Source organism: Diabrotica virgifera, chromosome 6 (assembly GCF_917563875.1).
Source record: "Diabrotica virgifera virgifera chromosome 6, PGI_DIABVI_V3a".
NCBI lineage: Eukaryota > Metazoa > Arthropoda > Insecta > Coleoptera > Chrysomelidae > Diabrotica > Diabrotica virgifera.
In genome coordinates, this window is record NC_065448.1 from 6,518,465 (window position 1) to 7,006,051 (window position 487,587).

The 487,587-nt window shown below is 32.6% G+C and overlaps 10 protein-coding genes and 1 long non-coding RNA gene across 20 annotated transcripts; 5 read left to right on the forward strand and 6 right to left on the reverse strand.

The window, feature by feature from the left end:
• Positions 1 to 9,827: 9,827 nt before the first annotated feature.
• Positions 9,828 to 33,536, reverse strand: LOC114349444 (glutamic acid-rich protein). Of its 2 annotated transcripts, XM_028299821.2 has the most exons (9): positions 33,263 to 33,536; positions 33,002 to 33,205; positions 29,035 to 29,280; positions 26,347 to 26,409; positions 25,932 to 25,991; positions 24,168 to 24,926; positions 22,116 to 22,175; positions 21,233 to 21,292; positions 9,828 to 13,107 (listed from the first exon to the last, which is right to left on the reverse strand). In XM_028299821.2, the coding sequence occupies exons 1-9, from the start codon at positions 33,305 to 33,307 to the stop codon at positions 12,997 to 12,999; spliced, it is 1,608 nt and encodes a 535-aa protein (XP_028155622.2). In that variant the 5' UTR covers positions 33,308 to 33,536; the 3' UTR covers positions 9,828 to 12,996. The 2 variants fall into 2 exon arrangements, with proteins under 2 accessions (XP_028155622.2, XP_028155623.2); XM_028299822.2 differs by lacking the exon at positions 22,116 to 22,175.
• A 2,783-nt stretch (positions 33,537 to 36,319) lies between these two features.
• On the forward strand, positions 36,320 to 72,944 carry LOC114349443 (polypeptide N-acetylgalactosaminyltransferase 35A-like). Of its 2 annotated transcripts, XR_007698858.1 has the most exons (10): positions 36,320 to 36,653; positions 45,097 to 45,235; positions 45,680 to 45,977; positions 46,041 to 46,245; positions 46,903 to 47,060; positions 47,123 to 47,275; positions 48,352 to 48,668; positions 57,673 to 57,829; positions 67,311 to 67,793; positions 68,224 to 72,944. XR_007698858.1 is itself a non-coding variant. In XM_028299819.2 (9 exons), the coding sequence occupies exons 1-9, from the start codon at positions 36,437 to 36,439 to the stop codon at positions 67,434 to 67,436; spliced, it is 1,770 nt and encodes a 589-aa protein (XP_028155620.2). In that variant the 5' UTR covers positions 36,320 to 36,436; the 3' UTR covers positions 67,437 to 72,944. The 2 variants fall into 2 exon arrangements, 1 of the variants encoding a protein (XP_028155620.2); XM_028299819.2 differs by having other exon boundaries at positions 67,311 to 72,944.
• Positions 60,488 to 63,330, reverse strand: LOC126886994 (uncharacterized). The gene is made up of 4 exons (XR_007698859.1): positions 62,990 to 63,330; positions 62,641 to 62,931; positions 61,664 to 61,802; positions 60,488 to 60,872 (listed from the first exon to the last, which is right to left on the reverse strand). It is a non-coding gene; the product is annotated as an uncharacterized LOC126886994 (long non-coding RNA).
• Positions 72,945 to 80,858: 7,914 nt separating the features above from the next.
• Positions 80,859 to 122,166, reverse strand: LOC114349445 (nuclear receptor subfamily 2 group E member 1-like). The gene is made up of 8 exons (XM_028299824.2): positions 122,020 to 122,166; positions 121,822 to 121,937; positions 104,730 to 105,005; positions 101,280 to 101,426; positions 100,954 to 101,141; positions 89,414 to 89,507; positions 85,123 to 85,278; positions 80,859 to 81,184 (listed from the first exon to the last, which is right to left on the reverse strand). Exons 1-8 carry the CDS (start codon positions 122,151 to 122,153, stop codon positions 80,940 to 80,942), a joined length of 1,356 nt encoding a protein of 451 aa, XP_028155625.1. The 5' UTR covers positions 122,154 to 122,166; the 3' UTR covers positions 80,859 to 80,939.
• Positions 122,167 to 169,342: 47,176 nt separating this feature from the next.
• Positions 169,343 to 172,110, reverse strand: LOC114349447 (ribosomal RNA-processing protein 7 homolog A). Its single transcript, XM_028299827.2, has 3 exons — positions 171,967 to 172,110; positions 170,139 to 170,686; positions 169,343 to 169,564 (listed from the first exon to the last, which is right to left on the reverse strand). Exons 1-3 carry the CDS (start codon positions 171,992 to 171,994, stop codon positions 169,406 to 169,408), a joined length of 735 nt encoding a protein of 244 aa, XP_028155628.1. The 5' UTR covers positions 171,995 to 172,110; the 3' UTR covers positions 169,343 to 169,405.
• A 568-nt stretch (positions 172,111 to 172,678) lies between these two features.
• Positions 172,679 to 200,695, forward strand: LOC114349446 (zinc finger Y-chromosomal protein-like). Of its 2 annotated transcripts, none has more exons than XM_028299825.2 (4): positions 172,679 to 173,154; positions 176,575 to 176,812; positions 192,054 to 192,376; positions 195,215 to 200,695. In XM_028299825.2, the coding sequence occupies exons 1-4, from the start codon at positions 172,831 to 172,833 to the stop codon at positions 195,542 to 195,544; spliced, it is 1,215 nt and encodes a 404-aa protein (XP_028155626.1). In that variant the 5' UTR covers positions 172,679 to 172,830; the 3' UTR covers positions 195,545 to 200,695. The 2 variants fall into 2 exon arrangements, with proteins under 2 accessions (XP_028155626.1, XP_028155627.1); XM_028299826.2 differs by having other exon boundaries at positions 172,685 to 173,154; positions 192,141 to 192,376.
• Positions 200,696 to 208,004: 7,309 nt separating this feature from the next.
• Positions 208,005 to 228,408, forward strand: LOC114349449 (gastrula zinc finger protein XlCGF57.1). 2 transcript variants are annotated; one of them, XM_028299828.2, is made up of 5 exons: positions 208,005 to 208,291; positions 208,351 to 208,966; positions 211,161 to 211,433; positions 224,322 to 224,489; positions 227,478 to 228,408. In XM_028299828.2, the coding sequence occupies exons 1-5, from the start codon at positions 208,142 to 208,144 to the stop codon at positions 227,960 to 227,962; spliced, it is 1,692 nt and encodes a 563-aa protein (XP_028155629.1). In that variant the 5' UTR covers positions 208,005 to 208,141; the 3' UTR covers positions 227,963 to 228,408. The 2 variants fall into 2 exon arrangements, with proteins under 2 accessions (XP_028155629.1, XP_028155630.1); XM_028299829.2 differs by lacking the exon at positions 224,322 to 224,489 and having other exon boundaries at positions 208,016 to 208,291.
• An 8,297-nt stretch (positions 228,409 to 236,705) lies between these two features.
• On the forward strand, positions 236,706 to 389,679 carry LOC114349438 (period circadian protein). 4 transcript variants are annotated; one of them, XM_050654255.1, is made up of 23 exons: positions 236,706 to 236,871; positions 294,212 to 294,336; positions 295,784 to 295,867; positions 295,962 to 296,149; positions 306,555 to 306,668; positions 316,765 to 316,934; positions 320,536 to 320,743; positions 322,130 to 322,342; positions 324,430 to 324,615; positions 329,503 to 329,666; positions 329,722 to 329,841; positions 331,602 to 331,766; positions 344,060 to 344,280; positions 352,317 to 352,481; positions 354,440 to 354,575; positions 355,570 to 355,782; positions 359,439 to 359,652; positions 363,186 to 363,556; positions 375,230 to 375,322; positions 377,587 to 377,763; positions 385,860 to 386,021; positions 386,164 to 386,298; positions 389,325 to 389,679. In XM_050654255.1, the coding sequence occupies exons 2-23, from the start codon at positions 294,230 to 294,232 to the stop codon at positions 389,412 to 389,414; spliced, it is 3,696 nt and encodes a 1,231-aa protein (XP_050510212.1). In that variant the 5' UTR covers positions 236,706 to 236,871; positions 294,212 to 294,229; the 3' UTR covers positions 389,415 to 389,679. The 4 variants fall into 4 exon arrangements, with proteins under 4 accessions (XP_050510212.1, XP_050510213.1, XP_050510214.1 ...); XM_050654256.1 differs by having other exon boundaries at positions 331,602 to 331,748; XM_050654257.1 differs by lacking the exon at positions 375,230 to 375,322 and having other exon boundaries at positions 389,325 to 389,678.
• LOC126887508 (uncharacterized protein MCAP_0005-like) lies at positions 241,873 to 242,532 on the reverse strand. The gene has a single exon (XM_050655135.1). The coding sequence runs from the start codon at positions 242,530 to 242,532 to the stop codon at positions 241,873 to 241,875; it is 660 nt and encodes a 219-aa protein (XP_050511092.1).
• A 5,759-nt stretch (positions 389,680 to 395,438) lies between the features above and the next one.
• Positions 395,439 to 431,839, reverse strand: LOC114349450 (zinc finger protein OZF-like). Its single transcript, XM_028299830.2, has 6 exons — positions 431,604 to 431,839; positions 428,734 to 429,128; positions 420,318 to 420,721; positions 411,547 to 411,762; positions 409,401 to 409,591; positions 395,439 to 398,884 (listed from the first exon to the last, which is right to left on the reverse strand). Exons 1-6 carry the CDS (start codon positions 431,742 to 431,744, stop codon positions 398,618 to 398,620), a joined length of 1,614 nt encoding a protein of 537 aa, XP_028155631.1. The 5' UTR covers positions 431,745 to 431,839; the 3' UTR covers positions 395,439 to 398,617.
• Positions 431,840 to 432,899: 1,060 nt separating this feature from the next.
• On the forward strand, positions 432,900 to 472,641 carry LOC114349451 (zinc finger protein 70). 3 transcript variants are annotated; one of them, XM_050654259.1, is made up of 5 exons: positions 432,900 to 433,120; positions 433,251 to 433,832; positions 436,777 to 436,927; positions 438,077 to 438,287; positions 470,782 to 470,956. In XM_050654259.1, exons 1-5 carry the CDS (start codon positions 432,974 to 432,976, stop codon positions 470,939 to 470,941), a joined length of 1,251 nt encoding a protein of 416 aa, XP_050510216.1. In that variant the 5' UTR covers positions 432,900 to 432,973; the 3' UTR covers positions 470,942 to 470,956. The 3 variants fall into 3 exon arrangements, with proteins under 3 accessions (XP_050510216.1, XP_050510217.1, XP_028155632.1); XM_050654260.1 differs by lacking the exon at positions 470,782 to 470,956 and adding an exon at positions 472,232 to 472,641 and having other exon boundaries at positions 432,903 to 433,120; XM_028299831.1 differs by lacking the exon at positions 470,782 to 470,956 and adding an exon at positions 439,608 to 440,096 and having other exon boundaries at positions 432,907 to 433,120.
• The last annotated feature ends 14,946 nt before the right edge of the window (positions 472,642 to 487,587 follow it).

Genomic DNA, 487,587 nt, shown 5'->3' on the forward strand with positions numbered 1-487,587 from the left:
GTATAAAAATATAAAAATGTTCCAAATCCAAAGACACAAAAATTATAATAAATATATTTACTAAAAACACTAACATATTTTTTTCAAACATTATTTGCGCTGATACATACATAACTTGAATGATTTAGCAACTAACAACATACTGTCTTTGTGCGCATGCGCCCAGGATAATAAAAATTCACTCTCAATCGCGCCTAAAGAAGTATAACTTCAAAAAACACTTTATTCATTTCATAATTTAAAAAAAAAACTCATACAGAAGTAAAGACTTCAAGTTGTATACCTCATCATCATCATTCTCTTTGCCTTATCCCTATGCGGGGTCGGCTTCCCTAATTGCATTTCTCCACACAATTCTGTCTTGGGTCATATCAATGTTAATCCCCTTTACCAACATGTCCTGCATTATCGCCTCCCCCCAGGTCTTCTTTGGTCTTCCTCTCCTACTCCTTCCAGGAATCTGCACTTCAGCTATTCTTCGTATTGGGTGATTAACGTCTCGACGTTGAACATGACCGAACCATCTTAACCTATGCTCTCTCATTTTGGCATCAATTGGTGCCACACCTAGACTTCCCCTAATATACTCATTTCTAATTTTATCCTTCTTTGTCACTCCACTCATCCATCTAAGCATTCTCATTTCCGCCACATGCATTCGTTGTTCCTCTTTCTTTTTCACTGCCCAACATTCAGTTCCGTACATCATAGCCGGTCTTATGGCTGTTTTATAGAATTTTCCCTTCAGCTTCATTGGAATTTTTCTGTCACACAACACACCACTTGCTTCTTTCCACTTCATCCATCCAGCCCTAATTCTACTGCATGCATCTCCATCTATTTCTCCATTACTCTGTAATACCGATCCTAGGTACTTAAAACTATTGCTTTTCACAATCATTTCACCATCCAAAGATACCATTTTATTTGTAGTAGCTCCATCTTTAAATGAACATTCCAAATACTCTGTTTTTGTCCTACTAAGTTTTAAACCTTTTTCCTCCAGAGCTTGTCTCCACTGTTCCAGTTTTTGTTCTAAGTCTCTTTCACTATTTCCTACTAACACGACATCATCAGCATACATTAAGCACCATGGAATGTTACCCTGTAGTTTCGCTGTTATCTGGTCCAAAACTAATGAGAATAAATACGGACTAAGCACAGAACCTTGGTGCAATCCTACTTTCACATGAAATTTATCAGTCTCTCCCACACCTGTCCTAACACTAGTCGTTACTCCCTCATACATATCCCTCACAATCTTTACATATTCACCAGGGACTTCTTTCTTATTGAGTGCCCACCACAGAATCTCTCGAGGAACTCTATCATATGCTTTCTCAAGATCAATGAATACCATATGAGCGTTTGTTTCTTTACTCCTGTATTTTTCCATCAACTGCCTTATAATGAAAATTGCATCTGTTGTTGATCTACCCTGCATAAAGCCAAATTGATTCTCGGATATTTCGGTCTCTTCACGTATCCGTCTGTCAATTACTCTTTCCCATATTTTCATGGTGTGGCTAAGCAGTTTTATAGCCCTGTAGTTTGTACATTGTTGTATATCTCCCTTGTTTTTGTAAACAGGTACCAGTATACTGCTTCTCCATTTGTCTGGCATTTGTCCGACTTCCATAATTCTATTAAATAGACCTGCTAGCCACCTTGTTCCTGTCTCTCCCAATGCTCTCCATACTTCCCCAGGAATATCATCTGGTCCTACCGCTTTTCCTTTCTTTATTTTTTGAAGCGCTTGAGCCACTTCCTCGTTGGTTATTTTGGTGACCATTGCTGCTACTGTCTCCGTTGACTCTACAGGCTGTCTGTCAAATTCTTCATTTAATAAGCTGTCAAAGTACTTTCTCCATCTCTTTTTGACTTCCCTTTCGTGAACTAGTATTTTATTATTTTCATCTCGGATACATCTAATCTGATTAAAATCTTTTGCTTTCCTTGCTCTCTGTTTGGCTATTTTATATATCTTCGTTTCGCCTTCCCTGGTATCAAGTTGATCATATAGGTTTGAATACGCTTCTGCTTTGGCTTTTGCTACTGCTACTTTCGCTTCCTTTTTCGCCACCATATAGTTTTGAAGATCTGTGTCGGATCTGGTTTCTTGCCACTTTTTATATAATTTTCTCTTCTCTTTTATTTTTCCTTGTACTTCGTTTGACCACCACCAAGTCTCTTTATCCTCAAACTTTTTTCCTGACGTTTTCCCAAGTATTTCAATAGCAGTCTCTCTAATACTACTGGCCATTTTTCTCCAAAATGTATTAGGGCTTCCTTTCATGTTCCAACATATTTCTTCTACTATTCTTCTCCTGAATAGACCTTCTTTCTCATCTTTCAGCAGCCACCATTTGATTTTTTGTGGTCCTCTCCGATATTTTTGTTTAGTTTCGCTTTTTTACTTCGATGTCCAGAACAAGCAGCTTTTGTTGTTGGCTTACTGTCTCACTCACTATTACCTTGCAGTCCTTGCATTCACGTATGTCTTCTTTCCTTATCATGAAGTAGTCTATTTGGGATTGATGTTGTCCACTTTTGTAGGTAATAAGTTGAGTTTCTCTCTTTTTAAAGAATGTGTTAACAATCGCCATATCCAATGCTGTTGCTAATTCAAGCATGTCATCTCCAGCTTCATTTCTAGTTCCAAAGCCTAATCCCCCATGTATTGTTTCATATCCTGTCTTGGTTTGGCCCACATGTGCATTGAAATCACCTCCTATTATAACTTTCTCCTCTGCTGGAATATCACTCAGTACGTCTCCTAATTGATCATAGAAAGCTCTTCTTTCATTCTCACCCAGACCTGTTTGGGGAGCATACACACAAACAACATTCAATACCTCTTTATCAATTACGAATTTCACTGACATCATTCTATCACTCGTTCTTACAACTTCTACTACGTTACCTTTCATTTCACTATCAGCAATTATACCAACTCCATTTCTAGTGTTACTACTCCCTACATACCACAATTTGTATCCTTCACCTAGTTCTTTCGCCCTTTGTCCTTTCCACCTAGTTTCTTGAATACAAGCAATTTGAACTCTTCTTCGTTTGAGCGCATCCACTAACTCCAGACTCTTACCTGTAAGACTACCAAGATTCCAAGACCCTATCCTGATTTTTCTAACCTGCAATGGTGTTCCCCCTGAGATAGTCCTCACCCGGAGATCCGAACGGAGGCTCATTTTACTTCCGGAACATTTTACCTCAGGAGATGCCATCATTTCAGTATAAGTTTTTACTGCGTTTGGAGAAGGTCTTTTCATTATTATGGCCTGAAAAGATTTTTGGATATTTGATGCCTGAATGCCTTTTCTATCAGCACCATACCCTGCCCTGCACGTTTAGCCAATACACCACCAATGCAACCAAAGTGCAGTATTACCCCACACCCGCCTGCATTTTTCTGTATAGGCCAGGATCCCTACTGTAAGGACTGCCCTATAAGCCAATGTATTGTTGCCCGTATCCCGCCGCTAGGAGGCACGTACTTTGGTTATTTCGGGATACCTCAAGTTGTATACCTACTAGTATACCTACTAGTATAAAATAGTTTATTAAAAAACTTCATAAAATGTCATTCAAAAGGATTGCAAAACGTTTTCGTTCTAATTCAGAACATCTTCAGTGCATTCTGCTGAGTAATTGGAACTAGCACACTATTTAAAGTGGTAACCTCATAATATATGGTTTACATAGACTATGGTGATACATAGAAATATGGTGACTACAAGTCGATGTTATAGTAGATTAAATTGAATACATGCTCAAAGGGCAAGGTCTGTGCCCATTGAACTGGCAAGATCCTAGTATTTTCGAGCAGGGAAACATGTTGCCCTTTGAGCATGTATTCAATTTAATCTACTAACATCGACTTGTAGTCGCCATATATTTTCTTAAAATATACTATGGAAACCATACATTATGAGGTTACCACTTTAAATAGTGTGCTAGTTCCAATTACTCAGCAGAATGCACTGAAGATGTTCTGAATTAGAACGAAAAGGTTTTGCAATCCTTTTGGATGACATTTTATGAAGTTAAACGATTTTATATCAGTATACAACTTCTGTATGAGTTTTTTAAACTATGATATACAGCCAACTATTGGGATTTTCCAATTGATTTCATTTCATAATTCGTCCTAAGTATTTGTTTAGCCGTTTTTATTATTCTTATTTTGCTTCGATTGAGTTTTTGCCTAAATTTCTTAAGTTCTGTCATATCATATGAGTTGAATTAGTCAATAGAATCCTTGGAATCCACAAGGCAAAAAAGCATAGCCGTGTTTCCTATTGATTTGTTTTTCCATATATTTATTACATATGTACATACATAATAGTTTCTCTTCTACCATTTAGGTGTCAAGGGATCGTGTGTCTAGCTTTTGATGAATGTTCTCTTTTCTTTGCTATTTGTGTTGTTTCTTGCAAAGATTAAATTTTATTTTTTAATATCTCTGTTATGTCGCTGTTCCACTCTTATATTGGTAAGCCCCTTCTCTTTTTCCCTATTGGTTTAACTTTCCAGTCTTTTTCACTTGTCTGTTACTGTCCATCCATTACTGGCTGCACCATGCTAATTTCTTCTCCTTCATTGTGTCAAGCATCCGTTTAATTTTAAGTAGGTATGTTTCTAATTTCTTCATTTCTCAGTCTGTCTGTCCATCTTGCCCCTGTCGTTCTTCCGAGATATTTCATATCTGCTGCTTGCATCCTACTTTGGGCGTTTTCTGCTTAAAATCTACATTTCTCCTCCGTTTGTTAACGTTGACCTATTTCTTTGTTGTTTATTAATCCTCTATTTACTGCTTAGGACAATAATTATTGTGTGTTGACAATTCTCCAGGCAATATTATTTTCTTCCATATTAGATTTAGGATATATAATAATACTTGCTATTTCTCCTACTTCAACATTTCTGGATTCACTTCATCGCATCCAGGAGATTTCCCAGGCTTTACCTACATATTCCTCTACTCCGTCTTCTTTTTCTTCCTGTATAGCTTTTGTTTACTCAGTGTTTTCCTCTAATCCACCAATTACGTTGTATTTATTTTCCTTGCTGTTCATTTAATAGTTGCTCGAATTGTTCCCTCCATATTTCCATTATATCCTTGTCGTTGGTTAATATTGTTTCGTTTTTGGTCATTATTTGTTACTTCGTAGAATTTTCAGTAGTAATTGCACAAGAGCTCTGAAATTATTGAATTTTTCCCGAGTGACACTTTGACAGTTTTAATTTCACGAGCCGAAGGCGAGTGAAATTATGTCAAAGTGTCACGAGAGCAAAAATTCTATATTAATTTCAGAGGTCGAGTGCAATTTGTTGCGATTATTTCATGAATAAAACTGTTCAAAACCAAAATTTTATTGTAATTTATTTATGTAAGTACCATTAAACACACAGTTTTTATAAATATTTGACGATTGAAAGTCATCACTTTTATAATTTTTAAAACATTAATTGTCATTAATGTCACTGAATGTATTTTTTCGTAGCAACGAAGGGCATCTGACGTAATATACTTAACGACGGGAGATTATCAAAAATTATCGATTTAATTCAGATTTCTCTAGCTTTCTATTGGTCAGAATCTCCTATGAATGAAATAATCAGTGTTTTATGAAACAATTTTACATTATCTTTACTGTTTTCCTCCATTTTTTCTCCAAACTTGTCGCATTTTTCATTTTCTCATTTTTGACTATTTCTTCAACTTCCATTCTTTTTATTTTATATCTTTCATGTTTGTTGCATTTTGTCTTGTATGTATTCTTTCCACAATTTCTTATTTTCTTCTATCTCACAATAAAACAATGAAAAACGTTTGTTTTTCTATACTTCCACAAAATTTATTACAACTATGTTATTACTACAGCTGTTTCGGCAAAGTGCCTTTCTCAAGTGATATATTTAACAATGTGTTTGCCTTTTTAAGTCTTTAACTGAAGAGGTTGAGGAGTGGGGAGCTGTTTGTCTCGAGTTGGTCATTCAGAATTATATCTGTATTTTTCAATTTATTAATTTCCATTGATTCTAAAAGTGATAGCTTAAGGCCTTTATTTTGAATATGTAGAATTTTAAACTCTTCATTGAAAGAATGATTATGATCTAGAAGGTGAAGTGCGTATGTAGAAGTGTCTGTTTTTCTATTGTTGAAAGCCCTTTTGTGTTCTGCTATCCGTTTGTCAAAAGTTCTGCCAGTTTGACCGATGTAAGTTTTCGGACAGTCAGCACAAGTTAGTTTGTACACACCACTCTGTAGTTGCTTTCTCTTTCGGCTTTTATTGTTTTTAATATGTTTGCTTAAGTTGTTGTTAGTTCTGAAAGCTGGTGTTATTCCTTTCTTTTTTATGTATCTGGCTATTTTTGTTGTTATTTTGCCAGTATATGTGAGAGAGCAGAAGGTACTGGGTTCTTTCTGTGGTGGTGGATACACTAATTTCAAGGCTTTCTTATGGAGTTTTTGGTTTAAAATGTTGTTAACTGTTTGTTCGTTATAGCCATTGTTTACTGCTATTTGTCTAATGATATTTAGTTCTGTCTCGAAGTTATTTTTTGTCATAGGAATTTCTGTCAGTCTATGTATCATGCTATGGTAGGCTGCTAATTTGTGTTGTGTAGGATGGGATGATGAATTGTGTATAGTTGTGTCAGTATGGGTAGGTTTATGATATACGGAGAACTCATGTTTGTTGTGTAGTCTGGTAATCGTTACATCTAGAAAGTTTATGGAATTATTCTGTTCTGTTTCTATTGTGAACTCAATATTACTATGAAGTGAATTAATGTATGATAGAAATTGGTCAAGTTGTCTGTTAGTTCCTGTAAAGCAGACTAGTATGTCATCCACGTATCTCCACCAATATAAGAACTGTTTAAATAAGGGGTGTTTAGAAATTGTTGTTTCAAGTTGGTTCATAAATATATCTGATAGTAATGGGCTTAGAGGATTACCCATAATAAGTCCTGCACTGTTGTTTGTGTAAATTTGATTATTGAATTCAAAATAGTCTTGATTTATGCAAATTTCAAGAAGGTGTAAAATTTCAGATGCAATGATCGGATTTGTACTATTATGTTCTAAAAGGTTTTTAACTAAAACAAAAGTTTCTGTAGGAGGAACACTAGGAAAAAGATTTTTTACATCAAATGAAATTAGTCTGGAGTTGTTGGGCAATTGAAAATGTTGTATTTTATTAACTAGTTCTAGTGTATTTTTTACGGTGAATTTAGGTGAAAATTGAGTGTATTCTGTAATAATATCTGACAGTTTTTTTGAAAATTTAAATGACTGAGCTGTATAAAAAGAAACTACAGGTCTTATTGGGTGGTCAGGTTTGTGTAGTTTAATAAAAGAGTATAATTTAGGGGGTTGTGGGTTCATAATATTAAGGTATTTCTGTCTGTTGGATTTAGTATTGATTTTGAATTTTCAATGGCTAGTTTAATTTGTTTTCGGTATTTTTCTGTGGGGTCTTTGTTTAGTGTTATACTATTTTGGTTATTTAAAAATTCTATTGTTTTGTTATTATAGTCACTTTTATCGATAGCAATAGTAGTGTTACCTTTGTCTGCTTTTGTACATGACATAATATTTACAAAAGCAGACAAAGGTAACACTACTATTGCTATCGATAAAAGTGACTATAATAACAAAACAATAGAATTTTTAAATAACCAAAATAGTATAACACTAAACAAAGACCCCACAGAAAAATACCGAAAACAAATTAAACTAGCCATTGAAAATTCAAAATCAATACTAAATCCAACAGACAGAAATACCTTAATATTATGAACCCACAACCCCCTAAATTATACTCTTTTATTAAACTACACAAACCTGACCACCCAATAAGACCTGTAGTTTCTTTTTATACAGCTCCGTCATATAAACTTTCAAAAAAACTGTCAGATATTATTACAGAATACACTAAATTTTCACCTAAATTCACCGTAAAAAATACACTAGAACTAGTTAATAAAATACAACATTTTCAATTGCCCAACAACTCCAGACTAATTTCATTTGACGTAAAAAATCTTTTTCCTAGTGTTCCTCCTACAGAAACTTTTGTTTTAGTTAAAAACCTTTTAGAACATAATAGTACAAATCCGATCATTGCATCTGAAATTTTACACCTTCTTGAAATTTGCATAAATCAAGACTATTTTGAATTCAATAATCAAATTTACACAAACAACAGTGCAGGACTTATTATGGGTAATCCTCTAAGCCCATTACTATCAGATATATTTATGAACCAACTTGAAACAACAATTTCTAAACACCCCTTATTTAAACAGTTCTTATATGGTGGAGATACGTGGATGACATACTAGTCTGCTTTACAGGAACTAACAGACAACTTGACCAATTTCTATCATACATTAATTCACTTCATAGTAATATTGAGTTCACAATAGAAACAGAACAGAATAATTCCATAAACTTTCTAGATGTAACGATTACCAGACTACACAACAAACATGAGTTCTCCGTATATCATAAACCTACCCATACTGACACAACTATACACAATTCATCATCCCATCCTACACAACACAAATTAGCAGCCTACCATAGCATGATACATAGACTGACAGAAATTCCTATGACAAAAAATAACTTCGAGACAGAACTAAATATCATTAGACAAATAGCAGTAAACAATGGCTATAACGAACAAACAGTTAACAACATTTTAAACCAAAAACTCCATAAGAAAGCCTTGAAATTAGTGTATCCACCACCACAGAAAGAACCCAGTACCTTCTGCTCTCTAACATATACTGGCAAAATAACAACAAAAATAGCCAGATACATAAAAAAGAAAGGAATAACACCAGCTTTCAGAACTAACAACAACTTAAGCAAACATATTAAAAACAATAAAAGCCGAAAGAGAAAGCAACTACAGAGTGGTGTGTACAAACTAACTTGTGGTGACTGTTCGAAAACTTACATCGGTCAAACTGGCAGAACTTTTGACAAACGGATAGCAGAACACAAAAGGGCTTTCAACAATAGAAAAACAGACACTTCTACATACGCACTTCACCTTCTAGATCATAATCATTCTTTCAATGAAGAGTTTAAAATTCTACATATTCAAAATAAAGGCCTTAAGCTATCACTTTTAGAATCAATGGAAATTAATAAATTGAAAAATACAGATATAATTCTGAATGACCAACTCGAGACAAACAGCTCCCCACTCCTCAACCTCTTCAGTTAAAGACTTAAAAAGGCAAACACATTGTTAAATATATCACTTGAGAAAGGCACTTTGCCGAAACAGCTGTAGTAATAACATAGTTGTAATAAATTTTGTGGAAGTATAGAAAAACAAACGTTTTTCATTGTTTTATTGTGAGATAAAATGAACTTCCATCAAGTAACGGTCGAATCCATCAATTATTTTCTTTTACTTCGTCTTTTACCACTTTTTTCACTATGGCGTCTGTTTCTATTTTCTATTATCTCTTGTAGTCCCCCATACTAGTTCTTCTGCATTTATCGTAACATTTATTTCTAAATTTTTTTCAATATTTCACTTCTCTTAACTCCTTGTTCTGATTTTCATTGTTTCTTCCCTTAGTTTATATATTTTAATAAGATTGTTGTATTTCTTCTTCTTGTCCTCTACTTTTTTATTTTCTTTTGCTCTTAAATGTAGTTTTTAGTACATAGTGGTCACTGCGTATCTTACATCTTCTTCTTGTTTTTCCAATCATTTAGAAATACCCAGTTTTCCTTTTTTTCATTTTAGAGGTTTTAGAAGTTAGAGGAAAAATAATGAAAAGAAAATGATAGTTTATTTGAAATAGATCATAAAAGATATAATAAATATTTACAAAATCCAAAATAAGATATAACAGTTAACATATATCATATGCAACAATATTTTGATCAAAGCAGTACCTCTATACCACACCAGTTCAACTCAAAAAATGATTATCTTACTTTTACAATTTTGGTATAACATCAAATACAGTCTAAACGGAACTGATTTGATATATTTGAATAGATTAATAAAAATATTACTCTAGCTGATTCACGTGGAGTTGACAGTGAGCTGTCAAAAATCGACGGTCACTATGGTTATTAAGTGGAAGATTTGTCATACAGTCCTTACAATATAGATACCGTTGCACGTCATCCGCATCATAGCACGTGACGTCACATGATACCAATACGAAATATTTAAGTGGTAGGTCTGTTCCTTTTTAGAATCGTTTAGCCGACTACACTGGAATTACAGCCACTAGACATACTTTATTATATTCGCATAGAAATAATATTGGAAGATGTCTATTAATCTAAATTTAAAGAAACATGCCCTAACTTAATTCATTTAATTTGTATAAGTGGGATATAAAGCGTGTTTACAAAGCACACTTGTTCGGATTACACTCTAACGGCGATCGAACAAAACAAAGGTGACATTTTGGCATAAATTGGTAACATTTATTTGACAGTGCTTTATTATATTTATTGTTTTTATTATTTACTTTAAAGTAAGATTATAACTTAATTCTTGTTTTATATTTATTTACGTACGTTAAATATTAATTTGTTTTGTTGTATAATCCACTTGCACAAAAATTATGTGATATATTTGATTTAAAATTAATTCAAGAATTTTCTGTAATTGGGCAACTATGTCGACTCAGATCTCTGACGTAGATATAGGCGTGCAACGGTATCTATATTGTACGGAACAATACGTTTTTGTTATGCATATTCTTTCAATTTATATATCGAAAACACTGTTTAAGTTGAACTGTACATCGACTGAACTAGAAAAATACTTTTTCATCATTTCTACAATGTTTAAAGAAAGAAGCAATTCTCAGACAGTCTCCCATTTTTAACCGCGCTTTTACAAAGATTTCTATATGAAATATAACTATGATATAAGATGATAAGAAATAAATAAGGAACGATTTTAGGCGAGAATAAATATTATGACATTTGCAATAAGAAACACCAAAAAGTACTAAAACAACCCATATTGTTTTTCAACGCCGTTTCAGTTTTCTCTACATCACTTAATACTCATTTTCTTCAATTTTCTTCTCACAAAGAAAAATCTGACGAATATAACTTTTTACTGCGTGAATTTTGCTGTGTCAAACTTTCGACGCCTTTTTAGGAATCATGTTCCAGTTATGTGCTTATGAAGCGCGGTGTATTTATCATTTATGTCCAAAAATACTGTAATCTGATAAGGACTACAATTTCTGAAGGACAAAACACAGTTCACACTTTACACATGGCTCATATCACGCAGAATTTATCAAGCTTAATAAACTGAAAACAACACCATTTAGAATAAGTGCAGTTATATTGTCATCTTAATTGCGTAGAAAACTGAAAACGGCGTAAAGAGAGCTTATTTCGCTGAGCCTCTGACTAAATTAATACTGAAGATGACTCTAAAATGTTGATTATCGAAAGCTAAGCGAGCATTAGTAAATATGCTATCCAAAAATAGTTTAAAATATTAAATTAAAAAATGAGATTACCCTAAAAGTAGAATTCAAAGCTTAAGTATACTTTTCATGATAAAAACTGATTGGAAAGTCTTTTTTTACTTGTTTTATTTCACCACACAAATATCACACGATTGGTTAGTTGGTTTTGTGTGCTAGTACTAAAATTATGAGAGTTCATAACATAGAAAACCCTGGAAGAATCAGCAACTAAATTTACATAAATAAGGTACTAGATGGGCTCCAAAACAGGTCCTTGTTGCATCTAGTTTTCCAATTTTGTCAAATCTTAATACTAGACCCATTATTTCAATTATCAGTTAAGACAGGACTGAAATAGTTTGGCATACGAATAATTTTATGTACTTTGCTCATAAAACTGTCATACCAAACCTTCTCAAAAGCTTTTGATGGTGTTCAAATAGCACTAGAAAGTCTACAATTTGTTATTGTAGAGCGTTTTTAACAGCAATGTGACATTTACTACAGACCCACAGTCAGCACATTGGGTAATACACCAGTTTTATATCAGTCCTAATCTTCAAGGTAATTTTTAGATGTCACGTCAACTGTCATACAATTTTTGTAAAAGCACAACTTCAAAAAATAAAAAATGTTTTTAATTTAATAAAATGTATAAATTACTAACTCAAATAAGGTTATGCCGAGATTATACAGACATGTTTAAAACCAGATAAAGGACTACTTGTTTTCTTGTGATATCTTATGCGATTTTATGAGAAATAAACAGTTGCTAACTATATCTAGTCCAGGTGAGGTCACAAACGGTCGTATCACAATGAAGAATCTAGCCCGGAAGCCATATATGACCCACGATAATTCGGATAATTTATTTTATCAATAATTAATTGATGAATTTCTGTATGATCAATAAATGATGAATCTTGGTGCTCCCTACTATAAAAATTTTGTAGACAGTTCACCCAGCCTGCTTCAAACAGTTTACCAGCCTTTATACAGTCAATTATTTTACAAAAAATCTGAAAATTTCAAATAAAAAGATATAGTTGCTACAAAAACAGTTGCTAGTTATGTCTAGTCCTATGACGATGACAAATCATTCCCGTAAACCATATATGACCCACAGAAAACATATATGGCCTACGACAATTCAGGACCAAGGAATTTGAAAGTATTAATACTTAAAATTATTCAGATTTACCGGATTTTAATGCTGTAAGGAATATAATTCAATGCAAGAGTTACTTTCAACGAGTTAATCCACAATTGCTGGGACTCAAAAAGACCTAATTTCTAGATATACCTATTTGAGTTAGTAATACACTGAAACACGATTAAATTAGATTAAAATTCTGTCTAAAAGGACTCAAAAAAGTTGTAAACAACTTTAAATAAAAGGGCAAAACAATAACGAATTTGAAAATCATTTTGGTGTTTCGATTTCTTATAATTAGGTCATCAGTGCGTTTCTTTGTATAATCCTAATATTTATTCATCAGACTTTTCGGGGGAAGTTTCTTTTTCATCTTCTTTGTCGTCTTCCTCTTCATTCTCGTCGACATCATCGTCTTTAGTAGCTTCTTCCTTCTCGACAGAGCCCTGGAACAAAATATGTTTTAATACGAGATTTTAGCTCCAATTTTAACCTTAGTCCTATAGCCAAGGGGTACAACGGCCTCCTTTATTAAGATGGACTTAACCATAAAAATTTTATGTATTTTGACCCGTAGAACACGAATTTTTTGGGTAACAGTTGATCCGGATGTCGCACAGTGGTTCCAAATGCCGAAAACGTGGTCATGAACCTTTAAAAGCGTATATTTTTTATACATTTTGGAATTACTTTCGTTCATAATGGTTTTTGGCATCGCTGATTACGAATCTGGCATTATTTTTCCTGAAAAACAAAATGGCGGATCCAACATGGCGGATTTAAATTGAAAATATCAATCAAAAAGAAAAATTTTTTGTCATATTTGGTAGGTTAAGGTAGCTGATTACAAATCTAACATTACTTTTTTTAAAACAAAATGGCGGATCCAGTATGGACGAAAGAAATCCGAAAATTTTATTTTAGCCGCATTTTTGTTTAAAATGTTATACTATAAGGGACTTTTAAAGCTGCTGATTACCAATACATTTTCTTTATGAAGTATAATATTCAGAACCTATTACTTATGTACAACTGCCCATACATACTCAACAATCGCCAGAATCATGTAATATGCGTCATTTCCCACTTTTGTATTCAAACAACTACCAGCAATGCATAGGCAGTTATAGGCAGCTAATCCAAAGTGATTATGTATCTCCTTACTATATATTTTAAGATTAATAAACATTAGTCGCAGAATTATGCAGAATTTTGTACTTTTGGAATGCATCTTCACAAATTTTTAATTATTTCAAGTATATTTTCACTATTTATGCATTAACAAATTTAAGGCATTTATTGTTAATAAATGTTGATTTAAGTTACATCTTACATTACTACATACTTACAAAAGAAGAATCTGCTTTACAGCGATAAAATTGATAAACTACAAAACGTTTTACAGCGTTTTCAATATACGAGTTCTTTTTCACTTTCGCTGCCGGCCAAAATAACCCCGGACATGGCCCACTTGTTCCTGAGTTGTGAACCAGACTACATCCAGTCTGATCCTCATATCTGCTATTAGGACTCTACGATAGTATGAGAAAACAACTGTAAACATGAAAATCCCTAAATAGGGACTCCTTTTTTTGCCTCATGACCACGTTTTCAGCATTTGGAACCACTGTGTGTCGATAAGATTTATAAACAAAGAACTTGAGGAATTACATAGCAGCGATTTTTCGCAAAACAAAACATTTTTTTGTATTTTTTGGGTCATTCTAACCAAAAAATGTTCCTACAAGTTTTTTCGTAGGATGCATAGTTTTCGACATAAACGCGGTTGAATAACTTTTGGTTAAAAAAAAATAGCAATTCTGCTTACCGCATTTGAAAGTTCAAGTTAAATTCTATCGGTTTTGATTATTTGCATTGCTAAAAATTATTTTTTTTTTATTGTTAATTAAAGCTATAAACACACAGTGCTTGAGTGATGTTTTCAATGCATCTCTCATTTAAAATCGAACGAATAGGCGCGCCTACAAACAGGCAATTTCTACGTAGCATGCATTAAAACGCATGCATTGGGCAAGGGAAACACTATTTGTTTATAGCTTTGTTTGACAATAAAAAAATTATTTTTAGCAATGCAAATAATCAAAACCGGTATAATTTGACTTGAACTTTCAAATGCGGTAAGCAGAATTGCTATTTTATTTTTTAATCAAAAGTTATTCAGGATCAAAAATGCAATTTTTAGATTTTTTGAAAGTTTAATCGCGTTTATCTAGAAAACTATGCATCATACAAAAAAACTTATAAGTTGGCTTAGAATGACCCAAAAAATACAAAAAAAAATTGCTGTTATGTAATTCCTTAAGTTCTTTGTTTATAACAATCTTATCGACATCCGGATCAACTGTTGCCCAAAAAATTCGTGTTCTACCGGTCAAAATACATTAAAAAAACTTGGGTAAGTCCATCTGAATAAAGGAAGCCGTTGTACCCTCCCTGGCGACAGGACTACCTACGAAAATACATCAGCAAGCAGCATTCTAAGAGGTTTTGGGCCCACCATTAAAAAAAATTATTACCTCCCTCATGAGACATTTTTTATTCAATTATTCATGTAGAGTCAGACAACTTTTCTATTTCGGAAAATTTTCGGGAGGGGGCGTTTCGTAAATATAAAGGTTTATAAATTTTGGGGCGTCCGACAACTTATAGTACCCTTAAAAATTTGTCTGACTCCACAGTGCGCCCCCCATATGGGGTCTGCAAGCATCGTAGAGTCATAAAATTCAATCCTTCACAGCAGATTTTTGTAGGATTATTTGATTGCAGATAAATATTTATAATTAACTGGTAATATTGTCCGACAAATTTTTTGAGGGTACTCCATTTGTCGGACTCACCAAAGTTTAGAAACGTCTATATTTACGAAACGCTCCCCTCCATAAAATTTTCCGAAATAGAAAAGTTGTCCTACTCGACAAAAATAACTGGGTCTTAACATGAATAACTGAGAATAACTTTTTTAATCGCACACCCGTTGAAACGGGCAAGGTAAACCGCTCGCACACCCGTTGAAAACACCAGAAAAAGCCCTAGAGCATAACAGTAAGTTGTATCTCTGTTTTGTGGACTTGGAAAAAGCATTTGATCGGGCGCCACGTAACAAGATCTGGGAAATATTAAACCGTAGAAATGTGAAACCGAAGTTAATCCAAGCAATAAAGAGTATATATAAATGTACACGTAATAATGTAAGAACGAACAATTGCTCATCTCTTGAATTCTACACAAGGACAGGTGTAAGACAAGGTGGTGTTCTGAGTCCTTTGTTATTTATCACGCTAATGGACGAAATTGCAAAAGAATGCAGGGGTAAGGTAAAAAGAACTAGGGTTGGGGTGTATAAACTTCAACAAGTTTGCGTGTCAGAGTTGATATATGCCGATGACCTGGTTATTGTGGCAAAATCAGAAAAAGACTTGCAAGTAAATGTGAATGTTTGGAATGAAGCCTTTAAGAAATTTGGGATGAGAATAAATATTGAAAAAACAGAAGCTTTAGTAATATCGAAAACACAAGAAAATATAAATGTTAAGTTGAATAATGAGACCATTACACAAGTTGAGGACTTCAAGTATCTAGGATCAACAATGAATGGGCAAGGAAATATAGAACCAGAAATAAACAGCAGGGTAATGAGTGCAACAAAATTATACTATGCACTAAATAAAAGTTTTATTAGGAAGAAAGAAGTAAGCCTGAAAACAAAAATGAAAGTATTTCAAACCGTATACGAGCCGGTGCTACTCTACGGTAGTGAAACGTGGACAGTGAACGACAACATCCGTAGTAAAATCGAAGCATGCGAAATGCGATATTTACGTGCGGTATCCGGGGTGACCAGACGTGATCGTATAAGAAGTGAAGACATACGTGAAAGGTGCGGTGTTGGAAGGACCTTAGACAGACTTGAAACGAAACAGTTATCGTGGTTCGGACATATGGCGAGAATGAGTGAAGGTAGAACTGTAAAGAGGGTATGGAAAGCGGCATCTGACAACAAACGAAGAAGAGGCAGGCCAGCAAGAACGTGGAATGCAAATATTGGAAAGGCTTGCGGAAAAAGAAATATTGGGTGGAGAGAAGCAGAAAGACTAGCTACCGACCGAAAGGCATGGAGACGTCTCATTTCTCCACTTACCTCGACACCGTAAGGTACAAGAGGACGGCTTAAGTAAGTAACTTTTTTAATGGTTGGCCCAAGCACTCTAAGGTTTTACTATCATAAATTAGCTATTTTATTATAAATACAAAAAAAATACTATAAATTAGATACTCTATTAAATAATAAAAAGATATTAGCAGGCAGACTATACATTAAATAGCAAATTGTAATTAAGAAGTGGGGGGAACACTACACTTCGCTATAATTACTGTCTAGTTACTTGAGGGATTACCGAAAAAATAGACAATGCATTCATTGAAAAGACTCAATAATATCAATTATTGGAATATCATCAGTGTAATATTGTACTGGGTATAAAAAGAAGTCAGTTGGTATTAAATCAGGTCTGAATGATGGATGATCAATTTTATCCATGTTTTTTTAGATCAAAAAGTAATAGGGATGTTCACAAAAGATTTAGTACTCATTTTAAACATGTAAAACGATTAAGAAACACCCTAGGAATAATTGTCTAAAATATTAAGAAAATTAAAAAAGCCTGTCTATGAAAAAACTTCATTAGAAATCTAGCATTATTTTAAATTTCAAGAAAACGCTTCTGACGTCACTAGTCGTATACTCCAGCGCGCGCATGTCCACAGTATTGTTTCTATTTGGGTACCTGTTCGACGTTAGTTCAGGTCATTTTATTTTGTATTTTGTTCTCTTATTGTTTTATCAGGGCTAACATGGAGTTTTATGGTGAATTCGTTTAGTTTAAAGTCGATAGACTGTTTCTAAGGACATATTTTGGGTGGTACAAATAAATAAAATGAAAGGTTTTAAAATAGCTGATTCGCTTAATAGTCCGTTCTTTAACGGTAAAATATTGCAAAACCTCTAAATTTTAAAGAACCGCTTGGATTGACATGAAATTTGGCACACACATAGCTAACAAGTCAAAGAAAAAAAGTGATATTGTGCCAATATGTGCTTTTGCCCTGGGGGTGGTTTTCACCCCCTCTTGGGGGTGAAAAAATATTCGTCCAAAGAAAGTCAGAAACTGGATAAACTGGTTAATTTTAAGTAACTTTTCTTCTATAGAGTTTTTTCACTAAGTCAATACTTTTCGAGTTATTTGGCAGTGAATATGTTCATTTTTTCAACAAAATAACCACGTTTTTAGACGGTTTTTCGCAAATAACTCAAATAGTAAGTATTTTGTCGAAAAAACATTCTTAGCAAAAATATAGCCTGTAAAATTTTTTTAAAAATGGTGTATATATCACGTCTCTACACCTAGTAGAAGCAGAGTTATTGCTAATGAAAAATAGGTTCATATTCGTCAAATTCCAAATGGAATACTTTAACGTGAAATAACCAAAAATCAAGCACATTTCGGGGAAAACTCATTACAACTTATTTAAAGTGTTTAAAAAAAGCTTCATTTTTGTTTTATAAAAAAATTTCTAGTATCAAAATTAAACAAGTTACGCTCAAAATAAAGTTAGTCCCTTTTGGTGTTGGTAAAAAAATCGAGAGAATCACCCCCTAATTAGTATCTTAAATGAACCTAATCGTTACGACTTCACAAGTTTCTTGACTCGTGTATATATTGTTTATATGATCTATAAGTTTCATCGGTTCAAAGTCCTTATTATTGAAAGAGATGTAGTTAAAAGGGGTTGAACGGGACACTGATCGCGAATGTATGCAAATTCAGAAACACCAAATTTTAATCAATTTTTGTCTAACAGAAAAACAAAAAAAATACATGATATTCCGAAAAGCAAATCTGACTTTTTTTGTTTTTCGAGATTTTTGGTATCTCTAAAAATTTTTAAGTTATTTTGAAAAAAAAGCATATTTTTCAAAATTTAAATTTTTAAAAATTTTACTTTGAAACCAAATTTTTTCAAAAATAAGCACTTTGAATTGATGAAACTTACAGATCATATAAACAAAACATAAGTAAAATAATTTGTGGAGCAGTAACGATTAATTTCGTTTAAGTTGCTAATTAGGGGGTGGTTTTCCCGATTTTTTTTTGCAAAAACAAAAGGGATCAACTTTATTTTGAGCGTAACTTACTTAAATTTTATGCTAGAAACTTTTTGTAAAAATAGAAATAAAGCTTTTTTAAACCCTTTAAAAAAGTTATAATGGGTTTTTCCCAAAAAGTGCTTAATTTTTTGGATATTTCGCGTCGAAATATTCCATTTTAAATTTGGTGAATATGAATCTATTTTTCATTGACTATAACTCTGGTTCTACGAGATCCAGAGACCTAACGCGTACACCATTTTTTTTTTTTTACTTTTTTATATGCTATATTTTTGCTAAGAACGTTTTTTTCGACAAAATACTTACTTTTTGAGTTATTTGCGAAAAACCGTCTAAAAATGTGGTTATTTTGTTGAAAAATGAACATATTCACTCCCAAATAACTCGAAAAGTGTTGACTTAGCGAAAAAGCTCTATAGAACAAAAGTTACATAAAATTAGTCAGTTTACCCATTTCCGGACTTATTTTGGACATATATTTTTGGACCCCCTCTTGGGGGTGAAAGTCACCCCCAGGACAAAAGCACACATCGGCACAATATCACTTTTTTTCTTTGACATGTAAGCTATGCGTATGGCAAATTTCATGTCAATCCAAGCGGTTCTTTAAAATTTAGAGCAAAAACCGTGAAAGAATGGACTATAACCTACGCACTGTACTACTACATGTAACAATGGTTTCTGATTTCTTGTCATCTTGTAAAGAAATAAATCAACCACAGAGTAACGGAATGTTTATTTTAATAAGGTACAGGGGTGAAAAAAAAAGAGAAAATTTAGTGTGATTTTTAATTTAAAATATTTCATTCAAAGGAAACTTTTTGTTTATTCTAATGGCCTTTCGGCCCTATGTAATCTTTAATTCTGCGTTCAAATTGTTCAAAAATATTTATTAGTTTTCTCGGTATTCGAAAAAATTAATGCATTTAAATAGCATTTGCATAGATTTTGCCCTACTAATTTAAATGATGTCTATGTCGGTAATAAATAGGTACCTACTTTATTAGATACTATGTTATGGACACCAAGTCTTTTAAACCTGCAGACAAATTGAAAGATCATAAACTATATAGGTACTTTTTATTTTTGTAAAAAGTTTCTTGCTGATCCATTTCGTTGCCTGGATATTTAGAAACAGATATTTAGAAGTAAAAAATACGAAGTTTTCGACTGTAGGTATTAAGAATTTTTATAATTTATTTTTTATAACCAAGCTAACTTCAATCTAAAACATATAGAATTGGGTAGAAATGAGTACTTAATTTAAAAACCCATTTATTTAGGAAAAGATCCATAACCTACTAAACTTACAATAAACAAGTGATCTTCGCAAGAGAAAAGCTTGGTTTTTATTGATACATATACCTACTTCTTTTTTACGTTTCTTCTTACGAATGAAATTAGCTGGAACTGTAATAAAAATCTTGTCAGAATTGTTTTTAGAGGTATTTACATACCAAGGAACAAAACACCACTTATTTGGTTTTATTTTTACTAATTAAATACGTAAAGAACTGCACACATTCAAATACACTTCGTAAATAAGTATACAAAACTAGTACTCGATCAAAGACGATACGACTGCTGACGTCACAGACCGTAACCTCGCTGCAGGGTACCGTTTTTCTAGCCTCCAAGAAAATCAGCATTATGAACTCATTTATCTTAAAAAATATACATTTTTAAACAGTTGTATGATTGTTACGTTATGATATACCTTATAATCTATTGAATTTAACTATATTTAAAAATTAGTGAACATCCCTATTATTATTTGTTTCGATCTGTGAGGTTGGGATTCCTTATTTTTCTTGAACACTTCTAGCAAACAAATGGTGAAGTTTCGTACACATTATGTTATTATAATGGTACGACGGTAACATACCATCAGTTTCAGCAAAGGAATATATAGGTAACTCTAAATTACTTTGTTTACAAACCACTATCGTTGAATGAATGGAGATGAATTTTTCAATGAATCGAAGCTAATATGAACTGCATTCTTATGGTAAAAGGTTTTGGGGACATATATCAATAAAATATCACAATTTCTGCCCTCAAACCTTACCACCATCTCAGACGAACAAAGATGCAACTTGAACGTGGCACTAAATAAGAAACCTGCTTGGACACTACTGAACAATCCTCTCAAGTCTATCATCATCATTAAGGTTTTTCATTCCTGATTGAATGTTTACGTCTTTTACTTAGAGCTCTATCTCTACAGAAGACAAATACTTATAGTAAAAATTTTGCCAAATCTAAAAAACTCAAACTTGAAGCGCAGTTTTATGCTTTCAACATTTCAAATAAAAAATTGCCAATTGTTAATAATAGCTCTACAATATTATTATCCAAAATACGCAAGCAACACACTTAACTACCTCTTTTTGTGTTGTATCTTCGCTGTCTTTTTCTATTGTTTCTGTATTTTCTGCTGGTTCCTAAAAAACAACATGAAGGGGCTTTTTTTATTTCTCTAGCGATTTGAAGGACAAAAGTATAAATGAATATATTTTATGGTATAAAAAATGCGGTTGATAAACAAAATGAAATGTTTTATTTGTCGAGGTCAAGAAAAACGCGGTATATGTTGAAATTACAGACGAATATACAGAGAAATCAGTGGTTTGAGGTTATATCTGAAGACAAGAGTGATATAGACTACATGCTTAGAAAACTGGAAGAGGAGTACACCAAGATCAGCCACTAGACGGTTAACACGAATTATTGTGGAATAATAATATAACAAAAGAAAATGAAAGAAGAATTTATAACACTCTGGGAAATAAATCGAAGAAACTAAGCAAAAATTAAGGCCATGGAAATGAACTATTGGAGACGATGTTGCGAGCTCACAAGACTTGAGTAAAGTAAAGAACGAAGATATTGGGAGAGAAATAGAAATTGATATAGACATAGTAGACACGACTGAAGCCAAAAGACTAGACTGGTAGACACCTGCAGATAATGCCTGAAAATAGATGACCAAAAAAACTCCGCCACTAGACTAAGACAGTCCTGGAGGGAAGATGTCGAAGATGCAATGACTGCCAGAGATTTAACAACTTAAGATTGCTTCGACAGATAAAAATCGCCTTTTATATATACAAGGTGTCTATATGGCTATACGAAAATGGCTAAAGACTCAGCGAAAAAAACATAAATGGTACAATTTCTGCTCAATATATCGAAAATATTTCATCTTGTTTATCAACGCTATAGAAAAAATTCAAAAACATAGTAGCTGCCACAAAAAATAGCTACCTCTTGCGCAGTTTCTTCTTCCGTTTCTTTTTCTGGCGATACCTCCCTTTCAACAGATTCCTAGAAAAGTGTAAAAATGGTACAATTCTTGTAATTTACGTAATTTGTACAAAATTAGATACGTTTTTCGATTAATTATAGTGCTAAGTAAGTTACGCTATAGCAAGACTATTAAGAGATGGATTTAAAATAAACAAATTAAGAGTATAATAAGAAATGTCAGTCATCCGACATATACAGTGATGAGCGCACTAATAACCGGCAAAATAGCTCAAAAAAAACATAATACATTGCGAAACAAAAAGAGATGAAACTAGTGGAGGTGGAAATTATCGTTATAAACGTATTAATTAACATTACATTGCATAGTTTCCCACCTTTAGACGTCTGTGACAGGAGAATTTTATAAAATTCTCCTGTCACAGTGACAGTTGTCATACTCCTCCGATACGTCTAAAGGTGGGAAATTATGAATGTAATGTAATGTAAATTTATAGGTTTCTGTTGATAATTTTACACCTCAGCTAGTTTCATCTCGTTTTATTTCACAGCGTATTATGTTTTCCTTTTTTTGCGTTATTTTCCGGTTCTTAGCGCACTCGTCACTGTATATACGAAGACTGCTTGTTCTGGGACGTGAAAAAACCGGTGTAGAAGTGTCAAGTTTGTCAACGTCGTTGTCAGACTTGGTGTTTCTAAACCGGTGTTGCCACGTCTCAAAAATACTTGATATTAAGTACATACTATGTATATACATTGTATATAAACTAAAAAAATTGTAAAGAAGCTACCAAAATTTTGTTATCTTTTTTTTATAGCCAATTTGTTGTTACTGCTTCAAAAAGTATGAAAATAGAATGCAGAGTGCAGATAATTCATGCAAAATTCAATAGTGCAATAATATACAGAGTGGATCACTACAGACTAAACAGAGGTTTATAGAGAAATAGAAACTTTTACAATTTTCATCACTATCTAATCTTATAAAATCCTAATGTGGCAAGTCACGCAGTTTGTACAGCCCGGTTTCGATATGTAAACCGTTATGTTTAGATGTAGCACCATCAATTATTGGTGCCACACCTAAACTTCCCTTAATGTACTCATTTTTAATTTTCTCCTTTTTTTGTCACTCCACTCATCCATCTAAGCATTCTCATTTCCGCCACATGCATCCGTTGTTCCTCTTTCTTTTTCACTGCCCAACATTCAGTTCCATACAACATAGCCGGTCTTATGGCTGTTTTATAGAATTTTTCCTTCAGCTTCATTGGAATTTTTCTGTCACACAACACATCACTCGCTTCCTTCCACTTCATCCATCCAGCCCTAATTCTACTGCATGCTCCATCTATTTCTCCATTACTCTGTAATACCGATCCTATGTACTTAAAACTATTGCTTTTCATAATCATTTCACCATCCAAAGATACCATTTTATTTATAGTAACTAAATCTTTAAATGAACATTACAAATACTCTGTTTTTGTCCTACTAAGTTTTAAACCTTTTTCCTCCAGAGCTTGTCTCCACTGTTCCAGTTTTTGTTCCAAGTCTCTTTCACTATTTCCTATTAACACTACATCATCAGCATACATTAAGCACCATGAAATGTTATCTGTAGTTTCGCTGTTATCTGGTCCAAAACTAATGAGAATAAATACGAACTAAGCACCGAGCCTTGATGCAATCATACTTTCACATAAAAATCAGTATCTCCCACACCTGTCCTTAAACTAGTCGTTACTCCCTCATACATATCTCTCACAATCCTTACATAATCACCAGGGACTCCCTTCTTATTGAGTGTCCACCACAGAATCTCTCGAAATCTATTGGTAGATCTAGAAAATCTACCAATAGCTTATAGATTGCCAAATATAAAGTAGTAAAATCTATTTATGCAGTTTTTAATGGAAAAGAAGAAGTTATTAGTAGTAAATGAAGAAAAGTTCTAATATATTATTTTAAGTAATATTATCAGTATTTTCTGCCGCACAAACTTTAATACGAGCAATTTGTTAGAAGACGCAAAATTTTAAATTTAGGTACCTCCTTTACAGGCTCTTCTTTACTTTGCTCTTTCGTAGATTCTTCCTTATCTTCACCTTTTACAGATTCTTCTTTAGATTCGTCCTCGACAGATTCTTCATCAGATTCTTCTTCACTTTCTTCTTTCGTAGATGCATCTGTTTTATTTTCTTCTTTAGCAGATTCATCTTTATTTTCTTCTGCAGCTAAATCTTTAGCAGATTCATCTTTGCTTTCTTCCTTAGACTCATCTTTAACAGACTCGTCTTTGTTTTCTTCTTTATTGTCTTCGTTTTCATTTTTGACAACGTCATCTTTTTCTTCTTCCGTAGATTTATCTGTAACAGATTCCTTTTTCTCTTCGTCTGTAACAGATTCCTTCTTAGTTTCTTCTTTAACTTCGTCCTTATTGTTTTCTTTATCAGATTCATCTTTATTTTCTTCTTCAACTTTGGACTCGTCTTTTTCTTCATCTTTAATTGTTTCCCCCTTATTTTCTTGTTTATCAGACTCCCCTTTATTTTCAGTTTCTTCTTTGTTAGATTTGTCTTCCTTTTCCTCTTTGCCAGATTCATCTTTAGATGGATCATCTTCAGTTCCTTCTTTGCTAGATTCGTCTTTCTTTTCCTCCTCGCCAGATTCATCTTTATTTCCTTCTTTGCCAGATTCATCTTTATCTGGATCATCTTGAGTTTCGTCTTTGTTAGGTTCGTCTTTCTTTTGCTCTTCACCAGATTCATCTTTGTTTTCATCTTTGACCGATTCGTCTGTCTTTGAATCCTAAAAATTATTTAAGGGCGCCAATTTATAATTTTGAAAAAAACAAAAATAGCCAATATAATAACGCAGCAAAAATCATGCAGCTCAAAAATTTTATTGGATTTTACTTTGAAAAAAAGATTGTAAAATTAAACAAGATTCTAAAAACATAATCTTCAGTAGTTTTGTAAAAAAAATAATGCAAGACATTGTAACAACCATGAATTCTAATAAATATATGTATTAGTTAATTATATGTAGTTCTAGTTATATGTAATATGTACAGTCGGAAAAATGAAAGAATACCCATGAACGATCACATCAATCACTTATTTTGTATTTGCTGTCTTTTTCTATAAATAACAAACGTTTGTTATAGAAAAAGATAGCAGACACAAAATAAGTGAATGATGTGATCGTTCATGGGTATTCTTTCATTTTTCCGACTGTATGTATATTTATTATTCTAACAAAATATAAATATTTTACGCGAGACGTTCAGAAAATTTAGATACCTGCTTTACAGGCTCTTCTTTATTTTGTTCTTTACCAGATTCGTCCTTATATTTCCCTTTAACAGATTTTTCTTTAATTTCGTCTTCGACCAATCCTCTATCCTTACTTTCGTCTTCATCAAATTCTTCTTCACTTTCTTCTTTGGTAGATCCATCTGTTTTATTTTCTCCTTCAGCAGATTCATTTTTATTTTCTTTTGCAGATAAATCTTTAACAGATTCATCCTTGTTTTCTTCCTTAGACTCATTGTGAACAGATTCGGCTTTGTTTTATTCTTTATTGTCTTCCTTTACTTTCTTTGAAAGCGTTTTCTTCTTTTTCTTCTGTAGATTGATATGTAGCAGATTCCTCTTTAGTTTCTTCGTCAGGTCTGTCCTTATTTTTTTCTTTAAAACAATGGTCCTTACTTAAATGATTTTAAATAGGACCACATTTTTTATTTTTAATAAATTTTAAATGATTAAATTTTAAAGCAGCTGTTAATATGTGCAATATACACAATATATCTACCTCTTTTTTATCAGATTCACCTTCATTTTCGTCTTTAACCGATTCATCCGTTTTTGTTTCCTAAAAATTATTTAAAAGTGCCAATTGATTGAAATTTTTCAAAGAAATTTCGAAAGAAAGATAGGAAACATGCATTTTAGCATTATTGTTAAATTTAGCTTGAAATACTTTAAATACTTCATGCATTTACTAAAAAAAACCATAAATTTTACGATTAGAAGCCGAGTTAAAGAAATATAGATAAAATGGAAAATGTTTAAATGGAATACTGTAATGTATACAAAGCATACTCAAAGAAATGTTAAATAAATAGTATTAAGTCTATTTTAAAAGTAGAATATAGAATAGAGTAGATACTATAGAAAATTCAGGCCATAAAAATCACAATCATTTCAAGCAGACACAATTGATCTACCTCTTTTTCAGTAGACTCTTCGTTCTTTTCTTTATCTACTGAGTCTTCATTCTCTAATGATTCCTGTAAATTAATAATTGCAAATACTCAATATACAGGGTGTCCCGAAAAGATTGGTCATAAATTATACCACACATTCTGGGGTCAAAAATAGTTCGATTGAACTGAACTTACCTTAGTACAAATGTGCTCATAAAAAATTACAGACCTTTGAAGTTACAAAATGAAAATCGATTTTTTTCAAAGTATCGAAATATATTAGAAATTTTTTATTGAAAATGGACATGTATCATTCTTATAGCAGGAACATCTTAGAACAAAATTATAGTAAAATTTGTCCACCCCATAAAAAATTTATGGGGATTTTGTTCCCTTAAACCCCCCCAAACTTTTGTGTACGTTCCAATTAATTCATTATTGTGGTACCATTAGTTAAACACGTTTTAAAAACTTTTTTTCCTCCTAGTATTTATTCGATAAACCAGTTTTTATCGAAATGCGACTTCTTTTTCAATATATTTACGTAAAAATTTTATGGGGGTTTTGTTCCTTTAAACCCCCCAAATGTTTGTGTCCGTTTAAATTAAACTATTATTGTGGTACCATTAGTTAAACACAGTATTTTTAAAAGTTTTGCCTCTTAGTCTTTTTTTCATAAGTCACCTTTTATCAAGATGTAGCTTCTTTTCCAAAATATACCTAAAAATGTAAATTATAAATAAATTTTCAGATTAACAGGTGTCTATAATCGTACTTAACCATATACAAATATGTGGTGGATTCGACAAATATTCAAAATATCTCGATAAACAATGGCTTATCGAAAAAGTACTAAGAGGTAAAACAGTTTTAGAAACATTGTGTTTAACTAATGGTGCCACAAAAATAATTTAATTGGAACGTACACAAAATTTTGGGGATGTTTAAGGGAACAAAACCCCCATAAAATTTCTATGGTGTGCACAAATTTCACTTTAACTTTTTTTAAGATGTTGCTACTACAAAAATGCCACGTGTAAATTTTCAATAAAAAATTTCTGAGAGTTTTCTATATATGAAAAAAAATCGATTTTCATTTTGTAACTTCAAAGGGCTGTAACTTTTTTTGTGTGCACTATTTCATATAGGTAAGTGAGGTTCAATCAACCTATTTTTGACCCCAGAATCTGTGGTATAAGTTATGACCAATATTTTTGGGACACCCTGTATGTGTAGAAGTAGTATAACTTGTGAAAAATATATTTTCAGCTATTGTTACTTTAATTCCCAGTACAAAATATATATAAAACACTAGCTTTCTCAAGATACTTGTTTGGAATGTTAATTTAATACACTTCTCCAAGAAATAATTAATCATCCACCTGAAAAATTGGTCATTTTTAATGTCTCGAATTTCCTAAACGTGTTATCCGCTTTAAGTGATTTTTTAGGCATGTTATAGCCTTATTCTTTAACAATATCGCTGTAATAATATTGTTGCGAGACAGGTAAATTGTCATTGTATACCGGGTGTACCAATCAAACTGTGATTTTTTCTCAAAGTTTGCGTCACCCTGTGGAATATTCTAGCATTTATAAAATACTAAAATTAAAACCTACTATAGCCTCATGTTTTCACATTCTGTTTTTTTATTCATTCGCTTATGTTGGATAATAAAAAAGTTAAGTACTTTAACAACTAGCTTTGTTTTTCATTAATACTTTCACAATAAGTGTTTTTAAATAATTATGGCAAACTTTAAAGGGTAATTCTGCTTGAAAAAATAATGACAGTTTGGTTTATAAACGTATATCCGCAAATGCTTCGTTTCCGAGATAGGAGGTGCTGAAATTTTTCTTACAAGCTAACGATTTATTTATTGCTCTAAAACCGGTTCAGATCTGCAAATGAAATTTGGTGGGATTTAAGAGATAGTTATTGTGCATTTTTGACATACCATTAAAAATTTTATGTTCACCATTGGCGTACATAAGGGTCATATTACCCGTATGCTCGCCAATGGTGAATATTAAATTCCTAATTGTATATCAAAAAATGCGCAATAACTACCTCTTAAAACCCACCAAATTTCCCCCAAACAATAGTTTGTAAGAAAAATTTCAACACCCCCTATCTCGGAAACAAAGCATTTGCGGACACTATGCACGTTATGTTTATATGTTAAGCAAACTGTCATTATTTTTCATGCAGAATTACCCCTTAAAGTTTGTCGCACTTAGTTAGAAACACCGTGTATTGATGAAGAACATGTCTAGTTGTTAAAGTACATAACTTTTTTATTATCTAACATAAACGAATGAATCAAAAAACAGAATGTTAAGAAAACCTGAGGCTATAGTTGGATTTTAACTTCAGTATTTTTTGAATGCTGGAATATTCCACAGGGTCAAGTGAACTTTGAGAAAAAATCACAGTTTGATTGGTACACCCAGTATACAATGACAATGTACCTGTCTAGTAACAATATTATTACAGCGATATTATTAAAGAATAAAGTTAAAACATTTTAAAAATCACTTAAATCGGACAACAGGTTTAGGAAATTCGAGACATCAAAAATGGTCCATTTTTAAGGCGGTTTGTTAATTTCTTGGAGAAGTGTATAATGTCCTCCACTACCACCTTTCTCCTTCTTGTAAAAAAAATTCGTAGTGGCATCCTATACTTAAGCAAATATCAACACTAACCTCTTTTTTATCTTCAGAATCCTTATCCTCTTTGGCTTCCTGGTCATTAGGCACTTCGTTCTCTTTCGATTCCTCTTCTCCGGTTCCACTGCCAACAAGTTTGTCTATTTTTTCATCGATTGAAATATCGCCATTTTTAAGTTGTACCTCTGCTGTGGCTGTCTGTTCTCCTAGGGAATTCGGTTCGACCTTTAGGAACTTCTCCATTTCATCGATTTCGTTAGCCATATCAAACATGTCATAATCCTTTAAAAAGAAATATTAACTAATATAATATACAAACAATAAAATCAAATCAAAGACTAAATAAAAGTATTAAATATTGTTGATGTATTGGCAAAACCACATACATATTATCAAATAAGCTTAATGGTATCCCTTCGATTTGTAATAGTTAAATAAATTCTTATTCACAAAAATAAAATTGTGTTAAAATAATAATAATTTGGACGAAAGTTTTACTTTCAATCTTAATAATACTGAAAATTAAACTTTATTAGAACTAATCTTCAGGTTACAACATTTGTGACTTCTAAAATTTGCAAGCCAACGAATTGCCGGAGATAAGAATGCCACTATCAAGTTGCATCTCACTACCCGCCTTTCCAGCACGGTAAAAACAAAGATTAGTTCCCAATACTCGAAATAGGAGTAGAGTAAAATAAATAAAAATAATAAATAATAATTTTGTTGTGAACCAAAACAAGAGCCGTCTTACTTTAGCTAGTTCAGAGAGCGCCAAAAGCGCTCGTACGCCAAAAGCGCTCGTAACTAGTTTCTACCCTTATTGGGGTTTCCTCAGAGAGCGCATATTTGATTCTCTCTGAACACTAAAATTCAGACATCCAGCCTCAGTCTACAAACTAAAGATCATTTATAGTTAATAAACGGGGCAAGCCCATTGACAAAAAATATACAATTAAGCAACATTTATAAACATTACAAACAAATACTAAATAAAATACTAAATCATAAAATAAATATGTATATAGAATTACAATTAAATTTAACGCTTCAGAGATTGTTTAAATGCACTTAAGGACAAGTTAAAAAAATCTGTCTCATGAGGCAACCAATTAGATTTTTTCTAGATAGACAGATAGATAGATAGATAGATAGATAGATAGATAGATAGATAGATCTTTATTTGAAGTAGGAAAAACCTAATATACATAAATTAAGACAAAAATTACAATATGAACTTATGCTATACATAAAAAGTTATTTGTTACAGGTAATCACAATGTTGAAATATATCTGACATAAAATCATAGGTAATATAATACGTTATAAAATAAAAAATATATATAAAACATAAAGCCAACAAAAAGGTAAGTACATCATATAACAAAGACACACACATTGAAAAAAGATAACTCTAAAATTTACAGTTATATTTTCACAAATCTTTTATATATTTCTTTAATTCACTTTTAAATAATAAAAATGACTTACAATCCTTCAAATGTATGGGTAGTTGATTATATTCTTGAAAACTCCTAAATAATAAAGATGACATTGAGTTGGTTAGATTAACTCTGTTTACATAAATGTTGTTTTTATTTCTTGTGTCATGGTTATGTATGTCACTATGAAAACAAATAAACTGGTGAAAATAAGGTGGAGCTAAGCAGTTAATTATTTTATAAATTAACAACATTGTAAAATAGTACAGTCTCTGCTTTACTGAAAACCACTGAAGCGTCTTTAACATAGTTACTGTAGAAGTATAACGATTGGTTTTTAATATAATACGCATACCACGATTTTGGAGTTTCTGAAGTTGGTTCATTTTATTTAGATTAAATAGATGTAGAACAGAAGCACAATAATCGAAGTGAGGTTGGATGATGGTGTTGTACACCGTTAGTTTAGCGAAAGTTGACAAGTTTTTTGCAATTCTTGTAAAAAAGTATAATTTTTTACTAATTTTTTTATTAATGTAATTAAAATGTTCATCAAAATTGAGAAAGTTATCTAATTGAAAACCCAAATATTTAATAGTTGATACTACTTCAATCTGCTCACCATCAATATCTATACTGACGTTATTCAAATTCAACAGATTAAATTTATATTTGGTTGTAAAAATAATTGCTTTTGTTTTATTGACATTTAACTTTAGTTTATTGCTTTTAAGAAAAATATCCACTTTTTGCAATACCTTATTCATTTTTGCAACTGCTGAATTTAAAACTAGCATGAACAAGAAGTCTGACCAGACCTATATTCACAGAATAATTAGTTTGACGAAAAGAAATATGAAATAGTGTATTCTCACGAAGGACATGGGAAGGAATGTGGAAACAAACCAATTGAAGCAGTTCAGGAGAATGTATCATTCCGTTAACCAATTTAAAAATGAAGGTGAGATCGAAATTAACTCATCTAGTAGACAGAGGATCAAGTTTTAAGTATCTCATCATATCAGAATATGAATAGGGTCTGTGTAATTTAAAGGCACAGTGCATAAAGAACCGTCTTTTCACTCTCTCCAACTTTTGAACAGAGGATTGGACAAAGGGAGACCAGATTATAGTGGAATTTTCAAGCTGAGATCGGACCAGAGAACAGTATAAAATTCTCAGCGAAGAAATGTTATGAAAATCTCTTGTGTGCCTCTTAATAAACCCTAGCTGCCTAAGAGCCTTATTACATATAAAGTCAATATGCAAATTAAAGAATAAGTCTCTCTGAAAAATGACACCAAGATCCTTAACGCTAGTGACTCTCTCAATCAAAAAACCATCCAACTTGTAATCAAAATCTACCATTTCCACTGATCGATGAAACTGAATAACCTGACACTTGTCACGATTAATGACTAATCTGTTATTATCACACCAATTCGCAAATAAGTCGAGAGATTTCTGTAGCCTAGCACAATCAGAGTAATCCAGAACAGAACAAAACAACTTTATGTCATCGGCATATGCCAACACTTCGCAGTCAGTCAATGATCTAATAGCATCATCTATAATGATGACATGGATGCTGTGGCGGCATCTGCTAAATACGGACGAAAGTTTTACTTTCAATATTAACAATACTGAAAATAAAACTTTATTAGAACTAAACTTCTGGTTACACCATTCGTAGACACATTCTTTACTTACACCTTAGCTCTATATGAAGCTTTGGGAACTCTGAAGGGTGATACGATTTATTTGTATGTTGGGTGTAATTTGGATTATATGTGGCCAATACTAAATCTCTTTATTCTCATATGTATTTCTTGTAATTGCTCTAATTATTTCCAATATAGGTAATCTATATTATTTGTTATATTTGAACTGTAACTTGTAATTTTGTGTTCCAATTAAGTAATTTTCACATCTCTTTTATGATTTTTTTTATCATAGTATCTATTAAAAACATTTAAATCTACTGAAAACTGGTTTAACTCGTTCACTGCCGCTTTGGTCAATGTGACTGAGAAAGTGGCTTTCTCACAAGCTAGTGCGGTCAATATAACAGAGATTTTTTTTTTTCATTTTCATGCCAGAGGCACATTTCCACAAATTTCTTAATATGGGTGACATAAATTTTAAAATTTCTATCATAAGACTTCATTATACGTGGAAATCTACCTCTTCGCAGCTTGGTCCATCCATTTTTCCCATCTGGAATATACCATCCGACCTGAACATAAAAAACCATACAAAACACTCTGATAGTGAGTTAATTTTCTTTAAAAATATCTTTTTTTAGGCTTGATAATCTAACATCCTAACTTTATTAAATTAACAGATTGCCATTCTAAAAATACTTTGATCAATTAAGGCTTTAATACAGCTTAATCAGATCAAAAGATAAAAATAAAAATACAGTTATTGTAACTGATATTGCTTGTTCAACCATGTCAGTAATTAGTCAGATACCACATACATAAAGAACTATTTTCAACCACAAAACCATAACAATGAGTATGACTAATGAAAGATAAAATCAAGAATGAATTACTCACCCCACAGTACTCATCATCATTGAATATCTGAGGTGGAAGAGGGTGCCTGGGATTCGGATCACTGATTGTGCCCCCTGAACCTGTAGACTTATTTTGCATGAAATCTTTGGCTTCCTCAGCCCCTGGCTCTGCTATGTCTAGCACCTCATACTTCACACTTTTCGAGTCCAAAATTAATAGGACCCTTTGTTGTCTCTTTTTCACCTAAAGAAATTATACAGGTATTATCATTGTAGTTCATTTTGAACCTAATTTCATTACCTCCTTGTTTCCTGAAATTCCACTAATATACACTTTAATCACCATGGTTCAGGCTTATCGGTTATAGTTATCAGCTATCAGCTAGTTTTTATAAATAAAATTTAGAAAAATAACTTCTGACAGATCTCTCAGTTGGTTAGCAAGTTGGCAGTGTCAGTGCAGCATTTATGGTTGGTTGGATAGCGCCAGCGCGCCACACCTAGGCCCTGATTCTAATTCATTTCGACAGTCGCAATTTCATTTCGACACCGCGCGATTCTTGGGGATATTAACCTTATTATGTTGAGACTGCTCAGAATTTGGGTTGGCGCTTCGGTTTCTTGGATTTTGTTGATAGTCTGGGAAAATTATCGAAAAAATACCATTTTTGGGAAAAATTATTTACCAGCTATTTTATTGCTAAAATCGAATCTTAAGATTGCATATATTAGTAATATGGGGTATGACAAGTCCGCAGAAAGTGTGTTATTTTATTTATAAACAAATTAGCACTCCTAAATCTTCTTTTTTTTTTCAATTAGTGGTCTGTAACTCCTATATTTTTTCCTTTGAGCCAAAAACACTCAAATAAAAATTCACCGTAATTTAGTTCTGCACAAAGTTATTTTTTTTCCGATTTCCTTCAACAAAAATTTTACTCAGAAAATCCGAGTTTTCCCAAAAAATCTGCCATTTTCAATTAAAATTTTAGGGAAGTACCTAATTATTTATCAATAATTAAATAATTGAAGACATGAAAGATTTATTATAGTAGATTATACAGAGGGGCTAAATTATGGAATAAATTCATTTCTTTAAAACGGACGATTTTGGAGCAAAATCCCGAAAGAGGTCGATTTTTATTTTTAAATTACAATTTTTTGGCATATATTTCATACTAGTGACGTCATCCATCTGAGCGTGATGACGTAATCGATAATTTTGTTAATGGGAATAGGGGTCGTGTGGTAGGTCATTTGAAAGGGCGTTTAATTCTCTATTCAGTAATATAAACATTAATATCATTAGGTATTTATACATGGTTGCCAAAAAAAAATTTTGAATTAAATTAATTGGCGCAAAAAGAAGAATGTATGTAATTTATTTAACTCAAAATACATTGTACTGCTGTCAGAAAATAGAAAAAAAGGTTTATTTCACAAATCAACATTTCTTTTCGCTTAAATTAAATCACAAACAGACTCCCTCCTACCTATTGGCAGTTTGAACTTTTAATTTAAGCTAAAAGCAATGTTTATTTGCAAAATAAACATTTTTTTCTATTTTCTGACAGCAATACAATGTATTTTGAGTTAAATAAATTACATGCATTCTTCTTCTTGCGTCAATTAATTTAATTCAAAATTTTTCTTGGCCTCCCTGTATAAATAATGAAACTTATGTTTATAATACTGAATAGAGAATTGAACGCCTTTGTAAATGAGCTACAACACGAACCCATATTCCTATTTAAAAAAATAATTACGTCATCACGCTCGGATGGATGACGTCACTAGTTTGAAATATATGCCAAGAAATTTAATTTAAAAATAAAAATCGACCTGTTTCGGGATTTTTCTCTAAAATCGTCCATTTTAGAGAAAATGAATTTATTCCATAATTTAGCCCCTCTCTGTATATCAGGAGACCGGCGACAATCTAACCAATAGTTTAGCAATAATTAAAATGTTAATTAAAAAATTTCGGTCGAAATAATAACCAGAAAGATTATGATACACCAGAATAACTATGATTTTCATATAAAAAAGCACTATACCTATTCAACGTACCTTACAGGATTGAAATTGGACCATTTGAGCGGTCTCGGGAATGTTATAAAGAAACAATTTTTTGGCTTATAAACAAATAGAACCCCTCAGAAAATATTAGATTAAATTAAATTAAGTTAACGCTGTTGAAAAGAGCACGGCTTCTGTGTCCTTTTCGAAGAAAAACAAATTGAATTGCGAGGAGTGATTCCAGGTATAACCGGTCAAATTTGACCGGCATTTGCGACAGAGTTATAAACAACAGGATTTTAATCTTTGAACCATTAGATACCTTTTAATTCCGGTCTTCTTTGTACATACAAATTTTCATATCTTCAAGACACTCATAACAAAAAAGATTTATGTCACTGTCACCAAATTATTTAATTATTGATAAATAATTACTTCCCTCAAATTTTAGTTGAAAATTAAAGATTTTGTTTGGAAAACCCGAATTTTCCGAAGAAAATTTCCGTCGAAGGAAATTGGAATAAATTATTAATGTGCAGAATTAAATTACTGTCAATTTTTATGTGAGTGTTTTGGTTTAAAGTTAAAATTTTCGGAGTTTTAGAGCAATAATAAAAAAAAAGATTTCGGAGCGCTAATTTGTTTATAAACAAAATAGCACACTTTCTGTGGACTTTGCACAGCTATATTACTAATATAGGAAATCTTGAAGATTTTATTTCAGCATGTCCAGCAATAAAATAGCTGGTAATTAATTTTCCTTGTTTTTTACTAATTTTCCCAGATTATTACCTCACATCTTTCATTGAGTTGATGATTCATGTTGTGGACATTCTCAATTATTATATTTCTAATTTAATACTATTCTATCTAATTCCTCAAAACAAGCAAATTTCAATTAAACCCAGCTATATTATAATACCTTTTGATTTAGTTTTCCTTGCAAGAAATAAACAAAACACATCTAAACTAAACCTAACCTCGCTTTTGGCCATTCATTCATCTCCGTGTCAAATAATTTCGACAGTCGCCATCGCCATATTGAAAGCGACTTGTTTAGTGTCGAAATTTGATTTAGAATCAGGGCCCTATTTTTGTAGTAGTCAAGTTACAAACCAATAGAAACGTTGTAACTGGTGTTTTAATGCATAAAAGACCATGTTTCAATACAAATTAATTTTTTTTTTATTTTGTGTTAATTTAAATCAAATAAAACTTACAAATTATAGTCTTCCGCCCCTATTAATAATTTATAATTAGGCCCTCTATTTGACAGCTTCTCATTGTTGCCACATCTAATATGACGATTCCTTTGACGTTAAAGAAGACAACTTTCATTTAACCTAACCTAACTAAAACAAATCTATTTCTAATGTCATTTTAATGAAAACATTAAAGATGAAAAAAATACTTAAACTCAAACAGCTGTAACAAAGTAACAACATTGGAAGTAATTATGGTTAGTCTAAATAATTCATTTTTATATGGAATATGCTTTGCTTCGGCCACTTGGTTAATTTCCCTGTATTTGTACTTTCAAATAATGAAAAATGAAAGTTCTCCTACAAAAGGGCCATATAGTTTTCATTACACAAGTACAAATCTTAGTAACAGTATTAAATTCGAGCCTACACACCATACTTTGCGACAAATTGAACTTATTTCGGACAATGGTAAGTTTTTAGTATATTTTACCTTAATACAGTCGAACCCGCTTATTAGAATACCTGTTAAAGGAATATCCCGCTTTAAGGAATAGAAATTTGCGGTCCCGGAACGTTTCTACTAGCCACGAATGATCGGTTATTAGAATATCCCTGTTATAAAAATACTTTTGCTTGGCACGAAGGCTATTCCAATAAGCGGGTTCGACTGTACAATCAAATATGTAAGTACTGAAAACTTTTGTTTCCAATACTTCCACAAAATGTATTAACACGTTCCATTGCGGATGGCATACATGTGAGCTACATGATCACTAATGTGCGGACGGCGCGCATGTATGCCATTGATTATACACATTCTAAATATGTATTTTTTTGTCAGTCATGAGTATATCTTAGAGTCAGGCACCCGCACGCAATGTGTTAATTCCTGTATATTAGACAGAGTGCCTTTCTCAAATGATATATTCCTAGTCCAAGTCCAATGTGTTTGTCTGGTCCAATATGTTGAGAGTCTTTGCAGTGTTTGGTCTGTTTTTTTTTGGTTTATTACTCCGTCTTGTTTTAGGTGTCTGTCACCATTGTTTGTTTCATTTATTTATTTATTTATTTATTTATTTTACGGGCAAGCCCAATTCTACAAAAATACATAGTGTACAGAAAAAAAACAATAACATAATATGATATAAAAAACAGACATACAGAAATATAAATACAATATTAGAAGTAAATATGTACTATGAAATAATATCATAAAACCAAGTTAACAAATTACAAAACCAAATTAACAAATTACAGACGCTTCACTCAAATATTGATCCCATCTAAATTTCTTTTAAAACGACTGATGGAGTTGTCGAACAGTTGTAAATTGCAAAGGGAGTTTGCTAAATTCAAGACTCTGGGTACGAATGAAAAAAGTGAATAATTAAACCTGTGGAATGGTACATAAAATGTTCGCACTTGTCTAGTGGTGCGAGGTGGTACAAAAAGTGCGATCTTATAAAGTAGTTGAGAACAACTGCATATACCATTTAAGATCTTGAATAATAGCAAAAGGTCCCTTTGTTTTCTCCTGCTTGCAAGAGAAGGGACCTGCAGTTGATGCTGCCATACAGCGTAATCTTGATAGGTATGAAGCTTAAAAGCAATGTAACGGAAGAAACTATTTTGGACTTGTTCAAGTTTCCTAATGTAGACCAAGTAGTGTGGGGACCACACTGAAGAACAATACTCAAGGTGAGACCTGACCAAAGAGAAGTAAAGAACTCTAATACTGGATATGTTTGTAAAATCACGAGTTGTTCTTTTTACAAAACCCAGCATTTTCATAGATGTTTGAATGACATTGATGATGTGAGTATTGAAACAAAGAGAGTTTTCCACTGGGTCGAGTTTCGACTGGGTCTTGGCATTGGTGTCGTTGCGGCTCACTGGTAGTGTTGTTGTCTGTTGTGGGGTGGTTTTCTGTGTGGAGGAGCTGTGTTCAGAGTAAGGACAGAGAAGAAAGGGCTTTGTGATTAAATAGTCCTTTTTAGCAGTGCTGTGCATCAGTGCTCTTCCTTTCAATACCAAATGATGCGGGTAAAGAAAGAGAGAAGGGTCGTTTACTGCAACTCGAAAAGTAGGAAATAGCACTTGCCCCCTTTCAACAATGAACAATTCAAATTGTGCAGTGATATCGGGAAACCACAGAAAACCAATCTCTCCCTGTCCGTGGCAAGCTCAAAATGAGCTATTTATTTATTTATTTATTTATTTATTTATTTATTATTTATTTACGGACCGAAGTCCATTAGTACATGATACAATTAAATTAAAATGTCACACAAATTAGAAAAATAAGATCTAGTAGGTACAAAATTGGTAAATATATAACAAACAATAATAAAGAATAAAATTACTTGCTCTCATTTAACAATTGAGAGCTAGAACATTTTGAAATTGACAAATACAACTTATCCTAGAACAAAGACAATAACAGTAGTTGACAAATCAGTCTTGAAATTAGAACATTAAGTTAAGTATAAATGTAATTGTGTGGAAAACGCAGTAAAGTCGTTCACAAAGAAATCAATTTGCGGAGACAATGTGTTTGCTAATTTAATAGTTTTAGAGAGATAGGAACTTGAACCATAATTTGTGCGGTTAATGACCTCGTGGAAGGTGGTTACAGAACGGGTGGTTCTTGAAGGTACATGTAGACCAATTTTATTTAAAAGTGGGATACAGAATTTATGACCATGAATTAAGTTATATAAGAAGCAAAGATCTTTATGTTGACGACGACTCTGTAATGAGTCAAGTCGAATAATTTGCAGTAAAGACTCATAACTTTGACCAGTGAGATGCATCTTATAAGCATTCTATTTATCTATTAATGTGGTAAAAAAAGTGTAGTTTGTCCAGGATGTGATAGATCTGAGAAAACCAGTAGCTGTGCAACACAAGGTGGGGTGCTTATTGCAGTTAAAAACACCTTATCTTGTTGTATACTTTGTTGTATACTACAGTTGACACAATCGAACATTTGTTTGTTTTGATAAATAGATAGAATTTATTCGTCTAGAAATTTATACAATGTACAGCCGGTTCCTAAAAAAACTGATACGACTCTTAGTAAGATTTCATCATGTTGAGCAGTGTATTTGATTGATCTGACATTATATTTATTATGACAGACAAATAATAAAATAAACAAACAACAAACAACTGATTCATGAAAAAACTAATAAGTATTTTAGAAAAATTTAAACGCAGGATGAAAGATTACATTATTACCGAGGGCGGAAAGCCCCTTAGAATAAACAAGCAGTTTCTATTGAATGAAATATTTGTAATTAAATATCACACTTTTTTTTTCAGCCCTGTAACTTATTAAAATAAATATTATAGAAGTTTTCAGGGACTTTCAGCCCTCGGTAATAATGTACTCTTTCATTCTGAGTTTAAATTTTTCAAAAATATTTATTAGCTGTCTCAGGATTAAAAAAAATGAATACAATTAAAATACATTGAGAATTTTGACATGCGTCACAATTTTGCATTAACTCAATGTAAAATTCTAAACTGTTGAATTCCAGCTTCCCTAATTATTTGACATCAAAAGACATTAGAAACTATTTGTAGATGATTCAAATCTGTATTGAAAACAACTGTTAAAATTGGTCTACGTAATTAAACATTCCAAAATTTTGTAAAAATGTAATACATTTCAGTTTTCAGCCCAAACTTAGGCCACACACAATGCAATAATGTTCACATTTTTGAACTGTCAATATTTTTATTTTATCATCTATTGTTTAAAAACAATACAGTTGATAAGATACCCTCAGTTGCGGAGAAAGTATTAATAATAAAGATTAATAATAAAGTCTAATAACCGTGGAACAGAATAAGCTATCTGACAAATTTTAAGATTTGGCAGTGACATTGACAGTATGTAAATATTAAGTATTTATCCTTCAAAATACACTGCTAAATTTTCTACAAAATACGCGTCAAGAGTCGTATCAGTTTTTTTTGGAACCAGGTGTACCTATACAACATTACACAAATTTATCTGACTAGTCAAAAAAATATTATATGATTATACAAATGTAAACACATTAAAAATTAGTACATTAAAATTTACAAAAAAAGAAAAAAAAATACATTACAAGAAACACATTAAAAATTTAAAAATTCTTCAATACTGTAAAAAGCATGGCTAACTAGAAATGTTTTTAGATTTTGTTCAAAGCATTTAATAGTGCCAAGATGCATCTTATGTGTCACCGACATGTCACTGAACTTATTAAAACATTTGATCCCAATGTAGGTAGGAGCATGCTGTGTCACTCCCAGGCAGGAAAAAGGCTGGTGTATGTTATCCTTGAGGCGTGTGTTATGTGAATGTAGATCAGCATTCCTAAGGAATGTTTGCTCATGTTTTTTATATACATTATTAGTTGTAAAATATATAGGCTAGGAAGAGTCAAGATGTTAGCTTTTATAAATAGTGGTTTACATGATGTAGTTGGTGATACTTTAAACATAATTCGTAGTATTTTTTTTTTGAGATATAAAAGTATTCATGTATGGAGATGTGCTCCAAAATATTAAGCAGTACTGAAGGACTGACTGCACCAAGCTATAGTACATTAGTTTTAATATAAGGAAGGATACAGTATCCCTTATATTTCTAATTACATAACAACGACTACTTAGTGTCGAGGTTACTTTATCTATTTGATCTTCCCAACTTAGCTTTGGATCTAGCATCAGTCCTAAAAATTTTATTACTTCAGCATTTTGAATGGACTTGTGATCAATATATAGATAAGGATCATAGTCAGGGGCTGTATTCTTTGGTAAAAATTCTCATGAAACTGGTTTTTGTTATATTTAATTTAAGGCCGTTGTCTTTGCAATACTTACTAAATTCCTGAGATGCTGTATTTCCCTTGCTAACAAGCTGATCATATTGATAATGTAATATAATGAAGCTTGTATCATCTGCATATTCAATAATTTGATTAGGAGTAGTGCAAACTTGGTTGATATCATTGATAAAATCAATAAAGAAGAGAGGACCAAGAACCGAACCTTGTGGTACCCCCACAGAAGACTTCATTGGGCCTGATAGTGTACCATCTAATATTATTGCTTGCAGACGATTTGACAAATATGATCTTACCCAGTCATGTGGTATAACTCGACCTCCCATGCCTTCCATCTTCATCAGAAGCAGCCTGTGATCCATTATGTCGAAAGCACAACTGAGATCATAAAAAAGACCCAACGTGTTCTGTTTTTCATTTAGAGCTTCATAGATACAATTAAGACAGTCATTAACAGCACTTACAATAGATTTGCCTTTCCTGAACCCGTTTTGGACATCTGGCAGTAAATGAAATGCTCCTAGATAGCTTGTTAGTCTTTCACAGAATGCCAGTTCAAACAACTTTGCAATCTGACTGGGTATACAAATCAAACGGTAATTCTCAATATTACTTGCAGAACCTTTATTTTTAAAAATTGGAAATCCCTTGGATTCCTTTATATTGGGAAATTGGCCTGTCGTAAAAGATTCGTTGATTAAATGTGACAAAGGTTCACATATGTGACTGGCAACATATCTTATAACCTTACCATTGATTTCATCTAAACCTTCAGCATGTTTAGATGTGGTCTTACTTATAAGTGACAGCACTTCTGCAGGTGTAGTTGGAGAAAGAAAGAAGGTCTTGGAAAATTGATTAATTTTCATGAGATAATTTGGAGTTGAGTTATTATTATTTTTATTGATGAAATAGTTATTTATCAGGTTGGCTTTATCTTTAGTTTTTATATTTTCATTGTCATTTATTTTAATTGTATTTGCTAATGTAGGTTTATTTTTATTTTGATTATTATTGATGATTTTCCAACTTTCTTTTATCATGTTGTTGCTATTTTTAATACGTGCATTATTTCTTTCTTTTAAAAACTGTTGTTTGAGTTGTTGATATTGTTTGATAAGTATTGGTTGTCATAAAATACTTGTCGGCAATGGCTACATACCTGGTGATTCAAATATAGAAACTTATGAAACATATTGTTTATCTGTCATGAATGTTGTAGATCAAATGGAATTACTGACTTTTTGTATGGGGGGACTTTAATTTACCCAAGGTAAAATGGATAAGTTGTGAAAATAGTTCGATCCCTTGTGGAATAATAACTAAACAAGCTAATTTTATAACTGATTGTGCTGCTTACCTTTGATTATTTCAAAATATAGACACTCCAAACAGATATAACAACTATTTGGATCTACTATTCTCCAACTATAAGGATTTACATGTTGTCATTTGTGATAAACCTATTTTAAGATTGGTTGACCTGTACCCAGCCTTTGAGTTGGATTTTGTTTATCTGATGTTTTAATATATTTGCTTGTGATTACAGTGCCAGCAAAAAAAATCTTTACATTGCCAAATAAATCACCAAATTTGAAGACAATTTGTATGCGTTCTGTCTGCGCTTGCGGGAAGGGGAGGGGAGGGGGATAGCGTACTTGCCACAGCAATTTTCTGTAGTTTACGGACCCCTTAGCTTATTTAGGGTATTCTGCGCGTTTGCATTGTAAACAGTTGGCTTTGTGCAGGTAGTCAGTGTTAAACTTCGTCTCATTTACCACGTAAAGTTTGAGATCGTCAAATTCTAAATTGAACTGACAAATATGGTTCGAAAGAAACTCACAAAAGAGGAGAAGGTTCGTGCTTTAACATTACTGGAGAAAGTGGACTCTGTAATTACCGTAGCATGTGATATTGGTGCTTCAAGAGAGTTTGTGGACTGAAACGTTAGGCTGCAACGTTTCAGTTGATAAATAGCCTCTCTTGAAGCACCAATATCACGTGCTATGGTAATTACGGAGTCCCCTTTCTTCAGTAATGTTAAAACACGAACTTTCTCCTCCTTTGTGAGTTTCTTTCGAACCATATTTGTCAGTTCAATTTAGAATTTGACGATCTCAAACTTTACGCGCTAAATGAGACGAAGTTTAACACTGACTACCCGCACAAAGCCAACTGTTTCCAGTGCAAACGCGCAGAATACCCTAAATAAGCTAAGCGGTCCATAAACTACAGACAATTGCCGTCGAAAGTACACCCCCTCCCCTCCCTGCCCCACCAAGCGCAGACAGAACGCATGCAAATTGTCTTCAAATTTGGTGATTTATTTGCCAATGATCAAGTCTTGGGAGACATAAAGAAGCTGAGAATCTACAATTGGAAGGAGCGTTGTAAGGACCGGAAAGAATGGAGAAAAGTTGTAGACAAAGCCAAGTCACACACGCTGCTATAATAATAAAAGACAACAGCGGACTGATTCTCCGCAACAAATGAATCAGAGAGCCCAAAAGGGCGGCAAACACTCTGCCAGGAGTGAATAAGCCATGATGAAGATGATTTGCCAATGTAAAGATTTTTTTGCCGGCACTGTATTATAATTTTGAATGTGCTGATTTTAATAAATTTTCACCTGTCTTGTGTGGATTGGAGTTTCATTTCTGAGGAAACATTAATTTGTAATAAATTTTCCAGTAGTATAGAAACCAAAAGTTTTCAGTGTTTTATTGTTAGATAAAATGACAGGGTTGGACAAAAATTGGTTTTTTTTTGTTTAAAAACAATGTTTTTTGTTTTAAAACAGTTTTTTTTTTCATCTAAAAAAAACCACTGTTTTAAAACAAAAAAACACTGTTTTAAAACAAAAAAAAAGTTTTAAAATAATTACGTACTTCACTGGATTTCTAACGGGGATTCCCATAAACCTCAACTGGCACACCTATGTGATTCCCGTGAAGACGCGACCTGCGCGCACATGCAACGAGTGTTTAACTGTTTTGTTTCCTTTCCTTATACCACGTGATATTATGTAAATCACATTCGCTATTCAGTTTTTCAGGATAGTTCGGAAGCTTTAAGTTCTGCTTTATTATAATAGAATTTCATATTGGTATCTTCGGTTTTATTTTAATTTCTAGTGGATAGTTGCAGTGTATACAGTGTAACGCAAAGCTAAAAGTTGTTGCAACAGATTTGGATAAATGCCAGAGAAATACCTGCACCATAGCAGATGCAACAGACATTTGGAAGGACTTACTGGGTTATTTCCAAAGTGAAAGTGAAGCTCAACCTAACGGTTGTAGCAACGTATTGGAACTTCATAAAGCAGAAGCACGTTTTCAAATGAGTATAACAGATGGACATTATTTAGCTTATTTATTAGACCCTCAGTACTTAGGTCAGAAACTCACTGAGGTGGAAGTTGTTAGAGCATTGTTATTTATTTCGGATTTTCACCCAAATGTGATGCCCGAAATACTGTCATTTCGTGCCTTAGCACCGCCATTTAATAAACAATACTTGTTTGCAAAAAATACAGTAGACAATTTAAGTTCTTTAACATGGTGGCTATCTCAAAAACAGTTTATTTCATCAGAGTTGTTGCAGTTGACAACTCAATTATTTTCAGCAGTTGCATCCAGTGCTGGAGTGGAGAGGCTATTTTCTTCATATGGTCTAGTTCACTCAAAATTGAGGAATAGGTTAGGAAGTGACAACTTCCTAAGTTTAGTCAGTTACTTTTTTTCAGTTTTACTTTTTACTCACATTAATATTGTTATTGCACCTACTTACTCTACAATCTATGTTTGCAAATTTGCAAATTAGCAAACACAAATGTCTTATAACAATGTTGTTTAAATAAACAATAACGAAAAAAACTATGTTTTAAAACAATGTTTTAAAACAGTGTTTTAAAACACAACTGTTTTTTCCAGTGTTTTTAAACATGTTTTAAAACGTTGTTTTAAAAAGCTTGTTTTAAAACAGCCCAACCCTGTAAAATGACCTTCCGTCAAGTAATGGTTGAATCCAATACTTATACTAAAATCTACATTGACAATACTGTTTTTTAGCATTAATGGACATTGGAATGATTACAAATTTGAAAGATCAAGAAGTTAAAGACGAAGGATATAAAGTGCATGCTTATAATGTGTTAGTTAGTAATAGACTGAGCTTAAACAGGAGCATTCCAGATACAAGGAACCAGCTGTAAGTCTTATTATATAAAGAATTCAGTATATTTGTTTATTTAATATCTAAATTATCATTATCATCAGTGGTGCAATAGCCCTAGATGAGTCTCGACCTTCCCTAGTCTATTTCGTCAATGTTTCTGGTCCTTGCCAACCATTGCCAATATTCCTCGGTGGAACTCGGCTAGGAGCCATTCTATTGAACAACACCTGATTGAAGTGATCATATCACTCTCTGGTGCGTGACCGGTACCTGACTGAGTAACCATAACACACGCTGGAGCATGATCAGCAGCGAATGGGTTAATGTCAGACCTTCAATAATTTTCAGAGTTGCTCTGAAAATTGTTTCCAATGTTAACTCGAATTAACTTTTTTGTTGATACAACTTTCTGATTGAGTTTTCTTCTTCTACTTTTCCAATTTTAATCAAATATAACATGTGGTCTTGTGTTTTTAGGTGCAAAGAAAAAGTTTATCCTGACAATCTTCCAAAAGCTAGTATAATTGTTTGCTTTTACAATGAACATTTTAGAACACTCCTCAGAACCGTTTATTCTATACTCAACAGGACACCTGATAAATTATTAGAAGAAATATTGTTAATAGATGACGAAAGTGATATTGAAAATTTACATGAAGATATAGATAAGTATATAAAGCAGAATAATTTAAAAAAAGTTAAGTTGTTTAAGACTGATAGAAGAGAAGGGTTGATCAGAGCTAGATTGGTTGGTGCTAGGAAAGCTCAAGGACAGGTAAAACTTTAAATAACAATAATTAAGGGAATTCTTAATTAACAGATCAATGTTATTTTTAAGGTTCTTATTTTTTTGGACAGTCACATAGAGGTAAACAATGGATGGATAGAGCCGCTCCTCTCTCGAATCAAAGAAAAGCGATCAAATGTGGTAATGCCAATAATTGATATTATAAATCCAGATACATTTAATTACTCTGGTAGTCCTCTTGTCCGAGGTGGTTTCAACTGGGGACTGCATTTTAAATGGGAAAATTTACCCACAGGTAAGATAATTTGATTGTTATTTTGTCTATTTCCACTTGAAAATCTCCAAATATGATCTCAATTGGTTATATGGTTTAAGGATTCAATAATTTTCTTCTCCCCCATTTTTAATTATTTTGCGGTTCTTGTTAATTTCCCTGAGTCCTTTTAATTCTTCCTCGATCTTTTTACCCCTTTTGTTGATGAGAGATTTGTCTATTTTTCGTTTTAATCTCCTTCTGTCTTCTTGTCGTTTTCATCTGTTGTGTTGTGTTACCTTTGCTGTCCATTAGATTATGTTCTTTGCCTTTGCCTTCACTGCTCATTAGATATGGACCGAAGTAAGGGTGTCGCCCGGATCAACTCCTCTGAAGCTTGACTCTTCTCAGTGTAACATCTTACTTTATTTATTTGGGTGGCAGCGTCCAATATTAGTGACGTTTTATCAGCTTATCTTCTGGCATCACTTGTACTTCTGTATTTACACTGCATATTTTTAGTATTTTAATTATTATTTTTTCACTCTGCGCCAAGATTTCCTGAATTGATTACTTTCACACTTTATATGTATTGGATATAATTGCTGTATAAACTCTATTAACTATGATAATTAAATATAATGTTGCCAAGTTTAAATGGGATTAGGCCACTTTGAAAGCATTTTCTTGTATTTCTAGGTACTTTACAAACAAAAGAGGATTTCGTCAAACCGATTAAATCTCCCACAATGGCAGGCGGTCTGTTCGCGATCGACAAGAACTACTTCATCGATATCGGCGAATATGACGCTGGTATGAATATATGGGGAGGAGAGAATCTAGAAATATCATTTAGGGTGAGTTGCAGCGACTTAAATGTGCTTAGTCTCCAAAATAATTATTCCTTTTTTTTATGTAGATATGGATGTGCGGAGGATCTTTGGAGTTGATACCATGCAGTAGAGTTGGTCATATTTTTAGGCACAGAAGGCCCTATGGGTCGCCTGATGGGAAGGATACTATGCTGCATAATTCGTTAAGAGTTGCTCATGTATGGATGGATAATTACAAGGTAAGGCCATTTTTTATTTAGATTTTTGATTAGAAAATTAGATTCCTGATCGTTATTTTATATATAGAGTGGACCAAAAGCCATTTTCTTGTTCTTCTACGGTACTACAGCGAAAATTGAGCCGTGGCCTCCTTTATTTTTTGCCTCCACCCTTGTTTTTCTGTGGCTGCTCTTCTCCATACACGGACTCCTAAAAGTGCTTGTGCGTCGCTCCTTACTGTGTCTTTCCAGCACTTTCTTGGCTTTCCAACCGGTCTCTTTCCCTGCATTCTACCGTTCAGTGCTCTTTTTGGTAGCCTATCCTCTCTCATTCTTATCATATGTCCGGCCCATTGCAATCTTTGTATTCTAATGAAGTCTGACAGGGGTGTTTCCTTATACAGTTGATAAAGTTCGTTGTTGTATCGAATTCTAAAGATTCCATTTTCCCCCACAGCTCCTAGTATTCTCCTTAGTATTTTCCTTTCGAATGCGCTGAGTTTGTTTTTTGGATGACACTTTTAGACTTTAGACCGAAATATATGGAAGAAGGCAAAATAAGCTCTGTTTGCCTGCGTTGTTCTCTTCCGTATTTCTCCATCTTCTGATCCGTCGGCATATATTTCTACTCCCAGATATGTAAACTTTCCAACCGTTTCAATGTCATATTGATGTATAAAGTTTTGTGGGACTATATGTCTTCTCGTATGTATCATTATTTTTGTTTTTTCTGTGTTAATTTCCAGACCTAGGCTTTTCGTCTGCGTTTTTAACTATGCGTATGTTTTCTGTGCTCATGTTGATGTTCTACTAATAATATTAATATTACCGGCATAAGCGGCCAGTTGAACCGTTCTGTTGGTCAGTAATTTTCCTCATCCAGTTTGCATTTGCCAGATAGATATACTTTAGAAAAGATATGTAAAAAATCATTTCTTATGCTCGTTGATTCGGCTGTTCAATGAGACTATCAGCCTCAGTGTGCAGAGTTGATATTACTTCTTGCAATTTATTAATTTTATATACTATATTGGTATATGTTATTTTCAATACAACCTCTCTTGGAATAAAACTGTTATATCTTTAAATTTTCTCAGGATTTCTTCTTGAAACAACGATCGGATTCCAAAAACGTCGATTACGGCGACATCTCCTCTCGACTACAGCTCCGTAAAGAACTGCACTGCTACGATTTCGACTGGTATCTCAAACACGTATATCCCGAGCTCCCTCTACCGAGCGAAGAAGGCGAACGGCTGAGGAAGAAATGGTCAGCCTTGGAGAGAGACTCCTTCCAGCCCTGGCATCTAAGGAAACGAAACTACGTCGATCAGTACGAGATACGACTGCATAATAGTAGTCTGTGCGTGCAGAGTGAGAAGGATAAAACCAAAGGTAGTTCTTTGGTATTGAGGTAAGTTGATGACTCTAAAACAACATGTATTATTGTTTCTAGTAAACAACATATTCTCTCTTTCTTTCATACCTAAGAAGGTTTCAATAAGAAACTCGGCACTTTTTGTAAAACAAGTTTTATTTTCTCTACTATACAGGGTGTTTGGTAAATAATGGGCCATAGCTTAATCTTAGATTCCTGAGCTTAAAATAGGTCGATTTAAACTAACTTACCTTAGTACAAAAGTTGATAATAATCTAAATACAGCGTGTCAAAGTTAAACTTTTATTGAAGTTATACTTCTTTACCGGCGATAGAGGGTGAATTTTTTATATGATAAAACCTAGCGACCGGGCGCATGCGCATTATAACTTTGTTCTGATTGGATGTTCAAATGACATGTCAAAAATTATTCAATATGGCGGCTGTGGCACAGCTGTAGTTAGATTATTTATGGTTGTTGCGTTTTAAAATTTGTGTGAAAAGAAACAACAAACAAAAGTTAGTTAATAGTTATACTGCCTTTTTAAATAGTTTTCATATACCTATATTTTTGGACTTTTGGACTATTTTGGACAAGGAAAACTCATTCTAATTTGGTAAGTAGTTTTTATTATAATCATATTGTAATTATACATTTGGATTAGGTTGAAATACATACATTTATTTTCTCAAGAATGCGGATTTTAGAGAGAAATCCCAAATTAGGTTCGATTTTTATTTTTAAATTATGATTTTTTGGCGTAGATTTATTTATCTAGTAGGTATGTAATGCTTTGATTTACATACTTAATTTGATTACCAACAAAAGTTCTACCAATCTTCATCTAATATATTGTTTTCTTACTGTTTTTTTATATTTTTATATTTTCTTCCACAAAATTTAAACTACATAATTTAATTTTCAAAACAACTGTCAAACAGTAAAACGTTCAGTTACTGTATTTTTCCACATGATAAATAATGTGGGATTGGACGAGTGAGTCTACGCTTCGATTACGAATCAAAGTGCCACGAAATTCACGGGTTCAATTCCCGATGCAGGTTTTATTTTTTTATTTTTTTATGCATGTTATGATTGTAAGTATATTTGTTATATAATTTTTTTTTTCAGAAAATGCGTATCTACAATTTTTGCCAACAATTATTATCGTTCAGAAATCATTTTTTCTTTGTGGCATTTTTCAATATCCTTGTGTGCGTTTTATTCTTTTATTTTTCTTTTAATTTTTGGTATTGTCTTAAAAATCACATAATATGTAGTAGAAGTATAACTTCTTACGTGCGTACAAAGTACACACACATTCTTGTTTTATTTATTTTTGAATATTTCCTGACAGGCATGGGACAACAACATGAAATTTGGTAAGTGGTGCTGGTATTGTACAATCTACTAAATTATGTTAAACAAACGTTTCTGGCTACTACCAGAGGCGTACGACGGGGGAACATGAATGGTTGACCCTTCCCAAATTCTACGCCACTGGCGGAATTGCTATTTTAGTGCAACTTTTTTATTCTCTAATACTTTTTACGTAAGAAACATACTTTTCATTCGTATCGATAAACCCATTAGTTTTCGAGATATTTGAAGCTAAAAACGAAGGAGCATAATACATTAATCAAAATAAGTGTGCCTTTTCAGTTTTAACTTCAAATATCTCGAAAACTCATGACTTTATCGTTAAGAATGAAGAGTGTATTATTTGCATAAAAAGTATTGGAGAATCTAAAAATTATGCTAAAATAACAGTTTCATCAGTGGCGTAGAATGTGGGAAGGGTCAACCATTCACTTTCCCCTGTCGTACGCCTCTGGTATTAACCACAAACGATTATTTAACATAATTTAGTAGGATATGCAGTACCTACACTTTCTGCCAAGTACCATAAGGATATGTCAAATAGTTTTATAGTATCGGGCACACATAGTTCTTGAAGTTTTAAATAAAGAATACATTATTTTTTCTACAACCGTGTTAAAAATGCAATTTTTAGCACTCCATACGAGCGTTAAAAATGCTACTTTAAGGCACTAGTGCTTTAAAAAAAATTTAAGGCACTGCAGTTCGTATTGACCGTATATGCAATTTTGATGTAATATCAAAAAAATATAAAATTGGAATGTCAGTCAAGTTCAAGTAAAAGCATTTGTAGATATTGTCCTGTAATTGCGTTTGTAGAAAAAATATTGTATGATATGCGTGTAAAAAGTACATTTTTAAGGCACTCATGTGAATTGCAGAACTCGCTTTCGCTCATTCTGCAAACTTTCACATGCTTGCCTTAAACATGTACTTTTAACACTTATATCATAAATAACTATAAAAAAAAGAATACATTAAAATAATTTGACATATCCTTGTGATACTTGGCAGAAAGTGTAGGTACTGTACACCCTACTAAATTATGTTAAATAATCGTTTGTGGTTAATACCAGAGGCGTACGACAGGGGAAAGTGAATGGTTGACCCTTCCCAAATTCTACGCCACTGATGAAACTGCTATTTTAGCATAATTTTTAGACTCTCCAATACTTTCTATGCAAATAATATACATGAGTTTTCGAGATATGTATTTGAAGTTAAAAATGAAAAGGCACACTTATTTTGGTTAATGTATTATGCTCCTTCGTTTTTAGTTTCAAATATCTCGAAAACTAATGGCTTTATCGTTACGAATGAAGAGTATGTTCTTTACATATAAAGTATTGGAGAATCAAAAAATTGCACTAAAATATCAATTCCGCCAGTGGCGTAGAATTCGGGAAGGGTCAACCATTCACGTTCCCCCGTCGTACGCCTCTGGTAGTAGCCAGAAACGTTTGTTTAACATAATTTAGTAGATTGTACAACACCAGCACCACCTACCAAATTTTGTGTTGTTGTCCCATGCCTGTCAGGAAATATTCAAAAATAAATAAATTAAAAGTTTAACTTTGACACCCTGTATTTCGGTTATTATCAACTTTTGTACTAAGGTAAGTTAGCTTAAATCGACCTATTTTAACCTCAGGAATCTGAGGTTAAGCTATGGCCCATTCTTTACCAAACACCCTGTATACCAAGTTTATTTGTACGAATTGTACATATTTAGATTTAATATACGCAGAATATCGTGGCTGCGCAACCTGAGAGAGTGGTACGGATGTACATCAAATGAACTTTTCAGAGCAGCCATCTCTAAAATACGAATAGCTATGATGATTGCCGACCTCCGCCGCGGATATGGCACTTTAAGAAGAAGATTTAATATTCACATGAATGGCTGTGATACACTGTATAATGCCAAATTGGTATTTGTAATCATTGTACTTTTAAATATTTGAAATAGTGTGTATTTGTTTGTGTATCGGCCTTTCGACGTTATCTATTCTTTCATTTGCCTCCGCTCGTCGTTAGAAGACTCCGCTGGGAAGACACACCTTGTAGGCCCATTTATACATACCCGGGCCGTGTCCGTTCCGGGTTAGTGCCGAGTCCGGGTATTTTTAATGCAATATTTACATACAACCGGGTTGTGGCAGTGTGCGTACCGGGCCGAATAAGAGAGGTAAACTTTATTACATATCTCTGTGTAAAAGATAGTTGAAAATATTTCGGCTTGGATAAAAGATCTCGCCTCACAATATCTATTGCTTGTCTGTTTTCCAGCAGTCGCGTTCACAAAACAATAAAATCGTGTTTATACAAGTCCCTGCGATCCGTGTCATTTTCGTGCATCGCCAGTGCCGACAGCAAAAATATCGGCTGGGATTAATTTCAGACCGGGCCCGGACGGGCTCCGTCCGAGAAACGCCAATGTATAAATATACTCATAAGAGTACATTTTTTTTTTTTTTGGACCGGGCCCTGTCTTAACACGGAACGGACACGGCCCTGATATGTATAAATGGGCCTTAAACAGCGACGCACAAGCCTTTTTAGGATTCCGTGTATGGAGAAGAGCAGCCACAGACAGGCAAGGGTGGAGGCAAAAAATAAAGGAGGCCAAGGCTCAATTTGGGCTGTAGTGCCGTAGAAGAAGAAGAAGAAGAAGTCGTTAGACGATAAGAACAGAGCTTCTTTGTTTAATCTAATTTTCATTATCTATGATGATTGATATGTCCTTAAGTACCTTAACCATTGTTTAATTAATAAGACCACTGTCGATGGAATAATTCATCTTTATTACTAACATGTTATTCAATACATTTTACATTCAGTTTTCTACAACTACTCTTTGCCCCGTTGTTGTCTGCTCTTTTTGTCCGTCCGCATGGAACATCATCGCAGAACAGTAAGTGCCAGATGGTCATCTCTCTCAGAGCTACCAACTCACTTTAAGCTCTGTTTACACTTAAAACATCCCAACTTATCAATGATGAATTAATGATTGTGATCTAGAAGAGAAATGCGTACACAGAATCTGTTTTTCTATTATTGAAAGCCTTTTTGTGTTCTGTTATACGTTTGACAATGGTTCTACCAGTTTGACCGATGTAAGTTTTTGGACAGTCCCCTCATGTACACACACAAAAACTTATATGGAATCACCATGTATTTCAAAGTAATACTTATTTCTTTTGAAAAAACTGGTTATTGTTGCGAAGAATAAAGGTTTTTATTGAAAATAAACAAATATATCAGACAATCGAATAGTACAGCTCGGTACGGTATAGGTTATTTGCTTGAGTTGCAAATTGAACGAAAATAAATAAACTAACTTTGGCGTCCAAAAACGAAAATATGCCTCATGTGGGATAATAGAACTTACAACGAGGAAAGATTATTGGTCTTGTGGAGAAAGTAATGTTCTCAGAGGGACATAGCTGTAGAGCTATGCGTAATACAGGGCGTTCTGTCCAAAACCCATGCTAGGTAACAGGAACTAGGAAATATCAAAAATAAAGCAAGGAAAAGTCGCCAAAAGTAATAACTGCTCTCTACGATCGTTTAATTGTCCAATCAGCTGGAAGACACCCAACCATTTCTCACCTGCACCTCCAAGGGCAGCTTTTGGAAGCTACAGGTGTAACTGTTTCAGTTGAAACGATGAGAAAAAGAGTTCGTTCCAAGAAGTATACAGCAGGAGACAGTTATGGGTTCCAGAGTTATCCGGCAGCACAAGATTGATCGCCTAAATTGGTGTCTTCACCACCAAAATTGGAACATTGGGAATTGACAAAATGTGCTATTTTCAAAAGAAGTCAGAATTTGTGTAAAATCAGATGACCCACGAAATCGTGTACTTAGAGGTCGAGGAAGACAAGCAATAACGAAAACTGTCAGATCTGTTCACAAATATACAAGGGGAAGTGTAATGTTCTGGAGAGGAATTATGATCCGTAAAAAAACTTCTTTAATTTTCGTCCAGTCAACTTTAACTGCTCACAGGTATGTTGATAACCTGTAGTCAGGCTCTAGAGAGGTGCAACAGGAGAAAATTTAATTTTATTGCATGATAATGGACCTCCACATACCATTAGAGTGACTACAGACATCATTGAAGCAGAAGGTATCCCTTGTTTCGAGTGGCCTGCTTGCTCACCCGAGCTCAATCCTATAGAGTATTTGTGGGATATGCTTAAAAGAAAAATTAGAGCTCGCCGGGATAATCTACAAAACACCGCACGGCTAGTACAAGCTGCTCTTAAAGGATGGAGTAACCTACCACTACAAAATGTTGATAATTTGATTATGAGCGTGCCCACGCAAACTGAAGCTTGCATAAGGACTAGAGGTGATAACACTGACTACCACAAAATACAAAAAAAAATTAATAAAAAGAATTTAAACATTATTCGTTTTACATTGAAATTTTTTATTCTATTGACTTTAAAACAACTATTTTCAATATGTTTGTTAAATACTTTATTGTTTTATTTAATTGTTATGTATTTGTTATTAAATTGCTTTAAAATAAATATTGTTTGACTTCGTGTGTTCGTTTTTTTTAAATTCGCACGAAATAGTATATTTTATCAGTCTCGTAATCTTGTTCTCTACTAAATGTTTGTTACCATTAATATTTTTAATAAGATAACTTTAGTTTACTTTAGTGTAGTGTTTTTAATAACCTACTTATTGTACTATAAATATATCATGTTTGTGACTTGTCTTATGTCATGTAAATGATACAAAAAGATCAATAAATTTAGCTATCTATCTATCTAGTAATAAATATCAGATGATTCTATACAGGGTGAGTCATGAGGAACTGTACATACTCCTACCTCGTATAGAGGCCTCTATGGGGAATAACAAATGACCATTAAAAAGTGTCTGCTCCCATTGTTTAATAATATACAGGGCGAGTTTCGCATTTTGACAGAAATTTGTATTCCTCATCATTTTTGAACGGTCAGATCGATATGTCTCTTATTTTGGTCAATCGTTACATTATTATCACCTAATCAACTGATTTATTCAAACTAAAAAAAATCAGGTCCGGCTTTAAAAAATTAGTTCGTTTGGGCCTTAGAAAAATTTTTACCCTGTAAACGGTTTTTGAAACTCTAATATGAATTTTACAAATTAGACAAATAGGCAATTAAAATGGCATATTTATTTTTTCCCCACACGATTACTTAATTTTTTATAAAAAAATCAAATTTGACTATGAATTAAAAGTTTGGTAAAGTGAACCATAGATTTAAAAAAATTAACTTTTATTACAAAAATTATTTTTTTAATAAATATTTAATTTATGTTACCACCCAATCAACTTATTTATTCAAACTAGAAAAAAATCAGGCCCGGATTTAAAAAATTAGTTCGTTTTGGTCTTAGAAAAAATGTCACCCTGTATACGCTTTTTGTAAACTCTAGTATGAATTTTACAAATTAGACAAATAGACAATTAAAATGGCGTATTTATTTTTTTCCCACACGATTACTTAATTTTTTATTAAAAAATCAAATTTGTCAAAATCGGAATTTTACCATAAAAATAAAAAAAATTAAACAACGTTTTTCTTAGAATTAAAAGCTTCACCATTTTTTTTTTCTATACCACGTCTAGATCTAGACGTGATCAAATAGATAAATTTTAAATTTTTTCACTTAATTTTTGCGATTTAACTTTGTAATTCACAAATCTGCACCTTTTATTTTTAAAAATTCATAACTTTTACGAGAAGAAGACTGAAAGTCTACAACAATTTTCATAGTCTTAACAATAGTAAGAGATATGTGCTTAAAAATTACAGAAAAAAAATATTAAAATGGAAAAGATTTGTTGCGAGTTAAACCGTGATTTCATTTTTTTTTTTTTTTTTCATTTTTAGTTTAAAATTCCGATTTTGACAAATTTGATTTTTTAATAAAAATTTAAGTAATCGTGTGGGGAAAAAATAAATATGCCATTTTAACTGCCTATTTGTTTAATTTGTAAAATTCTAGAATTTTCAGAAAGCCTATACAGTGTGAAATTTTTTCTAAGAACAAAACGAACTAATTTTTTAAATCCGGGCCTTATTTTTTTCTAGTTTGAATAAATCAGTTGATTGGGTGGTAACATAAATTAAATATTTGTTCAAAAAAAATTAATTTTTGTAATAAAAGTTAATTTTTTTTAAATCTATGGGGAATCGCGTGGGGAAAAAACAAATATGCAATTTTAATTGCATATTTGTTTATTTTGTAAAATTCATATTAGAGTTTTCAAAAAGCCTATACAGGGTTAAATTTTTTCTAAGACCAAAACGAACTAATTTTTTAAATCCGGGCCTGATTTTTTCTAGTGTGAATAAATCAGTTGATTGGGTGGTAACATAAATTAAATATTTGTTCCAAAAAAATTAATTTTTGTAAGAAAAGTTAATTTTTTTTAAATCTATGGTTCACTTTACCAAACTTTTAATTATTCATAGTCAAATTTGATTTTTTTTATTAAAAATTAAGTAATCGCGTGGGGAAAAAACAAATATGCAATTTTAATTGCCTATTTGTTTAATTTTGTAAAATTCATATTAGAGTTTTCAAAAAGCCTATACAGGGTGAAATTTTTTCTAAGACCAAAACGAACTAATTTTTTAAATCCGGGCCTGATTTTTTCTAGTGTGAATAAATCAGTTGATTGGGTGGTAACATAAATTAAATATTTGTTCAAAAAAAAATTAATTTTTGTAAGAAAAGTTAATTTTTTTTAAATCTATGGTTCACTTTACCAAACTTTTAATTATTCATAGTCAAATTTGATTTTTTTTATAAAAAATTAAGTAATCGCGTGGGGAAAAAACAAATATGCAATTTTAATTGCCTATTTGTTTAATTTTTAAAATTCATATTAGAGTTTTCAAAAAGCCTATACAGGGTGAAATTTTTTCTAAGACCAAAACGAACTAATTTTTTAAATCCGGGCCTGATTTTTTCTAGTGTGAATAAATCAATTGATTAGGTGGTAACATAAATTAAATATTTGTTCAAAAAAAATTAATTTTTTGAATAAAAGTTATTTTTTTAAATGTATGGTTCACTTTACCAAACTCTTAATTCATACTCAAATTTTATTTTTTTATAAAAAATTAAGTAATCGTGTGGAGAAAAAAATAAATATGTCATTTTAATTGCCTATTTGTCTAATTTGTAAAATTCATATTATAGTTTTCAAAAAGCTTATACAGGGTGAAATTTTTTCTAAGATCCAAACGGACTAATTTTTTTGAAGCCGGACCTGATTTTTTTCTAGTTGGAATAAATTAGTTGATTAGGTGGTAATAGTGTAACGATTGACCAAAATAAGAGCCACATCGATCTGACCCTTCAAAAATTATGACGAATACAAATTTCTGTCGAAATGCGAAACGCGCCCTGTATATTATTAAACAATGGGAGCAGATACTTTTTAATGGTCATTTGTTATTCCCCATAGGGGCCTCTATACGAGGTAGGAGTATGTACAGTTCCTCATGACTCACCCTGTATAAGTTTGGGTGTGTAAGTTTGTATACATCACTGTGAACGTGCTTTTTCTTTTGACTCTTGTTCTTAATATATTTGCTAAGTTGTTGTTTGTTCTAGTACAAAAAGTATATTTTGTAGGAGTTGTTTACGTACCAAGAACCAGATGTGGTATGAAACGGACAAGAATGAGCTAGTTTTGGCTCAGTTACTCTGCCTCCAATACGGAAAATCAGCCCCCATTTTATACAAATGTCACGAAATGGGAGGAGATCAAGAGTGGAAGCACAAAGGAGGGGTAAGTAAGATATTTATCTAATAAGTTAGAGTAAATGTGGATGGAATGAAGATTATGGAAGATGGAGGATGTAAGGAATGCGTTAAAATGCTGAATCAAAACTGCATAAGGGAAGATTATGTTGAGTAGTGAACGAAAATAATCTTCCATAAGTTGGCGATGGAGACCAAAAACCAAAAAAACCCTTCTGGAAGGGAGCAGAATGCTATAATCAAACTGCTTTTGGCTAGGCACAAGAAAAACGGTGATGAGATGAATTTCTAAATCAAGGCCCAGCGAAAAAAAGCTTAGCCGTACGAAAGAAACCTTTTAACAAAAGAAAAATACTTCTAATATTAAATGCATTAGAAAAATAGTTGGAATTTACCACAACTTGGGTTTTTTCATTATTCAAGAACTTATAAATTTACATCTGCAGCCATTTCGACAACAAACTGAGAAATGAAATAAAATCGTGAGTGTTTGACCATTTATAACTTTAGCTAGTAGTCTAACAGCCGGTTTCCGAAAGGATGATCATCTCAAAAATTATGTAATCGATGGTTAATCGTTGATCAAATACATTTTGAGTTTCAATAACACCAGTTAAACGGGAGTTCAATAACAGTCGATCATATGATTTAACAAACGATTAATCGTTAGTTAACAGCCGATCATAAGTGTTTTGAGTTTCCGAAACGCTGATTAACCAATTTCGCATGTCACACGGCGACCAAAAGGAACTGTCACCTAATTTGAGGTTATTGGTTGATTAAAGGGCTGTTAATGTTTATAAATAGTTGTTTAGAGTTATTAAATAGAGTTTTTTAGTTATTATATAGGTTAAATAGTTATTAAATAAAGGGTATTTTAGTGTTTAATTAAAATTATTAGTTATTTAATTATAATTTAATTTTTAAAATTAAATATATTATAGTGTAATTATACAGTGAGCACATAAAGGTTGGAATAAATTCATTTTTTCATGAATGGGCAATTTTGGAAATAAATCCCGAAACAGGTCAATTTTTATTTTTAAATTACGACTTTTTGGCATATATGTCATACTAGTGACGTCACCCATCTGGGCGTCATGACGTCATCCATGATTTTTTTAAACGAGAATAGGGGCCTTGTGATAGCTCATTTGAAAGGTAATTCAATTCTCTGTTCAGTAATATAAACAATAGCATAATTATTTATAGAGGCTGTCCAAAAAAAAATTTAATTAAATTTATTAACATAAAAAGAAGAATGTGTGTAATTTATTTAATTCAAAATACATTTTACTGCTATCAGAATACAGGAAAAAATGTTTATTTGACAAATAAATATTGTTTTTTGCTTAAATTCAATATTAAAGCAGCCACCCACCTGCCTCTTGACACTTTGAACATTTAATTTAAGCGAAAAGCAAAGAATATTTTTCAAATAAACATTTCTTTCTGTTTTCTAAGAGCAGTAAAGTGTATTTTGAATTAAATAAATGACATAAAATATATTCTTCTTTTTGTGTCAATAAATTTAATCAAAAAAATTTTTTTTGGGCAGCCTGTATAAGTAATTATGTTAATGTTTATATTACTGATTATAAAATTCAATTACCTTTCAAATGAGCCACCACACGACCTCTACTCTAATTTAAAAAAATCATCGATGACGTAATCACGCCCAGATGGGTGACGTCACTAGTATGATAATAATGCCAAAAAGTCGTAATTTAAAAATAAAAATTGACCTCTTTTGGGATTTTTTCCCAAAATCGTCCATTCTCGAGAAAATGAATTTATTCCAACCTTTATATGCTCACTGTATGTTGGGATACACACACATGTAGATGGTGCTACAGGGGAGCATTAGTTTAGCTCTACTTCAACATATTGTGTTAGTGTGAAAATAAAAAAATAATGTTTAATTTTAAATATTTAATTTAGAATTACTACTTACCTTTTGTTAAATAATTAAATAAAATAAGGACTCACTACATGGCAAGTAAGCAGATGCACCATCTGCAACTGTTGTATAAAGATTAGATTTGGTTGCCAATTAAATCCAACATTGGGATATGCAATATGATATCTGCTTGATATCACATACAATAGATGACATGAAGAACGTGATAAGGAAGCTGGAGGGAAAGGCAGATGAGGTTGGTCTTAAAATCATCACTAATAAGATAGTAGAGATGAGAATAGGAGTAAGTGAGCATGGTAAACTATACATCAATCAAGAAGAAATAAAACAGGTTAAAGAATTCTGCTATCTTGATAGTAGTATAATAGTGCAAAAGTTGGAGTCCAGGCAAACATTAAACATAGAATAGGAAAAAGAACAACAGACAACAGGCCTTTGAAATCCTCTCATATCATATCTCAACATAAATTAGCCAAAACACATTTAATAGTATCATCAAATCAATACTACTATATGTGAGGGATACTACGATATGGGAGTGAGACATGAACAATATCAGAAGGAAATGCAAGGAAGAGTTTTTGTAAATAGATTCCCACAAAATATTCTGAAGATGTATTGGCCCAACACCATAACAAATGAAGAATTGTGGAATGCATTAAGACAAAGAAGCAGAGGACGAAGCTAGTAGGTAATAACTCATTCTAACAGGTGGGTAAATAAACTTTGAAAAACACATTTTTTATTAATTTTATTATTTAAAGAAATTACAATTTTTGTTTAAAATTACTTTATTAGGTACATACCTAACCACTATTACCTAATAATTTATTGAGTTTGAATTTTTTTATTTGAATCTCTACTTCTAAAATTTCTTTTTTTCTTGTTGAAACATACTATCTTACTTCTTTTTTTCTAGTCTTGCTGTTTCAATTTTTTTTTGTAAAAGATACATTAAGGGTTTCGCTCCCTAGATCTTTTACTTTTTTATTTTTTGAACGAGCCTGAGACATCTTGGCTGTCTTCTTGGGCAGGACAGCAGTTGTCGTGGGTGTGCTGAGCAGCACAGTGGAAGTGGAGGGTACATTGGACGTCTGCTATGTGTCTTCCAATTGTAGGTAATCTACTTCCACTTGACTATCTTGTGCAACTATAAAAATAAAAAAAATTCAATTGCTTTAGATGTACCAGATAGTTTTTTCTTTACCTTAGCTATCTTAATAGCTAAGTTAATAATCTACCTTAATTTAGAATTGGAATAATTATAATAATTAATTCATATTAAGTTTGCTTAAATTTGGTTTACAGAAGATCTTTTTTTTGTTTAATGACGTCTATAGATAGGCACAAGGTCTGGCTATGGGTAACCGCTTATCGCCCTTGTTATCAGATTTATTATTGATCAACATAGAAATAATATCTTTAACAATCAAACTTTAAACAATAATACCTTTCAAAAAATCTTAAATTTACTTAGAACTGTAGGATACAATATCCATTTTAGATGGAAATCTTTCAGATGCCAAAAACATTCTAGATTCACTCAAAAACTTACATCCGGATGTACATACTTTGGAAACAATGGATAAACTTAAGTTAATCTTTAGAAAACTGACTAGACCGACTATACCATACCTCCCTCTTCTAATCATCCTTTTTAACAGAAGGTGGCTTCTTTCTATTGCTACATCCATAGAATACATAAACCTAGCATTATCAGATAATAGTTTTAAATAGTTAAACTAATGGTCACTCTACTACATTTGTGGATAACGTGCTGAACAAAAATATGTTCTAATTCAGAAGTTTTGTACAGATAAAGACCAATATACAGGTTATTGTTCAGATAATATTGGAAATATTGATCAGGCATTATATATATATAAATAAATTTAAAATTAGTTACCTTTACTTAAATAAATTAATAAAATAAGGACTCACCAGATCTGAAGAAACCAGATGCACTGTCACAACTGCTGGGTAAAGGTTGGATTTGATTGCCACTCAAACTCAACATTTGTGCCCCTACATCTGTGAGACGAGGCCTAAATGTGCCACCACCTGTTGCAAGTATGTCTTTCTGAAAACAATTCATTACTGATTAAGAAATGAATGGGTTAAAATCAAAGTGGTGTAAGTCATATTCTTGAAATGATGTAAGCCCTATTTTATAATCTTGATATTATATACATAGACCTCTTCAGAGAAAAAGTGGTGTGTAAGTTTTTACTGTAAATACTTACACCACTTTTCCTGATGAAAAAATGTCTATTTATCAAAGTTATAAAGCAAGACTTCCATCATTTCACAAATATGACTTACACCTCTTTGGCGTTAACACCCTCAAATACTAAACTTCTATTGTCTCAACACTAGATTAGTTCCCATCATGCAATTAGTTTCATTGGATTATATTTTTATAAAAATATTCCACTCAGAAATACAGTAGAACCCCGTAAATCCGAACCCCGCGAATCCGAACTTTCGGCAAATCCGAACCAACGGAAAGTGAAAAAAATTTAAAAATTCAAGACAAAAACTTAAAAACATGTTTATTATACAGAGTAAAGCCAGAAAATTGGACAATGTAGGATTACTAGGATTTTGACATTTAAAATTTCTTAAAAATAAATATTATACTTTAATATATAGGTTTATAAAGGTTAAACACAAACTTACTTTGGTTCTCTAGTAGTCAACTTGAGTCCAAAAATATTGTCCACACTCTTGCGAGAACGTTTGGCGACTCAAAATCACAATGAAAGCTTTGAACTACTAGTTAAGGCTAACTTTCGGATAATCCGAACTTTTCGGAATCCGAACAGGCTGTCCCCCCAATTAGTTCGGATTTGCGGGGTTCTACTGTAGTGTAATTCGACTGACCTGGTGTTAAGAACTTTAAATTTAAGTATACCTACTTTGTCCGCAGTTTGCTCTCTTTAACTGGTCCAAAACCTTCTGCTCATTATATTTTTGAATCTGCAATGTTATTAATCCATATAGCTCTAAATCAACCGAAAGTTTTATACACTTATATTTTCCTCTGTTACTTTTTGGCGAGTGACCCTTTTTAAGTTTATATATGCAGTGTTCAGCTGCTTGGGAGTTCTGGGAAATTCAGCGCTATTTTTTCACAGGTTTCATTGTTTTGGTTGGTGGACATATCATTGGTACATTATTATTTGTTTTCAATTATAATATGCTTGTATCTGAAAACAAAAATACAATTAGAAATTTGTTCTATAAGTTAGACAATTTCGTACTTACTTTCCAATTATTTCCAACAGCAAACATTTCTCTCTCTCAGTATAATTTTTGCGTGGAGGATTTCCGTTGGTATTGCTCATTTTTAATATATTTTTTAATTTTATAAATTATGTAGTTATTTACTATGGATTGAAATTTTTTGGTTATAAAATGAAATTTTGAAGGATGACAGCCGATTGTGACAGTATCGATACCAAATCGTATGTCAGATAATCGATTTTCTAGGATCATATAATTTTAAGATGATCTACGTTTGAGAAACCGGTCACTGGTTAACAGTTGATCAAATCTAACAGCTCGATTAGATGATCGAAGATTTGAATAACGTTTCGGAAACCGGCTGTAAGACCATTCCAAAGAGGTAATTAAAAGAAAGGATTTGACTTCGAGATAATTACATCCAGGCGTTTTTTGTATAGGGGATATTTGAAAATGGTGCGTAGTCTAGGCATAAGTATACACATTTTTCCGACTAGACAAAACATACGCAAGCAGTGGCGTAGCTGAAGATTGCGGGGCCCCCCGCGACAATTTTTGTGGGCCCCCGTATTATAAAAATAACGACAACTAATAACAGTATAATTCTAAAATATGTGTAAATGACAATATTTGGCCTTTTTTAATAAGTCTTCATCAGTTAGTGTTAATAGATTTTTTGGGAATAGACATGAACACTTTTTAAGTATACCTTCATGTCTCTTAATCCGACAAAACTATTATTAAGTTGTTGCAATACTATATAATATGTACATTTAAAATTACATTGAAAGTATTAACTTCAAAACGTTTTTGCTACAAGTTATTTTTTCGTTGCAGCTGAGCTCTTCGTAAATTTTTTTATACGTTTTATCCGTTTATTTTTAAATTCCGGTGTAATCCCCACTATTCTGCTATTCCTGCTCCTTCTGATAAAATTTCTGAAAACGAATTTCTCATTTGTCGAAGATTATCACGAGTTTTTTCAAAAAGTTGAAGGACCGTTAACTCTGCCGTTTCAGATTGCAGAAGTTTTGATGTTAGATGAATAAAGTTAAGTAATTAGATTGAATAGTAATGTTAACGTCAATTTAAAAATTATTCATATAATATGCTCTAATAAGCAGCTCTTAGCTTCTAATTTTTCATAGTTTTTTGATAACAGTGAAATTTTCGTTAAATATTTCATTGCTTGTCGGAAAGCTCGACGCAAAGCTATAACAGCATCTGGATGACCACCGGGTTTTACGTTTCACACAGTGGCGTAACAAACTCCGTCGGGGCCCTCCCGCAGAATTGAAAATGGGGCCCCTTTTAAAAAATTACTAAATGCGACTTGTGTAACAAAAACGTAGAGGTACATATAGTGTATTTGTGCACTGTTTATAACAACTATATTGGTATAGAACTATCATTTACAACAACTTTATTGGTATAGAATAAAATGGAACAAAAATTAAGAGCGTAGCCGCAAAAGTTCGTGCCAATGGTTTTTAAATGCATTAATTCTTTTTGAATCCTGAGAAAACTAGTAACTATTTTTGAAAAATTTAAACGCAGAATGAAAGATTACATTATTACCGAGAGCCGAAAGTCCCCGAAAACTTCTATAATGTTTAATTCAGTAAGTTACAAGGGTGAAAAAAGAGAAAATTTAGTATGATTTTTAATTTCAGATATCCCATTCAAAAGACACTTTGTAATCTTAAGTAAGTTACAAGGGTGAAAAAAGAGAAAATTTAGTATGATTTTTAATTTCAAATATCCCATTCAAAAGAAACTTTGTAATCTTTTATTCTGCGTATAAAGTTTTCACAAATATTTATTCGTTTTCTCAGGATTCGAAACAAATGAATGCATTTAAAAGACATTAGTCCGAAATTTTGCTCCTATACTCTTAAAATTATTACAATATTACATAGTATTATTCTATGAGATGAACAACTTTCTTCGTGCACTACTCTCAGCGAATATATCTACAATTATTTTATTAATATATATCTGATGGGCAACTTCGTTTTCAATACTTATAGCGCTAGAGAACTTCTGACATTGTACTACAAAGATATGGTTTTATTCATTTAAGATCAGAAAAAATCTCTCTGAACGTGACGATCTGGTCGTGACGGGTAAAGTTGAAAACAAAATGTACGCATGACACACTTCTGGTAGGCAAGATGCAAGCACTAGTGCAATGAAAGTCTCTAAGAATAATTTTGGCTGCATCATAAATAGAGTTCGCCGATTCCAACTGTGTCCTCAATGATTTTCTAACAAATTGCAGTTGCTCCAAAAACTCATTCGGGTAAGCAGCAACTCATTTACTGACTCCTTCAAATACTTCTGGATCCGATTTGAAAAGATATCCACTTCTAGGATATAAGACCTTAAAATCGTTGTTTACTTTGTACAAACTTATAAATCCAGCTTGAATTTGTTCAATGACTACATCGAGATTTCCGAAAAACATGCCTATAATTCAACAAAATGCTTCTTAACTCTACCAAACCTTTTGATTTTAAAAGTACAGGGAAAGCCACAATTAGTAGCAAAATCTTTGGATTTTTGTAAAAATGACGTCTAGTTTTGTCGAAAATTTGATAAAAATTCCTTACAGTTGTAATGTAAAAGTAGTACTTTATTTTGTAAAATAGATGGGAAGACAAATTCAAACTGTTCCATAATTATTAGTTGTCATTCTCTACTTACAATCTGTGCTAGTTAATATTATTTTAGACAATATTTATAAAATGGTCATGCAGTTCTGCTTTACACCAATCACAGTTTGTAATCTGGATGACCACCTTAGTCACCGATAAAGTTTTTAGAGTAAGCGATTTTGGTTGGACGTTTTTCTGCATTGTTTGCTAAATCGAATCGAGGGAAGTTTTTGAAGATTTCCAGGCAGTGCTGAAAAACGTTTCGTATGCATGCTTAAAAAATATATCAATGACATATTTTTACATATATGTTAGACGACAACATGGGGCCCCTGATATATTGGGGCCCCCCGCAAACTACATGCTGCGGGGGCCTCTGTTACGCCCCTGGTTTCACATAACCTTTTGTTGTCAAACGCGATGAATCCAAAGTCATAATAGTACATAGTACATCCCATCTTTTAATACTTGCACAAAAAAGACATATTTTATAATCTCTTCACTATATTGTAAAAAAAACAACTCCTGTACACCAGCAACGGCATCATTCAATATTAGGTTCAGATTATGGGATGCACAATGAACATAGGAAACTGTTTTTTTATGTCAGTTATGCGCCTTTGTACGCCTGAATATACACCACTCAGAACTCTTGCCCCATCATATCCCTTTCCTCTGCAGTTATGTACGGAAAGTTGCTTTGATTATATAAATTTTAAAATTTCATTTACAGGACCTTCTGCACTTTGGTCTAATATATGAATAAATCCCAAAAACAACTTCTGCTTGGAGTGTAATTATTTTCATCGCAAGTTATTTTTACGTACCGTATATATATCGTCTTTGGAAATATCTTGAGTGGTATCAAGAATTATTAAATAAAATCAACTTTTTTTAATTAAATTATTCACTCTGTTTTCAGTTTCTTAAGCCAGCAAATTTATAACTTGGTTTTGTATTTGGGGACTCAAGTAATGTTTAAGTTATTGTTATTGTTTTTGTCGATTAATTTAGCTAAAACTGGATCATATTTAGCTAGTAAAAGAACCATCGACAAAAAATTACCTTTTTGGAATTCACTTTCATCTAAAATACCAACATGTCCACTAAACGCTAAATTGCACCCAGAAAAGGTAAGAGTTATTAGGTACGTCAATTACCCGCTTCATATACTTCCTTCCAAATTTCCTATTTTGATGCTTATTAGGAAAATATGTTTTGGTTCCCAATTTAAAGAAAGTAGAAGTATTAAGCTTGAAGGCTTTAAGGGGCCCCTCTTAACGTCGGGGCCCCCCGCCTTGCGGGCCCTGCGGGCCTGTCAGCTACGCCACTGTACGCAAGTTAACGATATAACATTCAAAAATAAACAAAATGCTACATATTTAACAAAAATTAGACTCAAAATAGTCTGGATTAGGAAGCCAACTTAATAAATAACAAGCAAGAAGCAAAATCACAGCAGAGTCGGTTACCTTCTTCTCCTTCCTTGTCCTTTAGATGGAATGAAATGGTAATGGAAACGGTAATGGATTGAAATTAATGGAAATTCAACGTAGGAGCATGATTTTTATAGTTTCAGATGAACACGACACTTTAAAACTTTTAATCAGGGTAATGTGTGACAGTTCTTGTATTTTTTGAGCCATACATATCATCAAACCTTAATTTTTTTTTTGTCTTATCAGAAAGAAACGCCAATTTACAATTTAGCTGCAGGGACTTGCCTGGCAGCCGAAAAGAAGTCAATCAATGCTTCCGTTGTCATGAAGTTGTGTTCCGATCCCATTTTATCGACTTGGGATCTAGTGTGATAATAAAACAGTTGCATTGAACAACCGTTCGATGACTGCTTAGTCTATATTGATGATCAAATTTGTTAAAAAGTGTAACTCGTCTATAGGAAACAGTATGTTCCCTGTGGATTAGCTAAAACCATTCTTTTACTTCTTAACTATATTGTAGTAGGATATTTTTAGACTATTTCTATAGTTTTCCCTGTTTTATTAAGAAATTTTACGAACGCTTTTACCAGAGAACATCCATAGAGTTATATATTAGCATAGAGAGAGTGTCATTCAGAGCGAAGTGACGACACCATCTTTTTTATTTGGATTAGTGCTGTTTCACTCTTACGCATATTAAAGCTGCTACAGTTGTCCTCCTCTTCCGTGCCTATTCTTTTTCTCATGATCATCTTTCAGTGCGTCACAGTTTTTCGATTTCTCTCTAACGCATTAAATTGTATGTGACAGAAAAAAAGGCACGTCTGGGAATACTTCGGTAATTATTCTAGTTCGGTGATTATTCTAGTTGTCGATAGATGGCACCATAATCAAAAAAGAATTATTTATTAAATAAAATAATAATATTATCAATATAATCTGTACAATTTATAAGACTATACAAATGAAAGAAAATACCATTTTATAAATGCAATAGACACAATTGATTTGGTTTTATTCCAAATTGAAAATAAAATTTGACAACTGTCAGATTTAACTAAAATGTCACGTTAGAATAAATGTCATAAATGTGTATTATCACGGACTTACCTTTTTTTCTATAATTTGTGACGCACTGAAAAATGTTCATGAAAAGGAGAATATCTTCACACTGAATGTCATCATAGATTTTCGATACAATGTGTTAGAAAGAGATGCAGCAAACCAGTCCATGAGATCTTGTCGTCAGGAAGCGCGGAAGGTAGGCTCCCTCTATGTTAATATATACCTCTATGAGAACACCTACTGTCACAGTAATGACACTTGTATATTTTTTAGAGGTTATGTTTCACGTGATAGAATTGGCGAGGAACCGCAAAGTGGGCGACGCCTGGTGGCGAATTTGAAAAGCATCAACTCTAGGAAAACATTGACTTTGCCATTAATTTGTGTATATATTTGCGGTCAGTTTATGCATAGAGGTAAATATTAACATAGAGGAAGTCTACCTTTCGCGCTTCCTGACGACAAGATCTCATGGACTGGTTTGCTGCATCTCTTTCTAACACATTATATCGAAAATCTATGATGACATTCAGTGTGAATATAGGCACGGAAGAGGAGGACAACTGTAGCAGCTTTACTATGCGTAAGAGTGAAACAGCACTAATCCAAATAAAAAAGATGGTGTCGTCACTTCGCTCTGACAGACACTCTCTCTATGCTAATATATAACTCTATGAGTTTATGTTGTAATTAAGAATAATTTCGACTTAAAAAAACTATTGCAGTGTTCCTCAGTATTCATTCCTATTATACTCTACGTAATGACCTAAATTAACCAATGCCAAATCACACATTTTGTTAATTTAACGTTTGTATTAAACGTAGTATTTTTTAATGTTTAAGCGACTGGAAAATTAAATAAATAAATAAAATGTAGTATACATTCTGTACATAGAATGTACATTGTTTTGCAAAATATTCCGACCACCTCGTAATTTCACCACGTTTTCAGTTTCTATTTAATTAAAAATTGTTATCTGTTGGTGTAAAATAAATTGTAGTGTACCTATTAATTAAATTAAAAACAAAATTAGAAATTCCAAGATAGATTAATAATTTTTAGAACGATGTGTGACTATCGGGGGCCAGATTTTTTTATGAAAAAAAGGTAAAAACAAATCAGTAGTTAGCATCAAATTTTAATGAATGCATACAGATGAAACATAATTTTGAGTCGTCTTTAACTTATAAGATGTCTTAGTGGCAAAACTTAGTGGTTACTTTGGCAAAACACTCCTGTAAATGATTTTAATTTAACGTTGTAGAACTGTGAGATCAAATGACAAAATGAATTGTTTTCCTAGAGTTATCGTCCATCTTTGAAATTTTGAGCGCCCTCTGTCGGAATTTAATTTTGCGAATTAGAAGAAGTTGTTAACTACTTTTAACGCCTTATTCTGCTGGGTTTCCGTAAACGATATAGGTACAGTTGACACCTTCATGCACCAGAAAATCTAAACTATTAAGAAATAACGCCTAATGTTTAGGTATATGAACAAAAAGGTTAAGAAATTATTATTAAGCATAAGCATAATCACGAACTTGGCAGAAAATTCCACCACTCGTCTCTTCAATTATAATTTACTAGGTAATAATTTTGTTACCATTTTTGTGTTGTTTGGATGATATTTTGCCATCGAATGTGTGGACAAGACTGAAGAAAAACCGCTTTAGGTGTTTCTTAAAACGTTATTGTCTTTCGTATAGTAGTCCTTTTTCGTATAGTAAAAAGATAATGTCACAGACTAGGGATGTACATATTTTCTATAGATGGTTACCTACACTTTTTAAGGATATCTTTTTTTGTATCAATACTCTTTTTAATTGTCTTTAGACTCTCTAATTTAAAGAAAGCTCATTTTAACTTAAGTTAGTTTATAGAGTGGGCCAAAGAAAGCAGTCAATCTTTACATTTGTCTAAAACAGGTGGATTTTTATTCTAGTCGAAAGCGACCCCATTTTTGCAAAAAAGTAGTAATTTATTAAAACTCTAACACCTTTGAAAAATTAAACGTAACGCCTATGGTTCGCTGCCTATTAGAAATTGCATTGCGACTAATTCTGAGAGAACAATAAAGTAAATAAAATGAAAACATTTTTAATATGCATGGTACAATTTTGCGCATGACATTTGACAGCTGAGGTCAAGCGTGTGACGTAGCAAAGATCCCTGTGAGCCATTATTTGTAATGCTACAGTTACTATTATATGGATTATTTTGCAAAATTCTTATGATTAACTCGTTTTAGCGATTATTTCAGTTTTTTGGATAGTATATTTGTGTCATAGTTTGTATAGACTAATTTAAGAACATTTACTCGTTAGTGTGTATATAGTTTTATTTACTTTCGTGTATTTGTGTTTGGTGTTTGTACTCAAGTGTAGGAGTTGTTCAGTACCTACCTAAATTACAAAGTGATCATCAAAAATTAAGAAGTGGGATACCCTGTATATTTGAAAATAATTTGAAAATTTGTAGCGACCCATTTTTATGTGGATATTACTTTTTTTGTATCTTTAAACAACTGAAATATCGAACTCTTGAGTACCACTTGATCAACCTGTATGTATAATAAACAAATAATAATTAAAAAAATGCTTTATAATGGATATCTGTGTTAACAAAATAAAAGTTTCTAAAATATCAGTTTCAAAACCTCGCTAAAATAACTACCCGAAAATCAACAAAATTAAATTAGCTACAAAATATTTTTTATTATTAAATATTATAATAACACAACTTTATCATTTCTTTATAATTACTCTAATTAAATTAGACAAATTGTATTAAAAATTTAAAATTAAAAAGTCTTTTCTATAAAACTACATTCAAATATTGCGTGAAGAAGGATCTTTACTACGTCATGCGCGAAAGCGACCGATCTTGGAACATTACGTGCCATAGGTACCTGGGAATTTAATATGTATGTAATTATAAAGTCACTTCTCGTTTTCATTGCCGTTACGGTTAATTTTTAAAAGGGATAACACATTCACTAAATTCATATTTGTCACAAAAATGGAGTTAATTCTTGAAAAAAATCATAGATGCCTCAATTCTCCATCCAATTCGCTCTTTAACGATGTAGCAGACATGATATATTCTTTATTTAAGAAGTATCGGACTGTTTTCAACGGCCCACTCTCTTTACACAGCATGTGTCACATTCAACAGAAAAGAATTTGGTATATAAATAGCTGTTGATATTAACAATTCTTTTGATACAGGATGTCTCAAAATAACTTAACATAAATTTCATGGTGTTCTGTTTAGAAATATATAACTTTATGTTTCCCTTATTTTGGCATCTCTGTATATATTTAACTAATTTTGATTTATAGTAGCTACTGATATTTGTATTCGTAGCAAAGGAGTTTTAGTAAGATTTACCATTTCGTCTGTATGTGACACACTCTGTATAATTCATTACTAATAATTGTTTTTGTAGATCTTTTATTTAAATTGTCTCAAAATTTTTAAGACTGAATGTGAACAACTGTTAAGTGTATTCCAAATTAGGTAATTTTAGGAAATTTTTATCATTATGTGAAAATTTTTTTGGTCGCTTTGAGTTTTTACATGGAATTTGGTATCTATGGACATGTCGAGGTTAAAGGTGGGCTTTTTAGGGGGAGGGAGCTAGATAGACTAGTGATATCCTGAAATGAGCTAATAGACTTACAAATAGGGGAAGACTGACATATCCAGTCGAGTCCAGAACTGTTTATTAAGTAGACATTGAACTCCACAAGCACAACTGTGCCCTGGAAAGTCTTTCATAACCTAATACAGTCCATAGAACATAAAATATATGTGGCCAAAATGGATTTTCACATGTGTTGACTTTTATTATTATATACACTTTTATTGATTTTTTTAATAGTTTAGGCTCATATGGACGGCGTTATGCATAACTCGACCAAGCGCCAAAACATAGTTTTGAGATAAATGGCTTCAAAGTTTTTTGGTTCTTGGTTGCTTAATGGTCGCTTAATGGTAAGTGGATTAATGTCGCTTGGTTTAATTTTTTTTCTTAGTAACCGTTAACGTGACAATAACAGGGATTTTTTCCAAGATAGTTTTAGCTATGTATCACCAGAATCCGCTGTTATCTCAATAATTAAGAAATGGCGCTTGGTCGAGTTATGCATAACGCTGTCCATATTTAAATCTAATAGACAGTGCTTTTCGTCAATTGGTAGAAACTGTAAAAAAATGTACAAAATTCTCACAAGAATTTAAAATAACAATAACAGAGCTTCTTAAATGTAAAATGTGATTGATATGGAACAGCAATATAGGTGTATATCTATTTTTCACACAAATAATTTTAAGTTGTACAATAGTGGATTCACGTAACATTTTCCCATTTATCAACGGATGGGTATGAATGAAACTCAATATTTCGCTGTGTTCGAAGCAGTTGTGATAAAGAAAGTTTTTCTTTTTTAAATTTTTATCGTTAATTTATTGGTAATTACATAGAATAGGTACGCACATCAAAAGGTTGTTTATTATTGAGCAAAATTCGTATTTTTGGCAAACCTCGTATTTATTCGCTTTGATTTTTACATGATCCAACCTCTGGCGGACAAAAAATAACTAAACTACCCACTTATGCCCAAAGAGTTATAGATTATCATAGAGAGAGTGTCATTCAGAGCGAAGTGACGATACCATCTTTTTTATTTGGCATAGTGCTGTTTCACTCTTACGCATAGTAAAGCTGCGACAGTAGTCCTCCCCTTCCGTGCCTATACTCACACTTAATGTCATCTTAGTTTGTCGATACAATGATGTTAGAAAGAGATACCACAAACCAGTCCATGAGATCTTGTCGTCAAAAAGCGCGGAAGGTAGGCTCACTCTATGTTAATATATACCTCTATGCTTATGCCATTTCTACCGTATTGTGACATTTGTATGACATTTGTTACTTTTATGCACAAATAAGGATAATATTTTCAATTGAAAAATATATATTTAAAAGCTTTTAAAATGAATCTTTTGTGTTATAATTGGCCAACTTGCATCACAGAGTTGCATCAATTGTAGAAAGCATACATCCTTTGCTGCAGTGTTGGTTGCATATTTATTTTGTACTGAACTATCCATTTCTGACATAGTTCTAAACATATTAAGCGTAGACTCGGCATACTCACCAAAAAAGCGTAACGCGGAAACAGCATGGTAACAGTCGCTCGGTGGTCTATCTATCTCTTTTAACCAACCGAGCCCGCGCATGTGATTGACAAAGATGGCTAGACCACTCAATCCTATGTCGACGTTACACCCCGATGCATTGAGTGGCATATCCCTAGCCAAGTCTATCCTTTTACATGTCTCTGGTTCTAACACATAACTACGAATAGGGCTTTTCATCGATTGTCATTTGTTTCGAGCTTCTGTCATGTGTCACATAATATTAATATCTCTACGTCATACGTCTTTAATGTGTATCATTAGTTATATCAATAACGTATGACGTAGATATATTAATATTATGTGACACATGACAGAAGCTCGATACAAATGACTGTGAATGCAAAGCCCTATAAGCTGTGAGCTCGTACGTAGAGGGGATATTTATAAATTCGCTAGCGCCAGTAGTGACAAGTCTGTAAACGTTTACTGGAAATTTGGCATAAATGTCAAAGTGATTAATTTAAATTAAAATTAAAAATATCAATTATAAAAAATATTAGTTGGTCAAAGCTGTGGTATATATTTTTACCTTAAATATACTTACGTTTTAAATACTGAATTCACATTTTTTTAATGTTCCGTAATATGTAATTATAAATTAATCTATTAATCTTAGCGCCATCTACACGATAATTGTGAAAGTATCCGAAGTAAGAAATTAATATTTCATCAATAGAACGTCAAAATGATTAGCAAAATTTTAGAAAAATCTATTACAATTTAATTACTTTTTAGCGTTGTAAATATTAAGCGGTAACAATTAAATAATAAATTTAAAAATTACCGGTGAAAGTTGAATAGTAATCCGTTAGGAGCGACACCAGCGTAGCTCAGAGCGTATAGAGAATCTAGGAACTTGATGGCAACTATTTTTACCTGTATTATAACAATTTTTACTCAATAACGTTTTTATTTAGAACCTTTACAAAATCTTGAAATCTTGTAACAAAAATGTTAAAACACAAATTTTGTACAAAAATAGTAAAATATGCATTGTTAATAGTATATCTAGCCGATTTTGATATTCCACTAAAAATGAAGGATCACAAATGAGTGATATTCCACTAAAAATGAAGCACCTATTCTGTTTGATGTTTGGGAATTTGTTATAAGTGGGATAACTTATAGGTTTTATTTCAGAACAATTCTAAATACTCAGTAAATGAACGTATATATTTCTTTACTCTCTTCAGATGGTAAACTATCTTTAGATAATACTGTAAGATATTTTTAAAAGCCATTTTTATCGTTGATTTTAAGTTTTGGCAAGGATTAGTGATACTCATTTTGTGAAATAATATCACACATTGAAAACAACATTTTTTGCATGGTTTATTAAATATTTTTAGAAAGAAACTAGAGAGAACTAGGACAAAAAGACATTTACTCATGCACCATGATATCTTTACTAAAATCACAATAAAGATGCACTTCTTCTTTTTGTGCCACTCCTATCGGAGATTGGAAATCATCAAGGCTATCCTGACCTTGTTTACAGCTGACCTACAGAGTTCATTAGTAGTGCACTAAATATGCACTAGAAATAAACAAACCAAGACACAAGACACGTTGAATGTTACGAGGAGCACTCCCAAATCATGAAATTAATATGATATCTCAGGGCCCTTTACTAATCAAAAACAAACGTGGCTTCAAAGTATTTTTTGCTAGTTGCCTTTGAGGAAAAGGGATAGACAATAGGAAAATAAATTTACAACAAATTTATGAAAGTATAAAGCAAAAGTTATATTTTAAAATCAATCAAATATTAAAAGTAAAAATTTTGGATAAACATGTACCATATACAATGATTCGCATAATATAAATTTCAAACATCCATCAAATCATACATCCAAAATTATCAATTCAAATTAATTAAACTTATATCCAAATTAAAGATATCTTAATTTTAGTGCTTCACAATGAATTATCATTTATTTTAATTCTCAATAAACCCAACAAAATGAATAACACTCATTTAATCTAAATAGGTGGTCGTGATTGATAGTCTCTGATTACTAAGATGACGAAACTAACCTTCAAAATTGATGACTTCCTCTCACTCTTCTTTGATTGTGTCCTGTCCACCTTGCTCGTACTTTTCAGTTTCTCCGAATACTCCTGCCAATTCCTCTGCTCCAAATCTTGACTACATGAATAAACCCCTTTCTCTCCAGACACAAGGATATCTCAACTAATCGACTTGATGTTGTTCTGAAGCTATTTCCTTGTGACATTTTTATGATTAATTATTTATATGGGAAATAAGCCACAATTAAACCGAAAAAATAATTTTATTAACGTTTCGACGCCCAAATCGGGTGCCGTTGTCAAAATACAAAATATTACTCAACGTTTCGATGCCCAAATCGGATGCCGTTGTCAAAATACAAAATATTACTCATTATCATTATAGGTATTTTGACAACGGCACTCGATTTTGGCGTCGAAACGTCAATAAAATTATTTTTTCGTTTTAATTGTGGCTTATTTCCCATATAAATAATTAATCGACTTGGTCCCGTATAAAACGATACATCTGTTTATTATACAGCCTGTCCGTTATTTCTTCTATCTGCTACCACAGTTGGAACTCCTTCCACCACACACAAATACAACTTTTCACAACATATACCAATGATCTTTTCTCTCCTCGCAAAACTCTATCAACCTCAAATCTCCCACTTCGGTCTTTCTCTCACCCCCTCAGCAGGTATCTCTATCCACACCAATTTTACTATCCTTTAAAAAAAACCCAACTTTCTACCACCAAATAATTCGTAAGCAATTCTTAATAAAGACTAATTAACATTTTCAATTTCTACGGAAAAAAGGATAATTACATATTCGTCACGACCATTTACTAAACCTTTGTATAATATTTTCATTGTTTCGTGGTATACCGTACAATAGAAAGTTCATCGTCAAATGTTTACAAATGTCTTATCTAACTAAACGGTAGAAAAACCAATATATTGTTTCATCCTTTTCGGGGAATGTCTTTAAACCGAATACGATTCACTAATTCCGAAAAACACTTCCTAAATCTAATGCTTAAATAGTATAATATACAGGGTGTTGCGATTTCTGTTGTTTTATTTTTGAAAAATATGAAAACCTCAATAATACATACATTGTAAATCATGATTTGGGAGTGCTCCTTGTAACATTCAACATGTCTTGGTTTGTCTATTTCTATGTAGTGCATCTTTATTGTGATGTTAGTATAGTGCATCTTTGGTAACGATTTCATGACCCCTGAGTTAAAAAAGGGGCAAATATTATTTAAAATATACGCAAAAACATTTGCGACAAAAATGTTCTTCAAAGTTCTAGTAAATAACTAAAACCTATTTTACTTGTATACAGCAGCCTTAAACCCGTATAAAAATGAATCTTGTCGTATCTTTGGTTTGTTTTCAAATGTGATATATAGCAACATGAACAAATACTTTTTTATTGTTTTATATAATATATTATTTTATTATATGAGTTATTTAGGCAGCTAAAAGGTTATGATTTGGTACTTTTTATATATAATATATGTTTAAAAATAATTATTTTATTGAATATTGTATATTTTATCCGTTGCTTCCACAATAAAATAATTTAATGACAAATATTTTGTTTTATTTATTTCTTCTTTGTTCGTGTATTTGTTTCTTTATTTATTATCCTTATCCTTCAGTTCTGATATAAAAATCTTAAAAATAAAAAACTGGAGAAAAAAAGCACGAAACAGATCAGAGTGGAGAAGAATCCTGGAACAGGCCAAGACCGAGAAAGGGCTGTCGAGCCAATGATGATGATGATGATGATCCTTCAGTTCTTGATGCAGTATTTTTGCTATTGATAGGCTATTGATTATATTCAAAATAAGATAGCTAAAAGGAACTACAACGTTAACGGGGTTTTATTATTTGATATGGTCAATGGACATCTATATACGAAAAAACCGTGGAGTGCTACCATTTAAAGGGGTGCGTTTTTGAGAAACGGGTGAATTAGTCCCTGGGCACAGGTTACATTAGGGTGAGTTGTATGCACTTTTGGTACAAATACGTCTACATAAAAATTGTTCCTGGTTAAATTTCCTATCTAAATATAACTTTTTAAAGTCAAAGATACTTTTTTTTACAAAAATATATTCAAAAGAAAAAGCACAAAGAAACCCAAAAGAAAGAAATTTTGTTTTTTGTCCCATAACTTTTGTCCACGGGGATATAGGTATAGACATTGCTTCACAGAAAAAGAACTTGCATATTTTGTCTTGAAAATTATGTTTGGTAGAGGTCATTAGGATTTACAGTTTTCGAAATATGATTTTTTAAAGTTCGCCACTCACAGCAATTTTGGGCAATTTTCCTTGTTATTTCGCAAATATTGTTCTCTAACTTTTTTCTACGTAACTATAGGTATATGCAATGGTACACGTAATAGGAATAGAAATCAATTACCTTTAAAATGGTTTACTGTATAACGTTGTACGACTTTTTTTTAAAGAGATTATGGTTTTTCAAGGTTTTATACTTTTAACGATTTTTTTATAATATAACATAAAAATAAAATAAAATTATTATATAATATATTATATTATTATATAATACCTAATATAAAAAATATATTATTTTTTACATTTTTTTACGATTATTTTTGAAATTTCTCATAACTTTTTTTTTCTTGTACATGAATATACTATCTATATATTGCGCAACAAAGAGGGGGCTTACTTTCTGTTTTTTAAAATGGTGTATCATCTATATTTAAATACATAATGGAAACCGAGTGATTCTTTAATAGTTTTTTACCTGTATTATTTAAAATTATTTCTTTTAAAAAAATTTCATAAACATTAGTCTTAAAAAACATCACTTTAGTTAAAATTATTTAAACGTTGACATTTAAAAAATTTTCAAAATCAAAGTCCATCTCTTCGTCAGCATTAGCTTCAATATCTTCCTCTGACACCTCAGTTATCTTAGAGTTCCCACAATTAGTACCCATGCACATGCACCCTTTGCAGAATATTGAACAACTTATTCCTATCTTCCTGTAACCGCAGTTTTTTGTACATCCTTTGGTACATTTACATGCTATTTTTTCAAGCAAAGTTTGTCAGTGGTGCAGGAGCTTTGACAGTAAATATTGGAATTAATCCATATTTTGAAGTTTGCCCCGCCGAGTCAAGTGAATCCAAAGTATTACCTATAAAATATAAGATTCAATCATAACACACAATCACATAAAAAAGTTATAATGAGGAATTTAAAAAATAATCCTAAAATCAAAAATCGTTGCAAGTACTTATTACAATTTGAAAAAGCATATCTTATTCAAAAATAACCCTAGAATTTTTTATAATACACCATTTTAAAGTAAACAGAATAAGCTTTCTTTTTTATTATATATTATATAGAAAAAAAGTTATAATGGGAAATTTAAAAAATAATCGTAAAAAATATAAAAACTCGTTAAAAGTATAGTCTTGAAAAAGATAACCTCTTTAAAAGAAGTCGTACAACATTATACAGTAGACCATTTTAAAGGTAATTGATTTCTATTCCTCCTACCTGTACCATTGCATATACCTAAAGTTACGTAGAAAAAAGTTACAGAACAATATTTGCGAAATAACAAGGAAAATTGCCCAAAATTGCTGTGAGTGGCGAACTTTGAAAAATCATATTTCAAAAACTGTAAATCCTAATGACCTCTACCGAACATCATTTTAAAGAGAAAATATGTAAGTTTTTTTCTGTGAAGCAATGTCTATACCTATATCTCCTTGGACAAAAGTTATGGGACAAAAAACAAAATTTCTTTCTTTTAGGTTTCTTTGTGCTTTTTCTTTTGAATATATTTTTGTAAAAAAAAAGTATCTTTGACTTTAAAAAGTTATAATTAGATAGGAAATTTAACCAGGAACAATTTTTATGTAGACGTATTTGTACCAAAAGTGCATAGAACTCACCCTAATGTAACCTGTGCCCAGGGACTAATTCACCCGTTTCTCAAAAACGCACCCCTTTAAATGGTAGCACTCCGCGGTTTTTTTCATATATAGAGACTCATTGACCATATGAAATAATAAAACCCCGTTAACGTTGTAGTTCCTTTCTATAGTACATAATCAATAGCCTATGAGTAATTTTCTCTTTTTCTTAATGAGTATTTATAGTCTCTTGAAAGTAGAGGTTGATTACAAAAGTCCCAGTTGTGCTTTGACGTTATACATCCATTGTTGTTATTCTTTTTCTCATAGGCATCTTTCAGTGCGTCACAGTTTTTCGATTTCTTTCTAACGCATTAAATTGTATGTGACAGAAAAAAGGCACGTCCGTGATTACAGACATTTATAACATTTATTCTAGTTGTCGATAGATGGCTCTATAATCGAAAAAAAATATTTACGAATTATATAATATATCTACGAATATAAGACTATACAAATCAAAGAAAATACCATTTTATAAATGCAATAAACACAATTGATTTGTTTTTATGCCAAATTGCAAATAAAATGTGACAACTGTCAGATTTAACAAAAATTTCATGTTAGAACAAATGTTATAAATGTGTATTATCACGGACTTACCTTTTTTTCTATCATTTGTGACGCACTGAAAAATGCCTATGAAAAGGACCATACCTAAAACTCATCGTCTAACTGATTTATAAGTAGACGATTTATAAAGATTTATAAATATTCTTTGTTCTAACTTCAGTCTACTGTCATTATACTTGTTTAATATATTGTAAAACAATACTCTATACTCCACTAAAGTATACGTGAATAAATTACGAATTTTAAATGATAATTTTCACAATGGAGTGTGTCGTTACATCATTTCTAATTTTAACAAGCTGTACACCTTAGTCTTTAAATATGACAAGTTAATTTTCAACTTCCTGTGAAACTGTCATTTCTGTCTTGCCATCGTTCGGAGGTCTCTATCCATTTCACTGTCACTTGCCGTCATACTTTTAACATGTGAACAAGTCATATCCACAGCTCAGATTGTTACCTGGGGCTGGGGCAGATTAGCGAAATATTTTAAACATCCTAGTTTAATGTAACGTTTTAAACCAATGTTTCCTTGACGGACAACTTTTACTGGGCTTTGACCCACATATTTTTGTTAAGCAATATCTTAGTGGTTAGCTTGTACATTGCACGTGAGTATAACCTATAATTTTCTTAACCGTAGTCAAAATTTCAATATCTTTGCATTATTTTATCAGGTTATATTCATTTTAGGTAAGCACTGATGATGACTGGTAAACCAGTCGAAAACTAGTTATGTTGTGATTTTAATGTGGCCCTTTTGAGGGATTTTAAATATACCTTTTATACAGGATTTTACTGTTTTTTTTAATACTCTATTGTTTTTTCTTTAGACTTATAGTTTTAGTTGCCTAAAAAACATTTGTTTTTAGAGGGGGAGAATGTTTGGAAAATGATTTAGTACAATCTTACTCCAATCTATACATCCAAAAACTTCAAAATTTAGTAAATATTTTATTATACAAAAAAAACACAAAAATATTACAATATTTTACAGAACATACACAAACATTAAATTTTATATACACGCTCCCCTTTATCCAGCAGCTTTCGCTAAGTCTCCCAAGAGTCTATCTATGGCCACGTCTCCCACTGTCTGTCTAAACAGAAGTTCCTCCAGTCCTCTCCTAGAAACGGACTGAACAGCTGGAAGAGTGAGCAACAATTTGCCGAATCTTCCTTTGTGGATGTTTTGTTTTTGAGAGCAATATTCGTGTAGCATGACATGAGTCTGGTCTTGAAGGAGTTCTACGTGAGTTGGTTCACACAGACCTCTGCTTTCTAAAAAAAAAACAAACTAAAAGTAACAAAAATCAATTCCCAACACTAATAGTCGGGTCTAGGACGTTTCATCGCCGCCGTTTCGATGCCGCCAGTTCGATGCCGATGCCGGCCGATTCATCGCCAGTCAATTAATCGCTATCTGATATATTTCCGAATTTTCGACAGTTACAATTATTAGTTATTTTTAGTATTAATTAGGAATTCTATGAAATGTGAGATATGACTGCGATGAAATGGACTGGCGATGAACCGGCGGCATCGAAACGGCCGGCGATGAACCGGCGGCATCGAAACGTCCCATTCCGCTAATAGTCTAGTCGCAACATATGGGGTCCTGTGGGCCCTTTTAGGTCACCGCGATTTGATGATGGTATTATAGGTTTTTTGGGTCGCTGAATCCAATGGAAGTGGTCTGGAAGCCCAAATGTGGTGCGTTTAATTGTTATTAACAAATTATGGTAAAACTAGGTGTTTTTCAGGAATTATTAGAAGCCCTGTAAATAAATTGATAGTGTTAAGGTCTTCTCTGGTCTATTTTTGGTCGCTGAATCGAATGAGACTAGTTGCGATTATTCAAAATGTGTTCTTATTTTGTTAATAACAAAATAATTGTTTATTCGCCGAAAAGCTCGAAATGCGTTATCTAAAGCAAGTTTGTAGTCTTTTTTATAGTATTTTTATACGGTAAATCGATTGTCACTAGTCGTGATAGCTTAAACCACTTTCCGACTTTATTGTTAATAAATTATTGCAAAAATAACGGTTTATAGTACGTTTACTCACGGTTTTTTCTCTAAATTTTAAAAAACCACTTGGAATGACATGAAATTTGGCATGCACGTAGCTAACATGTCAAACAAGACAAGTGATATTGTGCCGATGTGTGCTTTTACCCTGGGGGTGAGTTTCAGCCCGTTTCGGGGGTTTAAAATAGGTCCTTTATAAGGTCTTTAAAAAAGACCTTTAAAATAGGTCCAGAATTGGATAAACTGATTAATTCTAAGCAACTTTTGTTCTATACAGTTTTTTCACTATGTCAATACTTTTCGAGTTATTTGCGAGTGAATATGTTAATTTTTCAACAAAAAAACCAAATAACTTGAAAAGTATTAACTTAGTGAAAAAACTGTATAGAACAAAAGTTGCTTAGAATTAATCATGTTGTTCTGAAGCTATTTCCTTGTGGCATTTTTATAATTACGTATTTTTTATGGGAAATAAGCCACAATTTTACTAAAAAATGAATTTATTAACGTTTCGAAGCCCAAATCGGGTTTCGTTGTCAAAATACAAAATACTATTAAAATAAAACAAACATGTTGTTGCTAAGTAAAAAAATTCTTCTAATAATTTATTTAATCTGACTCATTTATATTGGCAATTCAGACGTATATTATACATTTTAAAGTAGAAGACTTTAATAAATAAATAAAATTTAATAAATAAATTTATAATAAACGTTAATAAATTCATTTTTTAGTAAAATTGTGGCTTATTTCCCATAAAAAATACGTAATTAGAATTAATCAGTTTATCCACTTCCGAACTTATTTTAAATGGTTCTTTCTTCAGCCCCCAAAAAGGGGAGAAACTCACCACCAGGGTAAAAGCAGACATCGTCACAATATCACTTGTTTTGTTTGACATGTTAGCTACGTCTATGCCAAATTTCATGTCAATCCAAGTGGTTTTTTAAAATTTAGAGCAAAAACCGTGAGTAAACGTACTTTAAACCGTTATTTGTGCAATAATTTATTAATAACAAAGTCGGAACGTGGTTTAAGCTATCACGACTAGTGGCAATCGATTTATCGTATAAAAATACTATGAAAAAGACTACAAACTTGCTGTAAATAGCGCATTTCGAGCTTTTCGGCGAATAAACAATTATTTTGTTATTAACAAAATAAGAATATATTTCGAGCAATCGTGACTAGTCGCATTCGATTCAGCAACCAAAAATACACCAGAGAAGACCTTAACACCATCAATTTATTTACAGGGCTTCTAATTATTCCTTAAAAACACCTAATTTTACCATAATTTGTTAATAACAATTAAACGCACCACATTTGGGCTTCCAGACCACTCCATTGGATTCGGAGACCGAAAAACCCTATACCACCATCAAATCGCGGCGACCTAAAAGTGCCCACCGGACCCCCTATGTTGCGACTAGACTATAATAAGGAAAAGCAAAATAAACTTATATTTATAACAAAAATGCTTCTTCTTTAAGTGTCTTGTCCTCTCAGTGCATTGGAGATCAGTCGCATGATTTTTACGTTGTCCACAGCTGACCTAAATAGTGTCGTGCTGGTCAGTTCATACCACTGGTAGAGGTTCTTAAGCCAGGATGTTTTTCTGCGTCCGGGGCCGCGCGTTGCCTCTATCTGTCCTTGGATAATAAGTTTTCCTCGTTTTATGATATTCAGTACTTCTCATTCTTTGTTTAGTCGCTGCATTACCGCTTGATTTGTTACTCTGTTCATCCACGCTATCTGCGGTAAGCCTACATTTCAAAAGTCTCAATCCTTTTGCACATTGTTTTCGTGAGGGTTCATGCTTCCATTCCATATAACAAAATGCTGAACACATAGCAGCATAATAATCGCATTCTTAGCGTAATTTTTAGCCCTTTGTTGGTTAGTACCTTTTGCATTTTCCTAAATGATGTTTTCGTTTTCTCTAGTCTGCATTTGATTTCCTGTGTTAAGTCCCATTTTTCATTGACCCAGCAGCCTATATACTTGTATGCTTGTACTCTCTGCACCATGCACATCTGCACTCTCTGCACATTTATTCTAATATCTGTCAAGCTATTAGCTATATTTTTTTTCTGCTGATGACCATCTATTTGGTTTTCTTTATGTTTATTTTCAGACCCATTTGTTGGCTATGGTCCTTCACTGAATATGTACCTGCAAATCATCCCTGTCCGTTGCTAGCAGAACTGTGTCATCAGCGTTATCTCAGATTGTTAATGAATATTCCATTGGCAATTATACCTTCTGTTCTGTCTTCTATTGTTTCTCTGAAAATCTTTTCTGCATACAAATTAAACAGAAGTGGGGAGAGCACGCAGCCTTGCCCAACTCCTCTAAGAACAGAATTTTTTCAGATGTCTGGTTGTAAATTCTGATGTCAGCTGTTTGATTCCAGTACAAATTGGCTATTATCTGAATGTCTCGTCCATCCAGGCCTATCTCTTTTAGTATATCCATTAACTTAAAACAAAAATAAGGAAGGCAAATAGCATAATCTTAACAGCATTATGATAATCAGTGTTAAACCATGCCTCAGCAGCGTGAGGATATACGTATAAAAAAGCAGGAAACAAATACAAACAGCCCAAAATCACATAATAGGAGAGGCTGTCAACATACCTAAATACGTTCATTAAGATACATATTTAGAGAAACAAAGCAAAACGTGCAGGATTCTAAGAACAATGGATGAGAGATTACATGTCACAAAAACGCCAGAACTGTAGTCCCCATCCGCTTTTATAACCAATAATTAGCTGAGAGGCCATAGAGATTGAAAAACGGCCGAATTGTCTAAATAAAAAAGATGCTAGCACTCGGTTGCCTTCGACATGGATACATCTCCTAAAGAAGACATCGTCCGCTCCACCGACCAATCCAAATCCTGCTGTGAAAAATCTTCGCGCCAACCCCATCCCAAGCACCACTTCAGTGAACCACGTCATCATCGACGGTATAAATGACCGATCCTCCGTCCGAAACAGCAGTGTCCAGTAAATAATGTAGTGTCTGGTAGCTCAGGAGACTGAAATCCCGGAAGCTTTGAAGAAGACGTCAGTGAGGATGTCGAAAGCTCGGCTCTGAGAATATCGATGCCGTTCAACCCGGAAGCCTGGTGAGTTTTATATTAATCTTTATAATATTAATCTTAGTTTTAGCGTTACTTACCTGCTTTAAACAGTACCAATGCTTTCAAACAAGCATGTTCAGTGTGATCCACCCTTAGTAAGTTAAGTCTTGCTATGATTTCTTTTAATTTTCTGGCGTCGTCTTCCAAGAACACCTGGCGGGAAGTGGGAGCCACTACATTACTTAATAATATTGCTAGAAAAAAAAACATACATTTTATATGGGATTAGACAACAATAATTGACTGTAATAAAAATTACATTTTATGAAAATCGTTTTCAAAAAAAAATGACAAAAATATTATGAAATGAAAATGAGAGACATCTTATATATGTAGTTCAGAGAAATAAGGAAAAAAAATATCCTGTTGATGACACAACACCCTCCAGGCCGAAACCAAATTTTTTGAGTAGTATGGACAACTATAATAATAACCTATATGTTTCCTGCAGCCGATTTTGATGATATACAGACATAGTTATAAACAAATGAAGATCAAAAAACGGTAAATTTTCGCTTTTTTCGTCTATTACCAAAAAGTGAAGCATACAAATTTGAGAGTAAGATACTCATAAATCAGTGGCGGCCGGTCAGGGTCGGCAGGGTCGGCAGTGCCGACCCACACATTTATAGATATAATTTTTTTTAATATTTGTATCTGTGAAGTGAAAAAAATCTGTCAGATAATACAGACTAAATTTTATTCATGGGTTTTAAAAGGATTTGATCAATCCGAACGTTAAAAGTGATCCCTGCGCATAACACGACTTCTCAAAAAGTGAATGATCCAAGCCATTCATCCGACTTTTCGGCTAGCCGTACCCAACGCTTGACGACACGTAAAACTCAACGACATAACAAGTCGATGAGCAAGCGAAAGCGAACATACATACATTCTCTCCGTGGCCATTGGACTGGGGACGACTGGGGTTTAAGCGGCCAAGTACGGCACATTTAAATCTGCCGGTCGGTGTTTCATTTGGAGCATCGCATCGCATCGGCAGAAGTTGTCAAAAATAATCACGCGGTTTTACGTCGTTTGATATTGTAATTTTTTAAGTTGTCAGGAATTATCATTTAGTGGACATGATGGATCGAAGCATTTGTTAAAAATCGAAGTAATTATAGAGAATTAATAAAATTGTTTTAGAAATATTTACTTTCTGATTCGAAGTGTATTCGTAATACAGAATGAATTAATACATAATATAATCAAATAGTTACATTTTGAATAACGTTATTGAATCTGAGATTTAGAAAACCATTTGCTTTTCGCTGGAAGTAGATGAAACTTCTGATTATCATGTCATTCACAATTAACAATTATATTGTTGTTCGATACGCGTTACGTGGTAATATTTATGAGAGGTTTTTAGGTTTTAGAGACGTGAGTAAAAGCAATAAGGCAGAATATATTTTTGGTGTTTTAAAGAACAGATTAAAATGTTTTGATATCAAAAATAAATTGATAGGGCAAACTGGGGCAATCTTATGACGGCGTTGCTGTGATGTGTGGTGAATTGAATGGTCTCCAGGTAAAAGTTAAAACTATTGCATCACAAGCTTTATTTACTCAGTATGAACTATGATGCGCATATAATGAATTTATTTTTGCATGATACGCGTAAAAAAATAAAGAATATCGTCTTTTCTTGTCAGTTTAGCTCACCTAAACAGGTTACTGCTTTAGAACAAAATTGTTTCGAAAAAACAGCGAACAGTTTGTCAGAAGCGATGAAATTTTAAATCTCGGTTAGTTTTATCTAAGCAGATTATCTCTAGTAGTTTTAGTATCTGTAGCAGATTTTCGTAACAGCTTTTGAAAGTTTTTGATTTTATTATCGAAGGCGACGATTTTGAAAGCGGCGATACCTCGATCCGTGAAGCAATCGGTTTGAGAACTTTATTAAATGATTACTCTTTTAATATTCTTTTAAATATTTTTAAGACAGAGTTGGCCCAAGATATTCATTGTTGTTCAAAATCAGTCAACTGACATTATTAATTCCAAAAATAGAATACGAAAGCTGTTGCAAAATCTCAGATATTTTCGTAATGATAGTAGTTTCCAATATATACGCAGTGACGTTTTGGATTCGCTTGATATTTCCGAACCATCCCAAAAAAGACACTGACATGATACATATCTCGAAAAACGATATCTTGAAATTTTGGATACCTACTATTATATGCAAATAGATAGTCGTTTTTCGAATTTTGAAGATTTGCAAATTTTTGACCTCTTTTACGATTCAAAATTTAAAAGTACCCTTTGCCAAAGAATTTCCAAGATATTTATTATTACAAGTTAGGTACTTAAAAATTATGCCGATCCAAATATTTTCAGAAAGTGAGATAAGTTACAAAATATGTATGTATAATTCTATGTAGTAAGTACTGCAATTCATTACAACAAACTGTTCATCAATTTTCTTATTACCACCAATTTCTGCCTCAAATAAACGGGATTTATCTTGTCTCAAAAGAATCAACACGTATTGTCGAAACACCATGAAACAAGAGAGAATGTCAAGTACATCAAATAAAAAAAAAACAACAAAATCTCCTATGATGATTTAAGCCATTTAGTTTGATGGTATACCTATACGAGAAGACAAAAAAAACCTTGCCGACCCTGTCTCTAAGACCACGAGCCGCCACTGTCATAAATCGTATAAAAAACTTCAATATGGCGTTCGCTGAATATGTTTATCCTTATTGGTTGCTGAGAAAATTGCAAAATAAATCATAAATTTTTAGTTTTTATAAATATTCATAGCTTATGTAAAAATTAACTTAGAACCTTCTTATTACACGGAATGCGGAGACCTCTGGTGCTTAAATTATACCCTAAATTTCAAAGCAGTTGGTCAAATAGTTTAAAAGTTTTTTAATTTGTTTTTCTTAACTTAATTTTTTTTGCAACAATATAAGTCAGAAAATGATAAAGTTACCGTAATACTTTGGATAGTTTATGAAAGAAGAAGATTTACACTGTTAATTTAATTAAAGAAAATGACAAAAAATAATTCTAAATATTGCAAAATTATTTTGTAAGAACATGTGAATTAAAAAAAGGGGGGCTAACTTCGTCCCTAATTGTCCTAGGACAATTGTTTTTCTTTCTAAATCTGTATAAAAATTCAGTCTTTCTAAATATGGAAAAATCATTTTTCTACGGGTAACGGTTAAAAAGTTATTCTAATTGTTTATATGTAAGCAAAAAATTGACATGTTTTGCAAAATAATTTTACACTGTTTAAAATAACTTTATGTCATTTTTTTTTAATTAAGTTAATAGTATAAATGTTCTTTTATAAACTGTCCGCAGTATTACTGTAACGTCATAATTTTCTGACTTATAGTGTTGCAAAAAAAATGAAATTGGGATAAACAAATTAAATAACTTTTAAACTATTTGACCAACTGCTTTAAAATTTAAAATTTAATTTAAGCACAAGAAGTCTCAAAATTGCGTGTAATAAGAAGGTTCTAAGTTAATTTTTACACAATTTATAAATATTTATAAAAACCAAAAATTTATGATTTATTTTGCAATTTTCTAAGCAACCAATAAGGATAGACATATTCAGCGAATGCCATATTGAAGTTTTTATACGATTTATGAGTATCTTACTCTCAAATTTGTTTAAAATGCTTAACTTTTTGGTAAGAGACGAAAAAAGCGAAAATTTACCGTGTTTTGATCTTCATTTGTTTATAACTATGTATATCATCAAAATCGGCTGCAGGAAACATATAGGTTATTATTATAGGTAGTTGTCCATACTACTCAAAAAATTTGGTTTCGGCCTGGAGGGGATGTGTCACGAGAAAAATCTTATTAATCTGGACTAATATTTCAATTCGTTCAGAGAGGACCATAAACCCATTACATGTGTTTCACTCTCATTAGGGATCGTCGGGGGCATATATGGTTACCTCTGAGGTATCCCCATGATTCCTAATGAGGGTGGAACTTACGTAAGGGGTTTATGATCCTCTCTGAACGAATGGAAATATACGATGTCTCTCAGTTTCATTTTATATTAGTTTGCTCCTATTTGAGCATAGGGGCCAAGAATTCGTTGGAATTTTTACCTTGATGAATAGACACGTAGTGAAGTGCAAATTTTAGACTTCCCTGTGTCTTCTTTCATTTATCATTCGTTTGGTTTGCAAGTATTAGAAACCACGAATACAGCAGTACCCAGAATCTGGTCCCAAGAGAAGTCTTTATTTCTCCGGAAATAAAACTTTGAACTTATTAATTAAGTTAAGAATTAAAATTATTGGATAATGAATTAATCTGTAAAGTGATTGTTATTACCTTCATCTACAGGGAATGCCCATTGTGCTGCTGTCAGCACAAACAGTTCGTTCCAACTTTCTTCTAGGAGAATGGATTGGTCTCTGTATGATAACTAAAACAAAGAAGTGTTAATCATTCCATTTATGTTATATATTAGCAATTCTTATACAGACTGTTTAATTTTCAATTAGATATACGCACTATAAATAAATGGCAACACTGTTTCCCCACCGCCCATTTAATGCACATGATTTGCGCCGATTTATTCGTCACTCTACAATGGCAATGCAACTCATTCTCATAAGAATTGTTAGTGTTGCCAATTTTAGCGCTTTCTTCGTTGGGGTATATCTAATCACTGGCGAAGCGTCCATGTAACCACTGTTACCATTGGTAACAGTTAAAAATCTTGCAAATAAATATGTATTTTATGACGATGAATAATTCCATTTATTATTTTATTTTATTTTTACCAATAGAAATATATTATTATATTATGTGTTAATAGTACCTAATTCAGTAAATAGCCAGACACACGAAAATATTGGCGAGTTTATGTGACTCAGTTGCACTTTATTATATTCTGTTACCAGTCTCATTTGTAGTGACAATGAATGGTTATCTCGCTGTCGCTAGAGCGGCTCGGGACTGGCTAGTGTGAAAATTTTGAAGGGGCGATGGGCGTAAGCGCGCTGTGTATATCAGGGTTGCAAGAAAAATAGACTGTATTGTTGGCCATGTCTTCTGGTTTTTACAGAAAAATGGGTGGACCAGGTTCACGATTTAAATAGATTTAGAGTTTTAAAAAAGAGACATGAAATTTCTCCGTTACCTACATGTAAGATGTATACCCAATTTGATTCAGTTTGGCAAAACAAAAATCAAAAGTTCTCTTAACCAAGCATTTAAAGCAAATATTGCTAAACATAATGAGTTTGTTAAAAAAATAGATAGGTACTCGTATATCCTTAGCAGGGCCGGCCCGTCCATATAGGCGAACTAGGCGGCCGCCTAGGGCGCAAAATCCGCCTAGGGCGCAAAATTAGGGACGTAGTACTTTCTCATGTAGTAGTTGTGTAACTCGCAGAGACAGAAAAATCACTGGGTAATGAAAGGTGAAGGATATTTTATTTTAGTTGTCTTATAAAATAAGAAAACGCAAAACTATAACTTAACGTTAACATTAATTACTCGTTTTGGCAACCTCGCTGAGCGTAAGCCTACTTAGTGGCGCAGTGGTCGCGGCAACCCCACACTCTTCACTTCAGTCAAGCCAGCAGTCATAGCGTGAACAGAATAAGAGTACTAGTCTGTCATTAGGGCGCTGCGTGTTATGCATTTTCACTTTTCAGTTTAGTGTAGTAGTGCAGTGTTGTTGACTTTGTTTGTGCATTGATTGACAGTAGTAGTAGTTGTTAATTTACGATAACAAAACTGCAAAAGGAAGTTTGAATTAACAAGTAAGTAGCTTATACTCTTCATATTTATAATTTTTTTCAGTCATCATATCATATAGGCCATTGTCATATTGTTGTTGTATATAGGCCTAAATCAAATCAAAATTGAGATTGTTTAATTATCATAACTTAAAGAAAACCCCTTGTGAACACTTGCCTCTGTTTCGCCTACGATGCCGATGTGATTGATTAGGAACTGGCTGCTGAGTGCTGGTCATGCTGGCTGCTGTTCTGGGATTTGGGCGAACTGAGTGGTTGTTTAATTTATTTAATATTACACAATATGAATGTTGAATGAATTATTAGTTTTGAAATCCACCTGGACATTTCTAATTTTGCTTCCAAATATTTATCAAAACAAATTATTTTTTGTTGAAAACAGTATAACTTGACTTTTTAAGCAAGAATGACCATTGGATTTTTTTGTAAAATTTTTTAACTTCTAATTTCTATCAAATTGATTTCAAAATTAGGCCTACTTTAAATGTATTTATAAATAATATTAAAATAATAGGCTATTAATGTAATTTTATTTAAGAGAAGTCCTTGCTTCTTGGGGGTGTAATCCTAATTTCATATCTTGAGTAAAGACATTCAAAATTTTTTCATTTTTTCAAAATGAAGTTAGCTTAATCCAATCATTATTTTCTTTCCAGATATGATGTCAGGAAAACACTCGGGCTCTTGGTTTAAGAAAAGAAGACAGGAAAGAGAGGAGTCAGCAAAAAAAGCTAAAGGGTCTTTTGAAAAATATTTAATTAAACCAAATGACACAACTCTTAGGGAGGAAAGTTATAATGAATCACCTTCCACCTCTGGAAAAACCAACCAGCTCCTACCTCAAGAATATGCTACAGAGAAAACAGATACTGAATCACCTTCTACTTCTGGGGGAATCATCCAGATCCAACCTCAAGAATGTCCTAGGAGGATAACAGCTATTGAACCGCCATCTACTTCTGCAGAAAACAACGAACGTCAACTGCAAGAATTTCAAAATAATTTCGTTGAAATGGACGTTGACGTTACAGATAATGCAGTGGAATTACTGCCGGAAAATTCAATCTCACCCAAAGTTACGCTTGATTATGCTGATCCAGCGTCTTGGGACACTCTAAATATTAATCGCCAAACTTTACGAACCATTTTAGTAGAGCATGGACCTGACCAAGTAAAAGGAAAATTTCCGAAGGGTGTGAATAACAGAAAATTTTCTGACTTTCATTATAGAAGGAGGCTTCCAAATGGTGAATATGTGTACCGAGACTATCTTCAATACTCAAAATCTACCGACAAAGTTTTCTGTTTTTGTTGTAAGGTGTTTGGCGGCATAAATGTCTCTTCTTCATTAGGCAAAAGTGGTTGTAATGACTGGCACAATATGTCGGCCCTCCTTGAAACGCACGAAACATCAAATGATCACCTTCAAAACTTTGAAAAATGGAAAACACTGAAAAAAGCACTTAAAAAAAATTTAACTGTTGACAATGTTTATGAACAAAAAATAAAACAAGAGGAAATTTACTGGCAGAAAATTCTAGAACGGCTGTTTGCTCTCGTCAAAACTCTTGGGTCCCAAAACTTGTCATTTCGCGGCACGACAGAAAAATTAGATGTTAATGACAACGGAAATTTTTTAAAATTTATTGAATATTTGGCCATGTTTGACCCAATAATGAATGAGCATCTAAGAAAAATCAAAAGTGATGTCAACAGGCACACTCATTACTTAGGGAAAAATATACAAAATGAGATGATTCAAACTTTAGCTAATGCAATAAATGCAGATATATTGTCCTCAGTACATACGGCTAAATATTTTTCTATTATTTTAGACTGCACACCAGATGTTAGTCACGTAGAGCAAATGACAATTATTATTCGATTTGTTGAACTACCAAAGTCATCTCTGGCATCCTCAACAGAAGTATCTAGTTATCATCAAGTACTTGTAAAAGAACACTTTTTGGGATTTGTGCCTCTCACTGAAAGTACCAGTGGTGAGTATATGACGGAAGTAGTTTTAGAAAAGTTAAAAGAGATTTCTTTGCCTGTAGAGAATATTCGTGGGCAAGGTTATGACAACGGAAGCAACATGAGAGGAAAAGAAAGTGGAGTTCAAAAGAGAATTTTAGATGTCAACCCACGTGCATTTTATGTTCCATGCTGCTCACACACTTTGAACCTTGTTGTGAACGATGCAGCTTCGTGCTGTGTAGAGGTTACTACTTTTTTCGATGTGGTTCAACGAACATATGTGTTTTTTTCGGCATCAACTCGACGATGGGATGTTTTGCGCCGTCATGTTCCAGCTTTGACATTAAAACCCTTAAGTGATACAAGATGGTCCAGTCGAATTGATGCACTAACGCCTCTGCGGTACCACTTGTCTCATGTGTGTGATGCTTTGGAGGAGATTTCTGAGGACACTTCTCTAAAAGGATCAAGTGGCAGTATTGCGAAGGTAGAAGCACTTGGATTACTTAAACACCTCTCAGACTTCAAGTTTATTGTTGCCCTTGTTACATGGCACAATATTTTATTTCAGGTAAACCTAACCAGTAAGATACTACAAGAAAAGGATTTGAGTCTCCAGAAAGCAGTTAGTCACCTGAAAAAAACCGAAGAGTTTTTGGTTACAGCCAGAAGTGATGTACAGTTTCAGAGAGTTCTGGTTGATGCTAAGGAAGTAGCAGAAGAAGTTGGAATAGAACCAATTTTTGAGAGGGAGAAGGTCCGAATAAGAAAAAAGAAGAAAATGTTTGATTATGAATCAACAGATGAATCAGCAAATGTTGCCAGTGACCCGTCAGAAAGTTTCAAGATTCAATTTTATTTTGCTCTTTTAGACACGGCTGCTAATGCGGTAAAAGAAAGATTTTCCCAGTTAAATACAGTATCTGGTGTCTTTGGATTTTTATACAACATTACTGATCTTAAAAACAAGACTACATCTGAGGTTAAGTCGATGTGCAACAACTTAGAAAAATCATTAGGAATTCAAAAAGATGGACGTTTAATTGAATCTGATATTGATGCTGTAGGACTGTGTTCTGAATTGAAAGCAATTTCTCATCATCTCATCGACTCTATATCAAGCCCTGAAGAAGTCCTAAACTACATTTACCAACACAACCTTGAGAATGGATTTCCTAACATATGTGTAGCACTTCGTATTTTGCTTACGATGCCACTTTCTGTAGCTAGTGCAGAACGGAGTTTTTCCAAACTTAAATTAATTAAAACCTATCTCCGCAGTACAATGTGCCAGGAGAGACTTGTAGGTCTGGCGACAATATCTATTGAAAGTGAGAGAGCAAGACAAGTAGACTTAAAAGTTCTCATTCAAGAATTTGCTAAGCAGAAAGCAAGAAAAGTGCCCTTAGGACTTTAGTTTTTAGCCAAGAAATACTGTTAATTTCTAATCTGTATTTAAAAGTGACTTTCAGTCCGAAGTTAATAGAACAGTAATCCAATAGCAAACAATATTGCAATATGTTAGTCAGTGTATTGTTTAAGACAGTGTTATAAAAGATTTGTAGACTAACTTTGAGTCTCCGTTTTTTATGATGAAAATTATATGTACAGAATTCAACTTTGACCCATTAAACCCATATGCCTTTGGTTAAAGTACGTCTTATGTAATTACATTTGCTTTTTATGAAATTAAAGTTTGTGTTATGTAAAATAGCAGTTATTTTATTTATATATCCCAGTCATTAATCAAAGGTTTATTAAATTAAATTAAATTATTAACATAACACAGAGTTGAAATACCGTGTCCCGGTAAAGTGCTAGTTGAACTTTTTCAACTGTAATGAGGGCGCAAAATTTGTTTTCGCCTAGGGCGCCGCAAACCCTAGGGCCGGCCCTGATCCTTAGCTCACTTAGAATAGATATGTACCGTACGTTTCTTGGCCGAACAAGAATTATAGTCATTTTGAGGGCGACGGCTCTGACATTCGAGGCAATTACAGGGAATTGTTAACATTAATTGCCAAAAAAGATCAAAAATTTTGCCAACATCTAGAAACATCAACTGTTTTTTCGAAAGTTTCAAGTGATATACAAAATGATATTATTGAAGCTATATTATTATACATTTAGCCATATCTTCATTTTTTTAAATAAGATTTTTTGCATCTGGTTTTGGTAACACTTTAGAAAAAGTCACGCGTCGCCACTGTATCTAATCAAACACTAAACAGTCTAGTATATTCAAATGGGAAATAAGCCACAATTTTACCTAAAAATGATTTTATTAACGTTTCGACGCCCAGGTCGGGTGTCGTTGTCAAAATACAAAATAATACTAAATAAACAAAAATGTTGTTGCTTAGTAAAAAATTCTTCTAATAATTTATTTAATCTGACTCATTTATATCGGCAATTCAGACACGCAGACGACTTTAAAATGATATTGCTAATATTGATGAGTTGCGTTCCTATAATATAAAATATCAATACCATATATAAAAGGACTATCCGAGAAACTTAAAACAATAGGAAATAAATTCAACATATCAACAACATTCAAAACAACAAACACATTGAGATCTATTCTATCTAAAACTAAACCTAACAGTGAACAAGAAAGAACAAAGAATTGTATTTATAAAATACCTTGTGAATGCAAACAATTTTATATAGGTGAAACGTCAAGACCATTAGACGTTAGAGTAAATGAACATCAGTCCTATATAAAAAATAGAGAATTTGATAGATCTCAAATATGTCAACACGCCTGGGATAATGAACATAGAGTTCAGTGGAGAGATTCAAGTATAGTCCTAAAAGAAGCAGATAGTAAAAAGAGAAAAATCAAAGAAGCGGCTCTAATTATGCTAAATGAAACCAATTGTGTCGCAAATTCCTCGGTAGAATGCAGTAGGATGTGGTTACCCATATTAAAGGAGGAAGTCAATAGAAAGAAAATACCACAATTAGTAAATCAGTAACATATCGAGTTAGTACATATTTAGTATTTTAGTATTATTTAAAATTTAAAATATCAAGTCAGAATTTGGTATTATTTTTGAGAATAAACTAAATGTAAACCCAAATACTTACGATGTCGGGATAGTATCACGAGGTTTTTCCTGGTTTTCCCTCGTGATTTACTATGGAATCTCTAACGCGAGAATTTCAGTGCCACCGTTGCATTTGGTTGTCTTTTTAAAGACAGATCACATGCTATGATTTTTTATGGCGGATATTCTTGAGTTGGGATTGATTTCATGTAATCGAATGAACTATCTTTTAGTAAAGTCGTCCCAGGAACGCAACTCATCAATATTAGCAATATCATTTTAAAGTCGTCTACTTTAAAATGTATAATACGTGTCTGAATTGCCGATATAAATGAGTCAGATTAAATAAATTATTAGAAGAATTTTTTACTAAGCAACAACATTTTTGTTTATTTAGTATTATTTTGTATTTTGACAACGACACCCGACTTGGGCGTCGAAACGTTAATAAAATCATTTTTAGGTAAAATTGTGGCTTATTTCCCATTTGAATATACAGTGGAACCTCGATAACTCGGATTAATCGGGACCACGACCGATCCGGGTTATCGAAAATCCGAGATAGCCGGAGAATATGGTAAAAATTAATAAAATACGGTATACTTACAGATAAACTCCGTTAGAATTGAAATAACATGAAATATTTTTATAAATATGCACAGTACATATTACCTACTCATTACAATTCTAAAAAAAACACCAAACCCAAACAATACAAGACACACAATACTAAAGACCATTGTTTATAAAAGAATTTTTTAAATAGTCTTTCCTAAACAATGCTGACAGTTTGAAATAAAAAGGAATAGATACTACAGACAGCTGGCTGTTGTTTCTGCGGCGTGTACTATGAGTAATTTTTAATCTCGTCTTCAAATTACACACATAAGTACACGACACAGAGAGTCTAGACACATTATCTCTCAAATATTATATTACATACACTTTTATTGTTGAAAGGATTGTCTGATAATTAACTATTTTGATTCGAAATAAGCCACAATTAAATTGAAAAATACAAAATATTGAAAATCAAAATGTTTATCTGATGAAAATCGGTCCGGGTTAGCCGGACTTCCGGGTTATCGGGGGCCGACTTATCGGGGTTCCACTGTACTTGATTATAAAAATGCCACAAGAAAATAGCTTCAGAACAACACTAAACAGTCTGTATATATGTATTCTACACCGTGGACAGTGACGGATCTACGAGGAGGGAAAAAAACTTGTTGAAACAAAAATAAATTAGCTGACATGAAATTTAAACCACAGACAGACAAATTTAACCCAATAAACACGCTAGTTAGAAAAAAAAATATGAAAAAAATATTTTTAAGAAACGCTTTTCTTTAGTTGCAAGTGACTAAAATGAAACATATTATAAAAAATCAACCAAAAAGCAAAAAATAAAAAAATTGAAAAAATCTAACACATTCGTCAAAGAAAATCATGGCGCGTCTTCATCGAATAAACGGTTTTCGCACCACGCTTTTCTCTAACGAATGTGTTACATTTTTTCAATTTTTTTTAGTTTTTGCTTTTTAGTTGATTTTTTTATAATACATATATTTAATTTTAGTCACTCGTAGCTAAAGAAAAGCGTTTCTTAAAAATATTTTTTTCATATTTTTTTATTTTTTACTTTTTAGTCTTACACTTTTCAAACATTAAAATATATCGTCATGTTTATTAAAATATGTATAAAATATATGATGTACGAACATGAAAAGTAGTCGGAATCGGCAAAAAAAATTGAAACTTTACTGTTCTGTTTATTTATCAAGCATAACGTAAACAATTAACGTAAAAAGTGAAATTATACATAGTTCATATAATTAGCTACAATCTGTAAAAGTTTCAAGTTTCTTCATTGTAAAAAACAAGAGAATTTAAGCATTTTCCGTTAAAATCTTTTTTTTTTACTTAAACAATTAATAAACAAAAAAAGAATGTGTATACTTTGTACGCACGTAAGAAGTTATACTTCTATTATATGATTTCAACGAAATCAATATACTTTAAACAGTTTCTCTACCACTTTCCAAAGATTTTTATTAAAACAATCCCAAAAATTAAAAAAATAAAAGAATAAAACACACACAAACACATTGAAAAATGCCACAAATGATTTCTGAACAATAATTGTTGCCAAAAATTTTAATTAAATACGTATTTTCTGAAAAAAATTATATAATAATATACTTACAATCATAAAATCTATAAAAAAAATAAAAAAAATGATATAACTTGCATTGGCTTGAACCTACTTCCCGTGTATCCCGCCGTACGAGAGTCGAAGCGATTTCAAACTGCACCACCTTAGCGTATACGTCATGTGGGAATATACACAAACTGAACAACTTTTTGACATTTTGTTTATATGAATTTTTATTAGTTTGATTTTTGTCGAATTAAAATACAACAATATACAGGGTGAGGCAGTTAAAGGGCCTATTAGAAATATCTCGAGAACTCAAGGTAAGAAAATTATGAAAATCGGAATACAGGGGTTTTGAGGTGTGAACTATTTAATGAAAATATTTTGGTCTCTTTGCTACTTTCGGTTATACCGGAAGTTGGTTGTTACTTCGTTTTTTTTTAATGGGACACCCTGTATATTTTTACATTTTTGGATTTTCCTGGATTTCTTCTTTCTTAAAATATAAGTTTTTGTAATATTATACAGGGTAGGTTAAAAGATAATTACGTTTTTTTATTAATTTCGTAGCAAAATTCACACCCTGTAGAATTGTAGTAGTTTCACATAATAAACTCTGTTTATGTTCAAATGATTTTTAATATAGTCTACTATGTTAACAATTATTGGTATAGTTAAATTTTTCCTTTTTTGTATACAGGGTTGGTCGAAACTCAGAATGAGTATTTTCTGAGTTTTCTTAAATGGAACACCCTGTATTTTAGTATTGTAATGAAATGTTATTTTAGGATACTTTTTAATTTCTTAAGCAATCCCTATACCTAACTGCTTCAATTTGTGAGTTATTGGTGATTCAAGCCAAACAATAATTGCAATACAAAATACCTGAAATTTTATTAGGTTGGCCGTAAAAATATTCAATCACAAATAATTTTTCGGAAATAAATATATACTAATCGAGACTGATACTTAAAATTGCCAATAATGGTTGAGCTATCAAAATATCTACGTAGTTAAGATTGTTGGTGCGATTAACAATTAAGCACAAATTAAAGCAGCTGGGTATAGGGAATGCTTAAGAAATTAAAAAGTACCATAAAATACCATTTCATTACAATACTAAAATATAGTGTGTTCCATTTAAGAAAACTCAGAAAATACACATTCCGAGTTTCGACCCACCCTGTATACTAAAATTCAAAATTTAGCTATACTAATAATTGGTAACAATAGCAGACCATATTAAAAATCATTTGAACATATAAGGGATTTTGATGTAAAACTACTACAATTCTACAGGGTGTGAATTTTGCTACGAAATTAATAAAAAAACGTAATTATCTTTTAATCTACCCTATATAATATTACAAAACCTTATATTTTAAGAAATAAAAAATCGAGGAGAATCCAAAAACGTAAAAATATATAGGGTGTCTCATTTAAAAAAACGAAGTTACAATCAACTTCCGGTATAACCGGAAGTAGCAAAGAGACCAAAATATTTTCATTAAATAGTTCACACCTCAAAACCCCTATATTCCAATTTTCATAATTTTCTTTACTTTAGTTCTCGAGATATTTCTAATAGGCCCTTTATCTGCCTCACCCTATATAGAGTAAGAAAACGATACATTAGATGAAAATTTGTAGAAAGTTTGTTCGTAATCAGATTATGTAAATTAAAGCATTGCCTACTAGGGGTATAGCATAGCAAGTACTAGGTAAGTAAATTATTTTTTTTTTACATTTTCCAAATAGGTATGAAAATAATTTTTTATTGGAATACAACTGAAACATTTAGAATTACGTACCTGTGGCTTTTCAAAACTATTTAAAAAGTCACTATAATTATAAATTTGATTTTATTTCTGTCCTCACAACAATAAAAACTAATATATTATACAACATTTTTGTTTACCGATAACCTCCATATTGAACAATTATTGACAGATCATTTCAACACATAATCAGAGCCCGTATAAAGACTAATACCAAACTGTCGGTATGCGCATGCGCGCAGATCAATATAAATTCACTCTCAATCTCAATCGCGCCTAAAGAAGTATAACTTCAAAAAATTTTTATTGACAATTCGTGTATGGTTCCCGCGAATGCATATGTCTGAAAATTTTTAGTCATTTGCATTGAAGAAAAGGCAATCAAATTAACGTCCAAAGATTTGACCCAAACGATTGAACTAAAGAAAAGCGTTTAATTAATTAATACGACGAAACGCATTCTAATGTTAATTGTAACACAAGACGTCTCTACCGGTGGTTTTTCTAAGACTACGACAAAAACACGAATTTTTTGAATTTGTGTTTTGGTTGAAGTTTTGTTTCGTATCGTATTGAAATTTGACACGAATAAATGCCGATTTATATAGAAACAAATATATAAGCGTTCAAAATTGGAAACTTTATTGTTTATTTATGAAGCACAACGTAAACAATTAACGTAAAAAGTGAAATTATGTATAGTTTAAATAATTAGCTACAATCTGTAAAAGTTTTAAGTTTCTTCATTGTAAAAAACAAGAGAATTTAAGCATTTTCCGTTAAAATCGTTTTTTACTTACACAATTAATAAACATAAAAAAATGCTTAATGACTATTCGTGTATTGTTCCCGCGAATGCATATGTATGCAAATTTTCATTCATTTGCATTGAAGAAAAGTCAGTCAAATTAACGTCTAAAGATTTGATGCAAACTATTGAGGTAAAGAAAAGCGTTTAAAAATTAAGGGAACTTAATGCATATAAGTTACTATTTATGTCTTTTCATTTATGTAGTTTGGTTTTATCTTTTTTATGTCTTTTGGTTGGTGTTTCATTGGAAGTTCCCCCTAAGGCAAATTTCCCCTCCCAAGTCAAATGTCTAGATTCGACACTGCTTCTACATTATACACTTACCTGTAAAAATGAAGGTATTGTCCTAGCCCACTTGATAGCTAAAAAAAGCAATTTTGCTGCTGATTCATAAACGTTTTCAGCAGGAAAGAGGTTCAAATACGGCACTTCCAAATGCCTTATAACGGAGGTAGGTCTGCAAGGATCAATTGGTAATTCTAGACGCGAAGATGATTCTTCGTGGATTGACTCTAAAATGTAAAATGTAGTTTTAGTAAGTTTATGAACACATATTTCGTACATCTATCAACAAAAATAGTAAAATTAACAAACAGGCTATACTCTGATTTTTTGTTTAATAAGAACATACACATTTTTACTTTATTTACCTTCTTCTGATGATTTATTTTGAGCAATTTCTTCTGAACTGGATACTTCGTCATCTTTAATGATACTGCGTGGAGACCGAGGTGAAGAGGTTGGATTTGTCAAATTATTTTGTTGCTTCTGCATAGTGTAAGGTGAGCTTGAAATACCTACAACAAATCAAGATGAATACTGTATAATTAAGGCATAGATGGAGAATTTATAATTTCCGTTGGGAGACTGTTCCATAGATAGATATACTAAAAATACGATTATGTTGACAGATTATGTATTACAGAAAATGTTGGCGCCTTATCGATGAAAAGGGTTCCTCCTTCACTTTCAAACTGTGTCCACGTAGTTTTCTGTCATCATCTAAAATAAACAAGTGTTGCAAATTTCCATATCCATACTTTAAAATTCGGAAGGTGATAATTAAGTCCCCACGGAGTCGACGAGCTTCAAAAGTTGGTCACCCTGCTAAAGAAAGTCTTTGTTGGTAATGTGGCGTTCTTCGCTTGAAAGATAGTCTGGGTGGCTTTCTTTTGGATATATTCGAGAAGAGTTCTATCGCGCACAAATTCTGGGCACAAAACCGTTCCACAGTACTGTTTATAACAGAGAGGAGAACAGCACGTGCATTGTTCTTGAGAATCAAAGTCAGAGAGAGAGAGAGAGAGAGAGAGAGAGAGAGAGAGAGAGAGAGAGCGAGAGAGAAGGCAGCAGAAAGATATTTGTGGTATTTTCGCGAGTTAACTAGTGGTTATTATGTACTGAGACAGTAGATAACCGTGTGTTCTCTTCGAGTGTCAAAATCAGAGAGAGAGAGATAGAGAGAGTTTCCGTTTGCATCATTGAAAAATGTCTGTGATTCCAAAGGAGTAGGGTAGAATCAGTAGTACGAATTATAAATAAGGGTTGGATTAAATGATAATTTAGGATTTGATACAGTAAAAAATATAATATTATTTTTCGCGTGTGAAAATTTTAGCAAATACAGGGTGATTGATTAGTAGGGTAAAGCTCAATAGTTCCGCTATAGTAATAGATAGCAATAAAAGTTAATAACAAAAATTTTAGCCACCTTTGAGCTTTACATTACAAAATTAGTTAGAATGTTACAGGGTGTTCGAGAACACAGTGGCAGACCAAACTTATGTTTTTTTAAATGGAACACCCTATATTTTATTTTATATTAGAAATCCTGTTAACTTCTCCATCACAAAAATATAAAGGTTTGTAATGTTATACAGGGTATTTACAAAGTTATAACCAATTTTGTATGAAAATCATAACAAGTTCAACTCCCTGTACCTGTAAATAAAAATAAGCACAACAGCAATGGTCTATTAATGCCATATTTTTTTATTTATGTATTGTCAAAAGTTTTTAAGAATTATTGATATTGCTAATTTTCTTTATATCAAATACAGGGTGAGTCAAAATGCAAGTACATTACTTTCTCAGTAATGTTAAATGGAACACCCTGTATTTTATATCATTATTGAAAAGTAACATTAACGTACTTTAATTTTTATATAACATTCCCTATGCCCAAATTTATTAGTTTTCGAGATATTTTCATTTTTCAGAGCAAATTATTTTAGGTGTTTAAATTTATTTAACCTTTAACTACCCGCGCATCAAGTTATAACATAACTACACGCGTGGCGTACTTTGTACGCCACAAGAAAATGCACTTAAAAACAGCGGATTTGTTTAATTTTTTTTGAAAAAATACACTTAGTTGTTTGTTAACCCTATTCGGCATCAGTGAATACTTGGGAGTTCCTTTTCAGTAAGCCAATTGGGATTTATAACTGGAATCATGGAATAACTGGATTCCATGATAAATAAAATTACTAATAAAAATTTTTTTAAATGTGATTTTTTACAGGAGAAAAAGTATTGTTTACAAAGAAAAATATATTTTTTGCCATAATGACTAAAAAACAATTAAAATATGTACTTATATTACGACTTATAGTAATATAATCCTGGGGTATATTGTCCACCACCGGAAACAACAAATAATAAAATGTAAATTACGATCTTCCCAGAACGCCGATTATAACGAAACTAAAACCAAATTGTGAAGCACATTCCAGTGATAGGTTAGAAAAATAAGCAAGGTCAAAAATTAAATTTTTAAATATATTTCTAGTATAGAATTCTTATATCTGGCGTACAAAGTACGCCAGCGCGTGTAGTTAAAGGTTAAATTTTAAGTAAGCCATGACTGAATTGACAATTGAAGATTACCGATTATCAATCCGGTAATCAATGTAACACTGTAGCAAATAAAGAAATAAAAATAATTTATTAGTAATACATTTTACAAACAAAAACACAACCACTACATGCAACATTTTTGAAACAATTAAAAACTATCTTTATATGTAAATGCAACAAATAAACAAAGAAAATTAGTAATAAATTTTACAAAAAAACACACAAACACAAAATACAATATTTTGTGAAGACAATTAAACACTACTTTTGTATGTAAATGTAACAAAGTAACAAATAAAGAACGAAACATAATTTATCAGTAATACATTTTGCAAAAAAACATGTTTGAAAAAATTAGAAGCTACTTTTAATAAAATATTTTTAATATTTAATTACATAAGGTGTTCAAAATTATCTCCTAACACATTTATGTACGCCTAAAAACGATCATTGAATGAGCTACTTACTCTACGGAGCATTTGTAAATTAACACATCGAGATACACTTTGGATTCTATTTTTCATGTCATCCCTTGTTGTTGGAGGTATTTTATAAACTTCATTATTAACGTAACCCCAAAAAAATCAGTCCAGTTTATTAAATTCTGGTGATTTGGGTGGCCACGCTACTGGTCCATTGAAAAATGAAAATATCTCGAAAACTAATAAATTTAGACATAAGGAATGTTATCTAAAAATTAAAGTACGGTAATGGTACTTTTCAATAGTGATATAAAATACAGGGTGTTCTATTTAAAATTACTGAGAAAATAATGTACTTGCGTTTTGACTCACCCTGTATTTGATATAAAGAAAATTAGCAATATCGACCATTCTTGAAAATTTTTACAATACGTTAAAAAATATGGCATTAATAAACCATTGTTGTTTTGCTTATTTTTATTTATACAGGGAGTTGAACTTGTTACGATTTTCATATAAAATTGTTTATAACTTTGTAAATACCCTGTATAACATAACAAACCTTTATATTTTTGTGATGGAGAAGTTAACAGGATTTCGAATATAAAATAAAATATAGGGTGTTCTATTTAAAAAAACATAAGTTTGGTCTGCCACTGTGTTATCGAACACCCTGTAACATTCTAACTAATTTTGTAATGTGAAGCTCAAAGGTGGCTAAAATTTTTGTTATTAACTTTTATTGCTATCTATTACTATAGCGGAGCTATTGAGCTTTACCCTACTAATCAATCACCCTGTATAACGAATAATACTTACTGAGTCCTGAGTGCATCCCTGTCGGTTGTTTTCCAAACGCCCCCAATATCGAAGCCGTAGGGTAAATGAGTCCTTGGTGGAAATAATGTCCCGGAATTTGGGACATCATAGGGTCCAGTAAAGGAGGATTTTGTATTTGTAGTGGTATGCCGCTGATGCTGGAGACATTACCGATAGGAGCAAACGAAAAAGGTCTCAGTCTGGCTCCCAATCCAAGATGGTAATGATGTAGGGGTGATGGATGGCTGGTGCGAGGAGCTCGTTCGTGTTGAACAGCTGTAACAATATATTTTACAAAACAGCATTCAAAGAATTTTGTAGATATAATGTTAACCCGGCGCCTTCGGCAGAATTTAAAAAATATATCTTATAGAGTCAAACACGAGCATCAAAGTTATGCCTGTCACATGAAGAGGAATCGCGTAAAAGTTCGAAACGTGGATGTTATAATATACTATGATTATTTTAAAAGTTGACCTGGCTGAGCGTTTTGATTATGTGCTAAAAATAAATAAGTTAATAGGGGGGTAACAGTTATTCCAGTGCACTGTATATAGGTACCACTAAACATAATAAGTTTTTTACTTCATCGTAAGTTTGTTTAAACTACGGTATATAGCCAACCACTGAAATTTTCCCTATAATTTTTTTTTATTAAATTATTAAATTGAAATTTGAAGGTACGGTAGTGCAAAATATATTTATTAACACAATGACACATTTGATAACACATTTTGTCGTTTCCTATAATGTCGTTTCAATTCAACGCAGCATAACTCTATCTATCTCTTAAAGTCGCACAGCCACCTCCTGCCACCCCATGGGAATTTTTCCACCTGCTCTCCTTTCGAATAGGAAACAAAACACCAAACGACCAACCCTCCAACCTCATAATGTCAGCAATCGACTCCGACTCATGGTGGTTGTCGAGAGTCATCATTGACGTCCTGCTTTATGGGGGATCGCTTTATTCGTCAAGTCAAAATATATTTAAATATTTCTTGTCTTATAGTCCTGTCGCCAGGAAGGGTACAAACAACGGCCTCCTCTATTCAGATGGATTTACCCAAGTTTTTTTTTATATATGTTGACCCGTAGAACACGAATTTTTTGAGTAACAGTTGATCCGGATGTCGATAAGATTGTTATAAATATAAACAAAGAACTTGACGAATTAAATAACAGCGATTTTTCGCAAAACAAAACATTTTTTGTATTCTTTGGGTTATTCTAAGCAAAAAATGTTTTTATAAGTTTTTTCGTAAGATACACAGTTTTCGAGATAAACGCGGTTGAATTTTAAAAAAATCGAAAAATTGCAATTTTTGAACCCGAATAACTTTTGATTAAAAAATAAAATAGCAATTCTGCTTACCGCATTTGAAAGTTTAAATCAAATTATACTGGTTTTGATTATTTGCATTGCTAAAAGTTAATTTTTTTTATTGTTAAACAAAGCTATAAACTTTAACTATTTAGAATGGGAAATAAGCCACAATATTATTAAAAAGTGATTTTTATTAACGTTTCGACGCCCAAATCGGGTGCCGTTGTCAAAATACAAAATACTATTAATATAAACAAAAATGTTGTTGCTTAGTAAAAAAATTCTTCTAATAATTTATTTAATTTGACTCATTTATATCGGCAATTCAGATACATATGATACATTTTAAAGTAGAAGACTTTAAAATGATATTGCCAATATTTATGAGTTGCGTTCCTGGGACGACTTTACTGAAAGATAGTTCATTCGATTACATGAAATCAACCCCAACTCAAGAATATCCGTCACAAAAAAATCATAGCATGTGATCTGTCTTTAAAAAGACAACTACATGCAACGGTGACATTAAAATTCTCGAGCTAGAGATCTCATAGTAAATCACGAGGGAAAACCAGGAAAAACCTCGTGATATTATCCCGACATCGTAAGTATTTGGTCTTACATTTAATTTACTCTCAAAATTAATACCAAATTCTGACTTAACTATAATTTTGTTTAAATTATAAATAATATCAATAATACATGGGTATATAAGTAATACTAAAATATAAAATATGTACTAACTCGACTATTGACTTACTAATTGTGGTATTTTCTTTCTATTGACTTCCTCTTTCAGTATGGGTATCCACATCCTACTGCATTCCACCGAGGAATTTGCGACACAATTGGTTTCGTTTAGCATAATTAGAGCCGCTTCTTTGATTTTTCTCTTTTTACTATCTGTTTCTTTCAGGACTATACTTGAATCTCTCCACTGAACTCTATGTTCATTATCCCATGCGTGTTGACATATTTGAGATCTATCAAATTCTCTATTTTTAATATAAGATTGATGTTCACTTATTCTAACGTTTAATGGTCTTGATGTTTCACCTATATAAAAGTTGATTATATAGGGTTGATTTCATGTAATCGAATGAACTATCTTTCAGTAAAGTCGTCCCAGGAACGCAACTCATAAATATTGGCAATATCATTTTAAAGTCTTCTACTTTAAAATGTATCATATGTATCTGAATTGCCGATATAAATGAGTCAAATTAAATAAATTATTAGAAGAATTTTTTTTACTAAGCAACAACATTTTTGTTTATATTAATAGTATTTTGTATTTTGACAACGGCACCCGATTTGGGCGTCGAAACGTTAATAAAAATCACTTTTTAATAATATTGTGGCTTATTTCCCATTCTAAATAGTTAAAATTGTAAAAATGCCACAAGAAAATAGCTTCAGAACAACATAAAGCTATAAACAAATAGTGTTTCCCGTGCCCAATGCATGTAATCCGTTCTTTAACGGTAAAATATCGCAAAACCTCTAAATTTTTAAGAACCGCTTAGATTGACATGAAATTTGGCACACACATAGCTAACATGTCAAAGAAAAAAAGTGATATTGTGCCGATATGTGCTTTTGCCCTGGGGGTGGTTTTCACCCCCTGTTAAGCTACGTATAAATTGAGTGTTTGTAGGCGCACCTACTCTTTCGATTTTAAATAAGAGATCCATTGAAAACATCACTCAAGCACTATGTGTTTATAGCTTTGTTTAACAATAAAAAAATTAATTTTTAGCAATGCAAATAATCAAAACCGATAGAATTTGACTTGAACTTTCAAAAGCGGTAAGCATAATTGCTATTTTATTTTTTAATCAAAAGTTATTCCGGTTCAAAAATTGCAATTTTTCGATTTTTTGAAAGTTCAACCGCGTTTATCTCGAAAACTATGCATCCTACGAAAAAACTTGTAAGAACATTTTGCAAGAATAAAAACCGGAGTACCACAAGGAAGTATCCTGGGACCAATATTGTACTTGCCCTACACTGCTGCCTACCGACGTGTAACAGAACAACATGGGCAACTTTTGCTGATGACACCTCTGTACCTACTAACCTCTCACCATGATCCAATTACAGCGTCCAGAGCCCTTCAAAAGACCTTAACAATATCCAACGATGGCTTAAAGATGAAAGATAAAGGCGAATGAGAGTAAATCCACCTCCTGTCAATTCATCTCTTTGAGGACCCTTATCTCTACTTTCGCAATATTCCTGCTTTGTTTGTGCAAATAAATTTAGTAAAGAAAACCTGAATGTACGTCAATGATGGCTTGCTCATGCTTCTAATGATGATTACACAAGTCGACAGAGAACAGCGAGCTATGAATTTTTAATGGTTTGACTTCTAGCTTGATGTTGCAGTGGTCGAGGCCCCCCGATGGTGGGGACTAATTACGATCTAAATGCCACCGCTTGCACCGCCTCCTTCGACAGTTCCATCAATATTTACTCATAGTTTATAATGAGCGGTGTTACGTCAGTGTAAATAAGTGTTTTATGAAAGTTCATGGGGGTGAATTATTAATAAGAAGGAACCGTATTGCACATAACGTAAAATTCATACTGATGTTTTCAAACCAAATAAATAGAAAAAACTTTTTAATGCAATACTTTGATATTCAAAAGTTTGAATTTCACTCAAGAGTAAAGTAGCTTTATTTTTCACAATATTGAAAATTGCTGTTATGAAAAGTTGTTTGGAATTAAAAACTATATTCTAACATGCAATTACATCCTTCTAATTGAAAATTTTTTTTTTTGAAAAATTATTTTACGAAAAATAGTGATTCTTAATAAAAAGTTCTGCATGGTCTGAAACCTAAAATACAACCATCTTATGTCAAATTTTATCAATTTTATACAAGGTATGTCAAAAAATATGAATTTGGCTCAAGAGTAAAATACCTTTATTTTTCACAATATCGAAAACTGTTATTATGAAAAGTTATTAAGAATTAAAAACCATGTTTCAGTATGTAATTACATCCTTCTAATTGAAATATTTTGTACTATAAAGGTACTTTACTTTTGATCTAAATTATCTTTTTTGACATACCTCGTATAAAATTGACATAAGATGGTTGTATTTAAGGTTTTAGAGTATTTTAGACCATGCAAAACTTTTTATTAAGAATCACTTTTTTCGTAAATTAATAATAAAAGAAATATTAGAATTAAAGTTACTGAAAATAATGTTAGTTATCCATATTTTTCAAAAAAAAAAGAATTTTTAATTAGAAGGATGTAATTGCATATTAGAATATAGTTTTTAATTCCAAACAACTTTTCATAATAGCAATTTTCAATATTGTGAAAAATAAAGCTACTTTACTCTTGAGTGAAATTCAAACTTTTTGACATACCTCGTATAATATTCATAAAATTGTATATCTGATGGTTGAATCTTAGGTTTTGGACCATGCAGAGCTTTTTATGAAGAATAACTTTTTTTCGTAAAATTAATAATAAAAAAGTTTTCCATATGGATACAACTTACAGGGACATACTGTATATCATACCAGTGACGTCACCCATTTGGGAGTGATGACGTCATTGATAATTTTATGAGAATAGGGGCCATGTCGTAGCTCATTTGAAAGGTAATTCAATTCTCTATTCAGTAATATAAACATTAACATAATTATTTATACATGGTGTCCAAAAAATTTTTTAAATTAAATTTATTGACATAAAAAGAAGAATCTGTGTAATTTATTTAATTCAAAATACGTTTTACTGCTATCATAAAACAGGAAAAAATATTTATTTGACAAATAAATGTTGCTTTTTGCAAATTCAATATATTAAAGCAGCCACCCACCTACCTCTTGACAATTTGAGCATTTAATTTAAGCGAAAAGCAATGATTCTTTTTCAAACATACTTTTTATCTGCTTTCTGAGAGCAGTAAAATGTATTTTGAATTAAATAAATTACACATAATAATCTTCTTTTTATGTCAATAAATTTAATTCACAATTTAATTAACAATTTTTATTTCGACACCCTGTATACATAATTATGTTAATGTTTATATTACTGAATAGAAAACTGAATTACCTTTAAAATGAGCTATCACACGACCCCTATTCTCATTTAAAAAAATCGATAACCTCATCACTCGGGATTTTTTTCCAAAATCGTCCATTCTCGAGAAAATGAATTTATTCCAACCTTTACGTGCTCACTGTATAAATTTCGTTGGAATACATATCTTCTGATGGGGGTACGGACAAATAATCTCCGGACAAATAATCCCGGACAAAAAATCCCCACAAAATATCCCTGCACAAAAAATCGCCGGACAAAAAATCCCCGGACAAATAATCCCCGGACAAAAAATCCCCACAAAAAATCCCGGACAAATAATCCCCACAAATTTTTTTGGACAAAATGTTACAAAAATCCCGGACAAAAAATGCCCGGAAATATTTGCTGCCGAATAGTTCTCTAAAAGTTTTCCCGGAATTTTATCAAATTTCGAATTACAATTCCATGACGAAAACTCCAAGTTTTACATGACAAAAAAATGTGAGTTTTTTCAAAAATCGTGGAAGATATGGGGAATGAGTTAAGGCTGTGGGAATCATGTTGCAATTATTTGCTTAAATCTTTTGCTCACTCTGCTTTGAATAACATGTTCAAAACATGGCCTATTATCTGTATGCATCCATTCAAAGCTTTTGCAGCTTTTCTCCTATTACGAATGTTTAGCTTTGCTATGAAAACGCAGAACACAGGTTTTTGACATAGCTTTTGAAAGGTGTTGAAACAGGTTTTTGAAATGTTGTTTGCATTAATTGAAACTGATGACTAAATATTTTTCCGTATTACTAAAAATATTACTACCATACGCCGAAGAAATAGTTGGTGACTTCCAGTGTGATTTCAGACCTGGAAGATCGATTGTTGATCAAATATTTACTATATTAGACAAATGTTTGAAAGGATTGGGAGTATAATCAAGACGTGCATCAGATCTTTATAACAAAATGGCCAAGCTGGGCGTACCCAAGAAACTAACTGCGGTAACTCCTCTGCACAAGCTAGAATAAGGGGGAAAATATCAAAAGCTGTTTTTTAGAATATGTCAAACGAAAAATTTATCCAAAAATCAAACCAGACATAGCTGCTCGGAGAGAGGCCAGATGGGAGAAGGTCTGTAGGGTGGCCTAGAAAAAGATGTAAAGATGCAGTGAGAGAAGATCTGGAGAAAATGGGAGTGAGACAATGGAAAATAGTGGCACAGGGCCGACAAACATGGAAGGCAATAGTAAACGCGGCAAAGACTCTCGAAGAGTTATAACGACATTGATGATGATGATGACTAAATATTTTTGACGTTAAATTTACAAAAAGGAACAGTTTTTTTTGCATTACAATCAAGATTATCGTTTTCAAGACCAACAGTTATCATCACGAATACGCAATGTTTGGAACATAGTTATTCAAAGCAGAGTGAGCAAAATATTTAAGCGAATAATTAAGCCCTGTGAAGTTAGCACCTCTAAATACTATTTTTTCAAAAATTTTTGTTTTTTTTAATTGTCCATCAAATGTCCACTCTTGTCCAGTACAAATTTTTTTTGTCCACCTTTTGTTTACGAGATACTAAAAAACGTGAAATAAGGCCCAACACCCCGAAGTCAAAAAAACGTCGTAAAAACTAATACGTTTGATTGTCCAACTGTTGTCCACACTTGTCCAGGCATTTTTTTTAATTGTCCACCTTTTATTTATGTAAATTAGCAATAATTATCGTTTGTTAGTAAAAATGCCAAAAAATGAGAATTTTTGGAAATTTTTTTTTACGTTTGATTGTCCATCGAATGTCCACCCTTGTCCAGCAAAAATTTTTTTTGTCCACCTTTTGTTTACGAGATACTAAAAAAACGTAAAATAAGGCCCAACACCCCGAAGTCAAAAAAACGTCGTAAAAACTGATACGTTTGATTGTCCAACTGTTGTCCACACTTGTCTAGGCATTTGTTTTAATTGTCCATCTTTTATTTATTTAAATTAGCAATAATGATCGTTTGTTAAGTAGTAAAAATGCCAAAAAATGAGAATTTTTGGAAATTTTTTTTCACGTTTGATTGTCCATCGAATGTCCACCCTTGTCCAGCAAAATTTTTTTTTGTCCACCTTTTGTTTACGTGATACTAAAAAAACGTGAAATAAGGCCCAACACCCCGAAGTCAAAAAAACGTCGTAAAAACTGATACGTTTGATTGTCCAACTGTTGTCCACATTTGTCCAGGCATTTTTTTTAATTGTCCACCTTTTGTTTATTTAAATTAGCAATAATTATTGTTTGTTAGTAAAAATGCCAAAAATTGAGAATTTTTGGAAATTTTTTTTCACGTTTGATTGTCCGTCGAATGTCCACCCTTGTCCAACAAAAAGTTTTTTTTGTCCACCTTTTTTGAAAAAAATAGTTGAAACAAATTTTTTGGACAGGGAAGGAGTACAAGTTTCCGAATTCGAGAAAAAGTTGTCAGGACTAACAGCTTTGGATTGTCCAAAAGTTGTCCATTCGTGTTCAGACATTTTCATTACTTATGAAACATTGGTTTTTTCTCAGCAATATTTTTTAATTTGGTAGCAACAATGGATCATGAATGCGAATTCCAAAAAATGATATTTTTATTCAACGCCGTGTAGGAAAGGTTACTTTTCCACACGCTCGAGCGATGCAATATTCGCATTTTCACACATTGTTGAATAAAATATCGTTTTTAACTACTGTGGAACAGTTTTTTTAACTCATCTGCTTACAATGCTCGCCTTCGGCTCGCATTGCAACCCTCAGATTCGTTTAAAAAAACTTTTCCACACTAGTGAAGAAATATAGTATTGTTTGTTTGATGTTTTTAACTTTTACTATTGCTTAGCAAGAAAATTTTCGTTGTCCATTTTTAGCCTAAGAGATAATTAGAAAATGATACATAATATATTTTACCCATAATAAGGCCAAGCACCTGGACTTTGAAAAAAGATCATAGAAACTAATAGATTTTACTGTCCAACTGATGTTTAGACATATTTTGGCATTTTTTTTATTTGTACACTTTCTATTTTTCTTTTTTTTTTGTTGATCGCAATTATTTATAATTTGATAATAACATATTAGAAAATTCCTCGGAAGTATGATTCATTTGATGCGTTAAATGCTGACAATTTTCTGTAAATTTGAAGGCGAGGATGAAAAATTTCTTGATGATCAACATTTTTGAGAATAGTATGTCATCTGTAACTTTTCACATGGGTTACTTACTATTTAAAAAGATAACTCATTTTAATATGCAGTAGGTACTTGTCATATATTTTAATAGTTGATTGTGAATGAAAATTAAGGCACAAGTTAAATTGTAAAATTCGAAGAAACTATGCTCAAGTTATGTTGATTGGATAACCGAAAAATAATATATGTTTACATTTTTGAAAAAAAAATGCATGATAGGTTTGAGAATCACGAAGAAATAGACAATTAGACGACTAACAATTAATAAGTGAGTTTATTGATATACTTCTGTAGGATTTTTGTAAACATTCAACATTTCATTTTTCTATAAGTTTATAGAAAATAGTAAAAGTGTCGGTGATAAATGTTTTAATAAACGAAAAATGTAAACTGCAAGTTTTAATCAAATTCCTGGTGCAAGCAATATTTCCCATCTTAAGAGGACACAGAGGCTGCTGCAGTGCGAGTGAGGCGCATAGAACAGAAAGCGAATGAGTGGAAGGAGGAAACGGAGAAAACGGCCTCTGTCCCGGTTTAACTAATGACGAAATAATTTTTTCCCGATCGATATTCTTTGACGCGGCATCTACCAATCACAGAAGACGAAATGAGAAATTCTCATTTTTTGGCATTTTTACTAACAAACAATAATTATTGCTAATTTAAATAAACAAAAGGTGGACAATTAAAAAAAATGCCTGGACAAGTGTGGACAACAGTTGGACAATCAAACGTATCAGTTTTTACGGCGTTTTTTTGACTTCGGGGTGTTGGGCCTTATTTCACGTTTTTTTAGTATCTCGTAAACAAAAGGTGGACAAAAAAAATTTTTGCTGGACAAGGGTGGACATTTGATGGACAATCAAACGTGAAAAAAAAATTCCAAAAATTCTCATTTTTTGGCATTTTTACTACTTAAAAAACGATAATTATTGCTAATTTAAATAAATAAAAGGTGGACAATTAAAAAAAATGCCTGGACAAGTGTGGACAACAGTTGGACAATGAAACGTATCAGTTTTTACGACGTTTTTTTTACTTCGGGGTGTTGGGCCTTATTTTACGTTTTTTTAGTATCTCGTAAACAAAAGGTGGACAAAAAAAATTTTTGGCTGGACAAGGGTGGACATTCGATGAACAATCAAACGTGAAAAAAAATTTCCAAAAATTCTCATTTTTGGCATTTTTACTACTTAAAGAACGATAATTATTGCTAATTTAAATAAATAAAAGGTGGACAATTAAAAAAAATGCCTGGACAAGTGTGGACAACAGTTGGACAATCAAACGTATCAGTTTTTACGACGTTTTTTTACTTCGGGGTGTTGGGCCTTATTTCACGTTTTTTTAGTATCTCGTAAACAGAAGGTGGACAAAAAAAAATTTTTACTGGACAAGAGTGGACATTTGATGGACAATTAAAAAAAATAAAATTTTTTGAAAAAATCGTATTTAGAGGTGCCAACTTCACAGGGCTTAGCTTATTCCCTATATCTTCCACGATTTTTGAAAAAACTCGCACTCTTTTGTCATGTAAAATTTAAAGTTTTCGAGATAGAATTGGAATTCGAAATTTGATAATCGAAATTACAATTTATGCTTAATTCCTATTCATTATTTTCTTAGCGAAAAGAGATTTCATGGCGATTGCCAGCTATAACTCTCATGCACTGATGCCGAAAAACATTTGCGTCGATTGCATTCACCGAAAAACTTTTATAGAACTATTCGGCAACAAGTATTTCTTGGGGATATTTTGTCCGGGATTTTTTGTGGGGATATATTGTCAAAAAAAATTTGTGGGGATTATTTGTCCGGGATTTTTTGTGGGGATTTTTTGTCCGGGGATTATTTGTCCGGGGATTTTTGTCCGGGGAGTTTTTGTCCAGGGATAATTTGTGGGAATTTTTTGTCCGGGATTATTTGTCCGGGGATTATTTGTCCTAGCTTCAAACTATAAAATTAGAGTGTATTTCAAACTATAAAATTGTGTTTTTCTTATCAAAACGCAAAACTTGCCTATTATATACTGTTTCTTCATTTATTTATTATGAAATAACCACCCCAATGTTTTATTATATACACAAAGAAATCCGTGGACGTCATTAGCAGAAAAAATAAATAAACGCAAGTGTGAACTTGATAAGTGGTAACAGTTGAAGTGTCAAAAGGACCCTTTTATTTGATAGGCGAGGGTTCATGGGGCGAGACGAATGAGGGCATAACATCTTTGTTGATTATGTTCATTTCAACACAATTTAGGAGATATCAATTATATTAAAATGTTTGTTGGGGGCGTAGGCGCAAAATTTCACGCCAATGTGTTTTAAATGCATTCATTTTTCTCCATCCTTAGGAAACTAATAAGTATTTTTGAAAAATTTAAACGCAGAATGAAAGATTGCATTATTACCGAAGGCCGAAAGTCCCTTAGAATAACCAAAAAGTTTCTTTTGAATGAGATATTTGAAATTAAAAATCACACTAAATTTTTTCTTTTTTTTTTCACCCTTGTAACTTATTAAAATAAACATTATAAGTAGAAGTCTTGCTTTCGGCCTTCGGTAATAATGCAGTTTTTCAATCTGCGCGTTTAAATTTTTGATGAATACTTATTAGTTTTCTCAGGATTTGAAAAAAAAATGAATGCATTTAAAACACATTGTCGCGAAATTTTGCGCCTACGCTCTTAAGGGGAATAAAGGCACAAAATGTCGCCTATCAAAATTTTCAATGTGTTTTAAATGTATTAATTTTTTGCGAATACTGAGAAAACTAATAAATATTTTTTAAATATTTAAACGCACAATGAAAGATTACATTTTACTGATGGCCGAAAGTCTCTGAGAACTTTCATAATGTTTATTTTAATAAGTTACACGGGTGAAAATAAAAGGGAAAATTTAATGTGATTTTTAATTGCAAATAATTCATTTAAAAGAAACTTTTTATTTATTCTAAGGGACTTTCGGCCCTCGGTAATCTTTTATTCTGCGTTTAAATTAAAAAAAAATTATCAGTTTTCTCAGAATTCGAAAAAATGAATACCTACATTTAAAACACATTGAAAATTTTGACAGGCGACATTTTGCGCCTTTCCCCTTAACTAATAATTATATAGTATTCCAGAAAAATTATAACTGAATAAGTAGGTTGTTGTTTGTCGTTGTTTTCAAGAACAACGACAACTCTGAAGAAATCAAGATCAGAATAGAAAAAGCTAGAGCTACTTTTACCAAAATGAAAACAGTTTTATGCGGAAGAGAGCTAAGTTTAAATCTTAAAATTCGCCTCATGAGATGTTACGTGCTGTCAGTTCTTTTCTATGGAATGGAAGCTTGGACACTGAAAAAGATCGATACAAGGAAAATAGAAGCATTCGAGATGTGGATGTACCGCAGGATACTGAGAATATCGTGGACAGAGAGAGTGACAAACATGGAAGTGTTGCGAAGGATGCAGAAAGAAAAAGAACTTGCGCTTACTATTAAAAAGCGCAAACTGCAATACTTGGGACATATAATGAGGGGACAAAAGTACCAGCTACTACAATTAATTATTCAGGGAAAAATAATAGGTAAAAGATCCATTGGCAGAAGAAAACATTCATGGTTGAAGAATTTAAGAGATTGGTACAAGTGCAGCAGCTGCCAATTATTTAGATCTACGGTATCAAAAATACGCATAGCCTTGATGATAGCCAAACTTCGGAACGAGGACGGCACCTGAAGAAGAAGAAGAAGTAGGTTGTGGAATTTAATTGTTTTGATTTGGGTCTTTCGCAGTATCTTTTTCTTCTTCACGGTATCTTTTGCTCTAGTCTGGTTATGTTTACTGTAAACTTGTTCTATTTTTTCGTATTTTCTGCAGTGGGAGTCTACTTAAACGCCAAAACTGAGTATATTATTATTTATCTCTCTCTAACTTGCGGCTTCGATGATCTTGTGTGTTTTTCTACTGGTCAGTAGTGATGTTGATTTATAGTTACTTTCGAGTATTCGTTACAAATCGTTACTTTTGTATAAAGTAATCATTTACAGTATTCGTTACTTTGATTACTATGATTACTTTTGTTACTTTTGTATTTGATTACCGGTATTCATATCGAGAATCGTATTTCTCAGTAGGTAGGTATTTTGTATAGGTATTCCGATATAACAAAGACCTTCACCGATCTGTTTAAGGGATAAAAATGATTTGTATACTGTAATTACTTTTGTATTTGAGTACCGGTAATCATATCGAGAATCGTATTTCTCAGTAGGTAGGTATTTTGTACTTATAGGTATTCCGATGTAACAACGACCTTCATCGATCTAGATAAAAATATAGAGTTCTCGCATTCGATCTTTGTTAATGACATATATTACATATTTTACGTATACCATTATACTTCCCTCTGTTTCATCTTCTATCTTCTCCTCACCCTCACACCCTTAAAACGCTTCATATCGATAACGATATTCGATAATACTCGTAAAATACCGGTCCCGTCCGTTACTCGCTGGGATACGATTTATTAGAAAGTAATCTGTACTTAAAGTGTACTGGTTGTAAATACAATAGTCGTTACTCGCTCTGATACGACTGGTACGGTACGGAGTAACGAAGTAATCTGTCAGAGTAATCAAAGTAACGATTTGCCTTTCTGTATAGTAATCGTTACTTTCGGTATTCGTAAGTAACGAGTACTTTGTAACGAATAGATACTTTTTCAACATCACTACTGGTCAGCGTTGTCATACTTCATACTCTTCTTCTTCTTTGAGTGCCTCTCCTATCGGAGATTGGATATCATTAGGGCGATTCTAATTTTATTTACTGCTGTTTTGAACAATTCGTTAGTGGTACAGCCAAACCACTCTCTCAAATTTCTCATCCAGGACATTCTTCTACGGCCTGGATTTCTTCGTCCTTGGATTTTTCCTTACATTATGTTTTGTAGGAATGTGTAGGGGAGACCGGGGCTGGTTGACGCACCGGGTTGGTTGACGCAGAGCGATTTTCTTAAAACTAAGAAACTTTACAATCACGCGTTTACACAAGTTCCAAGGGTTCCCACAAAGCGCACTTTCGGAAGGTAGTTTCAGTTTGGCGCGATAATTAGTAGGGTGTACAGAGCGTTTTATAGTTTTTTTACAATGGTGAGTAAATTTTTATGACCATACGTTTTTTGTACTAGAAATCTTATTTTTAAAGATAATAATTTCTTCTTTGTTTTGCATTGAAGCTTGATACTACGACTATAAGATACAATTATTATATTTTCCAATAATTAATTCGTGTAGGGTCGATTACTATAAATACCCAAATATGTGCTCTGGGGCTGGTTGGCGCATTCGAAGAGGGGCTGGTTGACACATGCGTCAACCATCTCCGAGCATAAATACTGATTTGAAATTGTTTTAGAAAATGCGTTCTTTTAAGAGGAAGTCCAATATTATGTTAAGAGCAGTTTGGAAGATAAAAATATATGGAAAATCTATAAGAGGAACTGCCAAAGAGAGAACCTTTAAGTTTGAAAACCTCACAAAACTGTCAAACCAATACAAACAACAGCTGCAGCCAGAGGGCTTGAAGGCACTTGATGCTCACAAGAATATTGAAAAATCTTTGAGCAAACCTAATGAAGGATCGAAGTTGTGCTCAAAGGAACTTAACCCTTCTAAAAGTAATCTTGATCATTGTTTTTGTAAAATCTTCAACCTTATATAATATCGCAGACCGCTTAGATGAAACCAATAAACAACATTCGCAGCCAGTGTTTTCCAGGGAACATGATTCACTCTTACAACAAAAATCAATCTAAAATCAAAGCTGTTAAGTGGGCTGTGAAGTAAGTTGTTAAAGACATCGACTTGGAGGGTGAAGCATGCTTCTGTCTCTTTTGTTTAGACACGTATCAAAGTAGCGCTTCATCAGAAAAGTGGATACAATGTAGTAGTTGCAAAAAGTGGGCACACGAAACTTTTACTGGTGATCCTTAATTTTTTTCATTACATAATTTGTACAAGCGACTACGCTGGGATTTGTATAAGTGGAACTGTGCAGGGCACTTAGCTAGAACACAAGATGGACGGTGAACAAGCCGAATCATGAAAGGGAGGCCCAGAAACCATAAAATAAGCCGAGGACGCCCACCGACTAGATGGACCGACGACATAAAAAGAGTAGCGGAAAACTGGCTACAAGCGGCCCAATGTAGAGAACACTTAAAAAACTGAGGGAGGCCTATGTCCAGCAGTGGACGCAACTGGCTGATTGATGATGATGATGATGATAAGCGACTAACTATCTGAAATTAAGTTTACATACAGAATATGTATTTGGTCATATAGTTTTTATTTATATATTGTTCAATAAATAAAAAAACGATTTATCACTTTTATTTTATTCAAAATTTGGTTACGCTTAAACAGTAAAAAAGGAAACACCAATGTTTTTCATAGATAATAAAGTTTTTGTTTGTTATTTTGTTGTTTTGTTACTTTATAATATGCGAGTCAACCAACCCCATGTGTTGCGTCAACCAACGCCGTGACGGGGCTGGTTGGCGCACAGTGACATACATTTTTCTTTCTTAAAATGGACATAAGGTACAGTCTGCAAGATGTTTATTTTTACAAAATCTCTTGCGGAAAAGATTAGATTTTCATATATTGAGCAAAAAGTTATACTAAATCTTTTAATTTAGCATCTAGGTCTCCCCTACTTTTGTCCCCTCATCAGGTGGCCTAAGTATTCAAGTTTTCTCTTTTTTATATTCAGTAGAACTTCTGGCTTGTTATTTATTCTGCGTATTACTTCTTCATTTGTAATTTTATCCACCCAACTTATTCTTAGTATACGGCGGTAGCACCACATCTCAAAGCTTTCAAGATTTTTAATATTCCTCTGTTTAAGAGTCCATGACTCAACACCGTAGAGCAAAGTACTGAATACATAGCATTTTAACATTCTAGTTCGTAGATGAATACTAATATCACGATTACAAAATAATTTTTTCATTTTTATAAAAGTAGACCTGGCAATTTCAATACGTCCTTTTATCTCGTGATTTTGGTCACCTGTTTCATTGATAAGGGTTCCCAAGTATTTGTATTCGTTTACTTTTTCAAGTTGGGTACCGTTTATTGTGATACTAGTGTCATTTATTGGATTCTTACTGAAGGTCATATATTTGGTTTTTTTGACGTTTATCATTATGCCGTAGTTATTACATATCTCATTCATACTTTCAACTAGATGTAGATCTTTCGCTGTTCTTGCCATTATCACAGTATCGTCAGCATATCGAATGTTATTGATAACTTCTCCATTGACTATTATCCCTTCGTTTGCATATGAGAGAGCTTCTTGGCATATTTGTTCGCTGTAGATATTAAACAAGAGCGGTGACAATATACAACCCTGTCGTACCCCTCTACGTATTTCTATTTCGTCCGATGTTTGGTCTTCTATTTTTATATTAGCTCGCTGATTCCAGTACAGATTTAATATTATTTGTATGTCTCTGGTGTCAATGTTCTTACTCTCCAGGATTTCTTTGAGTTTACTGTCGCGTACTTTGTCAAAGGCCTTTTCAAAGTCTATAAAGCAGGCGTGTACCTCTTGGTTAACATCTAGGCATCTCTGTGTTAGAACGTTCAGGGCAAAGAGAGCATCCCTCTTCAAAGGGATGCTCTTCATACTCTATTAGATACTTTAACGAGTCTGTTGATGACTATTTGATTGTAAGCGAATTATTAATACAGAAGTCGATAAACGATCTACCTGGGCATGAAGATAACTCAAGATGGAACACTCGATGCTGCTATAAAAGACAGAAACATCCAGGGTAGAAAAGCCATGCCATATCCATGATGAACGGCATTCTGTGGGACCAAACAATATCTAAAGCGAACAAACAGCTTATATACAATACCATACTTAAAAGTGTAATCACATATGGCAGTGAAGTTTGGCCACTGAAACAAAGAACAGAGAAAATGTTACTAGTAACAGAACTGGACTTCTGGAGAAGAGCAACAGGCAAATCAAGAAGAGATCGGATACCAAATGAGAGAATACGAGAAATAATGGGAGTCACACATACAATAATTGATTACATAAAAACAAAACAACTCATATGGTACGGCCATTTACAGAGAATGCCAGATGACAGGATCCCTAAGCAGATTTTGGAATGGATACCACAAGGAAGAAGAAAAAGAGGAAGACCGAGAAGAAGCTGGAGGGAGGGAATTAAAAAAGAACTAGAAGCAAGAGAAATGCCTCCAGGTCTAGAGTTAAACAGAGAAGAATGGCGGTTAGGAGTCGAAGGGCGTCGGAGAACGCTGTAAATCGAGACTAGTAGTAGTAAACGATCTACAATCATAATTTGACAGCAGAGTTGTCGTTAAAATTCAATAATCATTTCTCAGAATTTAGTGCCTAACATAGTTCGTTTATAACGAATAATATTAAAGTAAGAAGTAAGTGTTAATTCTACTCACCATCTCTCTTCATGTTTACTTGAAGACATTTCTTAAATCTGCACGCCTGGCATTGATTTCTTCTAGTAACATCAACTATACAGTTTCCATTTTCTTTACAAACATACTCCAGATTTCTATAAATTATTTTAAGGTCAAGACAATAAATGTATAATTATATTAATTGATTGTGGAGTAATTTTTAACTGCTTGAATTACCTTCTAATGCTTCTTTTGAAGAATCCTCTACATCCGTCACAGCTAGCTACACCATAATGTTTACCAGAAGCCTTATCTCCACACACTTTGCAAAAACTTTCGGTCTTTTGATTGCTTACGCATGAATCGTCCATCTGGTACAGGTAAAATTCTGCAGGAAGACATAAAAGACGTTATTAATATCTACCACTAAAGAAACATGAGTGAATTACACATCACTTAGGATTTGTCAGATTTCATATCTTTTGTAGATGCTGTATTTTGACATTAATATGTTAGGCAAGTATTAATGCGGTACCCTCCTTAGCCAAAGGAGGGGTCAAAGGAGTAGTGATGCGCATAATAAGATACTGTCCCCAGTTTGCAGAAGATCTTATGTCTATATTTCAACCTCATCAGAAAGAAGCTCATGGAGATAACGAAAAACTCATTTTAGACATACTGGACGCCCCAAATCAAATGAGTCCACCGATCAAAAAAATTGCGAAATCACGCAGAAGTCATTGCCAAATTAAACAAAAAAAACTTAAAAAAAGTTAATACTGTATATTTTCAACGTTATTATAAAATTGGTTACTTTCCTGTCATGAGGAAAGTAACTAAAATAATGATGGTGCCAAAACCTGACAAAGACCCATATGAGGTCTCATCGTACCGTTCTATAAGTTTTTGAAGTTATACTTCTTTACGGGCGTAATGACGGTGAAATTTTATATGGGAAAACCTAGCGACCGGGCGCATGCGCATTATAACTTTGTTCTGATTGGATGTTCAAATGACATGACAAAAATTATCCAATATGGCAGCTGTGGCACAGCTGTGGGACTGTGCATGGTTTGGTTATAATGTATGCTTGTTGCGTTTTAAAATTTGTAGGAAGAGAAACAACAAACAAAAAGTTAGTTAATGGTTATACTGCCTTTTTAAATAGTTTTCATATTATATTTTTGGACTTATTTACATAGAAGAGATGCTTGTTGCATGCCAATGTGAAAGCTCATCAAACTGTGCCTAGTATGAGTGCCGCAGATCTCGCTTATTCAAAGCTAAAGAATCTTTCACTGGTAAGTGTTTTATAAATAGTTGATCAAATTTTGTTATGATATTTGAACATAGCCACTTTGCACGACGCAAGTGATTGCGAAATTTATTAGTCGTTATACGGGCTCCGATACCTACCTTGAACCTACCAAAATACATAAGTAGTATGTAATACTTTTATCTACATAATTTGATTACCATCAAAATTTCTATCAATATTCACCTAATATATTGTCTTCTTACTCTATGTTTTGTTGCATTTTTTCAATTCTAAATCATTTCAATTCAAAATCAAAATAATTTGATTTACATAAGTTAAAAATGTCAAAAGGTTAATCTGTTTAGTTAGACGATCTTCGCACATAATGACAAGCTGTCTCTGTGGCGAAGTTTTAATGCGGGTGAATCCCAATACAACGCAAATACCAGCCGCGTGGTAAGTTGGTTCGAATCCCAATAGAAACTTTTATTTTTTTATTTTTTTTATACATTTTATGATTGTAAGTATATTTATTATATAATTTTATTTTCAGAAAATACGTATTTAGTTAAAAATGTTTCCGACATTTAATGTTCAGAAATCATTTGTGGCATTTTTAATGTGTTTTTTGGCACTGTTTTAATAAAAATGTTTGAGAAGTAGTAAGTATAAATTAATTTAATATTTAAATAAAATATAAATAAAAAGTATATTAATTTCGTTTATAATCATATAATCATATAATAGAAGTATATCTTCTTACGTGCGTACAAAGTACACACACATTCTTTTTCTGTCAACTCTCGCAAAGCTTTTTGAAAAGATGCTTATATTTAGAATCGAAGGTATGATCTTAGAAAATAGCTTAATACCAAATTACCAATTTGGCTTTAGACAAAAACATGGTACCATCAAACAAATACATAGAGTAGTCAGAGCAGCTAGAGATGCCATTGAAAACAAGTCCTACAGTACAGCTGCCTTTCTAGACGTCTCGCAAGCATTTGATAAGATGTGGCCTGATAGTGTAATTTATAAAATCAAGTCACAGCTACCTCATCCCATAGCCAAAAATTCTACAGTCATGTATAGCAGATATATCCTTCTTACTTAATCATGGCGAAGCCGTGAAGGACAACATTATTGAACAATTTTTTCCAAAAGTCAGACCAAGTTTTTTCGGTCAATAAAAAACTGCATAAGAAGTAGTTTTTTTTTTAATCTTACATGGGATCCCTCTCTCTTCGTAGTGGTTTTTTGAAATTATTGACCATAGCTCTGAGGATGGCTTTATGAGCCGAAAGCGCTCAGCTAGGATTTATATATGTACACACTTCAAAAGTACGCTTCTTCCTGTCTTTCACTAGCCATAAGTATGTACAAAAGCTATTTCAGTCTTTACATTTATAAAAATTGTTTAAAAAGTTAAAATGCTCAAGATTCCATAGACTTATAGAGCTGATAAAAAAGGTTTCCACAGTTTCCACAGAAAATGACATTGAGACACTGTTTACAGATCAATACTCAGCTCAAAATTTGGATGATTTTAAAAATTACTTTGAAAAGAGGAAAAGAGTTCATGTACATGTTTGATTTTTGATTAATGATTTTAAAATATGACTTCAAGAATTGTTAAAAAACAGAAATGCCGCTGATAGGATCAGTTTTCATACTCTTTTTCGCCAATTATTGCACGCGTGTACAACTCGAATGACAAAGTGCCCTCTGAAAGATCATATCGGGAAAAAAGTCTGAACCTTTCACACCCCATAATTAAATCCAAGCAGGCCATTAAACCGCAATCGACAGTCATATGTTACAGATTGTCACTCGATTCACCCCCCGCCGGGCTTCCCCACTTTTTTGTTTGTGTTTTACATAAGTCTTTGCCGCACGCGAGCTTTTAGTTAGGTAATTATTATGAATGTTCCGAGTGTCTTATAGTAATGGGAGTGACTATTGGTAAAAAACAGCAAAATACGCTGAAGAAATTGTAGATTCTATGTAACTTAAACAAGATGAAAAAGGGAGAAGAAGAGAGGAAATAGGTAGGTATAAATGGAGAGAAATGAATTAAGGAAGAAAATAGAAAAGTGTAAAGAAATCTTGACATTGTTTGTATAAATGAGTGTAAATATTGATAGAAAAAGCTAAGGAATATCCTGTACATACTACCTAATATAATCGTTGTCTTTGCTTGCTTCCATAACTTGATCTTTCCAAGAGCAACGCTAGAAAAAACGATGGATACCAATAAATGGATAACATCTGAATTATCTGTTATTCTATCTGTTAGTTTTTTCCCATATCATCTTTACTGAAGATTAATATTCCTATTATTCCATAAATTAAAAAAAATAACTGGCCTTAATGATTTTGGTGAATAGCATGATAATTCTGAGTTTATTCTTCTCATTCTTATGTCTTCTCATGTTCAGCTAGAATTTCTCGTATATGATTTTGTATTTTGAGATTTTTATAACAGCATAACCTATATGTTATACAATAACATCACTCAAGACACCCAGTTAGTAGCCCATTTCAAGTCAGACCCTATCCTATAATTAGGCTCAGGCTAAAGAAGATTCGACGTAGTGTAAACCCAAAAAGAATGGATGTAATGCATCAGGAGCTTGAAAAGTTGCTAGTTTCAAAATTCATTCAAAAGAAATTCCTCAAACTATCAAAAATTAAGAAAAAATCGTAGATGCCAAATGAGAATTTAGATATGATGGAGAAGAGGCAAAAGTTCAAAGATCAAGATATCACATTATACAGAACGATGGACATAGAGATTGTAATATTTTTTTATATAATAGGATTAGTAAATAATTAATATACCTGTTGGATTAAATTTTAAACCCACTAGTACTCATTACGGGTACGCCTATGGCCGTTTCAGTAAATAACTACCCTTGGCTAAATTTACTATCATAACGGTACTGGCACATTTCGTTGTCGGTATGACAAACGCAAATAACTGAGTTTATTATTATAAACGGGACCATTTTTTATTGCAGCTTTGCCGAAACACAATGTTTTGGAAATTAACCCAAAGTCTCTTATTTTATATAGCTCCTGTTATTGTTATCTGTTTCGTATATAAACCTCCCAAGGAGTTCACTACTAAGATTCCGTTAGGTATTCCATCCTATTCAAAGCGGCAATGATATTGCAATGTTTTATTGCCACTTTCCGTTTCAGTAATATTTCAAAGGAATAAAACCTTCCGAAACCACCGTTAGGTTCCTTGACCTATTCATTCGGCCTCTTTATAAAATACCGCTACTTTTACCTAAAAACTAAACTAGGTCGGCTCTTTTTTGGAGTTCCATTTTTTGAGTAGGGATATATCCCCACTTTTTTAGAGGGAAAGATCACAAAGATTGCGAAGAGATAGGACTTGGCGAGTGAGTAGCTTGAAGTGCGGACGTGTGTCTCTAGTGCCGATATCTTACCTACCATATACCTTATCTGCAATATATCTTGGGAGTGAGAAGTCACTCTATGATCTTATGATCTTATCTGAGTGGTATTCACTCGCTTCAGCAAATTACCATATAACTTCAGTGCTTGCTTTCTAGTTAAAGTAAATATAGATTCAGTGCAATTTAAGAGGCAGAGTAACTGTAAGTGTCTTAATTATACTACCTACAACTATTTCCAAAAATAGAGCAATCTATGGGCTATCTACCTCAAAAATATCTTCATCTTTGGTTAAGGCTAACCTCCGATGTAATTTCATCATTACAACCTTACGATTTCATTAATAGAACTTTTTATTCATTAAATAAGAACTTTTCATTGTCAAACCTTAAGTACAAACATTCACTAATTCATTAATAGCTGTGCGATTGATTTTTTTTACAAAACCAAGTGCGGGGTGGTTTTTGATCTTTGAACTGTAAAAGTTTGTTAACTTTGTATGCTTTGCATTTAATTTTATTATATCTATGTACTTTATATTTTCTATCCATCATTAAATTTACCATATCAGTTATCTCGAGATAAGCCCTAAAACAGTAAAGAGAGATTTTTCATGATAGATGCTTGATTTGATTTTTTTTTTAATTCATAACCAGGCTCTCTTTACTGTGTTTTTAATTGTGCATGTTTTTGTCATAATATGATACTTGTATTTATTCTATCATCTAACTGTACACCACAACACATTAATTGTTGGTGCAGTTTTGAGTGGTGTATATTGTTTTCTCTTTATTTCTTGTGTTTTTTGTGACTCACCCTTCTGGTGAACCATTTGTACAATATATTGTTTTATGTTTATTTAACGATTTTTATTTATCTACTCCTAATAAGTTCCCTAATAAGAGATATAAGAGATATAAGAGATTACCTCGAAATATCTACTAATTAACTGTCTATAGCTTTTCTTGTATCTGGTCTCAGAACCTCATTAGCTTTCCTTACCTACCTGTTTTCGTTTATAAGGTTTCTTAATTTTCCCCTTGCAACCCCAAAAAGTTAAGTGGCGCCCTGTATCTCTTCTCTTATCTTAGGTAATTTTACCTATCTATATTTTTATCTGTTTCTCTTTTTTCTCTAATCTACTTTCTCTTGTGTTCTCTTTACCTATTTCTTCTATTGACTCCCTTCCACGTTCCAAAAGATAGTTTCGAACCCACGACTCGCTTTCCACCCACCATCTGGCTGCCGTCGCAGTGTCTCCATTGGTGACCTTTCTAGCACCATCCAAAAAGAGGTTTCCGAGATTACAAGATAAAAAAGCAATCAGAATACCTAAGGATAGACTGCTAAGAACAGTGTGCGGAAATACAGCTATTGCAACATAAACACGAGTCATTCAATATACACAAAAAATTTAAAGAAGCTGCAGACTTATACTATACAAGCCAACAAGAGTTGAGTATTTAGCAGAGAACTAAGGCAAACCACTATTAAGTGTGGAAGAGAGACTAGACACTTGGAATAAATATGTGAAAGGCAGAAAACCATTTGAGACATGAAGTGCCAAGAAAGACCCCGAATTACCATCGAAGAAGTCACATCAGCTATTAGAAAAACCTGAAAAACTAAAAATGGTAAAGCTATCGGACCTGACAAGTTTTATACAGAATTCCTCAAACTAATCAATGAATAAAAAGTAAAATGGATAACAACTAACTATATTTTACAAAATATATGTAGGTAAATAGATATATTCCCCAAAGCTGGTTAAAGTTGATTTTCATAACTATGGCAAAAACATGAAAAGACTACAGAATAATAAGCCTAATTACCGATTTACCTACTTAAAATGTTTTTAAAAGTGATAGGTATGATAGGTTCATACACAGCACAATATATAAAAAATGCGAAGATAAGTGTCATGGGCACAATTTGAATTCCGCGACGTCTTAGATACCCGAGAGGCTCTATACGCTGTAGAAATGCTTATGAATAGGTGCAAAGGCCTAAAAAGGGTAAAAAAGGCCTTTGGTACAGTATAACATGATAAGCTTATAACTAGCTCATCTTGAAAAATTAGGCTTAGATTGAAAGATACTGCAAGTACTGGGAGAACTAACGGAAAGCGTATTAATCAACGGAGTACTATATTATAAAGTCTAAACATTATTAGAATGGCAGTATTTTGCAGATTGCTTGAATAGTTTACAAAACATAATGTTGCGCATATCAGATATAAGTAGAGAATATAGGTAGGTATATAGTATAGTCTGGATCTCGATCGATATGAAAAAAATAATGTAGATGGTAGTCAGTAAGTGCGAAATAGTAAATACACGGCTTTTGGTTAATCAACAGCTAATTGATAGGGTAAATAGATACACATACCTTGCTACCAACATTCAGTAAACGGGACCACCCTAATGAAATAAAACAACGCATAGGGAAAGCAAGATCAGTGTTCGTAAAGATGAAGTCTATTTTCAGAAGTTACGATTTACCACTTGGTACCAAACTATCTATCACCAGATGCTATGTGTTTTCTACGTTATTATAAGGAGTAGAGGCTTGGTCACTTTCTGAAGCTTCTTCAGGAAAGCTTGAGGCCTAATGTTGGGCTAATCGTGTGACTTATGTTGAGGTCCTACGTAAAATAGGCAAAGAATGCAATTATTAACACCGTCAAAGAGCGCAAAGTAGAATATATTAGCTATGTTATGAGAAATGGACAGAGATATGGGCGATATGGCTTGTTGTAACCCATTTTTCAGGGTTAGGTATTTGAAAAGAGAGAACCAGGTAGAAGAAAAATATCTTTATACTGTAACTTTACTATCTATATTTTATATAACATACCCACTTCCTAAACTAGACATCTTAAAATAGACAATACCCAGTAGCCACTACCATTTATCAAAAATCTGACCGTCCACTTGGGTAACATATTGCGTAATTTGTAGTTACATTTATCTATAATTAGGGACTTTTTACGGGGGGTTCGGTTTCGGACCGCAGAGAAAGCACAGGTGTTAAAGTCAATTGCGTTAGGGGGTCGAATCGACATGAAATTCAAACTCTTCTACCCTCTTATGTACGTGCACGTATTTACACACATGGATAGTTCACATAAATCAACGAGATGTATATAGGAATATAAATACTGAAGTACCTATGTTTGTCTGCCGTAGTTTAATACTCATTGATGAAATGATTCAGATAGTGTTATATGGAAATTAATAAATTTATCAATTTTCGCGAAGAACTAAAATGTGCCAGAGTTATATGAAGGTAAATGGAGTACGCTAGAATCAGAATTTGTAAAGTTATTTTTAAACTGACTGAAATATCGAACTTTCAGCTGACTTTGGAAAACATGCTTTAGCTGGATATTTTGTCACTAAAATTTGAACGAGAAAAGTGTTAACTGGGTGCATTCTGGAAAAGAAATTTCAAAAGACGGTTGTTGTCTATACTCTATACTCGAAGAAGCATTTCCACGGAAGCTGCCATTTCTTTCTGAATCCAGCCATTTGCTCTAACTGCAGCTTCGAGTTAAAAATTATAAGCTTCTTATGCTGTTTGACCAACGATTATCTCCTTCTTTTTTTGTATAGACACGATTTTGTCTGTTTTTTTTTCAATGTCCCTCCCAGTACGTTATTGTTCCATCGTTTTCATGGTCTTACCACTAATCGCTTTCCTATTGGAAAACCGTCTCTCGCCGTCCTTATTACTCTATTTGTCGTTATTCGGCTTATGTGGTCATTCCATTCTATTCTTCTGTTTCTTACCCAGTTATTAATGTTATCCACCTTGCATCTCCGTCGTATATCTGTACTTCTATCTCTGTCCTATGCTGTCTTGCAATCGATTTTTCGAAGGATTTTCATCTCTGCTGTTTCGAGCAATCTTTTTTCCTCTCTGATCAAGTATGTTTCTGCCGCGTATTGGTCTGCTGACTGGTTTGTAAATCCTGCCGTTCATGAAGAAGAAGAAGAAGAAGAAGAAGAAGCAGAAGAAGAAGAAGAAGAAGAAGAAGAAGAAGAAGAAGAAGAAGAAGAAGAATTCTATTGCGGAAGTAGTTTTGGTCGAACACAGGTTTTACTAACTCCTGTTTTTCTCAATCCTATATGCTTGTTTCTACATGTCTCTTAATGCCCCTGCAGTGTTTGGTTGGTTGTTTCTTTACAGATGTGTCTGTGGCTCGTTATATTTACTTCCGTATTCCGTAGAATTAAAAAATATAAATTGGTAAGATTTTCCTTTCAATCTATCGTTTTCATCTGATTGGCTCTTTGGATATACATAGCTATACCCACGGTTCTTAGACATTACTACGGTTGCCTAAATCGACTAACCAATGAACATTAAGGGTGAGATTACGTCACGAGAGTTTACTGTCATTTGAATCGTAATATGATTTTTTTCGAATCCTGAGAAAACCAAGTATTTTAGAAAAATTTAAACGCAGGATGCAAGATTACATTATTACCGAGGGCGGAAAGCCCCTTAGAATAAACAAGCAGATTCTATTGAATGAAATATTTGAAATTAAATATCACACTTCTCTTTTATTTTCAGCCCTGTAACTTATTAAAATAAACATTATAGAAGTTTTCAGGGACTTTCAGCCCTCGGTAATAATGTAGTCTTTCATTCTGAGTTTAAATTTTTCAAAAATATTTATTAGTTTTCTCAGGATTCGAAAAAAAAATGAATACAATTAGAACACATTGAAAATTTTGACATGCGTTAAAGTTTTGCATTAACTCAATGTAAAATTCTGAACTGTTGAATTCCAGCTTGAATGTAATACATTTTAGTTTTCAGCCCAAACTTAGGCCACACACAATGCAATAATGTTCACATTTTTGAGCTGTCAATATTTTTATTTTATCATCTACTGTTTAAAAACAAAACAGTTGATAAGATACCCTCAGTTGCGGAGAAAGGATTAATAATAAAGATTTTTTTCGACGAAGTAGTTAAAGATTTTTTTATTCAGTCAATGGTGTGAGCACTGTCAGTTAAATAGTAACATGCGGCCTTACTTTTACACGCATACCTATTGTGGCAAATATCATATTTTTCAAAATTTTGGAATGCATTTAAATCGTAGAACAATTTTAACTTTTGATTTTAATACAGATTTTAATTCTCTACAAGTATCCTCTCATGACTTTTGATGTAGAATAATTAGGGAAGCAGGAATTCAACAATTCAGAATTTTACATTGAGTTTCCTATGGCCCTTTTTACGATTCACCACCCGGTATAAGATAAAATGTGTACTATTTGTCTTATTATTTCATAATAACACAAATAATACACATATATACACAATAACACACATTCAATGATCGAAAATAATTTAAAAATATGGGAATGTAAACTCTTGTGACGTAAAGTCAAAAATATAAGTCTCCCCACCACCGTCGGACAAGACAACCGTAATAAAGTCTAATAACCGTGAGCTATACCTACATTTCGTTAATATTGTCAACTAAGTCTTCGAGTGCGTAAAAAGTGCGCGTATGTGTTTTTAAATAATTTTCGCACACAGCATATATTGTTTTCCTTCAAGCAGCTTCACAGGCATATCTGGCCAGATAAGAAGGCCAAGAACAGAACCAGAAGAAAACACAAAGCAGGGTGAGTTTGTTTTTCTACCAGTATCTATCTTTCAACATGTGCAAACTTTAATCGGGATGAAATAATCGTTTAATGCAGAGTGCGCGCGTCTACTAATTTTATATTTTTTGAACTAGTGCCTAGGAAATACTTTTCCGAGATTAATTTAATTACTCTCTCTAAATATTTGTGCAGTATTTTTCTACAAGTATATAGTATTATTTTGTCCTTTTGTTAAAATATAGTATCCTGTGTAGATCATCTTCGCTACTGACTAGCAATACATATATCAATATATATAGTATATCAATTGAATATCAGAAGTTAGAAGAAGAGAAGAGTACGGGAAAGGACTTAAATTCAGGCAATAGGTTCTACTATAAAGGCAAGGAAGACCATACAAGCTTTCTTAATCAATATGAAGAGGAAATTACCAATTTAAAGAATTAATAGCATCTCCGATAGGTTTACTTACCTAAATGATGTTTGAACTAAATTTACAAACCAGAATAAATATTGTGTAGGCTTATGCTCGCAATGAAAAAGCAACTGGTGATAAAATAAATACTTGTTACAAAGACCTTAAAAAACTTGAAAGCCAAAGATTGGAAATTTCGGATTTGACATAAGAAACACCAGAGGAGAAAAGCTTATGGAATTCCTGGAACAAAAAAACATGGATGATGCATAGGTACATTTTAAAGAAAGAAACCTTCTCTATACTACAGCACAATAAAGATGCACTGGAAATAAAAATAAACAAACGAAGAGACGTTGAATATTACAAAGAACACTCCCGAATCATGATTTAGAATGTATTGTTGTATAATTTTTATGGGAAAATTTAGAAAATAAATTTATATCAGAGACCACGAGATCATAGATTTTCATAGCCCTGTGTATGACCAAAAATTGTAAAAATTATAATTTAGTTAGTAAACAGTGGTTTCGCGGAAAGTGAAATCGTTTAGTGATTTGTTAATGGTTCTTTGAACGGACATACAATTATGCGATAAAAATTAGAAAGTACATTTATTTCGCTTGGGAATGAACAATGACGTTTTATAAATGTTTCTTAGAAGTTTAGGCAGTAAACAAATTTATTGAGGTTAGAATATAAGGCTTTTTGTTTAGCATTTTGAAACAACGAAAGTAATTTGGTGCCTCCTAGAATTTAACAAAATGGAAAAGTTGTATACAAAATAAAAATTGGTTCTTAAGAAATGAAAATATGGATGTAGTGGGTAGACGGGATGTTTGTGATTGGGGGAGAAAGATAGATGGTGGGGATGAGAGTGTTGAGTCTGATTTTGAGGAGGGAAAAATGAGCACTGTGAAATGAATATCTGGAGAGTACAGTCCAGTTTTTAAAAAGTGAGAAGTCAGTGTAAAGTGGTGAAATTGGCCTTTGCGAGCAGAATCGTAGTGAAACGAAATCGTTGACCGAGTTGAGAAGTAATTTTCCTTGTGTCCAAGGAGATTCCTGTTTTCTGTCTAGAACGAGTAGCCGGTGGTTATAAATTTGCACAAGATATCGAGCAGAGAGAAAACTGAATAGAGATTTCGAGCGAGTCCCGTTGTTTGTTTGTTGGTGAAGCAGTTTGGACGAAAAGGACCTTTCGCTACATCCTAGGAGCACGTGTGGGAGAATCGAGGACTGCGCGATCCAGGAAGAAGTAAAGAAAAAACAAAAAGGTTAATCAGAATTTTTGTGAAATGGAGAGAGTTTGTTTATATCCACGCCATATTTGTTTATTTTTTTATTGAGCATTTCTATAGCATAATTTAGTCATTCCAAAATTTAAAGAAGAAATAAGTAATCAATTCAAAAGGAGAAAAGTAAATTTTAGTATTTTTTTAAGAATACTCTAACGAATTATTTAAATAAAATTTTTGTTAAAACAAAGGAGATATCAGAATTAAAGTTTAATTTATTAGATGAAAAATAGTTGCAACAGAATTAAATTTTAGTATAATTTTTAAATCTTAATTTATGGTATATTGGATAAATAAAAAATATTTATAACATTTATATGATATCAAATGTGTTTAATTTCCCTGTTTTGTCCTTGGAAGATGTAAGCAACTAGAGATACTAGAAGCCACAAACCGAAGGTAATGCATTAAGATTAAAATAGCCGTGAGAATAAAATTTATTAGAAAATTAATATAATTTGGGCTTTGTTTTACATAAGAAATAATTAAGCAATTAATCAAAATAAGAATTTGCTGATCAATCTCATAACAGAGAGAAATACAGAGCATAACAGTATATACATTGTAAATCCCATCAATACATCAAATGTAAATGTATATATTGTTGTAGAATTGTTTTTTTTTTGTAAAGAAATTCAGAAAAAATTAAATTTATATCAACGGCCATGTAATCATAGTTTTTCATCACCCTGTATATGACCAAAATTGTTTAGAATTTAATTTTGCTATTAAGAAAGTGTTTCGGAAAAAAGTGAAACGATTAATAAATGATTCGACGAAATGCACGGGACATGAACAAACAATTCGATGATTAGAAAGTGGACATCGTTGACGAAAACAAAGACGGCTTTAAGATCTTTTCCGGGAAGGTTTTTAATGTGGTATACAAATTGTATGAGGTTTAGATGTTAAAGTAGAAAGTAGGAAAGAACTAATTATGATATCTTTTGAAATATGACAAATTGGTAAAGTTCTGTGAAAAAATATTTGGTGTCAGAAGAAATGGGTATGAAAGGTTTGGAAAGAGACGTGTTTTGGATTGAGTGGGAAAGCTGAGGTAGAAGGGAGTCAGAATTTTGGCGAGAGACGTGAGGTCACTGTGTAATTAACATCGGTGGAAGGCAGTCCAGTTTTTTGTTTTAAAAAGTTTAGTAGTCAGTGTAGAGTGTGTGTGATCAGCCTTTGCCAGCAGAATCAAGTTGAAACCAAATTGTCGACCAGTTGAAGAGTCAATTTTCCTGGTCCGAGGGAGCTTCCTTTGTTTTGTCTAGAACGAGTAGCTGATTAATATTTTCTTGCACAAGACATCGAACAAGGAAAACTGAGTAACAGAATTCGAGCAAATCCTGTACGATTTTTGTAAGCAGTTGACGAGAGTGACTTCTTCGCAACATCCAGAGAATACGTGTTGGGAGAATCAAAGACGGCGCAATCCAAATAACGAGGGAGTGAAGAAACAAAAAGGGTAGTCAAATCATTTGTGGGAATGGAGAAAATTTGTTTATATCAAACCCATATTTTGTTTATTTGTTTATTGAACTTTTTTTACGCAGTTAGTCATTTAAAATTTGAGAAATCAAGTCAAGAGAAGAAAAGTAAATTTTATTAAATTTAGTATGAGTAAATAATAAATTAATTAAATAATTTTTTTGTCAAAACAAGGAGATATCAGAGTTAGAGTTTAATTTATTAAGTAAGAGATTGTTGCAACAAAGTTTAAATTTAATATTTTTTTGAATAATATTTGATAAAAACAATAGATTACATTTATATGATATTGAGTGTTTTCAATTTCCCTGTTTCCACCCTGGAAGAAGTAAGCAATCAGAAATATTAGAAGCCACAGATCACAGGTATTGTATCCAATACAAAATTAGCCCTGAGAATAAAATTGATTGGAAGATTTAATTTTAATTTAGTTTTGTTTTTACATGGGCAGTAAATAAAATAATTGAATAATTAATTAAAGTAAGAATTTGCTAATCAATCTAATTAAATAGATATAATACAGCATAACAATATACATTGTAAATCCCAAATCATGATTTACAAACTTTATACATCGTAAATCATGATTCGGAAGTGCTCCTTGTAACAGTCAACGTGTCTTGGTTTGTTTATTTCTAGTGCATCTTTATTGTGATTTTACTATAGGTTTTTCCGATGTGTGTACATCATAACAATATACACTTTCAGATCAAATTTTATCTGAAACCATAGGCGTAACCAGGGGGGGTTTTGGGGGTTATAACCCCCCCCCCATTGGGATGTACTTTGAGCTCTATACGCTTAACACCATACCCTTCAGAGACCTTCCAGTAGTTGTAACCCCCCCCCTTTCCAGTAGCTGTAACCCCCCCCCCCCCTTAGGATCATCCTGGTTACGCCTATGTCTGAAACAAGCTGAAAATGCGAGCATTATCATAACGAAAACTTTGTTTATTTACGTATTTAAATTCATAATATGGAAAATTGCTAATATGAAAAGTAGTTTAGAATTAATAATTATGTTTTAATGTGCAATTATATCATTCTAATTTAAATGTTATGAATTATAAAGGTAGTTTACTCTTGATCGAATTTCATATTTTTTATATACCTCGTATAAAATTAATAAAATTTTATATATGATGGTTGCATCATAAATCTTAGAACATGAAGAGCTTTTTATGAAGAATAACTTTTCTTCGTCAAATTAAAAATAAAAGAGTTTAAATGAAAATGTTGTTGGTATCCATAATTTAAGAAAAATCTTCAAATATTTTTTTCCATTAGAAGGATGTAATTGCATATATCAGACCATAATTTTTTATACCAAACAATATTATTTCATGTACTGTCGGTTCGCTAAACTCAGACACAACTGGCTAGTGATTTTAGTCAATAGTTTTGCCAATTTGGCAAAAAAAATAATTACTAATTAGTTAATAATAATTACTAAATAATTAGTCATTTTTCCAATTTTGGCAAAATTCGCAAAAAACAAAAAAATTACCTACTAAAACCACTAGCCAGTTGTGTCGAGTTTAGCGAACCGATTATATTTTAATTTCATAGCAAATGGAATAGTCCATTTATCATAAAGGGGAGAACGTATACTCAAATTGTATTTTTGAACATCTTATTTATTTTATATAATAAATAAATTCACTATCAAATGTCATTGATGTTTTATTAATACGTAATTTAAAATTTAGTTTGACATTCACGAAGTGTCAAACTCAAATAATGTAAATAACCTATGCTTTGCTTAACAAATCGAGATTAAAAATCTAGCCTACTAATAGCAACGATTTCAGCTGGACGTGTAGTGTGTCGGCAGAAAATAAAACGATTGTGACGTCACATTTTAGACTTTGAGGTCGATTATCTCGAAGACGGTTAGAAATATCGAAATGCCGTTTGCAGATTTGGATTCAGAAGAAAAAACTACATAAGAATCCATCGATAAATCTGATCTGAGTATTGCAGGAGCGGCAACGCAATAACACACACACTTTTGCGAAATTTATAAACGAAATGTTTTCGTTGAAAAAATGTTTTGTATAAAGGAAAAATAAACGATGTAGGTACATTTTCACAAACTTATATATTTCATAACGTATGTATCAATACGCTACGCACATAAATCGATATAGAGGGGTTGCAAAAAATATGCAAATAAGACCTATTGTGCTCACACACAAGGTGGTAGAAGACGAAACAACTAATTTTTTATGCGTGGCACCGCGAAAAATAAAAAAGTCATCATCCCGTAATTAGTTTTTAATGTTGTCACTCGCAATCTTCGCCATTGATTGATTCTATTCATAAAAAATTCGATTCACGCCGGAACAAAATTTTAATTCGAAACGGGTTGATCTTGGGGGTGATCTAATTGTGAAATACTTGAGGTTACTGTTTAAACTTGCGTCATTATTTGGATTTCACTATAGTAGACTCTCTCTATAACGAACACGGGTATTACGAGGTTTCGCGTATACCGAGGTACGTATTACGAGGTATACATCATTTCATGATGTCCCATGAAATTCCTATTAAACTATAACACCTCTACAACGAGGCATATTTGGTTATACCGAGGAAAAATGAAATCGAAGAATATGTTTCTTGACCTGTTTTTGGCGTGGTAATGGCCATAAATAAATACCATAACTGCCTGTATACAGGAATGCCCAACATCTGTGTGCTTATTGAGACCAGTGCTGTAATAAATTCCACCGCCGGTAATAAACTTGTTCCTTCTTATTTATCTATCTATATTGAATATTGTAGGACATTTACGATGGCAAAATTTCATTGTTGAGGTCGACCATCGACACCTAATAAACTATGTAAGAGGCATCAAAACATTTCAGTGGTGGTGGTATGCACAATATTATTGTTGTCTGATATAACGAGATCCGCTTATAACTTATAACGAGGTAATTTGTCCGCCATTTCAGTTCTCGTTATAGAGGGAGTCTACTGTATTACCTATTTCATTCAGTCTTTTGGTTCAGCAAAAATTTCCATTATTTTTTAATTTAAACAACTACTGCTAGTATTTTTGATAAATGCATTCTTGGAACAATTAAAAATACTTTTATACGTATAAATCGTCTTCTTCTTAAAAAGAAGATTGACCTTTCATCGAAGGTTGGATATCAACATGACAATTCTTATTTTACTAACTGCAGCTCTAAATAGTTTGTTAGAGCTCGAATTAAACCATTCCCTTAGAAAACCAAGAGGTTCGTCAGCTTCCTACATCACTTTTACTTTTTATTTTACCCCCTATAATCAAACGCACCAGACTATAATGACCTCTTACTATATGACCGAAATATTCAAGCTTCCGCTTTTAATTGGCTCTATAATTTCTTCCCTCTTATTAACCTTATCAAGGAATATTACTAATTATGTCTACCCATGATATTCGTAAAATTCTTCGATAACACCAATGCTCAAAAGCTTACAATTTCTTAATCTCTAATTACCCATTTGATGTCCAGACCTCAAATCAGTAGAACAAAGTTGTAAAAAGGTACCATCGCTACAACTTTATCCTTAGATCTATCAAAGAATATAGACGTGAGTAGAAGGGTACTGACTTGTAACGTTTTAGCATAGGATTTTGTGTTCCACTGAGTAAGTGCATAGAACTGACAACGACTACGGAGCTTACATGATCTCACCACCGCATGCACCGCGGCCGCAACATCCCTACTTTGAAGTGACAAATAAACGTGTCCATCTGTCTGTTCTATATAACATTTTCTTCTAGGACAGTATAATATATGATTTGGATCTATTCTTAGGTCTCTACTACATAATACACGAGAGGGACACCCTCAAAAAAGCGCTTAGTTTTCGAGATACTGCTGACCACGGAGGAGTGAATGGCTAATTTTATTCATACTTTATATTTTCGAGAGTGCTGAAAACGAAAATATAGTTTATTTTGAATTTTATGTGGGGAAACATTGCCAAAATCGCAATTTTAACCTAAAAATAAAAAAATGAAATCACGATTTTTTGCCTTTACCTCGCTACAACTCTGATTTTAATATTTTTTCTTGAAATTTTTACAGTATATAGCTCTAATATTTCTGAAGACAACGGTACCTGTTTCAAGCTTTTATTCTTATCCTGTTAAAGGTTATCAATTTTTCAAAGGAAAAGGTGCGGATTTGTGCATTGCAAAGTTTAATCGCAAAAGTTGTGTGAGGAAGTTTAAAATTTAGCTTCTTAATCACGTTTATGTTAAAGTAGAGAGTACACAGAAGTTTTCTATTAAGTTTTAAATTAAAATGTTTTATAGAAAAAAAAATAGTGCAACTTTTAATGTCGACATTAGAAATCCCCAATATATTTCGAGATACTGACCATGGGTAGAGAATGGCTAATTTTCGTCTTAGATTATGTTTTTGACCGTGATAAAAACGAAAATGAAATTTATTTTAAATTTTAGGTGGGGGAACATTGTCAAAATTGCAATTGTACCCTAAAAATAAAAAAAAATTAAATCACGTTTTTTTGCGTTTAGCTCGCTACAAATCTGGTCCGTTTTAATATTTTTTTCTAAAGTTTGTACTATATCACTCACTTTTCTGAAGACAATGGTTTCTGGTTTAAACTTTTAGCACAGTATAAGGAGGGAACCTCTATATACTGTGCTTTTAGTCATATTCTAGTAAAAGTTATGAATCTTTTAAAGTACAAGGTGTAGATTCGTGAATTGTAAAGTTTAATCGCAAAATTTGACTGATAAAATTTGAAATATAGATTTTAAATCAAATTCAAAAATAAAACATGAGTACAAAGAAGTTTTCTGGAATGTTTTGGATCAAAATGTTTTATAGAAAACAAATGCTGCAACGTTTAACATCTACGTTATAAATCACCAGAATAACGCTAATTTTTCGAGATACTGATCATTGGTGGTGAATGACTAATTTTGGTCTTACTTTATGTTTTTGATGGTGCTGAAAACGAAAATCAAGTTTATTTTGAATTTTAGGTGGGAGAAAATTGTCAAAATCGCAATTTTGCTCTAAAAATAAAAAAAAAGTTAAACCACGTTTTTCTTAAAATTAAAAGTTGCACCATATCTCTTCTATCTATAACACTTCTAGACTAAAACTCCCCATAAACTTTCTTTTTATTTATTTTATTACCTTTTATTTTTAAAAATTCATAACTTTTATAAAAAAAAAGACTGAAAGACTACAGTTACTTTCATAGTCTTCATAAAGGTAAGAAATATATGCCGTAGAAATTTTAGAAAAAAAATATTAAAATGGAACAGAGTTGTAGCGAGTTAAACGTAAAAATTCGTGACTACTTTTTTTTTCATTTTTAGGTTAAAATTGCGATTTTGACAATGTTCCGTCACATAAAATTTAAAATAAACCTCTTTTTCATTGTCAGCACCATCGAAAACATAAAATAAGACCAAAATTAGCCATTCACCTCCCATGGTCAGTATCTCGAAAAATAAGCGTTATTTTGGGGATGTATAACGTCTATATTAAAAGTTGCGCCATTTTTTTTCTGTTAAACATTTGTATCTAAAACTTTCCAGAAAATGTCTTTGTACTCTAGGTTTTAACATAAACGTGATTAATGAGATAAATTTTAAATTTTGCCACTTAACTTTTGCGATTAAACTTTGCAATTCACGAATCTGCACCTTGTACTTTAAAAAATTCATAACTTTTACTAGAATAAGACTAAAATCTTAAAACAGATACCGTTGTCTTAAAAATAGTAAGCAACATATAGTGTACAATCCTCAGACAAAAATATTAAAATCGACCATAGTTGTAGTGAGTTAAACGCAAAAAAACGTGATTTCACTTTTTTTTATTTTTATGGTAAAATTGCGATTTTGACAATATTCCCCCACATAAAAATTAAAATAAATTTCATTTTCGTTTTCAGCACCGTCAAAAACATAATCTAAGACAAAAATTAGCTATTCACCACCCATGGTCAGTATCTCGAAAAATAACCGTTATATTGGGGATTTCTAATGTCGATAATAAAAGTTGCACTATTTTTTTTTTCTATAAAACATTTTCATCTAAAATTTTCCAGAAAACTTCTTTGTACTCTCTATTTTAACATAAACGTAATTAAAAGGCTGAATTTTAAATTTCGTCACTCCACTTTTGCGATTAAACTTTGCAATGCACAAATCTGCACCTTTTTCTTTGAAAAATTCATAACCTTTATCAGAATAAGAATTAAAGCTTAAAGCAGGTACTGTTGTCTTCAGAAATGTTAGTACTTACTGTACACTGTAAAAATTTCAGAAAAAATATTAAAATTGAACAGAGTTGTAGCGAGGTAAACGCAAAAAAACGTGATTCCTTTTTTTTTATTTTTATGTTAAAATTGCGATTTTAACAATGTTACCCAAAATAAAATTCAATATAAACCTCATTTTCGTTTTCAGCACTTTCAAAAATATAAAGTATGAATATTATAATTAGCCATTCACCTCTCCCTCTCCGTCGTCAGTACCTGGTCATTTTAGGGGTATCTCCCGCTCGCCTATAATAGATGCTTCACTTTCGCAAGTTTTGCCCTTTTGCTCTTTGCTATAGCCGACTGACAGGTCGATTTTTATTTTTAAATTATGATTTTTTGACGTATATTCCATAATAGTGACGTCATCGACTTGGGCGTGATGACGTCATCGATGATTTTTTTAAATGGGAATAGGGGTTGTGTGGTAGCTCATTTGAAAGGTGAGTCAATTCTCTATTCAATAATATAAACATGAACATCATTAGTTATACCGGGTGGCCAAAAAAATAATTTTTGAGTTAAATTAATTGCCGCAAAAAAAGAATAATTATGTAATTTATTTAACTCAAAATACATTTTACTGCTGTTAGAAAAGAGAAAAAAATGTTTATTTGACAAATAAACATTGCTTTTCGTTTAAATTTAATGTTTAACTGCCAAGAGGCAGGTGTGTGGCTATTTGTTACATTTAATTTAAGCGTAAAGCAATGTTTATTTATGAAATAAACATTTTTTTATATTATGTGGCATCAGTAAAACGTATTTTGAGTTAAATAAATTACATAAATTATTCTTTTTGCGTCAATTATTTTAATTCAAAAATTATTTTTGGCCCCCCCGTATAAATAATGATGTTAATGTTCATTTTACTGAATAGAGAATTGAACACCCTTTCAAATGAGCTACCACACGACCCCTATTCCTATTTAAAAAATAATCGATGACGTCATCACGCCCAAATCGATGACTTCACTATTTTGTACTATACGTTAAAAAATCATAATTTAAAAATAAAAATCGACCTGTCAGAGCTTTAACTCTGAAAATAATTACGACATGAGATAATAGACCGTTTCCACACTTTATGAATGCACTGTATAACACGGATGGATGGACAGTAACAAAATAATATTAAAACGAGGAAGACGAAAAGTCTCATATACAAAGTTTACTTTTACTACAATTATTAAACAATTAAAATAATTGAAAATAAAAATAATAAACAATATTTTAAATCTAACACTTTTCGCTAAAAGAAACTGCTTTCTGGCTGCATCCTGAATCTCCGGCTTTTACATTTATGAGCACGGACCGCGACGCGACGAATATGGAAGAAAGCTGAAAGGACAACGGTCACGTATCTACTTTCTTTTCGTCTCGGAAAAGAGCCGAATGACAGTTTCAAGTACTCAAAAATCTGAGTAAAGATGAAAAAGAGAAAAGGCAGTTTTTGTTTCTATTTGATTCAGAGTTAGACCACCATCTCCAGACAGTGGCGCACCCGGGGGGGGGGGGGGGGTTTGGGGGTTAAAACCCCTCCCAGGGCATATAACAAAGATGTATAAAGAATAGTAGTAAAGCAATAAAATCGCCTAAGCCTCTAACTTTTTTAAAGTAAGGCAGATTATGAAACCTTTTGCATTCGATTCGGGAGAGCTTCAGGGAAATTCTTGAATACTTGGCATGAATAATTACAAATGAGAATTGCATTCTTGTAGGCGAGAAATCCATTTTCCAAAGTGCATCTCAAAGTGTTTACACAATAAAAATTCACAACTTGGAAAATAATCATGAGAATGAGTTTAATTTTCATATTCGAAGGATTTTGAGGTCGCTAAATAGGAATATAGGGTCGGGGAATGCCAGGAATCTACATCATCTCTAGGAGTTTTATAGAAATTTGTTATTGAAAATAATTTATTATCTCGGGGTTTTAAGATCGCTGAACAAGAATATGCAACGAAAATGCTATATGAGATACCTGGCGCCCTGTATCTACGTCGTCTCTGGGAATTGTATGAAAATTCGTAATAAAATTTGTTGCAAATAGTTATTCTGGGGTTTTTAAGGTAACTAAGAGTTTTAATCATAAACTCGAGGTTCTGACATCTCTATATCTAAAAAATTATTATTAAGAGTGAAAAAAAATATCGAATTACTTTTTTTTCATAATTTCCGCTCTGAACTAAAATAACTTACTACTGTTATTGTTACTCACCGTTGAATTTTATAACGAATTTCTATAAAACTCCAGAAGACGAAGTAGAGTCCGAGCACCACGTAAATACAACTCATACTCATACAGCATCTTCCATGCAATATTTATTGCAAAACTCCAGGAAATAATATAGGTAGATACAGGGCACCAGGTACCTCGTACAGCATCGTCGAAGCAATATTCGGGTTCCGCGACCTCAAAAACCTCGGAATAAGTTTCAATGATTTTCATAATGAATTTCCATAAAACTCCAGGAGACGACGTGCCTACTGGAATACTGTTTAGCGACATATTCCTGTACATATTCCTGTACAATACATATTCCTGTTTAGCGACCACAAAACCCCCGAGTATAAAAATATAACTCATTTCCATGATTATTTTGTGAGTTGTGAATTTTTATTTTTTGACACTTTAAGAAGCACTTTGGAAAATACATTTTATCTACTCTGTCATATTATGTGTAAGTTTTTAGTTCGTGAAAACTGTCATTATAGATAGCAGTGCGCGAAGTGTGCGTGAAGTAGCAATGTATTTTAAATGGGATTTACTTTTTCGCACTGTTTTTTGGCACACTTTCATATAATCAAATAACCTTAACTTTCGCGTTGTCATGATGATGACATAATGAGCAATAAATTACAACAAAAGTTTTGACAGTTTTATGGTTTGAAAGAAGTCAGAATTTTAAAATGTCAAAGTTCTAAAAATTGTAGAATAGAAATGAATTCCACTGACGGAAGAGTTACAGTTTTTTTATTTGTTTATCGTAGATAAAATATTGTATGAAACTGTGCGTGAAGTACTTTTTGCGAACTTACGCGATGTATAGAACTCGCTCCGCTGTCGCTCGTGCTCTAAACATCGTGCGCGTTCGCAAAAAGCATATTTCACGAACTGTTTCATAAATAACTATTCTGTTTACAACAATTCAATTTTTATTTGTACCTCATGCCGAGCATTCAAGAATTTTCCTAATGTTCTCTCGAATCAAAGGCAAAAGGTTTCATAACGTAATGCTTTATATCCTCGCCTACAGGAAAATGTAATTTGTTTTTCACAAACAATACAAAAAAATTCGGTGTCCAAGCCAACCCCTCCCAGCGGGAAAATTCTCGGTGCGCCACTGTCTCCAGATAGCTATTTCTGCCTGAAAATAATATTAATTGAGGCTAAAGCCGACATTTCGGTAAGATGTTTACCTATTACAAATAATAGGGAGAAGATAATATGACAGCCACTGGAGAGGATAAGTTACAAGTTACAAGACCACATCCTAACCTGACGGGACCGTGCAAGTTCGGCAAAGCGACCCCTATTTCTACGCTCTATACTAAAATTCGCACTTTTAATTATATTGGCCAATTATATTAGTCCTGGTTACTGGATAATTGTCAAGGCCATAGTCCAAAAAAAAATAATAAGAAGAAAAAATAAGATTCAGGTTATGTTATGAAAACGTCAACAATTGTATGTAGTAAATAAAATTAGTTATTAAAATGCAGCACTGCAAGCAAAATAAAATTAATTAAATTTACCTTTATATAATAATTGCATATCATATCAATATTGTGGAGCAATATATAATTTTTCTGCTTCATTGACAGAAGGTATGAAATATACGTCAATTTGACAATTTCAATTAGGCAATCCAAACCACGTGATTTTTAATGACAGGACGTATGGCAGGCAATTCAGCATTGCCAGAGTTGTTAAAATTGTACCAATTTGTTACAATTAACAACCAAACTTTTGATACTAAAGTCTCCTAAAGTAAAAACCTAAAATTTTGTGACATAAGAAATTTGCTTCAAATAATATTAAACGACGTTTTTTTAAGTTTTTGTACAAAATGTGTTGGTTTAGTACTTTGTGTCACTATTCCAATCATTCCGGTGCATTTACAAAAATTTCTCTGGCAACACTGCACACAAGCGATTTTATTGGATACTTTATTTAAATTAAAATTTCAAATTTAAGATACAATGTGGTATTACTAAGTACCTAAAATAATAAAATATATATTACCCCGATGATTTTACCTAAAATCTATTTTAGGGATGCTCAATATTATTTTTTATTAAACTTATAAAACATAAAATTTGTTAACCTAGCTTTCTTCAATCTTCCAAATTACTTAGTTAAAACTTTTTAACTACTTATTAAAGTTTATTGACGTAAGCAATATTTGTTACTATGTCACAGAAGTATTTAGCAATACTTACATGGACATAAAATACGAAAATTACTTTAAAATACTAAAATAACACTATACTATCATATGCCTTCAATGTATTGCATGCCAATCGCCAGACATATTGGAATAGTTTGACAGATCGTTGGATTCCCTAATTGACAATATGAATTATTTAAGATAGTTGCAATATTTCTCCGCGACTCGCGCAGGGTCGTTTCTCGTTTCCCCTTCCAAGTACTTGCACACCTCGAATACCTTTTAAAAGAAAGTTTTGGGGAAATGTAAAATAATAAATATCTACGGAAGTTTTACAAAAGAAGAGGGTGAACGTGACATATGGCCGCAGGAGTTAAAAATTGCTTTTTAATACTCGAGTTGTTCACGCTATACGCTATCGATGTCACATAAACCATTGATATTTACAAATCATTAATCATATTATTTTTGTAGGTATATCTTTTGTTTGTTTGTTAATGAACACATATGGATGTATGTAGATCTGTTATTTTAGTCTTATGCCTACCGTTTTTATTTTTATTAGATACTGTTTATGCCAGTTTTTTTAAATTTAAATTTAAATTTACTCCGCTGAAATTTAAAAGAAGTACGGGGACCAGAGCCTATTTTATTTTACTGCAAATCAGGCCCGAGGCACTATACAATTTTCGGGCCCCTAAATATGATTTGATAATAATACATTTTTTAAATAAATTAATTGTTTAATAGAAACATAAAAACCAGAAATTTAAATTTTTCTTAACAATAAACAAAATTTATATTTAAACATTTAAACATTGTTTAATAAATACAGACAAAGTTTTGCACAGTCATACAGGTTGAAGCACAGTCATACAAAATTCGCACTTTTAGTTTTCACAGTATTTGTAGTCAGGACGTTAAAATTCATTTCAGCTGTCCCGAAATCTCTGGACCAGAACATTCATCTTAGCCAATTTTAAGTTTTAAGGTCGTGACTACAAATAAACTCCTGGACAAAATTAACGCACCACTCATATTTTTCTCAATAATCTTTATTTATTGATAATTTACTGTACTACAAGTTGCCTATGGACCTTGTTTGACAGTGACAGTTGTTATGTAATCTAATAATAGTCTTGTTTTAACAATAATTTGTATTAAACTTCGTTTTAGACTAAAAGTGAGTTAAACTTTACATAAAAAGTGCCGATTAAAGCAAAGTGCTTGTGAGAAACAAGCTTTTTATTGTGATCTTTTTCATCACATGCATGTTTGGAAGTTCATTTGCATAAGAATCAAATAAAAAAATCGCCAAAGAAATTTGTCAATGGAGGGAGGTAGTGCGAGCATCGACTCTCCTAGATCAAGGATATTCAATGCGATACGTTGCAGGTTTGTTAGGAAGACATCATTCCAGCATCAGTGGCAATGTGAGGCGATATAATGAAACAGGGTCATACCATCGAAGACCAGGGCAAGGGCGAAAACGTTGCACTAATCAAATTGATGATCATTTTTTTGAGACAACGTGCTCTCCGGGATAGGAGAGTCACCAGCAATTTGCTAAAAAATGAACTAGCAGATGTTCGAAATGTCGCGATATCGTCTCTAACAGTTGGAAGACGTTTACATGAAGCAGAATTGAGCAACAGGAAACCGGCCAAAATACCCTTGCTTACCAGAGAACACCGGGTTCAGAGTTTGAATCAGGAGCGTCATTTGAAATTTTGATAGGGGGGGGCAAGCATTATATATACAATACATTTATATGAAAACATAATACAAAATTGATCTATTTTTTGTAAATTTCAGTAGTTTTAAGGGTCAGGCCCCCCCCCGCCCCCTATCAAATGACGCCCCTGGTTTGAATTTTGCAAGATTGCATCAAAATTGGACCATCAATGATTGGAAACGAGTTCTTTTCTCCGATGAGACTAGAGTAAGCCTAAAGGCTCCAGATGGTCGTTAGCGTGTCTAGCGAAGGCGAGGAGAAAGGTTTGCCAGCTGCAATATCTCTCCTAAAGTACCTTTTGGTGGTGGCTCTAAAATGTTTTGGGGGGAATTTGTTTGAAGCTCGTACGGAGTTGCTCCTCATATGTACGAGGTCTATGAATGCCCATTATTACTTAGACAACAGTATTGTCGAACATGTAATGCCTTTTGCTCCGTTTATTGGACCTAATTTTGTATTCATGCAAGACAACGCTCGTCCTCATGTGGCTCGACAGGTTATTGGCTACTTAAATGATGCTGATATTCCATTATTAGAGTGACCACCTAACAGTCCGGACATGAATCCTATAGAGCATCTATGAGACTATCTCAAAAAAAGATTCGAAGTCGTAGATCCCCTATTGCCAATCACAACCAACTCATTGAGGCCGTTATTGAAGAATGGGAGAATATTCCGCAAGCTTTTGTTGAACATTTGATATCAAGCATGCCTCATGCCTCGACCCATAAATGCAGTCATATAGTGCATTCTTTCACGGTTTTTGCTCTAAATTTTAAAGAACCGCTTGGATTGACATGAAATTTGGAATACGCATAGCTTACATGTCAAAGAAAAAAAGTGATATTGTGCCGATGTGTGCTTTTGCCCTGGGGGTGACTTTCACCCCCTCCTGGGGGTGAAAAAATATATGTCCAAAATAAGTCCGGAAATGGGTAAACTGACTAATTTTTAAGTAACTTTTGTTCTATAGAGCTTTTTCGCCAAGTCAACACTTTTCGAGTTATTTGCGAGTGAATATGTTCATTTTTCAACAAAATAACCACATTTTTAGACGGTTTTTCGCAAATAATTAAAAAAGTAAGTATTTTGCCGAAAAAAACATTCTTAGCGAAAATGTAGCCTGTAAAAAAGTAAAAAAAATAATGTACGCGTTAGGTCTCTGGACCTCGTAGAACCAGAGTTATAGCCAATGAAAAATAGATTCATATTCAAAAAAATTCAAATAGAATATTTCGACGTAAAATATCCAAAAAATTAAGCACTTTTTGGGGAGAACCCATTATAACTTGTTTAAAGTGTCTAAAAAAAGCTTTATTTCTGTTTTTATAAAAAGTTTCTAGCATTAAATTTAAGCAAGTTAAGCTCAAAATAAAGTTGGTCCTTTTTGTTTTGGCAAAAAAAATCGGGAAGACCACCCCCTAATTAGCAACTTAAATAAAATTAATCGTTTCCGCTCCACAAATTATTTTACTTATCTTGTGTTTATATGATCTGTAAGTTTAATCGATTCAGTGTGCTTATTTTGGAAAAAATTTGGTTTTAAAATAAAATTTTTAAAAATTTTAATTTTGAAAAATATGCTTTTTTTCAAAATAACTTAAAAATTGTTAGAGATCCAAAAATCTCGAAAAACAAAAAAAGTTAGCATTACTTTTCTGAATATTCTGTATTTTTTTGTTTTTCTATTAGACAAAAATTGATTAAGATTTGGTGTTTCTAAATTTGCATACATTCGTGATCAGTGACTCGTTCAACCCCTTTTAACTACAGCCCTTTAAAAAATAAGGACTTTGAACCGATGAAGCTTACAGATCATATAAACAATACATATATGAGTCAAGAAACTTGTGAAGTCGTAACGATTTAGTTCATTTGAGATATTAATTAGGGGGTGATTTTCCCGATTTTTTTACCAAAAAAAAAGGGGTCTAGGACGTTTCATCGGCGCCAGTTCATCGCCGCCAGTTCATCGCCGGCCGATTCATCGCCGGCCGATTCATCGCCGGCCGGTTCATCGCCAGTCAGTTAATCGCTAACTGATTTAGTTCCGAATTTTCGACAGTTACATTTATTATTTATTTTTAGTATTAATTATGAATTCTAGGAAATGCGAGATATGACCATTCCCGTTGCCATACTTAATCTTTTAATAGACTTTTAAACTTTTATTATATAAAATACAATTTAACACTAAAAATTTAATACTATTTAGTATCAAATTTAGGGAAAGTAGAAATAGAACAGTAAATTAATATAATAATATTTTTTATCTTTTAATTTGTATTAATTTTTGAACTGAATTTAACGTCGTGTCGTGTCATCTCCCACAATACAAAATCAACTGACTAACTGGCGATGAAACGGCCGGCGATGAAACGGACGGCGATGAACCGGCGGCCTCGAAACGGCGGCGATGAACCGGCAGCGATGAAACGTCCCATTCCGAAAAAAAAGGGACTAACTTTATTTTGAGCGTAACTTGTTTACTTTTGATGCTACAATTTTTTTTTAAACAAAAATGAAGTTTTTTTAAACACTTTAAACAAGTTGTAATGAATTGTCCTCGAAATGTGCTTCATTTTTGGCTATTTCACGTTAAAGTATTCCATTTGGAATTTGACGAATATGAACCTATTTTTCATTAGCTATAAATCTACTTCTACTAGGTATAGAGACGTGATATATACACCATTTTTTTAAATTTTTTACAGAGAATATTTTTGCTGAGAATGTTTTTTCGACAAAATACTTACTTTTTGAGTTATTTGCGAAAAACCGTCTAAAAGCGGGGTTATTTTGTTGAAAAAATGAACATATTCACTGGCAAATAACTCGAAAAGTATTGACTTAGTGAAAAAACTCTATAGAACAAAAGTTACTTAAAATTAGGTAATTTATCCATTTCCGGACTTACTTTGGACCAATATTTTTTCACCCCCAAGAGGGGGTGAAAACCACCCCCAGGGCAAAAGCACATATCGGCACAATATCACTTTTTTTCTTTGACTTGTTAGCTATGTGCAAGCCAAATTTCATGTCAATCTAAGCGGTTCTTTAAAATTTAGAGGTTTTGCAATATTTTACCGTTAAAGAACGTACTAATAAGCAGAGGAGGGCCTACACGGTATTAGTGTTGACCCAGATGCATTTTATTGTGTTACTTTACTGATTTGTTTCTTTTTGCAATTTGGAGTTATGCTAGCTTATTTAGGCATTTCCGGCAAAAACAAATTTTTATAGAAACTATAAGGCAAATTAAGGTCATGATAAAGTAATGTTGGACTTATTTGTAGGTGTTTATTATTATTTCAATGTAAGTTAGTTTTATTTTGTGTTCATATTGTAAATATATAGATTAATTAAAGAGGTGCGTTAATTTTGTCCAGGAGTTTATAATGAAAAAACTAAGAATGCGAATTTTGATATCGAATGAAGATATCGAAAATGTATCCTATTTGTGGAACCGCAGTAGGTTGCGTTCAAAATTTAAATTTCAGCTGAGTGTCTTTATCACTTTAATTTGGGGATTCACAGCTGTGTCATGACAACTACACTATCAATAATTTTCAATCGACGTATAATTGCAAATTGGGATAACAAACCAATAAATAAAGCAGATTCGAAAATATTAAAAGGATCTAAACATACACAACTAGAACTTAGATTTATAATACTTATTTAACAAATGTCACTATAAGGCCTGGATCCCGCGCACCAAAAAAAGTTTATTAATAACAAGCTGAAAATTTGTTAATAGTTTAACGGTCTCTAGACAAACTTTGATGTACGGGAACACTGGAACAATAAAAGTTTTATTAATTGTGGAACGTGTCATTCTGACAAGTTTATGATTGTGAAAACTAGCAGATCGTTTTTAAGTTTTTTCAATTGGGACCGTGCAAGTTCGGCAAAGCGACACCTATTTCTACGCTCTGCAACTTTATTCGCACTTTTAATTATATTGGCCAATTATATTAGTCCTGGTTACTGGATAATTGTGAAGGCCATAGTCCAAAAAAATAATAAGAAGAAAAAATAAGAATAAGATTCAGGTAATGTTATTAAATCGTAAACAATTGTATGTAGTAAATAAAATTAGTTATTAAAATGCAGTACTGCAAGCAAAATACAATTAATTAAATTTACCTTTATATAAGAATTGCATATCATATCAATATTGTGGAGCAACATATAATTTTTCTTCTTCAATGACAGTAGATATGAAATGTACGTCAATTTGACAATTTTAATTGACAATATGAATTATTTAAGAAAGTTGCAAAATATCTCCGCTATTCGCGCACGATCGTTTCTCAATTCCCTTCCAAGTAGGTACTTGCACACCGCATGTTTGTCCGACAAATGTGTTGACCATTTTAATAAGTCTGACACGTAGAACATGTCAAATGACAGATATTATATTGGTGGTAAATAGCAGTCTGATTTTTGCATGAGAGTTTAATGAAAGGGTAACAAATCAATTGGAAGTTCTGTCCGACAAAATCCCCGTTTTCGTAGTCTGACGTTCGAAACACGTAACCTGTTCCACAATTAAAACTTTCCCTGTTTCAGTGTTCCCATACATCAAAGTTTGTCCGACTAGACACCGTTAAGCCATTAACAAATTTTCAGCTTGCTATTAATCAATTTTTTTGCACGCGGGATCCAGGCCTAAAATGTCACTATACAAAAACCTAAAATATCTAGGTACATGTATACTTGTATATACCTACCTAAAAGAGACTTGGCAATCTGAAAGTACTTTGTGGCTTTTTGCATTAATATCTACGTAAAGATGGTAGGTACATTATATTATTTTTACATAGGACAAACAGAGAGAACTTTAACTAAAACGGTTATTAGAGCACAATTTAACAAACTTATATGGCTGCCAATTAATCAAATATAAAATACATTTTAAATAACGGCGTCTTAAGGCTCAACCTCGAATATTGTAACTGTAAATTTCGGGGACTATCTCTGTTGCAAATATTTCTTTCTGTGCGAAAACTCTATTCATAAAGTATGTAATACTCTTTACGTCATTCTGATGTTTCCTCAACCCCAGTTCAAAAATGCGATTATACAATACACCCCCTGGAGCGAAAGGTTCGGACCTAGACAATAAAAGGATTAACGTGATGATTGTAAATTTTTAGATAAAACAAATTTAACAAAATAATGTAAGTATAGCGATATATTTTGAGATCATTTATCCTATTTTAGTATTTGCATAAATAAGTGTGTATTTATCGTACTGTAAAAGTCCGTAATACGCTAAATAAATAAACAAAATAAAAAAACAAAAAAAGAATATTTCAATAGTAGGTATTAGGGAAATACTTTGTATGCTGTATTGATAATGGTAGGGGAGCACAAGCGGAGATTTTTGCAGTTACTCGAGCGCGTCAGATTATTACATGGGCAGAAACCTTGTACCCTGAAAATGTACCTCTACCATATATTGGCTCTTAATGCAGGGGAGTTCGTTAAGGGGGGCCGAAAAAAAAATATATCCTTAGAAAAACTCGAAATCGTCAGATTAAGATAAAGTAAATTAGGTACATGCAAAACAGTGTACCTATATTTAAAAAATCTGACGATTTAAGCGGGGCGTAAGGAAACGGGTAAGTCACAAAGTTTGGTATCTAAGAAATTTGTGAAAATTTTTAAGAAATTATTTTTTAAATGTAGGTATTGATTCAACTTACTTCCTTGCTGTATCTCAACACCTTACTCACACCTTAAACACCACTTTTCTACTAAAACTCAACTTCCAGTACCTCTACACTCTTCTTACACCCTGTAGCGATGCCCCGTCGTCGTCCTGTTCGCCCTGAGCACGCCCCCGACCTCGAGAGGGTTAAAAAGGCAACCGATCACTGGCTCTGAACTCTCACTCCCTCACTCGATTGGCCTGCTAGTTTCCGTCGCCGCGCCCCGATTGGTTGACCGGTTTCACCCTTTCAACCTGTCGCTGAACAATCGACGGGTCCTCGGTGACTTTTTGTTTTTTTCTCGGCCTACGCGATTACGATCAGAATTGTACGGGTATATTTAGGTAATGGGGGGTTGGATTGGATGGAGGGGGTAAGTCGTTTATTATGAATGAGGGATTTTTTTTATATTTTATTTAATGCAAAAGAACATTATGGATTTATGGATAATAAGTTTGTGATGACGAGCAATAACCATCACGGTTTGGTAAAGTGAGCGTCTTGAAATATTAATAAAGTTGATAAGTTGAATATCGATAAATAACATAAATTTTGCGATGAAAAATTAGGAAGAGAAATAAAAATAATGAGTCAGCTGAGAATACTTCGTTAATCTAAGTGAAAATATAGGTACACGAAAAATGTGTCGAAGAACATCATTTATTTAATGTAATAGGTAGGTATCTATTGTTTGAATACACCTTTATTTTAAAGAGAACGTATGTTAACAATCTTCTCCTTTTCTTCTTTGTTTTATTTTTGTATAGATATGGCACTGACTCTAGGGATGGACTCGGGCCGAGCCGAGCTTTTGACAAGCTCGGCTCGAACTTCGAGCTGCAGGTTGAGCTCGCGGCTCGTTAGTATTAACTAAAATATTGACAAGCTCGGCTCTTTTCGAATTCAGCTCGGCTCGGCTCGAAAAAAGTTTGATTCGGCTCGCAGGAACAAACCGGCTTGAGCTCCAAGTTCGGCTAGTCAAACGAGTCGGGCCGAGCGTGTGACCATCCCCACTGGCTCGTATGAATTAAAATGAGCATGTAGTTTATACTGAAAATTTTGTGAGTACATACTCCACGTGGTAGTAACTATATGAGTAGAGACTCACCACATGTTTTTCAGTGTGCCTCCGCAGTAAGGTGTTTCATCGTATTCGTCGTCTTTTCACTGATTGTTTTCGTATTGGGGAACCGTTTCTTGCTGTCTTTACTACTCTATTTGTTGTCATTCGACTTATGTGATGGTTGTATTCTACTCTTCTGTTTCTTAATACCCAGTCTTTGATGTTGATGTTCTTCACTTTGCATCTCCATCGTATAGGTAGATACCTGTACTTCTAAATATGTCCCTTAGTATTTTACTATTGATTTTTCAAAGGGTTTTCATCTCTGCTCTTTCTCGCATTCTTTTTGTTCTCTCTGTATTAGGTCGTGTTTCTGCCGCGTGTACCTACCTATGTCATTATTGGTCTGATTTTTCCCGATATTTTTATTTTTCCATATTGTAACATTTCAGGCAACCAGCGGTTCTGTTTACTTTATTCACTTGATCTTCCACTTTCCACTTTCGAGCTTTTCGTAGGTGTGGTGTCTAGATATTTAAACTCTATCGCCTGTTCTATTTTAAAAACGGCGCCTCATATGACAAAAGGCTAGATATATTTTTTTTCATAAATTATACGAGGATTTAAAAAATTACTCTGTATGACATATCTCAGTGGCGTACTATTTTTTTCTTAAAAATAATTCAGACCTTTGCCTGTACGCGCGCAAATGATGAATATAAAATTATTCTGTCACCAGTGAAGGAGGTCATTTTGAACATTTCTTGTAGCTTTGCACCTAGTTAAAATATTATTAGTAATATTTTCTATTATTGATCTAGTTTATTATTATTTTGGATAGTTCTTGATAATGTAGAATATGAAGAAATGAAAAATACGCGTCAAAATGTTTTATTTTTTTTTGCATAAAAACGGTGCAACATATGAAAATAAGAGAAGAGAGTTTTTTTATCGTAAATTAAACGTGTAATTTAAAAATGCTTTTGATATAACGGCAGTTTTTGTTTATATTTGATTCAGAGTTGGACCGCCATCTCCATATAGCTATTTCAGCATCCTCATGCATCCTCAGTGAAGCTATGCAGTCACAACTCTGAAAGAAATATCAACAATCTGCCTAATTAAGGGAAACCATCGCGATACAATGGTTCCACCTTTTGAGATGCAATCTAGTGACATCACTCGTATTACGAGGAAAACAACGAAAAGCCCTAGATACAAAGTTTACTACTTTTTAAACAATTAGAATAATTGAAATAAAAATATAATAAACAATATTTTAAATCCATGACTTTTCGTTAATAAACTGCTTTCTGGCTGCATCCTGTATCTCCGGCTTTTACAATATATAAGCACAGAGACGATGAAAATAGGAGAAAGCAAATAGGACACTTTGGCCACGCATTTACCTTCTCTTCGTCAAGGAAAAGGACCGAAAGACAGTTTCTAAATACTCAAAAGTGAGTAAAACTGAAAAAGATATAACGGCAGTTTTTGTTTATATTTGAAATGCTTTTGAATTTGAAATATATCAGTGGCGTACTATTTTTTCTTTATAAAAAAAATTCATTTTCGTAGCTCAATCTTAGAACAATACATAAATTGGCAGTTTGAAATAAAAATTTCAACACCCCGTATCTAGGAAACGAACCATTTGCGGATATACGTTTATGGAGTCATAATTTAAACTGTCATTATTTTTGCATGTAGAATTAACTCTTAAAGTTTGTCATACTTTTTTGCTAACACCCTGTATATAAATGTACTTATGTTTGTATAAGTGTATAAGTATATCAATTAAGCTTGAATAGTGGTGGCTGGCGGTTAAATAGCAAATAGCGCGGACGCACGTCAAACTCCTGCGGTGTCACCAAGACCCTTTTTAGAGCTAATACACAAGAGATAGAGTGTCTGCAAACATATTGCTCTCGCATTCGATAATACTTCGTGTCACTGTCAGTGGTTCTTCGCCCATCCACATCCGATAGTTCAAAGAACGCCGAGAGCAGATGACATTTGAGCAGTTATACGGAATGTTAAGAAACTTCTATTAGAGAGATTCTCATATTCTTTTCCTGCCGAGAAAAGTAAAATAGGTTAAAAAATAAGAGAATAAGGAAAAGTGCAATATTATTTATATAATGAAAATGTATACCATTTTTATTCAGTTGCAATGAGAAGGCAAAACAATCTTACTTTTCAATTAGAATACGGAGTGCAGTCCAGTCCCTTGAATTGCGATTTTCGGCTCTTATTGGAGCCTTCATCGGAAGGAACGTAGGCACTGTTCTCCATATTTTAACTGATTCGCATCGAGAGGTTTTCTCACCCATTGCAACTGAAGTGATGATAGTAGGTGGCTAGCGCCATCTGGCATTGAAAGACGAAATAGTTTTCAATCCTAATAGTAAATTATTAATATTGAAAATATTAAAAATATTACTAAAAGATTTTTAAATTGAAAACTTATTGGTACACTTTCCTGGTGACACCTCCAAGACTTCTACAATTTGCAAGTCAAATGGATGCTGCAGTGAAGACGAGAGGGAAGGAATTCTACACTATGCAATTCACATCCCCCGTCTGCAGCTGGTAAAGTTCCAACGGAAAAATGCACCTAGTTACTCTATTTCGTCTATTATTTATATGTTTACCTAACTCATTTATATCAAATAATATAGGTACAAAAATATATATGCAATCACATTGCACTTCATTCGTTTTTAGTTTTGAATATTTATGGGTGTAGCTCTTATTCATCAGGAGATCTGATATATGAGATTAGAAATCATGTTCACTTTTTTTTCAGCATTTTTATATACATGCGTCATCTTTAATTCGGTCATTCGGTGCTACTCACGCAGGGGCCCGCTCTAACGCGGTTTTGCTTATTTTATTTCTTAGTTGATGGGGATATTGTGAACTACACAAATCTACACTAGGAAATGTAACTCCTTAATAAATTTTAATTTTTGTGTAGGTACTTATAAATAAAAACGAAGAATGTCTATTCATCAAAAAGTTGAAAAACAGAATTTATTAAGAAACACAAGGAACTCTTTTGTAAGGTTCCTTACTCGTTTTACCTGTTTACTGAAGCCCTTGGTTCAACACTTGTTTAAAGACTAGCCGCCGTCTGTGCCTGCCTACACGTGCTAACTCAAACACTTGTATCTTTTTATATTAGCACGATCCATAAATATGTTGTAGGTAGAATACAAAGTTTTAGAAATTCTGAAACTGATCAATGCAAGTTTTATACGGTGGGTCATAAAAATAATCCCAATACAATAGACTCGATACTAGTGTTTATAGCACCCTCATCCTTCAGCCAGCACTTTTAAGTAATTCTTAATAACTGAAATTAAATTCTAAATATAGACAATGTAGTGGTAAGGATAATAAGGATAAATATAGACACTTAAATAAATTTCTTTTTAAGAAAATCTTTTCGTTTGGTAAAAGATACCACCGTTATTCAAGGTTTGTTTATTTAACCGTTTTTTCTTAATAGAGGTTTGTATGCAATTATTTAACTTATTTATTAATGTATCATATGCAATTTGAGAATCTATTTTGTCGATATAAATCTCATTCCGATGTTCATTTTTTAAAAGCTGTTTTAGTTTTCCAATATTAAGGTTTTTAATTATGACTGGAGATTTAGATGTAGAAAATTTTTGAGTCTCATTATTTATAAAAACGGCTGGCGTAAATTGATCAGTCATGTCAGTATGGAAAACGATAAAATTAATATTAACTTACTGTTTTAACAGTCCATTGTTTTTGAAGTTATACTTCTTTACGGGCGTAATGACGGTGAAATTTTATATGGGAAAACCTAGCGACCGGGCGCATGCGCATTATAACTTTGTTCTGATTGGATGTTCAAATGACATGACAAAAATTATCCAATATGGCAGCTGTGGGACTGCGTTTGGTTATAATGTATGCTTGTTGCGTTTTAAAATTTGTAGGAAGAGAAACAACAAACAAAAAGTTAGTTAATGGTTATACTGCCTTTTTAAATAGTTTTCATATTATATTTTTGGACTTATTTACATAGAAGAGATGATTGTTTCATGCCAATGTGAAAGCTCATCAAACTGTGCCTAGTAGGTATGAGTGCCGCAGATCTCGCTTATTCAAAGCTAAAGAATCTTTCACTGGTAAGTGTTTTATAAATAGTTGATCAAATTTTGTTATGATATTTGAACATAGCCACTTTGCACGACGCAAGTGATTGCGAAATTTATTAGTCGTTATACGGGCTCCGATACCTACCTTGAACCTACCAAAATACATAAGTAGTATGTAATACTTTTATTTACATAATTTATATTTATATTTACATAATATATTGTCTTCTTACTCTATGTTTTGTTTTGTTGTATTTTTTCAATTCTAAATCATTTCAATTCAAAATCAAAATAATTTGATTTACATAAGTTAAAAATGTCAAAAGGTTAATCTGTTTAGTTAGACGATCTTCGCACATAATGACAAGCTGTCTCTGTGGCGCAGTTTTAATGCGAGAGAATCCCAATACAACGCAAATACCAGCCGCGTGGTAAGTTGGTTCGAATCCCAATAGAAACTTTTATTTTTTTATTTTTTTTTTATACATTTTATGATTGTAAGTATATTTATTATATAATTTTATTTTCAGAAAATACGTATTTAGTTAAAAAAATTTCCGACAATTAATGTTCAGAAATCATTTGTGGCATTTTTAGTGTGTTTGTGTGTGTTTTATTTTTTTATTATTTTAATTTTTGGCACTGTTTTAATAAAAATGTTTGAGAAGTAGTAAGTATAAATTAATTTAATATTTAAATAAAATATAAATAAAAAGTATATTAATTTCGTTTATAATCATATAATCATATAATAGAAGTATAACTTCTTACGTGCGTACAAAGTACACACACATTCTTTTTTTTTTTTAGTTTCTAACAATAAAAGTAAGTAAGTTACGATCAAAATAATATTGGTATCTTTTTTTGGTTGGTACACCAAAATCGTGAAAATTACCCTCTAATTAGCATCCCAAATGAAATTAATCGTTACCGCTTCACAAATTATTTTACTTATGTATTGTTTATCAGATTATATGTAAGATTCGTTGGTTCAAAGTGCTTATTTTTGAAAAGGCTGTAGTTAAATGGACTTAAACGAGTCACTAATCACGAGTGTATGCAAATTTTGAACAGCCATATCTTATATACTTAGCCAATTTCAGGAAAACAAAAAGTCCAAAATATTCACAATAGTAAAACCTATATTTTTTATTAGTTGAGATTTTTTTGGAAAAAAATTTTTGTCAAAATTAAAAAAAAATTAATTTATAGGTACCCAAATTTTTCAAAACTTACAGATCATATAAAGTTATAAAGAATAGATTATGTCAAGTCATTTGTGAAGCGGTAACGATTAATTTCATTTGGGATGCTAATTAGGGGGTAATTTTTAAGATTTTTTTTACTACATAAAGGAGCCAGCTTTATTTTGAGCGTTACATACTTAATATTGATGCTAGAAACTAAAAAAAAAAAATACAAAAATAAGGTTTCTTTAAAAACTTTAAAAAAGCTGTGAGTTTTTCCCGAAAATTGCTTCACTTTTTGATTATTTCACGTTGAAATATTCGAATTGGAATTTGGCGAATAAGAACCTACTTTTCATTAATTACAACTCTGTTTCTCCTGGATCTACAGACTTCGTATATACCTACACCATATTTTCACTTTTTTATAGGCTATATTTTTACTAAGAGTTTTTTTTTTCGATAAAATACTTACTTTTTGAGATTTGCGAAAAACCGTCTCAAAACGTGTTTTTTTATTGAAAAATGAACATATTCACTCACATATAACTCGAAAAGAATTGACTTCGTGAAAAAGTTGATTAGTGAAAAACCTCTATAGAACTAAAGTTGCTTAGAATTAGTCAGTTTATTAAATTCCTAACTTATCTTGAACGTATGTTTTTCACCCCCGAAAAGAGGTGAAACTCACCCCCAGGGCAAAACCACAGTTTGTCACAATAGGTATCACTTGATATGATATATTTTATGATATATGATGATTTATATTCAATGTTTATTAAAAACTTTTGATATACAATGTGTGTTTTTATTGGGCAGGCGGGCCCGCATCCCAACTGGAACCAGGGCCCGCCGATATATCAGTACGCTACTGATAACAACAGATCTGATAAAATCGGGTACCCGGTTTTGTCGATTTTCGTACTACCCGGTTTTGTCAAACTCGTAAACAAGACATTAAATGTTAATTAAATTTTTAAGTTCTGAAATAATATTCAAAATTTTTGGCCAAACTAAAGGTAATATACTAGGTTACATGTATTACATTTTGAAATGGCCATTAGTTATTCATTAGAGGAGAAAACAGCTATAAACTTAAAACTTAAAAATTGAGTTTCCTGCATCAAAAAACAGGTGAGGTGTTACTGCTCCGGCACAGATTACTCAAATGAGGTAGAAATTAATACACACGACTGCTTGTGGTAAAGAGACACTAATTTTAACATTGTCTAATAGATAGGAGCAGACAGTTAGAATTAAGGGGTACCCGGTTTTATCAACCTACCCGGTTTTGTCCAACTCTCCCCTACCTCTAATACCAGCTTTGAATTAGAAGCACTCATTTGAAACCTCATTTGTCATTATATCATGATTACATCTGTTTTAATAACGGAGGAGTTAAATTCCTGGACAGACAGGCATGAAACCGGAGGTATCTATATATTTGTTTTCCTCTTAATAAGACTCTTATACCTAAGCTTTCATTTGACGTCTCATTTGTCATTACATCTGTCCTAATAAGGGGCCGTTCAAGTATTACGTAAAGCAGGTTGGGGGAGTGGGTAAAATTTTCAAAAATTGCGTTACGTTATACGTGAACGCTCCATTAAGGTGCGTTACGTAGGGGGAGGGGGGTCAAGAATCTTCAAAAACCGCGTTACGTAATACTTGAACACTCCCTAACGGAAGAGTTATATTCGCGTACAGACAGACGGACGGACAGACAGGCATGAAACCGGAAGTATATATTTGTTTTTGTTCCTGTCTTGCTAAGGCGCGTCTCATTTGTCATTCTATCTGTCTTAATAACGGAAGAGTTATTCACGGACAGACAGGCATGAAACGGAAGTATATATTTGTTCCTGTCTTGCTAAGGCGCTTCGAATAATGTATCACTTGTACTATTTTGACGTCTTTAAAACAGAACTTCCAGTTGCAACTCTAAAACCGGAAGTCCTAGGCAAATTTTTCACCTTTTTCACCTTTTAACACCACCCTTGGGTTATACAGCATTAAAACTTTCGTTTGACACCACATTTGTCATTCTTTCTGGTATAACGACGGAGGAGTATTGTTTACAAAGTCTCTGGGACAGACAAACATGGATAATTCAAGGTTTTCACATATTTTCGAAATGGGTGAAACCAATAATAATTACTGATAATAATAATATTATGATCAATATGAAATGAAACACTATATTTTCCTTTGATATTAAACACGGACATAAATCCCATATTCGAAAAACTAAAGTTGATCGGAAAACCCGAAATATCCGAAAATAAAACTCTGCGGAAACAAAGTGTGGCATTGGGTAGAAGTTCAAACGTTCCAAAGATGAGAAAGAGACATTGCAGATGGCGGATTTCTCATAGCGAAGTGGATGTCAACACTTTACCGCTATTATGTTAAACGAGGAAACCTTTTATCGAAAATCAATTAAAAGGGAAACGTGGTCGCACTCTCTTCCCGCGTTTTTCTTACACCGTGTTCTGCTAGAGATCACGGAATACACATTTTTTGAACATGTAGAGGTAATGCCTTTTATTAGTTCTTTCACATCTATACTAAAAGCATTCGAGTATATAGGGCAATAGTGTTGTACAATATATAGGCATGCAGGTACCTACATAATATATGAGTTTATTAATATAATTTCAGTTGCGTGGACTGCATGTTTTTTAGGGTGCTGGTTCAAGTGGAAATTTATCGAGGGATTATGATATACTTATAAACATTATGTTTATAAAAATCTTACCATGGCCTATTCCAGGGGTCACCAATAGGGATGTTCACAAAAAATTAAAAAGTCATTTCAAACATGTAAAACGATTAAGAAACACCCTAGGAATAATTGTCCAAAATTTCAACAAAATTGAAAAAGCCTTTCTATAAAAAATCTTTATTAAAAATCTAGCATTATTTTAAATTCCAAGAACGCTTCTCTATTGGCCTGACGTCACTAGTTGCATACCCCAAGCGCGCGCCGTTCTCATAGTGTTACTGTTTACCTGTTTGACGTTTCAGGTCATTTTATTTTTTCTCTTCTTGTTTTATCAGAGTTAAAGTGGAGTTTTATAGTGAATTTGTTTAGTTTAAAGTGGATAGACTGTTTGTAAGGACATATTTTGGGTTTTACAAAAATAAACAAATAAAATGGAAGAAGGTTTTCAGAAAGCCGATTCGTATAAACTACCGACTGTAGTGTAGATGTAACAATGGTGTATGATTTATTGGCATCTTGTAAAAAAATAAATCTACCACAGCTTTACTGAGTGTATATTCCAGATAATTTTCCATGTCTTCTTTAAGCTAAAAAAATAAATGCTTAATACTCCACAAAAAAAATAGAGAAAGTTGTATGCATGCATTGTACGCATGCATATTGTATACATACATTGGCTGGTTATTACTTTACCTTGGTTAGGTGTATTAAAAATATTTTTATTCTTCTTCATGTGCCTTGTCCGTTGTGGACGTTGGCTATCATCATGGCAATTTTAATTTCATTTGAGGCGTTTCTGAATAACTCGATCGATTTTTGTCCAAATCATTGGCGTAAGTTTTTAAGTCATGAGTGTCTTTTCTTCCGGGTCCGCGTTTGCTCTCTATTTTACCTTGCGTTATCAGTTGGAGTATACGATATTTATCATGCCTCATGATATGACCGAAATATTTAAGATTTCGTTTCTTAATTGTAAAAGAGATTTCTTTTTGTTTTCCCGTTCGACGCGATACCTGTACGTTGGTGTGGGTCGCCCAGGATATTTTGAGGATACGTGGGTACACCCACATCTCGAATGCCTCTAGCTTTTTCATTAATGTTTCCAATATTGTCCAGGCCTCTGCGCCATATAGAAAGACCGGAAATAATAACATTTTAGCAGTCGCATTTTTAGTGGGAGAGATATTATGTCGCAATGGGTGAAAATATTTCTCATGCATGTTGTTAAATGTTGCTATGTCCTTTTCAACTCTAGATCTTATTTCGGTTGTTTCGTATTTCGAGTTGACAACTGTTCCAAGTTAAAAAATATTTTTGAACTTGGATATTATACATTTTCATTTCAACCAATCTTTTCACTAAATAATTAATGATTTTAATATAATATAAAGTCATACCTACATCCACATGTAGTTATTTCAAGGTTTACTTTTACTGTATGTATTATTAGAATCCCGTTTTTAGGAATATCCCAGTTTAAGGAATACAAATTTGAGGTCCCGAAACTTTTTCATTTACTCTTTAAGGGGGTAGGTGCAAAATCTTGGTCCAATGCTATTTAAATTCATTCATTTTTTTCGAATCCTGAGAAAACTAATAAGTATTTTTGAAAAATGTAAATGCAGAAATAACAATTACATTATTACCAAGGGCCGAAAGTCTCTGGAAAACTTCTATAATGTTTATTTTATTAAGTTAGTTATTTTAAGTTCTAGCTGCAACAAACCATTTCTTTTTCTGTTTTCAATTGGCTGGAACGGTAATAAAAATCTTGTCAGAACTGTTTTTTGATGTATTTACACACCCAGGAACAAAACACCACTTATTTGGCTTTATTTTTAATAATTAAATACGTAAAAAAATTGCGCACATTCAAATACACTGAGTAAATAAGTATACAAAACTAGTCGTCGATCAAAGACGTTACGACTGCTGACGTCACAGACCGTAGCCTCGCTGCAGGGTACCGTTTTTCTAGCCTCCAAGAAAATCAAAATTATGAACTCATTTATCTTAAAAAATATACATTTTTAAACAGTTTTATGATTGTTACGTTTTTATATACCTTGTAATCTATTGAATTTAACTACATTTAAAAATTAGTGAACATCCCTATTAGCGGACCTCGTGAGCTAGTTTTGTGGACCGTCAATAAATTCAGAATATACCTAGTGTTTGGCAATTTTGAAAATGTTTGGCCATGAAATTGTGTACTATGTTTGGCTCAGTGGCGTAACAAACTCCGTCAGGGCCCCCCGCAGAATTGAAAATGGGGCCCCCTTTAAAAAATTACTAAATGCGACATGTGTAACAAATAGAATCCATATATTTCAAATAGAATTCTACGTATATGTGTTACAGCCCAGTAAATCAACGTAAAATATGGCGATACGGTGTAATTTTTAGTGTCACCACCGAAGTGATCAACTCAAGACTTTTTGAGTTATTTATGAGTAAAAATGTTTATTGTTCAACAAAAAAACCACGTTTTAGGCGATTTTTCGCAAATAGTTCAAAGAGTAAGTATTCGATCGAAAAGAATATTGTTAGCAAAAATGTATCTAGTTTATAAAAAAAATTTATAAAAATTTTTATAAATTTAAAAAATTTTTATAAAAAAAATGAAACAAAAAAGTCTATCGACTCAGTAAAAGAAAACATGTAGCTCATGAAAACTTTTTCTTATTCGTCAAATTCCAAATCGAATATTTTAACGTGAAGTAACGAAAAAATGAAATGCTGTTCGGGGAAACTCATTAGAACTTTTTTAAAGTGTTTAAAAGAAGCTTTATTTTTTACAAAAGTTTCTAGCATCAAAACTAGGCCGGTTACACTCAAAATACAGTTAATCCCATTTTTTGGTAAAAAAATGTAAAAATCTCCCCCTATTTAGCACCCCAAATGAAACTAATCATTATCGCCTTACAAATTACCTAACTTTTTTATACGACCTGTAAGTTTCACCGGTTCAAAGTATCTACTTATTTTTAATAGGATTCTAGTTGAAGGGCTTGAACGAGTCACTAATCACGAGTATATGCAAATTTTGACAAACAGCCATGTCTTAACCAATTTTTGTCTTACAGAAAAACAAATTAAAGCCAAAATATTTATAAAAAGAAGACCTACACTACATTACTCTTTGAGATTTTTCGTATCACTAATACTTTTTAAGTTATTTTGAAAAAAAGGCATTTTTCCAAAATAAAAAACTTTTAAATTTTTTCAAAAATAAGAACTTTGAACCGGTCAAACTTACAGATCATATAAACTATAAACAATACATATTTAAAGTAAATGGTAAAGCGCTAATGATAAATTTTATTTGGGGTGCGAAATAGGGGCAGATTTTCACGATTTTTTTACCAAAAAAGGGGCCAACTTTATTTTGAGCATAACTCGTATAGTTTTGGTGCTAGAAACTTTTATAAAAAATAAAAATAAAGCTTTTTTTTGAAACATTTAAAAAAAGTTTTAAGAGTTTTTCCCGAAAATTGCTTCATTTTTTGGTTATTTCAGGTTAAAATATTCTATTTGGAATTGGACAAAAGAGAATTATTTCATTCATAGGAGATTCTGACCAATAGAAAGCTACAGAAATCTGAATTAAACTGATAATTTTTGATAATTGCCCGTCGCCAAGTATATTACGTCAGATGTCCTTCGTTGCTATAAAAAAATACATTCAGTGACATTAATGACAATTAATGTTTTAAAAATTATAAAAGTGATGACTTTCAACCGTCAAAAATTTATAACAACTGTGTGTTTAATTGTACTAATTTGTACTACATAAATAAATTACAATAAAATTTTGGTTTTGAACAGTTTTATTCATGAAATAATCGCAACAAATTGCACTCGATCTCTAAAATTAATATAGAATTTTAGAGCTCTTGTGCAATTACTACTGATTATTTCATTCATAGGAGATTCTGACCAATAGAAAGCTACAGAAATCTGAATTAAATCTATAATTTTTGATAATCTCCCGTCGTTAAGTATATTACGTCAGATGCCATTCGTTGCTACGAAAAAATACATTCAGTGACATTAATGACAATTAATGTTTTAAAATTTATAAAAACTTTGTGTTTAATGGTACTTACATAAATAAATTACAATAAAATTTTGGTTTTGAACAGTTTTATTCATGAAATAATCGCAACAAATTGCACTCGACCTCTGAAATTAATATAGAATTTTTGCACTCGGGAAAAATTCAATAATTTCAGAGCTCTTGTGCAATTACTACTGATAATTTTTCATAAGCTTCAACTGTGCTTTTAGTGTGTCGATAGACTTCATGAATAAGTACCTACACCATTTTCTGTATCTTATAAGCTACAGTTTTGCTACAAATATTTTTTCTATATAAATACTTTGAGGTATTTGCGAAAAACCCGTCTGAAAACGTTGTTTTATTTTTAAAACAAATATTTTCACTCGCAAATGACTTGAAAAGTATTAGCAGATAAAGAAACTCTATAGAAGAACAAAAGTTGCTTATAATTAGTCAATTTATACATTTCCGGACTTATTTTAAACATATGTTTTCACCCCAAGGAGGGGTGTCACCCCCTGAAGTAAAAGCAACCAACGGCATAAATCCAACTTTGAAGTGGAGTGTAACGTAGAACCTAAATCCAAATTGTCAAGCAAATACGTCCGTCGTGACGCTGATAATTTCACTCCAAAACTGTCATTTACTGAGCTATTGGTGTATTCATGCATTGTTTATGACGATTTACATTTTTCATCTTTATTGGTATAGAATAAAATAGAACAAAAATTACTAAATTACTACATTAGTATTATTCTATGAGATGAATAACTTTCTTCGTGCACTATCTACTATCAGCGAATATATCTACAATTTTATTAATTCGGATGGACAACTTCATTTTCAATACTGCACTGCTTAACAAACGTATGTATGCAAATAATATAACAACACATTTTTACATATATTAGGCAACAAGATGGGGCTCTTGACATATTGGGCCCCCCGTAAGCTTCATTCTGCGGGGGCATCTGTTACGCCTCTGGATAATTGTATCGAAATACCAAACGTAGGTAAAGATTAAAGAGAAAACAAATTTCTAGATTTAGGTAGAAATATTATTCTAAAATTCGGCAAATCACAATTCTCAAATCTTTCAATAGTCACGTACAAAGTCTTTCAATAGTCTTTTAGTTTATTGTCGTTACCATAAAATTTCGGTAGGCCAGAAGGGATTAAGTTTCTAGATATTATGAGATGATTCACTTGGCAAGTACGTCTATTTAGAAATTTACGTTTTTAATTTTAAACACACAACGTAAAATAATATAACAATAACAGATTTTTACATAATATCAATCAGATGACAAGATGGGGCCCCTAAGCGACTGGGGCCCCCCGCAAGCTTCACGCTGCGGGGGCTTCTGTTACGCCCCTGAGTTTGGCTCAACTTATGTGTGCGAAGCCGCTTTATCAAGATTGAACTTTATTAAAAATCGGTACAGATCTCACTTAACAGATGAATATCTCAACTCCCTAATGAGACTCAGTTGCACTAAACTCACTCCAAACTTCAGACAGGTTGTACATAAAAAAATGTAATTTTCTCTCTCTGATAATTTCATTTTGTAGAGTTTTCCCCCTTATTGTTATACTTACTAATCATTAATTTTGAAATTAAGTAAGCTGTAGGTAATATAAAATTGTCATGTGCATTTTTTATATTCATTTCTTCTCTACTATATGGGAGTACTTTTCAGATCTGCATTTAATTAAAATACCTAATTTTCAGATTTAATAAGTTTGCAACAAAAACCTTGCATTGAAACTAATGTAGAAAAGATAACATGTTACTTAACATTTTGTAGGTACCTACTATGATTATTTATTTTAAATTCCTCAGTTTCCTTTCTACAAAATTGAAGATGTCTAAAAACTTCATTAGAATTCAAAATATAAATTCCTAATTTTCAAAATATTCTCTATTGCAACAAACTGTTCCCGAAATTAATAAATTATTATCATGAATTCTCTCATTGCTACCAACTTTTGCCTTAAATGAACGGGATTTCTCTTGTCTCAAAAGAGTCAAAACGTATTGTCGAAACACCATGAAACAAGAGAGAATGTCAATAGAAAAAAACTATTAAAATCTCTGTAACACACTAATAAATTTTACGATGATGTTATAACCCATTGTGCTACGTCCAAACAACATAGACTAAAGTTAATTTATAAACATGTTTAGGCTCTAAATCTATGTGAATCTTTTAATTAGATGGTATACCTATCTGAAAAGACAAAAACCTTGCCGACCCTGTCTCTAAAGCCATGAGCCGCCACTGCCTGGAGCAACAACGCAACGACCTCGTTACAAGTGGGGTTGGATCAGTAACACACCCCGAAAAAATAGCTCCAGATTGCAAAAACTGCCCTAGAGTGGAATCACTAAGGAAAAAGAGATCGCCCAGCAGAAACTTTGAGAAGATCCATATTGGACGAGATAAGAGATCACGGAAAGTCTTGGAATGAGTTGAAGACCTTAGAGCAAAATAGATGGAGCGTTTTCACTGAAGCTCTATGCTACCTTTAGCTTATACCGTAGCCAACTACGAGATAAGTGTTAGGGCCTTTTTTAACATATTTTTTATGCGTTTTGAGGAAAGCTATGCATTAGATTTATTTAATAATATAATGACTAAATCAAATTGTCATTTTAGACCAGATTTAGAAAAATTGCCTTGGCAGTCAACGTGTTAAATAAAACCTCTTTTTTAGTATGTACAAATATAAATTTATTTATCCCAAAATACACAGTCAATGTAATAAAATTTTAATAAGGCTTAAACTTTCTCCCTTGTTTCATGAGTGCAACTTTTTCCTTGTCCTTTTCAAAACTCTTTCTCATGAGTGCAATCTGCTCTTTCTTCGATTCCCTTATTTGGAAGGTGTAGAAATTCTTTAGCTCCTTTTTCTTCGCACCTTTTTGCACCTACAATAAAAATATATTTAGTTTGAATTGAAAGACAATTTATATTTCAAGAGGTTCCTCTGCTATCGGGACTTAAACCTTGAGTTAAAAATACGACTGTTGAGGTGCTATATGCTATCCGTATTATACTACGGGATGGAAGCGTGGACACTGAAAAAAATTAACGTGAGGAGACTGGAGGCATTCGAAGAACACTGAAGATCTCATGGGTAGATAGAATAACCAACGTAGAGGTAATGAGACGTATGCATAAGGAAAGAGAAGTACTTCCTAACAATTAAAAGAAGAAAACTGAGATATATGGGACATGTGATGAGAGGAGATAAATATCTAATACTCCAGGTCATTATGCAAGGAAAAATCCAGGGAAAAGATCGATAGAAAGGAGACGTAACATATGGCTGAAGAACCTTAGGGAATGGTTTGGATGTAGTAACAATGAATTATTTAGAGCCGCAGTCTCAAAAGTAAAAATCGCTCTGATGATTGCCAACCTTCGAAGTGGAGATGGCACCTAGAGAAGAAGAAAGGCCTACCCTACAAGGATTGTACATAGAGCATATTAAATAAATACCTTTTCATTCAATTTGTTGGCTAAACTCTCCTTCCTGGATAGTCCCGGTTTTCTACCACCTTTTGTAACAACCGTCCATCCTTCATCATCCACATTTTCTTCTGTTTTGTCTTTCTTCTCTTGGCTGTCAAAATCGGCCATAAATTGTTCCACTTTTTTCCTTAAAACGTCCCGGTCACAGATAGAATTATTATAATTTTTAACCCACAAATTAAGTCCAGTCTCTATTGGTTCATTATCAGTTGACATGGGCTTCAACGATTTCAATTGCAGGGCTCTAACTAAGTGGTCTCTTTTGTTAAAAACTATATACGCTCTTTTAAAACCATCTCCTTCTTCCTTTGTGTTCTTTTCGAAAATTATTCGTCTTATGTTGCCCACACTGGAAAAAGCGTTCCTTAAACCTACTTCTGTTGCTGTGGGAGGAACATTTAACATAAAGAGAGTCTGGCCAGGAGGTTTGTCTTCGCTAACAGCTCTAACGGAGTGTTCTTTTATGTATACATCATGACTGCTTGTGCACTCCGTAGAAAATACCAATGGTAAAACTGAAAAAGATATTCGTGTCATTAAAAATGTGTACTGGAATCAAACTGTTATCGTAAAAATTTGAGATAACTACACCGACGAAATCCCCATACAACTAGGATTCAGACAAGGCTGCATCTTGTCACCAACATTGTTCAATGTTTACTCAAACCAGTTATTTAAAAAGGCACTTGAGAGACAGCTATATGAAATATAAATCAGCGGGAAACTAGACTGCGCGTCACAGAAAACGGGCACCCCAAAAAATGGGTCATTTTTGATGTCTCTCCTAAACCTGCTGTCCGATTTAAATAATTTTTTTAATATGTTATAGCCTTATTCTTTAGCAATATCGCTGTAATAATAGTGTTGCTAAACAGGTCAATTTTCATTGTATGCCGTGTGTACGAATCAAACTGTGTTTTTATCTCAAAGTTCGCAACACCCTTTGGAATATTCTAGCATTTTAACATTCTGTTTTTTTATTCATTCGCTTATGTTGGATAATACAAAAGTTAGGTACTTTAACAACTAGCCATGTTCTTCATTAGTACAGGGTGTTTCTAAATAAGTGAGACAAACTTTAAGGGGTAATTCTGCATTAAAACTTAATGACAGATTGCTTTATAATCAGATGTCCGCAAATTCTTCGTTACTGAGATACGGGATGTTGAATTTTTGCTTACAAACTGACGATTTATTTATTGCTTTAAAACCGGTTGAGATATGCAAATGAAATTTGGTGGGTTTTAAGATGAAGTTATTGCACATTATTTGCAAATCTTTCATTATGAGTCTCTCTCTCTCTCGGCTTATAGAGTTTCCGCCGAGTGATTTACGGTAACGCTATTTTGATAAAACCTCAAAAATACAATTTTAGTAAAAGAAAATCATAGCATAGTATCACACAGATAATCAGGGTTCTACTGTCCTTCCAAAGTGATTTTGGATCATTTTTAGGCCAGTATCTATCCCTTTGATATAGTTGCTGAAGCAAATTTCAGACAGTTGTTTACATTTAGCTCTTAGATGGGAAAATCTAATCTAGGCAGCATCAGAATGATATTACTTAACATAAACAGAGGCGGATTTGAAGATTTGCCGCTCCTAGGCTATTCACAATTTGCCGCCCTCCCCCCACCCGTTTTTTACTTTTTTACCAAAATTTGCTACCCCCTGAATTCTGCAGCCCTGGGCTATAGCCCATTCAGCCCATATGTAAATCCAGCCCTGAACATAAATCTTACTTTTTACATCTTAAAATAACTTAACTAATCGAAAAACTGTAGATTAAACATACCTGTAAAAGTACTTATATCTGAAGACATTGTACTATATACTGTTGACAAGTTTTTAGAAAATTAGATATATAATTTTAATAGATTTCACATTTCAACATGGTTATGTTCATTTATTTACCAAACTGACACTTTGACACATGTTCATTGACATTGACAGTTGGTTACTTCTTCTTACATTCAGATCCTCGTTTCGTCATATACAGTATGGTACGAAAAGGTTAAACTGATTTTTAGTTTTGTTATAAATTATTATTTTCTACATTTAAATGAATTTAACATTTCTGTTATTTTCGCTTGACTTTATGGATCATTGTAAAAAGGCAGGTATTTGCTATTCTAGTATGCTTCATACTTTGTGTTCAAATATCTTGTAATATTTTGTATTTTTCAGTTTCAGTGATAGCTCATGCTCTTCATGCTTGCAATTCTGTATTCAGTATTGTTGGTGTAGATGAATATATCAAATAAATCTTTATACATAACTCTTTATTATAGTCTAAATTTGCAAAAGAAAAATTTCTGAAGAATACTATTAGAACCTGTTGTTTCCTAATAGATATGCAACTATAATTACATCTTGAAAATCAATACTTTTAATGAAAACGGTTTCACATATTTTCAATTACATAAATGTTTTTAGTAATTTTAACATTTAACATTGTATATCATGTAGCAGGCTAAAAATAGTTTTAAGTAAAAATGTACCAAGTTTCAAAAAAATGTTGCGTTATCGATGTGTCATCTGTCACTTCTTTTTCTTCTGCCTGTGCGCGTCACCATCAACTCAACAAAAAAGAATTGAAGAATCCCCATTGCTAAATAACCTAAAGAGTCATAAAACATAAGAAATCCCTCAAGAAGAAATGAAAACCAGCATAGAAACTTTAGCTTCTGAAGAAAATGAAGAATTTAATAGCGAAAAAAACGTGTTGAGGTGTCTTGATTGCGAATTTGAAACTGAAAACATCGATGAACTCGATGACCATATTCTCGCTAACCACGAACTTAAGGACGAGGTGGTTCATTCAGAAGACAAATTCGTGATTGTTCAAGATGATGACCACCCAGCTCGGAATACTAGAAAAAGAACAAGATCGACGCGACCCAAGAACCTTCCGAAAGATATACCTAGAGCAAAGATCATAGTTAAAAACCATGACCCTAAGTTCAAGCTGTGTGATGCAGATGTAAGTATTTACATTTATTTATTTAAGTAGAAGTAGGATATTCAGATGTTTACATTAAAAAACTGTTCATCTGATTTACTAGAAATACAGGGTTGAGCATAAGCATAAGTCAGTTTACCAATTTACATACCAAACAAAAAGAAAAAAAACCATACAGAAAACTAATAGTTTATTGCTTTGTTTATTTGGTTCTAGTTCCGTTTATGGGTAGACTGTTTATGGATATAAAATTTATACCAATGAAGCTGAAGGGAAAATTCTACAAAACAGCCATAAGACCGGCTATGATGTAAGGAACTGAATGTTGGGCAGTGAAAAAGAAAGAGGAACAACGAATGCATGTAGCGGAAATGAGAATGCTTAGATGTATGAGTGGAGTGACAAAGAAGGATAAAATTAGAAATGAGTATATGAGGGGATATCTAGGTGTGGCACCAATTGATGCCAAAATGAGAGAGCATAGGTTAAGATGGTTTGGTCATGTTCAACGTCGAGACATTAATCACCCAATACAAAGAATAGCTGAAGTGCAGATTCTTGGAAGGAGTAGGAGAGGAAGACCAAAGAAGACCTGGGGGAGACGATAAGGCAGGACATGTTGGTAAAGGGGATTAACATTGATATGACCCAAGATAGAATTGTGTGGAGAAATGCAATTAGGGAAGCCGACCCCGCATAGGGATAAGGCAAAGAGAAAGGTGATGTTTGTGTTCAAAATGCAGACCACCTTCCTCTATGCAACTATCACATCGTTTATTTACGCTTTTGCAGGTTTTATCAAAGAATTCTGAGTTGTAGTGGATTACATTGAATTCCTCTCTAATAGGGCTTTTCATTCACAGTCATTTGTTTCGAACTTCTGTCATGTGTCACATAATATTAATATATCTACTTCATACGTTATTGGTATATTACAATGATACAAACCAAAGACGTATGACGTAGATATATTAATATTATGTGATACATGACAGAAGCTCGAAACAAATGACAATCGATGAAAAGCACTATTCTGGTTTACAAATGTTCAATCACATAGTGACAGCGAAAAGGCAGGACCTCGTAACTGAAAAATTTGTATAAAATGAGTTATTTTGGTTTTCGCTTTAGAATAACTGTAGCTGCATCTATTAAACATCAGTTAAAGTTGGCTAAATTTCCGGAAGGCTCTAACACCCGATTTCACCAACGATACCTAAATAGTTGCTTTATTAAGTAATTCTTATCGATAGGAACTGCCTAAGTCAATACTTAGAAACAATCGCGTTTCACAACTAAAAGCAGTGCTTATCTAGGAAATGCTTTCCTAGGTATTACCTTGGGTACGTTTGAACTATTTTTGATAAATAAAAAGAAGAATAAGATGACATTACCTTACTTTTTCGATTATTTGTCATTATTGGTTGTTTGCCAAGTTGGTTTTATTCAGTTTTGTACTGTTATAGTTATTTTATTTAGCAGCTAGTTATTTGTGAATTAAGTTTGTTTAAGTTTTGTATGTTATTTGTATAATATGTACAGTGAAATGGAGGAAAATAAAAGAGTTGTCAATTCCACATAAGTATTATGACGAAAAATTAAAGTTAGTTGAATTGTCGTTAATGATATAATTTTAAAATAAATATGTTGAAAATTGCTTCTTTTATTATTAATTTTTAATGACACACTTTTAGTGATATCATGAATGGGATTTGAAACACAACACTAGTTTGTTAGGTAGTAGGTAGACTATCATCCATAATTTTGTCAATAGACCTGTAAAAAACTCCAAATTATTTTTTATATTTTCCAACACATATTATATTATTAATATAAAAGATAATACAAAATTACAACTACTAATATACCTAATATTACAGAATAATAGAAAAATTAAGGTAGGAATCAAATTATTGACAAACGTCACAAGTACATTAGTCAAAATTGTAAAAACATAACCTGACTGTCAACGATAAGTAATACCTAAAGTTTAGGGAGATCGAAAACCGTATCCTAACGTAAGGTAATGCTTAAGCGGTTTAGGCAATTCTTATCGTATGGTGAAATCGGTTTTAGAGTTAGCAAGTACTTAAACCCACTTAGGTAATTCTTAAATATTTAGGTATCGTTGGTAAAATCGGGCATAAATTAGAGAAAACGGTACTACTAAACCTAATAAGATACGCCCTAAATGAAAAATATACTTCTAAAGTTATAATAAAAAAACGAAGAAAAACATCGAATTTTTCCTTCATTTTTTTACATTTTGATTATTTAAACAATGTTCCGGACCTTTTTGAGAGGGCGGATAACTCAAATATTAGTATTTGATTTATTTTCAAGCAATTTCTGCAAAAAAATTTGAGTCACCTCTCAACGTCCATCTCAAAACAGATTCACCCTGGACTACATACAGTTTGCAGTTTTTGATATTTGCCACACATTGCCCTGTTACAGCTGTGGCAATGATTGGAAGTATGATTTCCTTTACAAAATATTTTCAACTGATATTTTTTTCGGTTTTGGATAGTAACAGTGATAGTTGTTGGTAGACCTGGTGTTGCTAGGCGTAGTTCCAGATTTTGGGAGGCAAGGTATGGGGCCCATCATTCTTCACACAGCCGAAGAATAAACTTACAAAGACTGAGTTTACTTCCAGTTATTTCTTTATAAAGAATCCATGCATTTATTGCTTCCAAGTCAAGAGTATTATAAAACATGTACATAGGCCATCATCTTGAAGTTACTTTTGTAGTATAAAGACGCATCATTTGGTCCTCTACACCAACAATTGCATCTTTGTGTTCACCAACAATAATTGTATCTTTATTACGTAGATGATCAGTACCAGTATAAGGGTAACCATTTACAATAAACATGCATAAATATAATTTTACCCATCCGACAAGAATTTGAAAGAAAGGCTCGTCGACTTTCCCAGAAAACGATAATAACTTACACAGGGCCAATTTGGCCCCTTTAGACTTCTATGGTAGATTTGTTAGAAAAACCATTTAATAAATTTAGTAAACAATATTTTTTTGTGTTAAATAAGGCTTTGTATCAAAATATTAAGTCATAAAATATGAAATTTTTATTGCCTCAAATAAAAAAACTACAATAATTTTAAATCGCAACAGGGGCCAAATTGGCCCCTCCGACTTTCTACTGTTAAATTGTCTTAAAATTATCTGAGGTATCTCTAGTCTTCGTTTGTCAGGAGAGTTTCTGGAAACCCTGTATAGGCATATATCTAACAAAAATGGTTACAGTCCTGAACAGTCTTTTTTGGCTTATTTCTCTTGTGTAGGTGTAAGAAAATAATTGTGTATTGTTATTGTTAGATGTGGATCCAGAGGGGAGCTTTTATTATGTGCTAGTTCTTATTGTATATTGTTTAATCCATGTTCCTGTTTTCTCATATATACATAAACCTTCCAGGAATGTGAGGAAGATGGAAAACCTGGGAGGCCTCCAAAAAGAGGAAAAAGGCATCCAAGTGAACCTATGAATTGTGAATTATGTGACTTCAATACTACAAAAAAGAGTGTACTAGCGACACATATGTTAAATCATTCAGATTTGGTACCACCAGTTTTCTACAAGTGTTCGCAATGCCCATATCAAACAAAAAGAAAAAATGACATGCCTAAACATATGTTGGGACACTGCAGTAATGGTAAATTTGTTTATTTTGCTTTACTTTTGAACACTGTTGTAGAAATTATTCAAAAACTGTTTATATTTAAATTTTTTGAAATAAATTTTTTTATGTCACACAAAGTGTTAAATAAGGCCCTTATTATTAAGGCGGTAGGCACAAAATCTTGGTCCAATGCTATTTAAATGCATTAATTTTTTTCGAATCCTGAGAAAACTAATAAGTATTTTTGCAGAATGAAAGATTGCATTACAGTAGACGCCCTCTTAACCGACCATGACGGGACCTGCCCATAGGTAGGATAATCAAAAAGTCGGTTAAACCGAAAATCTTTAAAACTACCCTCAGAAACACATTACATATGTAACTCTATTAAAAATGTATATATTTTATGATCTATAAACAAAAAAGTTGTATGTACATATAGTCCGTCCGCTATAACTTTTCCCATGGGTCACGATTCATTTTCAAACAAATTAAGTCAAAACATAAAGTGAAACGAACGTCGATGTGTATACAGAGAGAGTCTGTAATTTGGAATAAATTCAATGTCTTAAATACTAATTGTTTTTTTGAAAAATGCTTAGACCCTTCGATTAGTATTTCAAATTGTCCTTTTTGACATACAATAATAATGTATACAGGGTGTCCCAATTTAGAGATATGACGTCATTGTTGATTTTCTTAAATGGCAACACTGTCATTTTGATAGCTATTTTGATAGAATGTGTAAAGTTATACACAACTGCAAAATTACAAATTTTTGTTCTCTACCATTTACAAGATAATAGAAAATAGCAAAGTTATGTCTGTAATTTGGAATAAATTCAATAATTAAAATACTAATTGTTTTTTTTCATAACTTTGTTATTTTTTATCATCTTGTAAATGGTAGAAAATAAAAATTTGAAATTTTGCAGTTGTGTATAACTTTACACAACCAATCAAAATAGCTATCAAAATGACAGTGTTGCCATTTATGAAAATTAACGATGACGTCATATCTCTAAATTGGGACAATCTATATACATTATTATTGTATGTCAAAAATGACAATTTGAAATACTAATCGACGGGTCTAAGCTTTTTTCAAAAAAACAATTAGTATTATAATTATTATTGAATTTATTCCAAATTACAGAATTAACTTTTTTATTTTATATTATCTTGTAAATGGTAGAGAATAAAAATTTGATATTTTACAGTTGTGTATAACTTTACACACCCTATCAAAATAGCTATCAAAATGACAGTGTTGCCATTTAAGAAAATCAACGATGACATCATATCTCTAAATTGGGACACCCTATATACATTATTATTGTTTGTCAAAAAGGACAATTTGAAATACTAATCGACGGGTCTGAGCATTTTTCATAAAAACAATTAGTATTTGAGATATTGAATTTATTCCAATTTACAGACTCTCTCTGTATACATATGTAATTAACTTTATCACTCACAAGGCAAATTATGAAACTTGTATGACCTCTAATCTAAAAATAGTATCATCCAAAAAGGAGTAGGGTCGGTCGGTTAAGCCGACGGTCAGTTAAAGGGAGGTCCGTTAAGAGGGCGTCTATTGTATTACTGTGGGCCGATAGTCCCTGAAAACTTCTATATGTTTATTTTAATAAGTTACAGGGGGAAAAAAAAGAGAAAATTTAGTGTGATTTTTAATTTCAAATATTTCATTCAAAAGAAACTTTTTGTTTATTCTAAGGGACTTTCGTTCATCATTTATAATGTAATCTTTCATTCTGCATTTAAATTTTTCAAAAAGATTTATTAGTTTTGTCAGGATTCGAAAAAAATAATGCATTTAAATAGCATTGGACCAAGATTTTACGCCTACCCCATTAACAATCTTATTTTAAAATGAAATTACAACTTGGAAAATCCTGTAGAATTAACAAAATAATCGTTTTATGTAGTATCATGTCTTTGCATGATCTAATTAAATGAAATTCAAGGGATCCTGATGAAAATCTTTGTCATGTGTCATATTTTATAGCTTTTAATCAATGTGAAATTTTCTTTTATTGAATCATTTTCTACAATTTGTGTTTTTAGTTTAATTATTTATTTAACAATTCATAGTTTTTTACTTACTTTTATATTTAATATTATTTTTAATTATCAAATGACTGTTAATAGACCTTAAATTAATGGACCATGTGTTTATTGTAAAATTGTTCATTTTTTTCACACTTCCATCACTGTTTGATTAGGAGTATAAATTACAATAAATAGTAAAACAACACAAAGAGTCCTTATTTTTTGAAATTGTAAATTGTTTATATCAAGTAAACTGTATTTAGTATTTATAATCCAATTTTATATTAAGTGATGAGGTAGTTCAGAGAAATGAGGAAAAAAAAATATCATGTTGGTGACACAACCCCCTCCAGGGCGAAACCAAATTTTTTGAGTAGTATGGACATCTATATTAATAACCTATATGTTTCCTGCAGCCGATTTTGATGATATATATAGTTATAAACAAATGGAGATTAAAAAACGGTAAATTTTCGCTTTTTTCGTCTATAACCAAAAAGTTAAGTATTTTAAACATACATCGTATAAAAAACTTCAATATGGCGTTCGCTGAATATGTCTATCCTTAGTGGTTGCTTAGGAAATTGCAAAATAAATCATAAATTTTGAGTTTCTATATATATTTATAACTTATGTAAAAATTAACTTAGAGTGTTCTTATTACACGGAATGCTGAGACTCCTGGTGCTTAAATCATACCCTAAATTTCAAAGCAATTGGTCAAATAGTTTAAAAGGTATTTAATTTATTTATCCCAAATTAATTTTTTTGCAACAAGTCAGAAAATGATGAAGTTACACTAATACTTTGGATAGTTTATGAAAGAAGAAGATTTATACTATTAATTTAAGAGGATCGGTACGTATTTTCGGCTGCAATGCTATTCAAATGGGGATTCATTTTTTTCGAATCCTGAGAAAACTAATAAGTATTTTTGAAAAATGTAAACGCATAACGAGCGATTATGTTATTAGCGAGGGCCGAAAGTCCCTGAGAACTTCTATAATGTTTATTTTAATAAGTTACAGGGGTGAAAAACTAAGAGAAAATGTAGTGTGATTTTTAATTTCAAATATGTCATTCGAAAGAAACTTCTTATATATTCTAAGGGACTTTCGGCCCTCGATAATAATTTAGTCTTTCATTTTGTGTTTAAATTTTTTAAAAATATTTATTAGTTTTTTCAGGATTCGAAAAAAAATGGACACCATGTCCGTGGAAATCGAACATTCGCTATCTTTGTCATACAACGCACTCAGTCGAATATAATGTTATGACAAGACTTAAGACAGTGACAAGTAGAGATGTGTCCAACCCGCTATTTTGATATAGCAGTTCATTCTGCTACTGCTTTTTAACGCTTTTACGATGATAATAAAATCAATCAAAGAGTGGTTTAGTAAATAGTATTGATAGAGATTGATAGTGTATTTGAAAAATAATAATTGATTTAAGGCGTACAATTAATAAAAAGTTATTTATTGTTTATATATTATTTATGGAAAATTTTATAAGAGTTTGTTCCGATAACCGTGAATAGGTAAGAGTTTAGCTATAAAGTAAAGTGCCCATGGTGGCATAAAATGTAGTAAATGCTAATTCTTCAAGTACCTACGTACTACATTTTTGAAGATTTCACTACACTTAAAAAGCATTTGCTTTTCTCCGTAGTATTTGCTTCTATTTGCCAGCCTACATAGAAGAATGTACTACGCTTTTGAAGTATGTGCTTGTTTAGTAGTATTTTGCTTCAGTTTAAGTGAAGTTGGTGGGTGGACGTCTTCGGCGTAGGTATTTTTTTGTTACAATATGGCAGCATTTATGAATGTGTGTCATAGAAAAATTTACAAACTAAGAAGAAGATTCTTAATTTTTGGGGTCATTCTTTTATCAAATAAAATTTAATAATTGTGAAGAAGATTAACAAATAACAATTGTTCATTTTTATCCTCGCGTAACTCGTTTGTCGCTTCGGAATCTGAGTCACTCGTTTTTACTCATGTACAATTCTAATAATTAAATAATCCAACAAATAGTTTACTCCTTTAAAAGAGAATAAAATTTAATGCGAAAATTCTTGGTTTACCGATAGATTTTATAGATCATATTTTCACTATAAATTTAAAATTAATTTGAAAAATACAACAGTAATTAATTTGATTTATGTAAAAAAGTACTTACTTCAATTGAGCTAACCGTCTATTTCTTCGCTTTTCAGTAACACATTTCTTGTAACAACGTCCCATATTTTAATTTGCGCAAATAAAGAAATAAATAAAGTCTTTATAAATTAATTGAGTAATACTACATTTGTACATTTATACAACGCAGTTCTTCACATGTTCAAACCTTATCTAAGCTTTCCATGGTAACAGTACATTATTAAAATAACTTTACAATTTTTTTTTTCGACTATTTGTATAGTATATAAATAATGGTAACCACTGAATACATAATTAGTGAAAAAATATTCCTATCATTTATACAAGTAAAGGTTATCCAAGAACCAAGAACATTCAAAAACTGAACGAAACCGAAATAGCCATCTCTGCCTTTCTAATGACAATGTCACTGTCAACCTAATATTTACATCTGCAGTTTCCATACCAGTGAGAATTTTACTACACGTAATTTGCCGTGTAAAGACAGAAAAAGTAGGGATAGCCGTAAAATATTTGCGAATTATGTACCCATAGCCTTAATTAAAAAAAAATGACAAAAAATAATTCTAAATACTGTAAAATTATTTTGCAAAAACAAGTGAATTAAAAAAAGGGGGGGCTAACTTCGTTCCTAATTGTGCTAGGACAATTGTTTTCCTTTCTAAATGTGTATAAAAATTCAGTCTTTCCAAATATGAAAAAATAATTTTTCTACGGGTAACGGATAAAAAGTTATTCTAATTGTTTATAAGTAAATAAAAAATTCAACGTGTTTTTGCAATATAATTTCACACTGTTTAAAATTACTTTTTGTCATTTTTTTAAATTAAGTCAATAGTATAAATGTTCTTCTTCCATAAACTGTCAGAAGTCTTACTGTAACCTCACAATTTTCTGACTTAGAGTGTTGCAAAAAAAATGAATTTGGGATAAACAAATTAAATAACTTTTTAACTATTTGACCAATTGCTTTGAAATTTAAAATATAATTTAAGCACCAGAAGTCTCAGCAATTCGTGTAATAAGAAGGTTCTAAGTTAATTTTTCCAGAAGTTATGAATATTTATAAAAACTCAAAATTTATTATTTATTTTGCAATTTTCTAAGCAACCAATAAGGGTAGACATATTCAGCGAACGCCATATCGAAATCTTTTGGACGACTTATGAGTTTATTACTCTTAAATTTGTTGAAACTGCTTAACTTTTTGATTATAGACGAAAAAAGCGAAAATTTACCGTTTTTTGATCTTCATTTGTTTATAACTATGTATATCATCAAAATCATCATCATCATTTGGCTCTACAACTCTATGTGAGTCTTGGCCGCGTTTACTATTTCCCTCCATTGTTGTCGGTCCTGAGCAGCTATTTCCCATTGCTGTACTCCCATTTTGCGTAGATCGCTGGCTACTGCGTCCTTCCATCTCTTTCTTGGGCGACCAACTGACCTTTTTCCATCGGGCCTTTCCCAGAATGTGGCGTTTAGAAGTCTTTCGTCACTTGATCTTAGTACGTGACCCGCCCATCGTATTCTGATTGATTTAATGTAGCGTACTATGTTTTCATCTCCGTATATTGTCTGGAGTTCATCATTGTGTCTTCTTCTCCATTCTCCTGTTGTCTCTTCTCTGCAAGGCCCATAGATAGTCCGCAGTATCTTTCTTTCAAGTACCAGTAATTTTGTTGTTTCCCGCTGATTCAGAGTCCAGGTTTCGCTTCCGTACGTTATTGTGGGACGAATTATTGTCTTATATACTCTTATTTTTGCTGGTCTTGAGAGTATTTTTGATTTAAGTAGGGTCCTTAACGAGTAATATGCCCTGTTTCCTGCAATAATCCTGGCTGCCACGTCCTTTTCATAGTTATTTTCAGATGTTATGATCGCTCTCAAGTACTTAAATTCTTTGACGACTTCAAAATTGTATTCATTAATTGTTACTGTTGTTCTGAAGCTATTTTCTTGTGGTAAATATAACCCAAATCGGCACCCGATTTGGGCGTCGAAACGTTAATAAAAATCATTTTTTAATAATATTGTGGCTTATTTCCCATTCTAAATAGTTAAAATTAATTGTTACGTTTTGTCTAACCCTTGGTCTTGGGTTCTTCGTAACCACCATGTACTTGGTCTTGTCCTCGTTGACCTTAAGACCAACTTCCTTGGCTCCGTTCTCGAATAGGGTGAAAACTTCTTTTGCATCTCTGGTGGATTGTGCAATTGTGTCCACATCATCCGCAAAGGCTAATAGTATTTTTGATCCTTGGGCGGCAAATCCGTTTGTCAGTTGTGGCTGAGCTTTCCTTACTGCATGTTCCAGTGCGAAGTTAAACAGCAGGGGGGCGAGAGGATCTCCTTGTCTAAGTCCTGTGTCAATGAGGAATTCCTCCGACGTGTTGCTGCCAACTCTGATTCGTGCGGAAGCGTTCTCCGTGCTCACCTTTGCTAATCGTACCAGTTTTCCAGGTACATACTCCCATTTCTACCATAGTCTCCCACAATGCTTCTCTGCTAACAGAATCGTAAGCTTGTTTGAAGTCCACGAAGATTTGGTGTACATCGCGGTTGAATTCCCAGTTTTTTTCCAACACCCGGCGTAGGACGAAGATCTGGTCTATAGTCGACCTTCCCGGTCTGAATCCGCTTTGGTAGTCGCCTATTATTTCCTCTGAGTATGGAGTTAATCTTCTAAACAGTATTATGGATATATCTTGTATGTTGTATTAATTAACGATATTCCTCTATAGTTCCGACATATTTGTTTGTCTCCCTTCTTGTGAATAGGTATTATATGATTATATCATCAAAATCGGCTGCAGGAAACATATAGGTTATTAATATAGATGTCCATACTACTCAAAAAATTTGGTTTCGGCCTGGAGGGGGATGTGTCACGAGAAAAATCTTATTTCTCTGGACTAAGGTTCTAAGTTCCCCATCAAGATTCTCCCAAATCAGTCTCCTTATCATGGAGCTACTTTACTTGGTGTTTTTTCCGTTGTGCTCTTTTCTTGGTTGGTTGTGAATTTCTTGCTTAAGTTTGACTGTTGTCAATATATAATTATTCTCTGCATCTGCTTCTCTGTAGCTTTAACAATCAGTAACCAATCTAATGTATTTTCTTTCATTGAGAACATGGTCTATTTGATTCATTGTTTTCCCATCAGGGGAGATCCACGTTATGTTCTATTGAAAATTCTATTAGTTTTTTTTTCCATTGTCATTACTTTCTTTATGCAGGCTTTTATTTATTTATTTATTTATTTTACGGGCAAGCCCAATTCTACAAAAATACATAGTGTACAGAAAAAAAAAACAATAACATAATATAATATAAAAAACAGACATACAGAAATATAAATATAATATTAGAAGTAAATATGTACTATGAAATAATATCATAAAACCAAGTTAACAAATTACAGACGCTTCACTCAAATATTGATCCCATCTAAATTTCTTTTAAAACGACTGATGGAGTTGTCGAACAGTTGTAAATTGCAAAGGGAGTTTGCTAAATTCAAGACTCTGGGTACGAATGAAAAAAGTGAATAATTAAACCTGTGGAATGGTACATAAAATGTTCGCACTTGTCTAGTGGTGCGAGGTGGTACAAACAGTGCGATCTTATTAAGTAGTTGAGAACAACTACATATACCATTTAAGATCTTGAATAATAGCAAAAGGTCCCTTTGTTTTCTCCTGCTTGCAAGAGAAGGGACCTGCAGTTGATGCTGCCATACAGCGTAATCTTGATAGGTATGAAGCTTAAAAGCAATGTAACGGAAGAAACTATTTTGGACTTGTTCAAGTTTCCTAATGTAGACCAAGTAGTGTGGGGACCACACTGAAGAACAATACTCAAGGTGAGACCTGACCAAAGAGAAGTAAAGAACTCTAATACTGGATATGTTTGTAAAATCACGAGTTGTTCTTTTTACAAAACCCAGCATTTTCATAGATGTTTGAATGACATTGATGATGTGAGTATTGAAACAAAGAGAGTTTTCCAGTGTAATCCCCAAGTCCTTGATTCTATTAACAGTGTTGAGCAATTGGCCATCAATGTAATAGTTTGATAATATTGGGTGGTGAGTACGGTTAAAGTTAATTACATGACATTTGATTGAATTAAGGTTCATACCGTTAAGTGAACACCATGCAGAGAGGTTATTCAGTTCTGATTGCAATATGGCAGCATCATAATGATTTTTTATAACTTTAAAGCACTTCAAGTCATCAGCAAATAGCAAGGCGTTACAATCGTGAAATAGCTATTTGTATAACAAGGGAGGAAAGTGCTTCTTTTCCTCCCGAGAATGAAGTTTACTGCCCGACGCGTAGCGGAGGGCAGTAATCATTCAAGGGAGGAAAAGGCACTTTACTCCCATGTTATACATATGGTTTTTCCACCTTCCTCAAATAACAAGTCATTTTATCATTTTTTACTTAATTTATTTATGTAACTAACCAACAAAATTTATTAGAACCAAAACTAGCAAGTAGGTACAATATAACTGTCAACTGTCAAATATAAGTCAAATTATTAATGTAAACATTGTTAAATCAGAATAAAAATTTACTGTTTTTTACCATTCTGCAAAATACAGAGTGTTTTTAAATAAACGTTAAAATGTATAGATACTTACGTAATAGAAAATAGATATTGTACAGGGCGTCAACAAGTTATATTTCATGAATGAAATACCATGACGTCACTTTTACTTTTCCTCCCTAGGGAGGAAAAATATTTTCCTCCCTAGGGAGGAAAAGTACAACTTTGCTCCCTATAATCAGGTCCGGAAAAGTATACTTTCGGTAGAGGTAGGTGGAAAAACCTTTTACCACCTGCTATATTTATATAAGTATCTTCTCTTCCTACTTTCTCATTCATTTCTTCCACAGTTGTTGTGTAATATTTTCTCTTTCTGTTCTATAGGAACATGTGCGTTAATTATGCTGATTTCTCTGTAATTCCAGCGTTATCTTTCAGATTTTGTTACTGCTGTGCTTATACTACTTTCAGATAAGTTAGTTACTACTGTGCTTATTCTATCTGACACAATAAATCCCATCTTCAGGTATCTGTTTGGTCCGCCCCTTTAAAAAAGAGTACTTTTCCAACTTTCACTATCTCACTTCCCAGCTGCCTGTTTTCTTTAAGGCCATTATTTCGATTCTATATTTCTCACATATTTCATCTAAATTTCTTAATGCTTCTTCCTTGTAGGTCCTTTCCATGTTTTATGTTCCCACTTTCAATCCATTTTCAATTTGTTTGTTTCCTTTCTTGCTCTCTTCTTTTTCTTCTGCCAAAGGCTCCCATTCTGCATCTGCTCCTTCTGTTCATCCCACATGCATCCTCTACCGTGTACTATTATCTTTTTGTATCCTATTTTTGCCATTTTTGTTTTACTCTTTCTTCATTCTCCACTTTGCATATTAATTTCTGAATTTCTTTTTCTTTCATTGTTTATGTAAATGCAGTAAGTAGTTGTGGTTTTTTAACTTGCTCTTGTTTTTCAATATCTCTGCTTTTTCTATCATTGTTTCTGTTTAACAAAGTTCTGTAAGATAGTCACTTGTTCGATTCTTGATCCTCTTTTCAGCTAGTCCATTTAGATATTTCTCTATCTCCTCCTCCTCTATGCATGGGTCAGACTATTTTGTTTATTTATTGATTTGTTGATTATTTTTAGTACTTTTGCAAAAGGATTTAAATAATTATCCTTTTTCAGAAAATGATTAACTTTATAATTAAGGTCTATTAATATGTTTATTATAAGAAGACAAAAAATTGGACATTATAAGTATTTGTATTCGTTTTTATTTCACTTTTGTTTTAATTTTTTGTTTTTAATATGAATACTTTTTTACGGATGTTTTACTGTTTATTAAAAAGTCATTTGTACATGGGTGATCTAAAAAGTAAATACACAGTAGTTTATGTAGGTATATATACTTGAGTCCAGGGTTCTTTACTCGTGCGTCATCATTTAAACAATTCGAAATAAGTCGGAAATTTACTAAACGCAACGGCAAGTGACAGAAAGTGGCTACTGCTCTGACCACGGATTATATAGTAAAAAATTTGACGTTAATAAATAGAATGTCAAATGTAGGTTTTGCTTTAAAATTTTGGTGCATAGGTACAGCTACATTTGAAGTAGCTTAATAAATTGTTTTAATATCATTGATTAATAAATAAATAAACAATTTATAAAAAATTCAATATCATATTTTCTTTTTGTCATTTTATTCACTTTGGCGGAAGCTTAAACACTTCCTTAACTCTGCGAATGAGGTTAGTTTTGTATGTTGTAAAATACATGTAACAAATGTTGTAAATACACTTACCATAAAATTTCAAACTCCAATATAGAATTAGTTGTGAAAAAACTGTTTGTGTACTATAAAAAACTTCAAAATGCAAAAATTCAACACTGACAGCCACAAAAGTAAACAAACCAGAAACGTCACAAATGCTACTCAAAATCTGAAAATATCCCCAAACGTCTTTTTGTACCTATCTCTTTTCAATGTACTGAGTCTAGAGCGTTCAAAAAATTACATGTGTTTTTACTTAATAACAGGCGGTAGCTGATTTGTCATTAGTTTCATATGTGAAAGAGAATGATGCTAGATAAAAAGTATGTATTTTATCTCGCCAGGTATTAATGACGCACAGGTAAAGAATCGTGGACTCAAATGTATCGACTTCTTCAAGTGCTATCTTCGATTTGAAGTGATGTTAATATTTTTTGAGTAGAGGTATTTTCCTGTAAAATTTTTATGGCAAATTCTGTCAAAGGATTAAAATTATAGTCAATAAACCATAATGCATGTTGTGTTTTATGTTTACATAGGTATGTCTTTTATTTTTTAACTTCCGCACTTACTTTTTTCCTTTTCGTTTTACATAAAAAGCTGGTTAAAAATGAAAAAAAAACAAGCATTTTGGACGATTTCACAAAAATCACTTAAATTTTTCAGTGACCATGACGACAGTGTGTCGTCATAAAAGTTTCATCAAGGGTGTCGCCAGTAGTACTGCGTTACTAAATGAACTATTTAATTATGTGGTAACAGTCATGTGACATATGTTCAAGATGGACAGCGAATGTGTTAAACATAGAGGTATATATTGACATAGAGAGAGTATCATTCAAAGCGAAGTGACGACACCATCTTTTTTCTTTGGATTAGTGCTGTTTCACTCTTACGCATATTAAGCTGCGACAGTTGCCCTCCTCTTCCGTGCCTATACTTACACCTTAATGTCATCTTAGTTTCTCGGTACAATGTGCTAGAAAGAGATAGCGCAAACCAGTCGAAGAGATCTTGTCGTCAGGATGCGCGGAGTGAAGGCTCACTCTATGTTAATATGGTGTTAAAATGCAAAAAAAAATTAAATCATGCAGAAATTGTAGTAAATAACATCTCACAAATGCACTAAACTCGGCCAAAACAGGGTGCTGTAAAATTTGTTTGGTAAGGCTATTTGGGATACTTGCGTCTAGGGACAGCTATACTTTGCTGGCGAGCTTCTAGACAATTGACAGTCTAGTCAGGATTTGGCGGGCAATATTTGAAAAGTATATATTTATAATATTATAATGTTATGTAATATTATTTAAGACAGTAAATAAAAGATCTCATTCGCTTGTTCGATTATTTATATAAATGAAATTCAAAATATAAGTACTTTACCTAATACCTATTATACAGCATTAGCAATATTTTAAATAAAAAAGCAATATAAAATATAACATAATAATGTAGCTATACAATAAGTTGGAAACATATGGAAAACTTTTTTATTATTATCTAATTTTACGAAACAAAGCTATTCTTGATAAAAAGTTCTGCATGCTCTAAAACCTAGTATTCAACCAGCAGATATTAAATTTTATGAATATTATACGAGGTATGTCAAAAAACATGAATATTGCTGAAGAGTAAAGTAGCTTTATTTTTCACAATACAGTAGAACCTCGATTATCCGTCAGGGCTCCGGACCAAGGGTATGACGGATAATCGAAAAGACGGTTTATTAACAGAATATTGAAAAAAATTAAAAATTCACAGTACAACTCTCAAATTTCATTTGTATGTTTTGTTTGACAATATAAGAGGGATTTGTGTTTGTACAATCGAATCAATTTAAAATATTCTGAAATTTTTGTTTGTTTTACTGTTGCTTCACATTTTGCGACGGCTGAATTTCTTAATCGGCATACGATCATGCAATCTACTTTATTGGCTTCTTCTTGTTGAGAATACCACTCGATGAATTATTGCATATTCGATGCAGCTTCTCTAGATTATTTATGCAAATCTTTGTCAGTTACAATAAGTTCATCAACATAGCTACAGTCAAATTCCAAGTCTGTGTCAGCTTCTGAATCTGTTTGGTCCGCCTTTGTTGCCATTTCAACGATTTCTTTATATGTCAGCAATGGATAGCCGTTTGTGTCCTCATCACAAATCAAATTAACTTTTTTATTATTTTTTTACATTAAAAGTTTTGCTTATGTAGTCGATACAACTTCTGTATGTACCCTGACCGTTAACAGCTACAGGTAACGGTTAATGGAGAGACGGATAATCGAGGTTTCTACTGTATTGAAAATTGTTACTTTAAACAGTTGTTTGGAATTAAGAACTATATTATAATATGCAATTACATCCTTCTAATTGAAAATAAAAGTTTATTTTTTTTTCAAATTATGGATAACCAAACATTATTTTCAGTTATTTCAATTATGATAATTCTTTTATTATCAATTTTACGAAAAAAGTTATTCTTTATAAAATGTACTGCATGGTCTAAAACATAAAATAATACAACCATCTATATCAAATTCTATCAATTTTATACGACATAATATGTCATGTCAAAAATATGAATTTAGCTCAAGAGTAAATAAAATACATTTATTTTTCATAATATCGATAATTGTGATTATGAAAAGTTGTTCAGAATTAAAAACTATGTTCCAATATGTATCTAATTACATCCTTCTAATAGGGCTTTTCATCGCTTGTCATTTGTGGTTCGATCGGTTGGTTTCCATCGATTTGTGGGATGGGGGTAGTTCCACGTGTGACATGCAGCTATCTCTTTTAGGAACAAGAATCAACCCAAAATGCTAATTTTTGAAATTTCCGTGGTGATTTTTGCCCAGATTTTTATGTAAAATACCACTCTGTGCGACTTTAAGAGTTTTACTGCTCAGGACTAGTTTCTTTGGCTCATTCCGTCTTTCAAGTGGTAGCCCTAACTCACTTTTCGCAGAGCTCGTTCGAGCTCTGCGAAGTTAACTGTTTTGTGTATTCTTTTTTTTTTAGTGAAAACTTCTTTAGGGACGTTGTGCGATTTTTGGATAGGGGAAAAAGCATTGAATTCGCGACCGTCATCGCTGATGATATATATTATTTGTATGTATATATAAACTGTATAGAAGTATTTAAATTTAAAATAAATGTAAAACCTGTTTTAGGATGGGGGAAAACGATTTATTTCGCGACCGTCATCTCTTGGGCGAAATAAATTTTGTACCTATCTGTATTATGTGTATGTATACATAAATTGTATAGAAGTATTTAAATTTAAAATAAATGTAAAACCTATTTTTGGATGGGGAAAAAGGATTTATTTCGCGACCGTCATCGCAACCGTCATTTCTTCGACGAAATAAATTTTGTGCGTATATTTATTGAAGTGAAAACTTCTTCAGGGACGTCGTGCACTTTTTGAATGGGGAAAAATATTAAATTAGCGACCGTCATCGCTTCGACGAAATACATTTTTGAAGTGAAAATTTCTTTATGGCCGTTGTACACTTTTTAGATGGGGAAAATATTGAATTAGCAACTGTCTTCGGCGAAATAAATTTTTGAAGTAAAAACTTCTTTTGGGGACGTTGTGCACTTTTTAGATGGGAAAAGTATTGAATTAGCGACCGTCATCGCTTCGGCGCAATAAATTTTTGAAATAAAAACTTCCTTAGGGACGTTGTGCACTTTTTGGAAGGGAAAAAATTATTAAATTAGTGACCGTCATCACGTCGACGAAACAAATTTTTGAAGTGAAAACTTATTTTGGGACGTTGTGCACTTTTTGGATGGAAAATATTAAATTAGCGACCGTCATCGCTTTGATGAAATAAATTTTTGAAGTGAAAACTTCTTTAGGGACATTGTGCTCTTTTTGGATGGGGAAAAAGTATTAAATTAGCGACCGTCATCGCTTCGACGAAATAAATATTTGAAGTGAAAACTTCTTGAGGAACGTTGTGCACCTTTTGGATGGGGAAAACGTATTAAATTCACGACCGTCATCGCTTCGACGAAATACATTTTTGAATTGAAAATTTGTTTAGGGACGTCTGTACTTTTTGGATGGACCATCATCGCTTCGACGAAATAAATATTTGAAGTGAAAACTTCTTGAGGGACGTTGTGCACTTTTTGGATGTGCGACGAAGTAAATTTTTTAATTGAAAATTTCTTTAGGGACGTTGTGCACTTCTTGGATGGGGAAAAAGTATTGAATTTGCGACCGTCATCACTCCGCTGAAATAAATTTTGTACGTATATAAATTTCGTGTATGTATACATAAATAGCATAGGGCATACGCATCGCGTATTTGATATAGGCATAGCACTTCTTTTTGGATGGGGAAAAAGCATTGAGCTCGTAATTTACTTACTATAAGAAGTTTTCACTTCTGTCGGCACTCCCACGAGTGTCTTCAATTTTTTTTTCATGGTTTTACCAAATTTTTTACTGCTGTATGTCCTTCGTGACGCAAACCCTCCTCCCAGCCACTATTAAACTCGAATACACCCCATGACATATAAATACAGTTTGTACCTCAACTATAAACCATTTAAGAAAAAAAATTGTTCAGATTTATCACTTATTTTGTATACCTGGATCACTCACTGTACAAATGTATATTCGCGGATTGATTATACAGTTTGGCACGCACTTCATGAACAAATAAAAACCAAACAAAAGTTTCTTCTTACAGCCCAACTGTACAATTGCTTTGAATGTCCATACGCAACCAAACGAAAATCAGATTTAACAAAACATGTTCTCTGTCATCGACCTACAGATACCGTTCCCCTGTACAAATGCAGCCACTGTCCGTACGTGACCAAAAGAAAAGGAGATCTGCCCAAGCATGAGATGAACCACGCCGACAAAAGCCAGATGTTTACCTATAAATGCACCGAATGCGAGTATTTTTCGAAGAGGAAGAACGATTTGCACAAACATATGCTGATACACAGCGACAGACAGCTGTCGGGACTGTACAAGTGTCTTAAGTGTGCATATGCAACAGATAAGGTAATTATAATTTTCTTCTATAATTTGTTTGTTATGAACAGGGGTAGAGTAGAAAGTTATGGTGTACCTATTTCTTTAAGTTTACGTTAGGGGGGGTATGGTTTCAAAATTTTGATATTTTCGATTTTTTATTATTTTTAATGAAAGTACATAACTTCAAGAGTACTCTCTGAAAATTTTAAATTGATTGGAGTAAAATTACCGGGAATACAGCATGTTGAATAACCCTACCATCTATTCACTTTGCAGTAGCTTCACGCCAGCACGCTTGAGCATAGTGAGAAACGTTCAACAGCTGTTGCCATTTTCTTTGGTAAATTACTCCGCGATTCAAAAACATATTCCGGTGTGCATCACTTTACGATTTGACAGACAAAAGGAAATTCAAAATAAAAGTTGTCAAAATTTTGAACGCGTTTTTCTCAAACTGCTTTTTTCAAAGGCGGCGGCCATTGTAACTCAAAAACTACTTGACCGATCTACCTGAAATTTTGCATAGATTTTCTTTAGACATTTCGTGAGCTAACGCTGTCGGATATTTTTTGTTTTATGATTATTTTAAGTTTAACAACAATAAATATAATTGATGGATTCGACCGTTACTTGATGTAAGTTTATTTTATCTAACAATAAAACACTGAAAACGTTTGTTTTCTATACTTCCACAAAATTTATTACAACTATGTGACTACACCTGTTTCGGCAGAGTGCCTTTCTCCAGTGATTTAGTTTACTATGGGTTTGCCTTTTTAAAGTCTTTAACTGAAGAGGTTGAGGAGTGGGGAGCTGTTTGTCTCGAGTTGGTCATTCAGAATTACATCTGTATTTTTCAATTTATTAATTTCCATAGATTCTAATAAAGATAGCTTAAGGCCTTTATTTTGAATATGCAGAATTTGAAACTGTTCATTAAAAGAATGATTATGATCTAGAAGGTGAAGTGCGTATGTAGAAGTGTCTGTTTTTCTATTGTTGAAAGCCCTTTTGTGTTCTGCTATCCGTTTGTCAAAGGTTCTGCCAGTTTGACCGATGTAAGTTTTCGGACAGTCACCACAAGTTAGTTTGTAAACACCACTCTGTAGTTGTTTTCTCTTTCGGCTCTTATTGTTAACATATTTGCTTAAGTTGTTGTTAGTTCTGAAAGCTGGTGTTATTCCTTTCTTTTTTATGTTTCTGGCTATCTGGCTATCAGTATATGTGATAGAGCAGAAGGTACTGGGTTCTTTCTGTGGTAGTGGATAAACTAATTTCAGGGCTTTCTTATGGAGTTTTTGGTTTAAAATTTTGTTAATTGTTTGTTCGTTATAGCCATTGTTTACTGCTATTTGTTTAATGATGTTCAGTTCTATCTCAAAGTTATTTTTTGACATGGGAATTTCTGTCAGTCTATGTATCAGTATCATGCTATGGTAGGCTGCTAATTTGTGTTGTGTAGGATGGGATGATGAATTGTGTATAGTTGTATCAGTATGGGTAGGTTTATGATATACGGAGAACTCATGTTTGTTGTGTAGTCTGGTATATCATAAACCTACCCATATTGATACAACTATACACAATTCATCATCCCATCCTACACAACACAAATTAGTAGCCTACCATAGCATGATACATAGAGTGACAGAAATTCCCATGTCAAAAAATAGCTTCGAGATAGAACTGAACATCACTAAACAAATAGCAGTAAACAATGGTTATAACGAACAAACAATGAACAAAATTTTAAACCAAAAACTCCATAAGAAAGCCCTGAAATTAGTTTATCCACCACCACAGAAAGAACCCAGTACCTTCTGCTCTATCACATATACTGGCAAGATAACAACAAAAATAGCCAGATACATAAAAAAGAAAAGAATAACACCAGCTTTCAGAACTAACAACAACCTAAGCAAATATATTAAGAACAATAAGAGACGAAAGAGAAAACAACTACAGAGTGGTGTTTACAAACTAACTTGTGGTGACTGTCCGAAAACTTACATCGGTCAAACTGGCAGAACCTTTGACAAACGGATAGCAGAACACAAAAGAGCTTTCAACAATAGAAAAACAGACACTTCTACACACGCACTTCACCATCTAGGCCATAATCATTCTTTTAATGAACAGTTTCAAATTCTGCAGGCCTTAAGGCCTTAAGCTATCTTTATTAGAATCTATAGAAATTAATAAATTGAAAAATAAAGATATAATTCTGAATGACCAACTCGAGACAAACAGCTCCCCACTGCTCAACCTCTTCAATTAAAGACTTTAAAAAGGCAAACACATAGTAAACTAAATCACTTGTGAAAGGCACTCTGCCGAAACAGCTGTAGTCACATAGTTGTAATAAATTTTAGGGAAGTATAGAAAACAAACGTTTTCAGTGTTTTATTGTTAGATATAATGAACTTTCATCAAGTAACAGTGGAATCCATCAATTGTATAAATTAACATTACATTGCATAGTGTCCCACCTTTAGACTTATCAGAGGAGTATGATAACTGTCACTGTGACAGTACAATTTTATAAAATACTCCTGTCACAGATGTCTAAAGGCGGGAAGCTATGTAATGTAATGTTAATTTATACGTTTATATCGATAATTTCCACCTCTACTAATTTCATCTCTTTTTATTTCACAATGTAATATGTTTTCCATCTTTTGCGTTATTTTTCCGGTTATTAGCGCACTCATCACTGTATGAGACAGTGTACAGATCCGGATAAATTTTCTAATACGTTTGTATACTTTAAGCGGTTTTTTAAGTCGTTTTTTCCAAGGTTTTCTATGTAAATATTAGTTTTTATATAAAACCTTACGCGATTTTAATATTGTTTCGAATTTGTAGGTCGCCAGATTCTCAAACCACGTCATGAGCAAATGTGTCTTCTGGGAATCACCGATCAGTTTGGAGCATATCATGCTTGAAGACATTTTGGCGACCGTAGACAAAGACGGCGTCCACGTACTCCTAAACGAATCTGATGATGAAAACACAAACGAACACGCTGAATTCGTTCGGTATATCGAACACGCAGCTATCAAAAGTGGCGTCGTACAAGCAGATGACGCCGACGCACCAACCGTGGTTGAAGGTGAAACCGTCGAAGCGCAGTTGGTAGAAGAGGAGGGCGCTATTGTAATAAAAAGTGATGATGTCGAAGATGAAGAGAATTAAACGATGAAAACTAATTCAGAGCATGTTTCTAAAAACGATTTATATTAGTAGAAATTATAGTTTTTCGGTCAATTTTGATATGAGGTTTTAATGTAAATGGTTTAATGTTTCAGGATTTATCTGTTATTATGTGTTATGCACAAGTATTTTACATGTAGGTATTCCGTTGGCGAATTTACAAAAGCTATACTAATTCAGTCATGGGGGCGACTGAATTCGAGTAGGTTTTGTATGCAGAATATTAGTTATATATTCTATACTACTACGGTCCACAAATTAACTGTATTGTTGTAGGATTTGTAAGTGAAATTTTTGATTATTATTGAGTAAATGTCTATACTGTTTCAGTCATGTAAGTAAAACTAATCAAGTATTTACTTAAGTGGATTTATTATTATATGTATCATAAAATTTAGATATATTTTGAAAATTAAAATGAATAATATATATTTGGATATGATTAAAAATTAAAAACAAATGCATAACTACTAATGTACGAGTATATACAGTATGTCCCTGTAAGTTGGAACTGTATGGAAAACTTTTCAACGAAAACATTTCGTTTATAAATTCGCAAAAGTGTGTGTGTTATTGCGTTGCCGCTCCTGCAATATTCCGATCAGATTTATCGATGGATTTTTATGTAGTTTTTTTTTTATTATTGATTTTACAAAAAAAAGTTATTCTTCACAAAAAATTCTGCGTGGTCTAAAACCTAAAATCAAGTTTTATCAATAGGATACGAGGAATGTCAAAAAATATGAATTTATCTCAAAAGTACAGTACCTTTATATATTTCACAAAATTGAAAATTGTTATTACGAAAATTTGTTTGGGCTTAAAAATACTGTTCTAATATGCAATTACATTCTTCTAATTGAATGAAAAATTGAATTTTTTTCTCAAATTACAGATACTTAACATCATTTTTATTTATGATAACTTCGATTTTTATTTATGTAACTCCTATTATTAGTTTTACGAAAAAAAAAATTATTCTTTACAAAAAGTTTTGTATGGTCTGGAAACTAAGATACAACCATAATTTATCAAATTTTATCAATTTTATACGAGGTTTGTCAAAAAATATGAATTTCGTTCAAGAGTATACTCATACATGTTTTTTAATTCTGAACAACTTTTTATAATAAAATGTTTCAATACTGTGCAAAATAAAGGTACTTTACTCTTGAGCAAAATCCATTTTTTGACATACCTCGTACAAAATTGATAAAATGTGAAATATTATGATTGACGCTTATTTTGTAGAACGTGGAAAACCTTTAATAAAGAATAACTTTTTTTGGTAAAATTAATAATTTCGGAGTTACCTATCATATTTAAATAAAAATGATGTTTTGTATCTTAAATTTTTTTTTCGATTAAAAGAATGTAATTGCGCATTAGAACATAATTTTTAATTTCAAACAACTTTCGATAATAACAATTTTCAATACTGTGGAATATAAAGGTGCTTTACTCTTGAGAGAAAATTGAGATATCTGATGCTTGTATCTAAGTCTAAACGTATAAATTTTTATTTATATGTCCATGACTGAAACAGTATAGACATTTACTCGATAATAATCAAAAATTTCGCTTACAAATCCTACACCAATATAGTTAATTTTTGGACCGTAATAGTATAGAATATGTAACTAATATTCTGCATACAAAACCTACTCGAATTCAGTCGCCCTCATGACTGAATTAGTATAGCTTTTGTAAATTCGCATTCCGTTGTGGTTTTCTTTATCACCTTCACAGAGCTTCTATTGTTTTGCTTCAATATATTTTAGTGCTATAGACCAGGGAATTTTTGATTTTCCCCGGACAATCTTTGCTACAGGTATATCAACAACTGCTTTAGATAAATTTGATAAACAACATATTATACAGGGTGTCCCAAAAATAGCGGAACGATCGAATATTTCGCGAAATGAACATCGGATCGAAAAACTGAAAAATGCGTGTTTAAGAATTTTCAAAAATCTCTATCGAATGACACCAAACACGACCCCCACTCCACCCCCTGAAGGTGGGGTGGAGGGTAACTTTAAAATATTAAATGGAAATCCCTAGTTTTTATATCAGATTTGGATTCCTTACGTAAAAGTAAGCAACTTTTATTCGAGATATTTTTTCGAATAATGGATAGATGGCGCTATAACCAGAAAACACGATTTATTGTGATGCCATAAGTAAATTATAGAATCGATCTAATATCTCGAGAAATACACTTTCAAATGAAGAACAAAAAAATACGTTTTTAATATTTTTCAAAAATCGAATTCAACCCTCCTTCAGGTGCGTTAGGGGGGAGCTAACTGAACTCTCATTTTTATCGCAGATTTAGATTTCTCATGAAAAAATAAGTAACATTTATTTAAAACATTTTTTAGAATTGTTGATGGCGCCATAATCAGAAAAATACGATTTATTAGCGCCATCTATCAACAATTCGAATAAATGTTACTTATCCTTTCATGAGCAATCCAAAACTGCAATAAAAAACGGGGTTCTTATTTAATATGTTAGAGTTATCCCCACCCTACCTCCAGGGTGTAAAGTGGGGTATTTTTTGGTGTAATTTGATAGGCTTATGAAAAATATTAAACACCTGTTTTTTGTTTTTTCATTTAGAAGTGTATTTCTCGAGATATTAGACCGTTTCTATAATTTACCTATGGTATCACCATAAATCGTTTTTTCCGATTATAGCGCATTTATCCAAAATTCAAAAAAATCTCTCGAATAAAAGTTGCTTACATTTACGTAAGGAATCCAAATCTGCAATAAATACTGGGGGTTTCTATTTGAGATTTTAAAGCTGGTCCCCGCCCACCTCCAGGGGATGGAGGGGATCGTGTTTGGTGTCATTCGATAGATTTTTGAAAATTATTGAACATGTATTTTTCAGTTTTTTGATCCGATGTTCATTTTGCGAAATATTCGACCGTTCCACTACTTTTGTAAGAACAATGTACTTTTTGAACAATGTAAGAACGATATTTAATTTTAAATTCTAAAGGTGAAATTATTGCGTAGATTATAAAAATTTAATTTTGAATTAATTTTTTTATTTTAAATTTTTACTTTGGATGATAAATATTTATTTTAAATTATGTGAATAAATTACAAAAGTTAATAATCAATTCACAAATTAACTATTTTTATAATTTATGCAACGCAATACCGAAAATTAAAAAAAAAACATCAATTTTCGTTGATTAGAACCGGAGATATTGCGACTTTTGTAAATTTAAAATTCAGTTTTTGAAATAGTTAAATCGTTTCGCTTTTAAACCTTTTATCTTTGTCTCATCATGGACGGCTCATTTTGAAAGGAATTGTTTTGATTTTTTTGTCAAAACTTGAACTTTTATTCTTTCACGTGGTGCTTTTTAAATTTTTTAATGTTTATAAAAAAAGCCCTGGCGAATTTTTGAAACATAGGTTAACTCGGATTCTAGTAGTCGTATGATATTATATATTTTTTAAATTCGTGTAAAAATGTCATCATTTCGAATAAAAATAAATTAACTTTTTACGTGTTGATGCTTCTGAGTGATTTTAAATGGCTATAAGCTTAAAATGACATTACTTTTGTTAAGCTATTTCATAACATTTAGCATAAACTTTTTAATCGTTAAATGGTTTAGTTAATACCGTTGTATATAAATGGTTTCTGGGTTAAACAATTTAAATTTTTCAATAACTATTAAGTGACACTTTTTGAAATTTTTACAGCCGAATACATGTGACGTTGTTCCTATTATCACCAGAAATTAAAAGTTTTCTGCTCATTTTAAAAAAAGTTATTAACAATTTTCAAAAAAAAATCAACCTTTGAAGCTATTTTTGCAATAATTAATCAACAAATTACAAAATATACTTTACAAACTCCATTTTAAAAGATTTTCTATGCTATTTCAGCAAAATTTGTCTGACTTTTTAAAATCAAATAGCGATGTTGTTTGAAGCTATTTCCTTGTGGCATTTTTATGATTACCTAACTATTTATATGGGAAATAAGCCACAATTAAATTGAAAAAAAAAATAATTTTATTAACGTTTCGACGCCCAAATCGGGTGCCGTTGTCAAAATACAAAATACTATTAAATTAAACAAAAATGACATAAAATTCAGACATATATTATACATTTTAAAGTAGAAGACTTTAAAATAATATTGCCAATATTTATGAGTTGCGTTCCTGGGACGACTTTACTGAAAGATAAATGTCGGGATAGTATCACGAGGTTTTTTCCTGGTTTTTTCCTTGTGATTTACTATGGAATCTCTAACGCGAGAATTTTAGTGCCATCGTTGCATTTGGTTGTCTTTTTAAAGACAGATCACATGCTATAATTTTTTTGTGACGGATATTCTTGAGTTGGGGTTGATTTCATGTAATCGAATGAACTATCTTTCAGTAAAGTCGTCCCAGGAACGCAACTCATCAATGTTGGCAATATCATTTTAAAGTCTAAAATGTATAATACATGTCTGAATTGCCGATATAAATCAGTCAGATTAAATAAATTATTAGAAGAATTTTTTACTAAGCAACAACATTTTTGTTTAATTTAGTAGTATTTTGTATTTCGACGACACCCGATTTGGGCGTCTAAACATTAATAAAATTATTTTTTTCAATTTAATTGTGGCTTATTTCCCATATAAATAGTTAATCAAATCTTAAATTGCTTATACGTAAACAAAATACGTTTAATCTTTTGTTACATATTTTCATCACCCAATTTATCAAAAACAGTTTTTAAATTCCTGTATCAAAGATGGTCAGGAAAAAGGCTTTTATTTTGCAAATTTTTCTAGTATATTTATGTTTTCTTTTCACAGAGCTTTTATTGCCGACTGAAATATATTTTATTGGGCACATGAACCGTTCTATTTTATTTCTGCCAATATAAATCGTTATTTGTTTTCTTAACTTTTTTTTATTGTTACCATAATTCAGTGTCATTCGTTTTCTCGATAAACCAAAAATGTAGATACTATTTAATAGTTTGTAGATCTTAGCCTTAGCAGAGAGTTTCACAAATATCTTACACTGTAATGGCTTTCATTATATGGTATAAGTATATTGTGTGTTATATGTGTATAAAAATAAAGTTTTCACACCCTTATCTTCAGTGTTTTTTCCACCAAACAATAGGGAACTTGCACAATTTTTTTTATTACATATTAATGTTCAGTTTTGTAGAAAAATGAGATTTTCAAAATTTCACACTTCAAAAACTCATAATAACTTAGAAGTACAAATTTAAAGTCTTCTGTATTTTAAAATAGTTCAAACGACCCGTGACGTCACATAGTTTTACTCTTAGACAAGGAAAGAGAGGACGAGTAATCCTATGACCAAAAGTGAAGCCAAACCGACACCAGAGATTTTGATCATCGACGTATCTTTGGGGTATTGTTATGCATTGAGTATTTAAAATAAAAACATGAAATGTATTTAAAATGAAGAATTTGTGTACGGTAAATGTTTTATTAAGTTGCTCATATTACGTACATATGTTTCAATACATACATATGTTTTTATTACGAATTTTAGATGATGATTTACTTTATTTTTTATGAAATTTTAACCTTCAACGAACACCCACCACTGGCAACCCATTGTTATTTTTGACGTGACCGCCATGTTTTTGGTGACAAGCACACCAAAAACTGGCTTCACTTTTGGAACGTGTGTGTTAAATGAGTGTTACCCGTCCTCTCTTTTTTCCTTGTCTAAGGTTTTACTAGATTGTTATGTTATGGATATATTTAGGTATATTCTTCTTATCCTTCTTTAGTTTATTGGCCTCCACCTACTTGGGTATTTGGCCAGTTCATCGTCGCGGAATAAAGGGAAAATATTTAAATTCTAATGGCATTTATCGTATGTCATTGTAATAATATATACCAGTTTGTTGAGATTGGAGTTTGATACAGTTTTTGAAAGAAATGAAAGAAGATTTACTATGGAAAATAGAACCATTTTGTAAAAGTACAAGTTTTCTATGAATAGTTCAAACGATCAAAAACATTTTTAACGTAACATAACTGTATTTTCTACTGACGTTTATAATGTCTAATTTAAAATTATATACAATTGTGTTTACTTTGTTTTTGTGGAGTGTAAACATATAGCCCGATGACGTCACGACCCGCGTTGGGCTGGCTGGTATAATTTGAATTTTTAATCGTCTTTAGGGGCCAAACGAAAGACAAACAAAACTTCTTTGATACATGTTTTAAATTATGTTCTGTTGTGATTTATAACATTTTTTTCGAATTTAAAATTTTATGCAAGTTCCCTATTCAACTTTCATAAAACTCGTCAACACGTCTAAAAAAGTTTTATATTTTATAAAATTGTGCGAAAATGTTGAGAGGCTTTGCAAGTGACAGCGTGTAGTAATGCGTTGACAATAGCTATTTGTATAACAAGGGAGGAAAGTGCTACTTTTCCTCCCGAGAATGAAGTTTACTGCCCGACGCGTAGCGGAGGGCAGTAATCATTCAAGGGAGGAAAAGGCACTTTACTCCCATGTTATATATATGATTTTTCCACCTTCCTCAAATAACAAGTCATTTTTTCATTTTTACTTAATTTATTTATGTAACTAACCAACAAAATTTATTAGAACTAAAACTAACAAGTAGGTACAATATAACTGTCAACTGTCAAAATATAAGTCAAATTATTAATGTAAACATTGTTAAATCAGAGTAACAATTTATTGTTTTTTTTACCATTCTGCAAGAGTGTTTTTAAATAAACGTTAAAATGTATAGATACTTACGTAATAGAAAATAGGTATTGTACAGGGCGTCAATAAGTTATATTTCATGAATGAAATACCATGACGTCACTTTTACTTTTCCTCCCTAGGGAGGAAAAGTACAACTTTGCTCCCTACAATCAGGTCCGGAAAAGTATACTTTCGGTAGAGGTAAATGGAAAATAATTTTTAACTTATTTAATTCTTTTCAGTCTATGAAAAAATTATGATATAATTTTTTTAAGAAAATCTACGTTTTTAGAGTTTATTCGATTCCTCGAGAGAAAAACAATTGCGGGGAGGCTAGAGGTCATAAAAAAATGACGTGACTTGGACTCAAATTGAACAAAATATGAATTTTTTAATTTTACAAAATTTCCAAATCTCTAAACGAATTTTTTTGTCACGAACCGTAAGCCGTAGAAGAATTCTGAGCACAGAAGAACGAACGGCATATTTTATATAAGAAAGGGGATACAGTTAAACTGTTGGATTGAAATTGGACGAAATATGAATTTTTTTATTTTACGAAATTTCCAAATCTCTAAACAAATTTTTTTCTCAACAACCGTAAGCCGTAGAAAAATTCTGAGCACAGAAGAAGAACGGGCGGCCTATTTTATGTAAGAAAAAGGCTACAGTTAACTCTTTAGTACTTTTAAAATTTTACCAAAATACAGCAGCAGAAAATCAAAGCACCGATCAAAGGTATAATCCATAGAGGTTTAAATTAACATAGAGTGAGCCTACCGTCCACGCTTCCTGACGAAAAGATCTCTTGGACTGGTTTGCGGTATCTCTTTCTAACACATTGTATCGAGAAACTAAGATGATGTTAAGTGTGAGTATAGGCACGGAAGGGGAGGACAACTGTCGCAGCTTTACTAAGCGTAAATAGTGAAACAGCACTGAGCCAAATAAAAAAGATGGTGTCGTCACTTCGCTCTGAATGACACTCTGTCTATGATAATACATAATACCCGCTTTACACCAACAATAAATTGACCCAAATTCTTCAAAGTCAAATTTGACGTGTACAAAACACAATTTTGCTGTGAATAAAAAGAAAATGAAGGAATTTAACGAAATAGAACATGTTCTATTATAGGACATGTCATGATACTATAAATAACATACTATAAATAACTTTAATTATAGTATCATGGGACATGTTTTATTTCGTCAAGTTTCTTCATTTTCACGGTAAAATCACAGAACACTTTAGATGATCTGTGGTTAAAATTGGATGTCAAATTGTGTTTTGTACCACAAACCATGCATTTTGTACACGTCAAATTTGGCCTTAAATAAATTCGTCAATTTCTTGATCAATTTATTGTTGGTGTAAACCCGTCTATGGTATAATCAATCAAATGAAAAAATTGTGATATAATTTTTTTTGTAGACAATCTACATGTTACCTACATAATTTCCTTTACAATCGTTTAAAAAAGTTTTCCATGACTTCGACGCCATCACAGAATAATCAACTACATACTTAAAAATTTTAAACTATTTTTAAATATTTATAGAAAGAAATTTGTAGGTATAAAAAAGAAAATAGATATGTATAAAATAATGATTTACATTAAGGTCCGGTCTTTTCACCTCCGCATAAAAGTTATCGGGAGGTTTATTTGACAGATTTACATGTAATCTGCCGAATAAACTTCCCAATAAATAGTTATTCGGAGGTGAAAAGACCGAGCCTAAATAGCATTGAAAAAAACACCACGATTCACATGTGCCCATAGCTAATGTTAATTGTAATTTAAAAACTAAAAGTCATATAATACAGTTAGCAAATTGATCATTTTGAATTTCCTTATTTTACCATAAAAATTAAATTTTACAAAAAGACAGTTAAAATTTTGGCGAGAGCCACCTTTACTTAACAAGAACAAGCCATGAAGTTGAAACTTGGCAACATCTAACGGTAGACCGGTTAAAAGGTTAAATCAGTCAGTTCTCATTTGTTTGCAAACAATTATTCACAGAGAAACTGAAACATTTTACAATATTTCGTGCTACAAATTATAAAGAACATTCTTCTTCTTCTTCTTCAGCCTGTGTTCATCCACTGCTGGACATAGGCCTCTTCCATTTGCTTCCATCGATTTCTACTCTTGGCAGTTCTCATCCACTGTTTGCCCGCGACTTGTTTGATATCATCTGCCCACCTCTTCTGCGGTCTGCCTACTCCTCGCCTGTTCTCTCTTGGTCTCCAGTTTGTTAGTCTCTGTGTCCATTTTTCGGGATTATCTCGGGCAACATGTCCGACCCATTGCCACTTGAGCCTTGCTATACGTTCTACGACATCAGTAATCTTTGTTCTTTCACGAATGTCGATATTTCGAATTTTGTCTCTCAAACTAATCTCTAGCATGACCCTCTCCATCGCTATTTGAGTTGTACTGAGCTGCTCTAAGGTTTTCTTTGTAAAGGCCATGGTCTCCAGTCCATATGTAGTTACAGGCAAGATACATTTGTCATAAACTCTACGTTTTAGACACATTGGTATATCTCTATTCTTCAAGATAAAGCTTAACTTGCCGAAAGCTACCCAAGACAATTGTATGCGTCTTTTTATTTCGGCTATTTGGTTTTCTTTGCCGATTTTAATGGTATGCCCAAGATATATATAGTGGTCTACATTTTCAAGACTGACGTTGTCAATAACAAGATTAGTTTGTACATTACTCATTATTTTTTTTTCTGAAGATTCATTTTGAGACCTACTTTATTTGACTGCTGGTTCAGTTCCTTCATCATTTGCTCCAGTTCCTTGATATCTGTACTGAATAATACTATGTCGTCCGCAAACCTCAAATGACTCAAACATACACCATCAATGTTTAGACCTTTTTCCTCCCAGTCGAGCTGTTTGAATACATTTTCCAATGCTAAGGTAAAAAGTTTTGGTGAAATAGTATCACCTTATCTAATACCTTTACCAAGGCGTATTTTTTCGGTTTTTTGGTCTTCATTGATTTTGATGTGGAATGTGGCCTGTTCATAAATGTTTTTAATGAGTGTAGTGTACCGTGAGTCTATTCGAGCATCTCTTAGGGCTGACAAAAAGGACCAGGTTTCAATACTATCGAAAGCCTTGTGAATGTCAATAAATGCCATATGTAAGGGTACATTATATTCTGTGGTTTTTTCTACCAGCGTTCTGATGGTTTGTGATCGTTAGTACCAAACCCTTTTCGAAATCCTGCCTGTTCAACCGGTTGATATAAATCAAGTTTTTGTGTTATGCGGTTGGTTATTATTCTTGTTAGCAATTTGTATAAATGTGACAACAAACTTATAGGCCTGTAGTTTTCAATATGAGTAGTGTCTCCTTTCTTGTGTAAAAGTATTATTTCGGCGTTTTCCCACAGATTGGGCATTCTTTTCTCTATAAGACACCTATTCAGCATATTTAAAGAATATTAAAAGGTTGTTATTAAGATTATTCTAGTTCAATATAAGTAATATATTTATATATGTTTCTTTAAGTTTGGTACTTTACATGCTGTGTACTTATAATTTTTGTTTTTGTATATGCTGCGCCGTTGCTGTGTGCCAGAGTGCAAAGGCAATTGCGATAGCACTCTTAAAAATAATGAACAACCAGAAAGCACTTTCTTGTTTCCAAACGATCCAAAACTATAAGAACTTTGGTTACGGTGTATCCGCTGGAAAAATAATGATAAAGAGGATAACAAAAAAAGAATGTGTGTGTACTTTGTACGCACGTAAGAAGTTATACTTCTACTACATATTATGTGAATTTTAAGACAATACCAAAAATTTAAAAAAATAAAAGAATAAAACGCACACAAACACATTGAAAAATGCCACAAAGAAAAAATGATTTCTGAACGATAATGCAAAAAATCATAATTTAAAAATAAAAATCGGACCTAATTTGGGATTTCTCTCTAAAATCCCCATTCTTGAGAAAATAAATGTACAGTAGAGCGTCGATTATCCGAACGTCGATCATCCGAACGACCGCTTATTCGAACTATCGACTCCCGCGTCCCGCACTCGAATACCGAGCAAGCGTTAGTAATTGACGCTTAAAATATCTTCAATTTTCTTCAATATTGTATCCAAAAATAATTATGTTGTTGCAAAGACTGCACTTTTTTGTTTAGTTGCTAGTTGTCATTATCAAGATATAAATAAATATGTAGGTATATAAATATGGCTTTTATTCACTTGTGGATAAATATGTATGACCATAAATATGTATCAATATATTGTAGTTCGATTATCCGAACAAATCGGTTTTCCGAACACCTATGCCCCCCAATTAGTTTGGATAATCGAGGCTCTACTGTATTTCAACCTAATCCAAATGTATAATTACAATATGATTATAATAAAAACTACTTACCAAATTAGAATGAGTTTTCCTTGTCCAAAATAGTCCAAAAGTCCAAAAATATAGGTATATGAAAACTATTTAAAAAGGCAGTATAACTATTAACTAACTTTTGTTTGTTGTTACTTTTCACACAAATTTTAAAACGCAACAACCATAAATTACCAAACTACAGCACAGCTGTGCCACAGCCGCCATATTGAATATTTTTTGACATGTCATTTGAACATCCAATCAGAACAAAGTTATAATGCGCATGCGCCGGGATCATAGGTTTTAACATATAAAAATTCACCCTCATCGCCGGTAAAGAAGTATAACTTCAAAAAGAAAGTTATCTACTCTCTCTCTCCTATGGCGCTACAGCCCAAGTGGGGCTCTGGCCTCCCCCAGCATTCGCCTCCAAGTATCTCTATCTCTGGCTGCTCTCCTCCAGTTCACCCTCAATATCGTTTCTCACTTCGTCTATCCACCTCTTTATTGGACTTCCTACTGGCCGACGTCGCACCATAGTTCCGCTAAACGTTCTACTAGGTGTTCTGTCCATTCTTATAATGTGACCTGTCCAGTGCAATCTTTGTATTTTTGCATAATTTGCTATAGAGGGTTCTCTGTAATATTGGTTGAACTTGTTGAATTTTATTCTCCATAAATATACGATTGTCGCAAATTGATCCCAGTATCCTCCTTATCTTTCTTTCAAAAGTATTAATAAGATTTATTGTCTTTTCAGTCATGATCTACGTTTCTACACTATATGTTGCTATTTACCTTATGAGGGTTTTATATATTTTAAACTTTACTTCCCTATGGATGTCTTTGGATCCAAACACCTGCAACAGAGAAGTTATCTACTCTAAACCCCAAGAATGCACATCAAACATTGTGAGCAATTGTTTTTGTAGTTATTTCTAGCGATATTTTGTATATAATTTAAAATAAGATATTATTTATTCAAAATTCAAAATAAAGTATTTTACAGGCATATATCCTTGTCATTGGTTTTTTTTTGTATAATAAACATTAACTACAAGGAAATACTTTTAATTTTATTTTGTACAAACTTCTAATTAATATATTTTCATATTCGACTCAAAAAATACTATAAATTTTACCAGAATTTGTACTTTAAAATTGTGGTTTCGAAAGTGGTAGTCCAAGAATCGACGTCATTAATTGCGACGTTGCCTTTTTCAATTCATGGCTTGTAAAGTAAAGATGGCCGTGCGAGAGCGCAAAATGTATTCAGCCACTAACGTTCGTGTATTACTGGTTGTATAATTAGTAGAATCGACGTAGTGTCAAAACCATATGATACATTTTATAACCTCAATTCATTCTCTGCTTCTTTTTTGGGCTATTTTCTTGACAGTGACCTCTTTCCCAAACCTCAATTTTTACCAAAATCAACAAGTTTGAAAATGAATTTAGAAAATAAAATAATTAATTATAAAAATACATGCAGGATTTGCCTTAAGACTTCAGAAAATATGAAAAATTTATTTACACTAATAATCCATAAAGACAATACATCAGCTGTAGAATTCATAAGAAAAATGACTGATTTAAAAGCAAGTATTTTGGTATTCACTGTATTTTAATTTGATTTAAAACACATTTATTCTTGTAGTTGTTATACTCCGATACCCTGCCGTCAAACATTTGTAGTGAATGCACTCAAGCCGTTTTCACAGCCTTTGATTTCGTGGAGATATGTCTAGCTTCGGATGCAAGGCTGAGAACCCAGGAAACAAGAAGGATGTTGCGAGAAATAGAGGCTGAAGCTCTGGAACTGGAAGATGAAGACCCACTAAAATGTGATACACCCTCAGAACTAGAACATTGTTCAAAGCAAGATGAATTGGTCAAAACTGGCAAATCGGAAGAACGGAGTCAGATCATTCAAGAGAAAGTAAATCCTTTACCAAAGGAATTACAATTTACAACAGCTAGAATTAAAGATAAATACAAATGTGATGTATGCAAGAAGAAATTCAATAATAAAATATTATTTAATAAACATAAACGGATTCACGAAGATAATGCTTTTAAGTGTATGACTTGCTCACTCAGTTTTAGCAGGAAACTGAATTTAAAGGCGCATTTGACAACACATTTAGAAAACAAAGATAAAAAGTTTGAATGCAAAGAGTGTAACAAGTTCTTTGTCTTTGAGTATCTACTGAAGAAACATGAGTTGAGACATAGCAATGTTAAGCCATTTCCCTGCACCAGCTGTGATAAAGGTAAAATTTTTTATTTGGTTTCTATTTTTATTTGATTTCACACTATACGTAGTCGGTGCAGAGTACAAAATGATGGCGATTAAGACAGGTAAAGTGCTGATGTTTTAGTGGACTAAATTCCCAGCATCTCCTGATGTTATAAATATGCCTCAGGTTCACAGTTTACTTTAATTGTTATCGACGCTCAATTCATCTTACCTCATTAGAGGTTGCTAAAGGCATACATTGGTAGAATATTTAAATATATTTACCAACGAGTAAGTGCATGTTGGTTCAATTTAGTCTTCTTGCAAAACTTCTTTGATAAAGGTAAACCTAGAAACATGTGACAGGGTATGGCAAGAGACTCAAGTTAAATCAAATCAAAACCATCAATTTTTATTTGGTTTCATGCTATTCTCGATTGAAACGGAATATAGATGGCAGGTTGAATGCAAGAAAATGGCCGATATAAATGGTATAAACAAACATTCAATTGAGGAATAGAACAATACCGATTTGATTTAAAATATTTTAATGTACTCATAATGCTGAAATTTACTAAAAATTTCGTAATAGTGACCAAATTCCATTCAAATCAACAATTTTCTGGTTTGTTTATACCACTTATAGTAGTTTAAATTTATTCCACCAGAGGTCAGCTACTTTGTTTTTCATCGCGAATACTCGGTGCAGAGTACAAAATATGTTTTTCTCAAAGTTCACGTGACCCTGTCAAATATTCTAGCATTTATAAAATACTAAAATTAAAATCCAACTATAGCCTCATGTTTTCTTAACATTCTGTTTTTTAATTTATTCTATTATGTTGGGTAATAAAAAGTTAGGTACTTACTTTAACAACTAGCCTTGTTTTTCGTCAATACAGGGTGTTTTTAAATATCTATGGCAAACTTTAAGGGGTAATTATGCATGAAAAATAATGACAGTTTCCTTTACAAACGTATGTCCGTAAATGCTTCGTTTCTGAGATAGGGAGCGTTGAAATTTTTCCTACAAACTGAGAATTTATTTATTGCTCTAAAACCGCTTACGATATGCAAATGCAATTTGGTGGATTTTAAGAGGTAGTTCTTGTGCATTTTTTGATATACAATTAGGAATTTAATATTCGCTATTGGAGCTCACACATGTAATATGACCCTTATGTCCGCCATTTGTGAACATAAAATTCTTAACTGTATGTTAAAAAATGCACAATAACTACCTCTTAAAACACACCAAATTTCATTTGGATATCTCAACATCCCCTGTCTCGGAAACGAAGGATTCGCGGACATACATTTATAGAGCAAACTGTCATTATTTTTTCATGCAGAATTACCCCTCAAAGTTACCTATTTAAAAACTATTAAATTAGCAAACACATTATCTCCGCAAATTGATTTCTTTGTGAACGACTTTACTGCGTTTTCCACACAATTACATTTACATTTATACTTAACCTAATGTTCTAATTTCAAGACTGATTTGTCAACTACTGTTACTGTTATTGTCTTTGTTCTAGGATAAGTTGTATTTGTCAATTTCAAAATGTTCTAGCTCTCAATTGTTAAATGAGAGCAAGTAATTTTATTCTTATTATTGTTTGTTATGTATTTACCAATTTTGTACCTACTAGATCTTATTTTTTTAATTTGTGTGAGATTTTAATTTAATTGTATCATGTACTAATGGACTTCGGTCCGTAAATAAATAATAAATAAATAAAAACACCTTGTATTGATGAAAAACAAGGCTAGTTGTTAAAGCACCTAACTTTTTTATTATACAACATAAGCGAATGAATTAAAAACAGAATGTTAAGAAAACATGAGGCTAAAGTTGGTTGTCAATTTCAGTATTTTATAAATGCTAGTATATTCCACAGGGTGATGCGAACTTTGAGAAAAGATCACAGTTTGATTGGTACATTCGGTATACAATAACAATTTACCTGTCTAGCAACAATATTATTACAGCGACATTGTTAAAGAATAATGCTTTAACTTATTAAAAAAATCACTTGAATCGGACAACTGGCTTAGGAAATTCGAGAAATCAACAAAAATGAACTATTTTGTGGGAGGCCGGTTTTCTTTGATGTGCAGTGTAGTATGATTTATGAACATTTTAATCTCTATACACCGTACACCAATTACACCATTGTATGGTAGAAGGGATATGATTATATATTATATTAATCTCTTTACAGGATGCTTGACAGCCGAAAGTCTAAAGAGGCATATGCGAACACACGACAAAAATTATACAAAATGCTACACATGCTACGTATGTAACAAATCATTTGCGTATCCCAGTTTTTTAGCAGAACACATGAAAAATCACACTGGAGAGAAACCACACATATGTAACGTGTGTGGTAAAGGTTTTAGACAAAGTGGGGCTCTTCACTTTCACGAGAAGATCCACACGGGAGATAAGCCTTTTCCTTGTCGTGTGTGTAAAGAAAATTTTATGTCAAGAAGTAAGTATATAGTATATCCACTCACAATCTTCCTATTCTGGTGAACTATTTAGGTGTTAGAGTGGGCCAAAGAAGACAGTCTATATTTGGCAATATTTAATGGATTTTAAGGAAATGAAGAAATAGGTCGATTTTTGATCCAAGAGGGACACATTTTTACGGTACATACATCTGTCATTTTTCAACCCCCTCCCTTCGATTTCGCCCGCCCCTTATTTTTAAATAGGGTATAGGGGTTGTGTGCTACTTCATTTAAAAGGTTATTCAATTCTCTATTGAGTAATATTAACATTGACAATTATTTATACAGTTTGTCCAAGAAAAATTATTTTGAATTGTATTAATTGACACAAAAAGAAGAATGTATGCAATTTATTTAACTCAAAATACATTCTACTACTGCCAGAAAACAGAGAAAAATGTTTATTTGACAAATAAAATATTTTTTTTTTGTTTAAATTCGATATTCAACCTACCAAGAGGCAGATGGATGGCAGCTTGAACATTGAAATAAAGCGAAAGACAATGTTTATTTATCAAAACACATTTTTTCTGTTTTGTGACAGCAGTAGAATTTATTTTGAATTAAATAAATTACATACATTCTTCTTTTTGTGTCAATTAATTTAATTAAAATATTTTTTCTTGGACACCCTGTATAAATCATTATTGTTTAAATGAAATAAAAGACAGACGTACTCTCAATCATTTATTGTAACTTCCGACGACCGGTTTCGCTCTCTAAACTATGTAGAGCATCTTCAGGTCAACGGTTACAAGTCACTAAATGCTACAAATAAAAAACCAGAGTTAGAACAATGTCTGGTTGTAAAAGATGCTAAAGATCCATAAGATCAAGCCAATGTTGAACAACATACATAAAAGTAGTGAAAATAGTGGACAAATACTTATGCATGTAAAATCGGGGGCGATAACAAACGTCCCTAAGCTCACAAACACATGCAGATGTATACCGTCCAGATGTATACCATCATGCAACTATAACGTGTCGTACTTACATTCGGATACAAGGAGCTACTACCTCAGTATTCATTAACATGATGTTTTTGCTTAAAGTTATGCTAACGGGATATGGTGGAATAGACGGAGAATGTTGCAAAGGTAAACAAGTTTATGGGAATTGGGAATTCTTGAGGATGAAGAGATAGTTGTTGGAAGACAACCACCAAATCTGTGCCTGTTATTATGTTTGTGAAGTAAACTATAGTGGATGTCATATATACAATTTTTTAAAATGTGATGGTTTTAAATATTTTTATTTCTATTTATTAAAAGATTTTGTTTTTATTTAATTTATATTTATTAAAAGACTACTAATTTATTAGTGTATGTGTTAGTGTAAGATTGACAAAGTGTAAGATTTTGTCAATCTTACACTAACACATACACTAATAAATAGTAGTCTTTTAATAAATATAAATTAAATAAAAACAAAATCTTTTAATAAATAGAAATAAAAATCTTTAGAACCATTAAAACCATCACATTTAAAAATACACATAATAACAGGCACAGATTTGGTGGTTGTCTTTCAACAACTATCTCTTCACACTCAATAATTCCCAATTCCCATAAACTTGTTTACCTTTGCAACATTCTCCGTCTATTCCACCATATCCCGTTAGCATAACTTAAGCAAAAACATCATGTTAATGAATACTGAGGTAGTAGCTTCTTGTATCCGAATGTAAGTACGACACGTTATAGTTGCTTGATTATACACGGTATACATCTGCATGTGTTTGTGAGCTTGGGGACATTTGTTACCGCCCCCGATTTTACATGCATATGTATTTGTCCACTATTTTCACTACTTTTATGTATGTTGTTCAACATTGGCTTGACTTATGGATCTTTAGCATCTTTTACAACCAGACATTGTTCTAACTCTGGTTTTTTATTTGTAGCATTTAGTGACTTGTAACCGTTGACCTGAAGATGCTCTACATACTTTAAAGAGCGAAACCGGTCGTCGGAAGTTACAATAAATGATTGAGAGTACGTCTGTCTTTTACTTCATTTAAAATGAACTCTCACATGCAACCCATTTAACAATTATTGTTTACTGAATAGAGAATTGAATAACCTTTTAAATGAGCTAGCACATTGAGTGGAAGTGGAAGGGAGGGGTTGACAAATGACAAATAATGTATGTACCGTAAAAATGTGTCCCCCTTAGATAAAAAATCGACCTGTTTCGTCATTTCCTTAAAATCTAATAAATACTGCCAAATATCAAGGTGGACTGTTTTCTTTGTCCCACTCTGTATACACAGCTCAACAGGGCATTAAAGGTCCACTGACTTGAAATTTTTCCACCATTTTCCTCTGTCCATGGCCGCAGGTCTCCAATTTGTTATACCAATTGTTTGAAAGTCCTCCTTACACGCTTCTAGCCACTTTTTCCATGGTTGTCCTCTTCTCTTTTTTCCTTCCTCTCTCAGCAGCGCATCCTTTACCCACCTTCCGTCAACCATTCTCGCAAGATGATCCAACTATCTAAGTCTCTTTGTTCTGACGATCTGGCTAAGTTCTGGTTTCCGGTACTCTTAGGGGAGTGCATATAGATTTTTACTTCGGAAAAAATCAAACAAGATAGAGCTTTTTGTAATTTCATTAAGAAATGTTTAATAAACAACATATCAAAAAGTGCTACTCGAGAACTGGGTGCTTCTTTTTTTATTAAACAAATGAACTGCTAAATTAGATGATTTTTTAAATAACTCCGAAAATATAAACTTTAGAAAAAACTGACTTGACCATTGAAAACTTCAGAAAATGTTACAAAAAAAACCTTATATAAAGAATTTTCTAAAATTAAATCTGTATCTTCTATAATTTTTTATTTATAACGTTAAAGTCACCCTTCTCACAAACATTGGCGCACTGTAAACTAACGTACGGCGAAGTGTACGGTTGAGTTATTTTAACGTAATTCTTTAACTAATGGATCAAATGAAATTTTACAAATTGAACATGAAAGAAGAATAATTAAGCTATCTTATGGTTATAAAGTTGGTCAACGAGAAAAACTTGGACATAATAGTAGAACTGTTCAACGCTATCTATACTACGGGAATCATCCCTAGAGAAATGTTGATATCAGCATTTGTGTGTTTGCCAAAAAAAGTGAATGCCAAAGAATGCAGTGACTACCGAACCATAAGCTTAATGTCACATACCTTGAAAATTCTGCTGAAAATTATCCACGCCAGAATACACCCTAAACTGGAGCTGGATATTAGCGACACTCAAAATGGCTTCCGAAATGGTATGGGCACCAGAGAGGCATTATTCTCCTTCAACGTGCTGACACAGAGATGTTTGGATGTTAACCGTTCTCTTTACGTCTGTTTTATAGACTACAATAAAGCGTTTGATAAAGTAAAACATGACCGACTCATGGAAATTCTAAAAACTAAAAACCTAGATGAAAGAGATTTAAGACTAATAACACATCTCTATTACAATCAGCGAGCAATAGTAAGAATAGAAAAAGAAACATCTGAAGAAATGGAAATAAAGAGAGGAGTCAGGCAAGGCTGCATACTATCACCTCTATTATTTAACGCCTATTCTGAAGAGGTAACGCGAGAAACTCTGGAAAATGAAACAGTCGGCATAAGAGTAAATGGAGTCTTAGTTAATAACATCAGATATGCAGATGATACAGTAATAATAGCTGATAGTTTACAAGACCTGCAAATACTCATGAGTAAAATAGTAAGGTGTAGTAGGGAGTACGGACTCTCTCTCAATATCAAAAAGACGAAGTTTATGAAAATTAGTAAAAACAACCATAATACTAACGAAATCTTGATAGTAGAGGGCCAGCAGATCGAAAGAGTAAAAAAGTACACTTACCTAGGAACACTTATAACCGAAAATAATGACTACTCTGCAGAAATCAAAGTCAGAATCGAGAAAGCACGTTCTAATTTTATGAAAATGAAAAAGGTCCTATGTAGCAAAGATTTAACATTAGCTCTTAAAGTACGCCTAATAAAATGTTACGTATATAGTGTACTATACTATGGACTGGAATCATGGACGTTAAATGTAGAGACAATGAGACGACTTAACGCCTTTGAAATGTGGACCTATAGAAGAATTATGAGGGTTTCCTGGGTAGATAGAGTTACGAACAATGAAGTACTGAGAAGAATAGGTAAAGAGAAGGAAGTTGAACTTACAATTAAAGAAAGAAAACTACAGTATCTCGGACATGTGATGCGGGGCGAGAAGTATGGCATCCTGCGACTCATAATGCAGGGAAAGATAGATGGCAGAAGAAGCATCGGCAGAAGACGAATTTCATGGCTGAAGAACCTCAGAGAATGGTTTGGATGCAGCTCAAAACAACTATTTAGAGCTACTGCCTCAAAAATTAAAATAGCTAAGATGATTGCCAACCTCCGTAGCGGAGATATCACCTGAAGAAGAAGATGGTTATAATAGAAAGAAATAAAATGTATGGGCATAAGTACGGCGTGAGCGGAAACTGAGCCTTACATGAATTTTGTTTAAAATGATTTAAAAATGTGTAACTAATACAATTTTTCTTATAAAACTCTCAATTTTGCACAACTTACCTTTCAAGCATCTTACTAAATGATGTTACATAAAAAAAATCTCAAAAATTTTATTCAAATGATATGACGTCTCAAAAAATGTAATTTTTGAAATCTTCGTAGTTTTATAGAATTACCACCATTTTAAGACGGTATTACTCTAGTTTGAACAGATCTATTACAGTTTTATAAGTGCTTTTTTAAAGCTTAGGATGTAGTCTTTAAAATGCACTAAACTATTTTACTTTAGAAGTGAAATAAACTATTTCTTTTTAAGAAAATTAAGAAAGATAACAAAAATGTAATACAAAAACCGAAAATTACCTGCTAAAAAAATGTTTATACAAAGTGTCAAAACTTTTTTCTGTAAAACTTACCTAAAATACATTTAATAATAAGCTTCAACAATAATAAATGTTCAGCAAAAAAATTTTTTTTTAGCTCTTATACAGTATGTCTGCGTAATTTGGAACCTATTGATAACTTTTTTATTATCAGTTTTACGAAAAAAAGTTATTCTTTATAAAATACTCTGCATCGTACATAATCTAAGATGCAATCATCAAATAATATAATATAATATAGAGTTTATTTATAGCAAAAAAAATTGTACAATACAAAAGATATATAACAATATATAAATAAACCCAGTTTCTCACAGAAGTTGTGAGCCACATGGACTACAACTTGTACGTGAGGTTTGAGTTTTTTAACACTGTTCTAAGTACAAATTCTAATATTTTTACAACAATTTTACAATTTTAAAATAGAAATATGGAAACTTTTGATAAATTAAAATTAAAATTAGTAGAAAAAATGAATTACTTATCTAACATTTCAGTTCCTTACTTTTTTACTTTTTACAACATACAACAATTAAATTTCAACAATTTTACAACATTAAAATATAAATATGGAATCTTTTGACAGATTAAAACTAATAAAACACAAAATTATTTATCTAATTTCAGCTCATTTCTACCTATTCACTAATTCACGTAATTTATGTCTGTTACCATGGATCCACTTTTTTAACTCTTTTTTAAATTTTTTATAAAGGTTATTGAAAATTTTTGGTCCCAAAAAATCAATGCAACGTTGGCCGATTGTTTTTTCTTTTTTTGGTACTAATGTTGTTAAATTTCTATTTCTGGTTTGGTATGTATAGTGGGTACAATCCAGAAATGATTTCTCGTTGTGTAAATACAATAAAGATTTGTAAGAGTACAACTGGTTTAGATCCATGAAATGACTGTCGGTAAATAACTGCTCCACTGAAGACCTTATACCCCTTCTATACAGGGTGTTTCATTAATAATTGTCCATATAGTAACTGGAGAAACCTTAGCACAAAATACGAAGATTTAACCCAAAACACTTAAATAAAATGTGGCTCCTTACTGAGTTACAGGGTGTTTTATCTAAAAATTTTAAAACTATTTTTGCTCGGCATTTTAAAACTATTGGACGTATCCTTTTCATACTTGGCAGAAAGTGCCACTACTATACACCCTACTAAACTGTGATAAACAAACGTTTCTAGCTACTACCAGAGGCGTACGACAGGGGATAGTAAATGGTTGATCCTTCTAAAATTCTACGCCACTGGTGGAATTACTATTTTAGTGCCATTTTTAGATTTTCCAATACTTACTACGTAAATAATATACTCCTCATTGGTAGCGATAAAGTCATTAGTTTACGAGATATTTGAAGTTAAATATGAAACGGCACAGTTATTTTGATTAATTTATGATATGATTCATATGATTAAAATTTAAAACTTATTTGTACCCAGTACTTTAAAACCATTTGGCGTATCCTTATTATACTTGGCAGAAAGTGTAGGTACTGTACACCCTACTAAATTAAGATAAATAAATGTTTCTAGCTACTACCAGAGGCGTACGACAGGGGATAGTAGCTGGTTGACCCTTCCCAAATTCTACGCCACTGACTAAATTGCTATTTTAGTGTAATTTTTTTATTTTTCAATACTTTTTATGGAAATCATATACTCTTTATTCGTAACGATAAAATGATTAGTTTTCGAGATATTTGAAACTAAAAACGAAGCGACACAATACATTAATCAAAATAACCGTTTCGTTTCATTTTTAACTTCAAAGATCTCGAAAACTAATGACTTTTCGTTACGAATGAAGAGTACATTATTTTCATAGAAAGTATTGGAGAATCCAAAAATTGAACTAAAATAGCAATTCCGCCAGTGGCGTAGAATTTTGAAAGAGTCAACCATTCACTTTCCCCCGTCGTACGCCTCTGGTAATAGACAGAAACGTTTGTTTAACATAATTTAGTAGTTTGTACAGTACCTATACTTCGTGCCAAATACGAAAAGGATACGTCGAATAGTTTTAAAATGCTGAGCAAAAATAGTTTTTAAATTTTTAGATAAAACACCCTGTAACTTAGTAAGGAACCACATTTTATTTAAGTGTTTTAGGTTAAATCTTCGTATTTTGTGCTAAGGTTTCTCCAGTTACTATATGGACAATTATTAATGAAACACCCTTTATATTACTCTAATAATCCAATTTTGTATAATATTTAGATTTTTAAGGTGAGCATTGTAGGCTCCACCCCAACCAATAATCCCAACATATTTTATATGGTGATCCCATTTTAGGTGTCTGTCCATTATAATACCAAGGTACTTAATGCTTTCTGTATCTGGAATTTTTGTATGGTTGTCAATTTTCAGTTGGTTGAAGCTTGGCAACCCAGCGGTGTATGATGAAAACGGCAAGTATTTAGTTTTTTCAACGTTTAAAGTTAACTGGTTATGTTGAAACCATTTTTTTATTTTTACAAAGTCCATTTCGACAGTTCTCTTTAAATTTTCCCAGTTGTTACTACTGTAAAAAATTGCTGTATCATCAGCGAAACTTATGATTTGGCCTGAGATATGTAATGCAAGTAAGGTGTTTATGTAAACAGTAAATAAAAACGGCCCCAAAACCGTTCCCTGAGGAACTCCGTAAGTCACAGTTCTGGTCCCGCTCATTCTACCATTCACAGTTACCTGTTGCTGTCTGTCACTTAAGTAGCTTTCTAACAAATTTAATACCACACCTCTTATGCCGTAATTATTTAGTTTGTTTAACAATATCTTGTGGTTTACAGTATCAAATGCTTTAGAAAGATACACAAATATACATAAAGAAGCTTTTTTATTATCTAAGGAATTATAAATATTTTTTGTCAACTTACCTATTGCATCTTCTGTAGACCGTCCCTCTCTAAATCCATATTGATTTTCGGATAATATATTATGTTTCTTGAAAAATTTATTTAAACGAGATTTTATTATTTTTTCGATTATTTTACTGTGATTCGAAGTTAAACTTATCGGTCTGTAGTTGCCAAGTTCAGTACGATCACCATTTTTAAAAAGCGGTTTAATTATACCTGTTTTTAATACATTGGGAAATATACCTAATCGGAAACAGTTATTGATTATATACGTCAATGGTTTACCAATTTGTTCTGCAACTTCTTTTAACATTTCTGATCTGAATGTATCTATACCTGGCGATTTTTTATTTTTTAGCGTGTGTATAGTTTTTATGACTTCATCTTCATTAGTTGGAAATAAATATATGGTATTTTTTACATACTCAATCTCTTCAACATAATTGAGAGGTGTATCAATTTTCTCAGCAAATTTTTTTCCCAAGTCACTAAAATAATTATTAAATAAATCTGCAATTTTTCCATGATCTGTTATTATATTGTCAACTGTTTTTATCTGCACAATTTCTGTTTTAGCTGCTGTTCCACTACACAAATTATTGACACATTTCCAAGGAGCCTTTGAAGTGCAAGTATTTTTATCAATTAAGTCATTAAAATATTTCTTTTTTGCTTTTGTTATTAATCTGTTGAGATAATTTTTGGATAATTTATATTCATTAATAATATTCATGTCACTGGGGTGTTTCTTAGATTTTTTATACAAATTATTTTTTTCCTCAATAGCTTTTAATAATTCTGAGTTTATCCAAGGTTTTTTATTTCTTGATTTTTTTCGAATTATTACTTCCTTAGTTGTTATGTTAATATTTCGTTGTAGTGTATTAATAAACTCCTCAGTTATATAATGTATGTTTGTGGAATTATAAACAGAGATCCAATTTTAAATTTAGTTTTAACTGTATGTAATCAGTATATTTTTTGGACATTGTGTTCTTTTGCTTATTATTTGTGGTACCAACTGAAGTGTTGAAATTTTCTAGTATTAATGCAATGGGACTATGATCAGTTATTTCGTAGTTAAAAATGTAAGAGCTAAGTTTGTATTTATTTTTTTGTGAATTTTCAATAAAAAAATGATCAAGGCACGTTTTACTTTGACGTCTTGTAATTTGGTTTATATATGATACATATCCATACATGTTAAGTAAATTTTTGTACTCCGATACATAGTCATCATCAACTAATAAGTCGATATTAATATCTCCTGCAAAAATATTAATGTCTGACCTCTTCGTATTACGTAAATAATTATTAAAGCATAAATGAAATACTTTTGGGCATGAGCTTGGTGATCTGTATGTAGATACGATTTTAATATTTTCATTTTTTCCGTAAATGTTCAATTCGATTGCTGTCATTTCAGAGATCTTAACAATGTTGTATTTATAGTTTAAATTGTTTTTTACATATACAATAACACCATCATTTCTGTTATAGTTACCTCTACTATATATAAGTTCGTATTCTTGTATTTGAAATATATTGCAATCAAAGAGCTGTAAAGTTTCTGTTAAAATAATAATTTCAAAATCAGATGTGAATTGATTTAAAAAAAGGATAAATTGGTCAAAGTTTTTTTGGACGCTTCGTATATTCATTTGTAGTATTTTTAAGGGAAGATTACTATTTTTACTAAGTTGATTAAATTCTACTATCGCATTCTACTAATTAAATATCAAATTTAATTAATGTTATACGAGGTATGTCAAAAAATATGAATTTCACTCAAGAGTAAAGTACCTTTACATTTCACAATATCGAAAAATGTTATTAAGAAGAGTTGCTTGGAATTAAAAAATTTGTTTTAGTGTTCAATTACATCCTTCTAATTAAAATATTGTGAATAATAAAGGCACTTAACTCTTAGAAAAATTCATATTTTTTACATACCTCGTATAAAATTAAAAAAGTTTGATATCTGATGGTTGTATCTTATATTTTAGACCAGGGAGAGCATTTTATGAAGAATAACTTTTTTTCGTAAAAGTGATAATAAAATAGTTATCATAATTGTAATAAAATGATGAGTATCCGTAATTTGAGAAAAAATTGAATTTTTTTTTTCGATTAGAATGATGTAATTGTATATTTAGACATAGTTTCTAATTTCAAACAACTTTTCATAATATCATTTTTTAATATTCTGGAATATAAAGGTACTTTACTTTTTTTAACGAAATTTATATTTTTGACATAACTCGTATAAAATTGATAAAATTTGATATCTGATGGTTGAGATTTAGATTCTTGACTATTCAGAGCATTTCATTAAGAATAACTTTTTTTCGTAAAATTGATAATAAAAAGTTTTCCATGTGGTTCCTAGCTACGCAGACACACTGTATAAGAGCTTCTGTATAAGAATTTTCCAATTGCAATGCCATATTCGGATTCAGCATAATCAAAAACAAAATAGAAACATATTTGATCAAAGTAAAATGATGAATTTAACGATATTTTTAAAATTATTTATAGAAAACAATTGTTATTTTTTAAACAATTAATAAACAATTAGCGGCCAAACCTGCGAGTAAAACTTTTTACTTTAACATGTATATAAACTAACAAAAAAAGTTTGAGAAAAATATAAGCTTGTTTAAATTTTTCCGAAACAATGCCTGTTTTCGTTCTAATTGCATTCCCCTATCTGATCTCCGCATTTGTTCGTCTCCTCCAAACATCTTTATCATCTTTTACTTTCCCGAATATTTTTTTTAGAACAGTACGCTCCTACATGCTCATCATATTTTTTTCTTGATTTTTGTTCATAACCCGTGTTTCGCTACTGTAAAGAACTGTGGGCTCGATCTTCTTATGCAATCCACTAATAGATGTTCGCGATCACGTTTGACCATTTTTCTCTATCCCTTGCAGTATGTATTAGGTCTCCTATGTTTCTTAGTCCTGTCCATTGTTTGACATTACGGAACCACGACATTTTCTTCCTGCCCACTCCCCTTCTTCCTTCGATCTTTCCTTCAATTAAGGTTTGCAGAAACTGGTATCTTTCGTTTCTAATTAGGTGCCCCAGGTAAGTATGCCGTTTTTCTCTGTTTGATTGTGCACAGCAGTTGGCATTCTGTACCAATTCTTCTCAGGATTTCTTCATTTGTTATTCGTGCGGTCCAGGAAACTTTAAGGATTCGTCGATAAATCCACATCTCAAATGCCTCTAGCTTATTCATTGTGTTTATTTTTAAAGTCCATCCTTCCATGCCATATAGGAGCACCGACCTTATATAGCATTTCGTGAATCTTAGTCTTAGGCTTAGGTCAAAATCAGAGTTCGTAAAGACGTTTCTGAATTTCATGAATGCACTTCTGGCCCTTTCTATCCGACATTTAATTTCCATATCCGACATCCAGTCTTCACATAGCCAGGTTCCCAGGTACTTAAACTTTCTTACGCGCTCTACATCTTGGTTGTTATATGCTAGTCTTGCATTTTGATATTGACATAATTGACGGCTGATTATAAGGAACTTCGTCTTTTTTATGTTGATGCTAAGTCCCATATTCTCGCTATGTTCTCCAATTTTATTAAGAAGGTTTTGGAGGTCTTCTATATTGTCTGCTATTAAGACCGAGTCATCCGCATATCGTATATTATTGACCCAGGTACCATTTACTTTGATGCCGCTTTCGCATTCCTCAAGAGCTTCCTGGAAGATACTTTCTGAATATAAATTGAACAGTAGTGGGGAGAGAATGCATCCCTGTCCCTCACATCTGAGAAGTTTTTGAGCTTGCGTTGTTTCATTATCCACCTTGACGACAGCTGTTCGATTCCAGTAAAGAGCAGCTATGCAAGGAATGTCTTTTTTTATCTATGTCGAGTTGCTTTAGTATATGTACGAGTTTATGATGTTGTACTCGATCGAAGGCTTTTTCATAATATATAAAGCACATCATTACATCTTTCATTTCATCGTAGCAGTTCTGAGCTAGCACTTGGGTCGCAACTAGTGCTTCTCTGGTACCCAGGCCTTTTCGAAATCCAAATTGTGAGCAACTAATAACCTTATCGCATTTTGTGGAGATTCTGTAGTGAAGAACTTTGAGGAATATTTTTAAAGAATGACTCATCAGACTTAATCAGCTGGGCTGGATCACTGTTATTAAAGTCTCAATTTTGGAGTGGAGATGGTTTTTGCTCTTAATAATTTCAGTAGGACTCCGACAGTCTTCCTTCCTCTCGAAATTCACTTCTCAATTTCTTGGATTTCTTCCCCTTTACTTTGTAGGGTTATTCCTAGATACTCAAACTTCATCACCTTTTTGAAGCAATATTCTTTACTCTCGTTGTTTGTGGTAGTCATCAGTTGTGTTTCTTCATATGTGGTCTGCGCCGTTGCCATATACTTTGTTTTTTGCTCATTAATAATCAGTCCATACTTCTTAGTCGTCGTTTCAAAGAGCAAAAATCCTCAGCAGTTCTCTTTCAGTTCTTGCCATTAACACTACATCGTCTGCAAAGGTCAGAACCTGGCTTTTGTTGTCATAAGTCATACTTTTCGTTCGTATTGCACTCTCTCTCTCTCTCTCAATATTGCTTCCAACAAGAAGTTGAAGAGCACTGTGGACAGCGGATCTCCTTGCTTGAATCCCTTTTAACTTCAAATTTTCCTATTAGGGTTCCTTCTATCTTTACTCTATTGTCGGTCTTCATTAAGGTCATTTTTACTAGTCTGATAATCTTTTCCGGAGACGCTTTCTTATTACGTAATCGTAAGCTTGTTTGAAATATATAAAAAGGAGGTTTAGCTTTAACACGAATATTTGATCTATGGTGGATCTGTCCTTCTTGAATCCTCCCTGGTATTCACCAACCTGCTCGCTTAAGTACTTTTTCAGTCTGCTTCTTATTGCTCTAGCGAGTACCTTATATATTACGTCTAGAAGAGTGGTACCTCTGTAGTTTTCGTACACTGCTCTATCTCCCTTCTTATGAACGGGGAATACTATTGCCTCTCTCCATACTTCCAGTTGTTTTATTAATAATGGTTTAATGTTGTAGGCATTTTAAAAGTTCACATGAGAAAACACACAAATGAACGCCCATACGTGTGTGACGTTTGCGGGATCTCTTTTAGGCAATCTTCAGACCTTAAAATCCACAAAAAAATACACACAGGAGAGAAGTTTGTTTTGTGTACTGTGTGTGGTAAGAAACTCTCAACGACAGGTAACTTATTTATAAGATTATTTAGAGCTGTCGTTGTGCCAAGAAAATTGATTTTTATCTCTTCTTCTTCTACGGCACTACAGCCCAAATTGAGCCTTGGCCTCCTTTATTTTTTGCCTCCATCCTTGCTTGTCTGTGGCTGCTCTTCTCCATACACGGACTTCTAAAAGGGCTTGTGCGTCGCTGTTTACTGTGTCTTTCCAGCGCTTTCTTGGCTTTCCAACCGGTCTCTTTCCCTGCATTCTACCCTTCAGTGCTCTTGTTGGTAGCCCATCCTCTCCCATTCTTATCACATGTCCGGCCCATTGCAATCTTTGTATTCTAATGAAGTCTGACAGGGGTGTTTCCTTATAAAGTTGATAAAGCTCGTTGTTGTATCGACTTATGAAGATTCCGTTTTTTCACAGATTCTACAGACTTCACAGGTCCTAGTATTCTCCTCAGTACTTAATTAAGATTTTATATATTTTCATCTTTGTATTTTGGTGGACACTTTTAGACCGAAATATATGCGAGAGGGCAAAATAAGCTCTGTTTGCCTGCGTTATTCTCTTCCGTATTTCTCTGTCTTCTGATCCGTCGGCATATATTTCTACTCCCAGGTATGTAAACTTTCCAACCGTAAAAAAATAGGGACTGACACTCTTTTCTTTATAAGTCACTTAATTTTTGACCTAGAGACTTTTTTTATTTCTGGAGATAGATATTTTTAAATACTTATGTATTGAACATTTTTTGCTTAGAATTAATGTTTTTACCCACTTTTGTGGTCAAAATATAATAAAAAATTTCCACCCCCGAGATGGGGTGGCAACCACCCCCATGGCAAAAGCGCTTTTCGGCATCATATAGATTTTGATCCTTGACTATCCACTACTTATTCTCAAATTTCCAAGCAAATCCATTCTGTAAAAATTGCGAGGTTTTGTCCTATTTTAAGCTTCATTACTTGGAGTAGAAGTATAATGCTCTATTCCCCGCAGCTATCCTTGTTGAGATCTCTTTTTCTACGTTGTTGTCATCTGTGATTACCGCCCCCAGATATTTAAACTCTTTTACTACTTCGAAGTTGTGATCATTAATAGTTATGGTGAGCCTAACTCTTGGCCTTGGATTTTTGGGTTACGAGCATGTATTTCGTCTTCTCTTTATTCATTCTAAGGCTCAAACTACCTGTTTCTTTCTCGAGTTCTGAAAACACTGCATCTAGATCATCTGCAAAGGCCAACGGTAGTTTTGATCCTCGATTCGCAAATCTCCCTGTCAGCTCAGATGATATTTTACTTATTTCATATTCTAAGACCAAATTAAATAGCAACGGTGATAACGGGTCTCCTTTCTAAAGTCGACTTTACATTACATGATTTATCATGTGATTTGTCATATGATTTGGTCATGGAGTGAAATTTACATGTTTACACTGTGTGATTTGTCATATGATTTTGCATTGTTAATACGGCTCGTTTTGTCATAAGCATTGTCATGCGGCTCGTCATGGGAAAAATCATATGACAAATCACATGATAAATCATGTAGTGTAAAGTCGACATAAGTCCTGATGTTATACTAAATGGTATCGATGTTCTTTTTCTTTTACCTGTACATGAGTCTGTAGAATTATTAGTAGTCACTAATTATCTTGGTATTCCCATTTCTAGCATTGCTAGCCCTAATCTGCTTCTTTTTTTATCGACTCATATGTTTGCGGAAATCTACGAAAATTTGGTGTACATCTCGGTTGAATTCCCAGTGTTTTTCCCAGCACCAAAGCCGCGTTTGTAGTTGCCTAGAATGTCTTCCGAACTTCTTTAGCAAGATAATTGATAGAACTTTATATGCTGTTATGTATGCTTTATAAGCGATATGCCTCTATAGCAGGAGTGGGCAAATACTTTTAAGCGCCGGCCAAAATAAAATTTTCAAAATGTTTCCCGGGCCGGAGTACTATACCGAGTACGTACGCTGTGCACATGCGAATGTTTTTGGTAGAGTTTTGCCCTGCCCAAGAAATTTTTTTGACAAAAATACTTTTCTTTTTATATAGACATGACTCTGTCTGATTTTTCAATGTTCCTCCAGTAAGTTGTCGTTCCATAGTTTTCGTGGTCTTCCCACTGATCGTCTTCCTATTTGGGAACCATCTCTCGCCGTTCTTACTACTCGTATTTGCTGTCATTCGGCTTATGTGGTCATTCCATTCTACTCTTCTGTTTCTTACCCGGTTATTCTCCCGGCATCTCCGTCGTATATCTATAATTCTAGCTCCGTCCCATAGTGTCTTGCCATCGATTTTTCGAAGGACTTTCATCTCCGCTGTTTCGAGCAATCTTTTTGTCCTCTCTGTGCCAGGTCCTGTTTTTGCCGCGTATGTCAATATTAGACTGATGACTGTTCTGTAAATTCTGCCTTTCATTTCTTTTGCGATATTTTTATTGGTACAACCTGCGGCTCTATTTGCTCTATTCACTTGATCTTCCATTTCTATTTCGAGCTTTACGTAGGTAGATAGCTAAAACTCGTTCGGCACCTGCTAGCAAAAAGACTAAGTTTTCAGTCTAATGGCATATAAAACAACATAATGCTATTCTACATCCCACCAGAATGAAAACAATGGAAACCGGTAGAGGTGCTTGCTGCACTCTCTGATTGGACTAGAATATGGTTCGGCTATATTTTCGTTTTGCAACGAAATTGAAAATGGTTATTCATTTTTGATTTACATTTACTCTGATTGGAGTACGAAGGGAACTATTCTCGTTGGAACTTTACCGCGCTGAGCAGATGGGACGTGAATTGCAAATTGTAGAATTCCCTCATCTTCCTTAGTCTCAGCATCCGTATGGCTTGCAAATTGTAGAAGCCTCGGAGGTGTAACCAGAGAAGGTTCCCATTGTTTTCATTCTGGTGGGATGTAGAATAGCATTATGTTGTTTTATATGCCATTAGAGTGAAAACTTAGTCTTTTTTCTAATTCTTTTTGGCTTTTAGGTCAACTTACAATCCACCTCCGCAGCCACACAGGAGAAAAACCGTTCACCTGTTCAACCTGCAACAAATCCTTTGCTTCCAAAACTATGCTAGCCACTCACGAGAGAATACATACAGGCGAGAAGCCATATACTTGCAAAATTTGCGATAAAAGCTTCTCTCAGAGTTGCACGCTACTTGTCCACTCCAAGATTCACGATAAACAAACTACGAAAGGAAGAAATAATGCTAAAAAGGAAGCAGGAAAGGAGAACAAGATTGCTGACACCGGGAAAGGAAATGTGATGAAAAAAATTGCTGATTTGAAGAAGAACACCTTGCCTTTGGAAAAATCACAAGGTGGGGAGTTTGTTGTGGATGATATCATTGAGATAGATGATGATAAGGTGAACGAGAATTTACAATCCACCTCCGCAGCCACACAAGAGAAAAACCGTTCATCTGTTCGACCTGCCTCAAATCGTTCGCTTCCAGTACTATGCTAGCCACTCACGAAAGAATCCATACAGGAAAAAGACCGTATTCCTACAACATTTGCAATAAGAGCTTTTCTCAAAGCTGCACCCTACTTATCCACTCCAAAATTCACGATAAACAAAACCACGAAAGGAAGAAGTAACGCTAAGAAGGAAGCAGGAAAGGAGAAGAAGATTGCTAGTACCGGGAAAGGCAGTTTGATGAACAAAATTGCTGATTTGAAGAAGGCTTTGGATTTGGAACAGTCACCGGGTGAGGAGTTTGTTGTGGATGATATCGTTGATGTAACTAATGATGAAGTGGACGAGGGTATCGCTAGAGCACAATTTTCAGTTATAGTTCCAGTTACTGAGTCAGGTTCAACACCTCTTGAGATTGATCTACAATCTGAGAGTAAGTAGTTAAATTTCTTTTTTAATGTTTATATTCAAATAAAGTTATATCGTTTCTAAAACTGTTTCTTTATTATCACCTCTTTCATCGTGATGTTGATAGTAGTTACTTTTACACTTAATTTCATAACTTTCAACATGAATTGAATGTGTGATTGGAAAAAGGATAACATTCCAAAAATATGGCGAATTACAGTCCGATACAAATATTCAATAGGAAAGGTCATGTAGAGGTATAGAACAGAATATGGGAGGAACAAGAAGTTCAGAAGCCTGGAACATTGTGAAATCATTACGAACTAACAGGAAAGAGAAAACTTTTATACAATACATACAAGACGACAAGTGGGAGAACCACTATAAAAATCTACTGATAGAGCAAAGACCAGAATTCAGCATCGATGGAGACGAACAAAAAATAATGACCACAGAGGAAGAAAAAATAGTCATAACAGACAAAGAGATGAAACAAGCAATAAATTCCATGAAGAACAATAAAGCTGGATGACCAGGAGGAATTGTGGCGGAACTAATCAAATACGGAACAGAGAAATTAAGAAGAATGATATGCCGAATCATGGAAAGAGCAATAAATGGAGAGGACAACCCTAAACAATGGCAGGAAGCCTACATAACATCGATATACAAAAAAGCTAACAGAAAATATTGCGAAAATTACTGGGGGATAAGCGTCATCGCTACAATTGGAAGCTACATTTTCTAAAAATATCCATCATCCAGCCTCAAAAGTCCACTGCTGAACATAGGCCTCCTCCCCTCGTTTCCAACCCCATCTATCCTGCGCCGCTCTCATCCAGTTTGTATTTACCTTTCTTAAGTCGTCAGTCCATCTTGTAGGCGGTCGACCGACGCTTCTCTTGTCTTCTCTTGGCCTCCATTCCAATAACCTCTTCTGGCTATGTGTCCTGCCCATCTCCACTTCAATCTGGCTATCCTCTCGATGACGTCAGTCTTCTTCTGATTTTGTCTCGCAGAGTTATTCCTAACATTGACCGCTCCATTCTTCTCTGCGTTACTCTTAGTTTGGTAGCCGAGGCTTTAGTTAAGGTAAGTGTTTCTGATCCGTACGTCAATAATGGGAGGACGCACTGATCAAATACCTTTCTCATTAGGCATGTGGACAACTCACTTTTAAAAGTTTCTCTCAGTTTTCCAAATGCTGCCCACCCAAGACCTATTCTTCTCTTCAGTTCATGAGTCTGGTTATCCCTGCCAATCGTAATTTCATGTCCAAGGCATTTATACCTATCTACGAGTTCTATTTCCTTCCCACCAATACTGATGTTTTGGTTGGGTACCAAATTTGTCATTATTTTTGTTTTCGAGATGTTTATATTTAAACCTACATTTTCTGTAGCCACAAAACGAGTTCCTGTACCATCTCTCTTGCCATACCTAGATCCTCAGCTACCATGACTATATCATCGGCGAAACGTAAGTTGTTTAGGTATTCTCCATCTATTTTTATTCCCTTTGTCATCCAATCCAAACTCTTGAAAGCATGTTCTAAGACCGTATTAAAAAGTTTAGGTGACATTGGGTCTCCTTGTCTAACCCCCCGTTCTATTTTTATGCGATTACTGTTAGTATGTAATTTAACAGTGGTTGTTGCCTGTACATAAGTATATTTTGTGTAATAATTTTGTATACCTATAATCTAGCCTGCATTCTTTAAGCGTCTGTAATATTTTGCTAAACTCAACTGTGTCAAATGCTTTATGAAAATCGATAAAAACTAGAACTAGAGGTTTATTGTATTCCACTACTTTCTTTATTAGGGTTTTTATACTTTGTAGATAGTCATTTGTTCCGTAACTTTTTCGGAATCCTGCCTGCAGGATTCTAAAAATATGGTTGTCAGGAATGTTCCTTTTTCCAATCACCCATTCAATTGACATTGCATGTGATTCATTTATGAAAACGAAACAATTTTTTTGAAATAAAACTTTGCGTGCTGATACAAAAATGAGCATGTTTAGATGTTACACATTTGCAATAAGAGCTTTTTCAAAGTTGCACACTACTTGTCCACTCCAAGATTCACGATAAACAAACTACGAAAGGAAGAAATAATGCTAAAAAGGAAGTAGGAAAGGAGAAGAAGATTGCTGGAAACGGCAAAGGTAGTTTGATGAACAAAATTGCCGACTGCAACAAATCTTTCGCTTCCAAAACTATGCTAGCCACCCACGAAAGAATCCATACAGTAGAAAGACCTTATTCCTGCAACATTTGCAATAAGAGCTTCTCTCGAAAGTTGCACTCTACTTGTCCACTCCAAGATCCACGATAAACAAAATACCAGCGGAAGAAGTAACGCTAAAAAGGAAGCAGGAAAAGAGAAGATTGCTGGTATCGGAAAAGGCAGTTTGATGAACAAAATGCCCATTTGAAGAAGAAGGCCTTGTCTTTGGAACAATCACAGGGTGAGGAGTTTGTTGTGGATGATATCGTTGAGATAAATAATGATGAAATGAACGAGAACTTATAATCCACCTCGGCGGCCACAAAGGAGAAAACCAGGGACGTCATTTGACAGGGGCAGGGGGCATTTGTCCCCCCTGGCCCTGAAAATGACTGAAATTTACAAAAAATACATCAATTTTCATCATTACATCATATATAATGTATTGTATATATAATGCTTGCCCCACCCTAATCAAAATTTCAAATGACGCTCCTGAGAAAAACCAAAAATCTTTCGCTTCCAGAACTATGCTAGCCACTCACGAAAGAATTCACACAGGTAAAAGACCGTATTCCTGCAAAATTTGCAATAAGAGCTTTTCTCAAAGCTGCACCCTACTTGTCCACTCCAAGATTCACGACAAACTACGAAAGGAAGAAGTAACGCTAAGAAGGAAGCAGGAAAGGAGAAGAAGATTGCTGGTACCGAGAAAGGCAGTTTGATGAAAAAAATAGCCGATTTGAAGAAGAATGCCTTGCCTTTGGAACAATGGCAAGGTGAGGAGTTTGCTGTGGATGATATCGTTGAGATAAATAATGATGAATTGAACGAGAGTCGCTAGGGCACAATTTACAGTTATAGTTCCAGTTACTGACTCAGGTTCAACACCTCTTGAAATTGATCTATAATCTGAGAGTAAATAGTTAAATTTCTTTTTTAATAATGTATAAACATTTTCAATTTCTTTGCAACACCAAAATGCAGCAGCTGCATAATACTCTGGTTAAATCGGAGAGTGCAGGAAGAGTCTATACCGGTTTCGGAGGTCTTTTACCCTTCATCAGTAGTCCCATATCCTCTATTCTCCGATTTCCCCAGGTACCATACTTTGGGCCTTCCCGAATTGCAAAGAAAGAAATGTGATGGATGAACTAGGGCCATCTACCGAAAAACAAAGAAAGTTTTTATACCGAAAATGTTTATACATTTTTAATTCATTTACTCTTGTGTTTGAGTATTAAGGAATCTTTCTTGTTGGAGCTTTTAGCACGCCGAGCAGATGAGTTGTGAATTATTTAAAATTCTCTCATCTTAATTTCCTCGGCATACTGTATGATTTATAATTTTTGAAAATCTCGGGAGGTTGTAACCAAAGAAAGTATTCCACCTGTTGTCAATCTAGTGGTATGGAGACGATATTTATTGTCGTTTTCTGTGCTACTTCGATTGATAACTTACTTTGTTTTCTTTTTTAATGTTTATATATACAAATAAAGTTATATCGTTTTTAAAACTATTTTTTATCACCTCTTTCATCGTGACGTTGATAGTAGGTACTTTTACACTTAATTTCATAATTTTTGTATTCTATCATTGCAATCTTTGTATTCTAATGAACAGTGGCGTAGCTAGCCCCACAGGGGCCCCCTATCAAAGTTTGTCGCGGGGCCCTTTTCCGCGACTGATATGGGATAGTGCTAAAAAAATGTTCAACAAAAGCAGCAAAAACACGTGTATAGAATAGAATAGAAATATACTTTATTGTCACTGAAAATTTTACAATTTTATGGACAAAGCGTAGGTACAAAGAGTAGAAACAAAACGACAACAAATACAGTTTATTGAAATTGCACAAATCGTCAATATTAGGTATTTACAAAATAAAAGATAATGAAATAAAACAAAACAATATAGAATGTTTCATTAATAATTGGAAATATTTTAACTGTAGAATTCTGGGCTCAAAATATTACGGTTTAAACTAAATCACCTACCCCGAAAAGGCTTACTAAGGGAGCTGGAGCTCTTTGAAGATGGTGCCTTTTAATTAGTTTTTTTGAAATACCTCTAGAACACATCCATTTAGAAAAACTAAAACTGGTACGGCTATTTATCTTCGAGAGATGAGAGATAAATCTATTTCATAAATTGTGAGTTTACCGGTCATATGCATCCTCTGGGTAGGGCAACGGTTATTTTATCGCATAACTTTTTTGTCTTTAACTTTTAAGCATTTTTGACACTGGATTATTAAATTGTATGGTATTCTAGTACCTACTAAAAGTTACTCTTACTTTAAGTCGGTAGGATACAGCGTTTTCTAAAAAAATCGATTTGAAATTTTTTCGGTTTTTGAATTTGATCAAAATTTAAAAAATTTTTCAAAAAACGGTGTATTTTACCGACCTAAAGCAAAAGTAACTTTTAGTACTAGAATACCTCATAATTTGATAATCTAGTGTCAAAAATGTTTCAAAATTAAAAACACAAAAAATACTGCGATAAAATAACCGTTGACCTACTCAAAACACACGCATATGGCCGGTACTAATATAGAAATTCGCAATTGATGAGATCGATTCATCTCTGGAATAAACGTACCAGTTTTCGTTTATTGTTATCATAGTTTTTTTTTTGAAAATTTTTTTCAAATTAAAAAACACAAAATTTTCAAATCGACATTTCTAGAAAACGGTGTATCTGTATCCTATCGACTTAAAGCAAGAGTACCTTTTATTACTAGAATGCCTCACAATTTAATAATCCAGTGTCAGAGAGGCTTAAAACTTAAAGATAAAAAAGACAGATAAATAGTCGTACCAGTTTTGGTTTCTCAGAATAGAAGCGTTCTGGAGGTATTTAAAAAAACTAATTCCAAGATGTCTTTTTCAAAGAGCTCTAGCTTCTGTAAGAAGCATTTTCAGACTAGGTGATTTGGGTTAAATCTTAATACATATTTTGAGCCCAGAAATCCCTAATTAAATTATTTCCAATTATTAATGAAACACCCTGTATATTGCAAAATTTAAATAAATTGCAAATTGCATAATACAACCTTAGGAACTAATAAGTTCAGCGTATAACACTCAAATATAGATAATAATAATAAATCTGATAATCTCTAATAATCCAAAGTCAAAGAACAGATTTGAATTGAGACTCACTGTTTTAAAACAGTTTCAGTTTTTTCAAGCCAAGGGTGAATAGACATTGAAAAGGAGCTTAAACAAAGAAGCTCTGTTCTTTAACGTCGAGCGACCGGCAAATAGATATACCTAAATACAATTTATAGATAAAGAACAGATTACACGAAAATATACGCAAACAATACACAGTGTTTAATGTTTCAAATTATCAAAGGTAAAGCGATTACGAATATTGCAATTTCACATTATACATTATAAAATGTCTCACACAGCCAACGGTGAATAGACAATAAGAAGTAGCTTGAAAACAAAAAACGTCTGTTGTTATAGAACGGCGAGAGGCAGAAAATAGATAGGTACCTGTACAGTACATAAATATAGTTTATAATAAAGAATCCATTACACGAAAATGTCGATATCCCAACAATATATGTACACTGTTTCAAAGCGTTTTAATAGTGAAATAATTGCAGAATATTTTGTTCAATATTTTGAATCGAATTTTGTTTCGACATGCTGCGTTTGGGCTCCTGAATGTCGGGGGCCCCGTATAATTGATACGGCTGATACGCGGTAGCTACGCCTCTGCTAATGAAGTCTGACAAGGGTGTTTCCTTATAAAGTTGATAAAGCTCCTTGTTGTATCGACTTCTGAAGATTCAGTTTTCCCTCACAGGTCCTAGTATTCTCCTCAGTACTTTCCTTTCGAATGTGTCGAGTTTGTTTTTGGATGTTTCTTTCAGGACCCATGCTTCACTGCCATAGCATGCTATTGGGCGAATTAAGGTTTTATAGATTTGTATTTCGGTGGACATTTTTAGACCGAAATATATGGGAGAGGGTAAAATAAGCTCTGTTTGCCTGCGTTATTCTCTTTCGTATTTCTCCATCTTCTGATCCGTCGGCATACCTATAGTTCTACTCCCAGGTACCTATGTAAACTTTCCAACCGTTTCAATGTCATCTTGGTGTATAATGTTTTGTGGGACTATATTTCTTCTCGTCTGTATCATTATTTTTGTTTTTTCTGTGTTAACTTCCAGACCTAGCCTTTTTGTTTGCGTTTTTAACTCTGCGTATGTTTCCTGTGCTCCTATTGATGTTCTACTCATAATATTAATATCATCGGCATAAGCGGTCAGTTGAACCGTTCGCTTGGTCAGTAGGTTTCCTCGTCCAGTTTGCATTTGCCTAACCGCATACTCCAGTGCCAGGTTAAACAAAGTTGGGGCCAGCCCATCTCCCTGCTTTAGTCCCTGCGAAATTTTGAAAAAGTCTGTCCGGTGGTTTTGTATTAGTACACATGCCTCAGTTTCATCCATTGTGGCTTTAATGAGTCTAATTAGCTTGTGTGGTATTGCCAATTCAGCCAATATATTGTAGAGTTTGTTCCTTTTGGCTGAGTCGTATGCCTGTTTGAAGTCTACAAATACGTTGTGGACATCAATGTCGTGTTCCCATGATTTGCTCAAGATCTGTTTGACCGTAAATATTTGATCCAGTGTCGATCTTCCCCTTCTGATACTTTTCAATAATATTTTCCGCTAGTGGTTGGAGCCGCTGGTTTATAATATACGTGATACATGATGCATCTTACTTTGGAGAATACAGAAAACAAAGACAAAATAAGTAATCAATCATCTAATTAACAAATTTATAATACCTAAACGAAGGAATAAGACCTTTCGTGATCATTACTCTTCAACTTATGCCTAGAAAAGCTAATGTGAGAAGATAAAATGAATAGAGAAGGACTCGTATATCAAAAAAGACAACAAGCTTTGAAATTTGAGGTTGATGTGGTGTTGCTGGCAAGAGGAAGAAAAGAGCTACAGGAGATAGTACCTACAGAGAATAGTAAAAGCAGCGAAGAAAATGGGACTACATATAAATGAGTAAAACAAAATGTATGGAGTGGACAGATGGTCAGTTCAGGAATGGACAAAAGTTTAAAGTAGAAGTAGAAGAAGTAACATCATACGAATTCGAAATGATATAAATATTTACGTATCTAGGAACAATAATATCACGTAAACCGAACATTAAGAAGAAATACAAGCTAGGATAATGGCTGGCAATAGAAGTTTACATGCGCTTAATGGAATGTTGAAAATCAAGTTATTTGTATCATGCAGTGAGACATATACAATGACAAAAAATGAACAACGTTTACTGGAAATCTAGGAAAGTAAAGTTCTGAGGAAGATATATGGAGGAATAGTAAAGGACAGTTTATGGATGAGAAGATCAAATAAAGGCACAGAGATTTAGATGGCGAGGTCATCTAGAAATGATGCCGAACACGAGGACTCCAAAAAGGATACTAAACTACATTATAGCCTCAAAAAAGCGAAAAGGAAGACCGAAGATAGAAAAGAAATAATGGAGATAGAAGGCCAGAAAAGAAAAATGAGATATGTAGGTACCTACATATATTGCAAATTATTAATTTTGTGGAAAAATGACAAGAGACCTTTTTTGTTTATAATAACCATAAAAAATTATTTTCTGGAGCAAAAAACGTGAATTCTGGAAGTTGTTTAAAAAATTGTACAATTTCTGCCCAAAAATTTCGCCCGGCGCCCATTTGTTTAAAGGGGGTTAAGGGGGCACGTTTGAATAGAAATCCGCAAAGAAAAAAGAACCCAAATCAGAAACATTTTTCATACGAAAGTGGCCTCACAACCTGGACTAATGATTTTTCATCTCCAGATATCCATCTAATGAGATTTTTTTTTCACTGGTGTATTTTGTTTTTCGGTGGTGTATCTGTTTGATATCAGGTCAAAATGTGATCAACACGATTCCAATAGATAAACAATTAATTTCCAACGCCTACGCGGAGCCAATGAAGGAACTTTCCGAGTATTCCTTGTAAATCGACGTCGTCAAGGCAAAGACACAATCTAGCACGATTGCAGGTCACGTTGCAGGCATCGTGATTCCTTTGCAACCGAACTCGCTCTCTCTTTGTCCGATATTCGTCTTGCGCGTTATTCTCTCTCGTTCTACACACTTTACTGATGCGATGGTTCCTATGATCCCTTTACATTTTCTTAACAACTCGTTCAGTGACAATCGGCCCAAGTGTTTTGTATTTTTGAACTTTTTTAAACACTAGGAAGATATGTTAGTTCTTAAGAAAAAAGAAGAGTTTTATATTTAAAATAGTGAGTACAATATTTTATTTACCTTGTGCACGTTTTATAATTTTTTAAATTTGCGTCCTTAAGATATTTATTAAGATTAAATTTATTTTTATGTAATTTTTCCAATTTTAATAATAATCTTGATACTGTCAGCATTACAAGAATCAGTCCACAATTTTAAATACCACCTTTTTAAGTTTTAATGTTTCCTTTTATTTTTAAAATTTTGGTAACTGTTTACAGTCCTAAAAATGTGATGTTACTTATCTACGATTTAATCTTTGTTTGTCTTTAGCTGTAGATAGTTTTAATTTTCAGTTTCTTGTCTCCATCAAAATCGCGACTAAGTCAGTAAGACCCTTTGCTTTCAAAAAAAAACTTGGTTATTTCCCTACATTTTTTCCGGTCCCTTGCATTTTCTCTTCAATTTCTCACACCTATTTCTGACAAAGCTTGCTACTGCTTCCAACCATTTCTTTCTTTGAATGTCCTCTTCTTTTCTTCTTTTTTCGTTATTTCTCCCTCCTATGTAACATTGTTTTAACATTTCGGTTCTCTAGCATTCGTATAAGGTGGACCTTGCACTTTGGGCTCAGGGCCCCCGCTACCATATGTGCAAAGTGTGCAATGCACACGGGCGCCATCCTATAGGGGCGCCAAAACCCGGTGTCAAAAATTGCAAAAAAACAAAAAAACAAAAATTATTTTTAAAATAAAAGTTGAGAAATTAAAGAGGATTAATTATAAACACACACAAAATTTTATTAGTATATCATCCAGTTACTGCCGATTCCCACTTACGAGAACATGTCAGAAGGCATTTTAATTTATTTTGTCATGCTTTTATTTTGTTTGTTTAATTTTGATATTTTACTCTACAAATAATAGTCCATTTACTCACGGCTTTTGCTCTGAATTTTAAAGAATCGTTTATATTGACATGAAATTTGTCATACACATAGCTAACACGAAAATAAGTGATATTGTGCCGATGTGTGCTTTTGCCCTGGGGTTAAAAGGGGTATTCTCAGGGGAATGCGACCGAAAATACCTGGGGGTATTCTCGGGGGTGAAAAAACATACATTAAAAGTCCGGAATTGGATAAACTGACTAATTCTAAGCGACTTTTATTGTATAGAGATTTTAACTAAGTCAATACTTTTGAGTTATTTGCGAGTGAATATGTCCATTTTTAGACAAAAAAACCCGTTTTTATACGGTTTTTCGCAAGTAACTCAAAAATTAATTATTTTATCGAAAAAATTCTCTTAGCAAAAATATAGCTTACAAAAAAGTGAAAAAAATAATTTATATATGAAGTCTGCAAACCCAGTAGAAGCAAAGTTGTAGCTAATGAAAAGTAGGTTCTTATTCGTTAAATTCCAAATTGAATATTTCAACGTGAAATAGCCAAAAAATTAAGTACTTTTCGGGGACAACTCATTATAACTTCTTTAAAGTGTTTAAAAAAAGTTTTATGTTTGATTTTTAAAAAAGTTTCTAGCAGAAAGAACAAGCAACAAGCAACCTTTTTTTGGTAAAAAAATCGTAAAAATCAGCCCCTAATGAAATCAGCCCCATTCCAAATGAAATTAATCGTTACAGCTTTACCATTTACTTTATGAACTATGTATTGTTTATATGAACTGTAAATTTCAACGGTTTAAAGTGCTCATTTAAAAAAAAATTTGGTTTTAAAGTAAATAACTTAAAAATTATTAGTTATATCAAAAATATCAAGCAGTAAAAAATGTAGAGGTTTTGCTTTTCTGAATATTTTGGGTTTTTTGTTTTCCTTTAAGACAAAAATTGGTTAAGATATGGCCGTTAAAAATTTGTATACAATCATGATTAGTGACTCGGTCAAGCCCTTTAAACTACAGACTTTTCCAAAAAAAAAAAGAATGTGTGTACTTTGTACGCAGGTAAGAAGTTATACTTTTGTTGAAATACACTATATTTCGTTGAAATCATACATACATACATACATAATCGGTTGCCTCTTTTACCATATTAGGTGTCGAGGATTCCTCCTTTATATAATACTCTCTGCAAATTTACGCCACTTCTTCCTATCTGCTGCTAAAACTTTTGCTTCTTGCCACGATGTTCCTCTTTTCTTGAGTATTTCGTTTACACTAGTGTTCCAGCTTTTCCTTGGTCTGCCCCTCCTGCTTTTACCCACTGCTTTGGCCTCCCATGTCATTTTCACTTGTCTCTCACCACTCATTCTTATCATGTGTCCAGCCCATTTTAACTTCTTTTCTTCAACTTTTTCGTTGAGCGATTTTACCTGTAATTCATGTCTTATATCTTCGTTTCTTCTTTTGTCTAATCTTCTTGCTCCCACCACTTTTCTTAAGTATCTCATTTCTGTAGCTTGTAATCTTTTTCTTTGTCTGTCATTAAGTACCCAGTTTTCTGCCCCATATATTGTAATTGGCATATATACAGTTTTATATACTGTCATTTTGGTTTTCCTCGATATTTCTTTTTTGTTTAGGAAATTTTTATACAGTGAATAATAAGTTCTCGTAGCCAATTTTATTCTGTTTCCAATTTCATCTTCTTGTGTACCTTTGTTGTTTAACATTATTCCCAAATACTTAAAGAGGTCTACTTGCTCGATTTTTTGCCCTTCGATTTCAATATTTACAGTTGCTTCTTTGTTGGCTATTGTCATTACTTTAGTTTTCTCCCTATTTATTATTAAGTTGTAGTTTTTTAGTTCTTCAGCCCAGATTCTAATGTTATCTGCGAGAGCCTTTTCAGTTCTTGCAACTAATACAATGTCATCAGCAAATGCACAGGCTTCAATTTTTATTTGTTGCAAATTTATATACCCTATAGCGCATTTTTTAGTTTTTTTCCAACACTTTTTAATAACTTCATCCATAACGGAAATAAATAACAGTGGGCTCAACACTCCACCTTGTCTAACCCCGTCGTTATTAGAAAATTCGCCGGAGATTAAGTTACTTGTCCTGACCTGGTTTTTTGTGTTGACATACAAACTCTTTATTACACTTACAAGTTCTTCATCTACTTCCTTGTTTTTCAGGCTTTGCCATATTCCTTCTCTATTGACCATGTCAAACGCCTTTTTCATATCTAAAAACGCCAGGTACAGTGTATCGTTTTTTAACAGTGTTTTTTCAGTAATTTGCTGTAGTGTGAATATATGATCTTGTACGCTGTGTGATGGTCTAAATCCACTTTGTATATCCGCCAGTCGAGGCTCAACTATTTCTCGTAGTTTCTTTTCTAGGATAATTTCGTAGATTTTCAACGCTGAGCAGAGAAGTGATATACCCCTATAATTACTGCACTCTTTCGTGTCTCCCTTTTTGTGTATAGGCAGTATTATTGAAATGTTCCAATCCTCTGGGATTTTTTTGTTTGTCCATGCTAAATTTAGTAGGTCATGTAATTCTTGTTTACCCTGTTGTCCAAGATATTTCAATAATTCAGCATCTATTCCGTCGATCCCTGCTGCTTTACCAACTTTTAGTTTTTCTAGTGCATCTTCAACTTCTTCCATCTTTATTTTAGTTTCATAAACGTCTTCTTGCCCTCCTTCAGGTGTTTCGTCTGTTATCTGTGTGCGATTCTCTGCTGTTGTATTTTCATTGTTTAAAAGTTCCTTGAAATATTCTCTCCACCTTTCTATAATGGGCTCATCCTCATCCTAATTTCCGTTTTACTTCTCATATTCTTTAATACTCTATAAAATAATTTTGTATTTTGGGTACTATTTTCTTCCATAGTTCTTCCAAATTCTTCCCAGGCGTTCTGCTTTTCTTGTTTTATCCTTACTTTAACTTTGTTGCGCTGTTCCTTGTATTTATCGTATGCCTCTTGATTTCTTTTTTGTATGTACATTTTCCATAGCCTTTTCTTTTCTCTGACTTCTTTTTTAATATCGTTGTTCCACCAGCTTGTCTGCTTTTTATGATTATTTCTACTGGTATACCCGCAAACTTGCCCTGCTGTTTCTAATAGTATTGCCTTAAATCTGATCCACTTTTCTTCCACATTTCTACTTTGTCTTCTCTTTTCAATCCTTGCAAACTGTTTTTCTGTTTTTTCTATATACTCATTTCTTGTTTGCAAGTTTCTCAGCTTATAGGTTCTTATTCGTCCGCTATAGTTTTTGTTTTGTATCTGTTTTCGGTCCTCGACTTTGTTGTTATTCTTGAATACTCCTTCTAGTAGATAATGGTCACTACCTATATCATAGCTTCTTTTCACTCTGACATCTTTAACTTTACTCCATTTTTCTCGAGGAACTATTATGAAGTCTATTATTGATTTTTCATTTCGCTGGGGCATTGCTCTTGTTATCTTGTGTATTTCCTTGTGTTCAAAGAAAGTGTTGGCTATAACTAAATCATTATCTATACAAAACTCTAGCAATCTTTTCCCGTTTTTATTAATTGTGTGTTCTCCGTGCCTACCTATAGCTCCTTGCCATTTCATGTTTTCGTTTCCCACTCTAGCATTGAAGTCTCCCAATATTATGAGTGTTCCCTCATAATCTTCTACTGTCTGCTGTAGTTGTTCCCAAAATTGATTTTTGTCGTTTGCTTTGTCACTTTCTCCAGGTGCGTATATTACAATCAAAGTTATAATATCGCTTTTACTACAATTCATTGATACTTTCAATAGTCTCTCATTGATGAACTCCCAATTTCTTATACTTTTTACTTTATCTTTGGGTATCAAACAGGCTACTCCTGCTCTGGCCCATTCAGTTTCCTTTACACCACTGTATATTAATAGATTTCCATCTCCTATTATTTGTGTCCCAGCTCCCTTTTTTTTTGTCTCAGTGATGGCTATTGCAGCATAGTTTGTGTTGCTAAGGGTCTCTACTAATTCTAACTCTTTTCCACTTATTCCTCTAACATTCCATGTCGCTGTTCTCCATACCTCTCCTTTCTTATCTATAACTTTCAGTTCCATTTCTTTTTCCGTTTTCATTGCCGAATTTGTCATCGTTTTGTCCGCCTCTGCTTTTATTAGTTTTTTGGATTAGCTCTGTTGCTCTCTTTTTCAATTGTGCCAGTTTCCATATTCCATTTCCATATTTCATCATTTATAATGATCTTCTGGTATTTAACTTTTACAACATTACCTTTTTGCCTCTGTTCATTTGCATATTCTCTTAGTTGTTTTTGAATCTTTCTTTCTTGGATCGTATAGTCATCATCAATAAAAAGTTTTCTTCCTTTAATATGTCTTAACTTGTTCTTATTTTTCATTATGTCTGCTTTATCACCATATGTACTCAATTCTAACTTGCACATTCTCTTATTCAGTTTCGTTATCTCTTTTATCTCACACTTTGTTCCAAGAAAAGTTTGCAACTGATTCTCTATATCTTCTTTTAGCTCTATAGTATCTCCTGCAGTTTCAAATCCGGTGATAATAATGTTATTTCGACGTTCTTTCTTTTCCATAGCTTCAAGTTTATATTCTAGCACCCTGATTTTAGTTTTCATTACTTCATTTTCTCTTCTAATCTCTTTTACTTCTTCCAAACTCTGCTTCCATTCACTTGTTAAATCTTTGATAATTTTTATTAATTCTTTACGCTCAGTTCTCATTTCTTTCATTTCATTTGCTATCTCTCTCATTCCGTTTGTTACTTCTTTAACCATCCCTCTCATTTCATCCATTCCGTATTCCTCTGATACGCCTATGGAATGTGTAATCTGTGTTGCCTATCTGCTAGCGCCAACGATCATCTACAATTCAACCTTGCGGATAGATAAATCGCTACCAACAGATAAGACGCCACGTTATTTTGATTTCAGCCTACCTCGAATATTATTAGTCCTATTGTGTCACTAACACTCTCAGCACTTTGTTGTAGTATATTATTTGCTCACAGTTCACTCTTACAATTTCTAATTCTCGATATTTCCGAAATTCGGATGAAATATCAGAGCACTCAAAATTGCGTTGTTTATCAACACAGTGGCGTACCTCCATTTTCTCAACGAAATCAATATACTTTAAACAGTTTCTCTACTACTTTCCAAAAATTTTTATTAAAACAATACCAAAAATTAAAAAAATAAAAGAATAAAACACACACAAACACATTGAAAAATGCCACAAATGATTTCTGAACAATAATTGTTGCCAAAAATTTTAATTAAATAAGTACGTATTTTCTGAAAAAAATTATAGAATAATATACTTACAATCATAAAATCTATAAAAAAAAAATAAAAAAATAACAACTTGCTTGGGACTTGAACCCACTTCACGTCTACCGCGCCGTACGAGAGTTGAAGCGATTTCCCACTACACCAAATTCGCGTATACGTCATGTGGGAATATACACAACCTAAACGTTGACACCATAAACTTTTTGACATTTTGTTTATTTATATGAATCAAATTATTAGTTTGATTTTTGTCGAATTAAAATACAACAAAATATAGAGTAAGAAAACGATATATTAGATGAAGATTTGTAGAAAGTTTGTTCGTAATCAGATTATGTAAATTGAAGTATTGCCTACTAATAGGTAACTACATTATTTTTTTTACATTTTCCAAATAGATAGGTATGAAGATAATTTTTTATTGGAATACAACTGAAACATTTAGAATTACGTAGGTACCTGCGGCTTTTCAAAACTATTTAAAAAGTCACTATAATTATAAATTTGATTTTATTTCTGTCCTCACAACAATAAAAACTAATATATACAATATTTTTGTTTACCGATAACTTCCATATTGAACAATTATTGACAGATCATTTCAACACCCAATCAGAGCCCGTATAACGACTAATACCATACTGTCGGTGTGCGCATGCGCGCAGATCAATAAAATTTCACCCTCAATGAAATCGCGCCTAAAGAAGTATAACTTCAAAAAAACATTGAACCGATGAAACTTCAGATCATATAAACAATACATAAGTAAAGTAACTTGTGGTGAAGCGGTAACGATTAATTTCATTTGGGATACTAATTAGGGGGTGATTATCACGATTTTTTTTTACCAAAGGAAAAGTGTCCAACATTATTTTGAGCGTAACTTACTTAAAAGTATAGAAATGTATTGACTTAGTGAAAAAACTTTATATACCCTATTCCACGAACATACGCCTGTTTTGGATTACTTCGACAACGAATATTTTACTGTGCAAAATAAGAAGAACGAAAGTAAATTGCAAATTACATTGTTGTTTATTGAAATAATTATTAGCGCCATTTACTTTCGTACTTCTTATGTTGCACAGTAAAATATTCGTTGTCGAAGTAATCCAAAATAGGCGTATGTTCGTGGAATGGTCCATAGAACAAAAGTTAGTTGTTTAAAATTAGTAATTTTATCCAATTCCGGGCTTTTTAGAAAGTATGTTTTTTCATCCCCAAGAAAGGGTGAAACTCACATTCAGGGCAAAAACACACATCGGCACAATATCACTTTTTTCTGACATGTGAGCTATGTGTATGCCAAATGTCATATTAATCCAAGCGGTTCTTTAAAATTCGGAGGTTTTACAATATTTTACCTTGAGTGAATGGACTATAAATATGAATTCTAAAGTTCAGTTTTTTGGTTTATTTCAAGCACCTACCTACCTTCAAAAAATAAATAAAAAACACGATCCAAAATGCCGTAAGGGACGCCAAAATCCTTTTTTGCACACAGGAGCCAGTAACCCTTACGGGGGCCCTGTTTGGGCATTTGGGCTCGTATTTTTGCCGTACCTACTTAATTATTTATTTTTCAACATCCTCATTAGTTCTTTATGTTTGTCTTCTCCTAATATTCCCTTCTTCTTACGGTGCTTTATCCTTAAGGACGTTGGCCATTACATTTGCCCATTTAATCTTATTTGCAGCCGCCCTGAATAGTTTCTATGGAGGTCATATTCGTCTATTGTCGTAGGTTTTTAAGCCAAGAGTTGCATCTTCTTTCTAGTCCCCTTTTGCTATTGATTTTGTCTTCTATTATAAGTTGGGGTAGTTCATACTTTTGATTTCTTATGATGTGACCAAAATTTTGTGTTTTCCTGTTTTATTTATTATAAGCATAAGTTCTCTTTCCTTGTTCATCCACCACAAGAGTTCCGCATTTGTCATATGGCTCATGTAGGATATTCTGAGCATTTTACGGTAACACCAGAGTTAGAATGGTTGGATTCTTTTTTGTGTTGCTTCTGTCATTGTCCAGGTTTCAACATCATAGAGCAAGACAAAGAAAATAAAACACGTCAGTATTCTAGTTCTGAATAAGATATCCAGCTGGCGATTGCATAGAATTTTTTGCATTTTGTAAAACACTGTACGTGCTTTTTACAGGTGTGTTCTTACCCCTAGTGAGGGGTCCCAAGTTTCATCAAGATTACTTCCAAGGTACGTTATTCTTGTTACTCTTTCCAGATCTGTTCCGTCGACATTGATCTTTACCCTTCTGTTTTGGTGCTTGCTGATGACCATCGTTTTTGACTTCTTTGTATTAAATTTCATTCAAAATTCCCTTTTCTCTGTATTCCTCCAAATATTTTTCTAAACATCTTTCTTTCCCAGACTTCTACTCTCTTTTCTTCCTGCTGGTTCATAATCCACGTTTCATTGGCATACATCACTGTTAGTATGGTATAACTAGACCCAAACCCAGACATCGAAAGTGAAAGTTATCCTCCAACACCAAATTATGTTCTATATGGTCCACATAATTTTCAGAAAAAAATCACACTATTTTGAGCATCGGGTTTGGGGAGCAGAGTGGGGAGAAATCGGTAAATTCGTAGTTTTTTACGTATTTCGTCAATATTTCTAAAACTATGCGGTTTAGCATGAACAACCTTCTATACAAAAATGTTCTACATTAAATTTGAAATAAAAAAGGCCCTATACATAATCCTTCTAAAATGAAAGGTTCTAAAGTTACGGAAATAGTTTAGTATAATTGATTCAAAAAAGGGCTAACCCAAACATTTAAAGTAAAAGTTTTTCTCCAACACAAAATTGTTCTATATGGTCCACATATTGTTCAGTAAAAAATTACACCATTTTAAGCGTCCGGTTTGGGGGGGGGGGGCATGGGGGAAAGTCGGTAAATTAGTAGTTTTTTTTACGTTTTTCGTCAATATTTCTAAAGCTATACTTTAGCGTAAACAATATTCTATACAAAAATGTTCTATATAAAATTTAAAACAAAAAAAGGTCCTATTCATGATTGTTATAAAATCAACGGTTCCAAAGTTACGGAGGGTGAAAAGTGGAGATTTTCGATACTTTTTATATTATTTGGGCAATGTATAATATTACTGCTAATGAAAGAAATTTTCTTTGACAGGATTATGTAATTATGTAAATAAAATTTGCTATTTCAGTGGCCGATGGTATGTTAGTGATAAGCTCTTGAAGAAACGTCAACCTCACCACCCAAAATCATCATCAATTGCCCAAATAATATTACTCTGGAACCGTTGATTTTATAACAATTATGTATAGGACCTTTTTTGTTTTAAATTTTATGTAGAACATTGTTTACACTAAAGCATAGTTTTAGAAATATTGACGAAAAACGTAAAAAACACTTAATTTACCGACTTCTCCCCCATCTCCGCCCCCCACAAATCGGACGCTCAAAATGGTGTGACTTTTTACTGAACAATATGTGGATCATATAGAACAATTTGGTGTTGGAGGAAAACTTTTACTTTGGATGTCTGGGTTAGGCCTTTTTTTGGACCAATTATACTATACTACCACCGTAACTTTGGAACCGTTCATTTTAGAAGGATTATACATAGAACGTTTTTTATTTCAAATTTAATGTAGAATATTTTTGTATCAAAGGTTGTTCATGCTAAACCGCATAGTTTTATAAATATTGACGAAAAACGTAAAAAACTACGAATTTACCGATTTCTCCCCCTCTCCCCCCAAACCCGACGCTCAAAATGGTGTGACTTTTTTCTGAACATTATGTGGACCATATAGAACAATTTGGTGTTGGAGGATATCTTTCACTTTCGATGTCTGGGTTATGCCATTATTTGGATCAATTTTATCATACTATGTGGGTCTTATTACTTATCTCGTATACACGCAGTTTAGCTGTTACTGACAATTTTTTTCAGTATTGAATTTAGTGACCCTATCGCTCTGCTTTCCTCCATTAATCGTTTATTTATCTCTTTTATTTCTTTTCCCATGTTCGTTATAGTTACTCCTAAGTATTCAAGTTCTGAATTTACTTTTTCAAAACTATTGAGAGCCTCTGCTCCTCTCATTTTGATACCTATATTTACTATCATTTGATAGTTTTCCTCTCATTTCCACATATTGTGTTTTTGTTTGGTTTATTGTTAATCCGTATGTTTTCTATTCTTCAAAGGACATCGCACACATCTTATGGAAAATATAATGTCACTCAAATTCAATAAAATTTATACGATTAGATTCGTTTTAATATAACGATCAATTCTTATCATTGCGCCAACTCTTAATTATGATTAATTACGGCGCAAATTGCAATTAAAGTTTATCGAAATCACATTTTTGGAGTCCATAAAATGTTAGTTTACAATCATTATTGCTCTGAGTGCTATTCATAACAGCTTAAATCCGGCTGGGCCTAAGCGGATTAGTGAAACTAATCCGCTGATTTATGGAGTACCGAAAGTCTGGGTATTTTAAAATATTTTTTCTCTCTCTAACTTATGTACCTACCCATTTGATTTCAGATTTATTTATATCAATTTCTGCTCTTATTTTTGAAAATAGAGAGTTGGCGCAATGATAAGATTCGATCGTTAATTTAAAACGAATCTATTGGTATAAATTTTATTGAATTTGAGTGACATTATATTTTCCATAAGATGTGTGCGATGTCCTTTCTGGAACACTTTTTCTAGGTGTTTTTTTGTTCTCTCTAGCATCACCACATCATTCGCGTATGCTATGCACTGTTCCTTGCTATTGAAAATAGTCCTGTTTGTGCTCATATTTTATCTTCTTACGATTTGTTCTAATACTATTAGGCCAGGGTAATAAGACAAAAATATACCCTGTTCGTGACACTTCAGCAGCCAGGGTACTGAAGCGTTATTTCGACAGGTAATACCTATAAGAACAAATTGTAACTATTTCCTGCGTAGGATCTGGCAGCCATTTTTATTTATTAACAATTAACTGTCAAAAAATGGCATTTCCCCCTTTTTTTTCAAATCAACGGAAAACAGTGAAACTTATGATTTTTTTAGTACAAATATCTTCGAGATTATGGAAAAAGCTTTAAAATGACGTATGTATTACAAAGTTTGATATACTGATTTATTGTTAATATAATTGCGAAAAAAGGTTTGAATTGCACAAAAAATATTTTCTCAATAACTGTTGTAAAAATTAGTGTACAGCTTTGAAATTTTTGTCAAATGAGGGTTCTTTGGTGCTTAATATGTGATAAAAATTTCAAAGCGATTCATTCAATTGTCTAAATTTTATTCAAATTGTTTATCTCAGAGAGCATTTTTTTGCAATAACATAAGTCAGAAGAAAATGACCTAAGAACCATTCCACAGGTGTTAAATGAAAGTGCATGAGCTACATTTCCAACATGGTTTAAAAAAGTAAATAAAAAATGCATTTATTAGTAATAAATAATTATGCAAAAGTATCGTCAATTTTTCTTTATAAATTTTTGAATAATTTTTTCCAAAAAAATTGACTTTTTTACCCTGTTTTAAGTGCACAACTACCAAGTAATATTATCTACATATATCATAATTGATAAAACATTGTAATAAATATGTATAATTTCTTATATAACAAAATAAAAAGTTTATAAGGAAAGATTTACGATACTTTTGCATAATTATTTACTACTAATAAATGAATTTTTTTATTCACTTTTTTTAAACCAAGTTAAAAATATAGCTCATGCTATTTCATTTGACACCTGTGGAATGGTTCTAACTTCATTTTCTTCTGACTTATGGTATTGCAAAAAAAATGCTCTGTGGGATAAGCAATTTGAATCAAATTTAAACAATTAAATGAATCGCTTTGCAATTTTTATCACATATTAAGCACCAAAGAACCCTTATTTGACAAAAATTTCAAAGCTGTACACTAATTTTTACAATAGTTATTGCGAAAATAATTTTTTTTGCAATTCCGACCTTTTTTCGCAATTATATTAACAATAAATGAGTATACCCTATTCCACGAACATGCGCCTGTTTTGGATTACTTCGACAACGAATATTTTACTGTGCAAAATAAGAAGAACGAAAGTAAATTGCAAATTACATTGATGTTTATTGGAATAATTATTAGCGCCATTTACTTTCGTACTTCTTATGCTGCAGAGTAAAATATTCGTTGTCGAAGTAATCCAAAACATGCGTATGTTCGTGGAATGGCCCATATATCAAACTTTGTAATACGTCATTTTAAAGCTTTTTCCATAATCTCGAAGATTTTGTACTAAAAAACCATAAGTTTCCCTGTTTTCCATTGATTTGAAAAAAAAAGTGAAAAATGCCATTTTTTGACACTTAACTGTTTATAAATAAAAATGTCCGCCAGATCCTACGCAGGAAATAGTTACAATTTGCTCTTATAGGTATTACCTGTCGAAAAAACGCTTCAGTACCCTGGCTGTTCAAGTGTCATGGACAAAACCTTATTACCCTGGACTATATAGGGTGAGGCAGATAACTGGCCTATTAGAAATATCTCGAGAACTAAAGGCAACAGAATCATGAAAATTGGAATAAAGGGGTTTTGAAGGATGATCTATTAAATGAAAATATTTTCATCTCTTTGCAACTTCCGGTTATACCGGAAGTTGCTTATAACTTCGTTTTTTTAAATGGGACACCCTGTATATTTTTACATTTTTGGATTCTCTTCGATGTCTTCTTTCTTAAAATATAAGGTTTTGTAATATTATACAGGGTATTTTAAAAGATAATTAAGTTTTTTTATTAATTTCGTAGCAACATTCACACCCTGTAGAATTGTAGTAGTTTGACATCTAAAACTCTACTTACGTTCAAATGATTTTGAATATACTCTACTATTGTTAAGAATCATTAGTATAGCTAAATTTTTAATTTTAGTATACAGGGTTGGTCGAAACTCGGAATGAGTATTTTCTGAGTTTTCTTAAATGGAACACCCTGTATTTTTGTATTGTAGTGAAATGATATTTTATAGTACTTCTTTATTTCTTAAGCATTCCCTATACATACCTAACTGCTTTAATTTGTGAGTTATTGGTGATTCAAGCTAAACATTAATTGCAACAAAAAATACGTAAAATTTTATTAGGTTGGCCGTGAAAATACTCAATCCCAAATAATTTTTCCGAAATAAATTCATATTAATCCAGACTGGTCCTTAAAATTACCAATAATGGTTTAGCTATCGAAATACCTTCTTAGTTAAGATTGTTGGTGCGATTAACAATTAAGCACAAATTAAAGCAGTTAGGTATAGGGAATGCTTAAGAAATAAAAAAGTACCATAAAATATCATTTCATTACAATACTAAAATACAGGGTGTTCCATTTAAGAAAACTCAGAAAATACTCATTCCGAGTTTCGACCAACCCTGTATACTAAAATTAAAAATTTAGGTATACTAATTATTCTTAACAATAGTAGAGTATATTAAAAATCATTTGAACGTAAGTAGAGTTTTAGATGTCAAACTACTACAATTCTACAGGGTGTGAATGTTGCTACGAAATTAATAAAAAAACGTAATTATCTTTTAAAATACTCTGTATAATATTACAAAACCTTATATTTTAAGAAAGAAGACATCGAAGAGAATCCAAAAATGTAAAAATATACAGGGTGTCCCATTTAAAAAAACGAAGTTATAAGCAACTTCCGGTATAACCGGAAGTTGCAAGGGGATGAAAATATTTTCATTCAGTAGATCATCCTTCAAAACCCCCTTATTCCAATTTTCATGATTCTGTTGCCTTTAGTTCTCGAGATATTTCTAATAGGCCAGTTATCTGCCTCACCCTGTATATCTACCTACTAAAATCACAATAAAGATGCACTAGGAATAAACAAACCAAGACACGTTGAATGTTACAAGGAGCACTCCCAAATCATGATTTACAAAGTTTATACATTGTAAATCATGATTCGGGAGTGCTCCTCGTAACATTCAACATGTCTTGATTTGTTTATTTCTAGTGCATCTTTATTGTGATTTTAGTATAGGTTGAATAAATTCGTTGATAGCGGATAATTTTGTTTTAAATCTCTATTCACCGTAAACTGCCTTGAAAAGCTCTTTTCTATTGTTATCCTATTTCTCGTGTTCCTAAGCGTCATTCTCACTAGCCATATAAGCTTTTCTGGTATTTCTAATATTCTCATGGCTTTGGTGCATGGAGTCATATGCCTGTTGAAAATCGATAAATATCATAATATGTAATCCTAAAAGTTTTGCTCATAGTTATTATTTTGAATTAATTTAAAAATATATTTATTTGATCAGTAGTTGACTACTGATTACTTATAGTAGTATGTGGTAGTATAGACTACTTTTCTATACCACTGTAGTTTTCGCACTTCGTTTTTTCGCCTTTTTTTATACGTATATAGGACAAATAAGAGCGCTATTCCATTGTTTTTGAATTTCTTTCAGTCTTTCCCGTTTTCCATAAAAATCTTAGTTGGGATATCACTTTTTGGTTGTTCCTCGCACGCCCCTCTTCATTTTCCTCTTCTTGCCCATTCCCATTCTTCTAGAAGTAAACCTTTGTTTCTTCAGTACTTTATATTACTATTTTTTTTAGTTTCTCTGGATTTCTTAACTTCTTGGTAGAAATTAATTTAATTTGTCTCTAACAGGTTTTGGGATTATTGGCATTTCCAGTGGCGGCTGGTCAGAGGAGGCAAGGGAGGCTTAGCCTCCCCATAAATTTTTTACACATGCTACACTGTTTTGTTTACTTTGCTATTTTGCTTCGCGTTAGAGATATCGGAAAAAGTTATTTGAACAAGTTGTTCCAAATAACCCCACATACCAAATATAATCACAAAATTCGCACTGACTACAAATAATGAAAAAACTAAAAGTGCGAATTTTGTGATGAAATTTGGTATGTGGGGTTAGAATAATATTTGGAACAACTTGTTCAAATAACTTTTTCCTATATCTGTAATGCAAAGCAAAATATCGGTAATTTACCGTATTTTCGGATTAGCAGTAGGCCGCTTTTAAAATTAAAAAAATTCAGTTGAGTATCTTAAAAAATGTGAACCTTCAACCTGTATGGACTGCAAAAGTTCAAATCTGTATTTATTTTGATATACTTACAGAGATAGAATTGTTACCAAATAAACGACACAAACTTTGGTAATACACTTTTACAATTTGACTATTTTTAAAATGATATGATATTATGAATTATGATGATATTATTAAATGTAAATAAAAAATGGTCAAAAAAATGGGGCCTTAAATTAGATTTTTTGGCGGATTTCTTGCTAATGCAAATTTGTCTAGATATTTTACAGTTAGGTATAGCCTCCTCTGTGGCAAAAATCAGGAGCCGCCACTGGGTATTTCTTGTTTTATTCTTATTACATACTAGTGTTTGGTCACTGTTGGTATCTGCCTCTATGTAACTCCTGCAATCGACTGTTGCCTTACCATGTTTGCTCTTCATTATGACATGATCTATGTGATTTTTACTTTTCCATCGGGGTAATGGAAGGTGATTTTTACTTTTCACGTTATGAAGGTCTTTATAATCAAAACTTGTGCCAGCTATTTTGTTTTCACCCAATTTTTCCAAAAAATGTGAAAACTTTGAATTATCCACGTCCGTCTGTCTGTCCGTCCGACCGCGAATATAACTCCTCCGTCATTATACCAGGTATAATGACAAATGAGGTGTCAAATGAAAACTTATAATCCAAGGATGGTACTAAAGGTGAGAAATTTGACCTAGGCTGTCTGTCCGTCTGTCCGTCAGACCGCGAATATAACTCATCCGTCATTATACCAGGTAGAATGACAAATCAGGTATCAAATGAAAGCTTATAATCCGAGGATGGTACTAAATGTGAGAGATTTGACCTAGGCTGTCTGTCCGTCCGACCGCGAATATAACTCCTCCGTCATTATACCAGGTAGAATGACAAATGAGGTGTCGAATGAAAGCTTATATTCCAAGGATGGTACTTAAGGTGAGAAATTTAAAATAGGCTGTCTGTCCGTCTGTCCGTCCGACCGCGAATATAACTCATCCGCCATTATACCGCCATTATACAAATGAGGTATCAAATAAAAGCTTATAATCCGAGGATGGTACTAAAGGTAACAGATTTGACCTAGGGTGTCTGTCCGTCTGTCCGTCCGACCGCGAATATAACTCCTCCGTCATTATACCAGGTAGAATGCTCCGTCATTATACCAGGTAGAATGACAAATGCGGTGTCGAATGAACACTTACGTTCCAAGGATGGTTCTAAAGGTGAGAATTTGGACCTAGGACTTCCGGATTTAGAAATGCGACCAGAAGTACTGTTCTAAAGTCAGCGCAATAGTGCAAGTGATATATTATTTGACGCGCTTTCGCAAGACGAGAACAAATATATACTTCAGGTTTCATGATTGTCTGTCAGTCTGTTTGTCCATCCGCGAATACAAATCATCCGTTATTAACACAGATAGAATGGCAAATGAGGTGTCGAATGAAAGCTTATAATCCAAGGATGGTATTAAAAATTAGAAATTTGACATCGGACTTTCGGTTTTAGAGTTGCAACCGTAAGTACTGTTTTAAAGTCGAAAATAGTATAAGCGATATATCATTCGACGTGCCTTAGCAAGATGAGAACAAATGTAAAATTTTGGTTTTTATATCATTTCCGGTTAAAAAGTTTTAACCAGAAGTGCCGTTATGGTCGCGGAAATATTACACGTAACACATCAATCGAAGCGTATTGAAAAGTTGAGTTTGAATCTTTAGTTTTGGTTTTGAAGTCATTTCTGTTTAAACAATGATGACCCAAAGTTTAGTAAAAATGACTCAAAATTAGTAAAATCGTTTATTAATCGGAGCAAAGTTACACAAAGCGTTGAAATATCGACTTCCAGTTCTACTTTCGATTACCTTGGGTGAAAACCTAGGACTTACGAAGTCCTATTACTTGTTTAGATGGGAAATAAAGATCTATTATAGGTAAATATTAATATTTTAGCAGTCCTATATCGTAGTGGTCAAGTCCTGCTACCTGTAGGCAATTGAAAAGTATATCATGTTGTACTCTGTCGAATGCCTTCTCGAAGTCGATGAAACAAACATAAACGTTCTTTCGGAATTCACAGATTTTTTGTAAAAGAACGCGCATACAAAATAGTGCTTCTCTAGTTCCTAGACCATCTCTAAATCCAAATTGCTTATTACCCATTCTACTTTTACATAGAAGGAATACTCGGTTTTGTATAAATCGTAAAAATATCTTAAGTGCTTGACTCATCAAACTGATAAGTCTAAAATCGCTGCATTTGGTGGGCCTGCTTTTCTTTGGTAATGTTATAAACCAGGGCTTCCCAAACTTATTCGTACTGTGACACCCTCGAGACTTTGAAATTTTTTTTTGCGACGCCCCTCAACCCAACGCACAATAAAATTTACCAATTTTTTTTATATTTATATTAGAAATTAAGAACGAAATCAAAAAATAGGCCCAAAAATAAAAATGGATATTTTTTTATGTAACTGTCTGGTTAACATGACGGATGTGCTTGCTTTTTTGAGCACAGCTCATATGAAACCGGGGCTCCAATTTGGAAATTGCACTCTCATTTATTTTTTTAAGTTTATGTTTGACCTGTACTTGTTTTTAATTACTGTCACTGCAGAAAACTCCATTTCGCACAAGTACGCAGTCGCAAATGGTAATGAAACCTTTAATGTCGCAGTGCTGATGGCATGATATTCATGAGAAACTGAGCTCCAAAATTCAAACAGTGTGTCCTTGTCGTATTGAAGCTTTAGGCTGGAATCACAGGACAATTCTGTCAGTTGTTCTTCTTCCTCTGTTGAAAGTGTCGATAACGTGGATAACTGGAGAGGGTTTCTGACCCAGTCATATTACTCCAGGTCTTCGGGAAAATATTTCTCAAAGTGTTCGCTCAATGATAACAAGTGTTGTGTAAAAATATTTTTTAAAGAGGGATCGAGGATTTCTATCGAGTTTTTTTGTAGAATACCTTGTAAAGCAGGGAAACAGTCAATTTCTTGATCGTCTAATTTTCTCTTCCATAAGAGCAACCTATTCTGAAACCTAGTAATTTTATCTGCCAATTGCAGTATTTGTTATTGCAATATTATTGCAATGAGTATTGTAATAAATATATTTTCTGTATTAAAAGTCCGCTCTGACACGCGACGCCCCTGGGATAACTCGGCGACGCCCCATAGGGCGTCGCGACGCACAGTTTGGGAAGCTCTGCTTCCATTTTTGGAACCAATCATCTGGTATTTTTCCTTCGTTGTAAATTTTGTTAAAGAAAGTGGTTAATTAAGTAGGTAATATTTCCTCATCCAAAAGTTTAAGTAGCTCAGCAGTGATTTGATCTGGTCCGGGCGCTTTATTGTTTTTGGCTTGCTGTATTGCTTTTCTGACTATATTTGATCTACAGTGGCTTAATTCCATATATTACACAATATTTATCTTGTACATGACACAAGAAAACAGTTTCAAATCATCAAACTAGATTAAATATACTAAATATACTCGTATAACAATTACAGAAGAAGTGTTTACTTCATTGTAAAGTTTTTTATTGATTTATTGTCTAGACATTGATATTTTGTTTTATATTAAATTTATAATAATCCATAATAAGGTTACAAATATGTTTGAATTTAAATATTTATAGCAAGGTTGTGCACTCGTGTCTCGGTCATTGATGACGTATGCAAACTTGAATGCATTCAATGATATCGTTATTAATATGTAGTATTTACATGATCTCTAGAATAGGGGAGATATGCCTGAGACGGCATACTTTTTTTTAAATGTTTTATAATCGATAGAGTTAGACATGTAATAAAAATCAAATTCAGTGCTAGGAACATTTACATAAATATAACATTATTTTTTAACAAGGTACATATTATAGTTTTTTTCTGAAAAAAATAAATTGTAAAGTATTACATGTGCCATCTCACCCACATACATGTGGGTAAGATGGCATACCCTCGAAATAAAGGCACTAATCTCGACTCATAAGTCACAAATATTTTTTTTTTGTAGTCTTGGGTACACCGGCACATTCGGAATATGACCACTTGCCACAAATTTGGCAAGGTTAGTCATTTGGCACATCTTAGTCAGGTTTTTCGAGAACGAGATAATGAAAAGAGGCCATTACAAAAAATGCAAGCAGCATCTTCCTCGTCACTTGTCTCAACATCGACGGAATCGATCTTGTCGGTTCGAATTCCTCTTAAAACGACCATAACTGTAACGACAAACTTCAATCATATAGCAAAATTATTGCAGTGTAAAAACGCATAATGGTGAGATGGCATACCTATGCCATCTAATCCACCTGCTTACTATGCCATCTCAGGCAACATTGCAACCATACCGTTTTTTTAACCTAATTTTTCTTAAGCACATTCTTAAGATATAAATCGATACAGGCGTGATAGGTATAAGGTAAAAGAACATCACAAAATTTAAAAACTTAACTCAGGTGAAAAGACTCGCGAATTATAATGTGATACAAAAAAAGTCAATAAATATTTTGTCCTACTTAATTAACATTCCAAAGGCTACTGCTGTCAAAATAAAACTAACATGCATAAGTTCAACAATGTTGACAAATTTTAACTTGAGGAACTGAAAACTGTCACACTAGGCACCAAATGTGAAATAGTTTACGAAAAACGCGTGATATGCCATCTCAGCCAGTATGCCTAGTGTGACCAACTAGCCCGAAAAATCCGGGACATCGCCCGAATTACGAAGTCGTGTCCCGGAGTCCCGGACAAGGCTTCCGGGCCATCCGAATTTTCAACGTTTTGGTAAAATTATATTTTGAAATTTTGAATACGTTATTCTTCTAACAATTCACATCAAATTGAATTGGTTACTAGTTTTCATGGGAAATGAGAGAAAATAAATAGCTTCAGATCATCACATCAAAAATGCATGCATTTTATATCGTGGTATTTAGTCCTGTCGCCGGGGGGGTACAACGGCCTCCTGTATTCAGATGGACTTACCCAAGATTTTTTATGTATTTTGACCTGTAGAACACGAATTTTTTGGGTAACAGTTGATCCGGATGTCGATAAGATTGTTATAAACCAAGAAGTTGAGGAATCACATAACAGCGATTTCTCGCAAAACAAAACATTTTTTTGTATTTTTTGGGCCATTCTAACCAAAAAATGTTCCTACAAATTTTTTCGTAGGATGCATAGTTTTCGAGGTAAACGCGGTTGAACTTTCAAAAAATCTAAAAATTGTAATTTTTGAACCCGAATAACTTTTGATTAAAAAATAAAATAGTAATTCTGCTTACCGCATTTGAAAGTTCAAGTCAAATTTTATCGGTTTTAATTATTTGTATTGCTAAATATTTATTATTTTATTGTTAAACAAAGCTATAAACAGCTAGTGCTTGAGTGATGTTTTCAATGATTTCTCATTTAAAATCGAACGAGTAGGTAGCAGAGGTAGAAGTGCAAGCGGGGCTATTTCTATGTAGCATGCATTAAAACGCATGTATTAGGCACGGGAAACACTATGTGTTTATAGCTTTTTTTAATAATCAAAAAATAAATTTTTATCAATGCATATATTCAAAACAGATATAATTTGACTCAAACTTTTAAAGGCGGTAAGCAGAATTGCTATTTTATTTTTTATTCAAAGGTTATTCGGGTTCAAAAATTGCAATTTTTCGATTTTTTGAAAGTTCAACCGCGTTTATCTCGAAAACTATGCATCCTACGAAAAAACTTGAAGGAACATTTTTTGGTTAGAATGACCCAAAAAAAAAAACAAAAAAATGTTTTGTTTTTCGAGAAATCGCTGTTATGTAATTCCTCAAGTTCTTTGTTTATAACAATCTTATCGACATCCGGATCAACTGTTACCCAAAAAATTCGTGTTCTACGGGCCAAAATACATAAAAAAACTTGGGTAAGTCCATCTGAATTAAGAAGGCCGTTGTACCCCCCCTGGCGACAGGACTAATTATAGTTCTATGAAAACTAAAACGGTGGACTTTTTTTTATTTCTGTATTTTAATTATCGCCTTCTGAAAAAAAGAATGGCCCGATTTTCATTGAAAAGTCCCGGATTTCAGGTATTTTTTTCAGCCTTGTCCCGGATTCGACTGAATTGGAGTTGGTCACACTAAGTATGCCGTCTCATGCCTACTTCCTATACTCGTATAACAATTACAGAAGAAGTTTTTACTTCATTGTAAAGTTTTTTATTGATTTATTGTCTAGCTAGACATTGATATTTTGTTTTATATTAAATTTATAATAATCTATAATAAGGTTACACATAGGTTTGAATTTAAATATTTATAACAAGGTTGTGCACTCATGTCTCGGTCATTGATGACGTAAAAATTAACTTAAATGCATTCAATGATATCGTTATTAATCTGTAGTATTTAAAAGATATGATCTGTAGAATACATTTCTAGGTTTTTGGCTTTTTACTTCCGCTGGCCTCAGTACCTTGTTCATATTTTGGTATTACCATCTAAGACAATTTGTCTTCAGAGATAAAATTTATACCTTTTTGAAGTTATACTTCTTTACGATCGAGGGTGAAATTTTATAATTCCCTGGCGCATGCGCAGACAGTATGTAGTTTGTTGCTAATCTTTCAAATTATGTATGTATGAGCGCAAATAAGTCATTAAAAGAATACATTAGTGTTCTTAGTAAATGTATTATTTATTATAATTTTTGTGTCTTTGGATTTGTCTTCCTCGGGCGTAAGATGATAAAATATCTATTTTTATACTTCCCTTTGATCTATTTGTCACCGTTATGTGTAATTATATCCGACACGTCAATAGCACCGGGCTTGATAGCTCGGTTGGTATAGCATTGGACCAGAGATAGAGAGATCGCGGGTTCAAATCCCGGACGGTTCATATTTATTATTTTTTTATTTTTGGTATTGTTTTGGTTAATTTTTGGTAATTATTGTTAATTTTTGGTATTGTAACTGTTAAGTATGTATATTTATTTCGTTGAAATTATATAATAGAAGTATAACTTCTTACGTGCGTACAAAAAACACACACATTCTTTCGTTGTTTTATCTTTCAGATATTGTTTCAATGCTTTTTTCTTCACTTTTTCTTGCCTTTTCATAGCGTCGGACCACCACAATGTCTGCTTCTCTGTTGAGTCTTTTTTACTTTTTTACAGTCGAACCCGCTTATTAGAATACCGGTTATAGGAATATCCCGGTTTAAGGAATAGAAATTTGATGTCCCGAAACGGTTTTACTAGCCACTAATGATCGGTTATTAGCATATCCCGGTTATAGGAATAATTTTGCTTGGCACGCAGGCTATTCCAATAAGCGGGTACGACTGTATATATTATTTCCTAAGCTGCCTCCAGTAGACGATCCTTACCTATAGTTGTTCCATAGGCTGTTTTACCATTATTGCCTTCTGCTTCTTTTATTGATTTTAGTTTGACCTCTTCTTTTGACTTCGCTAGTTGCTATATCCCGTTCGACATGTTTGAGTTCTTCCTCTAGATCCGTCATTTTATCATCTTTCGTTAATAGTAGTTTATTAAATTAACTGCGACAAAATTTCTGATAATTTTGAAATTATTCGTCATTGGTTTATGACATACCTATACCTACGTTGGGGATTACTACCCAAGTAGCACAATAAAAACATTTTAGTTTTATTTAAGGTTTATAAAGGTTTTATTGTGGTAAATAAGAAGATAATGGTTTTAAAATTACCTTGTAGATATACTGCCAGAACTTTAAAACCGTTAAGCATTTGTCACTAGTTTTAAAGTATCTAATAAGGGTATGAAGTAAGACTAATTATTCTTAATAGATAATTTGTCTTATTGTAGTTTTAAAATGGTTTATTCTCAGTTCACTTTAAAACTAATCAGTTTTATGAAGAACTTCCGGACTGTTTGGTTTTATTAGATTCTAGTTTGTTACCTTTTAGTTTTATTGTAGTCTTAAAGATTCGCCTAATATGACTAATAAAACCTATTATTAAAACTACTTGATCTCAAGACTATTATGTCAGTAAAACATATGCTTTAAAACTATTTTTTAGTTTTCTTTAAAGTTGCTTTCTTAAAAGCAATTAGTAGGCTATATTAAAACCAAACGCTCTTAACTGAATCAATTTAATTTAGTTATCGTAAAGACTAAACTATGCTTCTTGCCAGAAACAATGAAACTAAACTAATCCCCTCTTCTTTCATGTCCAAAATGGTCGGCCATTTGTTTTAGAGCGAAACAGTGGTGTAATGTGTTGTAAAAGTGGAAGTACAGTTAGTATAGAAGAAATAAGTCGCAAGTATTTAAAATATAAACGAACTGGTCATTTTAAAAGAAAATACAACACACACAGCACTACGACACCTCGATTTTCGGTTAGATTCATAATAAAACCGAGTGGCCTTATTGAAAGCAGCATTAAAACTAAACGGTTTTAATTCCAAGGCAACCTTGCTTTTATGTAGGATATATGCTCTTGGAAAGGTATAAAATAAAACCATTTGATCTTAACAATACTCTGTCGATAGACCAAATAGTTTATTTGGATTTCGGCCATATTGCTTTCTGGAGATGCTGAAAGCCATGATAGATTACAATATAAGGCTTACATAAAAAATATAAATAAGCGAATTAAAGACATAGATTCGATTTATTTTAACATTAAAACATTAAAATTGTAGATACAATTATTTTTCTTTCAAATTAATACATTTCGGATTTACATTTTTTTATTATTTTTATTTTTTAATCGCCAAAAGTCAGAAATTTTAGGGCGCGTGAGTTATTTAGACCTACTTTTATTAACATTATCAATAAAGTTGGGTGCGCAAGTGTTTTTCTACCTTGACAGTCCGAAATAACTAAGTACCTACTTTTTATTATTTTATTGTTACAAATACGTATCTACCTATCAGAACATATGTAAAAATTTGTTGGCCTATATGGAGTATATCTCTCCATTTAAGAAACCTTTTTAGGTTTGCTATAAAACTGCCTGCACTTAAAGTGTCTTTTAACATGGTTTTAAAAGCACCTTCACAGCAGCTTTAAAACCAGTTGCTTAAGAAAACAAAGTTTTAAGAAGGTTTTAATTTTTAGTTTTATTGACCACTTTCATGCTGAAAGCGGTGTTATTGCAACCTTAAGGTTTACTTAAAAACCAATTGGTTTTAATTTTAGTTTTATTCTACAGTTTTAAGCATCCTTAAAAGACTTAATAAACCCGTTCGGTGCTACTTGGGTAGTTGTCATAAATAATGCACTATCAATAATTTTCAAATGAAGTATAGTAAAAAAGAATAATATTCCTTCGAATCAGCGCCATCTTTCCGTTACAATATTTCAGGCGCTAAAAAAGGCACAAAAGAAAGTTGTCGGTCATAAACGACGGAAAACAAATTATAGAAATTAAATGATATTAATTTAGATCAGGGCGCATCTGTAAAAATATTAGTACATTTGGACGTTGAGAGGTGACTCAAATTTTTTTTGCAGAAATTGCTTGAAAATAAATCAAATAATAATATTTGAGATATCCTCCCTCTCAAAAAGGTCCGGAACATTGTTTAAATAATCAAAATGTGATAAAATTAAGGAAAAATTCGATTTGTTTCTTGGTTTTTTTATTATAACTTTAAAAGTATTCATTTTCGAGAAAAGTTGTACTAACATAAAAGTTGCGTAATTAAGTTTCCTACAATACAGAGTTGATTAAAAATTTAAAAAATAGTCACCCTTGTTGCAAAATAGCAATAATTGTGAAAAAAACATACAAAAACAAGTATTCGCATTTTACGTTTTTCAACCATTTTTGCTACACCTAGGACCTTCATATTTCACCTTGAAAAACTTTATGATACAGTAAAACAATAGTGTAAATTTCATTAAGATCGGTTTAATAGATTTTGCAAAATAAATTTTGCAATCCAGCTTTCGTAAAAAAAAATTCATTTTTTCAAAATGTTACAGGACTGAAAATAAAGCAGATAGCAAGTTGAAAATTTTTTGATTATAGAAGTGTACTGTACCTTTCATTTGCAATTTTGCAAAATTAAAATCGATTAACACCACGGCGTCAGGAATTTTTTTAAATAAACATTAATTATTGGTCTACGCGCAGGACAGCGGATAGTTTGCTCTGATTGGGCATTCCAATGACCTTTGATAATGATTATTATAATAAATTTGTTTATTGCAAAATAAAAACACATACTCTATCCTTTGAAATAACACTTTTATTAGCAAAAACTTTCTTTGTTCATATATTTTAACTTAAATAATAAAAGTTTATTATTTTTATTTTTAAACATATGCAATTGTTTAAACAATATTTCACAAACAATAATAAAATTAGTTTGATTTTTTTGGAATTAAAATATTAAAATACAACAAAATATAGAGTAAGAAAATAATATATTAGATAAAGGTTGGAAGAAATTTTGGTGGAAATCAACTTGTGTGAATCGAACACCGCTGTCCTGCGCGTAGCACCAAAAATTATTGTTTATTTCAAAAATTTTCTGACGCCGTGGTAATTAATCGATTTTAATTTTGAAAATTGCAAATGAAAGGTACAGTACACTTCTAAGCAAAAAAAATTCAACTTGCTATCTGCTTTATTTTCAGTCCTGTAACATTTTGAAAAAATGAATTTTTTTTGCGAAAGCTGGATTGCAAAATTTATTTTGCAAAATCTGTTAAACCGATCTTAATGAAATTTACAGTATTGTTTTACTGCATCATAAAGTTTTTCTGGGTGAAATATGAAGGTCCTAAGTGTAGCATAAATGGTTGAAAAACGTAAAATGCAAATACTTGTTTTTGTATGTTTTTTTTCGCAATTATTGCTATTTTGCAACTAGGGTGACTATTTTTTAAATTTTTAACCAATTCTATATTGTAGTAAATTTAATTACGCAACTTTTATGCTAGTACAACTTTTCTCGGAAATGAATACTTTTAAAGTTATAATCAAAAAACGAAGAAAAAAATCGAATTTTTCCTTCAATTTTTGACATTTTGTTTATTTAAACAATGTTCCGGACCTTTTTGAGAGGGAGGATAACTCAAATATTATTATTTGATTTATTTTCAAGCAATTTCTGCAAAAAAATTTGAGTCACCTCTCAACGTCCATCTCAAAACAGATGCGCCCTGGACTAATTTGCTTTTGTGAACGTGTAAATACATTCGTCGAAACAACATTTTCAGCAAGCAATTGACCTCTACGAGTAATCACCGGTGGCTCATGGCTCATGTTTTGCAACGTGCCTTGTGCTTCCTACAATTTGAACATGCTCAGAATAAAAGGATTCTCAGGTGTCATGTCATGGAAAGGGACAGGGACAGGGACAGGGACAGAAGGTTTCGTAAACTTGTTAACTTGTTTATGGAAATCATTTCATCGATAAAGAATAATAATTCGACGCCGTACTTGACATTTGTGGATTTGTGTTAGGTAACTGGCCACCGTTCAATAACACGCACTTTTTTACTTATCAAAAGGTTTGGTTTGAATATTGCGTGTTGCGCAACGGGAAAACTTCACAAAAATAGGTTTCGATTCAAGGTTGCAGACAATTGGTGGAAAACAATAACATACATGATATATTTAGAAATCAACGATATACAATTTTTTTATGAAGTTATGGGGGTATGATGAAGCTTATACAATAAGCATCAAAATTGATAAATAGCAAATTGATGTTTCGTATTTCCTAAACCTCTTGTCCGATTTTAGTGATTTTTTAAATATGTTATAGCTTTATTCTTTAAGAATATACAGATAAGTGTCATTGTATACCGGGTGTAACAATGACAGCGTGTTTTTTCCTCAAACTTTGGAACACCCTGTGGAAGATTCTGGCGTATATAAAATATTGAAATTAAAACTCAACTGTAGCCTTAGGTCTTCTTAATATTTTGCTTTTTGATTCATTCGCCTATGTTGGTTAATAAAAAAGACAGGTACTTTAACAACTAGCAACGTTCTTCATCAATACAGGGTGTTTATAAATAAGTGCGACAAACTTTAAGGGTTAATTCTACATGAAAAAATAATGATCGTTTGCGTTATAAACATATGTCCGCAAATGCTTCGCTTCCGAGATACGGGATGTTGAATTTTTTTCTTGCAAACTGACGATTTATTTATTGCTCTAACACTGGTTGAGACATGCAAATAAAATTTAGTAGGTTTTAAGAGGTAGTTATTGCGCATTTTTTGACATACAATTAAGAATTTTATATTCACCATTGGCGTGCATACGGGTCGTATTACCCGGCCATATTACCCGTATGCACGCCAATGGTGAATATAAAATTCTTAATTGTATGTCAAAAATGCTTAACAACTACCTCTTAAAACCTACCAAATTTCATTTGCATATTTCAACCGGTTTTAGAGCAATAAATAAATCGTCAGTTTGTAAGAAAAAATTCAACATCCCGTATCTCGGAAATAAAGCATTTGCGGACATATGTTTATAAAGCAAACGGTCATTATTTTTTCATGCAAAATTAAGCCTTAAAGTTTGTCGCACTAATTTAGAAACACCCTGTATTGATGAAGAAAGTTTGCTAGTTGTCAAAATACCTTTTTTAAAATAACTTTTTATTATCCAACATAAGCGAATGAATCAAAAAGAAAAATGTTAAGAAAGCCTAAGGCTACAGTTGAGTTTTAATTTCAATATTTTATATACGCTAGAATATTCCACAGGGTGTTCCAAACTTTCAGGAAAAAGCACACTATCATTGTTACACCCGGTATACAATGACACTTATCTGCTTAGCAACAGTATTATCACAAAATCACATCGATATTCTTAAAGAATAAAGCTATAACATATTAAAAAAAGCACTAAAATCGGACAACAGGTTTAGGAAACACGAGACATCAAAAATGTCCCATTTTTAAGGTGGCGCGTTACTTTTGATGCTTAGTGTACATAGTAGGTGTGTATCTTCTAATGCCTATCCGTTTCGGATGTTGGCGACCATCATGGCAATCTGTACTTTGCACATTGCTGCCTGCTGCTCTAAAAACATTTGTGGTTGTTGTGTTGAATCACGAACGTAGATTTTTCAGACAGGAAATATTTCGCCTTCTTGGTCCCCGTTTGCCTTCTACTTTTTCCTGTAAAATTAGTTGCAGCAATCCATATCCCCCGCTGTTTTTCATGATGTGACAAAGAACAAATCGAGGAAATCATTAAAAATCTTAAAAACAACAAATGCCCTGGAAGCGATAACATAACAGCAGAGATGATGAAATATGGTGGAAAATTGCTGAATGATTGGATACACAAAATCATAAAATATATATGGTTAAAAGAACGAATACCAGAGGACTGGAAGGAAGCAATTATCTGTCTATTACATAAATAAGGCGACAAAACAGAGTGCAGTAATTACAGAGGAATAGCATTACTAAATACCGTATACAAAATCCTATCAAAATCCATAAAAGATAAACTTGAAAAAGAAGCTGAAAATATAATAGGCGAATATCAGTGCGGATTTAGAAGAGGGAGAAGCACAACGGACCAAGTATTCGTAATCAGAGAATTACAAGCAGAAAGCTATGAACACAACCTACCAACGATAGCGCTATTCATCGACTTCCAACAAGCATAGGATAGAATAAAGAGGAAGAAATTAAAAGAGGCGCTTGAGGAATTGGGAGTCAGCAGAAAGTTACGTAACATGATACATCTTACTTTGGAGAATACAGAAAACAGAGTCAAAATAAACAATCAACCATCAGAAAAATTTATAGTAAACGAAGGCAGGGTTATCCTTTGTCATCATTACTCTTCAACTTATGACTAGAAAAATTAATGCGAGAAGCGAAAATCAATAGAGAAGGAGTCATATATCAAAGAAGACACCAAGTTTTGGCGTTTGCGGATGATGTGGTGTTACTGACAAGAGGAAAAAAAGAGCTACAGGAGATGGTACAGAGAATAGTAAAAGCAGCAAAGAAAATGGGACTGTACCTATATAAATTCAACTAAAACAAAATGTATGAAGTGGATAGATAGTCAGTTCAGGAATGGACAAAAGTTTAAAGTAGAAGTAGAAGAAGGAACATCATACGAATTCGAAATGGTAGAAATATTTACATACCTAGGAGCAATAATATCACGTAAACCTATTATTAAAGAAGAAATACAAACTAGAATAATGGCAGGCAGTAGAAATGTAGATGCGCTTAATGTAATGTTGAAAAGCAAGTTTCTATCAAGAAGGGCAAAAATACAGTTATACAAAACAACTATACAGCCAATAGTAACATACTGCAGTGAGACATGGACAATGACAAAAAATGAACAAAATTTACTGAAGATCTGGGAAAGGAAAATCCTGAGGAAGATATATGAAGGAAAAATAAGGGACGGTTTATGGATAAGAAGATCAAATGATGAGTTAAAGCGATTATACACCCAACCTAATATAATAGGAATGATAAAGGCACAAAGACTTAGATGGCGAGGTCACATTGAAAGGATGCCAAACACGAGGACTCCAAAAAGGGTACTAAACTATACGATAGCTTCAAGAAAGAGAAGAGGAAGGCCGAAAAATAGATGGAAGCAAGACGTCGAAAAAGATTTGGAAAGAATGGGGCTAGAGGGTCAAAAAAGAAAAATGAATAACATATTGAATTGAACAAATTGAATAACAATAATGAATAATAATATTTAGATATTATTTACTAATTTATTTCAAATATATCTTATTGTGTTCATGTTTTAATGAAATTAACGCGAGAATTCGATGAAATAAAATAATTTTGACATAATATTCGAAAGTCAAATCCGTAGATAATAACAGTGGTTTTGAATCGTCGTCATGGAAACCAAGATCGTCGTCATGCTAACCAATTATGCTGAAAGTTTGGTTTTGACAACCTTGTCAAAGAATTAATTTGTGTATGTATTTTCATATTAATTAAATTAATTGATTAAGATTTGGTCATTTTTTAAAGACTAGTAGAAAAATATTGTTCCTAACGCTTGCAAAAGTCTCTTTTCCGCACTCGACTGCTTGCCGAACTCCGCGTCGTTCGGCAAACTGCAGTCGCGTGCGGAAAAGTATGACTTTCTGCACTTGTTAGGAAAATTATTTTGTGAAGTGAAAAAATTATTTGTGTGAATTTGTCTAAAAAATTGTTTAAACAATTTATCGATCAAGGTACTGCCTGGCACCCAGTAGATTTGTTATAAGGACCTCTTTTTGAGTAAGTTTGTGCAAAAAATTCGAATCGGAGTAATTTACTTAACGGGGGCGACGATACATCCTAGACTAATTTGAACATATTCAGTAACATTTAATTTCTAGAATCGGCTGTTTGTGTGAATCAGAATCAACTTTTACTAAATGGCATTGGGAAGAGTATACTTTTCCTAGTTGGAGTCTACTTTTACTAGTAAATGTTGAATATAAATGTTCATTTTATATTTATAATCAACTTTTACTGAAACCAGCCGTTAGAGTTGACTCCAACTAGTTGGAGTCAACTCCAACTGGATAATCAACTTGAACTGTAACATATACATACATATCTAGAGTTCTGGAGCTTCTTGAGTTCTCTCTCTCCTACAGCTACAAGGGGCTATTTTGCCAATATTTAGGAAGGGAGAATTTTACCAATATCCTTGGTATACCAATTTTTTGCATAATTAAGTATATTTTATATTTGGTTAATTGTCATAGACTGTCCTGGTCTAAATCCGGCCTGGTATGCTCCTATGATTTACACTGTGAGGTAGGTATGTAACAATCTCCGGTTTATGATCCACGTAAATATCTTATAACTCACACAGAGTAAGGTTATGATGCCTCTATAATTTTTGTAACTTATTCTGTCTTCCTTCCTATAGATTGGGCATATACATAATTGCTTTTTTTCAGTCTCCTGTCTGTTTAGTCCTGTCGCCAGGGGGGTACAACAGCCTCCTTTATTCAGATGGACTTAACTAAGTTTTTTTTATGTATTTTGATCCGTAGAACACGAATTTTTTGGGTAACAGTTGATCAGGATGTCGATAAGATTGTTAAAAACAAAAAAATTGAGGAATTACATAACAGCGATTTTTCGCAAAACAAAACATTTTTTTTTGTATTTTTGGGGTCATTCTAAGCAAAAATTGTTCTTATAAGTTTTTTCGTAGGATGCATAGTTTTCGAGATAAACGCGGTTGAACTTTCAAGAAGTCGAAAAATTGCAATTTTTGAACCCGAATAACTTTTCACTAAAAAATATAATAGCAATTCTGCTTCCGCATTTGAAAGTTCAAGTTAAATTATACCAGTTTTGATTATTTGCAATGCTAAAAATTAATTTTCTTATTGTCAAACAAAGCTATAAACAAATAGTGTTTCCCGTGCTCAATGCATGCGTTTTGCAGGCTACGTAGAAATTGCTGTTTGTAGACTCGCCTACTCGTTCGATTTTAAATGCGAAAAATACATTGAAAACATCACTCAAGCACTATGTGTTTATAGCTTTGTTTAACAATAAAACAATTTATTTTTAGTAAAACAATTTAGTTTTAGGAATGCAAATAATCAAAACCGATAGAATTTAACTTGAACTTTCAAATGCGGTAAGCAGAATTGCTATTTTATTTTTTAGTCAAGTTATTCGGGTTCAAAAATTGCAATTTTTCGATTTTTTGAAAGTTCAACCGAGTTTATCTCGAAAACTATGCATCCTACGAAAAAACTTGTAAAAACATTTTTTGCTTAGAATGACCCAAAAAATACAAAAAAATGTTTTGTTTCGCGAAATATCACTGTTATGTAATTCCTCAAGTTCGTAATTCCTCAAGTTCTTTGTTTATCTTATCGACATCCGGATCAACTGTTACCCAAAAAAATCGTGTTCTACGGGTCAAAACACATAAAAAAACTTGGGTAAGTCCATCTGAATAAAGGAGTCCATCTGAATAAATTAATCTATCAGCATGTGTCCTACAATAATTATTAGAATTTCCAGTACTGTATGGGCTGTGTTCGTTTGTACTCGATCTGTTAGCAGTAGTTTTTCGTCCTGATTTTATTGCTGCATCATCACTGATCATTTGGGAGCTCTTTATATATATCACATCTTTCTTGGATTCAGGATCCACATATTTCGTCCTTCACAGGAAGCAAAAAAGCGAATATAAAATTTAAGAATGAGTTTGAATTAAATCGATTTACATCGGACATTTTTTACTGTTTATTGAAAGGTCATTTTGGTAATCACTAAAGGATTAATGAATTGCTTCTTTTTTCAATAAAAAATTTCTGATGACAGCGCCTTGTTGTCAAAAAACCGCATATGTTTGAATACTTTTGACGTAGCCATCAAAATTTTCGATAGCTTCTTGTTTCTTGCACTCTTTTTCACTAAGTCCAAATAAATGGTCCAATTGTAAATATGAAAGAATGGCTTCGTACGGGGTTTAATATTTTTGGGAGCTCGTAGTAGCCAACTTTATAACGTAGTACTCATGGTTCTATTTTTATGGTAGGGGAGCCCAAGCGGGGATTTTTGCAGTTACTCGAGCGCGTCCGAAAATCACATGGGGAGAAACCAGACGGGGGTGCCTTGATTAATGGTCACAAAAGATTAGACTAACGAGCAAATTTTGGCGATTTAGCGAGCTACATAAAAGTATTTTGCGAATTTTTTTAAAGGCGGTTTAAGCAAACCAAAAGTCACAAATACAACAAAAAAGACAAAAAAACATTACTAAAAGGAAATTCTACGTCCAATAATATACTAATCCTGAAAAAGGACATATTGAAATGGGCCCTAAACTGCAGATGTTGTGTTGCATAACCAAAGCTATTATTAGTTTGTTCGTTAATTACACAACTAAAGAAAATTTGGATCAGGCTAAATGAAGAATAAAAATAATAATAGAAGTTATGCAAATATCTCATTTACAACAGATACCTACCCTTTTAATAGAAATGTTTTAAAAATAATTATTATGTCAAAGAGGATTGTATAAATACTCCCTCTGAGGATGTTAATTTGTCAGTCAAGTTACAGCTTCTGAGAAAACCTCATCATGAACCCTTCTTCGGTTTGTATAAAAACTATTTAATAATATTTATGTTTTAGTAATAATAATAATAATAATGAATTAATAAATTTATTTCAATCAATGTCTTTACAATAATTTACAATGTCAGCCTATTTACAGATAATAAACGCAAGAAAGTCTTAAAGAAATAAACTTGCTTATTGACTTAAACTATTTAATGTTTACATATTTATATTTAAATTTTTTTTTAATTTAAAAAATAATTTATTTTATTTTTAGAGTTCCTAATTTAATTAGTATTTCTTCCTCTTTTATTATTTTCCGCCACTCTCGTAGGTCTTGTGCAATAATAATTTAATTTCTATTAAACTAATATAATTTAAATTTATTAAAATGTTATACAGTTCCTTTCCTTAATTGATGGATTCGACCGTTATTTAATGGAAGTTCATTTTATCTAACAATAAAACACTACAAACGTTTGTTTTCTATACTTCCACAAAATTTATTATAACTATGTGACTACAGCTGTTTAGGCACAGTGCCTTTCTCAAGTGATTTAGTTTACTATGGGTTTGCCTTTTTAAAGTCTTTAACTGAAGAGGTTGAGGAGTGGGGAGCTGTTTGTCTCGAGTTGTTCATTTAGAATTATATCTGTATTTTTTAATTTATTAATTTCCATAGATTCTAATAAAGATAACTTAAGGCCTTTATTTTGAATATGCAGAATTTGAAACTTCATTAAAAGAATTATTATGATCTAGCTAGAAGGTGAAGTGCGTATGTAGAAGTGTCTGTTTTTCTATTGTTGAAAGCCCTTTTGTGTTCTGCTATCCGTTTGTCAAAGGTTCTGCCAGTTTGACCGATGTAAGTTTTCGGACAGTCACCACAAGTTAGTTTGTAGACACCACTCTGTAGTTGTTTTCTCTTTCGGCTCTTATTGTTCTTAATATATTTTCTTAAGTTGTTGTTAGTTCTGAAAGCTGGTGTTATTCATTTCTTTTTTATGTATCTGGCTATTTTTGTTGTTATCTTGCTATATGTGATAGAGCAGAAGGTACTGGGTTCTTTCTGAGGTGGTGGATAGACTAATTTCAAGGCTTTCTTATGGAGTTTTTGGTTTAAAATTTTATTAATTGTTTGTTCGTTGTAGCCATTGTTTACTGCTATTCGTTTAATGATGTTCAGTTCTATTTCGAAGTTATTTTTTGACATGGGAATTTCTGTCAGTCTATGTATCATGCTATGGTAGGCTGTTAATTTGTATTGTGTAGCATGGGATGATGAATTGTGTATAGTTGTGCCAGTATGGGTAGGTTTATGATATACGGAGAACTCATGTTTGTTATGTAGTCTGGTAATTGTTACATCTAGAAAGTTTATGGACTTATTCTGTTCTGTTTCTATTGTAAACTCAATATTACTATGAAGTGAATTAATGTATGATAGAAATTGGTCAAGTTGCCTGTTAGTTCCTGTAAAGCATACTAGTATATCATCCACGTATCTCCACCAATATAAGAACTGTTTAAATACGGGATGTTTAGAAATTGTTGTTTCAAGCTGGTTCATAAATATATCTGATAGCAATGGGCTTAGAGGATTGCCAATAATAAGTCCTGCACTGTTGTTTGTGTATATTTGATTATTGAATTCAAAATAGTCTTGATTTATGCAAATTTCAAGAAGGTGTAAAAATTCAGATGCAATGATCGGATCTGTACTATTAAGGTGTAAAAGATTTTCAACTAGAACAAAAGTTTATGTAGGCGGAACACTAGGAAAAATATGTTTTACGTCAAATGAAATTAGTCTGGAGTTGTTGGGCAATTGAAAATGTTGTATTTTATTAACTAGTTCTAGTGTATTTTTTACGGTGAATTTAGGTGAAAATTTAGTGTATTCTGTAATAATATGTGACAGTTTTTTTTGAAAGTTTATATGACGGAACTGTATAAAAAGAAACTACAGGCCTTATTAGGTGAGTTCCTTTTCTCTTTTATCCAAGAAGGAAATAATTATTAAGTGATGCATTCGATTGTTATTTGATGGAAGTTTATTTTATCTAAAAATAAAACACTGAAAACTTTTGTTTTCTACAGTTCCACAAAATTTATTTTTACTACAGCTGTTTCGGCAGAAATCCTTTCTCAAGTGAAGTATTTTTAATATGCGTCTACACATTATAGTGTTTAACTGAATAAGTTGAGGAGTGGGAAGCTGTTTGTCTCAAGTTAGTCATTCAGAATTATATCTGTATTTTTTAGTCTATTAATTTTCATAGATTCTAGAGTCATATAGCCACCACATAAGTTTTTATACACCACTGTATAAATGGTTTTTCTTTTGGCTGTTGTTTTTATTAATATATTGGCATCAGTTGTTGTTTATTCTGAAAGCTGTTATTTTTAAAATTTTTATGTGTTTAGATATTTTTGTTGATATCTTGTCTGATGTTTTTCATCTCTGCTGCTTGTATCATGCTCTGGTGTCTTCTGTTTAAAATCCAGGTTTCTGCTCCGTATTTACATTTAGGTTATATTTTTTTTGCTTCTGAGTTCCATTTTTCTGGATTGTACTTTAGTTTTCCTGCTGTTTCGGCGAATACTACTGAAATCTGCAAATAAGCATATCTCTGCATTTGCATTCTATTCCATTCTATACAGTATTTTTAAAGATTTTCTTACATTTTTTCACTATCTCATCTATTACATTTATAAAAAGTACTGGACTTTCTCTATCTCCTTGCGTTGTTTTAAATGGTTGTGATTGTATAAACTGCTCGTCAAAAGTTAGGGATATAGAAAATTCTGCTGAATTTTTATAGTAGATTTTTTCGTGAACAGATTACCGGATTCCGCTAATTTTTTTTTTAATATTTTAGAATTTTCTTTAGTATTTACACAGTTATGCAAAGGTTTACTCAAACTTTTTTTTGTACTTATACCGGGTGGAAGAAAAGAAATGTTTTTCTTATGTTAAGTTTGAGACGCCCTGTAGGGAGGACGAGGTACAAATGGGAGTATATATCGAAATCGTATTGTAGTCTTATGTTTTGTGAACATTTTGTTTTTGAAGTTATACTTCTTTACCGGCGATAGAGGGTGATTTTTTTATATGTTAAAACCTATCAGCCCGGCGCATGCGCATTATAACTTTGTTCTGATTGGATGTTCAAATGACATCTCAAAAATTATCCGATATGGCAGCTGTGGTTTGGAGGTAAAGGTAAAGGTAAACAAATGTATAATATATTAGTTTTATTGTTGTGAGGACAGAAACAAAAAAGTTTATAATATTGTAGTGACTTTTAAATAGTTTTTAAAAGCAACAGGTACGTAATAATTGTTAATGTATCATGGGTATAAACCTACCTATTTGATCTGCCAAAATACATAGTATGTAGGGGAGATATGCCTGAGACGGCATACTTTTTTTTAAATGTTTTGTAATCGATAATCGATAGAGTTAGACATGTAATAAAAATCAAAGTCAGTGCTAGGAATATTTACATAAATATAACATTAATTTTTAACAAGGTACATATTATAGTTTTTTTCTGAGAAAATAAATTGTAAAGTATTACATGTGCCATCTCACCCACATACATGTGGGTAAGATGGCATACCCTTGAAATAAAGGCACTAATCTCGACTCATAAGTCACAAATAATTTTTTTTGTAGTCTTGGGTACACCGGCACATTCGGAATATGACCACTTGCCACAAATTTGGCAAGGTTAGTCATTTGGCACATCTTAGTCAGGTTTTTCGAGAACGAGATAATGAAAAGAGGCCATTACAAAAAATGCAAGCAGCATCTTCCTCGTCACTTGTCTCAATATCGACGGAATCGATTTTGTCGGTTCGAATTCCTCTTAAAACGATCCATAACTGTAACGACAAACTTCAATCATATAACAAAATTAATGCAGTGTAAAATCGCATAAGGGTGAGATGGCATACCTATGCCATCTTATCCACCTGCTTACCTACTATGCCATCTCAGGCAACATTACAATCATACCGTTTTTTTAAACTAATTTTTCTTAAGCACATTTTTAAGATATAAATCGATACAGGCGTGATAGGCATAAGGTAAAGGAACATCACAAAATTTAAAAACTTAACTCAGGTGTAAAGACTCGCGAATTATAATGTGATACAAAAAAAGTCAATAAATATTTTGTCCTACTTAATTAACATTCCAAAGGCTACTGCTGTCAAAATAAAACTAACATGCATAAGTTCAACAATATTGACAAATTTTAACTTGAGGAACTGAAAACTGTCACACTAGGCACCAAATTTGGAATAGTTTACGAAAAACGCGTGATATGCCATCTCAGCCAGTATGCCGTCTCAGGCATACTTCCCCTAATACTTTTATTTATATAATTTGATTACCATCAAAATTTCTATCAATATTCACCTAATATATTGTTTTTTTACTCTATGCTTTGTTATATTTTTTCAATTCTAAATCATTTCAATTCAAAATTAAAATAATTTGATCAATTTTCAAAATATCTAAATATCACAAGTTTAATCCGTTTAGTTAGTCGATCTTCGTAAATAATGACACATAGTGTCCATGGCTAAGCGGAGAAGGCGAATGAATTCCAATACCAACCGCTCTTATCAGCGCTGGTTCGAGTCCCAATAGAAACTTTCTTTTTTGTTTTTTTTTTTAATACATTTTATGATTGTAAGTATATTTATTATATAATTGTATTTTCAGAAAATACGTATTTAGTTAAAAAAAATTTCGACAATTAATGTTCAGACATCATTTGTGGCTTGTTTAATGTGTTTGTGTGTTTTATTCTTTTATTATTTTAATTTTTGGCTGGCACTGTTCTAATAAAAATGTTTGAGAAGTAGTAAGTATAAATGAGTTTAATATTTAAACAAAATATAAATAAAAAGCATATTAATTTCGTTTAAATCATATAATAGAAGTATAACTTCTTACGTGCGTACAAAGTACACACACATTCTTTTTTTGAATGTCCTTGATATCTTTAGAAATAAAAAAAATAGACGGTTTTGTAATTTAACATGTGGTTCAACCGCAACAAAATTTTGAGACACCTTGTAGGGAGAAAAAGGCACAAAGGTGAGTATACCTCGACATTTTGTTGTAGTCTCATATTTTGTGAATATTTTATTTTTTTAATTTCTCTGATATCTTTAATAACAAAGAAACTAGACGATATTACTCTTTAATATGTGTTTTAACTGACGACATGCGTCATATCACACATGTGAAACATAGAAAAACATATTAAAGAGTAATACCGTCTAGTTTCTTTGTTATTAAAGATATCAAAAAAATTAAAAAATAAAATATTCAAAAAATATGAGACTACAACATAATATCGGGGTATACTCACCTTTGTGCCTTTTTCTCCCTACAAGGTGTCTCAAACTTTTGTTTCGGTTAAAACACATGTTAAATTACAAAACCGTCTATTTTTTATGTTTCTAAAGATATCAGGGACATTCAAACAACAGCATGTTCACAAAACATAAGACTACAATATTATTCTAATGTATACTCACATTTTTGTACCTCGTTCTTCCTATAGGGTGTCTCAAACTTAACACAATAAAAGCATATTTTTTTCTTCCACCCGGTATAAGTACAAAAAATAAGTTTGAGAAAACCTTTACACAACTGTGTAAATACTAGAGAAAAGGCTAAAATAAAAAAATAGCGGAATCCGTCTGTTCGCGAAAAAATCAACTATGAAAATCAGCAGAATTTTCTATATCCCTAACTTTTGACGAGCAGTTTATTTTGTGTCCTGATGGTATTTATTGCTTTATATACCTTTAGATATTTCTATCAGGTCTTCGCTTACTTGTTTTTCCAGGCTTTTCAATATAGTTTTCTTTCTATGCATACTTCTTTTTTCTTTAAGATTTTTCTGTATTACCTGTTGTCCTTTCCTTAATCCTCTTTGTACGTATTCTAGTTTATATTCTATTTTTATTCTGATCTTCCTTTCTATTATTATTTCATATAGTTTTGCTGCTACACATAATAGGGATCGGTCTCTATTGTTCTAACAGTCTCTTGTGCATCTCTTCTTGTGCACTGCTACAATTATTGCATTTGACTTCTCTAGGCATTCTCTAGGAAATATTTTTTCTTCCATATTAGATTTAGGATGTTGTATAATAATGTTGTCTTTGCTTTTTATCCTATATATTTCAAGATTTTTAGATTAACCACAGAAAGTTTTTCTTCCTGCATAGCTTCTGTTTCCTCAGTGTTTTCTTCTGATCTACTAATTACGTTATTTTCATTTTCCTTTGCTTTTTCTTGTTCTTCATTCAACAGTTATTCGAAATAATATTGTATTTGGTCCTTATTTTTCTTAGCTTTATTTCTTTGTTGCTTCGTAAGTTTTCAGTGTTCTATAAAACAATTTTACATTTTCTTTAATAAAAAATAAGTATCCTTTAATAAAAACGGTTAAACCTTGTTTTTGCAATTGTGGCACATCTTCATGTAAAATCAAATTACCCTCTTCTTAATAATAAAACTATATAACATAAGAATTTTAATAATTTATCATAGTATTGTTATATCAGTGAGATAATAAAATTTGTCACCCTTAACCGCCCAACATATATGTATACTAAACTTAACGTATATGTTGCAAGTCACATTCAAGCCTGTAGCAATTTTTTACAATGTTTTGATACTCTTGTCAAAACGTTGTAAAATATCGTACCACATGTTTAGTAGAATAACATTCTCTAATTTGAAAAATTGTTTACTGGTTCTATTAGCTTCAGCTTGGCTCCCATTTGTTTCCCCCGTATCGGCTGATATTTTTTTACTGCGTCGTAGTAGCTCCGGTAGTTAAGTAAAATAGCACAGCATGCCATTTGGCATCCTATCTTGTAACGTTTACCCTTTTTGGAAGGAGTTTCTTTTCGTTATTGCTATTTTTGACAATTTGTTCCAACCGTTCCAACAAGGTTCATCTTGAAGTTGATGCACTCATCCTCTTCTTCTTCTTCTTAAGGTGCCTATCCGTTCCCGATGTTGGCGATCAGCATGGCTATCCTAACTTTGCTTGCTGCTATTCTGAATAGTCCGGTTGTCGATGTATTAAACCACTTTCTCGGGTTTTGAAGCCAAGATATTCTTCTTCTCCCTGGTCCTCTCTTTCCAAATACCTTGCCTTGAAGAATGAGTTGAAACAAGCCATATCTGCACTCATGAAAACGTAAAATTTTTGAATAAACATGAATAGTTTTGTTACTGAAAAACAACAATCAGCCGCATGTGTGCCTACTAGATTCAATGAATGAGCGGAACATAAAACATACTCAGCTAAATTGTTTTGTTGTGTTCTTTTATTAGCGCTTGTAAACCTATATATTATTTGCCTGACATATTCGAGGCATTATCATATGACTAGCCTCTCATATCGCACAATGGAATATCTAACTCTGACAGGGTATTTAAAATAATTTCCGCAATGTGTGCTGCAGTGTGATCGTGAAATTTAATGAAAGCTATAAATCTTTCTACAGGCATACCATCATTTAAAACATACCGTAGGATCTGGTCTGAATGAGTGATGTCTGGTGTAGAATCAACACTAAGAGAATAGTACTTACTTTCCTCTCAGTGTTGAAAATAAAAATTCAATTTTTTTATCAAAAAAGTTCTTTTTTACAAAACGCTGCGGCCCCCTTTTGCTTGCGGCCCTAGGCCGCGGCCTAGTCGGCCTAGTGGTAAATCCAGCACTGCGTAGATGAATGAATCAAGCAATTAAAAGCCATTAAAAAATATAATGTACTAATAAAGAAAAACAATAGATCCGTTTTTAGTATAGATACTTATCTGTCTAAAAACTTTTTTATGAATGCAAACATTTCCTACATACTTTCCATTATTTGTAAACATGTGCTGATGCCCCTTAAGCCCAAATCTCCGTATCCATACTTCATTTAAACGTGTTACAGATATACCTCCCCCACACTTTTATCCATTTATCCAGTTAAATTATAAATGTTGCGTTTTAAGTCCCTGAAAAGCTCTCTATCTATAAATAGCTGCGTCACCGGGTAATCAACGTGAAACTTTATACCTCTAATGGCTTCTTTTGCTCTCATAATAACGTGATGCTGGAAAATTAGCAATTTTCCACTTCTTTGTTTTGTTAAAGATAAAGTTATTTGGTTTAGAAAACGTGTGGGAACGATTTTGTAAGCAGTTATTGAAAAATGAAAAAGGATATAATCGAGTTATTTTTAGTCAATGGAAAATAAAAATGTCTGCTCCTTTATTTGTTCAAATTTCTTTAGTTTTTTATAAAAAGTAATCACTTTTTATTTATTAAACGTTTTTCTTCACTTCAATAGTTTGCACCAAATCTTTAGAAGTTAATTTGAGTGACTTTTCTTAGATGAAAATGAGTGAAAATTTGCAGACATCTTTATACATTCGCGGGAACAATACACGAATAGACAATAATTTTTTTTATGTTTATTAATTGTTTAAATAATAAAAAAAAACGATTTTAATGGAAAATGCTTAAATTCTTTTGTTTTTACAATGTAGAAACTTGAAACTTTTACGGATTGTAGCTAATGATATGAACTATACATAATTTCACTTTTTACGTTAATTCTTTACGTTATATTTCATAAATAAACAATAAAGTTTAAAATTTTAAACGCTCATATATTTGTTTATATATAAATCGGCGTTTATGCATGTCAAATTTCAATACGATACGAAACAAAACTTCAACCAAGTTGAAGTTTTGTCTTGAAAAAATTCGTGTTTTTATCGTAGTCTTAGAAAAACCACCGGTAGAGACGTTTTGTGCTACAATTAACATTAGAATTCGTTTTGTCGTATTAATTAATTAAACGCTTTTCTTTAGTTCAATCGTTGGGTCAAATCTTTGGACGTTATTTTGACTGCCTTTTCTTCAATGCAAATAACTAAAAAATTGCAGACATATGCATTCGCGGGAACAATACACGAATAGTCAATAAAATTTTTTTTTGTTTATTAATTGTTTAAATAAAAAACGATTTTAACGAAAAATGCTTAAATTCTCTTGTTTTTTACAATGAAGAAACTTGAAACTTTTACATATTGTAGCTAATTATTATGATCTATACATAATTTCACTTTTTACGTTAATTGTTTACGTTATGCTTCATAAATAAACAATAAAGTTTAAAAATTTTTGCCAATTCCGACTACTTTTCATGTTTGTACTTCATATGTTTTATACATATTTTAATAAACATGACAATATATTTTAATGTTTGAAAAGTGTAAGACTAAAAAGCAAAAAATAAAAAAATATGAAAAAAATACTTTTAAGAAACGCTTTTCTTTAGTTACGAGTGACTAAAATTAAACATATAAAAAAAATCAACTAAAAAGCGAAAAATAAAAAAAATTAAAAAAATCATTCGTTAAAGAAAAGCGTGGTGCGAAAACTGTTTATTCGATGAAGACGCGCCACGCTTTTTTTGACGAATGTGTTAGATTTTTTCAATATTTTTTATTTTTGGCTTTTTAGTTGATTTTTTTATAATTTGTATTTTAGTCACTCGTAACTAAAGAATAGCGTTTCTTAAAAATATTTTTTTCATATTTTTTATTTTTAACCACTCCTGTAAATGTGTATTCGTTGCTGTTATGTCTAAATATTTTTTATTTCTTCTAAATCGACCAGACCAGATCTATCTATAATAGAGTAATATCAATCTTCTTCAAACACCGGTCTAATCACTGTTTTTTATATCATGATTTTTGATATTCTTGTTAGGCTCTTGGATTTAATAGTGTTGTGAATGCTTATATACATTTGTTTGCTGCCTGAATTCTCCCTGTTATCTCTTCCGTCATATCTGCAGTGATTGCTGCTACGAGATATTTAAAACTCTCCACTCTTCCAAAGTTATTTATGGGTCTATTGTAACATTTTGCCCTATTCTAATAATTGTTACCTTTTTGAAGTTATACTTCTTTGCGATTGAGAGAGAAATTTTATAATTCTGGCCGCATGCGCACACAGACACTATGTAGTTCGTTGCTAATCTTTCAAGTTATGTATGTATCAGCGCAAATAAGTCATTAAAAGAATATATTAGTGTTTTAAGTAAATGTAATATTTATTATAATTTTTGTGTCTTTGGATTTGTCTTTCTCGGGGGTAAGATAATAAAATATCTATTATAACATTTTTATACTTCACTTGATCTATTTGCCACCGTGATGTGTAATTATTTCCGAGACGTCACGTAGACGGGGCTTGATAGCTTGGTTGGTAGAGCAAAGTACCAGAGATCAAGAGATCCCGGGTTCAAATCCCAGACGATTCATATTCTTTTTTTTAATTTTTGGTATTGTTTTAAAAAAAATTTTTTGAAAGTGGTAGGTAAGAAAGTTGTTTAATATTTAAATAAAATACAAATAAACTGTTAACTATATTTATTTCGTTGAAATTATATAATAGAAGTATAACTTCTTCTTACGACCGTACAAAGTATACACACATTCTTTTTTACTCTAGTGTTAGAGCCCTATATGGTTCTTAGAAGAAACGTGATTATTCTTTCATGATTATCCTCAGGAGTTTTCTGTTAGTAGCCAAGATGTTGTTAATTTGGCGTTTGTTGAGTGCCTTTTAGAGGTAGGCTCTGCCGTATTTAAGTTTTATAAGTGTGTAGTATTTCCTAATTTACCGTGGGTGAGTATTTCCTAGTTTACCAGATAGAGCCCCTATAAAATTTTTTCTTCTTACCCTGTCCAGGGTGTTTTATTATAAATGTCCCAGCTGAGGGGTTTACTACTTAATTTAACCCCCATAGAAAGGACACCGATGATCTCAATGCAGCCTTTCCAAATTGAGCATTATATATAACAGCGCTAACAGGCCTTATAGGCCTACGGCTTCTAAATTCTGGATAATATTTCTCCATTCTGTTCGGTCCTCTGCACTCTTTCTCCAGTCCTTCACCCCGATTTCTTCCAAATCCCTCTCTGCAGCCTCTAACCATCTCTTCCTTGGTCGACCTCGTCTCCTTTTTCCCAATGCTCTGTCATTCAATATTCGTTTGACGTTTCTAGTTTCTGGCATTCGAGCAATATGTCCCAGCCATCTAACTCTTTGGGCTCGTATTTTTGTCGTTATTTTTGGTCTCCCATACATCCTCATTACTTCTTCATTTGTTCGTCTCCTCCAGGTTTTCTCCGCTATCTGTATACCTCCAAAAATTTTTCTCAGGATCTTCCTTTCCCATATCTGTATCTTCTTCTCCTCTTGTTGATTCATTACCCACGTTTCGCTCGCATACAACACTGTGGGCCGTATTATCGTTTCATACATTCTGATTTTCGCGTTTATTGATACATTTTTTGCTTTTAATATCGTGTTTAAGGCACCCACAACTCGACTTCCCTTCAATAATCTTTTATCTATTTCTTTTTCTTCCCTTCCAGTACTGGTTACAGTCACTCCCAGGTATTCGAATTCTGCTACTTCCTTAAATTTATATTCATCTCCTTCTCCTTTCATTTTTATATAGTTATCCTCTTTATTTATATCTCCTTTCATTACCATGTATTGTGTTTTTCCTTGGTTGATTCTTAATCCATACCTTTTTGCTTCCGCTTCGAACTTTTGGAATATTTTTTGGAGATGTTCCTTTGTTCTTGTTAGGATGACTAGATCATCAGCGTAAGCTATAAACTGCTGTCTGTTGTTAAATATGGTACCGCTTGTATTAATTTTTATCCTTCTTACTATGTGTTCTAGTACCAAGTTAAATAAGTCTGTAGATAGAGGGTCACCCTGTTTCAGTCCTTTATTCACTGTGAATTGTTTTGAAAAATTTCCTTCTAGTGTTATCCTGTTTTTTGTATTGTTGAGCGTCATTCTCACTAATTTAACCAGCTTTCCTGAAATACCCAAGGATCTCATTGCTTCATATAGCATATCTCGGTCTACTGAGTCGTAAGCCTGTTTAAAGTCAATGAACAACATGTGTAGTCCCAAATTTTGTTCGTAGCTGTTGTTCTGTATTAGTTTTAATAAACATATTTGATCTGTTGTTGATCTTCCTGGTCTAAAACCTCCTTGGTATTCTCCAATGATCTTATTTACCTCCTTTTGCAATCTATTTCGGATGATTTTTGCAAGTATTTTATAGGCCACTTCTAATAGCGATATTCCTCTATAATTTTCGCAACTTGTTTCATCACCTTTTTTGTAGATTGGACAGATGAGTGCATTGTTCCATTGTTGCGGCATTTCCTCTTTTTGCCAGACTGTTAATATTAGTCGGAAAATTTTTTCTTGCAGCTTTTCTCCTCCTACTTTAAAAATCTCTGCCGGAATTCCGCTTTCTCCTGCGCTTTTGTTATTTTTTTGCTTCAATATTGCTTCTTTTACTTCTTGTAGTGTAGTTTCTTCTTCACGTTGTTGTTCTGTGTTATCCTGTTCATGTTGTTTTATTTCCTGGGGTTCTGCTTGTTTATTTTCATTTAATAGTTCTTCAAAATACTCCGCCCATCTGTTCAATTTTTCTGTTGTTTCTCCTAAAAGCACACCGTCTTTACCTCTACAATAACTTGTTTTACTCTTTGCAGTTCCTCGAGATTTTTTTACTTCTTGGTAGAAATTTCTTATTTCCTTGTTTACGTATGATTCTTCTATTGTTTTCAACTGTTTGTCAAGATGTTCTCTTTTCTTTTTTCTGCAGATTTGTTTTACTTCTCTTCTTGCCATTTTATATTTTTCTGTAGTATCCTGTGTATTATTTTTGTCTTTTTCTATTTTTGCTTTATTTCTACGTATCAATGCTATTTTACAATCCTCGTCAAACCAGTCTCTTCGTTTCTCTGCTTGTACTTTTCCTAGACATAGTTCCGTTGCTTCTGTCATCGCTATCTGTATATTCCTCCATTCTTCATCAATATCTTCTGCGGTGGGGTAACGAAGTCTTTTATTTATCTCTGCCACAAATTTGTTTGCCGTTTTTTCTTCTTTAAGTAATTCTATCTTGTATGTTAATCTTTCTTTTGCTGTTCTTGGGTTTCTTGGCAGCTCTTGTTTAAGTTTGGCTATCGTTAGAATATGATCGCTATTGGTATCTGCCCCTCTGTAGCTTCTGGAATCGGTAATTGCTCTGATATGTTTACTTTCTATTAATACGTGGTCTATCTGGTTTTTTGTCCTTCCATCTGGAGATATCCAAGTTATCTTATGAATATCCTTATGGTCAAATCTTGTGCTTACAATTTTCATTTTATTTTCTGTTGCAAATTCAATTAATTTTTTCCCATTTTCATTTGATTCCTTATGCAAACTTTTTCCACCCGTTATACTTCTGTAAATCTCTTCTCTTCCTATTTTGGCATTCATATCTCCTACGATTATCTTTATGTCATATTTCTGAATTTTATCCATCAAATTACTTAGCTTCTCATAGAACTCTGTCTTGGTTTCTAGGTCTTTTTCTTCAGTGGGGGCATGTGCATTAATGATGCTAATTTTTCTGTACTTTCCTCTTATTCTTAAATAACATATTCTATCTGATATTGCTTGGAAGTCTATAACTAATTTACTTATTTTTTCTGTCACCATAAATCCAACTCCAAAATATCTGTTTGTCCCGCCACTCTTAAAAAAGGTTCTTTTTCCTATTTTGACTATTTCAGTTCCCAACTGTTTTGTTTCTTGTAAGGCCAGGATGTCTACTTTGTAATTCTCCATAATATTATCTAAATTTTTTAAGGCACCCTCTTCGTACGTACTTCGTACATTCCAGGTTCCAATTTTTATTATTTCCTCATGTTTTTCTTTATTTGTATCGTTTTTTCCCTCATTTTCCAAAGTCGTTATTCCTTTTTTTGCCATGTCAATACCATATTTCAGCCGCTGTTCTTCGTTTATTAGTTTTTTGAATTTTCTATCAGCTGTTCTCTCTCCTCGTCCCATATCCAGATTTTGCCATTTACTATTAATTTCTTGTAGCCGATTTTCGTTTGCTTACCTTTGCTTCTTTCTTCCTTTGCTATTTTAGTTATTTCCTTTTGTATTTCTTTTTCTTTCGATGTCAAATCGTTGTTTATATAGATACGGTCTTTATGCTGTTTTAGTTTACTTTTCTTGTTTAGAATTTCCATTTTATCCGTGAAAGTTTCTGTCTCTATCGCGCATACTGTTTCTCCTATTTTTGTTGCACTTCTTAGTTTTATTTGTGTTTGCAACTCTTGGGCTATGAAATTTTCCATTTCTTCTTTTAATTTCTTATCATCATTTGTTTGTACTTTCAACCCAGTTACGATCAAGCTTTTCTTTTTGCTAAATTTCTCCAGTTGCTCCATTCTTTCATGTAGCAATTTTACTTCTTTTTTTAGTTTTTGATTCTCTACTTTTACATCCATTAACTCTTTATTGGTTTGTTGTTGTTCTTTTCTTATTTGTTTTATTTCCTGAAGCATTTCATCATTTTTATTCATGAGCTCTCTCATCATCGTAATCATAACATTTTCCCTGTCTTCATTTTTTTCGTTGCCTGCTTTGCTTGGTGACCGTTTTGTAATTTTACTTCTATTTCAAAAAATTTTTTGAAAGTGGTAGGTAAGAAAGTTGTTTAATATTTAAATAAAATACAAATAAACTGTTAACTATATTTATTTCGTTGAAATTATATAATAGAAGTATAACTTCTTCTTACGACCGTACAAAGTATACACACATTCTTTTTTACTCTAGTGTTAGAGCCCTATATGGTTCTTAGAAGAAACGTGATTATTCTTTCATGATTATCCTCAGGAGTTTTCTGTTAGTAGCCAAGATGTTGTTAATTTGGCGTTTGTTGAGTGCCTTTTAGAGGTAGGCTCTGCCGTATTTAAGTTTTATAAGTGTGTAGTATTTCCTAATTTACCGTGGGTGAGTATTTCCTAGTTTACCAGATAGAGCCCCTATAAAATTTTTTCTTCTTACCCTGTCCAGGGTGTTTTATTATAAATGTCCCAGCTGAGGGGTTTACTACTTAATTTAACCCCCATAGAAAGGACACCGATGATCTCAATGCAGCCTTTCCAAATTGAGCATTACCTGATTTTTATCTTCTACATGTCGAGATGATCCAGTGTGTCTAAACTCTGATTCTCCATTTATCACACTATGTGTCTTCTTCTTCTTCTTCCTTCTTGTATGTAGGCTCTAGAGACTGTTTCTTCTTCAATATTAGTCTCCTAAATTATTTAAGTTATCGCACCATCTTTTTCTTGGTCTGCCAATACTTTTTCGTCCATTTGGTGACTTATCTCGTGCTATTCGTACTATCCTATCCTCTGCCGTTCTACTAATGTGTTCGTTCCACTCCTGTTTCCTTTTTGTCACCCATCCATTTATGTCTTCTACATGGCATGATCTTATGTTTTCGCTTCTCTCCCTATCCAACAGACTTTTTCCTGATATTCGTCGTAGTATTTTCATCTGTGTTGTTTCTAGTAGTCGTTTCGTTTTAGATGTGTCAGGTCTTGTCTCCGCCGTGTATGTCAATATAGGTCTAATTGCTGCTTTATAGATTCTTGCTTTTGTGTCTTGTGTTAGGTGTTTGTTCTTCCAGATTGTGTCATTAAGAGATCCCACCGCTTTACTTGCTCTTAAGCTTTGTTGTCGTACTTCCTCTTCAACATCCACGTAACTGGTTATATCTATTCCCAGATATCTAAACCTTGCTTTCTGCTTTATTATTTTCCGATCAATTTCGATTTTACATCGTAGTGGGTATTTAGATGTTGTCATACATTTGGTTTTTTCTGCTGATATTATCATATTGTATTTCTTGGCTGTTGTATTGAAGATGTGTGTTAATTCTGTCTCGGCGATTAATGCGACGTCGTCTGCATAACATAATATTTGGATTTCTTTGTTCCCCATTCTGTAACCATGACCTTTAGGTACCGTGGGGTTACTTTGACCGCTGGGGTGAATTTGACCGAAAACATAGAAAAATATCTATTGTGATATACTTCAGCCACCCTGTATAATTTTTAAAATTATTTTTAACGATTCAAATTTATAAATATATAAGAATTCATTTTTAAATAAAAAAAAAGAATTAATATTCCACGGGTTGTTAAATCCACCGATATAACGTATTAAGAAAAAATGGTTTAAAAACGGTCAAATTAACCCCACCTAAAAGAAAAATAAGTTTAACAGGCTAAAAGCATATACGGTCAACTTTCCCCCAGATGGGGTGAACTTGACCAAAGGCATTTTTAATTTTTTTTTCTAAGTCATGATTATTTTCTTGTAATTATAATCTAAGCTACTGAAAGTAGACGCCTAAACCCATAACGTATTTGCATATACAAAAATGTAGCAAAATTTAAAATTGATTTTTATAGGAGTAAAGTACAAAATCGGTCAAAGTCATCCCATTTTACGGTACTACTGAAATTGATCAGCGTTCATGGAAAGTATTTTAAAAAGAAATAAATCCATTTTCAACCAAAATTCAATTCAATTTGAATTCCAATTCACAATTTCACCTTCAAGACACCTTGTGCAGCGTATTTTAGAGAAAAAAAAAACAGGACAAAATTCCTTAAAGCGGAAGACATTTGCCATTCTGATTGTTCAACTTATTAAAATAATTGAGTATATATGAATTGGATTGCATATCCGACCAGCTAAGTACCTAGAAATGTTACGAAACAATGTTATTTTAGCTACGTCTACCTAAAACGATTGCAAGACGTAACCAAATATTCCTTAGCGAAACACACAACAGAAACGTGTATTGCAACGTGCTCCATGTATATTTTCCATTTAATTCAATACTGACGCACTTCAATGAAAGTAGGTAAATGGTTTTTGTGTAGTTCCATCGTTCATTAAAATTGAAATAGATGCTTTATTTTAAAGTTGATTCATTGTGAGAAGTTCATAAAGAAAAAGAACAAAGGTGGCTATTTATATTTTTTATCTTTACTCGTTATACAGTCGAACCCGCTTATTGGAATAGCCTTCGTGCCAAGCAAAAATATTCTTATAACCGGGATATTCTAATAACCGATCATTGGTGGCTAGCCGTAATAAATGTACCGAATATACGTAATAATAGTACATACTATGTTAAATGTGTAATATGTATATGGTTTTAGGTCTTTTTATGTCAATGATACATAGCGTAACGTATCTATTAAGAAACCAAATTACATTATATTATGTGGATGCATACAGTAATTAATATGAAATGTATGCAATATATAGATAATGTAAATATTTTCGTATTAAAATACATAATATACATAATAAGAAAAATACATAATAAGAAAATTACTTATTTAGTCTTGAAAAATAATCGGCAATTGTAGCTTGTTTTTTTGTTAGGTACATAAAATACTAGTCACTTTTGTTGCTCTGAATTATTATAAAAATTAGAAAAATTTACAATGGTTTGGCCATCCCAAAAACGTTTTATAACTTTACAAGCGATTAGGATGGGCGAACTGTTTCTTAAAAATTTTATAACATGCAAGAGGATAGCAATATACCTACAGGATGTTTCAAAAAAAGGTAACCCCGTCTCTAGGGTAGGTAAAAAACTGAAAAATAATTGGGGTTTGCTTAGTAAAAAATTTTTGTAACGCCATCCGTTTTCAAGATACAGGGCGTCGAAGAAAAAAAATTGTACGCATTTTTTACGATTTTGCCAAAACTACTGGCAACATTGTAATGAAATTTTATACGAATATGTTTTGGAAGCTGATACATCCCATGAATTTGTTTTTATATCTGATTCTCATAGAGGGCGCTAGTTACACGGATCGTACTAAGTATTAGTCAATATAACTTTTTTAAGAGTATAATTGTTAATCAAAATTTCAAGTAAACTTAAACATCATTCAATTTTACACGAAAAAGGTACTCTTGGTAAAACTCGGTACTGTGTACCGTTTTCGGAATATTTGATTTGAAAATTATGAAGTAATAATTGATGCTGGTATAAAGTAGTTAGTAATTAAACAAAACTCACAAGAAGAAAATTAAATTAATGACTAAGAACATAAAATAAAATTCAATTACAGTAAGTGTTCAAAATTTCCTCCGTTTTCGCGAATACACAAGTCTATTCTTTTTTCTATAGATTCCATTAACCTTCTAAACGGTAGGAATCAGCTATGATGTCATTAAATTGACGTTGAATTCTTTCTTCCAATGCTTGACGTGAATTTACCTCTATAGCATAGACTTTTTCCTTAATATACGACCAAACTGTGTAGTCCAAAGGGTTAAAATCGCATGAACGAGGAGGCCAATGAATCGGAGCTTCTGCACCTCTACCAATCCATCGATTCGGAAAATGATTACTCAACCAATTACGAGACCTTCTATCAAAGTGTGGTGGAGCTCCATCGTGCATAAAAAATAAAGATCTTCGCTCGTTTAGCGTTAAATCTTCTAATATCTCGAATAAGGAATTGTTTAAAAAATCAAGATACATATCACCATTTAAATATCCAGGTAGAATATGATAACCTATTAATTTGTTACCTAAAGTTGCTGCCCAAACATTAACTTTAAATTAGTGTTGGTAATGTGATCCCCTTTTGACTCGTGGATTCTCATCACACCAGTAGTGTGCATTATGGGAGTTAAACATACCTTGTCGCGTAAAGGTGGCCTCGTCCGTAAAAAGAATGCATTTTAAAAAATTCGGATTGTGGGCTGTCCTTTGTTGCAACGTTTCACAAAAATCCACTCTAACCGGTAGATCATCTGGCAAGAGCTCTTGGACTTGTCTGTAATGATAAGGATGTAGTTGCTCTTCTTTCAGTATCCGCCAAGTACTTGAAGAAGAAGTATTTGTTTGTCTTGCTATATTCCTTACGCTAACTGTTGGATATTGATCAAGTAAATTTAAAATATTATTTTCTTTATTAATTGTTCTTGTTGTTCTTGGTCTACCAGAATTTATTTTATTTGGTCTCACATTCCCAGTTCCTCGACAACGTCGTTCAACGGCTCTAAATGTTTTTTTACTTGGTAAGTTTCTTCTAGGAAACTTTTCTGCATAACGTGTCACAGCTGCACTAGAACATCCTAAACATTCGCCTAAGGTTAATAACATGTCAGTGTATTCAACATTTGAGTACATTTTGATTTGATTTTACAAATAACAAGGTTTCAAAACTCTAATTATTTTGATTTATCGTCATAACAATCAATAAATGTCAGATTTCCATGGCACATTTGGAGAAAATAGAGGTATACTACTACTCTACTACTATACTATACTACTATCTACTCTAGTAGAATCAGATATAAAAACAAATTCATGGGATGTATCAGCTTCCAAAACATATTCGTGTAAAATTTCATTACATACAATCTTGCCAGTAGTTTCGGCAAAATCGTAAAAAATGCGTAAAATTTTTTTTTCTTCAACGCCCTGTATCTTGAAAACGGATGGCGTAACAAAAATTTTTTACTAAGCAAACCCCAATTATTTTTCAGTTTTTTACCTACCCTAGAGACGGGGTTACCTTTTTTGAAACACCCTGTATATAGTTTGTAGAGAAAGGACAATATTTTACGACTGAATTTGTCGGTAAACGATTGAATTGGTACTCATAACAACGCAATAAAATATTTATTATCTGTCTGACAAACCCAAATAATATAAATAAAACAGCACTACAGGCCATCGAAACCTTGACGAGAAACCATAATACAAGACATAATTTAAATTTTTAAGAAATTCTAAATTGTAGGTAAAAATTTATTCGTTGACCTGAATACTATTCTAAAAAGCGGTATTGTTTTATTAATACGTATTCCAATAAACGGATAAATTTATTGAGGAGTAAAGGAAAACGTTTCGGGACCTCGAATTTGTATTCCATAAACCGGGATATTCCTATAACCGGTACTCGAATAAGCGGGTTCAACTGTAACACAAAAATCGATAAAGATTATAGACTACAGACTATTAATGGGTTAAAATTGTTTAAAAAAATGCAAATTTAAAGTACAGGGTTGGAAGGACAAGAGTGAATAGATAACGAGTAGATTCGTTTTCCAACGCACCAAAAATGTTGAATGATTTATTGAAGGTGTCCAAGTCTCAGAACACAACAAACATGCAATCAATGAGGCAGAACCAATCATTTCACGAGCAAAAATAGAGAATTCTCTCAACCAACCAAGAAACAAAAAACAGGGAACGATGGCATACCAGCAGATACTCTACAGATAATGGGTTTATTGTCTTTTCTGCCATGATCCATGTTTCTACGCCATATGCTGCTATTGATCGTTTTAGATGGTTTTATATACTTTAAACTTTACTTCCCTATGGATGTCTTTGTATCCAAACACCTGTGAAAGAGAGAAGTATGTATGCTTTTCCGCATTTCCACCTCCTCGCTGCCCTCCTTAGTTATCTGTACACTCAGGTATGCAAGCTGTTTTACTACTTCAATGTTAGCGTTGTTTATTGTCAAATTCTGCAAGTGTCGTTGTCTCTTTGCTTGTATTAGGACTTTAGTTTTATCTACGTCGACTAGCCCTATTTCAGGGCTAGGGCTAGGGCTAGCCCTATTTCTTTCGCATTTTCTTCAAGCTCCACATAAAGTTCTGTGGTTCTTCCCATCAAGTTTACATCATCTGCGTACGTCACAATTTGCTTAGAATTATTAAACAAATTTTTTTGGGTTTACGGACATTTTTCTTATAACATATTTCATTTCATACATATATTAAACAGAGTCGGTGCCAGCCCATTTCCCTGTTTTAGCTCTTTAATTATCTGGGATCTGTCAATTGATTTTCAACTCATACTTGCGCTTCTCTATGAGTCATGGTGGCTTGAACTAACTTTACCAATTTCCTTGATATACCAAATGCTTGCATAGATTCCGGGATTGGCGTAGATGTAATACTGGATATGTGCAACAAAATATGGGTCACAGGTTCATATGGTCATCAATGGCTTGATGAGTGGTGCGAATCAACCTTTATCTCTATTAACTAGTTTTGATGGGAAATAAGCCACAAATTTACTAAAAAATGATTTTATTAACGTTTCGACACGCAAACGGGGTGTCGTTGACAAAATACAAAAAATATTAATGAATTAAACAAAAATGTTGTTGCTTAGTAAACAGAAATTCTTTTAATAATTTATTTAATCAAAACTAATTAATTGCAAAAATGTCACAAGAAAATAGTTTCAGAACAACTTTATCTCTATCTATAAAAAAGTATTACTAACCGTATGCAGCAAGTACAGAACCATTACCCTTATTTCTCATCATCATCATCCAGCCTTCTGCATCCAAAGTTGAACATAGGCCTCCCCTAATTTCTTCCAGTTTTGTCGATCTTGGACTTTCTGCAACCAATTCCCAGCAATCCTTTTAACGTCGTCTGCCCATCATGTACGTGGTCTACCTATACTTCTTCTGTCTTCTTTTGGTCTCCACACTGTGATTTTTTGGGTCCACCTCCCATCCTTCATTTTGGCTACATGGCCCGCCCAATTCCACTTCAGCCATGCTACTCGCTCTATGACATCTGTGACGCCTGTCCTTCTTCTGATTTCTTCGTTTCTGACCCTGTCTCTGAGAGTCAATCCAAGTAGTGACCGTTCCATTCTTCTCTGGGCCACTCTAAGTTTCGTTGCTGTGGCCTGGTTTAACGATAATGTTTCGGCTCCCTAAGTCATAACTGGAAGCACACATTGGTTGAACGTCTTCCTTTTCAAATAATTTGACAAGTTGCTCTTGAAGATGTCTGATGGAGCTCCATATGCGGCGCATGCTTTGGTGATCCTTCGCTGTAATTCGGCAGTTTGATTGTCCCTGGAAATTTGGATTTCATGCCCTTCATTCTCATTAGTTTTGGATCAGATAACAGCGAAATTACAAAGTAACATTCCCATGTTGCTTAATGTATGATGATGAGGTAGTCTTAGTAGGAAATAGTGAAGCGATTTAGAACAAAAACTGGAACAGTGGAGACAAGCTCTTGAGGGAAAGGGTTTAAAACTTAGTAGGACAACGAGTATTTAGAATGTTCATAAAGATTGAGTTACTACAAATAAAACAATATCTTTCTATGGTAAAATTATTGTGAAAAGTAATAGTTTTAAGTACCTAGGATCGGTATTACAGAGTCATGGGGAAATAGATGGAGATGCATGTAGTAGAATTAGGATTGGATGGATAAAATAGAAGGAAGCGAATGGTGTGTTTTGTGAGAGAAAAATTCCAACGAAGCTGAAGGTAAAATTCTATAAAACAGCTATAAGGCCGAGTATGATCTATGGAACTGAATGTTGAGTAGTTAAAAAGAAAGAGGAACAATAAATGCATGTGGTGAAAATGAGAACGCTTAGATGGATGAGTGGAGTGACAAAAAAAGATAAAGGAAATGAGTATATTAGGGGAAGTCTAGGAGAGTGGCACCAGTTGATGCCAAAATAAGGGAGCATAGGTTAAGATGAGATGGTCATGTTCAACGTCAAGACGTTAATCATCCAAAACGAAGAATTGCTGAACTGCGAGTTCCTGGAAGAAGCAGGAGAGGAAAACCAAAGAAGACTTGGGAGAAGACGCTAAGGCAGTACATGTCGGGAAAGAGGATTGATATTGATATGACATAAGATAGAAACTTATGGAAAAATGTAATTAAGGAAGTGACACTGTGTGGGGGATATTGAGATTTGCTATTAGTATCATCATTTATATGTCATACCATAGATTTAATTAATTGGTGTAATAATTTGTATATTATTCTTAATACACTTTCGGGAAAAATTCCTAAAAGAGTATATTTAAAATGTATACATTGGGAATGATTATTATCATTCTCAATGTTTATTATAGTCCAAGTAATGAAGCTTAAAATAGGACAAAACCTCGCAATTTTTACAGAATGGATCGATTTTCTTGAAAATGTGAGAATAAGTAGTGGATAGTCCAAGAATCAAAATCTATATGATGCCAAAAAGCGCTTTTACCATGGGGGTGGTTGCCACCCCATCTCGAAGGTGGAAATTTTTTATTATATTTTGACCCCAAAACTTGGTAAAAACATTCATTCTAAGCAAAACACGTTCTATACATTTTTTTGATAAAATTAACAGTTTTCGATTTATTAGCTATCGAAAGTGTTAGTTTTAAAAAATCAATGTTTTTAATAAGTTTTCTGCTAATAATTCCAAAAGTTTTGGTTGTATCAAAACAACTTTACTTAATAAAAATGCATAATAATGTAAGTTAGCGATGTTTTTAGTCATTGGCCTTATTCATTCTACTTTATTTATGTATTATTAATAAATTCTAGAAGTTTGATTGGCTTAGAATGATTAGTTTTTAAAAAACTGGAGTTAAAAGCGGATAACGAATTTTTGTACTTTGGTAAAAATGCCATTTTCTTCAGAATAAAAAGGTTAGTATCAGAGATACGAAAAAATGTTTAAATATGAAATTGTAGGTTATTTAAATTCCCAAGAACTTGGTTTGAAAAAATTTTTTCTACGGCCAAAATTGAGTGAATCGTAAATGAATATATCGAAAACATTCATTTTTTCGATATAAAACTAACAATTTCGATAGCGAATAAATCGAAAACTATTAATTTTATCAAAAAAATGTATAGAACATTTTTTGCTTAGAATTAATGTTTTTATCAACTTTTGTAGTCAAAATATAATAAAAAATTTCCACCCCCGAGATGGGTTGGCAACCACCCCCATGGTAAAAGGGCCTTTCGGTATAATATGAATTTTGATCCTTGGACTATCCACTACTTATTCTCAAATTTTCAAGCAAATCGATCCATTCTGTAAAAATTGCGAGGTAAAAAGCTTCGGTTCCTATATTATTAATAAACTGCAAACTTTTTATCTAATCAATTGTGCAGTGAACATTTTTTTTTGCGTTTTTGTTACTTATTTTATTTATTTATTAAAAAAATTAAATTGTTTCAGGTTTTTGACTACTGCCATATGGAACTAAAGAGAAAAACAATGGAGTCTATATCTGTTAATAGTAATGCTAAAATCTCAGATTCTGGTTATTCAAACAGTTGCAGTAACACCAATTCTCAAAGAAGGTAAATATCTTCCTCAAATAACAATTTACAGGTTCCTTGATTTTTTTGATGACAAGACAATTTTAATTTTTAATAGATAAGTCCAACTCTAGCTTCTTCTTCTTATGGTGCTTTCTCCTTTAGTGGAGGTTAGCGACTACGCTGGCAAATTTGTCTCTGCCCAATGCGGCTCTAAACAAAGATGTTGAATCAAGGCCAGTCTAGTCTATGATATTTCTAAGCCATGAAATCTGGCGCCTACCGGGACCCCGTTTTCCTTCAAACTTACCCTGGATGATCAGTTGCGCGATGCGGCACTTTTCGTTTCTCATTATGTGTCCCAGGTAGCTAACTTTTCTGACTTTAATGATTTTTAGCAGTTCCCTATCTGTACCTATTCTTCTCAGAACATTTTCGTTTTTTCGTTGGGGTGTGGGTTGTCCAAGGTATTTTAAAGATTCTTCTATAAAGCCAGAGTTCAAAGGCTTCTAACTTGTTCATCAGTTTTGTGTTGAGTGTCCAGGCCTCCGTTCCATACAAAAGTATTGACCACACATAGCAATGCAGAAAACGACATCTAAGGCTGATATTAATGCTACTGTTACAAAATAAGCTTTTCATTTTGATAAACCCTTGTCGGGCTACCTCTTTTCTCGCTCCAACTTCTTGTTTATAATCAAGTTGATTGTTGAACCAGCAACCAAGATATTTGTATTGGTTTACGTATTCAAGCTGTTGGTGTTTCACATATATTGGAAGGGGTAAATTTTTGTTCCTTGATATTTTCATAACTTTGATTTTCGCAGGATTGATCTTCATCCCCATTTTTTCACAACTCTCAGTAACCCTATCTAACAGTATCTGCAGACTATAGTCCGAATCAGTCATTAATACCGTGTCATCTGCATAGCGGATGTTATTTACTCTTTGACTTTTTATCATGATTCCTTCTGAAGAGTGCGACAAAGCGTTCGCAAATATTACCTCAGAGTAGACGTTAGACATTATGGGTGAAAGCACACAACCCTGTCTAACACCTCGTTGTATTTCAATTCACCTTGACGTGTTACCATTGGTCTTTATGATTACTGTCTGATTCCTATAAATAGCCTCTATAATTTTAGAATCTCTTTTGTCGACTCCGATGTCGTTCAATCTTTATATCAAGGTCTTGTGCTGCACCCTATCGAACGCTTTTTCAAAATCTATAAAACAGTCAAAAAGGTCAACAACTCTAGCTAAGTTTCTGAAATTGGATGTCATCATCATTGGTATCACAGCTCATTATGAGCCAAAGCCTTCTTCATAACAATCCTCTATTCACCCCTGTCTCTAGCAACTCGTCTTCATGCTTTAACTTTATTTGATTCCGCTGATTTACTTGAGTCAGAAAATTTTGTTAGATCATCAACAAAATTGCTGTCATTTAGCAAAATAAAGGTACTAAAGTATTATTAAACAATTTTAGTGCAAGTTCAAAATCTATCCATAGTGGAAGTAACTCTAGCAGAAGTAGTGGATACTGTGGTGGAACAACAATTCCAGATGGAAGGTGAGCAAATTATTGTAACAGTGTATGATCTATGGATCCACAAAAATAGTATCTGTATTAGTATATCAAGATATCTAAACCAATTCTTTTTTAGTGTCGATATTGGTCCACAACCCCCCAAACGCAGCAAAGACAAGGAGCACAAAAACAAGAAAGTTAAACCCATTACTTTATTGTCCACAGTGACGAGCATTAGCAGTTCTACGTTGACGTTGACCCCTAGTGAAAATCTCAACACTTCTGTTCAAAATGTGAAGGATATATTTCCTGAGCCTCTAATTGGTAAGATTTAAAGTAAGATAGTATGTTTGATAGATCGTAATATATTAAGAAAGCAAAACTTCAATGAATGCGGTACGCATCTAAACATTCCGTATATGTATTTGGCACCTAGGAGTTTTCTATTGGTTCCTTGCGGCACGCGGTCATATTTCAACCAATACGCGGCGAGGTGCCAAACGCATATACGGAATGTTATTCGGTGCGAAATTCATATACGGAATGTTAAATATTCGTAGACGCAAAAAGATAAATTTTTATTAGTCAGTTAAAAGGATATTGATTTTAAAATACTTGCTATTATCATTAAATAAAAATAAAACAATTATAGTATTTGGAATGTTACTTGGTGCGAAATTCATATGAGGAATGTTAAATATTCGTAGACTAAAAATACGACTTTTTATTAAGTCAGTTAAAGAATTGTGATTTTAAAATATTTTGTTAATGTATTATTAAATAAAAATAAAACAATTATTACCTATATGGAATGTTATTTGACACGAAATTTATAAATGGAATGGTATGGTATATATTTGAGAGACTTTATTATTTCTTTATTTGACTATTTCGCTTTCGCAGAATTTTTAAGGACTTGCACGTGTTGTATAATATGTTTTTTCTACGACCCTTTAATAACATGCTCATTATTCGCTATTTTTTCATAGTTAATAGCACCCATTACTGTACCCGTGAGTAATAATTCATTACTCACGGGCTGAAGTTACTCACGGGTCATTACTCACGGGCTGAAGTTAGATTCAAGTGACGCATGCCACTTTTAGTATTAATCGTATATAAACTGCAAATAAAATTACTTCAAGTTGTTTATTTAATACAATAATTATTGTAATTTATATCAATAATTAACTTCGAAAAATTTTTAAACGCATTTTAACTGTAACAATGTCAGTATATTTTTTACGTTTATATCTTGTTTACTAAACATTTTGACGTTTATCATTTATTTTAGTGACAGTGACATTAGCTCATTTTGTTTATTTTAATTAGAATTTATAACTAATATTGTGTTTATTTTTCAAGTTATATTGTGTTAAATATGTTATAACATATTATGTATAGTTATATTATTATATTATATATAGTTAAATGTAAATATACATTATAACTATTGAAATACGTCCACCGACAACAGACATTTCCTATTTATTAGATTAATTGACAGTAGGTACAAATTTAAGCTTATATTTTTTCGGAAACGAATAGAACTTATATTGACTATTTCTAGTTGTATTTTTACAATAAATAATAATTCGGTAATAGTAGGCAACCAATTATTCAGCCACGTACTAGGGGTAAATAGCATTTAGGTATTCTTGTAAATTATTATAATTTAAATCTGGAGTAGTTGATAATTACATTTTTTACTAATTAAAATAAAATAAAAAAGGTCGTAGAAAAAGTATAGTATTCTACTCGCATGTAATGGCTATTACTCACTCTGATGAATTACGACACTCGCCTACGGCTCGTGTCGCAAACTTCATCATCGTGAGTAATAGCCATCATTACATGCTCGTTGAATAATATACTATAGATTTATGTTTCAACTATTCAATTCTGTTATTTCTGTTAAAGTTTGGGGCTGTGTGCTACCAGACGAAAATAGTCGTCTCTTTTTTATCTACGAACATTTAAAATTCCGTATATGAATTTCGCACCAAATAACATTCCATAATATGGATAATAAATAATAACATATTATGCTGTACTTGTTTTATTTTTATTTAATAATACATTAACAAAATATTTTAAAATCAGTCTTCTTTAACTGACTTAATAAAAAGTCGTCTTATCTAGTCTACGAATATTTAACATTCCGCATATGAATTTCGCACCAAGTAACATTCCAAATACTATAATTGTTTTATTTTTATTTAATGATAATAACAAGTATTTTAAAATCAATCTCCTTTTGACTGACTAATAAAAAGTAATCTTTTTGTTGCTTCTACGAATATTTAACATTCTGTATATGAATTTCGCACCGAATAACATTCGCTATACGTGTTTGGCACCTCGCCGCGTATTGATTGAAATGTGACCGCGTGCCGCAAGGAACCAATAGAAAACTCCTAGGTGCCAAATACATATACGGAATGTTTAGATGCATGCGGTACAATATTAGCACCAAATTTTAAAAATAGTGAAGTGTAACATAACTATAAAGAAAAATCACCTTAGCATGGGCCGCATATGGAGCTCTATCAGACAGCTTCAAGAGCAACAAGCATGCTAAATTATCAAAAAAGAAGACGTTAGATCAATGTATGCTTCTAGTCATGACTTACGGCGCAGAAACACTATCGTTAACACAGGCCACAGCAACCAAATTTAGGCCCTCAGACGAATGAACCGGTTACTACTTAGACTGATTCTCAGAAACAGGGTTAGAAACGAGGAAATCAGAAGAAGGACAGGCGTCACAGGTGTTATGGAGCTAATAGCATGGCTGAAGTGGAATTATGCGGGCCATGGGGCCAGGGTGAAGGACGGAAGGTGGACCTAATAAATTACAGAGTGGAGACCATGAGCAGACACAAGAAGTAGCGGTAGACGTCAAAAGAGTTGCTGGGAATTGGTTGCAGAAAGCTCAATACCGACAGAACTGGAAGAAATTAGGAGAGACCTATGTTCAACTTTGCACGCAGAACTGCACCGGGCTTCCATGCTACTCCCCCAGAAACCCTATGGCGTCACAGAAAGCCACAAGTCTCGTCAAAGGCAACTCCCTCACCTAGTTCGGCTAGATAGATGCCGATCCCAGGATCTGTTCTATCTCTCAGATCAAACAATTCGCGTCAAAGTCGCCAACCAAATCTCCACCCCATTTACTCCACAAGCAGGAGTACCACAAGGGTCAATATTAGCTCCTAACTACACACAGCATACAACAGTGACATTTTCCATCCCATTAATCGAACTGAGTCAACCTACTTTACGCCGACGATACTCACCGATACTGCTTTGCTGACTACGGGTACTGCATATGGCACGCTGAAGCATCCCTCTGTATTCGAGAGGGCCCAAACACAACTAAACAAGGTTGTTACATGGTGTAACAAATAGAGAGTCACCCTCAACCCAACTAAAACCCAAATGATAGCCTTCAGACACCCTAAAAGTTCCAAGAACGAAAGGGCTAGAATAACCCTTCAAGAAGAGGCTCTTGAATTTCGTCCGTCGGTGGTCTACTTGGGGGTCCATTTTAGCAGGATACTCAACTGAAACATTGACATCCAACACACCTTAAACAAGGTAAGAAATAGAGCTAAACTCCTCGGAGCTCTATCTGAAACGTTTGGAGGCACATCAATCAAGACTCTCCTACACACCTACAAAACGTACATAAGGCCCATTATCGACTACAAAGCAGTTCTCTATGCCTCACTAAATCGACAACACAACAACATCCTCGGTTGCGAACGCAGAATACTCGGAAAGTGCCTCAGGAAGCACTGGAGATATCCGTCGGTATTGGTACACCCACTCGCAAAAATGCCCCCCATTAACGAGAGAATACGTTCTCTCAGCAACAAATACGTTACGCATACGATTAATGGAAATAACCACAGAGCAAAATATGTTCTAAGCACCCCTTGCAATCGGCAAGGTCAAAGTTCCATTCCCTCCGGTCAATCTTCTACAATTGGCCAGAAACGAACTACCTGATGAGTACTACGGAATTTTAGAACAAACTCCCCTAATATATCGCAGATAACCAAGCTGCATCCCCACACGCTGATCCAAAAGCCGTTCCTCTATGGCGACAGATTTGGACCCTCCTTTGCTGACTGGACGCTTTACTGGGCTACGGCAACTTCCCTCCTTCATCTCTATAGCTTCTGTGCTAAAACCATCTTCTGAACCCCTACTCCACTGGCAATTTTGCTCCTCCACTCTTCACCTAACTTTCACCTAACATTCACAACGAGCTTACTCTTATCGTCCCTATACTCCTGAAAAGGAGGTTCCTTCACCGTAAAGAGGCACAAGCCTAAACGGGGTATAAATAACGTGTTCCATTCCAGGATCTGCCACCTCCGATAGGCCAATGCCGGGCACTCCCAGAGGACATGTGAGGAGGTTTCCTCCTTCTCATTATATAGACAACACCGTGAGCCATCCGCCAGTCCAAGCATATGGAGGTGACGTCGGAATCTACAGTGGTCGATGAGCATACTGACCACCAGGGAGCATCTTGCACGATCTAGAAGAAGCAGTTGGGCTGTAAGACTTTTGGATGGCTCCACTATGTGGAGCCTGGGCTGTCTCAAACCTCCACAACTGGCCTAGAAGTCCTGTAACCTCCGCAGAAGAAGATCCCTGATACTACCCCGACCAGTACTGAAGGACACCCCAATCACAGACAGAGAGGATGAGCTCCGTCTTGCCAGGGGGGTTCATCCCCGTGGCTTACTGTAAAGAGACCGAAATCATTAGACCGAAAGCAGTAGACCGAACTTATTAGACCGAAAAGCACTTTACCGAAACCTCACTAGACCGAACAGCAGAAGACCGAAAAGCAGTTCTTTTTACTTGTCGCAGTAAAAGAGATAAGACTAATGTAATTACAACTAAATGTTATTTGGATGGTTATTATAAACAGTTAAAATGGTGTTAACGGCACTCTACCCTTAATTTATTGTTACCTTCACTAATTTGTTTAACGGATGAAAATTATTTCATATCAGACTGTTCAGAGTAACAATTTACACAGTCTATATATAAAATAATACAAAAAAATACAATAAACAAAAAGACAGATATACAAAATCTTAGCATAATTTACTTCAAACTTTTTAAATTTATTTACCATTAGCCCAGTAAATGAACGGGAAATTCGGCGATACCGTGTAATTTTCAGGGGCAACTCCGAATTGCATGAAAATTTGGATTTAGGTTCTACTTACCCTCCACTTCAAAGTTGAAATTGTGCCTTTGATTGCTTTTACTTGGGGGGTGACAGTCACCCCTTCTCGGGGGTGAAAAACCATACGTTCAAAATAAGACCGGAAATGCATAAATTGACTGATTTTAAGCAACTTTTGTTCTATAGAGTGTTTTACGTAAGTTAATACTTTTCGAGTTATTTGCCATTGAAAATGTTGATTTTTCGACAAAAAACTACGTTTTCAGACGGTTTTTCGCAAATAACTCAAAAAGTAAATATTTTATCGAAAAAAATACCTTTAGCAAAAGTGTAGCTTATAAAAAACCCAACAAAACGATGTATCAGTAAAATCTATCAATCAAATAAAAACAAAGTTGTAGCTCATGAATAATACGTCCTTATTCGTCTAATTTCAAATCGAATATTTCAAGGTGAAATCACCGAAAAATTAAGCACTTTTCGGGAAAAACCCATTTAAACTTTTTTAAAGTGTTTATAAAAAGCTTTGTTTTAATTGTTAACAAAAGTTGTAGCACTAAAAATAAGCGAGTTACGCTCAAAATAAAGTTGGCCCTTTTTTTTTTTGTAAAAAATCATGAAAATCTCGCCGTGTTTAGCTCCCCAAATGAAATTAATCGCTACCGCTTTACAAACAGTTGACTTACCTATCTATTTTTTATATGATCTCTCAGTTTCACCGGTTTAAAGTGTTTATTTTTGAAATGGTTATAATTGAGAAAGCTTGAATGGGTCACTAATCATGAGTGTATGCAAATTTTGAACAGCCATATATTAACCAATTTTTGTTTTACGGAGAAACAAAATAAACTAGCATATTTATAATAGCAAAACCTACATTTTTTTACACTTTAAGATTTTCCTTATCACTAATACTTTTTAAGTTATTTTGAAAAAATTAAATTTTTCAAAAATTTTTAGAAAATTTTTTTTACTATAAAACCAAATGTTTTCAAAAATTCACTTCAAACCAATCAAACTTACAGATCATATAAACAATACACATACAGTTAAAATAGATTGTAAAGCCAAACGATTAATTTCATTTAGGGTGCTAAATAGAGGGAGGTTTTCACGATTTTTTTTTACCAAAAAAAAGGGGCCAACTTTTTTTTCAGTGTAACTCGTTTATTTTTGATGCTGTAAACTTCTGTAAAAAACAAATAATAAGCTTTTTTTCGATACTTTAAAAATGTTAATAAGGTTTTCCCGAAAAACGCTTCTTTCTTCAGTGATTTCGCGTTGAATTATTCGATTTGGAATTAGACGAATAAGAACGTATTTTTCATGAGCTACAACTTTGCTTCTACTCAATTTGTATACTTTACTGGTACATCATTTTTTTTTCGTTTTTTTATAGGCTACACTTTTGCTAAAAATATTTTTTTCGATAAAATATTTACTTTTTGAGTTATTTGGGAAAAACGGTCTGAAAACGTAGTTTTTTGTCGAAAAATCAACATTTTAAATCGCGAATAACTCGAAAAGTATTGACTTACGTAAAAAACTTTATAGAACAAAAGGTGCTTAAAATAAGTCAATTTATCCATTTCCGGCCTCATTTTAAACACGCGTTTTTCACCCCCCGAGAAGGGGTAAATGTCACCCCCAGGTAAAAGCAACCAAAGGCACAAATTCAACTTTGAAGTGGAGGGTAAGTGTAACCTAAATCCAAATTTTCATGCAATTCGGAGTTGCCCCTGGAAATTACACTCCAAAACGGTCATTTATTGGGCTACATTTCGGTCTAATGAGTTCGGTCTAATTGTCGTGTACCCAACCCCGTTACCCCGGTTCATTACCTTCCACACCTGTGTGTCCCGGTACCATACCAACCTAATTCTGTTGGTCAGAGCAACATCATCTAGTGCTCTCTTGTACTCAAAAACCAGCTTAGAGCTGATCTTGGGCGCTTCCAAAGCCCTTAGCACTGCCTGGCTCTCAAAGCAGATAGAGATGGTCCTGCTTGGGCAAGCCCTGTCTGTAATCTCTTGAATGGATGATGACGATTATCATGACAAAAGAAAGAAAATACTTTCAGGATCAACCTAGAATGAATAAAACTGAGCAAGGGGAACCACAGAAAGAGATCACTGGTGAGAGATACTCACTGGTGGAGCTAAACAGCTTCCACAAATGTTTTTCTGATCCGAAGACGTGCATGCACTGTCAAGAGGAGTACTTTAACTGAGATACTGTTGAATAATTTTTTTTTTTTTTTTTATTTAAATTAAAGTGTCTCGGCAACTAATGACCATTGGCACTGGTACAAAATTTTACAATATTATTTACATACAATAATTACAGTTTGTTTTTGTACAAGTTACAACTTAATATTACAATTACACTAAATAGTAAAGGTGACAATCTTTCAAGAAACACATTATGGCACTGTACATGTTTGTAGAACCGAGTAGGTCACTTAAATTGTTTTGAAAGTTGTAGTGGACTCTTTGAACTCTATACTGGACACATTCCAGTAATATGTGCTGGACTGTTAATGTTCACAACGAGGACGATTTTCAGAGGACATCAGATATCCATGTGTAAGACGAGTGTGACCTATTCTGAGCCTTCTGATAATTGTACTGTCTTTTCTGCTCGTTTGGGGCATGGTGATGGAGGTAACAGTTCGTTGAATTGTGCGTAGTTTTGTATTTTGCATGTTCCAGTGTGTTTGCCAGGTGCTTAATACATTGTTCTTGATTTTAGCCTTTAGATCTTGGTGAAGTTGCATGTTTTCTAGATTTTCAAGAGAGCAGGCCTCTTTTGCTGCTTGATCAGCGCTCTCATTGCCATTGATACCAACATGGGATGGTATCCAGATGATGGTTACTGAAATACCATTTTTTGACTGTTGTTGGCAGATGTTGTGGATGATCTGTACAATGGGATGTAAGGAGTATATATTTTTGATAGAACCAATCGCAGCGAGAGAATCGGAACATATCACTAGTGATTTCTCGTTAGTAGTGGGCAACTCTAATGCCTTAAGTATTCCGTACAGTTCAGCTGTGTGTATACTGCATCTGGGAGAAAGTCGATATGATGCTACTGTTGTATTCGAGGTGGTAACGGCACAACCGACGGCTTGTTCTTCTTTGGAGGCATCTGTGTAAAGAATCTTGTCATAGTAATGTGTATGTATAAGTTCTTGAAATTTCTGTACCAAGAGAGTTCTGGGCGTTTCTTCTTTTTTGTATCGATTTAAGCTGGTAACGACAGTAGGTAGCTTTTTGGTCCACGGGGGAATACTGGACGTAGTAACAGGAGTTGTGAGTGTTAGATCTGTATCTTTTAGAAGAGTTTTTAAAATTTGTGAGAAAGAATGTGATCGAGGTTGAATATTATCTGGAACTCCAGATCTATCTTACTTCTCTAGAGTATCTGCTAATCCGAAAAATCCAGTCATTCAACTAATTAATACCCCCCACCCTGTTCCAGATAATACTCAACCTCGATCACATTCTTTCTCACAAATTTTAAAAACTATGCTAAAAGATACAGATCTAACACTCACAACTCCTGTCACTACGTCCAGTATTCCTCCGTGGACCAAAAAGCTACCTACTGTCGTTACCAGCTTAAATCGATACAAAAAAGAAGAAACGCCCAGAACTCTCTTGGTACAGAAATTTCAAGAACTTATACATACACAGTACTATGACAAGATTCTTTACACAGATGCCTCCAAAGAAGAACATGCCGTCGGTTGTGCCGTTACCACCTCAAATACAACAGTAGCATCATATCGACTTTCTCCCAGATGCAGTATACACACAGCTGAACTGTACGGAATACTTAAGGCATTAGAGTTGCCAACCACTAACGAGAAATCATTAGCGATATGTTCCGATTCTCTCGCTGCGATTGGTTCTATCAAAAATATATACTCCTTACATCCCATTGTACAGAGCATCCACAACATCTGCCAACAACAGTCAAAAAATGGTATTTCAGTAACCATCATCTGGATACCATCCCATGTTGGTATCAATAGAAATGAGAGCGCTGATCAAGCAGCAAAACAGGCCTGCTCTCTTGAAAATCTAGAAAACATGCAACTTCACCAAGATCTAAAGGCTAAAATCAAGAACAATGTATTAAGCACCTGGCAAACACACTGGAGCATGCAAAATACAAAACTACGCACAATCCAACGAACTGTTACCTCCATCACCATGCCCCAAATGAGCAGAAAAGACAGTACTATTATCAGAAGGCTCAGAATAGGTCACACTCGTCTTACACATGGATATCTGATGTCCTCTGAAAATCGTCCTCGTTGTGAACATTGTGATGAGCCATTAACAGTCCAGCACATATTACTGGAATGTGGCCAGTATAGAGTTCAAAGAGTCCACTACAACTTTCAAAACAATTTAAGTGACCTACTCGGTTCTACAAACATGTACAGTGCCATAATTTGTTTCCTAAAAGATTGTCACCTTTACTATTTAGTGTAATTGTAATATTAAGTTGTAACTTGTGCAAAAACAAACTGTAATTATTGTAAGTAAATAATATTGTAAACTTTTGTACCAGTGTCAATGGCCATAAGTTGCCGAGACACTTTAATTTAAATAAAAAAAAAAAAAAAAAAATTAGGTTTTTAAGCACTGGTCAGGCAAATTTTTAATCTCTTGTACAGGGTGTCTGCGTGATTTAGAACCATATGGGATACTTTTTTAATATCAATTTTACGAAAAAAAGTCATTCTTTATAAAGTGCTCTGCATAGTCTAGAACCTAAGATGCAAACATCAGATATCAAATTTTGTCAACAGTATACGAGGTATATCAAAAAATATGAATTTCGCCCAAGAGCAAACTACCTTTATATTTCAAAATATCAAAAAATTTTATTATGAAAAGTTATTTGTAATTAAAAACCATATTCAAATATGCAATAACAGCCTTCTACTTGAAAAAAAAATTTCTGAAATTTTCCTAAATTACCGATTCCGAACATCATTTTTATTTATTAGACATGTAATAACTCTTTTATTAATAATTTTAGGAAAAAAAGTTAATAGAATAGAATAGAATAGAATAGAAAAGAATTCCAGAATTCTTTCTAAATTCATATTATTTGACACACCTCGTATAAAATTAACAAACTTGGATAACTGATGGTTGCATCTTGAGGTTTAGACCATGCACAGATTTTTATGAAGAATAACTTTTTTATACAAAAATACCATAATAAAATTTTTTGATATTTTGAAATATAAAGGTAGTTTGCTCTTGAGCGAAATTCATATTTTTTGACATACCTCGTATACTGTTGACAAAATTTGATATCTGATGATTGCATCTTAGGTTTTAGACTATGCAGACCACTTTATAGAGAATGACTTTTTTTCGTAAAATTGATATTAAAAAAGTTTCCCATATGGTTCCAAGTTACGCAGACACCCTGTATATAAACATAATTTTAATTATTCTAATTGTATCTATTTCATTATAATTTTAGGGGTTGAGGCTGTCGTTCCCCAAATTGCCATTGAAGTTCCTGTTACTGTAGAAAAATTGAACGATATTATATCAGAACATCAACCTAGCCCAGTGGTGCTAGAACCTGTTACAGGTAATAGCCTTTTAGTAATTATTTAACGACACTTAAAAGGAATAATTAAAATTTTGGTTTTTATGATTTCCTATAATTAATACGTAATTGTACCATGTAGATAAAGATGTTCCAATATGAAATTGAATTTTACATAAAAAAATATTTCAACCGTAAGATCGAAAATTAGGTTCCATTTCTAGCCATAGATAACTAAAAGGTTGACATTTTGTCCATTTTCAAATTCAATTGAATTATGTCAAACCTGGGCATGAAGATAACTCAAGATGGAACACTCGATGCTGCTACAAACGGCAGAAACATACAGGGTAGAAAAGCCATATCCATGATGAACGACATTCTGTGGGACTAAAAAATATTTAAAGCGAAGAAACAGCTCATACATAGGGTATTTCATTGGGAAACGGAAATACTTTAACGGTGAATAGAGGTCACCGAGCCGGTTCTAGATATACTACATTTTTTGCCCTGTCAACTTTTATAACCGAGTTACAGGGTGTTTTATCGATTTTGCCCATTTCTTTCCTAAGCCATAACTTTAGAACCACCCTGTATATTTTTTTGATATTTGGTACACATATGTCTCATTCAAAACCCAAAGGACCGACATACTAACCATAAGAAAAATCCAGGTCCGGATTAACAAAAAATTATAAAGTAATTGTGACCTTAAAACAACACCCTGTATATTCAAATTTTGAAAATCTGTTTGTATATTTGAAAAGAGCACAAAAAAGTAAGTTTAATGGTTCGCTTCAAATTTTCGGCCAGATAATTTTATGACTTTAATTTTGACATTATATTTAATTTTTTTAGAACTCTTGACATTAAAAAGCAGGTATTATTAACTTTTAGTTACAAATTATTAAAGTTAATGAATAAATACTCATTTTAAAAATAATCAATAATTATTTGCCACATTGGAACGACCCAATTACTAATGACAAGAAAAATCCAGGTCCGGATTAACAAAAAAATATAAAGTAATTGTGAACTTGAACCAACACCCTGTATATTGAAATTTCGAAAATTTGTCAGCGCATTTTAAAAGAGCATAAAAAACTGTGATTAAAGGTTCATTTTAATTTTTTCGCCGTTGATTTAATTACATCAATTATGAAAGTGTATTGAAATTTTAAAGAACTCAGATTAAAAACCAGGTATAGTCGATTCGCTAAACTCAGACACAATTGACTAATGATTTTAGTAGGTAATTTTTTTGTTTTTTGTCAGTTTCGCCAAAATTGGCAAAATTACTAACTATTTAGTAATTATTAACTATTTAGTAATTATTTTTTTGCCAATTTTACCAACCTGGCACAATTACTTCCTAAAATAACTAGCCAGTTGTGTCTGAGTTTAGCGAACAGACTATATGTATTATTAACTTTTAATAATTTGATGTTAATGAATCAATACTTATTTTAAAAATACTTAATATTTATTTACTACGCTGGCTTCATGGATTCTCTGGATTTGTAGCTGTATGCACATCATTAAAACTTAGAATTGCAAGAATTGGGATATTTTAATGATTTAGTAAAGAATTAAAAAAACAGCTATATTTATTAAAAAAAAATTCGTTTAAACAATTCAACAATTTAACATAAATTAAAAATATTTGAACTATAACAGTTGCTCAAAATGTCCGCCATTTTGTTCGATGCATTTCCGTGCTCGATTTAAAAGATTTCGAATCTAATTACATTGGGATTGTTCTTTATTTTTCTGGCAGCTTCTTGTGACCTTGACAGAATGAATCAATATGATTTCAAAATTGCCGTAATTAAATTATCTGCGCAAAAATTTGACATGCTCATTTTAACGCAGTTTCTTATGCTCTTTTAAAATACGCAAACAAATTTTCAAAATTTCAATATACAGGGTGTTGTTTCAAGGTCACAATTACTTTATATTTTTTTGTTAATCCGGACCTGGATTCTTCTTGTCATTAGTAATTGGGTCGTTCCAATGTGGTAAATAAGTATTGATTATTTTTAAAATTAGTCTTTATTCATTAAATTTAATAATTTAGAACTAAAAGTTAATAATATCTGCTTTTTAATGTCAGAGTTCTTAAAAAATTCAATATAATTTCAAAATTAAAGTCAGAAAATTGTCTGGCCGAAAAATTGAAGCAAACCATTAAACTTACTTTTTTGTGCTCTTTTCAAATATGCAAACATATTTTCAAAATTTGAATATACAGGGTGTTGTTTTAAGGTCACAATTATTTTGTAATTTATTGTTAATCCGGACCAGGATTTTTCTTATGGTTAGTATGTCGGTCGTTTGGGTTCTGAATGAGACATATGTGTACCAAATTTTAAAAAAATATACGGGGTGGTTCTAAAGTTATGGATTAGGAAAGAAATGGGCAAAATCGATAAAACACCCTGTAACTCGGTTATAAAGGTCGGTAGGGCAAAAAATGTAGTATATCTAGAACCAGCCCGGTGACATCTATTCACCATTAAAGTATTTCCGTTTCCCAATGAAACACCCTGTATAATACCATACTTAAAAGTGTTATCACATATGGCAGAGAAGTTTGGCCAAAGAACAGAGAAAATGTTACTAGTAACAGAAATGGACTTCTGGAGAAGAGCAGCAGGCAAATCAAGAAGAGATCGGATGCCAATTACCAAATGAGGGAATACGAGAAATGATGGGAGTCACACATACGATAATTGATGACATAAAAACAAAACAACTCATATGGTACGGCCATGTACAGAGAATGCCAGATGACAGGATCTTTAAACAGATTTTGGCGTAGACACCACAAGGTAGAAGAAAAAGGGGAAGGCCGAGAAGAAGCTGAAGGGAGGGAATTGAAAAAGAACTAGAAGAAAGAGAAATCCCTCCAGGTTTATGGTTAAACCAGAGAAGAATGGCGATTAGGAGTCGGAGAACGCTGTAAACCGATAGTAGTTGTTCAATTCAATTACCTGTTGGAACAAATAATAAGCATTTACAACAAATAGTCCATTGAAATGTTACATTTTTAGGCCATACTTGTTAGAGGAGTCAATTTTATTTTTTTAATGTGTAGGGGGGATCAGTAGAAGCTTAAGTTCAAGTTTTTGGGGTTGCTGTCCTCGTCCCCCGGCCGTCATTTTGGAAAAGGGGTGCAAAGGGGTTTCGCGCTATATCTCGTAAACTACCAACCCTACGGAAAATCTAATAAAACATAAAATGTAGCAAATTAAATTTTCTACAATTTTATTTCTATTACTTTTTATCGTCAAGGGACCAACAAAAAAGTTATAAACAAAAATAAGTAAACATTTTTTAACAAGTTTCCTTTTGGAGGTTATAACTTTTTTCAGTTCATTTTACAATAAAATAAAATTATAGCAATTTTGTAGAGGGATTTTCAGCGAACAATTTTCACTATAAAGGTGTTTTTCTTCAAACGTCAAATAATGATGACATTACTTATCTAACTTGATCCTGTCAAAGTTTGATGTCTCCGCCGGCAGCAGTTTTTTTTCCCATTTCTTTACGGCGGAGGGAAAAATGTTGTCATGGCAACAATATGAAACATGTCACAAAGCAACAATACAAATGTCATTAACAACAATTAAACATCATTTTTATTTATAGTAATATTAAAAGTACAATTAGTTAATGAGGCATTTTCAAAATTGAAACCGTGCAAAAATGTTCCCGACTCTTGATACGCATTGGTAATTGTTGATGATACTGATGGTCGAGCACAACTTTCAGCAATCATTCCCGATGTTGGCGAATCATGAGGGTTTAAAATTTTTTGAGCATTATCGTTCTTATTTCTTATTGAATCCTCTATATATCCTTCGGCAACCGTGCTTGATTTCCAGCCCCCATGTCGTTTGAGGCATTCTAGATTTCCGCCTCCATCAATTAAAAGTGTTGTTGCTTTTTGGGCTACTGCGCTGATCGAATGTATTCCCATGACGCTTCGGTAACACTTTCCATTTTGGTACTTGATAAAAAATCGGTTTTCTGTGAAATTTTCAGGCCGCAGTGATGCATACTTTTTATACAGTTTAATGTAGTTTTGACCAATTATCGTAAAAGATCTAATTTGTCGTGTTTTACTGTCTGGGATTTTGATAATTATTACATTTTCTTTATCCTCAATGTCCAGTCTTCATTTTTACCATTTCGTCGCATCGACAGGCGCCGGTAACCCCAATTAACAAAACAATCTGAAATATTTTTATAATTTAGTAGAGTATACTACATGCTTTGCAATATAATTTTTTTTACCTTTAATCCTAAATACAACTTATCTGGCGCTTCAAACAAAAATTTATCAAACTCGTCTTTAGTGAAAACTTTAGACTTCTTTGCAGTATATCCTTCGCTTGTATTTTTCAGAAAGGCAAGTAACTTTAAAAATTTGGTTATATCCACATTTTTTCTAATAACTAACTCGGATTTTATCATAGAGTATCGTGACCACATTGTAGAAGATTTCCATTTATTTTCATTTTCCATTATATTAAAATATGCCAGTAAAACGTCTTCGGTAACTTGCCGTACTCCTCTTGTATCGCACAACTCTTGGAAGTGCTTGTACGCTAACCGATACTTTATTCCGGACTTGGAGGGCCCCAAACGTGCTACTGCATCATTAGCAGCGGACTCATTGCGCTTGCGGTTGCAACAACAATAAGCTGTCTTTAATAATTGCAAACAACTGTAACCAGGGAGACGCAAATCCCACCGACGACTTAATTATTTTAATTTCTAACATCTAGACGACTTTGATAGTTGTCACAGTTAATTTCGAGTAAAAATAGCGTATGAATTGTACTATTTATGGTTGAAAATTGCTACGTTTGAAGAAAAAATAGTATACTTTATTACTCTATTACTTATTACTCTATTACGCGCCTCACTTCGTTCGGCGCGTAATATCGGGCGCGTCAAGAAAAGTCATGCTTCTCCGCCTCATAAAGTAATAGACTATTATTTTATTTATTTATCTAGGTTTTACAACGCTCCAAACTTGACCATATTCTCGAATGCTCTTAGGGATACAATAAAAACAAAACGTGGGGCTTACTTTTCTATCTTAATATTATTTTATTCATTCAATCTATTATGATTTTAACATTCCTATGCTTTTATTAATCTATTTTTGACCTTTCTCCCCACTATAAAACTTAGAACCCTAAGCATATATAGAAAAGGCCCAAGAAGTTGTTTGAGGACAAATTCGCCGGTCCAGAAGAAGAATGACGCAACCGCAAAATGCAAAATTCTTTAGAAGAGCAAAAAAAAAAACGATTTTTAAATATTTAAAATAGGGATTAAATGAAAAGTAATCGTCCAGGAGCATCGGTACGGCCTTTGTTCTTTGACAACGATGGCTTTTATTTTCATCGATATTGGTTCAAATTTCTTTATTTTAATTTAATCGCCCCATTTTCAACCATATCTACAGTTGCGTCATTATGCATCTAAAACAAGGTCTAAAATAGCGCGTATTTCAGTAACGACGCATCTACCCTATAGTGGCTCAGCACATTTTTACAGTTCGGTCTTTTTGTATCATCTTTACATAGTATTTTAGAAGTTAATTGCGCAATAAACAGGAATTGACAAAATTTGCAGTTACGTCATTTTTCTTCCGTACCGGACTGAATATCTGCCTGGTATTACTTTTATTATTATAATTTACCCTAGGTGGCACAGCAGTCGGTCCCCCTCTACTTAACTTATTCTTACAGTTGTGCTACCTATTTGGCCACGTGCAGTCGTATTAAAAATTGTGAAAAGTATTTTGAGTTTTATAGATAATACTATTGAGAGTCTTGTGGGTAAAATTTATATTTTTGTGATTAGATAAGCATTTTGTGTTTTTTGTAAGAGCGCATTATGAGTGGTGGTTATTTTATTTTATTTGTAAGAAACCTCTGGGGAAAATTATTTGTCAGTGGGAAAGTCGAGCACCCGTGTTGAGCTGCCCCCCCCCCACTTGCAAAAATCAAAAAACAAATAGTCCTGATTTATGAGCTCTCATATTCCGCAAACTAAAAATTTTGAGCTCGTTCCACTGAGCAGGAATTTGATACTTTAGTGGGGGGGGGGGCTGAGTCAGCCCCCCCCACTACCTAAAAATAGGAATATTGAATCGGTTTTTGCGACAGAATTACGAGCTATTTATGAGCTCTTGAAATTATATAGTTTCGATTTTTGAGCTCATCCCCTTCACCCCCAAACAACCCATTAATTGATTTAACTTAAGAGAAAAATGCTGAGAAAACTTAAAATATATCGTATTGCGGATATAATTCCTGTAGCTTATATACTCTAAGAATAAACTATTAAATCACGTGCATTTCGATTATTGAGCTACAACCCCTTCGCAAGAAAACCACCCTATCTTCCCGGCTTAAGAGAAAGTTATACTTAAAATGCATTAAACTAATTATTTGGCGACTACATATCATTGAATAATTTATAAGCTTCCAAATTACGCGCATTTAGATCAGTAAATTGCAACTTATTTTGTATAGTGCAGTCACTGAAGGTAAAAATAAACGAGTACCTTCAATTTCGGTGAACCTTCATCGATTTTCACGAAAATTGGTCAGTGGTTAGAGGATACGTCAAGAAACAAAGGTGACATAGTACCACCTTGCGCCTTTACCCTGAGGGTGGATACCGCCCCTTCTCGGGGGTGAAAATTATTTTATTAAAAATAACTGCACAAATCAATAAAAGAACAAATTAAAAGCAAAATTTATTATATCAAGTTTATAAAATAAGTCAATACTTTTTAAGTTATTAAAGATCAAAGATTTTAATTATTCTGAAATTATTCTAAAATCACTGAAAAACTGTAAGTTTTTACAAAAAAGTTAATAGTAGTTTAATTCGTATAGCATATATTCTAAGAATAAACTCTTAAATCACGCTCCTTTCGATTATAGAGCTACAACCCCTTCGCAAGAAAACCATCCCATATTCCCGGCTTAAGAGAGAGTTGTACTTAAAATAATTTAAATTAATGATTTGGCGACTACATACCGTTTAATAATTTATGATCTTGCAAAATATATGCATCTCAATTATTGAATTGCCATTTTCTTTCTATAGTGCAGTCACTGAAGGTAAAAATCAACTATGACCTTCGATTTCGGTAAATCTCCATTCATTTTCACGAATTAACAATAACAACTTAGGGTTTTAACCTGGGGCATATGTCATCCCTTCTCGGGGGTGAAAATGAGGCAGTTTCAATACAAATGAAAATGAATGGAGATTTACCGAAATCGAAGGTCATAGTTGATTTTTTTTACCTTCAGTGACTGCACTATAGAAAGAAAAGGGCAATTCAATAATTGAGATGGGTATATTTTGCAAGATCATAAATTATTAAACGGTATGTAGTCGCCAAATCATTAATTTAAATTATTTTAAGTACAACTCTCTCTTAAGCCGGGAATATGGGATGGTTTTCTTGCGAAGGGGTTGTAGCTCTATAATCGAAAGGAGCGTGACTTAAGAGTTTATTCTTAGAATATAAGCTATACGAATTAAACTACTATTAACTTTTTTCTAAAAACTTACAGTTTTTCAGTGATTTACGAAAAACCGCTTCATAACATGCATTTTTTTCACGAATAATTAAAATCTTTGATCTTTAATAACTTAAAAAGTATTGACTTATTTAATAAACTTGATATAATAAATTTTGCTTTTAATTTGTTCTTTTATTGATTTGTGCAGTTATTTTTAATAAAATAATTTTCACCCCCGAGAAGGGGCGGTATCCACCCTCAGGGTAAAGGCGCAATGTGGTACTATGTCACCTTTGTTTCTTGACGTATCCTCTAACCACTGACCAATTTTCGTGAAAATCGATGAAGGTTCACCGAAATTGAAGGTAATCGTTTATTTTTACCTTCAGTGACTGCACTATACAAAATAATTTGCAATTTACTGATCTAAATGCGCGTAATTTGGAAGCTTATAAATTATTCAATGATATGTAGTCGCCAAATAATTAGTTTAATGCATTTTAAGTACAACTTTCTCTTAAGCCGGGAAGATAGGGTGGTTTTCTTGCGAAGGGGTTGTAGCTGAATAATCGAAATGCACGTGATTTAATAGTTTATTCTTAGAGTATATAAGCTACAGGAATTATATCCGCAATACGATATATTTTAAGTTTTCTCAGCATTTTTCTCTTAAGTTAAATCAATTAAAGGGTTGTTTGGGGGTGAAGGGGATGAGCTCAAAAATCGAAACTATATAATTTCAAGAGCTCATAAATAGCTCGTAATTCTGCCGCAAAAACCGATTCAATATTCCTATTTTTAAGTAGTGGGGGGCTGACTCAGCCCCCCCCACTAAAGTATCAAATTCCTGCTCAGTGGAACGAGCTCAAAATATGAGAGCTCATATACAGCTCATAAATCAGGGATATTTGTTTTTTGATTTTTGCAAGTGGGGGGGGGGGCAGCTCAATACGGGTAAGTCGAGCCATCTTTACTTACTGTTGTCGGCGAACGTTTTCCGTATCTTTATATGGCGGAAATAAAGACGATTCTCTGGAAACCCTGAGATACAAACGATTCAATAAAACAGTGACAAAAAAAGCATCTAATCTCTTCTCACTTCCTCCAGCACAAGATGCAACCCGTTTCCACAGACTCCGAGTGTATCACCAGATTCAGTCATGGCTCGGTAAACATTGTGATCCAGAAAATTGTGGCTAGAAAAAGCATGGAAAATTTTGATACCAATCCAAACTTCCAAGCCTCCAGTACCCCCGAGCTTATGAAATTCATCTTTAGCAGATGCAATGGAAACTGGAAGTGTATGTGGTTTGCCGAAAAGCAGACCTGAAATGTTCAGCAGTGTGCCTCTATTGTGGTGGTGAAAGTTGCAGCAACATCGTGGACATTGTCAACATTAATTATTGAAGAAAATGAATTGGTAGATGAATTACCGATAATAACGCCAACTCTAACTCTTATTATACGACAAAAATTCACCTCGGATACTGATTCAGATCTTGACTCGCAGCCTGGACCATCGAAAAAATAGAAAAATAATAACTATTATAGATCTTTTTCAACATAATAATAAATAATATTATTTTGTCTAGAAATTGTCCGTGGATTAGGCCTATTGGGGATACCACACAAAAAACGCGCCTCCAGACTCTACGTCATAGGTGGCCGGAAAAAGGGTCAAAAATAGCTTAATATTAGCATAGGAATGTTAAAATCATAGTAAATAAATATATAGATAGAAAAGTAAGCCCAAGGTTTTGTTTTTATTGTATTCCCATGAGAATTCGAGAATATGGTCAAGTTTGGAGCGCTGTAAAACCTAGATAAATAAATAAAATTAAACAACTTTATGATGAAAATTGTTCGTTGAAAAATCCTCTATAAAATCGCTTTGATGTTATTTTATTGTAAAATGAACGAAAAAAGTTATAACCTACAAAAGGAAACTTCTTACAAAATTTTCTCTTATTTTTGTTTATAACTTTTTTGTTGGTCACTTGACGATAAAAAGTAATAGATATAAAATTGTAGAAAATTTAATATTTGCTACATTTTATTTGTAATAAAATTTTCTGTATGGTTGCTAGTTTAGGAGATACAGCGCGAAAGCCTTTGCACCCCTTTTTGCAAGATGGCGGCCGGGGGACAAGGGCGGCGACCCCAAAAACTTGAACTTAAGCTTCTACTGAACCCCCTATACATTAAAAAAATAAAATTGACTCCTCTAAGAAATGCAACCCTAAATGTAACATTTCAATGGACTAAAATAATTATTACAAAGATTACTTATTTTCCTTTTGCTTCTAATTTTGGTAATTTTGCTTCACTAACTTGCTTTCTAAAACAAGATTTACAAAAATTAGCACTTTTGTAAAATAATTTCACATACCTATACGCAAAAAGAACACACTCTAGCATGCATAATACAGTATTGTTATATTCTATTATTAAACATTAGATATTTTTTATTAACCTGCTTATCTAATCTCTTACACCAAACCAAACTGCTCGGTGCAAGGGTTGAGATACCGTTAACACAATGGCCGTGGTATGTCCATTTTTTTTCACGCTAGCAAAAACACCGCCTCTGCCAACGTTGTGTCCCACCACCGACCTCGCCATCAACCTGGGAGTGGAATGGGAAGGCACCGAGGAGAAAGAAAACGAAGAACCACCGCAACCAGAAGCACAAGCCAAGACCAAATCTATAGAAACCGGAAAGGTGTACACTTGTCATGCGGAGGTAAGGCATATTTGTTCCTTTTTATTGTTTTTGTATGTTCGTGATGTACATTAATATATAAAATTGATCTAAATACGTCTCTTAATAAAACAGATGAAAGTCCCTAGGTGCCAAATCTGGTGAATACAGTGGATGCTCCAACAATTCAAACTTTAATTTATGGATTTTCGCCATTGTCAAAATGCTCATATGACACAGTGCTTTGTCCTGATAAAAATCGATTTTTTTCTCCTGCAAATCGGGTTTCTTCACGAAATTTTTTCTTCGGCAAATATTCAAATTTCTTGTTTTACCAGTTTGTAAGTAATCCTTTCGAATCTCCAAAATTCGTTCGGAGCCGAAAAACCAGGTTCGCACCACTCTTTATCCTCTAGTTTTGAATCAAGATCATGTTGATAGAGTCAAGTCTCATCCATTGGGATAAATCGACGGCCAAAATCTATTTTATCCTTTCAAAAACGCTCGAAATGTTACTGAGAAAGTCGCACTCGAATGTGTTTTTGATCCATTGTTAGCGAATGTGGCACCCATTTGTGCGATTAAGGAGCTCGCCGTAGCGAACTAGGCTGTTTCTCTGGTCGATTCTCGCACACAGATTTTTGGAACATCTTCTTTTTATTTGTCGAAGGACCAGCTGGAAATCCAGCACCTGCAAGGAATAATCTTTGCTAGGGATAAGGAGAGGGTAATAGAGGTAATTAAAACACAATGTTTATAAAGTAACAAAAAAAAAAATAGGTATATTGAAGAGTTGAATTAATCGAAGAAGAAATGAGAGATAGCAGATTGATATTATAAGTTTAAATTACAAGTAAATGAGAGAGTTTATCACGCATAGAGTTTTTGATAGAACAGCCAACCGTTTCCACGTAATGGCAACACCGCGAACTTGACGAGAGGTAAATGAATAAGATGTACTTAGGATTATCTTTGTACTTACAGTTGATACAGCTGATATTGTTTTACTATTTGGCACTATCACTTACTGCCTAGTTGATAAGACCACAGACATTAACTATATTGTTATACTTGAGGTGAAAATGGACAAAAACTACAATATTTGGAGCTTCTTCAATTCGGTGTGCATTCGACGATGGTTAAAAACAGACTCTTAGTTGGTAGTTGGGCAACTTTTAGTTTCGTTGTTTGGCGGGAAAAGATAGTTGGCAGTTATATGGGCAAACACTAGTTTTGAAGGGACAGGTACAAGGTTCTATGTTGAAATATTTAAATATTTCTTCACTGTAGAAATTTATGGGAAATTTATACACCATTGTCGACACAAATTTCTGAAACCCAATACTTCCAAGAGCCAACCATCCAATGAGTCTTCCCAATACCAAGAGTCAACCATTCACTTTTCCCTGTCGTACGCCTCTGGTAGTAGCCAGAAACGATTATTTAACATAATTTAGTAGGGTGTACACTGCCTACACTTTCCGCCAAGTATGATATGGATATGTCAAATTATTTTAAAGTATTCTGTTTTTTAAATAATTTATTCTTGATAAATAACTTGATAATAAAACTATTTGACATATCCTTATGATACTTGGAAGAAAGTGTAGGTACTTTACATCCTACTAAATTATGTTAAATAATCGTTTGTGGTTAATACCAGAGGCGTACGACAGGGGAAAGTGAATGGTTGACCCTTCCCACATTCTACGCCACTGATGACACTGCTATTTTAGCATAATTTTTAGATTCTCCAATACTTTCTCTGCAAATAATATACTCTTCATTCGTAACGATAAAGTTATTAGTTTTTGAGATATTTGAAGTTAAAAATGAAAAGGCACACTTATTTCGATTAAGAGGATCGGTACGTATTTTCGGCTGCAATGCTATTCAAATGGCGATTCATTTTTTTCGAATCCTGAGAAAACTAATAAGTATTTTTGAAAAATTTAAACGCAGAATGAAAGATTACGTTATTAGCGAGGGCCGAAAGTCCCTGAGTACTTCTATAATGTTTATTTTAATAAGTTACAGGGGTGAAAAACTAAGAGAAAATTTAGTGTGATTTTTAATTTCAAATATATCATTCAAAATAAACTTTTTATTTATTCTAAGGGACTTTCGGCCCTCGGTAATAATTTAGTCTTTCATTCTGCGTTTAAATTTTTCAAAAATATTCATTGGTTTTTTCAGGATTCGAAAAAAATGAACACAATGCCGTGGTAATATTTTCCAAATCTATCTTTGTCTTACAACGCACTCAGCCGAATATAATATTGTCAGCATATTGTCAGTCAGACACTGACAATCAGTGAAAATTTTAAATATCTGACATTGCATCGGGAATATGTTGAGTTATTGATTAAATATTATTGATATATAGTGTATTTGATAAATAATTGATTTAAGACGTGAACTTAATAAAAAGTTATTTATTGTGTATTATTTGTGGAAGATCCAAGCAGAGAATACATCAGGATAATATATTCTGTGATCCTAGTATTTTGTTGTTAAAGATGTTCAAAATTGTAAGCGTTCCATAACAATATATTATTAAAAAATCACTTTAACACTTTTCCTCTTTTCTTGATTGAGTATTAGTCTTTGTTGTACAAATAAATTATTACAATCACTGAATACATAGTTAGTGATAAAATTATCACATTTATTAACTGAATTAATAATTTGCAATTATAAAAATAACAGTTATCCAAGAACATTCAAAACCCATCTCTTTAAATTAATGATGACATTTTCAAGTAGAACGATATTCTAGTAATGTTTACATATACATACCAGTGTGAATTTTTCTACACGTAATTTGCCGTGTAAAGACAGAAAAAGTAGGGATACACGTAAAATATTTGCGAATTATGTACCCATAGCCTTAATGTATCTAACTCCTTCGTTTTTAGCTTTAAATATCTCGAAAAGTAATGGCTTTATCGTTATGAATGAAGAGTATGCTAAAATAGCTTATTTACATAGAAAGTCTGGGAGAATAAAAAAAATTACACTAAAATAGCAATTCCACCAGTGGCGTAGAATTTGGGAAGGGTCAACCATTCACGTTCCCCCGTCGTACGCCTCTGATAGTAGCCAGAAACGTTTGTTTAACATAATTTAGTAAAGTGGACAGTACCAGCACTACTTACCAAATTTCGTGTTGTTGTCCCATGCCTGTCAGGAAATATTAAAAAATAAATACAATACAAAGATAAAAAAGATCAAGGCAGGTTTTAATAAAATACAAGTTTAACTTTGACACCCTGTATTTCGGCTATTATTAACTTTTGTATACCCTATTCCACGAACCTACGCCTGTTTTAAATTACTTCGACAACGAATACTTATTTTTTTGTGCAAAATAAGAAGAACGAAAGTAAATTGCAAATTACATAGTTGTTTATTGGAATAATTAATTAGCGCCATTTACTTTCGTACCTCTTATGTTGCACAGTAAAATATTCGTTGTCGAAGTAATCCAAAACAGGCGTATGTTCGTGGAATGGCCCATAAAAAAGGTAAGTTGGCCCATTCTTTACCAAACATCCTGTATATTATAACTGTAAGTTATAAAAATTGGTATGGAAATAATAATTATCTATTTTTATTCATAAATTGAACTTTTTTATTCCAGGACAGTTTCTGTTGCGTTATATCCATGTACGACGGCGTGGTGTTATATACGACTCCAAGTTTGACCACAGTTCTGGGATTCGCCAAAGACATGTGGCTGGGCAGATCCTTCATCGATTTCGTGCACCCCAAAGATAGAGAAACCTTTTCTAGTCAAGTCACTAACGGAATCGCCTTTCCCTTAGTAGATTCCGAAGGAAAGTACAAAGGTTAGTGTAGAGTTAAGCCCAATTTATCTTAATACGGGACGTGGATGGCACGTGCCGTAGAACAATAGACGGCACACGTCCTCGGTGTCGCTCCGTTCCGTTGTACGGTAAACTAGCTAATACTTTTCAAATCAGACGATTCTTCAACGTGCTCCATAAGACAGCCGTGTCGTCCACGTCAGGATATAAATTGGACTTTAAGCTTTTTTAACAAACAATTAAAAACATTTTGAACTTATTTAGAATGTAAATACTTAGGACGATACTTAGTTTTGAGACAAACAAGTGAAGATATAGAAAATATTGTAACGGTTTTACTTAATTTATTAATGACTTTAAACCGTTGCTTTAACCTTCGGATGACCAAGGTGGGTAAATTTGGACCCCAGCGTATGTTTTTCTTTAATAAATTCAAAAGTATTTTCAATTTTTAACTCATTATTTTTTTATTTCACTTTAATATCATTCTAGATATCCTCATATTTTGAAATAAAAAAAATCCCTATATTTTACGAATAAAAAATATATTCTGAAGTTGATGTTTAGTAAAATACCGTCTATTATGTGGAATTCCAAGTAGTTTTACACTGCGTGTTATCAAAATCTATTTTTAGACTGTGGTCCTGTGGTGCCTATTATGTACGAATCATGACATTCTTGTCTGCTACAGTTAGTCATTATTATTATTTCCTGGCGTATATTATTATAGTTTCTTAGTATTTTGTGTAAATATAAGATATGGCCGCAAATATTTACTGAGGCTGAGTTACAGGAAATTGTTACTGCTAGGGATTTTTATGATGATATAGAAGATGAAATAGTATCAGAAAACGAGGATGTATTGTTAGATGAAGATTTAAATGCTGAAAACATCCATTCCAGGTTATTTTTGACCTGGGGTCATTTTTTACCCCCGTTGGTCATCCGTGTAACAAAAAAAGGTTGGTCATCGGAAAGATTACATAAAGAAACACTTAATTTATTTAGGATTCTTATTTTAATTTATTTACAATAATATACATGGTTTCATGGAATATAACAATATTCCATGGAAAGTGAAATGCTAGACGTGAGCAAAAAACAAACAAAAAATCAGACACAGATTGATGCACAAGATGGATGGTGGACAAGACGAATCATGGAATGGAGGCCCAGAAACCATAAAAGAAATCGAGGACAACCAACGCTTGATAAGCCGATGATGTAAAAAGGGTATAGTAGGTAGCGGCCTAGTGTAGAGAACATTGGATAGAACTGAGGGAGGTCTATGTCCAGCTGTGGACACGATTGGCTGATTGATGATAACACTTTATTGATACTAACACTATTTACACTAAAAATATAATTCATGTACCTAACACAGTATCTAACATATTTATTTTTCAGATTACAAAAATTGCCTTTACGTATGCCTTCGAAAATACAGAGGATTAAAATCGTCTGGGTTTGGTGTCGTAGACAAAGCAGTCTCATACCAAGCGTTCCAGCTCACTGTGAAGTTCAAACACTTTACAGACGCTTCAGAAATTAAATATTTAGAAAACAATAGCGGTATGTTCCTTGTCGTGAGTGCCGTTCCAGTATATTCTCCATATAAAGGTAAGCCTTCCAGATCATAAGATCTTGAATATTAAATAAAGCAACGTATAATGAAGTAAACACTTCTGTTGTATGTAGGTATATACATTTATTAAAAAATTCTTAAAATTTATCCACAAGGGAGTGGAAGTACAACAAAACGTTTTCGGTCAAACTGACCATCCTCAGTGTAAACGTCCAGTGTACAAGTAATTGAAACTAGCCACTTGAATAGGTGTAAAACCTCAAAATAACATTATTGCTACATTATGAGCTGTATAGTAATCGACATGCAAATTCCGAGCAAGGATGACATACATCCACATGTGATATATTTTTAATCTTAAGACATCGACTTATTGTCGATTACTATACAGCTCATAATGTAGCAATAATGTTATTTTGAGGTTTTACACCTATTCAAGTGGCTAGTTTCAATTACTTGTACACTGGACGTTTACACTGAGGATGGTCAGTTTGACCGAAAACGTTTTGTTGTACTTCCACTCCCTTGTGGATAAATGTTAAGAATTTTTTAATGAATTTATATACCTACATACAACAGAAGTGTTTACTTCATTCTACGTTGTCTTAACAAAGGTATACAGCCATCTACAGGGTTTACCTTTTTAAAGTTTTATTAAATAAAGAATCTTGCCCTTTGATTTGTTAAAATCAAGGAATCAGTAAAACATATAATGTGGTCAGAACAGTTTCATTTTAAATACGTTCTGTATTTTAGCTATATAACTAGACTTAATGGGAATAAAGGTAGACAACGATGAGCTTGGATCCAGTCCAATTTTTGACCGCGCAATTTTTTATCACATGACATTTCATCCTGGGTGGATTCTAAGTTCTTCATCATCATCATGGCTTTTCATTTCGGATGGAATATTTGCCGCTCTTACGTAGAGCTCTCTGATTCGATTATTGCGGTGAATCACTCTGCATTCCACTTGTGTGTTCTCAAAGTTTGTTGTATGACTTGGCTTTCAGTACAACTTTCTTCCATTCATTTCGATATGTGCATAGTTCCCTCCAGTTTCTCACTTCCAGGATTTTGATGTCTCTCATGATCTGGTCCTCCCACCTCTCTCTGGATCTTCACCTTGGGCTTTAAGTTTCTGGTTTCCACGTCTATGCGTTTTAATCAATCTAACTATATCTTCTCTCTTCATTATGTCTCTTAGTTCATGGTTCATTCTTCTCATTTCTCCCTCGTCCATTCTTATCGGGCCCATAATCCGTCTGAGGATTTTCCTTTCGAATATTCTCAATTTTTCTTCATCTTTTTCCGTAACGCACATTGTCTGAGCTGCGTATGTAACTACTGGTCTGACTGCAACTCTGTATTTTATCAGTTTTGTATTTCTGGATAAGTTCCTGTCCTTCATTAGCCTATGATATCTCCAGTATGATATCTCCAGTATATAATCTCCAGCTCCTATATGAGCTAGTATTTGCTCCGTTGCTTCTTCACTTCTCTTATTTTGACCATTCACTATTACTCCCAAATATTTAAATTGTTGGACTCTTTCAAAAGTGTAGTTTTCTATTTTGATTTCTCTCGGCTTGTTATCTTCTCTTCTAGAGCAAAGTAGATATTTTGTTTTTCGTTCGTTAATTTCTAGACCTCTTTTCCGTGCTTCCTTTGCCAGTATTGTTACTGCTTCTTTTAATCTTTCCTTGTCTCTTCTCATAAGAACTATATCACCTGCATATGCAACTATTTGTGTTGAGGAGTGGGCTATAGTTCCTTTTTAAGTTCTTACTTTTACTAAATACGCGAGAGTAGTAACTCTAAACTAATAAATGTGACATCCTGACTGGACGAATTTTAACTTGATACTGACTGCTTAAAATTATAATTGCAATGCCTGCCAGGGGTTGGCGGGGGGACAACTTGGAAATTTCTATTAGTTAGGTAAAACCACCTTTTGAATGCTTCCTAGCCGGGATTTCCTGAGCACAATTTACTTAGTAGGTTTTATGAAGATAGAAATTATTTTGCTACCAGTGGCGAAGCAAGGTAGCGCAACTTGGATACATTTCTTACAGAAACCTATTAAAATAGTTTGAGAATTACCTTTTTTGTATTGTTTCAGTTCCCGTAGAAAAGAGATCGTCCCCGAAGTTCGGAATGCGCCATACTGCTGGTTGTATCTTTAGCCATGTAGATCCGGATGTGGTCACAAATTTTGGTTTTTTGCCGCAAGACATGCTAGGAAAATCAATTTTTGACTTCTATCATCCCGAAGATATGCCTTTATTTAAAGAAACATACGAGTCTGGTCAGTATTTCCTTTATACATTATTATTTCTTACTATGTATAGTTGATGTATTTACAGGTAAAAACAATTTCTTTTAACAAAATTACATACGCTAAAGGGATATTGTGATGAACTGGACTTAAAATATATTATTTGTATTTTGGTAGTAGGTTCAGTTTATTTTTAATGTTAAGTAGTGAAGAGAAAGTAACGATACATGTTTAGATACTTGACGAAATTCTACCTTTAAAGTATCCCCAGTAAAAATATTCTTTAGGATTCAAATCGGGTGAACCAGGCGGCCATTTAATACTCCCATATCTACCAATCTATCGTCCACCACGCCGAACATATACATCAAAATAAGCTGGAGGTTCCCAGCTCCCCAGCTGAAAGCATACTTCATTAAAATGGGTTCGTTTGTTTGGTTGACTTGGTGTAAATATTGCTTCGTAGGAAAAATATAGAAACAGAAACTAATTAAACAAAAGATAAAGGTAGCTAAAGAAAAATGGATGGAGGACAAATGCAAGGAATTAGAAAAGTTGAATGAAAAACATGATACGTTTAATATGTTTAAAAAAGTTAGAGAAGTAGCTAGTCTTTATCATAAGAAAACTCCACATACTATAACCGATTCGTCGGGAAAAATGATAATAGACGAACACGAAATTCGAACTACCTGGTATAATTATATAAATGAACTGTATAATGATGATAGACCCGAAGAACTGGAGACTTTAGATGAAGGTGAAGGACCAGAAATACTGAAATCAGAAATACTACATGCTATAAAATTGGCAAAAAACAAGAAAGCCGTTGGTCCCGACAACATACCTACAGAAATGTTAAAGCTCATAAATGAGGAAAACATTGGAATACTAGTCAAACTTTTCAATGATGTTTATTCGACTGGTGATATCCCTGAAGATTGGTTAAAGTCCGAATTCATAACCCTACCAAAAAAACAACGTCCAAAAAACTGTAGCGATTATAGAATGATAAGCCTTATGAGCCACACTTTGAAAATCTTTCTACGTATCATTCACAGTAGAATCAGAGATAAATGTGAAGAAGACCAGGATGAAACACAATTTGGCTTCAGAAATGGACTGGGAACCCGGGACGTACTCTTTGCACTAAATGTGTTATTGCAGAAATGCCGAGATCAAAGGAAAGATGTCTTTGCTGTATTTATTGACTACGAGAAGGCCTTTGATCGAGTACAACATCACAAATTAATTAAAATATTAAAGGATAAAGGAGTTGATAGTCAAGATGTACGAATCATAGAAAAATTATACTGTCGTCAAACAGCGACAGCTTGCATAAATGGAAAATCAACAGAAATATGCAAAATACAAAGAGGTGTCAGACAGGGTTGTATACTGTCCCCGCTGTTATTCAATTTATATTCAGATAGAATATTTAAGAAAGCGCTGCATAATTTGGAATGGGGTGTGAAAGTTAATGGAATTCTGATAAATACAATCAGATATGCAGACGATACAGTTATTTTAAGTGATGATATAAATGGATTACAACACCTTTTAAATGCCATTGATACAGTGGGAAGGGAGTTTGGCCTAAATATAAACTGTTCAAAAACAAAATACATGCATGGTATTTAGCCGTTTGGCCCATCAAGATTCACGGTTATATGTTGATGGTCATATAATTTAAAGAGTACCCAGTTTTAAATATCTTGGTTGCCATATTACTGAACAACTAGATCCAGATAAATAGATAAAATGTAGAATCGAGATAGCCCGCACGACATTTTAAAAATGAGGTCATTCTTCTGTAATGATACCTTGCAACTTCAACTTCGAAAGCGCATGATTAAATGCTACATTTGGTCAGTCCTCTTGTATGGTGTCGAAGCATGGACATTAAAAATATCCACCATTAACCGTTTGGAGGCCTTTGAAATGTGGCTGCACAGACGTATACTGAAAATACCATGGACGGCTATGCTGACAAATGTGGAAGTCCTTAAGAGAGCAAATGCTACCCGCAAGCTGCTTGATAATATTAAATATAGAAAGATGGCCTATTTTGGACACGTAGTAAGGGGAGACCGGTATAATATTCTTCAACTTATTATGATGGGTAAAATCGAAGGACGCAGAGGAATTGGTAGAAAGCAGGCCTCTTGGTTGAAGAATATCCGGGAGTGGACAGGAATAAAGAAAGCAGAACACCTATTTAGAATAGCTCGAGACAGAGACAGTTTCGCCATGTTAATCGCCAATGTCAAGGGGACTTGATAGGGCACGTTAAGAAGAAGAAGGAAAAATATATCTTGTTAACGAAATTCTCGTCAGTTACAATTTTATTCATCATTTCTTCTTCTTCTTCTTCTTTAGGTGCCGTGTCTGTATTCAGACGTTGGCCGTCATCATGTTTACAATTTCCTGAAACCTCTCTCTATCGGCTGCTGCACGAAATAATTCTTCTACTGTGCAGCCACACCATTGTCTAATATTACGCAGCCATGAAAGTTTCTTTCGACCAATCCATCTCTTTCCCTCCACTTTTGCTTGTATTATAAGGCGAAGTAGATGGTATTTAGGTCCTCGAACTCTATAATCTGTTTTTCTCCTCTTTATGATGCTTATGAGCAGACGTTCTGAATTCATCATTTCTTCACTAAACTGTAATCTACGGTCGTAGTTAATCGTTGGACTGAAAAGTTCGTAGGCTAACATAGAAAGATTTTTTTTGATAAAATTTGATTCTATTATTCAATATAGTTACTTTCGAGGGCGATACAACGATTATAGCGGTCATACAACTTTTCAATACCATTTTTATAATACAATTTGGCTTAAGCCTCAAAATAAGCCTCAGTTTCGGCGATTACCTCTTCATTGGTGCTAAATCTCTTTCCAGCAAGCATTCTATTGAGGTCAGCGAACAGGTGGTAGTCGCTGGGAGTCATATCTGGTGAATACGGTGGCTGCGGAAGCAATTCGAAGCCCAATTCATGAAATTTTGTCATGGTTTTCATTTATTTGTGATACGGTACGTTGTCTTGATAAAATAACACTTTCTTTTTCTTCAAATGGGACCATTTTTTCGCGATTTCGTCCTTCAAACGCTCCAATAACGCAATTTATTAGTCGCTGTTAATGATTTTTCCCTTTTCAAGATAGTCGATGAATATTACACCATGCACATCCCAAAATACTGATGCCATAACCTTGCCAGCCGACTGTTGCTTCTTTCCACGCTTTGGAGTCGGTTCTCACGTGCAGTTCACTCGGCAAACTGTCGACAGGACTCCGGTGTGAAATGATGGAGCCATGTTTCATCCATTGTAATATATTGATGCAAAAATTTGGTTTTATTACCATTGAAGAATTTCAAATACTTCTCAGAATCATCAATTCGTTGTTGTTTTTGATCGATTGTGAGCTCTAGCGGCACCCACTTTGCACAGAGCTTTCGCATACCCAAATATTCAAACACATTATATCCAACACGTTCCCTTGATATCTGTAGAATCTCAGTTATCTCGAACAACTTCACTTTACGGTCATCCAAAATTATTTTGTGGACTTTTTTTAGGTTTTCTTCGGTGACAGCCTCTTTGGGACGTCCACTGCCTGCATCGTCCTCGGTGCTCATTTCGTCTCGTTTAAACTTAGCAAACCATTTTTCGACGGTTGATTTTTCTGGTGCAGAGTCCGAATAATGTTTAGCAAGCCAACCTTTGGCTTCAACAGTATTCTTTTCGCCAAAAAGCAATGCTTTTGCAACTTATTTTTATTAATATACAGGGTGTAACAAAAATACAGGTCATAAATTAAACCACATATTCTGGGACTAAAAATAGTTCGAATGAAATTAACTTACCTTAGTACAAATATGCACACAAAAGAAGTTACAGCCCTTTGAAGTTACAAAATGAAAATCGATTTTTTTGAATATATCGAAAATTATTAAAAATTTTTTATTGAAAATGGACACGTGGCATTTTTATGGAAGAAAAATTATAGTGAAATTTGTGCACCCCATAAAAAATTTATGGGGGTTTTGTTCTCTTAAACCCCCCCCAAACTTTTGTGTACGTTCCAAATATATTATTATTGTGGTGCGATTAGTTAAATTAAATATTTTTAAAACTTTTTTGTCTCTTGCGGCTTCTTTTTTAATATGTTTACATAAAAAATTTATGAGGGTTTTGTTCCTTTAAACCCCCCAAATGTTTGTGTATGTTCCAATTAAACTATTACTGCGGTACCATTAGTTAAACACAGTGTTTTTAAAACTTTTTTGCCTCTTTGTATTTTTTTGATAAAGCATCTTTTATCGAGATGTGGCTTCTTTTTTAATATGGTTCAAAATATACTTAAAAATGTAGATCATAAATAAATTTTCATATTATTACAAGTCTCCATAATCGTACTTTACCAAGTACAAATATGTGGTGGATTTGACAAATATTGAACTATCTCGATAAAAACTGACTTTTGGAAAAAGTACTAGGAGACAAAAAAGTTTTTAAAAACTTGTGTTTAACTAATGGCGCTACAATAATATTTAAATTGGAACGTACACAAAAGTTTGAGGGGGTTTAAAAGAACCAAACCCCCATAAAATTTTTATGGGGTGTTCAAATTTCATTATAATTTTTTCTTAAAATACTACTGCCATAAGAATACCACATGTCCATTTCCAATAAAAAATCTCTAATAGTTTTCTATAAATTGGAAAAATTCGATTTTCATTTTGTAACTTCAAAGGGCTGTAACTTTTTTTCCGTGCACATTTGTACTAAGGTAAGTTAGGTTCAATCGAACTATTTTTGATCCCAGAATATGTGATTAAATTTATGACCTGTATTTTTGTTACACCCTGTATATTCTTTTAATTTTTAGTTTTATCTTATTTGTTTTCAGTGATGAGAATGTGCCAAATAGCGGGATCAGTATTTCGTAGTAAGCCGTATAGATTTGCAGTACAAAATGGAACTTTTGCAAAAGTAGAAACAGAATGGTCTAGTTTTATAAATCCCTGGTCTAGAAGACTGGAGTTTGTTATAGGATTTCATAGAGTCATAGAAGTAAGAAAACGATATTTTGTGTTCAAATATGTTTACTGACATATTATACTTTTAGGGTCCAATTAATCCAGATATTTTTGAACCGCCCAAAATTGAAATTACTAAGAATATATCAGAGGAAATTATTAAGGAAAGTAAAATTATACGAGGAGAGATTATGGTTTTGTTAAATAAGGTATGTTTTTATTTCATTTGTACTTTTTATTTATTTATTTAATAGCATTAAGGCCCATATAAGCCATACATTCATAAAATAGAAGTACCTACGATATTAGCTCAAAAAGATCGAAACTGCATATCAGCAAAACCTGCGAATCATGATACAAATAGAGACCGAGGAACTTTTCAATTACTCAAATTCCTAGAGCATTTACTCGAGCAATATCAGAGAAAACAAGAAGGGATAGAATACGAAACAACATCATCAGGGAACAATGTGGCATGCAAGATATAGTAAGATGGGGTAGTAAAAGACGAAGAGAATGATTCAATTATGTAAAAAGAATGGAGGAGCAGAGACTACCAAGAATTGCGCTAAAAGGAAAACCAGCAGGCAAGCGTCCATCGGGGAGACCACCAACAAGATGGAGAGATACCTGACAGTCTACCTCTCAAGAATTATTTCTCAAGTATAAGAAGAAGAACTTCTCAATGTATTTTAGACTTAATTAAGTATTGCAAAGCTCGAGGAGTTGACATATTTTTCCAGTTTATAAAATACACTGGTCCACAAACTTTAAAGTGGCTCCTAGATTTCTTCAACCAGAAAATAACGACGCAAAAGTTCCCCATACTATCCAAACAAAGAAAAGTCATCACAATCTGCAAACCTGGCAAATACACTTCACTACCAGAGAGTTACAGATCCATCTCCCTTTAAGGTGCTCCCTTTACGGTAAAACATCTTTAGAGAAGCCTTGGACAAATCAAAAGATGGTATTGCAGTAAATGGTCAACTCATAAACAATATCATATAAGCAGATGATACCGTATTACTGGCATATAGTGCGAAGTAGCTCCAAAGGATGATGTTGTTGAAACATGTTACAAATACTTCCTAAAACTAAACTGTACGAAGACAGCAAAATGATCATTAGTAAGAACACCAAATAAAGGCCCAAATTACAATAAACGCTACACCGTTAAAATGAGAGAAAATATGATATCTGCACTGCAATATCATGGATACCTGGGATCATAGCTACGAAATAAAAATTTGTATTGACAAAGCCAGAAGCTGTTTTAACAGTCTTATGGAAGATACTCTGCAACTTATCTAAGTATCAATATACGCATAAGAATTCTTAGGTATTACGTGTTTAGTGTCCTTTACGGAGTAGAAACTGGAGTCTTACAAAATTTGTCATAAAACGCTTGGAGGTATTTGAAATGTGGTACTATTGACGTATGTTAAGGGATATACACCATAAAACTAACATAACTATTTTCCAGAGGCTTTAAAGACAAAGAAATTATTAACACCGTAAAGAACACAAAATTGGCTTGCTTCGGCCATGTTATGGTTAATAATAAATACCATCTTCTACAGTTGATTCTACAAGGCAAGAAATTACAAAGTCAATAATGCAAAAAAAAAGATAAAAACATAAAGGAATAAAAAGGTCCAAAAAAGATCTTACTATGGATGGGGGTCTTGGAATACACATAGAACGTCTTTACATCTTGGTGCGCAATGGAAAATAAAAAATGTAATTGAAAAAGTATGCCTTTTATATACACAAAAAATTACTTGGGCAAAATACCGTTTCTGAATTTGACTAAAAATTATACAACTCTTGGGCGGTCTTAACGGTATACTAAGTCATTTTTACTTGGCCTAACGGGATATTTTTCGGTAAAATCTGTTAAGGGATTAGAGCGGATGAAAATTTGACAATTTCCATTGTTACTTTTCCTTTTCTTCCTGTTTTCTAGGAATTGCCTCGTCCCAACGAGGCTGTCAAACACGAGGTCTCGAAACGTTGCAAAGACCTCGCAAACTTTATGGAATCTCTCATGGACGAAGTGAACAGAACAAATTTGGAGTTAGATTTACCGCAAGAGATCGATCCTACCATCTCGGTAAGTCTGAAACGAAGGGTAAGTATTTTTTTCTGTGTACGACTGTCCAGTCCTTTTCTAATTACTGCCCAGAGTACAACCATTAACAATCGCCGAGGGACGAGGTGACAAGAACTAAAATATACTATAAGATGTAAATATTGCTTTTTAAATACTACTTACTTATTTTAATGATAGATTAGTTGCGTTCACTTTTACATTGATTATTTTTAAAATTAAAGTAATACTGGGTGTTCCACTTACAATTCGGCTTTTATAAAGTTATGCTCGATTAACATTCGGCTACAATTTTAACTCACCTTTATTTTATTAAGAACGTACCAGGCCATGCTTTATTAAGCATAACCTTGCGTATGCTAGATTCAAGGTTTTAGATTGAAAGGGCCTATCTGCATGCAGTCCCTCCATAGGAGTCGTATTTACAGATACACCCATATCTTCCTGCTAAGGAACCCTACTAAGTAAGGTCCACCCCCTCATTTGGACAACTTCTCATGCGGTAGGTCCTCTTTACACCGGTGCATCACATTAATAGTCCATCTTCTCTCTCTATCTTGCTCACTCTCTCTTTCTTTCTCTTATCCTTACTATAATCTCATTGTACACAACATTTCAAAGCAATGGCCGCTGGATGGACCCCTGCGGCGCTCCTGCCGTAATCTTCATGGAGTTACCCCTCGAAATGTTGATGTATCTATTTGTGAAGTAGTCCCTGACCAAGTTCTGCAGATATGGAGATATCCTCAGGTCGCCCAGTAGTCTGAAAATCATTTTTCAACTAACTTACCTTGGAAAAATAGCTTTGGCCAGTTGTTTCCTTCGACTCTCCTCGATCTTAAAGAAGCCTTCTGTCCCCTTAGAATTCCTGACACATCTTCTGTAGGCGTGTCCCCAGATATCCTTTTAATTTTTGTCATTCAAATTTTCGCAAAAGTTCTTTCCAATATTTCCTTTTTTGCCATTTATTTCTCGAACCAGCCTTTTCTTTGTCGCTTTTAATCTTTCTGCTTAGTCTTCCATCACTCGGTGCCTGTCTCTGTTTCTCACGAGTTTTCTTCTTAGCTACGTAGCTATGTAGCCTCTTCTTATTTATTCAATCCTCTCCGTCCACGAATACGGATGACTATGTGCACATTGGATACAAACAGCGGAGACACATATCCTGCAGAGGGCTTAAAACGGACTGATAATGATTAATGTAATATTAGGGGATATACAGGGTGTTAGTAAATAAGTATGAAAAATTTTAAGGGCTAATTCTACATGAAAAATTAATGCCAGTTTGCTCTATAAACATATGTCCGCAAATGATTAGTTTCGGAGATACGGGGTGTTGAAATTTTTATTTCAAACTGCCAATTTATTTATTGCTCTAAGATCAGTTAAGCTATGAAAATGAAATTTGGTGAGTTTTAAGAGGCAGTTATTACGAATTTTATGACATACAATTAAGAATTTTGTATTCATCATTGGCGCGCCTACGAGCAATGGTCTGAATTATTTTAAAGAAAAAAATAGTACGCCACTGAGATATTTCGAATTAGAAATTATTTTTAAATTCCACGTCTAATTTATGATAAAAAACTTTTCTTGCCTTTTTTTCATTTGATTCACCGTTTTTATGCAGAAAAATAAAACATCTTGGCGCATATTTTTCATTTCTTAATACATCATCAAGAACTATCCAATATAATAATACTAAACTAGAACAATAACAGAAAATATTACTAATATCATTTCAGCTAGGTACAAAGCTGCAAGAAATGTTTAAAATGATCTTTACAGGTAACAGAAGAATTTTATATTCATCATTGGCGCGCGTACGGGTAATGGTCTGAATTTTTTGAAGAAAAAAATAGTACGCCACTGAGATATGTCAAATTAAAAATCATTTTTGAATTTCTCGTTCAATTGACGACAAAAAATGCAAAAAAATTAAACATCTTAACATTTACAAAGTATTTGAACTAAGTTTCTATGCATATGGAAACTACCTCAAATACTTGGTAAGAGTTAAGATGTTTTATTTTTTTGTATAAAAACAGCGCCTCGTATGAAAAAAGGAAAGAAAGATTTTTTGTCGTAAATTGAACGAGGAATTCAAAAATGATTTTTAGTTTGACATGTCTCAGTGGCGTACTATTTTTTTATTCAAAAAATTCAGACCATTACCCGTACGCGCGCCAATGATGAATATAAAATTCTTCTGTTATCTGTAAAGGAGATCATTTTAAACATTTCTTGCAGCTTTGCACCTAGTTGAAATCTTATTAGTAATATTTTCTGTTATTGTTCTAGTTTAGTATTATTATATCGGATAGTTCTTGATGATGTATTAAGAAATGAAAAATACGCGCCAAGATGTTTTATTTTTCTGCATAAAAACGGTGCATCATATGAAAAAAGCCAAGAAAGGTTTTTTATCATAAATTAGACGTGGAATTTAAAAATAATTTTTAATTCGAAATATCTCAGTGGCGTACTATTTTTTTCTTTAAAAAAATTCAGACCATTGCCCGTAGGCGCGCCAATGATGAATACAAAATTCTAAATTGTATGTCAAAAAATTTGTAATAACTACCTCCTAAAACTCACCAAATTTCATTTTCATAGTTCAACTGGTCTTAGAGCAATAAATAAATTGGCATTTTGAAATAAAAATTTCAACACCCCGTATCTCCGAAACTAAGCATTTGCGGACATATGTTTATAGTGCAAACTGGTATTAATTTTTCATGTAGAATTAGCCCTTAAAATTTTTCATACTTATTTACTAACACCCTGTATATGCCGCCACTACTCTGACTGTTCCAGGATTTGTCAATTTTGAGGATCATTGATCCTCAGGTACAATACCTAATAACAAAATACCGATTGTCTGTCTTTGCACTATTCTTTATTTATACCCATCAACTGATTACAACAGCACGTCGAGTTCAATGTCATGTTTACTTCGTTACTGTCGCTTTAAGGTTAATACGAATTAAAACAATAATAAGGTTATTCAGAATTAAGCGTAAAACATATTTTATGTTAATTAAATTAAGGGTAGTGAATAACATACGACAACACTAAAAAATATATATTCTTATATATTTGGTTAATATGAAATTACATCAATAAATAGCGAATTATATAAATAGATTATAATCGATGTTTCTTTGTGGAACACTCATGTTTTTAAAGCTAATCAACATAAAGATGCTGTATTATTTTACATTTAACAATAAAAATCGTATCACAAACGCAACTAATTTGTCAAAAACAATCTGGTGTTGTGGTTATCAAAAAGTATACTGAGAAAAATGCACAAATCTCTTTTAAAAATTGTCTTATTCGATTTTTCAGCTTGGGTTAGGTTCTAATTTTTCAGAAAGTAAGTCTCAACAATAGGTAATGACGGAAAGCTCCTTTAAATCAGTTTTAACTTGGCGCGTGTGGAAAAACATAATAAAATACTGTGCGCATACTCAGGTGCGCAACCCATTAAGATACAGGGGGAATATTATGCAACTAATATGTCAGTAAGTTCCAAAAAAAGTGACATAAGGCATCTGTCCGACTGAAGGTTGGTTGGTTGATTTTTTTTTTCGAATATAGTGCGACAATCCTGTACACCGGTTTCTTTGCACTTATACAAGAAACTGACACTATTTTTTCTTCTATGATAAAAATACGTTTACATGGTTTCAAATCAACTGAAGAAAGCCTTAGGAAAGGATGTTGTCTTAATGGAATTGATTATATTATATGTATGTAAACATAATTTTATCTTGTATATTCATTCTTGGCATAGTTGGCATATAATTCGGCTAAAAAATTTATTTTACTAATTTTGCCATGATTATAACAGTACATACTACGAATTTTAATGTCAGTTGTTATTAACTATTTATTGGTTATATTAGTTCTAGACTCTAGACAAAGCAAGTATGGTTAGAGATAAAATTCAAAAACTTTTTTCTAACTCATCGTTATTGCTCTCTGCTGGTGGAACACGATTTGTATCAGAAGCTTTGGATCTCAAGTGCATGAGGATGGCTAAGGCTTAGCCTTGGTTTCAATCCATATCTCTCAGCTCCAACTCCTTCATCGGTGTTAGAGCCGTCTGTATATCAGCATCGATGTGCAATTATGATGTTATTTTCAGTCTGAGTCTACACCTTAATAATCATTGAACCTGGGAAGTAGTTCTGTAGTTAGAGTTCCAGTGTTTCCTTTTTTGATTCGGCGAATGTGCCATCAGGTCTTTTTAGTAGGCCTGATCCCTGTACCGGATCCTTGGAAAGCTTTGAATTCTAGTTCTGGGTATATTTATAATACTCTGGTAGAACCTCCTCCAGAATTTCCTTTTCGCACTTCTCATCTCTTTATTGTATTCAGTAAGAGTTTTCCTGTGTGTTTTCCAGTTCTCCATTCTTTGGCTTTATTAGATAGCCTCCTTACTTCTTTTCTTAGTTTTCTGCTTCACCAAGGCGTTTGTATATTATTCGTCTTATTCTGAATGGGCAGTTCTCCTGGTATAATGTGAAAATTGCTTCCCTGATTCGATCATTCACCTCTTAAATATCTAAACATATTGTTGATAAAGGTAGGTTCATTACCTTAGCTTAGTTGAGATAAATCCTAGCTGCCAACTTCGTCTGTCCCAATAAACCAGCCTTGGCGTGTTGAAAATTAGTCTGTATTAATTTAATCATTGTTTGCTCTTGGGGGTCTTTCCCCGCCAGACCTTTTTGTAGAGTTATCTTTATTGGCTTTACTTTTCACCCTGTCTCGAGGGGATAATTTAGCCTTTATACAGGTTTTTAATTGCCTTCATTTTCGTTTTCACGATTGCTGGCCTTTAGAGGAAGGGAAAGTTTCTCTTTGGTCACTCTGTTTAAATTTTCCGGAGAGTTTGTTCTTCCCTTACCTTCGTTTTCTTCTGCCTTGATTGCCCAGGGAGGAAGAAGATGTCTCCTTTCTTCTGGCATCCTTTGGTCTGATGATGATATGACGAAAGCCGAAGAAGGGTCTGAAGTTTAGTTTCAAGAAGGCCTTCATAGATGGATCGTCTATTGAGAAATTCCAGATATTTCCTGGACCAGATCTCTCGTAATCGAGTACTTTCCAGTACTACGACTTCATGTCCAGATTCATCTATCTTAGTATGTTGAGAATTGTTTCAGCACACATTGAGCTATCTATTTTTTTCGTTAGTTATGTATGCAGTACATATCTGAGTTATGGACATATCAGCCGTAAGATTTAACCTGATTCTTTTCCCAGGAGTTTTGGCAGAATATGGTTTATCCCCTTCTTTCTATTTCGGAGATTTTCTTGTTTGTAGTATCTCTTCTAGAGCTTTTACATAGGGTGTCTCTTCCTTTTCTCTCGAGTTTATCTTATGGGGAATAGATCTTTATGTTATAGGCTCACTGTTATTAGTACATTAATATTATGTCCTTTATCAATATTTTTATTTTAAGTTAGACTAAATTTTTTAACCGAATTAGGTGGTTACTATATTTACAAGCATTACATGTGTGAATTTGTCACGCTATAAATAATATTCCCTTCTAGTTTTATATTTACTATTTTAAAGTTAAAAAATACCTGACTGTTGTATACTTACTATAAGTGTAGCTTGCAGGTAGGTACTATAAAACTTTTCTATTAGAATTGACAAAAACACTATGAAATCACTATAAGCTCCTACATACCAGTTGCTTACACGTATGTTCAGAATGGTTTACGTTAGAAAAAAATATATATTTACTTTCAACTTTTTTTTTAGTAAAAATAACGTGCCATTCAGTAAATAAACTAATCAACATTAAATCTAATACATTTCGCTAATACCATACGAGGATAAATTCTTGGTACACTTAATCCATTTACCGTCACTGGTAGCTCCTCGTTTGATCTAAAACGTTCTCCAATCACAAATTCTCTACTTTTGATAATAGACAAAAGTCTGAGAGGACTAAATCCGGCGGATATAGATGATCTAACAAACTGAATCAGTACGAAAGAGTATTTTTGTGTTGTATATTCTTCTAATGAGGAAAGACTTTTTCTTTTACAAACGAGGCACTTACTTCCTAAGGTTTTTAACCTTAGCTTATAAAACAAAGGCACATGCATATTTTATTCTCAAGCGGTTTTTATTTGGACTGCCACACGATCGATAAATGTCATTGAAGAGCTTCACCAGGCCATCCAAGTACTTTAGATTGACATCCAATAGTATTTTTTTCCTTTGTAGTTTGTATTTCTTCGAGAAATGGGTGCTTTGTCGTCTTTAGAAAAACTCTTCAATGTATTTTGTCCATCTTTAGTGGTCATTTTTATCTAAAAGGGCTGCAGTATGTTTTTTTCTTTATAATTCTGCCATTTTTGTAATATTTTTATGTTTACATTTCCATTTCATTTTCCATTCCTTCGGCATTTGTCCCTTAAATATGTCTTTGTTACTTAAGCACTGTGTATAATGTCGCTTTGTTTTATGTAAATCATCTAAGTTGAAGAATATTACCACGGAAATACTTTAACGTTTATTCATATGTTAAAAATAATAAAAATGTAGTAATTTCATAGTGTTTTTAATCTTATAAAGTAGTAAACTCTATACATTTACAGTATTTTATTGTTAGTTTTTTCTTACTATTCAAAACATTCACTGTTTACAAATATTCTTTCCACCATTTTCAGTATTTACATATTTTGTGGATAATATTAATTTCAAAACAAAGATTATTTGTAGACAGTAGACACAAAAATCTTCATGCTTTTCTAGTTGATATAATATTGATTTATATTCTCATTAACAATCTAACAAAGCTTTAAAATTTTGATTAAGATTAACTTAACTTGAGAGCATTTAATGAGTCACCAATAATTTTATTTTTCTTATCTACTTTTTTCTTCTTGCTCTCCTTATCTATCCACCAATACAAAATGGTTAAATATACAGTTCTAATTCGTTTTTTTCGTAATTTTTATTGAAAACTCAGACATGATTTTCATGATTACATTTCATTACACGGTTCCATATGGGCCTTATTAGGGGAGTGCATATAGATTTTCACTTTGGAAAAAATCAAACAAGATAGAACTTTTTGTAATTTCATTAAGAAATGTTTAATAAACAACATATCAAAAAGTTCTAATCGAGAAGTGTTTGCTTCCTTTTTTAATAAACAAATGAACTGCGAAATTAGATGTTTTTTTTTAAATAACCCCGAAAATATAAATTTTAGAAAAAAACTGACTTGACCATTAAAAAATTCAGAAAATTTTAGAAAAAAAAACCTTATATAAAAATTTTTCTAAAATTAAATCTGTAGCTTCTATAATTTTTTATTTATAACGCTAAAGTCACCCTTCTCACAAATATTGGCGCACTGTAAACTAGCGTATGGCGAAGTGCACGGTTGAGTTATTTTAATGTAATTCTTTAACTGATCGATCAAATGAAATTTTAGAAATTGGACATGAAAGAAGAATAATTAAGCTATTTCATGGTTATAATAAAAAGAAATAACATTTATGGGCATAAGTACGGTGTGGGCTGAAAGTGAGACTTTCTACATGAACATGAATTTTGTTTAAAAATGATTCAAAAATGTGTAACTAAAACAACTTTCCTTATAAAACTCTCAATTTTGCACCACTTACCTTTCAAACATCTTACTAAACGATGTTTCATTCAAAAAAAAATCTCAAAAATTTTATTCAAATGATATAACGTCTCAAAAAATGTAATTTTTGAACATTTTATAGTTTTACAGAATTAACCCCACTTTAAGACGGTATTACTCAAGTTTGAACACGTCTATCACAGTTTAATAGGTGTTTTTTTAAAGCTTAGGATGTAGTCTTTAAATTACACTAAATTACTTTACTTTAGAAATAAAATATACTATTTATTTTTGAGAAAATTAAGAAAGATAACAAAAATGTAATACAAAAACCGAAAATTACCAGCTAAAAAAATTTTTATACAAAGTGATCAAAACATTTTTCTGTAAAACTTACCTAAAATACATTTAATAATAAGCTTCAACAATAATAAATGTTAAACAAAAAATTTTTTTTTTAGCTCTTATACAGTATGTCTGCGTAACTTGGAACCTATTGATAACTTTTTTATTATCAGTCTTACGAAAAAAAGTTATTCTTTATAAAATACTCTGCATCATATATAATTTAAGAATCAACCATCAAATATAAAATTTTATAAATTTATACGTGGTATGTAAAAAAATATGAATTTCACTCAAGAGTAAAGTACCTTTATAATTCACAATATCGAAGATTGTTATTAAGAAAAGTTCTTTGGAATTAAAAAATATGTTTCAGTGTTCAATTATATCCTTCTAATTAAAATATTGTGAATAATAAAGGCACTTAACTCTTAAGAAAAATTCATATTTTTTACATACCTCGTATAAAACTGAAAAAGTTTCATATCTGATGGTTGTATCTTAGATTTTAGACGACTAGGTAGAGCATTTTATAAAGAATAACTTGTTTTCGTAAAATTGATAATAAAATATTTAATATAATAATAAAAATTTCCCATATAAATAATTGATAATAAAATAGTTACAATAATTGTAATAAAATGATGATGTAATTTTGAAATCGTAATTTGAGAAAAAAAAATGAATTTTTTTTCGATTAGAATGATGTAATTGTATATTAAAATGTAGTTTTTGATTTCAAACAACTTTTCATAATAGCATTTTTTTTTATATTCTGGAATATAAAGGTACTTTACTCTTTAAAGAAATTCATATTTTTGACATAACTCGTATAAAATTGATAAAATTTAATATCTGATGGTTGAGTTTTAGATTTTTGACTATCCAGAGTATTTTATGAAGACTAACTTTTTTCCGTAAAGTTGATAATAAAAAAGTTTTCCATGTGATTCCTAGCTACGCAGACACACTGTGTAAGAGCTTCTGTATAAGAATTTTCAAATTGTAATGCCATATTCGGATTCAGTATAATCAAAAACATAATAGAAACATATTTGATCAAAGTAAAATGATGAATTCAACGATATTTTTAAAATTATTTATACAAAACAATAATTATTATTGTTTAAACAATTAATAAACAATTAGCGGCCAAATGTACGAGTAGAACTTTTTACTTTAACATGCATATAAACTAACAAAAAAAGTTTTAGAAAAATATAAGCTTGTTTGAATTTTTCCGAAACAATGCATGTTTTCGTTCTAATTGCACTCCCCTATATAGTGTTATTTTTTACCGAACAGTGTAACTATTTGGTATTGTAGGATCTAAGAAGGTGTATTGACTTATAATCTACCAAAACATGGGTAGTATAAATAATATATATCCAAAATGTGAGTTCATGGCGAACGTAGACCCAGTTTTCATAGTTTTCTGTCCAGCAAGTCGTCCTCTCCCATAGTCTTTCACAGAAAAATGAAAGAGGTATAACCTAGCGTTAGAATCCATGCTATAGGTAATCGCATGGAAGATAAGATACAAGAAAACAAAATTTCGTAAAAGAATGTAAGTGAAATTGAAAGTTAGAGGAGAAATGCCCGCAGAAGAAAATTAAAAGAGATCGCTAGTAATAAAACGGTAGTAGTATCCAGTGTCCTAAAATCTAGAGGACAAAAACGGAGAAAGAGTGAGACAAGGCTGTATAATCTCACTTCCACTCTTTGACTTGAATTCAAAGGTAATATTTAAGAAACCCTTAATGGAGACACCAGTTGGCATTATAGAGAATGGCATTATAAGGCAGCGTGAAGAAATATGAAGTATTGCAATTTATTATCCAAGGAAAGAATCTATTGTCAATATAGCCATGGTAGTGAATAGATAGCAAACATGATATCCAACCATCGATAAATTGTGCACAACCAATTAAAAGAGGTGTACGGCAGGGATCTTTCTTGTTACCCCTGCTTTTCAACGTTTACTCCGAAAGAATTTTCAGAAATGCACTTTTTGAAAAACAAGAAGGAATAATGATTGTGAACGGTGAAGTTATCAATAATTTTCGATATGCGGACGATACAGTACTCCTAGCTCCTAGTCAAGAATATCTGCAAACACTACTTGATAGTGTCGTTGAGAGTTGTAGGGAGGCAGGTCTGGATCTGAACATACGAAAAACCAAAATACTCGTAATAAGTAAACAACAGAATATAAAACCGTCTATATAGGTAAATAATACCAAACTTGAGCAAGTTGATAAAATCGTTTACCTTGAACAGCAATTAAATTGTAACGCAGAAAGTCACGGTGGAATTAGATATAGGATAGAGAAGGCTTTTAGAAGGATGTCCAAGGTGTTATGTAACAGAGACCTAAAATTGGCAATGAGGATCCGCCTACTTCACTGATACGTGTTCTTGGTCTTACTTTATGGTGTCGAGTCCTGGACTGTGAATAAAATCGATCTAAATTGCCTTGAGGCTTTCGAAATGTGGTGCTATAGAAGAATTTTAAAAGTATCTTGGGTGGAGAAGATTTGAAACCCCACAATACTAGAATGTCTCAGCAAGACAACTGAGATTATAAAAAGCATCAAGCAGAGAAAGCTGGAGTATTTTGGACATGTAATGAGAGGTCCCAAATACAGGGTGTAACAAAAATACAGGTCATAAATTAAATCACATATTCTTGGACCAAAAATAGTTCGAATGAACCTAACTTACCTTAGTACAAATATGCACATAAAAAAAGTTATAGCCCTTTGAAGTTACAAAATGAAAATCGAATTTTTCGAATATATCGAAAACTATTAGAGATTTTTTATTGCAAATAGATATGTGGCATTCTTACGGCAGGAGCATCTTAAAGAAAAATTATAGTGAAATTTGTGCTCCCCATAAAAATTTTATGGGGGTTTTGTTCCCTTAAACCCCCCCCCCCCCCCAAACTTTTCTGTACGTTCAAATTAAATTATTATTGTGGTACCATTAGTTAAATTCAATATTTTTAAAACTTTTTTGGCTCTTATTATTTTTTCGATAGGGCAGTTTTTATCGAGTTGCGGCTTCTTTTTTAATATGTTTACATAAAAATTTTATGGGGGTTTTATTCCTTTAAAGTCCCCAAATGTTTGTGTACGCTCCAATTAAACTATTACTGCGATACCATTAGTTAAACAAAATGTTTTTAAAACTTTCTTGCCTCTTTGTATTTTTTCAAGAAGGCAACTTTTATCGAGATATGGCTTCTTTTTTAATACGGTTCAAAATATACCTAAAAATGTAAATCATACATAAATTTTCATATTTTTACCAAGTCTCCATAATCGTACTTAACCATATACAAATATGTGGTGGATTTGACAAATATTTAAAATATCTCGATAAAAACTGAATTTTCGAAAAAGTACTAAGAGCCAAAAAAGTTTTAAAAATATTGTGTTTAAGTAATGGTACTACAATAACAATTTATTTGGAACGTACACCAAAGTTTGGGGGGTTTAAAGGAACTAAACCCCCATAAAATTTTTATAGGGTGTCCAAATTTCACTATAATTTTTTCTTAAGATGCTACTGTCAGAAAAATGCCATATGTCCATTTTCAATAAAAAATCTTTAATAGTTTTCGATATATTGGAAAAAATCGATTTTCATTTTGTAACTTCAAAGGGTTGTAACTTTTTTTATATGCACATTTGTACTAAGGTAAGTTAGGTTCAATCAAACTATTTTTTGGCCCAGAATATGTGATTAAATTTATGACCTGTATTTTCGTTACACCCTGTATAGGTTGCTACAAAATATTATGAAAGAAAAAATAGCAGGCAAACGCAGTCCAGGACTAAGAAGAACCTCATGGCTGAAGAACTTGTGAGATTAGTATTGTGTTAATACAAGCATGATATTTAGGGTGGCAGTGAATAAACTTAAGATAGCTATGATGGTAACCAACGTTCTGAAAGGACATGGTACATAAAGAAGAAAAACCATCGATAACGGACACAAACTAGTAGAAGGGGAAGCTTTTGAAGCCATCTACAGCCTTCAATAAGTTCTCCATTACAAGCTCAGGGATATCTTTTGTATATAGCACCAACTCTGTATGTAGCAAAATAGTTTTCTATTGTAAGACTCTTTTTTTAAGTAGAAAAGAGATTTTTAAAACTGAAAATTTTTGTTATTTGCCTTAGTGCATTTTTTGTCAATTTATACAAATTAAACTTTAATCTCACCCTTAATAAGGAAACACTATTTTAATAAGGAAAAATTAAGTCAATACACCTAAAAATTTAGTGGCTGACCTCACAACCAAGTCAACTGTTATATAACAACTTTTTTCAGGAGCGTGATTCAGTAATGCTGGGAGAAATATCTCCATACCACGATTACTGCGATAGTAAGTCATCATCAGAAACACCACCCAGCTACAATCAGTTGAATTACAATGAAAACCTACAAAGGTTTTTCCAAAGCAAGCCGAAAACCACTCTTTCCGAAGAGAGCAGTAATGGTATTCAGGCTGAAGCTGATGTAGATGTTAAGGTCGGCCAAGTGAACAATCAGTAAGTATCAAAAGTATGTTCCCAAAAACTTACATCGGTCAAACTCGTAGAACCTTTAATAAACGTATAGTAGAACACAAAAGGGCTTTCAATAATAGAAAAATAGATTATACGTACACACTTCACATTTTATTATAAATATTCTTCTAATGACAAATTTCAAATTCTCCATATTCAAAATAAATTAAGCTATCCTTGTTAGAATCTATGGAAATTAATAAATTAAAAAATACAGATATAATGCTGAATCACCAACTTGAGACAAACAGTCCTACTTATTGACCCACTCCTCAACTTATTCAATTGTTGAAATTATTCAACTTATTTTTTCACCTATTCCTACAAGATAATTACTTCTATCAAAAAAATAATGTGTGTGTACTTTGTAAGCACGTAAGAAGTTATACTTCTATTATATGATTTCAACGAAATTAATATAGTTTAAACAGTTTATTTAAATTTTATTTAAATATTAAACTAATTTTAATACTTACTACATTTCAAAATTTTTTATTAAAACAGTACCAAAAATTAAAAAAATAAAAGAATAAAACACACACAAACACATTAAAAAATACCACAAATGATTTCTGAACAATAATTGTCGGAAAATTTTTTAGCTAAATACGTATTTTCTGAAAAAAATTATATAATAAATATACTTACAATCATAAAATGTATAAAAAAAATAAAAAAATAAAAGTTTCTATTGAGGTTCGAACCCGCTATGTTAGCACAGTTAGTATTGAAATTCATTCATCTTTCACTTTTACCCACGGAGGCACATGCATCATGTGGGAAGATCGACTAACTAAACGGTTTAAACTTTTGAAAGTTCTGAATTTAACCAAATTATTTTCATTTTTGTAGAATTTGAAATAATAAATTAGGTTCATTTTAAATTTTCCAAATAGGTAGGTACCTATGTAATTTTTTATTACGACACTGAAACATTTACAATTATTATTACGTAACTGTCGCTTTTAAAAACTATTTAAAAGTCACTACAATTATAAACTTGCTTTCTTCTCTGCCACCACAACAATAAAAACTAATATACACAACATTTGTTTATCCATAATCTCCGTATTGAACAATTATTGATCGATGATTTTAACACCCAATAAGATCCCGTATAACGTTTGAGCGACTAATACCATACTGTCGGTGTGCGCATGCGCCCAGTAAAATAAAAATTCACCCTCGTGCCTAAAGAAATATAACTTCAAAAAGTTGTCCTAACCTTTTTCAGATAGGTACATATAAATTGAAATTAAACAATTCAAGCCTTCTAATCAAGAGCAAAGATCTCCTTGATTGAGGCAGTTTCTTTATAATTGTATTTGTAAACACATAAGACTCACTCATTTCTTAGTCCGTTTTTGGGCTATCTTCGTATGTTTTCGTCTTCATCTTCTTCTTCACATGCCATATCAGAATTATCCGACGTTGGCGATCACCATTGCGAAGGCTTCTCGATCTTCTGCAATATGGAATAAAATTGTCCTGCATTTGATATCTCTGAGTCAATTCACTAATGTTTTTTTAACTAAGAAACTTTGTTTTCTTTAGGCACTTCAACGGCTCCTTATTTTGGCCTTGGTAGTACTTTATTAAGATTTCGTGTTACTATAGGTCCCGGATAAGACATTTTCCGGTGTTTAACAGTCCTTAAAGATGCTGGACCTAGCAATGAGGGGAATTGTTAAGGTTTAAAATCACATCAGAATATAAGGCTCTTAAACAATACCTATCCACAGCATCTTCCCAAGTAACATACATTAGCAGCCTAGTCACAATCAATTGATAACATGTTAAGTGCAAATTATTACTCTGTCCTATTTAACGAAACAACCGACGTATCCCAAGTGGAACAGCTTTCTCTAAATTTGAGATACATACACAATAACAACATTCGTGAAAACTTTGTTAAGTTAATTGACGCTTATGGGAACATAAAAATAAATGAAAATCAAGAAAGAGGGAAAGAACAAGGTCTGACAGGAGAAGCATTGGGAAAAGTAGTATTAAACTTGTTGAAAGAACTGCACTTGGATCAGAAGAAATGTGTATAAATTAGTACTGGCTTTAATAATACTTTAATAAGGATAAGTTTTGAATGTCTTTATGTCACTCAAAAGTGTATGAAAAGTGCATGAAAACTCACCATTGTAACCGTAATTTTTAAAAATTACCCCCAGACCCCCTGATACCCCTCCCCAAAAAATGTTCATGGCCCCTCACGAAAATCGGTCCTGGATCCGTCCTTGAACAGTTCTCTGTCTTTGTTGACCCTCCTTAATACTCCCTCATTAGTTTTTTTGCTGTCCAAGGTATCTTCAGCATCTGTGTATGAATCCACATTTCCAATGCTTCAATTTTGTTCATGGTCGACACTTTTAGTGTCCATACTTCTGCATCATAAAAAAGCATAGACCAAACATATCACCTAACCATTCTTCGTCTACATATTCATTTTATTTCTACAAATTAAGGCAAAATACTCCCATAGAACCATGTCTTCTTGAGCCGATTTTCCTCAATATTTAAGAAGCTTTTTAAGTGGATCGTTCATTGAAATGTTTTATTGCACTTCTTTAAAATCTAGAATACTCCAGATTTTTAATAGTCGTTCAATTTCGTCAAAAGACTTTTTCGATAAATAAATTTTACATGCCTGTTGCATGTCGTAACAATTAATATAAAGCTCTGTTAAAGGTAAAGAGAAAGATCCTTGTCATAAAAGTATATGGACACAAGATCTTATAGTGAGCATTTTTCGTCAAATATTAATTATATACGGAGGGGCAGCGCTGAAAAATATCTTTGAATTTACTAAAGCTAATTTTTTCACAGTTGATTACTGTGATTGTGTAGATAAACATACTGCGGTCGGTCAAGCGAAACGTAGAACAGGGGTTACTGAGAGGGTATCAAAGTTGCTTTCCTACGAAGGTAATTAAATCCATTTACTAAGGCTGAAAATCAGTACACACATTCTAAATTGAATATAAATAAAAGTTATTATAGTCGGTCAGCTGTATGACGGGACAGAGCCGGTTGGTCGGCCCCAATGAATGTATTTCATTGTATTATTGTATATTGTGAATGTATTATTCACTATATTTTGATCCCCTTGTAAACTGATTTATTTACAGAATTAGAAAAAAAAATGTAAAATACAAAAGTTTTTTAATTTTTAATATGATTTTTTGACATATATCTCGTACTAATGACGTCATACACCTGGGCGTGATAACGTAATCGACAATTTTTTTAAATGAGAATAGTGGTCGTGTGCTAGCTCATTTGAAAGTTATTCAATTCTCTATACAGTACTATAAACATTAAGATCATTATTTATACAGGGTGTCAAAATTTTTTTTTAATTAATAATTAAACAATTAATTTAATTAAAAATTTTTTTTGGACACCCTGTATAATTAATCATGTTAATGTTTATATTACTGAATAGGGAATTTAATAAACTTTCAAATAAGCTAGCACTCGACCCTATTCCCATTTAAAAAATAGTCGATTACGTCATCACGCCCAGATGGATGACGTCACTAGTTCGATATATATGTCAAAAAATCATAATTTAAAAATCGAATAACTTTTATATTTTACATTTTTTTCTAATTCTGTAAATAAAGCAGTTTGCAAGGGGGTCAAAATATAGTGAATAACCCTGTACATTCACTGGGGCCGACCGAACGGCTCTGTCCCGTCATACAGCTGACCGACTATAATAACTTTTATTTATATTTAATTTAGAATGTTTGTACATACTGATTTTCAGCTTTATACTCTGGGCTAATTAGCAAAATTCATGGAAAAGTTATTTACCAGCAATTTTATTGCTGGAATCGAATTATAAGCTCCTATATATTAATAATATAGGTATGCAAAGTCCGCAGATAGTGTGCTACTTTTTTTATAAACAAAATGGCGCCGACAAATCGTATTTTTTTCAATTATTGCTCTATAACTCCGAAGATTTTAAGTTTACAACAAAAACTCCCAAATAAAAATTCACAGCAAATAAATTCTGCATAGAGATATGTTTTTCCCGATTTGCTCCGACGAAAATTTTCCTCGGAAAATGCGGGCTTTCCCAACAAAAACTCTAATTTTCAAATAAAGTTTTAGGTAAGTAATTATTAATCAATAATTAAACAACTTAGTGACATCAAAGCTTTCTTGGTATAGATTGTAATTCCAGAAGATGGTGAAAATTAAACGAATATTTTAGCAACAATTCAATTGTTAATTAACAATTTACGATCGCAATAATAACCAAAATAATCATGATACATTGATCAAACTTATAAAGATTATAAAGATGAGATGCTTATTTAATATTTTATCGACAAAATATAAATTTTTCTTTTTTTTTGCATAATCTTTAAATTTTGAAAAAAAAAAATAGTTATAATACGCTGGTCTAATTAGTAAAGGACAAAGAAAGGTTATTTACCAGCAATTTTATTGCTGGAATCGAATATTACGATCAAATATATTAATAATATAGGTATGCAAAGTCCGCAGATAGTGTGCTACTTTTTTTATTAACAAAATGGCGCCCCCAAATAGTGTTTTTTTCAATTATTGGTCTATAACTCCGAAGATTTTAACTTTACACCAAAAATACTCAAAAAAAAATTCACTCCAATTTAATTCTACATAGAGGCATGTTTTTCCCAATTTGCTGCGACGAAAATTTTCCTAAGATAATGTGGGTTTTCCCAACAAAATCTCGAATTTTCAAATAAATTTGGCAAAGTAATTGGGCAAGTAATTATTTATCAATAATTAAATAACTTGGTGAAATAAAAGATTTCTTGGTATAGATTATAACTGCAGAAGCCGGTGAAAATTAAACGAATATTTTAGCAACAATTCAATTAATAATTAACAATTTACAGTCGCAATAACAACCAAAATAATCATGAGACATTGATCAAACTTAGAAAGATTATAAAGATGTGATGCCTATTTAAAATTTTGTCGACAAAATATAAATTTTTCATTTTTTTGCATGACCTTTAAATGTTTAAAAAAATAGTTATAAACAAATGAATATTTCTTAGAAATTGTTTATTATATTCTAATTTTAAAAAATACTTAAAATGCGTATTTCAAAGGTCTTGAAAATGAATGCTTTAAAAAATTTTTCCAACCATTTGCAAAAAAGTTATGAAACAGCAAACTAAATATACGATTGCTCCGTTGCTTATAATTTGTTTTAATTTTTTCAAAGCTTAAAAGTGAGTCTGTGGTACAATCTAATTACTCACAAAGAATATCAAATATTAGTTCAATGGTTATATTTTAATCAAAGATTAAAAATACTTTTTTTTGTAATTTTTAGCGCGAAAGTAGGCTTGATACAGAGCCGGAGTTAAAATGTTCACTCGAAGCGACTGACACGCAGCATACAATCATAATACTATAATTTTATTTATTAAGTGTACGTCGAGCGGCAATCGTCGCTTCGAGTGAAAATTTTAGCTACAGTACTGTATTAGCCTACTTCTGCGCGTGTAAATTACAAAAAATATATTTATAATCTTTAATTAAAATATAACCATTAAACTAATAATCGATATTTTTTGTAAATAATTAGCTTGTACTTTAAACTCACTTTTACGCTTTGAAAGAATTAAAAAAAATTATAAACAACGTTTATTATATTCTAATTTTAAAAAATCGTATGTTTACTTTGCTGTTTCATAACTTTTTGAAAATGGTTGCAAAAAGGTTTTAAAGTATTCATTTTCAAGATATTTAAAATACGCATTTTAACTATTTTTTAAAATTAGAATATAATAAAAACTTTCTGAGAAACGTTAATTTGTTTATAACTATTTTTTTTAAACATTTAAAGATTATGCAAAAAAATAAAAAATTTATATTTTGTCGACAAAATGTTAAATAGGCATCTCATCTTTATAAGATTTCAAAGTTTGATCAGTGTATCATAATTATTTTGGTTATTATTGCGACCGCAAATTATTAATTAACAATTGAATTGTTGCTAAAATATTCGTTCAATTTTCACCAGCTTCTGAAACTATAATCTAAACCAAGAAGGCTTTTAAGTCACCAAATTATTTAATTATTGGTAGATAATTACTTATCTAAAACTTTATTTGAAAATTGAAGATTTTGTTGGGAAAACCAGCATTTTCCGAGGAAAATTTTCGTCGAAACAGATCGGGAAAAACATATCTCTATGCAGAATTTAATTGCGGTGAATTTTTATTTGAGTGTTTTTGTTGTAAAGTTAAAATCTTCGGAGTTATAGAGCAATAATTGAAAATAACACGATTTTCGGGCGCCATTTGGTTTATAAAAAAAGTAGCACACTATCTGCAGACTTTGCATACCTATATTATTAATATACAGAGAGAGTCTGTAAAGTGGAATAAATTCAATATCTCAAATACTAATTGTTTTTTTTGGAAAATGCTCAGACCCGTCGATTAGTATTTCAAATTGTCCTTTTTGACATTCAATAAAAATGTATACAGGGTGTCCCAATTTAGAGATATGACGTCATCGTCGATTTTCTTAAATGGCAACACTGTCATTTTGATAGCTAATTTGATAGGGTTTGTAAAGTTATACATAACTGCAAAATATCAAATTTTTATTCTCTACCATTTACAAGATAATAGAAAATAACAAAGTTATATCTGTAATTTGGAATATATTCAATAATTAAAATACTGACTGTTTTTTTTTAAAATGCTCAGACCGTCGATTAGTATATCAAATTGTCATTTTTGACATAATGTATACAGGGTGTCCCAATTTAGAGATATGACGTCATCGTTGATTTTCTTAAATGGCAACACTATCATTTTGATAGCTATTTTGATAGTGTGTGTAAAGTTATACACATCTGAAAAATTTCAAAATTTTATTCCCTACCATTTACAAGATAATAAAAAATAACAAAGTTATGAAGAACAAGAAGTAGTCAAATAATAATTGAATTTATTTATTTCAATTAAGCAAATGCTCATAACGTTGCCCATTGACAATTTGACAATAATTGAGGGCAACATTATGAGTTTTTGCTTAATTTATTGAAATAATTAAATTCAATTATTAGTTGATTACTTCTTTTTCATAACTTTGTTATTTTTTATTATCATCTAAATGGTAGAGAATACAAATTTGAAATTTTGCAGTTGTGTATAACTTTACACACCCTATCAAAATAGCTATCAAAATGACAGTGTTGCCATTTAAGAAAATCAACGATGACGTCATATCTCTAAATTGGGACACCCTGTATACATTATTATTATATGTCAAAAATGACAATTTGATATACTAATCGACGGGTCTGAGCATTTTTCAAAAAAACAGTTAGTATTTTAATTATTGAATATATTCCAAATTACAGATATAACTTTGTTATTTTCTATTATCTTGTAAATGGTAGAGAATAAAAATTTGATATTTTGCAGTTATGTATAACTTTACAAACCCTATCAAATTAGCTATCAAAATGACAGTGTTGCCATTTAAGAAAATCGACGATGACGTCATATCTCTAAATTGGGACACCCTGTATACATTTTTATTGAATGTCAAAAAGGACAATTTGAAATACTAATCGACGGGTCTGAGCATTTTCCAAAAAAACAATTAGTATTTGAGATATTGAATTTATTCCACTTTACAGACTCTCTCTGTATATATAATCATAAGCTTCGATTCCAGCAATAAAATTACTGGTAAATAACTTTTCCCAAAAATGGCCTATTCTCCGATAATCAGCCCAGACTATTAGTAAATGGATTTAATTACCTTCGCAGGAAAGCAAATTTGATACCCTCTCAGTAACCCCTGTTCTACGTTTCGCTTGACCGACCGCAGTATGTTTCTCTACACACTCACAGTAATCAACTGTGAAAAATCTAGCTTTAGTAAATTCAAAAAGATTTTTCAGCGCTGCCTCTTGGATTATTATTTTCATGAATATTAAAGATCAATACTCAAGTTATATATTTTTCCAGGAAATGTTTATCACCAGTACAAAACAGTGGCACATCTGGTAGTGGAAGTGCTGGAAACTTAAGTTCCGTTAGTAATCAAAATATGGAGAGCGCTACGACGAATACTAACACATCTAATGGAGACTCATACAGGCCACCATTACTAACAGAATCACTATTGGTGAGGTAAGTTTTAGTGTATTTAAAATTTAGAAACATACCTTTTAAAAAATTGTTTAGCGGCCCAAAATCATAGATATAATAATACGTAGATTAGGCAAGGTACGAAAAATAGCGTAACGCGGATAAGTTCGGGTCGGTGATATATCTATTTTTCTCTACCGGCACTTAGCTTTCTCTCTCTAGCATATGATGGCCGCTGCCTCTATGTCTGTGTCGTTCCATTAGTCCCTTCTTCTTTAAGTCCCCTTTCCTATCGAAGGTTGGATATCATAATGGCTATGGTCACTTTATTGGCTGCTGCTCTGAATAGTTGTAATGAACTACAGTTAAACCATTCTCTAAGGTTCCTCAACCAGGAGATCCATCTTCTTCCTATGCTTCTTATTCCTTGGATTCTTCCTTGCATAATAATTCTCAGCAACTCATATTTTTCTCTGGTAATGTGACCCAAATATTCCAGTTTTCTAGTTTTTATACTCGTCATAATTTCTAACTCCTTATTTAAACGTCGAGCACTTTAACATTGGTAATCCTTTGAACCCACTCAATTTTCAATATTCTTCTGTAACACCACATTTCGAACGCTTCTATTCTTCTTAAGTGTTGTCTCTTCAATGTCCAAGCTTCCATTCCGTATAGCAATATAGAAAATATGTAGCATCTTAGAGCCCTCAATCTGAGAGGCAACTGAAGGTCTTTGTTTGTAAGCAGTGTCTTCATTTTTATAAATGCTTGCCTTGCAGTTTCAATTCGGACTTTAATTTCTTTGCTTTGGTCATTTTTGTCATCAACCCAGGTTCCCAGATATTTATATGTCTTAACTTTTTCTATTTGGGTTTGCTCTATCATTAACCTTTCATTTCCATGTTCTGTTTTTGAGACAATCATAAATTTAGTTTTTTTCTTGTTTATTTTTAGTCCGTATCGAATGCAATAATCGTTAATTCTATTTAGCAATTCTTGTAGCGATTCCAGGGTGTCTGCCATTATAACGGTGTCATTAGCGAATCTTATGTTATTTACTATTCTTCCGTTTATAGAGATTCCATCACTTAGCAATATGGCTTCACTGTACAGGTTAAACAGTAGCGGCGACAGAACACAACCCTATCTTACTCCTCTCTTTATATCAATATTCTCGGATTCTTGTTCTTCTATCTTTATATTGGCCTTTTTATTCCAATACAGATTGATGATAATTCGTAAATCTCGTCTGTCTATATTTCTGTTTTTCAATTCTATTAGTTTTTCATGTCGGACCTTGTCGAACGCTTTTTCGAAGTCGATAAAACAGGAATAAATATCCAGCTTCATATCTAAGCATCTTTGAGAGAGGACATTAAACACAAACAATGCCTCTCTTGTTCCAAGTCCTTTGCGGAACCCAAATTGGGTATCATCCATATCATATTCTAGCTTTCTGTATAACTTCCATGAGTCAGTCACCTTTAGAAATATTTTAAGGGTATGGCTTATTAGTGATATTGTCCTATAGTCCGAACAATTTTTGGCATATATTGTTTTTGGTATTGTTACAAAGGTGGACACCAACCATTCCTGAGGGATTTTTCCGGCTTTATATAATTCATTAAACAGATCCAGTAGTACCGGTAGAGTTTCATCGTCTAGACATTTCAGTCATTCCGCAGGTATTTTGTCTCCCACCTCTTGGTAAATACGCTCACACTCGTATACCAGACAAAGATAGCTAGACCACTGTACTTGATATTGCCGTTACACCTCAATGCATTAAGCGGCATATAACTAGCCTGATCTATTGTTAATATATCTATGGTCAAAATACATGAGAATAGACTTTGAAATTCCGTTGACTTTGATCGGCCACGAAACAACCCCTGGCCCCTGGACTATTAAACGTCTAACCCTACTGTCATTTGTTTCTATGTTTAATGATTCGTATTTTTAATTAAAAATATTCAATTAAAATTTATGTATTATAGGCACAATGAAGATATGGAAAAAATAATGCTAAAGAAACATCGTGAATACAGATCAACGATCAAAGATAGCAAGAAAAGTCATCTGAAATCAGAAAAATGTATAATTGGTGATAGAGGAGCTTTCGACAAAAACGAGGTAAGTCAAACTTATTTTTAAACAAAAAAATTAAATGAATAACATTTTCTTATGATAATTTCCTGTGGCATGTACCTACTATATTATTATGGTAGAAAAGCACGACACAGACCAAAGCAAGGAGAGGAAAATATTACCAGAAGAATTAGACAATAACGTTGTGTTTATTGTGTTAAATCGTAGTCTTAATAAGACTTAAGGTAGATTGCTCTCGTGAAAGTCATCTATAATCAATGTACCTTCTTCTTCTTCTTCAAGTACCATCTCCGCGACGGATGTCGGCAATCATCATAGCTATTCGGACTTTGGAGACGGCTGCTCTGAAAAGTTCGTTTGATGTACATCCGTACCATTCTCTCAGGTTGCGTAGCCACGATCTTCTCCCTATGCTTCTTTTTCCTTGAATCTTTCCCTACATAATCAATTGGAGCAAGTTGTACGTCTAATATTTCCGAGATATTCCAATTTTCATGTTTTGATTGAATTTAAAATTTCCACTTCTTTATTCATACCTATTTCTCAGAACCTCTTTGTTTGTGACGTATTCTGTCCACGATATTTTCACAATTCTTCTATACACCCACAGCTCAAATGATTCAAGTTTTTTCATTGATGCCGCATTCAAGGTCCAAGCTTCCATTTCATACAACAAAGTCGAGAAAAGGTAGCACCTAACCAACCTAACTTTCAGCTCCAACTCCAATCTCTTGTGCACAGCATTCTTCTTGTTTTGTTTCCTTTCGTCATGTATATCAAACAATATTGTTCATACAGTAAATATTTATTATTATAGCAATCAAGAAGCTACAAGTTACATGACCCTAGCCGGAATGGCGATACCTGGATGATATATGTGTCTGTTATTGGTTTTCATCTTTTACCTTTTTAACATAATATACTATATTGATCTACTCGTTCGACAGATGGTTGTACCAGACTACACAAATTATAAGCATGGTCGAATGTCTTTAATTTAACTTTCAACCTGTTTTAGCACTTTTTGGACGAATACGCTCACGGAATTAAGCGAAGTGGAACCCATTCTCAAGATGGAGACAACCACAAAATATCCAAACATAAACACGTAGCTCCAGAAATTATAAACCAAAAAGAAGAAACGGTTGCACCTGCAGTCAAACCAATCACCGTTCAATCTCAAATACCTCTTTCTATGCACTGCACCGAGCAACCTGTATACCAACCTGCAGTAAGTACTATTATTAGTAAATACTGGTTTAATTCTACAGGATTCTATTATAGTATACAGTGATGAGCGCCCCAATAACCGGCAAAATAACGCAAAAGATGGAAAACATATTAAATTGTGAGATATAAAAAGAAATGAAACTAGTAGGTAGAGGGAGGAAATTTAGCGATAGAAACGTATAAATTTACATTATATTGATCGTTTCCTACGTTTAGACGTATCGGACGAGTTTGGCAACTAACACTGTGACAGTGACAGTTTTAGTTGACATACCTACTCCTCTGATACGCCTAAAGGTGAGAAACAATCAATATAATGTAAATTTATACGTTTTTATCGCTAAATTTCCCTCCTCTACTAGGTTTATTTCTTTTTATCTCACAACTTAATATGTTTTCCATCTTTTGGGTTATTTTGCCTGTTATTAGCGCGCTCATCACTGTGTATGTGGACGGGACTTGTCTACGAGAGTTTTTGCCTTGTCTACGTAAAACTCTATCATCTATAGGTATCAGTGGCGTGCTGGGTATATAAATGAACCGGTGCAATCATCGAGAGGCCGCGGCCTCTTGAGGCCTGTCAAATAGGTTTTTTTCAAAACAATTTTAGATCTAACAGAAACAAATATTTTTTTTAATTTCTAATCGAATGTTAATTTTGCTAATGATATTAATAAAACATTTAAAAAAAATTAAATTTTTTTTAATTGTAAAATACAGTTTAAGTAAATGAATAAGACTCTAGAAATAGATTGCTACAGATAATATTTATTTTCATACATACAAGTATATTTATGGTTTTCCAATTTCCTTAAAACATGTATATACTCTTCAGAATAAAAAATGGAAAAACGTCTTGCACATTTTTGACCGAATTATTGGAAGTATCTAAAACGATTTGATCAAGACAAATCGTTTTATGATGAAATAAGTACTCTACATCCTAGAAATTTTTATACAATAACCCTTTAACCCTTTATACCTTTAACGGAATTTAAATCATTTACTGAAAAATTAAAATTTTTATCCTACCACATTAGACCAGTAAGGATCTGCGAAAAAACGTCTATTTTTGGATGTGAGAGGTGGCATTCGGATTTTTGCAGATAAAGTTAGGTGACACCTTCAGTAATAATAATTGACTTATGCTCCTTCTCAAATATGCCCGGAACATTAATAAAAAAATTAAAATATTTAAAAATTTCGAAAAACATCGATTTTTTTCTGCTTTCTTTGCTTATAACTTTAAATCGATTCGTTTTGGAACAAAGTCGTAGAGAAATAAAATAAAGATAATTGAATTTTGTATGATATACGACTGGTAAAAAATGTCTTAAGATATTACCTTTTCTGCAATATAGCAATAAATACAAAATAAGGGGGCAAAATAAGTCTGTTGTTATTCAATATTTTTTAACCACTTTGGTGGCACTTAGAATCTTAGTAATTCGCTTAGGAAATTCTTTGTAATATACTTAAATCGTGCACCAAATTTCATTAAAATCGACCTAATAAATTTTGCATAATAAATTTGCAATCTAAATGTTTTTAAAAAAGTTCAAATTTTTTAAAATATTTCTGAACAAAAAGTAGACCATTTAGAAGTTGGCTAATTTTTTTACATATAAAGAGGTGCTCTACCTATCTAATATACTTTACAGAATTAAAATCGGATTATTTAAGGGGCCTCGGCAATGTTTTAAATTTATAAACAATTTTTTGGCTTATAAACAAATAGCTTTGTTTAATAATAAAAAAATTAATTTTTAGCAATGCAAATAATTAAAACCGGTATAATTTGACTTAAACTTTCAAATGCTGTCAGCAGAATTGCTATTTTATTTTTTAATCAAACGTTATTCGCGTTCAAAAATTGCAATTTCTCGATTTTTTGAAAGTTCCACCGCGTTTATCTCGAAAACTATGCATCCTACGAAAAAACTTGTAAGAACATTTTTTGCTTAGAATTACCCAAGAAATACAAAAAAATGTATTTTGCGGAAAATCGATGTTATGTAATTCCTCAAGTTCTTTGTTTATAACAATCTTATCGACATCCGGATCAACTGTTACCCAAAAAATTCGTGTTATACGGGTCAAAATACATAAAAAAAACTTGGGTAAGCCCATCTAAATAAAGGAGCCCGTAGCACCCCCTCCTCTCCACAGCACTAATTTGTTTATAAGCCAAAAAATTGTTTATAACTTTAAAACATTGCTGAGGCTGCTTAAATAATCCGATTTCAATTCCGTAAAGTGCATTAGATAGGTGGAGTACTTCTTTATATGTAAAAAAATTGACAAATCTTTGTATGTTCTAGTTTTTGTTATGCAAGATTTTAAAAAATTTTAATTTTTTAAAAAAAGTTTAAATTGCAAAATTATTATGCAAAATCTAGTAAGTCAATCTTAATGAAATTTGGTGTACGGCTTTAGCACATTACAAAAATATTCTAAGCGAATTAGGAAGGTTTCAAGTGTAACCTAAGTGATGGAAAATCATTGAATAAGGACAGGCTTGTTTTGCCCCCTTATTTTATATTTATTGCTATTTTGAAGCAAGGGTGATAAATTAAGACATTTTTAACCAATCGCGTCTGATAGAAAATTTAATTATCTTTGTTTTATTCCTATACGACTTTGTTCTAAAATGAATAGTTTTTAAGTTATAAGCAAAAAAATTAGAAAAAAAAACGAAATTTTTTGAAATTTTTAAATATTTTATTTTTTTTTATTAATGTTCCGGGCATATTTGAGAAGGAGCATAATTCAATTATTATTAACGAAGTTATCACCTAACTTTATCTGCAAAAATCTGAATGTCACCTCTCACATCCACCCAAAAATAGATCCTTACTGGTCTATATCTGCCACTGCAATTAGAGAAGAACTCATGGATTTTGCTGATAATTGGATTGTATCAAAAAATAGGATTTTGCAAAATACTGAAATTATAGATCATCGAGTTAATCATGAATATGTTCAGTCTACAGAAATTATGAAGGATGATATGTTTAATCCAAGTGATAACCAACATCAAGTAACAAATGACAATGTTTTTGATATCGTGAAAACTTCACCTCCGTGTGGTACTAAAAAGTTTAAAGATTGTATAGCTTGCTGTTACGCTGTTTTGCATAAGTAGAACTTTTATCAGTGTGTTTATCCAAATTTAAATGGCTCATAAGCATTTATTAATTCTTTCAGTGACACAAGTATCTTGCGAAAGAAGCTTTTCAACGTTGAAATACAAAAAATCGGTTAAGAAGTACTTTAACAGAAGATTACTTGGAAACATTTATGCTAATGACTATAGAAAAAGAAGCTTTGTATGAGCTTAAATGATATTTATGATATTATGAGCCAGAAATAATCGACGAATTTTTTGTTTTATGTTTTATGACAAAGTTTTATGTTTGATTTAAAAATAATTCATATTTTTGTTTTTTTTTGATTTTATAAATAACGAATAAAACATTCTGATAATAGAAGGTAAAATGAGGATTGGAGGCCGCTTTTCTATAAAATCACCGGGCCGCTTGAAAAGTTCCAGCACGCCACTGATAGGTATTTACCAGCATCCAAAGGTCAATTGTTGATTTTGTAACTAATAAAAGATTCTAAATGTTATATTACAGATATATTTTTGTTTTCTAGTTAAACGACGTCAATCTATGGCCTCCGTTTTCTGTGACTGTAACCACGATGCACAACACCCACACGAACACAACCAACTCAGGTCTAGGGAGTCCTGGTGGCCCAGGAAACTACGGAGCCGGGATGTTTCCCCTATACTACATACCAACAACCCCTTCACGAACTATACCTGGACATTTCAGTGATCCAGTTCTGCATGGATCTCGCTATCAAGGTACGCTGTTGTTGATTTCAGCTTTTTGGTATAAAATCTTAGTCCAATCAACAGCCATTTTCTCGTGGAATTTTTAGAACTGAGGTTGATTTCCTTTAAAATTTGGATTTAGATAGTAATTATAACCTTTGTCAAAATCTACCCTATGCCGAACTGCGCTTTTGGCCTGGGGGTGAAAACAACCCCATCTAGGGGATGAAATTTTTTTAATCAAAATAACTATGGAAATCGATAGAGTAACCAATTCTGTTCTAAGTAAATTTTGTTCTATAAAATTTTTTTGCAAAATTGACACTTTCCAAATTATTTCCGATTTACACTATGCATTTTTCACTGAAAAAACTCACGTTTTATAACCGTTTTCCATAAATAACTTAGAAAAATTTAATTTTATAGAAAAAATCATTAAAAACAAAATTGTAGCTAATAAAAAAAAACAAAGAGATTCGTGTCTGAAAGACCTATGTAAACCCAATAACTACTGATTTATTGCTCTTTAAAGGATGGTTATTTTCGAAGAATATCAAAATGGAGAACCTTTAATCTCAAATAACTCGAATGTGGTGCAATTTTTTAGGGAAACCTTAAGAGACAGACATCTTTTAAACCACATTAAAAGACCTTTCAAATAAGCTCCGATAAAAGTTTTTTGCATAATAACTTACTGACTTATGATGAAAATAAAGTCGCTCTCTGCTTTTTTTTAATGTAAAAATTAATCCCTCGTCGTTACAATCCTAATAGAAATGAATAGATTTCCACTGGATATTAACTTTATTTGGGTATAATTGATACGATCCATGTGATTCGACCGGTTTGGAATGCTCAGTTTAAAAAAAATAGTTGATTAATGGGCAGTTTCACCAACGACAAATAGTAGTTTATTCTATGAATAAAGTTCCTCGACCAATAAACTGACATTTCTCCATTTTACTAACGTCACATAAGACTTATTTTAGTTATTTATCAAAATAAATTTACTCTTCGAATTAATTGGCAAGATAATCTCGCTGTAAATATTTTTAAGAAAGAAAATTCGCCAGTTTTACTTTAAATTATCAAAATTATATTGAAACAAAATGTAAATATAAACGTCTAATAAATTTTAATCGACGAATAACTATTCATTGATTTATTTGTTGTTGGTGAAACCGGACCTAAATCGAAATTGACATTATTATGATTAAAAAAAGTGCATTTTTCTTAAATAAATCTAAAAATATTCATGATACAAAAACAAAAAAAATTGTAGTAAAAGAAATTCTACAATTAATATTTGAAACAGTTTTTCATATTATGAATACTTACTTCTAGATATATTTAAGAAAAACTCACTTTTTTTAAAAATTTTAAAAATGTCGTTTTTGATTTAATCAACTATTTTTTCTAAACTAAGCATTTCAAACCGGTCGAATCACATGGATCGTATCAATTATACCTAAATAAAGTTAATTTCAAGTGGGAAGCTATTCATTTCTATTAGGATTGTAACGCCAAGGGTTTAATTTTTTACATTTCAAAAAGAAAAAAGCAGATATCGACTTCGTCATAAGTCAGTCAGTTCTTATGCAAAAAATTTTTGTCAAAGGTTAAATGTCTCTTAAGTTTTCCCAAAAAATTGCACCACATTCGAGTTATTTGAGATTGAAAATTCTCCATTTCGAGGTTCTTCGAAAATAACCATCCTTTAAAGAGCAATAACTCAGGAGTTATTGGGTTTACCTAGGTTTTTCCGACGAGAATCTCTGTTTTTTTTTATCAGCCACAATTTTGTTCCTAATAATGTTTCTATCCACCCATTCGTTTTCGTCAATAGCTCTATCTGCCATAGGCTGTTCTATGCCTTTCTTCCATGTTTCTGTAGGCCTTCCCTTTCTTCTATTTATGGGTGTGTAATTTAATGCTCTTTTTGGCCATCTTTCCTCTGATATCCTCATAACATGACCATACCATAGCAATTTCTTTGTTTCTATATGGTTAACCGTGGAATATAAACTTTTTGTCCGCCGTCTTATTTCCTCATTTGGTACGTGTTCTAATCTAGATACTCTGCATGCTCTACGTAAGTAATCCATTTCCGCTACTTCTATATATTTTCTTTCCTTTCGTGTGAGTTGCCAACACTCTGCTCCATAAGCTATAATAGGTTCCACAATTGTTCTGTAGATTGTTAACTTTGTGTTCAGCTTCACCTTGTTAGACCATAGTAGATCATTTAAAATACGAGTTGCTTTCCTTCCTTACTGTATCCTATGTTGTATGTCTCTTTTTATAGTTCCTTCTTCTGATATTATGTATGCTTCCTAAATATCTATATTCCTTACATTTCCTTATATTTCTTAACTCTAATTCCGGATCTTCGGTTTCCTCTCCTATTCTCAAATATTCCGATTTCTCTATGTTCATACATAGGCCCCATTTTTCATATTCGATCTGTAACTTTCTTAGCATATAATCCATACCATGTTCATCGTTGGCAAGAATTATTTGGTCATCAGCAAAAAACAAAGTTGTTAAGCAGTTTTCTTCAATCATTATTCCCATCCCAGCAACTGTTTTCTTCCATTGCTCCAGAGCTTTCTGGATGTATATTTTAAATAGTGTTGGCGATAAGCAGCACCCTTGCCTTAAACATTTTGAAACAGGGAATGGTTTCGACATAGATTTTCCCTGTTTAATACAACTTTTCGGATTTTGATACATATTTTGAATTGCTCGCACATATGCTTCGCTTATGCCTATCGTGGTCAAAATTTCAAAGAGTTTCTTTAAAGGTACCGTGTCGTGGGCTTTTCCAGATCAATAAATGTTAGGTGAGTAGACAGATTCCTTGCTCTTCTTTTCTCTATTATGTGTTGCATCACGAATACGTTATCTGCGCACGATCTACCGGCGCGAAAACCACTTTGTTCTTCCATGTCCTGAATTTCTAATTCCACCCTTTTCTTTAATACTCGGCCATACAACCTCCCCATTGCACTGGTTATACTTATGCCTATGTAGTTTTTGCACAACGTTTTGTCTCCTTTTTTGTAAATCGAGCTAATGTATGCACAATTCCAGTCTTCTGGTATTTTTTCTCCCTGCAACATGCATTTGTTGAAGAGTTCTGTCATTATTTCGTGCAGTATGTCTGGTCCATATTTTATCAGTTCGATGGGGATATTTCCAGGTCCTGATGCTTTCCCATTTTTTGATTCTAATAAGGCTTAAGCATTGAAAAACGTGAGTTTTTCAATGAAAAATGCATATTTTCAATCGCAAATAACTTGGAATATATAAATTTTGCAAAAAAACTGTATAGAACAAAATTTACTCATAATTGGTCACTCTATCGATTTCCGCAGTTATTTTGATTAAAATATTTTCATCACCTACATGGGGTTGTTGTAAAACAGGACACAAGCGCAGTTCGGTATAGGGTAGATTTTGAAGAAGAGTGTCAACAAAGCTAAAACCCAAATTTTCATTAAAATCGGTGTTGATTCTCAAAATTCCACGGTTTTACCGCTTTTATTTGTTTATATTTCCAGTTCAATATATGCCAGCCAGCATGATCTACAACTACAACAACGCCCTCTATCATCCCACCTCCCCGTTCATTTGCCCAACCGTTCCTGTCGTTCCTCTTCCGATGGTCCCACCAACATTGAATCCAATCAACCCAGCTGCTGACGTCTGGCCCATGAATCCCTTACAGACGATCAACAGCGTGGGAGTTGCTAGCCAGGGATGCGTTAATGTAGTATCAGAGCACAAACCCAACACGCCGAACACACCTCAAACGGCTCGCATGCCGCAAACACAACAGCAGTTTCAACGACCAGCTTCTCAGGCTACTTCCATTAAAGCTGAACCTGGAAGCGTGATGGGGTCTATCGCTTCTGCTAGTGTTGTTAACAAAGTAAGTGGTGTTAATAATATAAATAGTTGTTGTGATTTAAGACTCTTTGCAACGAAATTCTGTGATGTAGGCTTGAATGTTACGTCAGTTACGTGAGTTTTAAAGATGCTTTTATTTTCGGTACGAAACCATTTATTATGTCTAGCAGAACGGAAGAGGTAACAGAATACTTAAAATACCATAGACTGGTCGTGTCATAAATGATGAGGTTCGAAGAATGAAGAAGAACCAAGAGGTACTGAACATCATCAAATCTCGAAAGTTACAATACTTCGGACTCTCTCTCTTGCCGTTTCCCCATTACTGAGGATCGTGATTTCTTCCAATATTTATAACAATGTTTCTCCATTGGTCTCTATCTTCAGCTGCTCTAAGAGCTTCGCAGAATGAGTTTCTAGCTGAATGCTTTATTTGGTCAGACCTGGTCAAAACCTGGTGGCTTGTGGGCAATGCAGGGCATGTTATTTTGCCATGCGTTCCATTCTTGGAACCATGCATTCGTGATGTTGAACTCCTCATGTATCATTCTTGCCGTTTTTATTGGTGGTTTTCTAGAGCGGAGACGGGTATTTCGTGCATCCTCGGTATCTTGGTGGATCGGCAGATTTATATTGTCCATGATCTTTTTGTATTCACGTGTAAGTGCGTCAACTCGTCGTAAATGTGGAGGTGGGATGTGACTTAATACTGGAAGCCATTGGGTGGGAGTTGATTTAATTGTACCAGCTATCATCCTCATAGTGCTGTGCAGCTGAGTGTCGACCTTTTTTACGTGTGGGATGTGTAGCCAAACTGGAGCACAATATTCAGCGGCCGAGAAAACAAGGGCTAATGCAGTAGAGCGGAGAGTGGAAGCCGATGCTCCCAGGTGGTACCGCAGAGCTTCTGTATGATGTTATTTCTTGTACTCAACTTTTGCGCAGTTTTTGTTAAATGCTCTTTAAATGATAGCGTTCTGTCTAGTTTTACGCCCAGGTACTTCGGTGTTTTGTTGTGGGTAAGTGTGGTATTTTCAAACCGTATGTTGAGTTCCTTTCCAGCAAGTTTATTGTTCAGGTGAAAGCAACTAACTTCTGTTTTGGATGAATTTGGTTGAAGTCGCCACTTGCGAAAATATTTGCCCAATATAGATAAGTCTTCAGAACTTCTTCAGACGTTTCTAGTGTTCTGCATCGTATAGTGAGGGCCCAGTCATCGGCGTATCCGAACTTTCTTGATTGTGTTTCCGGCATATCTGCTAAGTATAAGCTAAATAGTAGTGGAGAGAGCACTGACCCCTGTGGTAGTCCATTCTTAAGTTTCTTTGGTGGGCTGATATCTGTGCCCATCACTACTTGAAATATTCGGTCGTTGAGCATGCTATCTATTAGGCGTGCTATTGGTTTACAGGGGATTGCACGGAGAATTTTGTATATAAGGCCCCCTCTCCATACTGTATCGTAAGCTGCCGAGAGATCAATAAATACCGCTGAAGTTTTAAGTCTTCTTTGGAAACCCGTTTCGATGTAGGTGGTGAGTGACATTACCTGGTCCGCGCAGCTTCGTTCTGGTCGAAAACCTGCTTGTTCGACTGGGATCACCTGGAACAGTTCTGTGCTGATTCTATTATATGTAAGCCTCTCTAATAGTTTGTAGATGGCAGAGAGAAGCGCAATTGGCCTGTAGTTTTTTAGGTTGTCGGCGGGTTTGCCTGGCTTTAGTATGGCTATTATCTTAGAGCGCTTTAGTTCTTGTGGAATATTTCCAGTTTCCATGATGTCTGTGAAAAATCATGCCAGTAGTAGTTCCTTTTTTGTGTAGTGGGATATAAATTGAGGTACACCAATCAGATGGCCATTTTCCTGAATTCCAAACAGCGACACAGATAGAATGGATGATATGTAATCCTTTGTCACCTAGTAACTATAGTATTTCACATGGTATTGAATCAATGCCTGGGGATTTATTTCTATTTAGTGATTTAATTGTATCTTTGACTTCAGCAAGTAAGACAAGTAGGCTCTTTAGGGTAGTCAGAAGGTCACTGATTTTCTGTTGATACCTCGTTATTTTTATATAGCTCGCCACAGTAGTTTCGCCATGTTTCCAATATTTCATCAGTAGGTATTGGTCTTTAAATTACCTTCCTTATCTATTACAGACCACGTTTGAGGTTTAAATTCTCTGGTGTTTGATCTTCTTGAATAAGTCCCTCGGTTCATTTCGACAGCCATGTTCCTCTATCTCTCTGCATATTTGAAAGATGTAATCAGCTTTATCTTTGCGGCACTGTTTTCTGATTTCTCTCGATAACGTTCTGTATTCATCGTTTGTTCCGTGTCTAGTTTTATGTTCTTTTTTGCGTTGAATCACAGTCCACGTATTATCGGACATCCATGGCTTACGGCCAGTGGAAACCGCTGCCTCAGTCTTTTGCAGCCTCGATTACCTTATCTTTAAGATAGATTCAAAACACACACTGGAGGTTTAAAATCAGGGCATACAAAATTATTATCAGACCAATACTATTTTATGAATGCAAGACATGAGTGATGACAGAAAGTGCAAAAATAAAGCTGGAAGTTTTCGATAAAACAGGAAGGAAAGAACAAGGAAGATATTTGGACCTATTAACGAAGCCGGAGTATGGATATCCAGGTACAACGATGAACTCTACGAAGTGTTCAAAGATGCATCAAGCTCAGAATTCGTTAAAGTTCATGAGCTGGGCTGATCACTTAGTGAGATTAGAAGCCGAAAGATTTCCGAAAAGAGCCCTAGATAGTAAAGTGCAGGGCGCAAGACCAAAAGGAAGGCCACGGAAAAGGCGGAGGAATGAAGTGGCAGCAGACTTGCTAAATTTGCTTGACGTGAGAACTTGGAGAAGATCCGTGAGGGACCGGCAAAGTTGGAGGTAAAGCAGACCAAGGCTCGATTTAGGGTGTAATGCCATTGAATACTGGAATATTTGGGTCACATTACTAGAGGAGAAAAATATGAGTTGTTGAGAATTATTATGCAAGGAAGGATCCAAGGAAAAGAAGCATCTCCTGGCTGAGGAACCTTAGAGAATGGTTTAACTGTAGTTTATTACAACTGTTCAGAGCAGCAGCCAACAAAGTGATCATAGCCATTATGATATTCAACCTCCGATAGGAGAGGGAACTTTAAGAAGAAGAACCCATTGAAGAGAGAGGAAAAACTTTGGAAACTTAAATTTTCTTGTTTAATCTGGTTTTGAGGTGATTACACTAACCATTGATTAAAAAAAAGTAGAACTGTCAAGCAAATATAAAAATAATACATGCATACGATAGAAAACAATCACGTAATATTAAAAGCGAAGATATACTCCAGGGAAATAAGGTTTTTGTCGGGACACTTGAGCAGCCAGGTTGCAAATGGATTTTTTGGCTACTATATACCTAATACATTATAAATACAAAAATACCCGTCACAGTTCGGACGAGAAACTTAGTTATTAACAAAAAATAAGGGTCAGAAATGGCAGTTTTTTCATTTAAATCGCTACAGGTAAAAATAGGGTAATTATATACATACAGTTCATCTAATTTACTTACCGTTGCACGTCATTATCTACGTTAGAGATCTAAGTTGACACTGTTGCCCAATTACAAAAAATTCTTGAATTCATTTTAAATCAAATACGTCACACAATTTTTGCGGAAGTGGATTTTACAGCAAAACAAATTAATATTCAATGTAAATAAATAAAATCTTTAAAAATAGAAAACAAGAATTAAGTTATAATCTTACGTTAAAGTACATAATAAAAACAGTAAATATATTGAAACAAATACTTGTAGTAAATAATATAAACAAATATGAACTGTCATCATCGCAACTGTCAAATAAATGTTACCAATGTATGTCAAAATGCCACCTTTGCTCGATTATACTTACAGTGTATTCCGAACAAATGTGCTTCATAAAAACGCTTTATAATCCATTTGTACAAATTAAATGAAACATATTATTGTGTATTTCTTTACGTTAACATTAATAGAAATTTTCAAATATTATTTCTACGGGTATATAATAAAATATGTCTAGTGGCTGTAATGCCAGTGTACTCGACAAAGTGATTATAAAAAGAACACACCTACCGCCTAAATATTTCGTGTTGGTATCATGTGACGTCACGGGCTATGACGCGGATGACGTGCAACCGTAAGTAAATTAGATGAAGTATATATTATTTAGAGTAATCGTATTTTAGTAGATCAGCCAAGGTTTAAAATGGAACTTTTTGAATTTTAGTCCGATCATTTTTTGCTTCGGAAAATGGCAATATAAAACTAAAATTTTAAAAATAAAAAATGTGCTATAACTTTTGCGAAAAAGGCCTTAAGGCTTTGATATTGCAATAAAAGTTGAGTCAAACATTCCATATAACGCACAAAAAATTTTAAGACGATTCGTCAATTAGTTTAAATTTTATTCAATTTGTTTATCGCAAATAGCTTTTTTTTCGCAATGTTATTGTTCAGAAAATAATAATGACATAGCAATTCTGTGGAAATCACATGCAAGAAGAATAGTTATGTTTTCAAAGTGTTGAAAAAAATCATTAAAAAGTCGTTTTTATCACTCCGAAAGAAGTTTAGTAAAATAGCGTCATTTTTGGCTTATAACAATTTGAATAGCTTTGTTAATATTGACTATAGAGTAAATATACTTTAGGATTTAAAAAGCTGGTATTTTTACACGAATTTTCAGAAAAAAACTTTTGGCCTAGGTTAATTCGGCTCAAAGTTAGCCACTTTTATTATTTAATCCTCAGTTACTTTTATATACATCAAATTCTCCTGTAACAGTGTTAGTTACCATACTACTCCGAAACGGCTTGGCCGATTTTTAGTATATCCTATAGGAGGAGAAGAGGTTTTAATCTATTTTTCATACCCATAAGTTATAAGGAGGGTTGCACCCTGACATTTTTTTTTATTTTTTTGGACAAAATTATCTACCTTAATTTTATATGATGTAGAAATAAAAAATACATACAACCCTTAATTTTCACTCTTTTATCACCAACCCCTATTTTCGTTAACAGCCATCTATATATTTACATCTAGAAAATTCTCCTGTCATATTTACTTTCCATAGTCCGAGACCGCTTGACCGATTTTTATGTAATTATATATGTGTATTCGGTAGGTCTTAGAATCAGTCGTAATCTACTTTTCATATCCCTGAGTGATAAGGGTGAGTTCCCCCTAACATTTTGTAATGTTAGGTGGGGATGTGTGTACATAACGTACTCTAAGACTACGAGTACATAGAAATTAAAAAATTATGATCAAAATCCATCAACAAGCTCCGGCGATATAAATCGCAGCATATGTTTGCAGAATCAGTTTCATTTTTTCAGTGCACGGATTTTAATAATTCCTCTCCACCGACCACGAATTAATTCCGTTCGGACGCCATTTTTAAAACTTTAATAACCACTCTGTTGTGGTTCAAAGTTTACTCAAACTTTTACACATAAACTATATATCTTCAACTTTAAAATAGCTCTAGTTAGGTTGCTTAATTGTTATAAACAAAGTAGCCGTCAATTAAATAAAAAAAAGTAGCTAACTTTAACCGTAATTAACCTATAATTTTTATTTGAAAATTCGTATAAAAATACCAGTTTTTCAAATCTCATTGTAGTTTTAGCCTACAGTCAATATTAACAAGGTTATTCAAATTGTTTATAAGCCAAAAGTGACTCTATTTTAGTAAAATGTTTTCCGAGTGATAAAAATGACTTTTTAATGATTTTTTTAAATACGTTGAAAATATGACTATTTTACTTTCACGCTGTTTTCACAGAATTGCTATATCATTATTTTCTGAACAATAACATTGCGAAAAAAAAGCTCTTTGCGATAAACAAATTGAATAAAATTTAAAATAATTGACGAATCGTCCTAAAATTTTTTGTGCATTGTGTGGACTGTTTGACTCAACTTTTCATGCAATATGAAAGACTTAAATTCATTTTCGCAAAAGTTATAGCAAATTTTTTATTTTCGAAATTTTAGTTTTATTTTGCAATATCCGAAGCAACAAATAATCGGACCAAAATTCAAAAAACGCTATTTTAAACCTTGGCTCATCTACTAAAAGAAAAATATTATAAATAAGATATTCAATTACCATATTTTTACCTGTAGCGATTTAAACGAAAAAACGTCCATTTTTGACCCTTATTTGTTGATAATTAAATTTCTCGTCCAAACTGTGACGGGCATTTTTGTATTTATAATGTATTAGGTATATAGTATCCAAAAAACCCATTTGCAACCTGGCTGCTCAAGTGTCCCGAACATGGTATATTTTTGCCTTATTTCCCTGGTGTAATAAATGATGGCATTCCAAAGGCAAGGCTTGTTTAAACATAATGTTAATATCGTATGGCAGTTTTCCGGAAAGATCCTTTCATTGGTCTAGGGCGGGACTGATGGCTTTAAATGCCCTTCGAAACACGGTGACGGTTCATAACATTTTTAGGTCGTTGTTGGTGCCGAAAATCTGACTTGTGCTCTCCGGCTTAGAAAGCAAGTATCTTAGCCGCTGAGCTACGACCGCCATTTTGTCTTCACTTCCTATCTAAACCATGGGGTTTTCTTCTTTGAAATGTTAGTTTTTAATATCTTTTTTGATATATTTACTTAAAATTTGAAAGATAAAAGTTCATAGTCTCTATAATCCATCAACATTCGATCTTCGCTTGTCCACTGCTGGACATAAATCTCTTTCATAATTGTCCATCTGTTTCGATCTTGTGCCTCTTGCATCCAATTCCAGTGACAACGTTTTAGATCATCAGTCCAACGTATTGGTGGACGACCTCTGCTTCGGTAGTTACCATCTCTTGGTCTCCAATCCAGTATCCACTTTATCCATCTGTTATCTGTCATTCGAGCCACGTGTCAAGTTAGTTTTATACGACGGAGAAACTCAACGGTTTGGTTATCTTTTCCTATGCGAATCTCATGACGTCCTTCCCATAGGCCAGGAACCGAAGCTTTTCACCTCGCAATTTTTACAAAATGGATCGATTTGCTTGAGAATTTGAAAATAAGTAGTGGATAGTCCAAAGATCAAAATCTATATGATTTCGAAAGGCGCTTTTACCATGGGGGTGGTTGCCACCCCATCTTGGGGGTGAAAATTTTTTATTATATTTTGACCATAAAAGTTGGTAAAAACATTCATTCTAAGCAAAAAATGCCCCATAAATTTTTTTGATAAAATTAATAGTTTTCGATTTATTCTCTATCGAAAGTGTTAGTTTTGTATAGAAAAATCAATGTTTTTCGATATACTTACTCATTTACGATTTACTCAATTTTTGCCGTAAGTAAAATTTTTTTAAACCAAGTTTTTGGGAATTAAATAACCTACAATTTTGTATTTAAACATTTTTTCGTATCTCTGATGTTAATCTTTCTATCCTGAAGAAAATGGCCTTTTTTACCAAACTACAAAAATTCGTTATTCGCTTTTAACTTAAGTTTTTTAAAAATTAATCATTCTAAGCCAGCCACACCTCTAGAATCTATTAATAAGACATACATAAATAAGAATGAATAAGGCCAATGACTAAAAACACCGCTAACTTACATTATTATGCTTCCAATTGGATTTTTCCTTTTTTTTTTTCAAAAAAACATATTGATTTTTTGACCGAAACTTTTTTATTTTTATCTTAGAAAGTTGGATCAAAATCAGTTTTGTAGGTTTTTACAAGAGCTATAAGTCTATTAGTATTAAATCTTTTTAAAATCCTCAGTCGCAAAAAGAGGTGACTTTGAAAGGGTCGGTAAAGGTAGTTTTTGCATGTTATTACAAATTTTAATTGTCAATAGCTCACTCAATTTTTGCCGTAGAAAAAATTTTTGCAAACCAGTTTCTTGGGAATTAAATAAGCTGCAATTTCATATTAAAACATTTTTTCGTATCTCTGATGCTAATCTTGTTATTCTGAAGAAAAATCTATTTTTTTTAAACTACAAAAATTACTTATTCATTTTAACTCCATTTTTTTAAAAACTGATCCTTCTAAGCCGGTCAAACTTCTAGAACCTATTAATAATACATAAATATGTAAAAAAGACCAAATAAGGTCAATGACTAATTTTAATTAGGGTGGTGATTAGGGGGTTGCTTGCGATCACTTTTTCGCTGAAAAAAAAAGGGATTGACATTATTTTCATTATAAGTCACTTAATTTTTGAGCTAGAGACTTTTTTTTTATTTCTGGAGATAGATATTTTTAAGTGCTTTAAATTAGTTTGAACAAGTTGTCCTCGAAAAATGCATAGTTTTCCCGTCTTTTGACTTTGAAACTACAATATTTAGCATTTGACGAAGAAGAGCCAACATATACAGTCGAACCCGCTTATTAGAATAGCCCTCGTGCCAAGCAAAAATATTCCTATAACCGGGATATTCTAATAACCGATCAGTGGTGGCTAGCAGAAATAAATGTACCGAATATACGTCGTAATAGTACAACACACTTTGTACATGTACATACTGTATGTACATGTACATTGTATGTACATGTACATAGTAAGTATGTACATGTACATACATACGTTATGTAGATATATTATGTATATGGTTCTATTTCTTTTTATGTCAATAATACAGTACCTAGCGTAACTATTACTTATTCTATTAAAACACCAAACTACATTATTTGTGCATGCATACCTACACAAATAAGTATGAAATGTATGCAATATGTAGATATAGGTATACATATTTTCTTATTAACATACATACAACATACTTACTTTTTTTCTGGAAAAATAATCGGTAATCTGAGACTATTTGTTTTGTTACATAAGATATTAGCGTTGATTGAAATATCGACAGGTCCTATAAACTAGAAAACATAAAAATTTGTGGGAAATTGTAGGTAAAAAGTTTTTGGTAACTTAGGATTATTAGATAAAGCGGTATTCTTTTGCTAAAACGTATTACTATAAACGGTTAAATTTATTAAGGAGTAAATGGAAATGTTCCGGGATCTCAAAATTCTATTCCTTAAACCGGGATATTCCTATAAGCGGTACTCTAATAAGCGGGTTCGACTGTAGTACAGAGTAGCTCGATTACTATTAATCTTAAAGAAAATTAAAAAAAAACGGTTTTGTTTATTTTTTCAAAAGGTACATTTTTTTTAGTAAAGTTGTTTTAATAAAACGAAAAATTTTAGAGTTATCGGCAGAAAACTAATTAAAACATTGATTTTTTCGATATAAAACTAATACTTTCGATAGCGAATAAATCGAAAACTATCAATTTTATCAAAAAAATGTATGGAACGTTTTTTGCTTAGAATGAACGTTTTTACCAACTTTTGTAATTAAAATATAAGGAAAAATTTGCACCCACGAGATGGGGTGGCAACCACCCCCATGGTAAAAGCGCCTTTCAGCATCATATAGATTTTGTTCCTTGGACTATCCACTACTTATTCTCAAATTTTCAAGCAAATCGATCTATTCTGTAAAAATTGCGAGTTTTTGTCCTATTTTAAGCTTCATTACTTGGACTACCACCCTGACTTTACAGTATAAGGAACATGGACAATGCAGTCCTTATGCGAGTTTTTAGCGCGGTGATGCCGATTTTATCAAAAAGAATTTGTAATCGAACATTAGAAAGATTAAATTAAAACTGTTTTAGAAAAGATAATCTACAATTTTAGCATTCATATATGCATTTAATAATATATATGCATAAGTTTATTTGATATACTATAGTTATTACGCATATGAATCCTATGAATTGTAGATTGGCTTTCTAAAACAGTTTTAATTTAGTCTCTGTAATGTTCGATTGCAAATTATTTTTGATAAAATCGGCACCACGGCGCTAAAACTCTCACAAGAACTGCATTGCCTATGTTCTTTACACTGTAAAGTCTAGGTGGAACGGACATTAGTTATTTATAAGCCTATACCTGGTCCTATAATATACAGAGAGAGTCTGTAAAGTGGAATAAATTCAATATCTCAAATACTAATTGTTTTTTTGGAAAATGCTCAGACCCGTCGATTAGTATTTCAAATTGTCCTTTTTGACATTCAATAATAATGTATACAGGGTGTCCCAATTTAGAGATATGACGTCATCGTCGATTTTCTTAAATGGCAACACTGTCATTTTGATAGCTAATTTGATAGGGTTTGTAAAGTTATACATAACTGCAAAATATCAAATTTTTATTCTCTACCATTTACAAGATAATAGAAAATAACAAAGTTATATCTGTAATTTGGAATATATTCAATAATTAAAATACTAACTGTTTTTTTGAAAAATGCTCAGACCCGTCGATTAGTATATCAAATTGTCCTTTTTGACATATAATAATAATGTATACAGGGTGTCCCAATTTAGAGATATGACGTCATCGTTGATTTTCTTAAATGGCAACACTGTCATTTTGATAGCTATTTTGATAGGGTGTGTAAAGTTATACACAACTGCAAAATTTCAAATTTGTATTCTCTACCATTTAGATGATAATAAAAAATAACAAAGTTATGAAAAAGAAGTAATCAACTAATAATTGAATTTAATTATTTCAATAAATTAAGCAAAAACTCATAATGTTGCCCTCAATTATTGTCAAATTGTCAATGGGCAACGTTATGAGCATTTGCTTAATTGAAATAAATAAATTCAATTATTATTTGATTACTTCTTGTTCTTCATAACCTTGTTATTTTTTATTATCTTGTAAATGGTAGGGAATAAAATTTTGAAATTTTTCAGATGTGTATAACTTTACACACGCTATCAAAATAGCTATCAAAATGATAGTGTTGCCATTTAAGAAAATCAACGATGACGTCATATCTCTAAATTGGGACACCCTGTATACATTATTATTATATGTCAAAAATGACAATTTGATATACTAATCGACGGGTCTGAGCATTTTTCAAAAAAACAGTATTTTAATTATTGAATATATTCCAAATTACAGATATAACTTTGTTATTTTCTCTTATCTTGTAAATGGTAGAGAATAAAAATTTGATATTTTGCAGTTATGTATAACTTTACAAACCCTATCAAATTAGCTATCAAAATGACAGTGTTGCCATTTAAGAAAATCGACGATGACGTCATATCTCTAAATTGGGACACCCTGTATACATTTTTATTGAATGCCAAAAAGGACAATTTGAAATACTAATCGACGGGTCTGAGCATTTTCCAAAAAAACAATTAGTATTTGAGATATTGAATTTATTCCACTTTACAGACTCTCTCTGGATACCTCGTCTATTGATCTTGTTCCTACGCATATCTCTTCGCTAACTACAATATTCGTCATGATCTGGGTTTTAGATATACATATTTATTTTCAATCCCCTTTCTACCGAGGAAAAGTATGATCCATATGCCATCTCAAAAGTACGCGTAGAAAAACATTTTTTATTAAAACATGCGTAATATTACTATATCTTAATTGTTTCGCATATAAATTCTTATTTAAAGAAAAAAACTTGCAAAATTTACTAGAAAAAAACTTTTGAAGTATTAAAAAAACAGTTTTAATGTCTCTAAAAGCAGATTTTTGTTGCAATGATTGCATTTGGCTAATAGTGAATGTTTAGATAGAGTTACTTATTAAAAATGTTATTTTAGGCCTTGTCTGAATGCTCTAGAAAGGACTTATGGTTACAGTCACCCCTAGTTAGCCCGCCAGATGGCGAGGCGCAGCTATTTGTACCAAACAAGGTTATTTTACTTGTTTTATATGTTGTTTGTGTCTCTGTGTCACAAGTTAATGTTCTTTTGAGGACAAATAAAAATTCTTCATTACAATCAGTATTGTCGTAAACATAATGCCTTAAAAAACAAATATAACGATAAAAAAAATTATATTTGGTCAAGCAAAAAGACTATAAAGTTTTCATAGATAAATCAAATAATTATTCCATCTCAGTAATAAACTATGATATAATGATTAAGTAGGTACAGTGCACAGATTCTAAAGATGCCGGTGGGGGATGGCGTCTATGCGCAGTATTATAGTCGGTGTATGGGAGAGAAAGTATTCGAAATAATGAAATAACAAACAGTATAGAATCTGTTATATAATACTGTGTCTATAATACTGCGCATAGACGCCATCCCCCACCGGCACCTTTAGAATATGTGCACTGTACATTGTATTTACAGTCGATAAATAGTATGATAAAATTGATCCAAATAATGGCATAACCCAGACATCCAAAGTGAAAGTTATCCTCCAACACCAAATTGTTCGATATGGTCCACATAATGTTCAGAAAAAGTCACACCAATTTGAGCGTCGGGTTTTGGGGGTGGGGAGAGGGGGGAGAAATCGGTAAATTCGTAGTTATTTACGTTTTTCGTCGATATTTCTAAAACTATGCGGTTTAGCATGAACCACCTCCTATACAAAAATGTTCTACATTAAATTTGAAATAAAAAAGATCCTATGCATAATCCTTCTAAAATGAACGGTTCCAAAGTTACGGAGGTAGGATAGTGTAATTGGTCTAAAAAAACGCCTAACCAGAAATCCAAAGAAAAAGTTTTCCTCCAACACCAAATTGTTCTATATGGTCCACATATTGTTCAGTAAAAAGTTACATCATTTTGAGCGTCCGGTTTGGGGGGGGGGGAGATGGGGGAGATGGGGGAGAAGTCGGCAAATTACTAGTTTTTTTACTTTTTCCGTCAATAGTTCTAAAACTATGCTTTGGCGTAAACAATGTTCTATACAAAAATGTTCTACATAAAATTTAAAACAAAAAAGGTCCTATACATAATTGTTATAAAATCAACGGTTCCAGAATTACGAAGGGTGAAAAGTGGAGGTTTTCGATACTTTTTATATTATTTGGACAATTGATGATGATTTTGGGTAGTGAGGTTGAGGTTTCTTTAAGGACTTATCACTAACATACCATCGGCCACTGAAATAGCAAATTTTATTTAGAAAAAAATTTCTTTCATCAGTAATAATATTATAAATTGCCCAAAAAATATAAAAAGTATCGAAAACCTCCACTTTTCACCCTCCGTAACTCTGGAACCGTTGATTTTATAACAATTATGTATTGGATTTTTTTGTTTTAAATTGTATGTAGAAAATTTGAGTATAGAACATAATTTACGCTAAAGCATAGTTTTAGAAATATTGACGAAAAACGTAAAACAACTACTAATTTACCGACTTCTCCCCCATCTCCCCCCAAACCGGACTCTCAAATTGGTGTAACTTTTTACTGAACAATATGTGGACCATATAGAACAATTTTGTGTTGGAGGAAAACTTTTACTTTGGATGTCTGGGTTAGGCCTTTTTTTGGACCAATTATAATATACTATCTCCTTACCTTTGGAACCGTTCATTTTAGAAGGATTATGCATAGGGCCTTTTTTATTTCAAATTTTATGTAGAATATTTTTGTATAAAAGGTTGTTCATGATAAACTGCAGAGTTTTGGAAACATTGACGAAAAACGTAAAAAACTACGAATTTACCGATTTCTCCCTCCTCTCCCCCCAAACCCGACGGTCAAAATGGTGTGACTTTTTTCAGAACATTATGTGGACCATATAGAACAATTTGGTGTTGGAGGATAACTTTCACTTTGGATGTCTGGGTTTGGGTCTAGTTATACCATACTAAAAGAAGAATTTTTATTTGTCAGACCATTATTCACAACCGCAATACTTGTTTTGTTTGTGTGCTCATTGTTTCTGTTTTAACTTTATCCAATTTGCATTTCTGTTTGCGTTTCGTTGTTCATGTTGATCACAGCATTGAATTTTGCTGTTTTTTTAGCAGTTTTATGTTTTTTTTTTAACTTACACAATATTCCAGTCATGTCAACAAATTGAAAAAAGATAGTATAGCTTTAGAACGAGCTATCAGCAACATATATCATCCACATATTAAGTCAAATAATCATCGTATATTTGTAAGTTAACTTTGAGCACTATTTAAACAATTTTGAATGTTTTAGGTACCTCATCCGCCTGAAAGGAATAGACCACGTATTTTTCAAAACAATATCAACAGCATTGACGAATCTAGCAGTTGCTATTCGTCATCTTACTCCTCATTTTTGAAAACTGACGCTGGTTCAGGCTCCAATGACGATTCTAATGTTATGGATACCAAATCTAACAGATGTGATGAGGTAAATATTTTCATTGTGAAATATGGAGATCTTTATCAAAATTGAATATTAAAAATATCCAAATTGATTTTTTTTAATAAAACAGGTTTTATTATTCACACTTATCCAATACCATTTATAAACTCAGACTGCATGCAGAATATAAGTGATATTAAGTATTTATACAGGGTATCCAGAAACTCTCTCGACAAACGAAGACCGGAGATTCCTCAGATAATTTTATGATAATGTAACCCAATTCATCTAGTCAGAAAATGCTTCCTAAGGGAGCTAGAGCTCTTTAAAGATGGCGTTTTGTAATTAGTTTTTTTTTAAATAGCTCCAGAACGCTTTTATTTAGAAAAACGAAAACTGGTACGCCTATTTATCTTCCAGAGATAAATCTATTGCGAATTTCTAGTACTGGTCATAGGCGTCCGTTTTGTGTAGGGCAACGGTTATTTTATAGTATAACTTTTTTGTCTTTAAGTTTTAGGCATTTTTAACTCTGGATTATTAAATTGTGAGGTATTCTAGTACTAAAATGTACTCTTGCTTTAATTTGATAGGATATACCGTTTTCTAGAAAAATCGATTCGAAAATTTTTCATTTTTTGAATTTCAAAAAAAGACTTATTTAGAGAAACGAAAACTGGTACGTTTATTTATATTCCAGAGTTAAATCGATTTTATTAATTGCGAATTTCTAGTACCAGTCATATGCGTCTGTTTTGGGTAGGTCAACGGTTATTTTATCGCATAACTTTTTTGTCTTTAATTTTTAAGTATTTTTGACACTAAATTATTAAATTATGAAGTATTCTAGTACTATAATTTATTTTTGCTTTAAGTTGGACTTTAAGCAAGAGTGCCTTTTAGTGCTAGAATACTTCTAATAAGTAACGATAAAGTCATTAGTTTTCGAGATATTTGAAGTTAAAAATGAAAAGGCACACTTATAGGCCAGTAAGGATCTGCGAAAAAACGTCTATTTTTGGATGTGAGAGGTGGCATTCGGATTTTTGCAGATAAAGTTAGGTGACAACTTCAACAATAATAATTGACTTATGCTCCTTCGCAAATATTCCCGAACATTAATAAAAAAATTAAAATATTTAAAAATTTCGAAAAACATCGATTTTTTTCTGCTTTCTCTGCTTAAAACTTTAAAACGATTCGTTTTGGAACAAAGTCGTAGAGAAATAAAATAAAGATAATTGAATTTTGTATGATATACAACTGGTAAAAAATGTCTTAAGATATTACCTTTTCTGCAATATAGCAATAAATACAAAATAAGGGGGCAAAATAAGTCTGTTTTTATTCAATATTTTTTAACCACTTTGGTGGCACTTAGAACCTTAGTAATTCGCTTAGGAAATTCTTTGTAACATACTTAAATCGTGTACCAAATTTCATTAAAATCGACTTAATAAATTTGCAATCTAAATGTTTTTAAAAAAGTTCAAATTTTTTAAAATCTTTCTGTACAAAAAGTAGACCATTTAGAAGTTGGCTAATTTTTTTACATATAAAGAGGTGTTCTACCTATCTAATACACTTTACAGAATTAAAATTGGATTATTTAAGGGGCTCCAGCAATGTTTTAAATTTATAAACAATTTTTTGGCTTATAAACAAATAGCTTTGTTTAATAATAAAAAAATTCATTTTTAGCAATGCAAATAATTAAAACCGGTATAATTTGACTTAAACTTTCAAATGCTGTCAGCAGAATTGCTATTTTATTTTTTAATCAAACGTTATTCGCGTTCAAAAATTGCAATTTCTCGATTTTTTGAAAGTTCCACCGCGTTTGTCTCGAAAACTATGCATCCTACGAAAAAACTAGTAAGAACATTTTTTGCTTAGAATTACCCAAGAAATACAAAAAATGTTTTATTTTGCGAAAAATCTATGTTATGTAATTCCTCAAGTTCTTTGTTTATAACAATCTTATCGACATCCGGATCAAGTGTACCCAAAAAATTCGTGTTCTACGGGTCAAAATACATAAAAAAACTTGGGTAAGTCCATCTAAATAAAGGAGCCCGTAGCACCCCCTCCTGGCCACACGACTAATTTGTTTATAAGCCAAAAAATTGTTTATAACTTTAAAACATTGCTGAGGCTGCTTAAATAATCCGATTTCAATTCTGTAAAGTGTATTAGATAGGTGGAGTACTTCTTTATATGTAAAAAAATTGACAAATCTTTGTATGTTCTAGTTTTTGTCGTGAAAGATTTTAAAAAATTTTAATTTTTTAAAAAAAGTTTAGATTGCAAAATTATTATGCAAAATCTAGTAAGTCAATTTTACTGAAATTTGGTGTACGGTTTTAGCACATTACAAAAATTTTCTAAGCGAATTAGGAAGGTTATAAGTGTAACCTAAGTGATGGAAAATCATTGAATAAGGACAGGCTTGTTTTGCCCCCTTATTTTATATTTATTGCTATTTTGAAGCAAGGGTGATAAATTAAGACATTTTTAACCAATCGCATCGGATAGAAAATTTAATTATCTTTGTTTTATTCCTATAGGACTTTGTTATAAAAAAATAGTTTTTAAGTTATAAGCAAAAAAGTAAAAAAACGAAACTTTTTGAAATTTTTAAATATTTATTTTTTTTTTATTAATGTTCCGGGCATATTTGAGAAGGAGCATAAATCAATTATTATTAACGAAGTTATCACCTAACTTTATCCGCAAAAATCTGAATACCACCTCTCACATCCACCTAAAAACAGATCCTTACTGGTCTACTTATTTTGATTAATGTATTATGCTCCTTCCTTTTTAGCTTCAAATATCTCGAAAACTAATGGCTTTATCGTTACGAATGAAGAATATGTTATTTACATAGAAAGTATTGAAGAATCAAAAAATTGCACTAAAATAGAAATTCCGATGGTGGCGTAGAATTTGGGAAGGGTCAACCGTTCACATTCCCCCGTCGTACGCCTCTGGTAGTAGCCAGAAACGTTTGTTTAACATAATTTAGTAGAAATCCACTAGGAAGAATTTCCTGTAGCTGGCTGTATACCATTAATTACAAGTAAAATTTAATAAAAAATTTTGGTCTTGGTAAAAGGTATATTATTTTAAAAAGCCCTATAGGGCTACAAACATCGAACAGAACGTTTTCGCTCTAAAAAGAGCATCATCAGTGTTGCAAGAACATGGTGAGCCAACCAAAAAATACGAAGGTCAAAGCCTTTCAAAAATGGACTAAAAGTCACATCAAAATGCTAACATAGCAAATTCCAAAGGATGGATATAATCCCTAAGGATATGGCCCTAGGATAACATATGACTCCCACACGTTGTAAGTGGGTCAAAGGTAACAAATTAGGTCATTATGTTACAAGAGCTGACAGGCAACATAATTTAGTAGGGTGTACAGTACCAGCACCACTTAAAAAATTTCGTGTTGTTGTCCCATGCCTGTCAGGAAATATTCAAAAATAAACAAAATAAAAGTTTTACTTTGACACCCTGTATTTCGGTTATTATCAACTTTTGTATTAAAGTAAGTTAGCTTAAATCGACCTATTTTAAGCTCAGGAATCGGACGTTAAGCTATGGCCCATTCTTTACCAAACATCCTGTATATTGCAAAGCATTGGTACTAAAACACTTCCATGTGGGAGGCCGTTCTTTTGAACTCTCCACCTACTGTAAAGGCGGGTAATAGCGGACGCTCAAGGTATTTTACTTATAAAAATATCAATTATTACTTCATAGTATTTAAAACATGTTCAAATTAAATGATAAAGACTACTTATTGATACTTTATTTAAAAAACAGCATAAACAACGATAAAACTAATGTAATAAACATAAAAAAAATACAGTTGTGTCCGGTTTTAGCCATGCTTGTCGGGTAATGGCGTCAGAGGGCCGCTATTAGCCGTATCCCAATTTTATTGGCAAAAGTCACACACAAATATTTTTTTGTACATCAGTACATGCTTTGTGAGCCCAAAGTGCACATAGTGTACATACATCTCATCCATACCTCGTTGTTTTTTCCAAACTCTCCTCAGACTAAGCAAATATCTTCATTAATATCTTTGTCTTCTTCACTGTCCCAAAAAATTTTTTTCTGATCAGTTTCGTCCGCATAGTTCACTTTACCTTTGTTTCTCTTAGATTTTTCTTGCTTCTCGGATTGCTTTTCTTCCACAATTCTTCTTTTCGCAATAATTCGTTTTGAAGAGTCATCTTTTTTAGACATTTTTCTTCTAGTTCTACTTTAAATGGTGTTGAAGTAAAAATTTTAGAGTGCTGATTTTTGCTGTTTCGAGTCTTCTATTTTGTTTCCGATGTACAAGGCAATGCTAATATTTCTGCAAAACTGGTTACTACAGCATCGTTGTCTGTCTTATTTACTTCAGTTGACGCTTTGTTCTCATTGTTAGTTGAAGTCGAAGGAATGGGAGATTTCTCAGTTGTTGAACGGCATTTGACTTCAGTTGATGATTTTTCAGAAGTTGTTTCATTCTCCTTTTGAACAAGTGTAATATTTAAATTATTTTCAGTCTCTTCACTTGGTCTGCTATCATTCAGAGTCGCTGTAGGTAAGAAAAGGGGTCAATCCGCAATTACCCGCTTGTCCGCCATTAACCAAAATCATGTGTCCGGTATTAGCCGAAATGCATGTTCAAAAATATTAGGTCATAACGGCGATCTCATAAGGAATTAATGAAAATAATTATGTTCAAATGCTCAGTAAAGAACCACATTCAAATACCTTCACTGGAGAGACAAATATTGCAATACTTAAAAATATTTACGTACCTTTAAAAAACACAGTTTTTTGTAATGCACACTCAAGAAATCACTTTTCGTTTGAGAAATTTGCAAGCGTAGCACTATTCAATTCAAAACTTGTCAGACGACTGACCTTGTGTATTGCTACTAGTCCATTCTTTCACGGTTTTTGCTTTAAATTTTAAAGAACTGCTTGGATTGGCATGAAATTTGGCATACGTGTAGCTTACATGTCAAATAAAAAAAGTGATATTGTGCCGATGTGTGCTTTTGCCCTGGGGGTGACTTTCACCCCCTCTTGGGGGTAAAAAAATATATGTCCAAAATAAGTCCGGAAATGGGTAAACTGACTAATTTTAAGTAACTTTTGTTCTATAGAGCTTTATCGCCAAGTCAACACTTTTCGAGTTATTTGCGAGTGAATATGTTCATTTTTCAACAACATAACCACATTTTTAGACGGTTTTTTGCAAATAACTCAAAAAGTAAGTATTTTGTCGAAAAAAATGTTCTTAGCAAAAATATAGCCTATAAAAAAGTAACAAAAATGGTGTACACGTTAGGTCTCTGGATCTCGTAGAACCAGAGTTATAGCCAATGAAAAATAGATTAATATTCACCAAATTTCAAATAGAATATTTCGACGTGAAATATCCAAAAAATTAAGCACTTTTTGGGAAAAACCCATTATAACTTTTTTAAAGTGTTTAAAAAAAGCTTTATTTCTGTTTTTACAAAAAGTTTTTAGCATTAAATTCAAGCAAGTTACGCTCAAAATAAAGTTGGTCCCTTTTGTTTTTGCGAAAAAAAAAATCGGGAAGACCACTCCCTAATTAGCAACTTAAATGAAATTAATCGTTACCGCTCCACAAATTATTTTACTTATATTGTGTTTATATGATCTGTAAGTTTCATCGATTTACAGTGGCTTATTTTTGAAAAAATTTGGTTTCAAAGTAAAATTTTTAAAAATTTAAATTTTGAAAAATATCCTTTTTTTTCAAAATAACTTAAAAATTGTTAGAGATACCAAAAATCTCGAAAGACAAAAAAAGTCAGATTTGCTTTTCTGAATAGCATGTATTTTTTTGTTTTTCTGTTAAACAAAAATTGATTGAGATTTGGTGTTTCTAAATTTGCATACATTCGTGATCAGTGACTCGTTCAACCCCTTTTAACTAGCCCTTTCAATAATCAGGACTCTGAACCGATGAAACTTACAAATCATATAAACAATATATACACGAATCAAGAAACTTGTGAAGTCGTAACGATTAAGTTCATTTAAGATACTAATTAGGGGGTGATTTTCTCGATTTTTTTACCAAAACCAAAAGGGACTAAGTTTATTTTGAGCGTAACTTGTTTAATTTTGATGCTAGCATTTTTTTTTATAAAACAAAAATGAAGCTTTTTTTAAACACTTTAAATAAGTTGTAATGAGTTTTCCCCGAAATGTGCTTCATTTTTGGTTATTTCACGTTAAAGTATTCCATTTGGAATTTCACGAATATTAACCTATTTTTTTATTAGCTATAACTCTGCTTCTACTCGGTGTAGAGACGTGATATATACACCATTTTTTTAAATTTTTTACAGGCTATATTTTTGCTACGAATGTTTTTTCGACAAAATACTTACTATTTGAGTTATTTGCGAAAAACCGTCTAAAAGCGTGGTTACTTTGTTGAAAAAATGAACATATTCACTGCCAAATAACTCGAAAAGTATTGACTTAGTGAAAAAACTCTATAGAACAAAAGTTACTTAAAATTAGCCAGTTTATCCATTTCCTGACTTTCTTTGGACGAATATTTTTTCACCCTCAAGAGGGGGTGAAAACCACCCCAGGGCAAAAGCACATATCGGCACAATATCACTTTTTTTCTTTGACTTGTTAGCTATGTGTATGCCAAATTTTATGTCAATCCAAGCGGTTCTTTAAAATTTAGAGGTTTTGCAATATTTTACTGTTAAAGAACGGATTATACACTTCGCGCGGCAAAGGAGAGTTAGTCTGGCCAAAATACAGGGTGTAACAAAAATACAGGTCATAAATTAAATCACATATTCTGGGACCAAAAATAGTTCGAATGAACCTAACTTACCTTAGTACAAATATGCACATAAAAAAGTTACAGCCCTTTGAAGTTACAAAATGAAAATCGATTTTTTTGAATATATCGGAAACTATTAGAGATTTTTTATTGAAAATGGACATGTGGCATTCTTATGGCAGGAACATTTTAAAGAAAAAATTATAGTGAAATTTGTGCACCCCATACAAATTTTATGGGGGTTTTGTTCTCTTAAACCCCCCCAAACTTTTGTGTACGTTTCAATTAAATTATTATTGTGGTACCATTAGTTACATTCAATATCATTAAAACTTTTTTGCCTCTTAGTATTTTTTCGATAAGGCAGTTTTTATCGAGTTGCGGCTTCTTTTTTAATATGTTAACATACACAATTTATGGAGGTTTTGTTCCTTTAAACCCCCCAAATGTTTGTGCACATTCCAATTAAACTATTACTGCGGTACTATTAGTTAAACACAGTGTTTTTAAAACTTTTTTGCCTCTTTGTATTTTTTCGATAAGGCACCATTTATCGAGATGAGGCTTCTTTTTTAATATGGTTCAAAATATACCTAAAAATGTAAATCATAAATAAATTTTGATATTATTACAAAGTCTCCATAATCGTACTTAACCATATACAAATATGTGGTGAATTTGACAAATATTCTAAATATCTCGATAAAAACTGAATTTTCGTAAAAGCACTAAGAGGCAAAAAGTTTTTAAAATATGGTGTTTAACTAATGGTACTACAATAATGATTAAATTGGACCGTACACAAAAGTTTGGGGGGTTTAAAGGAATAACACCCCCATAAAATTTTTATGAGGTGTCCAAATTTCACTATAATTTTTTCTTAAGATACTACTGGCATAAGAATGCCACATGCCCATTTTCAACAAAAAATCTCTAATAGTTTTCGATATATTGGAAAAAATCGATTTTCATTTTGTAACATCAAAGGGCTGTAACTTTTTTTATGTGCACATTTGTACTAAGGTAAGTTAGGTTCAATCGAACTATTTGTGATCCCAGAATATGTGATTCAATTTATGACCTGTATTTTTGTTACACCCTGTATAATGTGACCGGATTGTTTGCCATTACCCGACTTTACCCTACTTTGCCGTTTAGCATGACGAAAAAACGTCTGTTTTGCAGTAAGGAGTTTAAGTTAAACTTATCTAGATAATGGTCATTGAGAGTGTCGTACAATTTGTGAAATTATGTTTCGTGAAATTTAAAAGTATTTTTGTTTCAGAATACGTGGAAAGGTAAAAACTGCCCAATACGGAAAAAAGAACCAGCATGGTCGGAATCAGTCGACGTATCTCCCGATTTAATATACAGGTATCAGATGGCCGTGAAAAACCTAGAAGAGATTCTTGAAGCTGATCTGAACTGTCTTAAAGAACTATCTCAGGTAAACCATAAGATATTTATTGACATTTAACTCGGTTTTGAAACAAATATTTTCAAGGGGCTTAGATTTTTTTAGAACCATTGTATATTACAAATGTTATTGTATAAAAAAATTACTAAATTTTTCTTTTTGTTGTTTTTAGCCCGTTTTAGTCAATGACCAATTGAATCAACTATATATTGATATGGAGTTAGAAGGACTGTCAAAAAAATTAACGTTAGAAGAAGGAATTACTTCAAGCAGTAGCAGTGATGAGAATTCTATGAATATAACAAAGGTATTTAACATATATGTACTATTGTAACATTATAAACCACTAAAATTGGGGTCAATAGTGTCTCTAATCATAAAACACTTTAACTTAGGGTTGACAGAAAAAGCGACCCGTGTTGAGCTGCCCCCCCCCCCCACTTGCAAAAATTAAAAAACAAATAGCGCTGATTTATGAGCTTTCATATTGCGCACATAAAAAATTTTGAGCTCGTTACACTGAGCAGGAATTTAATATTTTAGTGGGAGGGGGGGCTGACTCAGCCCCCCCCACCAAACCGATGCATTTTATAAAAATATACTTACTTAATATACATTTGTCAGAGTACTCAGAAATACCTATTAAATGAGCACCGAAAGAAGTTAATACGATCAAAGTTAAGCAAATGAACATGAAAATAATAGGACCCTTTCAATTTTTTTTAGTAAAAAGTGAAAAATAAAACGAACGCTATTTCCAGAAAAATTAAAATCTTAAGTAATCCCTATAAGACTTTATTTACGTTAGCATAAGTAATGACCTTAAACATTTTGAGCGATTTAGAATGCATATTGTTAAAAAATATATAGGTATATGATTTAAAAAATCAAAACTTTTCAAATTTTTTAAATTATTATTTGCTTTTGATAATAACTCCAACAATACTCGATACACGTAAAAAATTCTAGATAGGTAACGAAATTTGAGTTTTTTTTATTAGCAAAGATAGCAAACCAAATAATTCAACACGTAGACTTATATGTATTGGGACCGTGCAAGTTCGGCAAAGCGACCTGTATTTCTACGCTCTGTACTTTTATGCGCACTTTTAATTATATTGGCCAATTATATTAGTCCTGGTTGCTGGATAATTGTCAAGGCCATAGTCCAAAAAAATAATAAGAAGAAAAAATAAGATTCAGGTTATGTTATGCAAACGTAAACAATTGTATGTAGTAAATAAAATTAGTTATTAAAATGCAGTACTGCAAGCAAAATACAATTAATTAAATTTACCTTTATATAATAATTGCATATCATATCAATATTGTGGAGCAATATATAATTTTTCTGCTTTAATGACAGAAGGTATGAAATATACGTCAATTTGACAATTTCAATTGACAATATGAATTATTTAAGATAGTTGCAATATTTCTCCGCGACTCGCGCACGGTCGTTTCTCGTTTCCCTTCCAAGTACTTGCACACCGCGAATACCTTGGAACAGTCGTCAACTCGAAATGGGATCAAACAACCGAAATACGACATAGAGTTGAAAAGGCCAGAGCAACATTTGACAACATGAGAAATATATTCAACCATTGCGACATATCTCCCACTAAAAATACGGCTGCTAAAATGCTATGTATGGCTTGCTATGGTGCAGAGGCCTGGACAATAACGGAAACACCAATGAAAAAGCTAAAGGCGTTTGAAATGTACCGACGTATCCTCAAAATATCCTGGACGACTCACACCACCAACATAAAGGTATTGCGCCGAATGGGAAAACAAAAAGAAATCTCTTTCACAATTAAGAAACGGAAACTTGAACACCTCGGTCATATTATGAGACATAATAAATGTTGTATACCGTAACTGATAATGCAGAGGAAAATAGAGAGCAAACGCGGACCCGGAAGAATAAGACACTCATGTCTTCAAAAATTAACGCTAAAGGTTTGGACTAACATCGATCGAGTTATTTAGAAACGCCGCAAACAAAATTAAAATTGCTATGACGATAGCCAACGTACGCAACAGACAATAAGGCACATGAAGAAGATTGAAATCATTGCATCATTTCTTGGAAGATAAGAACTTAAGGACACGATAATTATAAATCGAACACAAGGAAATCCTGCTGATTTGCTAGTCATGGGCGTACCAAAAAATTTTTTGAGAGAAAATAACTGAGAAAAATTGTGGGGTATTTTGTACATGCTTCAATTTTAGAAGAAAAGATAATTTTTAGAACAACCATACGATTAAATAGTGCACAATATCACAAAACTGTTATTTTAGTGTAATATGCCAAAATCATGGACGTATAAATAAAGACGTCCATGGCCAAAATAGATTATAGTCCTGTCGCCAGGGGGGTACAACGGCCTCCTTTATTCAGATGGACTTACCCAAGTTTTTTATGTATTTTGACTCATAGAACACGATTTTTTTGGGTAACACTACTTGATCCGGATGTCGATAAGATTGTTATAAACAAAGAACTTGAGGAATTACATAACAGCGATTTTTCGCAAAACAAAACATTTTTTTTTTGTATTATTTGGGTCATTCTAAGCAAAAAATGTTCTTACAAGTTGTTTCGTAGGATCATAATTTTCGAGATAAACGCGGTTGAACTTTCAAAAAATCAAAAAATTGCAACTTTTGAACCGGAATAACTTTTGATTAAAAAATAAAATAGCAATTCTGCTTACCGCATTGGAAAGTTCAAGTCAAAACCTATTGGTTTTGATTGTTTGCATTGCTAAAAATTAATTTTTTTATTGTTAAACAATGCTATAAACACATAGTGCTTGAGTGATGTTTTCAATGCATTTCTCATTCGAACGAGTAGTCGAGCCTACAAACAGGGAATTTCTACGTAGTTGCATTAAAACGCATGCATTGGGCACGGGAAACACTATTTGTTTAGAGCTTTGTTTGACAATAAAAAAATTAATTTTTAGTAATGCAAATAATCAAAATCGATATAAGTTGACTTGAACTTTCAAATGCGGTAAGCAGAATTGCTATTTTATTTTTTAATCAAAAGTTATTCGGGTAAAAAATTGCAATTTTTCGATTTTTTGAAAGTTCAAATGCGTTTATCTCGAAAACTATGCATCTTACGAAAAAACTGTTACCCAAAAAATTCGTGTTCTACATGTCAAAATACATAAAAAACTTGGGTAAGTCCATCTGAATAAAGGAGGCCGTTGTACCCCCCTGGCGACAGGGCTATAACCACACAAGATTTTTTAAAATTAAAACGAGTTTATCTGAATATAATGTAAAATAATAATTTAATAATCTTTTTTTTTGTAGCCAAAGAAGAAGAGGAAATCGTACAGTTCCCTGGTAATGATTTACGAAGAAAATGCCCCCTTACCCTCACCAATAAACCATTTTAATTAAGTTACCCCCACTCCCATATATTTTTATAACAGTTTGTAAATTTAAGAAGTCTATTTATTTAAAAAAGTCTGTGTCAGATTTTATATAGTAACTATTTTTTACTCTATTTCAAAAACGACTGTTATATCTTTAGGTGTATTTAATGTTGTAACTTTAAAACCGATGTTTTTTAATTTTTGTATTCTACAGTATTTATATTAATTATATTGAATAGATTTTGAAATATTTATATAAAATAGGCGTTTATATTTTTCATGAATGCAATTATTCAACAGAATTTGAATAAATATTTAAGAACTGTCTTTTTTTTAATACCATAATAAATCTTCACAAACCACATATAGGCCTGGATCCCGCATACCAAGAGAAAGTTTATTAATAGCAAGCTGAAAATTTGTTAATAGCTTAACGGTGTCTAGTCGGCCAAACTTTGATGTATGGGAACACTGGAAGTTTTAATTGTGCGTGTCATCCTGACCAGTTTATCAGTGTGAAAACTGGTAAGTTTATTCAATAGCAAACTTTATACAATATATGAGAAAATGTTTGTCCGACAAATATGTTGGGTATTTTAACAAGTCCGACAAATGACAGGATTTATATTCGTGGTAAACAGCAGTCAGATTTTTTTCATGAGAGTTTATTGAAAGGGTAACAAATCAATTGGAAGTTCTGTTCGACAAAATACATGGGACGTTTTCGTAATCTGACGTTCCAGATTTTTAACCTGTTCCACAATTAAAACTTCCGCTGTTCCAGTGTTCTCGTACATCAAAGTTTGTCCGACTAGACACTGTTAAGCTATTAACAAATTTTCAGCTTGCTATTAATAAACTTTTTTTTGGTATGCGGTATCCAGGTCTAATACTCAATAACACTTACCTTACGACTATGTCATGCAAGAATTCAAAGGAATTAGTGGTAGAAGATGGACAATAAATTAGGACGGCGATCTTATTACTATTTAGAGCGTAATAAAAAATGTAATAAATTACAAATCGAAGGACCACTCACTAATGTTCAAATAAAAGCATTAACAAATATGTAATTTCAGTCTCATTGGAACCTTCGAGCAGTTAAGAAGTATCAAAGAAATAACTAGTATAATTACCTTACTATCATCATTATCGTATGGTAATTCATTTGACATTAGAAAACTGAAATACAACCGGTGCGATGTTTTGTATTTAAACAAAAAGTGTTGTGTTGTGATAAATGTTGAAGTAATTATCCAGTACGAAACCAGTACTACAAATATATGTATTAGTAGGGGAGATATGGGCAAAATGATAATTCTAATTTATAACGATGGCTAGTAACTTCAATTACAATTATACAGGGATACCACTATCCCAACCAAACCCAGCAATGTTCTTAGATCAAAACGGACAAATGTACCAAAATAGTCAAATGTACAATAGTCAACCGTTACCAGGATATCAACCAACACCACTTCAAATGATACAACAAACAGCACCAACATACATGCAGATCGGTGGAAACGAACCCAACATAAACCAAAACATTGTGCAAACAACGTTATTACCACAACAACAACCACAAGCGCCAAATGAATTGAAAACAGTAACCTATCAGAAAAGAATACGCAGTCCCGATGATATCCAAAAGCACTCAAAACAAACCAAATTGGATGACTACTGGTTAGGAACAAACAAACAAATATATTTGAAAATTTACCAAAAGAACAAGAAGAAGGAACACGAAGCTAAAAACGGCCAAAAAGAACCAAAACCTCCACCAATTTATATAGACGCTGTAGCTGACATAAATCCATTAATATCACTTCTAGAAGAGATCGTTAGGCAAGCCGCACACCAAAGAAACATGAAACGAAAAACATGAAACATAAAACGAAAAACATGTTTTATGAAAAGAAACCACTGCTAAACAAATCTCAAATTCCGCCTATCAATGAAACGAGTGTGATTCATGCTCATGACACATTTTTATTTTCCGAGAGTCTCATAAATGGCCGGACGTATATTTGTTTAGCAGTGGTTTATTTCCATGAAACGTAATTTACGTTTCATGTTTCTTTGATGTGCGGCCTGCCTTAAAGAGCAGTATCTCATCAAAACGGTTGGACAAGAGAAAGTTAGAGTACATCCTAAAGTAGGTGAAGCCTACACTAAAATTATAAAAGCCTTGGAAGAAAAACAAACTCAGTTCTACACGTATAAGCCGAAAACTAATAAAACCTACAGAGTCGTGTTAAAAAATCTGCATCATTCCACTGACATGGAAAATATCAAAACAATTTTAATGGCATTAGGACACGAAGCTGTAAATATACACAACGTTCTCCAAAGTCGTACAAAAAAACCTTTGCCACTATTTTTTGTGGACTTGAAACCCAAGGACAACAATAAAACCATTTATGAAATAAAAGAGCTCATGAACTGCAGTGTTATAATTGAACCACCTCGCAAGAAACGGATAATACCCTAGTGCACGAGATGCCAACAATACGGGCACACAAAAAACTTCTGTCAGCGAAATCATAAGTGTATGAAGGGCGCGGGTCCACATAATACAGTAGAGTGCCTCCGGAAAACAAGGAACAACACAGTGAAGTGCGCGAATTGCTCAGAAAACCATCCCGCTAACTACAGGGGTTGTGTAGTGCATAAACAGTTACAACAAAAACTTTACCCGAAGCTACGAGAAAAGACCAATGGAGAGAACCAATCAAACATCAGACCTGGAACATCATATGCTCAAGCAACAGTGGGACAACAGCAGCAACAAATACAGCACGTAAGTAACACTCAAACTCAGATACCATTACAAATGATACCTCCACAGCAAAACGATATAGCCGAGTTAAAAGGAATGATGAAGGACCTAATCACACAGATGGGGACCATGATGAATCTTATCACAGCCCTAGTTAACCAATTGTCGAAATGAAACAGTTACTAAAAATAGCTCAATGGAATTCAAACAGACTGAGCCAACATGCAGAAGAAATAAAGATGTTTCTCAAAGAAAACAAAATAGACATCATGTTAATAGCAGAGACGCATTTTACTAAAAAGTCTTATATGAAAATTGCAAAATATAATATCTACCAAACAAATCCCCCAGATGGAGCAGCCCATGGTGGAACTGCAATTATAATTCGCAGCAATATAAACCACAACGAAGAAACAAACTATGCGAAAGATCACCTACAAGCAACAACAGTTGCTCTAAATACTGGAAGCGGTATTCTAAAAGTTTCTGCAGTCTATTGTCCTCCAAAACATAACAATAAAAAACAAGAATACTCTAAATTTCTTCGAAACGCTTGGAAACAGGTTCATAGCAGGAGGAGACTATAATGCCAAACACAAAGCCTGGGGCTCCAGACTAATAACTACGAAAGGTAGAGAACTATAAATCACAGTAACTTAAAGCACTTCGCCACAGGAGAACCCACATACTGGCCCAGTGATCCACAGAAAACACCAGATGCCATAGATTTTTTCGAAACAAAAGGCATTAATACTAAACAACTCAAAATACAGTCAAGCTTTGATCTATCATCAATATTCTTAACCATGCTTGAGGGAATAGTAGGGCGACCAAAAAACCTATAGTATGCAATTATAAAACAAATTGGGACACCTTCCAGGAACGGGTGGATGCATGTATAGATCTCAAAATTCCTCTTAAAACAACCGAGGACATAGAAGTAGCATTAAAAAAACTAACAACTTCCATTCAAACTGCGGGTTGGGTCGCAACTCCGATACAAAAAGACAGTGATAAAATCGACGAAAACCCAATCATAATAAAAGACCAAATTGCTGAAAAGAGAAGACTACGCAAGAAATGGCAGCAAACAAGGACAGCAGCAAATAAGAAAAACCTCAATAAAGCAAGTAAGGACCTAAAAAAACTTCTGTTAACGATGAAAAATGACTCGGTTCAGGCATACCTCGAAAACCTAACGCCAACGGAAGCAACAGACTACTCACTCTGGAGAGCAACAAGAAAATTGAACAGAACACAACAACATGTTCCCCCTATAAAAGATCAACAGGGGAAATGAGCCAGAAACGACAAAGAAAAGGCCAATGCATTTGCACTTCACCTATCAAATGTGTTTAAACCAAATGAAGTAGAGAGTACATAAGAAGACATGGACGACATACAAAACTAAAAGGAGTCACCTCTCCAAATGGAACAGCCCATAAGCAACTTTAAATACAAGGAAATAAGAGATGTAATTGTACACCAAATTAAACCAAAAAAAGCACCGGGCTATGACCTAATAACCGGCATTATAGTGCAAAAACTCACTAGAAAAGGAATAACAGCATTACTACAAATTTTTAACTCAATGTTAAGGCTGAGCTACGTTCCAAATCAGTGGAAAGTAGCAGAAATAATAATGCTTCCCAAACCAGGTAAAAACCCTAATGAAATATGCTCGTACAGACCCATCAGTCTCTTGCCAATCTTATCAAAAATATTTGAGAAACTTCTACTCAAGCGAATGCAGCCAATATTAACGGAAAAAAAGCTCATACCATATCATCAGTTTGGCTTTAGAGCAAAAAATGGCACAATAGAACAAGTCCACAGAGTCGTTAAACAAATTAGCAATGACTTAGAAAAGAAAAGGTATTGTTCAACCTCATTCATAGATATTAGCCAAGCTTTTGATAAGGTGTGGCATCCTGGACTATTGTATAAAATAAAAAAGGTTTACCTCACAACTTCTATCCATTATTAAAATCATACATAACTAACAGATTTTTCTTAGTAAAACAGCAGTCTGAATATACTAACATCTACCACATTGAATCTGGAGTACCACAGGGTAGTACCTTGGGCCCAATATTATATTTATTGTACACGGCAGACATTTCCACTACAGAACAAACAACAGTATCAACATTTGCTGATGATACAGCAATACTAGCCTCCCATCACAGTCCTGCAGGAGCTACAAGAAACCTACAAACAAACTTGAACAAAATAGGAGTATGGCTAAAAAAGTGGAAAATAAAAGCGAATGAATCCAAATCAATACACGTTACTTTCACGATGAAAAGAGATCAGTGTCCACCAGTGAAACTAAATAACAGCCAATTAGCACAAGCTGATAGTGCGAAATACTTAGGCATGCACCTAGACAAACGCCTCACGTGGCGGACACATATATTCAACAAGCGAAAACAACTAGGACTTAGACTGCAGCAACTATACTGGATTATCGGCAGGAAATTTAAGCTGACCATTCAAAACAAAATACTTGTATATACATAAATTCTAAAACCAATCTGGACATACGGAATCCAGCTATGGGGCACAGCGTCACATTCAAACTTAGAAATACTTCAAAGGTTCCAAAATAAGGTTTTAAGAATAATAGTCAATGCCACCTGGTACGTGCCAAATACAGCAATAGAAAGAGACTTAGAAATCCCCACCATCAAAAGTGAAATAAAACGGCATAGTGAAAAATAACGGGATAGAGTGAATACGCATGTGAACCCCCTCGCGAGTGATCTATTTAACACCATAGGTGAAGTGCGCCGCTTAAAAAAATTTAAACCAACGGACCTGATAAGCAAGTTTAACTAAGTGTACTCAGAATAACAAACAAATAACGGTTTTAAATAAATAGGTTAATTATGTAAAGGAAATAATTCACTGGAAATATTTCCTACATGTCCAATGTAAATATCCGATCATTTACTTATTGTCCTTTAATATTATATATGATATGTGGCAGATTGTAAATATACTGGGAGTTAATAAAAAAAATGTAATTTAATGACTAACTTTGTTACTGTTAGTAAAATAAGATCTAGTCTTTCGCTGTGGTTCATATAATAAGAGTTCTTTCGCTGTGGTTCATATAATCTTGGTGAATATTTTGGAGAAACTGGAGAATACTTACTTACATATATCGTTTCTCGTGTTGTCAATATCATCCTGCAACTGCTACATAATTATATATGTGTCTAATCATTTGATTGATCAGTCTTTATTGAAATAAAAAAACCATTTTAACAAAATTATTTATTTACAATAACATTAAAATATAATTCTTTAACTTAAAATTACAATAATACTTTAACCATATTAAAAATCAAATTAAAATAATTTTAGAGAATCGTTCATTAAAAAAATTTTCAAATATATTCAAAAGTTTCAATTTTAATTTAAGATTAACAAAATGATTAATTATACTTCAGTACGTAACTTATAAAAGTAGACAAACTTTGACGAAGTGTGAGATAAAAACACATACGGTGACTCTTTAGTTCTAATCATAAACCAATAATAGTTTTTTTTAACACGTTGACGGACACTGCGTCAAATGTATAAGCAAGTGTTGTGACACTATTCGCGGTGTGCAAGTACTTGGAGGGAATACGAGAAACGATCGTGCGCTAATAGCGAAAAAATCTTGCAACTTTCTTAAATAATTCATATTATCAACTGAAATTGTCAAATTGACGTATATTTCATACCTACTGTCATTGAAGAAGAGCAATTATATGTTGCTCACAATATTGATATGATATGCAATTATTATATATAAGTATATTTAATTAACTGTATTTTGCTTGCAGTACTGAATTTTAGTAACTAATTTTATTTACTACATACAATTGTTTATCTTTTAATAACATAACCTAAACTTTTCTTCTTATAATTTTCTTTTTCTTCTTATAATTTTTTTTGGGCTACGGCCTTGACAATTATCCAGCAACGAGGACGAATATGATTGGCAAATATAATTAAAAGTGCGAAAAAAGTTGCCGAGCTATGAAACCAGGTGCCGCTTTTCCGAACTTGCACGGTCCCAATATGTATTTTGCAAAGTAGAATAGCGAAAAATGCAACGTCTATAGACGTTGTGTCACATTACATCAATGGAAATTAGACGTCTATAGACGTTCTGTCCGTCAACGTGTTAAGTGACAGTTAACTGCCTTACAATTTATCATGGTTTGGAAATGGATATTTGACAACTATCATTAATCTCAAGCGGACAATCAGTACAGTATTTCGATTTCACCATTAAATCAAATGGACCTTAAAAATATCCTTTTTGTACCAAAATTAAATATGTAATCCAAAGTTGTCAGGTCCGGATGTTAATTCACTTAAGTTTACTTATGCACTTAATTCACTTTACTTTTACCATTAAAGTTTACTGAAGTACATTTAAGTGACAAAACTTGACATTTTATTGAAATTTATAGGTTTATTTGAAACCTGGGTAACAGTTTTGTATAGAATCATCCTACACTTTCCACTACATCTTTTAAAGTGACTTTTCCACAGTAAACTTAAAGGCGGGTTTACATTACTAGTGAATAACGAACGTGGTTCACACTAAAAACAAGCGTAATCTACGCTTCTGTGCAATACGTTTCGTGAGAAACGTTATTGTGTTTACACTGGGCACGAGAGTTTTATGTGTTAACAGTTGATATGGCATCATCATTTGTACTAGAGGCTACTATTACAACCTGCGAAATAATAGCTATTATTTCTTTAGTGTACATGTTTTGCTGTACAATTTTCAATTATAAGCCGAGCAACAATTCTTTCTACTGCTGCGTTTCGTGCGGTTTTTTTTATACCTTGCGTCATAATCATTCCAGAGTACAGGATTGCTTCCATAAATCCAACATTTAACGGTTTCCCGTTTATTCAGGCGCTCATTTTTGAGGGTGAAAGCTCGTGCTTAATCAAATACAACCTATCTACGACTGTCTTTCGAGCGTGAAATTATTTAACATGTTTAATGTCTAACGTAGCGTGGCGTAGACCATTCGTGAGACAATCGTGCTGCACGAACATCTGTTTACATTAGTTGTGTAGCAAGAGTGAACTACGTAAGCGTGAGCCACGTTCGTTATTCACTAGTAGGGGAGAGTCGGCTAATTGTGCGCGTCGGGTAATTGTGCGCATCAATGTTTCTAATCTCCTATTTAATACAATTGCAAAAACTATATTGTCGGGCCATCTAGTAGCAACTGCCATATCTATCCGACACAAACGAACGTCGGGAGATACTTTACCGGTTGGCAGTTATCGTTTACATGTTTTCGCTTAGTATGATATTGTTTGCGTATCTGAGAAAATAAGCGATAACTTTTTTCTTGACAGAAATATAGTTTATATAGAACTTATATCCTTTATTTATTTACCATTTTAAACACTGATATAGTTAGTTTTGCTCGATTCTTTTTTGTTTTTATCAAATTTTGTGTTATGTGGTGAAGTGTAACGTCGTCTAATGGTGCGCATTGCGCACCATTAGCCGGCAAGGTATATAAAGGCATTTTTTACGTTTTGTGACTGCGCCATAAAAGGTAAACAAGCGTTAAATAACCGCCAAAGTAGAGAAAAGGGCAAAGAGAAAATCACGAAATTGAAAAAAGGTACAAAAAAGGAAAATTTTTTAACACAACAGCTTCGAAGTTATTTCAGAAAGTAAACTATGCCATGATGATGAGTTGGACGATCTCGTGTCAGATCAAAATGACTTCTGTGTATTGCGGTGATGGTAGCAAAAAAAGACGAGGTATGATACAAGTGTTCGATATATTGTCAATGGTCTCAAGCCATGTGTATACGACAGGATAGTCTGCAATACTTAGATTTTTTAAAAATATCTGTAACTTGGTTTCTTATCGTTTTCCGTATATTTGTTTGTGCCTTTAATATTTATGTTCAATAACTACATTTTCGAAGGTCATTTTTACGTTCTATTATTGCGTACAGTTGTCCGACATATGCGCACCATTAGCCGAATAGGTCGGGTAATTGTGCGCATTACACTAATTGGAAATTTCGCCTCTCATTCTTCTACTGTTCAACCATTCATTAAATGAGGTACCTACCAATATACCTACCTAAGCCTTTGAAGTATATCTTCAAAAAATTTGAAAACTGAAATGTTTCAAGTTTGTGAAATATCCTGAATTAACCTTAGGTGCGCACCAATAGCTGACTCTCTCCTAATGTTAACCCGCTTTAAGTTATAGAATGATGTACGAAAGTCAAACTGTTGAACTTTATCAATAAAATAAATTTAATTTTTTATTCTAAGTAACGTAATGTCCATTTCCTCGGTTAAAAATGAATGATGAGTACTGAAAGTAGAAAAAGTAGTAACTGGAAGTTAACACTTCAATTCAAATCTCAACGTTGTCAAATCTACACTAAAAACCCGGCAAAAACTCCGTATTTAAAATCCCCGTTAGGAATATCGGTTTGGCTTCAACGACGCATGCAGCTTTGTCGATTTTTTCCAAAGTAGAAGGCACTGCTGATGGATTCTTCTCAACGTGAGTTTTTTTGTGCGTCTTCAACGCCGAACTTTGTCTAAACGCTTGGCCGCATTCGTCGCATATGAACGGCTTTTCGCCGGTGTGGATTCTTTGGTGGGAGGTGAGGTCGTTAGACTGTGAGAAAGCCTTGTCACAAAACTAAAACATATACATAATTGAACTACAATTACTCTTTCGGACATTTAGATATTTATGTAGTTTTACATTGACGTATATGATGTTACCGTTAAAACCCGATTTCAGTTAAAACCCGAATTTACTAGGAAAAACTAGTTTTAACTATGCGCCTTATACAATTCTAGTTATTAACTAGTCAAAACTAGATTTGACTGCTAAATTCAGTTAAAACTAAAACTCCCCAACACATTTCATTTAGAATAGTTTGTTTATACTAGTTCAAATTAGTTTTTACTGGAATTACTAGCGAATACCAGTTAAAATCGTTGCGAGAAGAGACAAATAATACGATTTGACTTGTTCGGGATAGGGTTAGTGACGAAGGCGGCTGGTTGGTAACAAACTAGTTGTGTAACTGTTGATTTTTCCGCATCGTTTTTATTGGTTATATTACACTACAGTGTATTATTCACCGTGAGTGATAATGTCGAAGATCAGGTTGAGAGTAGATATAAGAACGTGGAAATAACGTTTTTTGGAAAAGATTTTACAGAAGGAACAGAGCGAGAAGAAAGAAAGTCACTACAATGTTGCGACTAAAAGCATTTATAATAAATTAATGGCCGAAGTACAAGATGCGGAATAATTGTCTGCCAAAAAACGATTTAGAATTGTTGAAGTTGGCGAAATAAAAAAGTTGGCTTCTATATGGAACTGAACCCATCAAATATTATGTACCTGCTGAAGACATTTTTGACATAATTGAAGCAGCCCACGTTGCTATGGGTCATGGAGGTTGAGATAGATTAAAGACTGAAACCGCCAGAAAATACGCAAATATGATAATTGATATGTTCAATAATTTTATATCAATGTATAAAACCTGCTAACGGAAGAAGAGTAAAGCGAAGTTGCGAAGCGAAGCGAGTTTCTTGTGTCGAAACCTATATTGCATTCAGAAATGAATAGTCACTGTTAGGTAGATTTGATGGATATGCAATCACAAGAGGATCACAGCTATAAGTTTAATATGGTTTATCAATACAATTTAACAAAATTTGTTTTATTGAGACCATTACAAAGTAAGAGGGCGGCAGAAGTTGCTTATCGATTAACGGATACATTCTTGACTTTTGGCGCACCATGCATTTTACATTCCAATAATGGCCGTGAGTTCGTTAATGCAGCTATAACGCTGGTATCTATGATTAATGTGATTCCTAATACATTTCCAGTGAAAATAATAACTCTTTGATAAGTGTTGGCGATACAATTTTTTTTATATGCGTGTCCGCGAAGATTATACCTTCCCAAATTTTTATAACGAAAAGATTTAGTTCATAATAGATGCCGACGAAAACCCTTTCTGTTTCTGTTTCTGCCGACGAAAACAATTAGTTGTGAGAACTTTTTAGTAATTATAATTTTCGTGGACCCACAAACAGAAATTATGTTTTTTGCGGATACTCCTCAAAAAATAAATTTCTTCGCTAACACTTTATTAGGGATTATAATTTACACAATCATATAATCGAAAATAATATTTTTCGCGGCGTTCATTGAAAGTTCTACTCTTAACGGGATTTTTCGGAGTTATACTTTTCGTAGGCGGCGGCGATAAATGAGGTAATGTCATACTGGCCTGAGGCAAAATTAATTCATGGAAAAACAAGGTACAGCAAGAGTCAAGGTTCAGTCGAGCGAGCTAACCAAGTCGAGAAAATGTTAGCAGCCTGGATGCAAGATAATAGCACAACAACGTGGTCAAAAGGACTGGCATTTTTTACGTTTATGATCTTATCCAGTATTTTACGTTTTAGAACAATTATTTTCAAACAACCGCGGTAGCAAATTATTTACTGATTTGAATCTGGAAATTACTGGAAAGTTTAGTAAAAACTAGTTTTGACTGAATTATGTTTAGTGTCAACTTGAATTAACTGAAAATATTTTATAGTTCTAGTTTTCACTAGTTAAAACTAGAGTTGTCTAAAGCCCATAGTTAAAACTAGTTTTTCCTAGTAAATTCGGGTTTTAACTGAAATCGGGTTTTTACGGTAACATATACACTGCGCGTCATTAAAAAGAAACCACTTAGAATTTTAAAACAATTTTTCAATTTTAAGTTTATGCAATTTATTCTGATGTAACTAAACTCCCACAACACAGAAACACACCTAGGCACCTCCAAACGGTGCCGATAGGCCAATTCAGGGTAATAAGTTTGCAGAATTGATATCAGTTTTACAACTTCGGAGAATGTACATATTGTGAAATGTTTTTCTTGAAATCTGGCTGTCCTGTTTTTAAAAAAATTTTCATTACTGTACAGTTGTTCAAAGAGTGAACTTGTACAATTTTTAAATTTAAAACTATGGCTGAGAGATTTACCAGATCTGTTCAAATTATTACTTTCATTGGTAATGGAACGAGTCAAAGAAAGGTGGCCAGACAGCTTGAAGTCAGTCGCGGTATTGTCCAAAAACGTACCAACGATTCGTAGAGACTGAATCTCACGAACGACGACCAGGATCAGGTCCGAGAGAAATCACGATGGTCAGAGAAGACTGTTCTTTACAACGCCCTTCTTTGCAAAACCGGTTCTTTACGGCTAGAGCAATCCAAAACCGTTTTTAAAATGCTCACGGGTGGACTTTAAGCTCGAGATCACGAGCATTAGTGATGAGTCCTGGATGGTTCTGTATGGCTCGGACGGTCGCACCAAAACGTACAGAAGACATGGGGAACGATATTCTGCTTGTGTTCGACGAGCACGTGTTACATTTGGAGAAAATTCGGTAATGTTTTGGGCAGGCATTTCATTCGAAGGCCATACTGATCTCGTGTTTATTGATAGCGGAGCGTTGAATGAGCTACAAAATTGAATGGCCTAAAATGAGCGTTGAATGGCCTATTTATAATATCTACACAATAAGACAAACATGAAGAATGTCCTAGGATGAGAGAGAGAGTATAAAATAGGTTGCTGGATACAAATATGAGAAATCTTACCTGTAATATAGGAATGTCTTAAACACTAATGGTTCAAAAAGCTATCCAAACCAGAGCATAAATAGAAACAAAATAAACAAACAGAATTCTGGTGCTACAATATTACTCACTAGTTACCGTCAATCTTTCGAATGTCTATGTGGATTATTGTCAATTTAAGTCACTATCAACACAGATCCTGAATGTAGAGATGTGAGGATGTGGCAACCCTGAGATCTAGGCTACCAGGAAACGATGGGAAAAACTTCTGACACTTTGATACACAAAAGGGGCACTACACAACTTTTAATTGATTACTATTCTTTTAATTGGAGAGCACGTGGAGTAAATGCAGTGGACAATAAACCTTTGATGGATTTGCCAACAGAGATGTTGTATGGTCAACGTCTCAATTTATACTTTGTTAGTCCATTCTTTAACGGTAAAATATTGCAAAACCTCTATATTTTAAAGAACCGCTTGGATTGACGTGAAATTTGGCATAAACATAGCTAACAAGTCAAAGAAAAAAAAGTGATATTGTGCCTATATGTGCTTTTGCCCTGGGGGTGGTTTTCACCCCCTCTTGAGGGTGAACAAATATTCGTCCAAAATAAGTCAGGAAATGGATAAACTGGCTAATTTTAACGACGTTCTACACCTTCGTTCCGGGGTATGCCTCTCAGAGGAAAGGGGGGAAACTTATATGCAAGCGAAAGTTGGTAACAATGCATTTATAGCAGAATACTCAAATCATATGTTTCAGTATTGAATACTTTATAAAAATAAATTATAATAAATTACGGAAATTACGGAATAAATTACGGAATTCATTATAATAAATAAATTAAAAATAAATGGTACGGTAAACAATCCTCATTTTTTAATATGTTATTCCTTACAAAAAAACCTTTCATTTAAGCACAAATAATTAAAAATCGTAAATTTGGGGCAAAAGTTATTAACTTTTTAAGAATTCCCATAAGAGCCCATGTTAAAACTTAACTTTGACCCTTAATAGTAATTAAACGGCACGGTAAAACAATTTTTAAAAAATCAAGTCTTAGCTTTTTGAAGTAAACTATAACATACTAAAATTTCATGCAAATTCTTAATTCTTTGCCGAAAGTGTAGAACGTCGTTAAGTAACTTTTGTTCTATAGAGTTTTTTCACCAAGTCAATACTTTTCGAGTTATTTGGCAGTGAATATGTTCATTTTTTCAACAAAATAACCACGCTTTTAGACGGTTTTTCGCAAATAACCCAAATAGTAAGTATTTTGTCGAAAAAACATTCTTAGCAAAAATATAGACTGTAAAATTTTTTAAAAAATGGTGTATATGTCACGTCTCTATACCGAGTTATAGCTAATGAAAAATAGGTTCATATTCGTCAAATTCCAAATGGAATACTTTAACGTGAAATAACCAAAAATGAAGCACATTTCGGGGAAAACTCATTATAACTTATTTAAAGTGTTTAAAAAAAACTTCATTTTTGTTTTATAAAAAAAATTTCTAGCATCAAAAGTAAACAAGTTACACTCAAAATAAAGTTAGTCCCTTTTTGGTTTGGTAAAAAATCGAGAAAATCATCCCCTAATTAGTATATTAAATGAACTTAATCGTTACGACTTCACAAGTTTCTTGACTCGTGTATGTATTGTTTATATGATCTGTAAGTTTCATCGGTTCAAAATCCTTATTATTGAAAGGGCTGTAGTTAAAAGGGGTTGAACGAGTCACTGATCACGAATGTATGCAAATTTAGAAACACCAAATCTTAATCAATTTTTGTCTAACAGAAAAACAAAAAAATACATGATATTCAGAAAACCAATGCTGACTTTTTTTGTTTTTCGAGATTTTTGATATCTCTAACAATTTTTAAGTTATTTTGAAAAAAAAAAATATTTTTCAAAATTTAAATTTTTAAAAATTTTACTTCGAAACCAATTTTTTTCAAAAATAAGCACTTTGAATCGATGAAACTTACAGATCATAAAAACACAACCTAAGTAAAATAATTTGTGGAGCCGTAACGATTAATTTCATTTAAGTTGCTAATTAGGGGGTGGTCTTCCCGATTTTTTTTTGCCAAAACAAAAGGGACCAACTTTATTTTGAGCGTAACTTAATTAAATTTAATGCTAGAAACTTTTTGTAAAAACAGAAATAAAGCTTTTTTTAAACACTTTAAAAAAGTTATATGGGTTTTCCTAAAAAGGGGCTTAATTTTTTGGATATTTCACGTCGAAATATTTCATTTGAAATTTGGTGAATATGAATCTATTTTTAATTGGCTATAACTCTGGTTCTACGAGATCCAGAGACCTAACGCGTACACCATTTTTTTTTTACTTTTTTATAGACTATATTTTTGCTAAGAACGTTTTTTCGACAAAATACTTACTTTTTGAGTTATTTCCGAAAAACCGTCTAAAAATGTAGTTATTTTGTTGAAAAATGAACATATTCACTCGCAAATAACTCGAAAAGTGTTGACTTGGCGAAAACGCTCTATAGAACAAAAGTTACTTAAAAAGTCAGTTTATCCATTTCCGGACTTATTTTGGACATATATTTTTTCACACCCAAAAGGGGGTGAAAGTCACCCCCAGGGCAAAAGCACACATCGGCACAATAATTACTTTTTTTCTTTGACATGTAAACTATACGTATGCCAAATTTCATGTCAATCCAAGCGGTTCTTTAAAATTTAGAGCAAAAACCGTGAAAGAATGTACTATGTGTTTGGAAAGTGTTTTATGAAAACTACATATGTCTTCTATGCACATGAAACACTACACTGTTTACGACTGTGTCGTTTATTTTATATACACTCCTGGCCAAAAAAATCGGGACACCTTAAAAATGGGTCATTTTTGATGTCTCGAATCTCCTAAACCTGTTGTCCGATTTTAGTGATTTTTTTAATATGTTATAGCCTTGTTCTCTAAGAATATCGATGTAGTAATAGTGTTGCTGAACAGGTAAATGTCATTGTATACCGAGTGTAACAATAATACTGGGTTTTTTCCTGAAAGTTCCCAACACCCTGTAGGGGGGAAATGCGGGGGTTATGCCACAAATTTCCTCCTAGAGCGTCAAACCCTCGTGACGACCTGTCGAATTTGAGGATAAGTATTGTAAGTACTTACAGATTTACAGGATTTGCGGTGTGTGGCGACTGGTTCAGTTTCCTATTTTTTACGGAGGTGAAATTATACACTGCACTGATTTTAATTGAATGTACTGATTTAATTTTAAATATGAAAACTATAAAAAATAAACACTTAACTTGCTAAAACTACTTTGCTCTTGAGATATTTAAATGAGAGAGAATAAAACATTAACTATTAGACGAGAAGATAACTTACAAACGGTGAAAAATGCGGAGAGAGAGAGAGAGTAGCGTGGCGTTGCTTGTTTCCAACTTTTTTTGGAGAGGGCGGAAGTTTTGAAAGTGGCCTTTGACAATATAAATATTTAGACATTTATAATTCTATGGTCGGTTTTCTAACAACCCTGTGAAATATTCTAGCATTTAGAAAATATTGAAATTAAAACTCAATTGTAGCCTTAGCCTTTCTTAACATTCTGCTTTTTGACTCACTCACTTATGTTGGATAATGAAAAAGTTAGGTACTTTGACAACTAGCCATGTTCATCAATACAGGGTGATTTTAAATAATTGCGACAAACTTTAAGAGGTAATTCCGCATGAAAAAATAATGACCGTTTGATTTAAAAACATATGTCTGCAAATGCTTCGTTTCCGAGATACAGGATGTTGAATTTTTTCTTACACACTAACGATTTATTTATTTTATATTCACCATTGGCGTGCATATGGGTCATATTACCTGTATGCATGCCAATGGTGAATATAAAATTTTTAGTTGTATGTCAAAAAATGTGAAACAACTACCTCTTAAAACTTACCAAATTTCATTTGCATATCTCAACATCCTGTATCTCGGAAACGAAGCATTTGCGGACATATGTTTATAAAACAAACTGTCATTATTTTTTTATGGAGAATTAACCCTTAAAATTTGTCGCACTTATTAAGAAACACCCTGTGTTGATGAAGAACATGGCTAGTTGTTAAAGCACCTAACTTTTTTATTATCCAACATAAGTGAATGAGTCAAAAACAGAATGTTAAGAAAGCCTAAGGCTACAATTGAGTTTTAATTTTAATATTTTTTCCCATAATCATCACTACGATGATGATTATTACAATTACAATCTGGTCATACTTGACCAATGAGCAATTTTAATCTAACCTAAATTATTACTGTTCCTTAAAATTAAGAGCTTGCCCTATAGCGTCTCTTATCTAACCTAACAAGATAGTGCACTATTCTAACATACACACTAACGCGCACAAGCACTATGCTCTGCTTTTCACTATCACCTATCACTTAAACTAGTTCATAAGGTTTTGTCCTCTTCAGTCTTCTAACTTGCCCAGTAGTATCGAGGAGCTGGATTGCCTCAATATTCTCGTGCATGTGAAGTCGTTGCTCGTGACTTCCTGCCATCTTCTTGATGATTATTTCCACAGTTTCCATTCCTAGGTCCTTATGGAGATCACTGTTTGTAACATACCAAGGAGCATCTACAATATTTCTTAGTATTTTGTTCTGGAATCTTTGTATTACTGTTATATTACTTGGTCTAGTACACCCCCATAGTGGGCATCCATAAGTCCATACAGGTCTCAATATTTGTTTGTAAATTAGTAACTTATTATGCATCGACAGTGTGGAGTTTCTTCCAATTAGCCAATACATTTTTTTATATTTTATATTTAGTTCTTCCCTTTTTTTCTTAACGTGCACCTTCCAGCGTAGTTTTGCATCTAATGTTATACCCAAATACTTAGCAGTATCTGCACATGGTACTTGGATATTGCTGATTATAACTGGTATATATTGTATTTTTTTGTTGGTGAAATTAACATGGACAGATTTATCTTCATTTAGCCTGATTCTCCATTTTTGTGTCCACTTATAGATTTGGTTAACTGCTATTTGGACCTTGCTGGTCGCCTCTTCACTTGTCGTCCCTACTGCTTGAATAGCTGTATCATCAGCAAAGGTGGCAACTGTGTTGTTTTCCAGTACAGGTATATCACACGTGTATAGTAGGTATAGGACCGGACCCAACACACTGCCTTGTGGAACACCTGCTCTAATTTCTTTTAAGTCTGAAAAACAGTCTTCTTGCTTAATTCTAAAATGTCGTCCTTTTATGTATGACTGTAAAAGTTTTGAGTACTGAATAGGTAAAAAACATTTTAGTTTGTATGTTAAACGTTCATGCCAGACTTTATCAAAAGCCTGTGCAGCATCAAGAAATACAGTTGAACAGACTTTCTTTCCTTCTAGGGATCTTTCGATAATATTTGTGATTCTGTGCACCTGGTCAATTGTTGAATGCTTATTTCTAAATCCGAATTGATGTGTCGGTATCAAATTCCTTGCTTCAATAATTGGTTTTATTCGCTTAAGGAGCAGTTTCTCAAACAGCTTCGATATTACAGGAAGCAGAGATATCGGTCTGTATGACGAAACCTCATGTGCTGGTTTTCCTGGTTTAGGAATCATAATGACTTCCGCCATCTTCCATATCATTGGTACATATTTTAATCTGAATGCACCGTTAAAGAGGTTTGTTAATTTTACGATAGCTCTTCGGGGAAGATTTTTTAACAGCTCACCCGTAATTAGATCATAGCCCGGAGCTTTCTTCGGATTAATATTTTCCCTTATTTCTTCAAGTACTTCTTTTAGTGTAGTTAGCCGAATTTCTTCCTCTAATTGAACAGGTTCCTCCCATCTTTCTTCATCCCCTTGAGGTTCATTTGGTTTGAATGTATTTTCAAGATGTATGGCAAATAGCTCTGCTTTTTGTGCACTACTTCTGGCCCAGTTACCATTTTCTAGTTTAATCGGAGGAGAGTGCATAATAGGTCTTTTCAGTCTTTTAGTAGCTTTCCATAAGGAATAATCTGTACTACCGTCATCTGTTAGCTCCTGTAAGTAAGAATTAATCGAGTCATTCTTTAATTGTAGGATAGTTCTTTTGAGTTGTTGACTTGCACGATTTAGTTTAGTCTTATCTTGAGGAGACCTTGTTTGTTGCCAGATTCTTCTCAGTTTTCTTTTTTCAATTATCATGTTCCTTATTTCCTTTGGATAATTATTTCCTTTTAGCCTAGGTTTCAGCGTAGGAGTGTTTTCCCATGCTGCTTGCTGGATATTGTTCACCAACAATTCTGCTTCTTTATCTAATTGCTCTGCGTTTTGTATTGGTACACTTAGATTTATTCTCTCTTCAAGGCTTAGCTTAAAACTATCCCAATCCGTCCATTTATTTGTTAATGTGGGGTTACTTTGTTTTTTAATAATCCTGTCACTCATGGTTAGTACTATAGAGGAATGATCAGAATTTAAGTCCCAACAGTCATCAATGTCTATGAAATTAGTTGAAATATTCTTAATAATAAAGAAGTCTATTAAATCAGGGGTCTTGTTTCTATCCGTAGGCCAGTAGGTTGGTCTACCAGTTGATAGTGCTTCACACCTCTGTTCTTTAATGGCTAACAAAAGCTCCTTTCCCTTAGTAGTAGTGATTCTAGAGCCCCAGTGTGTGTTCTTTGCATTGAAGTCACCTCCAATAATGAACCTTTCCCCTAAGCTTTTCAAGAATTCATTATACTGCTCTTTTTTAATGGAATGTTTAGGTGGGCAGTATATTGAACTTATATTTATTTTAAAAGTTTTAGTTTTTATGTGTACTGTAGTGGCTTGAATATGTTCAGTTTTATATTCCAACTCTTCATGATGACAATATTTATTAAATGCTAAAATATTCCACAGGTTGTTCCAGACTTTGTGAAAAAAATACAGTATTAGTGTTACACCCTGTATCCAATGACATTTACTTGTTCAGCAACAATATTACTACATCGAGATTCATAAAGAATAAAGCTATAACATATTAAAAAATCACTAAAATCGGAAAACAGGTTTAGGAGATTCGAGACATCAAAAATGACCCATTTTTAAGGTGCCTGGATTTTTTTGGCCAGGAGTGTATTACAAGGTTGGCAGATTATTGTTAAAAATGTAGAAAAGTTCTACTGGTGAATTAAAAATATTTTTAAATAGTTTTATATGTTCAAATGTATTGAAAGATGAAGCTTTGTGTCCGTGAAATGTATCGTACGTGGGTTAATAAGTAATTTACATAAACAATTATTTTATAACCAGGGAATTATTTCAAATTCATTGTTCCCGATAAAGAGAGGCACGTGCATACTTCACATCGGATATACAGTCGAACCCGCTTATTGGAATAGCCTTCGTGCCAAGCAAAATTATTCCTATAACTGGGTTATTCTAATAACCGATGATTGGTGCCTGGTAGAAACGTTTCGGGACCTCAAATTTCTATTCCTTAAAGAGGGATATTCCTTTAACAGGTATTCCAATAAGCGGGTTCGACTGTAATGGTAAAAAAGATCGCTTACCTTGCATTTATAAGGCTTTTCTCCAGTGTGAGTCCTTTTATGCCTAGCCAGTATACCAGATCTTGAAAATTTCATTTTACAGGTATCACATTCGTATGGTTTCTCGCCAGAATGAATTCGTTTGTGTTTCGTGAGTGAACTCGACGTGGTAAAGCCGTGATTGCACACCTGACATACAAACGGCCTGGCACCTAAAGCGAATAGAGGACATATATATCAATTAATACTGTCTTTCTCAACTAGATTGCTGTTATACGTGAGTGAATCAAATATGAAACGACCTCCCAAGTAGCACCGAACGGGTTTATTAAGTCTTTTAAGGATGCTTTAAAACTGTAGAATAAAACTAAAATTAAAACCATTTGGTTTTTAAGTAAACCTTAAGGTTGCAATAAAACCGCTTTCAGCATAAAAGGGGCCACTCTGAAAAAGGTCAATTAAGCCAAAAATAAAAACCTTCTTAAAACTTAGTTTGCTACTGGTTTTAAAGCTGCTGTGAAGGTGCCTTTAAAACCATGTAAAATACACTTTCAGTGCAGGCAGTTTTATAGCAAACTTAAAAGGTTTCTTAAATGTAGACTTTTAAAGACAATTTACCATATTAAATAATTCTTTAAACCCACATACTTCCATATAGGCCAACAAATTTTTACATGAGTTATGATAGGTAGATACGTATTTGTAGCCATAAAATAATAAAAAGTACTTGGTTATTTTAGACTGTCAATATAGAAAAACACTTGCGCACCCAACTTTATTGATAATGTTAACAAAAATATGTCTAAATAACTCACGCGCCCTAAAATTTGTGACTTTTGGCGATTAAAAAATAAAAATGAATAAAAAAAACTTGAATCCGAAAGATATTAATTTGAAAGAAAAATAATTTTATCTACAATTTTAATGTTTTAATGTTAAAATAAATCGAATTTATGTCTTTAAGTCGCTTATTTATAATGTTTATGTAAGCCTTACATTGTAATCTATCATGGCTTTCAGCATCTCCAGAAAGCAATATGGCCGAAATCAAAATAAAACTATTTAGTCTATCGACAGAGAATGGTTAAGATCAAATGGTTTTATTTTATACCTTTCCAAGAGCATATATCCTATATAAAAGCAAGGTTGCCTTGGAATTAAAACCGTTTAGTTTTAATGCTACTGTTAATAATGCCACTCAGTTTTAATGTGAATCTAACCTAAAATCGAGGCGTCGGAGTGCTGTGTGTTGTATTTTTCTTTTAAACTGACCAGTTCGTTTATATTTTAAGTACTTGCGACTTATTTCTTCCATACTAACTATACTTCCACTTTTTACAACACACTGCACCACTGTTTCGATCTAAAACAAATGGCCGACCATTTTGGACATGAAATAAGAGGGGATGAGTTTAGTTTTATTGTTTCTAACAAGAAGCATAGTTTAGTCTTTACGATAACCAAATTGATTCAGTTAAGAGCGTTTGGTTTTAATATAGCCTACTAATTGCTTTTAAGAAAGCAACTTTAAAGAAAGCTAAAAAAATAGTTTTAAGGCATATGTTTTACTGACATAATAGTCTTGAGATCAAGTAGTTTTAATAATAGGTTTTATTAGTCATATTAGGAGAATCTTTAAAACTGCAATAAAACTAAAAGGTTACAAACTAGAATCTAACAAAATCTAACAGTCCGGAAGTTCTTCATAAAACTGATTAGTTTTAACGTGAACTGAGAATAAACGATTTTAAAACTACAGTAAGACAAATTATCTATCAAGATTAATTAGTCTTATTTGATATTCTTATTAGATACTTTAAAACTAGTGACAAAGGCTTAACAGTTTTAAAGTTCTGGCAGCATATCTACAAGGTAACTTTAAAACCATTATCTTCTTAGTTACCACAATAAAACCTTTATAAACCTTAAATAAAACTAAAATTTTATTGTGCTACTTGGGTTGTTCCAACACAACGAGAAACCGTCCATGTAACAATCACCGTCCTGCACAGTAAACAAAATAACCCATGGAACGCACGATATACAGACACAGAACGCATGATTTTATAGTAACGTGATGGTTACATGACGGTTCTTCGTTGTGATGAAACAAACCTGATAACTTGAAATTATTGATTACTTACTATGAAATATTTTCTTAACTTACCAGTATGTTTTCTAAGATGTGCACCCAATTCTCCTTTACTGGCGAAACCACTTCCACATGTACTACACAAATGAGCTTTAATTCCGCTATGTCTCACTGTGTGTTGTCGTAAATTTCCCAGTTGATTAAAGCCTTTGCCACACGTGGAACACAAAAAAGGCTTTTCGCCATTATGAGTACGCATGTGGTCCCTCAAATTTGAAATTTGGTTAAAGCCTAGAAAAGGATGCATGACAAAAATTATTCAAATCAAATTAATCTGTGAATTAAATTTTAAAATATTCTATGTATATAGTCCAAGTAATGAAGCTTAAAATGGGAGAAAGCCTCGCAATTTTTACAGAATGGATCAATTTGCTTGAAAATTTGAGAATAACTAGTGGATAGTTCAAGGATCAAAATCTATATGAGGCCGAAAAGCGCTTTTACCATGGGGGTGGTTGCCAAATTTTTTATTTTATTTTGACCGCAAAAATTGGTAAAAACAATAATTCTAAGCAAAAACCTTTCTATACATTTTTTTGATAAAATTAATAGTTTTCGATTTATTCGCTATCGAAATTGTTAGTTTTATATCGAAAAAAATCAATGTTTTTAATCAGTTTTCTGCTAATAACTCAAAAAGTTATCGTTTGATCAAAACAACTTTGCTTAACAAAAATGTACCTTTTGAAGAAATAAACAAATCCGTTTTTTTTTAATTTTCTTTTAGACCAATAATAGTAATCGAACTTTACTTTATTATATGTTAGCTCTTCTTCCTCAAATGCTAAATATTGTAGTTTCAAAGTCAAAAAACGGAAAAACTATGCATTTTTCGAGGATAACTTATTCAAACTAATTTAAAGTATTTAAAAATATCTATTTCCAGAAATAAAAAAAATAGTTTCTAGCTCAAAAATTAAGTGACTTATAATAAAAAGAATGTCAGTCCCTATTTTTTTTTCAGCGAAAAAGTGATCGGAAACTTTCCTATACTTACCACCCTAATTAAAATTAGTCATTGACCTTATTTGGTTTTCTTTATTTATGTATTATTAATAGTTTCTAGAGGTTTGACCGTCTTAGAATTATTAGTTTAAAAAAAAATGGAGTTAAAAGCGAATAACGAATTTTTGTAGTATGGTAATAAATGCCATTTTTTTCAGAATAGAAAGATTAGCATCGGAGATACGAAAAAATATTTAAATATAAAATTGTAGCTTATTTAATTCCCAAACACTTGGTTTGCAAAAAATTTTTCTACGGCAAAAATTGAGTGAGCTATTGACAATTAAAACTTATAATAACATGCAAAAACCACCTTTACCAACCCTTTCAAAGACAACTTTTTTGCGACTGAGGATTTTAAAAGGATTTAATATTAATAGCCTTATAGATCTTGTAAAAACCTACAAAATTCTTTTTTAAAAAACTTTCTAGGATAAGAAATAAAAAAGTTACGTTTAAAAAATCAATATATTTTTTTGAAAAAAAAGGAGCAATCCAATTGGAAGCATAATAATGTAAGTTGCGGTGTTTTTAGTCATTGGCCTTATTGGTACTTCTTTATTTATGTATTATTAATAGATTCCAGAAGTTTGACTGGCTGAGAATGATTAGTTTTAAAAAAACTGGAGTTAAAAGCGAATAACGAATTTTTGTAGTTTGGTAAAAAATGCCATTTTCCTCAGAATAGAAAGATTAGCATCAGAGATACGAAAAAATGTTTAAATATGAAATTGTAGGTTATTTATTTCTCAAGAAGTTGGTTTAAAAAAATTCTACGGCAAAAATTGAGTGAATCGTAAATGAGTATAATATCGAAAAACATTGATTTTTTCGATATAAAACTAACACTTTCGATAGTGAATAACTCGAAAACTATTAATTTTATCAAAAAAATTTATAGAACATTTTTTGATTAAAATGAAAGTTTTTATCAACTTTTGTGGTCAAAATATAATAAAAAATTTCCACCCCCTAAGATGAGGTGGTAACCACCTCCATGGTAAAAGCGCCTTTCGGCGTCATATAGATTTTGATCCTTGGATTATCCACTACTTATTCACAAATTTTCAAGCAAATCGATCCATTCTGTAAAAATTGCGAGGTGAAAAGCTTCGGTTCCTGGACTAATACAGGTTATTCTACACTTTCCTTCTTTGTCCTTTTTTTGGCTAAAGAAAGAAAAAGGAAACCTCAAATAAAATTGCTCCAATGGAATAAATTGTTCAGGTGAAATAAGTACCAGTTGTTAAATGAGTTAAAAACAATGCAAAGATAAAAATGGGTGACAATCAACATATTTATTCCTGTTAAACAAAAAATAAGCAATCTTGACAGCGTTACCTCACGAAATGTCTAAAGAAAATCTATACAAAATTTTAGGTGGCTTGGTCAAGTAGTTTTTGAGCTACAATGTCCACCGCTATTGAAAAAAGCCGTTTGGAGAAAAACACTTTAAAGTTTTGACAACCTTTATTTTAAATTTCTTTTTTGTTTGTCAAATTCTAAAGTGATGCGCAAGGGATGGTTTTTGAATCGCGGAGTTATTTACAAAAGAGAAGTAGAACAGCTGTTGAACTGTTAAGTCCAAGATAGGGATATTCAACAGGCTGTATTTCTGGTAATTTTGCCCTGATCAATCTGAAATTTTGAGAGAGTATTCTTGAAAATCCACGAGGAAAATAAACTTCATGTAGCTGGCTGTATACCATAAATCACAAAAATATCAAGTTTTTTGTAAAAGGTATATTTTAAAACACCCTAAGTAAGGGTCACATTAAAACAAAACGTATTCGGATTAAGAAATCCATCAGCAGTGTTTCTAAATGCGCTAAAATTAAGTATAGAGAAAAAAAGTCAATAAGTTGACAGAGGTTTAAAAAACAAGAGGTCATACTCGCAAAAAATAGCATGCCTGAGGAACCAAAATGTTTTGGGTAAAAACCCTTTAAATGTAAGCAATTATGTTATGTTAGATGTTGATATAATAGCTTAAGGATGTTGCAGATATGGCTGGATATAACCCAGGGCAACACAGGAATCTTCCCACATGGTTGGAATTTTTTTTGTAGGATTAAAACCTCACATATTGTATTTCAATGGCCAACTGACAACTGAATATGAGAGCAACTCAGAAGGACGTCAAGGAGAACTGTCAATGCAACCCAGATGTTACGTTACTCTGGGCTAATTAGCAAAATTCATGGAAAAGTTATTTACCAGCAATTTTATTGCTGGAATCGAATTATAAGATCCTATATATTAATAATATAGGTATGCAAAGTCCGCAGATAGTGTGCTACTTTTTTATACAAAACAAAAAAAACAAAATGGCGCCGACAAATCGTATTTTATTCAATTATTGCTCTATAACTCCGAAGATTTTAACTTTACAACAAAAACACCCAAATAAAAATTCACCGCAATTAAATTCTGGAAAATTCGGGTTTTTCTAACAAAAACTATAATTTTCAAATAAAGTTTTAGGTAAGTAATTATTAATCAATAATTAAATAACTTAGTGACATTAAAGATTTCTTGGTATAGATTGTAATTCCAGAAGCTGGTGAAAATTAAACGAATATTTTAGCAGCAATTCAATTGTTAATTAACAATTTACGATCGCAGTAATAACCAAAATAATCGTGATACATTGATCAAACTTATAAAGATTATAAAGATGAGATGCTTGTTTAATATTTTATCGACAAAATATAAATTTTTCTTTTTTTGCATAATCTTTAAATTTTGAAAAAAAATAGTTATAATACGTTGGTCTTATTAGTAAAGTACAAAGAAAGGTTATTTACCAGCAATTTTATTGCTTTAATCGAATTATAAGATCCTATATATTATTAATATAGGTATGCAAAGTCCACAGATAGTGTGCTACTTTTTTTATAAACAAAATGGCGCCGACAAATCGTATTTTTTTCAATTATTGCTCTATAACTCCGAAGATTTTAACTTTACACCAAAAATACTAAAGCAAAATTCACCCCAATTTAATTCTACATAGAGACATGTTTTTCCCGATTTGCTCCGACGAAAATTTTCCTCGGAAAATGTGGGTTTTCCCAACAAAATCTCGAATTTTCAAATAAATATTTTGGGACAGTAATTATTTATCAATTATTATATAACTTGGTGAAATAAAAACTTTCTTGGTTTAGATTATAAATTCAGAAGCCGGTTAAAATGAAACGAATATTTTAGCAACAATTCAATTGTTAATTAACAATTTACAGTCGCAATAACAACCAAAATAATCATGAGACATTGATCAAACTTAGAAAGATTATAAAGGTGTGATGCCTATTTAATATTTTGTCGACAAAATATAAATTTTTCATTTTTTTGAATAAATAATCTTTAAATGTTTAAAAAAAATTGTTATAAACAAATTAACATTTCTTAGAAATTGTTTATTATATTCTAATTTTAAAAAATACCTAAAATGCGCATTTCATAGGTCTTGAAAATGAATGCGTTAAAAAAATTTGCAAAGCAAAAAAGCATTTGCAAAAAAGTTAGGAAACAGCAAAATAAATATACGATATCTCCATTGTTTATAATTTGTTTTAATTGTTTCAAAGCTTAAAAGTGAGTCTATGGTACAATCTAATTACTCACAAAGAATGCCAAAAATTAGTGCAATGGTTATATTTTAATCAAATATTAAAAATACTTTTTTTTGTAATTTTTAGCGCGAAAGTAGGCTTGATACAGAGCCGGAGATAAAATGTTCACTCGAAGCGATTGACACGCCTAAACTCGCGCGAGTTGTGTATGTGGGCGGGTAGCTACGGTACTGTATTATTCTACTTTCGCGCGTGTGAATTACAAAAAAATATATTTATAATCTTTAATTAAAATATAACCATTAAGCTGATAATCGATATTGTTTTATAAATAATTAGCTTGTACTTTAAACTCACTTCTACGCTTTGAAAGAATTAAAAAAAATTATTAACACCGTAGTAATCGTATGTTTATTTTGCTGTTTCATAACTTTTTTTCAAATGGTTGCAAAAATGTTTTAAAGCATTCATTTTCAAGATATTTGAAATGCGCATTTTAGCTATTTTTTAAAATTATAATATAATAAAAACTTTCTGAGAAACGTTAATTTGTTTATAACTATTTTTTTTAAACATTTAAAGATTACGCAAAAAATAAAAAATTTATATTTTGTCGACAAAATGTTAAATAGGCATCTCATCTTTATAAGATTTCAAAGTTTGATCAGTGTATCATAATTATTTTGGTTATTATTGCGACCGTAAATTATTAATTAACAATTGAATTGTTGCTAAAATATTCGTTTAATTTTCATCAGCTTCTGGAACTATAATCTAAACCAAGAAGGCTTTTAAGTCACCAAATTATTTAATTTTTGGTAAATAATTACTTATCTAAAACTTTATTTGAAAATTAAAGATTTTGTTGGGAAAACCCGCATTTTCCGAGGAAAATTTTCGTCGGAGCATATCGGGAAAAACACGTTTCTATGCAGAATTTAATCACGGTGAATTTTTATTTGAGTATTTTTGTTGTAAAGTTAAAATCTTCGGAGTTCTAGAGTAATAATTGAAAAAAACACGATTTTCGTGCGCCATTTTGTTTATAAAAAAAGTAGCACACTATCTGAGGACTTTGCATACCTATATTATTAATATATAGGATCTTATAATTTGATTCCAGCAATAAAATTGCTGGTAAATAACTTTTACCAAAAATGGCCTATTCTCCGATAATCAGCCCAGACTACATTGATATTTCAGCCCCATCGGTTTAAAGTTTATTTTAATATTTGAGATAAAAACAGTATCAAAGCATATATATCGGAGTTAAAGTTATTCGAACATAAATGAAAAATTATTTAAATTATCCATTAATTAAGTAATCAAATGGGAAAATAAGATATTTAAGTTTCCGGAAGTTATGCAGTCAACAATACCTATAGTCTAACAATAAAAAACTGAAAACGTTTGTTTTCTATACTTCCACAAAATTTATTATATCTAAGTGACTACAGCTGTTTCGGCGGAGTGCCTTTCTCAAGTACCTATAGTTGTTACCTATACCTATACCTATACCTATAGTTGTTATGTTAGTCATATGATATCAATACACTTAGACAAATAATGAGAAAGGCCTTATACGTATACTCGTAGGCGTATAAGAAAACAAAATTGTATGTAATGTGTACATATTTGAACAATTCTAAGAGTATTAATTGAAGGATAATTGTTTTGATGACTGATAATTTGCTTGGATGTGTAAAATGTAAGTGGACCCAACATAAATTGAATAAAGATGGAATACGCAATATGCTAATTAAAGGAATACTTTTGTTGTATATGACAGAAAATGAGACTAAAAGTAGCTTGATGAAACTAAGTCCTCCAGAGACCTGACATCAAATTGCCTGAAAATGAAGTGATTGTAAAATATGGACTATTTACAATCACTTCATTTTCAGGCAGTTTGATGTCAGGTCTCTGGAGGATTTAGTTTCATTTACACATCCAAGCAAATTATCAGTCATCAAAACAATTATCCTTCAATTAATACTCTGAGAATTGTACAAATATGTACACATTACATACAATTTTGTTTTCCTAGACGTCTAACACGTATAAGGCCTTTCTCATTATTTGTCTAAGTGTATTGATATCATATGACTAACATAACAAATATAGGTATTGTTGACTGTTTAACTTCCGGTAACTTAAATATCTTATTTTCCTATTTGATTACATACTTAATTAATGGATAATTTAAATAATTTTTCATTTATGTTCGAATAACTTTAACTCCAAAATATGCAAATGTGATACTGTTTTTTTTCTCAAATATTAAAATAAACTTTAAACCGATGTGGCTGAAATAACAATATAACATCTGGGATGCATTGACAGTTCTCCTACAAGTCCTTCCGAGTTCTGAGTGAAAAATTCCAACCACGTGGGAAGAGTCTTGTGTTGCCCTGGGTAATATCCAGGCATATCTGCAACATCCTCAAGCTATTATATCAACATGTAACATAACATAATTGTTTACATTTAAAGGGTTTTTACCCAAAACATTTTGGTGGCTCAGGCATGCTATTTTTTGTGAGTATGACCTCTTGTTTTTTAAACCTCTGTCAACTTTTTAACTTTTTTCTCAATGAATTAGGTTATACTTAAATTTAGGGCTTTTAGAAACACTGATGATGGATTTCTTAATACGAAAACGTTTTGTTTTAATGTGACCCTTATTTAGGGTATTTTAAAATATACCTTTTACAACAAACCTAGTATTTTTTAGTATTCTTGAAGTTATGTACAGTAAAACCCCGATAAGTCGGCCCCCGATAACCCGGACCGATTTTTATCAGACAAACATTTCAACAATAAAAATGCATGTAATATAATATTTGAGAGATAATGGGTATTTGTGTAATTTGAACTACATATACCATAGTAAAAATGACTCATGGCACATCACATTCATTGTCGTGTTTATCGAAAACAACAGGCACCTGTAGTATCCTTTATTTATTTGAAGCTGTCTTAGCATTGTTTAGAAAAGACTATTAAAATTCTTTTTTTAACAATGGTCTTAGTCATCACTGTTATTAAATAGCATAACATCAGAGACGGTATTGTGTGTAGTAAAGTCATATTTCGCTTCCGTTCTGTAATCGTTCGTAAATCTATTCAGATTTTGTGTTTGCGTGTTTTTTGTCTATAAGGGCAACAAAACGTAAAAATTTTGTAGTGACAATGGAAAAGAAACTAGAAGCATTAAGTAAAATTGATAAAGGCGAATCTTGCAGCATTATATGGTGTCGGTACATCTACAGTATCGGATTGGAAGAAAAATAGAACTAAAATGGAAGAATTTTTTTTTCAAAATGATAATAACAGACAGTTTGGACAATCGGTGCAAAGCTAATAAAGCTAAGAATGAGACTCTTGACGACGCTTTGTATGTGTGGTTTTGTGTGGAATGCGAACGTGGTTTACCAGTGTCTGTGTGACAATTATAACGGAGTTTATCTGTAAGCATACCATATTTTATTAATTCTTACCATTTTCTTCGGCTAACCTGGATTTTCGATAACCCGGATCGGCCGCGATTAATCCAAGTTAACGGGGTTCCACTGTACTTTCATTAAAAATAATTTTCATTAATACAATAATAATTTTCAGTAGTAATTGCACAAGAGCTCTGAAATTATTGAATTTTTCCCGAGTGACACTTTGACAGTTTTAATTTCACGAACCGAAGGCGAGTGAAATTATGTCAAAGTGTCACGAGAGCAAAAATTCTATATTAATTTCAGAGGTCGAGTGCAATTTGTTGCGATTATTTCATGAATAAAACTGTTCAAAACCAAAATTTTATTGTAATTTATTTATGTAAGTACCATTAAACACACAGTTTTTATAAATATTTGACGATTGAAAGTCATCACTTTTATAATTTTTAAAACATTGTCATTAATGTTACTGAATGTATTTTTTCGTAGCAACGAAGGGCATCTGACGTAATATACTTAACGACGGGAGATTATCAAAAATTATCGATTTAATTCAGATTTCTGTAGCTTTCTATTGGTCAGAATCTCCTATGAATGAAATAATCATTAATATATTAATCAATTTTTTCATTTTAATATATTAAAAAATCAAAAACTTCAAAATTTTCAAACCATACCCCCTTCCCCCCTTAAGGTGCAGTGCAATGCAACTTTTATAGAAATTAGAAACCTAGAACAAAAAGTTACAAACCTTTACAGCATATATCACAGATATGTGGTTTGAGACCAGAATGCCCGTTCATGTGGTTCCTAAGCTGTTCTTGTCTATGGAAACTCTTCTCACAAAACTCACATTTAAATTGTTTGTCCATAAAATGCGCCGATCTCAAATGCCTATTCATATGAGCCAGCTTAGAAAACTTTTTCTGGCATATCTCACAGCTGACGTTATACTCTTCTTTAAGATGAGATTTTAAATGGCTGTCTAGGTCTTCTTTGTGTAAAAAAATCGTTTCGCAGCGATTACACGAATAAACGAAGTCTGTTTCTCTTTTTATATCGATGATGTCATCGTCGTCATCATCTTCGATGGGGTAGCTAGTGTCGAATTCCATCTTCTGGTCTTCCATTTTCATAGCATGTGCTATCCTGTGCCTACAAATTAATAACAGTAGCATTTTTACCCAGATATTTGTGAAAATTTGTGAAATATACATACTACATCGAGCCATCAACAAGTCGCACCTTTGGGGAAACACTGACATAAGTGCAAATTTGTCAACTGTCGAGAAAACGCATTTTAAAGTTTTGAAAGTTAGTTAAGACCAAAATTTATTGTCCACGGTTTTAGTTATTTCCGTATACTATAATATCGATGGTGTAAAGGCCAAAGGGCGTAACCCTCAATTTATGAATTTTACAGGAGGCTTAAAAAACTGAATTACTTGTACTATGTACCTAGTTTCAATATTCTTTTACTATTTACATGTAGCACTTCATCTCCTGGATTAAATAAATACGACAAAAATTTACCTCAAAAAGGGCCTAGCCGGGTAAGATGGTGAAAAGTGCCCCCAACCCAATTTAAATTCCATATAGGCCACTTTTTAGCACATATAGAGGAACTCACTTTCTGAAATTTTTAGCCCCCTAGGTGGTCACGTGACCCCCCTAGAGCCTAATTAGGCTTTTTATGTTTTTATTTTTTATCTCAGCCGCATCAAGAGCTAGCCAAAAACTTTATTTAAAAAAGTTGTAAGTTTCAAAAAGGTCTAGATGAAAAATTTTTTTTTATATTTTTGGCGGGAAATTCGAATTTTTAAAACAATTTTAACTTTTAAATAACTCTGCAAAAAAAAACTAAGACACTCGTTTTTACGAAAATTAATTATAATGTGTATTTTTGCACAATCTTTCACCCTGAATTTTTTCAGATTTTTAGAATTGGTGAAACGTACCTTTAAAAATAAAAAACCGCATTTTTTCGTTTTTTTTTCGTTTTTTGATACAATTTTATACATATTTTTCAAAAAATTTAACACCGTCACTACAATAGGTAAAAAACTGAAAAATAATTGGGGTTTGCTTAATAAAAATTTTTTGTAACGCCATCCATTTTCAAGATACAGGGCGTTGAAGAAAACAAAATTTTACATATTTTTTACGACTTTGCCGAAACTACTGGCAACATTGTAATAAAACTTAGCGGGTTTTAAGAGGTAGTTATTGTGCAAGGTCCCTATACCATAGGTTGTATGGTAACTTTGACATTGACAAATGAAATATTGTCATCGTGACGTCACCCAGACGATCAATTTTACGAATTGTTTGTAAACATAATAGGATACGTGGTTTGGAGGCTATATTTTGTTATTAAATATCGTTAGTGTTTTAATTTGTGTTTATATCTTGAGATATAATGTATCTATAGATATCATTAAGTGTTTTTAGTATAATAACTTAAACCCAAAACTGTTTTACAAGAAGTGTTATATACGTTGACGCCTAGCCCTATTTCTTTCGCATTTTCTTTAAGCTCCACATACAGTTCTGTAATATCTCCTGCGGTTCTTCGCATCAAGTTTACATCATTTGTGTACGTTACAATCTGCTTAGACTTATTGAACAATATATCTAATTAAGTCTATAGATAATAGATCTATTATATGTACCTAATTGTTTCATAAAAGATTATAACTAATATTGCAGCCATCTGAAGGTCGTTTGAATAAACAATTATAAAGTAAATGAATATATAAAATGGGGAAAATTCCCTTTATTGCGCTGAAATTGTATATTTTTACAATTTACTGTTAATGTAAAACTTCACAGGTACCTATTGAATGGAATCATAATGTTTTAATAGTTTTAGATATTATAATCCAGTCCAGTACCTAACGTAATCAGATGCTCTTATGTTAAACTTAAACTACTCAATTTGATAGGTACATAAATCTTTAGTTGAATCTATTTTTCACCATGGTCTACATGTTAGACGGAATTTATAATAATGTACTATATACATTATCCCTAATTCAAAATGATTATATACCTACTCAAAATCATTTAAAAAAGTAAATTGTATTCAACCCATTATTAATATACCTAGGATATTTGAATGATTTAGTCCCATATATAAACACAAGAAACAATCTACTTCTGCTTTAATTAAGTAGTAATGCTGTTCTACTGCATATATTTAATTGCAATTATATTCTATGATTTTTGTAACTCTAGAGGTATCTACCACATTTTTTAAAGAATATATTAAATAAATAGTCATTAAAAATCCAAACGTATTTTTTTTAAATATACATATATATTTTCAATCATTAAAAACATTCCTACTTTCCGAGTTCATTTCAATCAGTGAAGTGAATGAATTTGAATACAGCATTCTGGGTGACGTCACTCCCGCCATTAGATTCTCGACGCTGATTGGTGGAAAGTTACCATGCAACCTGTCTATTTATGAACCTTGGTTATTGTGCATGTTTTGACATACAATTAAGGATTTGATATTCATCATTGGCGCGCATAGGGGTAATGGTCTGAACTTTTCAAAGAAAAAAAGATAGTACGCCACTGACATATTTCAAATTAACAATCATTTTTGAATTCCTCGTTCAATTTGCAATAAAAAATCTATCTTCTCATTTTTTTATACGACGCGCCGTTTTGCTGTAAAAGATAAAATATCTTAACGCTTCCAAAGTATTCGAATTAATTTTGATAATGGATGTACGAATTTATTATGTAGATGTAGAAACTATGTACTAGAAGTTCGAATACTTTGTAAGTGTTAAGATCTTTTATTTTTTGAATAAAAATGGCGCGTCGTATGAAAAAATAAGAAGATACATTTTTTGTCACAAATTGAACGAGGAATTCAAAAACGATTGTTAATTTGAAATATGTCAGTGGCGTACTATCTTTATTCTTTAAAAAGTTCAGATCATTACCCCTATGCGCGCCAATGATGAATATCAAATCCTTAATTTTATGTCAAAACATGCACAATAACTACCTCTTAAATCCCGCCAAGTTTTATTACAATGTTGCCAGTAGTTTCAGCAAAATCGTAAAAAATGTGTAAAATTTTGTTTTCTTCAACGCCCTGTATCTTGAAAATGGATGGCGTTACAAAAAATTTTTATTAAGCAAACCCCAATTATTTTTCAGTTTTTTACCTATTCTAGTGACAGTGTTACCTTTTTTGAAAAATATGTATAAAATTATATCAAAAAACGAAAAAAAAAAAACGAAAAAAGGCAGTTTTTTATTTTTAATGGTACGTTTCACCAATTTTAAAAATCTGAAAAAATTCAGAGTGAAAGATTGTGCAAAAATACACATTATAATTGATTTTCGTAAAAACGAGTGTCTTAGTTTTTTTTCAGAGTTATTTAAAGTTTAAAATTGTTTTAAAAATTCGAATTTCCCGCCAAAAAAATAAAAAAAAATTTTCATATAGATCTTTTTAAAACTTACAACTTTTTTAAATAAAGTTTTTGGCTAGCTCTTGGTGCGGCTAAGATAAAAAATACAAACAGAAAAAGCCTAATTAGGCTCTAGGGGGGTCACGTGACCACCTAGGGGGCTAAAAATTTCAGAAAGTGAGTTCCTCTATATATGCTAAAAAGTGGCCTATATGGAATTTAAATCGAGCTGGGGGCACTTTTCTCCATCTTACCCGGCTAGGCCCTTTATATTATTACTTACAAATACAAGAAAAAATAATTTAATATTATATTTTGTGGGTTATGCTGTAAATGTCAGGTCCCCTTTATGTTGGTTGATAGGGGAGATATGCCTGAGACGGCATACTGGCTGAGATGGCATATCACGCGTTTTTCGTAAACTATTTCAAATTTGGTGCCTTATGTGACAGTTTTCAGTTCCTCAAGTTAGAATTTGTCAACATTGTTGAACTTATGCATGTTAGTTTTGTTTTGACAGCAGTAGCCTTTAGAGTGTTTAATAAGTAGGACAATTTATATTTATTGGCTTTTTTTTTTGTATCACATTATAATTCGCGAGACTTTGCACCTGAGTTAAGTTTTTCAATTTTGTGATGTTATTTTACCTTATGCCGATCACGCCTGTATCGATTTATATCTTAAAAATGTGCTTAAGAAAAAATAGGTTAAAAAAACGGTCTGAATGCAATGTTGCCTGAGATGGCATAGTAAGCAAGAGGATACGATGGCATAGGTATGCCATCTTATCCTTACGGTTTTTTATACTGCATTAATTTTGATATATGATTAGAGTTTTTCATTAAGAGGAAACAGTAGCGATCAACAGGTAGCGAAAACGCGTTCCTAGATTGCGGCTGTAATTTTGAATATTTTTTCGAGATATTTGGCACACGTATTCGTAATATAATAAAGAATGGCGGTACAGAGCCCAATTTGAAAAATATATTAATATGAGGAAATTACTCTGTAATTAAATAAAATATTAAAAAAACGAGCCTGTACCGCCATTAAGAAGAACAAAAAAATACACTTTCTTCAAATAAACTTTTTTATCCGATGCCTAGATTTTGTGTCATTTTGGAACTACTAATGAAATAAAAAATTTTAGTATAGTATTTTTACTACAAAAACGTTATTACGTAGGTCAAAATTTTTGACGTAAGAGAACTGTCAAAACATTAGAATGTGACTTTTCATTATTGCCATGTTTTTATAAAAGTCACATTCTAATGTTTTGACAGTTCTCTTATGTCAAAAATTTTGACCTACGTAATAACGTTTTTGTAGTAAAAATACTATAGTTCCAAAATGACACAAAATCTAGGCATCGGATAAAAAAGTTTATTTAAAGAAAGTGTATTTTTTTGTTCTTCTTAATGGCGGTTTAGGCTCGTTTTTTTAATATTGTATTTAATTACAGAGTAATTTCCACATATTAATATATTTTTCAAATTGGGCTCTGTACCGCCGTTCTTTATTATCTAACAAATACGTGTGCCAAATATCTCGAAAAAATATTCAAAATTACAGCCGCAATCTTGGAACGCGTTTTTGCTACCTGTTGATCGCTACTGTATCATCTTAAAGTTAAAAGTCGTTATAAGAGGAATTCGAAACGAGAAAGTCGATTCCGTCGATGTTGAAAAAGTGACGAGGAAGATGCTGCTTGAATTTTTTGTAACAACCTCTTTTCATTATCTCGTTCTCGAGAAATTTGGCTAAGATGCCAAATGTGTGGCAAGTGGTCACTGTACCCAAGACTGCAAAAAAATTATTTGTGACTTATGTCGAGATTAGTGCCTTTATTTCAAGGGTATGTCATCTCACCCACATGTATGTGTGTGAGATGGCACATGTCATACTTTAAAATTTGTTTTTTCAGAAGAAAACTATAACATGTACCTTGTTAAAAAATAATGTTATATTTAAGTTAATGTTGCTATATCACTGACTTTGATTTTCATTACGTGTCTAACTCTATCGGTTATCGATTACAAAACATTTAAAAAAAAAGTATGCCGTACCAGGCGTATCTCCCCTATTACTTATTACTGTAATGTGATATTTGTTATGTAAAATGATCTGATAGGTATACAATAATAAATAATAGTAATCCTAAATATTGATATATTACATATATTAATATTAACCAATTAATTATTAAATATTAAACAAAATACAGAGTGGGCCAAAGAAAACAGTTCATCTCGATATTTGGCAGTATTTAATAGATTTTAAGGAAATGAAGAAACAGGTCGATTTTTGATCTAAGGGGGACACATTTTTACGCTACATACATCTGTCATTTGTCAACCCCCTCCCTTCCATTTCCCCCACCCCTTATTTTTAAATAGGGAATAGGGTTCATGTGCTACCTCATTTGAAAGGTTATTCTCTATTCAGTAATATTAACATTGACCTAATTATTTATACAGGGTGTCCAAGAAAAATTATTTTGAATTAAATTAATTGACACAAAAGGAAGAATGTATACAATTTATTTAACTCAAAATAAATTCTACTACTGACAGAAAACAGAAAAATGTCTATTTGACAAATAAATATTGTTTTTCTCTTAAATTCACGGTGTGCAAGTACTTGGAAGGGAAACGAGAAACGACCGTGCGCGAGTCGCGGAGAAATATTGTAACTTTCTTAAATAATTCATATTGTCAATTGAAATTGTCAAATTGACGTATATTTCATACCTTCTGTCATTGAAGCAGAAAAATTATATATTGCTCCACAATATTGATATGATATGCAATTATTATATAAAGGTAAATTTAATTAATTGTATTTTGCTTGCAGTACTGCATTTTAATAACTAATTTTATTTACTACATACAATTGTTTACGTTTGCATAACATAACCTGCATCTTATTTTTTCTTCTTATTATTTTTTTGGACTATGGCCTTGACAATTATCCAGCAACCAGGACTAATATAATTGGCCAATATAATTAAAAGTGCGAATAAAAGTACAGAGCATAGAAATAGAGGTCGCTTTGCCGAACTTGAACGGTCCCAATATTCAACCTACCAAGAGGCAGATGGTTGGCAGCTTGAACATTGAAATTAAGCGAAAAGCAATGTTTATTTATCAAAAAACATTAGTTTCTGTTTTGTGACAGCAGTAGAATGTATTTTGAATTAAATAAATTAGATACATTCTTCTTTTTGTGTCAATTAATTTAATTAAAAAATTATTCTTGTACACCCTGTATAAATAATTATGTTAATGTTTATATTACTGAATAGAGAATTGAATAACCTTTTAAATGAGCTAGCACACGACCCCTATTCCCCATTTAAAAATATTGGGTGGGGGAACTGGAAGGGAGGAGGTTGACAAATGACAGATGTATGTATAGTAAAAATGTGCCCCCCTTAGATCAAAAATCGATTTGTTTCGTAATTTCCTTAAAATCTAATAAATACTGCCAAATATCGGAGTGGACTGTTTTCTTTGGCCCACTCTGTATACAAAAATTAGTCTTCCTCATTTTGATATATTCTTCGTGGTACCGATTTGGAATAACATTATTTTTAATTAAATTCTTTAGATTCTCGTATTTTTTAAACGATTATTATTATCCCTGTTATTTATAGCATTCTTCGCCTTCCAGTTCCAAGTTTTTTTTAGATGGCAATTTTAATTCTTCGTTCTATAGCGATGCCAGTGAAGGTGAAGTAATGGTTGATCGCCTTGTCTTGTGCCCTTTCACACAAACTCTTATTTCTTCACTTTCCGGATCTAATGATGCTTTTGCTATAACCATGGAAGAATTTTGATCAGGTGATGCCAAGAAAAAGTTAGGCCTATGCCGAAATTATCCGGTACGTGATATTAGCTGTTCTGGGTTACGCCGTGAGGGTTACGCCAAATGTTGGGATGAAATTGTGAAACCGTCAAATGTCCATAATGACATTATTCTGATATTCTATAGGTTTATAGTAATAGGTGGGGTACAACCTTTGTCCAGGAGGTGTATTTCTGGTCGGTCTTTCAGAAAAACCAAAAATCTCAATTTCAAATTTTTGAGGGTTAGGTATACCCTTTTTACACGATCGATAGGTATATTAAGTTTTTTTAGGATTCATCTTAAACATCCCTCTTAAATCCATCTGAAAGGGGAGAAAATTAGTAAATATGTCATTGTTTCTTCAAAAATTTCATAAGTTTATCATTGCATACTAATGTTGTATCACATGTAACAGACAATCTGACTGTTAAAAACTAAAAACGGAAATTTAACAATGACATAAATGTCATCTAGCAAAATAGGGAAGAGTTACAATTATTCTGATGTTGTTTCCCAGACAAATATGAGTATTAGGAAGATTGTAGCGTTGATAACTCAATTTGTGAAAAATTTGCACTTGTGTCAATGGTTCCCCAAAGGAGCGAAGAGTATTAACACCTTGGCTGTGTTTAGAGATATTTATAAACTTACATTTACGTGAACTTTTACCACAGAGCATTACGACACAGTCAATGCAGCCAACAGTGTAATATAGGTCTATTTGTCTTGTAAAGCAGCCAAGGTGTTAAGGAATGATCACTAGAAAGTAACTTATTATTCTCCCTAGTAATACCCAATAAAGTTTAAATCTAATGGATCTACTCATGATAATACTAGAAGCATTTAGGTACATATCACAAAGAATAGGAACTTGCGTACCTTAAAAGTAAGTCGTTTCTACTAAACTGCTTGTTGCAAATATCACAATTGAACTCTTTAACTTTTGGTTTGTCTTTAGGAACCTCTTCTTCTTTTGGATCGTTGGAATCCTCATCACTGTATTCACTATATTTATCGAAGAAATTATCAAAGTGCTGCAAATTCTCTTCGATTTCATTTTTGTTGCTTGGTTCTTCACATTTTACATCATCTTCTAAACCGCTGACATCGTCAGCCTTTATAAAAACACCATCGTATATTTCAGAAGACTTTTTTAATCTCTCTCGTAGAGATTTATCACTTTTTTCACATTTTAGCTTAAAGAGATATAAATTGACGGTGTCAGTGGCACAAGACTTACATATTTGTTCAGGTAAACCATCTCCTAAAGTTACCTAAAAGATAATATTACAGAAATACAATAACTTCTCTATGGTGAATGTAGTAGAGTCTATATTAACACAAAAAATTGAAAAAACCCAAACAGAATCACTGATTATGGACATTGTAGCAATAAATATGTAAAAATGACATATTATATGTAAAATATATATTTATTACATATTCAACTTAAAGATGAGGACTGCAAAAGAATCCTAGTGCAAAGGAACAACACAACTGGAAAATATTAGAAACAACACGGAAAAAACTAGAGAGCAGTATAAAACAAAAAGAAGAGAAGGCATACGATTATGCAGGCAAAAAAAGAGAAAATTCTTGAAAAAACAACTAGATATTATAATATAAGACAACTATGTCCAAAGAGAAGTTAGAAATTTTTATCAAGGAGTAAAAGAGACATGAGTAACACAAAATAAAAGCACAATGTTTTGCAGAAATAAAGATTGTATGTAACTAGGAGACAAGACAGAAAAATTAAACAAATGAGCAGAGTATTTAGATGAATTATTAAACAATACAGCCTAACAGAAACACAAATATAATAACCAACACAAGAAACAGAATAACAAACACAAGAACCGACAGAAAAGGAGCTAATAGCAGTAAGAAGAGACCTAAAAAATAATAAAAGTACTTACAGGAGAAAGAGGAGTGCCAGCGGAAATATTAAAAGTAGGGGATATTTATACTGCAGCACAAGATAACTTGACTTATTATAAAAATATGGGAAAACGGAAAGATGCCAGAGCAACGGAACACAGCACTGATCTGTCCAATTTACAAGAAACCTGATAAAACTGTCTGAGAATATTACAGAGAAATCACTATTGGAAGTGGCATAGAAAGTATTGTCAAAAATTATGAGTAGAATAATTTTGTTAACGTTTCGACGCCCAAATCGTATTAATTTTTTGAGAGTAAATTAAATGTAAGACCAAATACTTACGATGTCGGGATAGTATCACGAGGTTTTTTCCTGGTTTTCCCTCGTGATTTACTATGGAATCTCCAACGCGAGAATTTTACTATCATCGTTGCATTTGGTTGTCTTTTTAAAGACAGATCACATGCTATGATTTTTTTGTGACGGATATTCTTCAGTTGGGGTAGATTTCATGTAATCGAATGACCTATCTTTCAGTAAAGTCGTCCCAGGAACGCAACTCATAAATATTGGCAATATCATTTTAAATCTTCTACTTTAAAAATGTATAATATATGTCTGAATTACCAATATAAATGAGTCAGATTAAAAAATAAATTATTAGAAGAATTTTTACTTCGTAAAACAACATTTTTAATTTAGTAGTATTTTGTATTTTGACAATGACACCCGATTTGGGCGTCGAAACGTTAATAAAATTATTCTTTTCAATTTAATTGTGGCTTATTTCCCATCTAAATAGTTAATCATAAAAATGCCACAAGGAAATAGCTTCAGAACAACATTATGACTAGAATAAAAAACCTATGAAACAGAGATAATGACAATACCAGGCTGGTTTTAGACAAGGAGGAACAACCACTGGTCAAATTTTTATGCTAAAATTATTACAAAATAATAGTTATGAACAAAATATAGATTTGCATATGCTCTTTATTGATTTTAAACAGACCTACGACTTCATCCCACTAAACAGACTATGAGCAATAAGATCACTATAGAGAGTTTTATATTAGGAACAGAACATTGCAAATATAGGGCTACTTATTTCTTATGAACAATAGAAGCGTGCAAATGCCATGCCATCTGATTAGAATGAATCGTATATTGGCAGTCTGTTTATATCGGAAGTTACAGAATTTGAGTACCTTGGAGTAACAGTTACAAATAGAGGAGGCAAAGAGAGAGAGAAATAAAGGGTTATTAAAAGGTAGCAATGCAGTAGGAATATTAAATGCACTGTTGAAGGCAAAAATTATGTCCTGGGCAGCCAACATTCGAAACAATAGTGAGACGAACAGTGTTGTATACATGTGAAACTTGGACAATGAATCAGAAATAAGAAAAAAGCTAAAGATTTAGGAGAGGAGAATCTCGAGAAAAGTTTTTGATGGTACAAAGAACGCTCATGGGGAATGGCCCAGAAGAACAAAATTACTAAAAAATACTATTAATTTCTGCCCATGTCAAACATTTGAAAGTATTTCTTAAAAACAAAGCTCAAAAACATTTTACAGGAAATTATGTAGTGTACTAAAATGTTCTATGAAACCAATTCAAAACAAAATATTCCAAGACACAATAACAAATTTGCTGTGTTTTTAACACCACCAAATTGTTGAAAATTTCAATTAATATTAATTAACAACTTGCCTATCACTTAAACTAGCCATTACATGACTTATTACCGACCCTAGTCTTATAATTACACGCATTTTTATAGAAAATCTATAAAAGCGCAGAAATATACATTCCCTTGGTAAATATTATTGAAAAATAAGTATTTTAAATAACCTAATTTTACCTGGACAGAAGCACAGGCACTCATCATCTCGGATATATGAAGGGCAGTGCCTGAGCTGGGTTCTGGAACAAAAACTGACTGGAATTGCCCCTGTTCAGTAAGACACGCTCTACAAATATTGCGAAGTTCACATTCTTCCATTTTTTTCAAATCTTTGAAAACTTTTGGCAATCAATCGAATTTTAATGCCAGTGTTTCTAGAATTGTTGATATTATTTAGGTGCTGTCGGTAGATGGCGTCTATGGGCTTGTTCACATGATATCTGTCATATTTTTATGACATGTGACAGGCTAAAGGTAAATACAAAAATAAAAAACATATAAATCACAAACCATACATACTCATAGACGTTTCACGTAAATTGTCAAGGTCAAGACAGCAAATTAGTTACCATTCCAATCAAGAGATGTCGCTGTCAGTCAATTCTCTTGTCATATTTAACAACTGACAGTTGACAATTAAATTAATTTTTATTTACTTTTTATTTTACAGTTTGTGGCTTAATTATTTTATTATAGTGGTGTTACGTTTTTAATTAGATCTAATCACAATTTTAATCAAGTGTATTAACCTCCTCTCCATTTTTATGAGTAGAATTTTTAGTTTACATTGATCATCCCGTGTTGTTTCTCCACATTAAAAAAAAACAATATAATAGATCCTGAAACAGTTTATTCCAATAGACAAGTGTGTCATCAACATTTCGGACCTATATATTTTTGGAAGTTTGCAAAAGATTATAAGGTATTTATCTAAACAATCATCCTACAAGATTCTTTCAAAAATTTTCATTTAAGTCGATACACATCAGTGCTTTCACGTGACACATAGCAGTAGTGTTTAGCATTTTGAAAACAAATTGGAATATTTGAAGTTTTCAGTAAAATATGGAATAAAACATTGAATTGTCTTTCTGTTGTTTTAATTTCCTGCGAAATTTCATCAAAAATCCCGCAAAATTTATAATTTGAAATTCTCACGTAACTAAAATTTGTCATTTTAGTTCCCATTCCAATCAAGAGATGGCGTTAATTCGATCCGAAAGATTAACATGGTCGTGAAACGTCTATAAGTATGTATGGTTTGTGATATAAATAACTATTTGTAGTAATTAAATTAATATTTATTGTCTATTATTTAAGTAAAAACTGTAATATGTTGTATTAATTTAAACAAATAAAATGTATTCTTCCCGCTATAGGACTGATATTAATTATATTTATAAATAGGCCCTCTATTTGACAGCTCGACAGCATTGCCACATCTAGGACGACGGCCATGGCCAGCAAACGTTGCTAACTTCATGTTACCTGGTGCCAAGGTCAGCCCAGTTAAAAAGTGCTAATCTGTTTTTTAAATTTTTTCAAAAATGAGAATACCGGGAAAAGTATTACGTGAGCTAACGAAACGTAAATTGAAAAATGTTTGTAGAATATGTATCACTGGCAGAAAGTACATGAGAAATATCTATAAAACCAAAATTCCTAAAATGTTGAAAGCTTGTTATTTTTCTGAGGTAATTTTTATATTTGCTATTCAATCCAATTATATCTATTGACTTCGTAAAATAGAACTGCTTTTAGCAATATTAATTTACAGTTTGTAATTTTTTCAATCATTGAAACCTATTATTTATATCCTTTCAGATAACTGAAAATGATGATTTACCAAATAAAATCTGTGAATCATGCATTCTATCAATTACAAAAATTTACAATTTTAAGAAAAATGTGGAGTACAATGCCAGGGTACTAAGGGAAATAGTACTCAATGAACCTAATATATTCAGCTACAACAGGATTGTAGGAAATGATGATAATAATGAAAACATTGATGTCACTTTAGATAAATCATTAACTGAAAATACATACTGTATAGAAGAAGCCTTACCATCATTTATTAATAATCCCCCACCTGTCATATCCCGACATTCAAATAAACCAGAGTTTTTAACATCACTAAGTCTAGATTCGTTTCAAATATACACTGAAGATGTTCCTCCCTTAATACCAATACAAGATAATAACAAATCAGTGTCTACGGATAGCGTATTTCAAGATCTACCCCAAGATGCTCCTCCATTGGTTCCTATAAAGAATCCTGACGTAAAGAATTTGGTTAATGTTTTACCAAACTTTGAATATATGTGCTTCATTTGTAGTGAAAAGTTTCAAGATGTTACAGGTTTGAAGGAGCATACGATTAAATGTAAATCAAAATATTTTCAGGTAAGTGTAATAATTCAATAAGCCTTACATTTGGTCATCTTGAAATGAGGCTATTTGAGCAATAGTGGCCTAGCCTAAAAAAGTTTTGAGATAAATGCAATCTTTGCATTCATGTTTCCGTTATGTTTATGGGGTGGCGCTGCAAATTAGCCATCTAGCCAAATATAGAGGTAGATTGTGTAGGCCCCTGTTAAGAATGCCATGAAAATATGTGTAAGATCATCAACATTATAAGTTTACCAAGAAGAAAATATAAAATCTGACAAACATAGAGCAAAGTAAGCAAAATATTAGATATGTATGAGAAGAAATCAATAAAATAGCAGTACACAAACAAATTGTTGTAAAATATTGCTATTTTGTAATGGAGAGATATTTTGCTCACTTATACAAAGATCGAAAGTCAAATAAGTCAGAAAATAAAATTCGAAATTATTTATCCTCTGAGCTTTTTAAGTTGGAAAAATAAAGCATAACAGAGTGGCAAAATACTCAACAAGAGAAATCTAAAATTGCATTTCACGTCCTGCCATTCACTGTGATAATAATTTTAGCGAATTATTTCCTTTAATATTCACAAAAGTGAATAAAGCATAAACTAAAAGAAAAGAAAAGATGGTTCAGATTTGATTACAGTACAGAGCCTCTACTATGTGCTTATATGTATTTCGGAATAACTGTTTCCTCATCGGAACACCTGGGTAGAGGCACTGAACTGCAATCAAATCCTTTCATCCCTTCGGGGTAATTATCAAAATAATTACCAAAGATGCTACTAGCACCATTGATTGCAGTTCAGTGCCTCTACCCAGGTGTTCCGATGAGGAAACAGTCATTCCGAAATATGTATAAGCACATAGTAGAGGCTCTGTACTGTACAATGATTTATTTATTTATTTTATTTATTTTACGGGCAAGCCCAATTCTACAAAAATACATAGTGTACAGAAAAAAAAACAATAACATAATATAATATAAAAAACAGACATACAGAAATATAAATATAATATTAGAAGTAAATATGTACTATGAAATAATATCATAAAACCAAGTTAACAAATTACAAAACCAAGTTAACAAATTACAGACGCTTCACTCAAATATTGATCCCATCTAAATTTCTTTTAAAACGACTGATGGAGTTGTCGAACAGTTGTAAATTGCAAAGGGAGTTTGCTAAATTCAAGACTCTGGGTACGAATGAAAAAAGTGAATAATTAAACCTGTGGAATGGTATATAAAATGTTCGCACTTGTCTAGTGGTGCGAGGTGGTACAAACAGTGCGATCTTATTAAGTAGTTGAGAACAACTGCATATACCATTTAAGATCTTGAATAATAGCAAAAGGTCCCTTTGTTTTCTCCTGCTTGCAAGAGAAGGGACCTGCAGTTGATGCTGCCATACAGCGTAATCTTGATAGGTATGAAGCTTAAAAGCAATGTAACGGAAGAAACTATTTTGGACTTGTTCAAGTTTCCTAATGTAGACCAAGTAGTGTGGGGACCACACTGAAGAACAATACTCAAGGTGAGACCTGACCAAAGAGAAGTAAAGAACTCTAATACTGGATATGTTTGTAAAATCACGAGTTGTTCTTTTTACAAAACCCAGCATTTTCATAGATGTTTGAATGACATTGATGATGTGAGTATTGAAACAAAGAGAGTTTTCGAGTGTAATCCCCAAGTCCTTGATTCTATTAACAGTGTTGAGCAATTGGCCATCAATGTAATAGTTTGATAATATTGGGTGGTGAGTACGGTTAAAGTTAATTACATGACATTTGATTGAATTAAGGTTCATACCGTTAAGTGAACACCATGCAGAGAGGTTATTCAGTTCTGATTGCAATATGGCAGCATCATAATGATTTTTTATAACTTTAAAGCACTTCAAGTCATCAGCAAATAGCAAGGCGTTACAATCGTGAAAACAGTTGGTAATATCATTAATAAATATATTAAAGAGTAATGGACCCAAATGGGACCCCTGTGGTACACCTGACTTAACTGGAAAGGTTTGTGAGTAAAAGTGGTTTACTCGAACTTGTTGAAATCTTTCGGTTAAATAACTCTGTAATGATGCTCAAGAAAAATTAACAAAGGACTTTGTTCAAATACTACAATAAAATAAGGTAAAGCAATTAGGGTAGATTTGTTCCCTAGAGGCTATAAATTAAAGTTTGTCAACAGTTTACTGAATCCAAAAAAAAATACCAGATGAGTGGAGAAACAGAGTGGACAGTATGAATTAACGATATGCAAAAAGCAGCCACCTACATAATTATATGTCTTTAATAAGAGAATCCTTCCATACATCCTCAACAAAGAAATCAAAAGGAGTATTTTTTTGAAGTTATACTTCTTTAGGCGCGATTGAGAGTAAAATTTCATAATACTGCGCGCATGCGCTCACAGACAGTATGGCGTTTAGTTGCTGAATGTTTCAAGTTATGTATAAATATATCAGTGCAAGAAAAGGTGTGAAAAGAATATATTAGTGTTTTTAGTAAATACATATATTTATTATAATTTTTGTGTCTTTGGATTTGTCTTCCTCAGGAGTAAGATGAGTATTATTAAAACATTTTATTGTATATTTATTATACTTCACCTTGTCTGTTTGCTGCCGTAAATTGTCATTAGGTACGTCCGAACCGATACAGACACAGTCCTCGTAGCGTATTTGGTATAGCATTCGGCCAGAGATCGAGAGGTCTTGAGTTCGAGTCCGGAGCAATCCTATACTTTTTTTTATTTTTTTGAAAGCGGTAAGCACAAAATTAGTTTGGTGTTTAAAAAAATTAAAACAAATTGTTTAAAGTATATTTATTTTTAAGAAATCATATAATAGAAGTATAACTTCTTACGTGCGTACAAAGTACATACACATTCTTTTTTTTTTTGTTTTCCTGTATACATCCTTATTACTTTTTTTTTATAGTGTAGTGTTTGTCGGAAAAAATTCAGTGAGAGGAAGAAACTTATTAATCATCTAAAGGGCCATAAAATAATTAAAGATCATATATGCAAGATCTGTGGTAAAAAGTATGCAAATCCAAGTACTTTTCGTATTCATAGGATGTCCCACACAGGTTAGTATTTTTTTTTAAATGTAAAGCGTTTTCTATCTTCAAATGTAAATAAAATTTTGCATGACTCAGGTGCATAAATCAAGCTGAATTTGACAGATGACATATTATGTTATGTTGGCTTTGAGGGCCACTCTAGTTTGTGACTTATTCGCATAAATCTGCCACTTAAGAAAACCCCTTAAAACACACAATCTCATTGGCCAGTTCACATCACCTCCATGTGAGGTGACGATTCGCTAAAATAATTTTTGGGATGCTTAGTGGGAAATAATCTACCTAGATGGAATATTACAAAGGATAATATGTTGACATATATAAACGTTTTTATTATAACAATAATGCCTTTTACATATAAACTGTTTGTTGAATAAATGACACATTTGTCATAGACAGGTAGTGCCAACTTTAATGCAAAAAAGATGAAATCTAGAATTATAATACCAACAATTTTTTACTGGTTTAACTGGTTTTTACTGGTTTTTCGGTAGATGGCCCTAGTTCATCCGTGACATTTCTTTCTTTGCAATTCGGAAAGGCCCAAAGTGTGGTACGTGGAAAAATCTGAGAGAAGAGGATATGGGACTACTGATGAGGGGGGAACAACCCCCGAAACCGGTATAGACTCTTCCTGCACTCTCAGATTTGACCATAGTATTATGCAGCTGCTGAATTTTCGTGTTGCAAAGAAATTGAGAATGTTTATACATTTTTAATTCATTTACTCTTTTGTTTGAGTATTAAGGAATCTTTCTTGTTGGAGCTTTTACCACGCTGAGCAGATGAGTTGTGAATTATTTCAAATTCTCTCATCTTAATTTCCTCGGCATCCTGTATGATTTATAAATTTTGAAAATCTCAGGAGGTTTTAACCAAAGAAAGTATTCCACCTATTGTCAATCTGGTGGTATGGAAACGATATTTATTGTCGTTTTCTGTGCTACTTCGATTGATAACTTACTTTGTTTTAAAACATATTAATTATTTTTTGAAGGGACCAACAATTTTTTGTATTTTATATTTTATGTAATATTACCAATTTTTTGGTAATACCAGTATTTTTTATAGAGCTGTATATGATTTATTTGATTTACAAATGAAAACTGATGTTAAATTATCAGATGACAGTAAGTCTAACTGCCTTTTTTTTAGGTGAACGTCCATTTAAATGCACCATTTGTAGTAAAGGTTTTGTGAGGTGGGCTGAAGTAAAGTTACACATGAACACCCATGAAGATAAAAGACCATTTTCATGTGATATCTGCCAAAAAGCTTTCAAAAGTCGGTCTAACTTAGAACGACACAAAAGAATCCATCTTGGAATTGAGCCCTATGTTTGTACTTACTGCCCAAAATCTTACAAGTAAGTTAAAGTTTAAGGATTAAAGACTCCTAGTGGTTTTTTGAATTAAACACTTTGCGTTATTTTTTATTCATGTATTCTCTAAAACATTTTACAACTTTATTTTTACCTGTAATAATATAAACAACACAAAAACTTGAAAAACCATCAATAAAAGTTACAAAATATTTTCCTCCATCATGACTCGGATGCGCTGCAGGCAGTTATCAGACTGTTTGGGGGCCCCAAAATGACATTTTTTTCTACTGTGTCATACAAAATATTAATTTAAAATAACCGAAGGGCGCCTATGCTAATTTTGCATTCGGGTACCTTATACCTTAGCGCCGGGACTGCAGTTACACATCTGTGTGAATTATTTTTAATAATCTTTTAGTATCAAACCTTGTATTAAATTTTAACTTTGCCATTTTACCCTTAACACATTCTTCACAACTTGTAATTGTTTAGTTTGGGTATTGAATGAATAAAGTTATGATCGAAGCGAAGATCGGTGGGATATGCGCATTTTATCAATGAAATTAGATATTTTTAAAACATTCCAGAAGCCGCTACAGATAAAATGTTTTAACAACCCATTAATTATTCAGAATTGTTCGACGGATATTAGTACAGTTAAAATAATTAAGACGATAACTGGACGATAATGATTTAATGAGTGAAATTTAAAGTTTTTTCTACTTTAATGACAAAAAAAGCAAGCTCATTAACAGAACCTAATTAAAAATTATTTTGCACATCATATCTGAAACATTATTTGGTTGAAAAATCTCATTTTCGTTGGCAAAAAAATATATTAATTTGTCTGGACTAAATTACAGTTCTGTTTATCTTAAAAGGGATTTGTTACTATCAACATTCACACAGTGTTGCCAAACTTAATTTTGTTATTTTGAGTGTAAATTTTCCCAGCTATCTCCGAGGGTACAAGAGCTGTGGAGAGAGATACAACTTATTTCAATTGATTATGCAGGGAAAGATTCAAGGAAAAAGAAGCATAGTGAGACGCAGAATATTGTGGCTGCCCAACCTGAGAGAATGGTACGGATGTACATCAAATGAACTTTTCAGAGCAGCCCTCTCTAAAGTCCGAATAGGTGTGATGATTGCCGACCTCCGTCGCAGAGATGACACTTAAAGAACAAGATTTATTCTAGTTTTAACACGCTCTTTGTAACATAATTATAAAGCTTTTTTATAGTTCTCTAGTTCTTCCGCTGAATCCTAACCTAATCCTAAACCTTCTCATATCCCACAGCTCCTCTATTATAGGCAACCATAGATACACTTACACAACAATAACAAAGACGTATTTTTTAGACAATTAGTAAATCTAACAGCCCACATCAGAACCTACCACACCAACGAACGCCCATTTCTCTGTAACGTTTGCGGCAAAGGTTACATCACATCGTCTCGGTTAAACCGGCATATGTTGAGCCATTCTGGATACAAACAATTCAAATGTAAGGTGTGTCCGAAGTCTTACACCAACCGCACTGATTTCCTCAGCCATGAGTGCTACCATCAAGGCAAAAACGTGGATGATTTGAAGAAGTATTCTTGCGATAAGTGTAGCTTGAAGTTTTTTTACCGGTGTAGGTTAATAAAGCATCAAAAAACACACGAGAAGACTCTGGAAGACAACATTTGTAGTGAAGTGATTAGTAGACATTTAATTTCAGATCATGGAATTAGTTTATCTACGGAAGACACGACAGTTAATGACGAAGAAATTGTTGTAGCCAAAAATACTACAATTTATTCGATAACAGAGTAAAATTAGTAATAAAAAAATAAAACTAAAAACGTGTTTTATTGATTCCTTTACCTTTTATGTTTTGGTTTGTTTTTAAACCAAGAGGAGTAAACTATAAAGACAGATTCACACCCAAGAAAGTCACTAGAAAAATCACCAAATACATCTTTTTTGGTTGATCATATCGGCTTTTGATGGTAATCCAGAAATATTATATTATAGGTACTAATACATCGCTAAAGAGTTCTAAAAGCAACTGTTTTTTTATATAAAAGCAGACTAAAAATCTAAAAATTAAAGGAATAACACAGAAAACTCAAAAAATGCTGGTATAAGTTAATTAACTAATATTATTAATTATTAAACAAAATACCCTAATCACCTACAAATATATACCGATGCTTCAAAACAAAGTGATGGTGTGGGCTGTGCTTTTTATATACCATCACTAGATGTCAAAGAAAAATTTAAACTGAATTCCAATACATCAATAATTTCAGCAGAAACCATAGCTATCATAAAAGCATGCCAATATGCCGAAAATAAAAATCTAAAACAAATAAACATATCAGACTCATTATCAGTTTTAAAAAGTTTCTCTAGTCAACTAGACGAAAGTTCTGTTAACGTAAATCCCTACATCAAAGAATTAAAGATACTATATTATCTAATCTAACAACTATGCAGTGTAATATAGTATTCACGTGGATTAAAGCTCATATTGGACTCGAAAATAATGAAAAAGTAGATCAGTTGGCAAAAGACAGCATTTTCAGTGGCGAGGAAACATTGAATGATATTGGACTTCAAGAATGTATAACCATAAGTAAAACCAAATTACATGATAACTGGAAACTTCAATGGAATCAATACTGTGTAAATTGTCCGACAAGGTATACTCTTTTTCATCCGAAAATCCCGACAGATTATTGGCATAAAAATTTAGATTTTTCAAGACACATTATTGTTACTATCTCTCGACTAACATTTGGTCATGCCTGTTATCCCGCACATCTATATTATAAAATCTAAAATCCATATAATACAGTCGGATTTGTGCGAAAATTGCAATACAATAAGTGACTTGGATCATATATTTTTTGCATGTGACAAAAAGAAATTTGTTGAATATTATGCAGCTATTGCAAGAAAACGTTTATCCCCCATATAATCTGATGAACTTACTATTTTTGAACAAACCGTCAATCTTTAGGATCCTTCTAAATTATGTTAAGTCGTGTACATTGAAACTTTAGATTATAAAATTAGTCGTGTAAATTAATAATACCCCGTATCCCTACTTAGTATGTGGTTAGTCACCCTGAACGATCTGGGTGTGAAAAGTTTTTTTTTCCTTACCTACCCTGGATTGTTTTTGTAATGGATTCGTAATGGTTTTGGTGTATGGTGAGGCGTCGATTTCAAGAAGTGTTGCTGGCTAAATGGGCGCAGTTCCCAAAAGCCATAAAAGAAAAAAAAGTTAATTAACCTATGAAATGCCAATCGTGTCAAAATGTCATTAGTGTCAAAATTTGATAACAGTGGAGTAAACTTGCCCAAGGTTGGACCAATTAAAAACAAGCATTGCGGCGCGGTAAATTTGAATTACTCCTCCTGGTTTAAAAACAGACCATAGAATGCAACCACTTTTTTATCGATCTATGTAGTAATTAATTATTCCACATCCCTAAGTCGCTTAAGATTAAACCATGGCAATTTTCCTGCACATTTAGCTAAAATAGGAATGTTTATCAACTCTCTCTGTTCATGTGATAACTACTCTACTGCAGATTTAAATCATATAATCTTTAATTGTGAACTTAATAAAAACCATACGAAAGCACCAATTGCTAGACTTCAGGAGCGGAATGTAAGTTTACCGCTGAATATTTCACATCTACTAAGCTTCAATACCAAAACTATTAATGATATTATCATACAATTTCTTAAAGATTCTAAAATAAAAATTTAATGTGACATCTTCAATCTTCAACTTTCAAATATCTGTGGCAAAAAGTTTATCTAATGCCATCCCCTCTTTGTGAAACACACACATGTAGTAATTTTTGTGGTTTTCTGTGCCTTTATTTTCGAGTGTCAAAAATCTGTCAAAGTATAAAGACGCATTTCAAAGATTCTCAACGTTCTCAAAGAGAATATCTATGTAAATATCAAAGAGAATAGAACATCTAAATATTTGGTTAAATCAGTTAAAGAAGATGAAGACAAATGAAGTTATGGTTAGAATGGTGAAAGTACTTATGAGGAAAAATAAAGAAATGATGAACGAAATAAAACGAGTGAGGAAAGAACAAGCCGAAAACAATAAGCTATTAATGGAAATAAGGCAAGAGAATCAGAACTTGAAAAGAAAAGTAAAACAACTACAGGAAAGAATCGAACACATAGAGAAATATAGTAAGAAGAAAACTTCATAATATCAGGAATAAAACTGAACACAAACAACGATAGAAACATAAGAGAACGAATAGAAAATTTCATAGCTAGAGAATGACAAGTAAAAGTGAAATTGAGGATTGGCACCAAGATTGGGAAGAATATCTGCGTTATAGACATAGAGATAGGTACTGAAAAGATCAAGATCAACGAGATCATAATCTTGTGGGGAGAAACTCACATCAAATAGCACAAAACAGAAGAGAGGAGAAGACATGGGGGAGACCTTTGTCCAAGAGTGGATGCAAGCAGGCTGAAAGAAAAGAAGAAGCTAAAGTAAAACAAATCTCGAGCACAGTTCTGAGAATTTTCAGAACATCCCCCGTATTCTTGATGAAAAATAATCTGATTAAAATACAAATAAATGTTTTATATACTTGCTCGAAGTAGTTAGTCTTCTCGTAGACGTAAATTCTTTGATTTTATTCAAGTAGTAGCCAGATAATACGCGTTTATCACATTTTATTGGCAAAGAAAACAGGAAAACTATCCAGAAGTGAATATATGCAAAAGCTTAAGTTGATTGCAATCTTTTGGTGTGAGAATTTTTAAAAAATCGATTATGGATGCAGATGTCAACCACATCCAACTCCGATTTCTCAAGAGAGGCTGGTTAGCGGGGTAAATTGGGGTAGAAATTCAATAAAATCTATCTATAAGCGAGGTTCCTACAGCCTCTGCCGCTTCTCGCATTTCGACCGCCATCGTTTCCTGTCCATGCATTCGTCTTCTTTGATGGCTCTATCTCTAATTATGTGCCGTACATTTTCTTCCCGGGCAACTGAAGGCCTTCCCCTTCTTCTTCTTTGTTGTGCTATGTAATTTAAAGCTTTCCTTGGCCATCTATCTTCATTCATTCGTTTCATGTGACCATACCACACTAGTTGTCTCGTTTCAATTCTATCTATAGACTGGAATATACAGTATTAATTTGTCCTCCTTCTAATATCTTCATTCATGATGTGATCTTTTTTAGATATACCACACGGTCTCCTAAGCCAAGCCGCACACCAAAGAAACATGAAACGAAAAACATGAAACATGAAACGAAAAACATGTTTCATGAAAAGAAAACACTGCTAAAAAAATCTCAAAGTCCGCCTACTAATGAAACGAGTGTGATTCATGCTCATGACACATTTTTTTTTTCGGAGAGTTTCATAAATGGCCGGACGTATATTTGTTTAGCAGTGGTTTATTTCCATGAAACGTAATTTACGTTTCATGTTTCTTTGATGTGCGGCCGGGCTTAGATAATCCATTTCTACTACTTCTATCCTTTTTCTATATTTTTTCGTGATCTGACCAACTTCTGCCCCATAAGTTATAATAGGCTCTACTAAGGTACGTACGATAGATTGTCAATTTCGTTTTTGTCTTATATCTTTAGGCCATAATAGAGGCCCATATTTTCATATTCTTTCTTTAGTTTTCTAAACATGTAGTATGTAGTCCATGTTTTCCTCATCATTAGCTACGACTACCTGATCATCTGCGAAAAACAAAGTTGTTAGACATTTACCACCGCCTATGTCTATTCCCATTCCGGATACTTATTTCCTCCACTGTTCTAGCGATGATTGAATATACAGGGTGTAACATAAATACAGGTCATAAATTAAATCACATATTCTGGGACCAAAAATAGTTCGATTGAACCTAACTTACTTTAGTACAAATGTGCACCTAAAAAAAGTTACAGCCCTTTGAAGTTACAAAATAAAAATCGATTTTTTTCAATAGATCGAACACTGTTTGAGATTTCTTATTAAAAACGGACATGTGACATTCTTATGATAGGAATATCTGAAAAAAAAATTATAGTGAAATTTGTGTACCCCATAAAAATTTTATGGGGGTTTTGTTCCCTTAAACCCCCCAAACTTTGTGTACGTTCCAATTAAATTATCATTGTGGCACAATTAGTTAAACACAATGTTTTTAAAACTTTTTTGCCTCTTAGTACTTTTTCGAAAAGTTAGTTTTTTTTGAGATATTTTGAATATCTTGTCAAATCCACCACATATTTGTGTACTGTCAAGTACGATTTTAGAGACATGGTAATAATATGAAAATTTATTTATAAATTACAGTTTGAGGTATACTTTGAACCATTTTAAAAAGAAGCCACATCTCGATAAAAGGTGCCTTATCTGAAAAATACTAAGAGGCAAAAAAGTTTAAAAAACACTGTGTTTAACTAATGGTACAGCAATAAAAGTTTAATTGGAACGTACACAAACATTTGGAGGGTTTAAAGGCACAAAACCCGCATAAAATTTTTATGTAAACATATTAAAAAAGAAGCCGCATCTCGATTAAAACTGGTTTATCGAAAAAGTACTAAGAGGCAAAAAGTTTTAAAAACATTGTGTTTAACTAATGGTACTACAAAAATAATTTAATTGGGACGCACATAAAAGTTTGGGGGGGTTTAAAGGAACAAAACCCCCATAAAATTTTTATGGGCTGCACAAATTTCAATATAATTTCCTTTTAGGATGTTCATGCCATAAGAATGCCACATGTCCATTTTCATTAAAAAGTCTCTAATAGTTTTCGATATATCGGAAAAAATCGATTTTCATTTTGTAACTTCAAACGGCTGTAACTTTTTTTTGTGTGCATATTTGTACTAAGGTAAGTTAGGTTCAATCGAACTATTTTTGGTCCCAGAAAATGTGATTTAATTTATGACCTGTATTTTTGTTATACCCTGTATATTTTAAATATATTCGGAGACAGACAACATCCTTGTTTAAGCCCCTTTGTTATTGGAAATGATTCAGATATAAAGTTTCCTTCTTTAACGAAACTTCTTGCACTTTTGTATATATTTGCGATAGCATCCACATACTTTCTACTAAGACCTGCTTTCGTCAATGTTTGAAACAGTTTTTTCAAAGGTACCGTATCGTATATCTTCTCTAAATCTACAAACAATAGGTGGGTAGATAAATTCCTTGAATTCCGTTTTTCTATTATCTGCTGCAAAACGAACATATTATCAATGCACGATCTTCCTGCACGAAATCCACTTTGTTCTTCCATGTCTTCGTATTCTGGTTCTATTCTTTCTTTTATTATTCGACCGTACAACCTCCCTACTGAGCTGGTAACAGTTATTCCTCTATAATTAGAGCATATGCGTTTATCCCCTTTCTTGTAAATAGAGCTGATGTATCCAACATTCCAATCATCAGGGATATTTTCTCCTTTTAAGCAATTCAATTAAATTCAATAAAATGATTATGTATTATAATTTGGAAGATACATTGATTCTTCTTCTTCTTCCTATTTATAAGCAATTCTGCTTGTTCATTGATGGATTGAAACTTCTATGAAAGATTGTCTTCTTCTGTTGATTGGTGATTTTTTTATGCTATTTACACCACACGCTTCTCCTCCATTCTGCTAATAAGGTTATTCCATTTCTTTTTTCTATTTAGTGTCCATTCGTTTATACACTGTACGTTACATTGTCTTCTAATTTTTATCAGCACTCCTCTTTCGATCTCTCAGCGTATTTTCTGTAATTATTCTTAGTACTTTCATCTCTGCCGTTTCCAGTAGTCTTTGTGCTGTGGCTGTGCCGAGTCTTGTTTCTGATGCATATGTCATTATTGGTCTTACACTGGCTTTATAAATTCTTGACTTCATTTCAGTGTTAATATGTCGGTTTCGCCATACAGTGTTATTAAGGCATCCTGTCAGTCTATTTGCTTTTTGGTTTCGCCATATAGTGTTTAGGGGAGGAAGGGGGAATATCGCCATCTTAAGTAAATTACAAATTTTTAAATTGCTAAACAACAAATTAATGACTTTTCTCTACATCATTGGGTAGGTTAGTTATTTGTTTACATTTATTGTCAGAGAAAACGTTAGTTTTTCAACATAAACTACACATGAATTGCGTCAACAAAAAAAAGTACAAATGGCGATTTTACCCCACAGTACGGGGAAAAACCGCCATCCGTTCGGGGCATTATCGCCATATATTTCGATTACACAAAAAAACAATACCTACCCTTCAGTTAAGAACGAATTTTGTATTTGAAAAGGACAATAATAGTATATTATACTTATTTGAAAATATATATTATATTGTAAAGCAAAAACATCTTTGTTGATACATATTAGAAAAACTAAAGTTTAATTTTAAATACAAAACTTAAACTATTTTTTCTAAACAAGTTGTAGAAAACGAGAAAAAGAAAAATAACTATTTTAAGGTTAGACAATAGTCACATAAATAATCTCTTGCACTATCCGAACCCGAACAATCAGCGTGTGCCCAGTTGCCACATATAACGCATCTGTACCATAACTCGTTATTCTTGCCAGGCCCAGCACAAATCAGACAAATATCACCGGCGTCTTTCTCTCCCTGGGGAATGCTTGAGCAGGGTTCCAAATCATCCATCTCATCATCATCAATTATGTTAGTACTTTCCATAGATTCATCTGTACTTGAGTCAAAAGTAATATTTTTTCTTCCGGTCTTTTTACTTTTAGTGCATTTCTTATTCTTTTCGGCGTTTTTCTTCTTATTTCTTTCTTTATCCGTTTTCTTAGTGGCAGTTTCTCTCTTTTTTGTTATCAGAAGATTCAAAAATAGATTTAAATGGTGTGCTTGTCATTATCTCGGAATGTTGTTTTCGTTTATTTGGTACTGATGGGTTTCTCAAAGGAATAGAAGTCAGGTCACGGAACAGTTGTTTGGTTACTTGTTTTACTGCAGTTGATACTTCAGTTGAAGGTCCTGGCCTTGCGTCGTCATGAATTGGAGTTAAGGGAGATGGTTCGATTAATCTAGAAGGACCTGGTTTTGTTTTGTCATCCACTGGCTGAGGAACATCTGTTTTGGCTTTACTTATAGCTTTTTGGTTTAAATGATCTGAATTTTCTTGATCATCTGTAGTTATGCTTTCATCTATATCGATAATTGGCATAGCAATTGCCGTATGAGTAACAGGGGCAAAGTCATCATCCGCGAACTTCTCTGGGTTTAGGAGAAATATTCCTGTACTTTTGAACCCAGAAACGGCTTTTTCGATGGTTGCTACTCTTCCATAGGCTTTGTTAAAAAGAGAAGCTAGATCATAGGGAGTAATTTTGGCATAGTGTTTTGTTTTAATAAAAACATCACATTCCCTGTTGAAAGCTGTTTTTAAGGGACTATAGAAAGATACGTCCAACGGTTGGAGTCTATGTGAAGTGTGTGGTGGAATTGTGACAACCGTTATGAAGTTTTCTCTATAAAACTCATAAATTCTTAGAGACTTGTGGCTACAATGATTATCCATTATCAGCAATACAGGATCATCTTTGCTTGGTTTGGCATGTTTCTTAAAATGTTCTAACCAAGAGTAAAATATACCCTCGTTGATCCACCCATTGTCGGAACATTTATAGGTAGCACCTTCGGGTCCATCTCTAGTTAGTAGCGGGCTTAACCTCTTTCGCGGGAATATAATTAAAGGAAGAATGTAATTCCCGGAAGCACTATATGCACAATTAACTGTGACATTTTTTCCCCTCTCCCAGCTGACCACACCCCCAACTTGTTTTTGTCCTTTTGGGCCAAGTATTTTCCCAGGCTTTTGTACGGTTGATATACCGGTTTCGTCACAGTTGTATACCCTTGAAGCTGGAAAGTTGTGTTTTTCAAATACCTTTTCAAGATTTTGAAAAAACAGTTTAACTTCTTCCTTGTTAAACCCTTCAATCCTGCTCAAACTAGTAGCCTCAGGTTTCCTAAGGCTTATCCTAGGGTGTCTTCTTAAAAACCCCTCAAGCCAGTCTGTAAAGGCTAATTCAGTTGTTTTATTAAACGGGTTCTGAACATTATTTTTCTGCGCAAACTGGAAAGCAAGACGGCGAAGTTCGATAGGCGTTATGCCGTAAAACATTTTTGCCATTAGAAGCACATGATCAGCTATTTCTTGTTCCATTTCCTGGCAAAATATAGGTTTTCGCCCCAATGTATCCTTTTTATTATTATTATTTTTTAGATGGTCCCTCAACGTGGTTCTAGGAATATGCATTCTTTCTGAAACTTTTTTCACAGACTCTCCCGAACGGACACAATCAATGGCTGTTTGTAGTTCTTCAGAGGACCATTTTGCTCTTTCAGTCGTTCGTATCCTGTGTCTTGGCATGGCGGAGGCAATCTAAAAATAAATAATTATTAGTACCTATCTAAGTTACAAAGTACCTAATTGGGGAAATATCGCCATGGCGAAATTACCCCGGTATTTCTGGCGATTTTACCCCAAAAAGTATTTGTTACTCAAATAACAATTATCTAAAAAACATTTTTCTTTTATTTCAAATCTAATAGCACAGACCCTTCAGCAAACATATTAAAGAGAAAATAGCATAGTGTCATTTTCGTAGAAGTTTTATTATCGTTTTATACCTCTTAATTTCGAAGTCGAAAAAATTATAACGAACAACACATAAAACACCTTGGCGGCAGTCACATACAAACTAACAACACAACACCCCCTCATCTATGCTAACAACGATGAACGATATCTGTTCTATCTGTTCTCAATCTATGTATCATTTTCTACGTGTTTTTGTTCAATTAGTTGAACCATCTTCCATGAAAATCATGTTCCATTTGTTTCGAAAAACGTTCCCAGTGATAATTTTTTTTATTCTTCTTACAAGTGCATGTTTTTTATTTTAAAGTTCTCCTTTATGCGAACTTATAACCGGCAACAGTTCTGTCGAGCTACTATATTCACAAAACAAAACTGCAGGCGGAGTACCTAAACATGGAGTAAAGCGGCGCTTTTAGACTTTTTCAAAAATAATGTTATTTTTCTTTTAACTGCATACTTAGTATTTTTTTAAAGAAATATGTTCTGCTTTCGCTGTCTTATTATTTTATTAAGCTGTAGGTACTTGATTATTTCGTTTTTTGTTATTTTTAATTAAAAAAAATTGTGCAGGAACTGTGTGGTCCCTCTCTCCTCTATATATTTTTATTCTATCCAATTAGAATAAGAATTTTACGATGCTTTTGCTTTGTTTTGTTAATTTCCTTGCGGTACACTCATTTTATGTTTGTAATATTGTTAACGTCAGATTCTCATATGAATTTATAGTGAACAGAGGTCTTAAGACAAGGAGATCCGTTACCCACAGTGCTTTTTAATTTGGTATAACAATAATCAGAAATAGCCGAGTTAAAACGATCTGAATCTTCTTCAACAATGAACATCAATATCTGTCATTCACTGATGATCTTAGTGTTCTAACGAAAACAAGAAAATAATTAAGAAACGTTATAAAAAGAAAAAGTCAAAGTACATTATACTCGCAAAATAGACCAGGACGTATCTGTTTTTAGGTGGATGTGAGAGGTGGCATTCGGAATTTTGCAGATAAAGTTAGGTGACAACTTCGTTAATTGTAATTGACTCAAGCTCCTTCTCAAATATGCCCGGAACATTAATAAAAAAATTAAAATATTTAAAAATTTCGATAAACATCGAATTTTTTCTACTTTCTTTGCTTATAACTTTAAAACGATTCATTTTGGAACAAAGTTGTACAAAAATAAAATAAAGATAATTAAATTTTGTATGACATACGACTGATTAAAAATGTCTTAAATTATTACCCTTTCTGCAAAATAGCAATAAATACAAAATAAGGGGGCAAAATAAGCCTGTTTTTGTTCAATATTTTTCAACCACTTTGGTTGCATTTAGAACCTTTGTAATTCGCTTAAAAATTTTTTTTAACATACCTACATACTTAAACCGTCCACCAAATTTCATTAAAATCGACCCAATAGATTTTGCATAATAATTTTGCAATCTAATTTTTTTTTAAGTTAAAATTTTTTAAAAACTTTCTGAACAAAAAGTAGACAATTTAAAAGTTTTCTATTTTTTTACATATAAACAGACACTTTACCTATCTAATACACCTTGCAGCATTAAAATCAGATTATTTAAGCAGCCTCAGCAATGTTTTAAAGTTATAAACAATTTTTTGGCTTATAAACAAATTAGTGGTGTCGCCAGGAGAGGGTGCAACGGCTTCCTTTATTTAGATGGATTTACCTTAAGTTTTTTTATGTATTTTGACCCGTAGAACACGAATTTTTTGGGTAACAGGTGATCCGGATGTCGATAAGATTGTTATAAACAAAGAACTTGAGGAATTACATAACATCGATTTTTTGCAAAATAAAACATTTTTTTTTGTATTTGTTGGATCATTGTAAGCAAAAAATGTCCTTACAAGTTTTTTCGTAGGATGCATAGTTTTCGAGATAAATGCCGTTGAACTTTCAAAAAATCGAAAAATTGCAATTTTTAAACCCGAATAAATTTTGATTAAAAAATAAAATAGCAATTCTTCTAACAGCATTTGAAAGTTTAAGTCAAATTATACCGGTTTTGATTATTTGCATTGCTAAAAATTAATTATTAATTTTTAAACAAAGCTATTTGTTTATAAGCCAAAAAATTGTTTATAATTTTAAAACATTGCTGAGGCCTCTTAAATAATCCGATTTTAATTCTGTAAGGTGTATTAGATAGGTAGAGCGCCTCTTTGTATGTAAAAAAATTAGCCAAGTTCTAAATGGTCTACTTTTTGTTCAGAAAGTTTTTAAAAACTTTGAACTTTTTAAAAAAAAATTTAGATTGCAAATTTATTATGCAAAATCTATTAAGTCGATGTTAATTAAATTTGGTAGGCGGTTTAATATGTTATAACAATTTTTCTAAGCGAATTACTAAGGTTCTAAGTGCCACCAAGTAATTAAAAAACATTGAATAACAACAGGCTTATTTTGCCCCCTTTTTCTGTATTTATTGCTATATTGCAGAAAGGGAGAGACTTTAAGACATTTTTGTATCATAAACGACTCGTTTATGATACAAAATTCAATTATCTTTATTTTATTTCTCTACCACTTTCTTCCAAAACGAATTGTTTTAAAGTTATAAGCAAATAAAGTAGTTTTTCGAAATTTTTAAATATTTTAATTTTTTTATTAATGTTCGGGGCATGTTTGAGAAGGAGCATAAGTCAATTATTATTACTGAAGGTGTCACCTAACTTTATCTGCAAAAATCCGAATTTTACCTCTCACATCCAAAAATATACGTTTTTTCACAGATCAGTCCTGGTCTAAAACTACAGAGCAAAAAGAAGAGAGGCAGCAGTTTACTTTCATATTATCTAATGAATCAACGGAATTTAATTTTGAGAGAATAGTCCATTTTACGTATCTGGGGGTTATTATAAAAGAGAAAGGTCATGAAGAATGGGAACTGAATGACAGATTGGTAAAGGGAGATAAAAGGATGGGAAGCCTAAGATGCCTGAAGCCTGATGAAATCTAAATACGTATCGAGAAAAACAAAGTTAAGGATATATAAAACGATAAGACCCATAGTGACGTATGGTAGCGAGGTATGGACAATGAAAAAGGCAAGTACGGATAAATTAAAAAGCTGGGAAAAGAAAATACTTAGGGGTATATATGGAGGCAAAAACACGGTGGAGAGGTTGGGTGCGACGAACAAACAGGGTGCAAGAGGAACTGTATAAAGAACCAAGCATCAGTCGCGTCATAAAGACAAAGTGAGTGAGATGGATGGGGCACGTGATGAGAATGAAAAGAACGAGGTTGCCAAAGATGATCGTAAAGAGGAGCTCAATCACAAAAAAACGGAAAGGACGACCAGACAAAGATGGTTTGATAGCGTACAGGAAGAACTCGGAAAAGAGAGAATTGGTGGTTGGGAAGAAAGACCAACAAACATGGACAAATGGAGGAGAACAGTAAGTCAATTAAGTTAGCAAGTAGCTTGATATAGGGAACTTACATAAAATTTTAAATTCGAAAAAAATGGTATAAATCACAACAGAACATAATTTAAAAAAAACAATAAATGCTGTATAAAAGGTATATTTAAAAAAACCCTCAAAAGGGCCACATCAATTCACATAACTAGTTTTCGACTGGTTTACCAGTCATCATCAGTGCTTACGTGCAATGTACATGTTAGCCACCAAAATGCTATTTTACAAAAATTACATTGCACGTAAGCACTGATGATGACTGGTAAACCAGTCGAAAACTAGTTATGTGAATTGATGTGGCCCTTTTGAGGGTTTTTTTAAATATACCTTTTATACAGCATTTATTGTTTTTGTATCACATGGTATACAGCCAACTACAGGAAAACTTTTTTCCTTGTGGATTTTTATAATTTAAAACATGTATCAAAGATAAAAAAGTTTTGTTTGTCTTTCGTTTGGCCCCTAAAGACGATTAAAAATTCAACTTATACCAGCCAGCCCAAAACGCGTCGTGACGTCAAGGGGTTATATGTTCACATTCTACACCAATTGTATATACACTGTGTCCGTAAAGTATGGAACAAATTCTTTTTTAGCTAAACAGAGCATTTTAAGAAATAATCCTGAAACACGTCGATTTTTGATTTTAATTTACCATATTTTAAAATAATATTCTACTATACAGGGTAAATTGCTTTCGAGTAATGACGTCACCGTCATTTTTTTTAAATGGAACACCCCCATTTTGTCTCAATTTTCGGATTACTCTAGCTGAGCTGATTCCAAAAATGTATCACATGTTGATTCAAATTTGTACAGGGTGGACAAAAATACAATAGCTTTGTGTGTGTTCATAAAGTAACGCGTTAGTTAAATTAACAATTTTATCAAAAATACTTATTGTATTTTTGATATTTTAATTAATTTTTGATTTTAATTAATTTTTGATATTGTTTAATTTAATATTTTAATTTAATATCAAAAATTAATTAAAATTTATTATTATGAGCACACATAAAACTATTGTATTTTTGTCCACCCTGTACCAATTTGAATCAACATGTGATACATTTTTGGAATCAGCTCAGCTAGAGTAATCCGAAAATTGAGACAAAATGGGGGTGTTCCATTAAAAAAAATGACGGTGACGTCATTATTCGAAAGTAATTCACCCTGTATATTAGAATATTATTTTAAAATACGGTAAATTAAAATCAAAAATCGACATGTTTCAGGATTATTTCTTAAAATGCTCTGTTTAGCTAAAAAAGAATTTGTTCCATACTTTACGGACACAGTGTGTAATTTTAAATTAGACATTATAAACGCCAGTAGAAAATACAGTTATGTGACGTTACAAGTGTTTTTGATCGTTTGAACTATTCATAGAAAACTTGTACTTTTACAAAATGGTTTTATTTTCAATAGTAAACCTTCTTTCCTTTCGTTTCTTTCAAAAACTGTATCAAACTCCAATTTCAACAAACTGGTATATATTATTACAATGACATACGATACATGTCATTAGAATATAAATATTTTTCCTTTATTCCCCGACGACGAGCTGGCCAAATACCCAAGTAGGTGGAGGCCAATAAACTAAAGTAGAAGAAGAGGAATATACGTAAATATAACCATAAACGTAACCATATAGTTAAACTCTGTGACGTCACGGGTCTTTTGAATTATTTTAAGATACAGACTCTTATAAGACTTTAAATTTGTACTTTTAAGTTATTATGAGTTTTTGAAGCGTGAAATTTTGGAAGTCTCATTTTTATACACAATTGAACATTATTATGTAATAAAAAATGTGCAAGTTCCCTATTGGATGGACAATAAGCCACTCCAATTGATACAATATTTTAATATACAGGGTGTCCCGAAAAGATTGGTCATAAATTATACCAGACATTCTGGAGTCAAAAATAGTTCGATTGAACCTAACTTACCGTAGTACAAATGTGCTCATAAAAAAAGTTACAGCCCTTTGAAGTTACAAAATGAAAATCGATTATTTTCAATATATCGGAAACTATCAGAGATTTTTATTGAAAATGGACATGTATTATTCTCATGGGAGGAGCATTTTAAAACAAAATTATAGTGGTATTTGTCCACCCCATAAAAATTTTATGGGGGTTTTGTTCCCTTAAACCCCCCCAAACTTTTGTGTACGTTCCAATTGATTCATTATTGTGGTACCATTAGTTAAACAAAACGTTTTTAAAACTTTTTTGCCTCTTAGTATTTTTTCTATAAGCGAGTTGTTATCGAGATGCGGCTTCTTTTTTAATATATTTACATACAAATTTTATGGGGGTTTTGTTCCTTTAAACCCCCCAAATGTTTGTGTACGTTCCAATTAAGCTATTATTTTGGTACCATTAGTTAAACACAGTGTTTTTAAAACTTTTTTGCCTCTTAGTCTTTTTTAGATAAGTCACCTTTTATCGAGATGTGGCTTCTTTTTCAAAATATACCCAAAAATGTACATTCTAAATAAATTTTCAGATTTATTAAGGTCTCTATAATCGTACTTAACCATATACAGATATGTGGTGGATTCGACAAATATTCAAAATATCTCGATAAACACTGGCTTATCGAAAAAGTACTAAGAGGCAAAAAAGTTTTAAAAACACTGTGTTTAACTAATGGTTCCACAATAATAATTTAATTGGAACGTACACAAAAGTTTGGGGGATTTAAGGGAACAAAACCCCCATAAAATTTTTATGGGGTGCACAAATTTCACTTTAATTTTTTTTAAGATGTTGCTGCCATAGATGATATTCCTGGGGAAGTATGGAGAGCATTGGGAGAGACAGGAACAAGGTGGCTAGCAGGTCTATTTAATAGAATTATGGAAGTTGGACAAATGCCAGACGAATGGAAAAGCAGTATACTGGTACCTGTTTACAAAAACAAGGGAGATATACAACAATGTACAAACTACAGGGCTATAAAACTGCTTAGCCACACCATGAAAATATGGGAAAGAGTAATTGATAGACGGATACGTGAAGAGACCGAAATATCCGAGAATCAATTTGGCTTTATGCAGGGTAGATCAACAACAGATGCAATTTTCACTATAAGGCAGTTGATGGAAAAATACAGGAGTAAAGAAACAAACGCTCATATGGTATTCATTGATCTTGAGAAAGCATATGATAGAGTTCCTCGAGAGATTCTGTGGTGGGCACTCAATAAGAAAGGAGTCCCTGGTGAATATGTAAAGATTGTGAGGGATATGTATGAGGGAGTAACGACTAGTGTTAGGACAGGTGTGGGAGAGACTGATAAATTTCATGTGAAAGTAGGATTGCATCAAGGTTCTGTGCTTAGTCCGTATTTATTCTCATTAGTTTTGGACCAGATAACAGCGAAAATACAGGGTAACATTCCATGGTGCTTAATGTATGCTGATGATGTAGTGTTAGTAGGAAATAGTGAAAGAGACTTAGAACAAAAACTGGAACAGTGGAGACAAGCTCTGGAGGAAAAAGGTTTAAAACTTAGTAGGACAAAAACAGAGTATTTGGAATGTTCATTTAAAGATGGAGCTACTACAAATAAAATGGTATCTTTGGATGGTGAAATGATTGTAAAAAGCAATAGTTTTAAGTACCTAGGATCGGTATTACAGAGTAATGGAGAAATAGATGGAGATGCATGCAGTAGAATTAGGGCTGGATGGATGAAGTGGAAAGAAGCGAGTGGTGTGTTGTGTGACAGAAAAATTCCAATGAAGCTGAAGGGAAAATTCTATAAAACAGCCATAAGACCAGCTATGATGTACGGAACTGAATGTTGGGCAGTGAAAAAGAAAGAGGAACAGCGAATGCATGTGGCGGAAATGAGAATGCTTAGATGGATGAGTGGAGTGACAAAGAAGGATAAAATTAGAAATGAGTATATTAGGGGAAGGCTAGGTGTGGCACCAATTGATGCCAAAATGAGAGAGCATAGGTTAAGATGGTTTGGTCATGTTCAACGTCGAGACGTTAACCACCCAATACGAAGAATAGCTGAAGTGCAGATTCCTGGAAGGAGTAGGAGAGGAAGACCAAAGAAGACGTGGGGGGAGACGATTAGGCAGGACATGTTGGTAAAGGGGATTAACATTGATATGACCCAAGATAGAATTGTGTGGAGAAATGCAATTAGGGAAGCCGACCCCGCATAGGGATAAGGCAAAGAGAATGATGAAGATGTTGCTGCCATAAGAATGCCACATGTCTATTTTCAATGAAAAATCTCTAAGACTTTTCGATATATGAAAAAAAAATCGATTTTCATTTTGTAACTTCAAAGGGCTGTAACTTTTCTTGTGTGCACTATTGTATATAGGTAAGTGAGGTTCAATCAACCTATTTTTGACCCCAGAATCTGTGGTATAATTTATGACCAATATTTTCGGGACACCCTGTATAGGTATTACATTATAATATGTAATGTATTTAATTGTATTTTAACCCTAGCCCTTCAAGGCCTGTTGAGTTTTGTAAATGAATGAATAAATAAAATATTGTTATCAATCCAATGAATTACTTTATTGCAGTGTATTACGAAGTGTTAGAGTTCTCTGTTTTTCCGCATTAGATTAAAATCGACAAAAACAATAATACTCGTACATTCCAAATTCCATATTTTGTAAAAATCCCCAAAAGTCCTTGGTCGGAGCAAATCCATTATTCTTGCGATAATCCAGTGCGGCGGGTGGCCATGTAGAGTAACTGCGACGGCGTCTTATAAATCATCCCTAAAACATAACCAAAGCAACAACATTTCTCTTCTACCCCGAAAAAAAGACCTTTCAACTTATTGGAATTTTAAAGTTGGGTGAGTATGATTCTCTCGATTCAAAAGTGTGATTATACTTATAGCAAGTTCGAGAATTTTTATTATACAGAATGCAGGGATAGAATAGCTGTAAATAAATGTAAATAAAAGAAGAATTTAAATTATTTACATTAGAACTCGTGGAAGAAATAAGGAAAAACTATCCTGTTGGTGACACAACCCCCTCCAGGCCGAAACAAATTTTTGAGTAGCATGGTAGCATCTATATTAATAACCTATATGTTTCCTGCAGCCGATTTTTATGATATACATAGTTATAAACAAATGAAGATAAAAAACGGTAAATTTTCGCTTTTTTCGTATATTACCAAAAAGTTAAGCATTTTAAACAAATTTGAGAGTAAGAAACTCATAAATCGTATAAAAAAACTTCAATATGGCGTTCGCTGAATATGTCTATCCTTATTGGTTACTTAGAAAATTGCAAAATAGATCATAAATTTTGAGGTTTTATAAATATTCATAACTTATGTAAAAATTAACTTGAAATCTTCTTATTACACGGAATGCTGAGACTTCTGGTGCTTAAACCATATCCTAGTAAGTATTGAATCTAACTTCAGCGCGTGAGTAATGAATCATTCCTCACGGGTAAAGTAATGTGTGCTATTATCTATTAAAACATAGCGAATAATGAGCATATATTAAACGGTCGAAGACAAAATAATTTTTTCTACGACCGTTGAATAATATGCTCATTATTCACTATATTTGAATAGATAATAACACCCATTACTTTACCCGTGAGTAATAGTTCATTACTCACGGGCTGAAGTTACTCACGGGTAATTACTCATGGGTTGAAGTTAGATTCAAGTGGCAAGTGGTACATGACACTTTTAATATACCTACTTATTATTAGCAAATAAAATTAATTAAACTTTATTTAATAAAATAGTCACTGTAATTTATATATCAACAATTAACTTCGAAAAATGTTTAAAGGATTTTGAACTGCAGGTAATAATTAATGGATCAGTATATTCTTTACGTTTAAATTTCAACGTTTAACATTTTAAGATTGACGTTATTAAAGGGTAAACACAAATAATGTGTACTAATTCCGTAAAAAGGTTTACGGATATGAAATTTATATCAATGAATTATGTGTCACTTACTGTTGATTGTACAATAGATTTTTATTGGGAGCAAACGTTCTTTTTCATGTAATTGCCTTAAAATGTCTTATTTTTAAAAGCCAACGCCATTATATACCATGACACTAATGACATTTCTATGATTCTAACAGTGTTGCCATAATTATATAAAATATATTTTCTTATGAAAAATAATATCTTTCGATTTTAAATAATGTTAGTAGTTGATAATTATTATATTTTTCTACAAATCCAAATAAAAAAGTTCGTAGAAAAAGTATAGTATTCTACTCGCATGGAATGGCTATTACTCACTCTGATGAATTACGACACTCGCCTACGGCTCGTGTCGTAAACTTCATAATAGTGAGAAATAGCCATCATTACATGCTCGTTGAATAATATACTATAACCTCACCGTCCACTACTACTTATTTCAACATCGAATTGCACCTTGTTTCGACAAAGATTTATTAATCAGAGTCTTTATAAAAAGCATTTAGAAGTAGGTTCTCCTCTTATTTGGAGACATCCACAAAAGTAAATTTGCTTCCTGGAAGAGCGTTTTATATAGAATAGAGAGCAAAGGAAGAAAGGAAGAGAGGGAGAGATAAAAATATATGGTTTTAGACAATTAAATTAATATTAAAATTATGATCTTCAACACTTGTGCAGGTAAATAACCCGTCAAAATCGCTATTTACATTTGGTATGTTTGCAGCTTTTAAAAATCTTGTACCTCTGGTAGCAAAATAATTTCTACCTCCATAAAACCTACCGACTAACTTGTTCCCAAAAAATCCCGGGTAGAATGTATTCAAAAGGTAGTTTTAACTATCTAAAAGTTAAAACCTCTGGTAGGCATGGCAGTTATAATTTGAATGTATGTAGTTAGTATCAAGTTACAACCCATGTAGTCTGCACGATGCATTGATTAGTTTTAGAGTTACAACTCTCGCCGATTTGTGAAAAAGTGATCGCAAAGTTATCCAAGAGTTTGGACGCAATTGATAGTTATTGTGTGTCCCGCTTATAGTTTAAAAGCTACACGCTACCCAAATGCTCATTATTAATTAGGTAAGTTGATTACTACTAAAAAAACATCCTTAGTTCATGTCGTAGTTAGTGACCTTTAAATAGGGAACTTGCGCATTTTTTTTTATTACATAATAATGTTCAGTTTTGTTTAAAAATGAGATTTCCAAAATTTCACGCTTCAAAAACTCATAATAACTTAGAAATACAAATTTAAACTCTTCTGTAAAATAAAATAGTTCAAACGATCCGTGACGTCACATAGTTTTATTATTAAGTTATGTTTAAGGTTGTTTGTTTGGGTTTATATGACTGCGGACACTAAATCCATTCGCCAATATGTTTAAGGTTATATTTAGGTATATTCTTCTTCTTTAATTTATTGGCCTCAACTTACTTGGGTATTTGGCCCGCTCATCGTCGCCGAATAAGGGAAAAATATTTATATTCTAATGACATTTATCGTATGTCATTGTAATAATTTATATACCAGTTTGTTGAGATTGGAGTTTGATACAGTTTTTGAAGGAAAGGAAAAAAGGTTTACTATGGAAAATAAAACCATTTTGTAAAAGTACAAGTTTTCTATGAATAGTTCAAACGACCAAAAACACTTGGACGTCACATAACTGTATTTTCTACTGACTGACGTTTATAATGTCTAATTTTAAAATTATATACAATTTTGTTTACTTTGTTGGTGCAAAATGTAAACATATAATCATATGACGTCACTACGCGTTTTCGGCTGGCTGGTATAATTTAAATTAGGATCGTCTTTAGGGGCCAAACGGAACACAAAAACAACTTTTTTATCTTTGATACATGTTTTAAATTATGGTCTGTTGTGATTTATCACATTTTTTTTAATTTAAAATTTTATGTAAGTTCCCTATTGTAAAAGTGCTATTGTGTTTGTGTTTTACGGACTAGTGTGAATTAAACGGTGAGTTCGGCGGTTGAAATATAAGAACTTTACAAAATAACTTTGACTAGCTCTTATTTTGTAATACAGTTGAACCCGCTTATTAGAATAGCCTTCGTGCCAAGCAAAAATATTCTTATACGCGGGATATTCTAATAACCGATCATTGGTGGCTAGCTGAAATAAGTGTACCAAATATACGTTATAATAGTACATGCTATGTCAATATGTATATGCATATGGTTTTAGGTCTTTTTATGTCAATAAAAATTTATAATCTATTTACAAAAATAATTACGAAACGATTAAACAATAAATTGGAATTGGGTTTTAGAAAAGACTTCCGAACAAACGATTAACTATTGGTAATAAATAATCTTATAGAAAAATGCTGTTTCTAAAAACAGCCAAGTGTGTGGCAATGTACCTATAGAAATTTGTAGACAAATGAAATTATTTTATGACCTTTTCGGCATACGATTGAATTTTCTGTGGAAAAGGAGCGTTTACTCATAACACAGTAATAAAGTGTTTATTAGGTACCTGACAAACCCTAATAATATTCAAAACAGCTGGCTTTCGAAGCACTTACCGACAAACCATTATATCAGGCAAATTTAAAAATTTTAGGAAACTGTACGTAAAAATTTATTTGCTGACCTGAAAAAATTATTCTAAAAAGCGGTAGTAGGGTACTAAACCATATTCCAATAAACATATAAATTTATTAAAGGGTAAATGGAAACGTTTCGGAACCTCGAATTTATATTCCATAAACCGGGATATTCCTATAACCGGTACTCTAATGAGCGGGTTCGACTGTAGTAGCAAAGTTAGCAATTCAATTATTTATTTGTTAATGTTTTTATTCTTTTATTTCCACATTAGTAGCTGGTCCTTCGATTTGTAATGTATTACATTGCTTATTAGGCTCTATATGTTCGCAGCTTTTAAAAATCTATTATCTACCACAGATTAACTCCGAATTTCCCAAATCGCCACTATCATAGTCGAAGCAGAGCAAAAAGATATTTAAAAAGAGTTGCAGGTAGTCGGATTCCGAGGGATAGGACGAACTTTTTATTTTTCTTTTATTGGCTCGTAAAAGTGGTGGATTAAAGAACGCTTGTGCAGGCTCGTGCTGAATATAAATTGACCTCTTAATGCGGTCACCTGGACCGTTCGCTACGAAATATTCAAAATCGGATAATGTCGGGGCGCGGGCTCGAAAAATTATTTACTAGTGAAAGTAAAAAGAAAGTATAAAGAACGAGGAATAACTATTTTGAAAAGAAACGCCGCAAAACGTTTATAAAAAATTCAGAGGGGATCTTTGGGTTGAATCGTCATTTATATTTATTTTTCACTTAGTGTGTTTAGAAGGGATGGAACGTTTCTTGTTGCTGAATTTTTTAGTAACACGAGTTTTTTTGTTTGGATAATTTCCTGTAATGCTAGGAGAAGATAATATTCATGCTGATAAATTGAAATCAATGAAACTCGGACATCGATGTCCGTATTTATCAAAATATATGATAAAATGACCAAATCCCATTTGGCAATCCGGAATGTTCTGAAATGGAAATCGAAACGTCAAAATAAAGTTATTTTAAAGTATAATTGTGGCTTATATAATAAAAGTAGTAAATTGTATTAATTATGCCACAAGAAAATAACTTCAGAATAATGTAATTCTACACTCTACAGGGTGTTTGGTAAAGAATGGGCCATAGCTTAACCTTAGATTCCTGAGGTTAAAATAGGTCGAATTAAGTTAACTTACCTTAGTACAAAAGTTGATAATAACTGAAATACAGGGTGTCAAATTTAAACTTTTATTTTATTTATTTTTGAATATTTCCTGACAGGCATGGGACAACAACACGAAATTTGGTAAGTGGTGCTGTTATTGTACACCCTACTAAATTATGTTAGACAAACGTTTCTGGCTACTACCAGAGGCGTACGACGGGGGAACGTGAATGGTTGACCCTTCCCAAATTCTACGCTACTGGCGGAATTTCTATTTTAGTGCAATTTTTTTATTCTTCAATACCTTCTATGTAATTAACATACTCTTCATTAGTAACAACAAAGCCATTAGTTTTCGAGATATTTGAAGCTAAAAACGAAGGAGCATAATACATTAATCAAAATAAGTGTGCCTTTTCATTTTTAACTTCAAAGTTCAAATATCTCGAAAACTAATGACTTTATCGCTACGAATGAGAGGTATATTATTTGCATAGAAAGTTTTCGAGAATCTAAAAATTATGCTAAAATAGCAGTTTCATCATTGGCGTAGAATTTGGGAAGGGTCAACCATTCACTTTCCCCTGTCGTACGCCTCTGGTATTAACCAGAAACGGGTATTTAACATAATTTAGTAGGATGTACAGTACCTACATTTTCTGCCAAGTATCATAAGGATATGCCAAATAGTTTTATAGTACCGGGCACAATAGTTATTAAAGTTTTAAATAAAGAATAATTTATTAAAAAAAAAGAATACTTTAAAATAATTTGACATATCCGTGTCATACTTGGCAGAAAGTGTAGGCACTGTACACCCTAATAAATTATGTTAAATAATCGTTTCTAGCTACTTCCAGAGGCGTACGACAGGGGAAAGTGAATGGTTGACCCTTCCCAAATTCTACGCCACTGATGAAACTGCTATTTTAGCATAAGTTTAAGATTCTCCAATATTTTCCATGCAAATAATATACTCTTCATTCTCAACGATGAAATCATTAGTTTTCGAGATATTTGAAGTTAAAAATGAAAAGACACACTTATTTTGGTTAATGTATTATGCTCCTTCGTTTTTAGCTTCCAATATTTCTAAAACTAATGGCTTTATCGTTACGAATGAAGAGTATGTTGTATACATAGAAAGTATTGAAAAATAAAAAAATTGCACTAAAATAGCAATTCCGCCAGTGGCGTAGAGCTTGGAAAGGGTCAACCATTCACGTTCGGCCGTCGTACGCCTCTGGTAGTATCCAGAAACGTTTGTTTAACATAATTTTGTAGGGTGTACAGTACCAGCGTCACTTACCAAATTTCGTGTTGTTGTCTTATGCCTGTGAGGAAATATTCAAAAATAAATAAAATAAAAGTTTAACTTTGACACCCTGTATTTCGGTTATTATCAACTTTTGTACTAAGGTAAGTTAGCTTAAATCGACCTATTTTAATCTCAGGAATAAATTTATTTTCTCGACAAATAGGCGATTTTGGAGATAAATTCCGAAACAGGTCGATTTTTAATATTAAATTATAATTTTTTGGCGTATGGATGTATACTATACATCATACTAGTGACTCCATCCATCTAGGCATGAGGTCATAATCGATTTTTTTTTTAAATGAAAATAGGGATCTTATGCGAGCTCATTTGAAAGGTTATATTAATTAATAATTATTAAATAATAAATATTAATAATATTAATTCAGATAAACATTAATATAATTATTTATGTAGGGTGGCAATTTTTTTAATTAATCTAATTGACAAAAAAACAGTAATTTGTGCTTAAATTAAAGGTTCAAACTACCATCTACCTGCCTCTTGGCAGTTTGAACCTTTAATTTTAGCAAAAAACAATGTTTATTTGTTAAATAATCATTTTTCTTGCAGCAGTAAAATGTATTTTGAATTAAATCAATTATATAGGTACATACTTTTTTTTTATCAATTAATTTAATTTAAAAATTATCTTTGTAGCATTTCTGTATAAATAATTATGTTAATGTTTATATTACTGAATAGAGAACAGAATAACATTTCAAATGAGCTAGCACACGACCCCTTCGACATCCATATAAATGATGTCGCTAGTATGATACATATGTTACAGTATAAAAAAAATCATAATTTAAAAATAATAGTCGACCTGTTTCGGATTTATCTCCAAAATCGCCTATTCTCATGAAAATAAATTTATTCCATAATCTTGCCCCTCTCTATAACTATTTATATATGTTTCTTTTGTAAATTTCTTTACGTTTTATGCACTATAACAATGCATTTTTATATTCATTGTACATGATAATATATACTTTTAGTTGAAAATCACTTTTATTATATTTTTTTGTAATATACCTGATAGAACTTACCAGTCAAATAAAATGGAAAATAAAACCGAAATTCCAGCATATTAAAATCTTTAAAGAACTCCGTTGGTAGAAAAAAAAAACGGTTCGTCGTCGAAAACGGATAATAACGATCATTAAGGCCAATTTGGAGTTTAAAGAAGAGAGAAAATAATCAGTGCTCAGCACAAAAGGTGTCTAAACTTTTAAATTCAAATAACGACGTAGCATACCGGCTGTTTTCGAGCTTTACCCCTTTTAATATCCATCCCCATGCTTTATCCTCACTTTTTATTCCCCACCTACCTCTATTTTCGTTTGCTTGCGTCGTATACGAGGTGTAGATGGTAATTTCTGAACAGAGGAACCCATATCAAACGTAAAAGAAATATCTAAGAATTAATCTTATTATCTAATGCATAAGGATGGTTCGATGATATGTATATCCCCAGTAGTACTTTACGGGATTGAAGCATGGACCCTGACAGAATAGCTTTTAAAAAACCTAGAAGCATTTGAGATGTGAAAAAGTTGAGTCAAACAGTCCATATAATGCACAAAAAATTTTAAGACGATTCGTAAATAATTTAAATTTTATTAAATTTGTTTATCAAAAAGAGCTTTTTTTCGCAATGTTATTGTTCAGAAAATAATCATGATGTAGCAATTCTGTGGAAACCACATGAAAGAAGAATAGTCATATTTTCTAAGTATTTCAAAAATTATTAAAAAGTTATTTTAATCACTCCGAAAACATTTGACTAAAGTAGAGTCATTATTGGCTTATAAACAATTTTAATAACTTTGTTAATATTGACTGTAGGCTAAAACTACAATGGTATTTGAAAAGCTTGTATTTTTACAAGAATTTTCAAGCAAAAACTTTTCACCTAGGTTAATTAAGGTCAAAGTTAGAGACTTTTTTTATTTAAGTGACGGCTACTTTGTTTATAACAATTAAGCAACCTAACTAGCGCTATTTAGAAGTTGAAAGTATATAGTTTATGTGTAAAAGTTTGAGTAAACTCTGAACTTCAACAGAGTGGTTAATAAAGCTTTAAATTGACGTCCTAACGAAATCAATTCGTGGTCGGTGGAGGGGAATTATAAAAATCCGTGCACTCAAAAAATTAAACTGATTCTTCAAACATATTTTACGATTAATATTTCCAGAGCTTGTTGATGGATTTTGATCATAATTATTTAATTTGTATCTACTCGTAGTCTTATAGAGTATGTTATGTACACATATCTCCACCTAACATTACAAAATGTAAGGGGGAACCCTCTTATCACTCAGGGATATGAAAAATAGATTACGACCGATTTTAAGACCTACCGAATATACATATATAATTTCATAAAAATCGGTCAAGCGGTCTCGGAGTAGTATGGCAACTAACACTGTGACAGGAGAATTTATATATGTAAATATATAGATGGCTATTAACAAATAGGGGTTGGTGATAGAAGAGTGAAAATTAAGAGTTGTATGTATTTTTTAATTCTACATCATATAAAATTAAGGTAGACAATTTTGTCCAAAAAAATATAAAAAATGTCAGGGGGCAACCCCCCTTATAACTTATGAGCATGAAAAATAGATTAAAAGCTATTCTCAGTTCTATAGGATATGCGTGTAAAATTTCATAAAAATCGGCCAAGCCGTTTCGGAGTAGTATGGTAATTAACACTGTTACAGGAGAATTTTATGTATATATAAGTATCTGTGAATTAAATAATAAAAGTGACTAACTTTGACCGTAATGAACCTAGGCGAAACGTTTTTGTTTTAAAAATTCGTGTTAAAATACTAGCTTTTGAAATCTCAAAGTAGATTTACTCTACAGTCAATATTAACAAAGCTATTCAAATTGATTATGAGCCAAAAATGACTTTACGTTAGTAAAATGTTTCAGAGTGATAAAAATGACTTTTTAATGATTTTTTTTAGTATCTTGAAAATATAACTATTCTTCTTTTATATGGTTGCCACATAATTGCTATATTAATATTATTTTCTGAACAATAACATTGCGAAAAAAAAGCTCTTTGGGATAAACAAATTGAATAAAATTTAAACTAATTGACGAATCGTCTTAAAATTTTTTGTGCATTATAAGGACTATTTGACTTAACTGTTCATGCAATATGAAAGTCTTATGATCATTTTTGCAAAAGTTATAGCAAATTTTTTATTTTCAAAATTTTAGTCTTACTTTGCAATTTCCGAAGCAACAAATGATCGGACCAACATTTAAAAACTGCCATTTTAAACTGTGGCTCCTCTACTAAAAGCGGAATATTATAAATAAGATATCAAATTCCCTATATGTACCTGTAGCGATTTAAACGAAAAATCTGCCATTTTTTACCCTTATTTGTTAAAAACTAAAATTCTCGTCCGAACTGTGACGGGCATTTTTGTATATATAAGGTATTAGGTATATAGTACCCAAAAAACCCATTTGCAACCTGGCTGCTCAAGTGTCCCGAGAAAAACCTTATTTCTCTGGACTACGTGCCACACAATGGAATCAACAATGATGAATTTAACGTAGTTACTGAAGTCAGACAGAGAGTAGACCTTGTTCTCTCCAAACTATACTCCGACACAGAGGGATACAATGGACGTTAAACATACGCCCAAGCGATCAAGAATACGTCGAAGATATCTGCCTATTAGGACAAAGGTTTCAATATGTGGCTGACCAATTGGAAACACTTCCCACTGAAGCCAATAAAGTAGGTTTGAAAATCAATTTTAATAAAACCGAATCCATGAGAATAAAAATACTATTAAAAATATTAGGCCAGGAACCGAAACTTTTCATCTCGCAATTTTTACAGAATGGATCAATTTGCTTGAAAATTTGAGAATAAGTAGTGGATAGTCCAACTATCAAAATCTATATGATGCCGAAAGGCGCTTTAACCATGGGGGTGGTTGCCACCTCATGGGGGGGAGGGGGGTGGAAATTTTTTATTATATTTTGACCGCAAAAGTTGATAAAATCATTGATTGTAAGCAAAAAATGTTCTATACATTTTTTTGATAAAATTAATAGTTTTCGATTTATTTGCTGTCGAAAGTGTTACTTTTGTATAGAAAAAATCAATGTTTTTCGATATTCGCGGTGTGCAAGTACTTGGAAAGGGAAACGAGAAACGACCGTGCGCGAGTCGCGGAGAAATATTGCAACTATCTTAAATAATTAGGGATTCCAATAAACTGTCAGTGGTGGCCGGTGGATGGCTAAACTGACATGGCCATAGACATAGTTAAGGGGGGTGGTCATGGCGTATCTAATGTTTACATTGAATATTGACAAATTTGTAAAGAATATCCTGTTTGGTTTTGTTTTTTTGTTGATTGTATAGCGAAATTTGTGAAATTGTGATAGCAAATTAAATATGAAGTGGTTTAAATATTGGATACGCCTATGGATGACAGTTTCGCCATCCAGCAGCCATATTATATCACGTGATTTGGAATGCCTAATTCATATTGTCAATTGAAATTGTCAAATTGACGTATATTTCATACCTTCTGTCATTGACGCAGAAAAATTATATATTACTCCACAATATTGATATGATATGCAATTATTATATAAAGGTAAATTTAATTAATTGTATTTTGCTTGCAGTACTGCATTTTAATAACTGATTTTATTTACTACATACAATTGTTTACGTTTGCTAAACATAACCTGCATCTTATTTTTTCTTCTTATTATTTTTTTGGACTATGGTCTTGACAATTATCCAGCAACCAGGATTAATATAATTGGCCAATATAATTAAAAGTGCGAATAAAAGTACAGAGCGTAGAAATAGAGGTCGCTTTGCCGAACTTGCACGGTCCCAATACTTACTCATTTATAATTCACTCAATTTTTGCCGTAAAAAAATTTTTTTCAAACCAAGTTCTTGGGAATTAAATATCCTACAATTTTTATATTGAAACATGATTTGCTATCTCTGATGCTAATCTTTCTATTCTGAAGAAATTTCTCAGAATTTAAAAATATTTTTAATTTTAAATATGTCAGTGGCGTACTATTTTTTTTAATTCAGACCATTACTAGTAGGCGCGCCAATGATGAATGCAAAATTCTTAGTTGTATGTCAAAAAATGCGAAATAACTACCTCCTAAAACTTACTACATTTCATTTTCATAGCTCAACTTGTCTTAGAGAAATAAATAAATTGGCAGTTTGACATAAAAATTTCAACACCCCGTATCTCGGAAACGAAGCATTTGCGGACATATGTTTATAGAACAAACCGGCATTATTTTTGCACGTAGAATTAGCTCTTAAAGTTTTTCATACTTATTTACTAACACTCTGTATAATATAATTCACCCAAAAATAATAATTAACATAATGGAAATTAAACGTATAAACAATGTTGTCAGTAACGTCCACAAATTAGCACTGATTTCAATTAGCATTCGCTTTAATTATGTCGATTTTAATTGGGTCGTAAATTAAATTTCTTTATTACCATTTTATGCCATTTATTTCAATTTGTATAAAAACTAGTGCACTATGTTGTATGCTTGTATTATATAAAATTGGGCCAAACACTGTTCAAAAATAAAATTGTAATTGGTGTTTTTTATACCATTAATAACAAGAAAAACAAGACATTTTTCTTTAATAAAAAAACTGTTTAATCTGAAAACCTTTAGCGGTTTATATGGAAAAACTTGAAAACTCTAATAGAAAATGAAAATACACCTTTAGAGATCGAACAACAAGCAGGATTCCGAGCAGGAAGATCCTGCATCGACCTCATCTTCACCTTCTTCAAGAGGTATAGAATGGACGCTAACCATACACCTAAGCGATCTAGAATAGGCCGACGATATCTGCTCCTTAAAACAAAGGTTCCAAGATGTGGCTGACCAATTGGAAACACTTTCCACAGAAGCCAATACAGTAGGTTTGAAAATCAATATTAATAAAACCAATATCCATGAGAATAAATGAAAGAAACAACATACTATTTACTATTAACAACATGCAATTGAAAATGTGGACAATATTACGCATCTTGAAAGTGTCATAACAGAAAGCGGAGGTGCAGAAGATGATATTCATATGAGGATACGAAATGCTGAACGAGCATTCAGCATTCTCAACTAGTGTTGCCCAAATGCAAGACCAAGACGAGACTTAGACAGTCTTGGTCTTGGTCTTGCGCCAGTACACCTGGTCTTTTTCTTGGTCTTGGTATTGCGCTCCCGGTCTTGGTCTTGGTCTTGTAGCAATAGTCTTGCAAGTCTCACAGGTGCCCATTAGCCTATTGCATATCTTAGAAAAACGTAACAGAGAGGTACATTTTAAGCTTGAATATCATAGCCATAGTAAAGACTAGCCAAATTAATAAATATCTAAACAACTGACACCGGGTGAGGGGGTGAGGTTTGAAACCACGATCTAAGTGATACCTGCATATGTTCTAACTAAATAAAGTTAAAACTACCTCTTAAAACTCACAAAATTTCATTTGCATATCTGAACCGGTTTTAGAGCAATAAATAAATCTTCAGTTTGTAAGAAAAATTTCAACACCCCCTATTTGGGAAACGAAGCATTTATAAAATAAACGTTTATAAAGCAAACTGTCATTACTTTTTCGTGCAGAATTGCCCATTAAAGTTTGCCATACTTATTTAAAAACATCCTGTATTGATGAAAACATGGCTAGTTAAAAAGTATTTAAAAGTTATAAAAGTAGTATTTACCTAACTTTTTTATTATCCAATATAAGTAAATGAATAAACAAACATAATGCTAAGAAAATATGAGGCAATAGTTAAGTTTTAATTTCAGTATGCTATTGCATGCTTGAATAATAAGTTAGCATAATGCTAATAGAATATTCCACAGAGTGAGAAAAGTCACAGTTTGATTGGTACACCCGGTACACAATGACAATAATTGACCTGTCTAGCAATAATATTATAACAGCCATATTTATAATGAATAAGACAACATATTAAAAAAATCACTTAAATCGGACAACAGGCTTAGGAAATTTGAGACATTAAAAATGACCCGTTTTTAAGGTGGTGCGTTAATTTCTTGGAGAAGTGTATATGTTTAAAATAATATTTCGGTATTTTGTTTACACGTTATCCGGCATTATCCTACTTTTGTCTCTTATCATTATCTTTTATATAACTTTTAAATATCAGATACTTTTAAATAACAGCCGCGCTGTTTCAGCAAATTTTGTTTAGCCGAGTGACCTCATAGCACAGTCAGCATAAACAATACATAATAGACTTACTATAATAACTATGTATACCAATAATATTTCTGGTGTTTGGATTCCTAGAAAACTAATAATGAAAAAAATTAATTACTTATATACTTATTAAGTATATTTTCTTTTAGCGAAGGTGACACATTTTTAAAAAGTTTGTATACGATATTCGATATTACTGTAGGCGTCGCAACGCAGGACTGTTATGTTATGATTAGAAGACGACTATTCTCAAAACCTGGACAATTAATTTCAGAGCGAAAAAGTCGGCTGCTGGGAAAGAATGTATAAAATATTTTTATTTTTACATTATAATAATGACCTCTGAGTACATGTCAAATGTGTTAAGTGTTTTTTTAATGGATATTTTGATTCGCTATGTATGTTTATAATATTGTTCGTAATGCGCATAAATCCAATTTTCAATTTTTTTTTTTATTTCTCATAGAGTATCTAAGAATATAGCCGAACTTATATACTCCCTAAAACGACCCTCAGTTCTAACTGCAAGGCGCAAGAGTCTCGCAGCTTAGTATTGTTCTTGCTCAAGTCTTGAACAGCAAGTCTTGGTCTTGCGAAAACGCAAGAACAAGACCAAGACTGCAAGACCAAGACCGATTTTGGGCAACACTATTCTCAACCCTGTCTGGAGGTCTGATCAGTATACTACAAAAGACAAAGATCCGAATATTCCAGTCAAATGTCATGTCTGTTCTTCTCGACGGATGTGAAACCTGGATAGTCACTAAAACCCTTACAGACAAAGTGCAGGTCTTTGTTAATAAATGCATACGAAGAATTGTTCGTATTTTCTGGCCCAACATCATTAAAAACAAAGACTTGACCTAACAAATGAAATTAAGTCCGGAAAGTCGATTGGATCGGTCACACACTCCGAAAAAATAGCTCCAGTATTACAAACACTGCCCTAGATCCATCATGGACGAGATAAGAGGTCAAGGAAAGTCTTGGAATCAGGTGAAGACCTTAGCGCAAAATAGAACACGATGGCGCGTTTCACTGAAACTCTATGCTCAACTTCGGAGGTCAATAACCAGTGGCGGCTCGTGATTTTTTCAATAGGGGAGGCTATACCTAACTGTAAATTATCTAGACAAATTTGCACTAGCAAAAAAAATCCGCCAAAAATCTAATTTAAGGCCCCATTTTTTTGACCATTTTTTATTTACATTTTATAATATCATCATAATTCATAATTATTTCATAATATCGTATCATTTTAAAAATAGTTAGTATAATTGTAAAAGTGTATTACCAAAGTTTGTGTCGTTTATTTGTTAACAATTCTATCTCTGTATCAGTGGCGGCTTGTCCTATGAGGCAGGTGAGGTAGTGCCTCATCAGTATATCAATGGACTATTTAAGTTATTTCGTTGTTTTGTAATCAGTTTTTTAAATATAATTTAGCTTTTTGAAATTTCCTAAATACCTTTATTTTTATGAAAGAAATTAAAATCGGTACGGCCCTGACTCTTTATCTTTTTATCCGTCTTCCACGTGCCAGTATTATATGCATCTATGCATCATATATCTCATTTCAACTTTCTCAAATCATTACAGTTGAAGCTAGCCTCAACACCATCTGCAACAGTATGGGACAACGCCAACAGTAAAACCGGCAAAATTTGAAAAATGTGCTACCGATTCTAGGAACAAAATTCATCCATCCTTGAGGCTGGCCTCAGGCTCCGCGGAACGGAATAGTAAGAGCCGAACTGAACCGACTATACAAGCACCAAGTCGATTGCAGATCATAGCTTTCCATGCATACGCGGTATATACGAATGGTATATTTTAGAAGTGTATGGATATGTATTTAAAACATTGTTCATTTTAAATCATTATTCATTATCGCCTAATATATTGTTCTAAAGCCATTTCTTTGTGGCATTTATGTAATTTATGATTCTAAATGGGATATACGCCACAATTTAAGTTAAAAAATGATTTTATTAACGTTTCCACTTCCACATCGGGCGTTTACATAAAAAAGCGGTTTTTAAGTGTTTCAAAAATGTTGTATTTTGTGTTTGTGTTTTTTTTTTGTAAAATATATAACTAATAAATTATTTTTTTATTTATTTGTTACATTTACATACAAAAGTAGTTTTTAAGTGTTTCAAGAATGTTGTATGTTGTGGTTGTGTCTTTTTTGTAAAATTTTTTTGAACATAGTTATTCAAATCATAGTTTTCCGGCCATTAAAGAGAAGCTAACCATAATAATAAAATTCCTCAGGTGTAGTGTGCCTCACCACCTTCTACTATCACGAGCCGCCCCTGCTCTGTAAGTAGATATGCATATCAAAATAAATATAGATTTGAAGTTTTGCAGTCCATACAGGTTGAAGGTTTACATTGTTTAAGATACTCAACTGAATTTTTTTAATTCTAAAAGCGGCTTACTCTGCGAATGCAAAAACACGGTAAATTACCGATATTTTGCTTTGCATTACAGATGTCGGAAAAAGTTAATTAAACAAGTTGTTCCAAATATTATTCTAATCCCACATACCAAATTTCATCACAAAATTCGCACTTTTAGTTTTTTCTTTATTTGTAGTCAGGATCCTAAAATCCGCAGAGGAGGCTGCTGGCCGAAAAATCTCACTTGCCCGATCTCCGGGCAGCGTGTGCGTTAAGCGATGTGCAGCTCTAAGGAGACCGGGTCTCCTTAAACCATCCTTAAACGCTGCTGGGCTACGCAGAGCATTAGCAATTGAGATTTTCCGGCCAGCAGCCTCCTCTGTGATTTTTGGATCCCGACTACAAATAATGAAAAAAACTAAAAGTGCGAATTTTGTGCTGAAATTTGGTACGTGAGGTTAGAATATTATTTGAGAAAGTAAACAAAACACCAGTAAACTGACCAGCCGCCACTGTCAATAACCTTATATAGTATACAAGTAAATGCTTGTATATTATATAGGGTAAATCGTTTGGTATTATACATTCTCTGTCTGAAGACGTATCTCAGTAATAATCATCTAATAAAGGCCATCAAGTGCAACATACTTTGGGTCATAGATATCCAACACAAACATTGACTCAAATCCAAGAACTTCTTAATGCGACCTTGTACATCAGCAATTGATTAGAGACTCAACGAAGAGTTAGAGAGTCGTCGTCCCGGTAAAAAGGGCCTTTTATTTTGAATGGAAACGATGTTCAATTGAGTTGAATTTCAATTGCAAATTCGCCCTCGGCGCGGCGCGACAGTCTCTTTAAATAGTTGCTCTTTCAAACGAGACGAAGATTTGTAAGAGATTTTTATTGTAACCTCTTACGAAGCCCAGTTGAGGTGTAGTTTAAACGAATGGGACTGGGACTGGGGTTACGTTTCAATATCAATTTACGATAAATGAATCATTTTACTAGATATACTACAGTATGTCCCTGTAAGTTGTATCCATATGGAAAACTTTTTTATTATTAATTTTACGAAAAAAAGTTATTCTTCATAAGAAGCTCTGCATGGTCCAAAACCTAAGATTTAACCATCAAATATCAAATTTTTTGAATATTATACGAGGTATGTCAAAAAGTTTGAATTTCACTCAAGAGTAAAGTAGCTTTATTTTTCACAATATTGACAATTGCTATTATGAAAAGTAGTTTGGAATTCAAAACTACATTCTAGTATGCAATTACATCTTTCTAAGTGAAAATTTGTTTTTAAAAATTATGTATAACTAATATTATTTTCAGTTATTTCAATTCAGATAACTCTTTTATTATTAATTTTACGAAAAAAAGTGATTCCTAATAAAAAGTTCTGCATGGTCTAAAATCTAAAATATAACCATCTTATGTCAAATTCTATCAATTTTATACGAGGTATATCAAAAAATATGAATTTCACAATATCGAAAATTGTTATTATGAAAAGTTATTTAGAATTAAAAACTATGTTTCAGTATGTAATTACATCCTTCTAATTGAAATATTCTGAACTATAAAGGCACTTTACTTTTGATCTAAATTTATCTTTTTTGACATACCTCGTATAAAATTGATAAAATTTGATATAAGATGGTTGTATTTTAGGTTTTAGACCATCCAGAACTTTTTATTAAGAATCGCTTTTTCTCGTAAAATTAATAATAAAAGAGTTATCTGAATTGAAATAACGGAAAATAATGTTAGTTATCCCTAATTCTTCAAAAAAATTTTTTTTCAATTAGAAGGATGTAATTGCATACTAGAATATAGTTTTTAATTTCAAACAACTTTTCATAATAGTAATGTTCAATATTGTGAAAAATAAAGCTACTTTACTCTTGAGTGAAATTCAAACTTTTTGACATACCTCGTATAATATTCAAAAAATTTTATATTTGATGGTTAAATCTTAGGTTTTGGACCATGCAGAGCTTTTTATGAAGAATAACCTTTTTTCGTAAAATTAGTAATAAAAAAGAATGTGTGTGTACTTTGTACGCACGTAAGAAGATATTCTTCTATTATATAATAGGTAATTTAAACCAAGTAAATATACTTAAAAGGTTATTTCTATTTTATTTAAAAATCAAACTAACTTTCTTATCTACCACTTTCAAAAAATTTTTATTAAAACAACCAAAAATAAAAAAAAATATGAATCGCCCAGGAATTGAACCCGCAACCTTCCAATCTCAGTGCTAACGCATTTCCCACTACTCCAGCGAGGCCCTAGAAATAGACATGTAAGTTTCGGATATAATTACACAACACGGCGACATATAGTGTAAAAATGTTATGCTTACATAATATTTTATTATTTTACTACAGGGAAACACAAATCCCAAAACACAAGAATTATAATAAATAATACATTTCCTAAAACCACTAATATATTCTTTTAATGACTTATTTGCACGGTTACAGATACATACATACCTATCTTGAAAGATTAGCAATGCAATGAACTACATACTGTCAGAACTACATACTGTCAGTGTGCGCAGGCGCGCGGATCATGTACAATTTTACCCTCAATCGATTCGCCGCTAAAGAAGAATCCATATGGTTTTCCATATGGATACAACTTACAGGGACATACTGTATATGTATTATTATGCTCTGTATTTTCTCTCTGTTATGAGATTGATCAGCATCTTCTTAATTCATTGAATTAATTAATTATTTTAATTGCTATTCATGGAAACAAAACCAAAATTTAATAAAACTTTCCAATTCAAAATATTCTCAGAGCTGATTGATTATAATGTATTACATTTATTTTGTGCCTTTTAGTATTTCTCGTTGCTTACTTTATCCAAGACAAAACAGGGAAAATAAATATACTCAAAATCATATAAAGTTTATAAATATTATTTATGTATTTATATACTATACCATAAATATAAGATTCAAAATGTATGCTAAAACTTTATTCTGTTGTCAAAATTTCTTATCTAATAAAAATAATCTTTAATTCTACTATCTCCTTTTTCTTTTAACAAATTTTCATTTAAATGATTCTGTAGACTATTATTATTATATAAAAAAAAACAATATTTAATTTACCTTTTAAATAGATTATTTATCTCTTCTATGAATTTATGAATGAATAAATTATGCTGTAAAAACCGTTAAATTGACAAAAAACAAATATGGTAAGTAATATACAACAACCCTCTCTCCTTTTCACAAATAATCTGACTAACCTTTTTTATCTTCTTTAATTCTTCTCATGGATTCTGTTGTCCTCGGTTCTCCCACACGTGCTCCTCGGATGCTGCTACGGTCTTTCTCTTCCAAACTGTTTCATAAACAAAAACAGCACTCGCTCGAAATCTTTCCTCTATTTAGTCTCCGACTCGATACAAATAATATCAATCTTTATAATTCCAAGATTTTTTCTCTCTGCTCGATATCTTGTGCAAAATTGATACAAATAGGCTACTCGTTCCAGACCGAAACTGGAATCTATTCGGACACGAGGAGATTGTACTTCTCTACTCGATCACGATTTCGTCTCAACAAGAATCTGCTTATACGGCCACCAAATTCACCACTTTACACAAAATTACTATTTTCCAAACTGGACTGCTCCCTTCCGATCTTAATTACATAGTAAAACTTTTTACCTCATCAATCTGAGACTCAACCACTCTATTCTCGCTCCATCAATCTCTTCGCCAATCACAAGCATTCTCTCTACACATTACATCCCTGTTTTCATTTCTTAAGAACAAATAGTGTTGTATACACATTTTCTGTCTTTTCAATTTCCAGGAGATATTAAAATTAATTTTTTTCTTATATCCTAGAAAAACCCTATATTCTAAAACTAAACAAATTGTTTACCGTCGTTTCTTTCTAGAAAACCATTTAGAAACATTCTATTGTCTACTCCAATCGCGAGTACATTCACTTTCTAAGCCGACCGTATTTTAGTTCATTGTTTAATTTGTATAAGGCCGTTCGTAGAATCTTTAATACTAAACATTTCCTCTTTCCACGAAACACTGCTTACGGCTGAATCATATTATTAACAAATTTTGGCTATATACAGGGCGATGAAAATTTACGATCTCGTGGTCTTTGACATAAAAATTATTCTCTAAATTTTCCCCATAAAAATTATTTAACAGTATATTTAAAATTAAAATTTATGTATGAGCAATATTTTATACACTTTATGTTTCGCTGATGACCACATTCCAAATTTAATTGCTCAGGATCATGACGACTTGAGTTACATGACGCGGACGCTAGCAGAAGAAAATAACAAATGGGGTCTCGAAGTCAACATGAAGAAAACTGAAGCCATGTGTATTGGAGGGACAAAGCAGTCCATTACATTAGACGATGGGGTAGAAATTAAACACTGTGATGAATACAAGTCCCTGGGCATGAAGATAACTCAAGATGGAATACTCGATGCTGCTATAAAATACAGAAACATACAGGGTAGAAAAGCCATATCCATGATGAACGGCATTCTATGGGACCAAACAATATCTAAAGCACAAATAGCTCATATACAATACTATGCTTAAAAGTATCACAAGGAAAATACACTTAAAAGTGTAATAATCACATATGGCAGTGAAGTTTGGCCACTGACACAAAGAACAGAGAAAATAACTTCCGGAGTAGAGCAGCAGACAAATCAAGAGTTCGGATACCAAATGAGGGAATACGAGAAATGATGAGAGTCACACATGCAATAATTGATAACATAAAAACAAAACAACTAATATGGTACGGCCATGTACAGAGAATACCAGATGATAGGATCCCTAAACAGATTTAGGCGTGGACACCACAAGGGAGAAGGCCGAGAAGAAGCTGGAGGGAGGAAATTGAAAAAGAACTAGAGGAAAGAGAAATTCCTTCAGGTCTATGGTTAAACAGAGAAGAATGGCGGTTAGGAGTCAGGAGGCATCGGAGAACGCTGTAAACCGATAGTAGTAGTAGTAGCAATATTTTTACTTTTGTGCCACTTTTGTAAGGCGTGAGTAAGAGAATTTTTACCAAATTTGAGTACATTATAGTAGCCCACAGCTATTTTTTAGCATTCTAGGTGCTTCTGTGCTTGAGATATGCCCATCGAAAGGGTCAAAAATAGCCCTTATTACCGTATATTTAAAGATCTATATTTCTGAAAACAGTAGACCAATTTTAGCTCACAATGTCTCATGATTCATCATTCGAAATAAAAAGCTCTCAGACAAAACTTTCCAAAACTCCTTAACTGAAAAATTATCAAAATTGCATTGATATACAAAATAAATGACAATTTTTTATATTCCAGAAACCTATAGATCTTTCGCAATCATGAAACGTATAAACACAGAAAAGCAGAATTAGATCTGAATATTAAACACATAATTTTTGACTTGATATCGTCATTTTAACATTAGTTTTTACTCCATTAATTTTTTAATTAAGTAAAAAAGGTAAGTAGTGATCTATCTTGATGAAACCCATACATTTAAAAAGTTTTAAAGAATTTTTGTGGCTTGTTTGAAATTGTAGACGGCCCTCGTTGAATCTCAACATCACATTTCAACGAAATTATGAAGAAGTCATTTAAGTTTTAATCCAAAAATTACCGGATTCTTATTCTACAAACCGGACTTTATAATAGCAGATAGTTATCAGTTCCTTAAAGTTAAATTACTTTTACAGGCGAATCAGATAGAAAATATTTCAAATGTAGGTCGAATTCATTATTCACTTATTTTGCACATTTTCAGCAGTTTTTGTTCGTTTATAACAAATTATTAGTACTTGGACATTAAAACATAATGCGCAAATTAAACAGTTGACTCTTCGGTTCAAGAAAGCATCATAAAAATAGAATATATACACAAGGGTAGAACAGAAGACCAAATCGAACTAGAATATTTAAGACACATATATTCCTTCTTTCATCCAACGTCTTCAGGCCTTTCTATTCTACGATTCTCCATCTCTATGGGTCTCATCTAGCCATGTCATCTTGTACAATCTGCTCTTCTCATATTTCCATGCCAGATTAAAAATGTCTTATTCAATGTAGATTAGCATATCTTGTTCTATTGCCATTCTTCTTTTTATATCCTCATTTCTGATACGATCTAGCCTTGTTACTCTGTATTTATTTAATTCTCTGCTCCTTAAGGCATTACACTACGTACCAAGGTTTTATATATTATTTTCTTTGTATTTTTGATAATCTGTCTATACCATAGGGGTTCAAAGGAGTAGTGATGCGCATTATAAGATGATGTTTCCAGTTAGCCTCTACTCAGTCTAGCCTCTCCTACTCAATTCCCCTCTCCTACTCAATTCCTATCCTCACCTCCACGAAGTGTGGTCTTGACCACATGGGTGGACCCCGGAAACCTGAGCAACCTTGATGGAGATTGGGTAACCAACCCCAATGGAAGGCAGAGTCAGGGCGAACGAGGAAAGGAGAACATGGTTCTCCGAAAAGGGGGTTTTGCTACGGACCAGCGATCCATACATGGAAAAAAATATTGCTACGAAACGAATATTATTGCCTCGGAATAGGACAGATTATAAAAACAAACGACGAAAGATACGGACAAAGGATATGTTATTAGGAATATATGGAAGGTACTAAGTTGGTACCGACCTAGAATTACAACGACAGCGATAAAACAACTAGAAAACTTGAGATATGATGTACTAGCCATTCAGGAGATGAGATGGACAGGGTCTGGAACAATACACATGGAAAAGTCATTAGTACTGTGATCTGGACATGAAAGAGGATGTGGCTTTGTAATACATGAAAGACTACAATCAGAGTTAATACACTTTAAACCAATAAACGAAAGAATCTGCATCATAAGATTAAGAGGCAAATGGTCCAATTTAACTATATTCTCAGTGTATGCACCAACCGAAGACGCATCAGAGGACGATAAAAATGAATTATACGACTCTCGGAAGAAAGTCTGTAGGGCGGCCTACACAAAGGTGGAAAGATGTAGTCAAAAAAGATCTAGAGAAAATGAGAAAATGCAGAAATAGTATATTAGACCAGTAAGGATCTGCGAAAAAACGTCTATTTTTGGATGTGAGAGGTGGCATTCGGATTTTTGCAGATAAAGTTAGGTGACACCTTCAGTAATAATAATTGACTTATGCTCCTTCTCAAATATGCCCGGAACATTAATAAAAAAATTAAAATATTTAAAAATTTCGAAAAACATCGATTTTTTTCTGCTTTCTTTGCTTATAACTTTAAAACGATTCGTTTTGGAACAAAGTCGTAGAGAAATAAAATAAAGATAATTGAATATTGTATGATATACGACTGGTAAAAAATGTCTTAAGGTATTACCTTTTCTGCAATATAGCAATAAATACAAAATAAGGGGGCAAAATAAGTCTGTTGTTATTCAATATTTTTTAACCACTTTGGTGGCACTTTGAACCTTAGTAATTCGCGTAGGAAATTATTTGTAACATACTTAAATTGTGTACCAAATTTCATTAAAATCGACCTAATAAATTTTGCATAATAAATTTGCAATCTAAATGTTTTTAAAAAACTTCAAATTTTTTAAAATCTTTTTGAATAAAAAGTAGACCATTTAGAAGTTGGCTAATTTTTTTACATATAAAGAGGTGCTCTACCTATCTAATACACTTTACAGAATTAAAATCGGATTATTTAAGGGGCCTCAGCAATGTTTTAAATGTATAAACAATTTTTTGGCTTATAAACAAAAAGCTTTGTTTAATAATAAAAAAAAATATTTTTTAGCAATGCAAATAATTAAAACCGGTATAATTTGACTTAAACTTTCAAATGCTCTCAGCAGAATTGCTATTTTATTTTTTTTAATCAAACTTTATTCGCGTTCAAAAATTGCCATTTCTCGATTTTTTGAAAGTTCCACCGCGTTTATCTCGAAAACTATCTATCCTACGAATAAACTTGTAAGAACATTTTTGGCTTAGAATTACCCAAGTAATACAAAAAAAATGTTTTATTTTGCGAAAAATCGATGTTATGTAATTCCTCAAGTTCTTTGTTTATAACAATCTTATCGACATCCGGATCAACTGTTACCCAAAAAATTCGTATTATACGGGTCAAAATACATAAAAAAAACTTGGGTAAGTCCATCTAAATAAAGGAGCCCGTAGCACCCCTCCTGGCCACAGCACTAATTTGTTTATAAGCCAAAAAATTGTTTATAACTTTAAAACATTGCTGAGGCTGCTTAAATAATCCGATTTCAATTCTGTAAAGTGCATTAGATAGGTGGAGTACTTCTTTATATGTAAAAAAATTGACAAATCTTTGTATGTTCTAGTTTTTGTTGTGCAAGATTTTAAAAAATTTTAATTTTTTAAAAAAAGTTTAGATTGCAAAATTATTATGCAAAATCTAGTAAGTCAATTTTACTGAAATTTGGTGTACGGTTTTAGCACATTACAAAAATTTTCTAAGCGAATTAGGAAGGTTCCAAGTGTAACCTAAGTGATGGAAAATCATTGAATAAGGACAGGCTTGTTTTGCCCCCTTATTTTATATTTATTGCTATTTTGAAGCAAGGGTGATAAATTAAGACATTTTTAACCAATCGCATCTGATAGAAAATTTAATTATCTTTGTTTTATTCTCATACGACTTTGTTCTAAAATGAGTAGTTTTTAAGTTATAAGCAAAAACAAGTAGAAAAAAAAACGAAATTTTTTGAAATTTTTAAATATTTTATTTTTTTTATTAATGTTTCGGGCATATTTGAGAAGGAGCATAATTCAATTATTATTAACGAAGTTATCACCTAACTTTATCCGCAAAAATCTGAATGCCACCTCTCACATCCATCTAAAAACAGATCCTTACTGGTCTATATGTGATATATCAATCGACGCAAAGTTGCACAAAGAGTTTAAATATCAACTTCTGGCTCTACTTACGGTCACGTTGAGTGACAATCTATGACTTACGAACTCCAATTGCTTGTTTTGTACAAACGAAATTGTATACGATATTGTAAACTAAATATACCGTTTTATGTGTCAGTAATAATATCTCTCAAATCTTTAATACTTACAAAATGGTGTTTAAAAATTACTCACAATGTAATGTATTCAGATCTTGTAGCCATCGTTTAGTTTCTTGAATTTTGTCGCTAAGCTCTGTAAAAGGCAGATACGGCTCATTTGAATTATAAAGCCGAAAAGATTGCGACTTGAGCATTTTTGTCCTCATTACTCGGGGGAATTCTTATCAAAAAGTTTGAAAGCATTAAAATGTTGATATCTCGTAAAAGTTGGCAGCACGGACTATTCAGAAACTTTGAATAAAGTGCGACGATGAGCATTAGCTGGAATTATATCTATTAAAAATGATACTGCTCTGAGGTTTATAAGTTTTAGTGCATACTAAAATATTTAGTGACGAAGTCGCAAATAAACTCCTTCATACACAGTTGAAGATGTTATTTTTATGAATTCGAAAAATAATCGGTCATTCGGAACAATAGTGTCACAACTCAAAAACAACTTTTTTCAGAGGAGACAAAAATAGATTTTATAGATCTTAATATGGATAAGTGAATGTTTCTAATTGTGTAAGAGGCAAAACCAAAAAATTATGATATGTGATCTAACAAATAAATATCAACATTTTGAGTTAAGTCACTTTTCTTTTAAAATACTGGTCACTTTTTTAAACATTAACGAAAAATACTTAGAACACTTCTCGAACTACAACGGTTTTCGTGATAAATAACTAGGTTCACGTCGAACGTCAGAACATAACTCAAAAGTGTCATCGTTCAGGTATAAAATATAAAAATTAAACCACCAAATGAATAATGACACTACCGCCATCTTACGAAGTTGTAAGTAAACATCTATGTGACATTTTCATTGTCAAAGTATAGGATATTTGGAGTCAATTTAACAAGATAACTGGAATTATGCATTTTTTGCGTTGGGTCACTTTTTTTCCGAAATTTTGGCATTGTGTAATTAGAATTATTGCAAAAAAAGAATGTGTGTGTACTTTGTACGCACGTAAGAAGTTATACTTCTATTATATGATTTCAACGAAATTAATATACTTCAAACAGTTTATTTATATTTTATTTAAATATTAAACTAGGTAATTTTAATACTTACTATTTCTCAAAATTTTTTATTAAAACAGTGCCAAAAATTAAAATAATAAAAGAATAAAACACACACAAACAAACACATTGAAAAATGCCACAAATGATTTCTGAACAATGTAAGAAAAATTTTTAACTAAATACGTATTTTTTGAAAAAAAATTGTATAATAAATAAACTTCATAAACAATCATAAAATGTATAAAAAAAAATAAAAAAATAAAAGTTTCCATTAGGGTTCGAACCCGCTTATCAGCGCAGTTAGTATTGAAATTCATTCACCTTAAACTTTTACCCACGGAGACCATGTGTCATCATGTGCGAAGATTAATTGAAAGAAATATTAAAATACAACAAAACATAGAGTAAGAAAACAATATATTAGGTGAATATTGATAGAAATTTTGATGGTAATCAAATTATGTAAATCAAAGCATTACATACTATTTTGGTAGGTTCTTTTTAAATTTTCCAAATAGGTAGGTACTTATGAAATTTTTTATTAGGATACTGAAACATTTACAATTATTACGTAACTGTCGCTTTTAAAAACTGTTTAAAAAGTCACTACAATATTATAGACTTGCTTTTTTCTCTGCCATCACAACAATAAAAACTAATATACACAACATTAATTTGTTTATCCAAAATCTCCATATTGAACAATTATTGACAGATGATTTTAACACCCAATCAGATCCCGTATAACGTTTATACCATACTGTCGGTGTGCGCATGCGCCCAGTAAAATAAAAATTTACCCTGGTGCCTAAAGAAATATAACTTCAATAAATATAAATTTTATAAAGATATTGGATTTTTTATTTTGAATGAGTTACTACAGTCTTCGTTGACAAAAACGCAGACTATTCAGAAACTTTGAATAAAGTGCGACGATGGGCATTAGATGGAAGATTTAGTGCATACTAAAATATTTATGCAGGGAAAGAGTCAAAGAAGGCGCAGCATAGGTAGGAGAAAAATGTCCTGGCTGAGAAATCTCAGAGAATGGTTTGGATGCAGCTCAACTGAACTCTTTCGGGCTGTAGTGTCGAAAGTGAGAATAGCAATGATGATTGCCAACCTTCGTCGCGGAGATGGCACGTAAAGAAGAAGAAAATATTTAGTGACGAAGTCGCAAATAAACTCGTTCATGCATAGTTGAAGATGTTAATTTTATGAGGTGTAATTCGAAAAATTTAGCCGACTGTGATTTACAAAATGGTGGGTGCGCCGGACAAGCGCATTCGCCAAAAAGTAAAATTTGTAGGTGACCGTTTTAAAAAACGTACTTCTGCAATCGAAAAGAAGCTGATTTAAATGTTTTGGATCATTCGTAATGTTTACATTCAGCGTTTTTAGGCATACTTCAAATGGCTCATATTAGTTACCAAAAATTAAAATCCAAATTTCATGTAATAAGTTTTAAAGATTAGGCTATAAATAATTACACTTTTATAAAAAAGAACTTTTTTATAATAAAACCTTTTTATTATTTATAGGAAAGAATATAAAATAATTTAACGATAAACGATTTAACGATAAAATGCTTAAGTTCGCAAAAAGTACTTCACGCACAATTTCATACAATGTTTTATCTACGATAAACAAATAGAAAAGCTGTAACTCTTCGTCACTGGAATTCATTTCTATTCTACAATTTTTAGAACTTTGACATTTAAAAATTCTAACTACTTTCTAACCACAAAACTGTCAAAACTTTTGTTGTAATTCATTGCTCATATTGTCTTCACCATGACAACGCGAAAGTTAGTGATTATCACCATGACAACGCGAAAGTTAAAAACAGTGCGAAAAAGTAAATCCCATTTAAAATACATTGTTACTTCACGCACACTTTAAATCCTTCACGGACTGCTATCTATAATGACAGTTTTCACAAACTAAAAACATTTACATAATATGACATAGAGTAGAAAAAGTACTTTTTATAATATCACGGTTTTGTTATTGTACATGTACATATGTAGGACACAACATATTTGGAAAGAATAATTAACTTATAAAATATGAATTTTTAGTAGGTGTATTAACTGTTATTTATAATTATGATTCCAAAAATTACACTAGTATAAAATAGTATTTTTTAAAATACCACTGTTGTTTAAAATGGTATATATAATTTTAAGTATATAAAGTTTTAATTATTTATTAAAACAATTAAAAAAATATATGCAACAGCCGGGTTCCAACTGGGGACCTCTCGATCTGCAGTCTAATGCCACTGAGGCACCATTAATTTGTAAATATCGATTTATTAACGTACTTTAAAATATCATTGCATTAGTCACATTTTTAAAATAGTTTGAAATTAAAAAAAAATCGATTTATCCATACAGTGTCATTGGTCAGTAAAGCTTTGTAGATCCGTTATAAGTAATAGATAGTAATAAAAGTTAATAACAAAAATTGTAGCCAACTTTGATTACAGATTGATAATCAGTAATCGTAAATTGTAAGTTTTAGACCCGTAATTATTAATAATTTTGCTCTGAAAAATGAAAATATCTCGAAAACTAATAAATTTACACATAGGGAATGTTATACAAAAATTATAGTATGGTAATGGTACTTTTCGATAATGATATAAAATACAGGGTGTTCTATTTAAAATTACTGAGAAAATAATGGACTTGCGTTTTGACTCACCCTGTATTCAATATAAAGAAAATTAGCAAAACAAACATTTACGAAAATAAACCATTGACCTTGTGCTTGCTTTTATTTATACAGGTAGTTAAACTTGTTACGATTTTCATATAAAATTGGTTATAACTTTGTAAATACCCCGTATAGCATACCAAACCTTTATATTTTTGTAATCGAAAAGTTACGAAGATTTCGAATATAAAATAAAATACAGGGTGTTCTATTTAAAAAACATAAATTTGGTCTGCCACTATGTTATCGAACACCCTGTAACATTCTAACTAATTTTGTAATGTGAAGCTCAAAGTTCGCTACAATTTTTGTTATTAAGTTTTATCGCTATACATTACTATAACGGATCTACGGAGCTTCACCCAACTAATAATTAATCACCCTGTATAATAGCAGTTAAATATTGCATTGTTAGCTAGTTCTAAGCTATCCTGAAAATTTCAGGTGTCTAGGTAGCCTAGAACTATTTTTAAAATGGATTACAAAATTTGCGGAGTCCGTGACACCAACCAAGCCAAGTATATAAAAAGGTTTTAAAATGGAAATTCCATAGTGACTGGTGAATCAATGGAAGTGTGACAAAATACAAAAATAGTATATAGACAAGGCGAAAACGGCGGGTTCGTTAGGAAAAATATTCCCATGAGATTTTTTTGCATAATCACATTCGTGAGACACCCCAGAATAAGATTCAAGAAGTCGCCCACGCGAAAAGTGGTCCAAATTTTTTTTAACAATTTTTTTAATCAAATTGCAAAAAATAATATTTTTGGCCCGGACAATCTTTTTTTTAGGTTTTTTGGACCATTCTGGATAAAAAAGGTCTGTCATATTTTTTCTCTAAAATTTCTCGTTTTCGAGTTATAAGCAATTTAAAATTTGAAAATCGCGAAAATGGCCATTTTCAAGGCTTAATAACTCGGTTAAAAGTTATTATTATGAAAGTCAGAAAGTGACTAAATTAAAGTTTAAAGTCCCCGCTATATGATCCTGAAGAAATCTGTGTCATTAATTTATTAATTAGCTGTTATTTTTAATTAATAACAATGAGCGGTTAAATCGTATTGACGCAGCTGTAAATGTGAGTGCGAGTAAGATGCCCCATTGTACTGCCGAAATGGCATCTCTCTCGCACTCTCGCACATTATTGTTACTTAAAAATAACAGCTTAGTAATAAAATAATGACAAAAATTTCTTCAGGATCTTGTAGGGGGGGGGGGGGCTTTAAACTTTGATTTAGTCACATTGTGACTTTTATAATAATAACTTTTAACCGAGTTATTAAGTCTTGAAAATGGCCATTTTCGCGTTTTTCAAATTTTAAATTGCTTATAACTCGAAAACGATCAACTTTAGAGAAAAAATATAACAGACCTTTTTTGTCCATAATGGTCCAAAAAACCTAAAAAAATTGTGCGGGCCGAAAATATTGATTTTTTGCAATTTGATTAAAAAAAATTGTTAAAAAAATTTGGACCACTTTTCGCGTGGGCGACTTCTTGAACCTTATTCTGGGGTGTCTCACGAATGTGATTATGCAAAAAAATCTCATGGGAATATTTTTCCCAACGAGCCCGCCGTTTTCGCTTGTCTAATACGAAAGCTACACTTTTCACCTTTAAAACGCGTTTTGATTTTTGCCGATAGGACACTGAT

Excerpts from the sequence above, each read along its gene's own strand:
- LOC114349449 (XM_028299828.2), top strand. The coding sequence starts at position 208,142 with ATGAATTTAGAAAATAAAATAATTAATTATAAAAATACATGCAGGATT. Across the intron at positions 208,967-211,160 it reads CTGCACCAGCTGTGATAAAG|GATGCTTGACAGCCGAAAGT; the intron begins GTAAAATTTTTT and ends ATCTCTTTACAG. Across the intron at positions 211,434-224,321 it reads AGAAAATTTTATGTCAAGAA|GCATTTTAAAAGTTCACATG; the intron begins GTAAGTATATAG and ends TTAATGTTGTAG.
- LOC114349451 (XM_028299831.1), top strand. The coding sequence starts at position 432,974 with ATGAGAATACCGGGAAAAGTATTACGTGAGCTAACGAAACGTAAATTG. Across the intron at positions 436,928-438,076 it reads TCATAGGATGTCCCACACAG|GTGAACGTCCATTTAAATGC; the intron begins GTTAGTATTTTT and ends CCTTTTTTTTAG. Across the intron at positions 438,288-439,607 it reads TACTGCCCAAAATCTTACAA|ACAATTAGTAAATCTAACAG; the intron begins GTAAGTTAAAGT and ends CGTATTTTTTAG.
- LOC114349438 (XM_050654255.1), top strand. The coding sequence starts at position 294,230 with ATGGAACTAAAGAGAAAAACAATGGAGTCTATATCTGTTAATAGTAAT. Across the intron at positions 344,281-352,316 it reads GTCGGCCAAGTGAACAATCA|GAAATGTTTATCACCAGTAC; the intron begins GTAAGTATCAAA and ends ATATTTTTCCAG. Across the intron at positions 363,557-375,229 it reads CTGCTAGTGTTGTTAACAAA|GCCTTGTCTGAATGCTCTAG; the intron begins GTAAGTGGTGTT and ends ATGTTATTTTAG.
- LOC114349443 (XM_028299819.2), top strand. The coding sequence starts at position 36,437 with ATGGTTAGTCTAAATAATTCATTTTTATATGGAATATGCTTTGCTTCG. Across the intron at positions 45,978-46,040 it reads CTAGGAAAGCTCAAGGACAG|GTTCTTATTTTTTTGGACAG; the intron begins GTAAAACTTTAA and ends GTTATTTTTAAG. Across the intron at positions 46,246-46,902 it reads ATGGGAAAATTTACCCACAG|GTACTTTACAAACAAAAGAG; the intron begins GTAAGATAATTT and ends TTGTATTTCTAG.
- LOC114349445 (XM_028299824.2), bottom strand. The coding sequence starts at position 122,153 with ATGGACGATTCATGCGTAAGCAATCAAAAGACCGAAAGTTTTTGCAAA. Across the intron at positions 105,006-121,821 it reads AGTAAACATGAAGAGAGATG|CTGTTCAACACGAACGAGCT; the intron begins GTGAGTAGAATT and ends ATATTGTTACAG. Across the intron at positions 101,427-104,729 it reads AGGGATGCACTCAGGACTCA|GTATTTCAAGCTCACCTTAC; the intron begins GTAAGTATTATT and ends GATTTGTTGTAG.
- LOC114349446 (XM_028299825.2), top strand. The coding sequence starts at position 172,831 with ATGAAAACCAGCATAGAAACTTTAGCTTCTGAAGAAAATGAAGAATTT. Across the intron at positions 173,155-176,574 it reads TCAAGCTGTGTGATGCAGAT|GAATGTGAGGAAGATGGAAA; the intron begins GTAAGTATTTAC and ends TAAACCTTCCAG. Across the intron at positions 192,377-195,214 it reads GTGCATATGCAACAGATAAG|GTCGCCAGATTCTCAAACCA; the intron begins GTAATTATAATT and ends TCGAATTTGTAG.
- LOC114349444 (XM_028299821.2), bottom strand. The coding sequence starts at position 33,307 with ATGGTGATTAAAGTGTATATTAGTGGAATTTCAGGAAACAAGGAG. Across the intron at positions 29,281-33,001 it reads ATGATGATGAGTACTGTGGG|GATTATGACATGTTTGATAT; the intron begins GTGAGTAATTCA and ends TTCTTTTTAAAG. Across the intron at positions 24,927-25,931 it reads GTGAATCTGATAAAAAAGAG|GATTCAAAGACAGACGAATC; the intron begins GTAGATATATTG and ends AATAATTTTTAG.
- LOC114349450 (XM_028299830.2), bottom strand. The coding sequence starts at position 431,744 with ATGGAAGAATGTGAACTTCGCAATATTTGTAGAGCGTGTCTTACTGAA. Across the intron at positions 420,722-428,733 it reads AGAAACGACTTACTTTTAAG|GCACAGGATAGCACATGCTA; the intron begins GTACGCAAGTTC and ends ATTAATTTGTAG. Across the intron at positions 398,885-409,400 it reads AAAAGCCTTATAAATGCAAG|TTTTGTGACAAGGCTTTCTC; the intron begins GTAAGCGATCTT and ends TATATGTTTTAG.
- LOC126887508 (XM_050655135.1), bottom strand. The coding sequence starts at position 242,532 with ATGGATGAAATGAGAGGGATGGTTAAAGAAGTAACAAACGGAATGAGA.
- LOC114349447 (XM_028299827.2), bottom strand. The coding sequence starts at position 171,994 with ATGTCTTCAGATATAAGTACTTTTACAG. Across the intron at positions 170,687-171,966 it reads AGATATAAGTACTTTTACAG|TTTTACCATTGGTATTTTCT; the intron begins GTATGTTTAATC and ends TATCTTTTTCAG. Across the intron at positions 169,565-170,138 it reads CCAACAAATTGAATGAAAAG|GTGCAAAAAGGTGCGAAGAA; the intron begins GTATTTATTTAA and ends TTTTTATTGTAG.